At 39.2% G+C, this 576,716-nt stretch overlaps 5 protein-coding genes, 10 long non-coding RNA genes, 2 other non-coding genes and 3 pseudogenes across 49 annotated transcripts; 11 read left to right on the top strand and 9 right to left on the bottom strand.

Annotated features, from left to right (window-relative positions):
* The first annotated feature begins 57,090 nt into the window (after window positions 1–57,090).
* On the top strand, window positions 57,091–78,555 carry LOC140630483 (protein MIS12 homolog). 9 transcript variants are annotated; one of them, XM_072820780.1, is made up of 5 exons: window positions 57,091–57,728; window positions 63,689–64,712; window positions 64,803–64,852; window positions 66,206–66,568; window positions 72,772–78,555. In XM_072820780.1, exon 5 carries the CDS (start codon window positions 72,967–72,969, stop codon window positions 73,585–73,587), a length of 621 nt encoding a protein of 206 aa, XP_072676881.1. In that variant the 5' UTR covers window positions 57,091–57,728; window positions 63,689–64,712; window positions 64,803–64,852; window positions 66,206–66,568; window positions 72,772–72,966; the 3' UTR covers window positions 73,588–78,555. The 9 variants fall into 9 exon arrangements, with proteins under 9 accessions (XP_072676881.1, XP_072676884.1, XP_072676879.1 ...); XM_072820781.1 differs by lacking the exon at window positions 57,091–57,728 and adding an exon at window positions 57,915–58,094; XM_072820784.1 differs by lacking the exon at window positions 57,091–57,728 and adding an exon at window positions 58,112–58,595.
* On the bottom strand, window positions 62,769–92,198 carry LOC140630482 (dihydrofolate reductase-like; annotated as a pseudogene).
* Window positions 71,449–75,746, bottom strand: LOC140630484 (T-complex protein 1 subunit delta-like; annotated as a pseudogene).
* On the top strand, window positions 87,028–95,086 carry LOC140630486 (uncharacterized). Its single transcript, XR_012028245.1, has 4 exons — window positions 87,028–87,731; window positions 88,044–88,162; window positions 93,683–93,790; window positions 95,010–95,086. It is a non-coding gene; the product is annotated as an uncharacterized lncRNA (long non-coding RNA).
* A 2,136-nt stretch (window positions 95,087–97,222) lies between these two features.
* Window positions 97,223–143,764, bottom strand: LOC140630485 (uncharacterized). Its single transcript, XR_012028244.1, has 5 exons — window positions 143,493–143,764; window positions 131,273–131,370; window positions 130,616–130,774; window positions 114,208–114,266; window positions 97,223–97,631 (listed from the first exon to the last, which is right to left on the bottom strand). It is a non-coding gene; the product is annotated as an uncharacterized lncRNA (long non-coding RNA).
* A 50-nt stretch (window positions 143,765–143,814) lies between these two features.
* LOC140630477 (uncharacterized) lies at window positions 143,815–158,847 on the top strand. The gene is made up of 3 exons (XR_012028241.1): window positions 143,815–143,947; window positions 145,880–146,948; window positions 154,933–158,847. It is a non-coding gene; the product is annotated as an uncharacterized lncRNA (long non-coding RNA).
* LOC140630478 (uncharacterized) lies at window positions 152,065–195,049 on the bottom strand. The gene is made up of 3 exons (XR_012028242.1): window positions 194,950–195,049; window positions 192,295–192,371; window positions 152,065–152,929 (listed from the first exon to the last, which is right to left on the bottom strand). It is a non-coding gene; the product is annotated as an uncharacterized lncRNA (long non-coding RNA).
* Window positions 195,050–202,867: 7,818 nt separating this feature from the next.
* LOC140630476 (serine/threonine-protein phosphatase 6 catalytic subunit pseudogene) lies at window positions 202,868–203,940 on the top strand (annotated as a pseudogene).
* A 25,032-nt stretch (window positions 203,941–228,972) lies between these two features.
* LOC140624896 (uncharacterized) lies at window positions 228,973–238,832 on the bottom strand. The gene is made up of 2 exons (XR_012024334.1): window positions 238,637–238,832; window positions 228,973–229,188 (listed from the first exon to the last, which is right to left on the bottom strand). It is a non-coding gene; the product is annotated as an uncharacterized lncRNA (long non-coding RNA).
* Window positions 238,833–278,335: 39,503 nt separating this feature from the next.
* Window positions 278,336–295,174, top strand: SERBP1 (SERPINE1 mRNA binding protein 1). Of its 4 annotated transcripts, none has more exons than XM_072820763.1 (8): window positions 278,336–278,874; window positions 282,535–282,685; window positions 283,538–283,678; window positions 283,807–283,878; window positions 284,506–284,580; window positions 287,678–287,855; window positions 291,103–291,276; window positions 292,957–295,174. In XM_072820763.1, exons 1-8 carry the CDS (start codon window positions 278,562–278,564, stop codon window positions 293,011–293,013), a joined length of 1,161 nt encoding a protein of 386 aa, XP_072676864.1. In that variant the 5' UTR covers window positions 278,336–278,561; the 3' UTR covers window positions 293,014–295,174. The 4 variants fall into 4 exon arrangements, with proteins under 4 accessions (XP_072676864.1, XP_072676862.1, XP_072676863.1 ...); XM_072820761.1 differs by having other exon boundaries at window positions 284,461–284,580; XM_072820762.1 differs by having other exon boundaries at window positions 283,789–283,878.
* Window positions 295,175–301,024: 5,850 nt separating this feature from the next.
* On the top strand, window positions 301,025–308,961 carry LOC140630473 (uncharacterized). The gene is made up of 2 exons (XR_012028235.1): window positions 301,025–307,245; window positions 308,406–308,961. It is a non-coding gene; the product is annotated as an uncharacterized lncRNA (long non-coding RNA).
* IL12RB2 (interleukin 12 receptor subunit beta 2) lies at window positions 305,043–377,511 on the bottom strand. Of its 6 annotated transcripts, XM_072820758.1 has the most exons (17): window positions 377,427–377,469; window positions 376,496–376,526; window positions 365,433–365,543; window positions 363,596–363,883; window positions 356,993–357,107; window positions 355,877–356,058; window positions 354,530–354,672; window positions 353,358–353,508; window positions 344,008–344,087; window positions 333,044–333,263; window positions 325,817–326,014; window positions 321,006–321,104; window positions 320,757–320,915; window positions 316,215–316,352; window positions 312,982–313,072; window positions 310,091–310,190; window positions 305,043–305,806 (listed from the first exon to the last, which is right to left on the bottom strand). In XM_072820758.1, exons 3-17 carry the CDS (start codon window positions 365,506–365,508, stop codon window positions 305,270–305,272), a joined length of 2,577 nt encoding a protein of 858 aa, XP_072676859.1. In that variant the 5' UTR covers window positions 365,509–365,543; window positions 376,496–376,526; window positions 377,427–377,469; the 3' UTR covers window positions 305,043–305,269. The 6 variants fall into 6 exon arrangements, with proteins under 6 accessions (XP_072676859.1, XP_072676855.1, XP_072676858.1 ...); XM_072820754.1 differs by lacking the exon at window positions 376,496–376,526 and having other exon boundaries at window positions 377,427–377,511; XM_072820757.1 differs by lacking the exon at window positions 377,427–377,469 and having other exon boundaries at window positions 376,496–377,242.
* Window positions 376,870–514,237, top strand: LOC140630474 (uncharacterized). 5 transcript variants are annotated; one of them, XR_012028238.1, is made up of 6 exons: window positions 376,875–377,285; window positions 378,267–378,438; window positions 406,810–407,424; window positions 511,714–511,886; window positions 512,040–512,105; window positions 513,714–514,237. It is a non-coding gene; the product is annotated as an uncharacterized lncRNA (long non-coding RNA). The 5 variants fall into 5 exon arrangements; XR_012028239.1 differs by lacking the exon at window positions 513,714–514,237 and adding an exon at window positions 512,602–513,704; XR_012028237.1 differs by lacking the exon at window positions 512,040–512,105 and having other exon boundaries at window positions 376,878–377,285.
* IL23R (interleukin 23 receptor) lies at window positions 412,540–478,135 on the bottom strand. The gene is made up of 11 exons (XM_072820752.1): window positions 477,914–478,135; window positions 476,701–476,803; window positions 472,951–473,247; window positions 465,477–465,600; window positions 451,639–451,799; window positions 446,740–446,885; window positions 439,486–439,642; window positions 426,948–427,037; window positions 424,120–424,225; window positions 421,554–421,644; window positions 412,540–417,932 (listed from the first exon to the last, which is right to left on the bottom strand). The coding sequence occupies exons 2-11, from the start codon at window positions 476,768–476,770 to the stop codon at window positions 417,279–417,281; spliced, it is 1,896 nt and encodes a 631-aa protein (XP_072676853.1). The 5' UTR covers window positions 476,771–476,803; window positions 477,914–478,135; the 3' UTR covers window positions 412,540–417,278.
* Window positions 423,781–462,011, top strand: LOC140630470 (uncharacterized). Its single transcript, XR_012028234.1, has 3 exons — window positions 423,781–423,887; window positions 428,197–428,263; window positions 461,736–462,011. It is a non-coding gene; the product is annotated as an uncharacterized lncRNA (long non-coding RNA).
* Window positions 455,648–455,754, bottom strand: LOC140631299 (U6 spliceosomal RNA). Its single transcript, XR_012028939.1, has one exon. It is a non-coding gene; the product is annotated as a U6 spliceosomal RNA (small nuclear RNA).
* LOC140631343 (U4 spliceosomal RNA) lies at window positions 466,736–466,877 on the top strand. Its single transcript, XR_012028971.1, has one exon. It is a non-coding gene; the product is annotated as a U4 spliceosomal RNA (small nuclear RNA).
* LOC140624894 (uncharacterized) lies at window positions 488,047–491,293 on the top strand. Its single transcript, XR_012024333.1, has 3 exons — window positions 488,047–488,258; window positions 489,106–489,195; window positions 489,617–491,293. It is a non-coding gene; the product is annotated as an uncharacterized lncRNA (long non-coding RNA).
* A 6,860-nt stretch (window positions 514,238–521,097) lies between the features above and the next one.
* On the bottom strand, window positions 521,098–542,940 carry LOC140630468 (uncharacterized). Its single transcript, XR_012028233.1, has 5 exons — window positions 542,697–542,940; window positions 542,205–542,268; window positions 541,226–541,293; window positions 534,136–534,458; window positions 521,098–521,602 (listed from the first exon to the last, which is right to left on the bottom strand). It is a non-coding gene; the product is annotated as an uncharacterized lncRNA (long non-coding RNA).
* On the top strand, window positions 525,102–560,983 carry C3H1orf141 (chromosome 3 C1orf141 homolog). 13 transcript variants are annotated; one of them, XM_072820739.1, is made up of 12 exons: window positions 525,113–525,195; window positions 528,150–528,261; window positions 528,453–528,694; window positions 531,056–531,147; window positions 535,485–535,548; window positions 536,360–536,517; window positions 544,930–545,042; window positions 549,410–549,477; window positions 554,622–554,727; window positions 556,613–556,682; window positions 557,858–558,047; window positions 560,188–560,983. In XM_072820739.1, exons 4-12 carry the CDS (start codon window positions 531,110–531,112, stop codon window positions 560,758–560,760), a joined length of 1,380 nt encoding a protein of 459 aa, XP_072676840.1. In that variant the 5' UTR covers window positions 525,113–525,195; window positions 528,150–528,261; window positions 528,453–528,694; window positions 531,056–531,109; the 3' UTR covers window positions 560,761–560,983. The 13 variants fall into 13 exon arrangements, with proteins under 13 accessions (XP_072676851.1, XP_072676841.1, XP_072676844.1 ...); XM_072820742.1 differs by lacking the exon at window positions 528,453–528,694 and having other exon boundaries at window positions 544,930–545,030; XM_072820738.1 differs by lacking the exon at window positions 528,453–528,694.
* Window positions 560,984–576,716: the final 15,733 nt, after the last annotated feature.

Below are 576,716 nucleotides of genomic sequence, written 5' to 3'. Positions count from 1 at the left end.
ATCGGGCTCCCGCATCGGAGCCTACTTCTCCCTCTGCCTATGTCTCTGCCTCTCTGTGTGTGTGTCTCTCATGAATAAATAAATAAAATCTTTAAAGTAAAGAAAAATGAGGAGGGAGGAGGAGGAGTAGGAGGAAGAGGAGGAGGAGGAGGAGGAGGAGGAGGAGGAAGAGAAATTGCCACAGATTGCTTCAGAAATAGAAATGTGTCTTCTCCCATCCACGGAGCCTGGAAGCAAAGATCAAGGTGTGGTCACGGCTGGTTTCTCAGGAGGTCTCTCTCCGTGCTGTGCAGATGGCCGTCTTCTCCCTGTGTCCTCACAGCCTTCATCCTGTGCGGGTGTCTCTAGTTTTTGTTTCTGTGTCCAAGTTTCCTCTTCTTATTGGGGTGGGAATCATCCTGAGTGAGAGCACAGCTGAACAGCCTTACTTGAATTTTGTGACATACGTAAAGGCCCTATCTGCACAATAGTCACATAGCAGTAAGGTTGTAGGGATTGGGTATTCAACATAGGAATCTGGGGGGACCCAATTCAATCCATAACAGGTCTGAAAGTCTTCCCCATCTCAGGGTCACAGGTGTGTTTCTGATTTCTCCTTGAAGTTTATGATATTGAAGTTTATATTTAATCCCACTTGGAATGTATATGGATGTATGGCATGATTTTTGAGAAGAAATATATTATCCAAACCAAGGTGCACAGGTAATATCCTTCAGGGTTTGAAGAATATCAGTAAATAATAGTAAAGGATCCATTTCTCCTCATCCACCCTCACAGAGAGAACATTCGGGATGCCTGGGTGTCTCAAAACGGGACTTCCACCCCATATTTGCAGAGTAAGGCTGATGAAATGGGTCATGTGTGACTCGTGTAGTGGTCGTGATCAACGCAGGCAAGGGAACTATGCGGTGAATGACCATGTGTGTTGACTTGTTCCAGTTCCATGGACCTCTGAGGACATATGAGTGGCTTACATTTTTAGTATGGCTGCCTTGAGAGAGAGTACGAATGCACTTTGTAGAAGGGTGACTGGTCACGAGAGCTGAGTCCAAGGTCAACATCACCCAGAAGTTATAACTGTTTCTTGGCAGATCTAGAAAAAGGACCCAGCTGGTTTGGGGCTCTTCCCAAAGCATGTATTGGCCACTTGGATCCCTGCTATGTGAACCGTATCCACTTGGATGTGAAATCCAGTCCCATCCACCCACGTACCTGTGACCTCGTAAGGGAGGAGGTGTCCAGGGGCATTAGCGTGGTCTCTGGATTCTTATCGATGTAGCGCCTGTTAGAGCTGCCACAGTGGAGGAGAGCTTCTTCATTCCTGGCACCCCTTCTCTTCCTGCTGTCTTCCGGATCCTTGTCACTTGGTCTTGGGCTCCACCAGTCGCAACTTCTGTGGTATCCTTTGCTTTTCCCACAAGCATCCAAAGATCACCTGCTCCCTTCTACAGCCTCACTGCCTCCTTACCATTGGTGCTGGCCACAGATGCTCTGCTACACCCACTCCACAGCCCTTTCTGAGCCCTTTCAGTCTTACTCTCCCATCGCCCGTGCTCTTCTCACTGCTTCCCACTCTGAGCGGACCCCACTGTTTCTAGGAGGGAATCCTCCTTCATGGTGTTTATATGTCATCAGTATCAGAATTCAGCCCACAAATTCCCTGCAATCCCACCTGACACTCAGGTCATCCGGGACTCTGGGCCTAAGTCTCACATGGATGTCGAACTGTGTTCTATGCTTTGTAAGCTTCCATATGTGTGGGGAAGGGGGGGGCTTATATGCTTTCCTTTGGGGATCTTTCGCCTGCTTGTTTTAAGTAAATGGAATGATCCGATTTTAACCACACACTGGATCTTCTTACATAGAATTCACAGACTTCTTCCCAGTAGGCCAATGTCAGTGGCACCATCTCAACCATAAGGGAAGTTAAAGGATCCCTGTCCTCTGCTCCATTTCACTCCCAGGAGAGAAGAACTTTGATGAAAATCAAGAGGAGATACAGTGGTGCTCCTGTCTTAGCAGGCAGAGCTAAGCTGTGAGAAACCTCTGCTGGAGATGACCACACTCATCTGGATTGCTTATTTGGCCAATCTTTTATGATCTTTGCTCTCAGGTAGTATCTGGGCTGCCTTCTGCTGAGGAGGGCCTCCTTCCCTGAGATTCCAAGCTGGATTGTCAGAGGGACCAGTGGAGAGACGGAGTTGAGGGGACCGCACAGACTGGGTCTGTGGCCTCAGCGGAGACTAGCTTGTTTCCCTAGCTTAGTACGCCTGTGCACGATTGCCACAGAAGACTGAGACACAGGGAGAGAGGACTGCAGGGTGGGCTGAAGAAAGGGAGCCCACTGATTTTTGAATCAGATCCTAAGGCAGAGAGGAGAATCTTACAGTGTCTTCTGCATGGCGGGGTGGGCTTTTCCCTGGAATCTGTGGGGATGACAAGTGTCCCGTGTGTGCAATTAAGCATTTGACGTTCTGCTTCTCTTGAACAGTGGTTATTGGTTACAGTAAGAGAACTCAGTTGAATTGCATATAATCAAGATGGAAACATTTATGTGAATATCTCAAGGGCAGGACTTCTCCCTGGGTCTACACAGTGCCTGGACGAAAAACTCGACTATTCATTGTGGTCCCCTTTCCTTTCTTAGGCCATCGTTTCTGTGCCTCAGTTTTCGGCTTGTTCTCCATACAGATAATAGATACTTTCTGACTCTCTCTCGTTATGATTTGTATATTATACTGAATCTCTGTGAATACATTTATGGCCAAAATTCCTATTTTGTGTATATGAAGTTCTAGGGAAGTCCATTTGGTAACCTACACTTAAAAGCTAATCCATTTCTGGAGAGCCTTGATGTTTCAGTCTCTCTAGCTTCTGACTTTTTTTTTCCCCCCAAGCTTCTGACTCCTGATTGTGGCATAGATCATCTCAGGGTCCTGACTGGAAACCCATGTTGGGCTCTTCCCTCAGCATGGCATCTGGTTGAATTTCTCTCCCTCCGCACTCCCCAATGTACGTGCTCTCTCTCTCTCTTATAAATAAATAAATGTTAAAAAAAAAAAAAAACTAGTTCATTCCAGCTGGGATAGTCTTCTATGACTACATTTAAGCTTCAACTCCAGGTGCTGAAAAGAGATGAATTAGAGTCCCCGTGTTCCAGCGAATTCCCTGGACATGACCTGTGTTTGATTCAGTGTGATCAGCACTCACTGTGTCTCCTGGTTGGAGCAGACACCCCCGTTCCCTTCCTGGGCTACCTGGAAGACTGTGGGCTGCTAAGGCCTCCAAGATAAACTGACAGAGCAGGGAAGACAATGAGAGGGCATAACACACAGATCGAGGCAGAGAGCCAACAGCTGGAGCCCCTCAAGAGCCTCAGCAGTGGCCTTCAGCCTCGCCCCCCAACCACGGGTTCCTCCCTCTGTGGGGAGAAGTGAAGGGCAGTGGGGTGGTGAGGAGACTGCTCCCCCACCGTTCTCCCTTGAAAGTGAACATGAAAACACCAGGGTGAGCCAATCGCTCCCTCTAGATAACTTGTTCAACTAGCTTGGCCTACTCAGGAGGTATTATGGAAGCAGAAAGTTCTGTGGAATCTGGAAAATTTTGGGGAACCCCAGGTGGCTAAGTGGTTGAGCACCTGCCTTCGGCTCAGGGCGAGATCCCAGGCTCCCGGGCTCAAGTTTGGCTTCAGGCTGCTTGCAGGGAGCCTGCCTTTCCCTCTGCCTATGTCTCTGCTGCTCTGTGTCTCTTGTGAATGAATAAATAAAATCTTAAAAAAAGAAAAAGAGGGCAGCCCCAGTGGCGCAGCGGTTTAGGGCCACCTGCAGCCCGGGGTGTGATCCTGGAGACCCGGGATCGAGTCCCAGGTAGGGCTCCCTGCATGGAGCCTGCTTCTTCTCCCTCTGCCTATGTCTCTGCCTCTCTCTCCCTCTCTCTCTCTCTCTCTCATGACTATCATAAATAAATAAAAAAAATTTTAAAAATAAAAATAAAAAAATAAAGATGTTTAGATCTGTGTGCACGTTTCCGAATCCCCAGATGAAGGCTTCTAATGGATCTCTCTGTAATACAGCTTTGTCTTGAAGTCACATGAGAACCATAGAAAGAGGAACAAGTGGCTTCACAGAAAATCTTTGATCCTTTATCTGATTCTGAAGGAGAGATGAGAAAGCAGCAAGCAATTTGAGGGACATTTGAACATGTGGTTCTGGATGGCTGCGATGGAAGCGAGAATCGAGAAGATTTGGGTGTGACAGACAAGTTCACACTCCACGGGTGGTACCCAGAGATGTCGGAGGATGGATCTAGCTGAGGTCAGCTGGTTCCTGGTGATTATCCCTCTGTTGCACGGAGTCCTGACTGGGCAGGACCATCTGTTTGGTCCCAACATTGGGTGGCTCAGCCAGCAGATGACACACCCGTTCCTCTCCCAAGCCCATCCCTGGGGAGGGAGCCCCTGCCAGTCTGTCCATCCCTGGGTCCTTTCCCTGAGCCCATGGTGCGCTGTAGAGTGTCCTTCTCCCGTGGCTCTCCAGATCAGCCTACTCCTGTTTGAGAGTGACATGCCCTGTTCAAAACCTTCGAGCTGTCTGCCTCGTGCCTTGTTTCGTGCTTCTCACGGGTCTCTACGCTGTGATTTATCTGAAAAGCGTTCCTGGTCATTGTGTGTGTACTTTAAGATCGCTTTCTTACATCACCTCTGAGCCGAGCTTCTGCTGATTTCACCAGCTGGGTCAGTCCTGGCATTCCATGTGTTGCTTCTAAAGTGCTTTTAGAGACATGTTAAGGATAACAATGTTGCTCGTGCAATGCCCCCTCATTCCTGAGCACCTGTGTGGGGCTGGTCCTGCCTCACCAAAGTTCACTGGGGCAGGATTCCTGAGTCTCTGAAGCATATACACTTACTATCTTCACTGAGCACATCGCGGCGTGGAGGCTTCTGTGGCTGTGCCCAGCACCCAGTCAAGAGGTGCTGAGAGTGGGTTCTTCTGGTTTCAATGCCTGGATGAGGAACTGCTCCCAGGCATGGTGCTAGGTGCTGGAAATACAGGATCAAAGGAAACACACTCCAGAGATACTGAGAAATATATGTGTAAGGGAGGCAGCAAATCTCCAGGCAGAATCCCTAGAAAGACAGTCCCTCAGCCACTACCTGAGAGAGCACAGCCCTGTGTTGCTGAGGGTGGCTGAGACAACAACCCAAGCATGAGGACCTTTGATCAACGCCTTGATGGCACAAGCATGAGGTCACCAGAGCATGAGGTCTTTCTTTCCTTTTATGGACTCAAAGAAAAATAAATCAGAGGGAGGACATGCTTATTTTGTATAACTTGCAGAAGTTCAACATGTACTGAGTTAACATGAATCGAGAGGCCCTACTCAGTGCCAAGCTCTGTCCTTGTGCTGGGGTCACATCAGCTCGATCCTCAAGGCTCCCAGGAGAGAGCACGTGCAGGAAATCACCCTGAGAATGGGTCTGTCTTCTTCATCTCTGTATCCTCCAACCCTTGCCCAGGGCCCAGCACAAAGCGGGAGCTCAATAAGTAGCACCTGCCTTGGGAAGGAAGACAATGTAGTGGTCAAGTGTCTGCATTTGGAATCTGGGAAACTAGGTTCCAAGAACAGCCTGTCCTGTCCTGGGCTAAGTGACTGTGCACAAGTCACACCATCTCCCAGAGACTCCATTTCTTCCCATGTAGGATGGGAACTTCTATCATAGGGTCCTGTGGGGATTAAGCAGCTGATCAGAATAGAGATGGGCACATGGTGAGTGCCTGACCAGTTCGAGCCATTGGCGTTAATGTTGTCAAGGAGCCCTGCTAAACCCTCCAGTCTTTGTCACCTTCAGGCATATGAGGTCTGCCCAGATCACTTGTCTGCCTCATCCACGCTAGGATCCCAGGAATCAGATGATGGTTGTATTAGATGGAGGTAGAGCAAGCAGCCCACAGCAGGGTAGAAGCAAGACTGACAGTGTCACAAGGACCTTCCGAAATGCAATCTGGAAAGCCTGAGACAACGTTGACAGACAAGCCAGCAAGGGGACGGTTCGCTACCGACCTGGGTCGGAGGAATTATTTTAGGAGCAAACCACCGGTGAAAGAAATTCTATTCCCAGGCCACGTTTGCACCATCCTCAGCCCCCAACAGCTTCTTTGGCAGCAACCACTGCCTGTAGTTCCTGTGCATGGCCCTGGTGTGGGCTGGGCCCTGAGTCCCTGAAAGAGCTGATCTCTGGCCCCCACCTGTGCCACCACCCCTGGGCGCAGGGGACAGTAGATGCTAGCCACTTCTCCAAAGAAGGAGCGGAGAATCCCCCAGACTAATATGCAGGTCCAGAGGGGACTGACTCTGGTGGAACACGTGTGACCTGCTGATGGGGATGAGCAGCTAGCCGGAAAGGGCAGGGTCTAGATGGCGTCACTGCATCCCTGGGGCTCTCTTCTTCCCTCCTTCCTACCTCTGGGGTGTGTGTGTGTGTGTGTGTGTGTGTGTGTGTGTGTGTGATTGTCTTCCTCTCAACTCCCCGGCTGTGCCACCCCTTCCCCTGCACAGCTCTCCCTTCTCTGCTTCTGTGTCTGCTTGCTGCCCCATCCTTCCCAACCACCTGCCACTGTGTCCAGGGCAGAAACTATCATCTCTCAGCCCCTGAGTGTACACACCCCAGTGCACCTTTCCTGCACACTGAGGCCACCGTCCCTAAACCCCAAGTCCTACTTCCTGGGAGAAGGGCAGGAGCAGGTCCCATGGGGATCGGGGGTCCAGCTCTCCCCATCGGCCACACTCTAAATGGGATGACACAGGTCACTGCCACGGCTCAGAGAAGACGAAAGGCTCCTGCACCCAGGCCCAATGCGGAGGCTGCCCAGCATGCTCTCCCCCTCACCACCCTTCTCCACTCAGCTCTAAGGTCTACACCACTGAGGGCCGATCAGGCCCTGAGTTCTACCCAGGCCTTAAAGCCCGTGTGACCCGCTCAGAACAAGGACTCAAGGGGGCAACAGCCTCCCAGCTGGGTGACCTGGTGTAGGCGGTTCATCCTCTGCAGGTCTCAGCTTCCCCATTTGCACAACACGGGAGATAAGGCTACCTGCTTCTTAACGTGGTTGCGAGGACTGGATACAGATTAACATACGTGAACAACGTGGCGCAGTGCCTGGCACAACCAGAGAGTGAGGGCCCATCATCGTCATCATCGTCAGGAGGTAAAGGCCAGGGCCACCCAGGACCACACGTGCAGCTGACAAGCTGGGGTTTCCTACCCGTTTCTGTGGGGACCCACGCAAACCAGAGGACCCCTGGGTGTCTCTGTCACAGGGTGTTAGAAAGAAACTATTTCCTGTTTGGGTTTCAGCGGGTGCTTTGGGTGATGATCCCCGGGTACCCTCAGAAACTAAGGAGAGTTTTGTCAATAGTATCTTTTGCATTGTATCTACCGGGGTGGGGGTGTGGGTGGCTAGACGGGAGAGCCAACCCTCAGATGAACCCCTGAGTGGTCATGGGGCCAGGTGGACACAAAAAGCACAGCAAGGGCAGGACAAGGTGCTGGGAATGTGTCGCGGACAAAAGGAGACACAGGACGTGCACCCTGAGCTGAACACATGTGTTGCTTGATTAATAAAACAACAGAAAGAGAAAGAGAAACGTTCCTCAGAGCTCGCTAAGAGGGGCCACAGTCTCGCAGCACCATTCAGACGACGGCCCACGCAACCGACGGATTTGGGTCGCATCCAAAGGCACACACAGCACAACACCCAAGGAAGAAGCAAAGGGGAGCACTTCTGAAGGCAAAGACAGTGCCTCCAGCCCTGCAAAGGCCACCTGAAGGCTTAGCAGGTGTGCGGGGATCACGGCAGAGACCCTCAGGGAGGGTCCCCGGGGCCCTGCCGAGGGACAAGGACCCCTGACCGCCGGGCGATTCCCGTGCCTCAGCTCAAGCATCACCGCAGGAGATCTGGGAAAAGCTGAGGGTGGCGGTCGCGGGGCGGCCACACGTCAGCAGGATCATTGCCACGCGGTCCCAGGGCTCGGGGGCCCTCCCGCAGAATCCCTGCGCCCCCGGGGCCTCGTGCCCGCGCCCCACTCTGAGGCGCCCCGGGTTCCAAAGCCGTATCCTGGCGACGGGCCAAACGCTGCTCTGGGCCTTGGGCCGCCACGTTGGCACCTGAAGGAGAGCGCCGGGAGCCCAGCTCTGCACCCACGGCCTCCGCCCGGAGCCAAGCGCTCGATGGGCACCTCCCCGGGCAGGCTGCGCCCCTCAGGCACGGCCCGGCCCCGCGGGGTCGGCCCCTGGCAGCAGGGCTCGGCCGCCTGCAGCCCGCGCCCGGCGCCCCCCGACCAGCCTCGGCCCGCAGGGGGGCCCGGCGGTCCCCGCGCCGGCGTCAACCCCGAGGCCATCCTCCAAGCGTCCCGCGACCCGGTCTGGGCGCTCGTCCCTGGCTGCCGCCGCAGGGCACTCCGTGATCCTGTGGACCCTGCGCTCTCTTCTGGGGCTCATCGCCTGGGTCCGCAGGCGCGGCGGCCTGCACAGGGCGAAGCTGTCAGCCCCCCAGGCCCAGGCGTCCCTCACCTGCGCGTCCGTCCCGGGCAGACTCCCTGCCTATGTCCGCAGCTGCGGCTTGTCACCCCGGGGCCAACGTCAGCACCCAGCTGTGCCCAAGATGTCTCCGCAGGGAAGACGGCGTGGAGGGCCCGGGAGGAGCAGGAGGACCCCGCACTCACGGGGCCCCCAGACGCCCGGAGAAGGTGCGCTAAAGGCTCCGGGGCAGCACAGCCGGCATTCGGGCCCTTCAGGGTGGACACAAGCCCCCGTTCCTTTGTGCCCAGGCCTGGGCCTCTGCACAGAAGCCTCCCCGCACAGGGATCAGACGACGCAGCTGACAAGGAGTCCCACCCGGCCGGCAGGAGCTCCTGCCGCCACCGAAATGCCATCAGCAGCTCCTACAGCTCCACCAGGGAGGTCCCGTCAGCGCAGAGGAGGAGGGCTCCAGCCACAAGACAGGGCTGGCCGCCCCCCACGCCCCCAGACAAAGTCAGCCCACACAGCCCCTGGCGTCCCGCGGCGCCTTCTGTGCCTTGCCAGATGGAGAACCAGCGCCAGGAGGAGGCGGGTGCCACCACCGGGCAGAAAGAAACCTGCAGGAACCGCTCACCCACGTCTCACTGCTCCAGGCCCCGAAGACGCAAGATGCCTCTGCTGCCACACAGGCCAGGGGATCCTGTGCGGCTGCCGCCAGCCCCTGTGCTCGGCTTTCGAGTCACCGCCCAGGACCTAGACGCGGAGAAGAGAGCCGCCCTCCAGCGCATCGACCGTGCTTTGCGACGAGGGGACATGGAGGGCATCTCGAGGGGCGGCCTCACGTGCCCTTGCAGTGCCTTGCCCTGGCCTGCTGCACGGGCTGTTGTACTGCCAGCTGTCCCCCCAGCCCCTGGCCTAAGTGCACAGCGGGCGGAGCAGGACTCCCCGCGTCCCCTGGCTGTCCTGCCGCCTGGTGGAGGGGCTGTCTCTGTGCCGCCTCTGTCTCAGGGGGAGCCCAGGTCCCCTGGTGCCCCCTCCTCCCTGTCACAGTCCCTGCCCCCAGCCCCACGCACCTTGCTGGCCTCTGCGTCCTGCCCGGGATCGGGCAGGGCTGACCTGTCAGCCGAGGGCCGGGACCCGTCCAGGCCTGCTCCCTGCTCTGCATCAGGCCTGGCGTGTGCACTGAGCAGCCCAGCTCCTGGCCGGCCCATTCCCGCAGCTGCGGCAGAGTCCCTGCCCCCCTCCAGGGTGAAGCCCGGCGCGGACTCCCCTGCGATGGGAGGCGAGGGAGGGGGATCTCTGCCAACCAAGCACTGGGTCAGTGGTTTCACAGCTGCCAGCTGTGCCTTCCCCACTGCTACCAGCACGGACTGCTCCAAAACAGACTGCCCTAGCCCCATGTATGTCGACTGTCCAGCGTTCAGCTCCCAGAGCTCCCCTCCCACCGTGGGTTCTCGTGTCCCCCCTTCCAGGAGCCTGCCGGTCACTTGCGCCGTCCCTTCCAGCCCCTCGAGCAGCACATCCGTAGGCTTGGCTCCCCAGCCAGCCTCTGACGTCCAGGTCACCCCCATGGACTGCACTCCCCCTTGCATGCCTCTGCTCCTGGGCTCTCCCCGTGGCTCAAGTGGGAGCTTCTATCCACCTGCCCAGGCCCTTCCGATGCCCTCCAGGGACAGCATGGGCTCAGTCACAGCCAGCACTGGCCTGCACGCACTGGGGCTCTGGAGCCCCAGCACACCTGTGAACCGTCCCTGTGGGAACCCAGGAACCCCAGCTCAGTCCACACTCGGGGCCACGGATGGGCAGTGTCAGGGAGCCACCACCCTTTGCAGCCCTGTCCCCTACGGACCACGGGCAGCTCGAGCCTCAACCACGGCCCGGGCCCTGACCTCTGCTCTAGGCCAGCTCTCCTTGGGCAGCGCCACACAGGAGGCTTTGGGGGTTTCCTCGCCCACGTCCTGCACCTCAGGGACCCATGCTGGCACCCAGCCAGGCTGTGCTGCCACCCCAGCTGTCGTGCCCCCTGGCACGGCCACCGCCCCTGGCTCTGTGACCAATGCTGGGCCCGGCAGCTGGCAGCCCTGCCCAATAGCGGGCGCCACAAGCTCAGCCCCCTTGACCTTCGGGGTTGCGGCAGCCCCCGCAGGCCTGGGGAGGCGACAGGCTGCCCCGGATCAGAGGCGCAGCTTTGGCGCTCACAGCGTTACACCACAAACCAGCGGGGCCCCGAGCAGCACACACGCTCCGGGGACAGCTTGGGCCTGAACACCCGGGGCCACCCTCGCGGCAGCACCCCCAACACCACCGCCCGAGCCAGCACCAAACACAACCCTGTGTCTGGAGGCCCGAACGCCCCTCCTGTTAGTCCCAGCCCGAGGGACCTAGCCGCTCAGAGGCCCCCGAGGCCCAGCCCAGAGCCCAGCAGCACTGCCAGCGAGGCCACCTGCAGGGTCGCGGGGCTCCTGGGCCCTACTCCTCGTGGCGCTGCCTCTGTGCTGAGCACAGCCAGGAGCAGCCCTGCCGGGCCGAGCCCCTCGTCAGCTGCCCCGGGCTCGGGGAGTCGCAAAAGAGCTGCGCCGGGCCACAAGTCATTTCCCGACACCTCGCAATCCACTCTTTTGGGGTCTAGGACGAAAATGCGGGCCTGAGTCCGTAGCTTCCTGGCAAGTCGCCAGCGTGCCCCTTCCCTCTAGGCTACATCTCATGTCCATGGGAAACCCTAATCTAGCCCTGACTTCTGTGATCCTGGAGGGACACTGGGCATCCCGAAAGCCAGCAAACAGAACACTCCCAAGCCTTGCCCCGCAGTTTTGCCCAAAGGTGGGTGGCTCGAGGCTGTGTCAGATCCCAGTGGCTACAGGCCCCAGGACGGTGCGCGGAGGCCCGTGTCCCATCTGCCTCCAGTCCTGCAGCGCACAGGACTCCTCCTCGACCCACACTGGATTCCTGCCCTCCCCATGTCCTTCCCATGTTCTACGAGTTTCCTCCATAGCTGAAAATAAAGCCTCGTTCCACTTTGTTTGCATACATCTCCTGAGTCTGTGCTCTGGGGGTCACGGGGGGAAAAGCTCCAGCCTGGATGGATGCGGGCATGGGGAGCCAGATCGCACAGTTTCCAGGTTCTATTGGCCTGGCTGGGGGTGGTGGGGCGGGGATGTGTGTGTGTGTGTGTGTGTGTGTGTGTGTGTGTATGTGTGGCGGGGGGTGCGGGGGGTCCTGGAATGTGGGGAGTGGGGGCAGAAGGGCTGGTAGGGCTGACTACTGAGGAGGAACAGTGTGTTCAGTTTCAGTGACGCAGCCTGGTATACAGCAGCGGCCCGGGGGAGGGATAAACAGGGGGACTCAGCCTCGCCTATGGGAATGGCTGCTTCTCACCCACTTCTCTGGCCTGGACCAGGCTGCATCATCCCGAGTGGACACCAGGTGTCCACACTCTACGTGTTACATCTTTTTCCCAGGTAGTCATTTCTTTTTAGTCTTTTTTTTTTTTCTTTTGCCCCTTTTCTCTTGGAAGTCCTGGGAAAATCCCCCTCTTCCCATCTCCCCGGGGAGGGATGGGGTGGTATCAAGGATTGTGGGCGACGGCAAACCAGGGCAGCTTTACCTTGACGATGGACATATCCCTGAGCGACGGGTGACATCCCGTTTCACCGCAGCACAAGGACTTCCTCAATCCATCTCTTCCCTTTGCCAGACATTGGGGTGAGAGGGCCCTCTTGGCATCGGAACAGGCTAAAATCCATTCACTGTCATTATAAAAGATGAAAAGAATTGCAGGTTGTGGCCCGACATGGATGGACTTTAGAGATCCTCACTCCTGCCATCAGCAGAGGAAAGCTGAACTGCTGAACAGCACCAGTTCTCTGATCCATCAGGGAAGGAGGTCCTGGGGCCCCCTGTCACCACAGAAACTGGGGAGACGGGTGGATCAGAGACCCCGCGCTTAGTACTAGAAGTCCTAGCCTCAGCTATCAGGCAACAAAAGGAAACAAAAGGCATTCAAATTGACAAAAAAGACGTCAACAGACTCTCGCTCTTTGCAGATGACGTGACACTGTATGGAGAAAACCCAAAAGACAACGCCCCAAGCTTGCGAGAAATCATACAGCAATTCGACAGTGTGGCGGCATACAAAATCAAAGCCCCCAAATCAGTGGCCATCCTATACACTAACAATGAGACTGAAGGAAGAGAAATTCAGGAGTCAGTCCCATTTTTAACTGCACCCAAAAGCAGAAGACACCTAGGAATAAGCCTCACCAAAGAGGTAAAGGATCTATACCTTGAACACTACAGAACTCTTCTGAAAGAAACTGAGCAAGACACATAAAGGCACGGAAAAATATTCCATGCTCATGGATCGCAAGAATGAATATTTTGAAAATGTCAATGCTACCCAGGGCAATTTTCACATTCAGGGCAATCCCTATCAAAATCCCATGGACGTCCTTCAGAGAGTTGGAACAAATGGCCTTAAGATTTGTGTGGAATCAGAAAAGACCCCGAATAGCCAGGGGAATATTGGAAAAGAAAACCAGAGTCGGGGGCATCACATGCTGGATTTCAGGTTGTACTGCAAAGCTGTGGCCCTCTAGACGGTGTGGTACTGGCACAGAAAGAGACACAGAGATCAATGACAGCCAGAGGAAACTCTGGGGGAGGTTTTTAGGGTCCTGATGTGCAAATTGGTCCTCCGCCCTCGATATAGGGGCATAAGGGTCATCCAACTATCTAGTAGCTTGTTGCCTCCAAAGTTTCCCTCAGGATAGCTGGTGCTCACTTGCGAACTCATGCAGTTTTACCCGGTAAAGCCAATGATTAGAAGTCTCGTGGCCTAAACGATCTCCACCTATCTCTGAGTCTCTTTTCCATCCATGGGTCGACCAGCAGCCCTATCCTTGCTGCCCCCCGATGTTCTCACACTCATGTCTTGTGTACTTTTTCCGTTGCGACCAGTGTCGGATCGCCTGTAACACGGACCCACTGACTCACCCCTCAGCTGACCCTGATCATGCTTAACCCATCCCCAGATATTTTTTTCTCTTCCCAACATTTTATGTATTTCTTGGTGAGAGACATGGAGAGAGGCAGAACCCTAGTCACAGGGAGAAATAGGCTCCTCGCACGGAGCCCGATGCGGGACCGAACCCAGAACCGGGATGACAATCCCAGCTGAAGGTAGATGCCCAACCGCTGAGCCACCCAGGCATCTCTAGTCCACCCCTCCTACACCCCATTGCCACCCATGGTCTTTCATGTTCCTCTGCTTCCCACCCACAACCTTGTGCTCTTTGTTTCTTTCTTTGTTTCTTTTTTTTTTTTTTTTTTTTTTTTTACTTATTTAAAGATTTTATTTATTCATCAGAGAGAGAGAGAGGAAGAGACACAGGCAGAGAAAGAAGCAGGCTCCTTGCGGGACTTGATCCTGGGACTCCAAGACCATGCCTGGGGCTGAAGGGAGGCGATCAAATGCCAAGCCACCCAGGCGTCCTTACATGTATTTTTTTTAAACGTGAAATTATTCATGAGGGACAGAGAGAGCTGCAGGTACATGGGGGGCAGGGAGAAGCAGGCTCCATGCAGGGAGCCTGATGTGGGACTTGATCCCAGGATCCGGGATCTCACCCTGAGCCAAAGGTGGACGCTCAACCTCAGAGCCACCCCAGGCGTCCCCAGTCCACACCTTGCTCCCCATTGCCACCCACGGTCTTGCGTGTTCCTCTGCTTCCCACACACAACCACATGCTCTACTTCTATCTCTAGACACACCCGACCATACCCGTCTAGGAAATAGGCTAAGACAGGACAGATTCTCATTTGACAGTTCTGGTACTGAGGACCGTCCTTGTTTGCTGTGGTGGTGGTGGCGACACGAAGGCTCTCTGTCCACAAACGGTGCCAGGTCATGGGGAGATGACGCAGGAAGGAAAGGACCGGTTTCAGTTTGCAGACATTTGTACATCTGATCAGGAACGTCTCCCACCAGTCAGTGACCCGGGTGTTTGGGGGTGTGGGCGGCAGGACGCCTCGGATGAGATTTCCAGTGTGCCCTTGCCTGGCTGGAACCTGAACCGGAACCGGTGCAGCCTGGGTGGTTCCAAAAGCGCTGTGGGGGGGAGGGGGGGCGAGCGGGTGTCCCCTAAGGGGCAGATATCCTCGTCCCACGGAAGAGGAGAAAAACATTCCCAAGGCCCCTGTTTGGCGCCCGTCCTGAGTCGGGAAACGCTACTGACCCAGGTGGATCCGGAGCAGGCTGCATTGCAGCCGCCCTGCGGTCCCATATTCCTCACACACGACTCACGGGGGTGCCGGTTTCCGGCCCTGCCTGCTGCCTGCCTATCTCTGCATCCAACTTGCAACTTTAAGTCTGTGAGGTTGGAAGCTTCGGCTCTCTGGGTCTTGCTAGAACCCAAACATAGAAGGACGCTTGCCATACGATACCACGTTCAATCAAGCATCTGTGAAATGAATGTCAGGAAGGAAATTCTCAGCCTTGAACGTTTCTGGGCCCTGCTCCCTCGGCTTTCACACCGACCCAGGTCCAAAGGCCTCGGAAAACCTCAGCACGAGGGCTCTATTTCTGTCCCTTTGAACACAGGTTGCCTGTCTGCTTCCCTTGACACTAAAGAAGCAGGGAGCCCGGGTGGCTCCGTGTTGAGCATCTGCCTTGGAGTCACGTCGTGATCCTGGGGTCCTGGGGCCTGGGCTCCAACATCGGGCTTCCAGCGGGGAGCCTGCTTCTCCCTCTCCCTTTGTCACTGCCTGTTTCTCATGAATAAATAAATCCATGATCCGGGATGAAATTCGAGACTCCTGGATGGCTCAGCGGTTGAGTGTATGTCTTTGGCTCAGGGTGTGATCCCATGATCCGGGATCCAGCCCCACATTGAGCTCCTTGCATGGAGCCTGCTTCTCCCTCTGCCTAGATATCTGCCTAGGTCTCTGCCTCTCTCTCTCTCTCTCTCAAAAATAAAATCTGAGAAAAAAAAAAAGAAATTCCCTACATTTGGACTTGTAGGTCACCTGATCAGAAAGATGCCTTGTAGGACAAGACCCAAGAGGTAGTCCAGAGAAATAAGGATGGACCAAAATTTTACACACCTGACCCAACCCCCCACTTCCCAATAGTCAAAATCATGAAGAAGGGGAAAGCAGGCCAGGTGGCCACCAGAAATTCAAAATCCACTTCTCCTCTCCAAGCACAAGCGCCAAAACCAATGCTCAACCCACTGCCAGCTCTTCCACCTCTTTCAGAGGCTGAAAGGCAACCACAGATGAAGCTGTTTGCAGGAGGAAAAGACAGGAGCAGGCAGACGTGGGGGCAGAAGGGTGGAAGGTGATGGATAAGAAAAAGGAAAAGAGGGGCACCTGGGTCACTCCGTGGTTGAGCGTCTGCCTCAGGCTCAAGGTGTGATGCTGGGGTCCTGGGGTTGAGTCCCACATCGGGTCCCTGTGGGGATCCTGCTTCTCCCTCTCCCTGTGTCTCAGCCTCTCTCTGTGTCTCTCATGAATAAATAAAGAAATCTTTAAAAATCAAAGAACACAAAGTTTAACTCTGCCTTGGGCCTTGTGGGCAGCTCCCCTGCGGCCTCTGCCTGAGCCCCACCATCCCCCAGGCTCCTCCTCCCCCTCCCCTCTCTTCCCCCCCTTCCCCCCAGTTTCTACAGCACTACAGTGGCTGGAGTGGTCAACTCCTCTGCCATCTCTGGTGCCTCCACTGCCATCACACCCCCACCTCCCCACTTTAGGCAAGGAGCAATAATCACCCTAAGCCATTGGGCCACCTTCTTCTGAGGTTCACGTTGCAGTACCTCCCAAATCAGTAGGCAGGAAGGAGGCCCGAGGGCTCCCTTGGACTTCAACTACCCGCTTCAGATTTTCCCACGGGAGCCTGACAGTGGGAGTGGGGAAGGAACATCGATTGACTTTTTAGAGGACATAGGGGCATTAGAGGACATTATACAGCTTTCAAGCCAATTCAAGGTTGTTGGTTGATTTTTCAAAGACATGTCCTTGGAGCTATCAAGGTCACATATCATACAGATAACCAGCTTTATCTCCCCCACCGCCACCCCACCGTTGGGGTGGGCAGTGGGATATGCTATGCTCCCGTCACAGTTTGTGAGCCTGTAATGGGGCGGTCAAAATAGACCCCTCCATCACCATTAGACAAAGAAACCACATTTGCTGTCTTACTAGAAAACAGGCAGAGAAAAGATGAGAACTACTTATGCCCTTGTTCCACCCAGACTGACCTGGATGCTGGAGGGTCTAGGCCCAAGGGACAGCCCTACTCAACTTTGCTGTAACACCTCAATGGATTAGTTAAATTGTGCCTGTTATGATTTGTCCACTGAAACTACTTAAAATGGTCGATTTTGTCTGTCTCGTATACTTTTCATTGTTAAGAGCAAATAGGTTTTAAAAAATGGTTTATAGGTTAAACCTTTACAGGAGTTTCCAAAATCTTTGGTGACCTGAAACTTTGAAGGTGTGCTAGGTTAATTGATAACTTGGGTTAAATTCATCGGATACCTATGTCTGTCTTTTCAACAGAAGGTAAAATACTAAAGCATAAGTCCCTAAGACACCGAAGGTGGTTTTTGGTTTTGTTTCCTTCTGTTTTCCTTCCCCCCTACCCTTTTCTTTTCTCTCCCCCCCCACCAATTTTTCTTTTTGTTTTATTCAGGAAAACTGGAGATACCTGGGTATGTTAGTAAGCATGTCTCATGCTTTCTTAAAAATTGTGTTATAAACACATACACACACACACTGTGTTTCTAAAAACTATGACATGAAGTCATACATTTGCCAAGCTAAAGAATTCTGGTAAGATAGACAGTGTACTGCTGGTTCTTACTGACTTTTCACCAGAGACTGAGGTTTCTAGGAGTTAACAGTCTGCCACATGAGACGCCTGGGTGGCTCAGCGGTTGAGCATATGCCTTGGGCTCAGGGCCTGATCACGGAGTTCCGGATTCATTCCTGCATTTGGCTCCTTTTGGGGAGCCTACTTCTGCCTATGTCTCTGCCTCTCTGTCTCTGTCTCTCTCCCTCCCCTCCTCTCCCTTCTCCTCCCTCTCTCTCCTCCTTTCCCCCTCACACAGTGCTCTCTCTAAAAAAAAGTAAATAAGTACAATTTAAAAGAAGTCTGCCACATGGAATCAAGACTCCTGGAAAATGATAAGGAAAGGAACTTCGTGTGTGAGAAGGTAGGAGATGTGTAGAAGAGGTACAAGGCATGAGAATACATTTTTTGTTGAGGGAAAAGAAAGTAATCCTGTCCCAAAAGGAGCCTGGCTATTTTTTTTATATATGTTTTAAGCTTTTATTTACTTATTCATGAGAGACACAGAGAGAGGCAAAGAGAGAGGCAAAATAGGAGAAGCAGGCTCCATGCAAGGAGCCCGATATGGGACTCGATCCCGGGACTCCAGGATCATACCCTGGTCTGAAGGCAGACAGACGGTCAACCGCTGAGGCCCCCAGGCATCCTAGAACCTGGCCATTTAGAGAAAGAAAGCTCAAGACTGACTCTGAATGGAATAGGACATCGTAGAAGGTGTTTCTGAAGCCCTCTTTTTGAGATTTAAAAAAAGACTTTGTTTATGTCTTTTTTACACCGAGAGAGGGAGAGGCAGAGACACAGGCAGAGGGAGAAGCAGGCTGCACAGGAGAGCTCCGATGTGGGACTCGATCCCAGGACCCTGGGATCACACCCTGAGCAGAAGGCGGACGCTCAAAGGCTGAGCCACCCAGGCATCCCTGAAGGAGAGCTCTTGAAAAGGAATTGATTGTATGCATGGTCAGGACAGACTGAGATTGGGAGAAGTGAGTTTTACAAGGACACTGGCATAACATCGAGATTTGGCTCTTCTCTCTGTCAACATGACTAGGTTTTCTTGCATTGGTAGTCTACTCTTGAGAAAAGATTGTGAACAGAGAAATAAAGACTAGGTTTGTTAGTTTGTTTACTCGTCCAGAACAGCAAGCTTTTAAGATTCGTTTTTATCTGGTCTTTACCTACGTAACAGAATGAAAACTTCTCAAAAGTAAAGGAGCTGCATTTTGGGGAAACTCTATAACCTGCTGTAGAATCTCCTAGGGCCACCTTGGCGAAACAGATACTGAAGTTTTCAGTTTTGTAATGATCCGTGATTCTTTGTAGGCACCTGCCTTGAAAATTCTGAGATGTTGGTTGGTTTGACCGGCTGGGTGGCTGACTGTGTGGCTGGCTGTTTGCTTGTTTGTTCATTCATTCATTGATTTTCAACAGATTCCCAAAAGTCAGACCCTAAATAGAGTCTCTTGACTAATATATATATAGTTTACCTGCTATGTGAAGTCACATGAGAAGCATTGTCAAACAGATAATAATAAGCCCTCTTTGATTCTACTGGGTGTGTGAATGCGGTCAGTGTTCCAAAAGCAAAATGAAATTCCTAAAATTGTAACATGTCCTGGTACAGTGCCATTGCTCGACGTTCGAATTGTTAAAATGCTGTGTGTGATAGAAAATGATCAAATTTTCTTCTCAACTGCATTATAATGAACTCTCATCGGGTCATTCACCATGTCCATTGTTGACCGCCCTGTCCTTTACAGGTGTGGTTCTGATGTTCTTGCAAAAATATGGTCCACCTGAGAGGGAGGGGCAATATGGCGGAAGAGTAGGGTCCCCAAGTCACCTGTCCCCACCAAATTACCTAGATAACCTTCAAACCATCCTGAAAATCTACAAATTCGGCCTGAGATTTAAAGACGGCAGCCCTGGTGGCCCAGCGGTTTAGCGCCGCCTGCAGGCCGGGGTGTGATCCTGGAGACCCTGGATGTAGCCCCACATCGGGCTCCCCGCATGGAGCCTGCTTCTCCCTCTCCCTCTGCCTGTGTCTCTGCCTCTCTCTCTCGCTCTGTGTCTCTCATGAATAAATAAAAAATAAAATTAAAAAAATAAATAAAGAGAACAGCTGGAATGCTACAGTCAGAAGAGTTCGCGCTTCTATCAAGGTAGGAAGACGGGGAAAAAAGGAATAAAGAAACAAAGGCCTCCAAGGGGGAGGGGCCCCGCGAGGCCCGGGCTGAGGCCGGGGCGAGTGTCCCCAGGACAGGAGAGCCCCGTCCCGGAGGAGCAGGAGCTGCACCGACCTTCCCGGGCGGAAAGGGGCTCGCGGGGGGTTGGAGCAGGACCCAGGAGGGAGCAGATGCCCTCGGGCTCCCGGGGACACTAACAGACACCTGCGCCCCGGGGAGAGCCCCACACTCCGCGGCCGAGCTCCCTAAGGGCTGCAGCGCGCACGGCGGGACCCGGAGCAGCTCGGAGGGGCTCGGGCAGAGGAAGAGGCTCCGTGCGGAGGGGGCTGCGCGGTTCCAGGAGCAGCTCGGGGGGCTCGGGCGGCGGCTCCGCGGAGGGGGCTGCGGGGCAGGAGCGCGAATCCAACAGCGCAGGCTCCGGAGCACAGGGCGCCGGGACACAGCCCAGGATCCGGCCTACCCCGGGACAGGCAGAGGCCGAGGGCCCAACAGCGAGGACGCTCCTGCCACGAGCTGAGCAGATCAGCGGCCCCGCCCCGGAGCCTCCAGGCCCTACAGACGGAGAGCTCCGGAGTTCCTGCGGGGGCTGAATCCAGGTTTCCAGAGCTGGCCCCGCCACTGGGGCTGTTCCTCCTGCGGCCTCAAGGGGTAAACAAACCCCACGGAGCCCTGCACCAGGCAGGAGGCTGAGCAGCTCCCCCAAGTGCTAACACCTGAAAATCAGCACAGCAGGCCCCTCCCCCAGAAGACCAGCTAGACGGACAAGGGAAAAACAAATTATTGACCAAGCAGCACCAGAAAGTTCCAGGGGAAGTCAAGGGACTTACAGTATACAGAATCAGAAGATACTCCCCCTTGTTTTTTTGTTTTGTTTTGTTGTTTTGTTTTGTTTTTTGCTTTTTGCTTTCCGTTTGCTTCCCCCCGTTTTTTTTTCTTTTTTTTCTCATTGTCTTCTTTATTCTTTTCTTTTTCACTTTTTTCTTCCTTTTTTCTTTTTCTTTCCTTCTTTCTCTTCTTTCTTTTTCTCCTTTTCCCAGTACAACTTGTTTTTGGCCACTCTGCACTGAGCAAAATGACTAGAAGGAAAACCTCACCTCAAAAGAAAGAATCAGAAACAGTCCTCTCACCCACTGAGTTAAAAAATTTGGATTACAATTCAATGTCAGAAAGCCAATTCAGAAACACAATTATAAAGCTACTGGTGGCTCTAGAAAAAAGCATAAAGGACTCAAGAGACTTCATGACTGCAGAATTTAGATCTAATCAGGCAGAAATTTAAAATCAATGGAATGAGATGCAATCCAAACTAGAAGTCCAAACAACGAGGGTTAACGAGGTGGAAGAACGAGTGAGTGACATAGAAGACAAGGTGATGGCAAAGAGGGAAACTGAGGAAAATAGAGACAAACAAAAGATCATGAGGATAGATTAAGGGAAATAAGTGACAGCCTAAGGAAGAAAAATCTACGTTTAATTGCGGTTCCCGAGGGCGCCAAAAGGGCCAGAAGGCCAGAATATGTATTTGAACAAATCATAGCTGAAAACTTTCCTAATCTAGGAAGGGAAACAGGCATTCAGATCCAGGAAATAGAGAGATCCCCCCACCCCTAAAAATCAATAAAGACCGTTCAACACCTGGACATTTAATAGTGAAGCTTGCAAATGCCAAAGATAAAGAGAAGATCCTTAAAGCAGCAAGAGACAAGAAATCCCTGACTTTTATGGGGAGGAGTATTAGGGTAACAGCAGACCTCTCCACAGAGACCTGGCAGGCCAGAAAGGGCTGGCAGGATATATTCAGGGTCCTAAATGAGAAGAACATGCAACCAAGAATACTTTATCCAGCAAGGCTCTCATTCAAAATGGAAGGAGAGATAAAGAGCTTCCAAGACAGGCAGCAACTGAAAGAATATGTGATCTCCAAACCAGCTCTGCAAGAAATTTTAAGGGGGACTCTCAAAATTCCCCTTTAAGAAGAAGTTCAGTGGAACAATCCACAAAAACAAGGACTGAATAGATATCATGATGACACTAAACTCATATCTTTCAATAGTAACTCTGAACGTGAACGGGCTTAATGACCCCATCAAAAGGCGCAGGGTTTCAGACTGGATAAAAAAGCAGGACCCATCTATTTACTGTCTACAAGAGACTCATTTTAGACAGAAGGACACCTACAGCCTGAAAATAAAAGTTTGGAGAACCATTTACCATTCAAATGGCCCTCAAAAGAAAGCAGGGGTAGCCATCCTTATATCAGATAAACTAAAATTTACCCCGAAGACTGTAGTGAGAGATGAAGAGGGACACTATATCATACTTAAAGAATCTATCCAACAAGAGGACTTAACAATCCTCAATATATATGCCCCGAATGTGGGAGCTGCCAAATATATCAATCAATTAATAACCAAAGCTAAGACACACTTAGATAATAATACACTTACACTTGGTGACTTCAATCTAGTGCTTTCTACACTCGATAGGTCTTCTAAACACAACATCTCCAAAGAAACGAGAGCTTTAAATGATACACTGGACCAGATGGATTTCACAGATATCTACAGAACTTTACATCGAAACTCAACTGAATACACATTCTTCTCAAGTGCACATGGAACTTTCTCCAGAATAGACCACATACTGGGTCACAAATCAGGTCTGAACCGATGCCAAAAGATTGGGATCGTCCCCTGCATATTGTCAGATAATAATGCCTTGAAATTGGAACTAAATCACAACAAGAAGTTTGGAAGGACCTCAAACACGTGGAGGTTAAGGACCATCCTGCTAAAAGAATGAAAGGGTCAACCAGGAAATTAAGGAAGAATTAAAAGATTCATGGAAACTAATGAGAGTGAAGAGACAACCGTTCAAAATCTTTGGGATGCAGCAAAAGCAGTCTGGAGGGGGAAATACATCGCAATACAAGCATCCATTCAAAAACTGGAAAGAACTCAAATACAAAAGCTAACCTGACACATAAAGGAGCTAGAGAAAAAACAGCAAATAGATCCTACACCCAGCAGAAGAGACTTAATAAAGATATGAGCAGAACTCAACGAAATCGATACCAGAAGAACTGTGGAACAGATCAATAGAACCAGGAGTTGGTTCTTTGAAAGAATTAATAAGATAGATAAACCATTAGCCAGCCTTATTAAAAAGAAGGGAGAGAAGACTCAAATTAATAAAATCATGAATGAGAAAGGAGAGATCACTACCAACACCAAGGAAATACAAACGATTTTAAAAACATATTATGAGCAGCTATACGCCAATAAATTAGGCAATCTAGAAGAAATGAACGCATTTCTGGAAAGCCACAAACTATCAAAACTGGAACAGGAAGAAATAGAAAACCTGAACAGGCCAATAACCAGGGAGGAAATTGAAGCAGTCATCAAAAACCTCCTAAGACACAAAAGTCCAGGGCCAGATGGCTTCCCTGGGGAATTCTATGAAACGTTTTAAGAAGAAACCATACCTATTCTACTAAAGCTGTTTGGAAAGATAGAAAGAGATGGAGTACTTCCAAATTCGTTCTATGAGGCCAGCATCACCTTAATTCCAAAACCAGACAAAGACCCCACCAAAAAGGAGAATTACAGACCAATATCCCTGATGAACATGGATGCAAAAATTCTCAACAAGATACTAGCCAATAGGATCCAACAGCACATTAAGAAAATTATTCACCAGGACCAAGTGGTATATATTCCTGGGACACAAGGCTGGTTCAACACTCGAAAAACAAACAGTGTGATTCATTGTATCAGCAAGAGAAAAACCAAGAACCATATGATCCTCTCATTAGATGCAGAGAAAGCATTTGACAAAATACAGCATCCATTCCTGATCAAAACTCTTCAGAGTGTAGGGATAGAGGGAATGTTCCTCAACATCTTAAAAGCCATCTACGAAAAGCCCACGCAAATATCATTCTCAATGGGGAAGCACTGGGAGCCTTTCCCCTAAGATCAGGAACAAGATAGGGATGTCCACTCTCACCACTGCTATTCAACATAGTACTGGAAGTCCCAGCCTCAGCAATCAGACAACAAAAAGACATTAAAGGCATTAGAATTGGCAAAGAAGTCAAACTCTCCCTCTTCGCTGATGACATGAAACTCTACATAGAAAACCCAAAACCCTCCCCCCTAAGATTGCTAGAACTCATACAGCAATTCGGCAGTGTGCCAGGATACAAAATCAATGCCCAGAAGTCAGTGGCATTTCTATACACTAACAATGAGACTGAAGAAAGAGAAATTAAGGAGTCAATCCCATTTACAATTGCACCCAAAAGCATAAGATACCTATGAATAAACCTAACCAAAGAGGTAAAGGATCTATACCCTAAAAACTACAGAACACTTCTGAAAGAAATTGAGGAAGACACAAAGAGATGGAAAAATATTCCATGCTCATGGATTGGCAGAATGAATATTGTGAAAATGTCAATGTTACCCAGGGCAATATACACATTTAATGCAATCACTATCAAAATACCATGGACTTTCTTCAGAGAGTTGGTACAAATAATCTTAGGTTTGTGTGGAATCAGAAAAGACCCCGAATAGCCAGGGCAATTTTAAAAAAGAAAACCATAGCTGGGGGCATCACAATGCAAGATTTCAGGTTGTACTACAAAGCTGTGGTCATCAAGACAGTGTGGTACTGGCACAAAAACAGACACAGAGATCAATGGAACAGAATAGAGAACCCAGAAGTCTACCCTCAACTTTATGGTCAACTAATATTCGATAAAGGAGGAAAGACTATCCATTGGAAGGAAGACAGTCTCTTCAGTAAATGGTGCTGGGAAAATTGGACATCCACATGCAGAAGAATGAAACTAGACCACTCTCTTTCACCATACACAAAGATAAATTCAAAATGGATGAAAGATCCATTGTGAGACAAGATTCCATCAAAATCCTAGAGGAGAACACAGGCAACACCCTTTTTGAACTTGGCCACAGTAACTTCTTGCAAGATACATCCATGAAGGCAAAAGAAACAAGAGCAAAAATGAACTATTGGGACTTCATCAAGATAAGAAGCTTTTGCACAGCAAAGGATACAGTCAACAAAACTAAAAGACAACCTCCAGAATGGGAGAAGATAGTTGCAAATGACGTATCAGATAAAGGGCTAGTATCCAAGATCTATAAAGAACTTATTAAACTCAACACCAAAGAAACAAACAATCCAATCATGAAATGGGCAAAAGACATGAAGAGAAATCTCACAGAGGAAGACATCGACATGGCCAACACGCACATGAGAAAATGCTCTGCATCACTTGCCATCAGGGAAATACAAATCAAAACCACAATGAGATACCACCTCACAACAGTGAGAATGAGGAAAATTAGCAAGGCAGGAAACCTCAAATGTTGGAGAGGATGCGGAGAAAAGGGAACCCTCTTGCACTGTTGGTGGGAATGTGAAGTGGTACAGCCACTCTGGAAAACTGTGTGCAGGTTCCTCAAAGGGTTAAAAATAGACCTGCCCTACGACCCAGCCATTGCACTGCTGGGGATTTACCCCAAAGATACAGATGCAATGAAACCCCGGGACACCTGCACCCCAATGTTTCTAGCAGCAATGTCCACAATAGCCAAACTGTGGAAGGAGCCTCGGTGTCCATCGAAAGATGAATGGATACAGAAGATGTGGTTTATGTATACAATGGAATATTCCTCAGCCATTAGAAATGACAAATACCCACCATTTGCTTCAACGTGGATGGAACTGGAGGGTATTATGCTGAGTGAAATAAGTCAATCGGAGAAGGACAAATATTATATGGTCTCATTCATTTGGGGAATATAAATAGTAGTGAAAGGGAATAGAGGGGAAGGGAGAAGAAATGGGTAGGAAATATCAGAAAGGGAGACAGAACATGAGAGACTCCTAACTCTGGGAAAAGAAGTGGTGGAAGGGGAAGAGGGCAGGGGGTGGGGGTGACTGGGTGGCAGGCACTTAGGGGGACACTTGACAGGATGATCACTGGGTGTTATTCTGTATGTTGGCAAATTGAGCACCAATAAAAAATAAATGTATTATTAAAAGAAAAAAAAAAGCAACAACAACAACAAAAAATATGGTCCACCTCCAGAGGATTCACGGAAAGGACTTTTGACAAATACCGGTTTCTGGTCACCCTGAGATCATTAAAACTCCAGTATGAATTGCCAGAACTAATGAAGAAGCTGCATTTAAACAGAACAGAAAGGAACAACATGGAACTGAATGAGCAAAGGACAATGATGACCGGTTTTTAATGACTCTTGTTCCAAATATTGTTGATCCCCTCTTGTGCTCTTCCAGTTTGAAGGAAACGTTGTCTCTAGAGGTATCTATAACTTACAGAAATTTTAGGAAAATGTTTTGTGAACAAATTAAGATAGTTATCTTTCCTCCCTCCCTGTGACCCTCCAGAGTTCAGAAACTCAGTGAGTATTCTTTCTCTTATGGCAATTGTAAATCATCTGTGTAAGTTCCATGGGAATCTGCTCTCATTGTAACCAGACACCGTTAGAAGGATTGGTTGTGTTACCAAGGCCTTCCTTGAGTAGGATGGCATCTGTTTTTCTTTTTCTTCCTTCCCCACCCCTCTCCCCCCCACCCCCATTTTGTTTTTCAAAGTAATCTCTACTCCCAATATGGGGCTCGAACTCACAACCTTGAGGTCAAGAGTCATGCTCTCTACTAACTGAGCAGGCCAGGTGCCCCTGGAATGTCATCCCTTAAGACACAGGCATAGACTCAGATAGGATCAGACAGCTTTGAGAAACTCAGATCAACTCTCTGGAGCCAGTCAAGCCCCTTGGAAACTGTTGGCCTGACACCTTCCTTACAGAGGTCCCCACAGCCTTACCAGGTGAGTCAAGAGTGCCACCTCCTGGCAGGTGAAACCAAGAGTCAGCTGCTTACCCGGACTGAGCCTCCCAGGTGCCCCTAAAAGGTGCTTTGAAATGCTGAAGTTCTTCCTTCTTGCCTTGCCTTTACAGGGATGACATCAGTGACCACGTCTGTCTACCTGGAGAGGAAGAAAATATTCCAGATTGCTGAAGCCTGGTTTTTCACACTGCAGATGACAGGACATACCCTCCAACCTGACCCAGGAACTCCCTTACTCTGAGCCAAGGCCAGGGGGTCTTGTTGTTTTAAGTTGTGGTGAAAAATAGACATGACCTACAATGGAGCATTTTAGCCGTTTCTAAGCCTAGAGTTCAGCAGTATTAGGTACGTTCACATCCTCCTCGCCACACTAACTTCCATTCCATTTTTTAAATTTAAAACTTTTAAATTTTAAATACATTTAAAAATGTATTTATTCATGAGAGACAGAGAGGCAGAGACACCGGCAGAGGGAGAAGCAGGCTCCCCGCAGGGAACCGGATTCGGGACTCGATCCCAGGACCCTGGGATGATGCCTGGAGCCAAAAGAAGACACTGAACCCCTGAGCCACCCAGGTGTCCCATACATTCTTAATTTTTTAAAAGTTCATTCATTTTTTCATTATCTCTAGACCCAACGTAGGGCTTGAACTCACGACCCTGAGTGAGATCAAGAGTTGAGTGCTGTTCTGATTGAGCCGGCCAGGTGCTCCTGCCATTTCATTTTTTCAAGAACCCTAGGAAGGTGGCTCAGAGTCACCATTTGTCCGCCCCCCACCCCTCCATGTGGAGGTGCCATCTGTCGGGCTAGTTCATGTTTGTCCATCTTCCTTCCTCCTTTTACTAGACAGAAGGTGTCTTGTGAAACAGCTGGTGACTGTATCAAATGAGACTGAGGATTTCCCTTGGGAAGTGGGTGCGAGAGGGAGGACAGGTCAAGGGAGAACCAGGAACGTGTTGGTGTTGCTTTAGAGGAAAGAGTGTGCTTGCTGGGCCCTCACCCAGGGTGGATGAGTCAGAACTATCCCGGGCCAGGCCTCCCTTAGTCCTTCACCCTTATCACTCCATGCCTTAGTTTGGTCTCTGAACCCTAAGATATCACAATCATGTGTTTAAGTCCCCCTCAGACTCAGCAGACTCTCCCAGATGGACCCCACCCCTGGAAGGCATTAGAGTGAGATGCCAACCTCCACATCCAGGATTGATTCCCAAAGGGTGTAATGGGGTTTCCTGGGTTAGGAAACCAGGAGGGGACTCTTTAGGCTGCCAAAATGGGGTGAGTTCTTCAGACATCCTCTTTCCCCTTCCCTTTCCCCTTCCCCTTCTCTAACCTTAACTCTCCCCTCCCCTCTCCTTCTCTCTCCTCCCCCAGTTTGGAGGTGAAGAAAGCCATTCAATGGAGAGAAGTCCCAGGCTCTGACTTTAACAGAGGGTCTAGTGCTTTTGAATGACATGATTGAATGAGGCCTATTGGAATGGATGACTCTGAACCTCCCTTCAGCCTTAGGCCACCCTCCATCCCCACCCACCCTCACCCCGAGTCCTCTGGTGGATTTGGGAAAGGAAGGCAGGTGTGTGCCTGCGTTTTCAGATACTCCCCAGCTGAGGGTGGTAGGGCATGCTTAGGCTGGCTCTTGCAACTCAGTTCAGTCTGGGAATGTTGTGTTGTTTCTGCTGAGTTGCCAGGTGCTGCCATGTTTAGCCAAGCTAAACTCTTCTAGTTGTCCTGTTCTTTATTTTTTTATTTTTATTTTTTTTTATTTATGATAGTCACAGAGAGAGAGAGAAAGAGAGAGGCAGAGACACAGGCAGAGGAAGAAGCAGGCTCCATGCACCAGGAGCCCGACGTGGGATTCGATCCTGGGTCTCCAGGATTGCGCCCTGGGCTAAAGGCAGGCGCTAAACCGCTGCGCCACCCAGGGATCCCTGTCTAGTTCTTTAAAAGCCTGATTCTCCTGTTTTCTCGGTGAATGGACTGACCCACACCCTCCCATCCAGCCAGACCCCTTGTACAAATTCTTCCATTCCAAGAGTTCTTTCACCTCATCCAGAAAACAAACAATAGCCACCCACACTCACCCATGGCCACAAAACAAAAATCCAGCTGGCCTCCTTCTGCCTCAATCTACTTTAGAGAGTCACTGTCTTAGACATGCCTTAGGCTGAATGACTTGATGCTGTGTCCCTTTCTCTGGCACAATTCCATCCCCCATTAGGCCCATATTATCATTGCAGGACCACACTGCTCCTGGGAGCTGGAGACAATATGCTAAAGTGACCGGATTGTAGCACTGTCAATTTGGAAGTACCTACACTCCAAGGCGTCCGTAAACATGGTCCCCAGAAGTCTTTGACATTCACATGCCTCTGATGAAATCATTGCTCTGGAAACTGCAGCATCTATAGTCAATCTGTTTTTCTAACCTTCACTCACCCTCTGTGCACCTGTTATTTTGCCCGATTGTTCACGGAGAAATTAGATCCCATTGCGCAAGAGCTGAATCCGAATCCTCGGCTCACCTCCACGACAGAAAAGAATATGCACACGTCTGCACCTGTCTTATCCTTCTACACCGTGGCAGAAGAAAACGTGGCCCGCCCTCCCTCCTCCTGTCAAAAGTCAAGTCTGAGATAAGACTTGGATATAAAGGAAACCAGGGATCCCTGGGTGGCGCAGCGGTTTGGCGCCTGCCTTTGGCCCAGGGCGCGATCCTGGAGACCCGGGATCGAATCCCACATCAGGCTCCCGGTGCATGGAGCCTGCTTCTCCCTCTGCCTATGTCTCTGCCTCTCTCTCTCTCTCTCTCTCTGTGACTATCATAAATAAATAAAAATTAAAAAAAAATAAAGGAAACCAGAACACTGTTTTGAACTATAGACGCTTTTAAAAAGTAGCTTTCAGCCACCATCTCAGGAAATACCCTGGATAGGGCGATGCCTTTGTGAGCTTCACAGGCTCTTACTGGAGGACCCAGCAATCCCACTCCCGGGGATCAGTCCCGGGGGACCCAGAGGAGGGGAGAGCAGAGGGCCATTGCGTCTCAGAATCTTTTGCCTGTCTGGCTTGTGGAGTTCATCTCCACACCCATCCGACGTGGTGCTGGCCCTCCGGACCTGCCGATCCTGGGTAGAGGCACATGCTCCTCCAACCCAGCCAAAGCCAGGTTCCCTAAAATACGTGTCCTTGAAAAACAAATGTGAGGGCTTCACCTGTGACCTTCCTCCTGCTGAGCGGCCTTCTGCTCAGCTGCCCTCCAAGTGGAGGAAATACCAGTGATGCACGTAGTTTAGCGAGCTGAGGAAGGATTCCCTGGAAAGAAAACCTGTCTTTTCAAGAGTCTGACGTTCGGTCAATGCTTTCCACCCACCAGACGTCTGTCCAGCCTTCTGAGTCACATGACTTCCTTGATTTCTCTCTTCTGGGTGTCTCATCAGTAGCGTTCATAGTTCTCAGGTTGTGGATGTACAGGTAACAGTTTTCATCCCAGGGCAGGTGGATATTGTGAAGTGGGATCAGGGATTCATAGAGGTGAGAAGAAGGCCAAATGAGAGGCTCGAAATGAAGCCCTTAAAAACCATGGTCAATTGGTACCTCTCACGTGATAAGAGTTCCCTTTCATCAGAAGAATTCTTGCTGGAGCGGCTCCTGCCCTCTCCTGTCTGGATCAAAGGGTGAAGTTTAAGAAAGATCCCTACATGTCCCAGAAAGCATTAAAGTGCTGTAGCACCTAGACAGGATACAGCTTTGTCACCTCCAGGGTCCTACCATCTGCCACTGCTGTTTATGTTGTCCTATGACTGCTTAATTCTCCCAGGTGTATATCTTTGATAGTTATTGTTTCTCCTGACTCTCTGGACACTTTTGTATATTTTTCAAAGCTTTTATTTGATTGATTTTTTGCTACATTTTTTATTAGAGTTCGATTTGCCAACATATAGCATAACACCCAGTGGTCATCCCATCAACTGCTCCCCACAGGGCCCATCGACCAGTCACCCCAACCCCCAGCACACTTCCCTTTTTGCTACCCCTTGATCATTGCCAAGAATTAGGAGACTTTCATGTTTTGTCACCCTCACTGATATTTCCAATTCATTTTCTCTCCTTTCCCCTTATTCCCTTTCACTGTTTCTTTCTTTTTTTTTTTATGTTCCCCAAAGGAATGAGACCATATGTCTGTCTTTCTCCAGTTGACTTACTCACTCAGCATAATTCGCTCCAATTCTATCCATGTTGAAGCAAATGGTGGGTATTCGTCGAGTGAAATGGCGGAGTAATATTCCAGTGTATATTAGACCACATCTGTACCCATTCATCTTTCGATGGACACCGAGGCTCCTTCCACAGTTTGGTCTTGTGGACATTGCCGCTAGAAACATCGGGGTGCAGGTGTCCTGCCGTTTCACTGCATCAGTATCTTTGGGGTAAGTCCCAGGCAGTGCAATTGCTGGGTCGTAGGGTAGTTTTTTTTTTTTTTTTTTTTTTAACTCTTTGAGGAACGTCCACATAGTTTTCCAGAGTGGCCATACGAGTTCCCATTCCCACCAACAGTGCAAGAGGGTTCCCCTTTCTCCACAGCTTCTCCAACATGTGTTGTTTCCTCTCTTGTTCATTTCCAACATCCTCACTGGTGTGAGGTGGTATCTCCTTGTGGTTTGGATTTGTATCTTCCTGGTGGCAAGTGATGCGGAGCATTTTCTCATGTGCTTGTTGGCCACGTCTGTGTCTTCCTTTTGGAAATTTCTATTCCTGTCTTTTGCCAATTTCATGATTGGATTGTTTGTTTCTTTGCTGTTGAGTTTAATCAGTTCTTTATAGGTCTTGGATACCAGCCCCTTGATCTGATAGGTCATTTGCAAATGTCTTCTCCCATTCTGTAGGTTGTCTTTTAGTGCTGTTGATGGTTTCTTTGGCTATACGGAAGCTTTCTATCTTGATGAAGTCCCAAGAGTTCATTTTTGCTTTTGCTTCCCTTGCCTTCAGAGATGTGTCTTGCAAGAAGTTGCTGTGGCCAAGTTCAAAAAGCACAGTTGCCTGTGCTCTCCTCTAGGATTTTGGTGGATTCTTGTCTCACATCTAGATCTTTCTTCCATTTTGAGTTTCTCTTTGTGTCTGGAGTCAGAGAGTGGTCTAGTTTCATTCTTCTGCACGTGGCTGTCCAATGTTCCCAGCACCGTTTATTGAAGAGACTGTCCTTTTCCCAGTGGGTAGTCTTTCCTGCTTTGTCGAATACTAGTGGACCATAGAGTTGAGGGCCCGTTTCTGGGTTCTCTCTATTCTGTTCCGTTGATCTCTGTGTCTGTTTTTGTGCCAGTACCACACCGTCTAGAGGGCCACAGCTTTGCAGTACAACCTGAAATCCGGCATTGTGATGCCCCCAACTCTGGTTTTCTTTTCCAATATTCCCCTGGCTATTCGGGGTCTTTTCTGATTCCACACAAATCTTAAGGTGATTTGTTCCAACTCTCTGAAGGACGTCCATGGGCTTTTGATAGGGATTTCCCTGAAAGTGAAATTTGCCCTGGGTAGCATTGACATTTTCACAATATTAATTCTTGCAATCGATGAGCATGGAATATTTTTCCGTGCCTTTATGTGTCTTGCTCAGTTTCTTTCAGAAACTGAGTTCAGTGTTCTGTAGGGGCAGCCCCAGTGGCGCAGCGGTTTAGTGCCGCATGCAGCCTGGGGTGTGATCCTGGAGACCCGGGATTGAGTCCCACATCGGGCTTCCTGCATGGGGCCTGCTTCTCCCTCTGCCTGTGTCTCTGCCTCTCTCTCGCTCTCTCTGAATGAATGAATAAATAAATAAATCTTTAAAAAAAAAAAGAAGTGTTCTGTAGTGTTCAGGGTATAGATCCTTTACCTCTTTGGTTAGGTTTATTCCTAGGTGTCTTCTGCTTTTGGGTGCAGTTGTAAATAGGACTGACTCCTGAATTTCTCTTTCTTCAGTCTCATTGTTAGTGTATAGAAATGCCCCTGATTTTTGAGCATTGATTTTGTATCCTGCCACACTGTCGAATTGCTGTATGAGTTGTAGCAAGCTTGGGGCGGAGTCTTTTGGGTTTTCTATGTATCATGTCATCTGCAAAGAAGGAGAGTTTGTTGACTTCTTTGCCAATTTGAATGCCTTTTATTTCCTTTTGTTGCCTGATTGCTGAGGCTAGGACTTCTAGTACTATGTTGAATAGCAGTGGTGAGAGTGGACATCCCTGTCTTGTTCCTGATCCTAGGGGAACGGCTCCCAGTGTTTTCCCATTGGCAATGCTATTTGCTGTGGGCTTTTCATAGATGGCTTTTACATTGCTGAGGAATGTGCCCTGTATCCCTACACTCTGAAGATTTGATCAGGAATGGATGCTGTATTTTGTCAAATGCTTTGTCTGTATCTTTTGATAAGATTTTCCTTGCTTTTCCTCTTGATAGGATTTATGATTTTCCTCTTGTTGATATGATTTATCATGTTGATTGCTTTACCCATATTGAACCAGCCTTGCTTCATGGGGGATAAAACCCATTTGGTTATGGTGAATAATCTTTTTACTTCACTGTTGGATCCTATTGGCTAGTATCTTATTGAGAATTTTTGCATCTGTGTTCATCAGGGATATTGGTGTATAATTCTCCTTTTTTGGTGGGGTCCTGGTTTTGGAATTAAGGTGATGCTGGCCTCATAAAATGAGTTTGAAATATTCCATCCATTTCTATCTTTCAGAACAGCTTTAGTAGACTAGGTATTCTTTCTTTCTTTCTTTATGATAGCCACAGAGAGAGAGAGAGAGAGAGAGAGGCAGAGACATAGGCAGAGGGAGAAGCAGACTCCATGCACCGGGAGCCCGACATGGGATTCGATCCCGGGTCTCCAGGATCGTGCGCTGGGCCAAAGGCAGGCGCTAAACTGCTGCGCCACCCAGGGATCCCTATTGTTTCTTTTTAAAATGTTTGTTAGAAAGAAAGAAAGAAAAAAAAATTTGATAGAATTCCCCTGGGAAAACATGTGGCCCTGGAATTTTGTGTCTTGGGAGGTTTTTGATGACTGCTTCAATTTCCTCCCTGTTTATTGGCAAGTTCAGGTTTTCTATTTCTTCCTGTTCCAGTTTTGGTAGTTTTGGTTTTCCAGAAATGCGTCCATTTCTTCTGGATTGCCTAATTTATTGGCGTATAGTTTCTCATCATATGTTTTTTTAAGATTTTATTTATTCATGAGAGACACACAGAGAGAATGAGAGAGCGAGAGAAAGAGAGAGAGAGAGAGAGAGAGGCAGAGACACATACAGAGGAGAATCAGGCTTCATGCAGGATGCCTGATGTGGGAGTCGATCCCAGGACTCCAGGCTCACGTCCTGGGCCAAAGGCAGGGCCAAACCACTGAGCCACCCAGGGATCCCCCCATCATATGTTTTTAAAATTGTTTATATTTCCTTGGTATTTGTTGTCATTTCTCCTTTTTATTCATGATTTTATTAATTTGAGTACTTTCTCTTTTGTTTTTAATAGGGCTGGCTAATGGTTTTTCTATCTTATGAATTCTTTCAAGGAACCAATGCCTGGTTTTGTTGGTCTGTTCTACAGTTCTTCTGGTCTCTATTTCATTGAGTTCTGCTTGAATCTTTATTAACTCTATTCTTCTCCCTGGTGTAGGTTTTTCTTTTTTAAGGATTTTATTTACTTATTCATGAGAGACACACAGAGAGAGGCAGAGACACAAGCAGAGGGAGAAGCAGGCTTCATGCAGGGAGCCTGATGTGGGACTCGATCCCAGGTCTCCAGGCTCTCACCCTTGGCTGAAGGCGGCACTAAACTGCTGAGGCACCCAGACTGCCCTTGGTGTAGGTTTTATTTGCTGTTCTTTCTCCAGTTTCTTTAGGTGTGATGTTACCTTGTGTATTTGAGTTTTTCCAGCTTTTTTTGAGGGAGGTTTGCATTGCAATGTATTTCCCTCTTAGGACAGCTTTTGTTTATCCCAAAGATTTTGAATAGTTGTATCCTCATTTTCATTAGTTTCCATGAATCTTTTAAATACTTCCCTTATTTACTGGTTGACCCTTTCATCTTTCAGCAGGATGCTCTTTAGCCCCCATGTGCTTGAGTTTCTTCCAAATTTCTTCTTGTGATTGAGTTCCAGTTTCAAAGCATTGTGGTCTGAAAATATGCAGGGGACAATACGAATCTTTTGGTGTCGGTTGAGATCTGATTTGTGACCCCAGTATGTGGTCTATTCTGGAGAAAGTTCCATGTGCACTTGAGAAGAATGTGTATTCAGTTGTGTTTGGATGTCACGTTCTGTATCTGTGAAATCCATGTGGTCCAGTATATCATTTAAAGCTCTTGTTTCTTTGGAGGTGTTGTGCTTAAATATCTACCAATTGCAGGAAGTGCCATGTTCAAGTCTCCCAGTATATGTGTATTATTATCTAAGCATGTCTTAACTTTGTTTATTGATTGATATACTTGGCAGCTCCCACATTAGGGCCATAAATATTCATAATTTTTAGGTCTTCTTGTTGCATAGACCTTTTAATTATGATATAGTGTCCCTCTTCTTCTCTTACTACAGTCTTTGGGATATACTTTAATTTATCTGATATGAGGATTGCTACCCCAGCTTTCTTTTGAGGACCATTTGAATGGTAAATTATTCTTCACCTTTTCTTTTCAGGCTGGAGGTGTTCTTAGGTCTATAATGAGTCTCTTGTAGACAGCAAATAGAGGGGTCTTGCCCCCTCTAGAAGAACATGGCTGCATGTTCTTCTAATTTTGGACCCTGAATATATCCTGCCAGCCCTTTCTGGCCTGCCAGGTCTCTGTGGAGAGGTCTGCTGTTAATCTAATATTTCTCCCCATATAAGTTAGGGACCTCTTGTGTCTTGTTGCTTTAAGGATTTTCTTTTTATCTTTGGAACTTGCAAGTTTCACTATTAAGAAACAGTCAACAAAACCAAAAGACAACCAGCAGAATGGAAGAAGATACTTGCAAATGTCTTATCAGATAAAGGACTAGTTTCCAAAACCTATAAAAAACTTACCAAACTCAACACCCAAAGAATAAATAATCCAATGAGAAATGGGTAGAAGACATGAACAGACATTTCTCCAAAGCAGAATGACATATGGCCAACAGACAACATGAAAAAATGGTCAACATCACTCAGTATCAATATCATTATATTTGATATGTATATGATATTGATATGATATTTGTATCATATCAAATACAATCATATCAAATGCAAATCAAAACCCCAATGAGATACCACCTCATAGACCAGTCAGAATGGTTAAAATGATCAAGTCAGGAAATGACAGAGGTTAGCAGGGATGTGAGAAAGGGGAACCCTCTTACACTGTTGGTGGGAACACAAACTAGTGGAGCCACTCTGGAAAGCAGTGTTGAGGTTCCTCAAGAAGTTGGAAAGAGCTACCCTATGACCCCACTATGGCACTATTAGGTATTTACCCAAAGATAAATCATCCGAAGGGGCCTGTATCCCAATGTTTATAACAGCAATGTCCACAAATGCTAAACTATGGAAAGAGCCCAGATGTCCATTAACAGATGACATAAGTTATCCATAAGGTGGATAAGGAATATATGTGTATATACACAATGGAATCCTACTCAGCCATCCCCCCCAAAAAAAAAGAAAGAAAATGTTGTCATTTGCAAAGACGTGGATGGAACTAGAGGGTATCATGCTGAGTGAAATAAGTAGAGACATAATTATCATATATCACTGGACATTAAGGAGGGTGCATGATGTAACGAGCACAGGGTATAAGACTGATAAGACAAAAAAAAAGACGATAAGTCACTGAACTCTACCTCTGAAATGAATAATACATTATATGTTAATTAATTTAAATTTAAAAAGTAAATAAAAAGAACAATGCTGGAAGTATCACCATACCAGATTTCAAACTATGCTACAAAGCATAGTAACCACCCAGCTAGCTCAAGTAGAGCATGAGAGCTTGGATCTCTGGGTCGTGAGTTCAAGCCCCACATTATGTGTCAAGAATATTTAAAAAGGAAATCTTAAAAAAAAAAAAAGAATGGTTATGACACTGGCCCAAAAATAGACATGGAGATCAATGGAACAGGATATAAAGTCCAGAAACAAACCCGCACTTATATGGTCAATTAATCTATGACAAAAGAGGCAAGAATATACAATGGGAAAAAACAATTTCTTCAGTAAACAGTGTTAGAAAAAACTGGATGGCTGCATGCAGAAGAATGAAACTGAACAACTTGCTTTCACCATATACAAAAATGAACTCAAAACAAAGACCTAAATATAAGTCCTGAAAGCATAAAACTCCTAGAAGGAAATATAAGTAATAATCTCTTAGACTTCAACCTTAGCAGTATTCTTCTGGATCTGTCTCCTAAGGCAAAGAAAACCAAAGCAAAGGTAAACAGTTGGGAGTACATGAAACTAAATGGATTTTGCACAGTGAAGGAAAACATCAACACTTATTCGTTACTAAACAAGTGAAGATAGAAATAAGTCATATATCCTAAAGGTGTTAATATCTAAAATATAAAAAGAACTCATAAAACTCAACAGTGAAAAAAATCTCAAACAATTAAAAACAGGGAAGAAGGCATGAACAGACATTTCTCCAAAGACGACATCCAGATGGCCAACAGACACATGAAAAGATGCTCAACATCAATCATCATTAGGGAAATACAAATCAAAACCACAATGAGGCATCACCTCATACTAAGAATGGCTAAAATAAAAAACACAATACACAAGTGTTGGTGAGGACGTGGAGAAAAGGAAACCCTTGTGCACTGCTTGGAATGTACAGTGGTGCAGGCCCTATGGAAAATAGTATGAAAGTTTTTCAAAAAACTAAAACTAGAAATACCATATGATTCAGCCATTCCAATGCTGGGTATTTATCCAAAGAAAAAGAAAATACTAATTCAAAAAAGATATATGCACCCTCCATGTTTACCGCAGAATTATTCACAATAGCCAAGGTATGGGACCAACTCAAGTGTCCATCAATAGACGAAAGGATAATGAAGATGTGGTGTACACACTTACATATAGAAGATTATCACTCAGCAGTAGAGAAGAAAGATTTTGCCATTTGTGACAATATGGTTGGACCCAGAGGGCACTGTTCTAAGTAAAATAAGTCAGACAGAAAAAGACAAATACCATATGATTTCACTTCTTTGTGGAATCTAAAAAACAAAACAAATGAATAAAATAGAAACAGACTCATAAATACAGAGAACAAACTGGTAATCAAGAGATGGGAAGAGGGTAAAGGGATGTTGGGTAAAGCAGATGAAGAGGTTTAAGAGGTTCAGACTTCCAGGTATAAAATGGGTAAGTCACAGGGATAAAAAGTACTATACAGAGTATACAGTACTATCGTACTAGCTTTGTACAGCGACAGAGGGTAACTACACTTATCAAGGTGAGCATATCATGACATATAATTGTTTAATCACTACATCGTACCCCTGAAATCCATATAATCTTGTATGTCTATTTCAATTTAAAAATAAAAATTGTCAGAATGTTGCCAGCTAGCTATCTCCACAGTAAAGCTACTTAAAACAGTCTTGAGTTAACAATGCAGCCTGGTGATAGTCTCCAGAATCCCTGCGTTTACTGATGGAATGCACATGAACCATTTATGTGCTTGGCTGAGGATGCAATGGGACCAAGCTAGCATCTGTGGGATTATGACTGCAAGCATCTATGTCAGAATCCCACCCAGGCTGAATGATAACGTGGTGACATGAAGCCTCAACAGCCAGCCCACCAAAGCCACACACATGCACTGTTGCTGGGAAACCTGGTACTAAACCCTTAGATAGCTGACCCGCTTCTGAGCTGGGGTTCCCTCCACAGCAGAGGACCTTCCTGATTTTGATCCAATCAATCATAATCAATAATACAAAGACAAATGCAACTGTTTGAGAGTTTTTTAACCTAAATACAAAATAGGTTTTTGTTTATATTCTGACAGTGTAACTCTCCCAGCAACACTTGAGTTAGAAAATGGGAGGAGAAAGAAAAAGGAAAAGCAACCCAAAGTTCTCTTAGGAGGGGGTTTCGAAAGGAGATAATGAAATTATTTGAGGAGACCTGGGTGGCTCGGTTAAGCATCCACCTTTGGCTTAGGTCATGATCCCGGGGTCCTGGAACTGAGCCCCATATCAAGCTTCCTGGTCAGCAGAGAGACTGCTTCTCCTCCTCCCTCTGCAGCTCTCCTCTGTGCTATTTCTCTCTCATGCTTTCTCTCTCTCTCTCTCCCTATCATGTGCTCTCTTAATAAATATTTGAAAATTTAAAGAATCATTTGAAAGCCCCATCTTATTGGCACCTAAGAGAAACAAAAAGGCAACAAAGTGCCCTGGTGGGAACATGCTGATGTCATCTCAAATAATGGCTGAAAAACATCTGAGAATGAATTAAGGAAGAGAAAAAATGCCCTCCAAATAACAGAAAACTGGCATCCCTCATAGAATCTAAACACTGATTTTAAAATGCCATTATTGTATGTGCCACGAAGAAAGAGAACATTAAACTATGACATATAGTAACTATATGACACATATTGACTTCAGAAGTGTTAAAATATGAAAAATGTGCATCTTATAATAATTTTTTTTTAAATCAAAGAAATTCCAAATGCTTAAGGAGGGAAGATGGAAGGGAGAAGGGAAGAGCAGGGATAAATAGTACAATAACAATGTTGAAGGGGTGCCTGGGTGGCTTAGTCGGTTAAGAATCTGCTTTCGGTTCAGGTCACAATCCCAGGGTCTTGGGATCAAGGCCAGCATGAGGTTGCTTGCTTAGTTGGGAGCCTGCTTCAGCCTCTAGCCCTCCTCTCCACTTGTGTGCTCTCTCTGGCACTATCATCTCCCTCTCTTTCAAAGAAATAAAATCTTTTAAGCAATTTTTGAAAATGATAAAAACTATGTAAATATTAAATGAAGTAAATATTTTAGAAACCAAGAATATTAGCCATTACGTTAAGTGTTAAAGGATTAACTAGTTCATCCAAATGGCAGATTACCAGATTACATTAAAAAGTAAAATCTACCCACCCCTGAGTGGCTTAGTGCATTGAGTGTCCCAACTCTTGATTTTGGCTCAGGTCATGAACTCAGTCATGAGATCAAGCCCCACATCAGGATCCGAGCTCAGAATGGAGTCAGCTTGTCCCTCTCCCTCCCCCTCTGCTCCTCCCCAACCTCCACCACCACCACCACCACTTGTGTGGGCTGGCACACACTCTCCTTCAAATTGATAAAATCTTTCAAAAAAGTAAAACCTAGCTACATACTATTTATTAGAAACCCTCTAAGCAAATGATAAAGAAAAATGTAAATGGGATGGAAAAGAAGGTAACAAGTGTACACAAAATACAAAAGACCAAGGGTATCAATACTAACATACAAAGAAGTATTTAAGGTTAGAAGCTGCTAAACAGGATTTTAAAAAGGCAGTATTACTAATAAAGTACTCTCATTAATGAGGTTATACTTTTATAAACTTATATGCAGTAAATAGAGCAGAGATGTACCTAAAGAGAAACATCAGAAGTGCAAAGATAACTTGGTAAAAATTCAATTAAAACTGGAGACTTTGAGGGCTACCTGAGTGTCTCAGTCGTTGAGCACCTGCCTTTGGCTCAGGTCATGATTCCAGGGACCTCGATCAAGTCCCACATCAGGCTCCCCACACGGAGCCTGCCTCTCCCTCTGTGTCTATCATGAATAATTAAGTTTAAAAAAAATCTTTAAAAAGTTGGAAACTTTGGCTTATCTTTCCTGCAATTGATACACCTAGTACAGAAAAATAAAAGAGATCATATGAGATACCTGGGTGGCTCAGTTGATCAAGCAGCCAAGGCTTGGGTTTGGATCAGGTCATGACCCCCAGATTGAGCCCTGTGTCAGGCTCCCTACTCAGTGGAGTCCTTGCTTCTCCCTTTCCCTCTACCTCTTCCCCTGCTTGTGTAATCTCTCTCTGTGTTGAGTAAATAAAATCTTGAAAAAATAAATAAAAGTGATCATAGAAGTATTGAATAAAGTACTACATATCCTAATAGCTTCTTAAAACTAAACATTCCTCCAAAGAGCACATTTTGTGTTCATTTTTATGTCCCTGAAACACACATAAATATACTTTTACCCAAAATGTTTAGAAGGGTTGGATTTTTCATACCAAACACGATGATAAGCCTATAAGGTTAGACATTAAAAAGAAGTAACGTCAGAAAAGATGACAGAGGAGAAAGCACCAAGAATTTCTCTTTCCACCTAGACAAGCACTGTAATGCCCTGGCAAAAATTTCTGAAGTAACTATTTTGGAACTCTGGAATCTATTTGAACAATTACAGCTACCAGAGAAAAGCTTGGCTTTTCAAATTGCAAATATTTACAACTTGCAAATTGCAAATTATTTGCAAATTGCAAATAATGTCCGTCACTTAGGATTCAGAAGGATCACGGCTACCTGAACCCCAAGGAGATGACTGTGTGGAGGACAACACCTGTTTTTAGTATGGTTTGCTGGAGCCAGAGAAGCAGAAAGGATTTATGTCTCCAATTACCAAGTTTCTGACTTGACTACAGACTGCTGCTTCTGATTGCAGAGCTTCAGGCACGGAGCCTGGTCAACAGGGATTCAAGCCCCATCAGCTAAAGTGCCCTCTACCATATTTAAAGGGTCACACCTATTTCTTTAAACATTCAAGAATAACCATGTATAGAGGAAGTTAAGAGAACTGCTGCACATGCCCAGGAAAATATATAGGCTAAGAAAAGACCTGTAAAACCTTAACTTTCACCATATGCTCATCCCTGCATAGACATACTCTGTAAAAATTACAGAGCAAACCCTAGAGAAAAGGGAGATAGTGATTTCCAGAGTTATCACAGGAGATTGGAATGTCCAGTTTGCAACAACAACAAAAAATCACAAGGCACACAAAGAAACAAGAAAACATCCTCCATTCAAAGGAAAAAAAAAATAAATCAACAGAGAACATACATGAGGAAACCTGTATATCAGACTTATGAAATAAAGACTTTGAAAACAACAGTGTTAAAGATGCTCAAAGAGCTAACAGATAATGTGGACGAGCAAGAAAATGAACAATACATGGAATGTGTAACAATAAAGAGATAATTTTTTAAAAGAGCCAAAAAGAAATTCTGGAGCTGAAAGGTAAAATAACTGAAGTGAAAAATGCACAAGAGGGGTTCAAAAACAGACATGCACAAGCAGGATAAAGATACAGCAATGGACTGGTACATTCAGAGTGCTGAGAGGGGAAAAATACTTAGCAATCAAGAATCTTATATTTGGTTAAACTTTTTTTTTTTTTAAACAATGAGAGAAAGGGGGCACCCAGGTGGCTCAGTTGGTACAGCATCTGACTCTTGATTTTGGCTCAGGTCATGATCTCAGGGTTGTGAGATCGAGCCCTGTGTTGGGCTCCATGTTGGTTTGGGCATGAAGCCTCCTTCAAATTCTCTCTCTCCCTCTCCTTCACTGGCACATGCACATGTGTACAATCTCTCTCTCTAAAAAAAAGGGGGGGGGGAATTAAGATTTTCCTAGATAAACAAAACCTAGGGAGGTATATTTTCCACTTACATGTGGATCTTTGTTTTGATACAATACAGAGTTGTAAGTGTATTTCTCTTATGATTCTCTTAACATTTTAAGCTTTATTTATTGTAAAAATACAGTATATGACATATATAACATATAATTTTTTTTATCCCTCCTCATTTTATCAGTTAGGCTTCCAGTCAATAGTGTAGGCTATTAAGGGGCAGCCCGGGGCTTGATCCGGGAGACCCGGGATCCAGTCCCACATCAGGCTCCCTTCATGGAGCCTGCTTCTCCCTCTGCCTGTGTCTCTCCCCCCTCCCCCCCGGGTGTGTGTGAATGTGTGTGTGTGTGTGTGTGTGTGTCTATGAATAAATAAATAAATCTTTAAAAAATAGTAGGCTATTAGTAGTTAAATTCCTGGAACTCAGAAGTAGGGGATTATAATTTCTGAGTTCCTTAGATATCATTAAGGATAGTCTTGCCAAAAAGAGGACAGAATGTTGTCACCTCATGGTAACACAAACTGCATGATCTTATGAAATGGGAAAAATTAGACCACTAATGAAATAATGGAACATACTGTACGGCTGACCCACAGGTAGGAATTTCCCCCCATCCAAGCAGCAAAGCTTTAATGGAAGTGCTCATTGCACACTGTCTGGAGCCTCAGCAGACAGAGGCCAGCTCTCACCATCCCTCCATGCTCGATGCCCTCCTTCAAGCACAGCTGAAGGCTTCAGGGATTTGTGTTTGTGGGGCCTGAATGCTCCTCCAGAATCTGGCTATCTTATGATTAAATCCTCTTTTAGAAGGTGGACCAGAAATGAATCACCAGAAACTGTTTTTACTTAGACTTCAAAACTTCAAGAAACTTTTAGAATGTAACTCAGTCAGAATTTGGGGACTTCCCTCAGTAGGTATAAGGAGATTCACCAACCAGAATTCCGCCTTACTTTATACTCATCCAAGTATTTCCTTTATTTCCCTACTATGTTTCATGAAGGAAGATTATCTTTGTATGACCGACAATACCGAGTTCCATACCTTTCACCAAGAAGGTACCAATGATTCTTTTTGTTAAAATGGCCTGACCAAGATGCTAAGCAATTTGTGAGTATTCAACTAAAATATTGTTTTTAATGAGAAATAATTGCTAACTAGAAAAATAATTATAACAGAACAAGGTCCTTAGCCTAAAGTTAAATGACCATGGATAGACAGATTTATAAAATTTACCAAATATCACAGTTTTGACAAAATCAAGATTAACAAATCATTCTCATTGTCTACCTCTAATCAGCTGAGGGCTGGACTATTAACTAGGTATATTAGAATTATGACTCCATACTGTCAGATGACTATACATATGACCAAGCACCCATAGCACTGTCCTAGAAGAAAAAAAATAATCCATTGACTCAAAACACTTGTTCCAGTTACCTGAGGCAAGAGGCTTTGTACTGTATTTGCACATAACTGGTTCTTTGGATTAGTAAGAAATTTTTGAAAGTGATGCCTAGGCAACTTCAGGATAAGTAATATATTCCTATATATAATAAAGTACTATGCTGTAGGACACAATCTGCATAATAAGAATTCAGAAAAACAAATGTAGTCCAAAGTTCCTGAAAAGTAATCAAGGACTTCATGAAAAATTGGAAAGATGATCAAAATCTGGATTGGGGAAAAAAGAAAACAAAATAGGAACAGGGACTTGTAGAAGCAACATACAAGAGAAAAACAGATTAATATGGGGCCAAATTATAAAGCATTTTAAGGATTATTAACTTGAAACACTGAGGCATAGAGAATATTTATATGTATTGTATACAGTAAAAGCCACTGTACCAAGACACAGGCAGAGGGAGAAGCAGGCTCCATGCAGGGAGCTTGATGTGGGACTCAATTCCAGGACCCCACGATCATGCCCTGAGCCAAAGGTAGATGCTCAACTGCTGAGCCACCTGGGCTTCCCAACAGTTGGCCTTTTTACTTAATGTTCTGATGCCAAGCTGAAGAACTTTTCAAATGAATGACATAAATGCAAGTCCATAAACATTTAAATTTAAGAAACTGTATATCATTGTATATTTAATATAATCTTAGTGATCTCAAAGATACATACACACACTTAGAACAATGTTTCCCTATAGCTAATAGCTAATACTATTTATACATTTTCCAGAAATCAGCAATTGTTGCTTTGAAAAAAACTGATACGATACAAAAGACTTTTTATCGTTTTCATAGAAAATTTGAAGAAAATACATATAAACTTATTCTGCCATGATGTGGGACAATACCCTACAAACTCTCTTCCTTCTCTTGGTCAATTCCCAGAGTACTAGAAGAAAATGATAATACACCACTTATGTGCCTTCTACTATCTCCAGTATCTATGAAATTACCTGAACAAGAAAACAAGTAATAGAGGAATGCCAAAGTCTCAGTAATATAATAACTGCTTCTTGCCACTCAGTTTTTATGAAAACCTAGTACTTAGCAATCATATGGCAAATACAGCAATTTGCATATAAGAAAAAGTAACAGTAACAGGCAACAGTAAATGTGACAAACTTCGACCACACAGAGAATTAATTTTTAATTCTCAAATGTCTGAATAAAACACAGCCATTTGTAATAAGGAATGCAAGCAATACACACTACAGTATTCCTAATAATCGAAATATTATTTTTACTTACTTTTCCTTCCTCTGCAGAAAAATTGAATATCACAGTGAACATGTGTATGCCCCTCATCCAGACTAACCAGTTGTTAACATCAGACCATTTTTATGTTTTCTTTGTTCCTCCATGAATACTTTTTTCCTGTATCATTTAAGAGGAATTTGCAGGTATTTTGATATTTCATCCAGCTACTTTGACATTTTCTGAAAAACCATAAAATTGGGACATACCTGACATGGATCACTAAATGAACCTATAGGTATGCAAAAGGGAGGGACTCCAAGGATGACAAGGGGGGAGAGAAACAGACCCTCATACCAGGCATCCCAGGCACAAGGAAGACAACCCCCCCCCCATGACATTTGGCTTTGAAAACCAGAGGGGCCAAATTTCACAAGTTCTTACAATCACTGGGCCATAACACCTGTAGCTTTCAAAATCAGTGGGCTTTGTAATTTCTAATGGCTGAGTAATATTCCATTGTATACATACCCACCATTTGCTTCAACGTGGATGGAACTGGGGGGTATTATGCTGAGTGAAAAAAGTCAGAGAAGGGCAAACATTATATGGTCTCATTCATTGGGGAATATAAAAATTAGTGAAAGGGAATAAAGGGGAAATGAGAGAAAATGAGTGGGAAATATCAGAGAGGGTGACAAAACATGAGAGACACCTAACTCTGGGAAATGAACAAGGGGTAGTGGAAAGGGAGGTGGGCTGGGGGATGGGGTGACTGGGTGACAGGCACTGAGGGGAGCAGTTGACGGAATGAGCACTGGGTTTTATGCTATATGTTGGCAAATCAAACTCCATTAAAAAAAATCAGTGGGCTTGGCTCTGGCAGAGCTGAAAGGGCAAGAGGAAAAGGAGTCCTTGCCTTTAAAGAGACAACACAACAAACAACCCTGCAGAGATACAATATAGAAGCAACAATTTGAAAACCACCTAAGGTATGTGGGAGGGAGATTTGTTGACTAATTTGGGGGCATGTGCTAGAGAAGCAGGAATCTCTGGGAGGCATCAGGAACAAAGGAGCTGGCAGGCACTACTTCCCTTTCCTACTCCCCATCCTAAATACACAAACACTTCTGGGAACCAGTGGGGCAAAGACACTCAGTATGTAACCTGCTAACAGTGCACACTGCCACACGTTCTTCTGCAGACACACTCTTTCTGATATGCTCCTGGCCAGAGCCAATCCAAAGTAGTGCCACAAGCTTAGCACTATGCAAACTGTCCTGACAAGGTCCACCACTACTCCAAAGTGACCTCTGCTCCACAGAGGAAGAAAGATCACCACACACATATCAACACTGTGGTTCCAGCAGTAGGCTGAGGACAGAGAGCTGATTTGACTGCAGATCCCACCCATCAGTGAAAGCTAAGGGGACAACATGGGGAAAGTGCCTACCATCACTCTGGCAAACATGTGGTGTGAATCAACTTAAGCCCAAAGCATCCCCAGACTGCCACATTACAGGGAACACATCCTGTCCACAACAGAAAAAGAGAAACTTCAGATGGCTGCAGTGGAGGCAAAAGCAGCTCAGCCACACACAACACACACAAGAGATACCACTTAAGCACCAGGGTCTGGAAAACAGGGAAACTGCACTGAAGGCAGTTCAAAACCTCTTCTTAATAAGGCCACTACTTTAAAAGCAGGACATGTCGCTGATTGTAGAACCACTTAGAAACAGACAGAGTCAGACAAAATTAGGAGACAGAGGAATATGACCCAAATGAAAGAATAGAACAAACTCAAAGAATAGACCTAAGTCATATTCTTATGGACAATTTAAAGTAATGGTTATAAACATATGCACTAGACTAGAGAAAAGAGCAGAGGACACCAGCAAAACACTTAACAAGGATATAGAAAACATAAAAGAACCAAAGATAAACAATTTAAGGACTAAAATTGAAAATACATAGAATGAATGGATGGAATAAACAGATGAGATAAAGCAGAGGAATGGATTAGCAACCTGGAAGACAGAGTAATAGAAAACAATCAAGATGAACATAAGAATGAAAAAATAATAATACAAATGGGAAAATAGGGATGGCTGGGTGGCTCATTTGGTTAAACGTCTGTCTTCAGCTCATCTCATGATCCCAGAGTCCCAGGATCCAGCCCCTGCTTCCCCCCTCCATCTGTTACCCCCCCCACATCCGCTCATGCGCACTCTCTCTCTCTCTCCCAAATAAATAAATAAAATCTTAAAGAAATAGTGAAAATAGACTTAGAGAACTCAGCGATACCATCAAATGCATTAACATTCACATTATAGTAATCCCAAAAGTGAAAAAGAGAGAAAAGGGGGCAGAAAATTTATCTGAAGACATGATAGCTGAAAACATCCCAAATCTGGGGAAGGAAACAGAAATCCAGATCCAGAAGGCACAGACAGCCCCCACCAAAATCAACCCAAGGAGGTCCACACCAGGACACACAGCAATTAAAATGGCAAAAAAAAAAAAAAAAAGTGATAAAGAGAGAATTCTAAAAGCAGCAAGAGTGTTGGGGTGTCTGAGTCACTCAGTCATGTAAGCATGTGACTCCTGATCTCATATCTCAGCTTAGGTCTCAATTTCAGGGTCAGGAGTTTAAGCCTCCTGTTGGGCTCCATGCCTTAAATAGATAAAAAATAAGATAAATTAAAAATTAAAAAAATAAAGGCATCAAGAAAAAAGAAAACAGTTACATACATGAGAAACCCCATAAAGGTATTAGCAGATTTTTCAGCAGAATTTTGCAGGCCAAATTAACTGGCATGAAAATATATTCAATGTGCTGAAAGGGAAAAAAACATGCAGGCAATAATACTCTATCCAGCAAGACTATCATTCAGAATAGAAAGAGATAAATTTTTCCAGACAAACAAAAATTAAAGGACTTCAAGACCATTAAACTATAAAGAATCATTAAAAGGCAATTCTTCAAGAGGAAAGATCATAAGTAGGAGTAAGAAAAGTAGGAAGCACAAAGCAGCATAAATAAGTGTATCTATAAGAATAGTCAAGATATCCACAAAATAAAAGGATGTTAAACATGATACTTACCTAAAACACAGATATACCTAAAACAGAGAAGGGAGAGAAGGAAAGAATGTGTTGAAACGTAAGGGACCATCCAATTAATGGACTGCTATATCCAGAAGATGTCATACAAACCTAATGATAATCACAAATCAAAAATCAGTAATAGATATGGAAATAATAAAGAAAAAAGGAATCCAAGTACATCACTAAAGAATGTCAGCAAACCATGAGAGAGCAAAAGAAGAAAGTAACAGAGAAAAAGTACATAAACAGGCATAAAACAAGTAACAAAATGGAAATACATACTTCTCAATAATGACTTTGAACGTAAATGGACTAAACACTCTGATCAAAAGACACATGTGGATAGAGTGGATGAAAAAGCAAGAGCCATCTATATGCTGCCCAATCAAAGACTTATTTCAGACTTAAAGAAACATGGTCTGAATGTCTAATGTTGTAAAGAAACAGATTGAAAATGAATTTATCAATGCTTCTTTGGAAGTGAAAAGAAAGCCAGGGCAGCAATACTTATATCGGACAAAATAGACAATAAAACAAAGACTGTAACCAGACACAAAGAAGGACACTATACAAACATAAAGGGGATAATCCAACAAGAAGATATACCAATTATAAAAATATATGCACCCACAATAGGAGGACCCAAGTATATTAAGCACCTGATAAATATGCAAAATGTAATCAACACTAACACAATAATAATGAGGGATTTGAACACCCCACTTACAGCAATGGGCAGATCATCCAAACAGAAAATCAGCAGTTACTTTGAATGACACACTGGACCAGATGGACCTACAGATATATTTAGAACATTTCAGCTTCAAACAACGGAATACTTTGCAAGCGCACAAGAAATATTCTCCAGAATACGTTACATATTAGACCACAAAACATGTCTTAACAAATTCAAAAAGACTGAAGTCACTCATACCTGAAATATAAGAAATATTGAAAGAGATTATAAGGGAAAGGAGGGAACTGAGTGGGAAAAATTAGAGAGGGAGACAAACCATGAGAGACTCCTAATTCTGAGAAACAAACAAAGGGTTGCGGAAGAGGAGGTAGGTGGGGGAATGGGACAGCTGAGTGATGGGCACTAAGGAGGGCACTTGATGGGATGAGCACTCGGTGTTATACCATATGTTGGCAAATTGAATTTAAGGGAAAAAAAAGACTGATGCCACACAATACATTTTTTCTGACCACAATGCTGTGAAACTAGAACTCAAACACAAGAAACTATTTGCAAAGAACACAAATACACGGAAGTTAACTGACATGATACTAAGCAATAAATGAATCAACCAAGTAATCGAAGAGCATATTAAAAAATACATGAACAATTGAAAATGAAAATACAACACTCCAAAATCTTTGGGATGAAGCAAAAGCTGTTCTAAGGAAGAACTTGATAACAACACAGACCTACCTCAAGAAGTGAGAAAAATCTCAAATAAATAACCTAACCTTACAAATTAAGGATCTAGATAAAGAAGAACAAACAAAACCCAAGACCAGTACAAGGAAGGGAATACTAGAGTAGGAATAAATGAAATAGAAACTAAAAAAACAACAGAGCAGATAAATGAAACCAGAAGCTGGTTCTTTGAAAAGATCAGCAAAATTGATAAATCTTTAGCAGTACTAATTTATTTATTTACTTTTATGATTTTATGTATTTATTCATGAAAGACACATACACACACATAGGCAAAAACATAGAGGGAGGAGAAGCCAGGCTCCATGCAGGGAGCTTGATGTGGGACTTGATCCCTGAACCAAAGGCAGAGGCTCAACCCATTAGCCACCCAGGCATCCCTAGCAGTACTCATTTAAAAGAGAGGGGGGTGGGGGACTCAAAATCAGGAATAAAACAGAGAGAAAAAAAGTGACACCAAAGAAATACAAAGGATTATAAGAGACTATCATGAAAAATTACATGCCAACCAACTGGGACAACCCAGAAGAAATGTACAAATACTTAGAAACATAAAACCTCCCAAAAGTGAATCAGAAAAGAACAGGAAAACTGAAAAGAGCTGATTACCAGCAAAGAAACTGAATCTGGGGCAGCCTGGGTGGCTCAGGGGTTTAGCGCCACCTTCAGCCCAGGGCGTGATCCTGGAGACCCGGGACTGAGTCCCACGTCAGGCTCCCTGCATGGAGCCTGCTTCTCCCTCTGCCTGTGTCTCTGCCTCCTCTCTGCTTCTCTCTGTCTCTCTCTGTGTCTCTCATGAAAAATAAATAAAATCTTAAAAAAAAAGAAAAAGAAATTGAATCTGTAATCAAAAAACACCCAATGAAATCTAGGACCTGACAGATTCACAGGCGCATTCTACCAAACACTTAAAGAAAAGTTAGTATCTGTTCTTCTCAAACTATTTAAAAAACTAAAATAGGAAAGAAAGCATCCAAATTCATTCAAACATAACCCTGACACCAAAATCAGATAAAAACACTACAAAAAAAGAACTACAGGCCAATATGTCTGATGAACAGAGATGCAAACATCCTCCACAAAATATGAGCAGACTCAATCCAACAATACAGTTTTTAAAAATTACTCATCAGAATCAAGTGGGGTTTATTCCTGGGATGCAAGAATGGGTTGAAATTCACAAGTCAAACAACATGAAACATCACGTTAACAAGTAAAAGGATAAAAACCATATAAACACTTCAATGGATACAGAAAAAGCACTTGACAAAGTACAGCATCCATTAACGGTAAAAACCCTCCACAAAGTAGGTTTAGAGAGAACCTATGTTAACATAACAAAGGGCGTATATGAAAAGCCCATAGCAAGCATCACACTCAATGGGGGAAAACTAATAAAAGCTCTCCCCCAAGGTCAGGAACAAGACAAAACGTCTACTCTCACCACTTCTATTCAACATAGTACTAAACGTCCTAGTCACTGCAATCAGAAAACAAAAGAAAAAAAAGGAACCCAAATTGGTAAGGAAGAAGTAAAACTTTTACTATTTGAAGATGACATGATACCTTATGTAGACTATCCGACTCTACAAAAAAAAAAAAAAAAAAAAGAAACACACAAAGTATTAGAATTGATCAATAAATTCGGTAAGGCTACAGAATACAAAATCGATATACAGAAATCCACTGCATATCTATACACTAATAATGAAGTAGCAGAAAGAAAAATTAAAAAACGCATTTATAATTGCACCAAAAATAATAAAATACCAGGGAATAACTCAGCCAAGGAGGTAAATGACTTGTACTCTGACAACTGTAAGACATGATGAAGGAAACTGAAGACAAAACAAGCAAATGGAAAAATATTCATGCTCATTGACTGGAAGAACATTCTTAACATGTGCATATGAGCAAAAGCAACATGTAGATTTAATGCAGTCCCTACTAAAATCAATATACCAACAGTGTTTGTCACAGAGGTAAGGACAAACAATCCTAAAATTTGTAAGGAACCACAAAAGCCCCCCAATGGCCAAAGCAATCTTGAAAAAGAATAACAAAACCAGAGGTATCACAACCAGGATTCAAGATATACAGGATATATATACAGGATTCAAGGATTCAACAAAGCTGTAGTAATCAAAATTATATGATACTGGCACAAAAATAAACACACAGACCAAGAGAACAGAATAGAAAGCTCAGAAACAAACCCACAATTATATGGTCAAATAATCTTCAACATACGAGCTAAGAATATGCAATGGAAAAGATCTCTTCACCAAATGGTGTTGTGAAAACTGGATAGCAACATGCAAAAGAATGAAACTGAACCACTTTCTTACACCAAACACAAAAATAAACTCAAAATAGATTAAAGACCTAAATGGGAGACCTGAAATCATAAAAATCCTAGAAGAGAACAAAGGCAGTAATTTCTCTGATATCGGCTGTAACATTTTTGTAGGAATGTCTCCTGAGGCAAGGGAAACAAAAGCAAAAATAAACTATTGGGACTACATCAAAATAAAAAGCTTCTGAACAGCAAAAGAACAATCAACAAAATATCTGATTAAACAAGAAGATCTAACAAGAAGATCCAACAAGAAGATCCAACAATTGTAAATATTTATGCCCCTAACATGGGAGCAGTCAATTACATAAACCAATTAATAACAAAATTAAACACATTGATAATAATACAAGAGTAGGGGACTTTAACACCCCACTGACTTTAATGGACAGATCACCTAAGAAGATAAACAAGGGCTTTGAATGACACACTGGACCAGATGGACTTCACAGATATAGTCAGAGCATTCTATCATAAAGTAACAGAATACACATTCTTTGTAAGTGCACATAGAACATTCTCCAGAATAGATCACATACTGGGTCAAAATCAGGTCTCAATCAGTGCCAAAAGATTGGGATCAATCCCTGCATATTTTCAGACCACAATGTTTGAAACAACTCAATCAGAAGAGGAGATTTGGAAAGAACTGAAATACCTGGAAGCTAAAGAGCAAATGTGTCAACCAGGAAATTAAAGAATTTAAAGAATTCATGGAAGCAAATGAAAATGACAACACAACCGTTCAATACCTTTGGGATGCAGCAAAGACAGCCCTAAGAAGGAAGTATACAGCAATACAAGCCTTTCTCAAGAAACAAGAAAGGTCTCAAATACACAACCTAATCTTACACTTAAGGGAGGTGGAGAAAGAACAGCAAATAAAGCCTAAACCCAGCAGTAGAAAGTAATAAAGATTAGAGCAGAAATCAATGAAACAGAAAGCAAAAGAATGGCAAAAGAGATCGCAAGACTGGGAGCTTGAAAAAAATTAATAAGATTGATTGATAAGATAAGATTGATAACTCCCTGGCCAGACTTATCACAAAGAAAAAAGACCCAAATAAGTAAAATTACGAAGGAGAGGAAAAGTCACATACAACAAAGATATACAAACAGGGGATCCCTGGGTGGCTCAGCAGTTTAGCCTCTGCCTTTGGCCCAGGGCGCGATCCTGGAGCCCCGGGATCGAGTCCCACGTCAGGCTCCCGGCATGGAGCCTGCTTCTCCCTCCTCCTGTGTCTCTGCCTCTCTCTCTCTCTCTTCTCTCTCTCTCATAAATAAATAAATAAATAAATAAATAAATAAATAAATAAATAAATAAATCTTTAAAAAAAAGATATACAAACAATTCTCAGAACACACTATGAGCAACTATATGCAAGCAAAGTAGGCAATCTGGAGGTTATGGATGCATTTCTAGAAACCTAAGCTACCAAAACTGAAACAGAAAGAAAGAGAACACCTGAACAGACCCATAACCAGCAAAGAAATTGAAGCAGTCATCAAAAATCAACCAACAGACTAGAGTCCAGGGCCAGATGGCTTCCCATGGGGAATTCTACCAAACATCTAAAAAAGAAATAATACCAATTCTTCTGAATCTGTTTCAAAAAACAGAAATGGAAGGAAAAGTTCCGAACTCTTTCTATGAGGCCAGCATTACCTTGATCCCAAAACCAGACAAAGACCCCCTAAAAAGGAGAATTACAGACCACTATCCCTGATGAACATGGATGCAAAAATTCTCATCAAGATACTAGCCAATAGGATCCAACAGTACAGTGAGAGGATTAATCACCACAGCCAAGTGGGATTTATCCCTGGGCCGCAGCAATGGTCCAACATCCACAAATCAATGTGATACGTCACCTTAATAAAAGAAAGGACAAGAACCATGTCATCCTCTCACAAATGCAGAAAAAGCATGTGACAGAGTACAACATCCTTTCCTGATTAAAACTCCACAGCGTAGCGATTGAGGGAACATACCTCCACATCATAAAGGCCATATTCAAAAAGCCCACAGCGAGTATCATTCTCAATGCAGCCTTTCCCCTAAGATCAGGAACATGACAGAGATGTCCACTCTCACCACTGTTGTTCAACACAGTACTGGTCATCCTAGCCTCAGCAATCAGACAACAAAAAGAAATAAAAGGCACCTGAATTGGCAAAGAAGTCAAACTCTCACTCTTTGCAGATGACAAAATATTCTTTTGCATGAAAACCCAAAAGACTCCACCCCCAAATTACTCGAATTCATACAGGAATTCAGCACAGTGGCAGGATAGCAAATCAATGCACAGAAATCAGTTGCATTTCTATACACTAACAATGAGACAGAAGAAAGAGAAATTAAAGAGTTGATCCCATTTACAATTGCACCCAAAACCATAAGATACCTAGGAATAAACCTAACCAAAGAAGCAAAGCACCTGTACACAGGAAACTACAGAACACTCATGAAAGACATTGAGGAAGACACAAAGAAATGGCAGAAACATTCTGTGCTCATGGAATGGAGAACAAAGATTGTTAAAATGTCTATGCTACTTAGAGCAATCTATAGATTCAATGCAATCCCTACAATTACCATCAACTTTTTTCACAAAGCTGGAACAAACAATCCTAAAATTAGTATGGCAATAGAAAAGACCCCAAATAGTCAAAGTAACATTGCAAAAGAAAACCAATGCTGGGGGTATCACAATTCCAGACTTCAAGCTGTATTACAAAGCTGTGATCATCGAGACAGTATGGCACTGGCACAACAGACACAAGGATTAATGGAACAGAACAGAGAACCCAGAAATGGACCCTCAACTCTATGGTCAATTCATCTTCGGCAAAGCAGCAAAAAATATCTAATGGAAAAAAAGATGGTCTCTTCAACAAATGGTGTTGGCAAAATTGGGAGGCCACATGCAGAAGAATGACACTGGCCACTTTCTTCCATGGTACACAAAAATAGACTCAAAATCGATGAGAGATGGAATCCACCAAAACACTAGAAAATGCAGGCAGCAATTCTATGATCTTGGCCACTGCAACTTTTTCCTAGATATATCTCGAAAGGCAAGGGAAACAAAGGCAAAAGTCAACTATCATCAAGATAAAAAGCCTCTTTTAAAAAAGTAGAATATACCTAGAATTATAAGGAAGAACATAAGCCTGTAATCTTACTAACTAGAGAAGAGTTTTCGGGCACCTGGCTGGCTTAGTCCATAGAGCATGCAACTCTCAATCTCAGGGTTTTGAGCCCCAGGTTGGGTGTAGAGAGTACTTAGATATGAGATCTTTAAAAAGATAAGAGAATAGTCATTGATGATCTATTTATAGTTTTCCAGATTGCTCTCTTTTTTCTTTTCTTTTTTAGATTTTATTTGAGAGAGAGAGAACACGAACAGAAGCAGGGGAGGGGCAGAGGGACAAGAAGCAGACTCTCTGCTCAGTGCCAAGCCTGACGTAGGGCTCGATCTCAGGTCCCTGGGATCATGACCTGAGGCAAAGTTAGACCTTAACCGACTGAACCACCCAGGCACCACTTCAGACTGCTTTCTAAACACCTATACATGTATATATTAATTTTTTGCAAATATGGGATTGAATTGTATATACTATTTCTAGCTTTTAAAAATTAGTATATTATGTTCATTTTTCAATTATAATAATGTAGGTATATGTCATGTTAATGGCTGAACTACATTAGGCACTTTAGATTATTGGAATTTTGCTATTATAAATTTACTGAATTTTATTTATACATTTGGACACCTAGCAGATTACTCTAGTCAGATAAATTCCTAGGATTAAATTGCTGAGCTAATATTTAAAGACTGTGACATATCACCCCGTTGCTCTTTAGAATATTTGTACCACTTTACAGTCCCACTAGAAGATGTACATGAGAACACCTACTTCTCTGAGCCGTCTCTAACATTTGGTGGTATTTTTAATCTTTGAGTTTAGAAGTAAAAAAATTTGTACACATGCATACATGCCTAGAAGAAAATCTGGAAGGCTATAAACCAAAAGGTATATGGTAGTTACCTCTTGATAGTGGTATTACAGCATTCTTAAAGCTTCCTGTGCTTGAATTAATGGAGTATTTACAGAATTATTCACTACTTATATTTTTGTTGCGAATTTGCTTCTTGCTAATATGCGGATATAAGTGCTTTCTATACACTAAAGATGTTAACTCTTTGAATACTCACTCATTCCATGTGTATTTTTTTCCCATGTGTATTTTGCACCGAGTGTCTGTGTGCCGGGTACTTCTCTAAGTATTGGGAAATGCCAAACAGACATTAAACAAAAAGACATTAAAAATGTACCAGTTTTTTTAAAATGTACCAGTATTATAGTATATTTGAAGGGAAAAGTGCTAGGACAAAATAGAACATAAGGAGGATAATTGGATGAGCTGAGGGAGTCGTCAGCGTGGGCCTCATCAAGGAGTGTAAAATATGAGCAAAGACTTGAAGGAGGCATAGGGCACCTGGGTGGCTTAGTTGGTTAAGCCTCTGCCTTTGGCTTTGGTCATGATCCCAGTGTCCTGGGATGAATCCTGCACGGCTCCCTGCTCCACCGGGGGCCTGCTTCTCCCTCTTCCCCTGCTGCTCCCCCTGCTTTGCATGTATTTTTGCTGGCTCTCTCCCTTATTCTCAAATAAATAAAATATTTTTTTTTAAAAAAAGGATTTCCCAGGCTAAACTTCAGGCAACCAGGTGTATAAGCAGGAAGTTTTGTGGACATTAATTGGTTATCACCCATGGCAGCTGTAGAACACACCATTGTTTGTACGTAAACAGTTATAATTTGTTGGGGTCTGCTTTGTGCCCAACGTTTTGAGAGTAATGAGGGTTTTAAAACCAGAAAGACCTAGCATCTATATTTATTGTCGCATTTTCCTGAGTCAGTGCTTAATGTGACTGACAATCCACTCTAAATAGATGAGACAACGAGTGACACCAAGGATTTGCAAAGTTAAGTTTAAATTCAAAATCCATGCCCAACGTAGAGTCACTAAACAGTTGAATCTCTTCAAAATGTAGCGTAAACGTCGAAACTTTTTGAGGTCATATTAGAGCAGATGAAATGAGACACAAGAACGGCAAAGATTGAAAAATCAAAATAAAAGATTACAGAACATTTGAGTTATTTCAGGAGGTGACCGCGGTTACTGACGACGATCCGGGTCTGGGAGGGGTAGACAGGTCCATTTCCACCCATTTGCGTGGAGAAAAGCCCACCCTCCCTTTCCTTAAGCGGAGAGGCTCGGGGATGCCAAGGTTTCAGGGTGGGCAGCCCAGGGCTGGGTTAATGCTGGTCACACAGCGTCAGTAAGTGGCTCTCCGAAGAGAAAAAGACAGTCCCTCCTCCCCCCCCCTGCACTCCAGTCGTGCCCTCCGGAGCCGCTCTGGACCCCGGCCGGTTTAATCTGTGTCCTTCTAACGACAGGACCGTTACCGGAAAGAACTGCAAATCAATGAGACCAAAGCTCCCAGCAACAGGGCTCAGCCACACATCCACCCCATCCCGGGCAACACCCAGGAAGGACGCCTGGAGCGGGGCGCGATTGTTTTTTAAGATTTTATTTATTTATTCATGAGAGAGAGAGAGAGAGAGAGAGAGAGAGGCAGAGACACAGGCAGAGGGAGAAGCAGGCTCCATGCAGGGAGCCCGACGCGGGACTCGATCCCGGGTCTCCAGGAGCAGGCCCTGGGCTGCAGGCGGCGCTGACCCGCTGAGCCACCCGGGCTGCCCCGGGGCGCGACTTGGAGCCAGGTCCGCGCCCGCCATCCGCCGCCCCCTCCTCGGCGCTGAGCCGGAGGCGCGGCTCCTCAAGCCCAGGCCCTCCCCGGCCCCTCCCGGGCTCCTCACCCGCTCCCCGCTGGGGCTCGGCCGCTCCCGGCCCGAAGGCACCAGCCCCCGGACGAGGAATGGGCTGGGGTCCGGCGCCCGCCGCCGCAGCCACCCCCAGGCCGAAGCCGCCGGAGAGTTCGCTCGGGGTCTGGTGCGGCCGCAGCGCAACGCCGCCCCCGGAGGCGCTGCGGCAGGGGCCAGCTCTGCAGAGCCCCGCTCTTCGGCGCGGAGGGTAGGGTCTCCCCAGCCACGCACCCCTCCTCGTGGGATGGCCCGGGGCGCCGGGCGGGAGGTAGAGGGTGGGAGGCTGAGGCCAGCGCGGCGGGGTGGCGCGCGCCCGGGGGGGGGTGCAGGAGGCGCGGGCGTGGGCGGGAGGCGCTGGGCCCTGGGCCGGGCGCAGGGGGCGAGCGCAGCGAGAGGCGCACCGTGGGCGGGGGCGCCTGTCCCTGCTGTTCCACCTGCTTCGCTTGTAGGCTCCCTCGCTTCCTCTCTCCCTCTCTCTCAAATGAATACAATCTTAAAAAGGAAGCACTTGAAGGAGGCGGCTAACCACATAGACGTTAGTAGGAAGAGGATTTTAGGTGCAGGCTGCGCTAAGGTAGGCGCATACCTGTGTTCAAACAGCAGGAAGGAGGCCGCCGCGGGGTGAGCAAGGACTTTGGGAGGTGGAAACCGTTAGAGAGTTATGTCTTCAAAGGTTCACTCTGGTTACGGTGGAGTGAATAGACTGACGGGAGGCAAGTCTGGAAGCAGGAAGACGATTTAGGAGGCTGGATTATCAAAGGGGTGGGATAGGTGGAGAGGAGCACCAGGGCCTCATGTTGGGGGCACTTCCATGTTTGCTTGGGAGAGCAGGGATGGGAGTGGAGACTAAGGATTCGCTGCGGCTGCGGCCAGGAAGAAAACAGAGTCTCAGAAGCCACAGAAAGAACTTCTGTAAAAGAAGAGAGAGGGATCCAATGTGTCCAATGAAATGAGGTCTAGAAGTGACCATTGGAATTAGCACAGGCTAGGTCGTTGGGAACCCTGACAAGTGGTTTTGGTGAAAGAAGGAGGAGGCACAGTAGCCTAGGAGAGCGGGTTCAGGAGTGAATGAGGGGTGAGTATTCGAGATGGTGAGTTTGCTGCGGAATGTAGTGGGGCTTTGGTGGTGGGAGAAGTTACTGCATATTTACGTGGTCATAGGAATGATCTGGAAAAGGAAAATCTGATTCTGTAAAAGAAGGGAATTGGCGGAGCAATGCCTTTACAAAAATAGGAGAAGCCGGGACCCAATGTGCTGTGGAAGGAAATGACTGGAGAGGGAGGACCGTGGATAATCCCTCTTTGTTAGCAGGTAGGAAGGCAGAATGTGTGGGTACATGTGGTGGTAAAAAGCTGGGGAACTTGTCTTTTAGGGCTCAGGGTCTCTCAGTGCAGTAGGAGCCGTGACATCCACTCAGGGTAGAGGAGGAGTAGGGGGGTGTAGACAGTCTTGGGGTGTGGGAGAGTGAACGGAGAGGGAAATAGTGGCATGTCAGACAGCATCAGGGGTCTTCGGGTTGTGTCGTGGATCTAGTGTGATTGTGATGTTTTCTCCAGACCCATTCAGCTGTAGGGGTGCTGGCAAGGTACCAGGGAAGAGTTGGCTTTAAGTAGGCTTGTGGTTTGATGTGAGCAGTGAGGGATGAGGAAGTTGAGGGTGTGTGATTGGCTGTGGGATTTAGGTTGAGGAAGAGGCGAGGATAGCAGAAGGGCAAGAGAGTGTGAGATGTGGTGGTAGGAGTGGATTGGGGGCTTGGGTTGCATCAAAGGATTACAGAGTTGAGGTATGAAGGCAGATGACATGAGGGGTCATAGGTGACTCCAAGCTAGGAGGCTTTAGTAAAGGTGATCTGGAAGTTGCACTGAGGGGACATGCTGATGGAGACACACATTCCATCTCCACGTCAAGTGATTCCAAGGCTGTGGGAGAGACAGACAGTCCCCATTTGACAGTGTTTAAGGGGGGCAGCGTCTTCATAGGACATCCCAGTTTTCCCTGGAGTGCTGAGGTGAATGGGATGTTCACTGGGGGCCTCACAAAGAGCAAAATGGTGCTGATCCAGAGTTTGTTGGGCTGGGTAGGGGGGCTGTGCTGGTGGATCTTCAAATGTCAGCAGTAAGGAGTCCTGGGCTTGGTGAAGGGCATCGTGAAGTTGGTCCCAGTGAACAACTGATGTTGGCAATGAGACAGGAGACATGGGGGCGGGGGTGCGGGGAAGAGAATATTGGAAGTAACCTCTTGACTCTTTGACGTGGGCCAGGAGGTCTGGGACTCGGTCTTGTCTCTCACTGTTAATGGAAGATAGGAGACCCACTAAGGTGGTGTCCTAGATGCGCTGTACTGGTCTCGCTCTAGAATTTCATTGGGTAGAGGTGAGTGCTTTGGGGCTGTTCCTTGCCTCCACTGAGTAGTCTGAAGATGGAGATTGTTAGCCTGAGAGCCAAGACTTCCTGTGGCTGCTGTGATGGTGGGTGCACAGCCTGCAGAGGCATGTTCTTAGTCCATATGTGAAGGATGGCTTCTGTGGCTCCTTCGGGGAGAGGGTAGAATTTATGTTTTAAAAATATCCTTATTCTAACTTTGGAATTAATGAATATTTTATCTGAAGATAGGATTTAAAGATGAAAATAACTTTCACAAAATTTTGAAGGCATTATTACATAGTGTGAGAACCCTGATGTCATTTTGGTACCTGACCATTTGTAACTGAACTTTTTTCTCCCTGGAAACTCTTAGAATCTTTCCTGAGTCTGTGGTGAGTGTCCCCCCTCCCCTGAACTAAATTCTAATTGGCATCAATCCAGAGATTTGTGTGCTTTCATTCTAGGTGATGATTATTACTTTGGTAATTTTCTATTTTTCTTTCTGAGACTACTGTTTTGGATTGCCTGGGTTGGTCTATTTCCAGTATTTTTCCTTTTTTTGTTTGTTTGTTTTTCTTTTGTTTCAGTGCAAACAGACAATGTTCTAGATAAAGTTTCCAAGTTTTTTCCTACTCTTCTATTAAATCATTTGGCAGTCATAATTTTCAGAGCTCTTTTTTTCTGGTCTTTCATTTCTTTTATAATGGCTCCTTTTTGTGGATGTAATAGCTACTTCAATGTTTTCTGAGAATTCTAATTGAGATATTTTTCGAAGTTCTAGAAATTATCCTTGTCTCGAGTGTTGTTTACTTTGTTCATCTTTATTTTTATCTCTCAAGCTGCTCCTTCTCCTGCATTTGATTTATGGCTGTCTTTTAGGTTGCTTGTGTGGGCTCGTGGGTATCCAGGTCTCATTTCTGTTAGGTCCTCATGTGAGCTGGGCGGTTCTTCTGGATGGCTTCATTCAAAAGGGCAAGCAGGCTGAGGAGCCTTACATTCATGCCAGGTGTTTAACGCTGGTGTCACCACCATAGCTCCACTCTGCATGGCCATTTCATATGACTTTTCTGGAGAAGAGCCTTCCTAGGTGTGCAGCATCATGTTGACTCTGCTGTTTTGTTTGTAAGGGTTGGGGAGCAGGAGTGGAGTACTGCCCGGCATGGGCATCTGACAGACTTTCACTCAACCCCTCCCTCTGGACTCCCTCCTGCCTTGCCTTCCTACTGTAGTCAGGAAACATTTCTGCAGTTCTTCCTGGCAAATTTGTTTTCTGCTTCCAGGCCCTTTTGTTCTTGTTTTGGGCCACAGCTTTCATTTCTTCTACATACCCCATCTGCTTTTCAGATTCTAGAATCTGAGGTAAGCTTGAGCTAGGACTGGTGGCTCGCATCCAGATTGCTTCGCTTTGTTAGATGTCCTTACTGTCATTTTCATGCACTCCTAGAAGTTACTCTTGCCACTTTTACTTGAAGCTGATTTTACTTAACATATGACTTAATTTGAAGAACTTCGATGGGCTAATAAAAGTAAGTGATAGCTATGTACAGTTTTGAGGAATTGGATTTAGGGGGAAGTGGTTAATTTAACTGGCTCTGTTCATCATAATGTTCTAATGGTCAGAACTACAGTTGACCCTTGAACTGCATGGGTCCACTTATATGCCGATCTGTTTCAATAAATATATAGTACTGTAAATGCATTTTCTCTTCCTTATGATTTTCTTAATACATTTTTTTTCCTTTAGTTTATTGTAAGAATATGGTATATAATACATACACAAAGTGTGTGTTACTTGACCGTATATGTTACATGTAAGGCTTCCAGGTAACAGCAGTTGAATTCAGTAGTTAAGTTTTGGGGGAGTCAGAAGTTAGACATGGATTTCTAATTATGCAGGAGGTCAGTGTCCCTAACCCCCATCTTGTTCAGGGGTCAGGTGCACATGCTCTTCTTGGAATGGGGGTGCTTTAAATATAATATAAACCTAAATGTCATGACTTGTTTATTTCATGTCACCATCTTGCCTCCCCACCAGCTTTTATTTATTTATTTATTTATTTACTTATTTATTTTTTAAAGATTTTATTTATTTATTCATGAGAGACACAGAGAGAGAGGCAGAGACATAGGCAGAGGGAGAACCAGGCTCCATGTAGGGACTCGATCCCAGGACTCCAGGATCATGCCCTGGGCCGAAGGCAGGTGTTCAGCCACTGAGCCACCAAGGTGCCCTGGGTCCATCTCTTTATTTAGGATTAATTTCTAGAAGTGGAAGCCCTGGGTCCAAACCCAGAATATTGTGAATTTTAATTGATATTGCTAACTTAAACTCTAAAAAGGTTATGTTAATTTACAAGGCAAAAAAAAAATGCTATTTCTTTGGATACCTAACAATCCACATCTTTGCTAACATGATGGGTAAAATGTGTTTTAATTTTCATTTTTTAATTCAGCGAAGTTTAATTTAGTTTCCATCTTCATAATTTTGGTTTCTAGCATTATCTATTTTCATTACCTTCTTAATTTCTTTTTTTTAATATTTTATTTTATTTAATCATGAGAGATACAGAGCAGGAGAGAGAGAGGCAGAGACACAGGCAGAGGGAGAAGCAGGCTCCATGCAGGGAGTCCGATGTGGGACTTGATCCCGATCTCCAGGATCACACCCTGGGCTGCAGGCGGCGCTAAACCGCTGTGCCACTCGGGCTGCCCACCTTCTTAATTTAGCCATGTGCTGTTATTACTCTTTTTTATAAGGAACTGCCTATTCTTCTTACATCATAACATCCCATGGAATCTCACTGAAGATCTAAAACAGTTTTTAGAGGTCTCAGACATTTCTTTTTAACCTTTAGAAAGGTAGTGTCCTACCTGCCTCTTTACTGTCCCTATGGAATTATTAGAGTTCTCAACTTACTGATTTCCTACTCAGGAAATCAGAACTTTTTCAGAAGTGTGATATAGAGAAATCAAAGTTCCTATTTTGATCTAATTTTCTTTTAATATTTGAGCCCTAGCTTTTCTGTTTTTAACCCATTTCTGAGTTTTGAACAAATCTGTCTAGTCCTATCTTTTTAAGTCCTGGTTTCAACTCATGCTATCAGGGATTGTCTCTCTTTGGCTCTTGGTAGATATGTTACCCTTGGCAGGTGCTGGTCCTTGATGGGCAACACACAGTTATAGCAAGAAATGTTTCACAAATGATGTCTGATATGGTCTAGTTAAGATTAATAAATTCACACTGCTTAGAATTATCCATTGACTTAGATTCAACAAAAGTTTTTTTTTTTTCTAATATTAAAATACAGATAGAATTGTTTGGCGGGCGGGGGGGACTAACTTGAAATAAATCAAAAAATATCTTCACATTAATCTTTCTTCTCATATACTTCAAATTTGTACTTAATGCCTTTCTCCTCCTGGACATCAGAAAGAACACCTGGGTATTCTGGCGGAAGTTTATATTTCTCCAAATCAATTTCTGGGAAAAATGTGTCACTTTCAAATTCATGCATAATCCTTGTCACAAATAGTCTAAGATGGCCTGGTTTGTTCATGGCTTCCTTATAAACAGAACTGCCTCCCACTATCCAATCCATGTCCACTTTATTTGCTAATTCTGGTTGCTCAGTAAGTTTTAAAGCATCATCCAGATTTTGGCAAGAAAATGAGCTCCTTGTGGAGGTTCCTTGAGGTCTCTGCTGAGAACTATATTAATTCTGTCCTTTAAAAGTCGATTCTTCTCAGGAATAGAGAACCATGTCTTCCAACCCATAATCGCCAAATTCTGTTTACCTTCCACAGAGGAGTTCGTGGTCATTCTTTGGAAATACTTGAATTCATTCCTGAGCGGGGCCCAGGGCAGGTCCCCGTTCCTGCCGATGCCCATGTCCTGGGACACGACGACGATGCGGTTCAGCGTGCTACAAAAATGAGGGGAAATTGTAAAAAATAAATAACTTACACTTGTGCTTTCTGATTGCTTCTAAGTACTCTATGTTCTCTTTGTCAGAGAAATTAAAGCTAGGTATTTTAAACTATATATTGTATTTTTCTGTAGTGAAGATAGCATGTCATTCCAAACTATGTGGTTCAATACTTAAGCCCATGTTATAGAATTGAAGAGTGAAAGTACTTTTGTATGTTTATGTTAAAAAATCTTAATGGATGTTTGTATTTCTCTTGATGAAAAGTGTCAAATATGTATGAAAATAGTGAGAATGGTATTAACTCCCCACACTTAGAAGCAATAAAGGAAAAAAATGGTAAATTGGACTTCTTGAAATTGAAAGCATTTGTGCCTTGAAAGACTTATAAAGACAGTGAAGAGGCAACACAAAGATGGAAGAGAATATTTGCAAACCACATTTATGATAAGGGACTGGCATCCAGAATACATGTGTTACAATTCAATAAAACAAAAAATCAATACTGTAAAATGGGCAAAGAATTTCAATAAACATTTGTCTAAAGAAGTTGTAAAATGACCAATAAACACGAAATGATGTTCAACATCTTTAGACATCAGAGACATATACGGGATCGAGTCCTGCATCAGGCTTCCTGCATGGAGCCTGCCTCTCCCTCTGCCTGTGTCTCTACTTCTCTCTCTGTGTCTCTCATGAATAAATTTAAAAAAAATAAAATCTTTAAAAAATAAATAAAGTAGGTTTTAAAGCCTTGATTAGATTAATAGTCAAGGGTTTTTGGGCATGTGTGTAATTTCTCATACTTCCCGACCCTGACAGTTTTTTTTTTTTAACTGACCAGTGATAAGTTCCTATACCATTATTTAGAAATGCTGTATTCTACTTAATGGAAAAATATGGTTAGTTCATTTATTTGCTATTTTTAGGGATTCTTGGGTATTTAGTTGATAAAATAGTTTGGTCTCAATGATTTTTGTTTTCTCAAGCAGACTCACCTATTGATGTTTGTTTACAATCCTGGATAAATAATGAGAACAAGGTAATCTTTCATATGTTATCAATTTCTGGAGTGTTATTGAGAGAGTGCAAGTTTCTATTTCACATGTGCAAGTGTTAAACAGTAGTAATATTAGAAGTCTTGTACTTTAAAAGCAGAAATCCAAGTTAACTGCTTCAAGTAACCAGGATGTGAGTAGTCCCAGTCCAGGGCTTCATGTGTCATCAGGACTTCACCTTTGCCCTACTTCACCCCTTGCTGGCTGCCTCTAGAACAATAGCTCCAGGAGGGAAAGTGTTTCTCTTTGTTTCATTTATTGTATCCTGAGTGCCTGGCACCTGGTTGGTACTCAGTAATTGGTTGAATGATCAAGAGGCTGCCTTCATTTGTGGACAACCGAAGCCTATTCTGTAGGTTGCTCTGAGTTCTGTTGTTTCCTTCCCTGTGCAGAAGCTGCTTACCTGGATGAAGTCCAATAGTTCATTTTTGCTGTTCTCTTGCTTCTGATGATGTGTCTAGTGAGTAGTTGCTACAGCTGGGGTCAGATATGTTGCTGCCTGTGTTCTCTTCTAGGATTTTGATGGATTCCTGTCTCACATTTAGGTGTTTCATCCATCTTGAATGTATTTTTAGGAATGGTGTAAAAAAAGTGGTCTGGTTCCATTCTTTTGCATGTGGCTGCCCCATTTTTCCCAGTATCATTTGTTGAAGAGACCATCTTTTTTCCATTGGATCTTCTTTCCTGCTTTGTCAAAGATGAGTCGAGCAGATGGTTGTGGGTCAATTTCTGGGTTTTCTGTTAAGTATTGATCTATGTGTCTGTTTTTGTGCCAGTATTATACTTGATGACTCCAGCTTTGTAATAGAGCTTGAAGTTTGCTACTGTGATGCTTCCAGATTTGCTTTTCTTTTTCAGGAGTGCTTTGGCTATTTGGGTCTTTTGTGATTCCATATAAATTTTAGGATTGATTGTTCTAGCTCTGTGAAAAATGCTGGGGATATTTTGATAGGGATTGCATTGAGTAATGTAGACATTTTAACAATGTTTGTTCTTCCAGCCCAGGAGCATGGAATGCCATTCCGTTTCATTGTGTCCTCTTCAATTTCTTTCATAAGTGTTCTATAGTTTTCAGAGTACAAATCATTTACCTCATGTTGGACCCCTTTTGGTATCTGAATCTGTTGATAAATGTCTGTAATGAGCACAGTATAAATTTTGGTTTTGGTATATTGCTTAAAATTGGTTCATATATAGTTTAAAAGAGTACAGTGAGTACTTTATAGTCTGATGGTTCATATAATCATTTATATCTACTACATAATTATTTCCCATAAAGTTTTGGAATAAGTTATGAAAGGCAAAACTTATGGCTCCTCTGTTACTCATTTTTAAAGGAAATCTGAAGAGAAGAAATTCCTGTGAAGACTATCCAGGCTGCTAATGCAAAACTTAACCCTGTTTATGTTCATGACACAAATGCCAATAAAGGTCATTTTGACTTACTGGGCCTTTTGAAGTGGATGCTGAGTCTCTTCATCAAGATAAGCATTTGGCATCTAATTCAGAAACAGTTTTGCCTGTGGATAAACGTTTAGACACTGAAACTCCTAAAGTGATCCATTCAAAAATATGTGGACAAAGCATCTTTGAAGCCTGTTGGTGGCAATGGAATTAATTCCTCTGATAGTCTTTGGTCACCAACTATTAAAAGGCAAAAACATATGAATGTTACAAGTCCACTGATAAAAGTGAAGAACGTAAGTAGGTTTTTTTAAAAAAATAAAAGTAAGAAAATGTATAAAATGTGTATACATTTTGGATAGAATATATTTTCAAGTGGAACATGCCTAATCTTTTGTATTAAAACAGTAAATGTTTTATGGATTAGAAATTGTATCTTTATTCACAGATCTAGTGGAAATGTACTACTCTAAATCTTAGTTTTCTTTTCCATTTTTCCCTGGTTCTCTATAATGGATTTTTTACTGGGTTATGGCTGGCTTCCCCACCATGAGGGAACTTTTCTTTTGTGGGAATGGATTTTCTTTTTTCTAATTAGTTTTGGGCAGATTTTAGTTCTGCTGATATCTAAGATAAGTCAACTAAGTAAAATTATTTAAGACTATTATATAATTTTGTTTCATGTGTCATTGGATATTTTTGGAATTTTTTAGAAATGGCTCCATCACCGAGTGTGGTCTATCAAAATGAAGAGGACAGATGGGTCACTGACTTGGCATATTACACATTTTTTAATACAGAGCAAGTTTTAAATATGTCTGTAGCTAACAAGATGAATGAAGAATTCATATCTGTTTATAAGTGTATTGATAACCACACTGTTGTGCCATTTTTCGTTGCTTTTGATGGTATTATGAGATGACTCTGTATATATTGGCTAGCCACACCAAATCACTTTTGGAGTATACATTTGAACCTTGAACAGTGTGGGGGGTTAAGGGATACTCCCTGTGTATTTCAAAATATGTTGTAACTTTTGACTCCCCAAAATGTTAACTGACAGTTTATTGTTTATGTTATTGCTTAAGGCTTCTGGTAAACAGTCAATTAACACTGATTTTGTATGCTACATGTATCATATATTATATTCTTACAGTAGGGTAAGCTAGAGAGAAGAAGTTAAGAAAATCATGAGGGAGAGAAAATAATACTATATGAAAAAGAAAAATCTGTGTGTAAGTAGACCTTTGCAGTTCAGATTCATGTAGTTCAAGGGTCAGCTCTAATACTGAGCTTATCAGCAGTCTTTATTATTATTTATTATTTTGATTACATTTCTTTTTTTAAATTCAATTTGCCAACATATAGTATAACACCCAGTGCTCATCCATCCCATCAAGTGCCCTCCTCAATGAACATCACCCAGTTACCCCATCCCCCTACTCACCTTCCTTTCCTCAGCCCTTTGTTTGTTTCCCAGAGTTAGGAGTCTCTCATGGTTTGTCTTCCTCTCTAATTTTTCCCACTCAGTTATGCTCCTTTCCCTTTTGGTCCCTTTCTCTATATCTTATATTACACGTATGAGTGAACTTATATGATTATTATCCTTCTCCAATTGACTTATTTCACTCAGCATAATAATCCCAGTTCCATCAACATTGAAGCAAATGGTGGGTATTCTTTTCTGATGGTTGAGTAATATTCCATTTTATATGTAGACCACATCTTTATCCATTCCTGGTGAAGGACATCGTGGCTCCTTCCACAATTTGGCTATTGTGGACATTGCTGCTATGAACACTGGGGTGCAGGTGTCCCAGCATTTCACTACATCAGTGTCTATGGGGTAAATACCCAGTAATGCAATTGCTGGGTTGTAGGGTAGCTCTATTTTTAACTTCTTGAAGAACCTCCACACTATATTCCAGAGTGGCTGTACCAGTTCACATTCCCACCAACAGTGCAAAAGGGTTCCCCTTTCTCCACATCCTCTCCAACATTTCATATTTCCCGTCTTGTTAATTTTCACCACTCTCACTGGTGAGAGATGGTATCTCACTGTGGTTTTGATTTGTATTTCCCTGATGGCAAGTGATGCAGAGCATTTTCTCAAGTGTTTCTTGGCCATGTCTATGTCTTCCTCTGTGAAATTTCTGTTCATGTCTTTTGCCCATTTCATGATTGGATTGTTTGTTTCTTGTGTGTTGAGTTTGATAAGTTCTTTATACATCTTGGATACTAGCCCTTTATCTGATATGTCATTTGCAAATATCTTATCCCATTCTGTAGGTTGTCTTTTAGTTTTGTTGGCTGTTTCTTTAGCTGTGCAGAAGCTTTTTATTTCGATGAAGTCCCAATAGTTCAGTTTTGCTTTTGTTTCCCTTGCCTTCATAGATGTATCTTACAAGAAGTTGCTATGGCCAAGTTCATAAAGGTTGTTGCCTGTGTTCTCCTCTAGGATTTTGATGCATTCTTGTCTCACATTTAAATCTTTCATCCATCTTTAAAATAAATTTAATTTTTATTGGTGTTCAATTTGTCAACATATAGAATAACACCCAGTGCTCATCCTGTCAAGTGCCCACCTCAGTGCCCATCACCTACTCACCCCCACCTCTCGCCCACCTCCCCTTCCACCACCCCTAGTTCGTTTCCCAGAGTTAGGAGTCTTTCATGTTCTGTCTCCTTTTCTGATATTTCCCACTTATTTTTTTCTCCTTTCCCCTTTATTCCCTTTCACTATTTTTTATATTCCCCAAATGAATGAGACCATATAATGTTTGTTCTTAAGTCTTTCATCCATTTTGAGTTTATCTTTGTGTCTGGTGTAAGAGAGTGGTCTAGTTTCATTCTTCTGCACGTGGCTGTCCAATTTTCTCAGCAACATTTATTGAAGAGACTGTCCTTTTTCCAGTGGATAGTCTTTCCTGCTTTGTTGAATATTAGTTGATCATAGAGTTGAGGGCCCATTTCTGGGTTCTCTATTCTGTCCCATTGATCTGTTTTGGGGCAGTACCATACTGTCTTGATGATCACAGCTTTGTAATACAGCTTGAAATCCAGCATTATGTTGACCCCAGCATTGGTTTTCTTTTCCAATGTTCCTCTGGCTATTCAGGGTCTTTTATGATACCATACAAATCTTAAAATGATTTGTTCCAATTCTGTGAAGAAAGTCCAAGGTCTTTTGATACAGATTGCATTGAATGTGTAAATTGCCCTGGGAAGCATAGACATTTTCACAGGTTTATTCTTCCAATCTATGAGCATGGAATGTTTTTCCATCTTGTTACATCTCCCTCAGTCAGTTAAATGTCGAACTCTTGATTTTGGCTCAGGTCATGATCTTGGGGTTGTGAGATTGAGCCTCAGCTGGGGCGCTCAGCCACTCAGTGTGGAGTCTGCTTGAGATTCTCTGTCTCCCTCTGCCTCTGCTACTCCCCCTGCTCATTTGCACTAACTCTTTCTCTCTCAAATAAATAAGATCTATAAAAGAATTATTATTGCTTAGGAAGGAACAAGCCTGAAGCATAAACACATCAAAGATTCTGCAGCTGTGCTCCCTGCTAACAGTGCATTCACCCTGAGCTATTCACTCTTGGCAACTATTTAAAACAGTGAAAGGACATGAACCACCTCCTTCAACCGTAGGTGTTATTTTCAGAGAACAAGAAAATGACTGCTTTGCTCACACTCTGTCTTGAATCAGGTAGTGCTAAGCCTTCAGATTTGGCCATTGCATATCCTTATGCATTTTTAAATTATTTTGTTAATTTTAAGACAATATTGCTTGGACTTTGTAAGGGCATTGAATATATAGATCAATTTGGGGAAAATTGGTGAGATGTTGACTCATGACCTCTAGCCAGGCATAGTTCCTCCTTTATGCAGGTCTTTTTCTCTTGACAATGTTTTGTACTTTTCAGTGTCACACATCTCTTGCCTGATTTAGTGCTAAATATTTCATATTTTTTATCTTATTCCAAATAGTATTTTAAAACCCTAAAATATTCTTTGTTATTATTACAAAATGCAATTCATTTTTTGTCATGAATATATATTTCTAAGTAGATTTTATTTTTTAGAACAGCTTTAGATTTACAAGAAAGTTGAGAAGAGAGCACAGAGAATTCACATATATCTGCACCCAATTTCCATCACTGCAAATAACTTGTGTTAGTATGGTACATTTGTCACAATTAATGGATCTATACTGAGGCATTATTATATACTGTAGTCCATAGTTTATTCAAATTTCCTTAGTTTTGTTTGTTTGTTTTTCCCCAATGTCCTTTTCCTGTTCAAGGGTTCCATCCAGAAAACCACATCGCATTTTGTCATGTCTTTTTTATCTTTTCCTGGTTCTAACAGTTTCCCAGACTTTCCTTGTTTCAGATGAATTCAACAGTTTTGAAGAATATTGGTCAAATATTTTGTAGAATGTTCTTGGAATTCAGTTGGATTTTCCCTGATGTTTTTCTCATGATGAGACTGAGTTTACTGAGTTTTTGGAAGATAGACAATCACAGAGTAAAGTGCCATTCTCATCACGTCATACCAAGGGTTGAGCCTATCAACATGAGCTATCATTATTATTGTTCCCTTCATCACCTGGCTAGGGCAAACTTTATCAAGTTTCTCCACTGCAAAGTTACTCTTCCCCCCCCCTTCCCCATATTGGACTTTTTAGAAGGAAATCACAGTGTGCAGCCCACCCTTAAGGACTAGAGAGTTATGCTATCCCTACTTGAAGGAAGAGTATCTACATAAGTTTTTGGATTCTTTTGCATGACGAGTTGTCTCATCTTCCCAGTGTATTTGTTTATTCAATCATTTATTTATATCAATGTACACTCATGAATATTTATTTTATGCTTAACTGGGTTATAATCCATACTATTTTATTTATTTTATTGCTCAACTTTTAGTTTTAGCCATTGGGTACACACATCTCTTTGACATGCCTTCATCAATGTGGATTTGTTGCTCTTGTTAGCACTTTCTTACTTTCTGGTATTTATAAGGTGCTCCAGGAATCTCTGGTCTATTTCTTGTCCAGTCTTAGAATTAACCATTTCTCCAGGGAGTCCTGGTTCCTTTTACTGGAGAATGATATTAGAAGCCAAAATATGAACAATAGGTATAATTGATTTTCTTTTGAAATCAAACATTTAATATTTTAATCAAGTTGTATCAATACAATTTTTCAAGCAAGTGCCAACTGGAAGACCAGGCCTAGGGATTCGTAAAGGAAACAAATCTTCCAAAGAGCAAGAACACCAAGGTGATCTTCTACTCCAGACTCATTGTTAGTGGCCACAGCAGCACCAGTTGACCAGTGTTAATCCGATTACTGAGTGTTTACCACATCATCAATTTTCAGAATGCTCCAGACGGTTTCAGTTGCTAGAGTCAGTGCACTGACTGAAACCAACAAAGGCTGGACAACCAGTTCCTCCAAAATGTTGGAAATACCACCCTTTCGGACATTAATGCCAGGCATTTTTTCTCCTTGGGCATGTCAGTTTCTTAGTTCTGTTACTGTAGAAATGGGATTCAGACCAGCATTTTCAGCTAGTGTAGATGGAATGACTTCCATAGAATCTCCAAAAGCACGAACGCAGTAGGATTCCATCCCACTCAATGTTCGTGAATATTCAGTTAACCGCAGGGCCAATTCTATCCCTGGAGTACCACCTCCTGCAATAAGAGCTCTCTTTTTCACTAAACAGCGAATAACACATAGGGCATCATGAATAGAGTGCTCAGCTTCTTTAATCACCAATTTGTTAGATCCACCAACAACAATTCTGTTTTTCCCTGGGCTTGTACAGCCTGTAATCTTAAGCAGTTTGCCAGAATCATTTAAATTGACCTCCTCAGCTAACTCAGCTGATCCCAGCATGTCAGCAGTGAATTGGTCAATATGAGAGCAACTGGCTTGGTTCCAATTGTCATAAAAATGAATTCAGTGTCTTATCTTTCAATATCCTTAACCACCATAATCTTCATCTTGTTCAGGAAATGTAATGCAAGATCACTAAGAGCATCTCTCAGGATAGATTTCTGTATGAGGAGGACATTACAACCTGTTTTTTAATTTGCTTCACTAAATTGAGAATATAAGCTCTCTCCTCCCGAAGCACTTGATCCATCTGGACGTAGTCAGAAACTACAATTTGATTATCCATATCCGTTTTGGGAGCAGATAAGCAAAACTGAATAAGCCCAATCTTAGCCTTTTCAACTCTGGTTATGCCAGAATTTGCCACCTTCTGAGTAAGTACCAGCCCTTCCACCAGCTCACAGTCATCAATTGTCCCACCAAGTTTCTTAACTATTTTAATGTCTCTAAGATCTACACTAGTGGCGGTGGCTGGGTCAATCACTTTCATCACTGCATTTACACTCATTGGAGAAAGCAGACTGAATACTGAGACACAACCTTTGAGTTCAAGGAAGTGGTAGCACTATTTAATAAAGTTTCTCTGTCACTCAGTTCCACAGGTCGAGACATGTCAGTCAAGATTTCTATACCCTGGTCGGCATCCGGGAAGCCAGCGGCCCCGCCTCTCCGCAGCTGCAGGCGCTGGTTTAAAGGCGGTGGCAGGAAGCCCGTGCGCGGTTGGTGTCGTCGCCCTCGCGCCCGCTCGGATTTTTCATAGTCAGAATTAACCAAACAAAATAAGCCAAGATGTCCGTGGACCTGATGACCTATGAGGCCCAGTTCTTCCGCTTCACAGTGCAAACTTGCATGCTGAGAATCTACATTGCATTTCAAGACTACCTATTTGAAGTGATGCAGGCCGTCGAACAGGTCATTCTGAAAAAGCTAGGTGACCTCCCAGGCTGTGAGATCAACCCTGTCCAGGTTCGTAAATGCACAGAGAAGTTCCTCGGCTTCATGAAGGGACGTTTTGATAACCTTTTTGGCAAAATGGAGCAGCTGTTTTTACAGTTGATTCTGTGCATTCCCCCAAACATTTTGCTTCCAGAAGACAAACCCCAGGAGCTGCATCCTTGTAGTGAGGAAGAGTTCCGGCTCCTCCAGGAGGAAATTGAACAGTTACAGGAGAAGTATAAGACCGAATTAGGCGCTAAGCAGGCCCTTCTCGCAGAATTAGAGGAACAAAAAATTATGCAGGCCCAACTTAAGCAGACTCTGGTTTTGTTTGATGAACTCGAAAATGCTGGCCAAGATCACGGGACTAGTGATTTCAGGGAAAGCCTGGTGTTCCTGGTCCAGAACTCCAGAAAACTACAGACTATTAGGGACACTATGGAACGGGAAGGCAAGAGAATGAAAATACTGTAATTTCTAAGTAGTGACAGGAACCCGTCAGAAAGTAGAATAGGAAGGGATTGATGTGAATGATATTCTGGTGAACTGAATTTTCTTACGGGATTTCATTTATTGGCTCTTTCTTGTACTCCGCACTTCCCTCTGTCTGGCCACACTCTGCTAGGGCATCTACACTACCCTGAACTAATCCTTTGAGCCCATGTTCCCTAGAGACCTCTCACAGGTGGGAAAGGGTTCCTGGTCCAGCAGCATGTCACCGGGCACCAGGACTGCAGCAGCAGAGCCCTCCTGGGCTGGTCAGAGAGATCTGTAAAAGCAGTCCCTTGATCAGGGGCTCCTTGTAACCTTGATCCTTCTAACTTATTCTTTGGATGCGATCAAATGAGAAAAAGGTTAAGTGGGCGGCTTCGTTAGGAACCAGCGACTGCATGGCCGGATGGGTGCTGGCACCACCCGTGGCCTGCTCTCGTCCACGAATTGCCTTACACAACAAGTTAACCGATAGGAAGAAGCAAATAGAGAAACACCACCCGTGTGATCCTTAGTAAAGAGGAGAGAAGTTGTTTTCGTTCCTAAAATAAATGCTTTCTGTGATCATGGTGTTGGAGATGTGGAGCTGTTTGCTCTGTGGGAGCCTGGTTGGGAAGACCATGGACACAGAAGAGGCAAGTGTGACTGGAGTGGAGGGGCAAGCCTAGAACAGCCGGGAGCAAAGTATCTGAACTGACCACTAGGTATTTATGTCATTTTCCTCCCATACTTTAGTTTTGCCTTGTCCCTAATATTTTTAACTTACTTATTCATACTCCTACGCATCAAATATTTAGTACCCACAGTGCGAAATTTTAGCTGCCTCATACTTGGATTTAGTGGAATCTAATATTTTCTTCTGAAATTAATCCATGGAAGTGTTATATCACCCAGAAAAAGAGCAGAATATCAGTAGCTGCTCCTACGGTGTTGCTTACTTTCCATGTCTTCCAAAAGAACGGGATTTCGAGTTTCTCCTTTATGTAGAAGAGTAGCTCAGGGCGTTAATACTTGGAATTAAATATTCATAGATTTAAGATGCCTGTATTCACCTGGAATCTGTTTATTATCAGAGTCTTTTTTTCCAATCCTATACTTGAAATATGTATATATATTGTAAAGGCTTTTGTTTTCAATCTGCTGTTATTATTTTAAGTAATCTCTACGCCCAAGGTGGGGCTTGAACTCATGACCCTGAGATCAAGAGTTGTATATTCCAGGATGCCTGGGTGGCTCAGTGGTTGAGCCTCTGCCTTCGGCTCAGGGCATGATCTTGGGGTCCTGGGATCTAGTCCCGCATCGGGCTCCCTGCAAGGATCCTGCTTCTCCCTCTGCCTGTGTCTCTGCCTTTCTCTGTGTCTCTCATGAATAAATAATTAAAATAAAGAAAATCTTAAAAATATTGTATACTCCACCAACTGAGCCAGCCAGGCGCCATGTTCGTAGCTTATTTAAAATTTCCTAGTATAGAGGGGCCTCTGGGTGGCTCAGTCGGTTGAGTGTTGAGCTCTTGGTTTGAGCTCAGATCATGATCTCAGGGTTGTGGGATCGAGCCCTGAGTCAGGATCCGCACCCGATGGAGAGTCTACTTGAAGATTCTCTCTCCCTCTGCCCCCTCCCTGCTCACATGTGTGTGCATGCACACTCTCCCTAAAATAAATAAATCTTAAAAAATAAAAAAATTAAAAAAAAGATTTCTATACCCTTTTCTAAAGCCTTCTGGAATGACTCAGAAATGATGGTTGGATGAATCCCTTTCTGAAGAAGCTTGGTACAGGAATCTAAGAGCCAGCAATGATGACCACTGATGTGGTGTCATCTCCTGCTTCTATATCTTGTGCCTTAGACAGCTCCACCAGCATTCTGGCTGCTGGATGTGACACTTGCATTTGTTTAAGAATGGTGGCACCATCATTTGTAATGAATGGTCACATCGCCTTTTCCATCTTGAATCATTTTATCCATTCCTTTTGGTCCAAGGCTTGTTCTAATAGCAACAGCTTTGGCTGCGGAATGTTGCTGAAGCGGATCTGGGCCGGCTTGTCATGGTCCTGGTAGGTGGTTTTGTTGTGGCCGCCAGTGGCTGCAGTGGGGCTCCCCTCCAGTGGAGCCACGTTCTCGGGCATGGCCAACTCAGCTGGGTCTCGGTATAATTGATTTTTATTCTTATTTTTTTAAAAAAGATTTTATTTATTTATTCGTGACAGACACACACACACACAGAGAGAGAGAGAGAGAGAGAGAGACAGGCAGCGAGAGAAGCAGGCTCCATGCAGGGAGCCCCACGTGGGACTCGATCCTGGGTCTCCAGGATCAGGCCGTGGGCTGAAGGCAGCCCTAAACCGCTGAGCCACCTGGGCTGCCTATACTTTCTTTTTTAACCTAAGTGTATTATCTGTGAAGAAAGATAGTTTTACTTATTTCTCTTCAATCTGGATGTCTTTTATTTAATTTTCTTTCTTCTTTAAGTCTTAGAGGTTCTAAAATATGTTGTAAATAAGGATATGTCTTTTTATTACTGAGGAAAGTTTTAGGAAAGTATTTAATCTTCACTTTTAAGTATGATGTTTAACTAGAGGTTTTCCATTGATTCCTTTTACCAGGGTGATAGCTTAAGAGTTGTCATTATGAATGGATGTTAGATTTTTGTCAACTTTTTTTTATCAGCTGAGATGATCACATGGTTTCTCTATTTTAGATTGTTAATATGATGAGTTACATTTTTTGATTTTCTAATGTAATCTTACACTAATCACTACTAAGTTAATGGCTATGTCCTCCACAAGGCTGCCCTCACTTAAGATGCCAGCCAAACTTTGGGGTCTTTAGGCCACCTGCACTTAGACCAACTGGCTACAAATCCAGAAGGTCCCCACAACCTTCCTCAAGTTCAGTAATTCATGAGAATGACACATACAATTCAGGAAAACTGCTATTATGAGTACTGCTTTACTATAAAGCATGTAGATTAGGACTAGTCAAATAAAAAGATACAGAGTAAGAAGGTCTTGAATACAGAGCTTCCGTGTTCTCTCCCTCTGAAATCAGAGCATCAAGTTCTGTTTTCAACTTATTTTGAGTTTGAGTTTAATGTTGTCTTTCATTTCTGCTAGCCCAAACTATATTTTCTAATTTTCACTATTTTTTATATTTTTTATATTCCCCATATGAATGAGACCATATAATGATTTTCCTTCTCCTATTGACTTATTTCACTCAGCATATACCCTCCAGTTCCATCCACGTATACCCGACATTTTTAAATTCACTTATAGTAAGCATGAACACAGGTGATGATTAGGATGTTTCCACATCTCTGTCAGTTCTGTTGGAACAAGTTGGCAGCCAGCTGCTCAGGGAGTCAGCACCAGAGACTCCATAGCCAGAGCTTCTGAATGTGACTCTGGGGCACAAGTCATTTGTTTGGTAGAACATGGACAAGACTGGATTCTCAAATACAGATTCCATCAGGAAGTGGGTCAGAAGCAAGAAGATAAGTTCTAGGACTATTTCCAGTTGTATTTGGTCCAAAGGAAGCTTTAGCCAAGAGGTCTCATAGACTGGTTTAAAAATATTCATATGATATTGGTCATCAGTCAAGTATCCATGTTCAAACTGGGTAAATTCTAAGAATCAGAGGGGGACCTATGAAATTTTTGCCTGAGATAATAGTTCCAGGCAAATCTGTGTATGTTGTGCTGGTCAGGACACCAGCATGCTAGAAGAAGACCATCTAGCACCTCAAACAGTATTCTCTCCTTTCCCAGAAGAGGGCAATATCCAGTGCCCACTTCAGGCTTCTGCAAATTGTGTGTGTGGGAATCACCTCCATTTCTTTTGCAAGTTCAGGAAGCCTAAAAGACATCTCAGACTTTTGAGTGTTAAGATCCAGAATGATATTATTTATATTTTAAGTTAGAAGAAAGACCTAGTGTCTTGGTTTCAGTTCAATAGTCTAATAGCCTGAAGCCATTCACATTAACTTTCCTAAGTATCACTTTGCTCATCTGTTAAATGGGGGTAATCTTTCCTGTCTACCCACTCAGTGTTTTTCTGAGTCAAATAAAACAAAGCGGGTTAAAATTCCCCATGAAGTGCATACTGTTGTCAAAGATAAGAGCCCATTTGGGGACATCACTCATTCTTGGTATTAGAGCAATTGAAAGGAGGAAGAGGGTGTGTGTGTGTGTGTGTGTGTGTGTGTGTACATGCGCATGTGTGTAGGTGTGTGTGGTTGTGAGCTCTGTGGACATCACAGAAAAGACTCAAGCTCTTCAGGTTGAAAGCCTTGGTAGGGGAGGTACTGAGGAAAAGAGAAAGATAGAGAGAACAAGGCAGTTCTTCTCCCTAGGACTCCTGGCTCCTGGAAGGACAGTGGAAAAGATGAAGCACTGCAGGAGCCACAGATGTGCAAACAGATGCTCTGGGGTGCCAGTATTTTGTATACTAAGCCAGTGGTATACACCCTGTCCTTGGGATAGAGATCATTCTTTCCTTTTAGGTTTTACAACACATCAGAGAGATTATGGGGGATGATCTGATGCACATTAGGTCCAGAGAACTTCAAAGATAAGAAATGTGCAAAAAAGGGAGACAATTTCAAAGGCCAGGGAAGAAAGAACCAGAAAGCAAGGTTAATAGTAGAAAAATGAGAGGCAAGAAATCCCTTCCTTTGTTTTGGTTCTAAAAATAAAGACCTTTGGATTCCTAACAATAAATTATGAAATAAACTTAAATTCACACTAGAATATCATATTGAATATTGTTATGCAAAATGCTCTGTTTCATTAAGGCTTGGTTTTTTAAAAAAAATATTTAGGCAGAGACAAATTGGGAAGTTCCAGCCATTGCTGAAGGGAGAGGCAGATTGTATTTAAATATTCAATACACTCTTTTTGAGGATATCAATTTCTCTCTTCTTTAATAATAAAGATTTAATTATCAGTTTAAGTATGCCGTACATAGATTTTTTTCTCCTTCATCATGTGGAAGAAAAGTCATTAGAACTTATAAGAATCAAAGCTTGGAGAGAGCAGGGTCTGACAGGCAGTCACAGCAACAAGAAGAAATTCCTCAAGCAACACTGCTCGGAGCCTGGAAATTTAAAGTTTCTAAGCCAAGTTCTTCTGAAACCATGGAACTGAAGTTGCAGGAGGCATTTACTACCTTGATAGACTTTATGACAAATTTTAAGAAAAATGTGGAGGAAGGAAGATTGGACAGGGGAGCACGGTAGCCAAAGCCTGATCTTAAAGCTTTGGAATATATTAAGTGATGACTGACAGACTAATAACAAGAGTTTATTGAGTTCTTATTACCTGGCAAGCTCTGTTCTGTGTTCTTTATATCCATTATCCATTGGCTTATCACAACTACTCCAGGAGGTTTATCTATAATTGGCACCATTTTAGCAGATGAGAAAATTAAGTCTTATGGAGGGCAAGTAAAATTTCTAGGTCCACAGAGATAGTAAATAGTAGGACTGAGATTAGGAACCCAGAGGCCATATTGTTAACCACAGTGATAAGCTGTCTTCCATGACAAAAACTTAGAGAACAGGAGAGGATACATTTGATTTGTTATATTTAAGTCTATCTTGAAGGAGGAGGCAAGATGGAGGAAGAGTATGAGTCCTTATTTCATCTGGTCCCCCAAATTTAGCTAGATGACTTTCAAACCACCCTGAACACCTATGAATTCAACCTGAGATGTACAAAAAATAATTGGAATGCTATGGAGAGAAAAAGTGGTCCTTTCTCAAGCCATTCTGCACTGGACAAAAATGACTAGAAGGAAGAATTCACCACAAAAGAAAGAACCAGAAGCAATACTCTCTGCCACAGACCTAATGGATATGGATTTAAGTACCATGTCAGAGATACAATTTAGAAGTACAGTTATAAAATTACTGGTGGCTCTAGAAAAAACCATAAAGGACTCTTAGAGATTCTCTTACTGTAGAAATGAGATCTAATCCGGCCTAAAGTAAAAAATACTTTAACTGAGATGTAGTCTAAACTGGATGCTCTAACAGCTAGGGTTAATGAGGCAGAAGAGAGAGTGACATAGAAGACAAATTGATGGGGAAGGAAGCTGAGGAAAAGACAGAAAAACATCTAAGAGCCCATTAGGAGAGGCTCTGGGAATTAAGAGGTAATTTGAGAAAGAATAATGTTCGTCTTATTGGGATGCAGAGGGTGTGGATACAGAGGACCAGAAGGTATGTTTGAACAAATCATAGCTGAGAAGTTCCCTAATCTGGGGAAGGAAATAGGCACACAGATCCAAGAGATAGAGAGGACCCCCTCCCCCCATCTACAAAAAGCAATCAACACTCTGACATGTAAGAGTGAAGCTTGCAAATTTCGGAGATAAAAAAGAAAATCCTAAAACAGCTTGAGACAAGAGATTCCTAGCTTACATGGAGAGAATATCAGACACAACCTCTCCATAGAAACCTGGCAGGCCAGAACGAGCTGGCATGATATATTTAGGGTAGTAAACAAGAAAAACATGCAGCCAAGAATATTTTATCCAACAAAGCTGTAGTTCAGAATACAAAGAGACATAAAGATCTTCCAGGATAGACAGAAACTGAAATAATATGTATCCCCCAAAGCAGCTCTGCAAGAAATATTAAGAGGGACCCTGTAAGAGAAGGAGGGAGCCCAAAGAAACAATATGCAGAAACAGGGACTGTATAGGTAATACTATGACACTAAATCCATATCTTTCAAAGTTACTCTGAACGTGAATGGGCTAAATTATCCAGTAAAAAGACACAGGGTATCAGACTGTATAAAAAAGCAAGACCCATCTATATACTGTGTACAGAAGACTAATTTTAGACTTAAGGACACTCATGGACTTAAAATAAAGGGGTAGAGACCCATTTACCATGCAATGGTAAAACTCTTTTCTTTCCTCAAAAAGAAAGCTGAAGTAATAATCTTCATATCAGATAAATTAGATTTTAAACCAAAAACTGTAGTAAGAAATGAAGAGGGATACTATATCATACTTAAAGGGTCTATCCAACAAGAAGATCTAACAATTATAAATATTTATGCTCCTAATGTGGGAGCAGCCAATTATATCAACCAATTAATAACCAAAATAGAGAGACATTTGGTGATAATATAATTATGAGTAGGAAACTTCAACACAACACTCTCAGCAAAGGACATATCACCTAAGCAGAAGATCACCAAAGAAACAAGGACTTTGAAAGACACACTGGACCAAATGGATTTCACAGATATATATAGAACATTCCAACTTAATACAACAGAATACACATTCATCTCAAGTGTACATGGAACTTTCTCCAAAATAGACCACTTACAGGATCACAAATCAGGTCTCAACTGATACTAAAAGAGTGGGATTATTCCCTGCATATTTTCAGACTGCAATGATTTCAAACTAGAACTCAATCACAAGAAAAAATTTGGGAGGAACTCAAACACTTGGGGGTTAAGAGCATACTACTAAAAGATGAATGAGTCAACCAGGAAATTAAAGAAGAATTAAAAAGATTCACGGAAACTAACGAAAATGAAAGCACAACTGTTCAAAATCTTTGGGATACAGCAAAGGTGGTCATAAAAGGGAAATACATCTCAATACAAGCCTCCCTCAAAAAAATTGGAAAAATCTCAAATACACAAGCTAACCTTGCACCCAAAGGAACTTGAGAAAAAAGAGCAAATAAAGCCTAAAGCAAGCAGAAGAGAAATAATAAAGATTAAAGCAGAACTCAATGAAATACAGACCAGAAGAACCATAGGACAGATCAACAAAACCAGGATCTGGTTCCTTGAAAGAATTAATAAGATAGTTAAACCCTCAGCCAGATTTATTAAGAAGAAAAGAGAAAAGACTCAAATTAATAAAATCATGAAAGAAAGAGGGGAGATTACAATCGATACTAATGAAATACAAATGACCTTAAAAAAGTGCTATGAGCAACTATATGCCAACAAACTAGGCAATCTAGAAGAAATGGATGCATTCCTCCAAACCTACAAATTACCAAAACTGAAAGAGGAAGAAATAGGAAACCTGAACTGATCAATAACCAATGAGGAAATCGAAGCAGTCATCACAAAAACTCCCAAGATTCACAAGTCCAGGGCCAGATGGCTTCCAAAGGTAATTATACGAAACACTTAAGAAGAAATAATACCTATTCTACTAAAGCTGTTTTGAAGGATAGAAAGGGAGGGAATACTTCCAAACTCATTTGATGAGGCCAGCATTACCTTAACCCCAAAACCAACAAAGACCCAATCAAATAGAATTACGGAACAGTATCCCTCATGAAGGCAGATGTAAAAATTCTCACCAAGATACTAGCCAATGGGATCCAACAGTACATTAAGAGGATTAATCACCACAACCAAGTGGGATTTATCCCTGGGATGCAAGGGTGGTTCAACACTCGTAAAACAATCAATGTGATAGATCACGTCAATAAATGAAAAGACAAGAACCATATGATCCTGTGAAGAGATGCAGAGAAAGCATTTGACAAAATACAGCATCCATTCCTGATTAAAACTCTTCAAAGTGTAGGGATAGAGGGAACATTCCTCAGTATCATAAAAACCACTTATGAAAAGCCCACAATGAACATCATTATCACGAAGGTAAAACTGAGAGCTTTCCCTAAGGTCAGGAACACAACAGGGATGCCCACTCCCACCACTTTTGTTCAGCATAGTACTAAAAGTCCTAGCCTCAGCAATCAGAAAACAAAAAGAAATAAAAGGCATTCAAATTGGCAAAGAAGAAGTCAAATCCTCCTGCTTCACAAAAGGCTCCACCTCAAGATTGCTAGAACTCTACAGCAGTTCAGCAATGTGGCAGGATACAAAATCAATGCACAGAAATCAGAGGCTTTTCTATACACTGACAATGAGACTGAAGAAAGAGAAATTAAGGAGTCAATCCCATTTACAATTGCACCCAAAAGCATAAGGTACCTTGGAATAAACCTAACCAAAGAGGTAAAGGATCTGTACTCTTAAAAACTATAGAACACTTATGAAAAAAAATCAAAGAAGACACAAAGAGATGGGCAAAGATTCCATGCTCATGGATTGAAAGAATAAATATTGTGAAAATGTCTACTCTACCCAGAGCAATTTACACATTCAATGCAATCCTATGAAAATACCGTGAACTTCCTTCACAGAGCTGGAACAAATAATCCTAAGATTTGTATGGAATCAGAAAAGATCCTGAATAGCCAGAGGAATGTTGAAAAAGAAAACTAAAGCTAGGGACATCACAATGCCTGACTTCAAGCTATATTACAAAGCTGTGATCATCAAAACAGTATGGTACTGGCACAAACAGACACATAGATAAATGGAACAGAATAGAGAATCCAGAAATGGACCCTCAACTCTATGGTCAACTAATATTCAATAAAGGAGGAAAGAATATCCCCTGGAAGAAAAGACACTCTCATCAATAAGTGGTGTTGGGAAAATTGGACAGCCAAATGTAGAAAAGTGAAACTAGATCATTTTCTTTTATCATACAGAAAGATAATCTCAAAATGCTTGGAAGATCTAATGGGAGATGAGAATCCGTCAAAATCCTAGAGGAGAGCACAGGCAACAACCTTCTTGAACTTGGCCCTAGTAACTTCTTGCAAGATACACCTATGAAGGCAAGGAAAACAAAAGCAAAAATGAACTATTGGGACTTCATCAAGATAAAAACCTTCTGCATAGCAAAGGAAACAGTTAACAAAACTAAAAGGCAACCTACAAAATGGGAGAAGATATTTGCAAATGATATATCAGATAAAGGGCTAATATCCAAGAGCTATAAGAAACTTATCAAACACCCAAGAAACAAACAGTCCAATCATGAAATGGGCAAAAGACATGAACAGAAATCTCACAGAGGAAGACATAGACATGGCTAACAAGCACATGAGAAAATGCTTCGCATCGCTTGCCATCAGGGAAATACAAATCAAAACCACAATGAGATACCACCTCACACCAGTGAGAATGGGGAAAATTGACGGGAAACAACAAGTGTTGGAGAGGATGTGGAGAACAGGGAACCATCTTGCACTGTTGGTGGGAATGTGAACTGGTACAGCAAATCTTGAAAACAGTGTGGAAGTTCCTCAAAGAGTTAAAAATATAACTATTGACCCAGCAATTGCACTACTGGGTATTTACCCCAAAGATACAGTTGCAGTGAAACACTGGGACACCTGCATCCCAATGTCTATAGCAGCAATGTCCACAATAGCTAAACTGTGGAAGGAGCCATGATGTACTTCAACCGATGAATGGATAAAGAAGATGTGATCTCTATACACAATGGATTATTATTCAGCTATCAGGATGGATACCTACCATTTACTTTGACATGAATGGAACTGGAGGGTATTATGCTGAGTGAAATAAGTTAATCAGAGAAAGACAATTATCATACAGCTTCACTCATATGTGGAATATAATAAGAAATAGTGAAAAAGACCATAAGAGAAAGGAGGGAAGCTGAGTGGGGAAAAATTAGAGAGGAAGAAAAACCACGAGAGATCTTTAACTCTGGGAAACAAAGGGTTGCAGAAGGAGAGGTGGATTGGGGGACATGTTAACAGGCATTAAGGAGGGCACATGATGAGACGAGCACTGGGTGTTATACTATATATTTGCAAATTCAATTTAAATAATATATATATATATAAAAGAAAAACAAGAGAACTGGGCAAAAAAATCTGTCTATATCATGCCATCTTTAGATATATGTTATAGTCGAAATCATTTATGGATACATACATTAACAAAGTTTATTTTAAAAATAATAAAATTCATATACTTAATCTAATCCTATAGCAAATGAATCTTTTACTTTGGATCTTGAAGCAAGTGCTTGTTTTGGATTCTTTAATATTTTATTTCAGATTTTTGAATCAGTATTTGTGATATTAGCCTATAATTAGTCTGTAATACTCCTTTTCTATGGTTATCAGATTTATATCAATGTTATATTTGCTTCATAAATAATTTAAATATTTGTGTTCATAGGTTAGAACAATTTATTTAGCGTTAGAATTATCTGTTCTTTGAAGATTTGGTGGAACTCACCTATGAAAGCATTGAGGCCTGAAGCTTTGTGTGTGTGTGTGTGTGTGTGTGTGTGTGTGTGTGTGTGTGTGTTGGGGTGTAGAATCTGGATGATTTTCTATATTTGTTTTATTAAAATTAATCTATTTTGGGCACCTGGGTGGCTCAGTTGGTTGAGTGTCTGCCTTTGGCTCAGGTCATGATCCTGTGCTGTGTTCCTGGTTCGGGGGAGTCTGCTTCTCCCTTTCCCTCAAATAAAGGGAAACACTTCTGCTCTCTCTCAAATAAATAAATGAAATCTTTTTAAAAATTTATCTATTTAAACTTTAATTTCCTGATAAATTATCTATTTCACTTTTTCTTTAGTAATGGTAGTCAATTTTAAGATTTCCTCTGTCAGTTGTTTTATACACACATGCTTCTATTCTTTCTCAATGTTAATGGTTTATTTATTTGTTAATGTATTAATTAGAGGTGATTTCTTTCTCCTTTAAAAACATAATTAGTTTCTGATTGTGTGTTCAAACCTCTTCCCTTTTACTTTTTTTTTTAAAGATTTATTTATTTATTTATGATAGACATAGAGAGAGAGAATGGCAGAGACACAGGCAGAGAGAGAAGCAGGCTCCATGCAGGGAGCCCGATGTGGGACTCGATCCTGGGACTCCAGGATCGCACCCTGGGCCAAAGATAGGCGCCAAACTGCTGAGCCACTCAGGGATCCCCTCTTCCCTTTTACTTACGTAAGAATTACTTTTTTGTTATTTTCCTATATTTTTAATTAGAAAGGTAAGTTATTCATGTTCCATCTTTTACTTAAAATGAAGAATTTTAGAAGGTTCAAGAATGTGGAAGGAAACAAGTTTGTTTCTGATGTGAAATTCTTGGTGGAAGAAATGACTACAGGACTATTAAGTACAAGAATGTCTAATACATTATTTATTAAATAATTAATTTAGTTTGTTAGATTGACTAAGTTGTAACCTCCTCTGTGACTCTCAAATCCTCAGTAAATGTCTCTACATTTAATTGGCGTATGTATTAGTGTTTTGGAAAAAGCATGTTAAATGTCACTTAAGGATATTAAATTCCATGGTCGGTATGTCAGAGGGCAGAGGGAGGCAAAGAAATTAAAACGATAGATAAACTGCAGAGGAAGTATTCTGAAAGAACAGAAACCAGAAGGGGGGGAAATCATGGGAATTCACCAAAATGTTGAGAGCTGAGCATTGGACTTTGCACAATAATTAAGATAGAGGATGGAAGGATTTTTACTTGATTATTAAAAGTACTTGGTGACCTCGTGAAGACATCTAGGTTACTAGGTCATGCCTTGCACAAACCCTTCACTGTCTCCAAAATGGGAAGTGTTATTTATGTTTCTATATTCGTGGTGTTGAGATTAAAAGTCCATAAAAAATCTAATCCTGGCAATCTTGCCACCAATTCCACATTCTCTTAGTAGATGTCTGAGCTATCTCCTGCCAACTACAGGAGACTAAGGGACATTGTAAACTACATGAGAAATTATCATTTATCAGTAATTCTGAGGAGATTCCATATAATTGGGAGTTTAAAAGAGGCTCTTTGGTAATAGCAAAGTAGAAAAGTACTGGTGTATTTTTCTTCTAATTACTCATATCTCAGTTCAGTTATTTAAAAAAAAAGAAAATAAATGCTGTCTCTCTGAGCCTATATACAGTTTTTCTACTTATCGATGTCCTGTTTTATCCTCCTCAGTATTAGTTCCTATTAACATCCTATATCCCTACATGATATGTGGAAATAAAGATCTGATCTGTCAGAGGGGCTAATTGCAATTAGCCTAACAAGCATCACCCACTGTCCTCTCTGCTGCTTCCTCTTGGCCCCAGCTCTTAGGCATTAGTTGCTTGCACAAGATTGTTCCAAAGCCATCGCCAGAAAGGTAAGCCAACTAGTACTTGGTTCCAGAGGCTTGATACTACCCAATGCTTCTTGCAATAAATCACTGCTCAGTATCTCTGATGGGCCTGCTACCATGCAGGTCATCTCCCTTCCTGACCTTACCTCAAGTCAAGACATGGAACCCCTGCAAGCCTCTGACAAAGGAACAGGCATTGCTCCAAACCCATTTTCCTGCACCATAATTCTCCCAAACACATTTTTATACTTCTCCTAATTTGCAACTAACTCATATCCAACCCCTCTGGATATACTTTCGAGGTCATTTCTTCCACATTTGTATGCACAGGAAAGTGTAATTACCTTGAATCCTAAGTTCTTAGAGATGTATATCTAGTGCCTAGGTATTTCAGTTGGTGAACGCCTTTTCTTTGGCCACAAATCCAGGCTGATCTCAAATTTGTTCTTTCTTTTCACTAGGAAAAATTTAGTTGCATTTTAGGAATGAAGTCTGTTTTATAAGAATCCAGTCTTGAATTGTAGTTCTAGCTCTATTATGGATGTGGAATATGATTTTAACTGTCTTTAAAAAGAGCATTAAAACCTGATGGGTACCAAGGTCTGCTTCCACTGTGAGATCTCCCCATCAGCAGGACATTCCATGGGATCTGCATGCTAAGTGGCATTGTTCTCCTGAGAACTTAGACCTAGGACAAAGTCAAGGATGATAGAGATACTGGATGAGTGTGTCCTGGTCCTCTTTCTTCACTGCATTAGCTGTTCACACTAAACCAGACAGGATCTCAGAACAAATGAGGTAGGACTGACGAATCTACCCTACCATGCTGCCAGCAAATTCTAGCAAAGGCTTACCCACTGCAACCCTGCACAGGACCAGTGGAGGCAGGGTGTAATTGAATACAACATTCTTTTGGAATGCGCAGGTAGGTTCCTGTAGAACAATGCTGTGGTCCATTATTCACCACTCAGCATTTTCCTTTATTAGTAAAGAAGCACAGTTACTTCTGAGCAAGAATATGTTGGAAAAAGGTTCTCCAGAGATTAAGATGCTGTAACCCCAACACTGACCAGATTTTCACTGTTGAAATCTTACCCACGCTTCAAGGCTGAGCTCAGGAAGTTAGTCATGGCTATTCATTGATTCCATCTTTCTTTGAATTCCTATATTGTTTTTTTCTATAAACAGTTTATTTTTATATAAATTATAGTCTGATTTAGATTATTTAGATATTTCAGGGATTAATTAATTTAGTTTCATTCTCTAGACTACCAGTTCTTTAGGGCAGGTAGGATATGCTATCCTTCAGCAATCCTTCCTCTTCCCATACACATACCTCTTAGCAGAGTGATTATGATTAGGCAGTGTTTGGTGTGTACATGTTGAGTTATGCTAGGTTGAATGACTGATTGTCCATTGTGACCACTCACCAGACTGATGAGAGAGGGCGTCCTTCTGGGGAAAATTAGTCAAGCCACTGGAACAAGTCTGTCCCAGATAAAATTACTTTCTTACTCATGTGGAGCTTTTTTTCCCCATCTCAACCATTACGGTAGGTGTGTGGTGGTATTTCATATAGTTTTCTCTGATGGCTAATGAGTATGATATGTTCTTATGTCTATCAGCAATAGTATTCTCTTATGAAGAATCTCTTCATGATTTTTGCCCATTTTTAAGGGTCATCTGTGTTTCCTCTAATTAGCATTCTAGATATAAGCTCTTTTTAGATATGTGTATTGCACATCTGGGTTATATTTCACTCTTAATGGAGTATTTTTTGATAAACACACAGAAGTTCTTAATTATAATTTAACATCTTTTTTGCTTGTTTTCCTTTTTAAAAATCTTGCATAAGTCTTTGGGAAATCTTTCTCTATTTTAAGATCATGAAAATGTTCTTCTGTGTATGCCTCTTAAGTGCTTTATTCACTGGTTTTAAGATTGAGTCTGCAATCCACCCAGTATGGCCATTTTTTTGTTATGGTTTATGGTGAAGGTAAGGATCAGACTTGCCTGACAGTATGGAAATGTCTCTGACTTGCAGGTCCATAGTCTCCACATAGATGTCTGACTGTCTCAGCAACATATATTAAAAGAATATTAATTTTCCCACTGTACTGAGTGATGCTTATATCATAAATTAAGTGATAATATACTCACATATCTAATTCTTGGTTCTATTTTGTTCCGTTGGTCAGAATATCTATCCTCATACCACCAATTTACTGCTAAACAAGTATTGCTTTACAATAGACCTTGATATCTACAAGAATTATTTGGTTTTGCTCTTCAAAATTACCTTGATTATTCTTTGTCCTTTATATTTCTATATGAATTTTAGACTTGTCAGTTTTACAACCTTCCGGGAGTTTGATTGGTATTGTTTTGAATCTGTAGATTAATATGGAATGATGGCCCTGCTTTCGTGCTGCCCTGTTTCATATAAACAAACCTTTAGAAAAGACAGTTTAAAGCAGAGGCACTGCACATATTTGTTTATAGGCCCATTAGTACACCAGGACTGTGAGCTCATTAAGATAAGCAGACAAAAAAACCATGTGGCTTTATAAACAGCTTGTGCTGACTGTACATGGCTGTCCAAGACCCTGCCTGCTGGCTTTTTACTTTTGTTCTTTTATTTTCTTCATTTGCCAAACCATTAGGGGGATTTGGAGATTGTATTGCTTCAATGAGAACTCTGAATTTGAACCCCAGAGCAGGCCCCCCAAAGCCATTTCAGAATCCCTATTGGAAATATTTCATTGTTGCCGTTGCCTTCAAACCATTTAAAAGCAGTTCATGGTAAAAACAGAAAAAAAGGTCAGCCCAAGCATCAAGGAGCAAGACATATTACAGTTATCTTTAAGAGAGGTAGCAGAAAGAAACTTAACAGAGCATACATACCCTTCCTTGCAAATGATCTTCTGAGCTATGCTCTATACTTTCCCAGATTGTTACTTTTCCCTTGCTAGACTGGCAGATTGCCTGGCCACAAAAATGCATTTGGAACATCACGCAGGCCAAACAAACAGGAGTTAATGGGAATGGAGATGGAGGAGGACCCAGTAGTTACACACTTTTACCCCTAAGGTCTTTGCCCTTGAAAGAGAGGCAGCAAAATGCTTCAGCAATCACATTTGCCCTCCACTCTTCCTGCCTGCAGAACATCCTCACAATGAAAATTTGCACAAGTAATCTCTGCAGGGTACACAGTGCGTGGGCAAGATCTATCTGAATGTAGGGCATAATATTTTACCTCCAACTTTAAATTTTTTTCAAGCATTAGAAGTTGAAATACTTGCATAATGAGTTATCACATAAACTCAGATTCTATCATTAACATTCTATGTTGTACCACATATCTATCCATCTATCTTCACATTCTACCCACCTATCAAATTAGCCTGTTGTTGCTTTACAAAACTAATAATAGACATTAAGGAAACGCCTTTCTGGCAAAATAAAGTAGCAGGGATTGACTAAAACAATGAAAAAGTGGACAAACATGAAATATTTTTAATGATTTTATTTATTTATTCACAAGAGGCACAGAGAGAGAGGGAGAGAGGCAGAGACACAGGCAGAGGGAGAAGCAGGCTCCATGCAGGGAGCCTGATGTGGGGCTTGATCCCAGGTCTTCAGGATCACACCTTGGCCCAAAGGCAGGCGCTCAGTCGCTGAGCCACCCAGGGATCCCCAAACATGAAATATTTTTAAGGCACTCTGGAAGGCAGCATGGAATAATGATCTCTAGGATATATAAAACAAGGAGATGAGCCCTACAGTAGACCTAGGTTACTAACCCAAGGATGTTTCCAGGCTGCAATGCAAAATGACAGAAACCAGACTGAGACTGGCTAAGACTCTGCATTGCAGAGATGGAGCTGACAGTCTGGAGAGATCCAAACAGAGTTCACAGAATTGAGTGCTAGAAAGGAGACAGATGTCCAGAGATGAAACTCCCACAGATCTGCAAAGGGTTCCCCTTGGGGACTTGGCTGAATACTACTCAGTATATACAGGTGAGAAAACTATTCAAGATCACAAAAAGATCCCCCCCTCATTAAGCAAAACAAAACACCTTAAAGTTAAAAGTGCCCAGAACTCACAAAAAGTGAGGAATATGAACTAGTCTTACCAGTCCTACTAGAAAACCTCACTATTCATTCATACGGCATTGGGTACACAGAAGGGTCTTGCCTCTATGGTTGGGAATACTCCGTCCTATGCCCAGAAATTGTGTTCTCTCACCCAGCAAACTTTATAAAGCAAGGCCCAGAAATAATAAAATATTTTCAAGTGGGCAGGCCAGGTGGCTCAGCGGTTTAGCGCCACCTTCAGCCCAGGGCCTGATCCTGGAGACCTGGGATCGAGTCCCAAGTCATGCTCCCTGCATGGAGCCTGCTTCTCCCTCTGCCTATGTCTCTGCCTCTCTCTCTCTTTCTCTGTCTCTCTGTCTCTGTGTCTCTCATGAATAAATAAATAAAATCTTAAAAAAATATTTTCAAGTAACTTAATTGTGATCCAGAACAAAGCTCAAAAATATGTTTGGAATAGAAAACTAACACTCTCAAATATAAAATTCACAATGTCTGCAATCCAATGAAAAAATACTATGCATGAAAAAACACTAAATATTATTCACAATAATGAAAAGAAATAAAGAGTAACCTAAAAGGGGTGTTGTTAATGTGAGACTACCAGAAATAGCAAAGTAAATAGAGCTATTTATAATAGCTGGGTTTCTTCTCCAGAGACTCTTATTAAAGAGAACTGTGTAATCTCCAGTCAATTTTAAAGAAAAGCAATGTTTGCTTCCCTTTGAAGGAAATCTGCCTGCATCTTTTGGGTACTTTGCAACAATATAGTATTGATTCCTCTTCAGTTTTTCTTTGCTGTTTTTGTCTTATTGTGGTGACATTGTGATGGTACTCATTTGGCGATCTCTGTCCCAGCCAGCATAGAAAAGTAGGAAGCTCCTGGTCAGACACCACCACTTTTAAGATTATTGGAGGCCTCCATAGTACTGAAGAGGATACAGAGGTGGCCAGAGAGTCAGCACAACCCACAAAAGGTCCCTTGTACCTAGTAGGAAAGCACAAGGACAGTGACCAACAAGGCTGCATGGGATAATGATGATAAACATGTCATTGTCCACACATCGAACATGCCAACCAGAGGTGGGAATTAGACAATCAGGTTACAATCCAAGTTTTGATGCTATAAACCTGTTTTTTTTTTTAATCTAAAAACTGGCTTCAGAAGTAACTATTTCTCCAGATCAGCATTTGACTTAACAAATTAACTTATACTAAGTGACTAGCAAGGCCTCTGATACATTATAGTCAGTTAATATATATTAGCCTTCCAAAATCCCCTTGGAAACAACCCATCCATTTTTCTTTTGTAGCATTGTCAGGGGGTATAAGTATATACCTGTTAGTAATCAGTGTCAGGAGAAACCAGTGTGTCCTATGCCTCTCTCTGTTCCTGAAATGTACTTCTGATTCTGGAAGCAATGATGAGAGGGATGCATTCATACCTCCTCACAAACAAAGGCCTGGTCTTTCATGATGGCACATATGGGTTTCTGAAAGAGCCAAAACAGCAGGTGAAGTAACTTTAACAAACACCAGGAGATGCTGTGTGATGCTATTTGAAGCCACTAACTAGTGCTAAAGCATAAACTTCCACCACCTGTCTTCAGATGGACAGGCTTCATGATACAATTATACTCTAGCTCATTTTGGGATTGGACTGAGGTTAGACTTTTTTCTAAGAACTTATTTTTTAGAGCAGTTTTAGTTTAACAACACAATCGAGAGGAAGGTACTAAGATTTCTCATATAGCCCTGTCTCTACACATGCAAAGAACTCCCCCTCATTATCAATATCACTCATCAAAGTGGTACATTTTTTAAACCAATAATAAACCTATATTAATACATTATAATCACTCAAAGTCCATAGTTCACCTTGGGGCTCATTCTTGGTGTTATACATTCTGTGCCTTTGGACAAATGTAAAAAGATATGTGTTTATCATCACAGTGTCATATAAAATATTTTCACTACCCTAAAAATCATGTGTTCCGTTTATTCATCCCTTCCCCACCAGCCAACCCCTGACAACCACTGATCTTTTTAATTGTCTCCATAGTTTTGCCTTTTCCAAATATCATATAGTTGGAATAATACAATATTATATACATATGTATACAATCATACAGTAACCTTTCCTGATTGGCTTCTTTTGCTTAGTAATGACTAATTTCTTGATGTCTAGTTTCTTTTTAGTTCTGGGAAATAGTCCATTCTCTAGATGTATGACAATTTGTTTATCCAATTGAGTACTGAAGAACATCTTAGTTGCTTTCAGGTTTCTAGCACCTATGAATAAAGCTCCTATAAAATAAAGCTGCTATAAAAATAAGGTTGCATTTGGGTGCAGGATCTTTGTGGATTATTTTTCAATTCTTTTGGGTAAATACCAAGGAACACAAGTACAGGATCATATGGCAAAAATGTGTTTAGTTTGGTAATGAACCACGAGACTGTTTTCCAAAGTAGCTGTACCATTTTGCATTCCCATTAGTGATGCATGAAAGTTCCACACCTTTGCCAGCATTTCATCTTGTCAGTGTTCCAGATTTTGACTTTTCTTTTTTTAAATAAATTTATTTTTTATTGGTGTTCAATTTGTCAACATACAGAATAATACCCAGTGCTCATCCCGTCAAGTACCCACCTCAGTGCCCGCCACCCAGTCACCCCCACCCCGCCCACCTCCCCTTCCATCACCCCTAGTTCGTTTCCCAGAGTTAGGAGTCTTTCATGTTCTGTCTCCCTTTCTGATATTTCCCACTTATTTTTTCTCCTTTCCATTTTATTCCCTTTCACTATTTTTTATATTCCCCAAATGAATGAGACCATATAATTTGTGTCCGATTTTGACTTTTCTAATAGGTGTGTAGCAGTATCTCATTAGGTCAGACTTTCAAAAGTACCTTTTTTGTGTGTGTATACCTCACTTATTTTCTCTCTCTTACCCTGTTTCCCTTACTCTCTCACAGGTATTTCCTCAGGGTAGTCTCTCAATGAGTTACTTCCACAAGAATTCCTATCTCAAGCTCTAGGAACCTGACCTGAGATTGATAGAGTGACAAAGTCTAGTTCAAAAAGTAAGACTTTCAACAGCTACATGGATATTTCCAAATAGCTCGATGTTTTTGCCTTTAGTAGTCAAAATATCTGGATACTTGTCTGCCAGTGTTTGGCATTCATTTTAAAGAAGCCAAGAAACTGGGGTTTGTTAGACAAATGAATGGTTGGTGTACCAGTATTTCAGGCTTTGAACCTCTCACACTGGAATCTTCTAGCCTCAGGGCTGTAACACCATAGCACATGTTCGATCTAGAAGAATGGTGCTGGGAAATCTATGTATAAGTGTATGAAATCTGTCCCTCCTAACTTGTTCCTCCTCTTCTGGTCTGTATTCCATCCTTCATCCTGGCACCAGATTAATTTTTCTCAGAGCTTCACATAATCAGATATTAAAACTCCATGTGTTTCCTGGGAAAGAGAAGTAACATAAATGTATAAATTTGTGGTCATAAAACAATAGGGTGGGTAATTCCTATAGCAAACTTGTGATGAGCATGCCCTACCTACAGAGAATAAGTTAATTTTTAAATGATAATAAAACACTTTCTTGAGCAAAACATCTGCTCATCCTGAGGTCTGTGATTTTGTGCTCCTACTGTTTTATATCATGACTGTGTTCAAATGTCTGGAATATCTTCTACCTAGCTTTATGGAAGTACCCATATTTATCTGGAATCTGGGCACACAATGTCTTCAATGGTTGACCCCAGCCTACCTTCCCAGTTTTTTCTTCCCTCTGCTTCTATGTATCCTCCAATATTCCTGTTGAACTCTGCTGTTGACTATTCCTCCAAGTAGGCAGCACTTTGTCATCTGATTCTGCTTATGTCATCCTTTTTGCTTGAAATATTCTCTCAATGCTTTGTTTACTGAAATATGACTGTTAGAATCCAGAAGCTGTCTCATCTACATCCTTCAACAATTAGGCTTTTCTAATTCCTCCTACAGAGTGTATTTCTACTTTTCCCTAATATTTACATAGCCCATTAGAGAAAAATTTTATTCACTCCTTGAAGCCATTTTATATATTCTTACCACCAATTTACAAATGAAGAAATTAAAATATTGAAGGCTAAGTGAGTTGACTAAGGCTGTATGGTTATCATCTTAACAAACCACCTTTCTATGAAATTTTACTTGGGCTTGCATACCCAGTATTTGTATACCAAACTCTTCCTTTACTATTGGTTTTATGAGCATGTGCCTTACCTTTCCCATTTTTTTTACAATCCACAGGACTTCTCACAGTGCTTGGATCATAGTAGAAGATCAACGAACACTCAAGATTTGAATAAAGTTTATGCTAAGTAGAATGTGCGTGTGTGTGTGTGTGTGTGTGTGTGTGTGTGTGTGTGTAGGGTGAACAGGGAAAAACATCTACAGCAACCTGGGGTGATCGGAGGGGGCGGGGCTTGTAAGCTTAGAGATGTTTCAGATAACACAGTGTCATTATTTTCCCCAAATTGGGCATTGACAGTTGAAACTGGCATAGCTGGTTCCCCTAAACTTGTTTTAAAAAGTACAAAAACAAAAATATCTTGAATTTCCTCATTGATGGTGACTATCTGCCACCCTCTGGCCATTTCTATCTTTATTTTTTATTTTTATTTATTTATTTTGTATATTTTTTATTGGAGTTTGATTTGCCAACATATAGTATAACACCCAGTGCTCATCCCATCAAATGCCCTCCTCAGTGCCAGTCACCAGTCCCCCCATCCCCCCACCCACCTCCCCTTCCACTGCCCCTTGTTCCTTTCCCAGATATAGGATTCTCTCATGTTTTGTCACCCTGTCTGCCATTTCTATCTTTAACTCACCACTGGATCCACCTCTTTTCTTATCACCTGCTTGCATGCAAACCAACCCTTCAATACAATAGAAGCTTTGCTGATGCCCAGCAATGCCATGATTTCTGGAGTAAAAATGAATCTGCTTTGTAAAAGTTCTTTTTTAAAAAATATTTATTTATTTTTTATTGGAGTTCAATTTGCCAACATATAGCATAACACCCAGTGCTCATCCCATCAAGTGCAAAAGTTCTAAGGAAAAAAAAAAGGCATTGGAAAGATTGTGTGTATGTGTGTTCGGGCTGAACACAAGTGTCTATGCACACCCAATTATCAGGTTTTTTTTCAGAAGACATCAATAACAAAGTTCCACTGTGTTATCAGTGAGATGAGTCCCACATGATGAAATGGTCTCCATAGAAATGATTTATCATGCTTTGCAAAAATAGCTTGTTCTGAACTGAGAAAAAAATGAAATAGTACCTTGAATCCCATGTGACCTCTCCCCACTGCTAATTTAGCCTATGAGCATCTGAGTCATGGTTTGGATAGGAGCACGAATTTAGGAAATAAGCTCTATTCCATACAAGTTCTGTGGAAGAGCCAAGAGATATGCATTCCTGGGAATCTGGGACTTGGTTCCTATCATTTATTTGTTCCTTTTCACCAGAGACCCCAGAGGATGTGAGCTCTCTGGATCTAGACACTGTACCTTAAGAGTCATGATAGCTGTCATTTTTTTGTGTGCATAGCATGCACTGTATAACCATTCTAGATAATTAGCTCATCTAATTCTCATAGGAACCTTAAGTATGAGAGTAGTGTTATTAGGCCCTTTCTTATAAAGAAGCTTCTGTTCAGATTGATTGTGCAATTTAACCAAAGTCTTTCACAATCAATACAATAGTTAAGAGTAGAACCCAAGTCAATAAACTATACTTTATTGACTCTGGGCATTGCACAATCCATTCTTCTGGTAGATGTTCAGATGAATGAATGGATCTAGGAATAAATGAGTGAGGATAGGAAGATGTTGATTAAAGTCTTGTTAACTGTCAAGAGTCTACTCAAGGCTGGGGGCAGGTTGTGGGGTTCATACCATAGATCTATCATATACTCATGCTGGTGAAAGCCTTGCTAAATAAATTGCTTAAGCAAATCTCTCCAGCACCTACCTAATACATTGATTGATAGCCCCTGGGAGAACAATTCACTTAGGTCAGCTAAAGCTGAACCACTCAACCTAAATTCAGAAGTGCATGGAGGCATAGTTTCCCCCAGCCAGAAGCTCCATGTAAGGGCTCTGGATTCTCAGTCACTGGCCCTGATCTAACTCAGCCTTTTTTTCTGGCTCTGGCTCAGCCCTAGCCAGATGGAAGATATTTCTGAAGATGTAGGGTAGTTTAGGAGCTGTGGCTTCCAGATAACAGAAGTGCTAAGTGGGCTTTCGAATACCACACCAGAGGGACTAATGGGGTGTGAAATTTTCAAGAACTATGATTTCTTCCTGGGAGAAGAGGATATTAAAAAAAGTCATCTCTGCTTTGTCTAGGTGTTGGTAAGCACTGATTTTTTTCTATCCGTGGTCTTTTGATGAAATTGCCATGCCTGAGGACATCAAACAGACTTACCACCCAGACAGGACATAGTCTTGTCCAATTCAGATGTACAGGGCTCTCTGTTTCTTTTATTCAGCCATAGGAGGTGCAGTTTATGTTCCTCATGGAAACAAGGCCAGAGTCCCAGTCATAGAAGTTACAAAACAATAGGGAAGACCTGGTATCCACCCATCAGATCTGAGCACACGATAAATATCTTTCCAGCTCTTCTCTATGACTCCTGTTACTACATTTTTACTCTAGACACCCATAACTCATAGTCATTACCTCTGATGTGACAGAGAGTACTGAGACCAGCTATAAAACAGTGGTGATTGCAAGGCCCAGGATGGCTGGTTCCTGCTTCTTGAGAGAATAGTAGAGAGAAGCCTCAGGATATAGGGGACACATAAACTGGCTACAGTGTGGTCTGTTCTTTCATCTTTGGCAAAGCTGGTAGTTTATGGATCCTAGAGTAAAGAGAACAGAATTATTATTTCTGATATTTTGCAGTATAAAAATCAGGAAGATTTTTCACCTGTGCTATGTGCAAAGTTCTGATGAGGTTCTTTTTATCAAGTCTTGGCCCTAGAGACTCTTATAAACTATGTGGCAGAGGGACATGTAAAAACTGAATATATTTAAAGACCTAAATATAAGATCTGAAACCATAAAATTCCTAAAAGAAAACCTAGCCAGTAATCTCTTGGACATTGGCCTTAGCAACCTTTTTCTGAATATGACTCCTCAGGTAAGGGACAAAAAAAAAAAAAAAAAAAAAAAAAAAGGCAAAAATAAACTGTTGGAACTATATCAAACTGAATAGGTTTTTGCACAGCAAAGGAAACTGTCAACAAAACAAAAAAGGCAACCTACTGGATGGGAGAGGGTGTTTGCAAATAATATATCTGATAAGGAACTAATATCTAAAATATACAAAGAACTCGTACAGCTTAATACCAAAAACAAGAAAACAAATAATCTGATTAAAAACTGGGCTGAGGACTTGAATGTACTTTTTTTCAAAGAAGACAGAGAGGTGATCAACAGACACAGAATGCTCAATATCACTAATTGTTAGAAGAACACAAGTCAAACCCACAATGAGATATTGCCTCACACATGTAGGATGGGGGTTCTGGGATACCACAGTTTAACCAAGTCCACACAGAAAAAGGCTTAGTTCCCTGTGAAAGCAGCTTGGGCAGGACTTTCATTTTTGTAAGACTTTATGTCATTTACTATTTTAATTCTGGATCTAGCAATAACATTCCTGATACGGAACTGTGCCTTTGGGATGAAATAGCTCCCTATTTGAAACACTTCATTTTATTGGACTCCTAACAACTCACAGAGTGTCTTAAAAAAGTAGACATCTATCTTGAAGCAGCACAAATAGTGATGAAAACATGGTGCTCAAAGTTCCAGGTCCAAAAAGAACTCTGGGAAAGATGGCTGAGATAGTGTCATCACCATCTTCTAACTGTGGCTACATTCTTAAACCAGACCTGGGGAAAAGAATTATTCCTATAGACTTTCACTCCACCCCCAAATCTTCAACATTAAGTGCTGAGATTTTTTTTAAGTGCCAGAATATCTGTGAATCACTAGGTCTTGAAATGAAAAGTCTTCTATTTTCACACTACTCCTTAGGCATCTACCCAGCAAAATAAGCTAATGAGGAAAAGCTGGCCACGTTTCCTACAGGATTTAAGACACATACTCGTTTCCAAGAGTGGGCAAAAGATGATTTTGTGATAGCTTTAAGTAAAGATTAAATAAATCTGTGAGTCCGCAAGGCCTCCAGCAGGAATCTCTATTGAGGGGGAAAATGTTTTCTCTGTTTACAGACATCCTAGCAGTGACCTTTGCTATACAATTACTGGAGCACTTTCATACACTGCTAAAATTCTGGGTGGGTTTTTTTTTTTAAGATTTTATTTATTTATTTATGAGAGACAGAGAGAAAGAGAGAGAGGTGGCGCTAAACTGCTGAGCCACCAGGGCTGCCCTAAACTTATGACTCAGGGAGCATTTGTTCAATGGGTTCCAACCCTGTTGATTTTATTCATGGCAAGAAACTAAGTCTCTTCTAAGAAACCGAGTGGAATGGGTGAGGGCAAGGATTTGAGTGAATAAAATAGCTGATATTTGGAATGTGAATGAATTTCCATCCCAGCACAGTTTTTGTTTGTGTTTTTGCTTTTCTGTCTTTTTTTTAAGACTTTCTGAGGAACCTGCTATTCAAGATGGACACCTGATTGGAAGTTACAGGCATGGGCTGATGTGAGAGGAGGAGGAGAGGAAGGAGAGAGGCAGACAGACAAGGATGAAATCAGGAGGATATGAGATAAAGACAGGATATGAGGTGATGAAGACGGTGAAATAAAAGATGAAGCTGAGAAAGGGGGAGGCAATAAGTAGAAGTGAAAATAAAAGGAAAAAATTAAAAAGCATATATGTATAGAGGGATTGGAAGGGAATTAGGGAGAGAAAGGTGATACAAAGTGTGTTCCAGTGAGAGAAGCGAGAGGGAGAAAACAGAGTGCAAGTGAAAGCCTTCAAAAGAGAGAGAAGTTGGGCAGCCCAGGTGGCTCAGCGGTTTAGCGCCGCCTTCACCCCAGGGCCTGATCCTGGAGTCCCGGGATCGAGTCCCATGTCAGATCCCTGCATGGAGCCTGCTTCTCCCTCTGCCTTTGTCTCTGCCTCTTTCTCTGTGTGTGTCTCTCATAAATAAATAAAATCTTTTAAAAAGGGGGGGGGCGGGGGAGAAGTGATTATAAAGACAAAGAGGAAGGGAGTCATACCTGAGAGCTAAGTAGAAGAAAAACAGCTAGCACAAGAGAAAGCTCTCCATGGGCAGGGATGGAGGGATGTTGGCTGGTCCAGAGAAAACTGGGGTCTTCTCTTTCCTCTGATGTCCTGGACGTTTATCCCATGTTACAACCCCAAGCTGATGAGTTAGATGGTGAGGTGAAAATAATGGAAATGCCTCTACTTCATGCTGGTGGCCAGACTGCAGTGTGATTAACAATTCGAGAGATTGTTTTTCCAACTTTGATGCATATCTAGCATATGCTTAAATTTTTTTTTTATTAAAAAAAAGTTAATCCCTTCATGAAATTGAATTGTGACTACCTTGTTTAGATGACAGTGCCCTCTTTGGGGGCTGAGGCTCTGAGCCTGGGCATGCAGGGTTAGAAGTAAACCTCTTCCAAGAGGAGGTTCACTTTGGTTTCCTCTCCTAGCCTGCCTTTTGGGGCTAAGTGCTTAGCATTGTAGGAAAAAGTTGGCTGCAACATTAATGTTGTTCTTAGAGCCAGGGCCCATGGTAGGGACAGAAGTCTTAGGAGAGGATCTGGAGGGACCATGATGCTTATAAGACAATGTATTCTGAACTCCTGCACACTAGCAGGTCCAGATCTACAAAGCCATGGAACTCAGCATTAATCATGGTGTATTAGCAGAAAAGCTCATGAATAAGAAGGCATGGTCCTGATTATCAACTCAGACAGGCATGAAAATTCCTGCTTGAAAACTCACCACAGTATCATCTCATTGGTATTGTGCTTCTTGAAGAGAACTACAGTCTGATAATACAAAGTGATAAGGACCAGCCCCTCTCTGAAAAAGGAGATCCTCAGGCTGGGGTCAGGGTTTCCAAAGGTCATCAGATCCAGTCAACTGCCTCCAACTGGACCCCACACCCGTGGACTGGGAAGGACAGGCAAACACAACTCAGGGAGATGAAGTGGGAAGGCTGGAGCTACCATCCCACTCTATTGCATGCTCACCAAGCCCTTTTGTCCAATGAAATAATCTTGGTTATAACTACAGAGATCTGAATATTAGGGGAAACTTAGAAGTCAGTCCTCTCTGGATTTGTCATTAGAAAACCAACATTTGAGTTAAAGTCCTTCCTTTAACCAGTGGGATATCTTTTATTAAAAACTCAATCTTTAGGGTTCCCTGGGTGGCTCAGCGGTTTAGCGCCTGCCTTTGGCCCAGGGCGCGGTCCTGGGGTCCAGGGATCGAGTCCCGCATGGGGCTCCCTGCGTGGAGCCTGCATCTCCCTCTGCCTGTGTCTCTGCCTCTCTCTATGTCTATCATGAATAAAAAAAAAAAAAAAACCTCAATCTCTCTGAGCCTCAGTTTTTTCACCTGTAAAGTGGCATGATGATGCATTGTGGAAATTAAGGGCAACACAGGGCCAATGTCAACACCCTTCCAGTATATAATTGGTGACAATATATAAAAGCTTTATCATTACTGTCTTTAAAGAATCTGATGAGGGATCCCTGGGTGGCGCAGCGGTTTGGCGCCTGCCTTTGGCCCAGGGCGCGATCCTGGAGACCCGGGATCGAATCCCACATCGGGCTCCCGGTGCATGGAGCATGCTTCTCCCTCTGCCTGTGTCTCTGCCTCTCTCTCTCTCTCTGTAACTATCATAAATAAATAAAAATTTAAAAAAATTAAAAAAAAAGAATCTGATGATCTAAACAAAAATTCATGAAAACCACATTTCAGTTAGCTCAATGAGGAAGAAACAATTCTTTCATAAGTGCTGTTTTGGATTATGCTGAATTTATATGTACCCTTCCCTCTGCCCACCCCACCCCCCCGCCCGGGTATTTCCTCATACTCTGTATCCCAACATTCCCCAGGCAGATCCTAAGTAAACTTTGTGGTCAAGAAGAGGCCCTTGGTCATAAGGCTGCTTCCCCTGTAATGGTAGAAGCGTTCATTCTCCCACTCCCCCTCCACTTGCGTGACTAAAATTGAATTAATAGAATTCAACAGATTAAGAAAAGTAATGTCATCCCACAACTTCATTACCTTGTAAGAGATAATGGCAACTCCAGATCCCAGAGGGCAATTACAAAACTATAGCACATCATTCATGAATAAACCAAATACATCCACCCCCTTCCTGAGCTGATTTTCTGCCACCTTTCTGCAGTGCTTCAGAGAGAGCCTTTCAGCTCAGGGGTGCAGTGAGCCTCCCTTCTCAGCCCTCTACCTTCTCCTTTCTTAATCATCAGCAGGGATGACTGCTCTTTCAGCCATAGCATGTGAGGGAGAACTCAGTGCATAGCTGCATGTCAAGTGCCTATCCAATAATTATATATTACCTTTGCAAAAAATGTAATTTATTGTCTTAGGGATGCAAACTACAATAAGGGCTAGGATGCAGCTGTGCCTCATGAGTAACTAAATCTCAGATATTGCCAGGCACCAGGACTATTTAATCTTTCATGTATGCTCCTTGCAGATTGGCTTCTGTCCCTCAGATAGACATCTTCTACATGGCTGAATTCAACCTGGCCCCTGGATATGTGCCATTAGGTGTGACAAAAACTTTATCACCAGTGAGGTACTGAGGCTTGTTCTCTTATGCTTCAAGCTAAAGTATCAATAATAATAATAATAATAATAATAATAATAATAATTTTTTTAAAAAAAATCTCTAACCTATCTAGCTTAGGTCAAGGGTCTGGGTCTACTTTTAGAGCCATGACTACGTCCAGGGAAGCTGGATCAATAAAAATATGGCATCTCTTTTGGAAACCACAGTGTTGGAGTGATGAAAGAGGGACCTATTCCCAGTAGGAGAGGAGAAGGTAAGGTGTACTTTCTTGGAAACTCTAAGACCAAGCCAAAAAAAATCTATTATGATAGTGTAAGGATTTTTCAGAGACAAATCTAATGAAGATAGTTGCTTTTAATGTCAGGCCACCCTAAATGGGATTTTCTGCTTTGTTTGCCCATTTCTCCATTGCAATCACAGAAGCTTAGTTTTTTTGTGTTCACAGTGTTGATGTTGGATGAACTGGAAGAAATGGGACACTAAGTAACTCACCAACTGAAGATAGGGTCACTCTGACTTTGCAAACTCATTCTTTCCTACTTAAACTTTAATGATTGAGATCTTCAAAGCTGAACACTAGGCTCCTTTTTTTTCTCACTTTTTATTGAGGATATCACTTTTATTGAGGATATCATTCAAGTCATTATATACCATTATAAATATATGTAAGTGACACAGAGACATTTTTTTTTTCAGGACACAATTTATCTCTGAGCTCTAGACATATATAGTCAAATGCCTTCCTGATTTCTCTCCTTGAATGTTTCTGAAGCACACCAAATTTATCATGTAAAAACTATATTCATGACCTTCACCAAATTCTCTCAACTAGTCATCATCCACTGTGACCTAACAGATTAAATACAAATATTTTTCATCCGGTGTCATGAACCTGAAGCCTTCTTCTCCTTTAGCCCCTATACCTAATTCATTACCAAGACATTTACTAATTAAACACTTCTTCAAAATATCCATTCCTCTATGTATCAAATACAGTTTTAGTACAAGCTATAATTACTTTCTGCTTGAATTGCTAAAATGGCCTCTATTTGGTCTAATGTCCAACATTCCCACCTGCAGCAAAAGTGACCAGTTCAAAACTAAATAAAAGGACTTTGCTTACATTGTTAAAAATTCTTCAATGCTTACATTAACCTGAGGATAAAGCAAAAAATATTTCATGTTTCCGTGTGAAGCAGGTAGAAGTAAAGTTGGAGCCCCATACAGATTCAAATGCATTGAGTCCTGCATGACCCTCAATGACAATTTCAGCATGAAGGCCAATAGAAAACATTTGGGACATAGGACTCTTATCTTAATTGGCCTATACTCAAAGGATATCAGAGGTTTTTGATCTTGGGCATCTGACCCTTTAAGCAGTACTACATAAAGTATGTAAAGCATGGTTTCTGCTTAATTGTAGAAATGGATCCTTAAAAACTGACATACATGAAAAGACTCCAATCATAAAAATCAGAAAGATTCCCAGACATAAATAAAACATAGCTCAGAGACCTAAAATAAACCAGGCTCTGATGCAATATATAACTGTATGTGTGGAGGTTGTGTAGATGCATGTGAATATTGAGGAGAGATATCAAAGATAGCAAGGAGCTCATGTGAATTTCAAGTCCCCTAGAAATAATTTTGCTGTCAAAGTTTCAGATCAGCAAATATTAAGTTGTTTAATAAGCCATTTAACATAGTAGGTAAAAACATGGGCTCAGGAATACCTACCTCCAAACCTGGCTCTTGCATTTACTGCTGCACTCTGGGCAAGTTACTTAAACTACTTGTGCCTTATTGTTATCAATTATGAGAGGAGTGATGATAATAGTATCTACTTTATTGGATATATTCAGAAGATTAATTAATTTATGTAATTTAAGGGCATTCCATGTTCTAATCCCTGGATCCATGACTATCTTACTTATGGTGAGGAGACTTTACATCTATGATTATGATTAAGGGACTTGAGTTGAGAAAACATGAGGTACTGTATTTGAAGGATACTTTGACAATGAGAGCTTTTAGATCTGGAATAGCAAAAACTCTCATGCTTCTTCTTCCCTATTAACAACTGACTATAGTCTCTTTCCCACTCTACCCCACCCATCTACCCTGAGTTGAAACAGAAACACTGAATGTTTCTCCACTCAATCCCCAGCTGACCACCACCAGCCAATTGGTACTGGGAGATAAAACTAAACTAATTTACCTCCTTTTAGTTAGATGTGGCTAAAAGGCATTTCAGGTGGAGGGAACAAGAGTGGAGGGTCAAGCAGCAAAGCCTCAGCTATAAGGAAGCCTGAGAAGAATAGAATAATAATAATACTGATAATAGATAAATAGCATTCATTTTGTACTTGTTATATAATAAGCACCAGATACCTCAATTCTTATGACTCTGTGAGATAGGTACTATAATTACTTCTGTAATATGGATGGGGAAATTAAGCAATGGAGCAATAAATATCATGCACAAAGATGAATGCCTGATAAGCAATAGATTTGGTAGATCTGAGATTCAACTTTTGGTAGTTTTGCTCCAGAGTCTGCTCCTTAGCCTCTGCCATACTCTGGGGATAGACCTGGGTTATATTGTGGAGTGTCTTGAATGACAGGACCTATCCTATAGGCAATGGGTAATTACAAGAGGTTTCTGAATGGAATGCGATTATGCCAGAGCTGTGCTCCAGAAAGACTGATCTAGCATTATCCTGTGGATAGGCTCAGTAAACCACAAAAAGGAATGAAGAGCTAGGAGGAGGATCCCTAGCTCTTAGAATGAAGATCCAAGAAGCAGCATTTGGGAGGGAGAGGTAATAACTCGAGTTGGAAGAGGTACTTAAACTGCTCAGCTGGGAATCACTTTAGAAAATTATCGGTCCAAACTTTGAACTGAGCACTGGGAAAATCAGTTTATGTAGCTATAAAAGCCGAATGCAGGTGGCTAAGTTGATTGCTTTGATAGTTTCTAAACTGAGTAATACCATGTTAGAGAAAGGGAGGCTGTCTCCTTCAGGATGAAATATATTTGTGTTAATTGCACAGACATAAACATAAAGAATTAAAAGACTCAGAGAGAAAAAGAACCTCATAAAATTGATAATGGCTTTCTAGTATAAATCTCCAGGATGCGAGGGTATCAGGGCATGCTGAGATGATTCAGTTCAGTATCCCTTCCCTCTCTGCTGATGGCTACTCTAGACATGGCTGGTAGACAAACTAGATCCATAGCCAAACCCACAATTGTCATAGTAATTCCAAGACAAAGAAAGTTTGGGAGGACATATTACCCAGCCTAGTTTAAAGAAACTATTTTTCCTCAGATAGAAGAGTATTTACCCCTTTACTTAAATATACATACATATATATGTATATATATGTATGTTTATAAAGATTAAACCTCTTTAATGGTTTATTCTCTGTGACATTCACTTACATATCCCACATAGCCCTAGCAGACAAATATCTGTTTTCTTAGTATAACTTATCCCCTTGGAGGCACAATGTATTAGGCATTAAAGACAGTAGAAAGATGATCGTGCTTGGATTTATAGATTGTGAGACCCACTCAAATTCATCTAAAGGCTTCTATGCCTCAGTTTCCTCATCTGTAGGGTAGGCATAAACATTTGCTTGCACAATTGAAAGGTAAAATGAAAGACTGGATGTGAAAACTGTTTTGTAAACTGTAACACATCCACACAAATGTCAGTGCTGTTGTTATTTTTGTTGCTGTCATTATCCCCCTAAGGCTCACATAGAAAGGGTATTCTACATAGAGAGAAAATTGTGTATGAATGCATAGATCTTGAAACAGGATGGCAGGATCAGTGAGTGTCCAAGAATTATTTGAAATCACAGTGTATGTGCTCACTAGGGGAAGAGTGGGGGTCAGTATGAGTCAGTCAAGGACTGTGTGTGCCCTGCCAGGTAGCTACCAGGTGTTGAACTGAGCATTGAGTGTTGACCTTTGTCCAGATCAGGTGACATCCTGACCATCCCAACCTGACACATCTCCCCAACTCCATGATGGTTTTTACCTATTTTAACTCAACTTTCAGCTCTAGCAGAGACCATTTTTGTCTTCTGGGATGATGCTTGAGGATCCGGGATGACCTGTTCTGCTATGGAAAGATGGGCCTCTCTTCTGCTTGAGTCAAGTCCCTGCCCTAGAACTCATCAACATGTGTTAGTCTCCTTCAGATCAGGAAGGAGGCTGACAACAATAGGGGAAGAGACGATGATCAGAAGAGCTTATCTCTTATGATCTCATGGATAGGAGGAGGGAAAAGTTATTTATTAGATTTCTAATATGCTTTGCAAGTACTTTAATATTCATATAAGTATAAATCAGTATTGTTATTTCCATTTTTATAGATGAGGAAATAAGGCTGAGAGATGCCATATAAGATTCCTAAGCTACAACTGAGAGAGTGTGGGATATGTAAGTGAATGTCACAGAGAATAAACCACAACTCAAGTCTTAGTCTTCATTTTGCTCCATGGCAGAGAAGTATGATAAAAACTGCCATACAGGGACGCCTGAGTGGCTCAGTGGTTGAGCATCTGCCTTCAGCTTAGGTCATGATCCTGAGGTCTTGGGATCGAGTCCCACATCGGGCTCCCTGCATGGAGCCTGCTTCTCCCTCTGCCTATGTCTTTGCCTCTCTGTGTGTGTGTCTTAAATAAATAAATAAATAAATACTCTTAAAGAAAAAGAAAGACTGCCACGCAGGAATAAAGTCTTCTGGGATCTATCAGGGGAAGGTCTATAAATTGGCACTCATGGAAAATGAGGTGGCAGGGATTCACAGCACTGATGGTAAGGTCCCATTCATGCCACTTCCCTCCTTGCCTCTCCACTGTCTCTCAGATTCTCTCCTGCCCTTCCAGTGGATTCTTTACCCTGGAGACAGATAGATATCAAAGCACTTGGTCTCAAGCCTTACACAAAACAAAGGCTCAACAGCCGCTAGCTGTTATTTTCTAAATAAGAGTGAAACTCAGGCAGTGGCTTATCTTCTTTAAATACCTTCTATTACTTTCTACTCCTATTCATAAGAAATTCCTCATTTCGGGCCATTCTCACTTGTGCACCCTTTTCCTTGTTCAGGCTGAACAGTTGCACTTTTGACAACATTCCCAAATTCTTTGCTCCCATGTCTTAGCCTTGTGCTGCTTAGTCTGTGAATTGTTTACCAGATCAACTTCTCAGACACATAGTGTCCATTCAGCTGTCACTTCCTCATAGAAATCTTCCCTGACTCCTACTCTGGTTTTCATTCTGTGTGTTTTGTGCTCCTTCCATCCTAACATTCCCATAGCTTACAGCCATTATTTGTGTATTTATCTTCCTGGGATATAGTGACTTCCTCAGTCATGGACCATGTCTTATTGACATTTCATCCCTAGTGCCAAGCCTGAAGACCCATAGTGGATGCATAGGGTATGTTTATAGAGGAAAAGAATACTTTTCTCCAGTGGAAAGGCTCTTTGCTCCTTCACTTTTTGCCTCAATAACTCTTCTATATCACCATTCTTCAAGGCTGGGGTTAGTTTTCCACATCTTCCATGAAGTTTACCTCACCTCTCTCTCCTTCCTATGAGGACAAATACACTCTTTTCCCCCTGAGTTCCCGTCTGCACTGGTAGCCAAACTATATGCCACTGTAAGTGTAAGAAGGGAGAAGAGGCTTTTTTTCTGTTCAGAATTAAAACCAAATAGATCTTAATGACTGTGTTTGTATCACTGTGACACTGGATTTTAGTAAGGCAAGTTTTTTGGAAGAGTTATAGAAATGTAAGGGTGCCATAGTTATCCAAATTCACATATAGCCTTTTACTGGAAACATTTTGAGCACATGCTAATAAGAAATTGTGTGCTCATCAGTAATGCAGCATTATGTCAGGATGCTGTAATAGGAAAGTACACTAATTTTTGCACAGTCACTTCCTTGGGGAAGGTGACACCTAAACAAATTCAGAAAGATTGTTCTCAATTAGATTTGAAATGGAGTTCCCTGAGGACCAGACACCTTCTCTGAAAAGTGTTGCATATAAACAAGTGGAAATATATTCATGAAACTGTGTTGGTCTGCTCAAAAGGTGTTGGGATGGTTTAGAAGAGTAATTGAGGTACCTGTTTCCCACAGTGAAGATCTGATTGTTCTTACTGCTCCTTTGAATTTAGACTACTAATGTAGCTGAACCATGGGCAGCTTTCCAGGGTTTGGAAAGAAAACTTCTCACTACCTGGAATGCCTGCTTTTCACTCTTACCTAAGCTAGAAATGAATTTCTGTTCAGCCATTTCATTAGAGTCTGCTAGTGTTCACAGTTTAGCCCACCCCAACACACTTTTCCATGACCAACAACTTGGAATTTAACTACAGACTGCATTTTAATGTTCTGTAACTGAGGTGTGCATGTGTATGATAGTGGCACCTCAACGTAAGGCCTTCGAGAGCTGGATCATGATTTCTGCTTCAGTATTTAGGGCATAATTTTCACTTTTTTCCTCTGGTCTATTTTTGGGAGCATTTGTGTAAATTTCATGTTACATTTTCCTTCAGTGACTGGAAGGGCTCACTGGTAAAGACATGTAGTCCTAAACGTGTATGTGTATAGGTTTTAAATCATGTATTTAACTTCTTTAATACTTATTAGAAGTAATCTGACTTTTCTCATTATTTTGTGTGTGTTTCAAGTTATATTTTTCTAGGAATCTGTCCATACCATCTAATTATTCAAATTTACTAGCATAGCGTTATTCAAATATTATTTTATTAGAGTTTTATTGTCTCTACTAATGTCATCTTTTTCAATCCTGGTAGTATGAAATTCTTTATTCTTTTTTTAAAATCAGTCTCTGTAGGACTTATTTACTTTATGAATCTGTTTTTTTAAAAAACAACTTTTGACTTTCTTGACCAGATTTACTAAACATTTGCTTCTCTTTCACCAATTTCTGCTTTTACATTTAATATTTCCTAAGGTTTGCATTTAAACACTTAGGACTGTACCAGGCACATAGTAACCACTCAATAAATGTTAGTTTTATTAATGTAAAGACTAGTACTAGAGACTCAGCTCAGGGTGTGTGTTATTAGGGTTTATTAGAAACTAGAACTTTGGGGCTTCTGGATGTCTCAGTCAGTTAAATGTCTGCCTTTAGCTCAGATCCTGATCTCAGGGTCTTGGGATCAAGCCCCACATTGGGTTTCTTGTTTAGCAGGGAGTCGGCTTCTCCTTCTCCCTCTCCCTCTGCTCCTCCCCTCTACTTGTGTTCTCACTCTCTCTTAAATAAATAAATAAATAAATAAATAAAATCTTAAAAAAATAAAAGGAAAGAAAAACTAGAACTTTTACCATCTCCTACATAAGGAGACCTCCGAAAATTTTCAATCTATTTGGCTACATCAAGGCTTTTATTCTAATATATATTATGCAGATACATTCTTTCCATTGTTCTTCATTTCTTCTGGAACCTTTGTGTTTCTAGTTGGGGGCATTTTCTTTCTGCTGAAAATCTCCTTAAGTATCCATGGATCTTCTAGTAATAAATACTTACATTTATCTATATCTAAAATGTTTTACTTTCATCTTCATATCTGAAGCATTAGAAGTGGTTTTCTCTTAATATTTCAAAGTTGCCATCCTAGTGTCTTCCAGTTGCTATTGTTTCTATTGAAACATTAGCTGATAGTGTTATTTTTGTTCATTCCTTCTGGAGGAAAATTTCCCTTTTCTCCTGCTTATAAGTATGTTTTCCTTTAGGGGCATTTGGGTGGCTCAGTTGGTTAAGCACCTGACCCTTGATTTTGGCTCAGGTCATAATCTCAGGGTCATGAGATCAAGTCCCATGTTAGGCTCCACACTCAGCTTGGGGTCTGCTTGAGATTCTCTCTTTCCCTCTGCCCTACTCCCCACTCACTCATTCTCTCTCAAAATAAATAAACAGATTCTTTAAAAAATATTTTATTTTAGTTTTTAGCAATTCAGGTTTGATGTATCTTTGTGTCTTTTAATTCTTGAAGTTCTTTCACTATTCTTTATATTCTCCAAATGAATGAAACCATATAATGTTTGTCTTTCTCCAATTGACTTACTTCACTCAGCATAATACCCTCCAGTTCTATCCATGTTGAAGCAAATGGTGGGTATTCATCTTTTCTGATGACTGAGTAATATTCCATTGTATACGTAGACCACATCTTTTTTATCCATTCATTTGTCGATGGACACCGAGGCTCCTTCCACAGTTTGGCTATTGTGGACATTGCTGCTATAAACATTGGGGTGCAGGTGTCTCAGAGTGGGAATTATCAGAGAGGGTGACAGAACATGAGAGACTCCTAACTCTGGGAAATGAACAAGGGGTAGTGGAAGGGGGAGGCAGGTGGGGGGATGGGGTGACAGGGTGACGGGCACTGAGGGGGGCACCTGACAGGATGAGCACTGGGTGTTATACTATATGTTGGCAATTCAAACTTCAATTTCGAACGATTATTTCCTCATATAATATTTTCCCCATTCTGTCTTTTTTTGTACACATACAGGTACACATACATGCATATACATACATGCATGTTGTACACATATGCATATATATGTAGGCATATACATTCACCATTTCCCATATATCTCCTAAGCTAGTTTCTATATTTATATGTTTTATCTATGTTTAAATCAAGATATATCATTAATACCTTCTTCAATTATGCTTAATCTGCTATGAAACTAATTTAGTTTGAATTTCTTAATTCTATTTATTGTCTTTACCTTTATAATTTGTCTCTTTTATAAATTCTACTTCTCAGGTAAAAATCTGTACCTTGTTATCTAATTTTTAAAATATATTCATTATATTTGTTTTAAACTCCATGTCTGAAGGGGAAGTGGGCAGGGGGTTGGGGTGACTGGTTGATGGGCAATGAGGGGGGCACTTGGTGGGATGAGCACTGGGTGTTACGCTATATGTTGGCAAATTGAACTCCAATAAAAAATTTAAAAAATAAAAATAAAAATAAATAAATAAAATAAATAAATAAACTCCATGTCTGATACCCACTAGCATCTATTCATCTTATGGGTCTACTTCCCATGTTGGTGGGCTTTCTGTTTACTTCTTTTTCAGTCACATAATCTTTTCTCCTAGTATTACTGGCAAGCAGGCAAGCATTCATTGACTATCAAATGTGTGTATGAAAAATTGTAAAGATCATTCAAATTCTGGCTGATAGTATCTTTCTCCAGAATGAGATTATACCTGCCTCTAACAGATAATTAGGATAAAAAAATAACCTTAATTTAGTCAGAAAGTAGGGTCATTTCAAACAGAACTTCAGACATTTTAAGGGTTTTTTTTGTCTCTACTTCATCTTAACTCTGAGTGCATAACCCTCTGTGGGTCCCAGTGTAACATATGGGCTGCTTGGTGGCCTTTTGTCCTTAGTAAGCTTTGAACTCCCATTTTGTTTCCCTATCTCCATTAGACTTCCAGAATCTCTACTTGTCTTCTAAGCTTCTTATTTTCCATGTGTCTGCTTATTTTTATGGGCATTCAGTAACCATTTAGGGAGTGGCAAATGTTCAGATAAAATCAGTACTAAATGTTGTCTCTGAATCTCTTTTTAAGATCTTGATCCCTCAATTCTTTCCTTATTTTGAGCTCTCTAATGCTTTCAATTCCCCCCCACACACACATTTTGACAAGCTTTTCTAGTCATCTTTGATAGAATGTTCTGCTGATACTTATTTATTGTTACCAGAAGCAAAAATTTTATTTTTTAGTCTAGATCATGAAAAATCATAGGAATTTTGGTATTCTGGAGATAATGTGATAAAAAAAAAGAGTTATATCATGGGGCACCTGGGTACCTTAGTTGGTTGAGCATCCAACTCTTGGTTTTGGCCAGGTCATGATGTCAAGATCACAATATCAAGTCTTGTGTCAGGCTCCATGCTGAGTGGAGAGCCTGCTTAAGATTCTCTCTCCCTCTCCCTCTTCCTCTCCTGCTTTCTCTCTGTCTTTCAAGTAAATAAAATATTTTTTAAGAGAGTTACATCAGACTTTTAATCTGATGGTAGTATGGAGGGCCATTTGATAGTAATCTACAAAAGTAAATTAATAGGGGATGGTCATAAATATAATAAGAGTTTTTATTAAGTATTCGGGATATACTAAGTGCTTAGTGTGTTTTCCTTCTTGCCTTCAGTATTTCAGTATTTTCCATAAAATTAATTCAAATAAATTCAAAGGTTATTTTGGTCCTCAATTAAGTGTAAAATAGGGAAGACTGACTGAGAAGTAGTTAAAAACTCACATTCCTGAACTATTTTTATAAGTAAAAAAAGAAATAATGAACTTATATGGGAAAACACATAGTTTTTGTGTTTCTGGTCAATGTCAGTGTCATACTGAAGAGTGAATAAAAAAAATCATCCCTCTCAGTAGAATGAACGTTTAAATACAGATAGATAGGCCTATAGATAAATGATAGATAGGTAATAGAGAAAGACAGATACAGATGTAGATATATAGACATATATAGAAACACAAATGCACACACACAAACCTGGGGAAAGAAGGACAGATTGGGGAAATCATTCTGAGAGAACAAAAGGAAGGAGCTGAGTTTGGAAGATGAGTAGGAGTTAGACATATAAAGGATAAGAAAAAAGCTTTGTAGATTAAGTACAGAAAAACTTGACAGCAAGCTCTGTTGGGAGATCCAAGTTTTCCAAATTTTAAATTTTCACTTAAAAGCTTAGATTTATCAACAATACACAACATCAGCTGCTTTCCTTGAAGTTTCATTAATGTTTAGAAAATATCCTATCCCATGAAAAGAAAAATCACTTGGCCAGCTTGCCAACCAAGTAATTGTGTGTGTGGTTTTCCTCAATATAACTATTATGCTTCGACACACATCAGAAGTGTTTAAGGTATATTCCCCATTTTACTTTACAGAACATGGAAAGATAATCACTCAAGGAATGAAATTTAGTAACATTTATAATTTATAATTTTTACTGCTTCATCAAGGACATCTTAGAGGATAACTGGCTTATTTTATTATATTTTATTTTTTAAAAGATTTTATTTATTTATTCATGAGAGACAGAGAGAGAGGCAGAGGCACAGGCAGAGAGAGAAGCAGGCTCCATGCAGAGGCACAGGCAGAGGGAGAAGCAGGCTTCATGCACAAGCCCGACGTGGGACTCGATCTGGGGTCTCCAGGATCAGACCCAGGGCTGAAGGCGGCACTAAACCACTGAGCTACTCAGGCTGCCCAATTAGCTTGTTTCATATTCTGGGTTCTGTTTTGTTGTTATTGTGCATATGTGGCACTGACGAGTACCATGACTATACTGTGGGACCACTATCTTGATCCAGAGCATGGGACCAAGGGTTGTCTCCAGCTTTGATTTTATCCCCTCAGTACAAATGTCAGACTAGCTGTATTATGAAGACTTGAGAATTGCTGATGTTAGGACTTAGAATGTAGAAAAAATCCTCTCTCTTCTCCTCCTCCTCCATTTCCTGCTCCTCCTGTTTTCCCCCCTCCTTCATCAGTCTGCTGTCCCTGAATTTTACAGACACCTTTCTTATGAGTAGGAAGTGATGGATGCTAAACCATCTGTAGATTGGAGAATATTCTGGCTCACCACTGGTTCTGACTCCTTTTTCCAGTGTCTGCTCTGCATTGACTCATCCAACCTTCATGCTGTCAAAGCAAATAAAATAAGAGAATGTCAGTGCTAGGGGAGGAGGGGCAAGATGGCAGAAGAGTAGGGGTCCTCAACTTACCTGGCCCCACCAACTTACCTAGATAACTTTCAAAACATCCTGAACACCTATGAATTCAACCTGACATTTAAAGAGAGAAAAGCTGGAATGCTACAGAGAAAAAATAATTTCACTTCTCACAAGATAGGAAGGCAGAAAAATAAATAAATAAATAAATAAATAATAGGGGAGGGGCACCACGAGTAGCAGGGCAGAACAGAAGGAAAGCCCAGCCCTGCAGAAGTGGGAACTTTAAAAATACACCCTGGATTTTTCCCAACAGAAAAGTGTTTAGGAGGTAAACCGAGGAACATCTCAAGAGCCACAGTGAAGCCTCAAGATTCCCAGAGTCACTAATAGAGGAAGTACACCCGGGGGGAAAGCTCACCGCAAACCTCAGGCCAATATAGGTAAAGGGCTGGAGCACTGCAGCCTTCCAGGCATTTGGGAGAAGCCAATCAGTTAGGTGGGCCAGCTCTGGACAGGTGGCTGTACCCTGTTCCCTGCAGGACACACAGCCCCCAAAGCATGGGTCCAGCAGCACAGCTCCTCAGATACCAGGGCACCCAATTGGACAAAGCCAATGATGCTGCCTTCCCCCTGGGACAGGCAGAAGCAGGGAGGGCACAGGACGGCAAGAACTCTCCTGCCACTGGGCACCCCCAAGCTGTGCAGATCAGTCCACCCACACTTGCCCCAGGAGCATCTAGGCCAATGTGGACTGGGAGCTGTGGTTAGTTACTCATGGGGAGCTCAACTCCAGAGTTGGAAATCTGGCCACCACCATTTTGTTGTTTTTCCTCCTTGTTTCACCTTGTGCCTGGGAAGGGAAGTGTTGCCAGAAAACAAAAGCCTCACAGGGTAAACAGCTCACACAAAGCCGGGTAGCCAGCAGAGGGTGGAACATATCTGCCCAGGAACAGACTCCTGAGAATCAGGACAGCAAACCCCTCTCCTGGGAAGAACTGCTGGAAGCACAATGAAAGAGCAAGTTTACTGACCAAGCAGCGCTGGAAGGCTCCAGGACAGAGGGAAAATTGAGGGAAAATAGTATCAAGGGAAAAGGTTCCCCCTTTTTATTTTTTCCTTTTTCCATTACAACTCATTTTTTATATCAGACTAAAAATTTCCAATTTTTTCTCTTTTCCTACTTTAACTACAATATATTACCAGCTCTTCATTTTTAAGTTTCTTCCTTTTTGACTTTTATATTTTTACAATTATATGTCTTAGATATATTTTTCACTTCTTGATTCCCTTCAACGTTTTCAATTTAATTTTGGAAGATATATGAGATATGGGTTCTTCTTCTTCTTCTTCTTCTTCTTCTTCTTCTTCTTCTTCTTCTTCTTCCTTCTTCTTCTTTTGTTTTCTCTGCCTCATTTTGGTCTACAATGGCAGAAGTTAATACCTTCTAAAAAATGGCCAGCATACATCCAGAACCAAGTGGAATACCATGCTGGTTCATCTGTGAGAATATATTCTCTCTTCCTTCCCATTCTGTCCCCCTCGTTTATATTTTTCATGTTTTGATTGTCAATTTTGGGGCTTTCTCTAAATATTGCTGGTTTAGGGCAGCCTGGGTGGCTCAGTGGTTTAGCGCTGCCTTCAGCCAAGGGGGTGGTCCTGGGGGCCAGGGATTGAGTCCCACATCAGGCTCTCCCTCTGCCTGTGGATCATGGAATGGAGCCTGCTTCTCCCTCTGCCTGTGTCTGTGCCTCTGTCTGTCTCTCTGTGTGTGTGTCTCTAATGAATAAATAAATTAAATCTTTAAAAATAAATAAATAAATATTGCTGGTTTATATAAATTTGAGATTGAGCATCTTCTAATATACATAACAAAATATACTCAGAACCAAGAGGATCACCCTTCAGGACCCCTGAGGTAGACTATATTCTCTCTCCACTACCATGTCTTTACCAACACCATCCCCAAGCCACCCTTTTTTTTTTTTTCATTTTTTTCTCTTTTTCCTCTACTTTTTTTCTTTTTTCTTCTTGTTTGGGGCTTTAAGCCTTTTATCATTTACTACTTGGTTTTAAAACTTGTTTTTCACTTTACTGGTCCTTTTGTTTTATTTTGTTCTGACCTTTGTTTCATTTTCTGGTCTCAGACCTCATCAGAAACATCTAGGGGTGGATTTTACTTGGGTCGTGGTTCATGTTTTTGACTCTGCTCGCTCCTATAGCCACTCTGCACTGAACAAAATGACTAAAAGGAATAACTCACCACAAAAGAAAGAACTGGAAAGAGTATTCTGCCACAGTTACAGAATATGATTTTTAATTTGATGTCAGAAAGCCAATTCAGAAGCACAGTTATAAAGCTACTGGTGACTCTGGGAAAAAGCATAAAGGACTCTAGAGACTTCGTTACTGCAGAATTGAGATCATATCAGGTTGAAAACAAAAATAAATTAAATGAGATGCAATCCAAACTGGATGTCGTAACTGCTAGGGTTAATAGGGTGGAAAAGTGTGTGAGTGACATAGAAGACAAGTTAATTGTAAGTAAGGAAGCTGAGGAAAACAATTAAGAGACCATGGGGAAAGGCAAAGGGAAATAAATGATAGCCAGAGAAGGAAGAATCTTTGTATAACTGGGGTTGCAGAAGAGGCTGAGAGGGAGAGAGGGAGACACAAAGTATATTTGAACCAATCATAGTGAAGAATTTCCCTAATTTGGGGAGAAAAACAGACATTCAGATCCAGGTGTTAAAAAGGTCCTCCCCCACCCCAAAATTAATAAACACCATTTAATACCTTGATATTTAAAGATGACACTTGCAAATTCCAAACATAAAGAGAAAATCCTTAAAGCAGCAAGAGACAAGAGATTCTTCACTTATATGGGGAGAAATATCAGACTAACAGCAGACCTCTCCACAGAGACCTGGCAGGCCAGAAAGGGCTGGCAGAACATATTCAGGGTACTAAAGAGAACAACATTCAGCCAAGAATACTATATCCAGCAAGGCTCTCATTCAGAATAGGAGGAGAGATAAAGAGCTTCCAAGATAGGCAGAAACTGAAAGAATATGTGACCACCAAACCAACTCTCCAAGAAATATTAAGGGGGACCCTGTAAAAGAAAGAGGAAGCCCCAGGAAATAATCCACAAAAACTGGGACTGAATAGATTTTACGATGACACTAAATCCATATCTTTCAATAGTTACTCTGAATGTGAATGGGCTAAATGATCCCATCAAAAGATGCAGGTTTCGACTGGATTAAAAAAAAAGCAAGATCCATCTATGTACTGTCTACAAGAGACTTATTTTAGAGCTAAGGACACTTGCAGCCTGAAAATGAAAGGGTGAAGAACAATTTATCATTCAAATGGTCCTCAAAAGAAAGCTGGGTGCGGTAGCAATCCTCATATCAGATAAATTAAAGTTTATCCCAAAGACTGCAGTAAGAGATGAAGAGGGACACTTCATCAAGTATATCATACTTAAAGGGCCTATCCAACAATAAGACCTAACAATCATGAATATTTATGCCCCTAATGTGGGAGCTGCAAGTATATCAATCAATTAACAACCAAAGACATACTTCAATAAAAATACACTAATAGTAGGAGACTTCAACATGGCACTTTCTGCAAATGACAGATCTGCTAAGAACATCACCAAAGAAACAAGGGCCTTAAATGACACACTGGACCAGATGGACTTCACAGATATTTACAGAACTTTCCATCTGAACGCAAGTGAATACACATTCTTCATGTGTACACAAAGTGCACATGAACCTTTCTCCAGAATAGACCACATACTGGGTCACAAATCAGGTCTCAACTGATACCAAAAGATTGAGATTGTCCCCTGCATATTTTTAGACCACAGTTCTTTGAAAGTAGAACTCAATAACAAGAAGAAATTTGGAAGAAACTCAAACACAAGGAGGTTAAAGAGCATCCTACTAAAAGATGAATGGGTCAACCAGGAAATTAGAGAAGAATTAAAAAGATTTATGGAAACTAATGAACATGAAGATACATCGGTTCAAAATCTTTGGGATACAGCAAAAGTGGTGTTAAGAAGGAATACTTCTCAGTATAAGCCTCCCTCAAAAGAAACTGGAAAAACTCAAAATACAAGCTAACCTCACACCTAAAGGTATTGGAGAAAGAGCAGCAAGTAAAACCTACACCAGGCAGAAGAGGGAGATAATAAATATTAGAACATAACTCAATGAAATAGAGATCAGAAGAACTGTAGACAGATCAACAAAACCAGGAGTTGGTTCTTTGAAAAAATTAATAACATACGGGCTCCCTGTGTGGAGCCTACATCTCCCTCTGCCTGTGTCTCTGCCTCTCTCTCTCTCTCTCATAATAAATAAATAAAATATTTTTTAAAAAAGAATTAATAACACAGATAAACCATTAGCCAATCTTATTAAAAAGAAAAAGAGGGATCCCTGGGTGGCGCAGCAGTTTAGCGCCTGCCTTTGGCCCAGGGCGCGATCCTGGAGACCCAGGATCGAGTCCCACGTCGAGCTCCCGGTGCATGGAGCCTGCTTCTCCCTTTGCCTATGTCTCTGCCTCTCTCTCTCTCTCTCTCTCTCTCTGTGACTATCATAAAATAAAAAAGAAAAAGACTCGAATAAAATCACAAATGAAAGAGGAGAGATCACAATGTATACCAAGAAAATACAACTGATTTTAGAAAAGTATTATGAGCATCCATATGCCAACAAATTAGGCAATTTAGAAGAAATGGATGCATTTCTGAAGTACAACAAATTATCAAAAATGGAATAGGACAAAACAGAAACCATGAACAGGCCAATACCCAGGGAGGAAATTGAGGCAGTCATCAAAAACCTCCCAAGACACAAAGCCCAAGGCCAGATGGCTTCTCAGGAGAATTTATCAAACATTTAAAGAAGAAATAACACCTATTCTACTAAAGCTGTTCTGCAGGATAGAAAGAGATGGAATACTTCCAAACTCGTTTTATGAGGCCAGCATCACCTTGAATCCAAAACCAAAGACCCACCAAACAAGGAGAATTATAGACCAATATCCCTGATGAATTCGGATGTGAAAATTCTCAACAAGATACTAGCCAATAGGATGCAACAATACATTAAGAAAATTATTCACCATGACCAATCCCATCCTGGGATTTTTCCCCAGGATGCAAGGTTGGTTCAACACTCATAAAACAATCAATGTGATAGATCACATGAAGAAAAGAAAAAACAAAACCACATGATCCTCTCAATAGATGCAGAGAAAAATTTGACAAAATACAGCATCCATTCCTGATCAAAACTCTTCAGAATGTAGGGATAGAGGGAACATTCCTCAGCATCGTCAAAGCAATCTACAAAAAGCCCACAGAAAACATCATTCTCAACAGGGAAACCTGAGAGCCTTTCCCCTAAGATCAGGAACAAGACAGGGATGTCCACTCTTACCATTGCTATTCAATATAGTACTAGAAGTCCTAGCCTCAGCAATCAGGCAACAAAAAGAAATAAAATGCATTCACATTGACCAAGAAAAACTCAAACTCTCCCTCTTCGCAGAGGACATGATACTGTATATAGAACACTCAAAAGACTCCACCCCAGGATTGCTAGAACTCATACAGCAATTCAGCCATGTGCCAGGATACATAATCAATGTCCAGAAATCAGTAGCATTTCTATACACTAACAATGAGAATGAAGAAAGAGAAATTAAGGAGCCAATCCCATTTACAATTGCACTCCAAAGCATAAGGTACCTAGGAATAAACCTAACCAAAGAGGTAAAGGATCTATACCCTAAACACTACAGAACACTTCTGAAAGAAATTGAGGAAGACACAAAGAGATGGAAAAATATTCCATGCTCATGGATTGGAAGAATTAATATTGTGAAAATGTCTATGCTACCCAGGGCAATTTACACATTCAGTGCAATCCCTATCAAAATACCATGGTCTTTCTTCACAGAGTTGGAACAAATCATCTTAAGATTTGTGTGGAATCAGAAAAGATCTCAAATAGCCAGAGGAATATTGAAAAAGAAAACCAGAGTCAGGGGCATCACAATGCCAGATTTCAAGTTGTACTACAAAGCTATGATCAACAAGACAGTGTGGTACTGGCACAAAAATAGACACATAGATCAATGGAACAGAACAGAGAACCCAGAAAAGGGCCCTCAGATCTATGGTCAACTAATATTGGACAAAGCAGGAAAGACTATCCACTGGAAAAATGATAGTTTCTTCAATAAACGGTGCTGGGAAAATTGGACAGCTACGTGCAGAAGAATGAAACTAGACCATTCTCTTACACCAGACACAAAGATAAACTCAAAATGGATGAAAGATCTAAATGTGAGACAAGAGTCCATCAAAATCCTAGAGGAGAACACAGGCAACACCCTTTTTGAACTTGGCCACAGCAACTTCTTGCAAGATACATCTCTGAAGGCAAGGGAAACAAAAGCAAAAATGAACTATTGGGACTTCATCAAGATAAGCTTTTGCACAGCAAAGAAACAGTCAACAAAACTAAAAGACAAGCTACAGAATGGGAGAAGATATTTCCAAATGATATGTCAGATAGAGGGCTAGTATCCAAGATCTATAAAGAACTTATGAAGCTCAACACCCATGGAACAAACAATCCAATCATGAAGTGGGAAAAAGACATGAACAGAAATTTCACCAAAGAAGACATACACATGGTCAAAAGCACTTGAGAAAATACTCATCCCTTGCCATCAAGGAAATACAAATCAAAACCACAATGAGATACCACCTCACACCAGTGAGAATGGTGAAAATTAACAAGACAGGAAACAACAAATGTTGGAATCAATGTAGAGAAGGGGTTACTTACCCTCTTGCACTGTTGGTGGGAATGTGAACTGGTACAGCCACTCTAGAAAACTGTGTGGACCTTTCTCAAAGAGTTAAAAATAGAATTACCCTAAGACCCAGCAATTGTAGTACTCGGGATTTACCCCAAATATACAGATGCAGTGAAAGACCGATACATCTGCACCCCAATGCTTATAGCGGCAATGTCCACAATAGCCAAACTGTGGAAGGGCCTTGGTGTCCATTGACAGAAAAATGGATAAAGAAGATGTGGTCTATGTATACAATGGAATATTACTCCGCCATTAGAAATGACAAATACCCACCATTTGCTTCAATGTTGATGGAACTAGAGGGTATTATGGTGAGTGAAGTAAGTCAATTGGAGAAGGACAATCATTACATGGGGTCACTCATATGGGGAATATTAAAAATATGAAAAGGATTATAGGGGAAAGTAGAGAAAATGAGTGGGAAAAATCAGAGAAGGTGACAGAACATGAGACCCTCCTAACTCTGAGAATTGAACAAGGGATAGTGGAAGGGGAGGTGGGCTGATGGATGGGGGCACTGGGTGATGAGCACTGAGGGGGGCATTTGATGGGATGAGCATTGGGTGTTATACTATGTGTTGACAAGTCAAACATCAATAAAAAATATACAAAAAATATAAAAAATAAAACAGTTAAGATATATATGTAAAGAGAGAGAGAGAGAAGATGTGGTCTATATATACAATAGAATATTACTCAGCCATCAGAAAGGATGAATACCCACCATTTGCTTCAACGTGGATGGAACTGGATGGTATTATGCTCAGTGAAATAAGTCCATCGAGAAGGACAGTCGTCATACAGTTTCACTCATACAGGGAATGTAAGAAATAGTGAAAGGGATTATAGGGGAAAGGAGGGAAAATGAATGGGAAAAATTAGAGAGGGTATCAAAACATGAGAGACTCCTAACTCTGGGAAATGAACAAAGGGTAGTGGAAGGGGAGGCAGGCAGGAGGTTGGGGTAACTGGATGATGGGTACTGAGGACGGCACTTGATGGGATGGGCACTGGGTGTTATAGTATATGTTGGCAAACTTTAATGGAAAAAAAAGAGAATGTCAATGCTAAAGTTTTTCCAGGCATTAATATTTCTTGTGCACAGATGAAAAATTTAAAGATCTTTTCTAAAGCTTCCTTGTACATTTTTCACTTCATATCACAGCAGCCTTGAGAAGCAAGTAAATATATACATTTTTGTTGTTTTAGTTATAAAGAAACCTAGGCTCAGAAAGGCTAAAGGTCATGGCAAAAAAATCCAACCTTAGTTACTCCTTAGTTACCCCTGTTTTCCCCTCTGAACATCCCAGTTCTCAGGGCAAATAAACAATGTCTCTTCCTCCGGTCCAATACAATCATATTCAGATCCATGTGTAGTCAACAGAAGAATGTCCTTAGCTACCGCAACATTTCTAAGAGCTTGGTTTGGGCTTGAACAGCAGCCCAAGAGTGGTATGTGTGAAAAAACACAGACAGGATCTTGGTTTGGAATGTCCTTGCATTCCTCTCTCCCTCTCTTTCCCCTCTGCCTCTCCCACCCTTCAAACTGTCAGAGCCAGATCAAGTCCCTGACATGCTCTGCCTCTAGAATTTTCTGAGGATGGCAACTAAGTGGGCTGGAGACAATAACTCGTCTACTGTGTTAGTCACCTCCCCAGTGGGGACAGCAGAGAGGCCCGACTACCAATGAATCCCCCTAACAAAATGCTTCTCAATGTGTAGACACTTTAATGAGCCCACCCAGATTTGTGGCCTGACATCAGGGCAGAGGGAACGAGAATAATTAGATGCCCTTATCACAGGTCTAGGAAGAAATAATGCACATGGTCAGAGAGCAGCTGGCTAAACAAGACCATAAACCTTTCATTGGAAATCAATTTCTGCTTTGTGATCACCTGGTCTCTGGAGACGTGTGATTGGCAGGTGCTGAGGGTGGAGATCAGAGGGAAAAAGGAGAGAGACATCTGTGTGCAGCTGCAGAGATGAGTATCAACACACTGCTGCATTTCCCAGAGCAGAACCTCTAGCTTTCTTCAGTGGCTATCCCTTCAGATACCAGATATGAAATGGCTTTCAGGATTTGGTGAATTTATCCCTTTGCCTTCAACACCTGATCTCTCCTGGTAGGGATGGGAGGTGAACTAGGTTTTCCAGTTTCAATAAAGATTCTGAGCAAAAGTATTCTCTCTGACTCTGTGAAAATGGATCCTAACGACTATAGAAGGGCCTAAATCCTTCTCAGGGTTTCAGTGTCTCCATCAGGTAATGCAGACTGTATTCAGAGTGGGTGGAAGACAAATGTCCCAGTCTTTGAGATAGGTTATTAACCTTAATCAGAGGAAACTAATTTTTCAGTATATAGCAACGACAGTTACAACAAAAAACAGGAGTTCACAAATAAGCATCTCCCTTCATATGTAACAAGTCTGGTTTCATACTCTAGGAAGCACAGCTTATTTCAGAAAAAAATTGAATTAAAGGCACATCAGGGAGCCTGATGAAGATAACAAGGACCACGGCTGGAACCACAGGCAATCCTGTGGACTTGTTTCCTTGATGTTGAAATGAAGGGACAGAATTTCTGACCTCTGGGGGTGTTTCTAATTTTAGTCCATCAGTCATTGAAGCTCCCTGTTTTTCTTCCTCTAATATCCCTGAACTGCTCTGATCACCACTTTGATCAGTAGCAGTTTAGAAGGTGTATGGGCAAGACAAGGGGGGACATTTAATTCCTCTCTTGGCTCCTAGAATGATTGTGACCTCAGGCTCAGGGAGAAGGGCTGGATTTGTAGATTATGAGGCGGCTTGGGATTTTCAATGAATACCCATTATTCTAAGTCTTTTATTCTTAATGGACTATTTAAAATATAATCTTTGTATCTTTTAGGCTTTGAAAGGTTGTGGAAACCCCTGTGAACAAAGAAATAATAATTCTTTTCACTGAACAGATATGGTGAAATGAAATATTTCTTTCTTATCACTCTTATTTCTATGCCCCAAGTTTTTGAGGGAACTTGTGTGACCACAAAGAGTTTTTCCCTGAGTAATACTTTTTTAATCTTGTGTTTCTGAACTACAGATGGATTTGTGCTGTCCTTAGCACTTTCCTCCTCAATTATCTTTGTAACAAAATGAGAGAGCTAGATGGGAATGGGAGACCATTTTTGGAGCTACTGACTAAATAGGGGCTTTCCTAAATTATTTTTAGTTGAGAATTTAATAATATTCACTGAATGTGGAAGAAAGCAGTGTAGTCTTCTTTTCCTTCTGACAACAGCATAGTAAAGTTTGGTCTGTTTCTGGTGGAATATAAAGATGTATGAGTCAACTGGGCCCTGAAGAGTTGAGTGAACCCAGATTAGGGGTGTTAGGTGAAGTGGCACTCATCCTGGCAGGTAGGCAGTAAATTAAGCATGCATTGGATCAACAGATCGAGGGGAAATATCAAGTGAGAAATCAGGTAGGTGTGCAGGTATAGCAGTGATAGCTAGAACAAATAGGGGTCAGAAAATTCAGCCTATAGGATAAGTCTCTTCTGAATGAGGATGCAAAGCTGGCAATGTCAAGCCTGGGGACACTAGGTAATTTAGGCAAGAAAACCATGGAGAGAAAATGAGTGGGAAATATCAGAGAGGGTGATAGAACATGAGAGACTCCTAACTCTGGGAAACGAACAAGGGATACTGGAAGGGGAGGTGGATGGGGAGATGGGGTGACTGGGTGACAGGCACTGAGGGGAGCACTTGACAGGATGAGCATTGTATATGTTGGCAAATTGAACTCTAATAAAAAACATACAAAATTTTTTTTTAAAAAAGAATACCATGGGGAGTATATGTATCAGGGCACCAGTATCCTGAAGTTACATCTTGCCCTAGATCAGTTGCTTTAGTTTAGCATAAAGTTGTTCTTGATGACTTCTTGATCATTCTATCTCCCACTGCCTATCTGGTACAAAACAAAAATAAAATTCTTAATTTAAAAATGAAGAATAAGTGAAAAAGGAATGTTAATGCATGTTAACATCATTACCGCTGACACTTCATATTCTAGGTCCTAATTCTCTCCTTGTTTCCCTGTTCTGTTCTTTGCCTGAGACTGTATCTTGCGGCTGACGTCATGATGCTGTCCTCTCCTGCCTTCTTGTTCTTACACTGTTACAACTACACTGTTATAACTAAACCTGGTTCTGACTAAGTCTCCATCCTGCTGTCTGATCTGTTTGAAGGTGAAAATAATTTCTCTGCCCTTTTATTCTCCTTGAACTTTTCTAAGAGGAAGAGATGCTGATCTGATTGGTCAAAGACAAGATTACTGACCAGGGAATGTTTAATAGAGTTTGCAGGGTCATTGGACATGTAAAAAGGGGATGTTCTCTTTTCTTCTCTAATGGATTTTCTCACATTCTTTGTTCTTTCTTCTCTCATTTTTATCTTATTTTTCTACAGATATTTATTGAGGTCTTTATTTGTTCCACAGGTATTTGCTATGTGCCAAACATCATGCTAAGGGCTAGATATGTAATGGAAAATTAAACAAAACAAAACAAAAACAAACAAAAAACAAATGCAAAACAGATTTGATCCTGCCTGCTGTGGTCTGAATGTTTGTGTATCCTCAAAATGTGTATATTATGATCCTAATGCCCAACAGATGATATGAAGAGATGTGTTCTCTAGCAGGCGATGGAGTCATGAAAATGAAGCCCTCATGAATGAGTTTAATGTCCTTTCAAAAGAAGCCTGAGAGCTCCCTTGCCTTTTCTACCATGTGAGGATATAACGAGAAGTATGTGACCCTCATCTGACCATGTTGGAACTCTTTTTTTTTAAATTTTTTAAAGGATTTTATTTATTTATTCATTCATAGAGATGCAGAGAGAGAGAGAGTGAGGCAGAGACACAGGCAGAGGGAGAAGCAGGCTCCATGCAGAGAGCCTGGCGTGGGACTCGATCCCAGGACTCCAGGATCATGCCCTGGGCTGCAGGCGGCGCTAAACCACTGCGCCACCGGGGCTGCCCCATGTTGGAACTCTTATCTCAGATTTCCAGCCTTCAAAACTGTGAGAAATAAATGTTTGTTGTTTGTAAGTAATCTGGACACTGTCCTTGTAGGGATTTCAGTCCAGTGAGGAAGATATACATCAAGTCATTAAAAGTAAATCTAAAATTTATTTTATTTTTATTTTATTTTATTTTTACGGCATTTTCTTTTTTATTGAAGTATAGTTGACAATGTTAAATTAGTTTCAGGTGTACAACGTAGTGATTTGACAAAATTATGCTGTGCTCACCACAAGTGTAGCTACCATCTATCACCATACAATGCTATTATAATATTATCGACTATATTTCTATGCTATAACTTTTATCCCTGTGGACTTAACTTATTCCTTAACCGGAAGCCTGTATCTCCTATCACCTTCATCCATTTTGCCCATCCCTCTGCCCCCTCCTCTCTGGTTACCATCAGTTTGTTCTCTGTATTTATGGGCCTATTTCTTTTTTCTTTTCTTTTTTTTTTTTTAATTGGAGTTCAATTTGCCAACAAATAGCATAACACCCAGTGCTCATCCTATCAAGTGCCCCCCTCAGTGCCCCTCACCCAGTCACCCCCACCCCCGGTCCACCTCTCTTTCCACCATCCCTTGTTCGTTTCCCAGAGTTAGGAGTCTCTCATGTTCTGTCTCCCCTTCAGATATTTCCCACTCATTTTTTTCTCCTTTCCCCTTTATTCCCTTTCACTATTTTTTTATATTCCCCAAATGAATGAGACCATATAATGTTGGTCCGTCTCCGATTGACTTATTTCACTCAGCATAATACCCTCCAGGTCCCTCCACATCGAAGCAAATGGAAGATATTTGTCGTTTCTAATGGCTGAGGAATATTCCATTGTATACAAAAACCACATCTTCTTTATCCATTCATCTTTCGATGGACACCGAGGCTCCTTCCACAGTTTGGCTATTGTGGCCATTGCTGCTAGAAACATCGGGGTGCAGGTGTCCCAGCGTTTCATTGCATCTGTATCTTTGGGGTAGATCCCCAACAGTGCAATTGCTGGGTCGGAGGACAGATTTATTTTTAACTCTTTGAGGAACTTCCACACAGTTTTCCAGAGTGGCTGCACCAGTTCACATTCCCACCAACAGTGCAAGAGGGTTCCCTTTTCTCCGCATCCTCTCCAACATTTGTTGTTTCCTGTCTTGTTAATTTTCCTCATTCTCACTGGTGTGAGGTGGTATCTCATTGTGGTTTTGATTTGTATTTCCCTGATGGCAAGTGATGCGGAGCATTTTCTCATGTGCTTGTTGGCCATGTCTGTGTCTTCCTCTGTGAGATTTCTGTTCATGTCTTTTCCCATTTCATGATTGGATTGTTTGTTTCTTTGGTGTTGAGTTTAATAAGTTCTTTATAGATCTTGGATACTAGCCCTTTATCTGATACGTCATTTGCAAATATCTTCTCCCATTCTGTAGGTTGTCTTTTGGTTTTGTTGACTGTATCCTTTGCTGTGCAAAAGCTTCTTATCTGGATGAAGTCCCAGTAGTTCATTTTTGTGTTAGTTTCTTTTGCCTTCGTGGATGTATTTTGCAAGAAGTTACTGTGGCCAAGTTCAAAACGGGTGTTGCCTGTGTTCTCCTCTAGGATTTTGATGGAATCTTGTTTCACATTTAGATCTTTCATCTATTTTGAGTTTATCTTTGTGTATGGTGAAAGAGAGTGGTCTAGTTTCATTCTTCTGCATGTGGATGTCCACTTTTCCCAGCACCATTTATTGAAGAGACTGTCTTCCTTCCAATGGATAGTCTTTCCTCCTTTATCGAATATTAGTTGACCATAAAGTTCAGGGTCCACTTCTGGGTTCTCTATTCTGTTCCATTGATCTATGTGTCTGTTTTTGAGCCAGTACCACACTGTCTTGATGACCACAGCTTTGTAGTACAACCTGAAATCTGGCATTGTGATGCCCCCAGATATGGTTTTCTTTTTTAAAATTGCCCTGGCTATTCGGGGTCTTTTCTGATTCCACACAAATCTTAAAATAATTTGTTCTAACTCTCTGAAGAAAGTCCATGGTATTTTGATAGGGATTGCACTGAATGTGTAAATTGCCCTGGGTAACATTGATTTTTCACAATATTAATTCTGCCAACCCATGAGTATGGAATATTTTTCCATCTCTTTGTGTCTTCCTCAATTTCTTTCAGAAGTGTTCTATAATTTTTAGGATATAGATCATACCTCTTTGGTTAGGTTTATTCCTAGGTATCTTATGCTTCTGGGTGCAATTGTAAATAGGATTGACTCCAAATTTCTCTTTCTTCAGTCTCATTGTTAGTGTATAGAAATGCCACTGATTTCTGGGCATTGATTTTGTATTCTGCCACGCTGCCAAATTGCTGTATGAGTTCTAGCAATCTTGGGGTAGAGGCTTTTGGGTTTTCTATGTAGAGTATCATGTCATCGGTGAAGAGGGAGAGTTTGACTTCTTCTTTGCCAATTTGAATGCCTTTAATGTCTTTTTGTTGTCTGATTGCTGATGCTAGGTCTTCCAGTACTATGTTGAATAGCAGTGGTGAGAGTGGACATCCCTGTCTTGTTCCTGATCTTAGGGGAAAGGCTCCCAGTGCTTCCGCACTGAGAACGATATCTGCTGTGGGCTTTTCGTAGATGGCTTTTAAGATGTTGAGGAATGTTCCCTCTATCCCTACGCTCTGAAGAGCCTCTTCCTCTGCCCGAGCCCCTCCGAGCTGCTCCCGCCCCGCAGCCCCCTCCGCGGAGCCGCCCCCGAGCCCCTCCGAGCTGCTCCGGGTCCCCCCGTGCGCGCTGCAGCCCTTAGGGAGCTCGGCGCACTCTCCCGGGGCGCAGGTGTCTGTTACTGTCCCAGGGAGCCCGAGGGCATCCCCGCCCTCCTGGGTCCTGCTCCAACTCCCTGCGAGCCCCTTTCCGCCGGGGGAGATGGTGCAGCTCCTGCTCCTCCGGGACGGGGCTCTCCTGTCCTGGGGACACTCGCCCCGGCCTCAGCCCGGCTCCTCGCGGGGCCCCTCCCCCTTGGAGGCCTTTGTTTCTTTACTTCTTTTTCCCCGTCTTCCTACCTTGATAGAAGCGCGAACTCTTCTCACTGTAGCATTCCAGCTGTTCTCTCTTTAAATCTCAGGCCGAATTCGTAGATTTTCAGGATGATTTGAAGGCTATCTAGGTAATTTGGTGGGGACAGGTGATTTGGGGACCCTACTCTTCCACCATCTTGCCCCTTCCCTCCAGAGTTTAGCCTCAAAATTCTTTTAAAGTAGAAGAAATGGTGGTGATATTTTAAAGACCCTGGTGTTCCTTATAACACATGAGTTCAAGTGTGCAGTTTGCAAAGTCAGTCAAGGAAAATGTGTTCCAGCTGCAAAAGTTTTTAGAAACCCACGTACAATTCTCATGATCGCTGTTTTACAGCTACATTGGCACTATCTCACTAGCTCCTGGTCATGGTCTAATATATATAGTCTGAAAATATATTGTGGACTAGCCCCTGGTCATATAATATATGTAGTCTGAAAATAAACAACCACATTCAATTAAAGCTCTTGCTTGAGTGCCATATTCTGCTTTTATGCACCGCTATATAGCACTAATCTGCAAGCTCCCAGAAGGAAATGGATAGTGACTGCCCTTTAATCTTTGCATCTCAGGTGTAATTATAATAGTAGATAAAATTATTTGACTATTTGTGAAAGGCATTGTTAAAGCATTTAACTGTATTCATCGTTAATCTACAATATAATCTTCTAAGGTAGGTATTACAGTTGTCCTTACTTTAGAAATACAGATTATTGAGATAGGCTGAAGTTAACAAATCTGCTCACAGATACAGCCAGTCAAAGTGTCAGCACCAGGATTTGTATGTAATTGTCTGACTTCAAAATGAAGAAGCTATGGCTGGAGCCTAGCCCTACAAAGCTGAAAACTGATCATCTTCCTGGTCTACATTTAAGGGTGATAAAAAGCCAACTAAAGATTTGTAAGAGAATTTAAGAAAAATAAAGACACAATGACACCCGCGGTGCCCTTTCCTGGGCCTGTTGGCTTAGGGACAGTCCTGCTTGGGAAGAGAAAGCAGTTTCCGGAGGCATGTGACTTGTTTGATTCAGAGAGGATTCAGGTCTATCTCTTAGCAGTGAGCCCATCCCAGTTCTGACAAGTTTATTTCTCAAACTTTTTTACTCTACACTGCCTCCAAGGAATCAGTTTATTGCATCTAGTTGATCCCTCCAATATTGAAAGGATCTTTTGGGGTCCTGTTTTGATCAGTATCTTCATTCTGGTCCTTTATAAGGCAATAAAAAAGAATTGGGTTTGGCTGAGAACATAATGTGCATCAGGCACTGAATTTTATAAAAAGTCTGACCTCAGCTTAGAACAGGGAGGGCAGCCCGGTGGTGCAGTGGTTCAGTGCCGCCTGCAGCCTGGGGTGTGATCCTGGAGACCTGGGATCGAGTCCCACGTCGGGCTCCCTGCATGGAGCCTGCTTCTCCCTCTGCCTGTGTCTCTGCCTCTCTCTCTCTCTCTGAATAAACAAACAAACAAACAAATAAATAAATAAATCTTAAAAAATAAAGAACAGGGAGTTAATGGATTCCCCTATTAAAGGAGATAAGGAAGTCTGTATTAAAGGAGATAAGGAAGTCTATGTTTCCTCCTGAAATAACTGAAGCGATCCCCAAACTTGAGTGAATCTCACATTGTAATGAAGTCCTCAGTGGAAGGGGGCCTTTCAAGACCATCTGCTTTCTCTGTCCCTTTATGTCTACCGTATTTTAGCTTGAAACTCTTCTTTTGTCCCATGGCACACAGCCCTCTCCCTTCTGGACAACATTTGCTAACTTCCTTTTCTCTCTTCACCGTCAGAATACTCCCATATTCCTGAAGAGTAGTTTGCATGACTCCTTTCTCAGTGGTACCTGGTCTGACCATGAGACACCTGCATTCCCTGGTCATGGTCACCTTCCAATTCCACTGATCCCTCTACTCCTCCCCAGGAGAGGTCCTGGGTACAGGTACTTACCTAGTAGAGAACAGCAATGCCATTGCTTCCATTTCTTGCCACTTCTAACCTACCAGTAATGCCTCAGTCAAATGATTTCTCTAATCTTTGATACTGCTCTGTGAATAAAAAAAAATCCCTATAGTTATAATAACTAGGAAAAATAGGCAATGCTCACTAGAAGATAGGGATTTTTTTCTTGCATAATCTCATTTGATGCTCACACAATCCTGAGAAGTAGGTACCACCATGGTTTTCATTTAAAGGTGAAGAAACTGAGGATCAGAAAGGTAAATGTTTTACTTAAAGTCCTACCGGAAGGTAGACTAGATATAAATCTAGGCAAGCTGGCAAAGTATGCCCTCTTAATCACATCTCTGACTTCATGGTATGGATCTCAATGAAGTAGTATGGATCGGTCCCACGACATTTACTGCTGAAAAAAGACTACATTTGTTTCTATATCTATATCTATATCTATATCTATATCATCATCTATATCTATATCATCATCTATATCTATATCTATATCTATATTTGATTTTATGCCTGTATTTAATTTGATGCCTATATTTGTATATTTCTAGGAAAAATCTGGAAAGATAAATATCAAACATTAACAGATAGCATGGCGTAATGCTAGAAAATTGTACTATCAATGGTGTGACAAAACTAGATCATTTTTCAGGACTCCACTTTACTTAAAGTAAGAAAAAATGGATTTTTATTGGCTTAAGACTAAAAATCCCAGAGATAAAGTTAACTAAGCATATTTTGTCCAAAGAATAATCAAGATCATCCCCCTTATTGCTCTATATCTTTTGTTCTGCTGTACTCTTGACTTTATTCTTCCTGAGACAGAAAAGCAAGCAGTATCAGGCTCATGTGGGCCCTTAAAATTCATATTTCAAGTCAGTAGAAGAAAGACTTATGTTTTCCTATGTCCTATAATCAATCTCATAAGAGACTTCCTTACTTGGTTCACATGTCCATACTGAGCCTTTCACTGTGTCCTTGGGGAAGGAGTACTTTCATTGGCCAAACTGGAGCTACATGACTGTGTGAAAGGAGGGGACCAGTAAAATTCTGAGGGTTAGAGAATCTGTGTACCTTCCATTCACCTTTCTCAAACTTATTCCTATAATTGTTAGAAAATGTGTGTGCTTATATTTATATATACATATGTGTGTATATAAATATTATACACACAAAGATGTGAGAACTAGGCAGTTGCAATGGATACTCTCTGGCTAGTAACAAGCAGCAAAATTTGAAAACATAAAACAAGTCCAACTGAAATTGGTCAAATGGCAGTTCTTATTTCATTAACTGGGTATTATTGTTCTAAGAAACAATAGAGGTCTATTTTTCAGCTTGTGATTTTTATCGGGAAACAAAGTCAGAAGTTTCTTTAGGCATTCCCTGATCTGTTTTGGGGCTGCTGTTAAATAGGGAAGAGGCATTGAATTTATTTTTTTTCTTTCATTTTTTAAATTGAAGTTCAATTTGTCAACATATAGTATAACTCCCAGTGCTCATCCCGTCAAGTGCCACCCTCAGTGCCTGTCACCCAGTGACCCCATCCCCCCAACAACCTCCCCTTCCACTACCCCTTGTTCAATTCTCAGAGTTAGGAGTCTGTCGTGTTCTGTCATCCTCTCTAATTTTTCCCACTCATTTTCCCTCCTTTCCCTTATAATCTCTTTCACTATTTCTTAAATTCCCCATATGATGACTGTCCTCCTCCGATTGACTTACTTCACTCAGCATAATACCCTCCAGTTCCATCTACGTCGAAGCAAATGGTGGGTATTTGTTGTTTCTAATGGCTGAGGAATATTCCATTGTCTACATAGACCACATCTTCTTTATCCATTCATCTGTCGATGGACACTGAGGCTCCTTCCACAGTTTGGCTATTATGGACATTGCCGCTATAAACATTGGGGTGCAGGTGTATCGGCTTTTGACTGCATCTGTATCTTTGGGGTAAATCCCCAGTAGAGCAATTTGCTGGGTCATAGGGTAGTTCTATTTTTAACTCTTTGAGGAACTTCCACACTATTATCCAGAGTTTCTGTACCAGTTCACATTCCCACCAACAATGCAAGAGGGTTCCCCTTTCTCCATGTCCTTGCCAACATTTGTTATTTCCTGTCTTGTTAATTTTCACCATTCTCACTGGTGTGAGGTAGCATCTCATTGTGGTTCTGATTTGTATTTCCCTGATGGCCAGTGATACGGAGGATATTCTCATGTGCTTTTTGGCCATGTGTATGTCTTCTATGTAGAAATTTCTGTTCCTGTCTTCTGCCCATTAAATGATTATATTGTTTGTTTCTTGGGTGTTGAGTTTAATAACTTCTTTATAGATCTTGGATACTAGTACTTTATCTGATAAGTCATTAGCAAATATCTTCTCCCATTCTGGAGGTTGTCTTAAGTTTTTTTGACTGTTTCTTTTGCTATGCACAAGCTTTTTATCTTGATTAAGTCCCAATAGTTCATTTTTGCTTTTGTTTCCCTTGCCTTCATAGATGTATCTTGCAAGAAGTTCCTGTGGCCAAGTTCAAAGAGGGTGTGATCTGTGTTCTCCTCTAGGATCTTGGTTGATTCTCATCTCACATTTAGATCTTTCAAGCATTTTGAGTATATTTTTGTGTCTGGTGTAAGAGAATGGTCCAGTTTCATACTTCTGCATGCGGCAGAATTTATTGCACAATTTATTGCAGCACAATTTATTGCAGAGACTGTCCTTTTTTCAGTGGACAGTCTTTTCTGCTTTGTTGAATATTAGTTGATCATAGAGTTTAGGGCCCATTCTGGGTTCTCTATTCTGTTCCATTGATCTCTGTGTCTGTTTTTGTGCCAGTACCACACGGTCTTGATGATCACAGCTTTGTAGTCCAACTTGAAATCCGGCATTGTGATGCCCCTGACTCTGGTTTTCTTTTTCAATATTCCCCTGGCTATTCAGGGCCTTTTCTGATTGCATACAAATCTTAAGATGATTTGTTCCAAGTCTCTGAAGAAAGTCCATGGTATTTTGATAGGGATTGCATTGAATGTGTAAATTGCCCTGGGTAGCATAGACATTTTCACAATATTAATTCTGCCAATCCATGAGCATGGAGTATTTTTCCATCTCTTTGTGTCTTCCTCAATTTCTTTCAGAAGTGTTCTGTAGTGTTCTGTAGTAAATGGGACTGACTCCTGAATTTCTCTTTCTTCAGTCTCATTGTTAGTGTATAGAAATGTCACTAATTTCTGGGCACTGATTTTGTATCCTGCCACCTTGCCAAATTGCTGTATGAGTTCTAGCAATCCTGGGGTGGAGTCTATTGGGTTTTCTATGTACAGTATCATGTCATCTGCAAAGAGGGAGAGTTTGAGTTTTTCTTGATCAATGTGAATGTCTTTTATTTCTTTTTGTTGTCTTAGTGCTGAGACTAGGACTTCTAGTACTTTGTTGAAAAACAGTGGTGAGAGTGGCCATCCTGTCGTGTTACTGATCTTAGGGGAAAGGCTCTCAGTGTATCCGGATTGAGAATGATATTTGCTGTAGGTTTTTTGTGGATGGCTTTTAAGATGCTGAGGAATGTTCCCTCTATCCCTACAGTCTTAAGAGTTTTGATCAGGAATGGCTGCTGTATTTTGTCAAATGCTTTCTCTCCATCTATTGAGAGGGTCATATTGTTCTTGTTTTTTTCTCTTCTTGATGTGATCTATCACACTGATTATTTTACAAGTGTTGAACCACCCTTGCATCCTAGGGAAAAAAATCCCACTTGGTCATGGTGAATAATCTTCTTAATATACTATTGGATCCTATGGCTAGTATCTTGGTGAGAATTTTTGCATCTGTGTTCATCAGGGATATTGGTCTATAATTCTCCTCTTTGGTGGGTCTTTGGTTTTGGATTCAAGGTGATGCTGGCCTCATAAATGAGTTTGGAAGTATTCCATCTCTTTTCATCTTTAGGAACAGCTTTAGTAGATTCGGTGTCATTTTTTCTTTAAACGTTTGATAGAATTCCCCTGGGAAGCCATCTGGCCATGGACTTTTTGTCTTGGAAGGTTTTTGATGACTACTTCAATTTCCTCTCTGGATGTTGGCCTACTCAGATTTTCTATTTCTTCCTGTTCCAGTTTTAGTAATTTGTGATTTTCCAGAAATGCATCCATATCTTCTAGATTGCCTAATTTATTGCTTATTTAGCGTTGCTCATAATACATTTTTAAAATTGTATTTCCTTGGTATTGGTTGTGATCTCTTCTCTTTCATTCATGATTTTATTCATTTGAGAGTTTTCCTTTTAATAAGGCTACAGATTTTCTTATTAATCCGTAATATTATCTTATTCTTTCTGGATATACTTGGCAGCTCCCACATTAGGGACATAAATATTCATGATTGTTAGGTCTTCTTGTTGGATAGGCCCTTTAAGTATGATATAGTGTCCCTCTTCATCCCTTACTGCAGTCTTTGGGATAAACTTTAATTTATCTGATATGAGGATTGCTACCCCAGCTTTCTTTTGAGGACCATTTGAATGGTAAATGGTTCTTCATCCTTTCATTTTCAGGCTGGAAGTGTCCTTAGCTCTAAAATGAGTCTCTTGTAGACAGCAAATAGATGGGTCTTGCTTTTTTATCCTGTCTGAAACCTGCATCTTTTGATGGGATCATTTAACCCATTCACATTCAGAGTAACTATAGAAATATATGAATTTAGTGTCATCGTAATACCTATTCAGTCCCTGCTTTTGTGGATTATTTCTTTGGGCTTCCTCTTTCTTTCACAGGGTCCCTCTTAAAAATTTTTGCAGAGTTGGTTTGGTGGTCATATAGTCTTTCAGTTTCTGCCTATCTTGGAAGCTCTTTATCTCTCCTTCTACTCTGAGTGGCAGCCTTGCTGGATAAAGTATTCTTAGCTGCATGTTCTTCTCATTTAAGACCCTGAATATATCCTGCCAGCCCTTTCTGGCCTGCCAGGTCTCTGTGGAGAGGTCTGCTGTTAATCTGATATTTCTCCCCATGTAAGTTAAGAATCTTGTCTCTTGCTGCTTTCAGAATTTTCTCTTTATCTTTGGAATTTGTGAGTTTCACTATTAAATGTCAAGGTGTTGAACGGCTTTTATTGATTTTGAGGGGGGACCTCTCTATCTCCTGGATCTGAATGCCTGTTCCTCCCCCCTGCCCAGTTAAGGAAGTTCTAAGCTATGATTTGTTCAAATATGCTTTATGGCTCTCTGTCCCTCTCGGCATTTTCTGCAACCCCAATTATCCGTAGATTTTTCCTTCTAGGCTATCATTTATTTCCTTTAGCCTTTCCTCATGATCATTTCATTGTTTTTCTCTTTCTTTCCTCAGCTTCCTTACTTGCCATCAATTTGTCTTCTATGTCACTCATTCTTTCTTCCATCTCAGTAACCCTCATTGTTAGGACATCCAGTTTAGACTGCATCTCATTTAATTGAATTTTAATTTCAGCCTGATTAGATCTAAATTCTGCAGTAAGGAAGTCTCCTGATCCTTTGTTTTTTTTCCAGAGCCACCAGTAGCTTTATAATTGTGCTTCTGAATTGGCTTTCTGACATTGAATTGTAATCCATATTCTATGACTCTGTGGCAGAGGGTACTGTTTCTGATTCTTCCTATTGTGGTGAGTTCTTCCTTCTAGTCATTTTGCTCAGTGCAGAGTGGCTGTATGAGCAGGCTGAGTCAAGAATATCAACCACGACCTAAGTAAATTTCACCCTAGATGATTCTGATGAGGTCAGAGGCCAGAAAATGAAAACAAAGATCAGAAGAAAATAAAACAAAATTTGTTTTTTGAAAAACAAATTTAAAAAAAAAGTAGTAAAAAATAAAAGGCCAAGAATCCCAAAGAAGAAGAAAAAATAAAAGAAGAGATAAAAACAAAGAGGAGAAAAAGAGAAGAAAAAAAGTGGGGGACTGGGAGAATGTGGTGGTGAAGAAGCTATTGTGGAGGGAGAATGTAGTCTACCTGAGGGGTCCTAGAGGGTGATCCTCTTGGTTCTGAGTGTATTAAGTTCTGTATGTTAAAAGATGCTCACTCCCAAATTTACATTAATGAGCAATACTTTTAGAGAGCCCCAACACTGACCACCAAAACATAAATGAGATAAACGAGTGGGGCAGAATGGGAAGGAATAGAGAATATAATCTCAAAGAATGAACCAGCACGGTATACCACTTGCTTCTGGGTGCACACTGGTCATGTTTTAGAAGGTATTAACTTCTGCCATTGTAGAACAAAATGAGACAGAGAAAACAAAAAAGACAAAACAAAAAAACATATCTCGTATATCTCCCAAAATTAAATTTAGTATGTTGCAGGGAATCTAGAAGTGGGAAATATATCTCAGACATGTAATTGTAGAAATATGAAAGTCAAAAAGGAAGAAACTTAAAAATGAAGAGGTAGTAAAATATTGTAGTTAAGGTGGGAAAAGAGAAAAAAATTGGAAATTTTTAGTCTATTATAAAAACAAGTTGTACTGGAAAAGGGTGAAAAAAAGGAGGGGAACCCTTTAGTTCTGTATACTATAAATCCCTCAACTTCCCGTGGAGCTTTCCAGCGCTGCTCGATCAAGAACTTGCTCTTCCCCTGTCTTCCAGCTGGTCTTCTGCGGGAGGGGCCTGCTGTGCTCACTCTCAGGTGTGTGTACCTGGGGGAGCTGCCCTGGTCCCGCCAGGTGCACGACTCAGTGGGAGCTGCTTACCCCTGGAGGCCCGTGTTCCCTGGTGGTCCCGCCGCTCCCAGGCTCACAGTGACACCAGGAGGAACAACACTGGCGTCGGCCAGCACTCCAGCCCTGGCGTCAGCTCCTGCAGTAACTGCGCAGCTCCCAGTCCGCACTCGCCTGGGCTTGGGGGGGTTGGTGGCTGGCCTGCACAGCTCCGGGGCGCCCAGCGGCAGGAGATTTCTCGCTGTCCTGTGTCCTCCCCGCCTCCGCCTGTCCTGGAGGGAGCTCAGGCTTGTGAGCTGTGTCCCCTGGTGCCCTGGGATCCAGGCCTGCGCCGCTGGAATCCGCCCGGCTCCGCCCAGGCCCCGCCGAGTCCGCGCTCTAGCCTTTTACGGAGATCGGCCTGTGGGGGAGGGGCACTCTCGCCCGGGGCCCACTTCCCTCCGAGTGACCCCAGGAGACCGAAGGCTTCACTGTCCCTCCGGCGATCCTGGCCGGTTTCCCCGCTGAGCACTTTTCTGTTGGGAAGAATCCAGTGTGGATTTTTAAAGGTCCCGCTTCTGCCGGGCCGAGCTTTCCCGTCCCCAAGGCTCTCGCCGCCCGGACTTAGCCCAGCTCCTCGCGGGGCCCCTCCCCGACTTGATTCTTTTTAATTTTTTCTGCCTTCCTACCTCGTTAGAAGCAAAACCCTTCTCTACGCAGCGTTCCAGCTGTTGTCTCTTTAAATCTCAGGTCAAATTCATAGGTGTTCTGGATGTTTGGAAGTTATCTAAGTAAGTTGGCGGGACCAGATGAGTTGAGGACCCTTCTTCTGGTATCTTGCCCCCTATTTTTTTTTTTTTAATTTTTGATGTTTAACTTTAATTTTAGTTAACTTATAGTGTAATATTAGTTTCAAGTGCACAATTTAGTGATTCCATACTTCCATACAACCGCAAGTGCACTCCTTAATGCAAGGATTAATTCCCATCACCTTTTAGCTCATCTGTCACTCTTTCTCTCTCTTTCCCCTTTGATCATTGTTTTCATATCTTAACACAAATGAGTGAAATCGTATGGTATTTGTCTCTCTTTGACTTATTTTGCTTAGCATAATACTCTTTCTAGACTTTACCACTTCTTTAAATGTTTGGTAGAATTCACTCATGAAGCCATCTGGTCCTGGGTTTTTGTTTTTTGTGAATTTTTTTATTACTAACTCAACAGCTTTGCTGGGAATTGTTCTATTCAAATTTTCTATTTCTTTATGCTTCAGTTTTGGCAGGTTATATGTTTCTAGGAATTTATCCATACACAAAAGTAAATTGAAAAACTAGAAATTTCATTCTTTGGCATGTGTCTATCCAGTTTTCCCAACACCATTTACTGAAGAGACTATCTTTTTCCCACTGGATATTCTTTCCTGCTTTGTCAAAGATTGACCATATAGTTGTGGGTTCATTTCTGGGATGTCTATTTTGTTCTATTGATCTATGTGTCTATTTTCCTGCCAGTACCATAGCGTTTTCATCACAACAGTTTTGTAATATAACTTGAAATCTAGAAATGGGAAGCTTCCTACTTTGCTTTTCTTTTTCAAGGTTGCTTTGGCTATTTGGGGTCTTTTGTGGTTCCATACAAAGTTTAGGATTGTTTGTTTTAGCTTTGTGAGAAATGCTGGTGGCATTTTGATAGGATTATATTAAATGTGTAGGTTGCTTTGACTAGTAAAGACACCTAATATTCTTCCAATCCATGAGCATGGAATATCTTTCCATTTCTTTGTGTCATCTTCAATTTCTTTCATCATTGTTTTCAGAGTACAGGTCTTACAGCTGTTTACTTAGGTTTATTATTAAGTATCTTATTTTTTGTTTAATTCTAAATTTTGTTATTAATTTCTTAGTTTCTCTTTCTGTTGCTTTATTACTGATGTACAGAAGTGCAACAGAATTCTATGCATCAATTATGTATCCTGTGACTTTACTGAATTCATTTAATAGTTCTAACGTTTTTTGTTTGTTCATTTTTGGAGTTTTCTGGGTTTTCAATATATAGTGTCATGTTATCCATTTCTTCTTGGTTGTCCTATTGGCATATAGTTTTTCATAATGTTCTCTTATAATCCTTTATATTTCTATGGTGTTAGTTGTTATTCCTCCTCTCTCATTTGTAGTTTTAGTTATATGAGTCCTTTATTTATTCTTGATAAATCCAGCTAGAGGTTTATCAATTATATTAATTTTTTCAATGAATAAGCTGCTGGTTTCATTGATCTGTTCTATTGTGTGTATGTGTGTGTTCTGTGTGCTTTGTTTTGGGCTTTGTTATTTTGTTTTAGTTTTTATACCATTTATTTCTGCTATACTCTTTATTATTTCCTTCCTTCTGCTTGTTTTAGTTTTCATTTATTGCTCTTTTCCCAGGTCTCTTAAATGAAAGGTTAGGTTATTCACTTGAAATTCTTCTTGCTTTCTGATGGAGGCTTGTATTGCTATCTTTGTCCCTCTTAGGAGCACTTTTGCTGCATCCCAAAGGTTTTGGACTGTAATGTTTTCATTTTCACTTGTTTCTAGTACTTTATAAATTTCTTCTTTTATTTTCTGGTTGACCCATTCACTGTTTAGTAGCATCTTATTTAACCTCCAGGTATTCGTTGTCTTGTGCAGAATTTTTCATGTGGTTGACTTCTAGTTTCATATAGCACTGTGGTCAGAAAAGATGCATAATGTGACTTTGAGCTTCTTGAATTTCTTAGAGCTGGCTTTGTGGCCTAATATCTGATCTATTCTGGAGGTTGATCTGTGTACTCTTAAAAAGAATGTATTCTGTTGTCTTAGGATGGAATATTCTGAGTTAGTTAAATCCATTTGTTCCAGTTGTCTCTATAGATCATTGTAAGTTTGTTGACTTACTGTTTAAATGATCTGTCCATCCATGTAAATGAGGTGATATAATTCCCTATTACTATATTATTGCCAATTTATTTCTTTATGTTTGTTATGAATTGTTTTATGTATTTGGGTGCTCTCATTTGGGATGCATATACATTTATAACTGTTATATCTTCTGGTTGGATTGTCCCCTTTATTATTATATAGTGCTCTTCTTTGTTTCCTATTATAGACTTTGTTATAAAGTCTATTTTGTCTAATATAAGTAGTGGTACTCTGGCTTTCTTTTGACACCAATTTGCATGATAGATATTTCTCCATCCCCTCACTTTCAATCTGCAAGTGTCTTTTGGTCTAAAATGAGTCTTGTAGGCAGCATATAGATGGATCTTGTTTTTTTTTAAACCCATTCTGTCACCTTATGTCTTGTGAGTGGAGCATCTAACCCACTTATATTCAAAGCAATTATTGATAGAAATGTATTTATTTCCACTTAGTTGTTTCATAATTGTTTTATTGTTCTCTAATCCTTTCTTCTTTTGATCTACTTCCATTTTTCTGGCTTTCTTTACTTGGGTTTCTTTCTCATTATTTTTTGCATATCTATTACTCTCTTTTGATTTATGATTACCATTAGGTTTGTATTTAACAACTAAATATAGCAGTGGATATTAAATTGATGATCATCAGGGGCACCTGGGTGGCTCAGTTGGTTAAACGTCTGCCTGCCTTCAGCTCAGGTCATGATCTCAGGATCCTGGGATTGAGCCCTTCATAAGGTTCTCTGCTCATCAGGCAGTCTGCTTCTCCCTCTCTCTGCCCCTCTCCCCATTCATGCACATTCTCTCTCTTTCTGTCCCAAATAAATAAATAAATAAATAAATAAATAAATAAAATCTTTTTAAAAAATTGATGGTCATCAACCAATTCTTTACTCCTCTCCATGTTTTAGTTATATCTTGTCATATTTTACATCCTTTTATTTTGTGAGTTCCTCAGCTGATATTTTACAAAAATATTCATTTTTACTGCTTCTGTGTTTCAGATCTTCATACTGTCGTTTTTGTTCTTTCTTTTCCACCCAGAGTTCTCTTTAATATTTCTTGCATGACTGGTTTAGGAGTCATGAAGTCCTTTGATTTTTGTTCTGGGAAACACTTTATCTCTCCTATTCTGAATAGTAGTTTTGCTGGATAGTAATTTTGGCTGCAGACCTTTCCCATTCAGCACTTTAAAATATATCATGCCACTCCTTCTGACTTGAAACGTTTCTGAAAAAAAAAAAAATCCCCTGATAGCCTTATGTTACCGTCTTGTCTTCCCGCTTTTGAATTTTTTTCTTTAATCACTATATTTTGCCATTTTTATTGTAATGTGTCTTGGTGTGGATCTGCTTTTATTCATTTTGTTGGTAGTCCTCTGTGCTTCTTGGATCTAGATATCTGTTTCCTTCTCCAGATAAGGAAAACTTTTAGCTATTAGTTCTTCAAATAAATTTTCTGCTCCCTTTTCTCTCTCTTCTTCTGGAACTTCTATAATGTGAATGTTATTATGTTTGGTGGAATTACTGAGTCCCTAAGTCTATCCTTGTTTTGCATAATTTTCTTTGTTTCTTTTGTTCAATTTGATTGCTTTCCATTATTCAGTTTTCCAAGTCATTAATTTGTTCCTCTGCTTCTTCCAGCCTGCTATGTAATCCATCAAGCATATTTCTTCTGTTGTTTGTTAAGCTCTGTATCTCTGCTATGTTATTCCTTATCCCCCTGTTAAGAGTCTCATTCATGTACTTTACTCTTTTAAGACCAGTGAGAATCTTTATGATCATTACTTTAAATTATCTATCAGGCATCGTACTTATATCTGTTTCATTTAGTTCTCTGGCTATGGACTTGTTCTGTTCTTTCATTTGGGACAAATTCCGCTTTCTTCTCATTTTGTCTAAGTCTATGCCTGCTTCTGTGTGTTAGGAAAGTCAGCTACTTATATTCTTAGGGAAATAACTTCATGAACAAGAACTCCAAGGTTGGAGATGTGTTGCTGTCAAGGGTTAGGCCTAGTCTTCTGAAAGAGGTACCCACTGTCCTGGGACTGAGGAGAATGTCACTAGGAAGGACGATTCCCCCAGAGCCTGGTAGGGTGGGACTTAGTGTAAGAAAATTAGGTAGTAGTTTTGGCACTGTGCTGGTTGCCACAGGTGGCTCTGTGTTAATACTAAAGGGCAGGTGAGGGAAAAGGTTCTGGTAAGTTCCTTTGTTCCTGGAAGGGTTTCTCTGTGAATGCTACCTCTCTGGGACATGCTTCAAGAAGAGCAAATAACCTCCCTACTGTGTGCCCTAGGCATTCTTTTGATTGCTATTTCCACACTATATGTCTGCAAACAGTTTGCCTTGCCTTCTTTCCAAGATTAGCACCAATGCCTCTGCAGTCTCCTGGAGCCAAATCCATTGACCTTTAAAACTCTAGGCTTTAAATCCTGCTGGTTACAAGAACTCTCAAAATTGGGCCCCTCTTGCTTTCCAAGATAATTGCTATGAGGATTCATCTTCCTCCCTCTGTGCTAGTCTGCCTCTCTACCCTTTCTGTGACCACAGCTCCCACTCCACTGCAACAGTCATGATCCTTTTCTCTCCTAAATGATGTCTCCCCCCTTCATACCTTCTTCAATGTGGCCTCTTCTCTACCTTTTAGTTGTGGAGTTTGTTCTGCTAGTCTTCAGGTCTATTTCTGAGGTATTTAGGATGATTTGATAGTTATCTAGTTGTATACATGAGTCAAGGTAAGCCTGCAGTCCTCCTAGGCTGCCACTATCTTCCCTTGTCCTGCATATCTATTTCTTGGAGGTAGCAGAAGGTTCTTAGGGGGTAAGCTGCTTCATGCTTGATAATTCTGTGGTCCCCAAACAAGCAAGTATTGAGATGTCCAGGGCTCTTTTTAGAACCAAGATTGTTATGTCATAGCATAAATTCCATGCAGAGAGGACCAGAGTCCTCCTGGTTGGCTAGGAGGGACCACTCAGCCCTAAGGACAACATTCAGTCACCCAGCGGTTTGAAGAGATGCTGTTTACTCCTCCCAATCCTCAAATTTCAAAGACAGGGACTGTTGGCAGGGGTATGTGTAGAGAATTAACTTTACCCAAAGAGAAGTCTGGCCTTTGTTCTCAGCCAGTGGGAGGTGATCTCAGGTCCCTGGATTGTCCTGCTTGATAGGACATTGTGTTTATCTGAGAGCTTTGGCCACTGACAGTCTAGCAATGTGATTTGTGATGGGACTGTTCACACAGCATGATTATGATTTGGGCACATGGTATTTGTGTCCCCATTCAGAGGAACTAAAGACTAATGGTGTCAACCTGACCTCTGGGAGGACAAAAGCCTAAAAGTCGTCCACTTAGGCAGCATGTGGCTGATCCCCAACAAAACCCTGAACATAAAGGCTCTGGTGAATTTTCCTGGTCATCACCATACTGTGCATGTTGTTATGCATCTTGGCCATACAAGGCTTGGCTTGCTAGCCAAGATTCCACAGGGAGAGAAAAAGACTGGAACTACTCCTATACATACCTTATATGGCTCTTCCCTTGGTTACGTCTAATTTAAACCCTAACCCTGCAATAAATTGTGTCTGAAAGGGATGCCTGAGTGGCTCAGTCAGTTAAGCATCTAACTCTTGGTTTTGGCTAAGGTCATGATCTCAGAGTTGTAAGAACAAGCCCTGCATCATGCCCCACACTCAGCAAGGAGTCTGCTTAAGATTTTCTCTCTCCCTCTCCCTTTTCCCTTTCCTCCTCTTTAAAATAAAAAAAATGGGGGGATCCCTGAGTGGCTTAGCGGTTCAGTGCCTGCCTTCGGCCCAGGGCATGATCCTGGAGTCCCGGGATTGAGTCCCACATCGGGCTCCCTGCATGGAGCCTGCTTCTCCCTCTGCCTCTCTCTCTCTCTGTTTATCACAAATAAATACTATTTTTAAAAAATTAATAAATCTTTAAAAATATTAAACTGAGTCTGTGAGTATAGCCATTTTCACTGAGTTCCATGAGTCCTTCTAGCAAATTATCGAAATTAAAGGTGGTTTTGGGAACCTCTCAAAACTTGCAATTCATGTCAGAAGTATAAGTAGTCTTCTGGGGACTGTCCACTCAGAATGAAGCTTGGTTAATCTTGGGTAAGATCCGTACACAAGAGTAAAAACTGGATAAGATACAAGGGCATGTACACTGAAAAATCTGTGAGAATGTGAACTTCAGTAGTCTCATCCCTGTGTCATTTCAGGGGTGGGGACTGGATGGAAGGTGGGTGGACCAAATAGGATCAAATCACGGCGACATTTAAAGAGGATAAATAAATAAATAAATAAATAGTCTAGAAGAAGTGATGCATGGACATACACACATTCACATATGCATAAACACATATGCATGCACATAGACACATATTCACACACGCATATACATTTACACAGAGAAACATACCTGTGTACACATACAAACATGCACACATTCATACCAGACCCTTGAAGGAACAGAGAAAGTGAGTTACCCACTTACTCCTATTCTGGGCATACAAAATTGTGTTTTCAGATTCCTCAAATATTTACGAAGGCCCCCTCCAAGCATAGGTGTAGAGATTCACTCAGGGCAGGAGAGTATGAGGACATTAGGAGGGTAGAGGTAACACAGGGCATTACAGGCCTGGCAGGGAGGCTAAGAGGGCCATGTTTAGCTTATGTCACAGCACAATGAACATGAATCCCTGTCAACTGCAGCCCTAGCCACGGATTAATTGGAATTCCAGCCACGGAGGCTTCTCAGCAGCCAGTGAGGAAGGGGCTGTTCTGCCCAGATTAAGTCACTTCTATGGTCAGGGATCCAGAAGAACCCTAAAATACAGCAATAACTTAGAACAGCAGCCAAAATAAAGTGCATTTCTTCCCAAAGATGCCAAGAAGACAAAGGTGTTTGCTTTGCTAATCTTGAGTTTTGCTCAGAAACATTTAACTAAAAAATGAGGGAAACCACAGTAGTAATATAATTTTCTTTTAAAGCTTTCCTCTAGGGGAATGGGTCAATATAAGTCCAGGACTTCTGAGAGACCAGTCCTGTCTGATGAGGGGAGCATGGAAGGAATGAGTGGAGTCTGCACTGACTGCAAGATGATGGTGTCTAATGAAGAGTATGCCCAGGCTCAACACTGCACTCAGCTCCTACAGCCCACAATCTTGTTTCTGCCTGAAGTCCCCAGCATGGCTTTCAGTGCCTCCTCTAGAAACCAAAAGCTTGCTTTCCACCTTCAGCACACTCCACTGCTCTCAGACATGTTTTGTTTCAGCAGCACTAGCTCCTCCTGGAGCTGAGCCTGTTCTATCTATCTCTCCTTCCTGGATATTCAGGCTTTCAGAGTCCATGCCAGCTCTCCCTTACACAGCACCCAGTTGGCCTAGCCCCACATAATGACAGCTCATCTCACCCCCTTCCCTTGGACCTGGAGGATGGATAAAAAACTGAGTAGCTATTGGTTGACACTTACCATATCTTCTGTACCTTGTTTACAACTAGACTACAGATAAGCAGTTAGAACTGCACAATCTTAACTCAGACTTATTTTATGTCCCTAACAAGTTCCCCCAACTCCCAGCTCTGAAAAAAAAAAAAAAACAAAAAAAAAAAAACAGAAAAAGAAAAAATATGCAAAATTAAGTGCAAGGCATTCGGTTAGAAATTGTACACACAATGTTTACTTGTTTACTGCCATCTTCATAACAACCCTATGAGAATAGTATTACTCTCAATATTTCCACTGTATGAATGAGCTATTTGCTCAGGGTGATGCCACTTGGGCTTTTATTACCCAAGGATAGAATCTCTGTTTCTGTCCTCTCTCTCTCTCTCTCTCTCATTCTCTTTTTCTCTCCCTCTCTCTTTCTCTCTCTCTCTCTCTCACGCACACACACACACATACACACACACACCTTTGCAAATGGTGGAAATTCTTTTGAACTAAAATATAAACCTTTGCCAAATCACTGCAAATTTTAGAACTTGCCTTTTGCTCTAACAGGTTCCTTACTTTACTGAACTCTTGTGCCAGTGAATGTCCTGGACTGTCTGAAAAGGGTGAGTAATTAGCAAGTAAAAAAATATTTGATTAACAAGGCTGCTTACACTAAGATTAAAGAGTAAGGGCCTTAGGATGAATTCCAAAGAGGAGGAAATGGCTTGGAGGGGGTTTGAAAGGGATGGGGTGGGTAGGTGTCAGCTCACAGCCCTGAGAAGTAGGCAGTCACTTAGGGAAAAGGAACTGTAAAAGTCATAAAGAAACCTTGAGTTCGAGAGGGGACAGACCAGGGCCAGTCCATTTATATGAAAAATTAAGTTTCATAGTAACCTTGTGTAAAGGACAAATCTATTTCAGTTTTTATTTCCTCCCCATTTGTACTTGATGTAGCCACAAAGCCATAAACCCTCAGTTGGCAACTCACCTTCTCTCTCAATTCATCTGATGTGATTCTGTCTCATTACTTATCTCCCAAAGTGGTGGCTTTTAAGAAATGCTGGTAACTCCCCTTTCCTTCCTGCCCCCTTAAGCCCACCCCACCCCTCTGTTTGTGCCTTGGAACCTGGGAGGTGAGCCCACTGATTGAGGAGAGATCTCTCTGGGGAAATAGGCCTCAGGGAGGAATCCCAGTTTTAGGAACTGTCTCTTTCCTGGCCCTTGTTTCCCACAACTCAGGCTTCCCACCTGGGCCAGCATCTGACGAACCTGTCACAGTGGTCCTACATTTTCTTTGGGCCAGCCTGAGCCAGGAGCAGTAGGACCATGAGCTGCCAGGGTTCTCTGTCTGCAGTTAGTCTGCTCTGGTGGTCAATCAATGTGGCACTGGGCAGAACGGGAGGATTTACACATGGGATGGCTGGACTTATGCATATAATGCCTTGGTTGCCCTTGTGGGCTATAGTGTTCCTGCAAGGACAGCTCTGATCCCACTGTCTCACAATCCTACTCCCCCCAGATGTATCTCATAACATCTGGGGAGATTACTCACCCACCACACTTAGGATCATGACACTTAGCAGGACTGAAATTTCCATTTTACACAAAAGGCACATTAGTTTAGCTGCATGCATGATCCTTAGTTAGAACAAATAGTCTTAGCCACACAAAAAAATAAAATTGATGATTCACTGACAAATAATAGCGTCTGAAAACAACAGATGTACTTAAAATGAAGATATACTTCATTTTTTCTTTCCCAAAACACTTCTGATTGAATAATATAATGATTAAGCTGCTAGTTTCCAAAATGTTTTTAAGAGTTTATGAAGCGATCTTTCCTCTGAGCTGTCCAGGGAGGATCTGGAGTGGTGGTGAAGTTGAGAAAAGTGGAGTCTTTTAGCCTAACGGCCTCTGGTGGTTGGAAGAGGGAGAGCCTGGGAGTTTCCAGGACTGGGGTGCAGGGTGTATGGTGAGATTGGACTGAGGTCCCAGGGTAGGCCCTGAACTAAATATTCATCAAAGCAGTGACCAGGCAGGGGAGCTTGCTGCTTTCTACCACCCTAAGCCAGAACCAGAGGCCACTGTCCTGAGCTGCAGCCATGGGGATTTCGAGTAGACCTCAAGGCGGACTCCAAACTTCATCCCAGGCCTAGAGTAGGGCAAGCAGCCCTAAGAGGCTGAGCCCAGCAAAGATCAAGTGACCAAGGCTTGTACTATGTCAGTGAGGTCTGCTCTGAAGAAAATATGCACTAGATGATCCCAAAAGCCCTGGAAGAGCAAAGAAGCGTGGATGGTGAAGGAAGAAGGTCAGTAGGTGGATGGTGGATGAGGTGGGAGGAACCTGAAACAGAGACTCCCTTGAGGCTTTTAGTTAAATTAGTGCATCTACTCCTTCCTTCCTCCACCCCACTCCCTGCCCCTGTCAAAATGATTTCAGGTCCTGGTCTTCTCCGACAATATGATATCATCCCTGTAAGAAAGTTGGGTATTTGGAGAGGGGGCAGGAGGGACAGTGTGGAATGAGGAATTCTGGGTTCTGCTTCTCCTTGAGGCATGGATATGAGTGTGCTATGAGCCAGTCAGCCACACTCTTCATGGCCTGCCATTTATTTTATCTTCAACACTCAAGAAGCACTGAGGTCCTTCCTACAGCCTCCCCTGACCTTACCCTCCTCTCTGTATGTACTGGGAGGGATGGCTCAACTTCATATTAATGGAGTCAAAGTTGAGTCTTCTTAAAACAAAGTATAGTGTCCAAAACCTAATGGGTCTCCATGTGAAAGAAAGAGTAGGCCAGAGTAGGAATTGGGGGGAAGATGACGACCAAGAAGTGGGAATTTGCTAGATGTCAGGAACAGGAATGGATATTCTACCTGCAATGTCTTAAATACCAGGAGGTCAGGAAACTGGTACTATTTCTAAAATTGTTACTTCCTGGTGTGTAATCTTGGGCAAATCATGTTTCTTCTCTGGGCCTGTTTGCCTCATCTGAAAACTAGAACTCCTCCAGGAATCAATCCCTCCATCCTAAAAGTTAATGTTGGGCTGCCATTTTGGATGAAGCACACTCAGAAATCACCCCACGTTATCTCTGAAGACAACTCTATGTCAGGCTATTAGAGCATGAAGGGACCTTAGAGTCTCCTAGTGCAGTGCTCCCAAAATTTAACCTTACAGAAAATCTTCAGGAATGTTCATGTAAATGCAGATTCCTGGACCGGTGCCTCTCTACTAAATCCTCATCTTCTGGAGTAGGGTAAGCAAGTCTGTATTTGCCAGTAACTCCCCAGATGACTCTATATCCCTGGATCAGCCCCTGTCCATGGACACCTATTTGGGAATCACACTGATTCAGCATACACTCTTTATGACAAAGATGAGAAAGTGGGACCCCAGGCACATCATCTAGCAGCTACAAGCCCAAGTCCTCCTGCCCCACCCTGCTGCCTCAGCAAAACTGCACTATCACTTCTACCCACTAGAGGGCTCCCTCCTCAGCAGAGTCCCAGTCGCTGCCAGTCTCGCTTGTCCTTACAAATCTCCATAGAAGCTCCATTGCACAATAGCATTTGCTTTGAGTGCTTTGATAATTTTGTGCTAATCTAGTCGTGATTCATTAAAGTTGGAAGTTTGGTGCTGGCCTCACTTTGGTGTTTGAGAAGCCCAGGATGGAAACTGGCACATGCTGGTTTCACTGTCCTCATCTTAGGCAAAGAGATCTTTTTCAAAAAACTAATTTAATCATGTCAGCCTTTTACTCAGAATACTTTTATGGCAGTTGATCTAGGATTAGGATTAAAAACAACAACACAGCTGACATAGCGTTGTATGATTGTTTCCCTTTACCTTATGAGGAAAGTGATTCTCTTAAACAGTGCCTTTTTACTTGAGGTTCACTCTGCCTAAAGTTTTGCTTCCCTAGGTCTTCACCTGGCTGGCTCCTTTGCCTCACTCATGTCTGTGCTCAGTGTCACATCCTCAGAGGTTTCCTCTTGATTATAGCCCCAGACACAAGTTTTTTATGCCACCACAATGTTTTAGTTTGTTTTTATTTTATTATATATATATATATATATATATATATATATATATATATATATATATATCTTTTTACTGAATTTCGATTTGCCAACATATAACACCCAGTGCTCATCCTGTCAAGTGCCTCCCTCAGTGCCCGTCACCAGTCTTCTCATCCCCTCACTTTTCTTCCCTTCCATACCCCTTGTTCATTTCCCAGATATAGGAGTCTCTCATGTTTTGTCACCCTCTCTAATTTTCCCACTCATTTTCCCTCCTTTCCCCTATTATCCCTTTCACTATTTCTTATATTCCCTGTATGAGTGAAACCATATAATGATTCTCCTTCTCCGATTGACTTACTTCACTCAGCCTAATATCCTCCAGTTCCATCCACATTGAAGCAAATGGTGGCTATTCATCCTTTCTGATGGCTGAGTAATATTCCAGTGTATATATAGACCATATCTTCTTTAACCATTCATCTGTTGATGGACATTGAGGCTTCTTCCACAGTTTGGCTGTTGTGGAGATTGCTGCTATAAACATTACAATTACCACTCCTTGAAATTCTCTCTCTCTCTCCTTCTGTCACTGCCCCCCCCACACACACACACACACATTGTTGTTTGATGGTATTGCTTTCCTCCAGTTAGTGAATTCCATGAGGGAAAGATCTTTGCTGTCATAGTCAAACCTGTGTCCCCAGAACCCAGGACTCTGTACATGGCAGGTACCCAGTAAAGAAAAAGCACCTGGGTGATTCAGTCAGTTGTCTCCTTTCAGCTTAGCTCATGATCTTGTGGTCCTGGGATCCAGTCCCACATCTGGCTCCCTGCACAACGGGGAGTCTGCTTTTCCCTCTGCCCCTCCCCTCCTCATGCTCTCTCTCTCTCTCTCTCTCTTAAATAAATAAATAAATAAATAAATAAATAAATAAATAAATAAATAAAATTTTGAAAAAGAAAAGAAGAAACCAAGGATGTAGTAGTGTAGGCCAGGAGCACAGATTAATTCAACCTGTCACTGAGGCTTTTGAAGTTCAGTGGGAAAGATAGTCCCATAAACAATACATTGTCCAGCCCTGCAATAAGTGATTTGAAAGAGGGATAAAAATTACTCTTTAGGAACATGGATGGGACATCTGCAGGGATGTTAGGGAAAGCTTCATGCAAGAGGAACAGTTGAGCTCATCTTCAAGATGAGTTGGAATTCACTTGGTGGAGAATGAAGGAAGGCATTTCAGGCAGGGGGAAGAAAAAGTGAGAGGTGACTTTGATTTGAAGATAAATGAAGAGTAAGTGTAAAATAAGGAAGAGAGTGATAAAAGTGAAAGAAGCAATGTTGGGTGGAAAACCTAGGGATGAAGGAATAGAAATAGCCTAGGTTTTGAAAGCTCTGCATGCTCTCAGAATTTTCAAAGTGATTCTCAAGGCACTGGGGAGCCAAGAAAAAGCTCAATACATAGATCAAATTGCTTTTGTAATTTGTTTTATTGTTTTGTTTTCTTCAATCAGAGAAATAATTTTATTTTATGAAGATTATAATGGTAGTTGTGGTGAAAGAAGGAGTTGAGGGAGGTGAAACCAAAGTCAGGAGACATCTAAGAGGGTGTTATAATAACTCTGGCAAGAAATGACGAATGGTCCAAATTGGAAAAGATCGTGTTCAATAAAGGGAGACAGAACACGAGAGACTCCTAACTCTGGGAAACAAACTAGGGGTGGTAGAAAGGGAGGTGGGTGGGGGGTGGGGGTGACTGGGTGATAGGCACTGAGGGGGGCACTTGATGGGATGAGCACTGGGTGTTATTCTATATGTTGGCAAATTGAACACCAATAAAAAATAAATTTATAAAAAATGATTGTGTTCAATAAAGTGAATTGGACAAAATTAATCATTTACCATAAAATTTGACAGAACATGATATATTAGAGTTCACCAGAGAAAAGAAATAATAAGACAGACAGATGCTTAGATACTTAAAGATAGGTAGATAGATATAAAGAGAATATTGATAAGCAATTGGCTCATGCATTTGTGTAGGCTGAGAAGTCTCATGATCTGCCATGTGTCATCTGGAGACCTAGGATTGCTGGTGATGTAATTCCAGTGTGAACACTATGGCCTGAGGATCAGGAGGGCCAATCGTTTCAGTTTCAGTCCTAACACATGAGAAGACTGATGTTCCAGCTCATCCAATTAGGCAGAGACTGAATTCTCTCTTCTTATACCTTTTATTTCATTCAGGACTTCAATGAAATAGAGGATACCTAGCCACATTGTGGAAGGAAATCTGCCTTACTCAGTCTACTGATTCTAATGCTAATCTCATCTAGAAACACTTTCACAAACTCACATAAAAATAATGTTTAACTAAATATCTGGACACCCCATGACCCAGTCAAGTTGACACATAACATTAACCATAGTTGGTGACTTGTTTCACCCATTTGTTAATTCTTAAATCTAAACTTAATCTCTACCAAACTCCTAAAGTCCACATTTGTGTGGTTGAAGTTGAATCTACTGCAGGGCAAATTCTTGTCCTTTGGTTTACTTCTCACTAGAGCTGGACAACCTGTTAAAGACAAACAAAACAAAACAAAACTCATGACATTAAAATTTGTATACATTTAAAGAAGATAAGTTACCTCAGAATTATTATTTCTAAACCTAGGTTTAAAATTTTCAGAGCCAAGAATTTTTTTTATAATATGTGAAACTGCTTCTTGACAGAAAAAGGTATGTTTTTAAAGTCTTGAAGTACAAGAAGAAGGAAGTGACTGAATACAGAGATAGTCTTTATGTTTGTAATGCCAAAAATGACAACCTCTGCTTCAACTATATTTCTTGCCCCCTGTTTATAGAACCACAAAATGCATTGGCTTCTTTGCCTTCTCATACTATTTTATCTAAATAAGGGCATGTTGAAAGAAATAGAGAAGAGAGGATATAATAATATATACTGATGTTCAGTATGTATAAAACACAACCCTATAAAAATCATTCTGATTTTTGGAGTGAGGAAACCAAGGCTCAGAGCAATTATGTCATTGTACCAGCTAGTACATGGGTCATGTACATGAATTAGGCTGGGTGTATAGAATTGTATAGGCCAAATTTGGAATTTAAAAGAACTATTTATGGAATTAGTTGTTTTTTTGTTATCTTTTTATTTTGAAATAATTTCAAATTACTGAAAATTTGCAAGAATTATAGAAGGCAACTTGTGCCTATAAAGATTCCCCAATGTTAGAATCTCATTACATTTCCCTTTTCTCTCTCTATAGACAGCTATGTTTATTTTTAACTACATTTTATTGTAATAACTCATTCTTGTGGAAATACCAGAGAAAGGGAAAATGAAAAAATTGACAAACTACTGTTAGCAATTTCTCATATGCCCTTTCAGAAATAGTCTATATATACAAATATATGCCCCTTGTTTAAAAATAAAACATGTTATAGACATTGATTTGCATCTTTCTTTTTATACTTGGAAAAATAGCTTAGAGATAACTTCCCATGTAAATACATACTTCTTTATTTTTAACATCTGTATCCAATTAGATAATTGAACTTTAATTTAGCCAGCCTCAATATTTATGTATAAATACCTAGAAGGAAAATATGCCCTCCCACCAATTTTTAAAACAAAAATGAAGATACTCAAATTTTCCATTTATAAACCATTATCTAGAGGATGAAACCTCAAATGAATAACTCTAAAGATGGCTAATCTATAAGGAAAGGCTAATATTAGACTGACCCTGCCTTGTGGGTAATTCCATCTATAGTTTTTCTTCTTTCTCTTTACTCTAGTGAGTTCAACCAAATGGGATTACCACAGATTATTCATTTATTATTTCTAAAATAATTAAATCTATGTATTTTACTTGTAAATATTCCTTATCCTTTCAAATAGGAAAGTAAAATGCTGTCACATGTAACAATAAATGGAATGAATTTACAATTAAAAACAAAAGGAGTTTGAAAATTGTTCAGATTTCCAAATTTTCTTGTCTACTTTAAGTATGATCTCATTATTATAATTTTACGTGGCTAAAATAACTTGAGTCTTTTGTGAACCATCATGAAACATTGAGTTATTTCTTTTAAACTTTGTGTTTAACTTGTTCTTTTAAAATATTTTAAGATATTTTCTTAAATCAAAAATTAAGGTCATTGATTTTAGTCCTTTCTTTTTTTTCTAATGTAGTTCTTTAGTGCTATCAATTTCTCTGTAAATACTGTTTTAGCTCAATCTCACAAGTTTGATGATTTTCATTTTTCTTTAGCTCAAAATAGTTTCTAATTTCACTTATTTCTTTTTTGAAGTGTGTTCTTTCTTTCCTTGATTTGTGTTTATTTTTATAAGTCTCAAGGTAATATTGGTCAGTGTTCTTTCCTGTGCTATTTTTTTGGGAGTTTGTGTTAGATTGATATGAATCTTTGATACAATTGAAGGGGAGCCAGAAAATGCCACCTCAAAACATGCCTCTTTTTCTTTTTCTTTTTCTTTTTCTTTTTCTTTTTCTTTTTCTTTTCTTCTCTTTACTTCGTTCTTTCTTTCTTTCATAGGCTCCACACCCAACATGAGGATCAAACTCAGGAAACCAACATTAAGAGTCACATGCTCCACTGGCACCATGTCTCTCTGATATAAGGATTATCCTGAACTGATTATTTTCAAGAAAGAGCAGAAACAGAAGAAGCTACTGAGTAGAAAACTGAGTAGAAGTTACTTTTTTGTAAAAGATATTTATATTTATGAGGTAAACCACCATTTGTAAGGGTTTCTTCCTCTCTGTAACAGGAAGAAATGGATAACTAAATCTTTAGAAATCCTTATCAACAAGATTCAAGAGACTTCATGACTGCAAAATTTAGATCTAAAAAGGCCAAAATTAAAAATCAATTAAATGAGATGCAATCCAAACTGGAGGTCCTAATGACAAGAGTTAATGAGGTGGAAGATAGAGTGAGTGACATAGAAGACAAGTTGATGGCAAGGAAGAAAGATGAGGAAAAAAGAAAAGAACAAAAGACCGTGAGAAAGGTTAAGGGAAATAAATGATAGACTCAGAAGGAAGAATCTACGGATATTGGGATTCCAGAGAGCCCTGAGAGGGACAGAGGGCCATAAAAAATATTTGAACTAATCATAGCTCTGTAGAACTGTAGAACTTCCCTAATTTGAGGAGGGAAACAGGCATTCAGATCTAGAAGATAGGGAGGGTCCCCCCACCCAATCAATAAAAACCATTCCACACCTTGACATTTAATAGTGAAACTTGCAAATTCCAAAGATAAACAGAAAACTCTTAAAGCAGCGAGAGACAAGATTCTTAAGTTATAGGGAGAAATATTAGATTAACAGAAGACATCTCTACAGAGACGTGGCAGGCCAGAAGAGCTGGCAGGATATATTCAGGGTCCTAAATGAGAAGAACATGCAGCTAAGAATACTTTATCCAGCAAGGCTGTCATTCAGAATAGAAGGAGAGATAAAGAACTTTCAAGATAGGCAGAAAATGAAAGAATATGTAACCACCAAACCAGCTCTGCAAGAAATTTTAAGAGGGACCCTGTAAAAGAAAGAGGAAGCCCAAAGAAATAATCCACAAAAACAGGGATTGAATAGGTATTACGATGACACTAAATTGGTGTATTTCAAAACTTACTCTGAATGTGAATGGGTTAAATGATCCCATCAAAAGACGCAGGGTTTTGGACTGGACAAAAAACCAAGACCCATCTATATACTGTCTACAAGAGACTCATTTTAGAGCTAAGGACGCTTCCAGCCTGAAAATGAAAGGGTGGAGAACCATTTACCATTCAAATAGTCCTCAACAGAAAGCTGGGGTAGCAATCCTCATATCAGATAAATTAAAGTTTATCCCAAAGACTGTAGTAAGAGAAGAAGAGGAACACTATATCATACTTAAAGGGTGTTTCCAATAAGAAGACCTAACAATCATGAATATTTATGGACCTAATGTGGGAGGTGCCAAGTATATCAATCAATTAATAACAAAAGTAAAATCATACTTAGATAATAATACATTAATAGTAGGACACTTCTACACGGCACTTTCTCTTTTTTTTAAGATTATTTATTTATTCATGAGAGACACAGAAAAAGAGAGGCAGAGACACAGGCAGAGGGAGAAGCAGGCTCCATGCAAGGAGCCCGACGTGGATCTCCATTCCAGGTCTCCAGGATCAGGCCCTGGGCTGAAGGCGGTGCTAAACCACTGAGCCACCCGGGCTGCTCTACACAGCACTTTCTACAAATGACAAAACTTCTAAGCACAACATCTCCAAAGAAATAAGGGTTTTAAAGGATACACTGGACCAGATGGATTTAACAGATATTTACAGAACTTTCCATCCAAACGCAACTGAATACACATTCTTCTCAAGTACATATGGAACTTTCTCCAGAATAGACCACATACTGGTTCACAAAGCAGGCCTCAACCAATGCCAAAAGATTGGTATTGTCCCCTGCATAGTTTCAGACCATAATGCTTTGAAACTAGCACTCAATCATAAGAAGGTATTGGGAAGAAACTCAAACACGTGGAGGTTAAAGAGCATCCTACTAAAAGATGAATGGGTCAACCAGGAAATTAGAAAAGAATTAAAACGATTCATGGAAACTAATGAAAATGAAGCTACAACTGTTCAAAGTCTTTGGGATACAGCAAAAGCAGTGCTAAGAGGGAAATACATTGCAATACAAGACTCCCTCAAAAAATTGGGAAAAAACCCTCAAATATACAAGCTAACCTTGCACCTAAAGGAGCTGGAGAAAGTCCAGCAAATAAAACCTACACCAAGCAGAAGAAGAGAGATAATAAAGATTCGAGCAGAACTCAGTGAAATAGTGACCAGAAGAACTGTACAACAGATAAACAAAACCAGGAGTTAGTTCTTTGAAAGAATTAATAAGATAGATAAACCATTAGCCCACCTTATTAAAAAGAAAACAGAAAAGACTAAAATTAATAAAATCATGAATGAAAGAGGAGAGATCACAACCAATACCAAGGAAATACAAACGATTTTAAAAATGTATTATGAGCAGCATAATGGATGCATTTCTAGAAAACCACAAACTACCAAAACTGGAACCAGAAGAAATAGGAAACCTGAACAGACCAATAACCAGGGAAGAAATTGAAGCAGTCATCAAAAACCTCCCAAGACACAAAAGTCCATGGCCAGGTGGGTTCCCAGGGGAATTCTATCAAAAGTTTAAAGAAGAAGTAATACCTATTCTACTACAGCTGTCTGAAGGATAGAAAGAGATGGAATACTTCCAAACTTGTTTTATGGGGCCAGCACCACCTTAATTCCAAAACCAGACAAAGACCCCACCAAAAAGAATTATAGACCAATATTCCTGATGAACACAGATGCAAAAATTCTCAACAAGATACTAGCCAATAGGATCCAACAGGACATTACGAAGATTATTCATCATGACCAAGTGAGATTTATCCCGGGGATGCAAGGCTGGTTCAACACTCATAAAACAATCAAAGTGATAGATCATATCAACAAGAGAAAAAACAAGAACCATAGGATCCTCTCAATAGATGGAGAGAAAACATTTGACAAAATACAGCATCCATTCCTGATCAAAACTCTTCAGAGTGTAGGGATAGGGGAACTTTCCTCAATATCTTAAAAGCCACCCATGAAAAGCCCACAGCAAATATCATTCTCAATGGGGAAACACTGAGAGCCTCTCCCCTAAGATCAGTAACAGGACAGGGATGTCCACCTCACCACTGCTATTCAACATAATACTAGGTTGTTGTCTAGCCTCAGTAATCAGACAACAAAAAGAAATAAAAGGCATTCAAATTGGCAAAGAAGAAGTCAAACTCTTCCTCTTTGCAGATGACATGATACTGTACGTAGAAAACCTAAAGACTCCACCCCGATTGCTAGAACTCATACAGCAATTCGACAATGTGGCAGGATACAAAATCAATGCCCAGAAGTCAGTGGCATTTCTATACACTAACAATGAGACTGAAGAAAGAGAAATTAAGGAGTCAATCCCATTTACAATTGCACCCAAAAGCATAAGATACCTAGGAATAAACCTAACCAAAGAGGTAAAGGATCTATACCCTAAAAACTACAGAACACTTCTGAAAGAAATTGAGGAAGACACAAAGAGATGGAAAAGTATTCCATGCTCATGGATTGGAAGAATTAATATTGTGAAAATGTCAATGTTACCCAGGGCAATTTACACATTCAGTGCAATCCCTATCAAAATACCATGGACTTTCTTCACAGAGTTGGAACAAATTATCTTAAGATTTGTATGGAATTAGTAAAGACCTCGAATAGCCAGCGGAATGTTAAAAAGAAAACCAGAGTCAGGGGCATCACAATCCTGGATTTCTTTTTTTTTTTTAACTTTTATTTATTTATGATAGTCACAGAGAGAGAGAGAGAGAGAGAGAGAGAGAGAGAGAGGCAGAGACACGGGCAAAGGGAGAAGCAGGCTCCATGCACTGGGACCCTGATGTGGGATTCGATCCCGGGTCTCCAGGATCGCGCCCTGGGCCAAAGGCAGGCGCCAAACCGCTGCGCCACCCAGGGATCCCCAATCCTGGATTTCAAGTTGTACTACAAAGCTGTGATCATCAAGACAGTGTGGTACTGGAACAAAAACAGACACATAGATCAATGGAACAGAACAGAGAACCCAGAAATGGGCTCTACTGTATGGTCAACTAATATTCCACAAAGCAGGAAAGACTATCCACTGGAAAAAGGACAGTCTCTTCAATAAATGGTGCTGGGAAAATTGGACAGACACGTGCAGAGGAATGAAACTTGACCATTCTCTCACACCAGACACAAAGAGAAACTCAAAATGGATGAAAGATCCAGATGTGAGACAAGATTCCATCAAAATCCTAGAGGAGAACACAGGCAACACCCTTTTTGAACTTGGCCACAGCAACTTCTTGCAAGATACATCTATGAAGGCAAGGGAAACAAAAGCAAAAATTAACTATTGGAACTTCATCAAGATAAGAAGCTTCTGCACAGCAAAAGAAACAGTCAGCAAAACTAAAAGACAACCTACAGAATGGGAGAGGATATTTGCAAATGACATATCAGATAAAGGACTAGTATCCAAGATCTATAAAGAACTTATTAAACTCAACAGCAATGAAATGAACAATCCAATCAGAAATGGGCAAAAGAGGGATGCCTGGGTGGCTCAGCAGTTGAATGTCTGCCTTTGGCTCAGGGCGTGATCCTGGAGTCCCCGGATCGAGTCCCACATTGGGCTTCCTGCAGGGAGCCTGCTTCTTGCTCTGCCTATGTCTCTGCCTCTCTCTCATGAATAAATAAATAAAATCTTAAAAAAAAAAGAAATGGAGAGAAAATGAGTGGGAAATATCAGAGAGGGTGACAGAAAATGAGACTCCTAACTCTGGGAAACAAACAAGAGGTGGTGGAAAGGGAGGTGGGCGGGGGTTGGGTTGACTGAGTGACGGGCACTGAGGGGGGCACTTGATGGGATGAGCACTGGGTGTTATGCTATATGTTGGCAAATTGAACTCCAATAAAAAGAAATTTAAAAAAAAAAGAAATGGGCAAAGACATGAACAGAAATTTCACCAAAGAAGACATACATATGACCAATAAACACAGGAGAAAATGCTCCACATCATTTGCCATACAAATGGCAAATAAAAAAATAAGTAGGGAAACACAAATCAAAACCACAATGAGATATCATCTCAGACCCGTGAAAATGGTGAAAATTAACAAGACAGGAAACAACAAATGTTGCAGAGGATGTGGAAAAAGGGGAACTGTCTTGCACTGTTGGTGGGAATGGGAACTGGTGCAGCTACTCTGGAAAACTGTGTGGAGGCTCCTCAAAGAGTTAAAATTAGAGCTACCCTATGATCCAGCAATTGCACTGCTTGGGATTTACCCCAAAGACACAGATGCAGTGAAAGACCAAGACACTTGCACCCCAATATTTATAGCAGCAATGTCCACAATAGCCAATCTGTGGGAGGAGCCTTGATGTTCTTTGACAGATGAATGGATAAAGAAGAGGTGGTCTATATATACAATGGAATATTACTCCATTTGAATATTTGAAATTACGAATACCCACCATTTGCTCTGCCATGGATGGAAATGGGGGGTATTATGCTGAATGAAGTAAGTCAATCAGAGAAGGACAATAATCATCATATGGTTTCATTCATCAAGGAATAGAAGAAATAGTGAAAGGGATTATAAGGGAAAGGAGAGAAAATGAGTGTGAATAATTAGAGAGGGTGACAAAACATGAGACTCCTAACTTTGGGAACAGAACAAAGGGTTGCGGAAGGGGAGGTGGCTGGAGAGTTGGGGTAACTGGATGATGGGCACTGAAGAGGGCACTTGATGGGCTGTGCACTGGGTGTTGTACTATTTGTTGGCAAATCAAACTTCAATAAAAGCAAAATAACAAATAAAAGGAATAAAATTACTGATCCTATGTTGTATGAATTTCACCTCAACACAAATACATCTATGTACTAGATCTAAATACTACCTATGTCATAACGTTGTGAGATTCAACATAAAATAATTATTAACTGGCAGTGCTGTGTAACAGGCATTTTTCTGGAGGCTTGGAAACATGACAAAGCAAAAAACAGATCCTGCTTCTACCTTCATAATTTTGAGTCCAGAGAGAGGATATAGACAAGTATACAGATAATTTGAATCCTACAGTACATGTGTCAGAGGAAGTCCAGAAGGCTTAGGGATCACAGAAGGGGCCTTTATCTGGATTTGGAGTCCCTGGGAGATTTTCTAGAGGAATACTGAGATAGTATTTGCAAAAAGCCTGGAAAAAAGCAAGTTTTCAACACTTTATATTTGTTTATGATTACTATGACCACATGATCCTGAAAAAGCTAGATAGCTTTCCTCTGGTTTGTCTGCTGACATATTATGCAAGCTCCACAAGCCATTGCCCTCCATGTATCCACAAAAGCCTTGGATGACTCCTTCTCCTTGCTGGAACACACCTTCTCAGAGAAGGACCTCTTCAGGTAGCTCCTTGCTCTCCAACACTGCTTATTAACTGTGTGCATAAAGGGAGCAAGTGTGCCTTAGCAGGAAGCTTCTGTCATGAATGCAGTGGTGATGACAGAGCAAACATGGCCATGGGAGGAAGTCACATCCTGAGGTCCTGATGGACCTCAGATTCCCCAGAGAGAGAGAGACTGAGAAAGAGATGGCAAGAGCTGGTTCTCAGGCAGACCACCCAGAGACAACTGAGACAACTGAGCTACGGAAGGAAGTGTGGAAGGAGGCACCCAGGAGAAGGAGTTATATCACTTCATAGATGTGTTCCCAAAGAGCCAGCCTGGTATTCTTTCCCAGGGCCACCTGTGGAAGAGTTACAGGATAGTGTTGCTGTAACTATTCACACATTAACTGTTCTCAGCACACACTTTTCACAAGCAGTGCCCAAGAACACGTGAGCTGCAAGCTTGGGAAAGGGCACAGAGGTGAAAGAAGAGGGTAGTCAGAACAGTAGAGGCAAATCACTGAAAGCTTAAGTTGGCCCGTGGCAACATAGTAAGGTGGGGGAAGGATGTCTTTGACACACACGAAAGCCCCTCTCCTCTGACACTGCCCTCTGTCCCTCCTTCCTGAATTCCTATAAAGAGGAGACATGAGGGTGTTCCATGTTATGAGTTCCATATCTACCAGAATCTAGCAGTATGGGAGTTGTTTTCCAATAGCATTAATTCTCTACTACAGATGACACGGCCTTGTTACAGAGTCCCAAGACTCACTTTATTGTGAGATTCTCACTGAAGGTTCCTGTAGACTCCATAAAGCATATTTTCTCACCTGTGATATCTCTGATAACATAGGATCTGCCAGATTACCTATGTGCAAATGGTTAGACAGTTTGCACTAAAGCTTGGACCTGGAACAAAGCCTATTTCTGCCCTTGAACTTGAAGGCAGACTTTGAGTGCAGACTTGAAGCTGTCAGCTTTTTGTGTCATCTGTATATAGGCCAGGAAAATATGGTTAGGTGCAGAGTATGCTACTTCCAGAAGAGACACACTAGCTGTTGTGCTTCCTTATTCTTTGTAGAATGTGCACAATGCAATAATTTGTCTTTTACTTTAGAGAGTGTATCCTGGAATGATCCTGATTTCTTGATCCCTACAGGAATAGCAGATGCTCCCGAATTTCTATAGGGCTTATCTCCCACCCTATAAAGTGCATGCTTCAGATACAGAATGTCTATATCGTCCAGATTTTTTCACACGAGGCAAGAGAGCCCTGACACAAAACTATAAATGTGTATCATTGTTGACCTCATGTGAATACAAAGTGTTTATCTTTTTTCTTCTGATTAGATTAGAAAATGGGGGAATCCCTGGGTGGCTCAGTGGTTTGGCGCCTGCCTTTGGCCCAGGGCGCGATGCTGGAGTCCCGGGATCGAGTGCCGCGTCAGGCTCTCTGCATGGAGCCTGCTTCTCCCTCTGCCTGTGTCTCTGTCTCTCTCTCTCTCTCTATCATGAATAAATAAAATCTTAAAAAAAAAAGATTAAAAAATGAAACATAAATCAAATACGCCTAAAGTTGTGTTAATCTGCTGTATGGGGTCTCTGTTGCTAACAGGATGATGAGTGATCCAGATATATAAAAAAAAAAAAGAAATTTATAGAAACATATTCTGAGATGGATTTTGAGATACAATGTGTTTATTGGAAATCAGCTTCAGGGAAGGAAAGGGACATGAAGTAGGAAAAGAAAAAGGAAGACGTTGAACTGCAATAGACGTACAACAAAGCCCTAACAAATCTAGATCTCTGGAGTAGGTATTGTTCATCAGAGTTTCCATTATTAATCTAAAATGACCCAACTTTTATCCCTTCCCCTCACTCAGTCACCAGACACAGCTGTCTGGGAAGGTCCTGCCATCAGACAAGGTATCTATCTGAAAATGATGGAGACACTGAAGGGGCTAACATCTGGAGACTGTCTACTGATTAAACTCACTGCAAGAAACTGTAAATGTCAAAATTTAGTTGCTGATCAAATTAGGAACTACTCTGCTTTCAAAATTCTGATTATTATTTGATATCACAAGTGCCTTTGCTGTTTCGGTCACAGATGGCTGGGTTTGCTGTTACTGGCAGCCGGAAGTACTCACGGCTGTAAAAGTAGAACAAAATATGCCATCCCAAAATATACCACTTTGGTATGTTGATCATTTTGAATTAAAATTGCTTACAAAACGGTCTGGTTCAAGAAAGATATTGGTACCCTCTTTTGTCCCCCTGAAATCAGGAAATAAATTTCTACTCTGAAAGATACCATTCCTATGCCAGTATCCTTGCCACCAGAGATAGGGACTTTAGAGCCAAGAAGTCTGTATAAATAAAGCTTGTTGCTTCTTTACCAATTTATTACCCCAAGCCCAAGCCCCTTTGGCTTTTCAATTCTTTAAAAATTTATTTCTTGTCTAGAAGGTATAAAAATTGTCTGCTTTGGGTACTTCTTTGAGTCTCATATGTTTAATTGGTATGAAATTAATTTTTTTCTCCCTTTGCTGTCCATTTAATTATTAGGCCATCCAAAGAACCTACCTAGCAGGAAAGAAGATTTCCACTCCTACACAATACAGCAGCAAACCCTTCTGCAAAGATGGGCTCTAGCAGCAGACCTCTATGTTTGCCATGCTTTGAAATGATCCTTCTCTCCTAACCAAATTGGCCTTTGAAGAGAAGCCTTGAAGGGTAATGGTTCCACTCTATGAGAAGGGCAGGTCATAAACATGGAAAGCAGACAGACAAAGCTTGTGTCCTTTCATCTCTATACTTCTATCTCTGCCTTTAAATCCCACCCATACTGATATGGGAGTGTGTAAAGCCAATAGTCTGGAGCAGGTGGGGGTTAGATTGTAAAGATCATGAGCTACATCATGGATGGCTTTTCCTGTCACCAGTGAGGAATGAGACATTTGTGTGCATGGGTATGTTCAGAAGTTAAGATTCTGCTCCTCCAGGACACATCAAATCTCAGTGAAATCCTCATTTCTGAAGTTAAATTTCACTTACAGTCTCAAGGGTAAGTGAGGGCAGGGCTTGTTATATGCCACCTCCACATAAATGCTGAATTGAATGGTTTTGAATCATTTGTTTCAAATAAGCTGCTGAGTTTTCTGTTTCATTTTGTTGTGTTTTTAACTAGCTTTTGGCTTTTAAAACAGTATTAATTTTATTTTTCTCTAAGTTTTTTTCTAGTCAGCTAAACTGCAATCTTTCTGATAGCAGAAATAGACTTTTAATGGAGTGTGGAAAGAGCCTTGCATCTTCCAAGTACCACTCAGAAGTACAACTTCTTCCTCATTGAAGTTCTAAAACTTAAAAACACTGTGTCAAAATTAGTAATTAACTAGGAGAGCTTAACAGCAAACTTGACAAACAAAAGAAAGGATCAGTAAGCTTAAACCTTCCAATATAAATTGTCTAAATTGAAATGCCTGGAGGAATAAAAAATAATTATAAAAGAACAATGCCTCAAGGAAAAACATCAAATGGGCCCATCATGTGTAATTAAAGTCCCAGAAGAAGGGGAGAGATAGAGTTAAGAAATGTTTGAAAAGATACAACAAACTCAGGAAACTTCAAGCAAAGAAAGTCACATGTAGACACAGCATAGCTGATTTGCTGAAGATAATATATTGATAGCTGGGGGAAAAAGACTTTCTGTTAAGTAGCATAACAATAAGAATGATGACTGACTTCTAATTAGAAATATCACATGCCAAAAAAAAAAAAAAAAGAAAGAAATATCACATGCCCAAAGACAATAAAATATCTTCGAAGTACTGAAAAAAAAATAAATTTGTTAATCTAGAATTCTATACTCAAAAAATTCTTTACAAATAAAGGCAAAATAAAAATATTGTCATATAACAAAAATGGAACAAATTTCAATGGACCATCACTAAAAGAAATAGTAAAGGGAAATTATCCCAAATGGAAGCCCCAAATTTTAAACAGAATTGATAAGCATAAGAAAGAGTAAATATGTAAAGAAATGTAAAATCAATCTTATAAATTAAAATCTTTGTTGAAAGCAATTATAACGTAGGATTTTTAGTATACGAGGAAATAAAATATAAGGCAATAATAGCATCAAGCACAGAAGGTGGTGAATGAAATTATACTATTGCAGTGCAATTATGATACATGTGAACTGGTGTAGCATTAATTGGAGTGGACTGTAACTAGTTAATGATATACATTGAAATTCGTATAGCTGCTGAAAGAGCTAATACAGCTAAAGTGTAAATAGAGGGAATAAAAGCAATTAATGAATCCAAAAGACAGAGAACGTGAAAAGGGGAATAAGAAACCGTCCAAATCATCCACATGCAGAATGAAACTAGACCACTCTCTTTCACCACACACAAAGATAAACTCAAAATGGATGAAAGATCTAAATGTGAGACAAGATTCCATCAAAATCCTAGAGGAGAACACAGGCAACACCCTTTTTGAACTCAGCCACAGTAACTTCTTGCAAGATACATCCACAAAGGCAAAAGAAACAAAAGCAAAAATGAACTATTGGGACTTCATCAAGATAAGAAGCTTCTGCACAGCAAGGGATACAGTCAACAAAACTAAAAGACAACCTACAGAATGGGAGAAGATATTTGCAAATGATGTGTCAGATAAAGGGCTAGTTTCCAAGATCTATAAAGAACTTATTAAACTCAACAGCAAAGAAACAAACAATCCAATCATGAAATGGGCAAAAGACATGAACAGAAATCTCACAGAGGAAGACATCGACATGGCCAACACGCACATGAGAAAATGCTCTGCATCACTTGCCATCAGGGAGATACAAATCAAAACCACAATGAGATACCACCTCACACCAGTGAGAATGGGGAAAATTATTCACAAGGCAGGAAACCACAAATATTGGAGAGGATGCGGAGAAAAGGGAACCCTCTTGCACTGTTGGTGGGAATGTGAAGTGGTGCAGCCACTCTGGAAAACTGGAGGTTCCTCAAAGAGTTAAAAATAGACCTACCCTATGACCCAGCAATTGCACTGTTGGGGATTTACCCCAAAGATACAGATGCAGTGAAACGCCGGGACACCTGCACCCCAATGTTTATAGCAGCAAAGTCCACAATAGCCAAACTGTGGAAGGAGCCTCGGTGTCCATCGAAAGATGAATGGATAAAGAAGATGTGGTCTATGTATACAATGGAATATTCCTCAGCCATTAGAAACGACAAATACCCACCATTTGCTTCAACGTGGATGGAACTGGAGGGTATTATGCTGAGTGAAGTAAGTCAATCGGAGAAGGACAAACATTGTATGTTCTCATTCATTTGGGGAATATAAATAATAGTGAAAGGGAATAGAAGGGAAGGGAGAAGAAATGTGTGGGAAATATCAGAAAGGGAGACGGAACATGAAGACTCCTAACTCTGGTAAATGAACTAGGGGTGGTGGAAGGGGAGGAGGGCGGGGGGTGGGGGTGACTGGGTGATGGGCACTGAGGGGAGCACTCGACGGGATGAGCACTGAGTGTTATTCTGTATGTTGGCAAATTGAACACTAATAAAAAATAAATTTATAAAAAAAAAAAGAAACCGTCCAAATATAAAATAAATAGCAAGGCATTAGTGTTGCATTCAACATTTTTTGTGATCATATTGAAAAAATGGGCTTAACCACTCTACTCAAAAGACAGATTGTTAGAGTGGGTTAATAGCAGAAACAACAACAGCATACTAGCTACTCTTTAAATATAAGCACATAAACTGACATAAAAAAGGAAAATATACAATAAGACACCAATCATAAAAATAAATAAATTATTAGAACTTCACTGATAGCAAAGTAGTTTTCAAGATAAAATGTTTCACCAGAAATGCAGAGGGATACTTCAGAATGATAAAATTATTAATTTATCAGGAAGAAATAGCAATCGAAAATACGTAGAAACCAATAAGATAGTTTTATTTTTTTTAAAGATTTTAATTATTTATTCATGAGAGACACACACAGAGAGAGAGGCAGAGACTCAGGCAGAGGGAGAAGCAGGCTCCATGCAGGGAGCCGGACTTGGGACTGGATCCCGGGTCTCCAGGATCACGCCCTGGGCTGACGGTGGCGCTAAACCGCTGAGCCACCAAGGCTGTCCCAATAAGATAGTTTTAAAATATCTGAATCAAAAATTGAATAAATTAGAAGTAGAAATTGACAAATCCATACTCAAGTTGATCATTAGAATACTCATCTCAAGAATTGACACAGTGTGCTGATGAAAAAGCAATAGCTGGCTAACCTTAACTGGAATACTTCTGAAACTAGGGATAAAAGAGTCTGTTTGGGGATGCCTGGTGGCTGGGCAGTTAAAATGCCTGCCTTCAGCTCAGGGCATCATCCTGGAGTCCTGGGATTGAGTCCCACATCGGGCTCCCTGCATGGAGCCTGCTTCTCCCTCTGCCCATGTCTCTGCCTCTCTCTGTGTGTGTCTCTCATGAATAAATAAATAAACTCTTTAAAAAAAAAAGAGTCTGTTTGTTCACAAATTATAATTTAGAAAAAAGCACCCCCGGTTGGACCCAGGGAGTGACAGCTGCAACCAGAGTCACAACCCCTTATTCTCTTCTCTTTAGTCTCACAAGACATTGATTGCAATGTCCTAAGTGCTGCTTAAGACTGACTAAAATTTTCCTTTCTTTTCGTCTTCATCATGCCTGAATATTAGCCAAGAATAAAACTTCCTGTATTTGTTCCTTTCAGGACAAGCTGATACAATGTTTTTTAAAGTTTGTGAATTCCTAAGTATCAAGTATATTATACTCCACTAAACAAAATCAACATTCAACCATATTTGAGATCAGCCCTTATCTGCCTTGGGTCCCTTGTGAAGCTGCTATGAGACAGTATTTTTAAGATTCTAAAAGGTCTTTCATTTGTGTGACGGATTTATAAAGCCACAACTTAAAATAAGTCAAATCTTAAAGGGTTTTACAGTCACTTACCTATTAGGCGGGAAGCTGGGCGTGAGTGACAGGAAGATGGACCTCAGAAGTCCTAAGGGTGAACCCCAACCTAGGGCTGCCAAGGGACCACCCCATCCCTCTTATCTAGCAGTAGGTCTGTAGTTACAATATATCCGGGCAGGGGAAGAGTTAAGTTTGTTGCACTTGTTGCACTTGCGCAGAAAGCATCAACTTGTTCTTATTTGACCTGTATGTCTAGAACAGAAATAATGTTGTGGTTTCATATCCCCTGCAGGTATTTTGGATACATCTTGGGAAAGGATATGCACAGTTGGCTAATTATTATGTAATTCAGGCCTGTCACTCAAATGTTGTAACCCTAGGACCCACCCAAAAGAAAAAAATTAATATAAACCTTGAGTTTCCAGGGCCTTTGTCTCGCTTCACTGGCCTGCTCCTCCCTTGGTGTACACTTTAATAAAACTGCTCTGTTTTGGGCAGCCCAGGTGGCTCAACAGTTTAGTGCTGCCTTCAGCCCAGGGTGTGATCCTGGAGACTCAGGATCGAGTCCCGTGTTGGGCTCCCTGCATGGAGCCTGCTTCTCCTTCTGCCTGTGTCTCTGTCTCTCTCTGTGTGTGTCTGCATGTGAGACACACACATGCATAAATAAATAAAATCTTTAAAATGAAAACTGCTCTGCCTTACTTTCATTTCTCCTGTAATTCTTCACTGTGGCAGTAAAAAGAACAGAGGCATCTTTCCTCTTCCATTACATTTTCTGTAAAATACCTAGCTTCATCTTTACCCCCAGATATTTCCCTAGTACAGTCTGGATTAGGTCTTTGCCCTTTAGGACCTTTCTTACTTTGAAATCTTTTGTTGCAACTAACTGAGAATGGGATATTTTATTTTCTACTAATTTCTACTACTAACCAGGATTTTCAACTAATCCTGGTTCCTAGATTTCCTCTAAATTTTGTTTTAAATGAATTATTCCTTCATATTGTACTTCATAGCTCATATCTCTCTATCTGTGCTTTATCGTGTATAGCTAATCAATTTACTATTTTTGAATTCTTCCTGGCAATTTTTTTGTCTAGATCCAATAGCTTATTAAGTACATTTTTACTTTCCACATTACCACAGGCATATTTGTTAAACTTTCCACTACTACACAACGAGATTCCCCTTTCCTGTAGTTTCAATAACATTTTTATTTAGTTTATATTTCTGAAGCCCTCACCAGCATCTTTGTCAAAGTCTATAGGCTTCTGTTAAATCCTTCTAACATTTCATCCACTGCCTGGGCTAAAACCACATATCTTCAGTTTCAGATATGGCAGCCCTCTAACTCCAGATACCCACTTTTGCTACCGTTACTAACTTTTTTCCAGTTAATATTGTTGCATTACAATTACCCTATACATCATCAGTTTAAAACAACCATGTTACTCTGCTCACAGTTTTGTGGGTCAGAAATTTGGAGAGCTCGGCTGAGCTGTTACTGTTTTAGGTCTCTCATACAGCTGATATTAAATGTCATCTGGTGCTACAATCATTTTAAGATTCAACTTGGCTGTAGTTACAAGAGGTCTCCCTCACATGGCTGGCTGTTAATGGAAGTTTTTGGCTGGGAGGTGGGCTTGAGCTGTTAACCAGAGCACTTGCATGTGACCTATTCAACACTGTAAATTTTTTGTAGTCTAAATTCTTACATGATAGCTGGTAACTAAAGAAAATTAGGTATAGAGACACCAGGGTGGCTCAGCGGTTTAGCTCCTGCCTTAAGTCCAGTGTGTGATCCCGAGGTCCTGGGATCAAGTCCCGCATCAGGCTCCCTGCATGGAGCCTGCTTCTCCCTCTGCCTATGTCTCTGCCTCTCTCTCTCTCTCTCTGTCTCATGAATAAACAAAATATTTTTTAAAAAAGAAAATTAGGTATAAACATCATGATCTCTTCTGACCTAGGCTCAGAAGTTATATAGCATCATTTTTCTTTTTTTTAATAGCATCATTTTTACCACATTTTGTTGCTTAAAGTAGTCATAAGCCTGCACAAATTCGAGTAGAGGCGAGTTAATCCACATCTCTTTCTAGGACATATGAAAACTGCCATATAACAGTCACTCCATTTCACAAATAAGAACACATCCCAATTATTTGGTAAGTTAGTGGCAGAGACTAGAATAAAGCCCATGCCTACTGAATGTTTTATAATCTATTTGGGAAGTGACTGAGGACAGAGTTCTAATGACTATGAGAGTGGCCCTGAAGATCCAAATCCCTAATCTCTCCTGGGGCTAAGTCTTGGCAATGTATTTATTTTTTCCCTAAAATGCTTACTATTTAAAATGCTAAAATGTTCCCTTATTTAAATTTAAAAGGGATATGGAGAATCTCACCTCTGGCAATGACTTCTTTCCTGCACCCAAAGAGGGCAAGTTTTGATATCTAAACGCATCCCACATGGAGCAGCCATTACCCTTTTTTCCTCTTCTTCTTGGAAGGGGAGCAAGAAGGAAGATGAGTTTTGTTGTTGTTGTTGTTTTTGCTTGCTAAAAATCAGTGGGGTTCTCTATAAAATCCTCAATTTTGTTCTTCTAGCCTTTAGGCAATCTATGAAATTGAAGCAAATACTGTGTCAGTCAACATCACTTTGAGCGGAGAAAGTTGCAACCCTTGAAATCAAGGGAAGGCTAAAATGTACATGTTGACTGAGAGTATGGGCTCTGAAGGCATCATATGTGAAAACCCTCTCCCACAAATGAGTCATTTCTGAGCTCCCTTCCAATTGTTATCATTATTATAACAAGTTATGTCTGACTTGTCAATGTAAGCATTTTTTCCTGGTCTTTTAGAAAATTCATACATGCTTGCTCACCTGGAGTGTATGAGAATTTTTAAGATAATAAGAGGTAAGAACTCCAAACAAAGGAATTTGAATACTTTTCAGAAAAGTGACAAAAATTAGTAAGATAACAGCTTGAATAAAATTTTGAAACACTTTGCAATCTGTGCTATTTTTAGTCATCTTAACGGACCTGATAGTCAACACAATTCCTAGAAAACCAGAAACGAACTGAGGTTGAATCAGCAATAAACTCCACTTCAACCAATACACTGGCAAGCCCAATTCAACAGCCAATCATTTTTCCTCATGATATTTGTGTTTTTTGCATTTATAAGTCCTACCCTTGCCTTAGATATTGGATATGGTCTTTATAGGGATGGTGTCCTTTGTTTATATTTGTAGAAGAGTGCAAAGAGTGCATCTTCAATGATATAAAGTTCTTGTCTCTAGAAAATCCTTGATGGTTAATCTGAGGATACTATCCCACAGAATTTAAATATCTTTATTGAATTTTCCTACTTTTCAGGAATCTGAATTTTCAACATTTCTCATGGCTATTATTTTTCCTTAATTATTGTCAATTGCAATTATTTTTGAACACTAGTAATAACAGATACATGATAATCAAGATGTTTCCAACAATGATGCCCTTGATTCAGCCGAAAACAAAAATCCACAAATATTAAGCAATACAAAAGTGATGTAACCTGGGGCATAGAGTGGCAAATACAAGCAACCAAAGCTTCCAGAGACTTAACTCTATAACAGAGACTGCAGTGCCATTCCATCACCTTCTTGAGTTTCCAAGAATTGAGTGTCCTGCAGTAAACATTATATAGCCCATCAGAGCTGCAATATCACCTGGTCAATCATTTCATTTTGCATGTGGGAAAACTGCAGCCCAAAAGATCATTTGTTAATATCACTCAATGAAGTCTTTGTAGGAAAGCTAACTTGTGGGTTAGGAAGACAGGTGTACCTAATGTGCAGCTCATGTGTAGTATTCCAAGATAAGCTTTACAGATTAAAACTTTTGTCAAGCAAAATGACAGCCAGCTGCAGCCTTTGGGACTAAAGATCTAGCAAAGGGTTGATTTGTATTTATCTTTCAACCAACTATAAATCCCTTGGGAAGGTGCCATGAGAGACTCTGTGTTTTAATGAGAATATTAGAAGATTTAGAGAGAGAAAGATCTGGTTCAATTTTCATATCTTCCAGTCAAAAGAATTGTGACTTGGGGGCAAATTATTAATGTCTCAACTTTTGGTGTAGATCCAAATCCTCTGGGGAAATTTATTGAAAATCCAGAGACCTTACCCTGTAAATGTTTTATATATTTATTCTTAAAGGAAAAACACTATGCCAGGTGCAAGGGAGATATTGTTAAGGCAGCCATTGGTGCTTGCCCCTTGGAGGGAGGAGATAATCAATAAATCATTTGCATTATATACTCATGTGCTATAATAGTGAGAAAAGAGGATGCTTTGGGTTAAATATGTAAAATATAAAACTACTAATAATTTCAAACTACTGTATCTCAGAAATTTAAAGAAAGAATAACTAACATGGGTTTGGAAAGTAATATGTAGAAAGTAACATCTCAGGTGCCTGGATGGCTCAGTTGGTTAAGCATCTGACTCCTGGTTTCAGCTCAGGTCAGGATCTCAGAGTGGTGTGACCGAGCCCTGGCATCAGGCACCACACTCAGTGGGGAGTCTGCTTGAGATTCTCTTTTTCCTTCTCCCTCTCTCTCCACTTCCAAGCATGTCTATGCACTCTCTTTCTCTCAAATAATCTTAAAAAAAAAAAAGAAAGAAAGAAAGAAAGAAAGTAACACCTCCTAGGTGTTTCTCTACTATATAGACTAGAGACAGTGATTTTACCTTGTTGTTATTCAATTTGTTCATCTGTAAATTAAGGATAACAATTGCAATAATAAGTTGATTTTCTAAGACAATTAAATAGTACCTGGGATATGGTAGACATTCTGTAAATCCTAGATATTATATTTATTTTTATATAAGTAGGTTTTGTCAGCTAGAGAACTCTAAGAAGGATGCTCTAGGGGCTAGGCATGGATAAGAAAGCATAGAGAGAACTCAGGGTTGGAGAGTAGGACAGTAAAAATCATAACCAATATTTATTCAGTGTTTACAATGTGTCAGGTACAGTGCTAAGCACTGTAATATATTAATTCATTTAATATTATTTTACACTGAAAAAATTAATAGACACTATAGTCCCTGTAGAACAAAGTCAGTCATTTTTATGCTTCCTATAGCTTCTGGAAAATACATCTGTGTATAGAGATTGCAATGCTTCATCTTTGCAAATAACCATATGGCATGCCAATTTCATTTACACCATAGTAAATGTGATTTCTAGTTTTCCAGAAATCCCTTTGCAGGGTTTAGATGAACAGTGAACACAGCCAGATATCCATTATCTGTCAGTCACATAATCACATCCTGAAAGGTGTAAAATCCATATACTACTGCTGGCTCACACTGCCTCTCTGATCTAGACACATCTCCTCATTAGAAAAAACACAGACAGTGGTGTCCCCATTCATCCAGAATACTATAAAAGGCACTAGATGTGGAAAAAGAACATCAGAGTCCCAAATTAGGCAAGCCCCTTAATCTTTGAGGTCTAATAAAGGAGATCAATTAGAGTAATGTCAAAGTGCTCTGTGAACAATGCAGTGTGATGCTAGGCTAATACAGAGTGCCAGTGTTGAATCAATATGGTAGTGATAAAGTATGTACTCAGCTGGGCAAGAGTTTCTTTATTGCTTTGTTTCCACCAAACACCCTAATTTTGACTATGAGCTTCCTCCCACTAGGCTCATAGGATATTCAGTAGCTCATGTGCCAGTCATCAGTTTTCATAGGTCTCTGCAGAGATTGCTGACTTTTCAGACCTTGTGGCTTCCTCAGGTCTGTGATTCATGTGCCTTTGTCATGTGACAAAGAACCTGGGTTCTTTGTCAGACTGGGTAGGAACCCTGATGCAGAAAGACACGAGATTGCCCTTTCCTTACTTTCCTTACATATCTTGTCAACTGCTGGGTACTGCCAGAAAGTCGGGAATGAGGCCATCACTCCTTCACATCCCTCTTTCCAGCCTCAGTCCTGGCACATATCTCCTCTTCTCTCTTTACTCTTCCAACTCCTCCCCCCATTTCTTCTCCTGAACATTTAGCATCTTCTCTGTGATGGACATGGGCTCTAACCACTGATAGAAATGATTCCTAACCTTAGACTGCTTTTGGTCTTTAAGACAAATCCCAGGCCATGGGATCATAAACATGACAGGGCCTCATTATCCTTCAAATAAGGGGTGAGAGTGCAGAAATAATCATATGAAGGTAACGATACAAAATTAATATACCATTCAGCTGCATATGTAAGTAATCATACATGCCAGAGTGTGGAAAGAAAAATAACTGTCAGAGTTAAAAATATATGAGTTCAAATCTTAGCACTGTTTTACCATTAGCTGTGTGATTGCAAGTAAATTATTTAACCTCTCTGAATATTTCTGCAGAAACCTCTATTTTAGAGTGTGAAGTGAGGATTTATGATGTATACATCATAGACATATTATGATGATTAAATGAGATAAATGGAGAGTTTCTAGTGTGTTTATTAGTTCCTTTATTCATTTGTTTTCTTTAACGAATGCATTGTATTAACAAAAGTTACTCACTGGCAGATCATAAAACACTTCCTGTGTATTTTCAAGATTGAGGGACGTCTGGGTGGCTCAGCAGTTAAGCCTCTGCCTCTCTGCCTTTGGCTCAGAGCCTGATTCTGGAGTCCCAGGACTGAGTCCCACATCGGGCTCCCTGCGTGGAGCCTGCTTCTCCCTCTGCCTGTGTCTCTGCCTCTCTCTCTTTCTGTGTCTCTCATGAATAAATAAATAAAATCTTAAAAAAAAAAGATTGAATTATCATTAGGACTAAAGTGGATTTTAGCAGCTACAAAAGAAAATGGAATTCCTGGGGACAGCAGCAGCTTTCTCTGGAGGCCACCAAATAAGTAAAGAGAAATCTCTTCTCTGACTCTAGCCTCACTGAACTGTGTCCATGAGCCCAGGCAGAGAGCACAGTATGCTAAAACACCTCCAACCCAGGGAGCATTTGCTGAGGCAATTATATAACTGCATTCCTTAAAATTAATGGAAGTTGCATGTTGGCAGTACTTCTTTACACTGAGTCTGGACATTGCCTCTCTCCTCCAAATGCTCTCCTCATTACCTCTGCCCCTTGGGGAGATGCTGGACTCACAATAGACATTGATGCAAATGCCTTTCTCACGTCAGGGTCCCAAGAGACAGAGATACCCTAATAGATGGGAAAACCAACCACTATCGTCTCAAGCTGGTCTTGTGAATCCTAGGGAGATAGAGAGGGAATTAATAAATTTTTAAATTCAATTATAGAAAGCAAATAAATGGATATGTAAGCAGGGATGTTGACCTCATGTGATAGTACTTGTTGCTCTGGCAAAATGATTGGATTTATGAACTGGGTGACTCCTGGAATTAAACCCAGGGTAATTGAGAACTGAGAGAGTAGTTCTTCTCTGCTGTACATCATTTTTTCAGGGCTTGGGAAGGCTGAATGAAAGAGGCTATAAGAGATAGGGAAGGATCTGCATCAACATGATTTGAGAGTCTCAGCACATTTTTTTCCCATTGCCTTTGATGTGTCCTTTCTCCTGGGCTCTGGCCCATCCATTTTTCCTTCCCATAAGATAAAGACATCCCAGATTTAGTGCTGCTAAGGCCACCAAAGAGTGATGCCGGCACCTGATACTGTCACAGGTTTAGAGTTCTCAAGCTAGAACTGGAGCAGGCTGGCATCTCTCTGAGATAGTAACAACAGAAGCAAAACAAATGTGCATAGACTGGAGTATTTGAAGGAGACAAGGTCAGAAGGGTACTAAAGAGAGAGAGTACGGTCATGCCAAAAAGCCATCCAGCAGGAAACATATTGAGCACTACACTGGGGCAATCCAGAGGATGAAATGGGCTAAAGAAAAAAATGTGAGGTAAAATCTTCGCACCTGGGCAGAGTAAGAGCTCTTCAGAAGGATGGACCTGAAGCCCTTAATCAGCAAAAGTACAAAGTGTTTATTCTTGGCCTCCTGGAGTCTGGGGAGGTTGGCTATAACCTCTCAGTACACTCATTTTAAGAAAACTCAAGGAGAGGTTTGTTAAAAGCTATTCTTAGATAAAATAGAAATTAGAGCATTTCAAATCTGAGTACTCCAAGTGACTAATCTATCAATGGTGGATAAACTTCTTTTCTATTATTTCTCAGATACTATCAGAGCAGATGGGTTTTATTTTATCATCCAGAAAAGTAAAGGTTTGTGTGAGAGGAGGTACAAGAAGGCAGCATATCTATGTGTGAGTCCATTGTGAGTTCCACCCTGTTGTCTCCTTTAAGTAACTTGGTCAATGGAATGGCTGTTCTTCTCTGTCTTAGGCTTCCTATCAGCCCTGATCCTGAACAGATAGTGTGGTCCTCCTGCTTTCTCCTACCACTCTATTACCTGAAAAGGAGTGCTTCTGAAGAGGGAAGAGATGGAGAGAAAACCCCAGAAACCCTGGTTCTAGCACTAGCCCTACCTCACTGTGATGGTCTTTTTACTGATACCAGTTCTTACACAAAATGTATAATTTTTACATGCCAATCAGTTCTCTGATACCAACTGAGTGTCCCGCAGTTCAATCTTTATCTGACACAGACTAACCAAGGTTAGCACTACATTTACAGGTTTAAGGGCAAAGTCTCATTAGACTGCCTTCATTTCAGATGCCAGCCACAAATGGGATGTTCAGGTCACCTACATTTCTGTCTGACTTGGCTAAGAAATTAGGAGTTCCTACTACCCCTCTCAGGTTTAATCATTTGTTATAATAATTTGGAGAACTCAAGGAAACATTTACTTACATTTCCTAGTATATTATAAAGGATATGACTCAGAAACAGCCAAATGGAAGAAATACACAAGGTAAGGTATGGGGTGGGAGAAGGGGCCATCAAAATTCCACACCCTCTCCAGGCATTCCAACCTCTCACCAGCCCAGGGTTCTCCAAACACTGATGTTTGGGGTTTTTATTAATGTTTTGTTACATAAGCATGATTTATTAGATCATTGGCCATTTAATGATTGACCCAGTCTCCAGCTTCTCTCCCCTCCTGGCAAATAGCCTCCAAACAAAAGCTATCTGCTCCCTCCCTCTTAACTACAAACCCCCATCTCATCGGCACACAAAATACATTATTATCACTTTGGAGATTCCAAGTGTTCAGGAAGTCAGTGACAGGAACTGGGAACAAAAAAATATATATACATATATATGTAAGTCCCCATACATACATACATACCATATGAATTTTACACCTTATTTTATACCGAATAAGGTATAAAATCTTGGATCTTGGGAAAGACAGTATTACAGACATTATTTTGGCAAAGAGATCTATGGCATGGAGTGCACTATTATATCTGAGTTCCTCCTTCTAATTCTGACATTGTAGATGCATCAGTCCAGTTCTATACTGAGGTGTTATGCTGTGCCCATACAAACTCAATGGTGAAGGTGCAAAATGGGGAGAATAAAATGTAAATGAATGTTGGGTACAGACAGAGGTGGATAAGATATGTTATTTGTGGAGAGGTAAAGAGAAAAATTTCAGCCTTAGAATCTCATAATCTCATATAAAATGGTAAAATATACTTAAAAGCTGACAGGAAAAGCTCAGAGAAGGTAATAAATAACCAAAGAAGAAGCAGAAAATGGAAGGAAGGAGGCAGGTCTATGGGCTGAGTCCAAAAGCCTGGTCTCCACAGGGGGCCACCAAACCTTGGTGAAAACTGAACACGTTTCCATTTCTAACCTAGAATCAAAGGACAGAAATGTCATATTCTCTCTCTCTCTCTCTCTCTCTCACACACACACACACACACACACACGCACACACATCAAGACTACAACATGCAGTCTAATTTAACTAATATCAGCCAGCAGTCTTGGTAGGGAGCTCGGGTGCATTTTATTCTGTCTAAATGAAGTCTTCCCTCACACACCTTCCCGGAGAGTCTGCAGGACACTGAGGTCTGAGGAAAGCTGTGTTTTAATTTAGCCAAGTAGTAGGAGTACCAGAGAAGCTGATAATGACTGATTTAGATGCAAAATTAGATCTCATTTGTTTAGAAAAGGATGAATATTGAGCACAAAACACCACAAGTTTCTTAAGATCTACCCCCTGATAATGATGTGTTTGTTCTGAGTTACATCCCATGGTGAATTTTTGTATAAAATTAAAAAAAAAAAAAAAAAAACTAAAACAAGGACACCTCCTATGACTCTGGTTAGACATTTATATGAAAACAGGGAAATGACTTAAATCTCCCTTCTCAAAAACAAGCTTTCTCCAATCCTGCTACAAGAGTACAGGTTTATTTTATTTATTTGATTTTTTTAATAATATATTTATTTTTTATTGGTGCTCAATTTGCCAACATACAGAATAACACCCAGTGCTCATCCGTCAAGTGCCCCCCTCAGTGCCCATCACCCATTCACCCCCACCCCCACCCCCCGCCCTCCTCCCCTTCCACCACCCCTCGTTCATTTCCCAGAGTTAGGAGTCTTCATGTTCCGTCTCCCTTTCTGATATTTCCCACACATTTCTTCTCCCTTCCCTTATATTCTCTTTCACTATTATTTATATTCCCCAAATGAATGAGACCATATAAGGTTTGTCCTTCTCCAATTGACTTATTTAACTCAGCATAATACCCTCCAGTTCCATCCACGTTGAAGCAAATGGTGGGTATTTATCAGTTCTAATGGCTGAGGAATATTCCATTGTATACATAAACCACATCTTCTTTATCCATTCATCTTTCGATGGACACCGAGGCTCCTTCCACAGTTTGGCTATTGTGGACATTGCTGCTAGAAACATCGGGGTGCAGGTGTCCCGGCGTTTCATTGCATCCGTATCTTTGGGGTAAATCCCAAACAGTACAATTGCTGGGTCGTAGGGCAGGTCTATTTTTAACTCTTTGAGGAACCTGCACACAGTTTTCCAGAGTGGCTGCACCAGTTCACATTCCCACCAACAGTGCAAGAGGGTTCCCTTTTCTCCACATCCTCTCCAACATTTGTGGTTTCCTGCCTTGTTAATTTTCCCCATTCTCACTGGTGTGAGGTGGTATCTCATTGTGGTTTTGATTTGTATTTCCCTGATGGCAAGTGATGCAGAGCATTTTCTCATGTGCGTGTTGGCCATGTCGATGTCTTCCTCTGGGAGATTTCTGTTCTTGTCTTTTGCCCATTTCATGATTGGATTGTTTGTTTCTTTGGTGTTGAGTTTAATAAGTTCTTTATAGATCTTGGATACTAGCCCTTTATCTGATACGTCATTTGCAAATATCTTCTCCCATTCTGTAGGTTGTCTTTTAGTTTTGTTGACTGTATCCTTTGCTGTGCAAAAGCTTCTTATCTGGATGAAGTCCCAATAATTCATTTTTGCTTTTGTTTCTTTTGCCTTTGTGGATGTATCTTGCAAGAAGTTACTGTGGCTGAGTTCAAAAAGGGTGTTGCCTGTGTTCTCCTCTAGGATTTTCATGGAATCTTGTCTCACATTTAGATCTTTCATCCATTTTGAGTTTATCTTTGTGTCTGGTGTAAGAGAATGGTCTAGTTTCATTCTTCTGCATGTGGATGTCCACTTTTCCCAGCACCATTTATTGAAGAGACTGTCTTCCTTCCAATGGATAGTCTTTCCTCCTTTATCGAATATTAGTTGACCATAAAGTTCAGGGTCCACTTCTGGGTTCTCTATTCTGTTCCATTGATCTATGTGTCTGTTTTTGTGCCAGTACCACACTGTCTTGATGACCACAGCTTTGTAGTACAACCTGAAATCTGGCATTGTGATGCCCCCAGATATGGTTTTCTTTTTTAAAATTGCCCTGGCTATTCGGGGTCTTTTCTGATTCCACACAAATCTTAAAATAATTTGTTCTAACTCTCTGAAGAAAGTCCATGGTATTTTGATAGGGATTGAATTAAACATGTAAATTGCCCTGGGTAACATTGATTTTTCACAATATTAATTCTGCCAATCCATGAGCATGGAATATTTTTCCATCTCTTTGTGTCTTCCTCAATTTCTTTCAGAAGTGTTCTATAATTTTTAGGATATAGATCATTTACCTCTTTGGTTAGGTTTATTCCTAGGTATCTTATGCTTTTGGGTGCAATTGTAAATAGGATTGACTCCAAATTTCTCTTTCTTCAGTCTCATTGTTAGTGTATAGAAATGCCACTGATTTCTGGGCATTGATTTTGTATTCTGCCATGCTGCCAAATTGCTGTATGAGTTCTAGCAATCTTGGGGTAGAGGCTTTTGGGTTTTCTATGTAGAGTATCATGTCATCGGCGAAGAGGGAGAGTTTGACTTCTTCTTTGCCAAATTGAATGCCTTTAATGTCTTTTTGTTGTCTGATTGCTGATGCTAGGTCTTCCAGTACTATGTTGAATAGCAGTGGTGAGGTGGACATCCCTGTCTTGTTCCTGATCTTAGGGGAAAGGCTCCCAGTGCTTCCCCACTGAGAACGATATCTGCTGTGGGCTTTTCGTAGATGGCTTTTAAGATGTTGAGGAATGTTCCCTCTATCCCTACGCTCTGAAGAGTTTTGATCAGGAATGGATGCTGTATTTTGTCAAATGTTTTCTCTGCATCTAATGAGAGGATCATATGGTTCTTGGTTTTTCTCTTGCTGATATGATGAATCATATTGATTGTTTTACGAGTGTTGAACCAGCCTTGTGTCCCGGGGATAAATCCTACTTGGTCATGGTGAGTAATTTTCTTAAGGTACTGTTGGATCCTATTGGCTATTATCTTGTTGAGAATTTTTACATCCATGTTCATCAGGGATATTGGTCTGTAATTCTCCATTTTGGTGGGGTCTTTGTCTGGTTTTGGAATTAAGGTGATGCTGGCCTCATAGAACGAATTTGGAAGTACTCCATCTCTTTCTATCTTTCCAAACAGCTTTAGTAGAATAGGTATGGTTTCTTCTTTAAACGTTTGATAGAATTCCCCTGAGAAGCCATCTGGCCCTGGACTCTTGTGTCTTGGGAGGTTTTTGATGACTGCTTCAATTTCCTCCCTGGTTATTGCCTGTTCACGTTTTCTATTTCTTCCTGTTCCAGTTTTGGTAGTTTGTGGCTTTCCAAGAATGCATCCATTACTTCTAGATTGCCTAATTTATTGGCGTATAGCTGTTCATAATATGTTTTTAAAGTCGTTTGTATTTCCTTGGTGTTGGTGGTGATCTCTCCTTTCTCATTCATGATTTTATTAATTTCAGTCTTCTCTCTCTTCTTTTGAATAAGGTTGGCTAATGGTTTATCTATCTTATTAATTCTTTCAAAGAATCAACTCCTGGTTTTGTTGATCTGTTCCACAGTTCTTCTGGTCTCGATTTCGTTGAGTTCTGCTCGAATCTTTATAAACTCTCTTCTTCTGCTGGGCGTAGGATCTATCTGCTGTTTTTTCTCTAGCTCCTTTATGTGTAAGGTTAGCTTTTGTATTTGAGTTCTTTCCAGTTTTTGAATGGATGCTTGTATGGCAATGTATTTTCCCCTTAGGACTGCTTTTGCTGCATCCCAAAGATTTTGAACGGTTGCATCTTCATTCTCATTAGTTTCCATGAATCTTTTTAATTCTTCCTTAATTTCCTGGTTGACCCTTTCATCTTTTAGCAGGATGGTCCTTAACCTCCACGTGTTTGAAAACTTCCAAACTTCTTGTTGTGATTTAGTTCTAATTTCAAGGCATTATGGTCTGAGAATATGCAGGGGACGATCCCAATCTTTTTGTATTGGTTCAGACCCGATTTGTGACCCAGTATGTGGTCTATTCTGGAGAAAGTTCCATGTGCACTCGAGAAGAATGTGTATTCAGTTGAGTTTGGATGTAAAGTTCTGTAGATATCTGTGAAATCCATCTGGTCCAGTGTATCATTTAAGGCTCTCGTTTCTTTGGAGATGTTGTGCTTAGAAGACCTATTGAGTATAGAAAGAGCTAGATTGAAGTCACCAAGTATAAGTGTATTATTATCTAAGTATGTCTTCACTTTGGTTATTAATTGATTGATATATTTGGCAGCTCCCACATTCGGGGCATATATATTGAGGATTGTTAAGTCCTCTTGTTGGATAGATCCTTTAAGTATGATATTGTGTCCCTCTTCATCTCTCACTACAGTCTTCAGGGTAAATTTTAGTTTATCTGATATAAGGATGGCTACCCCTGCTTTCTTTTGATGGCCATTTGAATGGTAAATGGTTCTCCAACCTTTTATTTTCAGGCTGTAGGTGTCCTTCTGTCTAAAATGAGTCTCTTGTAGACAGTAAATAGATGGGTCCTGCTTTTTTATCCAGTCTGAAACCCTGCGCCTTTTGATGGGGTCATTAAGCCCGTTCACTTTCAGAGTTACTATTGAAAGATATGAGTTTAGTGTCATCATGATATCTATTCAGTCCTTGTTTTTGTGGATTGTCCCACTGGACTTCTTCTTAAAGGGGAATTTTAAGAGTCCCCCTTAAAATTTCTTGCAGAGCTGGTTTGGAGGTCACATATTATTTCCGTTCCTGCCTGTCTTGGAAGCTCTTTATCTCTCCTTCCATTTTGAATGAGAGCCTTGCTGGATAAAGTATTCTTGGTTGCATGTTCTTCTCATTTAGGACCCTGAATATATCCTGCCAGCCCTTTCTGGCCTGCCAGGTCTCTGTGGAGAGGTCTGCTGTTACCCTAATACTCCTCCCCATAAAAGTCAGGGATTTCTTGTCTCTTGCTGCTTTAAGGATCTTCTCTTTATCTTTGGAATTTGCAAGCTTAACTATTAGATGTCGAGGTGTTGAAAGGTTTTTATTGATTTTAGGGGGGGATCTCTCTATTTCCTGGATCTGAATGCCTGTTTCCTTTCCCAGATTAGGAAAGTTTTCAGCTATGATTTGTTCATATACATATTCTGGCCCTCTGGCCCTTTCGGCACCCTTGGGAACCCCAATTAAACGTAGGTTTTCTTCCTCAGACTGTCGTTTATTTCCCTTAATGTATCTTCATGGTCTTTTAATTTTTTGTCCCTTTTTTCCTCAGTTTCCCTCTTTGCCGTCAACTTGTCTTCTATGTCACTCACTCGTTCTTCCACGTCATTAACCCTCGTCGTTAGGACTTCTAGTTTGGATTGCATCTCATTCGATTGATTTTTAATTTCTGCCTGATTATATCTACATTCTGCTGTCATGAAGTCTCTTGAGTTCTTTATGCTTGTTTGTATTGGGAAAAGGAGAAAAAGAGAGGAGAGAAAGAAGGAAAGAAAAGAGAAAAAGAAAAAAGGGGTAAAAAAAGAAAAAGAGGAGAAGAAAAAGAAAAAGAAAAAGAAAGAAAGGGAAAAAAGGGTGGGGGAAGGAAACAGAAATCAAAAAGAAAAAAAAGGAAAAAAAAGAAAACACGGGGGAGTATCTTCTGATTCTGTATACTTTAAGTCCCTTGACTTCCCCTGGAACTTGTCCGTCTAGCTGGTCTTCTGGGGAGGGGCCTGTTGTGCTGATTTTCAGGTGTTAGCACTTGGGGGAGCTGCTCAGCTCCCTGCTGGTGCAGGGCTCAGTGAAAGATATTTAAGCTGTTTATCCTGTGAGGCCACTGTGAGGCTCAATGGGGGTTGTTTATCCTGTGAGGCCCCAGGAGGAACAACCCCAGTGGCGGCGGCCAGCTCTGGAGCCCTGGAGTCAGCTCCTGCAATAACTACAGAGCTCTCCGTCTGCAGGGCCTGGATGCTCCGGGGGGCGGGGCCGGTGATCTGCTCAGCTTGGAGCAGGAGCGTCCTTGCTGTCCTGGGCCCTTCCGGCCTCTGCCTGTCCTGGGTGGAGGCCGGATCCTGGGCTGTGTCCCCGGCACCCAGTACTCCCGGGCCTGCGCTGTTGGATTTGCGCTCCCGGTGGCGCAGCCCCCTCCGCACGGAGCCTCTTCCTCTGCCAGAGCTGCCGCTGAGCTGCTCCCGCCCCGCAGTCCCCTCCACGGAGCCGCCCGAGCCCCTCCGAGCTGCTCCGGGTCCCGCCGCCCGCGCTGCAGCCCTTAGGGAGCTCGGCGCACTCTCCTGGGTGCACAGTTGCTCTGTTACTGTCCCAGGGAGCCTGAGGGCACCCCCGCCCTCCTGGAGTCCTGCTCCAGCTCCCTGCGAGGACTTTCCGCCCGGGAAGGTCGGTGCAGCTCCTGCTTCTCCGGGTCGGGGCTCTCCTGTCCTGGGGACACTCGCCCCGGCCTCAGCCCGGCTCCTCGCGGGGCCCCTCCCCCTTGGAGGCCTTTTGTTTCTTTATTTCTTTTTTCCCATCTTCCTACCTAGATAGAAGCGCGAACTCTTCTCACTGTAGCATTCCAGCTGTTCTCTCTTTAAATCTCAGGCCGAATTCGTAGATTTTCAGGATGATTTGAAGGTTATCTAGGTAATTTGGTGGGGACAGGTGACTTGGGGACCCTACTCTTCCGCCATCTTGCCCCTCCTCCGAGTACAGGTTTTTTTTAATTCAAAAGTCAAAACTACATGGTTTGACAGTTTGCCTCCTGAGTAAACACATACCACAGATTCTGTCTCCACCTACTTCCTGTATAAGCAAATTAGAACAAGACCTGGTAAGCCTTAAGAGTTTATGGTGAGTCCAGCGAAGCCCAGAACAGGTGTCCATATAAGTATATCTCACTTGACACAGTCTAAGTTGGAATGGCTCTCCAGAGACATATTGCCAATTTCCCTTGTCTTTCTTCAGGAGCTAATATTCTTCTGGCTCTGGCAAAGGAGAAATCTCTCATCTTACATTCTGAATCCTTGGAAGCAGGTAGAAAACAGTAAAATCCAAAATTTGTCTAAAAAGTCTCAGCCACTTCCTATTTGTAGAAAATTATCTATGTATTTCTACACTTCCAGGGAATGTTTTTTTTTAAGTTTTTATTTTGGAGAAATTCTTAAATAATCTAGGTGTAGCCCATTTCTTCCTATCCTCACAAGGTTGGTAGATGCTCCTTCTAATATTTGAATTAGTAAATCACTGCAGGAAAGCTAATCTGCTAGGAAGAAGTTGTCTTGCTCCTTCCAAAGCCAAATATAAGTACTTGGACACTGTGCCCTCATTGAGCTCCAGGCTCTGATTTCTCTCCTTCCCACTATACACTGAGGGACACCTGAATCCATCCTGAAATGGATGCATATATACTTCTAAAGGTGACTAGGTAACAGGATGAAACGTCTATTCTCGTAAACAATTGTAAAATTCCTATTGAAATCTTGTTCTCTTCATTTACAATGTAAAATACTTATCTCCTACATAGTGGAGAGGTAAACATAGTATACAAAAGAACATAAATTACAAATTAGTGGGGATTCCTGGGTAGCTCAGTGGTTTGAGCCTGCCTTCAGCCCAGGGCTTGATCCTGGAGACCCAGGATTGAGTCCCATGTCAGGCTCCCTGCATGGAGCCTGCTTCTCCTCTGTCTGTGTCTTTGCCTCTCTCTCTCTCTCTCTCTCGGTCTCTCATGAATAAATACATAAAATCTTTTTAAAAAAATTACAAATTAGCATATTCTAAATCTATTGTTTTGAGTTTAAAATTACTTACATAAAACTGAGGTGGAAGTGGCATAATTGACTGATGGAAGCTGGTGGGATGCTCAGAGCATAGGATGCTTCACCACTTTTCCTCTGTGATGAAACTTCACCTGATAGTGCCTAGGTGGTCTCAGCCCAGCTCATGATGTAAGGAAATATGTATCCTCTCAGATCCTCAAGTGGAGCTGTGAGGCTGATGTTTTCAACTGGTCTCCTCGGGGCCCCTTTTCCAAGACTCAACAACAGTCTCCTTCCCCGAGGAACCCACCAGAGAGGGCACCAAAACAGTTTCCCACCTAGAGGCTGGGAGAAGTACATGAACAAGCAGAACTATTTGCTCTTCCTATGTAAGAGGCTTCATGCATTTCACTATTAATAAAATAGATCTATTTGTTTCTATAAGATTCTCCCTAGACAATAAGATCCTTTTGGTTCTGACAAGAGATCATTTCCCTATTTATAAAGAAACACTTAGGCCTATCAGAAAAGAATCTAGTGGTTTATACCCTCAGCCAAGGAAGGGATATACTTGACTAGACTTGGCCTCAGGCAGTCAACGAGACTGAAGAGTCCACCATGTTCTAGTGGGGACACAAAATAAAAAGACTAGGGCTTTGAGTCATACAGGCCTCAAAGTTCATTCTGACACAAGTGTCTTAGGACACTAGACACAATTTCCAGGACTTGAAAGGTTCAGATTCTGGGACACCAGGGTGGCTCAGCAGTTAAGCATCTGCCTTCAGCTCAGGGCATGATCCCAGGGTCCTGGGATCAAGTCCCATGTAGGGCTCCCCACAGGGAGTCTGCTTCTCCCTCTGCCTATGTCTCTGCCTCTCTCTGTGTGTCTTTCATGAACAAATAAAGAAAATCTTTTAAAATAAATAAAGAAAGCTTCAGATTCCTCACTATAAGACATTTACATTACAGCATATCTATAAGAACTAAATGCATATAATGGTGACCAACACGTGCAAGAAACAAATAGCACTGACTTTACCCAAATACCTTAAAATCATAGAGAAAGTAGAAAACTATTAAACTCATTTTAGGGGATTATCATAAACATAATAATAAAACTTGACAAAGACCAAAAGAAAAAAAAGAGAAAGAAGAGGGAGGAGGAGGAAGAAGAAAAGGGAAACAAGAAGGGAAGAAAGGAGGAGAAGGAAGAAGAGGAGGAAGAGGGGAGGAGATGAAGAGGAGGAGAAAGAGGAAAAAGGGGAAAGAAGAAAGTTATTACTAACATTTCTTAAAACATGCATGAAAAAAAACATGCATGAAAAACTCTTAACAAAATATTAAGAAATCAAATCTAACAATACACCAGAAGTATCATACATTATGGCTAAGTAATGTTTATTCTACTTAGCAAGTGGCAATACAAAGTTGATTTAACAATTAAAAAGTAAATGTTATAATTCATTATATCAACAGAATGTAGGAGAAAAATAATGTGATATCTTCAGAACATAGTGAGAAATGTGACAAAATAAAGGAAATAATATATTTGGAGGAGAGATAATTGACATTAATTTTTCCTTTATTTATTCAAAAGAAATTATATATATATATATATATATATATATAAATACCAAGAGACTTGAGCAGAGTTCATAGCAGCTTTATTCATAAGACACTCTAAAGTAGAAACAACCTAGGTATTCACCAAAAAAAAAAAAAAAAAATAATGGATGAACTCATTGTGGTAAATCTATACAATGGAATAATATTTAGCAGTAAAAATAGAATGAACCAATGAGGCACATAGTATAATGAATGAGATTCAAAAACCATCTGACTGAAAGAATCTTTACATAAAAGTGAATGTATTATATTTCACTTACATGAAATTCTAGAAACAATCACAATTAATAGCGAATTAATCAAAATAGTGATTTCCTCTGAGGTAAGGGTGTGGGAATTGACTGAAAAGGCACACCAAGTACCTTTCTAGGGTGTACTGAGTTGAACTGTGTTCCCCCAAAACACGTTGAAGTCCTAACATAAGGTAACTGTGAATGTAGTCTTTTTTTTTAAGATTTATTTATTTATTAATTAATGAAGACACACACACACACACACAGAGGGACAGAGAGAGAGGCAGAGACACAGGCAGAGGGAGAAGCAGGCTCCATGCAGGGAGCCCGACGTGGGACTCGATCCCAGGACTCCAGGATCAGGCCCTGGGCTGAAGGCAGCACTAAATCGCTGAGCCACCAGGGCTGCCCTGTGAATGTAATCTTATTTGAAAATAGGGTCTTTGTAGATTTAATCAAGTTTTCTTCCATACCGGGGGTGGGGGGGTGGCAAATGCAACGCGTGGTGTCTGGTATCCTTATAAGAAGAGAGAAACTTGGAGACATAGGTGCATGTGCAGGCACACACAAGTCCCACATTGGGCTCCCAGCAGGGAGCCTGCTTCTCCCTCTGCCTATGAGTCTCTGCCTTCTCTCTGTGTCTCTCATGAATAAATAAGTAAAATCTATAAAAAACAAAATTTTATTTATTTATTCATGAGAGACAGAGAGACTCATAGGCAGAGGGAGAAGCAGGCTCCCTCCTGGGAGCCGGATGCGGGACTTGATCCTGGAACCCCGGGACCATGACCTGAGCCAAAGGCAGATGCCCAACCATTGAGCCACGCAGGTGCCCCTGGATAGTCTATATCTTGATAAAGACTTGGATTACAGTGATGCATGCATTTGTTAAAACTTATTTAATTGTACACTAAAGATTTTATATTTTATTGTATGTTCTAAAGATGTAAAAATAAAAAGTAAAACATTGAACGAATATTAATGATATATAAATAGAAGTTTGGGGAAAAAAGCCTACTGATGTCTAAAATTTACCTTGAAATCCATAAAAAATTATTGATTTCTGGATAGAGGTGTAGATAGAGCTATACTAAAGAAAGTAACATAAAATACTTATCGTCAAGTTGATGGGTACATAAGTCCCACGAACACAGTCAATTGCAGGAAGTAATTATTGGGCTGGTGGGACTGGGGAGCTCAAAAGAGCCGACCCCAGGCCAGCAACCTCCCAATAACGCCGCCTTGCTGCCCTACTCGAACTTAGCTTACAAAGACCTATAATCCTTGCCCTAATCGGAATGCTGCCCTGCCCCCATCTTCCCGCCAAAAACTTTTTTTTAATATTATTTATTTATTTATTCATGGGATACACACACACACACACACACACACACACACACACACACACACACAGAGGCAGGGACACAGGCAGAGGGAGAAGCAGGCTCCATGCCGGGAGCCCGATGTGGGACTCGATCCCAGGACTCTAGGACCACGCCCTGGGCCAAAAGCAGGCACTAAACCGCGGAGCCACCCAGGGATCCGCCAGAAAACTCTTTATAGACCCCCCACGGTTTGCCTGGGCACGACTTCCCTGGCCCGCGACTTCCCCGCTATCTCCCTCCCCTGCGGGCCGCGGAACCTCGCCCGAGGGCGCGTCCCATTAAAAGCCTGTTTCGACCAGCTTTTGCCTGGCCTCTCTATTCCATTTCAATACGGATCCGATTAAACCTGACAGTAATAATTTCTTGAGTCTCTTATCCAAAATCACTGATAACGTAGGGGCAACTGAAGAACACTGACTTTACTCAAATACCTTAAAATCATAAAGAGAGACAATTAAAATTATAAATGGTTCTCCTGCTCTTAGTGACTACCGGGTCAGATTGATAGAAAGGACTGTCTCAAAAGAGGAAAGAATATGAGTGAAGCAAAACCCCTGGAACTAATTCAGAAACTGGCAAATTGCAGGCTGCAAAGGGGACACTGTACTAACACACTGGAACTAGCACAGACCTAGATTAGGACAGAGTTGAGAAGAAGGATAGGAACGTTGAGTTTATAGAGGGCTCTGACACAGAAGAACACTGGGTTCTCTCTCTGTCTGAGCCAGAATTCTCATCTTGGCTGGGAGGGCAAACTTTAGTCTCTGATATGAACAAGACTTTCATTATCTTGGAGTTTCAGTTTCCTTAAATGTGAAATATCCTCATTAACTGCATAAATACAAGTGAATTTATTATTTTAAGGACTATAAAAGGTATATAAGTTTAAAGTAATTTTATTGTCAATTGTCCTAAATTTAGCTGCTTGTACAATTTTCCTTTCTAAGGATGGTGGTGGAGAATAATTAGGTGAGGGTAACTGGTGAGCGTTTCTTCAGAAAAACAGACTGGGCTACTTGGTCTTATATTCTGCTCCATCTCAGAGGCTCTGGATTCTCAACACAGCGGCTGTTCCTCTGATTCTTGCCTCCTTGAAAATCAGCCAAGGAAGTGCGTTCTCTCTCTCTTCACTTATCACCTGAGAAAAATGCACTGTGCTGTTTTGTGACAATTGTCAGTAAACTCGTTTGGACAGTTATATTGTTGGCAAAATCAGGAAGATGCCCAACCTAGTCCTCTGATTTCCTCACCAATATCTTGTGACCTGTGGCAGATGAAAGATAGCTACAAATTCTTTGCTACTTCTCCAACTAAGAGATGAAATCTTATTCTTCTTCCCTTGAATCTGAGCGGACTGTTTGACTAGTTAGCCCAATACAATGTGGTAGACATTGCTCTGGGCAAGTTTCCAGCCATAAGCCTTAAAAGAATGGCAACTTCTACTTCCTGTTAGAATGCTTGCTGAACTGCCCTGACACACCTATTAAGAAGCCCAGCATAGGTACATGGGGATACCTGTAGAGAGAGAATGATGCCTGGCAAGTCCTATCTGTTTCAGCTAAAGGAGTTCAGAGCAAGTGTCCCAAAATTGTGCCACTTTGGCATACAGATTATTTTGAGCTGAAGGCAATTAAGTACCAAAAGACTCAGGAAGAGGGTTTTTGTTTTGTTTTTATCTCCCACTTAACCGCCTAAAAGAATTTAGATAGAGGCTAGGTCTAGAAAGAGAGCTATCAATGGAAATAACTACAGATTATGGAGTATATTGTTGGGGAAGAATTCCTCTACCTTTCAAGGTCCTTTTAGCTAGACTAGGAATCAAATTGATGTAAGACAAGTTAATAGGAGAAAATCAAACTTAATCACATACATATGGACAACCATACAGACACAGGAATTCCAGATATAAGCAACATGATGATTGTTTGAACTAAGGAGAACGGCTCTGATGATACAAATGAAAGAAACACCACTAGCAGGAAGCTTAAAGGAGATGCTTGGAAAACAAAGTTTGCCCTATTATGTAGATAACTTTCCTAGGTAAAGTGGAAATTCTATTAATAGCTCTCTTCCTTACAATCAGGCTGTTGATGGGGAGATAAAGTGCTTTAAATGAATCTGATGTAGGAAAGACATTAGGGTTTGAAATCAATGGCCAAGGAAGAATTCTCGACGTGTCTTTGGTGCAAAAATGTGGTTTTATTAAAGCATGGGGAAAGGACCCCTGGGCAGAAAGAGCTGCACTGGAGTCGTGAGGAGTGGCCCACTATATACTTTCAAGTTGGGAGGGGGTTAGGGATATGTAAGTCTTTAAGGAATTTTGGAAGCAAGGTTTCCAGGACCTTGAGGGGGCCAGCTGTTGTTGGGAAAGGTCATTTATTACCATCTAATAAAACCTGAGTCATGAGACCCTTCAGATGCATACTGGTGGGCCATATGCAGGGGTGATGATTGCCAACATTTATCTTGGGGGGTTTAGAGATAAAGGAAATTTCTAAAGGAATGTTTATATGTTAAAGTAGACTCACCGGATGGGTGGTGGTGGCTAGGATTGCCTTTTGCCCTTAGCAAAGTATTAATATTGAGGCAGTTGAGTTCCTGGAGGAATGTCACTCTGCCCATTTCAAGGACTTGTCAATGGGCCATAAGTAGTAAGGAAATTCAATAATTTTTCTTCTGCCTTTGTTTCCCACATCAAATCTACAGGGTTCAGAGTTCTTTAAACTTAAATTAACATTAATGTCAAAGTTGGCCATCTTGGAGCTGCCTGCCCTATGGTATGGTAAGCTGGATGGAGCTTGGCAAGATCTTTTTGTTCAACTTCCTCCCTATACCATTGTCTCTGTATATCAGGACAAACATTTGTTTACCAAACATTTGCTCTTTCCATCTTTCTATAGATTGTCTTTTTTCTCTTTTTTCCCTACCTCCTTCTCCTTAGCACAAGATGACATATGAGCCTCAATTACATGACTCACTTTGAACCTCCCATGTCTATATATGGCTCCCATATACATATGAAATTACTATTTTTTCCTGTCAATCTGTTTCATGTCAGTTTAAGTAATAGATCATCCAACAGTACACAGAAGAGTAAAGTATTTACCTCCCGTAACAGCTCAGCTAGCTGGAAAAACAGATGAGTGGAGAAGCCTTTTTGCACATTCCAATCCCACTTGTTTCCTAATCAAGAAACAAGACAAGCCAGCAGCTAGGATCAGATGGTGCCAGTTAAGTTGCCCCAGGCATTACCAGCTTTTTCAACCATTTTACCTGTTGCCCCAGGCGTCACAGAGGAGAGTCATGCTATCTCTGCTGTGCCATGTTCCAGTTCCTGACACAAAAATATGAGCAGTAAAATGATTGTTGTTTGAGGGAGGCTATTAAGTATTAGATTTGGTTTGCTATACAACATCTAAGTGGAATATGGCCCTTTGTTGCTTTTTTCCATGCAAACACAGAATTTAAGGCATTAAACAACCCAGGGGGATTCCTGGATGGCTCAGTAGTTTAACGCCTGCCTTTGGCCTGGAGTGTGGTCCTGGGGTCCCTGGATTGGGTCCCGTGTCCGTGTCCGGCTCCCTGCGTGGAGCCTGCTTCTCCCTCTGCCTGTGTCTCTGCCTCTCTGTCTCTCTGTCTCTCATGAATAAATAAATTAAATCTTTAAAAAAAAAGGGGGGGGGATCCTAGATCAGGTGTTCTATCTACTTCAGTAAACATCTTATCTGTTATCTTCAACAGAGAGCAAAGCCATTCTGGTTTATTATGAAACCTCCATTGTCCAGAATATGATTTGGCACTTCACACTATACCTTATTTTGTTGTCACAACTCCTCAGTGCCCAGGAGCAAGTCTATCAAATACAGATTTGGTCTCAGAATTTCAGAAGTCAAAGACCTTAGTATTTCCCCCTTTGCAATGTGGGTCTAAAAGCATTAACGTCCAATTTCCTTAGAGTGGAAGTATTTTCCCTACAGATACCTGAACCCATTAATATCAGTATTGTTTAGTAAGCCCATCCACTGAGCATACCATGAGGAAAATAACCCAGGTTTGTCTTGCAAAATGAGAATGACTTCCTGCCTTTTGTTTTTATTTCTCACTGAAACCTTAACACCTTGATGTTAAAACCAGGACCTAACAATCTTTCAGAAAAATTATTCATTGAAAATATCTGTACATTTGTATATTTTGCTTCTTTGTTTTATAATCTCCTACTGTAGCTACCTTTTTTTTTCCTAGTGTTCCTCTGTATCTTTTCTCTTTCCACTGTTCACTCAGATGTAACAAAGTTGGCAATATTTGTCAAAAGCCTGTGGTTGAATGAAAGCCTGACATTAGATATTTATCATTTTGGAATTTCTTTCATTTCTAGACCTTTTCTTCTGATTTTGCTAAAGAGGATATGTTTCAGTCATTGCTGAAATTAATTTGTTATTTTTTAATATATCGCCTTCTGGGTTAAAAACTAAACAATGCAAAGCATTTATTATTTTATCTATCCTCTGTTTATTCTAGTGTGAAATTGTTTTCCAGGAGGCGATTTATTCTGTGGCAAGGCTTTTCCCTCTTGGTAGGTAATTGTAGTATTTGGAAAGAAGATGCTAACTGGACTTGCCTGTTATAGTGTGTCAAAAATTGTTTCTGACACAACATTGAGCTCATTGTCCTTAATTCATTTCCCATGGCTGCTTTTCTATGGGATGAGTAATTAACTTACATCTCTGAAATTAACCGTTGTGGCTTTAAAGACATAGACCAGACAGAGGCAGGTTAGAGGTCCAATATGCCTGAAGTCACCACCTCTGTCTACAGATACTTCTCTCTTTTAACAATCCTCTGCAGACAAAAAAGACTGATTGTCTTGAAGAACAAAGCAAAGTCTGGTGGTAGGTCCTTTCTAATTCAACAATGTAAATTGAGAGTATCAACCAATGGGATGTCTTAGTTCATTTGTGGAAAATTAGGGGCACAGTTAAATAGCCTAAGAAGTATTGTCCATATGTGCACCAGCTATGTAGGTATTCATAGAATGAAGGAAAATGATAATTACCGCTACAAAGATAAACTCTATAGGGCATAGACCATTCCCATTATTAGGGTGATATTGTTAATAAATTCATTCACAGGAATTGTATATACCCATTCAAGTCATGGTCAGTCAGAGTAAAGGGCATATGGGAAAAGAATATTAAAGCTTGAAATAAAGAATTATTTTAAATGCCTTTCAAATTTGGGTGCTGCCGGAGAGATCTCTTGATGAGTGAGGCCAAATCTGATACAGATAATCATGGGACTGTGGGGGTGCAAATGTACTAAGATTATGTAGATAATTGTTTTTAATTAGATATGTAGAGTTATAATCAGAGAACTGTAAAAACAAAGCACTAGATGTTCTGACCATAAAAGCTGAACTTAATAAGAGACTTCTAAGGGGGGTTAATTGTAGTTTATGATGATATTAGAAATAGAAGAGAAATTGGTCAAAAGGAGGATCAGAATGTCTCTAGGATCATAGATAAATTAGAATCTTTGATGATTCAAAAACATGAATATGAAGGGTTATCCCCTTAGCCTGGGAGATATGGATGACAGCATTGTCTTTCCAGGCCAATTCCAGAGTAAAGAAATAAGGGGAAGAAGAAAGAGGAGGAGGAGGAGGAGGAGAGGAGAAGGAGGATGAAGAGAGAAGGAAGGAGTGGGGGAGAAGAAGGGAAAAGGGATTTATGTTTAGTTGAAATATTAAATCTTAATACATTACCTAGTGCACAAGCAGTTACCTAATGTCAGCTGCTTCTCTTCCTCATCTATTTGATTAGAAAGTTTCCAGTGTCTGCACAGAATCAGCTGCCAGATGGAGCCTTCTTTTGCTGTGCAAGTGTACCCAAGGTTCAATGCCTTCTAGTTTTGCATCAGTGTCATGGTCAGGAGCACTTGGTAAAATCCATTCCAATGGAGCTTAAGGGCTGTTTTCTTTTTTTTTTTTTTTTTAAGATTTTATTTTTTTTTTTTTTTATGATAGTCACACACACAGAGAGAGAGAGAGAGGCAGAGACATAGGCAGAGGGAGAAGCAGGCTCCATGCACTGGGAGCCTGACGTGGGATTTGATCCCGGGTCTCCAGGATCATGCCCTGGGCCAAAGGCAGGCACCAAACCACTGCGCCACCCAGGGATCCCAAGGGCTGTTTTCTTTTGAAGATATTTCCAGAATACACAATCACTAAGCTCTTAACTGTGACCAAGAGGATCCTTTGAATTGGGATCCAGGAAATTTTCTTTAACCTATTGATTATATGCTTGAGCACCAGTCATTAAAGACTTACAGTAGCTAGTCATACTAATGTGGATAACAAGGGATCAACAGAAAGTTGTATATCAATAGGCATTGGTCTATTGGTGGCTGTCTTCTGTGGAGTAAGTTTATGTCTCCCAAAGTGAGTACCGTGAACAGTTAGCAAGACCTAAGGCAATGCTTTAGGCCAGAGAAATCCAATAGTTTAGAGGTTTTAAGTGTAAGGAACCCATTAGTTCTTTTGAACTTGCCTAATGATTGAAGATGAGAGGGAAAGTGATAATTCCAAGAAGTTTGCAAGACTTTTGTTAAGACTCATAGGATTTGCCCAGTAAAGTGATCACTGGAGATTGGCAAAGTATGCCTCAAGGGGGAAGCACATTTTTTAACAGTTTCTTTGCTGTTGAGGGCATCACCCTTGTGGGAAAGGCTTCAACCCATCTGGAAAACATAATACAATAACAATAACACATTGATAACCTATACTAAGTGGCAGTTGAAGTCAAGTGGCAGGTGTTCAGAGGGTTCAGAAGGAGGAAATCCGAGGCCTCTGGGAATAAAAATAGTTTTCCAAGAGTATGGGCTTGATAAGTTAGATATTGGTAGTAAGCTACTTTTGTAATTGTATTTCCTCACCAGTGTCTATTTATAATTTTAGTCATCATCAATGCACCTCAGTGGGCAAGGGGATGTAAAAACCAAAACGAGAGTTTGACCAGGGAGACAGGAAGAATTGAGTAGCTATCTTGAATTTCCCAAATCCCTGATCATTCATTTAATTTAAAGCCATAGGACAACTCAGATAGGCATGAACAACTAAATCAAGTTGTGTCTTATAATATATAATATTACTATGCTTAGCATGTTCTTGATCATTCCCTGGGCTGGGTTATCTCTTTCAGGCACAAATAAAGAAAAAGTTTTGAAATAGTCAGGGAGCCCTCAGAAAGGCAGTTCTTGGGGGCACTTGTTTCAGGATTTATAAAAGCCTTCTTATGTTTATCTTTCTAAGGAAAGTTTTCAGGGACTACCATTTTAATAAATTCATAGAGTGAGGAAGCTAATAGAGAAAAATTAGAAACCCATACTCTACTGTAACCAGGCGTGCCTAGAAATTCATGAAGTTATAGCTTAGTTATGAGTCTAGAAAACTCATAGGTTAGCTTAATTCTTTTAGGAGATAGCTGAATTCCTTCAGTACTTAGATTATGACCTAGGCAATAAAATGTATTTTAAGGCCTTATAGTTTTTCCTTACAGACTTTATGCCCTTTTCCAGCTAACTGTTGTAGCAAATAAATGAAATCTTTTATGGATAACTCTTTGGTAATTGAAGCATGACAACAGATCATCTATATATTGTAAAAGGGTCAATTTCCCTGGGAACTGGAGAGTAATTAAATCTTGATGGAGTACTTGGGAGAAATATGAAGGGAGAATAAGAAATACCTCAGTGAACCAATGAAGTATGAATATCCAGGTATATTGTTTATTGTTCCAAGTAAAAGTAGGTAGATATTGGATGTTGGGGTCCACAGAAATACTGAAAAAAAGCTGAACTAAGTCTAATAGCCATGCAGAGTTGAGCTATTGTGGACATTGCTGCTATGAACATTGGGGTGCAGGTGCCCCTTTGTTTCACTACATCTGTTTTTATGGGGTAAATCTCCAGTAGTGCAATTGCTGGGTCATAGGGCAGATCTATTTTTAACTTTTTGAGGAACCACCATGCTGTTTTCCAGATTGGCTGTACCAGCTTGTATTCCTTCCAACAGTGAAAGAAGGTTCTCTTTTCTCCACATCTTCACCAACATTTGTTGTTTCCTGTCTTGTTAATTTTAGCCATTCTAACTGGTGTGAGGTGGTATCTCATTGTGGTTTTGATTTGTATTTCCCTGATGGTAAGAAATATGGAGCATTTTTTCATTTGCTTGTTGGCCATTTGTAGGTCTTCTCTGGAGAAACGTCTTTCATGTCTTCTGCCCATTTCTTTACTGGTGTGAGGTGGTATCTCATTGTGGTTTTGATTTGTATTTCCCTGATGGTAAGAAATATGGAGCATTTTTTCATTTGCTTGTTGGCCATTTGTAGGTCTTCTCTGGAGAAATGTCTTTCATGTCTTCTGCCCATTTCTTTACTGGGTTGTTTGTTTCTTTGCTGTTGAGTTTGTTAAGTTCTTTATAGATCTTGGATACTAGCCTTTATCTGACATGTCATTTGTAAATATCTTCTCCCATTCTGTAGGTTGTCTCTTAGTTTCGTTAACTGTTTCCTTTGTATGCAGAAGCTTTTAATCTTGATGAAGTCCCAATAAGTCATTTTTGCTTTTGTTTCCCTTGCCTTTAGAGACTTGCCTTGCAAGAAGTTGCTGTGGCCAAGTTAAAAAATGTTGTTGTGTTTTTCTTTAGAATTTTGATGGATTTCTGTCTCATATTTAAGTCATCCATTTTGAATTTATTTTTACGTATGGTGTAAAAGAATGTCCAGTTTCATTCTTCTGCATGTGGCCGTCTGAGTTTCTCAACACCACTTGTTGAAGAGACTGTCTATTTTCCACTGGATATTCTTTCCTACTTTGTTGAAGATTTGTTGACCACAGAGTTGAAGGTCAATTTCTGGGTTTTCTATTCTGTTCCATTGATCTGTTTTTGCTCCAGTCACATGCTGTCATGTTGATCATAGCGTTGTAATATAGCTTGAAGTCAGACATTGTGATGACCGCAGCATTGGTTGTTTTTTGCTTTTTTCCTCAACATTCTTTGGGCTATTCAGGGACTTTTCGGGTTCCATACAAATCTTAGAATTATTGGTTCCAACTCTGTGAAAAATTTTGAAAGGGATTCCATTGAATGCACATATTGGTCTGGGTAGCAGAGATATTTTCATAATATTTCTTCTTCCAATCCATGAGCATGTTTTTCCATCTCTTTGTGCTCCCTCTATTTCTTTCATAAGTACTCTAGTTTTTAAGACAGATCCTTTACCTCCTTGGTTAGGTTTATTCCCAGCTATCCTTATGGTTTCTGGTGCAATTGTAAATGGTATCAACTCCTCAATTTCTATGTCTTCTTTTTGTTAATGTGTAGAAATGTAACTTATTTCTGTGTGTTGATTTTGTATCCTGCCACACATCGCTGAATTGCTGTATGAGTTCTAGGAATCTTGAGGTGGAATCTTTTGGGTTTTCCACATGCAAAGAATGAGGGTTTGATTTCTTCTTGGCCAATTTATTTATTTATTTATTTTTAAGATTTTATTAATTTATTCATGAGAGACACAGAAAGAGAAAGAGAGAGAGAGAGAGAGGCAGGCTCCCCGCAAGGACCCTGATGCAGGACTCAATCCTGGACCTTGGAATCAGGTCCTAAGCTGAAAGCAGACACTCAACTACTGAGCCACCCAGAAGTCCCTCTTGGCCAATTTGAATGCCCTTTATTTCTTTTTGTTGTCTGATTGCTGAGGCTAGGACTTCTAGGACTATGTTGAATAACAGTGGTGAGAGTGGACATCCCTGTCGTGTTTCTGATCTTAGGGGAAAGGCTCTCCGTGTTTCCCCATTGAAAGTGATATTTGCTATGAGCTTTTCATAGATGGCTTTTATGATATTGAGGTATATTCTCTCATCCCTACCCTTTGAAGAGTTTTAATCAAGGAATTTTGTATTTTGTCAAATTTATATTTGGTCAAATTTGTATGCTTTCAAATGCTTTTTCTACCTCTAGTGAAAAGATCATATTATGGTTCTTGTATTTTCTTTTATTAATGTGATCTATCACATTAATTGACTTGCAAATATTGAACCACCTTTGCATCCCAGGAATAAATCCCACTTAGTCATAGTGAATAATCCTTTTAATACACAGTTGGATTTTGACATCCATGTTCATCAGGGATATTGGTCTATAATTCTCCTTTTTGATGGGATCTTTGTCTGGTTTAGGGATTAATGCTGGCCTCATAAAATGAGTTTGAAAGTTTTCCATTCCTTTCTATCTTTTGAAATAGCCTCTGTAGACTAGGTATTATTTCTTCTTTAAATGTCTGGTAGAATTCCCCTGGGAAGCCATTTGGTCCTGGACTCTAGTTTCTCTGGAGGTTTTTGATGACTGCCTCAACTTTTTCACTGGTAATTGGTCTATTCAGATTTTCTATTTCTTCCTGTTTCTGTTTTGGTAGTTTATAAGTTTCCAGAAATGCATCCATTTCTTCCAGATCACCTAATTTGTTGACATATAGTTGCTCATAATACATTCTTAAAATTGTTTGTATTTCTTTGGTGTTGGTCATGATGTCTCCTCTTTCATTCGTGATTTTATTATTTTGGGTCTTTTTCTTTCTGGTAAGTCTGGCTGGGGTTTTATCTATCTTATTAAATCTTTCAAAGAACCAGCTCCTGGTTTTGTTGATCTGTTCTACAGTTCTTCTGGTCTCTATTTCATTGAGTTCTGCTCTAATCTTTGTCATTTATCTTCTTCTGCTTGGTGTAGGCTTTATTTGCTGTTCTTTCTCCAGATTGTTTAGATATAAGGTTAGCTTGTGTATTTGAGGTTTCTCTAATTTTTTGAAAGAGGCGTATATTGAAATATATTTCCCTCTTAGGACTGCCTTTGCTGTATTCCAAAAAGTTTTGAACAGTTGTGCTTTCATTTTCCTTAGTTTGTATGAATCTTTTCAATTCTTCTCTAATATCCTAGTTGACCCATTCATTCTTTAGTATGATGCCCTTTAATTTCCAAGTGTTTACATTCCTTCCGAATTTTTGCTTGTGATTGAGTTCAAATTTCAAAGCATTGTGGTCTGAAAATATGCAGGCAATAATCCCAATTATTGCTATCAGTTGAGACCTGGTTTGTAACCCAATATGTGGTCTATTCTGGAGAAATTTCCAGGTGCAGTTGAGAAGAATGTGTATTCTGTTGCATTAGGATGGATGGAATGTTCTGTATATATATCTGTGAAATCCAACAGTCCAGTGTGTCATTCAAAGCCCTTGTTTCTTTGTTGATCTTCTGATTAGATGATCTTTCCATTGCTGTTTAGTAGGGTTTTGAAGTTTCTTAATATTAATGTATTATTATCTATGTGCTTCTTTACTTTGGTTACTAATTGCTTGATATAATCAGCTACTCAAATTAGCATAAATATTTATGATTTTAGATCTTCTTGTTGGATAGATCCTTTAAGTATAATCAGTGTCCCTCTACATCCCTTACTATAGTCTTTTTTTTTTTTAAGATTTTATTTACTTATTCATGAGAGACACAGAGGAGAAGCAGAGACACAGGCAAAGGGAGAAGCAGGCTCCATGCAGGGAGCCCATCGTGGGACTTGATCCCGAGTCCCCAGGATCACGGCCTGGGCTGCAGGTGGCACTAAACCACTGAGCCACCAGGGCTGCCCTAGTCTTTGTTTAAAACCTAATTTACCTGATATGAGGATTGCTACACCAGCTTTCTTTTGAGGTCCAGTAGCATGATAAGTGGTTCTCTACCCCCTCATTTTCAGCCTAAAGGTGTTTGTAGGTCTAAAATGAGTCTCTTGTAGGCAGAATATAGTTGGGACTTGCTTTCTTATTGAATCTGATGCCCTGTGTCTTTTGACTGGAGCATTTAGCCTATTCATGTTCAGAATAACTATTAAAAGATATGAATTTAGTGTCATTGTATTACCTGTAAGTCCTCGTTTCTGCAGATTGTCTCTTTCTATGGGCTCCCTATTTACCTACAGTACCTCCCTTAATATATCTTGCAGGGCTGGCTTGGTGGTCACATATTCTTTCAGTTTCTGCCTATCTTGGAAGCTCCTGATCTCTCTTTCCATTCTGAATGACAGCCTTCCTGGATAAAGTATTCTTGGCTGCATATTTTTTCACTTAGGACCCTGAATATATCCTGCCAGCCCTTTCTGGCCTTCAGGTCTCTGTGGAGAGGTCTGCTGTTAATCTAATATTTCTCCCTCTGTATATGAAGAATCTCTTGTCTCAAGCTACTTTCAGGTTTCTCTTTAGCTCTGAAATTTGCAAGTTTCACTATTATATCTTAGGGTTTTGACCTATTTTTATTGATTTTGGAAGATATCCTCTCTGCTTCTTGGATACAATTGCCTGTTTCCTTCCCCACATTAGGGAAGTTGTCACCTATGATGTTCTCAAATATACCTTCTCTCTCTCTCCCTCTGTCTCTCTATCTCTGTCTCTGTCTCTCTGTCGTCTTCAGGAATTCCAATAATTCTGATGTGTCTTTCAAACCACTACTTACCTCTTGGAGCCTCTCCTCACATGCTATTAGTTATTTTTCTCTATTTTCCTCAGTTTCCCTTCATTTGCATCAATTTGCCTTCTATGTCACTTATTCCCTCTTCTGTTTCACTTACCCTAGCTGTTAGAGCATCCAGTTTAGACTGGGTCTCAGTTAAATTATTTTTAATTTTGGTCTCATTAGATGTCATTTCTGAACTGAGATTCTCTAGAGTCTTTTATGCTTTTTTCAAGACTATCTAGTAACTTTATAATTGTTATCCTGAATTCCATCTCTGATATTTTACTTAAATCCATATCCATTGCATCTGTGGCAGAGTCCTACCTCTGGTTCTTTCTTTCGTTATGAATTCTTCCTTCTAGTCATTTTTCCAGTGCAGAATGGCTGTACAAGTGAGCAGAGTCAAAAATATCAACCACAACCCAAGCAAAATACACACTAGACAAATCGAAAGAGGACAGGAATCAGAAAATCAAAGAAAAAAAAAAGCAAAAAAAGGGGGGAGTTGGGGAGACAGAGAATATAATCTCACAAAGCTGACAAAATAGGGTGATCCACTTGATCTTGAGTGAATTTTGGTGTATGTGTTAGAAGACACTAAATTCCAAAATTATAAAGAAAGCAAAAAAAAAAAAAAAAGAAAGGAAAGGAAAGCAAAACTCTTATATGTTATATGTACAAAAATAAAATTGAAAACAGCGAAAGGAAGCTGAAGATAAAGAATATATCTATGACATGTAACTGTAAAATATGAGATTTAAAGAAAAGATTTAAAAACAAAGAGTTGATAAAATAAGAAACTAGTTGAAACAGGAAAAAAAATGGAAAAATTTAAACTGAAAGATAATTCATAAGAAAAAAACCTTAAGGTCTATATGCTATTTTCCCCTTGCCAGTTTTCCAGTCCCGTTTCATCAGTAAAGTTGCTGTTCGCCTGTTCTTCCAGCTGGTCTCCTGGGGGAGGGGGCCTGTTACACTGATTCTCAGGTGTCTGCGCCTGGGTGGTGTTGTACTGCCCCTTTCCAGGGGGCCATGCTCAGTATAAGATGTTCTCTGTGTGAGGCTTTGTTCCCTGAAGGTTTCCCACGCAGCTCTAGAAGGTGAAAATAAAAATGGCCCTACAGGCTACTAGAGCCTCAGCCGCTGCCGCTGCCGCCGTCGGGGCTTGTTATTTCTAAAATGGCGCCCCTAGACTTGGACAAGTATGTGGAGATAGCGCGGTTGTGCAAGTACCTACCGGAGAACGACCTGAAGCGGCTACGTGACTATGTTTGTGACCTCCTCTTAGAAGAGTCAAACGTCCAGCCAGTATCGACACCAGTAACAGTGTGTGGAGACATACACGGACAGTTTTATGACCTTTGCGAACTATTCAGAACTGGAGGTCAGGTTCCTGACACAAACTACATATTTATGGGTGATTTTGTAGACAGAGGTTACTATAGTTTGGAGACCTTCACTTACCTTCTTGCACTAAAGGCTAAATGGCCTGATCGTATCACACTTTTGCGAGGAAATCATGAAAGTAGACAGATAACACAGGTGTATGGATTTTATGATGAGTGCCAAACCAAATATGGAAATGCTAATGCCTGGAGATACTGTACCAAAGTTTTTGACATGCTCACAGTAGCAGCTTTAATAGATGAGCAGATTTTGTGTGTTCATGGTGGTTTATCTCCTGATATCAAAACACTGGATCAAATTCGAACCATTGAACGGAATCAGGAAATTCCTCATAAAGGAGCCTTTTGTGATCTGGTTTGGTCAGATCCTGAAGACGTGGATACTTGGGCAATCAGTCCCCGAGGAGCAGGTTGGCTTTTTGGCGCAAAGGTCACAAATGAGTTTGTTCATATCAACAACTTAAAACTCATCTGCAGAGCACACCAACTAGTGCACGAAGGCTATAAATTTATGTTTGATGAGAAGCTGGTAACAGTATGGTCTGCTCCTAATTACTGCTATCGTTGTGGAAATATCGCTTCGATCATGGTCTTCAAAGATGTAAATACAAGAGAACCAAAGTTAGTCCGGGCAGTTCCAGATTCAGAACGTGTTATTCCTCCCAGAACGACGACGCCGTATTTTCTTTGAGGCCTTCGCCCATCCTGCTGACCCATTTTTCTTCCTTCTTCATACCCCAACTTTCGTGTATTACCCTCTACAATATACTTTTTATTGAGCACTTTGCTGCTGAAATGCTGCCTCTTGCCTTTTTTTAAATTTTAAATTATCTAAATTTATTGTTTGTTATGGTGTCTATAGCAATGTTTTTCTATCAATTTTCTCCCCTATCCCATCCCCACTTTGGACTCATTTGAGAAGACTTGAGAAATGTCTTAATACTCACACTGCTGCATGTAGCTCTTGCTTATTTACTGGTCTGGGGGAAACAGGATGTGTCTCCTCTTTTTAAAAAGCCAATTGACAGAACAGACTACACCGAAATGCTCCTCCTTTTGTATCATTCAGCCTTTTGTTTTAGTTTGGTAAGTTTTAAGAAATTTCAGCAGCAAAGTTGTTATTCAGTGGGCACGATGGACTGCAAATGCCTCGAGGTATGTATACCTGTCCCAGCTGTAAACTTCATTGTCCTTTGTTGGATGATATTTTAAGTGGATATAAAATAAATTGGTCTAAAGGGCAAAAAAAAAAAAAAAAAAAAAAAATGGCCCTACAGGATCTCCAGCCCCAAAGCTGAGGGATCACAGTTTGTCCCAAACTGCAGACTCCCATGTTGCCTACTCACTCAGCTCCTCCCAGGAGGAAGGCAGAGCAACTCTGAGTTGTGCAATTCGTAGGTCCCAGCAGGGGGAGCCTTTGCCTGCGCCTGCATGACCCACTCTGCCCTCCCCGGAGGAAGTGGAGGGTAGCCCCGGTTCTGTGCGCTGCAGCGCCATGGCAGGGAGAGTGTCCACCTGGTCGAGTAGGCACCGGTTCTGCCTCTCCTGGGGGAAGGCAGAGAATGGCCGTGTTCCAGCCCTTTGCAGGGATCCAACATGGAGAGCGGTCCTTGGTTACTGGTTTATGGCAAAATAAGCTGAGCACCTCCTCCCAGCCTTGCTGACCTAAACCCATTTCCCGATTTTAGTGCTTGGAAATTCTGCGAAGACATGCACCCCTGTTCTTTCCGTGCCTCAGGAACATCGAGATCTTACTGTCCCATCTCCATTTCTGCCTGGCTTCACCACTGAGCACCTCTCAGGCAGGGAGGTCGCTCCCAGGAGCAGATTTCTAAAGGTCTCACTTTTGAGTTCCAGCGTTGTAGCACTTTCCCCACCACAGTCAACTTACACAGTTTCCCTCCCCCACCACTTATGCTCTGATACACCCACTCTGTCTCTCCTCTCCATACTCCCACCTTCTGGAAAGTGGTTACCTTTCTATTTTTCAAGTTCCAGCCTTTCTTTCCTTATATCTCAGCTTGAATTCAGAGGTTTTCAGAATGGTTTGATAGTTGTCTAGCTAAATTAAGGATACCTGACAAAAAAAGGACCTCAACTCTTCTGCCATTTTGCCTCTCTCTCCTCTAATCAATTTTAATTGAAAGAAAGAAAGAAAAAATCTTAATTTAAAAAAGGAAAGAAAATAAACAAAACAAAAAATCTGTAGAAGGAAGGAAATGATAAAGATTAGAGGGACGCCTGGGTGGCTCAGTGGTTGAGCATCTGCCTCTGGCTCAGGGTATGATCCTGGAGACCGGTGATCAAGTCCCATGTCAGGCTCCCTGCATGGAGCCGTTTCTCCCTCTTCCTGCCTCTCTCTGTGTGTCTCTCATAAATGAATAAATAAAATCTTTAAAAAAAGTAAAGATTAGAGCAGAAATAAATGAAGTAGAAACCTAAAAAACAAAATAACAACAACGAAACCCAAAATGCAATAGAATAGATCAATGAAACCAGGAGCTGATTCTGTGAAAAGATCAACAAAATTGATAAAGCTTTTGCCAGACCCATAAAAAAAGAAAGAAAAGGAGAAAGGAATTAAATAAAATCAGAAATGAAAGATGAGAGATAACAACTCACACCACAGAAATCCAATGTATTATACTATACTACTATGAAAAATTATATGCCAACAAACTGGACAATCTAGAAGAAATGGAAAAAATCATAGAAAATATGACCTCACAAAACTGAATCAGGAAGAAAAAAATTTGAACAGACTATCAGAAATAAAGTTGAATCAGTAATAAAAAATTCCCAAAAAACAAAAGTCCAGAACCAAATGGCTTCATAGGTAAATTCTACCAAATGTTTAAAGAAGAGTTACTACCTATTCTACTCAAAGTATAAAAAAAATAGAAGAGGAAGGAAAGCTTTGAAATTCATTATCTGAGGCCAGCATATCAAAACCAGGTAAAGACAGTAAAAAGAGAACTACTTGGCAATATCTCTGATGAACATAGATGCAAAAATCCTCAATAAAATAGTAACAAACTAAAAAAAAAAAAATGTAACAAACTGAATCCAACAATACATTTTTTAAAAGACATTATTTATTTATTCATGAGAGACACCGATAGAGAGATGGGGTGGGGGGGGGTGGAGAGAGGCAGAAACACAGGCAGAGGGAGAAGCAGGCTCCATGTCCACGCAGGGAGCCCAACTGTGGGATGGGACTCTATCCCAGATCTCCAGGATCAGGCCCTGGGCGGAAGGTGGCGCTAAACCGCTGAGCCACCCAGGCTGCCCCTGAATTCAACAATACGTTAAAAAAATCATTCACTTGCAAATATCTTCTCCCATTCTGTAGGTTGTCTTTTAGTTTTGTTGACTGTATCCTTTGCTGTGCAAAAGCTTCTCACCTTGATGAAGTCCCAATAGTTCATTTTTGCTTTTGTTTCTTTTGCCTTCGTGGATGTATCTTGCAAGAAGTTACTGTGGCCGAGTTCAAAAAGGGTGTTGCCTGTGTTCTCCTTTAGGATTTTGATGGAATCTTGTCTCACATTTAGATCTTTCATCCATTTTGAGTTTATCTTTGTGTATGGTGAAAGAGAGTGGTCTAGTTTCATTCTTCTACATGTGGATGTCCAATTTTCCCAGCATATCAGATAAAGGGCTAGTTTCCAAGATCTATAAAGAACTTATTAAACTCAACAGCAAAGAAACAAACAATCCAATCATGAAATGGGCAAAAGACATGAAGAGAAATCTCACAGAGGAAGACATCGACATGGCTAACACGCACATGAGAAAATGCTCTGCATCACTTGCCATCAGGGAAATACAAATCAAAACCACAATGAGATACCACCTCACACCAGTGAGAATGGGACAAATTAACAAGGCAGGAAACAACAAATGTTGGAGAGGATGCGGAAAAAAGGGAACCCTCTTACACTGTTGGTGGGAATGTGAACTGGTGCAGCCACTCTGGAAAACTGTGTGGAGGTTCCTCAAAGAGTTAAAAATAGACCTGCCCTACGACCCAGCAATTGCACTGTTGGGGATTTACCCCAAAGATACAGATGTAATGAAACGCCGGGACACCTGCACCCCGATGTTTCTAGCAGCAATGGCCACAATAGCCAAACTGTGGAAGGAGCCTCGGTGTCCATCGAAAGATGAGTGGATAAAGAAGATGTGGTTTATGTATACAATGGAATATTACTCAGCTATTAGAAATGACAAATACCCACCATTTGCTTCAACGTGGATGGAACTGGAGGGTATTATGCTGAGTGAAGTAAGTCAGTCGGAGAAGGACAAACATTTTATGTTCTCATTCATGTGGGGAATATAAATAATAGTGAAAGGGAATATAAGGGAAGGGAGAAGAAATGTGTGGGAAATATCAGAAAGGGAGACAGAACATAAAGACTCCTAACTCTGGGAAACGAACTAGGGGTGGTAGAAGGGGAGGAGGGTGGGGAGTGGGAGTGAATGGGTGATGGGCACTGGGGTTTATTCTGTATGTTGGTAAATTGAACACCAATAAAAAATAAATTTTAAAAAAATTGTCTTAAAAAAAAATCATTCAGCATGATCAAGTGGAATTTATTCCTGGGTTGCAAGCCTAGTTAAATATTCACAGATCAATCAATGTGATATTGATTTGTGATATCAAAAAAAGAAAGGATAAAAACTACATGATCATTTCAGTTAATGCAGAAAAAGCATTTGACAAAGTTTAACATCCATTCATAATAAAAGCACTCAACAAATTAGATTTAGAGGGAATGTACCTCAACATAATAAAGGCCACCTATGAAAACCGCATAGCTAACATTTTACTCAGTGGTGAAAAACTGGAAGCTTTTCTTTCCCCTAGAATCAGAAAGAAGACAAGGAAGTCCATTCACCTTTCTTATTCAACATAACACTGGAAGTCCTAGCTATAACAATATGACAAGTAAAAGAAACAAATGACATCCAAATTGGTAAGAGAGAAGTAAAACTTTCACTATTTGGAGATGACATGAGACTATATATAGAAAACCCTAAAGATTCCACACCCACACACAAATAAAAAAATAAAAACCAACTACTAGGACTGATAAACGAGTTCAGTAGATTTGCAGGATTCTGAATCAATATACAGAAATCCGTTACATTTATATACACTAATAATGAAGTAGCAGAAAGAGAAATTAAGAAAACAATCCCATTCACAATTGCACCACAAATATTAAAAAGCTTAGGAATAACAATAAAAAATTACCTGGAAATAAATTTAACTAAGAAGGTGAAACACTTGTACTCTGAATGCCATAAACCACTGATGAAGGAAGTTGAAGACAACACAAACAAATGGAAAGAAATTCCACGCTCATGGAAAAAACAAATATCGTTTAAAGTTTTCATACTACGCAAAATAATCTACACATTTAATGCGATTGTAATCTACAATTTAATGCAATCCCTACCAATAGCATTTTTTTTAAAGAACAAACAATACTATAATTTATATGGAACTACAAAGGACCCTGAATGAAACCACAAAAGACGTTGACAAGCCAAAGCAATCTCGAAAAACAAAACAAAACAAAACTGGAGGTGTCACAGTCCTAGATTAGAAGATTTACTACAAAGCTATAATAATCAACATGATATGTGCTGACACAAAAATGACACACAGTCAGTGGAACAGAATAGACTGTCCAGAAAAAAAACTGACGATTATATGGCCAATTATTCTTTGACAAAGGAGGCTAGAATATATAATGGGAAAAAGACAGTCTCTTCAGCAAATGTTGTTGGGATAACTGGATAGCATGCAAGAATAAGACTGCACTATTTTCTTAGAGCATACACAAAAGTGAACTCCAAATGGATTAAGGACCTAAATCCTTGCAAAGCCTAGATTAGAGCACAGACAGTAATTCCTCTGACTTCAGCCATAGCAATTGTTTTCTAGATATGCCTCCTGAAGCAAGGGAAACAAAAGCAAAAATAAATTATTGAAACTACATCAAAACAGAAAGCCTCTGCAAAGCAACAGAAACAATCAACAAAACTAAAATATAACCTACTGGATAGGAGGAGATATTTGTAAATCGTATATTCAATAAAGGGTTAGTATTCAAAATATATAAAGAACTTATTCATGTGAACACAAAAACTCCAAATAATCCAATTAAAAAATGAGCAGAAGAGATTAACAGCCATTTATTCAAAGAAGATATGCAGATAGGTGGCCAACATACACATCAAAGGTTGTTCAACATCACTAATCATCAGAGAAATGCAAATCAAAACCCCAACGAGATATCATCCCTCACCTCTCATAATGGCTAAAATAAAAAATAAAAACAGTAAGTGTTGGTATGGATGTGGAAAAAAAGGAACCCTCTTGAACTGTTGTTGGAAATGCACACTGCTGCAGCCACTGCAAAACAGTATAGAATTTCCTCAAAAAATTTAAAAGAGAACTACACTATGATCCAGTAATTTAGCTACTGGGTATTTACCCAAAGATTATGAAAACATTAATTTGAAAAAATATATGCACCCTTATGTTTATTGCAGCATTATTTACAATAATCAAATTATATAAGCAGCCTAAGTGTCCATCAATAGATGAATGGATAAAGAAGATTTGTTATATATATATTCAATGGATTATTATCTAGCCATAAAAAAGAATGAAATCTTGTCATCTGTAACAACATGGATGGATACAGGGAGTATATTGCTAAGTGAAACAAGTCAATTAGAGAAAGATAAATACTATATGATTTCACTCATATGTGGAATTTAGGAAACAAACAATTTTATCCTGTCTCTTTTTTTAGAAATAAACCAAAACTTACTTTCTTTCTTTCTTTCTTTCTTTCTTTCTTTCTTTCTTTCTTTCTTTCTTTCTTTCTTTCTTTCTTCTTTTAATGAGAGATAGAGAGTGATCACATGCTGGGTGAGGGACAGAGGGATAGGTAGAGAGAGAGAATCCACAAGCAGACTCTCTACTGAGTGCAGAGCCCAACACAGGTCTCAATCCCAGGACCCTGAGATCATAATCTGAGCCCAAACCAGGAGTCAGCTGCTTAACTGAATAAGCCACACAGGTGCCCTAAAATTGACTCTTAATTCTAGATGGTCACTAGAGGGTGGTGGGTGGGTGGGGTATGGGTGAAATAGGTGATGGGGATTCAGAATATACTTATCTTGGTGAGCACTGAGTAATGTATGGAATTGTTGATTAGTGATATTTACACCTGAAACTGTTAACTAAACTGAAATTAAAATTAAAAGTAAATAAATTAAAAAATTTAAAGCACATTCACAGGAGAAAAACAAACAGAAGTTTAATATCATGTATACCTCCTATGTACATGGGAGATACTCAGGAAAACTGAGTTACTCCCCCAAATGGCCCAAGCCATCATCTTAAATAACACCTCTAGCTAAAGACAAAATAGGATGTTGGGGAGGAGAAGAGTCCAGTCATGGAGGGCTATCACCAAAATCCAGTAAACAACGGTCAGTTTGTCATGCAGATTTACGTTATTGCCTTCTCCATTGATAATTTCTAAAGTTTTAATCTTTTTCTTTCTGGCACAGAAAAGGAGATACTCTTATAAATGGATATTTTCCTTATAAATGTAAATGGCTCTTAAAGACATGTTACAGTAGGGTAAGTCTACTCAGTTCTCAGAGCTTTTCTTATGTCTGCTGTTCCTTAAAAATATTTGGCCTAAAATAATCCTTATTGCCAAAGAGGCCTATTTTGAAGTGGCAAATTCTGCTCCCTTTGATTCCAATTCAGTTATTCTCTTCCTTTATCTTTAGCCAAATGTTATCTAGTATATCTTTCACTTCCCACTCACAAATGTATAAATGCATGCAATTGCCCATGACAGTGACATTTTTATTTCTTATTAAGTTGATCCTGCAGTAATTTTTAATTATCATTAGTAATTGTCCTTTGGGGCAAATCTCTATACTCCATTGGTAGAAAGGAATAGGAGTTCTGACCCATATTTCTTTTCTTTTTCCTAACCCATATTTCATAGCTACCCAATAAACATATAGTGAGCTCTCACTCTGTGGCTTGGAGCTCTGAGGAGAGAAGCTGGTCAACCACAGTTCCCATCCTTGAGGAGTCCAGTTGGTGGCCAGGACCACTACAGAAATAGCATCCATATTATAGTAGAAGAATTGTTGTAGTAGAAGAATCATTTGCACCTTATAGGTGAAAAGGAATATGAACACCTGTCTATAAACCGGATGGCCAGGCCAGCCATGCCAACACCCACTGTGACACGACTCCATTTGAATGAGGTAAAAAAGCTCTGAAAAATGAGCTGTCATTCATGTACCACTGTTGCAGCCTGCATAACCAGTAGAAATAAGGAAGATAAGAATTATCTTAACAAAGGAAGATATTTTTCATACAAGAATTTCTATCTCCTGCTTTTAAGAAAAAGAAGAAAGATGTCTCCATGCCCCAGCAACAATGCACTAATCACCACTTAAAACCAATGAGAAACCATCACAACTTCAAACTCTTGTTCTTCCCCCAATGAACTTTTGTTCAAAACAACCCTCCCAGTTTCCTACTAAAACCTCATAAAAACTGACCTTCCTTTTTGTCTCTTTACATTTGCCTGTAATTTGTTAGTTTGCTTATCTCAAATTGCAATTCCCCTTCTGTTCTAGAATAACCTCATTTTGCTTGTGAAATAAGTGGCTATTTCATTTTTAATGTTGACACCATCAAATTCACCATGAGAAAACTGTACTTTATCCATACATCTCAAGTAACTGCCACACAAGGCAGAGTAAGCTAAAGGCCTTTGGAGAAGCTCAGTAAAATAAGAATCCTACATAAAGGCAAAGTTACAGATAAAGGAATTTGGAAGGATTTTAAGGGGTAGCCATATGGTTGGGGATCTCGAAGGTTGTCAGGATTGCTCCAAAGAGAAAGATGACTACAGACAAACCCAGTAGTATGTTGAGAATCAGTGGGAAAGTGTGTGTTTGCATTTCCCTTGATCATATATTTGGGAAAGGAGTTGCTGGTTTACACAGTCTGCATGCAAGCCCCTTTAAAAAATTGTTTTACTTTATACTTCCACACAAGCACATTTTCTTCCATTTGCATGTCCACATGGCCAAGGGTCACTTATTAAAAAGGACATGCTTCACGGGATATGACATTGCAGTGTCACTTTAGATGCAGATCCAGAAATCCTATATGTTTGGATCCATCTCTGGACTCTATTCTTAACTATTTCTTTTTTTTTTGCCTTAATACCACACTACCTTAATTAGTAGCTTTGTAATAGGTCTTGATATTTGATTATATTAGCCTTTCAGCTATGTTTCTCTTTTTAAAAAAGCTATTCTTATCTTTTTGCATTTTCATAAGAATTTTTTTCAATTCAACAACTATTTATTGAACACCTGCTATGGGGCAAAATCTTCTGCCCTCATAGAGGTGCTATTTGTTTCTCTTTTTGTTGCTGTTGTTGTTGTTGTTTTGTATTTTTTTATTGGAGTTTGATTTGCCAACATGTACTATAACACCCAGTGCTCATCCTGTCAAGTGCCCGTCACCCAGTCACCCCAAACCCCCACCCACCTCCCTTTCCACTACCCCTTGTTCATTTCCCAGAGTTAGGTGTCTCTCGTGTTCTGTCGCCCTCACTGATATTTCCCACTCATTTTCTCTCCTTTCCCCTTTAATCCCTTTCACTATGTTTTATGTTCCCCAAATGAATGAGACCACATAATGTTTGTCCTCCTCCTATTGACTTATTTCACTCAGCATAATACCCTCCAGTTCCATCCACGTTGAAGCAAATGGTATTCGTCGTTTCTAAAGGCTGAGATATTCCAGGGTATACATAGACCACATCTCCTTCATCCATTCATCTTTCGATGGACACCAAGGCTCCTTCCATAGTTTGGCTATTGTGGACATTGCCACTATAAACATCGGGGTGCAGGTGCCCTGCTGTTTCACTGCATCAATATCTTTGGAGTAAATCCCCAGCAGTGCAATGGCTGGGTCGTAGGGCAGATGTACTTTTAACTCTTTGAGGAACCTCCACACAGTTTTCCAGAGTGGCTGCACCAGTTCCCATTTCCCACCAACAGTGCAGGACGGTTCCCCTTTCTCCACATCTTCTCCCATATTTGTTGTTTCCTGTCTTGTTAATTTTCCCCATTCTCACTGGTGTGAGGTGGTATCTCATTGTGGTTTTGATTTGTATTTCCCTGATGGCCAGTGATGCGAGGCATTTTCTCATGTGCTTGTTGGCCATGTCGATGTCTTCTTTAGTGAAATTTATGTTCATGTCTTTGCCCATTTCATGATTGGATTGTTTGTTTCTTTGCTGTTGAGTTTAATAAGTTCTTTATAGGGGATCCCTGGGTGGCTCAGTGGTTTAGCGTCTGCCTTTGGTCCAGGGCGTGATCCTGGAGTCTCGGGATCGAGTCCCACATCAGGCTCCCGGCATGGAGCCTGCTTCTCCCTCCTCCTGTGTCTCTGCCTCTCTCTCTCTCTCTCTCTCTCTCTCTATGTCTAACATAAATAAATAAATCTTTTTAAAAAATAATAAGTTCTTTATAGATCTTGGATACTAGCCCTATCTCTGACATGTTATTTGCAAATATCTTCTCCCGTTCTGTAGGTTGTCTTTGTAGTTTTGTTGACTGTTTCTTTTGCTGTGCAGAAGCTTTTAATCTGATGAAGTCCCAATAATTCATGTTTGCTTTTGTTTCTCTTGCCTTCATAGATGTATCTTGCAAGAAGTTGCTGTGGCCAAGTTCAAAAAGGGTGTTGCCTGGGTAGCCCTGGTGGCGCAGCGGTTTGGCGCCGCCTGCAGCCCAGGGTGTGATCCTGGAGACCCAGGATAGAGACCCATGTCAGGCTCCCTGCGTGGAGCCTGCTTCTCCCTCTGTGTGTCTCCGCACCCCCCCCACCCATGTCGCTCATAAATAAATAGAATCTTAAAAAAGAAAAAGGGTGTTGCCTGTGTTCTCCTCCAGGATTTTGATGGATTCTTATCTCACATTTAGAACTCTCATCCATTTTGAGTTTATCTTTGAATCAACTTATACATATACCCATGACATAAAACCTGATAGGATTTGAATAGAGATGCTGTTTAACCTATTGATTTAATCATGAGCTGGCTTTGGGCTGTCCTATCTACTCTTTCTTTGTGAGAGTTAACTTATGGGAAAAGGATCAAATCTCTGCCTTCAATCTATAAAGAATTTAAGATGAACAGGGAAATAAAGCTCAGTTCAGCATCAAGGAGCCAGCAGTACTGTAATTCCCTCCCAACAGAATTTCAGAAGAAAGGCAGCTTAGAAAAATATGTTGCTTCTAGAAGGAAAGCTGTCCAAGGAAGGCTGAAGGTCCCCATATCCCCTAGAAAGGCTGGGATGATGCCCTTCACTCTGCTTTGTAAAATACCTTTAAAGAAAAAATTATCCTTCATCTTCAGTTTGCTCACTTGACTGAATGGGCCACTGTCCAGCCAGGGGAAACTTGTCCTTAGTATAATGAGTGCTGCACAAAGGGAGACTGGACCATGGAGGTACAGAGCTGAGATGATGTGACTATTCACTCCTTAGTAAGGAGAATGCTGCAGCCACAAAGATCTACCCTCCTGCCTTCTGCATTACCAGATGTCTTCATAATGCAATGTAATTTTTCCCAGTGTCTTCCTCAGTCACACAGCTGGCTAGTGTCCCAGAGCTGTCAAAATCCAGGGACGGCTCAGGTGGCCACTCTCCTTCATGTTCCTTCTTGCACAGACCTTGGTGCATAGTTGATTTTCAGCAGAAAGTCACTGCTTTTTGGAGGCAAAATCTTAGTTGTCCTGCACTGTGTGGTTTTTATAGTAGCATCCTGAGTCATTGGCATATTTCTTTCTTCCTAGGTTTTTAGAATATGCCGGGGAGGGATGCCTGGGTGGCTCAATGGTTTAGTGCCTGCCTTTGGCCCAGGGCATGATCCTGGAGTCCCAGGATCGAGTCCCGCATGGGGTTCACTGCATGGAGCCTGCTTCTCCCTCTGCCTATGTCTCTGCCTCTCTGTGTGTGTGCGTCTCTCATGAATAAATAAATAAAATCCTTAAAAAAAATATGCCAGGGGACCTGAGACCACCTTTCTGGTTATCAAATGTTACTCTCTCTACTCATAAGTACATTCTATTAAATGACTATGACTACTCTGGACATCTAATTCACCTACAGACAAACTTGCCCCAGTAACATTTCGGATTCCAGCCAGTAATCAGCAAGTTGAATAGCGAACTCTCCTCTGGAACCTCCTTTATGTTTGAAAAGTATCTGACAGATCCCTCTTTGAAATGTCCCTTCCTTAGAAGCAGTTCATGTTTTTTCAGTCACTATCAGTTATGATTGATTTATCTTAATTTTTTTCTGCTTTTATTTTTCCTTGCCCTGGCCAACATGTCACTGTGGTCAATTGCCCATCTAGCCCTGTGAGCAGACATCCTTGAAAGCTGAGTTCACTCCTGTCAGTGCCTGAGGGTAGAAAATGCCTTTCTGAAATCAATGAGACTAGGAAGGTGGGCAAAAACCATGAGAGAGGGAAATAACTTCCAAAGCCATGACTGCCTGTGCAGGGGTTAGTGAGATCGATTTATTTATTTATTTAGTTAGTTAGTTAGTTAGTTAGTTAGTTATTTCTAAAGATTTTATTCATTTATTCATGAGAGACACACAGAGAAAGAGAGGCAGAGACACAGGCAGAGGGAGAAGCAGGCTCCATGCAGGGAGCCCAATGTGGGACTCGATCCTGGGACTCGATCCTGGGACTCCAGGATCACACCCTGGGCTGAAGGCAGGCACTAAACCACTGAGCCACCCAGGGACCCCCAGTTTCTTTTATTTAGAGTTAGGATAAATATTCAGAAAGAGATTTATCATCACTTGCAAAGTCAAGCCTAAGGTTGAACAAACACATTTGGAAAACATGCCTATAGATGCATTCTATGTTATGTTAATGAAGCATGTATTCCTTCTAGGACAGAGACTATAACATTATAATGAAGGAGAGGTAACTGTTCAACAAGGAAGGGACTAGGGGCATGCTCTGAACACTGGTATAAACTGGATGGGATCTTGGGCTCATTATTCTGAGTAAGGAATGAAGGGCCTTGTTTACTTTTGAAACTGCAGTGGGAGTTTTTAAGCACTGATTTTTTATCTCTGATATGGTGAGGCTAGAGATTGTTAGTTTTTGCATTTCCCTTTTTCCCTTAAAAATCTAACTATTGAGGCTTTTGCATTTATTTGTAATGCTGATGCCTCCTAGGAAGTTCTGCAAGAAGTGTGCTTGGACAACTAGGGAAGAAATCACAAGAAATAGCTGGGGGCCTGAAGTGACTTCTCTTGTGTCACAAAAGTTATGTTTCATCTTTTTTGGGGGGGACCCCTAACTCTTTTTGCTTATATTGTTTTTCAGGGAAGCACATGAATGTGTAAGTAAGTAATCAATGAATGATGGCATAGCTGTTTTCAATGTTGTTTGTGGTGTTATAATATCAATCAGACTGTCCCAGCCAATACAGGGTTTGGAGCTAGGCAGCCTACATTTTCACACTGACTCTGCCTTTCTGACCATCTGTCTTTTGTGTGTTAACTCTGTTCAGAAATCATTGTTATGAGACAATGGACTACCTATGTTAAAGTGATAAGTCATGTGCCCAACACATTAGGGCTTTCAGTAAATGTTAGTTGCCTTTTCTTTAATCCTACGTTTCCAAATTCTCCTGCATGATGCTTCTAGAGCATTCTTAGGCAGGAATTTTGTCAGTCAGTATTAGAGCAAGTCACCATGTGCTCCAAGGCACTCTTAGCTACTGAACTATTATTTAGATATTATCAATATACAAGAAGGTATCTTTCCAATTCTGTTAGAAATGAGGGAGAGGGGCAGGAATGCAATTGTATCTTCCAAAGGCAGAGCCTGGACTTTTCATGGCAGTGTGTTCATCTACTATAGTAACATAGATACCATTGTCTGTATGAAAAAGGGACACTTCAGACCTCTATGCATATTTGGGATTTCTAAATATCTAAGTACTTTGCCTTGAGTAGTCATAATATCTGAGTCTGTGACCTGCTTAGCTTAGTTTCCAGATGGCTTCACAGAGTCTAGCCCTCTGTGAGCCACAAAAACCAGAACGGTAAGCAGCAACCTCTATCCTGAGAGGGATCAGACTATGCCTCCCCAAAATATACCTTTTTGGCAAACTGATTATTTTAAATTAAAGTTACTTAAGAAACAGTGAAATAAATACATGTTGACTCTCCTTTGTCCCCTTGAAAGCAGGAAATAAATCTCCCATGTAAAAGGAACCTTCCCTGTGTTAACTTAGATCTTTGGGCTCTCCAAGCAATAGAAATTTCTTAGGGGCCAAATGGGTGTTCCAGGCAAGGCTTATGCTTGAGCACAAGGGAAACAGCACAACGGAAAAGTCCTTTAGGTTGGGTGCCTGAACAAAGGTCAGGGAGAGTTTTTAAAGAGGCTAAGGTGGGAAAGGAGTGACCTCCAAGTATGTAAGGGCAGAAAGATACAAGAAGTTGGGAATGCAGGCACAGAATATTATTTTTCATGAATCACATGTCTCAGTAGCATGTTAAATCTCCCTACACAGTGTGATTTTTAGTATTACAACAGGGAAAAAGTCAATGAAAGGCCAACACTGGGGCTCACCTTGGCACACACTGGTTTGGTTGGTCTTCACCAGTCTGCATAGTTGAGTAACTCCTTTGGGTAAGCATCCTGCTTCCACATTCCTGCAGGAAATGCTATTCAAGAGGCACAGATTTTAGTTATCAAGGAATGCTGGGTTTGTAAGGCTGAAGGGACCCAAGTCCAGGCACTGCTCTGTCTCCCCTGTGTCACAAAGGTAAAAGTCATCCTTATTATCAGAAAGAAGGAATCTAGGGCCCAGAAGGCTGTATAAACAAAGCTTGTTACTTCACCACAAATTTATTACATCGAGGCCAAACTTTTTTGCCTTGTCATTTTTTCATAAGTTTATTATTTTCTTGTCTAAAAGGTCAAAAAGCTGCCTTCTTTGGCTACTCCTTTGAGTCTTTCTCTCTCTCTTTTAATGGGCCTTCTGTGCATATCAAACTAACTATTTTCTATTAATATGTCATGTCAATTTAATTATTAGACTAGTCACAAAAACCTAGAAAGGAAGAAAAGTTTTATGCTCCTAAGATTTTGATAATCAAAGTGGGGGTCTCCACTGGATAAATATTGCTTATTATGGGGCCACTACAGCTGAAAGATCCTGGGACCTCTGGCAGAAACTGGCAAAAGGTAAGATTTTTTACCATGTCAGTATGTTGGATCTCTGTCTGAAGAGTCTGATGGAAGCAAGAGTGGTGAAATTCATTTTCTTTTTCTAAATTTTAATTAGAAGGAGAAAATATTTGTATGAAGATATTAGTTCCTTGTATACAGCAACTCTGGTTAAGATTTACTATAAATACCCTTGATTTCTATTGATCTTCTTTCTCCCAAAGATGGTAATTTTTTTGTCCCTGTCTTTTGTGTCATTTTGTCATAAGAAGGAAAACTATAGGCTAGAAGGCATAACTCCTATATATAATAAGATTTTGTTTGAGCTGGCCACATGCTGGTGAATTCATGCTTGTCACCAAAACAGTGTCCATATAGGCAAACTTAGCTCTGAATCTGCTATGTAAAAACCAGATGGGCTTAGGAATAAACCTAACCAAAGAGGTAAAGGCTCTATACCCTAAAAACTACAGAACACTTTTGAAAGAAATAGAGGAAGAAAAATAGCCCATGCTCATGGATTAGAAGAATGAATATTGTGAAAATGTCTATGTTACCCAGGGCAATTTACACAGTTAATGCAATCCTTATCAAAATACCATGGCCTTTCTTCAGAGAGTTAGAACAAATAATCTTAAGATTTGTGTGGAATCAAAAAAGACCCTGAATAGCCAGCCAGGGGAATATTGAAAAATAAAACCAGAGCCGGGGGCATCACAATGCCGGATTTCAAGTTGTACTACAAAGCTGTGATCATCAAGACAGTGTGGTACAGGCACTAAAACAGATACAGAAATCCATGGAACAGAATAGAGAACCCAGAAATGGGCCCTCAACTCTATGGTCAACTAATATTCGGCAGAGCCGGAAAGACAATTCACTGGAAAAAGGACAGTCTATTTAATAAATGGTGCTGGGAAAATTGGACAGCCACATGCAGAGGAATGAAACTGCACCATTTTCTTACACCAGAGAGAAAGATAAACTCAAAATGGATGAAAAATCTAAATGTGAAACAAGAATCCATGAAAATCCTCGAGGAGAACATAGACAACATTCTTTTTGAACTTGGCCACAGCAACTTCTTGCAAGATACATCTATGAAGGCAAGGGAAGCAAAAGCAAAAATGAACTATTGGGGCTTCATCAAGATAAAAAGCTTTTGCACAGCAAAAGGAGCAGTCAACAAAACTAAAAGACAACCTGCAGAATAGGAGAAGACATTTGCAAATGACATGTCAGAGACAGGGCTAGTATCCAAGATCTATAAAGAACTTATTAAACTCAACAGCAAAGAAGCAAACAATCCAGTCATGAAATGGGCAAAAGACATGAACAGAAATCTCACAGAGGAAGACATGACATGGCCAACAAGCACATGAGAAAATGCTCCGCATCACTTGCCATCAGGGAGATACAAATCAAAACCACAATGAGATACCACCTCACACCAGTGAGGATGGGGAAAATTAACAAGGCAGGAAACAACAAATGTTGGAGAGGATGTGGAGAAAGGGGAACCCTCTTGCACTTTTGGTGGAAATGGGAACTGGTGCAGCCACTCTGGAAAACTGTGTGGAGGTTCCTCAAAAAGTTAAAAATAGATCTGCCCTACGACCAAGCAATTGCACTGCTGGAGATTTACCCAAAAGATACAGAAGCAGTGAAACACCAGGACACCTGCACCCCGATGTTTCTAGCAGCAATGTCCACAATAGCCAAACTGTGGAAGGAGCCTCGGTGTCCATGAAAGATGAATGGATAAAGAAGATGTGGGGGGATCCCTGGGTGGAAGAGCGGTTTGGCGCCTGCCTTTGGCCCAGGGTGCGATCCTGGAGACCCGGGATCGAATCCCACATCGGGCTCCCGGTGCATGGAGCCTGCTTCTCCCTCGGGCTATACCTCTGCCTCTCTCTCTCTCTCTGTGACTATCATAAATAAATAAAAATTGAAAAAAAATATTAAAAAAAAAAGAAGATGTGGTCTATGTATACAATGGAATATTACTCAGCCATTAGAAACAGCGAATAGTCACCATTTGCTTCAACTGGAGGGTATTATGCTGAGTGAAGTAAGTCAATCAGAGAAGGACAAACATATGGTTTCATTCATATGGGGAATATAAGAAATAGTGAAGGAGAATAAAGGGGTAAGGAGAGAAAATGAGTGAGAAATATCAGAGAGGGTGACAAAACATGAGACTCCTACATCTGGGAAATGAACAAGGGGTAGTGGAAGGGGAGGTGGGTGAGGATTTGGGGTGACTGGGTGATGGGCACTGAGGGGAGCACTTGATGGGATGAGCAATGGAAGTTATACTATATATTGACAAATCGAACTCCAATAAGAAAGTATACCAAACAAAACAAAAACAAAACAGATGGGGTTTCCTTTTACCTTGTTCTACATCCTGACAGCCTAGCTTTGTGACAAGTGAGAATATTTTCTCTGACCTCCACTAGCCAGGAGGCGCATGCACTGTTGTGCATCTGGTGGTCAAATAGCCTGGGATTTTGAGACGTGGAGTCACAAGCACCATTTTTTTTGTCTAATTGTGCCAGTTCACAGTGGAATTTGCCATGAGGGGTCTTTGTCATCTCAACCTTCATAGTATTGTCAGTGCTGAAAATGTTCCATTCTAGTAATGCCTGCCTGGCATCACAGATTAGTGGGTCTGTGACTACAAGTGTCTTATGATCTCATAGAAAACAGTAGACACTATTCTTCCTACACAATTCTTACCACCTGTGACAACAAAAGTCTTCACTTTCTTAGGCTGAGAGTGAACTTTCTGTATCTTATGAGGACTGTATCTTTTGCACCCTCTTTTGGGATGCCTCTTGTGTCCATGGTTAAGCCGTAAAAAAAAAGGTATTTTGGTTTGAGTCAACATTGAGATTAATATAAGATCCTATTTGTCAATGGCCAAATGATTGACCTTTTGAATTGGAAAATCTATATTTGAAAAAAAAATAGAGAGCTCTCATCCTAAACAATGGAAACCTATGGAAAGACTGGTACCTATGGAAAGACCAAATTTAAAAGTATGTACAAAGGAGTATAACGACTGGTACCTATGGAAAGAGAAAATTTAAAAGTATATACAAAAGAGTATAACCACTAGCTCTAGGAATGCTCTTAACAAGGTGAAAGAATGGAAAATAAACATATTAAATACTGAAATCCATATCCGACACAAATTCCCCTTCTTAATATCTGGCCCCAATTCCTCAGCAACTTCCCTTAGTTACTAAAATTCAGGGATACCTGGGTGGCGCAGCAGTTTAGCACCTACCTTTGGCCCAGGGTGCGATCCTGGAGACCTGGGATCGAATCCCACGTCGGGCTCCCGGTGCATGGAGCCTGCTTCTCCCTCTGCCTGTGTCTCTGCCTCTCTCTCTCTCTCTATGTGTGTGACTATCATAAATAAATAAAAATTTAAAAAAATTCTTCCATCTCCCCCGCACCGCCAATATTTCCAAGACACCTTTTAAATTTCCCTTTCCCTAAAAGATTTACAGAGAGCACCACAGTCTGATCTCTAGGGCCAAACTATAGATGACATGCAAATGCTCAAAGCCAAGGATTGAATTTAGCAGAATCACCTGAGAAGGACAGTCAGGCTCATTTTGTCCCTTACAATTTACCTTATTTTCCAGGACTCTATAATCAGGCTCTGTAAGCTTCAGGTCTTCTTATGCAATGTCCTTTAGGATATATCCTGTACCCATCACCACAAAGAATTTATCTGTCTCCTGGATAGCAACAGATCTTTAAAATTGTAAAGCCCTTCTATTTCTACTTTCCAAAAATCTTACCAAATTTAAGAGAAATTAAATTAGAAATGAATTACAACCCCACTCAAAAATATCTTGATTGGCTGTGTTAAGAGATAAACTGGGGCATATTAAACATTTTAAGAGTTTATTTGAACAAAAATTAATTTGAATTGAGCAGCAACCAATCTAGCAGATAGAAAGGAACTCCAAAGGAGCTGTCCAAAATTAAAGACTTTTATAGGCAGAAGAGAACAGGAAGAAAGAAGTTATGCTGGCTAAAAAGTGGGTTGGTTATTGCAAGGTTACTTTCCTTCAGGGGATACCAGGGGTCCTTCAGGCAGATTACCTAAGTAATCTGACCAGGTGGTTCCTGACTGACTAGTTTCCAATTTTTTTTTCTGAGACAGCCAAACTATAATTAAGTCTTGGTATGATTTTGTGGGGTTCAGCATAAAAGATTTCAATTGGAGCCTATTGTCACTTTTAACAGCTGCTAAGTAGTATCCATCCTTCCCATGATTAGTTATCAGACAAGCCAGATGTCCACCAGGGGGCAGTAAAAAAGAAAAAAAAAAAAAACAAAAAACCCTCCAGAGGAAACAAATGACCAGAATTTCTTCTAGGAGCTCCTATAAATGATTAGGAAATGGGTAAGACGGAGGTTAATGTTTCATGGACTGAGAGAAGTGGTAATAAAGGTTTTCTCCCTGAGAAAAATTGGTCCAAGATTGATTGTATATTCAGAAAAGATAGTGTTTGAAGGTCTTTGTTAAACACTGTATAAAATTTTGCAAAAGCATTCTGCATTAAACTCTAGAATGTAGACATCTTTTAATTTCCATTTTCATTGCTAATATTCTTCCTGAAATAAAGAAGAAAATTAAGGAAAATGTAGTTGGATGGCGACTCATTTGATATTCAAGCTACAACCCAATTATTTGAGAAATTAGCAACAGCTGTCCCTATTTAACAAATCAAGTTATCATAGGACCTGAGGTGTGGTTCCAGAAACATTTTACAGTTTATCTATCTTTTTGCCAAGCCCAAAATTTTCATTATACATCTTAAGATGCTTACAGATATGGTGAAAAATCAGTGCATTTAAAACATAATTGTCCTGCACTTAAAAAAAAAAAAAAACAGGTAGGAAATTTTAAAATAGTAATTACCTTCGATTTCCGATAGACAAATATACCAATTAGAGAGGAAAGCATACATTAGAGAGGAAGCATACATTCTTTCTCTATCTCTTCAAGATGTAAGTCTTCCCATGTCTTTAAAATGTAAACATCAGGGATCCCTGGGTGGCGCAGCGGTTTGGCGCCTGCCTTTGGCCCAGGGCACGATCCTGGAGACCCAGGATCGAATCCCACGTCGGGCTCCCGGTGCATGGAGCCTGCTTCTCCCTCTGCCTGTGTCTCTGCCTCTCTCTCTCTCTCTCTCTGTGTGACTGTCATAAATAAATAAATAAAATGTAAACATCGCAGAAGATACTAAACCACTTCCCACAATTACATGAGACTTAAGGGTGGGGGAAGCTTTTAAAATTTTATTTATTTATTTATGACTTTTAAAAATTAAATTTTATTTATTATATATTTAATTATTTATTTTCATTTTTTAAATTGAAGTTCGATTTGCCAACATATGGTAGAACACATAGTGGACATCTTGTCAAGTGCCCTCTTCAGTGCCTGTCACCCAGTTACTCCATCCCCCCTCCCGACTCCCCTTCCACTACAGTTTGTTCATTCCCCAGAGTTAGGAGTCTCTCATGCTTTGTCACCCTAATTTTTTCCACTTATTTTCCTTCCTTTCCCTTATAATCCCTTTCACTATTTCTATATTCCCCATGAGTGAAACTATATGATGATTGTCCTCTGATTGACTTACTTCACTCAGCATAATACCCTCCAGTTCCATCCACATTGAAGCAAATGGTGGATATTCATCCTTTTTGGTGACTGAAAATATTCCATTGTATATATAGACCATATCTCCTTTATCCATTCTTCTTTCAGTGGACCCCAAGGCTCCTTCCACAGTTTGGCTATTGTGGATATTGCTGCTATAACATTGGGGTGCAGGTGTCTCTGCTTTTCACTACATCTGTAACTTGGGGTAAGTACCCAGTAGTGCAATACTAGGCCATAGGCTAGCTCTATTTTTAACTCTTTAAGGAACCTCCACACTGTTTTCCAGAGTGGCTGTACCAGTTCACATTCCCACCAGCAGTGCAAGAGAGTAACCCCTTCTCCACATCCTCTCCAACCATTTGTTATTTCTTGTCTGGTTAATTTTCACCATTCTTACTGATGTGAGCGGTATCTCATTGTGATTTTGATTTGTATCTCCCTGATGGCAAGTGTTGCGGAGCATTTTCTCACGTGCTTGTTGGCCATCTCTATGTCTTCTTTGGTGAAATTTCTGTTCATGTCTTTTGCTCATTTCATGATTGGATTGTTTGTTTCTTTGCTGTTGAATTTGATAAGTTCTTTATAGATCTTGGATACTAGCCCTATCTTTATGTCATTTGCAAATGTCTTCTCCCATTCTGTAGGTTGTCTTTTAGTTTTGTTGACTGCTCCTTTTGCTGTGCAAAAGCTTTTTATCTTGATGAAGCCCCAATAGTTCATTTTTGCTTTTGTTTCCTCTTGCCTTCATAGATGTATCTTGCAAGAAGTTGCTGTGGCCAAGTTCAAAAAGCACAGTTGCCTGTGCTCTCCTCTAGGATTTTGAAGGATTCTTATCTCACATTTAAATCTTTCATCTATTTTGAGTTTATCTTTGTGTCTGATGTAAGAGAATGGTGCAGTTTCATTCCTCTGCACGTGGCTGTCCAATTTTCCCAGCACCATTTATTAAATAGACTGTCCTTTTTCCAGTGGATATTCTTTCCTGCTTTGTCAAATATTAGTTGACCATAGAGTTGAGGGCCCATTTCTGAGTTCTTTATTCTGTTTCATTGATCTATGTGTCTAATTTATGCCAATACCACACTGTCTTGATGATCACAGCTTTGTAATACAACTTGAAATCCGTCATTGTGATGCCCCCGGCTCTGGTTTTCTTTTTCAATATTCCCCTGGCTATTTGGGGTCTTTTCTGATTCCACGCAAATCTTAAGATTATTTGTTCCAACTCTCTGAAGAAAGGCCATGGTATTTTGGTAGGGATTACATTAACTGTGTCAATTGCCCTGGGTAGCATAGACATTTTCACAATATTCATTCTTCTAATCCATGAGCATGGACTGTTTTTCCATGTCTTTGTGACTTCCTCAATTTCTTTCAAAAGTGTTCTGTAGTTTTTAGGGTATAGAGCCTTTACCTCTTTGGTTAGGTTTATTCCTGGGTATCTTATGCTTTTCAGTGCAATTGTAAATGGGATTGACTCCTTCACTTCTCTTCTTCAGTCTCATTGTTAGTGTATAGAAATGCCACTGATTTCTGGGCATTGACATTGTATCCTGCCACACTGCTGAATTCCTGTATGAGTTCTAGCAATTTTGGGGTGGAGTCTTTTGGGTGTTCTACATACAGTATCGTGTCATCTGCAAAGAGGGAGAGTTTGACTTCTTCTTTGCCAATTTGAATGCATTTTATTTCGTTTTGTTGCCTGATTGCTGAGGCTAGGACTTCTAGTACTATGTTGAATAGCAGTGGTGAGAGTAGACATCCCTGTCATGTTCTTGATCTTAGGGGAAAGGTTCCCAGTGTTTCCCATTGAGAATGATATTTGCTGTGGGCTTTCCATAGATGGCTTTTAAGATGCTTAGGAATGTTCCTTCTATCCCTACACTCTGAAGAGTTTTGATCAGAAATGGATGCTGTATTTTGTTAAATGCTTTCTCTGTGTCTATTGAGAGGATCATATGGTTCATGTTTTTTCTATTCTTCATGTTATCTATCACATTGATTGTTTTACCTGTATTGACCCACCCTTGCATCCCGGGGATAAATCTCACTTGGTCATGGTGAATAATCTTCTTAATGTACCATTGGATCATATTGGCCAGTATCTTGTTGAGAATTTTTGGATCCGAGTCAGGGATATTGGTCTATAATTCTCCTTTTTGGTGGGGTCTTTGGTTTTGGAATTAAGGCGATGCTGGCCTTATAAACGAGTTTGGGGTATTCCATCCCTTTCTATCCTGTGGAACAGCTTTAGTAGGATAGGTATTATTTCTTCTTTAAACATTTGATAGATTCCCCTGGGAAGCCGTCTGGCCCTGGACTTTTGTGTCTTGGGAGGTTTTTGATGACTGCTTCAATTTCCTCCCTGGTTATTGGCCTGTTCAGGTTTTCTATTCCTGTTCCAGTTTTGGTAGTTTGTGGTTTTCCAGAAATACATCCATTTCTTCTAGATTGCCTAATTTGTTGGCATATAGCTGTTCATAATATGTTTTTTAAATTGTTTGTATTTCCTTGGTATTGGTTGTGATCTCCTTTTTCATTTGTGATTTTATTAATTTGATTCTTTTTTTCTTTTTACTAAGGCTGGCTAATGGTTTATGTATCTTATTAACTCTTTCAGAGAACCAACTCCTGGTTTTGTTGATCTGTTCTACAGTTCTTCTGGTCTCTATTTCATTGACTTCTGCTTTAGTCTTTATTGTCTCCCTTCTTCTGCCTGGTGTATGTTTTACTTGTTATCTTTCTCCATTCCTTTAGGTGCGAGTATTTGGGTTTTTCCCAATTTTTTGAGGCATGCTTGTAATGTGATGCATTTCCCTCTTAGGATTGTTTTTGCTGTATCCCAAAGATTTTGAATGATTGTATCTTCATTTTCATTAGTTTCCATGAATCCTTTAAATTCTTCTATAATTTCCTAGTTGATCCATTCATCATTTTAGTAGGATGCTCTTTAACCTTCATGTGTTTGAGTTTCTTCCAAATTTCTTCTTGTGACTGAGTTGTAATTTCAAAGCATTGCACTCTGAAAATATACAAGGGGTAATCCTAATCTTTTGGTAGGAGTTGAGACCTGAGTTGTGACCAAGGATGTGATCTATTCTGGAGAAAGTTCCATATGCACTTGAGAAGAATGTGGATTCAGTTGCATTCAAATGGAATGTTCTGTATATATCTGTGAAATATATTTAGTCTGATGTATCATTCAAGGCCCTTGTTTCTTTGGTGATGTTCTGCTTAGAAGTACTGTTATTGGCTGAGAGTGCTATGTTGAAGTCTCCTACTATTAGTGTATTATTATCTAAGTATGACTTTACTTTGGTTACTAATTGCTTGATATACTTGGTGGCTCCCCCATGAGGGGCACAAATATTCATAATTGTTAGATCTTATGGTAGGATAGACACTTTAAGTATGATAGAGTGTCCCTCTTCATCTCTTACTACAATTTAGGTTTTAATTGATCTGACATGAGGATTGCAACCCCAGCTTTCTATTTAGGACCATTTGAATGGTAAATGGTTCTCCACCCCTTCATTTTCAGGCTGGAAGTGACTTTAGGTCTAAAAGAAGTCTCTTCCTCTAAGATTCTTTGGATTCTTGTATCACATTTAGATCTTTCAACCATTTTGAGTTTATCTTTGTATATGGTGTAAGAGAATGATGCAGTTTCATTCTTCTGCACACGGCTGTCCAATTTTCCCAGCACAATTTATTAAATAGACTGTCCTTTCTCCAGTGGATATTCTTTCCTGCTTTGTTGATGAAAGTTGACCATAGAGTTGAGGGGTCATTTCTGGGTTCTCTATTCCATTCCATTGATCTATGCATCTGTTTTTGTGCCAGTACCATACTGTTTTGATTATCACAGCTTTGTAATACGGCTTGAAATCTGGCATTGTGATGTCCCTGAGATTTGTTTTCTTTTTTAATATTCTCCTGGCTATTTGGGGTCTTTTTTGATTCCATACAAATCTTAAGATTATTTGTTCCAACTCTATGAAGAAAGTCCATAGTATCTTGATAGGGATTGCATTGAACGTGTAAATTGCCCTGGGTAGGATAGACATTTTCACATTAGTTATTTTTCAGATCCATGAGCATGGAAAGTTTTCCATCAGGTTACGTTTTCCTCAATTTCTTTCAGAAGTGTTCTGTAGTTTTTAGGGTATAGATCCTTTGCCTTTTTGGTTAGGTTTATTCGTAGGTATCTTAAGGTTTTGGGTGCAATTGGAAAAGGATTGATTGCTTAATTTCTCTGTCTTCAATCTCATTGTCAGTGTATAGAATTGCCACTGATTTCTGTGCATTGATTTTGTATCCTGCCACACTGCCAAATTGCTGTATGAGTTCTAGCAATCTTGAGGTGTAGTCTTTTGGGTTTTCTATATACAGTATCATGTCATCTGCGAAGAGGGAGAGTTTGATTTTTTTCTTGGACAATTTGAATGCCTTTTATTTCTTTTGTTGCCTGATTGCTGAGGCTAGGACTTCTAGTACTATATTGAATAGCAGTAGTGAAAGTGGACATCCTGTCATGTTCTTGATCTTAGGGGAAAGGCTCCCAGTGTTTCCCCATTGAGAATGATATTTGCTGTGGGCTTTTTGTAGATGGCTTTTAAAATATTGAGATGTGTTCCCATCCCTACACTCTGAAGAGTTTTGATCAGGAATGGATGCTGTATTTTGTCAAATGTTTTCTCTGCATCTACTAATGCAGGCTTTACTGACTCCCACCCCATGGTCTACTAAGTGTACCTCATAGATATCAACTCTTCTTTTTGGAGATAAAATTACATAACATAAATTTTACTTTTTTAATCATTTTAAACTATGACTCAGAGTGCCTGGTTGGTTGCATCAGTTAAATGTGTTCCTTCAGTTTGGGTCATGATCGTGGGTCCTGGGATTGAGCCTGTGTAGGGCTCTTTATTCATCGAGGATTGTGCTTCTCCTTCTTCCTCTGCTCCTCCCTCTGCTTGTGCATTCTCTCTCTCTCTCTGAAACATCTTTAAAACAAAATAAAATAAAACTGTATGACTCAATCACTCCCATTATATTCACAATTTTCTACAACCATCACCACAGTCTAATTCCAGAATATTCTTATCATCATCAAAAGAAATCCTGTGCCCATTAAGTAATCAGTCTCCCATTCCTCCAAGCCCTGGAAATCTGCTTTTTGTCTCTGTGGTTTTGTCAATTCTGAATATTTCATAAAAATGGAATAATACAATATGTGGCTTTTTTTGTGTAACTCACCTCTTAAGACTCAACTCAAAGTTCCTCTACAAAGTCTTCCCTGACCTTTTCAGATGGCCATGGCTTCCCTTTTGTGCATGATTTCCAAATTCTCATGGACAACTCTATGTTGTCCCTGTTCTCCTTCTACACTTCTATGGGGCACCTGTGATACTCATTCCTCCTATTGGGCCACCTCAGTCTCCTTCTACTAGCTTGTGAGTTCTTTGAGGGCAGCAAGTGTGCTGCTATTCATCTATATATTTGCAACATCTCCTACAATGCCTAGCACATGGCAGTTTCTTTAAAATATGTGCTGAATACATATCGCAGATGGTGATAATGTGCCCAGGGTCTGGGTCCTGACTACCTGGATTCCAGCTCTACTGCTGGACTCTACTGCTTCCCATCTGTCTGAAACTGGGCAAATGACTGGAATTTTCTGTGTGTCAGATTCCTCAGTGCACGATGGTAATAAGATCAGCATGTACATCAAAAAGCTGTTGTGAGCATAAGACACTTAGAAAAATGCCTGGAACATAGTAGTGTTCCATAAATCTGAACTTAGCTGATTGATTATAAAGAGTACTTACTATTTTAATAAATGTCATTCACAATAGGTGCTCAAAAATAACTTACTAATGGTGTATGGAGTAGGAGCACGTTAGTGTTGATGAAAGCTTTTTGGGAGGAGGTAGGTATTGACCTGGTCATTAAAAGTTGTGTGAGAACTCAAAGAGAAGATGTGAAGAGGAACAGTGAAAACTAAGAATGGACTTAGGACCCAAAGAACAAGGCCTGAGCAAGTGGGAGAGGGAATGTGGAGCCTTCCAGAAGGGTGTGGCAGAAATTGTGTGTGTGTGTGTGTGTGTGTGTGTGTGTGTGTGTGTGTTTGGAGACTTGTTCAACAGGACATAGGCCTAAAAAAGTAACTTGGGATCCAGTTTGTAGTGGGCCTGTAGGCAGTGTGGAACTATTAAATGTCTTCAAATATGTCAGTGGGATAATCAGATCATGGTTTAAGAAGATAAACCTAGTGCTCAAAGGAAGAAGGGTAAAAATGGGGAGAGACTAGGGACTAAGATTGCAAACTCAGATGTTTACACAGAGCAGGTAAGGAGCTTACCTGAATGAGGAAGTCTGGAGGTAAAAAGCAACAGGAGCTTGGCCGATTGAACTACAGATGCCTTCTAATTGTCTCCAGAGAGTGCTGCTCAATTTCAGTCATTATTGCCATGAAGATTGCAGGTTCAGTGTTACCAAATTTTTCCATTTTTCAAAGAATACCATAGGACATAGATTTTATGTGATTCTAACTTTTAAATATGCATTTGTAAGTTAAAATGGCCCTCAGACCTCACATGTGTGTTCTCCAAGAAAAGGATAAGCTACTCTCATTATCCATTATCAGAGAACTGAACAAGTCCTTAGGGCAGTAGCACTAGGAATAGAAGATGGGAACAGATAGCTCAAAGCTGGTGGAGGTAGGATCAACTAGATTTTATGACTATTTGATCCAGATGATAAAGAGGAGATGCTGTTCCCTGCCTAAATGACTTAGAGGAAGCTGATATCACAGGAGCTTCATGGAAATGGAACAAGAATGGCTTTTGAATCAGAACTAGTTCAAACTCGGCCCCATCACTTACTGGCTATGTGACCTTAAGCATGTTTCTTACTCAGTTTTTTCAACTATTATATGGAGGTAATATTAATACATATCCTACAGAGTTGTTTATAAAGATCAAATGAGGGACACCTGGGTGGCATAGTCAGCTAAGCATCTGCCTTCAGCTCAGGCCATGATCCCAGAGTCCTGGGATGGAGCCCCGCATGGAACCCTCTGCTCAGTGGAGAGTTTGCTTGTCCCTCTACCTCTGCTCCTTCCCTCTGCTCACACTTTCTCTCTTTCTCAAATATCTTTTAAAAAGATTAAATGAGATTTGTGCATGTGAGATGCTTAGCATAGAGTCTGGCACATCATAAGAGCTCAAGTGTTTTCAAATTTACCCGCAACATCCCTTTGTTCTACCTCCAGTGGAGCCTCCACTTTTTTACTTGCTGGTCTGTACTCTCCCAATTCTCCCATCCAGGAGTGTCACCCATCCAGGAGTGTGACCCAGGTCTGGCCAATGAGAACTCTGTCATCCTCCTAGGATAGTGATTGGCTCAAGGACCCAAAAGACAGTCTGACAATTGGGGTCAACAACAGAGTAGGCAGAGTGGGGTGGGGTGGGGTGGGTTGAAAAAGAGACCAGTCCTTCCGGAGCATTTGATTTTCTGCATCACACCACCCCTGAAATCAATGCTATATCTCAACTTTTCAATTAATTTCCCCTTAGGTTATGTCATTTCAGGTTGGATTCTCTGACATCTGTTACTAAGAGTCCTAACTGATTTTCTTACTACAACCCATTATCATTACAACTTTTGACCTTAGATGCCTGATGATGTCATATCCTTTGTAGAGTTTAAAGCTGACAGCCCTTGGAAAGGCTTTCTCCAGCCATAGCCCCTAGGGAGGAGGTTTTGTTTGGGAAGATCTCAGAGATGAGAGTGTGAACATGATGTATAGTTGAGATGTATACCCTCAGAAGGCATTTCAAAGTGGGAATGAGGCCTGGTCATACCTCAGCAGCACCCACCTAGCTTGAAGTTCAGAATCCCACCTTGAAGATGAGGCAACAAGCAGCAAAGCCATTGCTTCTGCAACTTCTGGGGTTCTTCTCTGGCTCCCAGGGGAAAAATCTCAGGTTGGACACTAGCTAGGGAAGCAGAAGGCTGATGAGATCCTCAGACTAGCGAGAACCCTGAGTGTGTGGACAGAAGACCTTTCAACTTTATCCTCCAGGGATATGGTTTCTAAGCTCTGCTCTCACACCCAGCAAGTCATAAGAGGGGGTGTTACATGTTCAGGGCTCTGGTTGACAGCTGGGAGACATGGATTTTTAGCCTGTCTCCAAAATACACTAGCTCTCTGATCTGAGACATTCTACTCACCTTTCTGATACTTATTTTCTTCTTCAGTAAGGCTGGGAAAATCTATTTTTTTATAATAAATTTATTTTTTATTGGTGTTCAATTTACCAACATACAGAATAACACCCAGTGCTCATCCCGTCAAGTGCCCCCCTCAGTGCCCGTCACCCATTCAACCCCACCCCCCGACCTGGGAAAATTTAATAAAATGATACATCTAAGGTACTTAGCAGTGTCTGAAACACGGTATGTATGTTCTTAGCTTTTTTTTTTTCTCCCTGAATCTCACATTATTCATCTGTAGAGTGAAGGAGATGAGGTTAGAATCTAGTTACTGGATAATCCATCAGGTTCCTTGAGGCTTGAAAATATTCCAAAACATTCTGTTTCTTTATTTAAAGTGGTAAAAACCATAGTGCAAGCTTATCATGATACTACAGACACATAATCCTTTATCCAAAACTCCTAGTACCAGATGCAATCCATAATTGTTTAGTAATCTTTACTATATCTTTTGTAGGATAATACTGCTTCATATCTTATATATAACAGAACACTTCCAGGAAGACATGGGTAACACTTTGGTGGTTTTAAAATATGTCCACACATTTTTTGATAGTCATTTCTTCAAGAAGTGACATCTAAATCTCCTTTTCCTGTGTGTGGGCTAATCTTGGTGATTTTCTTTTAAGAAGCAGGACAAAACAGAAGTGACAGTGGGATATTTCAAAGACAGGGTTGTAAAAAGCATTGTGCTTTCTCTTGCCAATAGCCAAATTAATGAGCCGTCTTGCAAGGGAACCCTCAGCCCTGGGAAAGCCTTCAGATGACTGCAGCCCCAGAACATCTTAACCACAACTGCATGAAAGACCATGAGTCAAAACTACCCAGCAGAGCCTCTTCTGAATTCCTGACCCACAGAAACTGTGAGAAAATGAATGTTTGTTGTTTTAAGCAATTAAGTTTTGGGTTAATATGTTATGAGACAATAGATCATTGATACAACCCCATAATCAAGCATACTGATAATTTTGCAGCACAGTATCTAAATATTCACAGCAAGTGTTTTGAATAACATCCACAAATAAACTTGCAGTCATGTTAGACTGCAAAATGAGTTTCCCCACCCTAAAGACTTTTGGTTTTCAGAGCATTTTTATTTGATATTATTTTGGAACTGTACATGAGAAATTGTGAACTGAAGTTACATGATGCAAAACACTATGGGGACATTTTTAAGCCCCAATGTGCCTGTTGGACAATAACTATAGCAAAGAACCAGTGCCATGAACTTAGTTCATTCTGTTATAATAAACATCAACAGCACCAAACTGCTTCCATCATTAAACTGTGTACTTGGCATGTATGGACTTTCCCATCTTCATGGACTTTGTAGCCAGGGATCATGGAGGCCATACTTTTCCCAAGTACAGTAAAGAGGTCACCCTCATCAGAACTGGGAAAGTTGGGGCAAGTACTTGTAATGTAGATTCCAAAGACTTACCCAGGCCTACTGAGTCAGATCTCAGTGGTGGACCTAGGAACCCTACTAGCTTGTGGTATTAGGTAAGTCAGTTAACTTATTTATTTATTTATAATTTAATTTATTTATTCATGAGAGACACAGAGAGAGGGGGAGAGAGAGAGAGAGAGAGAGAGAGAGAGAGAGAGGCAGAGACACAGGCAAAGGAAGAAGCAAGCTCCATGCAGGGAACACAATGTGGGACTTGATCCCGGAACTCCAGGATTACGCCCTGGGCCGAAGGCAGGCATTAAACCACTGAGCCACCTAGGGATCCTCCAGTTAACCTGTTTAAACATGAGTTCCTGCATCTATAACATAAGGGTAGTAATACCTGCTTCTTAAGATTGTTGGAAGGCTCAAAGGAAATGATGCAGTCAACTGTCCAATACAGTGCCTGGTACAAAAATGATTTCTGAACTGAATTATATAAGAAGGCTATAAGTTGATTTTTGGGAGACCAGCCTCTGGGGAATATACAACACACATTCACTTCCATCTGAACTGTCAGCAGGGTACAACAGTTTAAGTATGGTAATAATAATAACATGATTGTTGAATGTTTATGTGCCAGGTACTGATCTAAGCAGTTAGCTAACATGAACGAATTATATCCTCATAACAATCCTATGAGGTACATATATTTTTCACAGTTAGTTTACAGATAAGGACACTGAGGCACAGAGCAGTTAAGTAACATGCTATTGTTACAGTTTCCAAGTGGCAGAGCCAAGATTTGAACCCAGAGGACCTAAGTAATTTGTAATACTAAACTTTACCAAGGTCTGCTTGTTCTAAAATGGAAGAGAAAGGACCCCATGTCCATAAACAGCCTCCTTTTCTTGATGAATGCTGCTCTGCCTCAGAGCCATAGCTGAAGACTGAGACCTCAGATGATCGTGTAGATTCTTGTAGATCGTGGAAAAGTGTGTTCTCAAGCTATCACCAGGAACATGTTTGGATGGAACAAAGGAAAGCACCGAAGGCCCCCACCAAGAGCAACTTGGCTATTTCAGTTTTCTTGCTCTGGCCTTGGCTTTAGAGCCTTTGCACAATCCATTCCCTCTGCCTGGAATTCTCCCCTTGCTTCTTTATGCTTCATGTTCATTATCCTTCAAGTGCAATCCTTCACATCCTCAAAGAGGCCTTCATTGATTATTCCATTCAAAATAAATAGTCCTGTCCCATCCCCTACTCTCGATTATTCACTGTAACAGCCCACTCTTTCTACCATCACTTACCATAATTTGCCATTACTATATTTTACTGTTAATGTCTTTCTGATATTCCTTACTGCTCCAGAAGGGCAGAAATCACATCTGTCTTATTTGCCATTTACAATCCAGGACCGGATTGTAAACAAGGTCTGGTACATAATTGGTTCCATTAGGACTTGTTGAAAGAGAGTGAATATGCTGCAAACCATGAGTGGACACACTGGCATTTCACTCTCCCCTCTGCTTTGACATCATTCCTCACCACTTCACTTTGTACCTTTCTCTTTCAAGGGAATTGCCGAGCAATTGAGTAAGGGCATAGCCGTTTTCAGCACCTGTCACTGCCCTCAGTGGAATTTCTCCCACTCCCCCATCTCCACTCTTTACCACAAAGCCTCCACCTCTTTGTGCAGGAAGACTGAACCAAGTACAAATGACTGGCCTGAATGGAGTGGACAAATGGCTCAGAATACCTAATTATCTATTTTTAAAGGGGATGGGCTTTGAAGCTTCAGAGTCTTCATTCCTAGAAAAGAAAATAGAATGCAATTAAATGATTCATACTACAGGGGGCGATCATCTTCTTTAAGCTAGAACCAGCACCATTAGCCACAAAATCTCTAAACCAATCCATTGAATGACACTCAAGGTTTGAACCAATTAATCCACAACTAAGACCACAGCTGGAGACATGGCAGAGAGAAGGCACCAGGGCTCTATCTCACATTCAGCTGTAGACAATTCATGGTCTTACTGACTTTAGCAAGAAAAGAACACTATTGGGGGCTGTTGAATGTGTTCTTCCCCCACAGAGCCCTAGGAAAGTAAAACTGATAACTAGGGATGACTTTAAAAAGTGGCAAATGGTGCAATTCAATGAGGAAACCAGGCTTGCACAATCATTAAAAGTGTAGAATCTCCTAGAAGGCAATTCCTGGAAATAAAATGCCAAACATAGTTGGAGTCATCTGGATCTGGAATTTCCACCTTGATAGAAACCATCCACTTAGTATTCAAGGAGAAAAGAACAGCATTATCCCAATTTCTTACACTTGTATTGTTTCTGAGATTTAGAATTGATTATTCAACTAAATAATTGCTCCAAAATTCACATAACATTTTTAGCTCTATGACCCTGGGTAAGTTACCTGATCTCTCTTGGTCTCTATGTCCTGTAGAATGGAAATAATTATAGTACTTGTGCCATTTTGTATAAAGATTAAATAAATTGTAATGTATGTAAGTGCTTAGTACAGTGTCTGACATGGTAAATGCTATGAAAGTGTTGAAAACCCATTTCTTTTTGCAGATGTTTATATGGCTACAGCAAATATGCTCACAATGAAGTTTGCACACATCTCCACTACCTCATATCTTAATGCCAGTTTGCTTTTCCACTTCTCTTCTAGAGTAACCTCAAGACAAGGACTCAGTCTTTTTTCTCCATGTATCCCAATGTAGGGAAATTATCTGACAAATAATAAGCATCTGATAAGTATTTGTGATGAATATGTAAATAAAGGTATGTTTCTCATAAAAATAGTTTTTGCCCTTGAAGAACTTATAGTCCAGTGGGGGAGAAAGACACTACACAAATCCCCATCATGCGATGATTAGAGTTCTAAAAGAGATATGGAAACACTGCTGTTAGAATTTGTTTAGTTTTGGGGATTGAGAGAAGGAAGTGATATATAAGCCAATCTCAAAGGAGAGGCATTTCACAAGGTTGGATTCAAGGAGGTGCATCTGAACCAAGTTTTGAAGGATGAGTAGAAGTTAGCCAGATGAGGAAATTAGAGAGGCTAATTTCCAGGCAGATGAAATAGCATGTATGCCCTTCTGGCTCTTGTGTGGAGAGGGTATGTGTAACTGTATGTGTGTGAGAAAGACATTTCACCATCACACTGTTCCTATAGGACAGGGGTCGGCAAGTTTTTTCTATAAAGGGCTAAATAGTAGGGGCACCTGGGTGGCTCAGTTGGTTAAATGGTTAAGTGTCTGCCTTTGGCTTGGGTCACAATCCCAGTGTCCTGGGATTGAGTCCCACGTTGGGAGTCTGCCTCTCCCTGTCCCTCTGACCCTCCTCCCTGCTTGTGCAGTATCTCTCTCTCTCTCTCTCTCTCTCAAATTAGTATATAAAAAATCTTTTTAAAGAAGAGCCAAGTAGTAAATATTTTCAGCTTTGTGAACCATCCAGTGTATCACAACCATTCACTTCTGTCACTGTAGCAAGAAACCAGCCATAAATGATATGTAGACAAGTCATGTGGGCAGATTTGGCCTGTGAAGGGATGGATTTGACCCATGGGCCCTAGTTTGCCAACCCCTACCACAGGACCAGGAAACCATCCCCTAGCCTTCCAAGGACATGATGCATAAAGACGCCCAACCCACAGGGCTTATGCTAGAGAGCCCTTCATATATAATCAGACTTGCTCTTTGCATGGGTTATCAATTACTGTGTTATAAATTAGCTCAAAACTTAGTGGCTTAAGTCATCAATACCTGTCACAGTTTCTATAGGTAAGGAGGAGTTTGAGCAGTTCTGGTTCAGGATCTCTTATGAGGTTATAGTCAAGATGTCAACAGGGTCTGCAGTTATCTGAGAGCTCTACTGGGGCTAGAGAATCTTGCAGGGTAGTTCACTCACTTGACTGACAAGTGGGTGCTGGCTTTGGCAGGAGGCCTCAGTTCCTTCCCGTATAGGCTGCTCCACATGGCTATTTCAGTGTCCTTCACAACATGAAGGACAGCTGGCTTCTCCCAGAGCAAACGATCCAGGAGACCAAGCTGGAAGCCATGACCCAGCCTAGACATTCACACACTCACTTTTGCCATATTTTATTGGTTGTACAGGCAAACATGGATTCAATGCAGGGAGAGACACCATGCAAGACATAAACACCGGGAGGCAAGGAATACTTGCCAGGAGGCCATTTTGAGGCTGGCTATCACACCCTTTCTTCATATCCACGGTAAGATGTACCTTACTCTTGTTATTAACTTCTCTTTGTCAGCCAAATGTTCTCATGGAAACTTCAAAGAATCTAAATATCCCACATAATTCACATTGACCATAAAGGACAATGAGAAGACCTCTTGGATAATATGGAGACATGTTTACTCTCCTGAAGAACATGAGAGAGACTGGGTACAAGCACAGGAAGCTCATCTCTGAAATTCTCCCTCAAGGAGATACCTTATCAGACAGAACCATTAATTGCTCCCCCTCAGTAAATCGACCCCAGACCTCCATGTCCCAGCTTCCTTTCTTGCCTAAAGATGAGCTACACTAAATAGCCAATTCCTTCACTCTATACCTTCCCTACATGAAGTAGAATCCAGAAACTGGTAAAAATTTTACCTAGAAACACAACTCATTCTTCCCTAAACAAACCCAAAGGGGAGCTATTTGAGGAAACAAGCTGAAGCAATTCCATTTCTTTCAAACTATTTGGGGCTTAGGAGTGTAACATTTTAGAATTTATGGGATCTTACCATTCTTTCCAGCCTCCAACTTCATCTGGCACCCTTTTCCTCAGCACCCATGAGAAGAGTCTTCCTGCTTCTGCTTTCAGGTATCCCAGGTCCTTTCTGGCTGAGCAAGGGCTGGAGAGAAGTGAGGTGACATCTCTTCAAAGTTCTCTTTCTTCACCTGGTGCATGGAGGCTCTGTGTTTTGCGGCTGGGGGAAAAGAGAGTTTTATTTATTGTGGCTGTCCAGGTGACAGGAGAAAGTTGAGAAAGAAGCAAAGGTGACAGAGATGAATGTTAGTTGTAGGGCCCAACTCCAACTGTTGGGCTGTCTCTGAAACTCTATACCCAAGGAAATGAGTGCCAGTAGCTGAGAGGGACATTTTGTTTGCGAGACAGAGGACTCCAGTCAAAAGTATTGTTTCTTGGGGACTCAGATGACAAACTGAGGCACAGATGTAAGACCATTCTCCATAGCTCTCAGAACCCAGCAGTACATGGGCCTTGAGCCCTATGAACTGAGGCACAGTGTGAGGAAGCCCCCTTGGCATAGAAATTGGTGGTCTCACAATTAGTATAGTTGGCAAGGCTGTGTGAATAGCACTGGAAGCTGAGACATCATCAAGAGGGAAACCATAGTGCATGACAGGTGATGTACCTTATCCACTAGGTTGTAGATATAGGTAGACACTCTATGAGAACTCCTGGAAATGATCTGGGTGCCTCTGGATGAGAGAGCCTAAATCCTATATTTTGACATATAGGAGCATATGGTCATATCTTGGGGGTATTAATATAAATGTAACCTCAGTATAAGAGTATGAGTGTTTGACCTAAAGTACTTGGGTTTGAGTCACAGAATGGCCCTGGGCAAGTTACTGAACCACTCTCTAGGACTTATTTTTCCTCATCTATAAATTGAAGATAATAATACACTTATTTTAGAAAGATGCTGTAAGTATTCTGAGAATTATATATGTAAAGTATTTAGAATAGTGCTTGGCACATGATGAGTACCACATAACTGCTGGAAAAAAGTTTTACACTCTCGAGTTGATGATGCCTGAAAGAGAGTTGTTACACAGACTTCCTCAGATAAAAATCACATCCTCAATTACAGAGCCCATAGCACGTTGGAAAGTTCTCATTATTAAAAAGTTCTTTCTAATATTTTTTTTTAATTTTTATTTATTTATGATAGTCACAGAGAGAGAGAGAGAGAGAGGCAGAGACACAGGCAGAGGGAGAAGCAGGCTCCATGCACCGGGAGCCTGATGTGGGATTCGATCCTGGGTCTCCAGGATCGCGCCCTGGGCCAAAGGCAGGCGCCAAACCGCTGCGCCACCCAGGGATCCCTTTTTTTTTTTTTTTTTTTTTTAGTTCTTTCTAATATTAAGGCAATTTGCCTCCTTGCAACTTCTCCACATTGGTTCCAATTTTTCTCTGAGATATTATTCCAAAATAAGCTTTTCTTATGCTAACAGCTCATTGAGGCAATCTCAGGATCTCCCTGAGTTTTCTCTTTTCCAAGCTAAGCAGCCCCCGGCTCTTCAACCACTCCTCAGAAACTGGCCCCCAGACCTCTCTCCAACCCAGGAGCATGTCCCTGAATGCACTGCAGATTGCAGCATTGGGGAGGTAGATACCTACTTCAAGTAGCCCCAGGACTGTCTCCAGGACACTCTCCCCCCTCATAGGAACACATGTTCCTCAGAGGAAAAGTTTCAGATTAACCCAACCGTTTCAAATTAATTTTGTTTGGGAGAGCAAGGGGAAGGGGATTTCCAAACAGGGCCAAGGACTTTGTTAAAGCTGTTCCTCCAAGATAGAGATGGACAACTGGCTAGCCTGGAGAGGGGCCAGCTGGGAAGTGTAACTCTGTCCAGGGATGTGAGCCAGCACTGGCTCCTCCTCTTGGGAGGTAAGAAGGAAAAGCTGGTTTCCTCAGTAGAGATAAGCATATAGTGTACACTCAAGGAAAAACAGAACTTCTCCTTGTACCTGGCATGGGCCCTAACTCATGCCCCCAGCTGGAACACATGCCTCCCTCATTCCACTCTCACTGTGAGAAGCCGTGGACAGCAGTTGTCTGCTCTTCACCTCCAGGGCATGAGGCTGCCGGATATAAGTCCAGGACATTTCCGGGTTTCACTTGTTCAGGATTTTCTGAATTATTTTCTTTTATGGGCCTGTGGGGTAGAAGAACAGGAGGTAGGAGAGAGCACGGAAAACACACTTTTTGTTTTCTATAGAATGACAGCTGAAGCTCTCTTCAGTTGCTTTCTATTCATCAGAGAGTAAGAATGAGTAAGGATTACACCCAAGGACTGTCTGGGAAATAAGGCCTCCTCATTTCTTTTATTAAAAAAGCTTCCCCTATTATAAAAGGCCTGCTCATCAGAGGGGAAAAAAATCATCAACCATAGTTCACCATCCAAAGCAGCCTTCATTAACACTTTAGTGGCACTCTTTCCAGAATTTGTCAGAGCTTCTAATCTTCTTTCTAAATAATTATATTCATAATTCACAATGCACAGTTCCAAATCATTCATTAATATTATGAACATTTCTTCTCTTAGTGTATACTTTACACAAATGTATTTTTAACAGCTTTATAAAGACACAATTCACATACCATATAATTTGCCCATTTAAACTGTTGGTGGGAATGTGAAATGGTGCAGCCACCCTAGAAAACTGTGTGGAGGTTCCTCAAAGAGTTAAAAATAGACCTGTCCTACAACCCAGCAATTGCACTGCTGGGGATTTACCCCAAAGATACAGATGCAATGAAACGCCGGGACACCTGCACCCCGATGTTTCTAGCAGCAATGTCCACAATAGCCAAACTGTGGAAGGAGCCTCGGTGTCCATCGAAAGATGAATGGATAAAGAAGATGTGGTCTATGTATACAATGGAATATTCCTCAGCCATTAGAAACGACAAATACCCACCATTTTCTTCAACGTGGATGGAACTGGAGGGTATTATGCTGAGTGAAATAAGTCAATTGGAGAAGGACAAAAATTATATGGTCTCATTCATTTGGGGAATATAAATAATAGTGAAAGGGAAGAGAAGGGAAGGGAGAAGAAATGGGTAGGATATATCAGAAAGGGAGACAGAACATGAAGACTCCTAACTCTGGGAAACGAACTAGGGGTGGTGGAAGGGGAGGAGGGCGGGGGGTGGAGGTGAATGAGTGAGAGGTACTGAGGGGGGCAATTGACGGGATGAGCACTGGGTGTTATTCTGTATGTTGGCAAATTGAACACCAATAAAAAATAAATTTATTATTAAAAAAAGGAAGCCATCCCCCCAAAGACTACATATTCTCTAATTCAATGTATCCAATGTACAGAAACAGGAAAAAATTGATCTATAATATTAGAAGTTGTGCTTTGGGGGAGGTTATAATTGGAAGGGGGCACGGAGACTCTTGTTTCTTGATTAGGTGCTGATTACATGGCATGCTTGGTTTGTGAAGATTTATCAAACTATGCACTCATGATTTCTTAACTTTTCTATGTTATATTTCAGTAAAATTTTCTTCTTTTCCCCATTAAAAAAATAAAGTATACAATTTGGGCAGCCCAGGTGGCTCAGCGGTTTAGCACTGCCTTCAGACCAGGGCATGATCCTGGAGACCCGGGATCGAGTCCCATGTTGGGCTCCCTGCATAGAGCCTGCTTCTCCCTCTGCCTCTGTCTCTGCCTCTCTCTCTCTCTCTCTGTCTCTATGAATAAATACATAAAATATTTTTAAAAAATTAAAAAATAAAGTATACAATCCAATGGGTTTTGGTGTACAGAGCTGTACAAACATCACCATAATCAACTTGAAAACATTTTTGTTATCCCAGAAAGCAAGCTTGTGTCCATTAGTGGTCAATCCCCATTCCCAACCTTATCTCAACCCCTAGGCAACCACTAATTTACTCTTATCTCTATACATTTGCCAATTTCAGACATCTCATATAAACCAAATTATACAATACAGGTCTTTTATGACTGGCTTCTTTCATTTAGCATAATTTTTCAAGGCTCACCATGTTAGAGCATGTATCAATACTTCATTCTTTTTTATTGCCAAATAATATTCCATTATATACATGGCATTTTATTTATCTGTTTGTCAGTTGATGGACATTTGTGTCAGTTCTATTTTTTAACTACTATGAATAAGGCTGCTTTAACCATTTGTGTACAAGTATATGTTTCTATTTCTGAGTGGAATTCTATGTGAAATTCCTGGTCACATGGGAACTTTTTTGTGGAACTGCAATACTGTCTTCCAAAATGGCCGCTCCATTTTACATTCCCACCAGCAGCATTATGAAGGTTCTAATTTCTCCATATTTTTGTTAATATCTGTCTTTTTTAGTATAACCAACTACAGCAGGTGTAAAATGGTATCTCATCATGGTTTTGATTTGCATTTCCCTAGTGGCTAATGATGTTGAGCATGTTCTCATATGCTTATTGGACATTCTTACACCTGCTTTGGTGAAATATCCATTCAGAACCTTTGCCCATGTTTTAATTAGGTTATTTGTCTTTTTATTTTGGAGTTGTAATTTTTAAATATATATTCCAGAAGGATACAAGTCCCTAATCAGATAAATGGTTTGCAAATATTTACTCCCATTCCTTTAGGTTGTCTTTTGACTGTTTTGACAGTGTTCTTTGAAGCACAAACGTTTTTAATTTTGATAAAGTCCAATTTGTCTATTTTTTTCTCTTGATGTTTGTGCTTTTGATATCATATCTAAGAAGGCTTTGCCTAACCCAAGGTCATGGTTACTCCTATGTTTTCCTCTAAGAGGTTTATAGTTTTAGTTCTTGAACATCTCAGTCTGTGATCCATTTTGAGTTAATTTTTGTGTATGGTTTGAGAGAAGAGTCCAACTTCATTCTTCCTCATGTGGATATAAATATCTTTTTAATGGTTTCAAAAATATGCCGTTTTTTGAAGATATTTTCATCTTTCTAATTTGGGTCTGCTATAATAAATTCTATGAAGACCCCACCTCTAAAATTAATTTTTTTCAAATAAATCAATGAAACCTAGAAAACTATAAAAATGGTTATATAACAATCTAGAAATAGAATTAAGTCAAAGAGAATAGCCATTTTAAAAGTGCTTGATCTATGCACCACATTGATTTCTCAAATGGTTTTAGTGATTTACATTCCTTTCAGCAGTATATGAGGAAGCGCCTCCCTTTTTTATTGCCTCAATTGCGATGGAATTCATTTTATTTTTTTTAAACCTTGCTGATTTGATAGACATTTTCCTCACTGCTGCATTTCTTACTCTATGAGTTTTCTGATTCCTTTCCCATATTTATCTGTTTTTCTTACTGCTTTGTAAAAAACCCCTTATATGACCCAACTCATCATTTGGCTCTTTGTCATCCTTCATCCTGTAGCTTATTGATCAAAACTTGCTGGATCATTTTAATCTTCTGTCTCCACAGTGAGAACTTACAAAGATTTAAGTCAGAGTTCTTAAATGTTTTAGCATCTTTTTACTAGCTGTTCCCTCCCCTGGAAATGTTCATCCTGCAGAACTTCTTAGGGCAGCACCATAATATTTTTGGTCCTTTGCGTTCACCCTTTGAAGCTCTTCTGATTGGCTCATTAATTAATTTAACTGTGCAAATAATACAGTTATACTGGATAAAACATTTTTGCATGTAATATCTCTCTTAGCTCACATAAATGCCGAGACATAATTGTCACTATCGTCTCTGAGATGGCAAACCTGAGGCACAGATGGGTTAAGTGTCTTGCCCAAAGTTACACAGCTTGTAAGTGATTGAGCTGTATTTTGATCAGGCATTCAGACTCCAGAGCCATTGGGGTGGCTAGCAAGTTAATCTGATCCATGAAATCACATTAAGATAAAATGGGGTGAATAGGACCTAATGTTACCATTCCAGGTAACACTCCACGTAACCATTCCGAGTTAAAATGTACACTTTAATAGTCACCTTATCCCAGAGTTATGACTAGTTCTGGGCACCATAAAGACTAGAGGAACTGTTTTAAGGTCAGATGCCATTCTTTTCCCTCCCTTATAGCATGCTGCTTTGCTCTATATTGTACTTGAGCTAAATACATACAGGCCTAGCATAGAGTAAGTACTTAGGAAATGATGGCTTTCTTTCCCTGTTTCCTTGGCTCTCAGACAGATGCTCTATCATCATCAGTGCAGAACCTTGGTGATGGTCTATCAACTTGACTAATAGCATAATAATAAGAGCTACTTCTTAAGTGCAGTCCACTTCCAGACGCTAAGCAATTCATATCCGCTGCCTCATAAACTCATGCCAATCTTAACACATGCTTGAGAAGTAAATCTTTAGACACATAGTCAAACCACATATTAAAACATCTGGAAAGTTGGTCCTTTTCCACATGGACCAGATCATGCTATTTCTTTTCTGCTCTATACAAGCCACCCCCCGCCCCCACCCCCCTGCTTCCCAATGCATTTAGAGTAAAATCCAAAGGCTTTACATGTTCCAGCCACCTTGATCTTCTTACTCCTCCTCAAACATTCACTGAAAGCATACCTTCCTTAGAGTAGTCACATCTGCTGTTTCCCCTACCTGGAATCTGCTGTCTCCACTTAGTTCATATTTCAGCTCAAGTGTTACCTTCTCAGGGGAGCCTTCCTTGACTACCCCTTCTAAATAGCTTCCCTCCATCCTTCATATCCTTTACTCTGCTTTGTTTCATTGCATTTGCCACCTGGCATCCATATTTATTTATTATTTGTTTCATTCAACTAAACTCTTACATACATGAGAAAAGGGACTTTGTCCTTGCTCACTGCTGTATTTATTCCCAGAGCCTTGAGTTGCACATTGCAGGTGCTCAAAAAAGTATTTGTTGGTTAAAAGAAAGAAAGAAGAAAGGAAGAAGAAAGAAAGAAAGAAAGAAAGAAAGAAAGAAAGAAAGAAGAAAGAAAGAAAGAAAGAAAGAAAGAAAGAAAGAAAGGAAGGAAGGAAGGAAGGAAGGAAGGAAGGAAGGAAGGAAGGAAGAAAGGAAGAAAGGAAGAAAGGAAGAAAAGAAAAGAAGGAGGGAGGGAGGAAAGAATTCTTCATATCCTCATTTCATAGATGAGGAGTCCACGCGGTTAAGTAACTTGCTCAAGGTTGTACAGCTAATTAAGTGGCAAAACAGAGATTGAAAACTTCTGCTCTTAACCATTACATGGTTCTGTCACTAAATATCACCTCACACACACTTGAGCATTGGAGAGTTTATTTGCAATATTGCATGACTTTAAAAATAAAAGAGGACTAAGTCATTGTTATTTATAGATTACTCATTAAAAAAAAAAAAAAAGGAAAAAGAAAACACAAAAAGAACCAAACAATTACACACACATTCTGGGTAAAAACACAAAGTTAGAAGTACTTGAATTCCATAGTAGGTTTCAGTTTAATACCTTATTTTAATTCTCTCTCATATATATGCTCAAAAGGCATGGAATAATCCTATTGCCTGTAGCACAGGGAAGTTGTGCTAATGCCTATACATGGGATTTATCTAGAAGACCACAATCCAAGCACCTTCTCAGAGTGTTAATCTATTCTTTTTATTTAGTCCAAAGTAACATAATCCTTTAGCCATCTAATTTGTAGATCAGCTATAACATAATTGGGAACCTGGAAGCTGGATATTATCATTTTTTACTCTTTTCAGTTTATAATAAACAAAAAGGGATATATAATGTCTGAAATACATAAACCAGAGAGCACAAATAGTAGAAAGCCCTTTAGGGAGCATCTGGTTTAGCCCCTTATTTTCCAGATGAGGAATATAGATTCCTGGGAAGTGAATTTCTACATATATAATAATTACGCTTGACATTTGCTTTCAAATTTAGCATAGCAATATGTCAAATGAACCAAAAAAACTAAGACTATGTGACCAAAAAATTCTATGCATTTTTTCAGGAACTCATTGAATTATGATATCAGTTTTTTCCCCAAGTCTCTAAAATCTGAGTCTAACTAAAAACGACCTCACATCTCAATAGGGAATAAATCTATAGGACTGTTAACCTCAAACTAGCCACGTATTGATACTATGTGCATTGTGGGCCACATCTGATTCAACCCACCCATCTTTGTTGAGCCCCAACTCTGTTCCAGGGCACTGACCTTGCACTACAGATATGAGGTTGTGGCCTTTAGCCGGGTGAAAACCCAAGTCTAAGGATAGTCTATATGCCTATAGTGAAATCCTCTGCACAGGGAATTTAATAGCCTGGATTGTCAGAAACAACAAAAGTTGCAACAGTTTTTTTCCTTTTTTTCCAATTTCATCATTATTTCCCACCGTTCCTTTTTTTCTTCCTTCCTGATAGTAAAATAAATACATGTTTGATGCAAAAAAAAAATTCTGGAAAGAGCAATTAAGTACTGACAACATTACATCTGTAATTCCAAACATTGGTAACACTTTCATGTGTGCACTTAAAAGTGCAATGAATAAGAAAATGAGGGGGTGGGGGATGGGGTAACTGGGTGATGGCCAATGAGGAGGGCATTTGATGCGATGAGCACTGCGTGTTATACTATATGTTGGCAAATTGAATTTAAATTTTAAAAAATGTAAAAATAAAAATAAAAAACAGAAAAGGAAGAAAATGAGGCTGTTAGAGGGAAATTTGGAACCTGGGATTTGACATCAGTAATTAGAACCTCTTCCACCCTTCCCAGTGCCCAAGTTGAGAAAGAATCTCAGAATGGATAGTGGAGTCTATGATGGGAGATTTTTGTTATTGAGAACCTGAAAGTAAATTGCATCAGATGGGTATCTTCAGATTGAAATGGTGAGGAAGAATCAAAGGTGAAGGCTGTGGTAAGCATGTCATGGTTAAGCCCCTTGAGGCTTCTTTGGAGCTTGACTCCTGGGTTAGATTCTCATTCAATTTCTTTTGACAGGCTGGTTCCTTAACCCCTCAGAGCCTCCTCTAAAAAAATGGAGGTAAAGATGTAGGAAGACATCTCTTCAGAAGATTAGGAGGATCTCTTGAGATGGGCCTGTATAGATCTTAGTGCAGAGCTAGGCACATAGTGTGTCCTTACCCAGCATGAGCCACTTTTGTATGGTGACCTTCAGGGCAGTGTCATGGCAACCAGAACTGCTGGAAGAGTCAGAAAAGGTGAGTTCCCTCACTGACTCATCCATAGCTTCATAGGGGCTCTGCCCACAACCTCTTGGTAGGTGAGCTATGGAATCCAGGCTGGGAACAGGCATAGCCTGCCCACTGCTCCAGGCTTTGGAAGCCAAGGCAGCATGCTTCCAGGGATGTGAAGATAATGTGGGGGCTCCCTCCTTCATCCCAGCTGGTGAAAATGAGGAGTTTGGACCACCAAAGCAGCAGGAGGAACGGAAGCCTTAGAGAGACAATTTGCAGTCCAAGGAGGGGCAACATGGAGTTGCCAAGGAGGCGACACCTAGCTCCATGGCCTTAGTGACAGGGGGGCAGGAAAGGAAAACCAAGTCAGTGAGCTGGTTCCTATGACAGGAAGGAGAACTCCCCAAGCCAGAGCCCTTGAAATCAGTTTAGGAAATTAGGCAGGGCTTACTTTGTTAAACCACTGGAAGGATAAAGATATGGGAAAGGGATTCCAGGTACCTTGCAAGAGAGGACAGGGGGTGGCACATCCTCTGCAGGGAGAGATAATAGCATTTCTTCTTCTGTTGTCTGCTTTTCAGTGGAATAGAAAAATGTACACTCTCTCTCCTCTATAATAAGAGGTTTGGGGTGTGCCTCTCTGACTTCCTCACAAACAACCACAGGGAGCAGACTTCTCAGACTACTCTTGACCTTGGCAGTTGACCCTTAGAAATGCATTCTACTTCAAGATCTGAGAAAACGAAACCAAATCCAACCCAATAACCTCCTGTGAAAGATGATTTATTTCTGCTGGGGGTCATATTTCCCCTCTCTACTTCATTGCTGCTCCATAGTTAACTTTAAAATACACACGCACACACACATTAGATCATCCTTCTAATCAAAACCCTTCACACCTTCCCACTGTTCTTAGATTAAAATCTATATGGCAAACTGTGGACATGATCCAGCACTTACCCACCTCTGGGACCTCATTCCACAACAAACAGCTACCCTGATCTTGTTCTTCTTCCTCCAGGCTTATTCCCACTTAGAGCCATCGTGCCAGCTATTCTCCATGTTTGAAATGCTCTTTCCCCTAATTTCTGCATGGCTGACCCCTTCTTACCTTTCACATCCCTCTCAAATGTCACCTTCTCAAGGAGACCTTCCTATACTACCCAATTCCAATCCAAATCTGTACCCACATCATGACTTGCCAGCACTTAATCACTTTCTGGTATTTTTCTTGTATACTTGCTCCTTGGTTGTTGTTTGTCACTCCTATAGAGACATGAGCTCCATGATACAAGGCCCTAGCTGTCGTGGTCACCATTGTATCCACAGAGTCTAGAGTCTTATCTGACACATAGCGGAGCTCAGCTCAAAATCTATTCATAAATGGGCAATTGAAGTTTGTTTACCTCCCTTCTCTCTTCCTCGCTGCCATCCTTGGTGACTTTATCATCTACCTGGATGACACCTGATTCCTTCTCCTCACTTCTCTGCACTACCCAGAAACCAGCAGAGCCATACTCTGCCCTTCATCATCATGTTCTAGGGCTCCTACCCAAGCATTTCCTGCTTGGAACCACTGTTGTCTTGAGAGCCTCCACATCTTCCAAGCTTCCTTTACCTCCCTCCCCTAAAGCATGCATTCTAATTACTCAAACCCTTCCCAAATCCCCAACCTCTTCACTTGACTCCCTGTGGATTTTTGTCACTGTGGCTGGGAAGATAAGGTTGTGGTCACACTAGTGACCAAAATTTGAGAATTTTTGTGAGGATTAGGCGAGCACAATGTCTGGCACATTAAAAGTGCTCAAGCATGGGATTCCTGGGTGGCTAAGCAGTTTAGCACCTGCCTTCGGCCCAGGGCATGATCCTGGAGTCCTGGGATCGAGTCCCACATCGGGCTCCCTGCATGGAGCCTGCTTCTCTCTCTGCCTGTGTCTCTGCCTCTCTCCCTGCGTCTCTCATGAATAAATAAATAAAATCTTTAAAAAAAAAAAAGTGTTCAAGCAATAGTAGCCTGTCTCATTTCTTCCACTATTACAATGAAAGTTTCTTCTTGGCCTCTGCCTCCTGCCCTTTCTTCTCTTCCCCCCCTTTCACTCCTATTTGGTTAGTTTTACTCTCCTTGGTTCATGTATATGAGGTAAAGTGAGGACTTTGCCTGGTCTTCTTGGTGGTGATGCAGAGTTTTGACTGGACAGAAACAGCTCAGTGCAAACTGAAGAAGAGCTGGGTGCTTTCCAGGCTCCATGGGTACCTTGCACACCAGCAGCTGATGCGATTCAGGCTCTGGCTGTCTGGTGTCCACAGGTGGGCCTCTAGAGCCATTAGAGGAAGGCAACAAGGCCCCTGGGCCAGGGTGGGTTAGATTGATGTTCACCGGTGTTTTTATTTATTAGATGCTTAAAAAGCCAGTTTCAATCCTTTGGGGTCATCAGTTCAGGGTTTACTATAATCCTGTCAATGTTTTCATCTTTCTCATTCAAGGTCTCGGGAATCCAGAGAGGCAATCCTTGGAAACAATTGTGAGTAATTCCTGTCCTATACGGAAGAGGGATGGAGTGAGTGCAAACAGAGGAAGCTGCCTGGGTCTCCTGGCTGTGGTGCTGTGGCCCAGACAATCTGAAACTGTGAGACCCTTCCCTAGCTTCTCCACAGATAGATCTCAGGCCCCAGTTTTGGAGAATTTTTTATTTGAGGAAGTCCAATTTATTTTAGGATGACTGATGCTGATCACATACCAGATTGTCAAATATTTGCTAGAAGAATTTATAAGTGACTAAATAAAGGAATGCAGAAATGGATATGACAATTGACCATCCTGCTACAAGGGATTGGCAAGTCTAGAATAAGCAGAGTGACTTTATAACATGAACCAATTATTTCCATAAATGCCCTGGGCACACGGTATGTGCCAGATACTGTGCCAGATCCTGGGGATACAGGGTGAGAAAAGCAGGCCTAGTCTCCGCTTTTATGGAGCTTAAAGTTGGAGTGTACAAGTGAGAATGATACAGTGTGATAGGTGCTACTGCCAGAGGGAACATACTAGGTGATCTATCTGGAAGTACACGGGTAAGGACATTTCACTCAAAGCACCAGGCTTGGAGCGGTCTTCTTGGAAGATAATATGATGCCCCGGGTAAGGCTTGGAGGATGAATGAGTCATCCAGGTGGCAGGAAGGGAAGCAAGGTTAAAGGAATGTTTCCAGGCAAAGCCAAGAGCATGTGCACAAGATGAAAAATGAAGAGAGGGGGGCATCCCGGGTGGCTCAGCGGTTTAGCACCGCCTTTAGCCCAGGGCCTGATCCTGGAGACCCGGGATCGAGTCCCATGTCGGGATCCCTGCACGGAGCCTGCTTCTCCCTCTGCTGCTCTCGTGTTCTCTCTCTGTGTGTTTCTCATTAATAAATAAATCTTTAAAAAAGAAAAATGAGAGAGGGCATGATGCTCTGCAGACCTGAGGAACAGCCAAGTAGGACTCCACTGTCAGAGGTTCTGACTTAATTGATCTTGGAGAGAGCCCAGCCTTCTCTATGTTTTACAAGCTCGAGAATGTTTTAAAGAAGGTGATTTTAATGTGCAGCCTGGGTTGAGAACCACTGGACCAGAACAAGGGATGAAAGAGAGGGAGTGGTAAGAGGTGAGGCTGGGGATGTGAAGTGGGCCAGATCACGCAGTGCCTGGAAGGTTGTGTCAAGGAACTTGAGTTTTCTTCTCAGAGCACTGGGAAGCTATTTAAACATTTAACTAAAGGAACAAGTGGCATGATCAGACTTGCCGACCTTAGAACATCTGTGTTGTGGAATATGGATTAGAAGGGGGGTAGGAATGGAAGTAAGAAAAACCAGTTGGGAGGCTCTTGCAATACATGATGCAAAAGATAATCACAGCCTAAATTAGGTGAGTGGCAACAGGGATGGAGAGAAGCAGATGAACTCCAGAGATATTTAGGAAGTAGAACTTCTAAGGCTGATCAAAGATGGGCTGTGAGAGGGAGAAGTCAAGGGCCATCCGTTTGTTTAGACAGTTGAATGGATGGAATGTCATTCTCTGGGACTGGGCTCACTGGAGGGGAAGCACCAGGGGAGGAGAAGCTGGTTTGTGGATGTGTGGGCAAGGATGTCAACCTGCAGCCTGTTGAGTTTAAGGCACAAGTGGGATATCGAAGTGAGATGACTGGCTAAAAGATGGTAGCTTAGTCTTCAGGTAAAATATCTCAGTTGAATTTAGAAGTCTTTGGAAAAGGATGAGAATGGATGAGATCACCCAGGGGAGAGACTGTGGAGTGAGAAGAGAAAAATAGGTCCACGGAACTTTGCAAGTTGCTCTCTTCCTCCAGGTAGACAGCCCTAAACCCATTATGGGCAATTAGGCTAAGTGGTGACGTGAATTTTCCCAGCTAGTTCTCCTCACATGTGTGAGTAGGCTTATCCTAGCTGATGTGAGCCCCTGCTGTTGGCCTATATTTGGCCCATCCCTGGCAGTGCAATTGGATCAAGTTGATCTGCAATGAGAAGTGGCTGTCAGTTGTGTCTTCACCTATGGAGCTCAGCTGCGGGAAGCAGTTCCAAATTCCATGGCTCTGCTTAGAAGTTTCTAAATACAGTGGTAGTTATGTGTTAGACATCAGAGACATTTTAAAGAAAGTAAGCCTGAATCATCTGAAAATTGGAACATGTGGCAACTAACTCAACACAAAGGTCCTGGAAAGAATCTGCTGTGGAGAAAGGAGAGATGGGTAGGCAGCTAGTAATGCTTTTATTCTAGGCTCTGTACAATTGTGATTCTATTTTTGGTTTTCAGTCTGCCTGTATCTAAGAGCCCTGTTATGCCCTCTGATGCCAGAATCAACCTCTGTTGTATTGTAAACAATAACAACAAAGCACTTTGACTTTAAGTAGTTTCTTTTATTCCTAACGATAGGCCTATCAAGTAAATAAGACAAGTGTTAGCCCCATTTTAAAGATGAAGAAATTGAGACTGGAGCTAATTCACTTGCCCAAATTGCAGAAAATATAAATGGAATGGAGGAGCTGACCCAGTTTCTCATTCCAAATCCACTCCCATTCTGGCTCCTACCTCTTTAAAATGGGCCTTTTAAAAAACTCATTCCAGCGAAGAGCTGCAAGAGAGGATGGGAAGAGGATTTGAAGAGAAGCTTGGCAAGTACCTCCTGTGATAGCTGTGTTTGTGACCTTTTGTTTTGCTCTTAATTTCATGCCAGCATAAATCACACATGCCCAATACCAAAAAGTTTGAAGACAGCTGTCTGGAGTGGGTGGAGGAGTCAGGGAAGCTGATGAATTATAGACCCTCAGGACTGGAAGGGATCAATGAGTCATCTACTTTAACTCCTAAATGTACAGACAGGAGAAATTGAGGGGAAGGTAACTTGTACATGTTCACCTGGCCAACTGTGGCAGAAAGGAGAACAGAACCCTACCTAGCCTGCTGATGTACACCCAAATAACAGTGTGAAAGTAACTTCAGGGTCAGAGCACTGAAACAGAGAAAGAGAACCAAAAACCCTGGATAAATAAAGAACTGACCTAAAAGAAACAGTACACACTCTGCTATGCATTCCCTTTTTCTTTTTGATTTGTTTTTATAGGGTTCTGATTGAGAAAGTTAATTAGGGAAATTACAATGGTACTCTCTTTCTCTTCTTTGACTAAAGCCATGGGAGGAGGTAGGTGGAAGTGCCTAGCAGGTAGAGTGGGTGGAATTGGGAAATTGCTCTTTAAGATTCAGGTTGGTGACAATGGGATTGTTGGTTCCACCAGTTTATTATTCACAAGTAACTAGAATTAAATGTAATAATAGCTTGCATTTGTATAGTATATTCTAATTTACAAAGGGCTTTTATGACATTATCTCATTTGATCCCACTGACACCCTATAAGGTAGACAAGGCGGGTATAATTATCCCACTTTCTAGATGACAGAACTGAGGCCTGGAGAATTGAAAAGACTTGACCTAGCACATTCAGTTATTAAAGTCTGGACTAGAAACCATGCATTCTTACCTACAGAGCTTCAACTTTACAATGGTCCCGCAGTGAAATAAGTGGAACTTAAATCCCAGGTAGCCCAGCTCCAGAGCCTGTGCTTTTGACTACCATGTTTTACTAGTCATTCAACAGACATTTGTTGACTGTCTTGTTTTCTTAATTCAGTGCTCATTGTACATATAATTCATGTGCTCTTGCTGAGGCAAGTACTCATTAGTGAAGGCATGGTAAAGGCGTCTAGAACCTTCTTGATACCTCAAAAACACGAGCTTGTGGCCTAGTTTCAGAGTCCCCATAAGCACTAATTGCAGGGAAGATGTACCAAGAGGAGACTGATGCATAGCCAGCCTGCATCTCCACTCCTCCCCCCCCCCCCCGCCCCCAGTCCCACCTCACCACAGACTTTAGGCTCTGGGTTCATGGGGCGCTGATGTGCTACAGTCCAGCCTGGGTTGGACCAGAAGTGAGGAAGCCAGAAGACCCTGGTTCCCCAGAAGTCTTTTGTGTTGTCCTCTCCATTGTAATGATGGCCTTTCTTAGTAAAAACTAGTAGCAGCTGTTGGCTAGTCTTGAAAATTGTCCACCCTCAGGAAAACGTGTCACAAACTACGCAGGCCCTCCTTGGGGCTGGACCTCTGGGATAGGCAGCTCACTCCTGGGACAGGCAGTTCCATAAATAGCACCTGTGCTATGTGAAAGGGGAGGTAGGTCAGGAAAGCAAGCTGGCTCTCCTCAGGAATCATAAACCAGTGAGTCTAAGCAATGACTCTTGGAAAAAATATAGTTCCTATTACGTAAGTCTAACACTAAAGAGTCCATCTAAGAGTTAATCTATATTATAAGATGTTTAGGACTTCATTTTCCCCAGTCCTTTGCTCCCCTCTCTTTCTCTCAGTTCTGACTAACATGCCTTTTCCATCTTGTCTGTCAGATGATATTGTATAGGAATCCAGACTGAGCGTTTCTGATTATTTATAGAAGACAGTTGTGCTGCTTTAGCTACTACAGGAACTGGAGTTTGGTTCCGGGTTATGTTACATGAAATAAACTTACAGAAATTTTGTTTTCCAGTGTTCCTATCCCACTCTTGTACCATCACACTGAAGGGGCCTCTCTGAGGACTCTGAGGACTATTTCCTTCCCCCATGTCCTTTTTTAATAATGAAAAGAAAGGTTTTTTTCTGATTACAAAAGCAGTTTGTCCCAGCCAAAAGTCTTAAAACTATCTAAACATATAGCTAAAAATGTAAAAGTGCTTCCCAATCTCTACCCCAGAGATAATGACTGTTAGCAGTTGATGTCTCCTTTAGTTTGGAGGCTCTTGCAATGATTCACGGGAAAGGTAAAGCATGCTGAGAGTAGGTATGGAGAGGAGGGGACAGATACAAAATGAGTCCAAAGCAAAAAATCACTATGAGGGTGGGAAAAAAGGAAGGTGAAGAAAATTAGCCAGTGTTTCAGCCAGGTGAATGAAAAGACGGTGTCTCGTGGAATTAACAGAGGGCACCAGAGCTGAGGAAGAGAGCTGGGGAAGATGCTTAGTCTGCCAAGCCTTGGTGGTCATCTTGTGTCATTTATTACACCAGGAGCCACAGTTAACAAATGTTCAGAGGCCACACTTAGCCTCCCAGATGTGCTGTTGAGTATTCCAAACTCAGTCTATCTCAGCATTTCAACAGGAATTAAAGGCTGGGAGGGAGAGAGGGAGAAAATTGAAATGTAGAAAACTCTCATCGATTTGAGGGATCTGAAGTTTTCAGTCATCACCTCCAAGCAGCTTCTTGGAACATATTTATTAGCTCTGGAATCCATATTTTCTATAAATTTACCCATAACCTTCTCAGGATATAAACATTCTGTAATTAATGCAATATCAACTTCAGCAAAATGTAACTTGAGCCAAACATACATCTTAAAGCTAAGGTGAGGTGTAGACTCTTTCTAAGTTCAAAACATGAACTCTGCCAGCCAACTCTGGGGTACATCATCTAGTAATTACAGCACACGAAGACTCAAGCTTTTGACTTCATCACTCTTGCCACTATTAATGTTGCTCATACTTATTGTTGTGTGTATAACCAAGAAAATTCCCATTTTAGGACCTTGACAAACAAGTCCCACTGGTCTTACCCTTCTTAATCCAGTATCCTGACCGATAGCACGTGCTATTAAGCAGGCTGTGCTAACGCCAGTCTTAGACACCTTGAATGAGGCCTGTGAGGGCACAGTCAGCTCTCAGCCCTGCTGACTTCAGAGTGGGAGGCTAATTGCTGCTGACTTGCAGCTCTACATCCTGGGAGGCTCCTCCTACTCCATTCCCTGGGACTGCCCCTCTGGAGAGGTTTTCAATGGGGGTGATGATTGCTGCACTTCTTTCTTCTTAATTATCACAAGAGGAAAAATAAGATAATATTGTTGCCATCTGGTTATTTTATCTAATTTTACTTTGCCATTTTAGGTTTTTAATGTCTGTTTAACTAAACCAACTTGAATTTTCTCATCATAGCCTCAAGGGATAGAACAGGGATCAAGGAGAAGAAAAGGAAAAGAAAGCAAGTTTTAGCATTTCTAAAGGCACCTAGCAAAGGCTTAAAAAACAACCCATAGGGATCCCTGGATGGCGCAGCGGTTTAGCGCCTGCCTTTGGCCCAGGGCGCGATCCTGGAGACCCGGAATCGAATCCCATGTCAGGCTCCCGGTGCGTGGAGCCTGCTTCTGTCTCTGCCTCTCTCTCTCACTGTGTGCCTATCATAAAAAAAAAAAAAAAAAAATTAAAAAACAACCCATAAATACTGAATCCTGTCTCTCTAGCAGAAATCAAGTTGTGATCTTTTGTTAAGATTTTGTCATCTGTTCTGTCTCCCTTTCTGATATTTCCTACCCACTTATTCTCCCTTCCCTTCTATTCCGTTTCACTATTATTTATATTTCCCAAATGAATGAGAACATATAATGTTTGTCCTTCTCCGATTGACTTATTTCACTCAGCATAATACCCTCCAGTTCCATCCACGTTGAAGCAAATGGTGGGTATTTGTCATTTCTAATGGCTGAGTAATATTCCATTGTATACATAGACCACATCTTCTTTATCCATTCATCTAGGGGTGGTGGAAGGGGAGGAGGGCAGGAGTTGGGGGTGAATGGGTGACGGGCACTGAGGGGGGCAATTGACGGGATGAGCACTGGGTGTTATTCTGTATGTTGGCAAATTGAACACCAATAAAAATAAATTTATTATTTAAAAAAATAAATAAATAAAAAGAAAAAAATAAAATGCAGGTTAAATTTGAAAAAAAAAAAAAAGATTTTGTCATCTGAATGGAAAGGCCTGGGTTGAAGACGTGACGTGGGCATGTAAGCTAGTTGACTATCTAGAGAGTTTACCAGGTGGTGGCATTAATTAGGTAGAGTCACCAGATTTCCAGGAAGGGTTCTCCCATTTAAAGGCTCATAAATTGAATTACAAGTTCACCAGGATAAGATCAAACACTGAGACTAACCAAACTCCACAAGAGACATATAAATTTAGAAGGCCCTTTACTCTTTCTCATTGAGAACTATAACCACACAACATATAGGATATGTCAACTAATTGACTTCATTGTCAATTGTAAGACAAAGAAAAAAAAAAGATTTAAACACATCACCTATCTACAGAATCCTGGAACTCTTTCATCAAGACTATGTATAGTTAGGGATTGTATCATATTGTTAATTCTCTGGGAAGAGAACCAGTAAGACTATTGAGTGATTTTAGTACACTCAACCTTTTGGAACATTTTCCCAACTTTTGACTTTAACTGGTTTTCCAGAATAAGTCTGTCTTTATGTGTTTAGTTGAAACACTTGTTTTGAAAGGGGAGGGTTCTCACAGACTCTCTCTTAGGTCATTTCCTCAGTTACAGAGCTTATGCCTTACATTTTGGTTCTCACTGATGTTCTTCTCAGAGATTTGAGTTGAGTCAATTGTGAAAAAAACTGGCAGCTCACCCCTGTACTGACTACAGGGTATTCAGTCATGGAAAGGGAAGCTGGACTAGATGACCTTTATGGTTCTTCTATTCACAGAGATTAAAGGAAAAGGTGAGGAAAGTTGGGTGGTTAGTGTGGGGGGATAAAGAGTGGGCCAAATCTGATTTAGTTAATAAAAAAATTACTTTTACTGAGGGCAGAAATATGGAATTGTGTATGTTGAATGTTTTCTTCTTTCATTGTTCATAGGCAAATGCCACATTTGTTAATTATAAATCCAAGGAGGCTTTCCTGGTAGACAAACTAGGCAGTTGCTCAGAACTGTGTTGATGCAGCAGCCCGCACTGTGTAAGGGCCCACAAACCATGTATATGCTTTCTGACTGATCCCATACAGAGATTGTTTGGCCTCAATTCCATTCAGCTAGAAGTTCTAGAAGTCCAGTCATTCATTTGCTCAAGCAACTTTTACTTAGCACTAAGTCAGATGTTGGCATAGAAATATAAGATATTGTCCATTCACAATCCAAGGAAGAAGAAAGATATAGAAGGAATGGTTTTAAATCAGAGAGTTTTGTGTTTTGCTAAAGAAACATGCAGAGTACTGAGGGAATCAGAGGACAGGAGTACCTCCAAGAACTGCTTTAGTGGTGTCCCACAAATTTTGATATGTTGCATTGTCATTTATTTCAGTGTAATTTTTCATTTCTCTTGAGTCTTCCTTTTTAACCTACAGATTATTTTGACGGATTTTGTTATGTTTCCTAGTGCTTGGAGATTTTTCTGTAGTCTGTTATTCTAACTTGATTTCATTGTAGTTAGAGAACACACTCTGTATGATTTCAGTTCTTTTAATTTTGTGGAGGTTTGTTTTATGGCAATCATCATAGGATATGGTCTATCTTGGTATGTGATCCATGGTCACTTAAGCATCTGCATTCCTTTGTCATGATATGGAATATTCTGTACATATTCATCACATCCTATTGGTTGATAACCTTACTTAGTTCTCCTATATCCTTGCTAGTTTTTTGTCTAAGTATTTGATCAATTATTGAGAGAAGTGTATTAAAATTTCCAACTATAATTGTGAATTTATTTTTCCTTTCATTTTTTCCCATTTTTACTTCACATATTTTGCAACTGTGTTGTTTGGTGCATGAATAATTAAAATTGCTATTTCCTCTTGGTGTAGTGTCCCTTTTATCATTATATATTATCCTTGTCTTTGCTAATTTTCCTCTTATTGGAATCTACTTTTTTTCTGATGTTAATATGGCCAATCATGCTTTCTTCTGATCAATGTTTGTATGATGTATCTTCTTCTATTCTTTCACTTTCAACTTGCCTATATCATTATATATATATATCATTATATTTGAAATAAGTTTCTTACAGACAACACATCTGAATTAACTTTTTTAAAAAGATTTTATTTATTTATTCATGAGAGACAGAGAGAGAGGCAGAGACACAGGCAGAGGGAGAAGCAGGCTCCATGTAGGGAGCCCAATGTGGGACTTGATCCTGGGACTCCAGGATCATGCCCTGGGCCGAAAGCAGGCTCTAAACCACTAAGCCACCCAGGCTTCCCTGAATTAACTTTTTAATTCACTCTGCCAGTTTCTGTCATTTAGTTGATATATTTAGACCATTTATATTTAGTTATTGGTATGTGAAGGCTTAAGTATGCCATTTTATTTATTTTTATTTTTAAAAAAGATTTTATTTATTTATTCATAAGAGACAGAGAGAAAGAGACAGAGAGAGAGAGAGAGGCAGAGACACAGGCAGAGGGAGAAGCAGGCTCCATGCAGGGACTCGATCCCAGGACTCCAGGATCACACCCTGGGCCAAAGGCAGGCGCTAAACTGCTGAGCTACCCAGGGATCCCCGCCATTTTATTTTTGTATCCTCCTTATTCCGTCTTATTTCTCTGTTTCATTTTTAATGCCTTCCTGAATATTTTTGAGAATTCCATTTGTGTTTATCTGTAGTGTTTATTTCTTTGTATATCTTTTTTGACAGTTGCTTAAGAGATTGTACATACCTAATTTATCTGCTGGTGCCATCACTCTACCTGTTTGAATGATTTGGATGATTAGATTATAAGTGAAATTCCTTCCCAAGTCTGTAGCATTTTACCACAAGATATCACCTCTGTCACCTGAAAAGGTCTCGATGTTACTGAAGTCCAGATATCAGTCCTTCCTCATACACTCCAGAGATGTATGAAATCCAGAGTATCTCTGACATAGTAAAAAGAGGTGCACTGAAATGTTTAGAAAGCTACCAATTGTTCATGCTTATGAGCAGAGGGATAGACTAGATAATTAAAATCCAGGAAGAACTTTCAGTCAGTCTTTTTTTTTTTAAGATTTTATTTATTCATTCATAGAGATACAGAGAGAGAGAGAGAGAGAGAGGCAGAGACACAGGCAGAGGGAGAAGCAGGCTCCATGCAGGGAACCTGACGTGGGACTCCATCCCAATCTCCAAGATCCCAATCTCCAAGATCACACCCTGGGCTGAAGGCGGCGCTAAACTGCTGAGCCACTGGGGATGCCCCAGGAAGAACTTTCAAAATTCCAAATTTTAGCTGCATATACTGACCTGTTAAACTTTTAAGAGGAAAGTTTAAAAATAGCAAAATTATATTATTCAAATTTTACCTGCTGATTTTACTCTTTTGCTAATATTTCATGTAAAGGGAGAAATGGGTCATAAATGACTCATGCTGGATCATCAGACTGTAGGCACTTTGAGTGAGATATTACGAATTGGCAGTTTGGCTTTATAGAAGATATTAAGACTCGGATGTCAAATAGATGTGAGGTTGAATCCCAGCTTTGCAATATATAAGCTATGTGACACTAGATAAATTACTTAACTTTTTGGATACTTTGTTTTCTAATTTGTCAAGTGTGATCAATTATAGTTCCTGCAAAAGTTTGTCATGAGGATTAAACAGCACATAACATACGTAAAAGGCCTAGCCCAGGGTGATCAACAAAAATGAGTTCTCTTGCTGTGTTCCTGTTGACTTTCACAGAGGAAAGCCAAATATCTGTGTTTAAGTGTATAAGTATTTCTAAACTAGGCCTCTCTCATCAACCAAAATTTGTATTTTTGGATACCATCTTGACATATAAGCAAGAGTGGCTATCAGAGAGCAGAGAGGTATGCTAGACAGTTAATATTTTGGTAGCACTAAAGAAGCCCTTTCTTAAAAAGCCAGCATTTGCTGATCACTGACTATGTGATAAGCAGGGAGTGGGCACTTTGACATCTGACATTGTGGCTTCCTTTCACTGTACCCACCTTATCATGTCTGACATCCAGACAGATGAAGAGTCAGGCAGAAAGGGATCTAACTTGAAATTTAAGTCTGGGATCTAGATCAGAGTTGCCTAGGTAATTGTTTAACCTTGAAGAAGTGACTTAACTTCTTTATAGTTCAGTTTCTTCATCTATTAAATGGGCCTAGACCTGTTTTTGGGGAAGCTGTGACGATGAATTAGGTCATGTACATAAAACACTTAAGGTCTTTGAAAGAATAGCTTTTACAAACCAATAAATGGCATAATTAATGTCATCGTTGCCATTATTATTGTTGATGAGGTGGAAGACTTTTGCACACATGCAAACTTCAGAGTTGGGAATATTTGTTACAGAGAATGTGAATCTAACGACTACCCTAAAGAGTTTCTCTTACCCTACTCTCTTTTTTGCTGGATTAAAGTATCACACTCCCAGAGAAATACTTTTGTTTGCAAAATTGGCATTTTGCTACCAGCAATAAAATGTGTGTATTAAGTCCCATGAACCATCACCCCTCTCTTTCACAATGGTTAAGGGTCCCTCAGGAGTGTGTTAGGTGAAACTAGAAAGATTTTCACCTACTTGTAGCCTTTACTGTATTGAAATACCTTCTTTAATAACATAAGCAGTTAATATTGATACATTGCCCAGTGGATTTCAGATAATGTGCTAAGTTTATCAGCATTATCTCATTTAAATCTCACAATGGCCTAGAACACACTTTATTTTCTCACTTTCTTGACTCTATTGAAAGGGTGCCTTCTTACAGAGGCTTTTCAGACTATTCTGTATAAAAGGGTAACCTGCTCCCTCACTCTCGTGTCATTTTACCTGGCTTTATTTTTCTTTATAGCCACATTCTGACTAGACTCCATCTGATGTATTTATAGTTCTTGGTATATTCTCCATGTCTCTCCTTAGAATACGAAGTCTATAAGAATAGGATCTTATTTTGTTAACTGTCTATGCTCAATATCTAATACAGTACCTGGCACATGATGGGTGCTCAGAAAAAAATATTTGTGAGCAAATTAAAGACTGAAGGAGTTAGGTAAGATTCTACTATTTTACTAATGATGAAATGGAGACTGAGATTTGCCCATGGCCACACACACAAAAAAGGCATACCTGAGACTGGGAAGAAGTCTATCTGATTCTAACATGGTTGCTAACCATTGACGTCATACCCTCCTGCTTTCAGGAAAGATCACACAGATGACACTATTGCTGTGGTATGTTTCTGTCAGAAGAGTTGTGAAGAGAATAGCAATGAGACAGAGGCAAGGGATATGTGTAAAGTACCAGGTAAACTGGGGGAAATAGATGCTAGTAAATTGTCCGTTTCTCCTCTTTCAACACTGTTCATATCTAAAACAAAACAAAACAAAACAAAACAAAAACAAAACAAACAAACAACATGTATCAATTTTCTCTTCTGTTCTGGTCAAGAAGACCTGGAATTCTAGGGGCCCACATCTCTCCCATCCTTTGTCTACCTTCTCTAACCTGTCCATGAGTTGTCTGGGGCCACAGGTTCCTATAAAGAGAAAAAGGGAAATAGCATTTATTAAGCATTTAATTTGAATAACTACTGCATCAGGTATGCGAATTCTTAATCTCTACGACATACCAATTTATAGGGAGCAGGTATTTTTAATCCGCATTTTATAGAGGAAATATACTAAGGATCAAAGAGGCTAAAAATATCTACTGCAAGGTGTCTTAGTCTGATTTCAGAGCTCATGCTCTTTTATCTGTGTTGATTAGTAAAGACAGGAAGAGACTGGAGTCCACTGGGATTTTCCTAGTAGAATCTCTTCTGGTTCTTCTAGGAGATCGATGATGAATTCCAGTTCTTGAGTATGATGAATATTCAAAATTGTGGGGATTGCAACACCAGAGTAAAATGAGATTGGTATCTCTGTACTAGGTTGAGATATGGTCCTCACTATCTTTCTACATTTGGTCCCCAGGTGTTCTTCCATGTGGAAAGACCAGGGTCCAGAACTAGGCATTCTCTACCCTTCAGCCTTTACTCTTTCAAGGTAAAATGCTTATGTGTAGGAGAAAAAAGCCTGATTAAAATAAAGTCCTAAGAGTGTTATAGAGTCATGCTATGAGAAAATAGATCTTATTCTGGAAGACAAAAGGGAAGGCAGAGCTAAGGAAAGGGGGGTACCTGGGTAGTTCAGTGGTTGAGCATCTGCCTTGGCTCAGGTCATGATCCTAGGGTAGGGCTCCCTGCCGGGAGCCTGCTTCTCCCTCTGCCTATGTCTCTGCTTCTCTCTGTGTGTCTCAAATAAATAAATAAATAAATAAATAAATAAATAAATAAATAAACAAAGAACTAAGGAAAGGCAGGTGGTTAGGCTCTAGGGCAAGGACCTGAACTGAACCTGACACCTTCCTGCACTTTCTACTTTCTCCTGCAGCACATCTCCTAATGCCTGCTTCCTCCACTCCCTGACCACTAAGCTACACACTTTTTTTTTAAAGATTATTTATTTATTTATTTATTTATTTATTTATTTATTTATTTATTCATAGAGACACAGAGAGAGAAAGAGAGGCAGAGACACAGGCAGAGGGAGAAGCAGGCTCCATGCAGAGAGCCTGACGTGGGACTCGATCCAGGGTCTCCAGGATCACACCCTAGGCTGCAGGCGGTGCTAAACCGCTGCGCCACTGGGGCTGCCCAAGCTACACACTTTCTGTACAACCCTCTCCACTCACCACTCACCTTCCCTGTCCTCACCCAACACTCTAAAAGGACCCTCTCAGAAAAAAAAAAAAAAGAAAGAAAAAAGAAAAAAAATGGCTGTGGTTGGTGGTGTGAGGAGTACAAATGTCTAATAAACATAAGGTGTCAACCTGTCTGAAAACCTGAGAAATGGAAATTTAAAACAAAGCTAATAAACCTTTGAAGAGTTTTTAAATAGGGGAGGGATGTGATTAGAACATTTAAAAAATATGCACCTTTGTTTGCCTTAGAATTTTAATGCAGTGTATAATTCTTTAGACTTATCCCAAAAAACAAATGCTTCAATTTCGGGTTTAAAAAATATATACCAAAAAATACACTGATGTTTTGATATTTAAAAGTAATGTGGTATCCTTGCAAATGGAAATTTAGTTTTCCAACTGCCAGCTAGTTTTGCAATTGCCAACTACTTTCCCTTTTCCATATTTTTTTTCTTTTTTTTCCCTTTTCCATATTTCAAGGACTTCTTTTACCTTGGGATTTTATAAAAAAAAAAAAAGCAGTGATGAAAAAGAAAAGGGCAAGGCATATTCTACATGAACAATTTGCAGTTTGGTAAATATTGTTGAAACATATTTAAATATGCATAAATTCCATTTGATATGCAGACATACCTCTAGAGTGGTACTAACTGTGTAACTCAGAAATCCTTTGAAACTGCAAAATTCTGAAAGCTTTTGAAAAGTTCTAAAAGCCAAAAGTTGGTGTTTTGTTTTGTTTTGTAACTCATTCCTGGCAAGACCTAATCTGACCCGAATTCATTTAGTGGCAAACCTGAACTGAGCTCACATGTTATATGGCTATTTATAGTCTTTATTTCCCACTTAGTATGAATATTCATACATTTCGCTGCAGAATTAATGTTTGATTACGATTAGAGGTCTGCTGTGTAATCCACTAGAGTGTTATATAATATACTTTATATGCACATGTTATGTTTCTTAAATCTGAAATGTTGAATTCTGAGAACTTCTGGCTCCAAATGTTTTAGATAAGGAATTGAGGATGACCATTCTGGACTCAGGTGTTAATAGCTGCATTAAGATGCTAAAGAAGGAAAATATCTTAGAGAACATGAAGTTCACCATCTTCCTCTTTTTAAAGGGTAAAAACTAGTATCCATAGAGAAAGCATCTCCAAACACACAAATGGTAGGTAACTCATAAAGCTAGGGCCAACATTGCCAAGACATCTCTCCCTGATTCTGTAGAAATTCAGCCAAGGAGTGCTGCCCATGCTGTTCTGCCTGAATTATTTACTTTCACTGTCATGATTCTGAACCTGGCTTTCCTCTACCTTCTCTTGGTAGAGGTATGAGAATGAAAAAAGCCACAGGTCATGCATGGTTTTTGAGAATCTTGGCATGTTTTATAAAACATGCTAAAATAAGATTGTAAAAATTGTGATCATCCTTACATCATGTGGTTTTTCAGTAACAGTTTTGTTAACATTTGATAAAAACAATATATTTTTGCCATGCACAAACTAGGAGATTGTCATACTAAATGTCTTAATATTATTAAAAATGTCAGTTAACCACACACTATAGGTGGTATGGTTTAGTGATGAAACACAAGTTCAAAATTGCATAATGAACATGACCTTCTTTCAATTATGTAAGTATATCTCCAGGACAACCACATATATAACTTTATTTGGAGATAACATAGAAAGTCTACACTGGAAAGATTTGAACATGAGGCCCAGGCCTTGCGTCAGGACCCTTGGACTATCCCTGGATTGTTTGCTTTTATCTTTTAATGCTGATATGCACAGAACTTTTACTCTCTCAAGCTGTTCTAAATTGGGTCTTTCAAATATGTGTTTCCCTGAATTATGTATTTGTGTGGCTAAATTTATATTATTCATATGTTTTGTTTCTGTAACTAATAGTTATAGAACAGACACAAATACCAGGAGCCATGACTCTCTCAAGTCAAAAATCCCTGTAAATGTGCTAGACAGTCAGTGCCTCTTCTCAGACCTATGGTGGAAGGACAGGCTGTTAGGGACCTCTTTATCTAAAGTCTGTTGGAATAAAAGGGCGGTCTTCTGAGCCAAGTACCTCCCAGAAGACTTTCCTCTTACTCAAAAATCTTTTCCTCTTTGGTTGTTTCCCACTTCTCACTGTAATTGTCTCTCTGGCAGAGGAACCACCTGCTCTGGTTCTCTGGGGTCGGAACGTAGCCAACTGACTTGAGTTTTCTGTTTAACTGCTTCATGCCTGTCCCACATAGGTTGTCAGGCAAGGAGACTGAGAATGAGTGAGGTTATGTAATTCGCCCAAGGTCTTATCACTAGCAAATGGCAGAACAATGACATCAAAGTCCATGCTTTATTTCCCCTACGCTAGATTGGCCAGGTGGTCTATTCCTTCTGACTTTTACAAAGCATTTGTAATTGATTGTTGAATCAATTACAATCTCCTAACTCCACTACCCTGTGACGCACATTTCTCTCTTTTATGCTTCCAGGAATTCATGAAATGTGTTGCTAAATGTCTTGAATTCTTTACAAAGTGTGTGATAACTTCATCAAAAAAGATAAAATTAGTTCCTGGGATAAATATTTTTTGGCTACCTACTATATGTCAAGCTCTGTGTCTACCATCATTTGTTCCTAAAGAATTGGTATGGGATTTTAGTGTTCAATTTTTCCTCTTTTAGTAATTCACAAAGTATTCCTTTAAAATGGCATTCTAGAATCTACCTGAGGATGAAGGAACCAACTGTAGTTTGCAGAATCCAGCTTTTTTACTTTTTTTTTTTTTTTAGAAAATAAAGCTATTATATGCATCCCCAGGAAAATTTTTCATTCTCTCTCATACCTTAAAGAGATAACCAAAGTGGTTCTGCTTCCTCACTTTTAATTTCCTTCCATTGCTCCAATAAATCTCATTGAAGAGTACAACTTTATATTTGACTTTTATTTTTAATGGTAATGCCTCTTCTTTTAGCTATTTCTGAGGCAGCTATAATATCTGCCATCTTCTTCTAAGATCTGCTCAAATAAGAAAAATCTCTGACCCCATGGAAGCCTTACTCCTGGAGCTGGGATTATTTGTGTTTTATTGTGTAAAATCAACCTATTTGTATTTGAGCAGAGGGTCCTTTGGCAGACTTGCTGCCTTTAGCATTTTTCTGTTTAGGACTACCTGCATCTGTTTTGTGAAAATGTTCTAATTTTCCCTTGCTGCATAATAAACCACCCCAAGACATAGTCAATTAAAATACAATTTCCCATTATGTTTCATAGGTATATGGGTTGACTAAGTTCAGCTGGGAAGTTCTCACTTAGGGTCCCTCAAATGGTTGCAATCAGAGTCTACTACATGGCGAGGGCAGATTTCATAGCATGTGACCTACACAGTCATGCAGGGCCCCATGCTTAGAAGGGCCTCACACTTGGTTCATCACTCTGCTGTTGCTGTCTTGAATCTCTTAACATCTTTTGAACAGGAAGCCCAGGATTTTCATTTTGCATTGAGCCCTACAAATTACGGTGCTGGTCCTGGCTGAGGCTGCAATTATCTGTAGAGTTGACTAGGTGGGATGTTCAAGATGCTTTACTCACAGGCTGTCAGCTGATGCTGGTTCTAGACTGGTAGATCCACTGGGTCTGTCACCTGGAGTCCCCACACATGACTTATCTGTATGGTCTGAGCTTCTCAGAGAGAGTATTTTAAGAGTGAGTGGTCCAAGAGACCCAAGCCAAAGCTGAAATGCTTCTTATGACACAGCCTTGGAAGACTTTTTTTGTGTTTTGCCACTTGCAACACAAGTGACAAGATTGTGTCAAGCAAATCATCAAGACCAGCCCAGAGTCAGGGGCTTTAAATGCTTTAAACTCCACCTCTCATTAAGGAGTTGCAAGATCACATTGCAGAAAGCACATGTGATGAGACATTGTTGTGTTCACCTCTAAAAAAATACATTCTGTTGGGACACTTGGGTAGCTGGGTCAGTTAGGCATCGGATTCTTGATTTCAGCTCAGGTCTTGATCTCAGGGTCATGAGTTCGAGCTCCAAGTTGGGTTCCACACTCAGCGTGGAGCCTATTTAAAAACAAAAACAAAAACAAAAAATCCAAAAAACAACAAACAAACAAAAAACCCAACATTCTGCCACAGGGCTATTCTATTTGGAGCATATCATTTCTTTGCTTGGGTGCTCCATCTCTCTGTCTTCCCTGCAAGCTCTATCCTGCTGGTAGGCATTCATTACTGAGTGTGGATGGACAAGACAGGTATTGGCCTATCAAGGGTATTGGCCCTGTCTTTTGGTGTCTTTCTAACATTAAAGTGGGTCTTGCTCAGAATCTCTTCTAAGCATGTGCCTATAAGAAGTATGACATTAAGGAAGATTCTGATCTTGAGTTGGGTAAGGGACTGCTGGGAGACTACTTTTTTTTTAAGATTTTATTTATGAGAGAGAGAGAGAGAGAGAGAGACAGGGGGAGAAGCAGGCTGCATGCAGGGAGCCTGATGCGGGACTCAATCCCAGGACTCCAGGATCATTCCCTGAGCCGAAGGCAGGCGCTAAAAACCAAAACCACTGAGCCACCCAGGGATCCCCTGGGAGACTACTTTTTGAGCTTTTGCTACACTTCATTTGAGTAAAAATATTGAGCTTTTCCAGATTACATTGCTAAATCTCGAAGCTCTCAGCCTCAAGATTTTGTAGCAGAGATGAAAAACAAAAGACAGCCTATCACTTGTCCTTGATTCAAGTTACTCCCTTTTAGGTTTCCTTTGCCCCGGAAACTCATGGTTCAGTTACTAGAACCACTCAAATCCTCTGGGGTTACTTACTGATGTAGAGACATAATGAAAACAACCAAGAGTGGCATGGTCCCGTAGCCTCTGTCCTAGAAGTCCTGGTATGAGGTGTCAGTTTTCTCCTGTCATTGTTGAGGGCTGGCAAAACTACTAGTAGTGGTAATTAACATTTACTGAACAAGGTACTTAAACATGTTAGGATGTTTAATTTAATCCTTACCACAACTCTCTCAGATGGATCTTGTGTTATTCTTAATATTAAAAATGAAGACATAGTAATTAGGTGAGAATAAGCAATTTGTTCAAAAATCGCCACGGTGGGAAGTAGTGGGCCAGGATCCAAACAAAAGTCTCTCTGGCACCAGGGCCTGTGCTTCACCATTGTACTATATGGACTGTCAGATGGATTAAAGTATTCACATATCTAAATCCTTTGCATGTAGCCTGAGATCCCAGGCTCTTGTTTAGAGACTGATTTGAGAGCTTACAGCCCTGATATTTTACTATCAAGTCTGATTGTAGGACCATTTTGGGGAAAAGTTCCTCAGGCTGTCCAATTTTTAGGCTGTTGGTATAAATTCCGCTGGAAGATTATCTTGTGGTGGGCCAATCCCTGGTGCTTGTGGCTGGGTCGCTTTCAGCAAGGCCTCTGACATTTTGGCATTTTTCCTGGCAGGCAGCCAAGGGGCCTGAGTATTTGTTTTCTTTTACTTTCATTCTTAACCATTTCCTCTCTCTCAAAATAAACAAAAAAGGACTCAGGGGTTTTACCAGTAGAAATGCATCTTAAAAAGCAGTTTGTGAGGGAAATGTGTAGCTGGAGAAGGAAGAAAAAGGTGATTGAGGGAAAGGAGGAAACATAGCCATTAAATGATTAACAGAATTCAGAATCCCCTTGAGCTAGAAAGGTTCTAATTTTAAAAGCCACTTAAATTCCTTAGAAGAGAGGTACTCTCCAAGTATAAATATATTGGTCAGGCACTTCTTGATGAGCAATGGAGAATCCCAGGTAACTATTTATTTGTTTTGTCCCCAACATTTCCCTTTATCAAAAGTTTACAATGGCTGTCTCCTAACATTTAAGTCTCAAAGAGATGGAAAGCAGTGAAGAGTTGCCTAAGTGTGGATCCTTTTTCTTCCACCTCTACTCTTAGAAAAGTTGCTGGCAGCTATTTACAAACCACTAACTAGACCACTCAGTGTTAGTGACCCCCCCTAAGGGGAAACGCTTTTTCCTCCTTCTTTCTCTTTCCTTGAGCACTTAATTGCGTGCTCTGCTCTAAGTGTTTTGCATATCTTAACTCACTGAGTCTTCACAATCCTAGGAGATCCTAACAATGATAGCTCTACTTAACAGGTAAGAAATTTATGCTAAACAGGTTAAGACCTGAGCTCCACACACAAGGCTATGAAGTGGGGGTGATGGTCTGATGCGAGGGCTTTTAATTCCACAGCAGTCCATCGTGAGAGTCAAATTTACACGCCCTGGAGATCAAGCCCAGGCTCTGCCAACAACCAGCATGATCTTCTGCTAACTCACCGTTTTGTGTATTGCCTGCCTGTAAGGTACCTGAAGTTCTCACAAGTACTTCAACCATTCCCAGTGAAATCAATGAGAAATTAAGAGCCTCCTTATAAAGGCCCCTTAATCTCTCCTTAAATAGGCTCAGGACTCTTGGGCTTTTATTCCTGTAGAAGTTGGAAAGGATTCTATTTATTCAGTCCCTCACTGGACAGATACACACAGGCCACATGGCATAGTGTCAGAATGCAGATATTGGAACCAGACTACAGGTGACCCTCGAACAACTCGGTGGGGGTGGGGGGAGCAGAGGCGCCAGACCCCACACAGTCAAAAATCGGCATATAATTTTTGGCTTCCCCAAAACTTTACTAATAGCTTGCTGTTAACAGGAAGTTACTGATAACACAAAAAGTCGATTAGCACATATTTTGCATATGTATTACATACTGCATTCTTAACAATAAAGTAAGCTAGAGAAAAGAAAATATTAAAATCATTAAGAGAAAATACATTCATAGTACTATATTGTGTTTAACGAAAAAAATCCACATGTAAGTGGACTTGCACAGAACTGTCTTCTTCAAGGGTCAACTGTACTTTGTTTAAATTGTGGTTTTGCCATTTATTCACACTCAAGGTCACACCACTTATTGAACCTTTCTGTCCCTCTGGTTCCTTATGTACAATGGGTTAATGGTATCACTGACCCCACACAGTTACTATGAGTTTTAAATGAGTTCATCCATATGAAATATTTAGAACTGTGCCTGGCACATAGTAAACGCTCAATAAATATGAAGTATCATTGAAGAGATATTTAGGATATAGAAGCATGCTAGGCACTAGAAATAAGAGTTTATATTGTAGTGGGAGATAGGGGGCATATTCTTCAATAGAGAGATTTATATGCTAAGCACCAGCACTGGGGGCATAACAGCTAAACACCTCCCTCCCCTGCAAAGATTTACAAACCACTGGAAGAGGTAAATAGACAATGACAATGCAGTGTGGTAAGTGTGCAATGGGGTAGAAATGGGTAATATTAGAGCACATGTAGGACAGGAGACATGATGTTTAAGAATTAGAAGAGGCTTCTTACAGGAAGTGAACCCAAGATAAGACCTGGTGGCTGAGAAGGAATTTGCCACATGAATTCTTGGAACAGGATGTAAACTGTTAGGTATATAAAGGATATGGAGCATGTGTGTGTACAAGGGGCAGAGTGAGCAGGTCCCACAGGGTTTGAGGGCTAGGGTACATGGGGTGGGAGGCTGGAAAGAAGGTAGTACTAGATTACTGAAGGCCTCCAGTGCTTTGCTGAGGGTTTTGGACTTTATCCCATATGTAATAGGGGAAGAGCTGTCAAGTCTAGGAATGATATGATCTGCAATCCAGACCAGATGAAATCTGAAGTCAGGGTCACCAGATATAGTGATACTCCTAGATACTCCACATTGGAGTGCTGGTTATGAGGAAGGAGAAGTGCAGATGTTTGGGAGAAAACAGGAAAAAGTGTTAGAATGTAATGACTGATTAAAGCAGAATGGAAAAGCAGTAATATTGTATGTTGCCTTCAAAGATGATATCCTTCTACTTCTTATGGGTACTTAATTGGAAAAAATTGAGAAATACTGATGGCATAACAGAAAGAATATGAGTTTTTGGAGCTGGGTGGAATTGAATTCAAATCTAGTTTTATCATTTGTTGGTTTCATGTTTAGTATGGATAATAATCCCACCTCAAATTTCATTATATAATTTCATTATATGATAATATTATGTTAACATAATACATGCAAAACACCTAGTACAGTGCCTTGCACATAGTAAGCACTCAGTACATGACAGTTGTGAGTGTTGTAGGATTAGAAAATAAGACATGATCAGGGGTTCATGCCAGATAGCAGTAGTTCTTAGTCTTTTGAATATCTTAGATGCTTACTATTAAAAAAATTGTTTAAGATAAAATTCACATACCATCAAGCCACCCATTTAAAGTTTATGATTCAATGTTTTCCCATATATTCACAGACTTCTACAACCATCATCACAATCTAATTTTAGAACATTTTCATCACCCCTAAAAGAAACTCCATACCCTAAATAGTCACTGCCCATTCTTCTCTATGGTTCCTCCACAGCCCTAGGCAGCCACTAATCTACTTACTATTTCTATAGATTTGCTCATAAATGCTTCAGAAGAGCTGATGAAAGTAACTTCTACCCTGGGAATATGCAAAATTTTGCATGCAATTTCTTGGCAATCAGAGACTCCAGATTAAAATTTTAAAGGAATACTCATACTAAACTCAAACAGAATTTCTACAAAGTTGGCACTGGAAGAAAGAAGAAACTCCCAGAGGTGGTGGTGGTGGTGGGCAGCAAGAGCTCGTAGTTTTCACACCTGTATCTGTACCTAATCTGAAATCTCTGCACACTAAATCTGCTCCAAAGTTTCTACACATAATCTCCTCCTGGAAATGTTAACCATGGAGGCTCCATCTCCTTCACCCTTAGCATTTGTTTCCTTTGGGAGCAGCAGAAACCTAAGAGATTTGTCAGCAATCAAGAGTAGTATCATTGAAGATCAGCCAAAGCTACTGAGATAATAGCTACCATTTATTATGTGCTTATTATGGTTGAGCATTGTGCTTATAATTAATTATCTCTCCTAATTTTTCAGTTTTAGGGAGAACACCTGGACATATTCTGTCTCAGCTCTTGGTAACTCCTGATAAATAATATGATATCACTAAGAAGGCTTCTGCCAACAATCTTTGGTGTTGTTGCCTCTAATCCACTTCACAGAAGCCAACAACAATTGGAGTATGGGGAGGGGGTGACTTTTCTCTTAGAAAAAAAAAAAGCAATGCTTAAGTTCCCATTGGATCAAGTAGGAATGACTTTGCCCTCTTAATGCCAAAGGTATCAGGTTAGAACTTCCTCAAGAATGTGTTGATCTGGCCTCTTTAGATTAACAAATGCTAATTTTGATTATAGACTATTTTCCTCATTTAAATTTTAAACTGTATTACCATGTTAGTTGAGGATTCCTCTTTAAATAGGAAACTGGAAACACGCACAGTCTTAATTATGTTTGTATTCACTTCAGGAACTGTCTTCCAGATCGCCATCCCAATCTTGTGCTCATTTGTCTACAGACACTCAGATATTTGGTTTTGCTTTTTTCATCTTGGATTCTATAAGCTCCTTCCTATCTCTCGGTCTCTTGCTTGCTGTTCTTTCTGCTTTTCGTTTTTTCCCAAATCATTGCAAAGCTGGTTTCTTCTCATGATTCAGACCTCAGCTCAGAAGGCTTTCTGATCATGTAATCCAAGAAAGTTGTCCCTTCTTCACCTTACACTTGCACAGGACTTATCACTCTGAAAATAATCTTAGTGATGTATCTATTTACTTGGTTTTAAAAATATATGTTATTAATTATTCATGAGAGATACACAGAAGAGAGATACAGAGACACAGGCAGAGGGAGAAGCAGGCTCTATGCAGGGAAGCCAATAAGGGACTCAATCCCGAAACTCCAGGATCACGCCCTGAGCTGAAGGCAGATACCCAACCGCTGAGCCACCCAGGCATCCCTATTTACTTATTTTTAATTTATTTCTTTCCACCAGTGTGTAAACCCCATGAAAATGGAAGCCTTGCCTGTTTTGTTCACCAGAGAATCCTCAGGGCTCAGAATAGTGCCGACACACAGGTGGATGTTTAATAAATAATTGTTGAATTAAATGTCTATTCTTAGAATGACTAGATAGTATTAAGTGTAAACCATGTTTTCTATTTTCAAAGGGGTTTAGACAGATGTATTTGGATCTTCATTGGATGTGTTTAAACCTAAAAACTTGCTATTTATTGTAATGTCCAAAATAAAAAAAATTTTTAAATAATATGAATAATAACAGTATCTTTTTTTTTCTTCTCAAGTTCTTTATTTTGGTTTGACATATTCAAAACTAATTTAAATTAAAAAGAAGGGAGGAGGCGCCTGGGTGTTTCAGTCAGTTAAGAGTCCAACTTTTGATCTTGACTCAGGTCTTGATCTTAGAGTGGTGAGTTCAAAGCCCCACATTGGGCTCCATGGTGGGTGTGGAGCCTACATAAAAATTGAAAAGTAAAAGAATTAAAAAAGTAGGAAATATATGAAACAAAAATAATTTTTAAATGGATGATAAGGGAACACCTGGGTGGCTCAGCGGTTTGGCGCCTGCCTTCAGCCCAGGGTGTGATCCTGGAGACCTGGGATCGTGTGTGTCCCCTGTCACACTCCCTACGGGGATCCTGCTTCTTTCTCTGCCTGTGTCTCTCATGAATAAATAAATAAAATCTTTTAAAAAAATAAATACATGGATGATAGGCCTAAGTGTAAAAGCTAAAATTATAAAAAAATATATATAAAAGTTTTGGAAGAAGACATAGATGACATTAGGGCAGCCCGAGTGGCTCAGTGGTTTAGCCCTGCCATCAGCCCAGGGCCTGATCCTGGGGACCCAGGATCGAGTCCCATGTCGGGTTCCCTGCATGGAGCCTGCTTCTCCCTCTGCCTGTGTCTCTGCCTCTCTCTCTCTCTCTCTCTCTCTCTCTGTGTCTCATGAATAAATAAATAAAATCTTAAAAAAAAAGAAGGCATGGATGACATTAAATAAATAGATAAAAGAAGGCATAGATGTAAATCTTTGTGATCTTGGTTTAGGCAAAGTCTTGTTAGATATGACAATAAAAATACAAGTGACAAAAGAAGAATGGAAAAATTGGACTTCATCACAAATTAAAAGCTTTTCTGCTGTAAAGGTTACTATTAAGAAAGTGAAAAGTCAGCCCACAAATAGGATAAAACATTTACAAATCAAATAACTGATAAGGCACTTGAAATCTGGAGAATTCTTACAACTTGATTATAAAAAGATAAATATACCAATTAGAACCTGAATAGATTTTCTCCAAAAAAGATACAAAAATGGTCAATGAATACATAAAAAGATGGTCAATATCACTAGCCATTAGGGAAATACAAATCAAAGCTCCAGTAGATAGCACTTCAGTCACTAGGATGGCTATAATAAAAAAGACAGACAAAGCAAGCAGTAGTGAGGATGTGGATAAATTAGAACCCTCATAATTGTTGGTGGGATTGTAACATGGTACAGCCTCTTTGGAAAACAGTTTGGCTCTTCAAAATGTTAAATGTAGAGCTACCATATAACCCAGCAATTCCGTTCCTAGATATACATACAAAAGAAATGAAAACATGCCCACACAAGCCCTGTAAACAAATATTCTCAACAGCATTACTCATAATAGCCAAGAAGCAGAAACAGCTCAAATGTCTGTCAACTGGCAAATGGATAATTAAAATGTAGTCTATCTGTGTAATGGAATATTATTCATTCAAAATAAAGTACTGATACTACTATAAGTGAATCCAGAAAACATGCTAAGTAAAAGAAGCCACTCACAAAAAAACATGTTATATAATTCTATTTATGAGATGTCCAGAATAGGTTAAACCTATGAAACAGAAAGTGGATTAGTGGTTCCCTAGAGCTGTGGGTGGAGGGAATGGGGAATGACTGTTAATTGGTATTGGTTTCTTTTGGGGGTGATAAAAATGTCCTAAAATCAGCGAGTGGTGATAGTTGCATAACTCAGTGAGTATACCAAAAACCTTTGAATAGTACCCTTTAGATAGATGAGTTATATAGGGTATATGAATAATATCTCAATAAATCTCTTTTTAAGAGTACAGTGCAGGAGAATAAAAGGAAAGGAAGTTTAAAATTAAGAGGATCAAACTTCAAAGTAAGTTTGAGTTGGCAAAATAGTGTAATATTTCTATTTTTAGCTTTGATATTCTAACTTTAGCAAGAGCGTAGACTTGCAATTTTATACTTAGCATTGCATTCTCAGATACAGAGGACTTGCCCTTTTCTTCACAAGTATCACCTCTATTGCTTTTGTTTTAAAGATGCATAATGTATTTAGAGTACACTAAATATTAGAGTCTTTTATTTACACTTATGTGGTGCCTATATCTAGTGTCCCCAAAGTATTATAATAATAGTTTTACCTTGCTAAAAGGTAATAGCAATATAAAGATGAAAGACTTTGTTCCCTCTGCCATTTCCCTCACAAGTATAACAGTTGGATGCTCAGACTGTGAGATCAGACTGCTTGAATTGTTTCAGACAAGGTGAACTTGGGAGAGGCACAAACCTCAGTTTCTCTATCTGTAAATGATACTATTTACTTCAAAATGTTGTTCTGAGAATTAAAGGAAATAACGCATATGTGGAACTTAGCACAAGATGTCAAGAACATAGTAAATGCTCAAATTGCAGGAATTGTTAGCAATTATTTTTAATTTAGCAATAGCAAAAAGGGATTGAGATTATTAAGAAATGGGTAAAAAGTTGTAATGCGGTTGAGAATTGAGTATTACAATTCTAAAAATGAGGACTGGAAGGACGTATAATATTCTTACTCTCAGTTTTGTTAAAATTAGTAACTATTCAACATTAATCAAGATTTTGAATAGTTTTAAACATTTACTGCTAGAAAATTCTTTGGAGAGCTTGCTAAAGATAAAGCTGTGAAGCTGCATGAATATTTTTCAGAGAACAATATGTGATTCAAGCATTTGCTACAGAGACCTGATATTTTAGGCTACATTTCTAATCAGTGGTATCTTATCACTTGTCACTTTACAACTCAAGCCTTTGAGTAACAAATCTCCCAAGAAGTCTCCTTTCCTCCTCCCTTGAGGTTTACTCAGTCGGTATTTTTCGCTATGGAGAGTAGCAGGAACTTCTTTTTTTAAGGACTATTTTAACTTCTTAGAAGAAGGAAACATGAGTGAAAATAATTACTTATAAAATAATAACTGTGAATGTGAAAGAATTGCCATTTTGAGCTTTATTTGTATACTTTAAAAGTGGGCTTAAAAAAAAAAGTGGGCTTTAAAACTTTCCCAGATTAACCGAAATTCCAGGAGATAAGAAAGGGAGAGAAGGAAGTTGAAAATACTTAGAAATTTCTCCCCTTTTCCCCCAAAACTCATTCTTATTTTTATATTAATAGGTAAAATTCTCTGAGGAGCACAAGTAAACCTCAGAAACTCATAGCCACACAATTCCTCTAAATGGGGCTTATCTGTAAGTATTCTTATTGTAATAACACTTGATAGTCATAAAGATCTGTTTGAGGAAACCAGGGATCTATACATAAGATAAAAATTGCTAAGGATAGTCCTACCCCACTCCCTAGCTTGTGGTAACATGGGTAAGTTAGTAAGAGTTTTACCAAATATGTTTGAATATGCACTGACATCATCTATTGCCTTACTGGACCTTAATATTCCCAACTAATATCAATACTTTTAGTAATGGCAATTAATTTGCTGACATATTTTCCCTACCCTCATCGCATCCCTCGGCACCCTTACACACTCGGATGCTTTAAAACGTTTCTTGAGCACATTTTACTAACACCTAATCCTTGGCTTCCCGGACGCTAATGGACAACTGGATTGACTTCAGAAAGTGTTCCTACAAACAGTGCTTTTCGAGGCTTGCCCTCTGTCTAGTTAGTGCCGCACTGTTAGGAGTTAGCTGCGATGAATGCACCCATCGCAACACTCAGGAAAGGCGCGCAACACCGCCCTGTGAGACAGTTCAACTCGTCTCTGATTAATTGCGCTAACCCAGTTCGTGTCCCCGCGAGAGAAACCGTATTCCTCCTCACATTGAACAGAAGAGTCTCGATTCATTATTGGCGGTGCAAGAGGGCGACTCCAGCACCTGGGCAGCTAGGGACTTGGAACGGATCGGGACCTGCCTCCGCGAGGCCCGCGGGGTACCTCAGCAACACCCTAGCACTAGAAGTTTGTAAAATCTGGAGTCACCTTGACCCACCCCCGGAGGTGAGGAAAGTTAGTCCTGGACTGGAGACGGGGTGAGTAAAACCAGAGACAGAGAACTTTCGCGAGCGAAAAACGCCGTCACGTTTTCCTGTTTTCGGTGTAGCTCAAGACCCAGAGAGTTTAAGGGTGGCTGGAGCAGGTGGCAGGACTCCGCCCACCACCGCGCTTCCACTCCCTCTGCTAGCACGCTCCACTCCCTCCGTGAGGTCCCGCCTCTTAGGCGCGCGCGAAGAATTGTCACGCCACGCATCCTGGGAATTGTAGTCTTGGCGCCGGGGGCCGCCTCAGGAGAAGCGACTCTGGCCTACATACCCCATAGTGCCGTGCGGCGCTGGCCGCTCCCGGATGTGTGCCTGGCGCCGGAAGAGAAGCCGGCCCCCCTCTCTCGGCCCGGCCATCTTGTGGGAAGAGCTGAAGCAGGCGCTCTTGGCTCGGCGCGGCCCGCTGCAATCCGTGGAGGAACGCGCCGCCGAGCCACCATCATGCCTGGGCACTTACAGGAAGGCTTCGGCTGCGTGGTCACCAACCGATTCGACCAGTTATTTGACGACGAATCGGACCCCTTTGAGGTGTTGAAGGCAGCAGAGAACAAGAAAAAAGAAGCCGGCGGGGGCGGCGTTGGGGGCCCTGGGGCCAAGAGCGCAGCTCAGGCCGCAGCCCAGACCAACTCCAACGCGGCAGGCAAACAGCTGCGTAAAGAGTCCCAGAAAGACCGCAAGAACCCGCTGCCCCCCAGCGTTGGCGTGGTTGACAAGAAAGAGGAGACGCAGCCGCCCGTGGCGCTTAAGAAAGAAGGTAAAGCTGTGGTGGAAGGTGGGGGAGACCGGGATGGAGGGAAGGAGCGAGGGGGACTTGCGGCTACCACTTGCTTTCGGAGTTCCGAGGGCCCGCGGGAGGCTTGGCCGCCGATTGCCTCCCGTTTCTCCTCACGCTACAAAAGCCAGGTCCCGCGAAGGTGCCGGGAGCGTGGTAGCCCCAAGTTGAAGCCACCTGCGAGGCTCCTGGAGTCACCCCCTTCCCGCCTCAGTTTCTGAGCGGAGGAGCGTGCCCCGGAGATAAGCTGCTGCTGCTCGAGCGCGCTGCTGTCCTGGGAGGCTGTTGCCTTCCCGCCGGATTCCTTGGCGGGCAGGCGCGGCGACCGAGGTCTGAGGTCTGGGCGAGCTGGCCACTGACTGAAGCATTTGCAGTTACGGGCAGGCGTGGGGTCCACGGCCCCTTCCCACTCGGAGCTCGCCCTCGGCGTGCTGCTTTGAGGTGCGCTTGGCTCCTCTCCTGCCATCTTGTCCCACGAGGGCGCGGAGTACCCCCCAGCGAGACGCCGGGGGTCCGAGTGCACCTGACCTACTTCTGGGTTCCGTGGAGTGAGCTACGGCTTCAGGTGCCCCATGTGCCGTGTAGTCCCCTCTCCTCCCTTCAACTCGTAAGAACAACTAACTTGCTGGAGCGAATTAAGCTTTTGAGAAGACAAATGTGCTTACACTGTGGTAAGCAGAGGCGGGAATTCTGAACGAAGACTGGTTATTGCAGGAAATCCTGAGCTCGTCCTCTCTCCCCGACACCCCACCCCACCCCCTCACTCAATATTTCGTGTGGTGGCCCGGCCGGGGCCTCGTGGTGAATTGAGTGCAGAGGCTGTCACAACGTTAGCCCCAGCAGAGCGCTTTTGAATCTGTAGCTTTTTTCTCCACGTGTGCGTGAAGCATGGTCGGGATTCATTGGCGGGTAATAGTTGTTTCCAGAGGTCACTGTAAACTTCACAGGGTTGTCTTGAGGTTGATTTCTGCATTCTCTTATTGCTGGTTTGCCTTCTGTGTGGACAATAAAGCAAAAACAGTTGGAGGATAAAACGTGTACCCGATCAGCTCCGGAACTTTAAAAGTTGCCTTTTTATGTTAAAAGTTGAAATTACCTTTTACTGCCACGTGCTCCTGAAAGAAGTTGTTTCTCATTAGTTTTGAATTTTGTAGCATACAACTAATTTTCAGAATCACCAATTGTGTTAGGTTTTGGCTCAAGGTTTTTTTTTTTTTTTTTTTTTTTTTTTTAATACAGAACTCCTGTGATGCTTGGAATGAAGAATCTATGATGAATAAAACAAAATAATTCTTGTATCAAAATTACAGGTTGGGGAGAAGCAGAATTTGGAGTGTTGGAAAGCTGGGTATACTTCGTTTAGACCAAATATCTATTCAGTCATCTTAAGTTTTAAAGCAACCTGTAGCACAGCTAAATAATTATTTAATTTCTGCGTTAAGGGACACAGGCCTGTGTTAATTATTATTTTTGCTCAAGTTTACCTCCTTGATCTCATTAATCCAAAAAAGTGCCTGAAAACGTTGAGCCTAATGTTTAAATCTTAAGTGTACCAGGTAGATGTGTTTCACCCATTTTGAATGTTTAAAGCATGAAACCTGGTTTAAACCCCTCAGTTGTTTTGATCATAAAGCCCATCTTGGAGGAGGTAAGCGCTTAACCTGGGACCTAGTATTTTAAATTACAGAGGTGGAGAATTATTATATGAGTTTATAACCAGAATGGAGTTCACCATTTAGTACTCTTTCCTTGGGAAAACTTCCATATTAGCTATCAACGTCTTCCTTAGATCAGCAATACATAGCAGTCTTGCTCTTAAATTGCATAAAACATAGTCTTAAAAATAAAAGGGAAATGTTGAATGAAAAAGATTTTTTTTCAGACCCTACTACCTGTCAGTTGATGTTCAGGGGCATTGGAGAAGGATAGACTTGTAAAAAGTCCACTTCGTGCAGTGGGAAAAATTGCTACCTGATTATGTGATCTTTGCCTTTGAATATAGGTCCTGGCAAATGCTAGACATACCTTAGATACAGTATCTAACATGATAGGAGTTTTGTCACTTGTCTTTTGTCCATTTGAAGAATTTGAGAACTGACACCACAGAATGTCATCGCTAAAAATGTAGACCAAGGCGTTTTTAAATTTTTTTTTTTTTTTTCCCGAAGCCTGGAATCGACTGAAAATCCAGTGAGTTTGCAAGTACATACAAGTAGGTTAAGAGAAGCTTGAATTTTTAAATGTCAGTCATAGGGTGAAATTATTTAGTAAATTTTTTAGGTTCTGTAAGCATAATAGTGAAATTGGGTGAGGAAGGAAGCCATTGTTCATTTGGGTGTGTTTGGCTTGGATATCATTGTAAGGACTGGTTCCATAGCTCCACCCCAATACACTATACCTATGACAACATTTGTTTAAGATGCCTTAAGATCTAATATTTATGGTTTATCCTGAGAGTTTATGTGGAATGGACCTTAAAATTTCATTTAACAGTTTGATATTTACCATTTGACTTTAGTTACAAGCAACTGTATGATGGGATATATACTGATGATGGGTTACTTTCTTTGAAGGAATCAGAGTGAGTCAACTTAAGATCTTGCTATAAAATCAATTCCTCAGCTGCTTTTTGACTGTGTAAGAAATTATGGTTTGGGAGTTAGAACATACCTGAAATTTTACAGTCATGAACTTATTTACTTCAGGCCAACGATAATGCATGTTGGTTGCCTTTGTGGGCCTCAGATACCAACAGGAAAAAATGATACAGGGGGAAATCAGTAAACGCATCAGCTATCACTTAGTGCCACAAGTTTCTATTGCTTAAATACTGTTTTTAAAGGGGGTCCGTGTGTGTGTATATGTGTGTGTGGCTTTTAAAGATTCTTTTGAAACCTACCTGTTAGGGCAAAAAAAGAGAGAGCTCTCTAATAAACAACTGAACTATTTTCTAGTGGTTGCATAGCATTATGTTTTATTTAGTGCGTGTGTATGAATATGGGTAGAAACATGTGAATACATATATAAAAACTAATAGAGGAAAACAATACTTGTTTCTGGTTCATTAGTTATTTGAAACTATGGAGATCTAACCTTCAGTGCTATTTGTTTTCCTTTCAGTTTTGTAATTTCATAGAATTAGCACTTTTTACTGTAGTTTATTTCCTTCAAATCCTGTAAATAGTGTGGCCTTCACTTTTTCTGAGAGTCCTTATCTGATGAGTATGTTGATTTCCTTGGGTATTACTAATGAATGGCCAGTGGTGTTAATCTTTTTTAATATCTTTAAAGCCAAAATGTATCATATACCTAAAATTCCTTAAAAGTCAGAATTTTAAATTAAGACACTGGCATCTTGTGATGGGGAATAGTGGCTACCCTGATGACTTTCAAGTCAGTTACAGGTAGGGGAGGCATGATTTGGCAAACTAAACAAGTCTGAAACAAGTTTGTTGTCTTTAATAGGAATTTCTTAGGTACTTTGTTATATTTTATAGAGATGCCCAGTTTTTGCCTTTTTCAGCAGCAAGTGCTCGTTACTGGATTAAAAGAATGGCTTTTGTTTTTTCATCTTTTAGTAGTCTGCCTAGTTTTTTTGTTTTGCAAAAATAATTTGCTTATGCAGGTTATTTATCATTTCAGGAATAAGACGTGTTGGAAGAAGACCTGATCAACAGCTGCAGAGTGAAGGGAAAATAATTGATAGGAGACCAGAAAGGCGACCACCTCGTGAACGACGATTTGAAAAGCCACTTGAAGAAAAGGGTGAAGGAGGAGAATTTTCAGTTGATAGGCAAGATCTTTTTAATCTCTTCATGTTTTGTCAGTTTATAGAGTCATACCTTAACGCAAAGCTATAAATTGGGCATGATTAGCAAGGTAGCAGTGTGGCTGGTTACATTTATCAGTTTTTCAGAGAAATAATCTGAGTGGATGCATTGTTCTACTAAGAACGTTTTAGTATCGATTTTTTGTGTTCAGTCTTGGATTTCTTGTAATGAAACACTTCAGTTGAATGAATGGACAATTTCTTTTCCTTGTCATCCCCAGATGCTAGCAGGAGAGCCCTTCCTGTTGGGGATCTATTTACAGCAAAACATTACTCATATTATGCATGTTAGTTGTGTTTATTTTAATTTTGAAGTGTATTAGTGAGGTGTAGTGGTTTTACTGGATTATAACATGAATAATCATGGGAAAGTTATGGGCACTAGTAGTGAAGTTTCAGAGAAAGCAAAAATGTTCTTGTTTGGGGGGAGCTTCCTGGTCCTGATTTCTTTTATGTGTTTAGAAGTAGATTGTTTTGAGTTTTCTTTTTCTTTTAAGTTTTACTTTTTTGAGAGAGATGAGCAAGGGGAGAGGCACAGGGAGAAGGAGAAGCAGATTCCTGCTGAGCAGGGAGCCCACCCAACACAGGGTTCCATCCCAGGACATGGGATCATGAGCTGAAGGGATCATGAGCTGAAGGCAGATGCTCAACCGACTGAACCGCCCAGGCTCCCCTGTTTTAAATTTTCTAAAACATGTGTTTAACTATTAATTATTAGCCAGTAAATATGTTTTTACATTTGAGCCTTTGGATGCATTTGCTCTCCCCCCCACCCTTCCTTCCAAATAAAAAAAATATATTTTTTATTTGTTATAGACCGATTATTGACCGGCCTATTCGAGGCCGTGGTGGTCTTGGAAGAGGTCGAGGAGGCCGCGGACGTGGAATGGGCCGAGGAGATGGATTTGATTCTCGTGGCAAACGTGAATTTGATAGGCATAGTGGAAGTGATAGATCGTAAGTCTTATATTGGTTTTTATTGTTTTTACATTGGAATTTACTTCTTTAATAAAACAAAATTTGAGTTTCTAGAATTAAAGAGTATTATGTTAACTCAGTTTTGTTAGTTCTTTTTCACATTACAGTGGCCTGAAGCATGAGGACAAACGTGGAGGTAGCGGATCTCACAACTGGGGAACTGTCAAAGACGAATTAACGTTGGTATTCTGATTTTTCTGAATAAATAACTTAAATAAGATTGATTCTATGCTTTATTAGAGTTTAACCATAACTCTTATATTTTACTTGTCCCCGGGACAAGAACAAATGCTCTCATCTCAGAGCTACTTCCTTATAATATCTTGTTGGATATGTTTGAGTACAATATATCATATGACAAGTTTTTCTACATTATGATACACATGAATTTTTCTTTTCATATGGCTATATAGCTTTTCCTGAAACCTTACAATTTAAGTTATTTGGGTATTCTGATTCTCTGTGTGCTTTTAGTAGTTCCTATTGTAGCAATTGGCCCTATGGTCATTAGAAGAATTTGATAGGCTGGGGAAGTTTTGTTTTAGAGGAAGCTACTCTGTCCTGCTACTTTCTAAATCAAATACTTGAACTATAGTTTGGATCAGAATGTATTTTTAAATTATTTTTTCTTAGAGGTCTACTGGGAAGTAAGTTTAGTAAGAAAAGGGTCTTAGGGAATGTGAGGATTTTAAATATGTAAAAAGAATCCTTAAGCTACATGTAAATGGACCTAGCTGCTTTTCTCTCTCTTTTTTCCTTAGAGAGTCCCCAAAATACATTCAGAAACAAATATCTTATAATTGCAGTGACTTGGATCAATCAAATGTGACTGAGGAAACACCTGAAGGTGAAGAACATCCAGTTGCAGACACTGAAAATAAGTAAGTGGTTTTATGGGTAGTGGTTTTATGTATGGTTTTACTCCATAGCACTGGAAGTAGTTTGGGTTTTTACCAAGAAAATAACATAGATTTAATGCTATTATTTGCTGTCTTTTAACAGGAGACTTGTACCCCTATTCCTCAAATAGTATCTATTTAGAGGAGTGCTTTACATATTCAATTTATTGGGCTATATAACGGTTTGAAAAATAGAATGGTTATTTCTATTTGAAAATACCATTGTTATCTCTGAAAAGATAAGGAATACATATTTAAGTGTGATACCTGTTTGCCATAAGAACAAAAATTAACTATTTAACCTGAGAATTGGGAGTAAGAATAAGTTGTCCTGCATTTTATTTAGCTATATACTTTACTTGGTTGAGAAGTTGTAATGAATAATCCTGGTGACCATGGCTGTCCAGACTCTGAATAAGTGGGAACTAGAAGCTGAAGTTAGGGATTTCTAAAAATGTGACCAAATGGTTGACATAAGAGAAATTATAGTATTTATTTATTTTAAGGTTTTATTTATTTATGTATTTATGTATGTATGTATGTATTTATGTGAGAGAGTGGGGGGGGGGCAGAGACATAGGCAGAGGGAGATGCAGGCTCCCCGCAGGGGAGCCCAATGCAGTGCAGCACTGGAGCCCAATGCAGTGCTCTTTCCCAGGACCCCAGGATCACACCCTGAGCCAAAGACAGACACGAACCGCTGAGCCACCCAGGCATCCCCTTAACGAGCCAGGCGTCCAGAGAAATTACAGTATTTAGAACACATAGTTCAAAGTCCTTTGAACTTTATATAAATTCTATTCTGAGACAGTTTAATCCAGAAGATGTGACCTTTTTAAAATTTCTCTGGAATTTTTTTTCTTTCCATCAACATAGAATTTGGAACATAGCATTATTGGCTTGTTTTAAAATGTATGGGGAGAGCAAAAGGCCAGAATATGTTATCGATTCACTGGCTTTTCTTTTCTCAATCCTTTTCATTTTCTGAGTTTTTAGGTATAAGATTTGGTTTTGAAGTTTCTATTCAAGGGTGGAAGAATTGTAATGATACAAGTTATTCTGGTAGAAGTGATTTAATGCCTTCCTCTAGTTTCCATCAACCCAGGCAGAAATTCTATGCCAGTCATTTCTTACAGTATTATGGTTTAAAGTATTGAATTACCAGTTATTGAGGGCCTGTAACTCTTAACTGGAGGATATTTAAATTAGGGGATTCTTTGCTTTTTCTCCAAGAATTACTCCTACAGTGAACCATTACTGGTAATAGTATCATATTCCATTCCATATTCCATTCAGTTAGTTTGTTGAAGAAGGAATAGTAGTTGATTTACTATTAGAGTAGATAAAAATATATGGTATTAAGTATATGTTGAACTTGGGGTAATATAAATTCATTTATATAAAACAGTATGAAATCATAATTTTTAGTGGTAATGAAATTGTGATAGGTGACTGAAATGAACCTTAATATAAGTACTTAACAATGCCCAACACAACTGTTCCTTTAACAAAGCCCATGTTTAATGGCCTTAAGAGTGATTTGCAAAGATTATAACTGTTTATCAGAAGAAATGATATATATTGACAGTGTATTACAAACAAATCCTTCATTCATTTCAGGAATGAAATAGGGGTTTTTAAGCTAAAGACCAAGGTGATATTAGAGCAGTCTCTAGTCTTACTCCAGGGTAGGGGAGAATGCAAATATAGAGTTGCATCTTGCATGTGAGCACATAGATTTAAGAAGCACAGAATGACTTTGATTAACTCCCTTATATATAGTTTCCAGGACTTCTGTTTTATTTCATTTGATCCTTACAACCTCTGAAGGTAGGTGTTGTGGTTTCATGATGTGGTAAAGGTATGCCAAGTTCTATTCTTGGCTGTGTCATGACTTGGGAGTAAGTAGGACCTTTTCTTGATCTTTAGTTTTCTCATTTGTAAAGTGACAGAGTTGGACTTGATGTTGATAGCCAAGATCTTTTTTTTTTAAGATTTTATTTATTTATTCATGAGAGACACACACCCACACACACACACACACAGAGACACAGGCAGAGGGAGAAGCAGGCTCCCTGTGGGGAACCCAATGCGGGACTTGATCCTGGAACCCCGGGATCATGCCCTGGGCCAAATGCAGATGCTAAACCTCTGAGCCACCCAGGAGTCCCAAGATATCATTAGTAAAATGTAAACTTGGTATAGGAAGTTTTAAGATAGAATTTGTCAAATGGTGAAGAGTAGAGTGGAAGGCAGATATTTGAGCTCTAAGGCTAACTGAATCACCTGCTATCTTTGGAAGGAATCAGAGCTCCCAAAATAGCAAACAACTTGTTTGGTGACAATTGCAAGTTGAGATTAGACTAAAATAATGAATTCCTAGGCCCATGCTTTGTTTTTATAAATAGGGAAAAGGATAGTGTATAATAGTTATATCCTGGGACTTGTATTTGGAAATAACTAATTTAGTATTCAGTACTGAAACTGCTGTGTTTTGTGGAAGGTTCCAAAACCAGTGAAACCACAGCCTCTCCTGTCCATATACAGGTTGGTTGAAAGTTTGGAGAACATAGGATTTTGGATTTGTGGGGACCTGGCTTTTAAAATTGTTTGCTGTTAAATGTTGATAAAAGCTAGAGGAACAGTTCTTTCATACTCTAAAATACGGATTTTGGTTGTTCACAAGTGTCCTAGATGATTGCCTTTATTTTTGTTACATGTGTTTTAGGAGAAGTTAGGTCATCTGTTATCACATAAGGATACAGTTTTAAAGTAGTGTGATTTTAAGAAATGTATATTTTGGATAAAGACAAAGATTGTTTATTACTGATAGTTGATCATTTCATAGTTTATGAAGTTGAATTGTATATTCCTCAGTAATCCATGCTTTCACAATTCAACAAGCACTGAATTTCTAGCCTCCACCAAGTTATGTGTTAACCATTGGGTGACAAGACTGGTATCCTCTTGTTCTTGGATAATCTTTTAAAGATTATCAAGCCAAGATTAACTTCTTCCTTTTGATCATAAGTTAAGATTTTATCAGCCCATTACCGCTATAAAACATGTTTTTTCGCAGGGAGAACGAAGTTGAAGAAGTAAAGGAAGAGGGTCCAAAAGAAATGACTTTGGATGAGTGGAAAGCTATTCAAAATAAGGATCGGGCAAAAGTAGAATTTAATATCCGAAAACCAAATGAAGGTGCTGATGGGCAGTGGAAGAAGGGATTTGTTCTTCATAAATCAAAGAGTGAAGAGGTAAAAAATTAAATTTTGTGATGTCTGAAAATGTGCAGATGTTTATTGAATGGTATTTATACTTTTTCAAAACATAGCTAATCTGTTTATAAAGAATAAAAACTTTACATAGGATCATTTGGGGTAGATAAGATGCTCAAAAAGGAAATAAACTGCATTACCATATATTTCAAGAAAGGTAGTCCTTCAGTCAATAATGTATTTAATGTGGTGGTTTTGTTGTTTTTTTCTAGAAAGCAATCAGGTGTTTATCATACAGTTACTAGTGTTTTAGAAATAAGGTAGGTCTTTTCAAAGTTGTGATAATATTTTTAAAAATCTTGCCTAACTGAATTGTTGAAAGGTTTGCATTTTCTTATGGTTTAACCTAAGACCGTAGCTTCATCAGTATTCAGTTTTCAGTTTTTCAAACTCTCTGCCTGTCATTTATAATGATCAAGACTCTTTAATAAATGATGCTGTACTTATTGAGGACTGATGTCTTAATAAGAACCAGCAAAGTAATTTACTAATGAAAATACTTGAGAAAGGTATGTTCGTGGTTTTTGATTGGGTAACAATCCCTGGAGCACGTTATTAGAGGAAAGTCCCACTGCTACATCATTTAAGGCTTATGCAAGTAGGAGATGCTAATCATAAAGTTAAATTGAAATGTTACTAAGGCAGTGTAATTAAAAGATTCAATGAGATATTGCGTCTTCATTTTCTAAACAAATAGCTGTGAAACAAACTTGGAACATTGTAAAATAAAGGTTGAGACACTTATGGTTTAGAAATTATTTTTTAACAACATTGACTCCATAAAATAATATAAACAGGGATATGTTGTAAAGTGCGAAGTCGTGTCGGAAAAGACGTTTTGCTTCATTTGAATGCTTTTGCTTATTTAAAAAAATTTTTTTTATAATTCTTGCAGATAGAGTTGTGTATCTGGGTTAAAGTATTCTTGATTAAAGAAACAATGAAAATTCATCTTGGGGAGATTGTTAATTTGTAGAAATGATTAAACTGCTTAGGTTAATATGGAAAAGATTTACTTAAGGTACCTTTGGCATAATTTGTAACTTTTTTGAGGTCTTCTCCAAAACAAGACACATACACAAAATACTGATACATTTTTCTTGATTCATTAATTACTCTGAAGTCTCTTCATGCATTTTGTAGACATCAGGTTAGGTATCATGTTTTTACATTGAGCTTCTCAGAAATAACCGTTATATATAATTAGAAAGTTTTAAAATTAAAATGTGAAATTGATTATGAATAACTGAATTAGGGTATTAATTGACAGAGCTGAAGCCAAAGCTCTTATTTCCTGATTATCATTCACTGCTCTAGAAAAAAAACTTTGCAGATTTATCCTACTAGCTGTCTTAAAGGGATGTTCACCAACATTTAAACTTCCTCTATATTATTGTAATAAAACCTTTGAGGTGTTTCAGTAGTATATCAATTAGGCTTTTTTGCTTCTGTTTCCTAGAAACTTAAATGCTTCTAATTAATGAATTGATAATACTGTTTTGCAATAGCAAACAATTAGTATGTATAATTGACTTTGCAGGTTTTCTGGATTTACATTTAAACATTAATTTAAATTGACTTTATGTGTGTGTGTGTGTGTGTGTGTGTGTATATATATATATATATATAAAGAGCTTATTTATTCATGAGACACAGGGCGAGGCAGAGACACAGGCAGAGGGAGAAGCAGGCCCCATGCAGGAAGCCCGATGTGGGACTCAATCCCGGGTCTCCAGGATCAGGCCCTGAGCTGAATGCGGTGCTAAACTGCTGAGCCACCCAGGCTGCCCTAAAGTTGATATTTTAAGAAGAACCGTCTACTGCCTTTAGATTGGCTTAGCACTAAGGAATGACAATTAATTTGGATATTAGACAAAGGGGCGAAGACGCAGATATAAAATTCATTGGTACTTAGAGTGAGTGGTAAGTTATTAACAGTTGTGGTGTTACAGGATTTAAAAAGAACAAAATGTTCATTATTCCTTCAGAAAAGGATTGTACCTGCATTTAGAAAAACTAAAACACACTCCAAAGTACTATAAGAAAGGTTTGGAACTAGAAGGTGAAAATTTATTCATTCCAAACATACAGGAAAAAATTAGGAATTAAGCAGTGTAAAATTGTCCGGCTTTTGTTTTGTTTTTTTTACAGAGTGGGTGGTATACCTTATATATAAATACAAAGGAGGACCTGGATTTCACAAATATGTTGACATTAAGGTTACCTGGCTGTATTTAAGGCTTGGATTTATTTGTGCTTATAGCTTTTCAAGGTTCCCTGATTTCACTTTTGAGTCTGTAATTCTGCAATTTTCCCAAGTCAGACTTAGAAGAGTGCAGACCCAGAATTTTCTTTAAAACTCACAAAGTGATTTAGTATTAATCCCTGATACAGACCTCCCGTGCAATCTATCCAAAAGTCTTCATCAGGGGTTCACATTGGAATCTAATCTGAAGGACATATTTAAAATGTACTTACCCAAACTTCACTAAAGATTATGATTTGGTAGGTTTCAAATGGGCCCTAGAGACTTGAGTGGTTGTGATTACATACCTCTGATCAAGACTTGCCAATATCACATGTAGTTTATAAAGTTAAAAGTGAAAGGAACTCTTCCTTTAAGATCACAGCTGATCTCCAAGTTTACATATTACCTTAGTGGCATTGATATTTTTAAATTATCATTTGTTGTATTTGTTCACGAAGTACAGATTGGATTTTTGGTCTTTTTTTTTTTTTAATGTTTTTTTTTTTTAATTTTTATTTATTTATGATAGTCACACAGAGAGAGAGAGGCAGAGACACAGGCAGAAGGAGAGGCAGAGACACAGGCAGAGGGAGAAGCAGGCTCCATGCACCGGGAGCCTAACGTGGGATTCGATCCCGGGTCTCCAGGATCACGCTCTGGGCCAAAGGCAGGCGCTAAACCGCTGCGCCACCCAGGGATCCCTCTTTTTTTTTTTTTTTAAGCTTTTATTTATCCATGAGAGACCCAGAGAGAGGCAGAGACACAGGCAGAGGGAGAAGCAAGCTCTTTGCAGGGAGCCTGATGTGGGACTCGATCCCAGGACCCCAGGATCACTCCCTGGGCCAAAGGCAGACACTAAACCGCTGAGCCACCCAGGAAATCCCGATTCTTGGTCTTTTTAAGAGAAAGCTCAATAATTAGAAATTTGCAGTGTTGCTTTCCTGTTAATCACCCCATGACCTACTCTTAAATTTTTAGGCTCATGCTGAAGATTCGGTTATGGACCATCATTTCCGGAAGCCAGCAAATGATATAACGTCTCAGCTGGAGATCAATTTTGGAGACCTTGGCCGCCCAGGACGTGGTGGCAGGGGAGGACGAGGTGGCCGTGGGCGTGGTGGACGTCCAAACCGTGGCAGCAGAACTGACAAGGTAATTTTAAGAATTCTTTTTAAAGTAATTTGAGGACCTCTTTTGGTAAATCAGTGCCCTGGGTCCTTTTGGGGCTAGGATTAGAAGGAAGAAGTAGTTAGATATACCTTCAAGAAATTACATTTTAGGCTGTATTTTTGCTTAAAAGCACTTAAATTGACTGAAGAGTGCTTGCTAGTAAAGTTAAATTTTCACTTTTTTGAGTATTTGGTGCTGGTCATGGTGGTGTGCTAGGTATTTTATGTACTATGGCATTTCATTCTTGTTACTATATTGATATCCCCATTTTACAGAAGAGGAAATTTAGGTACAGGGAACCAAGTTAACTTGAGCTTTAGCTAAAGTCTACTTGAAATGCCAACTATCTCCTTTGCCTTGACTCTTGGCTACATTTTTGAGTATCAGTGTAGCATTTGTGTGCATAATTGTGTGACACTAACCGGATGATTATTGACACTTTTTCAATAATCTAGAAAAAACTAGACTGCAGTGTTGAGAGCTGGGATTCATTTTTGTCCTCCCTTTATAATTTAATGCCTCATACAGTGTATATGACAGGTTCTTAAATATTTTTATAGAAGACCTAGTGATTGATAAATTTTTACTCTGATCATTTGATGCCAAAGTATATGCTGTTAATGACTGAAATTAAAGTATTAGCAGTAACCTTTGCGTTAGGTTAATTCATGGTCTCTGTCTGGCTAGGAAACCAGTGACGTCCTCCTGAATTCTCAACCCATGATATGCAAATTGGGGACCTGATTGAATCTGTCAGTGTATTATAGTGGTAGCTTAATATCATAGAATGGTCACCGGTAATAATGGAGTGATTTCTTTTTCTTCATCTGAACATTAGGCTTTTTAAAGGGTCTGTGTTGTGTGTATGGATCTTTTAATACATTTTTGTTGTTACTTGTTCTTTGATTGTAAATAGCAGTTGGGTCCCTTCCTAACATTGATGAATGAATCATTATATATAATAGGTTTCTTATGCTGCTTTCAAATTGATGCCATTCTTATTTAGCAAGTGAGGAGAATAAAATACTAAAAAAGAATCCACATACATCCGTCATGTGAATCTACCTGTGTGATTTATTAGAAAATTAAACCCACGATGTTATTAAAGAATTTTCCTATTTTTTATTTTTTTAAGATTTTATTTATTTATTCATGAGAGAGATAGAGGCAGAGACACAGGCAGAGGGAGAAGCAGGCTCCATGCAGGGAGCCTGCCGTGGGACTTGATCCTGGGACTCCAGGACCATGCCCTAAGCCAAAGGCAGTGCTAAACTGCTGAGCCATCCAGGGGGTTCCCCCCCCCCCTTTTTTTTTAAAGATTTTACTTATTTATTCGAGAGAGGCAGAGACCTAGGCAGAGGAAGAAGCAGGCTCCATGTAGGGAGCCCAAGGTGGGACTCCATCCCGGGACTCCAGGATCATGCCCTGGGCCGAAAGCAGGCTCTACACCGCTGAGCCACCCAGGCATCCCGTCCTAGGTTTTGATAGACATTCAGGACAAGACTCATTGCAAATATTTATGGTCCTGATCCCTAACAATAAAGCTTTGACACATTTTTACATAGTACTTAATGTCAAGATTTTTTAGAGTTATATGCCTAAATGTAGACACTAGTAATCCAAGATTTGAGAATTGTTAATTTTGATTTGTTTCTTTTTCAGTCAAGTGCTTCTGCTCCTGATGTAGATGACCCTGAGGCATTCCCAGCTCTGGCTTAACTGGATGCCATAAGACAACCCTGGTTCCTTTGTGGACCCATCCCATCTGAGGTTTTGCATGCTTAAGGATCCCAAACGACTTAAGAATTTAAAAAAAAAAAAAAAAAAAAAAAGACTGTCATTCATACCATTCACACCTAAAGACTGAATTTTATCTGTTTTGAAAATGAACTTCTCTCGCTACACAGAAGTAACAATATGGTAGTCAGTTTTGTATTTAGAAATGTATTGGTAGCAGGGATGTTTTCATAATTTTCAGAGATTATGCATTCTTCATGAATACTTTTGTATTGCTGCTTGCAAATATGCATTTCCAAACTTGAAATATAGGTGTGAACAGTGTGTACCAGTTTAAAGCTTTCACTTCATTTGTGTTTTTTAATTAAGGATTTAGATGTTCTCCCAATTACAAACTGGTTTTAAATATTGGACATAATATCAGTTTTAATACCTGCTTTGCATTTTCACACATGGTCAGCTGGGTCATGTAAACTTTGATTTGTCAAATTTTATGCTGTGTGGAATACTAATACTATATGTATTTTAACTTAGTTTTAATATTTTCATTTCTGGGGAAAATCTTTTTTTCACTTCTCATGATAGCTGTTATATATGCTAAATCTTTATATACAGAAATATCAGTACTTGAACAAATTCAAAGCACATTGGTTTATTAACCCTTGCTCTTGCATGGTTCATTAGATTCAAATTTATAATTGACTCACAATTTCAACTATATTTACTTTTAAAATGTGTGACTTTCCCATTTTAAAAACCAGACTAGACACCTTATTGTTGAAAATTTAAGCTACTTATTGTTGATACACATCCTATCAAGTGAAGTAGTTTTATGGGTGTTGGGATTTTTTTTCCTCCAAAGGGTGGGTGGAACAAGTTGATTTGGCTACTGCATAATATTTAAACTTGTGTAAAATAAGTGTCTGGCCACTCAGTATGATTTGTGTGTGTGGAAGGTCCCAAATCAAAATTGTTCTTCCATAATCAATAACCCTTAAACCTTTCCTTTTTCTAAAGAAACCAAAGGGCACTGGTTTGTATGGTAAGATGGGGGAGTATGTTAATTTTTAGAATTTGGAAAGCAGACAGCTTTACTTTATACGGTTGGAACAGCAGCACCATCCATGAAATATACCAAAAATTTTACTGTTTCTGAATTTCCTATATTGCTTTTAATTTTGGTTTTAAGTTGATAGAAGACTGTTCCACAGAAAGTGATAAGTATCTTTGACCTCTTCCTCCATTAGAAAATTAGATTAATGGATTCCTTAAATGGGAGCATCACCACTTACTAAAGCATACATGGAGAGAATTATCAACAGATTTTTTAGGATCTTTTTTTTTACTCTTATGCCACATTTATTAGTAAACAGGAAAGGAATTTTCATGTACAGTTTTAAAGATCTTTTGTCACTCAGTATTTTCTACCTGTGTATGGTAATGTCCAGTTTTAAAATATTGAAGATCTTAAATCATAAAATGTCTGCTATTTAGCTGATTCATTCTCCCATATACTCCTAAAAGAAATTGTACAGTACAAGAGTTAATTCATTTGGATTAGATTTATTAATCTAGTTACCTGCTGGTTGGACATCTTAGGAAGGAGGTAATTGGTTTTTAATGATGGATAAACTTTTGTGCTGGTGTTTTGGATCTTATGCTGAGCATGTTCTGCACTGGTGCTAATGTCTAATATAATTTTATATTTACAAACATACCTGCTACCCAGAGGCAAGTATTAATTTAGTCCATATGGACTATTGACCCCTCTTGAGATTGCAACATACACTCCTAAATCATTGTGGTTAGACTTGCAAGTATCTTAACTTGTTTCTGGACATGTAACGCGTTTATAAGCCTCTTGATTTTTAGCAACATATAGAAAACACCTATTAAAAACACTTCACAAGTTCTACTTAGTGTCAGCCATTGCTGGCATTCTGTCACTAGAGAATACAGCAATATCTGGTATGTTGCAAGCTTTCAAGATAGCCTCAACTTTAAAAAGTTGGTCCATTAGTTGTTTCTGATGGATGTAAATTTGCCTCCTAGTTCACTTTGTGTCAAGAGCTAAAACTGTGAACCTAACTTTCTCTTATTTGGTGGGTAATAACTGAAAATAAAGATTTTATTTTCATGCTCACTTCTTAAAAATCATGAAAACAATCAAATAGGAACCCATATATCGTCACATGTTTTCTGACCTGTGTGTGCACTCCAAGGTAATCATATTTCATCCCCCCCCCCCCCCCCGCCCCTTATATTTAGCGTTTGTCTGTGTGGGGTTTTTGTTAAACCAGGCCATCAGATCACATTTGGAAGGGATGATACCTACTACAATTAGAAAGTTGAATTTTTAACTTGTAAAATGAATTTCAAGGACTGACATGGCAATTGGCATTTCTTAGTAATTCACGTAAGTGTTAAGGTTAATCATACTGAATGCCACTCTTTTTTAAAATAATATAATACTAAAATCCCTTAATACACATCTCTAAATAATGGTAGCTGATATAATGTTTTAGTGAACACTTATCTTTGATGCTTTTACATAGGAATAATGCCAGAGTTCATATTCATTAAGACATTTTCAGCTTGCATTGAAATGATTGGGATCTAGTTTCTCATTTAGTTGTCTTTGGAGACCTGTGTGGAATCAGGAAAGATTTTTAAATGTGCCGTAGGTATTATATATCTAGTTATTTTACTGTATTTTAAACTGGAAGCATGACACATCATCTCCATGGTTGTAAATATATTTGGGGCTTATTTCTGGGTATGGGTTTGGAGGGGGCATATTAAGTACTCTGATTTTATTATTTTTCTAATTGTTGCTAGAGGTCATTGCACTGAAAAATTGTGCCATTAGGTAGTTGCATACAAAGTCTATAATGTATTGCTTATTTAAAACCTATCTCTAAGAGCACTAACATGTGGAAGGAACCAACAGCTGTTAAAAGGTTAAAACAGAAGTGTGAAGCTTCTGGAACCTGAATGATTGTGACTTCAAGGTAAGATTAAGTCAGGTATATTAATGTCCATCTTTCCCAACTTTGAAGTAACTGGTATGCAAATTCTAGGTTTCTCAGGTACATGTAAATTATACTTCCTAAAGAAAGTAAATTAATACTTAGCTTCCAACCCATACATCCGTAATTCTGAAATTAACCTGTGTTTAGCGAGTCTAAACAGAAGCCACATCTCCAAATTAATTGGAGAAAGCCCAGAATGATTACTAGTACACTTTACAGGGTATCTAGTAACAAGCTGTAAAATGATCTCTTACCAAATTTTCAGACCTAGTAATTATAGTGTACTAATTTATCAACCTGATTTGCAAAGTTGTCAAAGCTGTATCATTAAGATTATATTAAGTGACAGCTTTTAGGAATTTGGGTGGTTTCTTTTTGCTCAGCCTAGGTTACCTTGGAGAGGTGTTCTCTTCACCTTGAAAATCCTACTTGATTTTTAGGTTAGATAAATAGAGGTATGAGGACTGATTGAAGTGAGCCTGTTTCAGGGTGAGAGGAATTCATGAAATCAATATAAGGAAAGAAAAATTGTAACAAAGGAGGAAAAGCTTAATTTCAGAAAATGATTAGAGTATAAAAATAAAGGTATGGAGATTCTGGCCTCAGGAAGGGAACACTGGAAATGAGTGTTTAAGTTCTAGATCCCCAAACTTCAGCTTATGGCCTGCTCTTGAACAGTTGATGAGCTAAGAATACTTTTGCATTTTAAAAGGGTTAAAAACTATTACTATACAAAGATGCATGTAGCCCACAAAGCTTAAAACTAATCTGTCCCTTTACAGAAAATATTTGCTGACTCCTGATCTAAGCTATCATTCCCAGGTCAACATAAAAGTTCTTTTAAATGAAAATTTAGTTCTAGGTACAAATTAAATCCTCCTACCCTATGAGAAGTTGTGAAGTTAGAAGTATGTTAAAGCAACATACATTCTACATTCAGAATAAGGGCATGAAATCTGGTAGCCTCAAAGATGGTCTTGTTATTTTTTAAAAGATTACATAGCTTGTAACTTAAATATATTCTGAAAACTTTAAGTATAAATTTGCTCTAAGAGTAAGCTTAATGCCACAATTAGTTTACTGTTTTATGTTTAGTACTAGTTTTTGTCAGTGCTAAAGTCTGTTCTAATTGTTTTTTTCCCATGAGGTGAGAGTTGTGAACATTTTGTATGGGTGAGAAAACAAATGTCTTTTAATTAAACTCCATAGGTTGAGCTGGGGTGTGAAATACTGGCTTCCTGACTGCATTTCTCAGCTTAGAATATTCATTTGGGCAGAATTTAGATTTTTGTGCCATTGTTTACCTCATAAATAATTAGGAGTCAATTGTTCATTTTAAATGGAGGGAAAGAAAGGATGAAAAATGACCATACAAGTTAGGAAATTACCAAATTACACTTTTGAGGTGTCAATTATGTAAGTACTTACATGTTTTACACTAGTAACAATGTCCCTTTTTCTGCCTGCTTGGGTAGGATGTAGTAGTTCCTAGTGTGCTTATGTGTATGCTAAGCTTTGTGCTTGGAAGACACAAAAAATATCTGGTGATAACTAATATGTGATAATTCTGATTAATTAATGGATTTTTAAAACCTATTTTGGATAACCGATACCAGGTGTTGAGAGAGTTCCTCTGACCTGATCTTGATAGGGCTTTTATTTCTTAAAGTGTTACTGGTATGGAAATGTGGAGAGGAGAGTAAAGGGCTAGTCAATATTCAGGATTTTGATACTCAAATTGAATGGGGGAAAATGGGCAGTATTGATTATATTATCTCAATTGCAGTTGTAGCTGATTATTTCTCTTAAAGATTTTAGGAATTAAAGAGTTGTCTTAATTTGAAGAAATGGCACTGGTGTTTATCTACCTATCATGAAGATTTCTGTATGAGGTGGTCCACCTGAATGTGGCTTTTGACATTTGACTGCATAGAGTTTTGTAACCTTGGGCCTAAAATTTATTAGCTGATGAATAATGTCAAAATGTTTTGGGAACTTGAATTCCTTGTTTCACATGTTGGGTGTAATGTAATTTCCATAGGGAAATGTTGCTTTGTTTGGCAACCACACTGTCAAACTGCTCAGACTACCAAAGGTGGTTGTGGAAATTGATGACTAAATACATCAAAGAAGATGGTAGTTCTTGCCACCCACGCATGTACCGTACCTCCTCTTCCATTTTTTAGGCTTTGGTGATTGGTGAATTGAACTAAACACAGGTACCTTTCTGTTTAGAGAGAGATGGTTTGTCTTTTCCCTGGAAATCTTGAATTTCCAGTGAAGCTTCCACACTTTGTTCCAGTAAAGGAAGAAGTTTTCCAAAAACTACAGATAATTTTGTTTCAGCATGATTTTATGTACATAGTTACCAAGATTTCATTTAAGTGCTAGAGTCTAAAGAGCTGAAGAGTGAATGAGAAGAATGGACCTGTTTATTGGTCACTAGGAAGGAAATAAGCATAACTAGCAGGTATATTTTATTCATAATGGTATCCCTTGAAGATTGAGTGGTATTTAGTTACTGTATTAAGAAAATCCAGTAAATTGAAGTTTTTAACAATTAGACTGACATGTCACCCTCTTCCCCTCTGCTCCCAACACATCTTGGGTAGAACTCTGGAAGTCGTGTTGACTGAAGTAGAGAAGGGCTTTGGATGCTGTGTAATGCCAAGTGAAATAATCTGAGAAGACATTCTCTTCAGGAGAAAATGGGCAAGATTTATTAAGAGAAAATTGCCAATATATTATTGATTGAAGAACTGAAGTAACAAGCACCTCCCAGTTACAGGAGGCTGTGGATGTTCCCCTTTTTTTCAGGATCATCAGTCTTGCTACTTAAGAGTTATTAGACTTTAAAAATAACTGCAGGTTTTTAGAGGAAAATTGAATTGATTTGAAGATTGCATCTGTAGCTGGAGAAATGACTTAATTATCCTTGCAAGTTATTTTGATCTATTGCAAGCAGGTCAAAGTAGGTGTTTTCTAAAAAACTTTGCAGCTGCTTTGAAATCTACCCTGCCATAGACCATGGGGGAATAAACTAAAGGGAGTATATAGGAATGCAAAGGAACCTAATCATAATGAAGTTACAGTACAAGTATTAGGAGAAAAACTTTAGGAAAAGTATTTTCTGCAGGGTTGTGGAAAGATGGCAAATGATCTTTTACTCTCTGTGATGGAATAAAGTAGGATTTCTGTTTCTAAATGAGATCTTGCGACACCCTATTTTCACTTCTAGAATTTTTGTTTGGGAAGGGTTGGGAATGGGGGTTCCTAAGGTTTCTTGGTTTAGCTGGCACAAGAAATGTGCCCTAAGCATAGGCCATACTGTCTGCTATGATTGTCATTTTAGCAGGTGAATTGAGATTTTCTTTTCTAAAGAACAAGTGTCTTATGTTACTGATTTTCATCTGATTTTGAAAGGATGTTTTTGCAGGTTTTTTTTTTTTTTTTAAGATTTTATTTATTTATTCATGAGAGGCAGAGACAGAGGGAGAAGCAGGCTTGCTGCAGGGATCCCAGTGTGGGACTCTGATCCCGGGACCCCAGGATCATGACCTGAGCCAAAGGCAGACTCTCAACCACTGAGCCACCCAGGTATCCCTGCAGTTTTTTGAACTAGTAAAAGTATCCTGCTATGTGATATTCAGGCCTTTTCAAAGACAGTTCAGGGCCTTTGAGAACAGTTTTTTTCTCTGAGAAACTCTTAATAGTTACTACAGTATTTCTCTTGGGTCCTATTGACCTATAGGTAGTCAAATATCGGACACTGACAAGGAAGGGTATTTTGAATCTCCCATAACATTCTTTTGCCTAGGGCAAGTCCAGGGTGTCTTAATAACTTTGGAAACTAAAAAGAGGCATGAATTGACATAAAGGGAACTCATGACAGCACATGAATAAGTTTGTAGGTCTTTGAGATGTGATTGAAATCTGGGAGAACCAACTTAATGGTTTTGCTGCTGTAAATAAATGACCACTAGCTAAATGTGGAACCAATTACCACAGAATGGAGGAAGGACATTTATGTTTCAACAGTTCACATACACAACAAAATTAAGTCAAATGCAGCCCCAAGAAAGCCTTCATGTGTGAAAAATTCAATAGGTCAGTTGGCTGGGGTAATAGCTGTTTTAATTAAAGAGAAAATCCGATGCTGTGGTTAATTTTCTATTTAAAAGGCATAATGCACTTACAGCCTTAAATACTAAATTCCTTAAAATAATGGACTTTACTGGGAGTGTTACTTCCTTTCTGTGGCCTACCTGTGCCTTCTATGAGAAGATTTAGATTAGCTGGGTAGATAAATTTGTAAATTCAGGAGTGCTCGATTTTTTTCTGATCATTTAGATTTACGAGTTTTAGGTTAGATTTCTCAAGAACCAATAATCATCTAGAACTTTAGAAGTATGGGAATGCACTTTTTGGCTACCTAGTAAAAATAGGCATCAAAGATTTTTATGGAATTAATAGGCACCTAGAGTCAGGACCTTGGTTGATATAAATTCTAAAGGTTATGCTCTGAAACAAGACTGTCCAGTATCAGGTACCAATTGAGTTAATTTGTATCTGTTTCCCCACCTCTGTAGTGGTAAAATACCTTAACCAGAGTGAGCATTGTATTACGTCCTTCAAAACTGCATGTACTAAGGACTGTGTTAGATGTATTGATTATTATCCCTCTTTTAGATCTGGGGATTTGGGAAAAATTGGCTTGTGATATAAACTATTTCCAAAATCATTAAGTTACTACCCTAAAATTTCCAAACCCCACCCTCCTTGAGTGTGTCCTTTACTTTGCCTTTATTACTCTTCTGCTATACCCTCTGACAGGAGTACTAATGGTCAGTGAACGTGCCAGACATGGTGGAGGATGAAAGTGGCATGGGCTTAAAGAAAGTGCTCAGTAGGGTCTGTCTCTAGATCTACTGTTTCAAGTCTTCGGAAAGAAATTGGTAATACTTCATATTTATTGACTTTATCCAATTTTAAGAGTAATGAGTATTTATGAAAAAAATGCAAAAAAATGTAATTTAAAAAACCTGTGGCTGGAGATAACCACTATAGCATTTGGGTGTATATTGTTCCAGGTTTTTTTTTGGGGGGGGGGGGTTGGCATTGGTTTATAAAAGATGATTCTATTTAACCTTTTTTAACTATTTCCATGTCAAATTTTGTTAAACTTCTAGGAAAGATTGTATAGTATACTTGTCAGCAATTCTAAAATCCATTCCAATTTCTGCCATGTTAAAATGGTGGGGACGGGATCGTCCACCATAGAAATTGACGGCATATGACAGTTTAATTAGCAAATTTTTCTTCTCAGAACATAAAGTAATGGTGTGTCCTAAAACTGGTGGAATCTTAGATTCCATGAAATTGAGTGTTTTATTATATAGATTATGATATAATCAGGTCCTTCCTGAAGGACATTTAGGGCCTCTCTCCATTTTAATCTGTGGTGTGATCAATCGTTTATCCCACTTAATGATATTTATACTGTTCTTTGGTCTACAGTGCTAGGAGTTGGAGTTACTTATTCAAATTTTGCTGAATATTACTGCCCAACTGCCTCCAGATAGGAGCCAGCTAACATTCCTGGTGTGAGCACCAGTTTCTCTGATTAATACTGGCTTGATTTTTCTCTTGATTTTGCTAGTTTGATAAGTGAAAAACGGTATTTAACTTTCATTTCTTTGATTACAGGTAATTTTTTTTTTCATGTTTCTTGGGCAATGGAGTTTGCTCAGTCCATTTTTCTTTAGTGTATGTGTTTTGCAAACGTTTTAATTACTGGAGATTTATTCTAATTAATCTAGGTTGTGATGTAACGATCTAACTTCTTTCCACTGACAGCCAAATTGACTGAATTGCTATCTGTTATTAGTGGAAAGAAGAGACCTTTCCTCATCTCTTATTCTAGAGAAGTGATTTATTTCAGAGTTCACTTATAAGCCTTTCATAGTGGATAATGTGAATGTCCAGGAGTTCTGCAGGTTAGGAAAAGAAAAATGGGTCTCTTTGGAGGGTTTAGCTGCAATATTGGAACAGATCACAACTGTATCAGATGAAGGAAAAAGCCTAGTGAGTGGAGAAAAACCAAGAATCAAACATAAAGAGATTGACTAGAATAGAATGTGCCTAGCTTGGCTTGTCTTTCACTGGCCTCAGGGCATTGGTGAATTGCAGCTGTGGGCTATTAATGGCAGCTGAGAAATTAGGACAGAATGGAAGGGAAAAGTCAGTAAAAGGGAAAGAACTAGCTAACACTAGTTCGACTTTATTGCCAAAAAGAATGGTAGAGGTCCAGGAAGTAGAATCTCTGACTTTTGGCAAGGAGGGCCCTTTCGAGGAGCAATTTAAGAGAAGGATCTCTACACAAGAATTAGTGGTGGAGATTCCCATGAATGCACTAAGAGAACTTGGACTCTATTTGTAGTAGTTAGGTCTCAGAGAATTAAGGAATTTGGTGTGTTTCAAAAGAGTAGAGATTTTTGGGTTGGCTTTGCGAATGTACAGGAGTGAGGATTAAGATCAAAGCTAATTTTCCTGAGTAATGAAAACTGGGTATATGAATATACATGAGCCCCACCTAGTCCTGGTTAAAGGAGGCAACCTGATTTGGTATTTTGACTGCATCTGCAGGATAAGGGGATTGTGAAGACTACTACCTGGCAAGGTTGGAACAGTTACCGGTCCTCTTGTTTGTGAAAAGGTTACTTTATCTGGTAGAGTGAGCAGCCAAAGGCATGGTCAAAGAGGGCTTTTTAAAAAAACCACTGCTACATGTATTATATAGCAATGTCGTTAGTGAACAGTTGTGTAGAGTGTTGGGAATGAAGAACAAACTCAGTAGCCCCGGTAAAGAGGAAGCAGGCACAACGAGACTGGCTTCTGGAATTGAAGGAACAAGGTGAAAGCAGTAGCAGATGATGGTTCTTTTTATCGATAGCCTACTATGAACCAGGTGTGCTGGGGAAGCAAATTACCATCATTCTTGCCTTCAAGTTATTTAGTCCAGTAGAGAAAGTAAATGGTATGGACATCATAATTACGAAAGCATTGAGGGAATGAGAGCTCTGTGGTCTTAGAAGGATCCTCTAGGAGTCAAGGAATTTTCTTTTAAATTTTTTTTTTTTTTTTGTATTTTTTAGGAAAACAAATGCAATATCCTCTTGGGAAAGGAAAAGCGCCTAGGGGGTAATGAGATGGGAGCTGGGTGTTGGGTCCAAGCGGGGAGGGGATGAATGACTAAGAATGGGTACCAGGCAATCAGAAAATCAGAGATAGGTAAAGCAGGAATTGTAAAAGAAGTTGCCTCCCATTGTCAAGAGGTGATAGGTTAACCAGCTTCTGAGGGGGTGGCCTTGTTGTATGACTCATTGTAAACAACAGGGACCACATCGTGGGTATAGACAAACCAACTCTGAAACTGCTGAGATGCAAGGAACGATGTGCAAGGGTGCTCCTCAACACCTAAATAGAATAGAGATGGAAAGAAGGATCTGCTTTTCAAAGAAAGCCTGAGGAAACTATATTATATCTGGAATGGCAGGAAGCCTAGATAAACATGAATAAGCAAATATTCAGGAGTTCAATTTCTAGAGCTCTGAGGGACATCTGGTAAACCACCGCTGTCTTGGTGCCAGTGTTTGGGTTGGGGTCAAGGTCCAGGGCTTAACAGGGATTTAAGAAAAAGGTTCTTGGACTTTCATCTTGTTATTTTGGGAAGGGTACTATTAGCATTTTAAAAGACTTCCCTACCATCTTGCAGAAGGGCCTGTAGTGAAGGGATAGAGGCAGTGATGGGATAGGGGAAGGGGCCACAGCTTTAAATGAGTAAAACATGTATCATGTTCCAAGTTCATGCTGGGAAAAAGAGAAGTATCTTCTGGGCTCAACTTCAGCTGTCTGAGGACCAGCTCAGTCTTCCTGAGGAAGGAAAACAGGATGCCTTGGAGAGAAGGGGATGACACGAGTTTAAGTAACCTTGGTGGTTTGGGTCTTAGACCCCAAGACAGCCCTCATTCTGAAGGCAACAGCTGCTGCAGCAGAAGGAAGAGGAAACAAGGTGTCAGCCTTTGGGCCACTACTTTCCAAGACACTGGATTTCAGAGAAGGGAAGCTGTTGGCCCAGGTTCTTTACAGCGGCTTTGTTTAACTCTCCACCATCAAGCTACTCTTGATTCACTGAAATAGAGTGAAGACAAAATAAAATAGGAAAATGGTACATTTGTGTAGGTATTTGAAGAAGTCCTGGCTATTGTGGGAGGCCTTTTATATTGGTGTTCACCAGCGTTTTTTATGTCCTCATCTGTAAAATTGGGTTGATCTGTTTTGAAAATTCATATTCTTTATATTCTGTCATTTAGATCTGTGCCCTCCAATACAGTAGCCACTAGCCAAGTGTGACTAATTACAATCAAAATCCAATTCCTCAGTCATACTACTACACACATTACAAAGTGGTCAGTAGCCAATGTGGTTCATGTCTACTGCACTGAACAGTGAAGAACTATAGAAAACATTTCTATCTTAGTTCTGTTGGGTGCTACTGACCTAGGTATATGACCTGTTATAGAGCTACTTTATGAATAGTTGTACATGAACCTGTCCCCTGGACTGTTAGTGATCGCTAGTAAGAGCCTTGGTTTCTACTTTATCCTTTCCCTTTACTGGCCAACATAGCCAAGAAAGTTGTAGGAACTCAGATTGTAGATGCACATGGTGTACAGGTGACCCTTGAACAACATAGATTTGAACTGTGTGGGTCTATTTAGGTGGATTTTCTTCAGTGAATATAATAGAGTACTAAAGGAATACTTAAGTACTATACATAAGGAATATGATTTTCTTAACATTTTCTCTAGCTTTATTGTATGAATACAGTATATAATACATATACAAAATATGTCATCAGTAAGAGTGGTCAAAAGGCCAACAGTAGTTAACTTTTTGAGAAGTCAAAAAGATATGCTGAAGATATGCTGATTTAAGCCTGTGCCCCTAACCCTCACATTGTTCAATGGTTAACTATGATCCTAAGGCTCTGGAGAAGGCAAGTTGAGGTATCTGGGCTACAGCCAATTCTCAGTCCCCAAGATTTCACCCCGAGCTGCCTGTCTGCCCTCTAGTTGCAAACATGCCTGATGGCAGCACCCAGAGGTGATGACTGGGGAGGTGGGGGACACTGCAGGCTTCACCACTCAGAGCATGAGGGAGCTGCACCCCATCTTTAACCGATCCAGAGTCAGCTTCTTGTCACAGGAGAAGGTGAGTGGGTGAAGGGAACTTGAAGGGAAAACAGAAAGACAGATGTGCTGAGGCTCCAATTCTTCCAGAGAGTCAGTTACAGGATCCTCATGTGAAGGGAGATACTCTATGTTAGAGGGTAAGTATCCCTCATGTGTGGGAAGGTAGTCCACTGAGAGGACTGTCAAGGGGCTGGTTAGGTGTTCTGGCTTTGAGTCAGGGCCCCTGCTCCCCAGCATCTTGTACAGATCCACTAGTTGTCCTGTCTCTGCTATGAGAGCTTTTGGAGGTGGTAGGCTTGGGGCACTATATGCTGCGTCTTCCTCAGAGGTATAGTGACCTTGGACTCCTCGTCCCTTGTCTGGCCAGTTGGGGTGATGGGGATGTCTGAAGACTGGGGTCACTTGAAGGACTTCATTGATGACCAGGAGTTCAGGTTCTTCAGGATTGGACCAGTCTGTCAGGAGCCTGTCCGAGGGTAGCTGTGTCTTCTGAGAAAGGGGAAGAAGAGGCTCATACATTATTTAAGTAGCCCTTGACAACTGACTTCTCCAGGGTTCTGAAAGGCCTTGCTGCCTGCACTGCCTAGTTGGCTTGAGAAGGGACACTGTGGGCCCTTGACTTTGTGACAGGTTTGAAGCCGTTAACATTGAGGAAGACAGGAGCCATGAACTCCTCAAACCCACCACCCACCCCTCAAGCCAATGAGTGACTCACTACCCAGCTCAACCTTCAACCAGACTGATGAGTCCAACTGCACTAGCTCTTTATCTAGGATAGAGGGCAGGGTGGGTGCAAAGGAAGGCTGAGCTTGCTCCTGTCTGGGGCAGGCAGCAGGGAAGACTTTCAGAGTCACACTAGAGCTGAATCTTAAAAGATACTTCCCAGGTATGGAGGTAATGGGCAAGGACTGATCTGCTCTGGAACCTGCTAGTTCTTTTGATAGGCAAACTGAGGCTAGGATAGGAAATCTGAGGTCACGTGATGAATTTTTTTTAGGGTTTTTAGGGTTGTTAATGAGTATGGGCTTTGATGAAAGGTTGAGGGTAATACTCTATCAGTTCTGCTCTTAAGAACCCAGAGTAACTTTTGGAAAAATGTTCATTCTTTTTTCCTGCATGGCTAATTTTGTCTGTCTTCTGTCTTCTCTTTGTCAGCATCACATCAGTTATCAGCTCTTCAGTGTCCTCTCCTTTCCAAACTAACTGCGGATTCCTGAGTCCAAGCCCAAGCACTTTGATAACATTTCTCTTTCTAGGCTTTATTGGGCTCTACCTACACCCTAAAAACTATCACACTGATAATTCTAAAGCAGAGTTCCAAAGCCTTTATCAATTCAGACTCACAACTGCAGTGAAGCCACTAGCCCTTAGTTTGGTAGTCAGGTTCCTGCACCTTCCTCTACCTCTCCAAGTTTCCATTCAGAAACGATTTCAGGTACACCTCAGTGTGCTTCCACTGCTAGCCTCCACCCTGCTCTGTTTGCTGCACCATTTCCTGCTTGATGCTCTTCCTCCCTCATGAAGCCACGACTGATTGTTTCCTACCCTGGACTCCTAGAGCAGCAAAGAAACCACCATCAGGTTCTTGGCACATGATGATTTATACTGTCACTTTTTTTTTTAAACATGTTCATAAACCATCTACAAATGGGGATCATTCATGAGAGAAGTAGGATGACAAAAAATACCCTTGGGACAGGAAAAACCTGAGGACTAGTCTCAACTCTGATACTCTACAGCTTGGGGAAACTCCATCAACCTCTGGCCTTTGGTTCCCTCATCTGTCAAATGCCAAGTTGTGTAAGAGTGGTTTGGTTTGGATTGGCCTCTGATGTCTGCTGCTTTCCTTGAGCACGGCAAGCATCCAACAAATGAATGGTGGTGCTGTCTCAGGACAGCCTTCTGTAAAGGACACTGACAAACTAGAGGTAAGTGTGTGCTCTTTTCTGATCATTACCCATACTGGCCCTGGCATAGTGGTCTGGTTTGGTAGATGGCCTTCAGCTCTGGAAAGCAGAGCTAATCAAGCATTGTTACCCTAGATGTGGGAAAGACTATACAGATGCAGAAATGGTTTGTTTTTGTTTTTGTTTTCATAAGGTGAGGCATCTGCTCTGCCTTCTTGAAGGCTTTGGCAGTATCGATAGAGCCTGCTCCTCCGAGCTTGTACAAGGCAGGCCTTCTGGCTAACGAGTCCCGGGGCAAGGAGGGCCTCTGAGACCACTGTTAGTTCAGGTGCTTCAGACATGGTTTGGTTTCTATAAGTTCAAAATGGAGAATACCCCAGTGATCCCCCTTTATGATTTGGCCTTTTTCTCAAAAGCTTGAAGACCTGTTCTATTTTAGCCCATCTTAAAAGTGGTAAGGGGGAATCTAAGGCCTGAGAACTCAAAAGAATTCTGAGAATTTTGTTGGAGGTGAAAGAATATTGTGTTTCTAATGTCTACCTCAGCCTGTCACCAGGAGAGCAGTTTGGTTCTTTTAAAATAGTCTACCCACTTTGGGGTTCAAGTGACATGGGGTTCTGAGGCAGCCTCAAGGCCATCATCACAGATGCCATGTTTAAGCTAAATTTTATTTTCTAATTTACCAGTTATTTTTACAAGAGATATACATGCACACAGTTTTGCAAAAAGAATTTAAAAGTTTGAAGGGACTTTGTAATGAAAATTAAGTGGCCCTCTTACCTCCAGTCTACCACTTAAAGGCAACAAACATTATCAGTTTCATATGTAGGCTTCCAGAAATATCCTGTTCATATACTGCAGTTGTATATGTATATAAAATCGCCCTCCTCTTTATACAAATGAGAACCCATTTTAGACAACTGTTACAAACTGTTTTTTTCACCTTTAAATTATCTTAGGGATTTTTAGATGCACATAGAGATCTCTTTTTTTTAGTAGTTGCACATTATTCTGTTGTATGGATGTACCACATGTTTAACCTCCTCTGGTGGCAGGTTATATTATGCCCAATTTTTTGGCTTCTACAATGAACATACTATATAGCTTTGGACACATGTATGCCAATTTCTGTTATCTTCTCCCTGTGTTACTATCTTTAACCCGTTGTGTGTCTTTTTCAGCATTTCTTCTAGGTTTCTATGGGCCCTTCATAGGCCCTGCATGCCTCTGTATCTCCTCATGCCCAGGCAGAGGCAAACAGAGACCATGATGCCAAAGCTGCAAGTTTGGGAGCCAGGTGTCCGGGACTGACCCAGAGAGATGCTTCCCACTGTGCTATTTCAGGCTCTTAGGACATGGGACTGTGGAATCTCAGCATTGGAAGAGAGAGATCTTAAAGCTCAGCTGATTCAGCTTCTGGTACCTGAATCCCCTCTGACACCAGCAACGGCATCCTTATCGAGTGCATGCCCATAGGTCATCAGAAGATTGCAACCAAATGCATTGCACACTTAATAGACTGCAGTGTAGTATAAACATAACTTTATATGTACTGGGAAACCTAAAAATTCATTTGATTTTATTGCAATACTTGCTTTGCTGCTGTGGTTCAAAACCAAACCTGCAATAAATCTGAAGTATACCTGTATATATGTATATATAAACATGAATATATTAAATAATACAATTGTATCATGTATATGACATATGATGTAAAAAATATATAATTAAATATAAGGCTACTGTTGTTATTGTTCTTGCTATTGTAACTTAACAGGGAGGCAGTCCCTCAATATTGAAAGGAGATGTCAAATGTGAGTCTTCCTGGGAAGAAAGTGAACCACCTGTGCCTTGTCCGACCCACATGCCTTACATGGCCTCTTACTTAATCCTCACAACAGTTTACACTAGAGATACTGTCAATTCCTGTTTCACAAAGGGTGAAACTGGGGCTCAGATCATCAGGGAAGTTGCCCAAGGGCCATCCACATAGTGAGTGATAGAGGTGAAGTTTATGCCCCACCTTTCGATTTCAAAGGCACTGACACCAGTGACTCAGGTGCCCACTGAGGCAGACGTGGCTGAAACCTGCTCTCTCCCTGAGCAGTGGCTGGTACCACTGGCTTGTGGCCTGAGGAAGGGTGTGGATGAGAGGATGCACAGTGTAACTGAGGAAAAGAATCTTGGAAGAGAAGCTCTAAGGTGTGAGGAAGAGTGCAGGGCTGCCAGGGAAGAACACTCATACCTCCTTCCTCCACTTTGTCCCCCTGAAATGCACAGTCGTGCTCCATGTGCAGATGCCTCCAACTCCCAGACCTCTCACCCTAGATGACCATCTTGCCCACCGTGAGCTATTCTCACCTCCTCGGGCTGTGCAGCAATGACCTTCTCATCCTTTAGTCTCTGCTCTCCCATCTGCCAGCCGAGCAGCCTCTCCTTTAAAATCCTTTCCTTACACAATGGAATAACTTACTGGCTTCCTGCCAACACCAAAATAGTCTGAGCTCTATTTATCTGTTCTATGCTCAGGACAGGAAATGTCACGTTATAAAGCTCCAATTCTCTTGAATTTGGATAAGTCAGGCTAGTGCTCAGAAAATGGCAAAAATACTTGCTTTTTAAATTTCTTTTGAAGTAGTTGAGGTAAGGAAGGGAACATAAGGCATAAAGAGGAATGAAAAGCTATGGGTCTGTCTTTTGGTCATAAGCTTCAGAAAATTCCTGTGCATGGAAGGGGGTGACTCAGTAACCTAGCAAAGGAGGCTTCAGCTCATCCATAGGAAGTAAGTACCTAGGTCTCCTTGTAACTACAATGGGGAGTTCGCTGGAATCCTATCAACTTACCACTAAGGCCTTATCACCTTACCTCCATGATGGGGTATTTCTTGGCCCAAGTGCTGTTCGCTGGGTCTGGAATTTCTTTACTACACCACTGAGGTCTGAGGGCCGAAAGAAGAACAAATACCCTGTAGATAAAACAATGACAGCTGATTAAGTGTGTATATGGTGGCATGGAAGTGTTGGTCTTAGTGCACTGATTTCATTGTAGAGGTGGTTCAGCATAGGGGAATGCAAATGAATAAAATAAAAATCCTGAAGGAGAAAGATGATGTATCATGCAAGGCTAGACTAGTTTTCTGTGAAGTTTGGATTGATGATAGAGTTATGATGCAGCCATTTGGGATTTGCTAAATAAACTATGAAACTTTTACTCAATGTAATGTTTAGATGTCACTATCCAGCAATGCATTCATTCCGCAAACATTGACTAAACCCCTAATCTATGATGAGTATGTGCCACAAACTGGGGATGGACTAGCAAACAAGAAGACATAGTTCCTATCTGTGGAGAGCTTACTATTTAGTTTAGAATGTTTATAAAGAGTTTGTATTAGCAGGTAAACTATTATGCTAAAGGTAAAGAAACAAAACAAACCGAAAATCCTTGTAAAGAGCAAAACAGGATACAAGGACACCTGGGTGGCTCAGTGGTTGAGCATCTGCCCTTGGCTCAGGGTGTGATCCCAGAGTCCTAGGGATCGAGTCCTGCATTGGGCTCCCTGCAAGGAACCTGCTTCTCCCTCTGCCTGTGTCTCTGCCTCTCTGTGTGTGTCTCTCGTGAATAAAAAAATAAAATCTTCAAAAAAAAAAAACCAAAAAAAACAAAACAGGATACAAATGGCACAAGTAGCTTGAACATAACCATGTTTTAAAAGAATGCTGAGAGGGGATCCCTGGGTGGCTTAGCGGTTTGGCGCCTGCCTTTGGCCTGGGGCACGGTCCGGGAGACCCAGGATCAAGTCCTGTGCGGGCTCCCTGCATGGAGCCTGCTTCTCCCTCTGCCTGTGTCTCTACTTCTCTCTCTCTATCATGAATAAATAAATAAATAAATCTTTAAAAAAAAATGCTGAGAAAAAAAAACAACAAAGGAAAATAATTCAAACTGTTAACCGTAGTTGTATTTGATGATCAGAAGAAACACTGGTCTTTTTTTTTCCTTTATCATTTCTGGGTTTTTGAAAATATTTTAAAATGTGTTTGTATTACTGGAAGGAAAAAAGTCCTAAAAATGTCTCTTATACGTGCATGTGACTTAAATGTTTTGATTATTTATAAAAAACTCAAAACTAGTAAATATTTTTGAAGAATTGGCTTTAATAAGCTTTGATGTTTAATAAGAATGGAAGGCTTCCAGGATGTTCAACCCTTTGAAGCAAGAGATGTGCCCATGTGACTAGTTTTTCTCCAAATGAATGTGAGCAGATCATGCAGATGAGGACAATGCCCAAGGAATGGAAGAAATGTCAGTAAAGTGGAAGAAAACTGGGTCCCTAATGACTGTGTGGAGCACAGCGTGCCAACCAACCTGGATGACTTACCTCAGGACTACTCTATGGGAGAGAAATAAACTATCATAAAAGCCATATATCTGGGGACTTTTTTTTTTTTAAACAAAAAAGCTTTCACTCTAACTGATAATATTTCCCGGAAGAGGATAAATGTGATCCTACTTGACTATTTGAATTAAACTTTTTCAAAGTCTACCTAAAGAGAGGTCTGCTTTGAAGTATCTTTCACATATGAGAGCTCCAATACATGTAAAGCCTTTTAGACAAGTTCAATGACTAGTAGGATGACTCTGAGCTAGTTTTATTTTGGCCTCTTCTCTTACTTTACACAACACGATGAAAACTCTGTGTTGAATAACTCATTATAAAATTCTCTTTATAATACCTGTTTAAAGAAATTGTAGAACATTAGTTAAATAGAACTAAAATCACCTCTTATTCTATCCCTTGATATAACCACCATTATTATAACCACTCTCTTCTTTAGGAAGAGGACCCTGATTTACTGGGATGACAATCAGCCAAATATAAGACCACAATTTTAAGTCTCCCTTGCCTTGCCAAGTTCTGGCCAATGAGGTGTGACCCAAAGTGTCATGTCTGACTTCTTCATGTAAAGGCTCTTGAACAGGGAGGTGTGGGCACCTTCCTTCCTTCTCTCTGTAGTTGTAGAATGCAGGTATGATGGCTATAGTTCCTGCAGTCATTGGACCAAGTGAGCTTGAGGATGGAAGCTAAAAGAGGATATTGGCACAAAAAGATAGAAGGAGCCTAGATCCCTGACCATAGAGCTACTACACCAGTCTTCAGCCTCAGTTTACTTCCTTGACTTGGATGAGAAACTGTCAGCTAGTTTAAGTTATATTATTTTGGCTTTTTATGTTATATAGAGCCAAATTTAATGCTAAGATACATCTTGCATATGAGGGTGTTTATATGTACTTTTTAAAAAGAGAAAGTTTGTACCTCTTTGTAACATTTTTAAAATGTAATATTGCAAATAGTATACCATTTAATTTTCTTCTGCCTCTTTAATGGATATAATATGCCATACAGCATGAGATATATTTTGATGCCTTCAGCTCAAGGCATGATCCCGGGGTTCCGGGATCGAGTCCCGTATCAGGCTCCCCTCAGGAACCCTGTTTCTCCCTCTGCCTATATTTCTGCCTCTCTCTCTGTGTATCTTTCATGAATAAATAAAATCTTTAAGAAAACAAAAAAAGGACTGAATAAGGAAAAAATATTTAAAAAAAATTATCATATACTGTTGTCCAAGAAAGTTGAATAAATTTAGTCTGCTACCAGCAATGTTTGAGGAAGCCCATTTCTTTGACCCATAATGGCAACAGCTATTACCGTTTAAAAAAAGTAAATTTACTGAAATTGGAAAATGTAACCAACTCACTTTTGCCGGAAGTAACGCATTGAGAAAATGCCCACTATGACGACAGCAACGCAAATGCTTGGTGCCACAAACACACTCCAACTGGCTTTACCTGAAAAGTTAGCAAACCCTGTGACTGAGTTATCTGCAATGAATATCTAAAAATACTATTGTGTGAACCCTCTGGCACCTGCCCACAGCAACTAGGTAGCTGGGCTCAGGAATGAGGCCAACTTGTTTTTGTCCCTTCAGTTCCAGGGAAAGGGCCCTAAGGGGGCCAGCCCTAGGGCTCTGTCCTCCAACAAAGGCAAAAGGAGAAGGGGGTGTGGTATACAAAGCACTGGCTGTGAACTGGGAGCCCTGAATTCTAGTCCTGGTTTTGCCACTGACTGCTATGTGATCAGTGGACTTCAGATTCTTGATCTATAAAAGAGGAACGATGACGTCTACCTTGCAGGTTGTTGTGAAGAGTAGAGATGGTGTATATAAAGCATGTGGTGATGTACCTGAACATAGAGAGCCCTTGAGAAATGGTAGTACTGATTTTCCCAAACCACTGGATAAGCCTTCTGTCTAACTAGGGTCTTTGAAATTGTTCTAATTCCTTGCTATGAATAAGTGTTTTGCTCTGCATCAGGATTCTTCACTAATTCATCCATTTATTGAGTTATTAATGTATCAGGCCCTTGTAGGAGCTGGGATGCAAAGATGAAAGGACATGGGCTCTGCTGTCTTGGACTAGTCATGAAGCTAGTCCAGGAGACAGATGTGTAAACATGTAAGCCCATGATGCCATGGGATACACATTTAAAAAAGGCATGTACAAGGCAGTGTAGGCTGGGACCAGCATGGGAAATGACATCAAAGGCAACCCAGGATGTTCTCCCAAAGGCATGTCAAAAGTCACAGATTTGAAGGATGGAGCTAGCAAAGCAGACAAATTTAGGGAAGCGGACTACACAGAACAACGCAAAGGCACAGAGAGAGCAAACAGGGCGGACTTTCAGGGGACTACAGGTAGTCTGGTCTTGCTTTCGAGTATGAATGATGAACCTGTGGCAGAGGATGAAGCTAGATGAGTGATCAGGAGCAGATCATGCAGGGTTTGAGAACGGAGCAGTTTGAATTCCAGCTTGAAGGCCTTTGGGGAACCACTGATGAGTTGCCACAGGAGGTGGAATGCCAGCAGGGATCAAGGTGTCTTGCAGAAAGATTCTTCTGATAGTGTCAGGATAGGTGCAGGTGGAGGGAGGAGAGTGAGTAGGGAGGGACAAGAAGCCACAGACCTGCCAGCCCCCATGAGAAATGTGTCACCAGGGCTGAACAGGGGAGTTGACGCAGGCAGCTTTGCTACCACCTGGCACAAACTGACATTTCTTTAGCATCTGCCTTCCTTCCTGGGCAGATGGGACAAGTCTGGAGTACTACAAACAGGAAGATGTGGAGTTGTTAATCCAATTGCTTGCCCACAAGTTAACTTTCATGGGAGTACTAGGGGATGAGAAGAGGGCTTGCCAGCTTTCCCAGTGGAGAGGTACCTGGCATAGAACAACAAAGTCCTGGATGATCAACTTGATACTCCATGTTGCAAAGCAAGAACAGCTTGTTTCATACTTGGAGCAGATGCAGACAGGTGCTGCCAGAGAACACAGCACCATTTAAGCAATGGAGGGAAGCCCATGTTAGCTAGTCACTTCTTTATATACTCCAATTTAACTGAAGTCACTATGATCTGAGTTTGATTTGTAGTTTTGCCACTTACCACTTCTATGACTTTGGGTAATCTTTCTGTACCTTCTGGACCTTATTATAAAAGTTATCTGAATCCCTTTTTATTCCTTTATTCATCTTGAATTGAGTGCCTGGTACTGTGGCCAGGTAAATCATGTAAAGCAAGGACTTCGTGTGGCCATGGTCAAGGATTAAATGAGTAAAAGTAGTGTTATGCAGGTTGAATTGTGTCCTCCCACCCCCAAAAATCCATATTGAAATTCTAACTTCCAGTACCTCAGAAAGTAACCATTATTTGGAAATAGAATCATTGCAGATGTAATTAGTTAAGACAGGGTCAGACTGGATCCCTGGGTGGCGCAGCAGTTTAGTGCCTGCCTTTGGCCCAGGGCGCAATCCTGGAGACCAGGGATCGAATCCCACGTCGGGCTCCCAGTGCATGGAGCCTGCTTCTCCCTCTGCCTATGTCTCTGCCTCTCTCTCTCTCTCTGTGACTATCATAAATAAATAAAAATTAAAAAAAATTAAAAAAAAAAGACAGGGTCAGACTGGATAGGGTGACCCTACTCCAGTATGACTGGTGTCCTTATTAAAAGACAGGAGATTTGAATGGAGACACACACAAGGAGAACTCCACGTGAAGATGAAGGCAGAGATCTATAAGCCAAGGAACACCAAAGACTGTCACTAGACTTGAGGAGGAGAAGCAGGGAACTGATGCTCTCATAGGTCTCGGAAGAAACCAACTCTGCTGATACCTTGAACTCGAGACTTCCACCTCCCACAACTGTGTGAAGATTATTTTCTGTTGTTTGTGGCACGTTGTTACAAGAGCCCCAGCAAACTAATGCAGTATGCAAAGCACTCAAAGACTGGTGCATGGTATATGTAATAGCTGCTATTATTATTGTTGAGATTATTTTCATTGGTCATTGGAACAGAGATTTAGTGAACAAGTACTATGTGCCGGGTACCATACTAGACCTTGAAGATAAACAGGTAACACTTTCTGCCTATTGGATTCAGAGTTTCGTTTTTGTTTTTGTTTCTTTTTAAAGATTTATTTATTTGAGAGATAAAGAACAGAAGTGAGCACATGGGGAAGAGGGAGAAGCAGGCTCCCTGCTCAGATGCAGGCCTCAATCCCAGGACCCTGAGATCATGACCTGAGCTGAAGGCAGATGCTTAACTGACTGAGAAACCCACATGCCCCAGGATTCAGAGGTTTTAATAGGGGTCAAATGTAGTGCATTATGAAGGAATTATGGAGATGCATTTGGGAAGGCTTCCTGTAGGAGGAAACATTTAGGCTGAGTTTTGAAAAATAAGTAGGTACTATCTTCAAGGAGACATGAAGTGATAGGATACTCCAGTTAAAGGAAACAGCAAGTGCAAAGGTGTAGCAGCAAGAAAGTAGCTAATGAATTACAGAACATTTGATCATCTCTATGCCAGACACAGTGGGAATGTAGGCCTGTGTACGAATCCAGGATGGACGCACCATCTTTAAAGTTGTTTCTTACCTGGCAGACAAAATTCCCTCTTGTTTCCTGGGGGGCTTTCACCAGCAGCTGTCAGAGCTGTCATCCACAGGACATATGTCACTCTGGGCTGCAGGCTGTCTATTGAATGTGAATTTGGTGATACTCTATAGGGAATTTCTGAAAGGAGGATAAAGATAAAAAAGAAGAAAGGCATCTATTAAAGGAAGTATTTGAATGTATGATTTTACTTATTTTGTTCTTGTTGTTAATCCTGTAATTAATTTGAAAGAGAAAGGCACATTGCTGTTTTAAAACAGTCCTGATTCATTAGTACATACTTTACTAGGCCCTAGACAATGTCATTTATGGTGGTCCCACTTGACAGCATACCAAAATAATTAAATGTATTTCCTGTGGTAAAATCTTTTGAAAGAACTTTTATTATTCTGCTTTAAAAAAAAGATTTTATTTATTTGGGAGAGAGAGAACATGTCCAGGAGCATATTTGGGGGAAGGGGCAGAGGGAGGTGGAGAAGCAGACTTCTCACTGAGCAGGGAGCCCAATGTGGGGCTCAATCCCAGGACTCCAAGACCGCAGCCTGAGCCAAAGGCAGACGCTTAACTGACTGAACTACCCAGGTGCCCCTATCTTTCTGCTTTTGAAATTATGTAGCTGTAGTAACTCCTTTTATTTTCTATGACTATAATGTTTCCAACATTTTTAGATATAGTTGAGAACTCTTGGGGAAGAAGTCAAATACACAAGTTGTTTTCAATGGAATTTTTAAGCAAGCTAAGTTTAGCAGTTAATGAAATAGACATTTAAGTAACATTAATTTTGATTTTCTGCTTTTTTGGGGTAGGTTCTGGATACAAGTCTTAATGGGTTTAATATGATGATCTGCTTTAATTTGACATAAAATCTAAAAATAGGAGCAATGGTACTTAGATTGGATTTACTTGGCTGTTTAAGCCTAGATTATCAGACTCTTTTGCTGTTGACACTCCTGGGGAGTCTCAGCAGGGAAGATTTGGGGTTTTTTGAGCAATGCACTGATGTTGTTTTCCTCCTCCATTAGTACAGAGGCATTCTTCTCTAGTGATCTGCTGGGTGTGAGCTTTGGAGTGTCTTCTCAAAAGCTGGGGATGCAGGGGCAGAATACTACAAGATCCACAGCAGAACTCTGGCAGGAGTAGCCTGCTGGCTCCCTCAGCAGACATGCCTGTGCTGGTGATCAAAGTAGAAACTGGGACCCAGCACTTTGAACCTCAACATCAGTTACCAGCTCACAAACCTCAGGGCAGGTCAGACAATGCTTCTGTTCGCTATATTTATTTTAACAGCCACAAATATTTATTGAGCTTGTGCTCTGGACAAGTCACCAAGTATATAAAGGCACAGAATCTGCCTCAAAAAGTTCACCATCTAGTGGGGAAAACAGACCCCTCATACTTCCACACCCAGGCTTACTATGGGTAAGCAGCGAGGAGTCCTGCAATATCATGGCCTTTCCACCCAAAGGGACTGAGGCCTGAGCAGATCACTTAACAGCTGTGACTATCAGAGCAATTTCTATATTCAACATCCTATTGAGAAAATGTACCATGTGGAAAATTGCAAGCTGACTTTAACCTGATGAAATTGCTTGCACAGACTTAAGTGGTGTGATTAAACTCAAAATCTCTTTATTTCTAAGGCAGGAGATTAAAAAATTAATTTTGGAGAGACCGTCTACTCATCTTGCTGCAGCGAAGCATCAGTGAGCATCAGAGTCAACTGTCCAACTGTGTGAAGGCATCCTTAGCTCTAAGAGTGAAATGAGACTTTAGAAATGAGACTTTAGACTTTAGAAGGGATTTGAATTGTTCGCTGGGCCAAAGAAGTTTATATGCAAACAAACACATACACATATGTATATTTGAAGATCAAAAATAGTAACTCTGTGGAGGGAGCAGTCAGGCAGGTGATGGCGCCAGCAGTTTGGCTAGCAAAATAGTAATGGGAGAAGGCGTGCCAGAAATACTGGTTCTGCTGCTTGGTCTGGACAGAGATCAAGGGGGGCATCCAATCCGTGGGGGTCTGAAATTTTAGGCTCAGGGTGGTGAAACAAGGAGGTACCAGTTTAGGAAGATCGGATAGTTGCCAATCATTTGAAAGGCTGCAGGTCGGAAGGTCAAGCGCTACCAGACAAAACAGCTGAAATTACTGGGAACTAGTTATAACCTAACAATCCACTTGGTTTAACAAAGTGTAGGGCAATATTCACTCATGTGTTAGTCAACAAATACCGTTTTTATTAAGCACCTCCTGTATTCCTGGCTGTATTGTAAGTATGGGGAGATACCTTCTGCCTTCATGATGCTTAGAGTCTGTTGACAAAGACAGCCAAGTGGTAACAAAACACAATGTGTGTGACAGTAGAGAAATGCACTCCTGGTGCACATGGCAGAGGAGTGGCTGTTCACCAGAATCACCTGTGCAAGGTACTAAAAGGCAGACACCCCACTCTAGCTGTACGCCGCCTTTCTGTACAGGCAGGACTAAGTGTTCCCACTGCACTCCCCATGGGCCATTAGTGCTGCTGCCTGCTGGACAGAGGACACAGAGAACAGGACCCCTCCTTCCTTGGCACTCCGTCCTCCTCTTCCATTTGCAATGCTTCTCTCCGCTGTCTCTTTCCCTTGTCTTCAACCTAATGCCCTCTACCACTCTCTAAAAACTGTACTTGTGGATTTGTCAATGATTTCTGGTTGCCAAATACAATAGGTTGTTGTCAGTCCCTGAGTAAAGTGGCTATATCACTTCCACGTACTTTCCCATCTTTCTCGGTAGACTGAGAGCTCTCTGAAGATGGGGGACAAGTCTAATTCATCAAGTGTTTACTGAGTAAAAGGAAAACTTAATTTAAATTGGTGTGAAATAGGACTTTGAATCTGCACCTTCCTTCAATGTATTTTAAAATGCTCTTACATAGGGGGTGCCTGGCTGGCTCAGTCCATGAAAGGTGCGACTCCTGATCTTGCGGTTTGAGTTGAGTGTAGAGATTACTAAAAAAATAAATAAAACTTAAAATGCCCTTACATAGACTTTAGATGATCAGATTTGTGATAAAATAAGGTCGAGGTTTTCTTCAATATATATAAGATCAGCTTTAAGAACCAAATGGCCATGTTGATTGTAAATAGGCATCATGGTTTAAATTCTGCTAAAATGACAGTAGGAGGGTGGGGGGAGAAGAAGCAAATTTCACACGGAGAATTCCAAAAGGCCCACAAAGAGGTCAATGAAGTCATCAGGTTCTGGGGCGCATTTCAGAACTGACTTACCTTGACAGGCCCATTAGGAAGCAGTTCTGTTCAATGATATGTTCTATTTATCGATGGCAGATTAGTGAAGAGACTGATTGCAAGGACTTATAGAATTCTATAGAGCTGTTTTAAAAAATGATGTAAATCCATATGGAATGATGTGAACTGATGTATTATTGAGAGGTAAGAGCAAGGTGTAGCTCAGAATACAGATGATTATCCCAAATATATGCTTGTATGTGCATTAAGTTTTTTCCTGGAAGACATGTGAAGAACTGCTATTGCTTAAAATGGAGAACGAGATAATTTCTATTGTAAATCTCTCTGAACTATTTGAATATTTGTTACCATGTGCAGGTGTTATTTATATAATAAAAATTAACTAGAATTAAAAGTCATAACTTTCAGAATAGCAATAATGAAGATCTTCTAAGGTTAAGAGAAAGGACCATCCTGTAAAGTTTCCCAGGTAAAAGTTGCTCTTGCAGGCAGCTCTCTGGCACCCACATCTCAGGGTGGCTTTGTTGCATTCTTCCTGGACCTAACAGCTCTCATGAAGGGATAAAAATATTGCTTCTTCATGATAAATGCTCCTGAAAGAAAGCCAGTTGTTTATGAAATAAAAAGAAGGTCAATCCAGGAAAAAAACAAAAAAACAAAAACCATGATTCTGAATAAATCAAAGATTAGAACATCAAATCTGGCAAATGACTAGGAGCTGCTACATAAATGAGAGATGAAATCATTTGGGATAATGTTCTAGCCAGAATTTAATTGCTTTCATTTTATAGTTATAGAATAATTATGGGTCATAAGAAGTTACTTAAACTATATTGTATTTTACCCATTTTAAGGAGAAAATAATATGCTCTGATAGTATTTATAGATGTGGGAGTTCAAAATTTCTCTAAACTCATCCCTTGCAAACCTCAGGGGTATATATAATAGTACTGAAGTGCTATTACTGCTTTCTGAAATGCCATGTGCCCACGTGAGCGCCTCCTGAGAGCCTAGTCCATTATCTTCATTTCTTCAATTTGCTTTGCACAAATCATATTCATTAACTCTGTGTGTGTGTTTAGATATCTTGTATTTTTCTTTCTTTTTTTTTGTATTTTTCTTCATTCAATTAATTTCACAAATATTTATTGAGCACCTACTGTGTGCCACTCACCGTGCTAGCACCTGTGTGTATGTATGTGCATGGACATACTTATGGTTCCCCAACAGCTAAGTAAGAAAGATCCCACTGCATTTGTTTCTCACACATACCACAAAGTTGAGGCTGGGAATTGGAGTCCTGTTCCTTCCAATATATCCTGTAATGGAGGATGCAGCCCATTTGTTCTTGGGCTGGAATTTCGTTCCATGAAATTAACACGCTCCCCTTTTCCTCTGAGATGGCATTAATATAGGGGCCCCTCCGTGGTGCTGCAAAGTAGAACACAGGAGGCTTTTGTCATCCTCCAAATCCAAACTGTTGAACTAAAGCAAAATTTGACAAAAGGTCACAAGACTCACCTTTGTGCTTAGAGTTACCCCAGGTGGAGCTACATCCTCTCTGATCCCCTGACAGTGCATACACATTGATTTCATAACAACTGTAGGGTTTTATGTTCTCTGCAAGGAAAAGGGAGTTCTTATAACAGGTTTGGCATCACATGTGAGTCACTAAAGGGAGACATTTAAATGTTTGATATGGATGCATTCAAGGCATTTCTTTGCTCTCCTTAGTTTGAAGACAGCTCAAGTACAGTCTGGAATGAGGGTGAAGGGATGACCTAAGTCACGAGATCTCAGCAGCCTGTTTGCCACGTTGGGCTTCTGGAAGCCACTGTTCCACCTCCCAAGTTTGCCTCATGGTGAACAGACAGGCAAATCTGAAGTTTCTTTCCAGGGTCATCATGATTAAGGAGACAAAGCCGTTCCATTTCCAACAAAGACTTAAATATAACCATAGAGACTGCTTTTGAAACACAACTCACTTTCAAGAAAAAAACCACTGACTTCTACAAACAAATCATTTGCTCTTTACAGAGAAGTATGGCTGGTGTTTTGCAGGCATAGAACCTGGACAGATCTTCTAACTCCATTGGTGCTTATCGGGATCTGACATGGCAGCAGGGTGATACATTCAGGTGTGACTTAACCAGGGCATGCTCAGCTCAGCGCAATCCAACCTCTCTTTCTGCCCCTCCTTCCTCATGTTCCCCTCCATGCTCCAGTCAGATTTCACTTGCTTCACAGCGTGGAGATGAGGAGAATACCTGGGAATGGTAATGTGACTCCCTAGCTTTTAAAATGCCACATTTTGCTATCTTTTGTCAGTCATGAAGTTTTTTGGTAATTGGCTCTTTCCTATCAAAACTCCTTATTTGCATGAATTTCAGATTCTACTTCCTGTAAAGAAAAGGGCCTTCTCATAGATACTGTGACATGTCTTTAAATTCCCAAGGAAATTTAAAGGGAAAAGAGAAAGAATCCCTATGAGGCAACTATAGGATCACATGGTCAGAGTAAGGACTCCCTCCCATAGTGTTTAACACCCAGCCACAGGCAGATCTGGTCCCCTCCACTGACAATTGATTAGGGTTTAACATTTTATTTTTGAGGGAGAGGAATTTTATATCACAGAATAATTTACTAAATAATGTGTATTTTCTATGAAAATCCATTGTCTCTTAAATATTCCAGTAAATGGCATAGGAAAAGAATGTTAGAGTTCAAAGCCAATAGCCAAGAAAGAATTCTTGAAATGTCTTTGGTGCAAAAAAGTGATCTTATTAAAGAAAGCACGGGGACAGGACCCATGGGCAGAAAGAGCTGTGCCAGGGTCATGAGGAGTGGCCCATTATATGCTTTCAAGTTGGGAGGGAGTTAGGGAGAGCGTAAGGCTCTGAGGAATTTTGGAAGCAAGGTTTCCAGGACTATGAGGGGATACCTATTGTTAGGAAAAGGTCATTTATTACCGTCTAATAAAACCTGATGTATATCGGTGGGTCACATGCTTGGGGGATGATTGCCAACACGTATCTTCAAGTTCAGAGATAAAGGAAATTTCTAAAGGAATTTTTATATGTTAAAGTAGATTTACAGGATCCTTGGGGTTGGGCTAAGATTGACTTTAGGCCTTGACAAACAGTGTTAACATCAAGGCAGTTGAGTCCCTAGAGGAATGTCACTCTGTCTGTTTCAAGGACTTGTCAGTGGGCTGTAGGCAGTGAGGAAATTTAATAACTTTATTTCTGCCTTTGTTTCCCACATCAGCAAGTACCCTACATAAAGCTCAGATGTGCAACCAGTACTGTCAGAAGAGACCATGAGGAGATCCAAACTCACACTGTGGTGAGTTCCTATTTGTATTCATGAACCAAGTGATATGGACAAAAGGACACAGTCAGTTTAGTCCAGTCATCCAAAGATTCTTTGTAGTGGCATGCAGACCTAGAAGCCAAAAGGGCAACACGGAATATGGAATCATATTTCATTTGGGAGAGAGTAGGGTCTGGCTGCTACCTCTAGTCCTGGAAGCAGCTGACCAACTACCATGCTGTGTATAGGTGTGGGAATTCTAGATAAGCTCATTAGGCAAATGCTATCAAGTTCAGGGTGGAGGCCTTGGGACTGCTATATCAGAAGCTGTGGGATTCTTCTTGTGAACAGCCTCCTCCTTAGTGGGGGAGGGAAGAAAGTGTGGCACCATAACCTAGCTGACACTTCCCTTTGCAAGAAGGGAGAGACCTAACAAACTTGTTCCCTGGTTCTGACCATAAGGACTCCTGTTTTATTGGCTAATTCTTACACAAACACACCCTAATCATATCTAATTCCTCATCTCAAAAATTCCTTAGCTTTGTTGTCCACTGCACAACATCCATATTCCTAAGATTTTAATTTCTTTCTACAGTCTGGCCCCAACTTCCAGGCTCGTTTCCCACTACTTTTGTGCATATACATATACCTGGCACCCTTGGGCAAAGGCTCTGACCTTACATTTATAAACCAACCCTTTGGTGGATTTTTTGCAGAAAGCTGTTTTCATCTATTAAGTATGGGAGAAGACAAACAATAAACGATCAATAATGAGGAGAGATCCTAGAGGAAGTACAGTGAGAGAATGCAGAAGAGGGACCCAAAGAACCAAGGCATTGGGGAAGGCATTTCTAGACACCTACAGATTTCTACATACTAAAAGGAGTGGCTCTAAATGGTCGGAATAATTTTTACCTAAATAAGACAGTACTGATGGTCTTTAGCCTAGACCCACCAAACTATAAGCAGGAGTTGAATTATATTCTGGCCTCCTGAATATACTCCAAAACACCCAACTCTGCCCCAGCCAGGTTCTAGGAAATGACTTAAAAAGATCTGATAGCAATGAGTTACCTCACTTACTGAAGAGCACCATATTGAATTTGTAAGTATGGATTACCTAATTTTTTAAGTGTTTTTTTCCCCCAGAGTATAACATCAACACTAATAGCTAACCAAGTGTCTTCAAGCAGGGGAGCAGCTTTGTTATTTTACCCCAGTATTATACTGATTTCATTCAAATGAGTATTTCTAAAGTACTTAAAAATATTTTAGTTCCCTAAATATGCAAAACATTCTCTCTCTTTTATGGTATTTGGATAGTGTTATAGAATTTCTAAAAGGAGGAAAGTATAGGGATCACTGGGTCCAAACTATCCCAGAGAGGTAAATCCTAGTGTAGTTTATAATAAGTGTTACAACTTTGTAGCAGTTTAGAGTTCAGTAAATGCCTTTTCTACCCACTGTTTCATTTGATTTGATGGGCATAACAGCCCTAAAGGGAAATTGGTTCTACTGCAACAATTCTAGGGACAGGGAATGCACTACCTTGAGGACCAATCGATTGTCCTATTGCAGACTATCACATGTAAGGAAAATTGAGCTGAATCTGCCTTATAATTTCCATGTAGAGGACTTAGTTTTGTTGCCCACAGTAACAAAGGACACATAGTCTTTCTCACATATACATCAAAGCTAGCAACAGCCATTAAACTGCCCACCCACATCTAGAATTCTCTTCTACAGGCTAAATGGTTCCCACATTATTATGGAGCCCAGCATGGAGCCCAGTGTAGAGCTTGAACTCAACGACCCTGAGATTAAGACCTGAGATGAGATCAAGAGTCAGATGCTTAACCATCTGAGCCATCCAGCACCCCTAAATGGTTTCAATTCCAATTAAAAGTTCCAGACCCCAAATGACTTGTTCATCTTTTCTGATGTTCACTGGGTTATCTAGACGACATTATCTTTAAGTGTAGTGATTACAACTGAATGCAATCCACTAGAAGTTTGAGCAGCTAAACTATAAAAGAGACCCACAGTTTAGGACTAGATCGCATATTGCCATGTAGTATGTATGCTTATTTAATTTGTCTTGTCTCCATCCTCTTGGACAGGTGTAATGATTGCCATGGTGTAATAAAAATATAGAATTTAGAGTCTGAAATCCTGTGAGAAGCTTAGCCATGTCACATATAATAATAATAACAGTAACAGCTAAATTATCAAGTACTTATACTGTGTTTTCTCTACATTAATTCAGTTAGTCCTCACAATAACCCAATGAGGTAGGTATTATTTTCCCCCTTTTACAGATAAGGAAACTGAGGCAGTAAGAAGTTAAATAATTTGCCCGAGGTTACACAACCTAGTAAGTGGCAGAGCCAGGACTTAAACCCAGATAGTCTGGCTGCAGAACCTGCACTTTCTACTATGCTGAACTTATTCTAAAAGTGACATTGACTAAGTTCTGTCCAATCATTTTAATATCTTTTCAGATGCTTTCTATCGCTTGATAGAAACCTCTGACAGATTTAGATTTGAGGCCTGAGATGTCAATTATTCCATAGATAATTCTGGATTTATTATCACACAAACAATATGCAGCAGAACTAGGAATGAAAGATCTCCTGGTCTTCTCATCTGTATAATGGGTATAATCACTCGCTACACATGATTGTTCTGAGAATGACCTACACTCCCAAGTGAAAGGTGCCCATCACACTGACTGGTTACTACTTAGCTTTTAGCCATGCTTGTTGGATTTAATGATGCATTTGTCTTATATGGCTCTGTGCCAGGCACTTGACTTTTCTAGAGTTTTTAGTCAATCAGTTGGTCTTCTATGGCTGCAGCGGTGTATTCTGAGGATCTGTCCTGAAGAATACTACGTCATCACTGTCCCTCTTACGCAGTTTCCTGTAATTGAAGAAGGTTCTGGGTTCCCACCTGTGACTTCTTAAAAAAATAAAAGTGAACTTAGTAACTCCCCAAAACGAAGGTGAACAATTAAATACCTGAAATCAGAGCAGACACGTTGTAGGGGGTACTCCGCAGCCAGTTTAGAGGGGGCGTGTCACCCCTGGGATGGAGCTCCCTCCATTCCACCACATACTCCTGGACAGCAGGAGCAGCTTTCCCGGGATGCTCCCATGTCACCATAATGTCGTCCACACCCTTCGAGTTTGCAGAGACCTGGCGAGGAGCCAGCAACCCTTTTTGAAGAAAAAGGGGGAAGCACAAAAACAAAATCACAGGTGGAAAAGATGTAAAAAACAATTCATCCCAGCAAAGTTTTAGGAAGAACCAATTTCCTGTTAAGAATTTCAGATTTGTTCTTAATTAGTGTAAGGACCCGTGTAAGGTTAGTTGTAGAGTTATTTTCCCCTGCACCTTCCACTTCTGTGTCCCCAAAGGTACCTGCTTTATTGATACATGCATCCTTCTAATCCACCTCCCACATGTTTATTTAGGTATTTGTGTATCCTTGAAAGTTAATGTTGCTTTGTGCTTGTGTTTTGTATTTTCATGAAATGTGCTGAGAGTAAATTTAATGCTTTTTCTTACTTTTTCTTTCCTACTCAGTATTATATTTCTGGAACATGTCCATCCTTCTATATGTAAATCCAGCTCATTCCCTCCAACTGCTACCTCAAACATTTTCTGTCCAGTCCCAGCTGATGATCAGGAGGTTCTTTCCAACTCTTTGCTAACATAAACAAAGATGCAATGAACATTCTCTTGCATGTCCTCAACTGTGCTTGTGCAAGAGTGTTTCTGAATATATCTGTACAGAGCTGCTCAATTATAGAATCAGTCCACATATTATTTCATTAAACACAGCCAGAGTGATCTCTAAAGTGGCCAATCAGTTGATATTCCAACAAGAAAAGCATGAGGATTCTTATTTCCCCATCAGCACTTGGTATCCTCTTTCAAATTTTGGCCAACCTGGTACCTGCAAAGTGGCATTTAACTGTGGTTTTATTTTCATTGTCTGATTTATTTATTTATTTTTAAAGATTTTATTTATTTATTCATGAGAGACACACAGAGAGAGGCAGAGACATAGACAGAGGGAGAAGCAGGCTCCCTGCAAGGAGCTGGATGCAGGACTCGATCCCCGATCCCGGGATCACACCCTGAGCTGAAGGCAGATGCCCAACCACTGAGCCACCCAGGCATCTCTGATTTATTTATTTTTAATAAGTTGCTTTTAAATTTCTTATGAAGCTGAGCTTTTCTTTATGTATTATTAGCTATCTGACTTCCCCCTTTGTAAAATCCCTGCTGACATTCTTAACTCATTTTTTGTCTTTTCTCTGATTTACAAAAATAGGTTTTATACTCTAGATATCATTTGTAGTTTTCAACACTAGAAATATTATACTCCAGTCTTTCAACCCTCTGATAACTTCATGATGTGTTTGCTGCACATAATTATTCACTTTGACATATGTAAACTTATTTATCTGTGGTTTGTGCATTTTGAGTCTTGTTTTTGAAATTCTTCCATCCTGGGATCACAAAGATACTCAATTACATGTTCTCCTATTGGCTTTTGGTTTTACCTTCCCCAGTTAAGTTTTTTAAAAGATTTTATTTATTTATTCATGAAAGACACACACACACACACACACACACACACACAGAGGCAGAGACACAGGGAGAGGGAGAAGCAGGCTCCATGCAGAGAGCCTGACGTGGAACTCAATCCCGGGTCTCCCGGATCATGCCCTGGGCCAAAAGCAGGTGCTAAAACACCGAGCCACCCAGGAATCCCCTTAATTTTTTAAAAAAAGATTTTATTTATTATTCATGAGAGAGACAGAAGCAGAGACACGGGCAGAAGGGAAGCAGGCTACCTGAAAGGAGCCTGATGTGGGACTCGATCCCATACCCCGGGATCACGCCCTGAGCCAAAGGCAGATGCTCAACTGCTGAGCCACCCAGACATCCCCCCAGTTAAGTTTTTAATCCAAATCTAGCTAAAAGGCTTTTTAAAGGGTAATAAATTTTATTCTTTTTTCCATATTGTGAGTCAATTTTTCCAAATGTGATACTATCCCTACCATATACCAAGTTCCACTTATTCATGGGTTTGTGTCTGGAGTCCCTTCTTTGCCAGAACACACTGCTCTCATTAGGCCTTGTGATATCTAATTATGTGGTTTGTAAATCCTCTCCTTATTCTGTCCTTCATTTTTCAAAGTGGTCCTGGATATTCATGACACGTTTTTATTCCATATAGCTTTTAGAATCAGTTTATCAGAATCTTTGCTCTCAGCCCCCCTCCATAGTTAGGTGTCGGGGCTTCTTTGAAGTTACTGTGTTCTGCTCTCTGGACTTCCCTGCTCCATTGTAGAAATGTCCAAGCAATGTTTATATCAGGGCAACAAGAGCAAGGAGGAGGACTAAAACCAGAAAGTGCTACCTCAGTGCTCCCCCTTATCACTATTCACCACTGCACTCAGCCATCTATCCTGTCCCTCCTGTGGCATCCTCAGAACTGTGCTTGGTTGGTGGTGAGAACCTATAACCTGTGTACTGTCTATTTTGCCAGGGAATGGAATTCCCTATTAGGGGTTCCCTTACATTCATTTGTCTTGGAATTGTATGTCCTGGCTATGCCATAAGATTTTTTTTTTTGAGAATGAAATGCATTCATTAAGTAAATATTTATTGAGCACCTATAGGTTCCAGTACACTTTGCCAGGTGATGGACTAAAATAGCCAAAGAACCCTTCTGACCACTGCTTTCTCTGGAAAGAGAAATTAGCCAAGCAAATCAACTTGGCATTGCCCTGCCTGAGTCATCAGTCATCATATTTACCAGGAACCAGCCTGAATTTTCAGGGCACATACTCTCCTTTAGAACTCTGCTAACAACTCACCTTATTTCTATCACCTTTGAAAATTATTTCTTTAGCTCAGTCATTCCCATCTCCTTTTTCCCTGAGAGCCTCTGAGCAGAGTTATGAAATTCATAAGGTATTTAGAATAAGTGTCCACCTAAGAGACAGGTGGCTTGGTTTTTCAGTCCAGCTCTGCCACTAATTGGATGTGTGGTCTTGTCTAGGTTATTTCACCTCCTGAGGCCTCAGTCTCTGATATCTGTGTGGGTCTCTGTTTATGATTGTTTTGGCTTCTGACTCTCCGTGTGGTTTCAAGAATTCTTGAGCACAGGGACTGGTCTGAAATATTAAATACGTTTTTACTTGTTGACCGATGGGTTTAGCACACATTCAATTTTCATTGTAAATCAACAAAATCATTCTTATGCTTCTTTATAGGCAATGCTGTGGCAGGTGCTTTTTATGACAAAGTTGTCCCTACTTCCTCAAAATCAACATAATTCTGCACCCCCCCAGGGGTGGAGGGAGGTGCTATTTTTCCTTCCTAAAAGGAAAGCTATATATGTGAGTAGTGTGAACATATACTCAAAGAGACAAAGACAAAATCATGGTATGCTATTCCTACAGATCATTCAGAATATGGGTGAGACAAAAGTACTCAAGGATGGGACTGTGTAATTTGCCAATGTGTCCTCCATGTCACTCTGGGATACAAAGAGTATTGGGTAGTTGTATTGGGTGGTTCAGATGCGGTCTTAGAAGAGACAACAGACCCTTGATATTCCAAGATTTCCAGGACCAGGACCCTCTTAGTTACAGCTCAGTTCAAGTACTGTCCTATCTTACCTCCTCTACATGTTCATTCTTATTGAGTCTTATCCTTATGCAACACCTGTCCAATCTGGGAAGAACAGGTTTCCTCTTTCTTTGCCATTGGTTTCCATCATCTTCCCACTTCCCATGGACCTCATTCCATGAGGTCCTCATTCCACTAACTAGCCCTCTGTCCCCTTTATCTCTAAATTCTTCTCTACCCAATTCTTTTCCCCAACTTCCATGCTTGCTCAGATCTCACTTTAAAGCAAACCCTCATGCCCACATATCTCCACTCCCTCACCTGGCTCCCACCAACTTGTCTCTTCATACCCCAGTCACATATTGCCTCCCTCCCTGGCATCCTTCAAGCCCATGCTTCATCTTTTGTCTGTTCCTAGAATTACCTGGGCATCCCTCTAATCTCACACTTATACTGCACCACAGTTTACTCATTTATGTCTGTCCCTCTCATGTGACTAAATATAACTGGAGGACCTCAACAGTACTTCTAACCTATTGCTGGATGCTAGCTGCCTTATGTAGTATATCCTCAGTAAATAACTGTTGAATGAATAAAGAAGCGGCTAGCTCTAACATAATGAATGTGTCATTTTAAGAAGTTGTTACCAAATCCAAATAAAGCACAGACTCAGAAAATTCATAAAGTTTATAGTTTCAAGACCCATCTGCAGTGACATTTGAAGAAGTAAGGTATTCTGAAATACTACATTTTAACAATAGCAGGATACTAAATAGTGGTAAGAGTTCAATTTCCTCCACAGAATTCACTTTAAAAACTATATATGCAGAACTTAGCCACAGAAGAAAAATTATAAAAATATAAAGCACAAAAGGGAAGGAAAATCACTTGTAATCCCATGATGCAGTCATGGTCTCTATTAACATTTCTACATACATTCTACTAGATTTTTTATCAGGCAAAAAATGGGTACTCATGTAAATACATATTTTAAACAGCATCATCCCATATATACTATTGAAAGCCTATCTTTTCACTTATTATGTACATCACTCCTTGTCAATAAAAGCATAGCTACAACATGGCTTTAATGCTAGTGTGCGGTTAAGGCAGGTGAGAGTCATGATATATTAAACCAGTCTCTCTATTATTTTACATTTAGGTTGTTCATAGTGTTTCACTATTTCAAAATTTTCCACGATCATCTTTGCGCCTACACTTCTAAGCACTTACCATTTACTGAGGATACATTCATAATGATAAAATTTTTGGTCAAAGATACATTAGTATTTAAAGTTTGTTACATATGGCCAAATCGTCTCCAGAAAGTTATACCAATTTACATACCCACCAGCAGGGTACAGCATATCTTTTCCCTACACACCCACATGGGTTATACTAATTCTACTTACTCTTTCTCAGTCTGATTTGGTTTCTCATGTTTTCTCAAGATTTGCATCTGACTGATTGCTAGTTAGGCTACGCATATTTTCATATCTTTATTGCTACTCTTCTATTTAGTTTTTGAGTTGCTTGTTCATGGCTCCAATCTCTTATTTATTTGAAAAAGTAGATAGATAATCCATCTCCTTTGGCCAAAAAATGTGACATATACTTTTCTTAAATTGCTATTTACACTTCTAAAGCTTTGTTTATGGTGTTTTTAACATTTTTATTTAACTATGCATAGAGTTTGAGCTTTCTCCGCTCCCCCCCCCCAACTAATTCATCTTTTCACGTTTCTGCCCTACATACCTACCAAAAATAGGCAGAAATTACCACTTGCCTACCAAACATTTTGTCCTTTTTTAGCAAGGGAACATTGCTGCCTGAAATATATTTCTAAGCCTCCTTTGCAGCTAGGTGTGACCAGATGACCAGTTAGAGACAATGACCATAAATGTGTTGTGTGACCTGGAGCAAAGCTCCTCAAGGGTGAGGGGTGGGCCCTTCTCTCCTCCTTTTCCTAGAAGGAAGTAGATAGAGCTCTGGCAGCCATCTTCGACCATTTCCATCTTGAGGATAGAAGCCAGTTTGGCAGAGGAAACAGAAAGAAGGAGTTTGGAATCCTAATGATGTCACCAAGCTGTCACACCAGCCCTGAACTGTATACCTCTGGACTTCTTTTATGTGAGAGAATTAATAAGCCACTGTAGTCAGGCCTCTAGTAAGAGCAACCCTTACTCCTAAGAGCAATTCCTAACTCATATACCAATTAGAAGTTACATTAATATTTACTTGTACTTTCTTTTAGTTATTTTTTATCTACTCTATCATCTCTATGTTTATGGAATATATGACTGAAAAGATATATAACTAGAATTTAACAGTGTATATAAAATAATCATATTTGGGTAGAAGCTTCTTTCAAATGATGATTGCTAGGCTCATATGTAGATAAAATGTTCCACCGAATTTTAAAAAAGGATTTAATTATAGTTTTATTAGATATTTTTGGAAAAGTTAGGCCAATGATCTTGACATTGAGAAACAGCATTTATATCCATTTTATTGACTAATCATAGGCTTTTATCTTGAAAAATGAGTTTTCTAAGCATGCAACTCTAAAATGTGTATCACTAGCTGGGAGATTTCAATATAGATAATTTGATAAATGTCTACATTTGTGTAATAAAGTGCTGTAGTATAGAAAATTTTTACTGTAGTTTAATTACAGCCAGAATTTCATTTTAGTATTATTGGTTTTAAAATATGTTTTGCTGTGGAAGGAGCCTCGGTGTCCATCGAAAGATGAATGGATAAAGAAGATGTGGTCTATGTATACAATGGAATATTACTCACCCATTAGAAATGACAAATACCCACCATTTGCTTCGACATGGATGGAACTGGAGGGTATTATTCTGAGTGAAATAAGTCCATCAGAGAAGGACAAACATTATATGTTCTCATTCATTTGGGGAATATAAATAATAGTGAAAGGGAATAAAGGGGGAAGGAGAGAAAATTAGTGGGAAATATCAGAAAGGGAGACAGAACATGAGAGACTCCTAACTCTGGGAAACAAACAAGGAAGGGGTGGTAGAAAGGGAGGTGGGCGGGGGGTGGGGGTGACTGGGTGATGGGCACTGAGGGGGGCACTTGATGGGGTGAGCACTGGGTGTGATTCTATATGTTGGCAAATTAAACACCAATAAAAAATAAATTAAAAAAATAAAATAAAATGTTTTGACTATAAGAGCAGAATGTTTCCTAGATCTTGACATCACATAGTAGTTTTACACCTAGAAAAATTAGCTAGACATTAGTGTTCAATTTAATGTAACTAACATTTTCTTAATAACATTTTTAAGCACCTGCTATGTTAGTCTCTGTATTTAATCTCACAATGACCTGCAAGACAGATAATATAATTCCTACTTTAGAGAGGGAGAAATTGAAGCTCAGAGGTGTTAATTCACTTGTCTAAGGCCACTCATACTCTAAGTGCAAAAGAATTCCTGTAGGCTGTCAGCTCCAAAGTTGAAACTCCTATGCTATTTATGCCAGGCCCTAAGCTGAGCCTGTGGGACATGAGAGATAAGTAAGAAACAGTTTCCCATAGGTAATATGAAAGGAAAGTTGGTACTTACCTGCCCCACACAGGTCCGTTATGTTAATATAAGTAGGCAGGGTACTGCCTTTTGAGTTAGCTGCAGACACAGTCACAACCCAATTCCCAGTTCTGGGAATGACCCAGGTCCAGGAGGTGTGTTCTGTGATGTTCTGTAGTGTGACTTTCACCCCTGCCACCTCCTGCAAGGTCACTCGATAGTGGAGGATTTTTCCTCTTGCCTTGGACATACTCATATTCTGCAACAAAACATATCCACTTACTTGTGTACTCCCAGACAAGGTCACTGGATGCTTTGTGGCTGAACCTGATGGCCTCCGCAACAGCAGGTTACATATGAGTGACCTTTTTATTTACATCTTATCATCTTCTCCGCTGCGTATCTCTACGTCTCCACCCAAACTTACCATTTAGGGGGAAAAGTGAATTTATATTTTTAAAAGCTAATTCTTAAAAACACATTGAGTTTCTTTTCTTGCTTCAAAATGAAACTTCCTAATAGTAGAAAACTCAAATACATCCAATGGAACAAGAGTGGAATCTGAATTCCAATGATCTGGGTTTCAGTTCCACCTATACTAATCATCACTAGCTGTGTGATCCAGAGCAAGGTACTCAGCCCCTCTGAATCTCCATTTTTAAATCTGTGAAACACACACACACACAACTTTTTATATAGAAAGTGTAATGCTGCTCATTAAATCAAAAATGAGATTTTCAAGAGCTAAACTAGTAAAATTCACACTTAGTGAACTGGATTAACCATCTGTGCTAGGAAAGTAAGACACTGTTTATAAATGTGTGGCTAATGAGTTTTGAAATTGCAAAAATTCCAATTGAGATCATTTGGGAGCAATCCCAGAAAGTAAGCAGAAAACTAATTATTTGTATTATAACCCTGTTTGGATAAGGACCATGGGAAACAGAAGCAATGAATATGAAGAGCCACCAAGTGCAGCGCGGGCAGTGCCTATCCATGCTTAGTGCATGGAGAGAGAGGTTGAGTTCGCTAGACTTAAGCATGATGGTTTTCTTGGCAAGGCTATTCCTTCTATGGGTTCAGGTGCTAAAAGACACATATTAGGACTGGCAAATGCCCCTTTCTCTGGTTCCTACCCCTTAAGCATTCTTTTAATAATTTGGTTTCCTGTGTATTTATCTGTCAGGAGAGGCTGGGGTAACATGAACATCTGGTTCACTTAAAATTTGTATTTTTCACTTTAAGTGAATAAATTGGCCTACTGATGATAATTTGGCTTCTGAAATAATTAGCATGCTGAGAAAGAATGTTCCTATCTGCTGACTCAAGCCTTCTGGGTAGCCCAACAGCTGCATTCCTCATTGTAAATTAATCCATGAACATCTAGCTTTTTATATTTCAGTCTCTGGGAACTTGATTAAAGCAGGTCCTACCCTGGGTGCCCTTCTGGATCCACAAAGTCCAGGACTGGATCTTAAACCATGGTCAATGCACCGGGTGAATGTCATGTTGCTGAGAGCTCTTTTGGGTGCACTTTCAGCCTTTCCCTAGAAGACATCTTTGTTTTCTGGCAGGAACCAAGAAAGTTAGCATTTTCATTGTCCATCACAGTCAATCTTGTAGGCCTGTTGTGTGGATTAAAGTAAGTGACTGCTTTTGAAATTGTGATGTTCTGAACTGTTATTAATAAACAAGTCCTTTGTCACAGGAGTAAAGCAGGATAAATTAAAGCAAAAGCTGGCTGGAGAAGACCATTCCCTCAACTCTCTATCCTTCCCTGTCTCCTCTGTAGGTTCAGAGGTAGGACTATTATTTCACCTCCACATCATGCACCCTTCCCTAAGGCACTCCTCAAGAGTTAACTAAGCTCACAAAGTTCCTCAGTCTTGTCAGGAACCCAAGGGGCTTCAGTCTTACTCTGACAACTGAAGGACCAGAGCTCTAATTGAAAAATAACACCTTGTAAATCAGCTCTTACTACCTTCCTTTCATTGTCCATCATAGACATCTCAGCAATCTCATTTAATCCTATGGTAGAGCACTGAAAGAAGAGGGAAATGTCAAATCATCTTACAGGAAGAGTCAATGAACTTGCCTCATGACTGCTGTGGAAATCTAACTGAGGTCCATGCACTACACACTACAGTCATCTTGTAAAGAAAGATGTGGATCTGAAAGATGAGTAAAGGTTCCTAGAGGGTAGTGAAAGGCCTGGGCCTAAACCCTTACATCTCCCCTTCGATATCCCATATTTTAGAGTTGAAAATCTCATTGAGAAGGTAATGGTGGAGTTAAGGTAATTAGAGAAATAAATATGGTATCCCATGAATTATGCTTGTATAAAATATCAGGCTCAAGTTTTGGGATAAACATTAACATCTCTCAGGCAATTGGTCTCTTTCACCAATTTGAAAATGGGCCTCACTTGTCCAACATGGTCCATGGAACAAAAAACCTAATAAGACAATAGGGAAGTAGGTATTTTTCCAGCTGGCACGTAGTCTCCTGAAGCAACTGAAAAGTTTAATTTGGTTTTAAAAAAATAGCAATATAAAATTTGCAAATAATGCATATATCTGGATTATATTTGGCCCTGATGTAATGGAATATCATCACAAAACTACAGAGCCAGGAAGGATTAGTAATTATTTTTTTTTATTTATTTATTTTTTATTTTTTATTTTTTATTTTTTTAAGGATTAGTAATTAATTCAACATTTCATTCTATCAATAGGAAATAAGTCCAGGACATGAAATGACATACTTAAGGCCACTCAAGGAATAGATGGAGGACCTGAGAGTGGAATCCAGGGCTCCTGACTTTTAGACTAGCAATCCCTCTCCTCTGATGTGCTACTCCTTATGTTGGCAAGCCTGAGACAATGAACTGGTCACCACAGGACACTATGTTTCATGCTGGAATCCCCAGTTACCCTTCTGGCCCAAAGTTGGAAAGCAGCTTGTCTAATTGTGAGGTTGTGGTACATTTTAATGTGGAGCATCAACAGAAGACATCAGGTCAGCAATTTTGGGATGGTGGAGATCCAGAATTCTTTGTTCCCAGAATCAACAGGCCTTGGGTCTCTGGCTTTGAACCCAAAACTGTCACCTGAAGAGCCAGCTGGGTCTTTTCAGATGAACTTACTTTTGCTCTAATGTTTACATATTTGGGTGGGAGATAGGGAGAAACTATCACTTATTGGAACATATCATGAGCCAGAAGCTTTACATCTATTGTCGCATTTAGTCCTCATATCTCCTTGACCTGAGGGAGCTTGGAAAGGTTAAGAAACTGACTCAATTAATCCCCACAGAAAAGTAAGGTGAGATCTTAGTGTGCCCCCTGGTGGGCATGAGAGAGGAAGGCAATGTCCGGGATGTGTGTGGTGTCCTGGTACTTCTTGTACCTTTATGGGCAGTGCTGAAAGGGGTGTCAAGCCAGTGTTCCTGTCATTGTCACCCTCTCCTACTGGTAAGAGTGTGCTAAACAGGAAAAGCTGTCTTATTGCCTCCTTCAGTTTTTTTTTTTCCTCTGTGTGTGAGAAATGATCTAAACTTAATAAACTTAGCTTTTCTGACTTAGGTTTATGAGAGAAGCGGGAATGTAGCCTGCTGCCTTATAAAACTATTGTGAGAGTTCTAGTGGCTGAAAAGGCTTTCAGCACCAAAAATTACCTGGTGAATATATCCATGACAGAACAAAAGTCTGGTCCATCTTAGAATGCAAGACCTCTGTGTTTTGTTTTTAAGATTTTATTTTATTTTTTTAGGTAATCTTAGACCCAACATGGGGCTCAGACTCACAAGTCTGAGATCAAGAGCCTCATGCTCCACCAACAAAGTCAGCCTGACACCCCTGTTTTGTTTTTAAGTATATGGGAAGAAGGGTGTTTCTGTGAATTGACAAATCATTTCTTCTTAGGACTTAAAGAAAAAGCTACTGTACTTGTCATAAACTGATATTTTATTCTGAACTCCCCCGATGCAAACAAGCAAACACACACCAGTATGTCAGAGCTAAGCCTACATCAAATAAGAGAAGTTATAATCAAGACCTCTTTGAAAGCTGGGGAATTCGAATATGTCACAGACTTTTGGGGGGATGAGGTTAGTTTTATTAGAGCAGATCCTTTGCTTTCCTGCTCCACCACATACTAGCTCTGTGACTTTGGGCAAATTATTTTACTTCTCTGAGGCTCAATTTACTTATCTGTAAAATGAGATAATTCTATGTACGGCACAGACTTACAGGAAGATACAATGGGTTGAGGGAGGCAACGGTTTCAACGAGTACTTGGGATATGGTAGATGTCAGACACTTGATGAGTTTCCTGCTCTCTGTTACTCAAATATAAAAATCTTCATAGTTGGCACTTTTCCCATTGTATTCATATGACTCTTCTACCAGTGTATGGAAAGACAGGCCATCTTGACTCGGCTCCCACCATGGGTCTGTATGGAAGTCTCATCGATGTCATACAGTTGATTACAAAGGACATATAATTTGTGAGGTAAGCCTAGGTACCTTGATTTCAGAACTCATGATTGCTTTCAGCAACCCCAGTCCAAAGTGAGGGAGCAGCTCAAAAGACAAGCTCATCTGGAAGTTTTTAAAATCGCTGTATTGAAATGATCCATCTGTGGATCTGTCCTCCCACTTGTCTATCAGCCCATCTTTGTGTCTCAGAGTCCTGTACAATGTTTGCCTCCTAGTGACTCAGCCAACACTTTTCATGATTCTCTCATTAATCTTTGCAACAACCTCAGGTGGTGTACGCTATTACTATCTGCACTTTATTTGTAAGGAAAGGAAGGCACAGAGAGGATAAGCACCTTGCTTAAGAACACACAGCCAGTAAGTGGTGAAGCTGCAACTTGAACCCAAGTAGCACAGCTCTACCTAGAGGATGAACTCTGAATTTCATCTGTGTTAGTGCTCAGTAGATACCTGCAGGTGTTTTGCTACCCTGAACTTATTTAATTGATACTAATACCTCATGTTAATTATCCTGACATAATGATTTCTACCTTGCTTTGCAGCAGAAAAACAGCAAAATAATAGAAAATTTGTTAGAGCAAAACTTGAACCTCCCTTCCATCTGTTTTCTATCTTGTTAATGCTCTGCTACCCACTTTATCTTCATCATTGACCACATTCTGTTACTCAACTGAAATTCCCTACATTACAGTTAGTATAATATGTACGACTAGTAAGCAAGGCAAAACAACCCCATTCTTTCCAAAAATGCCTTCAGAAATGCTGTGCCAGCCTGTTGGGAAAGGGAAGGAGACAGAGCTGAATATTACAACAAAACTATCAAAAGCTTCCCATTTGCTGCTTTTGTATTTAAATATCATTTTTTGAGATTGGATGCTTCCTCTAATCATATAAAGGCCTCAGGCTCCTGATAACCAATCTTCCCTGTGGATTTATGAAAGATCTTTGTTCTACATCAATATAAATCAGATTACAAACAATACTTTCCCTCGTTTACAGGATTTCTTTCATATGAGGAGGCCAAAGGACACAACCCCTCAGTGCAATGTGATATGGATTGGAAAATTCTTCATACAACATAGAGAGATACAGGGAGAAAAAGACAAAGGAAATGTACTAAAGAAGCTTCTTTTGAGGCTCTGCTGTAAACTGGTGTATGGGTCTTGTTACTTTCTCTTTCTTTTAGCCTTCTGTGGTTTGAGGGTAGCTGTTTATCCGAATGAGTTACTTCATTTAGCAAATGATTAAAACCCACCGAATCTTTCCCCCACTTTTGGAATCAAGTTTGCCTAACACTCTTCCCTGCTGCTTGTGAAGGCCCCACAGGGGCGCTGTTCATTACAGTAGGGAGCCACCAGCCGCACATAGCCTTGGTGCTCTTGAACTGTGACTAAGATGTATTGCTCTCTGAGGGTGAGCTCTTAGCCACCATACCCACTGGCACTTAGTAGACACATTAGTTTTCAAAGATTTAGTAGGATAAGGAGAATGTAAAATAGCTAATCAATAATTTGTAAATATTGATTACATGTTGAAATGATAACATTCCATACATACTTGGGCTAAATAAAATATATTATTAAAATTAATTCCGCCTGTTTCTTTTTTATTTTTAAAAGTAGCTGCAAGAAAATTTCAACTTATAGATGAGGCTCTCATTTGAGGTGTGTTTTATATTTCTATAGTGATCCTTCATATGCTGAATCCACAGTCCCCAGTTTCCTGCCAAATGTTCTCCCATCTTTGTCCCAACTAACTTGTTCTTCTGGGGTCAGTTCTAGCATTACCTTTCAAGACGTCTTCTGTGATTCCTCACCCATTCCCCTGCTCTACTGGTTGACCCTGATCATTTTTCCCCCAGCTGAATCTTAAATTCCTTAACACCTGAACGCCCTAATCAGACCCATTTTGTCCTTCTGCTGGTCTATGAGCTCAAGCACCTGAGGACTGCATTTGTCTTATTCGCTTCCATATCCCTGGCATGCAGCACAGTGTCCAGTATTAAAGAGAGGCTTGAATATGTTTGTTGAAATAAATCAATGAATGAATAAATAAATAAAGTGGAGTTGCCTTCATTTACAAACACATATATCTCTTCTCGATCCATGGCCTCAACCACAATTTCGAAAGTTTATGATCTGCCATGATTAAAAAATTAACAGAGGAAACTGGAAAGGTTAATGTGGTTTTAACCCTTTGTCATATCTTTTCATATACTGTCTATCAGGTGATTTTCTTCTTAAAGAATACATGTGTTAACTGGAAGAAAGGTGTATTGGAATCACGGGTTGAAATGCTTAATCGAAGCAAAGGAAACATATGAGACTTTGCACAAAAGGAAGATACAGGGGATGTGAGAGAGAGGATGCTAAAAGCCCCCGTGAAAGGCTCTAACACGACGCTGAGGCTGTTCATTACAGGGCAACACTTTCTACTTATTATTGCATTTATTGTTTTAACAATACCTAGGTGTTTTTGTTTTATTTCATAGATTAAATTGTACTTTTTGGCTTAAATATAGAAAGAATTTTTGTTTTAAAAATAGCTATGGCAAGAAATTATACAAAATATTTTTTAGGAAACAGAACTTTCAGAAGAAACCTTTTTGAGAGAAACCTGAAGTAGGTAAGAACCAGAACAAGAAAGCACAGGTTTCCTTCATCTTCAACACATTCCCACACTCACATTCATACACACACACACATTCACAAACACACCCACACTCATACCCCCCCACACACACCTTCCACACACTCATATTCACTGCGATAGTCTGAATGTGTGTTTGTGTCCAAGATTCACATATATGCTGGAGTCCTAATGCCCAGTGTGATGGTATTAGGAGGTAAGGCCTCTGGGAGGTGATTAGATCATGAAGGGTGGAGGCTTAATGAATAGGATTAGTGCCCTTATAAGGAGCTCACTAGCCTCTTCTGCCACGTGAGGATACAATAAGAAGTCTGCAGCGGGATCCCTGGGTGGCGCAGCGGTTTGGCGCCTGCCTTTGGCCCAGGGCGCGATCCTGGAGACCCGGGATCAAATCCCACGTCAGGCTCCTGGTGCATGGAGCCTGCTTCTCCCTCTGCCTGTGTCTCTGCCTCTCTCTCTCTCTCTCTCTCTCTGTGTGTGTGTGACTATCATGAATAAATTAAAAAAAAAAAAAAGTCTGCAGCCCAGAAAAGGCCCCTCACCTAACGTTGATGACACCTGGTCTTGGACTTCTAGCCTCCAGAACTGTGAGAAACAGATTCCTATTGTTTATAAGCCACCCAGTCTGTGGTATTTTGTTATAGCAGCCAAATGGACTAAGGCACTTACCTACATGCACCCACACTGACATGTATATTTACATACCCACACTCATACTCTAACCCCACACACATATTAAAAACTCACACTCATTCACACACACATTCACACTTATCCATTGTACTCACACACATCTACAATGCACATGCACACACATCACTAACATGCATACTCACACTCACCTACATCCACACCTTGTTCCTTCAAGGTGTCCTGATTCCATTTAGCACCAATTACTCTCTTCTGATGTAAACATCCTACAAAAATGAAAGGTTATCTCACATTTCCCCAGCTGCAGGAGAAACATGTTCTCACTTTATTCATAGACTAATGGGGTTTTACTTGGTGCTAAGACCTGAAATCCCCCTCTCTGCAGTGGCAGGGTGTCCCTCTCATTGGGTTTCCCAGTATTGATCAAAGTGAAAACAAACAAAAAAAACCAACAAACCACCACACATACGTCTTTGCTTTCTTTCCTGAGGTCTGATTTTGGTCCCACCACAAAGCACCTGATCTGGCTGCAGTATTTCTTTCTAGTCTGACATTCAGATGAGTCCCTATGTCATGGCACCATCCCAACAAATTCCCACGCCTGCCTTAGAGTAGCATAAGAAATCCTCAGTTGGATGAGTGGGACAGGAAGGGTTCCAGACAGAAGGGCAGTGATTTCTGCCAGCAGCAAGCATCATAGTACCTGAAATCCTTTCTCTGAAATCACTCAGCTCCCTAGACCTGTGTCTGTGTTTGTAACATGAGGTAGGACTGCATGCTGCTTACATTCCCTCTAGCTCTTGGGCTCTGTAGTTCTGTGGTCCAAAGCAGGCCTGCTTGTCTCAGTAGTTCTGGTCAGTCTTTCAGTCTCACTGCCAGGTGAGTGGCCTACTTGAAGCCACTAAAGAAACCCAGGGTTTTGCAGGAAAAGACTTACTCCTGTATCAGACCTGCAAAACTGAAGACTAGATCCAACACTCCTTAAGGAGATTCTCAGGCTGGACTCAGGAGATTCTAAGGTTTTGAAGATGCCCTGTCTTGATCACCATCAGGTGCCAATTTGTAGAAGTTTCTAGTATTTACATTTTTAGGATCTTAAGCCAGTTCTGGTCCAAAGCACTCATAATTCTGACTCTGCAAAAGGGAAAACTTTCTTTGTTTCTTTTTTTTTTTTTTTAGAGTTTTATTTATTGATTTGAGAGAGAACGAGCGCTTGTGAGCAATCACGCAAGTTGGAGGAGAGACAGAGGGATGAGGGGAGAATCCTCAAGCCGACTCCCCACTGAGCATGGAGTGCAATGCAGGGCTTGATCCCAGAATGCTGAGATTGTGACTTGAGTCAAAATCAAGAGTCAGCAGCTTAACTGAGCACCTTTCCCAGGTGCCCCAAAAGGGAAAATTTTCTAACAGTAAGAGATGCTCACCATAGCATGGATTGCTTACAAAGTGAGAATTCTCTCTGTCCCAGATGGTCCCACCAGAGGTATCCATCTGTCCTGGCTGGAGTGGGAGCAATGTTTATGACAGGAAGGATAGACTAGAAGAGAGTTAAAGTCTTTTTGAATTCCAAGACCTCACTTTAGAATTTAGGCTTTTTGAGGATTAGGGACAAGATTAAAATGAGAACCAGAGAAGAATTTGCATATGCACCTTGGCTGAGCCTTACCTGTGGCTAACAAATGTTTATTGGAATGAAAACAATATATTTTTTCAGATCACTGCTGAGGACATTTTGGGAGACGGAATCTTTATGGAAGGAGGAATTTTGGTTTTGACCAGTTGCTTACTTGTGAAAATGAAAACCAACAGCCAGGAACTAAGCTGGGTTCTTCTATAATATTCACAAATTATGGCTGCTCTAAATGTCTTGCTTTGGGAATTATCTTGCTCTTAAACAAGGCTTTATTTTAAAATAAATCTTAAGCTGCAGTTTTAGTTTCAAAGTGAAGAGCTTGATTATGACTCACTAAGCTATTTATAGTAGTCTCATACCAGACATTTTGTGTGCATGTGAGAGAGAAAGGAAAAGAGGGAGAAAGAGCTCATTTCTTGCCTGGCTCATTTCTTAAAACTGAAGAAGATTGCAATTATCAAAATCTATCATGCTAACCCCATCAGAGGACTTTATATTCATTTCTCTGACTGTTGGGGTTTCATGCTCATCAGCTTCATAATTGCAAAACTGTTGATTTACCCTTAACTGGAAGAGGAATGCAGGCTTGGAGAAGTAAAAAGGAGTACAGCTCACCTGAAAACCTTTTATCATGAGCATGTCAATCAGGAGTTCAAATAGTATTTTCTTTTCATAAAGATGAGTCACGATGTAGCAGAAAGAATTCTGGATGGGGTTTTAGTCTCAATTCTGCACTATGTAGCTGGGTGACTGTGGGAAGAACATCCTCCTCTCTCTGACCGTTAGTTTTTCCATTTGTTAAATGGGGATACCTAGTACTTACCTCACAGGGTTTTTAAAGGATTAAGTGAAACAACCACACCAGATTTCAGCATTTTGTGAAACTCTCACATCCTGTAATAACATTAGGCCTCATCGTTTTCTGGAAGGTTGTTCAAGTGACTACTGTTTTACTGCTATTCCTGAGGAAGAGCTGTTTTCCCTTCTGTTCATAATATTTTCTACTATTACTTGAGTTCTTGAGGCAGAGCAGCCTTCCTTCTACCCTCTCCCTTTTTGGTGACTATAGAAAATATATTTCTGAATATCCATATACACAGACTTCCCATCTTTAATTTCCCAAAAAAGTGAATAAGTAAAAGGTGGTATGGTCACTGCTGGGCAGTTTGTAGGTAGGGGACATAAGGGTGGCTGGGAGGGGCAAGAGCCCGAAGAAATGATGCAGTGGGGTCAGAGGATGGACATGCCTGGAGGTGGGAAGGGATGGAAGTGGATGAGGAAAAGACATAGCTGTGTGTGGGACAGAACTCAGAGCTCTCACCCTTCTTTGGCAGAGGTCAATGGCATCGAATCAAGTGTCAGGAGGATATTGGTAAGAAAATGAGCTCCAACCAAGTCTCTGAAGCCTCATATAAAGCCATTATGGAAATAAAACTTAATTTTTGGCCTTGAAACATTGTTCAAATATATAATTCTTTTTATATATCAATTATATCTCAATAAAAACAAAGACAAAAAAACACAAACAAGTATATAATTCTCTTAAATTTTACATTGACACTGAAGACTTACCTTCCAGAAAAGAGAAATCTGTTGTCTACTGTAATCAATGTGCTTTTTCATGTACCAGACATCTAATGTACCTGTAGGTTCTGTTTTGAAGGGGAAAAAAATATATATATATATATACACACACACACACAGATATATATATATATATATATATATGCACAATATAAGACCTTTCAAAGTCAATTACTTATTTAATAAATAATTCTAGGAGAGTAGGATTTAGGACAATTTTAATTTTCTTTGTACCCCAGTATTGTTTTCTTTCTGTCAAACAGTGAACATGTATATTGTTGGTCATAGAAAAATCAAGGTTACTTAAAAACAAATTTTAAAAAATGATGAGGAGGAAATTAGATTCCTAACTTGCCCTTAAAATATGTATTAATAAAATAACTCAAAGAAGGTATGTGTGGTTATTTCTTTTTTGTTGGAATGCAGAAAAAATTCTCAGCAGAAAGATAACATAAATCACAAGGAGCACATTTTTTGATCCTGTAAAAAAGGCAAAAAACAAATGATAATCTCTGTGTTCACATCTATTCCTGAACTTATCATGTTGTGGCATAATTATTTGGTTTTATGATCATTAGGCAATGATCTACTTGAAAGGAAAACCTATCTCATATATCTTAATATATCCTTCATACCTACACAGTGCCTAGAATGTAACAGGCTCCCGATAACTCTTTGTTAGGTGATGAATGAACAAATGGAAAATTCAGACAATATTAGCTACTTGATGCAAAAACACAGGCTGAACTGACAGAAGGAATGACCACCAATCTATAAGACAATGGTCAAATACGACCTACTTTAATTTGAAAAAGTCAATCAAATAGACTTGAAAAGAAACTGAATAATCAGCTCCTACACAGGAGCTGATTAAGAGAGAGTTTGTGTAAGAGAGTAAGAGAGTGTAAGAGAGAGTTTGTGTGCACGTGTAAGTGGGTGAAATAGTTTTATTTCTCCCATTATCAGATTTGTTTTGATTTACAGACAGGGGTGGAATCTATAGAAGCAGCCACTGAAAAACAGTGATAAATGTAACTTGTTTATCACTGACACTTAGAGTGTATTGAGATGAGGCTACACAGAGGTTCCTTCTGGAGTGGCAAGTTCCATTTAACCAGATGGAAGTTTCCAGAACATTAAGTCTCACTGGGAAAGCAGAGGACAAGAAGTTAGAGAGAGGAGAAGAGAAAGAGGGAAAGGAAGGGAGCACATGCACTCACACATAATATGTGCAGGTCCTATGGGGGCCCACTCACAGTTACATCCATGTCTTCCTCAACCTTGTGACATACACAGGTCAAGAGCAGTAGTTAAAGAGTGAGCGCCAGAGCAGGACTATATGGGCAAATCCCAGCTCTGCAATCTTGAACAAATGTTAACCATGTCCTTAAGCCAGTTTCCTCATCTGTTGAATGAGTGTCATAGTTCTCTGTTACATGGAGCTGTTGTGAGAATTAAATGACTAGAAGAATCCTGATCCATGGTAAGCACTCAGTAAATTTAGCTGTTGCTATTTTCTTCATTTGGAAAATGAAGTGCTGAGAACTAAAGGAGCTTGTTCAAGGCTCCAGAACTAAAAGTGGAGAAGCCAGGTTTTGAACACTAGTCTGTTTCATCCCAGAGCCCGAGCTCTTTGCTCTGCACTTTGCAATTACCTGGCTCTGAGAAAGCTTAAAATTTCTCTACAACACTTCTACCCCCAACAGGTTCCCTTTCATGTTCTACTCTCTTCCTTTGTCACTTCCTTTTCCTGCCTCTCTCACTCTCTTCCCTTTCTGTTTTTTTTTTTTTCTAAATATTCACTTATTTTCTTCCCTTCTCTTCCCACTAGTGATAGCTTCTACCCTTGCAGTGAGGACCTAAGACATTCTGAAAATGCTTTCCATGCTGCTTCAGGATTATGAATAGTGACCCAGAAATCAAGACTATGACTTTTTTCCCTCTAGTCCAGATGCAAAAGGGAAAAAAAGCATAGGCAAGAGAAGGAAAAGGGACCTGACCATTATCAACCACGTACTATGTGCCAGAAAATATTTGGACACTTTAAAATACTGTACATTATCTTACTTAATCCTCACACAATGCAGGAAGTGCATGTGACTACACCTGTTTTAGAGCTGAGGACAAGGAGCCTGATGAAGGATAAATGATCTACAGAACACGTGGAGCTGGTAAATGGTAAAGCCAGGGGCTGAACCCAGGTTTCACTGTTTCCAAAGATCCTGCTCTTCTATTACAGTTCACTACATTGAGCAAAGATCTGAGCAAACTAGATTATCCAGACATTGATTACGTAATCAGGATTTGGAAACTTGGGTGTGCTCAATGGCAAAGCCAGCTGACCTGTTAGTGCTAATGTCTCCAGTTAATTACATGTTGGCAAGAAATTTAAAGGAACATTCATTGCCTCATTAAAGATCTATAACCTACCAGATTACTACAGAGCTAAGAATTGAATTCTAGAATCACAATCTCTTCAAAGGAAAAATTGCAAGTGAAACTGAAATTTTAATGGTGCCCACCTGCAGTGTTAGCCTCTATGGGAGAGAAATCATTAGTTGAATCTGTGTGAGTTTCAAAGCGTAAAATTTCATGACCAGGGGTGTCAAACACTGCTGCTTAAAAGCAACATAAGAGCTGATATTAAAGAGTATGTTTGATATTCAACTGACACAAAATCACTTGAAGTTCTAACCTCAGTGTTATCTAACAAAGGCAGGTAAAACTATTATAGGTAGGCCAGAAAAGGAAAGTCAAAGGCCGATATCCAAGTGAATCCAAAGCAAGTGGGTACAAATTATTAAAAATACAAATATTGAGAAATGGAAGTCAGGTCTCCTGAGATGAAATTACCTCCTATATAATAAATGGGGAAACTATAGGGTTGGATAGAGTCACCAGTGTGGGAAAAAAAGCAAAGATACTAAATTAAGCAGGAGATTCGCCTAAATGACCTTGAGTGTGCTTTCGATTCTAAAAGCCCAAGATTCTGTGATTCTGTGCAACAGTATGTGTGGCAAACAAATCAGAGCCAACCAATGTGCTTCTGAAATGAGCATCCATATCTGAAGCCAAGGCAAGTGCAGGAACGTGGACAACAGCAACTGAATCGCAGGTGAAAAGCAATCCCTCAAAAAGAGAGAAGTTTTTGCAGGCAGTAAGGAGGAGTATAAAGATTTCCAAGAACAGTGAAAATGGAGAATTTAACACAAAGAGAATATGGAAAGATATTATCTTGGGAGGTTTCAGGCAGTGGACTAAATGAAACACACGAGAATTTTTTTGGTCCAAGTCATGCTCCCAGCATGGCAAGGCAGAGATAAGTTATTCACTGCCTTGGTTCCTTGATGTGCACTTTTTGGGGATGACACATTTATCTAAAATCTAGTTTTAAACAATTTGATTCAAACAGATCTTACAGGTATCTACTTGGTTAAACAAGTTTTACATTGAGACATTATGACCTGCTATGCCTGCATGGGAAGCCCTATACAGACTCCTACATTCCTCTTCCTTCTTGATTAATAATATTTAAAACTTGGTTCACTCTCTCTTTTCACCTTTTTCTGTCCACTCTTTTTAGTCATGATGTGAAGGGCCACCATCCATAGGTTGTTTCTGCCCTGGAGCTGGTACCGTCAATCCTTCCACGTATCTACTTCTAATGATATGTTTCTCTTCAGTTGCTGTTCTTGTTTCATACTTCACTGAGCAAAAGGAAGTAATCAGACAGGGATTCTCTCATCTTTCCACCATGAAAACCTCCAAATTTTTAATTAATTCCCAAACATAGCACCCCTACTTCCATCATATTTCAACCCCTTAACCTGAATGCTGGATCTCATTTTCTTGCTTTATCAAGGACTTCTCCCCCACTTCTCCTGTGTCATTAATTTCTCCCTCTCTGCTGGGACTTTATCATTACCTTGAAAATATACTATATTTCCTCTGATCCTAAAAACAAAACCAGGCAAAGCATTTCCTGATACCTCATCCTGCTTCAGCTACTGCCCTGCATCTCTGCTCTCCTTCACAGAACTTCTTGAAGAGGTGAACCGTCACTGACCCTCACCTCACACTCACTCTCAACCTTTAGCACCTAAGAGTGTCTTCCCATCATTCTACTGACACTGCCTCTGGTTGGCAGTGAAGTTTGTGTTGCCAAGTCTAATAGTTACTTCTTTATTCTTATGTTATTGGACTTCTCAGCAGCCTTTTATATAGATGAAGACTCTCTCCTTTTTTTTTTTTTTTTAAGAAACATAACCTTTTAGCATTTTTTTTAAAAAGATTTATTTATTTATTTGAGAGACAGCCAGGGAGGGGCAGAGGGAAAGGGAAAGAATACCAAGCAGACTCTCTGATTAATGTGGAGCCTAATGTGAGGCTCAATCTCATGACCCTGAGATAATGACCTGATTGGAAATCAAGTGTCGGACACTGAAGCAACTGAACCACCCAGGCAACCCAACTTTTTAACATTTTTAATATCCAGGTCACAAGTGAAGACCTTGTTTCTCAACAGAAGCAGGAATGTTTCGCCTATACTAAAATTAATGGAGGCATTGTGCCAGAGTGGTGATGGGAAAAATGCAAGTTACATATACAGTATATAATTTTAATTAAGCTCAAAAACAACCAAAACCAATAATTGTTTAAAGATAGATACATTTCTGAAAGCTATGAGAAAAGTACTGATAAATGTACAGGATAATAGTTACCTCTGGGGAGGCATGACAAGGGTAAGAATATATTGGTAATGTTATAGTATTTAAGTTGAATGGTGTGTTCATAACTGTTCATTTTGTTGTTATCCTTTGTAAGTAGAAAGTAGCTTAAACTAGGATAATCATAGTGGCAACAGAAGGAATGAACAGATTTTGAATATGTTTAGGAGAGTCAAGTGCTGATATAGGGGAATGGGGGGAAAGGAGAATGTTTTTAAAAGAGAATTTAAGGAAAATTTCTCAATTTTTGACTTCAGTAAGTAGGAAGATGGTGACAGTGTTTACTGAAATAGAAAATATTGAAACTGAAGTATTTTAGAGACATTTTGTTTTGGAGAAAAAAGTTCTTGTCTAGGCTATGTGGGGTTCAGAATGCCTGTTGATATCTTGGTGAAGATATGCAACAGGATACCGGAGCACAAATTCTGGATAAGGTCATCTCAGAAAAGAAGGAAGCCCTGGGTAAAGCCATAAGGACTGATACTGAGAAGAGAAAAATTACCAGCAATTCTGGCCAATAGAGCAGAATAAAATCCAGGAATATGAGATTTCACAGAATTCAAAAGAATCTAGTACTTCAAGGAGGAAATAGCTCCCTTCTACTGCAATGATCATGGAAGCCATATGTTCCAGGTAAGGGAAGGCCACAAGATTCTCTTGAAACTCCAAATTTCTTCTTGGTATTGTATCCTCCAGGAATCTTCCCCTAATGTTTCAATATAGATGATAAGCCCCTGAGTCTGAGGATCTGATTGTTTTTCACTGTATCCCAGCACCTGGCATAGTTCCTGATACACACTTTCCTCTAAGATCATCCAGAGGAGCATATTTTTTCATCTGTTTTTGTTTGGAAGGCTTCATGGAAAGCATTTCTTCTTATTGGGATAATCACCATCTTATCAAATAATTGAGCCCAGACATTGACTTCTTCCAGGATAAGGATTGGGCTTAGAGGGCACCAAAAGAAGAAAGGAGAGCAGGGCCTGTCATTGGGTTTCAAACCTAACATTTTCCTTCTAATGAAAATGTTTGCATGTAATTCTCTTTTGAAGGCTAAGAATCTTTCATTCTCATTTTCTTAAGCCTTAGGCAGAAAGACACAAATATGATATTTTCAAGTTTTGCTAGCTTAGGAGTCAGCAAATTCTGGCCTGAGGGCCAAATCTGCTCCCTGTTTTGGTACAGCCTGTAGACTAACAGTGGTTTTTACATTTTTAAATGGCTGAAAACAGATAAAAGAATATTTTTTCATGATATATGAAAATTACAAAAAATTCAAATTTCAGTGCCCATAAATAAGGTTTTATTGGAACATAGTTTGTCTATGTATTTATATACTATCAATGGCTGCTTGTACACTAGAATAGGAAATTTTAGTACTTATGATAGAGATATGGTCTGCAAAGCAGACAATATTTACTGTCTGGACCTTTACAGAAAATGTTTGCTGACCCGCGAGCTAGATTGTTATGAAGTACTTGCTAACTAAAATGGTAAAATAACCTCTAGTATTTAATTGGCCTTCTCAGAGCCAGGTAACTGGGGTACAGAGCAAAGAGCTTGGGCTATGTGATTAACAGACAGACCAGTGTTCAAAACCTGGCTTCTCTGCTTACTAGTTCTAGAACCTTGAACAATCTCCTTCAGCTCTCAGAACTTCATTTTCCAAATGAAGAAACAACAACTAAATTTACTGAGTGCTTACCATGGGTCAGTGTTTTCTATTCATTTAAATTAACCCATTTTAGCAATATTTCAGAATTATGAATGAATGAATGAATGAATGAATGAATGAATTGCCTAGTTTCTCAATGTGAGAAGAGGTGGCTACAACTGGTCTGCATCCTCTTTGGGGGTCTCTAACCAATCACCCATGCCATCACCTATGATGGGGGAGGACTACTCTTTTACTGCTCCGGCATAAGTTTGAGGATGTAGCATTTCTTTTATTAAATTTTCCATAAACATGTAAATAAGACTTTAAAAAATGGGGAATGAACAGACAGAAACACCTAATTCATATTATAGCTCTAAGAAATGGCTTGTTCATCTTTATTTTGGAGTCTCCTCCTGGGTGTTCTGAGTGGTGAGGGAATCAACTTCCCCCAACACCTTGGCATATTCTCAGGCATGTCTGGGTGCCATGCAGCCCAAACTCAAGAATGTTTTTCCACTACAGTCAAAATATGGTTACTCAGTTCCCAGTATCAGGCTTGCTTCTGACAGATATCAAAGAAGGGGCTGTCCCCCTAAACAGAGGAAAGCAGTTTGTTCCTTCCTACTCCATACTTAGCGGCCATTTAAAAAGTGTTTTTCATGGAGGACCATGACAGGAGTTGAATCTAATGACATAGGAAAGGGCCATATGGAGTAAATAAAGCCTTCATTCTCTGCTGATATGATCTAAATAACTGTGCCCAATCCACCAGGAGATAACATTGCTCTCAGTTTTGAGCAGCAAAGGCTGCAAAGAGCTCTATCGTAAAGTCATTCACAGTTTTAAAAACTAAAAAAAAAAAAAAAAAAAAAGCTTACTAGTGATTTTTTTTAAATGCCAAGTTACATATGAGTACGCATTCAAGGGTTGTAAAGGAAGAAGTGCTAAAAAAAATTCACACCTTTTTGGCTGACATCAGTTGGTGTTTCATAAAGAAACTGATGACAGAAACAGCGGTAAGGGTCAAAAACCATGCCACTCAAAGTAAGAGGGAAGAGGTCTTGCATCAACCCACAGAAAGATCAAACACAGACAAGGGAGATGCAGACATTGAAAGGAAGCCCACAGAGCTTGGTAAAGGTGGTGTCTCAGAGGATGGGTTTCCTCACAAACGCCTGTGAGTACTCTGAATGAGCCAGTTCCTTGGTTCAATTCATAACTGTCCATGAGTTCACAACCCTAATTAGTACTGCATTCATTGTTACGATAGTGGTTTATCTTAGGGGCTATGAGAAAGTTATTGTCCTACCTTGAAGTCTTTTTAAGTCAAGAGATAGACACTTAAAAAAAAAAAAAACTTTTTCACACATCTCCAAACCGGTCATTATTAAATGTTAGTGAGAATTACAAGAATTCACAAGCTCAGAGCTTCCCTGGTTTATAGATTTAAGCCTCATGTGACAGAACCTGAAAACTTCTCAGCCTATTTACTACCTTGGCCTTGGACATAAAATATGGCCCACTTTCAAAAATTTTATCTGTAGACATATGCACAAAATCTAATCCATGAAGTATTTAAAGAAATACATTACTTTGACTATGTATAATAAAAGAATAAAAAGAGTAAGCTCTGGATTATAAAAATGACAAATATTGAAACAGAGAGCAAGTGGCTCAACATTAGTTTAAGAGATTTGTATGATAAAATGAGAAGGAATAAATTATAATGTATTGGATGGATTTATTTTAAAATAGTTTTTAAAAATAAAGAAATGCAGTTAATATAAGAAAGGAAGAATATACAATTATTCTATAACATATATTAGATGTTATATCTTATTAATAGGCCCTTGGGTCCTTGAAAGTCAGTCATTGGAGTATCACTGATAAGTGTCATCAGCAGTCAAAGTCCATTAGCAGCTCACAGAAAATGAATGTAACTTATTATGAGACTAATAGGCACATATATCTGTAAGTTTTATAAATAAATATTTAGATTTTCTCACATTAATACCTCAAAATAGTCACATAATAAAACAATGGATTATACTACAATAATTTTTCTTCTGAGCTAAATTTATAGATTAAGAAACATTATAGTATGTCACTAAATGAGTGCTTTTAAAAATTAATATTCAGATGGCTACTTCTTGTGTATCCAAAGATCTGCCAATATTGACACAGAGTTCATATGGGTAATTTTGCTCCAATAAAATGTTTGGTTATACCTTAGTAAGTTGTCTTCCCTATAATTGTCAGAAAGAAAAGCCCATCAGACTGAGAACTATATTTGACATCCTTTCCATAGCTATCGGCAGTCTGGTGGCCATCATTTGAGCAGTAAGTATCAAAGGCATGATGCAGTGCAGTGCCATAATATTTGGAGGAGAGATGATTGCTGGATGTTAAATTTTATTTAAAATGTTATATCTCCAGAGTCTACCTTCTTTCAAGCTTTTAATTTTCATAGACTCCAAAAGGTAAAATGTATCAAGTTTTAACTATAAAGGAATAAAATTACTGGTTATGGTTTTGTGGAATGAGAGAGTTCCTGAGATAGGAAGTGAAATAGAAATAAAGTTATAATCAAACATTACTGAAGCATCAACTTGCGACCAACATGACAACATGTGGCAAGCAGGAGTAGGACTTACCTAATGTTAAAAATTTCCTAGCAATATAAACACTTCACCCTGGACAATTACAGTACTTAAACTGATGTAAAAATTAGTTTGTTAATTAATGTACTCATTTACCTGTTAGTTAACGCTAATGTTAGTAAGAGTACATTTACTTGTTAGCAATGCACTCGTTTACTAGTTAGTTATTGGTACTGAACTTGTTGATTCAGTACCAGTATTTTAGAGATCCTGATCCAAAGAAATCCCTATATCTTCCTCTCCCCCTCCTACCTCTCCTTCCACTCCTCTCACTCTCCTCTTTAATACACATACCTTCTTCTGGTGTTTGTGTTCTCAACGATTCACTCCAATCACTCCAAATACCTTTATGTAGGTGTAGCTTAGAGGATATCTGAAATTCATACTCTGTAAATGGTTTCAGATCCAGTACATCATATCTTCCTTTTGCATTTGTAGCATGGACCTTGAATCAGATAAAATTTTTAAGGTGGTCTATTAATATTAAATTAAAGGATTTTGACACACATAGGTAAGAAACTTGAGTGGATAACTTATTCCTTTCTATTTTTTGAGATCTGTCATTCATTGAGAAGAAAGATCAATGACAGGGTTACTGAACACATGACATTATCTGAATCAGCTTCTCAATAAAAACAAACTCTGGGGACTAAGAACTCATCTCTAAAGGCCCCAAGAGAGATCCTAAAACCAGCTGAAAAATGAGTAAAGGCTAAAAAATACCAATTTTCAAAAAAAAATTACCAATTTTCAGAAAAGCCTTGGAGAATTTTCTAGAGATTATTTTTATTTGGTCACAATTATAATGTGTAAATGTTTTAACATAGACATAGAACTAGCCTCAAAAAGAAAACTTTAATTGTATTAAAAAATTAATTACTATAATTCTCCTGAGTTTCAGCTATATGTGAAACTTATTTTTTGCTATTATAAGCCACTATGTTTTACAAAAATACTAGCAGAAATTATAATCTTAAAATTTAATTGTAAAAAAATTGATGTCTAATATTAGATCAAAGTGTGGGTCTTTATCTTTGGAATATTCAATTCCATATAAGCCTCTATGCACATTCCCTAATACTCCTCTTTCTAATATGTTAAAAAACTACTAAAAAGTAATGCAGAGGGAGGGGTAGCATAGCAAGGTGAAACGAATCCTTTACTAGAAATAAATTGCAGAAAATTAATATTTTAATATTAATATTAAATATTACAATATATTAATTAATATTAATATTTCAGGTTTACAGAAGCCTGTGGCTTAAAAAATTTCAGAATCAATGATCAAAATTCAAGATATTTCTTAATAAATAAAAATGTATATGTCTATCTGATCTATCTCAAGTGTGTACTTTTGGACTAACTATTCTTAAATCACATACATTGGTGGCATGAAAAGACAGAGATCTGTGCAGTGATATTAAGAGCCCCTCCCTAGTTTTCCCCTTAACTCTAAAAACCATTACCATTTTCCAGGACTTGCTGCTGTTGGGGCGATATCTGAGTCGATTAAGCAGCACCAGCCCCTCATCTCTCCACTGAAGGATACATTTGTTCACAGAAGCATTTACACATTTGAATCTGATGTCCCATGGAGGGAGAGGCCTCACTGGTAATCAGGACAAACAAAAAAAGTGTGATTCAGGCTCCCCAATCAGAAATAACATTTATTTTTACATGAGCTAGAAAGAATTGAACAAAATGCATTTCTAAGATATGTGACCACCAAAGTTGGTGAAATATATAAAAGAGAAACCCCTGGCTTTTACAGAGAAGAAAAAGTTTGATTTACTACTAAGTAATTTAAATAATTCTCCTTAACCTACCCTCATTTTTACCAAATAAATTACTTCCAACATTAGTAATAGTGTGAACTGCACTTAATCCAACGTATAAAGAAAACCAATGTGCCAAACCTGAGAGTTCTGATGGCTGAGAAGGCAGAGGTGGCTAGTAGTGAATCACCTCTCAGAGAAGAAATGCTAGCAGGAAAAATACAGAAGGGAGAGAGGAGCAGAGGAAAAGAATAAGAGGAATATTCTTTCTAGGAGGAATAGTCAATGTAAAGAAATGGAACAGAAGTTGGGGAGAAGTATGACAGGAGACGGTATAGTAAATGCCTATGTCCAGACTCATAGCAGTATGCGCGCAAAGAGGTGTTGTGGGAAGAAAGAAGAGACACACACAGTGAAAGGCCAGAACTTGAGGCAGGCCAGAAGCCCAATCCTACCTGGGATGCTCAGAACTTGAGGATGCTTGAGATTGGTGTCTGATTCAACTGGGCTAATTATATTTGCTCAGAAATGTGCCGGAACTGGTTCACTCCAGCTCCCAAGGTGATGAGAGGAATGGAAGTAGGTATTCTCAAAGCAAGATGCATTTGTACCTTGACACACCCTATTGATAGTTGGCACCTCTGCTCTGGCCCAGCAGGCCCACATGTAGCCTATCTCAGAGCAGTGGCATTAACTGTAGAGGTAAGAAGATGCCTCTGCTGAGAAGTGCTTACACTGAACTTCATGAATAACCTTGCAGGACACTTTCCTCAGTCGAATGGTATCACTGGCAGCTAGTGCCTCCATGGGACTGGGTTCTTTTTTCTCCAACAGGGAGAATAATGCTGACTATTCCATTTTGTATGATCATCTCTATAAAGCTCTAGGATTTGCACCCTTTTCCTTGCATCAAAGTAATATCTATTCTTTGTGCCACTGTCCCTCTTGAAACAATCACACATAGAATATTCGAGTGATTTTAAAGATAATGTTCATGTACCAATGAACGACACCTACAAAAAGTGAAATAACATGTACCTATATCCAAGAAGGTAAATGTGGATGGGAGTGAAGAAGCACTTCCAAGGCTATTGATAGCAGTAACCTGGGCTGTGTAGCTGGATTCAGGCAATTCAGGTGTTAGGTTGACTCCAAGGTCCAAATGGTCACAATAATGATCACATTGCTTCCACCAAGTTAAATTTTTTGGTCCATTTAACCTGTAAATAAAAGATAATTGTGTTTAGCATGATACTTTATGAGCTACTTGCTCCTTCTATTACAGAAGAATAGAATAATCAAATATTTAAAATTCTAGACATTTTGTTAAGGTCAGTCTTATTACTAGAGGATACACTATGGAAATATTTGTATTATATGCTTATAAATAGGACCATATTTTCTCCCTTCTCTCCTTTCCCCCCCCCCCCATCTACCCTTTTTTGGTAGGATTGAGCCTTTTTGATGTTCATATAGCTAAGTAGCCATACATATACTGCCTAAATTCCCAAAACCCTGGCTAGCATCCTGTCTCCTCAGGGCAGATCTAATTGTTATCCAAAGGACCCATGGCCATCGAGGCATTTTCTGTACAGAGTGCCAGCTTCTAGTACAGACTGGAACCCTGGGGTCCACTTCCTTTCCCTCATTTCCTGCTCACTTAGGCATAGTGCAAACAAGCTGGATCTCTGGATGAGATTATGGGATCAACTCCAGGGAACAGGCTCTCCCAGACTCTCCTTTGTGTGGAGTTTCAGGTTAGGCAAAGGTGCTTTAAAAAGAAACTCCTCCAAAGCTAATGGAAAGCTACCACAAGGATGAGTCTATTTATATATTATGACCCCAAGAGTCTGCAACTGCAAAACAGAGAAGGGATATAATGCAGCCAGTTTAACTCTATTAGAGCAAGGAAGAACATCCATATCATGGGCCTTGGATGCCCTGAAGAGAATTCCAAGTTAGATCTCAGACCCAAGACCTCAGTTCACACTTTAGATGAAATGATAAAACAAAACTTTTTCTTTTTAAGTACCTAATTATCTAGAGGTGTCTATTGCTTCTTCTCTCTGGTAAAAATAAAACTATTAGATATTTCTAAGTGTAGTCTAAGATAACACCTACAAAACAGCTGCAAAAATACAATCTCTCACTCACTGTAAAGTATATGCAGTATATAGATGGGTGTCTCGTCCTCTGTCCCAGATGCAGGTCACAGTCCCATGTGCTCCCTTCTGTATACAAGATAAGTTTTGAGGTTGTTCTGGAACAACTTTAAAAAGAAAGTGCAAAGCACAGTTGATATCACAATTGCATTGTTATTATTTGGCAATAAAATAACAATACTTCCCCTACGTCTAGATTCCGTCAAGTTCAAATTTGCTTCCAAGGCATGAACATCTTCTAATAACAACAGTGAATATGGATCAAACACTACGCGCCAAGTCCTATGCATTATATGAGGTTTTTCTCAATTAGACATTGGAGCAGCTCCATCACTATTATCCTCAATTTACCAAAGAGAAACCTAAGACTTAGAGGTTCAGTATCTTGTCCCCAATTACAAAACTGTGAAGTGACAGAGTCAGAGCTCCTGCCCAGGCATGGCTGACTTGAGTCCAAGCCTTTTACTACCACATTCCACCATTGTCCCTGACAACTGAACATCCAGTGCTAGATCTATTACCACTGGTGATGATGAGCTTACTGATTTAGAGTCCATTCAAATATTAGATATCTCTAAAGATTAGGGTCTCTTTCTTTCCATAGGCTTGATATTTACAGCCAATTCCATCCACTGGCCCTAAGCATGCCCTTCTAGGCTGTACCAGAAAAATCTAATTTCTGCAGCATCACTTGGAACACTTCATAAACATTTATGAACTAATTCTTTATGTACATGGACACTGAGTACCTCCCATGGGCTGGGCATAGTGCTAACCATGGATATACAAAGGTGGACAAGGCAGGCAAGGTCCCTTTACCAAAAGTGTATATTTGTAAATTAAGCCATTTTATAGTCAAAGGTAAACCCAAAGCTATGAGTTTCTCAGATTACATGGAGGTAAGAGAAAATATTCTGTTATTCATTCATCTCATTCTACTCTAATACTGAGACTCACATGTAAGAGATGCTTCCTTTGGGTGAGATTAAACAAGTATACTACTAAAGCCCCAGATGTTGTCTACACCAAAAAAAAAAAAAAAAAAGAAAAGAAAAAAAAAAGCTGTAATTGATGGAACAAATGACTTTTTTTTTTTGGTCCTTAGCCAACATCACAAACCTGGACACAATTGCCCACTCTGTGGTAGTGGGCAGGTTAACTTTTCACAGGTTCAGTTTCCTCATCTATAAAGTGCATATGATAATATGTAGCTCATATGGTTTTGTTTAGTGGAATAATAAATTTTCATTTTCTGAAAGAACAGAATTTTTCACATACATATGAAATATGTTTATCTTATATTGAAATACATATGAAATATATATATATACACACACACATATATATACACACACATACATACTCTGTATACACTGTATACAGTTCCCCAGGAAAGGGTACAGAGAAGCAAATATTTTGAGCCTAGTTAAGTTTATATATACACTGTATAATATCTGTATACGTAACTCCTTATGATTGATCCACTTAGACTACTACATTAACTTCTTACTTTCTGTACTTTCTGTTTATCTCAGAGCCAACACAAAACTGTCTGGTTTTTCTATGAGTTTTCTTGTTACTAATATAATTCCAAACTCTCAAGCCAGTTATCTGAATCACTGTTCAACATATTAAAATGCTATTTCATTTTCCTGAGACCTCTTTCTTGGGGCCTTGGGAACTGCCCAATAAGATAGGTTTGCTCCTGTGCCTGGTACACAGCTGTTACTGCCAGTCCTTAATATTATGGAAATTCCTTCACTTTCCAGTGTTAGACTTCTTGTTTCTTAAATCCAATTCTTTCTTCTCCCCTGATTTAATTATTTGTGTTGGTGGGGTATATCCTTCAGTAGTTCCCTGGAAACGGGTACGGGGAAGAAATATTTTGAACATGATTAAAAATGTCTTTATTCTACCCTCACACGTGACTGATACTTTGGCTGAGTATTGAATTCTGAATTGAAAAGAATTTTCATCCAGGATTTTGGAGGCTCTGTTGTCTTCTACATTCTAGGGTGTTATTGAAAAACCTGATGCTGTCTGATTCTTTTTTTTTTTAAAGATTTTTATTTATTTATTCATAGAGACAGAGAGACAGAGAGAGAGAGAGAGAGAGGGGCAGAGACACAGGCAGAGGGAGAAGCAGGCATCATACAGAGAGCCTAACGTGGGACTCGATCCAGGGTCTCCAGGATCACGCCCTGGGCTGCAGGCAGTGCTAAACCGCTGCACCACCGGGGCTGCCCATTGTTCTGATTCTTGAACCATTGTTTTTAATTTTTAGAAGATTGTAGAATCTTTTCTTTGTTCCCACTATTCTTTCTCAGTTCATCTGAGATTTCCCAGAAAAGGATGTTCTAACTTGAGTAGAGGAGGGTACAGGACTGAAGGGAGCTGAACGTCAATGTTCCTTTAATCCCTGTTTTCCAGCATGGTACTACCAATCTCAGCTGAACTGGTTGGAAATAGTTTAGTGATCCTTTCATGCTAAGCCTCCAGTCTTATGCTAAAGTAGTGGAGAATGAATGTTTAGCTACATGGAATTGGGAAAGAGATCTGAGAATATGTTTTTCAAATAGATTTTCAATTAAAATAGCTCATTTTTAGTCCCATTCTTACCCTCACTCCCAGAAGGACATGTTATCACCAATTTCCGAGTCGTTCTGGGTTGGGAGGTTCTACATTCAATCATGTTGCATCATGATGTTTCCTACTGCCAGCTGCTGCCTGAGTCAATTATCACTGGTCTACCTATTTTCTAGCTTCCAAAAGTTTGTTGATATGTCTCCCCTCCAATTCCTTTTGTCCTTTAGGATTTATACCTCTAGAAAACTTTCTATATTGCATCTTGACAGATTTCAATCTTGACAGATTAATTTCATGGGGGATCAATGTAAATACATGCTTTCAAACCACCATCATTACCTTAACCCTTCATAGGGTCTTTTGATGACCAAATGAGATATAGAGCATGTGGCCCCTTTAAGTAATGAAAACAGTTCTCACTCATACCTTTACTCCTAAAAGTTTGCAGAGACTCATTTTAAAGAGTACAGAGGCACCTGGATGGCTCCGTGGATGAGTCTGCCTTTGACTCAGGTTGTGATCCTGGGGTCCTGGGATTGAGTCTGTAACAGGCTCTCCACAGGGAGCCTGCTTCTCCCTCTGCCTATGTTTCTGCCTCTCTCTGTGTCTCATGAATAAATACATAAAATCTTAAAAGAGCACAGCTTTTATTCAAAAATCAAGTCAACTTTCCCAACATGAGGTCCCCATACCATGAAATCAAGGTGTCTACTTCAATCCAGGACTTGTTTTTGGCAGAGACAACCTGTCCCAGGGGAAACCAATCTTCATTCTCTTCAATATAAGTATATAATAACTGACACCAAGAAAAAAAGGACAGAAATCAAAGACTCTGAAAGTTAAAATAGCTTGCGATATAATAAACTGTTATAAGTATTATGGTTGTTAATATTTTGGGATGTTTTAGAGAGCACAATGAGGAGAGGGACAAAGGAAGAGGGAGAGAGACTCCCAAGCAGGCTCCACATGGAGCCTGATGTGGGGCTCAATCCCATGACCCCAAGATCATGACCTGAGCCAAAATCAAGATCTGGATGCCCAAATGACTGAGCCACCCAGGTGCCCCATGGCTGCTGTTGTTTTTAAAAGCCCTACTTACTATGGGAAATTAAATTGTCTTAGAAAAACAACTTTCAGAAACATCAGCAATCAAGCATATATTGAAAACAACCAAGCAAGGACCCACTGTCTTTCATTTATTGCCTTGATTTTCTTAGTAGTTTGTGGACAAATCCTGTGAGCTTAAGCTAGAGCACTGATTGCTTAGTTACTACACAACTTAAATGAGGTCTTGGTGGCAGAACAGCCCAAGCCTAGGAAGGTGCTGGGGAGAAAAGGCTAAATTACCCATTTCCAGTTCTGAAAAACCAGCCAGCTTTATGATAGCATTCTCAGGATATACAATGGCACTTATGGAACCACTTATCATAAAAAGGAAGAGGGGCTGTTTACTCCCTCACTAGATAGGAATAAGCTTACTATACTAGGTGAAACCAAAATTCATTGTGTCTTTTCTTGGAATGACTAGCCATTATCAGAAATAAGTGTTGCTTCCAGTCAGTCCTTCACCTCAAAGTGCTAAACTTGCTCAAAAAGCAGCCATTTGATGGTGTGGTTACCATTTGAGAACACTGTATAAGCAACATTCCAGCAGTACCACCCAACTGAGCTGCACCATAACAAATCCTCTTAACCATCTCCCTAGGTCTTCTGATGCTGCAAACTGTCACGAATGCATCTGCATACTCTATATGAAAAAAAATTTTTTAAGTAGGCTGCACATCCAATGCAGAGCCCAACGTGGGGCTTGAACTCATGACCCTGAGATTAAAACCTGAGCCTATATCAAGAGTTAACGCTTAACCAAATGAGCCACTCAGGTGCCCCACTGGGTGGAAAACCTTAAAAGTGAAAAGGGGTTGCAGCACTCTAACACACCTGAGAAAAGGTAGGAAATAGAATGGGATGGCTAAGGGCATGTGCAAGGATACTGACTTCCAAGGCCTAATATGTAGAAAACAGCAGAACTGTGAACACCTGCAACTGGACATCACAGGACTGGGAATATCTAATAAAAATACATAATATTTATCTACTAAGATGGTAAATTACGTGGGTATAACATTCAGGTATTCTGAAGACAAAAGAGGTGAGGACCAATGGTGCTTTTTAGATAAATTTTCATTTGTCTATCACTTTCTTGTACTTTCTTTTAAGGGAAATGGATTCACCTACACAACATGATGCACACAGGAAGAAGAGTCAAGCTGGATGAAACTTCCACCCTAGAGCTTATCACCTCAGCTCCTTCTTCGTGTTTGGTATGAGATTAAGTACTATGCATACCAGGTGTCATCTAATCACTACAACCATCTTATGAAGTAGATGTTAGTATCTTCATAACACAGAGAAAGAAACTGGGGCTCAGAGAATTGAAACTGCCTAACAGTACACTGTTAGGTCACAGGGCTGGGCTTCAAAGCCCACATTCCTTTTAGGACATCCCTGGCAGGCAGAGCTGAGAGTACATGATCCATAAGCGGTATAAATAAGAGGCTACAACTGGGAGAGGAGGCCTGGACCTGGTTTCTGTCTCGTTAGCCTCCACTGATTCTTTGGCTGTTTGTTTGGTGTTCTGCTCAGTGCTTCTGGTGGCTCTCCAGCAAGATTGCTCAGCACCAACCATATTCTTATAGGTTACAGAAAAGTGGTTTCCAACTTTCCTGAAAAGAGTCTCATTGAGCTCTGTATCAGTGTCTTCATATCAGGGGCTCTGACAATCCTGACATCTTGGTCAGTCAGCCTGCTGTAGCAATTCCTCCTACTCTCCCCACTCCAGAGGTTCTCTGGAACCATGGGGGCACAGAACCTGGGATGACTCAGAGCCCCTGCATGCTCACTGGCTTGCCTGGCTGGGCCTTCAAGTCTACAGGTTTAGGCTGCTGGCTACAAGCTTTAGGCAGGTGGACTGCTGGCTCACTCTGGGCACTGTGGTTCATGCCATAGATATCGACTCTGATGTCTTTTTTTTTTTAAATTTTTATTTATTTGTGATAGTCACACAGAGAGAGAGAGAATGAGGCAGAGACACAGGCAGAGGGAGAAGCAGGCTCCATGCACCAGGAGCCTGACGTGGGATTCGATCCCGGGTCTCCAGGATCGCGCCCTGGGCCGAAGGCAGGCACCAAACCGCTGCGCCACCCAGGGATCCCTGATGTCTTAATTCTTACTTCCAGCAGCTGCCTGGAAAGACCAGCAGTGTAAGCCGGCATGGAGGAGAGTTGATCCCTGATGGGTGCACTTTGACCAATGATAGTTGAATTCTTCTTTCTTTGTCATTGTATTCCCATATGTTTTTATTCTGGGAATGTCCCTAGCAACCAAGCAACCAGCTATATTTTCTGTTGATGGCATGAGCATATCAGTTCTGCCTCATAGAGCTTTCTAGAAAACTCAAGAAAAGACAGTGTGCCAAGAGTTCTTTTTTAACTTCTGCTAAGTATGATAACCAGTGGTCAGGAGTGAATGTGGATGTAAGGATTAAATTAGGGAAAGAAGTGCTCAGCCTTGTATAAAGTCCAACCTGGGCTTCATAAGTCAAAAAATGTATCTCTTTCTTCTTTTTAGGAGATTGTAGCTTTGAACAAATTCTCACAAATCTAGAAGGCATGAAGATTCAGCTCCAGAGATTCTCCTTCCTGCCACTAGAGTCTAAGCACAATAGGTTCTTGCTCTTAATGGGCACACACACACACACACACATACACACACACACAAACAAAAACAACTGGTGGGGGGCAGGGCAGAGAGAGAGAACACTTCTAAATGAGATCCCAATTCTACTGATTTCTGGATTTCTCACATTGAGGTACTCATATTGCTATTAAGATAAAATATATTCATATGGCAGGAGAAGAAAGAACACTACCCTATATTTGGACTTCTGTCTAACACATGACAAATACCAAAAGATGACTAGTTTTTAAAAAGTTCAGAATGGAATGCTCACCACCAACTGAGATCTCTGCCCCACATATTCGTAATTCCTTGTTTTTGCTACAGGCCAATTTGCAGAGAAACACTGTTGTACCCAGAGGAAGACCTGTGACTTGAGAACTGAGGAAGTGACCATGCAGAAAATTGATTCTTCTGTTAAATTTGTAGAGGATTAACATGTTAAAACTGGGATATTGTGAGCAGCCTTGTTCGGGCTTCAAAGAGCATGAAATATTGACAGCTGATCCAAGTGAAATTACATGAGAAGGCTCCACAGTCACATCTCCTCTCTTGCATGCATCTGCAATAAGACACAAGTCAGCACATAAGAAATCCATTTCAAAATGGTGGGTTTGCGTTATTATCAAGAGCAAGATAAAATTAATCCCAACAAATTGTGGAAAAATAAATAACCCACCTTGCTCTGGCTGTATTGGTGATGCACAATGAGAACAGAAGGCTCACATATTAAAGTCTAACTGTATTTTAAATAAAAGATGCATCGTTCTCAAATCAGTAAGACTAAAAGTGCTGAGAAAATAGGGTTGGAAGACATTCAGGAACAGAGGACCAGGAGAAAACCAATCTCTCCTATATAGAAATTATTCACCAAATTATTGAAAAGTACTTCCCACATTAATCACATTTGCTTCCATCCCCATTTCTGATTTATAAGGCTTATTTCAATACACAGACCAAAAAGGAAACATACAAAACAAACGACAGTTTAAAAGGTTATTACATACTCCTAGGGGTCAATTTAGGACTAATACTTTCTCTTGCTATATTAGTGATATAAAGTATGTATGATCTATAACATTATTTTATAACAAAAGAAAATATTCAGTAGCTCTGGTATATTTGTGGTTGGCATCAAGGATGAAAATGAGGTCCTCCATGCCACATTTTGGTATTCCTTCAAGATGCAAGACCCTGGGCTAGATGAACCATAACCCGATATAGCTAATATGACATTACATGAATGTATCCTTCTTTTTAAAAGTTTGTTTGTTTATTTATTTATTTATTTACTTATTTATTGCCAGATACCATACCATATTAAACTCATTAAAAGAGAGGTCATTCTTACTCACTAGGAGTTTTTATATAAATAAATATGACAACTATTCAGAAATGAACAGGTTTTGGGGTGGTACTGCCAATGAATCTCAGAACTATAGATTTACCCTGAGTTTTCAGATGTGATAGAAAGCCTCCACTGAACGTCTTTTTTTTTTTTTTTTGTAATTACAAGATTGCTTTAATTAACTACCCTAAACAGGAATTAGTTAAAAAGTTATTTAAATCAAATAAAGGAAATGCTAAAAATTCATTTTTATAAAAAATTCTTTTTTATTTTCAGAACTAAAACTAAGCCCCTCTCCCTCTCTCTTTTTCTCCTCTCCCATTCTATTCTATGTTTTTTCCCTGCTTTGATTTTCACTGATTGTAATGAGTTAGAAAGTAAAAAAGTAAGCTCCCATAAAGAAAAGGCAAGGAAAATGTCAGCCATTATTATTTTTAGCATAGTTGGATTCACCCACCAATATCCTCTGTTAAAAAGCACTATCATTTTTCATTTTAGTAAAACATTCATTCATAATTCCAGTTTTGTGGTTACCTAGCCACTTTTTAAAGAGAAATTGCATGATTGGACTTGTACATTAATCAGCATAAATTAAAGAAAATGCATTGTAGTTATAGATAATGGAACCAGACTTACCCATTTAAAATGAGAGAAGATTGACTACAAAAGACTACCAGAACGATTCTCATAAACACATTATTTCATCCGTAACCGAGAATTTAAACCACAAATCCTTCTACAGATTCAATTATAGAAATCTTACCTATATTTGCTTTAACCAACAATAACACAATGATAAAAATAAGTGCCAATGAGCATCCTCCAACTGTATGTGCCATGAACAGTCAACTCTGGAATATACCTCTGTATTTTCCTTGTAAAAGAAGACAAATTCATCCATGTTAAAATACATTCAGAAAATACCAGAACCAACATCATCCAGAAGGGCTTAAAATGCCCCTTTAATTTCTCTATATTGTTAAGATTTTTTTTTTAATGAAGTATACCTTTAAAACTAGTAAATTAAAAATCTTAGCCAGTTCTAACCCCCATTCACTTAAGCTTCTTGGAGTCAGCAAAGGGTGAGAGAAGAGACCCAGCCTTTGGTGTCCTTTAGAACTGGGTTTAAGAACTTTGAGACTGTGGGGTGCCTGAGTGGCTCAGGCCTTTAAGGTTGAGCATCTGCCTCTGGATTTTAGCTCAGGTCATGATCTCAGGGTTATGAGACTGAGCCCCGTGTTGGGTGTGGAGCCTGCTTAAGATTCTCAAAAAAAAAAAAAAAAAAGATTCTCTCTCTTCCTCTCCCTCTGCCCCATCCCTAAAAAAATAAAATAAAATAATAAAAATAAAAAAGAACTTTGAGACTGTGGGCAAGTTACTTAACCTTCTAAGTCTCAGTTGCAAACAAAATTTTTTTCTTCCAGACAGGGCTACATTATCATACTCAAGCGTAAGTGTTGAATCCCAAGAGTAATGAGAATTTCTAATCTATTTGCATGGTTCTAGAAGTAACAGGAGATTAAACAGCAGTCCATGGGGCGCCTGGGTGGCTCAGTTGGTTAAGTATCTGCCTTTGGCTCAGGTCATGTTTCCAGGATCCTGAGATGGAGCCCCTGAGTCAGGCCTCCTGTTCAGTGGGGAGCCAACTTCTCCTTCTCCCTCTGCTGCTCTCCCTGCTTGCGCCCTCTGACTCTCTCTGCCAAATCAATAAAGCCTTTTTTTTTTCTTCCAAAAAGTGGCTCATAACTCTCTCCTAGAACTTAGTAAAAGATTGATCTCTTTGGTCATAAGAAACGGAGTTGCTGGAATCTTCTAGAAGTTCAATTTTACTTGTTTATTTGCTTCTTTATTCATTACTTATTCATTTTACTAAGTATTTCTATCTTGAATACTTCAGAAAATGCAATTTGGTGATTTCTGATTGTTTTCAAATTTAAACCTAAAGAATGGCTCTACTACATATTAGGAAATTGTCTAGATTCTATTAAAGGTGGGCCAAAAATCCATAAAGTAGGCTGGAAAGTTCTGTGATGTTAGGCTACTGGGAACCAGACAATGCAAATGTTCACCTCCTACTCTCATACCTAGAGATATGCCAGAGCACACTGACCATTCTCAAAAAAACTCACTTATTCATTCAATAGGCCACCTTTCCTGCGCCAGGTACAATGGTAAGTGCTAGAGGTACAATAGTACTACTCTAGTGGATATACAGAAATGTGCCCACTTGCTTCTTTGACTCTTCTCCCTCTAGCCTAGTCATTATTCAGGAAAGCTCCAAAAAATTTAGCACCTTTTCAATAGTCTTTGCTGGTTGCTCCTCCTTCTCCTCCTAACTTTCTACTCTGGAAGGATGTCCGCTCACTCAAGACATTATTTTTTTTTTTTAATTTCTACTCCCTCCCCAGAGGATCTCATCTGGTCACCTGGCTTTAGAAATTATTTGTATGCTAATGACTCCCAGGTGCATATCTTCAACTCAGACATCGCTTTGTGCTCCAACCTGTCCCCTTGCATTACATGTTCTGATAGAGTGCTCAATATTCACATGTTCTGTTGGAACTCTTGGTCTCCCTTCCCCTTATTGATTCTTCCCCTAGTTTTTTTAAATTTCAGCAATTAATTGAAGTTGCTCAAAAACCTACAAGTCAAAAAAAAAAAAAAAACCTACAAGTCATCTTTGATTCCACTCTCTTTCTTATCCCCTACAACAAAACCATCACTAAGTCCCATCAATTTTGCCTCCAAAATATATCACAGATCGATCTGCTTCTCCCCATTCCTACTATGCTCACTCTAGTTCAAAAGACTGTCATCTCTTCCCGAGACGGCTACAGGAGTCCCTCAGTCTGTCTCTCCAAACCATCCTTACCCCTTTCTAAGTCATTTTCACATAGTGACTATCTTTTAGAAGTATAAATCAGATTACATTACCTGTTTCATACCATCACTATTTAAAGTTCTTCAATATGTCCATTGTTGTTAGATTAAAATCCAAAATCCTTACCGCACATGATCTCTCAGGCACTGCATGGCCTCACTTCTCCTGTCTTGCCACCATCATTTGCTCTACTTTTTCTGCCTTGCTTACTCTGCTCCATTTGCACTGGCTTTCAGACTGTTCCTTGAATAAGACATATCTTTTGCTGCTCTGAGACTCTGCACTTTCCATTTCCTCTGCTAGAATCCTCTTCCTCTGTTTCTTAGCAGCTGGCTGACTTAAACACTTCAGACCTCAGATCATGTGTCACTTCCTCAGAGAGCCCCTCCCTGACCACCTAGCCAAAGTGGTCTTGCCCAGCTACTTTCTACTCATCACCTTATCTATTGCCTTCATGGAACAGATGTAATTACTGTGTTTATTTACTTGACTACTTGTTTGTCCTCTATCTTTGGGCTAGAATTTAAGCCACCATGAAAGTAGGAACACTGGCTATCTTGCCCACTGCTGTATGCCAGCACTAGGAAAGAGTACTTAATAAGTGTTCATTAAAATAAAGGGGGGAAAAGGGAGGAAGGAATATGAGCTATAAAAAACTCCCTATAAACAACCACATGGCTGGGACGCCTGGGTTGCCCAGTGGTTGGGCATCTGCCTTTGGCTCAGGGTGTGATCCCAGAGTCCTGGGATCAAGTCCCACACCGGGCTTCCTGCATGAAGCCTACTTCTCCCTCTGCCTGTCTCTGCCTCTCTGTGTATATATATCTCATTAATAAATTAATAAAATCTTAAAAAAAACACAACAACATCTCCATGGTAGGCAGAATAGTGGCCCACCAAAGATGTCCATGCCCTAATCCCTAGAACCTGTGAATATATTACATTACATGACAAAGGGATCTTGGAGATGCCATTACAGCTAAGGATCTGACATGGGGAAGTTATCCCATATTCTCTAAATGGGCCCAGTCTAATCAAGTGAGTCCTTAAAAGTGGATAAGGGAGGCAAAAATGTCCCTCAGAGAGCTGTGATATGAGGAAGACTAGATCTGCCACTGCTGGCTTTGAAAATGGAGGAAGGGGGCCATGAGCTAATGAATGTAGCAGCCTCTAGAATCTAAGGGTGGTTCTTAGTTTACAGAAAATATAAAATGTATTTCTTGTGTCTCTTGATTAAAAATATTTGAGAAACACTGATCTAAATCAAAATCTGACAGTTTTCCTTTCTCTAAACCATACAGTTCAAGGTCATGGCATATAACGACCTCTGTGAGCTAATTCCTGCTTTTATTACCAACTGCATCTACCTGTTTATTTTTTTTTAAGATTTTATTTATTTATCATGAGAGACACAGAGAGAGAGAGAGAGGCAGAGACATAGGCAGAGGGAGAAGCAGGCTCTCTGTGGGGAGCCTGATGTGAGACTCCATTCCAGAATCCCAGGATCATGACCTGAGCCAAAGGCAGATGTTCAACCACTGAGCCACCCAGGTACCCCAACCACATCTACCTCACATAGTGAGTCACATACTCTCTGCTGACACTCTACTGTCTAGTAACAGTTTCCCTGCACATCTCATGCAAACGCATGCTTCTGTAACTTTGCCGATTCTATTCTCTACTTTTCCACTGTTCTTAGAATGGCTAAGTCCTACTCATCCATCCCAACTCAGCTCAGAAAATTTTATTCAGCCATTCATTCAACCAATATATATTAAGCAGTTGCTATGTGCGAGGGGCTAGGGATAGAGTAGACAGGGTTTCAGCTCTCATGGAACCAACATTCTGGAATAGGGAGACAGAAAACAAAGAAATAACAAATTCAGACAACAATAAAAGAAAAGCATAAGAGAAGCTAAGGGGACATAAAGCCTGGGGAGGAGAGAAGCTGGTCAAAGAAGGTATTTCTAGGAGATAAAACTTGAGCTGAGACTGGCACAGGTCAAATGAAGACTTAGAATGAAACCTAGAGGCAGAGGAACAAGCTGGCTATGGGTGAGGCATAGAAAAAAGGTCAGGGTGACTGACCCTGGGAAGTGACTGTGAGGAAAATGGTAGGACATGAAATGGAGAAGAATCTAGGAGCCAGATCTACCATGGGCTTGTTTGCCATAGAAGGGAGGTGGGATTTTACTCTCAAATCTATAGGAAACCACTGATGTTTAACTGAAGGTTTTATTTATTCATTTAACTGAGTTTTAATTGGGGGTGTCACAAGATATGAATTATCTTAAATATATACATGTAAAGGCAAAAAACAAACAAAAAAGTTAGTCTTGGCTTTGTGTAGGGGGACCAGAGTGGAAGCAAGCAGACCAGTTAGGAAGCAATCACAGACACCCAGTAAGAGATGATGATGTGGACTACAGCTATAGTAGTAGAGAAGGAAAAAAGTCATCATAAAGACTGCTAACTCTGGGAAACAAACTAGGGGTGGTAGAAGGGGAGGAGGGCGGGGGGTGGGAGTGAATGGGTGACGGGCACTGGGGGTTATTCTGTATGTTAGTAAATTGAACACCAATAAAAAATAAATTAAAAAAAAAAAAGAAAAAAGTCATCAAACCTTAGGAAGCCTTACTTATCTTTAGGTCAGACTGAAGCCTCCTTCATGGCATCCTGGCATCCTCATATCTTAGTACTTGACTATTAAGTAAGACTAATTTATTTAGGTATCTGCCTGTCTCCTCCATTTGCTGCCAAATTTCTTATGAGCAGAGGTCACAATTTATGGTACATTGTAGGTATGTGCTGAACTGCACAAAATTTATTTTCTGTGCTCACCTATTTTATTTCTCATTTAAGGTAACTACATTATAACTACATTAAATCTGATTCTGCCATGTGTGGGAAATATCAGAAAGGGAGACAGAACATAAAGACTCCTAACTCTGGGAAACGAACTAGGGGTGTTGGAAGGGGAGAAGGGCGGGGGTAGGGGTGAATGGATGACGGGCACTGAGGGGGGCACTTGACGGGATGAGCACTGGGTGTTATTCTGTATGTTGGTAAATTGAACACCAATAAAAATAAATTTATTATAAAAAAATCTGATTCTGCCACATTGTGGTTGACATCATTAATAGTAAGCTTTTCTTTATTACCACTACTTTATTTTTTTAAAGATTTTATTTATTTATTCATGAGAGACACACAGAGAAGAGAGAGAGGCAGAGACACAGGCAGAAGGACAAGCAGGCTCCATGCAGGGAGCCCGACGTGGGACTCGATCCCGGGTCTCCAGGATCACATCCTGGGCTGAAGGCGGTGCTAAACCGTTGAGCCACCCGGGCTGCCCTATTACCACTACTTTAATTGCTTCATTAAAATTTGGAATATTTTGGCATAAAGGAAATGATGAATTCAACTAGAAGATAACTGAATTATTAAGGAACAGTTACACAGGGATTTTTAAAAAAGACTTTATTTATTTATTCATGATAGACAGAGAGAGAGAGAGAGAGAGAGAGAGGCAGAGTGTGGCAGAGGGAGAAGCAAGCTCCATGCAGGGATCATGAGGCGGGACTCGATCCCAGAACTCCAGGATCAGCGCTCTCCAAAGGCAGGCGCTCAAACTGCTGAGCCACCAGGCTGCCCCATACACAGGGATTAAATAAGTTTCTGCTTCCTGACTACAAGGGCTATCTACAGGGTATCTTTCAATATCCACTGCAATCTATGGAGCTATGATATTTTCCAAATAAGTAACATATTTAATACCAAAATACTTAATTAATTATTATAAGAATTTGTAAGTATATGAATATGAAATATGTACATATGAAATATGTACATATAAAATACATAGGAAATATGCATATAAGAGATATATATGAAATATACATAGGTATGAAATACACACACACACCTATATATTAAATAGGCAAAATAGAGGATAAAGTTGAGCTTATATATAGTACATTCATCCAAACATGAACTTGCTCATTTTCTCTGAATACCCTATAGAATACTTTCTCCTTTTATAAGAAACTCAGAACCCCAATGACTTTCAAGTAAATGAGGTATCTTCCAATAAAATGAAACCTCCTATCAACTGTAAACATCTTTCAGATAGTCTGCCTGGAGAGTTGATATTGAAAATTAAAACTACAACTCTATCCTGAATCAGAAAATCAAAGAGTATGCTATGCTATGTCACTGACTCATCACTTAAATGATGAAAGTTTCAGATAGTAAAAACAATGTCTCAGTGAGGGGGGCAAGGACCAGCCAGAAAAATAACAACTAGCAGGAAGGCAGAGGCAACAATTACCCTTCAGTGAGTCTCTTTCCCCACTACTTCAGGAAGAAACACAAAATATGCACTACTGCAAAATCATATTTTACTAGGCAAGGAAAAATCTTTACCACAGTGATAATTTCATTCAGGCAGGAACACTATCTACTTCCAAATTACTTCTCTCCTGTAGCACCGTGTTAAGTTCAAGGGACAATGTGGTATTATGGAAAAGAAAAAGACTAGTGAATCTCAGTCCTAATGTGTGCCATTTCTTCCAATGGGCACAGTAACACAGACCAAGACAAAGTTATTGATAAGATTAATATGATAGTGTCATGGACCCATGAGAGTACCTAGAACGAAGTAGTCACTCCACTGAGGCTAGCTTCCCTTCTGGGTCCTGCTTTTGCATTTCTTTTTTAAATCACTTATGACTTTTACTGTACTGGAATTATATGTTTTGTTAAGGGAGGTAAAAAAAAAATCATATGTTAGGCTATCTTTATTCTTAACTCTAGCTATCAAATAATTTAATAAATCAAAGGAGGAAGGAACTGCAAACTGCAAAAGTTAGCTATTAATTGCCCTGGTCCTACTGCTGTCTTCTCCTTTCAACAGCTGACATTTGAATCTGGGCCACTGCAGAACAATCAAGTGATTGTTCTAGATGTGCATCAAGGCTGGCTGTCTTACAAATGAATGCTCTTACTTACCCACTTGACTCCATGAGGCAGAGTATAAAAACCTTCCCTTCTGTTGGCAAAGCTGCTTACAGACATGTCTTACTGGTAGCAGTTCAGTATAAACACAACACTTTGGAGGTCATCTCTTCTACCTTCCCCATTTTACAGATGGATAAATAGAGGCTCAGAGAAAAGACGGGCCTTGCCAAATGTCATTAAGAGCAGAATCCAGATCAGAACATAGGCTTTGTGATTTCTAATCCAACATTACTTCTAGTACGTGAGACTGCTTCTGATCGGTAGCAACAGGAGCAGCATAATACTAAAAATAGTGCTAATGCTAATTTTACCATTAATACTAACGCTACAGTTTGTTGATCTCATACTATATTCCAAACACAATGCACATTACATACAACCTTTGTGATATACACTAGTAAAGCAATTATGATGCCTGATGCTTTAATCTTCAGAAGTTTGAATCATTATTTCTGATACCCTCTTCCCTCTCTCAAAAGAGAATGAAACAAACACAAAAACTGTATATATACAACATATAACCACCTCTAATGATCTATTCTACTATGAGGATAGAAAAGGATAATCAAATCCACCAAGTAATTAATTTGCAACTTAGCCATTGGAGCCAACCTTCTTCTCCATAACTTTTTATGAGCTAAGTCATAAAAAAAGAACAGTATCCTGACTGAAGCATTATTTCCTTTTTCCTTCTGAGTCTATCATTTGGTGAAAAATCTCACAAGCCATAACATGGACAAATCCTGGCCTGGTAGGCCCTGATTATCAAATCAGCCTCTCCGTGATGTCATGTTAGGTGGTGTGACAGGCAAGGAAAGTAACATCATCTCAACCCTTTCCGCTCTTTCTTCTTTCTATGCAATAGTACCAACTCCCTTTATGTGAGCCAAAATGGACAGGACAGACACCTGTTTTCCTTTCTTACACACCTGCTGAAGCTTTCTTGATTTTTTTTTCTCATCTCACTGGTAAGTATTTGTAGTCTTAAGTTATATGTGTTAACATACATAGGAATATTCTTTTCTTGCTTGAAATCATGTTTTGGTACTTAAAAAAAATTCTATTGGAGGGTCTTCTTTCCCTCTTTATGACCTCTTTATCATTTTATTTTTCTTTCTTTTTTCTTTTTTCTTTTTTTTTAAATTTTTATTTATTTATGATAGTCACAGAGAGAGAGAGAGAGAGAGAGAGAGAGGCAGAGACACAGGCAGAGGGAGAAGCAGGCTCCATGCACCGGGAGCCCGATGTGGGATTCGATCCTGGGTCTCCAGGATCACGCCCTAGGCCAAAGGCAGGCGCCAAACCGCTGCGCCACCTAGGGATCCTCTTTCTTTTTTCTTAAGCAGGCTCCATGCCCAGTGTGGAGCCCAATGTGGAACTTGAACTCTCAACCCCAAGACCAAGACCTGAACCAAGATCAAGAGTTGGACGCTCAACCAACTGAGCAACCCAGGCACCCCATTTCATCACTTTTCTTAAAAGTTCGCTTACACTTTTCTCCTTTCTTTTATATTTTTCTGAAATGTCCTTTTGTCAATTCTATTTGCTTTTATTTCCATTTCAGGTATATCACACTGGATGTAATAGACAGGTTTTGAAAAGTTGCATGTAAACAAATTACATTCAAAATGCATTAGGGAATCTTATCCCTAATCAGTTGACCCTTGAATCAGTTGTAGTATGAATTATCTTATAAACTGAACAAACATTCCCACAAGAGAACTACAAAAAAAGAAGTAAAAGAGAAACAGGACATGGATGGAGTCTCGAAGAAACAAGGTACTTTCAAATCAAGTGGTGTTGTTATGTTTCCTTTTTTCTTTCTTGGATTAGCTCTACAAGTCGACAATTTTCATAGCACTTGTTCAATTAAGTTTTAACAATCAAACACCTTCTCTATTTTCATTTTCTGAATTCTTATAGAGCTATAAATAACATAAGCCATTTACTTCTGGGAAGGATAATGTACTGGAAAGAGCATGGTGTCTAGGGCCTGAGGACCTGTGTGCCATCCTGTTTCCTCCACTTCTATCTGTGTCACTGTCGCAAGTAACTTCACATTTCAAAGCCTCTTTTCCTTGTTTGAAGAATGGTAATTGATATTTACTGAGAAAATTATATCTCTTTCACTAAAATTTTCTTCCTTAGTTTATTGGAAGGATCTCTCTTTGAACATCCTCAATCTTAAAGTCTATCTGTGGACAGTGGCATGAGTGGGGAGTTTATCTCTGAATCTTGGGTATTGTGAAATCCTGGCAAGTTTTGCTTCACCTTGCAATATCAATCACCTAGTTGTTTCATAAAGTGCTATGAGGCATGACAAATATTAAAGCATATTATAATTACTTTGGGGATTTTTTTAGGAATTTCACAACTAAAGATAATGAGGGGTCGTGAACTAAGACTAGTGATCATTATCCCACAATCTTCCTCAAGATTTCTTATATAAATGAAGAATTCAGTTGAAGTCTCTACACAAACAACCCCATGGCTCAATATATGTGCCTGATGTTTTACTCAATGTTTATCTCTTCCTCTGCATAGCACTGTAAAAGAGATGTAAATTAAGATTCTAATCTTAATCATCTTTATAGGCATTTACTTAGCAATTTATCACAACACAGAGCATATAGTTGAGTTGTTAATATTTGGTCATCTGCTACATAAAGTAACTATTGGTATCTCAATTCCATACATATGAAAATCTGCAAGCTGACCAAGATAATACAGAAAAGCCAGAAGTAAATTCAGAATTAGGTAAATTAGAACCACTTTTCATACTTGAGTTTCCTCATCTGTAAAATGAGAATAAAAATAACACCTCCCTCACGGAATTCTTATGGGGGTAATAAGAAGCTCTTATCAGAGGCCTGATATATAGCAAGAACTCAATAAATACTATCAGCTATTATTATTATAAGGAAAAGGATAATATCACTTACTTTTCAAGTATAGTCCTGCTTTTTTACTTCTCTTTGCCTATTTTTCTGGCTCATCACTAAAAGATTAATTTAATTAAAACTAGATTTTAAAAAAACTAGATCCCATACCTCCTTTATAACAGGTGACTTTATGCCAACTATTATCCTTGACATACTAAGTGTTCTCATAATTATTGTCTTCCCAAACAGTTTTAACTTCTTGAGGACAAGAACTGTGTCTTACTTTTTTTTTTATATTCACTACAGTGACCAGCACAATGTCTTGGACACATAGCTATTCAATACGTATTTGTATTTAAAAAATATCATTGTTACCATTAACAAAGACCACCACAAGATTCCAAGAGCAAAGGGCACTGGACAAGCTTTCTTTGGGATTTGGCTTTCTTTTCTTTTCTTTCTTTTTTTGGGGGGGGGGGGATTTGGCTTTCTTTTTACGTTGGTCTCCACAAATTTACACGTAGAAGTTAAGAGGAATGCTGTTAGTGTATTTACAAAGATGATAGATAACTTGGCAGAGAACAAAGCAGGTTTAGTAATACATAAATAATTCCACATTTGAGAAATGATGCACAACATCTACTAAGAGGATCCTTCTTCCATAAAAATCCTACATATGCTTTAGAGTTTTTTTCAGCCTAGAACTCATTCTAACACAGGATTCAGAGCTTACCAAAATTTGGGAATTGACCATCCCACATAATCATCATGACATTCAAGAAACAAGGCATATCAAAAAAGAATGTTGCAGAGCCTTTCCTGACTAACAAAGTGCTGGTAATGGCTGAGGATTTTACATTACCACGGCGGAGGAGAGTGTCAGCTCTTTGCCACTAAGGCCCCCTTGGTTATACGTTGGACAGAGAAATAGCGCACTGTACCGTTTCTAATTAATGGGAAATGAGAATATAATGTTTGTCCAAGTGGAATGTTATGAGCAAAGATAAGAAACACAGAAGTTGGAGCCAGAAATCTGTAACTTACCAGCTCTGTAAAAGTGTGAAAATTTCCGTATCTGTAAAACGAGAATACTAATAACAACTTCATCAGCTTTTCAAAGATTTATGTCTCATAACAATATATACCCAAAGTCCAGGTATAGAGTGGAGGCTCAACAAAGGCTTTTATACACACAGGATATACATTGTGAGGGACTATAACAATTATCCAGAGTGAAGGGATAAAGATTAATTTTGTCCTGTTCTCCAGACATACCTGGGAAAAGTCTTTTTGCATTCTTCTAGGTCACTATGTTTAAGATGCCCATCTACTCATGCAGATACTTAATCTCTTACAGTGCTTATATGTACTGCCCTTTAACCAAGTGGGAAGCGCCTTCCTAAAGACATCTCATCCGCGAGAAAATGGAATCCGGCCAGCGGCTAGCCAGTCGGCCTGCCCCAGAACATTCCACTAGCATAACTAACTGGCCAGGTAGGGACTCTGGGTTTGTCTACAGAGGACACAGGAAAGTGCTGCTGATAATGGAACAGTACACTCCCCAGGCGAGACTAAGACTTCTGGAAATCCAAGTCAGAGAAGGCCTGTTTTCTCTCCCCAGTCACGCCTGAGGGCCCGGACCAGCACTGGACCCCAGTGATGTCCTCAGCCCTTCCCCAGAGCCAGCCCTGCCTGCCCCACGCACCCTCCATCCTGCGTCCTGCCCCAGGGAGCGCCCGGGAGGCTCAGTCTGAGTCTCTCTCCCCCTTCAATCGGCCAAACTCCAACCTGGCACCCGCAAGGGCACATGAGCACCCAGAGAGCGAGGACCTCGGTAAGAAGAGCAACCGCACCCCCCTCCTGCCCCAGCCTCCGGGGGAAGAGGAGCACAGAAGCCCGGGCGCGTAGACCCCCGGCCAGGGCCAGGTCCCGGGGTCACCGGTGCCCCCGCCCCCCTGAGCCCCCGGTCACTCACTGCGCGTCGCGGGTCCCCGGGCGGCGGCTTGGGCAGGCGCGCATCCCCGGGCCCCGCGCTCCCGGGCACGTGTCGCGCTCGCCCCCGGCGCCGCCGACTTCCCGCTGCCAGCGCGCGCCCTCCGGTGCGGGCGACCCCGAGGCGGGGCAGGGCGAGGGGACGCGGCGGCGACCCCCGGCTGCGCGCTCCAGCGGCCGGCGCCCAGCCTCGCCCGCGCCCGCCCCGCGGGTCCCTCCCTGGCCGCGCTCCAAGCTGCGGGCGCCCGTGCGCCCCGGGGGCTTCCAGCGGCTCCTCCCGCAAGGTGAGTCACGGCTCCGCACCTGCCTTCGCCCTGCACCAGGGCGGCCGGGGGGGGGGGGGCGGGGGGCAGCCCTGGGCGAGGAGCGACTGGACTGGCGCGGGTACGACCAGCGCGACCCGTCCCGGGCCTCGGCGTGCGCGGCCACCCCGGAGACGCGTGTGTTCGGGCGAGAACTTCGCTCGCACGTTCTCCCCCTGCGCGCTCCGCGGTGCCGGCTCTCACCACGCGCTCCCGCCGCGGGGCCGAGACACTAGCGCCGTGGTCAGGGTTAGGGGCGGCTCCAAGAAATGGACGTTTAATAGATGACGTGACACCGACCCCGAGCGGTCCCAGGTTCAAGAGGCTTTGTAAGTGGAGTTCTGAGGGAAGAGGGAAAACTGCACCAAACGCAGAGGGGCTGACAGCAGTGCCTTAGCTTACGACACTATTTCATTGAATCTAGGAGTTCATTGACTGTACGACGTACCATTTTCTATGTACCAGTAAGAAATAAGAGCAGTCACATGAACTTTGACATGAGCATTCTTTTTTTTCTTAAGATTTTATTTATTTATTCATGAGGGACACTGAGAGAGAGGCAGAGACACAGGCAGAGGGAGAAGCAGGCTCCATGCAGGGAGCCCGACGTGGGACTCGATTCCGGGTCTCCAGGATCACGCCCTGAGCCGAAGGGAGATGCTCAACGGCTGAGCCACCCAGGCATCCCGACAGGTGCATTCTTATCACTTCATATACTTAAGATGAAAATGTCATTTATTGAAAGTACCTTTTAGTTTATTTAGAAACACAATTATTATCTAACACTTATTCATTCACAAAAGGAAATAGAATAAATCGGTTAAAATATTCTTCAGATACATTCACGAGTCCAACACTCCCGATCACTTTTTTGTTTCACCCAGTATCATCCTCAGTGACATTAAGAGTTTTAATAGCCAGCATTTCTTTTCTTTTTTTAAGATTTAATTTATTTATTCATGAGAGACACAGAGAGAGAGGCAGAGACACAGGAAGAGGGAGAAGCAGGTTCCTTGCGGGGAGCCCCAGGCGGAACTCGATTCCAGGACCCCAGGATCATGCCCTGGGCCGAATGCAGGCGCTCAACCACTGAGCCATCCGGGGACCCCTAATAGGCAGCTTTTCTTAAGAGTGTCCCAATATTGCCTCTGGGATATTTTTCCAGCCGGCTAAAACCAACCCAAGTTTGTTGAGCATGCACAGAACCAACCACATCTACATACTGTTTGGGCATTAGGCAGTAAGACTTTCAATTTTTGGATATGTTAAATATTTTAAAATGTGCGTCTTAGAATCAGCAACATACGCCAGATTGCTTTTATGAGAATGTGACGTATTGTAGTTTACATACTCTGGCAATTTGTCTCCATAAATAATTTGATAAAAATAAGATTTTTAAATTACAGAAGCTTAACTTAACTGTGCAGTGAGATGGTGATGATTGTGAAAATCATTTGCAACAAAGTCAAAGAGTTATCTTTGTTAAAAGTGAGTTATTTTTTGTTATCTTTTTCACCAAAAAAGGCAAATATTGTAAATTTGCTGAACTTTTCTGTAATGTTGTGCATCTCTCAGTATGTTACTGAAAAGATTTTTTCTGAAAAAAAATCACTGTCACTTCAAGGTAAAGAAAACATTTTAACACTGAGTGAGAAAGTGCTAGGAAGAGAACATTTGAAAACAAATATTTCAAAATGTTACCATTATTGGGTGTGGGTGGGGTGGGTTGGTAAAATTATATGTTTGTCACCTACAAAAATAAATGCTTAAAAACCTTGGAAACTATTTGCTATCTTATTTCAATGTTTCAGTAGAATAGTTCAGCAAATGTTAAACCCGTTTGTTAAAAAATAGGAAAATGTGGCAGTTTCTGGAAGGACCACTAATCAATATCAGAAATAATAAAATTATGGCAGCCAAATGTTAATAGTAAGCTTGTACAATTCATGAATTGGCTTACTTTTTCAATATTTTTTAGTAAAAAATAAAGGCTTTTATTTAGTTAATAAATTATTCCAAAATGTATTGTACTCTTTATCTCATTTTAGAGTTTATATTTTTGTGTACATCTTACTATATATAGTAAGTATATATTTGCAACACATATTTATTTATGTACATATAAATTTTATAAAGAAGCGTAAAAACAGCTAAACATATATTGGCAATGTATTCTCAAATCCCTTTTTCCCTTAAGGAGTGCACAATCTATAACATTTCAATACCAGCGTGTTACAGGAATAGTGTTCCTAAGTCAGATACAGGATAGTGTTCCAAATGCACCCTGAACTATTTTCTTTAAGAGAATAGATGAAAGTACTGGAGAAAGGACTTGAATCTGATTATTAAGCAAACAAAAAACAATTATAAGAATATAATAAATGCAGGTAACAATGATGGCCCTAGTTATTCTCTTCCTTAGATGAAAATAAACAAGACGACCGTTCTTATATAAATATTATTAGAGAAGTTATCATCTGAGTCCATCAGTATATCATTCAGTTAGGGTTAAATTTTGAGGGAAGGTTTGTGCTAATAGTTTTGATAACAGCAGTTCTCTCATCCTTCATGCTCCCTCCCTGTATTGTAAGTTCCATGAGTGTGGACCACATCTGTTTTGCTTTCTTTTATCTCCAGCACCTGGCACAATGAGTGGCACATGGCAGGTACTCAACAAATATTTATTGAACCAAACTGACTTGTTCTAGAGAGATCTAACTCTCTTTGGTCAACCAAATTTATAGGTGATGTTGAATCTTCAAAACTTTCAAGTTAAAAGAAAAGTAGTTGGAAAATTATATGTAGTTTTCCTTAGCAAGCCAGTGACCCTTCCATAGGGAATCTAACCATCCCATATTTTAAAAACAGTTCTTTATTTGATAGACTATAGAGGCCTTTATATTTTCTTTCTCCTTTCTCTTCCTTTCCTCCTCCTCTTTCTTTTAATATCTGGGAGTTTCCCTAGTAGAAGCATGTCTATTGTCAGCAGCTGCCTGTGTAGTTAGAAAAAAAAAATTGCTTCTGTGTTTCTGAGAATAAGCTCTAAATAGTGGAGAATACCTAATGAAGCAAGAGCCTAACATACAAATCAAAATATCAACCTAGTATGATTATTCAGTCTATGGGTGTGAAATGGCCTCTGTAAAGCTGTAGCTAGATGAATGTACTTGCAATCAAAACCTCAATTAAGTGAATAACCACAGTGTCAGTGACAAAGACTTTTCTAGGAAATACTAGTTCAGTTTCCATTTCTGGTACTTTTCCATTCCTTTACATGTCTGTTTTATTTCATTGTTGTTACCAAAAGCCCCAAAAATACTTAACTCACAAGGTGCTATGACAATGGTGTGTCATTTGTCAGAATAAGTAATAAGAGATGGTTGCCAACAGAGGGATTTAGTGCACTGGACAAATGCTGGCACCAGTTAAACTTGGTAAGAAAGTCTTGACATATTTTTTAATCTTTTGCTTTAATAAGGAGTCAGAATCCAAGATTAATTATTCATCCTTGCTGCTTCACTTTGCAAAAGTTTCATTTCTAAAAGTTTTCACTTAATTATTCATCTATCCAAAGTGTTACACTTATAAGATACCAGTATAGCTCCTAAACATACTTGTAGTGTCATATGTTGAAAGACTTATATAAAATACTATATTGTCAGATTCTTAGATTATTACTAATCCCCAAAGATTCTTAAAATACAGAGTTGTTATTTTTCTATAACTGGCATTTATCAAGGACAGATGTTGTTTACAGATGAACAAACCACATGGAAAATGCCATGTCTTGGATAAGAGCGATGTATATTCAAGAGGTTTCGAGGTTGCCATAGGCCTTATTAAATTAAAATAAAGGTTAAAGAGTAAAGTGAGACATGAGGCAAATTTAAAACACTGACGACCACGGGGTTCCACACAATATAAACTTGTTTCACAATCTGGCTCTGCTATTCTCAATAGCTAAATCTAAGAAACACATGAGGTAGAGGATTAACCGTTTCCATAATATAATGGCTTGTAATCCTTCATCAGAGGCAGGACTTCATGACCCAAGAGAAAGTGTTTTATAGAAAAGAGAGTGTTTCACATAAAGAACAAATTTCTTACAAATATTTCTACATAAAACCAAACATATTTTCCATTAGTTAGTTGGCTAGTTATAGAGCTCCTTGATGAAAGCCTAACAAAGAATACTCTAGAACATGGATGCTTAGTGAGCATTAACATTCTCTTCTGCATTTCATTATTTGAGGCTCCAAATATGCCTTTGCTCTGTGCTTCCCATATATAGAAGATAGTCTCTAATTTCCCAAGTGAGATAGCAAAAATCCTGTCCTCTCACTGCATTCAACTCAGAGCCAAGCTCTCTGGGTAGTGAACACCAGTGGCTACCTACTGGGATATGAATCCTCTGCTTGTAATCCCAAAACACATGTTATCTATCCCCCACACTCCTCCCATAATGTAAAATGGTAGAACAGGACCAGAGAAGGCTCCCCTTTGGAAAGGAGAAACATGCGAGATGCCAGAAGTCACTGATCTGATCTGCTGGGCCATGTGCTAGGGTTTTTTATTTTGATAGGATCTCTGCTAAAACTGAGACAGGAAGAATCTCGATTAAGTGTCCTTTTCTGCAAGTCAAACACAACAGAGTAATACCAAATTTTAATAATTTGCTCTCCCCCCCCCCAATCTCTTCTCCAAAAGTAATAGTCTTGTGAGAATCTTTCCACATTTTTCTTCATGCCTTTATTGGTGTATAAAAACACAACACGCTTTTTCTCCCTACATTGAAACAAAAACTGAGCCATACTATTATTCATCTATCCTTGTTTTATTTTTCTTTTCCACATGGCATAAACTTCATTCCATAACATACATGATTGATCTAATTATGTTTTCAATAGCTACAATTTTCCATATTATGTATGTACTAAGATTTAGTTACTATTCTCTTATTTATAGGTCTTCAGGGTTTGTTTTTTACTTTTCCCCCCAAACAAAATATAATATATTCACCAAAATAAAAATATTTTTATACATATACATATACAGATATTTGGAAATTTTATTTGTAATAGAATAGATAGATTCTGTTTGTATTAGAAGTCTATTTGTAATAGAATCTCACATATGGTTTGTTGAGTCAAAGAGCATGAGCTTTTTCACTTTAATGGATAATGCTAGATTTTTATTCAAACTGTAGCAATTCACCTCCTACTAGCACACATTATCACTAATAGTGAATGCTATCTATCTTCTGTAATTTTTATCAATCTAATAGATGAGAAATGGTCTCATTATTATAAACTGTATATCCTTCACTACAAACATCTTTTCATATGTCTGTTAGTTTTTATGAAATATGTATTATCAGTTTGTCTCAGTGTATCTTCAAATGGTATATAATTGAAGAACTTTACAATACACTTCTATTTTCATATCCTCTGTGCTATTTCACTGTACATTTGACTTTCATAGATAATATAAACCCACAACATATTGTTACTACTCTTGTTTTAACTATTAATCTTTTAAAAGAAATTTAAAAATAGAAAACAAGAGTTTTCTACATTTCCCACATATCTATGATTACTAGCACCCTTCATTCCTTTGTATAGATCAAAGTTTCCATGAGGTATCATTTCACTTGTGCCTAAAAAAATTCCTTTAACATTTTCTATAATGCAGATATGTTGGTGACAAATTTTCTCAGTTTTTGTCTAAAAATGGTTTTATTTCATCTTCATTTCTGAAGAAATTTTTTACTGTATATGAAGTGACAGGTTTCTTCTCCCTAGCACAGTAAAGATATTATTCCACAGTCTTCTGGCTTGCATTGTTTCTGATGAGAAGTCAATGGAACTCTCATCTTGTTCTCTTGTATGTAATGTATTTCTTTCTGTCAACCTCTTCAAGATCTTCTTATCACTGATTTTCAGCATTATATTTTGATGTGCTTTTGTGTGGTTTCCTTTGTGTTTATTCTGCTTGGTGTTTGTTGAGCTGTTAGAAATGTGGGTTTTTTTGTTTATTTGGTTGTTTTTTGCTTTTTTTTTCTTAGTTTCTGCTGACTTTGGAAAGTTTTTTAGACATTATTTCTTCAAGTATTTCTTTTGTCCCCACTTCTAGATTCTAATTATACAATTTTAGAGTGCTTCATATTGTTCACTGAGGCTTTGTTCTTTTTTTTCCCTCAGCTTTTTTTCTCTCTCTCTTTTTTTAGTTTGGATAGTTTCTATTGCTACGTCTTTCAAGTTTATTGCTCTTTTATCTTCAATGTCAAATCTTTTAAATGCATCCAATTAGTTTCATATAAGGTGTTAAAATATTTATCAGCTCCAGGTCCCATTTGATTGTTTTTTATAGTTTCCAAATCTCTTATTTAAATCTTAGATTACATTTATAATAGCTGTGTAAAGTCTTTGTCTTCTATTTCTGTCATCTCTGCTATTTCTAGGTTTATTTCTATTGTCTGATTTTTCTCCTACTTATGAATCACATTAATTGTGCTTCTTTGCCCATTTAATATTTTAGTTTACCAAACTAAAATATTAGAGATTGTAAAAGTTATGTGATCTACCAAGGCTAAAAACATTTGCTATCATGTCCTTTATAGAAAACATTTGGTGACCTTGTCCTAGATGTACAGAATTGTATTGAGTATAATTGTTAGTGTATGAAGTACACAGCATGCAGTTGTCTTTTAAAGGCCTACTCCTGGGCAGTCCGGGTGGCTCAGTGGTTTAGCGCCACCTTCAGCCCAGGGCGTGATCCTAGAGACCCGGGATCGAGTTCCATGTCGGGCTCTCTGCATGGACCCTGCTTCTCCCTCTGCCTGTGTCTCTGCCTCTGTGTGTGTGTGTGTGTGTGTGTGTGTGTGTGTGTGTGTCTCATGAATAAATAAAATCTTAAAAAAAAATAAAGTCCTACTCCCCCCTTTTACTGCATCAGCCCCCCCCCCTTTTGGTTAAGATTTAAGAATACAAAAGAGTGAAAAACAATATGAACAATCCCTTTGTTCCCCACCTCCATCACAAATTCAACAATTGTCACCCTTTGGTTTAGGGAGGTTTGAGTTCTTTCATCATCTCCATCAGTCCCCTACACCCATACTTTGAGAGTGATGCTTACCGTTTTTTCAATTTATGCAAAGTTTTAAGCAAACACAACTTTGGGGTCTACGTTAACAATTTCTAATCTCTACACCACCTTCTGTTCACTGTATTATCAAAGATACACCTTTATTTGCGTGAGTGTATTTGGGACTATAGAATGTGTATTGTTCCTTTATTACCATTATTCATCCTAGAGTTCTTTCCACGTCAAGGTGTATAAGTTTACCTCATACTTTTCTTAAACAATTTAATTTCATCTATAGTACATATAAGCCACAATTCATGAACTATTTCCATTCTAATGGACATTTTATTTGTAGTTTTCTATTACACATGATATTGCAAGAAACACTCTTTATGTAGCTTACATATATGTTTATGAACATGTGTGGCTGTTTCATAGGATTTTGGAAATAGAATTTCAGCAGCAGGGAAAGTGCATGTTTATAATTTTTTATTCAGATTTATAATTGCTCCCTGGTGGTCTAATGGTTAGGATTCGGCACTTTCAGATATATAATTGACATATAACATTATATTTACTTTAGATGTATAAGATAATGCTTAAATATATGTATATATTGCAAAATGATCACCACAATAAGTCTAGTTAATATCTATCATCACATATAGTTGCAAATTTGTTTTTCTTGTGAGGAGAACTTCTAAGATTTACTCTCTTAGCAATCTTCAAATATATAGTACGGTATGATTAACTATAGTGTCTGTGCTATTATTATATTCTTAGGACATATTTATTTTATAACTGGAAGTTCATACCCTTGACCCCTTCACTCATTTCACCCACCACCCACTCCCTGCTTCTGGCAACTAGCAATCTGTTCTCTGTAGCTATGAGTTCAGTATTTGTTTTTTAGATTTCACATTTAAGTGAGATCGTACAGAATTTGTCTTTCTATCTGACTTATTTCTTAGCATAATGCCCTCAAGATCCATCCATGTTGTAAGTGACTTAATAATACTCTGGGATGTGTGTATATACCACAACTTTAACCATTTATCCATCAATGGACATTTAGTTTGCTTCTATATCTTGGCGATTCTGTATCTTGGCTATTATAAATAATGCTTCAGTGAATATGGGGGTGCAGACATCTTTTTGAGTTATTGGCTTTGTTTCCTTTGTTTACTCAGGAGTAAAGTTGGTTTTACTTTTCATTATTGAGTATGATATTAGTTGTGGGCTTGTCATATATTGGCCTTTATTATGTTGAGATATGTTCCCTCTATACCCACTTTGTTGAGAGGTTTATTTTTTTTATCACGAATAGATCTTGAATTTTGTCAAATGTTTTTCCCAAATCTATTGAGAAATTATCATCTGATTTTTATCCTTCATTTTGTTAATGTAGTGTATCACATAGATTGATTCATAGATGTTGAACCATTCACATATCCCTGGAATAAATCTAACTTGATTGGTGTCCTTTTAATGTATTGTTGAATTTAGTTTGCTAGTGTTTTGAGGATTTTTACATCCATGTTCATCAGGGATATTGGCCTGTAATTTTATTTTCTTGTAGTGACCTTGTCTGATTTTGGTATCAGGGTAATTCTAGCCTCATAAAATGAGTTTTGACAGTGCTGCTTCCTCTCCTATTTTCTGGAAGAGTTTGAAGACTGGCATTAGTTCTTTATAAATACTTGTTACAATTCACCAGTGAAACCAGCTGATCCCAGACTTCTCTTTGTTGGCAGGTTTTTGATTACTGGCATACTCTCCTTACTAGTAATCAGTCTGTTCAGATTTTCTATTGGTTCGTGATTCAGTATTGTTAGGTTGTATGTCTCTAGGAATGTATCTATTTCTTTTGTCTGATTTTGGCATATAATTGTTCATAATAGTCTGACAATCCTTTGTATTTCTTTGGTATCAGCTGCAACATCTACTCTTTCATTCTGATTTTATTTAAATCCTCTTTCTTTCTTTCTTTCTTTCTTTCTTTCTTTCTTTCTTTCTTTCTTTCTTTCTTTTCTTCTTTCTTCTTTTTGGGAGACTGGTTTACATCCCCTTTTAACTTCTTGTTTTGTCTTCTTTTTTCATCCCTTAACCTCCATTTCCAGATCTATCCTCCCTCCCACCCCATTGATGTTCTCATTTATATAGTCTTTCCACTCCATATTCCTAGTGTTTATGTACATATGAATCTGTGATAAATATCTAACATTTTTATATTTTAAAATTTAAATGAATAGTATTATTTTATAAATTTAAATTTTTAATTTTCTCCTTAAATGTTTTAAAGAGAATTTTATTCTTCTTTAAACATGTTGGGTTTTTTAAAAGATTTTATTTATTTATTCATGAGAGACACAGAGAAAGAGAGAGAGAGAGGCAGAGATACAGGCAGAGGGAGAAGCAGGCTCCATGTAGGGAGCCCGATGTGGGACTCGATCCCAGGACTCCAGGATCATGCCCTGGGCCGAAGGCAGGTGCTAAACCACTGAGCCGCCCGGGGATCCCCCCTCTTTAAGCATGTTTTAAAGAGAAATAAAATTATGATCAATCCATGTTGTTAGTAGTTTTGGTTCATTGTTTCAGCTTGCTGCATGGTATTCCATCAAAAGCATAACCCAAATTTCTACATCCATTCTCATACTAATGGGCTTTTAGATTCCCTTCAACTCCTTGCTACCACAAATAATACCCCAATGAATAAACATCCTTGTATATGTCTCTTGTGCATGTATTTGGATGTTTCTCTGAGGTGTATACCCAGAAATAGAAGTGCTGGGTTATACTTGCACCAAGTCCTAAAATATTATTTTCCAAAACTGTCTGTACCAGTTGCCATTCACATTGAGTGATACATGAAGCTGTTTCTCCTCATTCTTTTCAGGATTTATATTATTCAATTGTATTACTTTCCTATTGCTTTGCAATGAATTACTACATGCTTGGTGGCTTAAAACAACACAAATTTTTATAGCTCTGGAGGTCAAAAGTCCGAAATGGGTCTTACTGAGCTAAAACATTGTTGACAGGGCCACATTCTTTTCTGGAGACTCTAAGGCAGAATCCATTTCCTTGCCTTTCCAGCTTCTATAGTCTACTTGCTTTCCTCAGCTCATGACTCCCTCCCACATAAAGATAGCAATGGCCAGTCAAGTGTTTTTCACATTGTATCACTCTAACCTCCATCTTCTGCTTCCCTCTTTCACCTTTAAGGATGCTATAATTACATTGGACTTGCCTGGATAATCTCCCTCTCTCAAGGTCAGCCCATTAACAACCTTAATTCCACCTGGAGCCTTAATTTTTTTTTGCCATTAACCTAATCTAGTCACAGGTTCTGAGGACTAGAATGTAGGTGGTTTTTTGTTGTTGTTGTTTTGTTTTCTGTTTTTGTTTTTGTTTTTGGTTGGGGGGCTATTTTTCTGCCTATCACACCAATTTTCTATTTTTTTGCATCTGTAAAGCATCTCAATGTAGCTAAAATGTACAAAGAACTATAAATTGGTAAACAAAAAAATGAATAGAAAGCCAGTAATGGATATAAATAGACACTTCACAGAAGAAAATATCTGAAAGGCAAATAAATATATAGATGCTCAACTTCACACTTAATAATAACAATACATATTAAAACTGCGATGAGACCATTTTTTGTAACAACTTGAGATACATTCAGATATTTCATGTACCATATAATTTAATCATTTAAAGTGTATAATTCAGTGGTTTTAGTGTATTTACAGAGTTGTGCAACTATCACCACAATGAACTTTAGACTGTTTTCATCACCTTCCAAAAGAAATGCTGTAACCTTTAGTTATCCCCTCCAACCCCTGCATCCCTCCTGACCCCGGGCAACCACTTATCTACTGTGTCTCTGGATTTGCCTATTTTGGAGATTTCATATAAATAGAATCAAATGTGGTCTTTTGTGACTGGCCTCTTTTACTTAGCATAATGTTTTTAAAGTTCATCTGTGTTGTAGTTTTTCTTTATTCCTAGTATTTCTACAATCTAGTAGAAATGTAGTATTTCTTTATTCCTTTTTATGGTTGAATAATACTATTGTAATGATACACTACATTTTGTTTATCCATTCATCAGCTGACGGACATCTTGGTTGTTTATATCTTTTGGTGGAATGATGCTGCTATGAGCCTTCCTATACAATTTTTTTTTTTGTGGGGATATATGTTTTCATTTTTCTTGGGTGTATTCATTAAGGGAGCTTGTCCTAAAAGCTATGGCTTTAATGCAGCAAGGCTTGCTAATCTTCCAGAGGAGGTTATTCAAAAGGGACATAGAAAAGCAAGAGAATTTGAGAAGATGACTCAATCACTACGATTATTTCGGGAAGTTTGCCTGGCTAGTGAAAGGTCGACTGTAGATGCTGAAGCTGTCCCTAAGTTGCTGACTTTGATTAAGGAATTATAGACTACATTGGAAGCTTTGAGTTGACTTTTGACAAAGGTGGTAAATTCAGACAACGTTATGATCTAATAAACTTTATTTTTTAAAAATGAAAAAAATTATTATTTTTAGAGATAAAATTATTTTAAAAATATTAAATTATATTAAAATATTAAATTATTTAAAAAATTATTTATTTTTAGAGACAAAATTTCTGGATCAAATAGTAACTCTATTGTTTAAATTTTTGAGAAACTGCCAAAGTGTTTTCTAAGGTGGCTGGATCATTTAAAATGTCTACCATCAGCAGTGTATGAAGATTCTTTGCCGAAATTTATAATCTGTCTGATTATAGTCTAGATCCTAGTGTATGTGAACTGGTATCTCTTTGTGGTTGCCACTTGCATGAGACCATTTCACCTGTCATATTGACAAAGATAAAAACTTTTTAAAAACAATGAGGTAGAGAATATATTGAGAGAAAACAGCACTACATTGCTGGTGGGAAAGTGCATTAGTGCAACTTCTATGGAGGCCTATTTGGTTATTTATCAAAATTATAAATGCACATACCCTCCAACTTAACAACTCTTCTAGTAATTTGAACTTGAGATATCCTTACACATGAAATTGTGGAAAACAATTTAGGTACAGAGATTTTTCACAACTGTATTGTTTGTACCAACTTCCATTTGTATAGAATCAATTGTTTTTTTTTAATTTTTTTTAAATTTTTATTTATTTATGATAGTCACAGAGAGAGAGAGAGAGAGGCAGAGACATAGGCAGAGGGAGAAGCAGGCTCCATGTACCGGGAGCCCGATGTGGGATTCGATCCCGGGTCTCCACGATCGCGCCCTGGGCCAAAGGCAGGCGCCAAACCACTGCGCCACCCAGGGATCCCTAGAATCAATTGTATAAATGAAATACAATGCTACACTTAAAAAGAATTAGGCAGTTTCCTATGTCTGAGTATGAAGTTATCCCCAGATATATTGATAAGTGAAGAAAAGTGGAGTGCCAAGCATTCTACTATGCTGACATTTTGCAAAAAAATAGCAAAAATATATATTTGCCTATGTATGCCTAGGATATCTCCAAAAGAATGCATAAGAAAATAAGAATGGTTGCCCCTGGAGAAGGAAGTTGAGTGGTTAGGGAAGAGTGGGAGGGAATTTTAAAATAATATTTCATTCTTTCTGTATTTTAAAATTTCAAACTATACATATGCTATAGTTTTTTTATAGATAATTTCTACTTAAAATTTTCTATATACACGCCTGGTGTTACTACATTGATTCTAACTTACTTAGTTGTTTTTTGCTATTATAAATGAAATCTTTTGGCTGTGTTTTCCAATTGGATATTGCTGAAACCAAGGGACACTAATGATTTCTTTGTACTGATCTTACTTTGATAAAGTATTCTAATAACCTTTTGCCATAGTTTATCTTATTAGCTATCATAGTTTATCTTTTTTTAATAGTTTAATAGTAAATATAATGAAGTCTTTTGTATCTTCACTTCTAATTCTTCTACGAATTTGTATTAATTGTCGTAATGGTTAGTTTGGTAGAGTTTTCCTTGTCTCATTTTCACTAACAGGACAGCCTTGTGTCTTCCACAGGATTATTCAAGCTTTCCATCAAGCATGGGTCTGAAGCTGTCCACTTACCCTCCTCAGAGTAGTAAAACTCTCATCCCAAAGTTCTTATAAGTATCTCCTTTACCCTGTGAACTGAGTAAGAATTTTAACTCTTACTTAATGCTTTTACTTTTGGCCTCACTTCATTTCTTGCCAGTTGGGGCTGTGCTTTCCTGCTTTTGGTTTGGCTCTATATTTATGTTATGTTATGTTGTTATGCTATTTTCCTTTATCTTTTAAAATATTTTATTTAAATTCAATTTGCCAGCATATAACACCCAGTGCTCATCTCATCAAGTGCCCTCCTTAGTACCCATCTCCCAGTTATCCCATTCCTCCATCTACCTCCCCTTCTGCAACCTTTTGTTTATTTCCCAGAATTAGGAGTCTCTCACAATTTATCTTCCTCTCTAATTTTCCCCACTCAGTTTCCCTCCTTTCCCTTATAGTCCCTTTCACTATTTTTTATATTCCACATATGAGTGAAATCATATGATGATTGTCTTTCTCTGATTGACTTATTTCACTCAGCATAATACCCTCCAGGTCCATCCATGTCGAAGTAAATGGTAGGTATTCATCCTTTCTGATGGCTGAGTAATATTCCATTGTGATATATATCATATACATCATTTATCATAGCATTGTATTTCATTTATACAATTGATTCCATACAAATGGAAGTTGGTACAAACAATACGGTTGTGAAAAATCTCTGTACCTAAATTGTTTTCCACAATTTCATGTGTAAGGATATCTCAAGTTCAAATTACTAGAAGAGTTGTTAAGTTGAAGGGTATGTGCATTTATAATTTTTTTAGATAAGCCAAATAGGCCTCCATAGAAGTTGCACTAATGCACTTTCCCACCAGCAATGTAGTGCTGTTTTCTCTCAATATATTCTCTACCTCATTGTTTTTAAAAGTTTTTATCTTTTTATATCTCTATATCTATCTATCTATCTATCTATCTATCTATCTATCTATCTCACATCTTGTTTTCATTTGTCGAAGGACATCTTGGCTCCTTCCACAGTTTGGCTATTGTGGACATGGCTGCTATAAACATTGGGGTGCAAGTGTGCCGTTGTTTCATTACATCTGTATCTTTGAGGTAAATACCCAGTAGTGCAATTGCTAGGTCATAGGGTAGCTGTATTTTTAACTTCTTGAGGAACCTCCACACTGTTTTCCGGAGTGGCTACACCAGCTTGCATTTCCACCAACAGTGCAAGAAGGTTCCCCTTTTCCACATCCTCGCCAACATTTGTTGTTTCCTGTCTTGTTAATTTTAGCCATTCTCACTGGTGTGAGATGGTATCTCCTTGTGCTTTTGATTTGTATTTCCCTGATGGCAAGTGGTGTGGAACATTTTTTCATGTCCTTGTTGGCTACGTGTGGGTCTTCTTTGGAGAAATGTCTGTTTATATCTTCTTCCCATTTCATGAGTGGATAGTTTGTTTCTTGGGTGTTGAGTTTGGTAAGTTCTTTATGGATCTTGGATCCTAGCCCCTTTTCTATATGTCATTTGCAAATATCTTCTCCCATTCTGTACATTGTCTTTTAGTTTTGTTGACTGTTTCGTTTGCTTTGCAGAAGTTTTTTTTTTTTTTAGAAGTTTTTAATCTTGATTAAGTCCCTATTTTATTTTCTTTTAGAGGGAAAGAGAGAGAGTATATATGCATGAGTGGGGTATTGGGAGGTGGGGAGGGTGGCACGGAAGGAGAGGGAGAGGAAATCCCAAGCAGGCTCCATGCTGAATATGGAGCCTGTTGTGGGGTTTGATCTCATGACCCTGAGATCATGACTTGAGCTGAAATCAAGAGTTGGGCACTTAACTGACTGAGCCACTCAGGCGCCCCTTGGCCCTGTATTTTAAACAATTAAAAAAATATTTCAAATTTCTGTGTGTTTGGAGTTAAAGACAGCTTCTTGTGTCAGCTGCTATATTATTATCTAGAAGTCTCCACCTGCTATGGATGGTATGTTTGGGTTTCCCCACCCCAGATTCATATGTTGAACCTTTAATCCCCAATGTGATCATATTTGGAGGTGGGGTTTTGAGAAGTAATTAGGTTGGGATGAGGCCTCCAGGGTGGGGATTAGTACCCTTATAAAGGGTTGAAGAGACCAAGCTCTCTCATACTGTGATGAAACCAAGAAGACTCTTACTAGCATCTGATAACGCTGGTACCCTGATATCAAACTTCCAGCCTCTGGAATTGTGAGAAATAAATGATTAAGCCACCCAGTCTTCAATATTCTTATTATAGCAGCCCAACCTAAAGCAACCACCCCCTTTTAATACCCACTACTGTCCCTGTTTCTTTTCCTAGACATTCAAATGTAGGTATATGTGTCAGAATTTTTTTTAGCCCTCTTTGGTTCTCTCCATATTCTTCTTCCCTTGGAGTGTTAGTATTCTACTGTTGCATCACAAATTGCCACCGATGTAACAGTTTAAAACAATAGATATTTATTGCCTTACAGTTGTGGTGAGTGAGAGTCTAGGTACACCTCAGCCGAGTTCTCTGCTCAAGGGTTCAGAGGCTACAAAGTGTTGACCAGGGCTGTGGTATAATTTGAGTCTTGGGGTCTTCTTCCAAGCTTAGAGTTGTTGGCAGAATTCATTTCCATATAGTGATAGAACTCATGATGGCTTGCTTCTTCAAGGCCAGCAGGAGAGGATTTCTTTGAACTCAGGAAGGGCTGCAGTCTCTCTTTGAAAAGGCTTATCTAAGGTCAGGTTCATCCAAAATAATTTCCCTTTTGATTAACTCAAAGTTAACTTATTTGGGACCTTAATTATATCTGCAAAATATTTTCACATTTGCCATATAAAGTAACATAATTATAGGAACGATAGCCTATCATCTCTACCATGTTTTATTGGTTAGAAATAGGTTGCTAGCTCCACCCAAGGAGAGAGGATTACACAAAAGTGTGAATACGAGGGAGCAGGAATCATGGGGCCATTGCAGAATTCTACTTATCATACTTAGTAATATCATACATAGGTACGTGAAATTCACTTCTCAGCAGGAATGACTCTCAAATCCATATCTTAATTTCAGTTTCTTTTCCAATAATTATTTCAACTATCTAATGAGCATCCCTGCCTCCGAAGCCCAATAGCATTTCAAACTCAACACAGTAAATCTTGATATTCAAGATGAAGGAATGTATCTACTAATTTTCTCATAAAGAAATCCTTGTTTGGATTCATAATTTAAATTATCCTTTAAAGTCATGACTTTCTTTTGCATCTACCCATTCCAAAGCTGATCTTTTTCACTTTGTTAGGGGAAGTGTATAAAGAATTTAAGTTTTATTTGCGAGGTGCTCGGTTGGACTAACTTCTAAGTGACTTGCTTATATAGCAGTGCCTCAGGATTCAAATATGCTTCAGCATTCTTAGAAACTATACATGCTCCCCAAAGGTCTCCTCGAAGGTGTCAAAACCATGCACACTCTAAGGTCTTGTGTATTCTCAAAACCCAACTTCCCTCCACTCCTCTAAACCAGCTATCTCTCAAAGTGTTTGGAGAGGGTTAATTTTGTCACCATCCTCCAAACCATCTATCTAATCTCACAACTTTAGAGTAGCTGTGTGTGGACTTCGGGGGCGGGGGGGTGTTTAGGAAGGGTATCTCCTGATTTCACGTGCAAAAAAGTTTGTGAATGAGCATATATGCATTTTTAAGAGATTACTTATTTATTTATTCATGAGAGACACAGGCAGAGGGAGAAGCAAGCTTCCTGCAGACAGCCCAACGTAGGACTTGATCCCAGGACCCCAGGACTTGATCCCAGGACCCCAGGATCATGACCTGGGTGGAAGGCAGGTGCTAAACTGCTGAGCCACCCAGGATCCCTGCATATGTGCATTTTAAAAGGGGTGAATGCCCTTAACTTTCTTCAGATTTTCAGAGGTGCATAACTGAATAAAATTGACCTAGAATAATTTTGTTTGTTCTTTTTTTTTTTTTTAAAGATTATTTATTTATTTATTCCCTAGAGACACACACAGAAAGAGAGGCAGAGACACAGGTAGAGAGAGAAGCAGGGCTCTATGCAGGGAGCCAGACGTGGGACTTGATCCCCGGTCTCCAGGATCACACCCTGGGCTGAAGGCGGCACTAAACTGCACTAAACGAAAACTGTGGAGCCGCCTGGGCTGCCCGTGTTTGTTCTTTCTCCTTAATTTTGCTTGAATGTTAAATCCTTTTAACCTTGCCACCTTGATATTCTTAGTATTTCTATCAATACTAGAGCATAGTTCAGCTCTCGATTGTCTTTGTATTTTTTAAAATATTTATTTATTTGAGAGGGAAAAAGAGAGTATGAGTTGGAAGGGCAGAAGGAGAAGGAGAGAGAATCTCAAGCAGGCTCTGAGCTCAGTGCAGAGTCTAACACTGGGCTTGATCTCATAATCCTGAGATCACAACCTGAGATGAAACCAATAGTCTGACACTTAACTGACAGTGCCGCCCCAGCATCCCCATTGTCTTTGTATTTTACTCCTAATTACTCTTTTGCCAATTTAGCCTCCCTAAAGTCTATATTTAAACATTTGTTTAGCCATTCAACCACTCATTTGGTTTACAGTGCCAATTACTAATATGTAGACATTTCATGTCCTCAGTTTTTTCTCATTTTTTCCCTTTCTGATATATTTTTTTACATTTGTTTTTATTTAAGTTCAATTTGCCAACATATAATATAACATCCAGTGCTCATCCCATCAAGTGCCCTCCTCAGTAGTCTTCTCATTTTGGTGAAGAAAACAGATATAAAGATATATTTTTTAAAACCCACAACATATGTGTAAGAGTAAGTTTTAGAATGTATGCATTGCTATGGGAATAATCAGAAGAGTATCTAACTTATTCTGAAGGGATCAAAAATAGAGTTGCACATGATGTAACACTTGAAATGGGTCTAGAAGAATGAATAGGAACTTTGCAGGTCCAAGGAGTGTGGAATAGTATGGTTAGAGTAAGGAGTTGGGATGCCTGAGTGGATCAGCGGTTGAGCACCTGCCTTCGGCCTGGGGTGTGGTCCTGGAGTCCTGGGATGGAGTCCCACATTAGGCTCCCTGAATGGAGCCTGCTTCTCTCTCTACCTATGTCTCTGCCTCTCTCTCTCTTTTTGTGTCTCTCATGAATAAATAAATAAAATCTTTAAAAAAATGAGTCAAAGTGCAGGTTGAGCTTGGGAAGGTTAGAGTAATTTCTGTGAAACAAGATTCATGGGATAGAGTACTGGGAAATGAGCTGAAATATAGGGTGAGTCAGATTGGGAAGATACTCATTTGTCCTTTGTGAGGACCCATGAAAGGTTCAGCTATTCATTTCATTAGTAACAATTTGTGAAATGCCTGATATAGGTTGAGGATTATGATAAACTCACAGGAAACAAATAAGAGACACACTGAAATTTGATTAGAGAGCAAACTTAAAGGTTCTTACACAAAAAGATAAATGTATGAGAAGATATATGTATTAATTAACTTGATGGTGGGGGGATCCTTTCACAATGCATATTTATATCAAATCATCATGTTGTATACTTTAAATATCTTCTCATTTTATTTCTCAATTATACCTCAGTAAAGCAGAGGAAAAAAGAGACCTATAAATAAGTAATCACAATAGAGCCTGATAAATTCTATGAAAGTGGCCATCTTGTGCAATCGGGAGACAGGTCCCAGTGTTTTGCACATGAAAAGCACTCATTAAAGTTGATTGGAGGATTATATGGACAGGAGACTTGCAGATTGATAAGATGGGAAGGGTCTTCCAGGGAGAGGATAAACGAAGAGCATTTTATGATTAGGTAAGGATAATTATCTCGAAGGATATAGAGAGCTTTTGAGGGGCTGAAAACGTTGACCCAATCCTCTTTTTAAGTCACTAAGTTTTAAGATAGAGAGGAGAATGACTTGGAGGAAGGAGAGTGAGTACTCTGCAAATGGGGCAGAAAGATGCGGAGAGGATGGAATTAAGAGACATTTAGGGACATACTCTAAGGTTTGACCTGGAGATTATGGTATGTTACAGAAAAGAATGAGTCTAGGATGGCTTGGGAGATAAAGAAACCTGAGGAGCATCATTTCTGGTAAAGAGGATGATGAGTTCCACTTTGGACATGATGAGTTTGAGGCAGTTTGGGGGTATGAAGCATGTCTAGTAGGCAGCTGGCTATGTAAGCCTGAAACGTTGAAGATACATCTATTTAAGGCTTAAGATATTAAAGGCATCAGCATGAAGGTAGTAATTGAAAACATGAAAGTATATGAGATCATCCAGGGAAGTTTTATAAAGTTCTTGGGACCCTTAGGAACACCAGCTTTTAAAAGGTGTGAAAATATGGGCTGCGTGGGTGGCTCAGTTGGTTAATTGTCCAACTCTTTTTTTTTTTTCATAAATAAAATTTATTCATGAGAGACACAGAAAGAGAGGCAGAGACATAGGCAGAGAGAGAAGCAGGCTCCATGCAGGGAGCCCCATGTGGGACTTGATCCTGGGACTCCAGGATCACAACCTGGGCTAATGGCAGGCGCTCAACCACTGAGCTACTTAGGCATCCCAATTGTCCAACTCTTGATTTCACCTCAGGTCATGATCTCGAGATTCTGGGATTGAACCCAGCATCTGGCTCCATGCTCACTGGGGAGTCTGAGGATCCTTTCCTTCTCCCTCTGCCCCTCCTCCCCTCAAATAAATAATTTTTTGAAGTAAAGGATATGAAATATGAGATAGACAAGAAGCAGTGAGAGGTAGGGGCAGAGAATAAGGCCATGGAAACTGAGGAAGGAGCTAGCTTAAGAAGGGAAGGAACAGTCCAAAATGTTAAGTTCTGCTTCAAAGGAATACCTTTAGTCATTAAATTTGTTTGTAAAAGTTTAATTGGGAACTTAGTCTGTGTTAGCTTCTAAACATTAAAAAAAGAGAAGCAGTTGTAAACATAAAGGATAGAAACTCATAGTTAGGCAACTTACATTTTAATAGAGTGAGTATGGGATCCCTGGGTGGCGCAGCGGTTTGGCGCCTGCCTTTGGCCCAGGGCGCGATCCTGGAGACCTGGGATCGAATCCCACGTCGGGCTCCCGGTGCATGGAGCCTGCTTCTCCCTCTGCCTGTGTCTCTGCCTCTCTCTCTCTCTCTGTGACTATCATGAATAAATAAATAAAATATTAAAAAAAAAATAATAGAGTGAGTATATACATAAGCAAATGCGTGTGATGAAATTTTAGGGTGCTTGATCAAAATTTCCATAAGGTACAAAAAGAGTACCAAGGCAAGCAAAACCTGCCTACCTGTGGAAGGCAAGGGGAAAGAAGAAGGTGATCATTTATATCACCTGCTGTGATATAATCAAGTATCAATTGATTTGGCATCAAGGAAGTCAGTTATCTGCATGAAAGGAATTTTTTTAGATTTTAGGTAAGGGAAAAAATCAAATTGTAGTTGGTGAGGAATAAATGAGAAATAGTCAAGAAATATAAGTTATTCTTTCAATAAACTTGGGTCTGAAAAAAAAGAAATTTCAGATTCTATTTCCTTCTCTCTCAACTTCTCTCTACTGCTTCAGCTTCTGGGGACTTCTGTCTGTCTGTATTAATCTGCTTTTCATTTTCTGTATCTTATGATGCTTTGACATTTGGGGACCTGAGGGCCCCAAGAGAGACTGCCCCTCCCATAATGAACTGATTCCTGAAATAGTAAACACCTTGCCTAAAAACTCCTTTCATGTAAAAGCCAACTGCCTTCATCAGCTCAGGCTGCTATAACAAAAATACCACAGGCTAGCTGGCTAAAAAACCAGACATTTATTTCTCAGAGTTCAAGAGGATTGGAAGTTTAAGATCAAAGTGTCAGCAGATTCCAGTCCTGGTGAGAACTCTCTTCCTGGCTTCTCACTGTGTGCTCACATGGCCTTTCCTCAGTACATGTGTGTGGAGAGAAATCTCTCTTTCTCTTCCTCTTCTTACGAGGGCACTCATTCCATCATGAGGATCCCACCTTTCTGACTTAATCTAAATCTAATTATTTTCCAAACACCATCACACTGGGGTTAGGGCTTCAATATATGGATTTGAGGAAGATGATAAACATTCAGTGCATAACACCAAATAATCCAAAGCTTGTATCTACAAACATGTAATTTTACCTAATTCCCACACATCAAGCCAGTATTTCCCCTGCCTTAAACTATCCCATGTTCCAGCACAGACAACCAAAGACTATCCTTATAGTCCACAGCCCACTGAAATTATTCCAACTATTCCAATTCTAAACTTGGTCAAATTTGTCCATTTCTTCAAACACACACACTCCCCACAAAAAAAGTCTCCAAACTGCCATTAGGCAGAGTTGTCACATCAGGCTGCTCACAGAGAGTGCTCATGCTGCTGGCTATACTTACATCTGAAGCCCAACTTCATGATGAAGTTTATTATATAATTTAAAATATATACAGATTTGGCTGAGGTGTTGTGGAAAATGAGTGTTTTTAAAGCAGTAATTCTCTACAGATGTAGTGAAACAATGGGACTCCTGCACCCCAATGTTCACAGCAGCAATGTCCACAATAGCCAAACTGTAAAAGGAGCCATGATGTCCTTCGATGAATGGATGTCCAGATGAATGAATAAAGAAGATGTGGTATATATACATACAATGGAGTATTAGCCATCAGAAAGGATGAATGTCTACCATTTGCCTCAATGTAGATGGAACTGGAGGGTATTATGCTGAGTGATAGTAAGTAAGTAAATAAGTAAGTCAATTGGAGAAAGACAATCAGGATATGGTTCCACTCATGTGGAATAGTGAAAGGGACTATAAGGGAAAAGAGGGAAACTGAGTGGGGAAAAATTAGAGAGGAAGACAAACCATGAGAGACTCTAACTCTGGGAGACAAATAAAGGTTGCAGAAGGGGAGGTGGGTGGGGGAATGGGGTAACTGGTTGATGGGCATTAAGGAAGGCACTTGATGGGATGAGCACTGGGTGTTATACTATATGTTGGCAAATTGAACTTAAATAAAATATAAAAAAATAAAGCAGTAATGCTCTAAAGAATTTTTTAAGAGTTTATTTATTTACTCATGAGAGACACAGAGAGGCAGAGATATAGGCAAGGGGAGAAGCAGGCTCCTTGCAGTGAGCCTGATGCAGGACTTGATCCCAGGACCCCAGGATCACGATTTGAGCCGAAGGTAGATGCTCACGCACTGAGCCACCCAGGTGCCCCTATTTTTTGTTTTAAAGATTTTATTTATTTATTTGAGAGAGAACATGCCAGCACATGCCAGCGGGATGCGTGGGGACAGGGATGGGGAGAGGAAGAAGCAGGTTCCCTGCTGAGCAGGGAGTCCAAAGCTGGCCTATCCCAGGATCCTGAGGTCACGAACTGAAGTCAGATGCTTAACCAACTGAGCCACCCAGGTGCCCCCAAAAAAATATTTTTAAGATTTACTTGTCCCTAGGTGTGTGTATTCCAGCCTTTTAGAGAGCCATGTGATTCTTCATGTACAATGTTTAGAACTCAATAAAGAATAACAAAGCTTACAGATATAATGATTGACCCAAATAAGAAAGAAAATGGAAACGGGAGCCAAGGGAGATACGAATATTGGAGTTTTTGTTTTTATTTTATTTAATATTGGAGCTTATAGACATGATTTTAAAATAACTGGTAGGGGCAGCCCGGGTGGCTCAGTGGTTTAGTGCTGCCTTCAGCCCAGGGCCTGATCCTGGAGACCTGGGATCGAGTCCCATGTTAGGTTCCCTGCATGGAGTCTGCTTCTCCCTCTGCCTGTGTCTCTACCTCTCTCTCTCTCTCTCTCTCTCTCATAAATAAATAAAATCTTAAAAAAATAAAAATAACTAGGAGAATATGTTTAAGAGATTAAATGACAAGATGGAGAATTTTGGCTGAGAGCTAAAAACTAAAAATCAAGTGGACGTTCTAGAACTGAAAAATACGAAGTAAGTACTAAATGGATTGATTTAATAGTAGATTAGATGTGGCTAAAGAGAAAATAAGCAAATTGGAATGTAGGTCAGAATAAAATATTCTGACTGAAGCAGGGAAAGATCAAAGATGTAGGTAAAGGACATATGGGATACAATAAAGAGGTTTAACATACATCCACCTGGAGTCCAGAGAGAAAAGAGGGTTAATAGGACAAAATCCAGAATGTGTAAAAAGCTCCTAGCAGCAAACAACTCAAAAGAAAAATGGGCAAGAGACTTGAAAGACATTTCTACAAAAGGGTGTTATGGGCTGAATTGTGCCCTCCCATTGATATGTTGAATTCTTAATCACTATTACCACAGAATATGACTGTATTTGGATATAGAATCTTTGAAGAAGTAATTAAGTTCAAATGAGGTCATTAGGATGGGCCCTGATCCATTATGACTGGTGTCCTTATAAAAAGAGGAGATTGGAACACAGACACACACAGAGGGAAGACGATGTAAAAACAGGGAGAACCAGACATCAGCTACAAATCAAAGAGAGAGACCTCAGAAGAAACTAACCCTATTGACACCTTGATTTTGCACTTCTAGCCTCTAGAATTGTGAGACAATAAGTTTCTGTTGTTTAAGCCACCTAGTCTGTAGTACTTTGTTATAACAGTCCTGGCTAACTAATATAGAAGATATTTGCAAGGCCAAAAATACACAAGGAGTTCTACCTCATTAGTCATCAGAGAAAAGCAAATTAAAACCACGGTGTGATGCTACCATTTAAATGTCTAATAGTGCCAAGTGTTAACTATTACTAAAATTATTGGCTCAGTTTATAGATATTTATAAAACATTATCCCAGGCACTGTTGTAGAGAAAGGAAATTAAGGATGTGGTAAGCATTCAGGGCTCTTCTAATGAGATATATGGGTTCCACAAATAGGCTAACAACTGGTGTTCCTTCAGGGAGATGGTTTTAAAATAGAGGCTCAACATTTATACAGAGATGAGGCTACATCTGTTTGGAAGAACAGCGGAGAAGATCACAAGATCTGCCTCAACCCCTCCCCTACTATTCACAGCAATCCCACTCTAGCCTCAAACTCATCAAAACAGAAGTGTGCAAATAAGGCTGGCTTTATGGGTGTGTGACCTGTACAGTTGTACAGGCCACATACTGAATAAAGACCTGTGCTTAGTTTAATTTTTGCTATTGACTTCTAGGAATTCTTAATAATTTTTAAATAAGAGGCCCCACATTTATTTTCTTTCTTTCTTTCTTTCTTTCTTTCTTTCTTTCTTTCTTTCTTTCTTTCTTTCTTTCTTTCTTTCTTTCTCTTTCTTTCTTTCTTTCTTTCTTTCTTTCTTTCTTTCTTTCTTTCTTTCTTCTTTCTTTCTTTTTTTTAAGATTTTACTCATTTATTCATGAGAGGCAGAGACATAGGCAGAGGAAGACGCAGGCTCTTTGCAGGGAGCCCCAAGTGGGACTTGATCCTGAGATCAAGGGATCAAGGGACTCAAGATCCCAGGGACTTGACCTGGGATCATGCCCTGAGCTGAAGGCAGACGCTCAACCACTGACCCACCCAGGCATCCCAAGGGCCCCACATTTTCATTTTGCACAGGGCCCTTAGTTTAGGTGGCTGGTCCAGCCTGCAGCTAACTACACTTGCAATTCTTATAGCCGTTTAGCACATTCCTTAGGAGTTTTATATGGCCAGGTTGTTGTAGATGCAGACTCTGTGGGCCTACTCCAGAACTACTGAATTAGAATCTGTATTTTAATAGCTCCCCTGGCAATTTAATGCTCATTAAAGTATGAGAAGTGTTCCTTGAGTGCCCCTCGTCCCCTATATGTGCTGATAGTAAAGCTAACCCCTCAGCTCCTCTGGTGGGCATGTGACTTGGCATGGCCAATAAGAGCATTGCATTCCTGGGCAATAGTGATTGGTTTAGAGATACACACGTGATGCATGTAATGCCAAACACACTATTGGAATTTATGTAGGAACTACTCAGCTGAGACCATCTCTTTTTCCCTGGGGCTGCTAGCAGTAAGAGTGACCTGAGTCTGGAGTTGTTGTGGCTACTGCATGAAGCCTAAAAATAAAATCAACATTATGGAAAGACAAGCTAAGAGATTGGGAGAAACTGAGACTTGATGCTATTGCCTTAGCACCTGGGTCAGAGTGTACTTGACGTTAAATCTACCCCTGAACTTTTGAGTTACTTGATCCAATAAATTTCCATTTTCATTTAAGTTCGATTGAGTCAGGTTTTCTACTCTTTAGTACCCAAAGAGACCTGATGGATAAACTCCTGTTCATTTCTACATAAGGTGACTCTCAGAAATAGGTAAATATGTTTCACTGTAATCATATGTGCACATCAGTGTAGGTGCACTTTTTGCTTGAACTATCCAGTTTGGTTATCAAGTTACAGAAATTCAGGGGATAATTACCAAATTTCCCCTTCATTTTACGTTAAGTGATACCAGTCCTGGATCAAAAATATTTTTTCTTTGCTTGTGTTTTTCTGCTATTTCAAAACATGCCTTTCAGTTGTAGTTATTAATGAATGACCAGTCAATTTTAATGTGTAAATAACGTGTTTTCTTTTGGGCTGTAACTTCCTTGGGCAGGAAGGACAAGCAGAAATTGGACATTTCTCCAATGCCTGCCCTTCCCCTCACACCCTTATTCTTTTTGACCTTTAATTGTTGCTTAAGTTCTATTATCTTAAGGAAATGATTAACCAACATTTTTTCTTTAATACAATATCAGAGGTTTTTTTTTCCTTCAAAACATGCCAAACTAAGTTTTATTCATTTCTGACTACCTGGTAGGTAGCTCAATGCCTTGCATAAAGTATTTTCTCAATATGTGTTTACTGAATTCTGTTAAATTATGTCTACACACACTCATAAGCAGGCTAAAGTTGATAATGTTTGTTAAGGTAACAAATCTAACTTTGAATATAGATCATTAGACCTGGAAGAGACTGAGAGATTCTTTAGCTGAACCCTTTTATTACACTCTCTGTTTCTCCCTCTGTATCTCCCTTCCTTCCTCCTTTCCTCTCTCTTTCCCTTTTCCTCCCTGCCTGCCTTCTGTCTGTCTTTTAGAAATAAAACATTATAGATACAACTAAAGCCTGCCCTACTCTTCTCTCTCTTTCTGCCCTCCCCTCTAGGTAAGCTGTATGGTGAAGTTGGTGTGTATCAACCCAGTGTATGATTTATACTTTTATGATGTATTTTAATGTCTGAAAAATTTTATAAATGGAATCATATTAATGTATCCTTCTGCAGTGTGCTTTTCCCCCCACTCATTCTTATATTCTTGAATTTATTCCCATTGATAGATGTGGATTAGCTCTAGAACAAGCTTGTACATGAGCACAAGGAAGCATGTATATAGCTGCTCATTGTGACATTGTTAGTAATAGTGAAAAAGTCAAAACTACTCAATGTAGGGGAATGCATGAGCTATTTCCTATAATGGAATGCCAACCCACATTTAACACAGAACTTCTGTGTTTTACATGGTCCAGAGAGGTTATGTGAAAAACAGATGCCACTCAGGTGCCTAATGGGAAACCTGAACCTGTACTCAGGACTCTAGGTTGAAACCTAGTACTCTTTTTTTTTTTTTTTTATTAACCTTATATTTAGAAATAACTTCAAACAGAAAAATCATGAAAACAATACATACAAAGAATTCCTATATCTTTTACCAGTTTATTTTTAATATTTTATCACTGTTTTCTCCCTCTCTCCTTCCCTCTTCTTTCTTTTGATAAAATTTCTCTCTCTTTAAAAAAAAAATTATCTGAATATAGTTGACACAGAATGTTACATTAGTTTCAGGTATACAATATAGTAATTCACCTTCTCTGTGCTTTATGCTATGGTCACCGCAAGTGAAGCTACTATGTGTTTCCATACAACTCTATTACATCGCTGATTATATTCCCTGTGCTGTGCCTTTTATTCCCATGATTTATTCATTCCATATCTGGAAGCATGTTTGTCAAAATTTCTTTACTAAGCCATCTAAGAGAAGTTGTTTGCATATATTATTGTCTTTTAGCTATACTACAATATGTGTTCATATAGATAAAGATACATTTTTAAGCATTCACATTACAGATATCAAATGCAGGAAATTTAACATCAATACAGCATTTTAAAAACAATCCAGTTTGTATTACTATTTTGTTGACTGTTCTAATAATAATCTCGACAGAAAATCTCCCCTCTTACTTACTCTTGGTATGGGATTCAATTCAGGATCATGTGATGCATTTGGTGGTCAAGCCTAGATTTTAAATGATTGTTATTACCAAAGCTGTAACTATTTTACAGGTGTGCCCTATGTAATTCCTCTTTTCACAAATACCTGCTGACTTTTATTCTTGGTGTAATTGCTATATTCTTGGTGCTGTACATATTATTATTACCAAGAATAAGATTCCAGCCTTGCATGCAAATGTTAATTTAAAGAACAATTTAAGCAGCAACTCCCATACCATGAGGAATTCACAGTAGGACACAGTGAGGGACATGGTGGGACTGAGGTGACCTATTTCAGAAGCTAGGTAAGAGATGCAACATCTCTCTAACTCAGTCTCCTCAGCTATAAGATGGAGATTATAATGCCTGACAAGAGGCTGGGAAGGTAAATAAGGCATGAGAAGAGCCCAGTATAAATTTGTAGAACTCATTTATAGTAGATACTTTTTTTCAATTTGTGCACTGAGATTTAGTTTGTCAAGTGTATGTGCTAAAGGTTATGGCAACTAGTAGCCTTTAAGCTTGTTCACACCAGGAGACGTGGGAGGTGACACTCAAGTCATTTTTTCCCCAGTTTATGACAAAGTTACCTGATTCCTGTGCAAACACAGATAAACTGCTTTCTCTTTTACACGTTTTACCACATAAAATTTCGTTCTGTGCAAAAGATTTTTGTTTATGTTGGCATAGGAAAAGAAATTTGCATCACTTCACTTGAACATTTTGGCTAGCCATACTTACATTCTAAAGCTCATTCATGTAATTTAAAGGGATTTTTCTCTTCTTAGATAACGTGCAATATCTTTATACAGGCAGAATTATTGAGATGGAAAGATAATAATTATATGCATTTATAAAAAGAAAAACATTAGAATTTGGTTTCTATTTTAGTCTTCCAAATAGGACCCACAATGAGTTGATAATGAAAGCTAGTGGTCCTTCACAGGCTTTTAAAATTTATGTTGTTTTCTTTCAGCTGAAAAGCATTTATTGCCAAGCTCTCTGTAATTGCAAAGAAATTGAAGTAGGGAGAAATTGTCAGGATGGCTTGATATTTAACTCCAGTAATTTACTGAAAATAACATCAAATATATCTTTGTGTTATAGTCCCTATTCATATGAGGTAAATTAGTGTACACGATAAAACAAACACCATCATTGCTAATCATTATTAAAAGAAAGTGATACAGATTCTGGGAGCAAAATAGAAAGCTTTTTTCTTTCTTATTCTAAGGGATTATAATAGGACTCTCTTTTTTTAAAAATATTTATTTATTTATTTATTTATTTATTTATTTATTTATTTATGAGATACAGATAGAGAGAGAGGCAGAGATACAGGCAGAGAGAACTCCATCCCAGGACTCCGGATCACGCCCTGGCCAAAGTCAGACACTCAACTGCTAAGCCACCCTGGTGTCCCTATAATAGGACTCTCAATCATAAATAAATGCAATTTAAGAAGCTTAAGCAAAAAACTGTATGATAAAGGTTTTTCATATACTGTAAATCATGAAAGTGATTGAACTTTATTAATAATTAAGACCAAGGATACAGGTGCATTTAGCATTCTCATTCCATTTCTCCTCTTTGGCCTTTTCTGCTCATGTTTATTCTTTTCACTCTATGTTTGCAGACCATCCTCCTTTTATTCTGGTCACATGGAGAAGAATATGATTGACAACAGCTTCTAAACTTTGCATCTAAAATTCTGTCACTGAAGAGAGTCTCTTTTTTCTAAAACTCCTGGGGAGAGACTTTGGCCCAGCTTAGGACAAGGTTGCACCTCTAGCCCAATTGTTATGACCAGAGGCAAGTCCTGGGGCAGGACTCATCCACATTGGATGAGGATACCTCACATTGATATGGGAGAGCTAAGTTTTTGTCTCATGGAGTCGAAGAATGAATCTTGCGGACAACGGAGAATAAGTAAAGTGATAGAAGTTTATTAAGCAAAGATACAGAGAAAGTTCTAAGAAGTGAGAGGGGACAACCCAGCAATTGCACTGCTGGGGATTTACCCCAAAGATACAGATGCAGTGAAACGCCAGGACACCTGCACCCCGATGTTTCTAGCAGCAATGTCCACAATAGCCAAACTGTAGAAGGAGCCTTGGTGTCCATCGAAAGATGAATGGATAAAGAAGATGTAGTCTATGATACAATGGAATATTACTCAGCCATTAGAAACGACAAATACCCACCATTTGCTTCGACGTGGATGGAACTGGAGGGTATTATGCTGAGTGAAGTAAGTCAATTGGAGAAGGACAAACATTATATGGTCTCATTTATTTGGGGAATATAAAAAATAGTGAAAGGGAATAAAGGGGAAAGGAGAGAAAATGAGTGGGAAATATCAGAAAGGGAGACAGAACATGAGAGACTCTGGGAAACGAACAAGGGGTGGTAGAAAGGGAGGTGGGTGGGGGGTGGGGGTGACTGGGTGACGGGCACTGAGGGGGGCACTTGATGGGATGAGTACTGGGTGTTATTCTATATGTTGGCAAATTGAACACCAATAAAAAATAAATTTATAAAAAAAAAGTGAGAGGGGTCTGGACAGGGTTGCCACTGAGGGCTTTTTGGCTGGCCTTTTATTGAGAACCTAGCCAGGGAGCCCACAGCCTTGAGATTTCTTTGTTCTGCCTCGATTTCTTTGTTCTGTCTCGAGTAATTGACATATGGCTTTTTTGGGGTCTGGTGAATCTGTGTGATTGCTTGCTAACCATCAAAGGGAGGTACTCTCTAGTATTTTGGAGCTAGGGAGCCTAATTTATTTATTTATTTTTGTTTTTATTGTCTTATCTCTGTTTCCTTGGGATGGGTAGAAGCCTGACTCTGGGACCTCTCCAGTGTCCTTGGGATTTATAGGAGCCCACAGATTTATGGGAGCTCTTTCCCTGCCTAGCTCCATCTGCCCCTAGCTCATTCCTACAGTCAACTGCAGCTGACCAGGGTGACACCAAAGAAACATGTGGAGAAGGAAAGGGGTAGTTTTTAGAAAAGGGAAGGTGGGGAGACAATATATGACCACCATAAGGGTGTACTCTATCCATTCTTTGAAAAAATAATTTCTGATGGCCTATTGCATTCATTTTGATTAATTCAGATACAGATAGCAGGACGAGCAGTGATTTAAACAGTGATTTAAAAGTATTATTCTTGGAGCACTTGGCTCGTTGAGTCAGAGGAGCATGAACTTTTGACCTTGAGGTCATGAGTTTGAGCCCCATGTTCAGTGTAGAGATTAAATAAATCTTTAAACAAATAAATAAAAATAGTAGTCTCATCTTAAAAGTAAGAGATAGGTGCTCCAGGGAAGCTCCTCAAAATCATCTGGGACATGGCCTTCTTCCATCTTTATGCTCCACTATCCCCAGTGCATAGCTTCTATCTCCAGGACACCTTATGGTCCCACATGGCTGCTGGAGCTCTAGCTATCATGCCCAATTTCCAGTCAGGAAGGAGGAAGAGGGGAGAGAGGAGGGGAAAAGATTTATCCATTTGTCTGACTCCCTCTTTAAAAAAACTTCCTGGAAATCCTTCTAACAGCTTCTATGTATATTTCATTGAGTGGAACTCAGTCAGTCACATGGCCACACCTCATGGCAAAGGAGGCTAGAAAATATCTTTTAATGGGATGCCTTGTTGCTTCATTGCTAGAGGAGCTCTGTTAAGTAAGAATGTGAGAATAGATGTTGAATAGACAATTAGAAGTCTCTATCATATTTACTATGAGACAGATACTGGTAAATGGGAACACAATAAATATGATATGTAAAGGTGGCACAAGATGTCCACCTTGTGTCCCTAAGGTGGCACAAGATGAGGGGAAGAGTCCAGTACCAGGTGGAGACGTTAGCCTGACAGGGAAAATGTGTACCTCTTTTGTTTTATGGAGCTAAGGGGAGAAGATAGGTGAACATAAGTTTGTAGATGGGGTAGAGTGAGGGGGAAGGGCTTCCACTGATCCACATCAGTTGTCTCTGAGAAGAGAAGGTGATGGAAGAATTGCTGCTAAAAAATAGTGAACAAAGGCAAAAAGTTTCTTTTCACAAGGAGGAACAATTAAATGGATGGTTCTCAACCCTAGCAATGCATAAAATACCCACATGAAAAAATATCAATGAGGCTGACATGGTGAGCAGGCTTTGGTAATTTTTTTCCAGGTGATTCTAATGTTTAGGTGAGTGAGAACCACTGGTCCATTTCTAAACAGCCAATTTGGTGTAGGTTGTAAGAGATCTGGACTAGGAGTCAGGAAAGTAGGAATTGCCCCCTGCACATATCACCAAACCAACCCGCAGCTTCATTTAGAAAATGAAGATTTTCTAAATTGAAACACAATTAGATGGCAACATTTGAAACATTTGAAACAACAAGTAAATAAGCACATTCTATGCAATATCTCTACTTGGCTATTTTAGGTAGAATTTAGTGACATTTCCTTAAGCCAAAGTTCCTATCAACTATGGGAATGCCCAGTCTTTTAGAATTCAGCTGTTGTTTTTCTGAGTAAGCTATTTAATTAATGTTCTGTAAGGTGAAGTCCCCGTTTGCTCATTTTCTTTAATACATTATGTAATTCACCTGGCCCTGGTTATCAGCCAGAGAGCTATCTAATTAGCACGGTGGCTCAAAACATTTCCTCTTGAAGAATTGAAAGATATTGTTTGAGTACTGAAGTATTGTTAACTCCACCATATCATCCCTTTGAAGTAACGGTTTTGGTCAAAAGTAAAAAAGGTGGTTGGAAAACCTGTCATGTTGAAATGATCTAAGGAAAAGAAAACTGCACAGTTGAAAAGAAAAATGCTTCTGTTTATATCATATGATTGCTTTCTCATCAATTAACTCAGTGGCAGAGAAGCAACAATGATAGTGATAAAATAATAGAGTGTTATGATAGGGCCTCAGAAAATACATTGAGGTCTGAAAGCTATTGGATACCTTCATGCAATATTGATCTCCTTCTCATATGAAGCAGATGGAATTAATAGATTGGACCATTGTTTATTCATTCATTCTTTCAAGAAACATTTGTGGAGCACCCCACTATGTGGCAGGCACTCTTCTAAGCATTAAAGATTTATGGTAAGAAAAAGCAGACAAAATTCCTGCCCTCCTGGATCTTTAATTGTAGTAGGTGAGAGTGAACAGATTAATGTCTAAAATATGCAGCATACTTGATTTTAGATAGTGATGAGTGTTTTGACAAAGGAAAAGCAAAGGAGTAGGAAGTATGGGCTGTGGTTGGAGGGTTGCAATTTTAGATAGAGTGACTAGGGAAGGCTTAAAGGTAGTGTGTTCATGAGCATTGCAACAGTCTTAGAGAAGAGCATTCCAGGAAGAAGGAATAGCAAGAGCAGAGGCCGTGAGGTACTTACTGGGTGGCCAGTGAGACAGACAGTGGTAAACTAGGTAGGGCCTCATAGGTCACCATAGTGACTTACACTGCTATTGCTTGTGGGATAGGAAGCTGTTCCAGGTTTTAAACAGACAAGTATTGTTTTAGCAGGATCTTTTAGGTACATACAATTGTGCTGTTGAAGATAGACTTTAGGAGACTTTTGCAATAACCCAAGCAAGGGGTAATAGTGATTGAACTAGGGTGATCAAATTGAGGTAGTAAGAAGTGATTTAATTTCTGGATATATTTTGAAGGTAGGGTGGATAGGATTTCCGGATAGAGTAGACATGAAGAATGAGAACAGCAACAAAAAGAGTCAAGGATAATACCTAGATTTGTGAGCACTTGAAAAATGTCAATACTATTTACTGAGATAGGGATATCTGTGAGAGCAGAAGGCTTAACATATCATCTCATTTGGGTGTTATAGGTCATGAGGACATACAAATGGATGTCAGACTGTTGAGTGAGTCTGGAGTTCAGGGTAGAGGCCAGACTAATCTGTTTTCATGATGTGTAGATAGATAGTACTTAAAGCCACAAGAATTGATGACATCACCAAAGGAGAAATGAAGGCCTGAGCTTTGGGGTCTCCAATGTTTATGTGACAGAGACACTAGGGGAAAGCAGACAAAGAGGCTGAGAATGAGTGGTCAAAGAAAAAGGTCATGGCTTGTAGTGTCTGTGGAGTGAAGTGAAGAAAGTATTGAAGGAAGCAGAAAGGGTCAGGTAATCAAGTCTTTTAGCAAGGTACACCAAGGTCAGAATCCCTGTTACAGAAAATAGGACAAGGAGAGAACACCTGAAACTCCAGTGATTGCCCAAAGTCACACAGTTGGCATGGGGTAGATCTGAAATGATAACTCCTGGTTGTTTGACCTTAATCCAAGATCTTAAAGGGAAAATAAAATAAGAAAGTTTAGTTCACCTACTTGCAACAGCAGGTATATTTGTAGTTCTATGAGCTTTTTTGCAATTTCTTTGCTAAATGAGGATTTCCAGTGCTTAACAAAACAAAAGAAACAAAATGGAAATTTAAAAAACCCCACAGGAGTTTTAAAGAGCATTTTTGAAAATGAACATTTCATTGAAGTGATGAAGATAAGTTGAATCTACCATATATTGTGTTTCCAAAGCAATTCTGGGTTTGTCTTTTTTTTTTTTTTTTTTTTTTTTGTGCATTACAATTGCTTTTCCACGTTGCTCAGGGCTTTAGTAAGCTCCCTCCCATCTCTCACAGGGTTCTGCATAGGCTTCCTCTATTCAATCAAATGCAATCTCCAAAGTGGCACATTGAAGGGAATGTGCAATGAATACTAAAAAAGGAAAAATGAACCTGCAAATACGTGGCAGCTGGCAGCTTCTTAAAATCCTAATCTCATTTAATGAAATACAAATGATTTTCAGTTTCAGCAACAGAGACCAAAAAAAAAAAAAAAAAAAAAAAAAAACAACTTCTATATTGAATACCAAAGGGCCAAAATGAGGGCCAAACTTCATTTAAATCCAGATAAGAAGAGGTTTGGGGTGAGTATCACATCCTTTAGTATCTAGTGAATATCAAATTTTGCATGTTTACTAGGAAGTCCTAAACACCGAAACAAAAGCAGATGTACAGTGGGAATTGAGGGTCAGTGCTGCTTAGTAGGTGGACAGCACTGGTCCTGCACTCCCTCCCTAACAGTGAGTTTTGACCTTTGCAGGTCCTCTAGTGCTCTTTCCTCACCTCCTCTTTACTCCACACGTCTACCAGCTACCAACATTCCTTGCCTCTCTCTACTGTCCCATACCTCATATTCCCATTCTTGCTGAATCCATTTAGGCATCTATCTCTCCCTCCCCCACCCTAACCGCCAACTGGTTTTCATGTGTCTATAAGGATTTATATACAAAAGGAATTATTACAGGAATTTTTTAAAAAGATTTTATTTATTTATTCATGAGAGACAGAGAGAGAGGCAGAGACATAGGCAGAGGGGGAAGCAGGCTTTCTGCAGGGAGCCTGTTGTGGGACTTGGTCTGCAGAACCAGGATCATGACCTGAGCCAAAGGCAGACCCTCAACCACTGAGCCACTCAGGTGCCCCCAGGAATGGGTTTAATAGTGAAAAATTGGAAACAATCTAAATGTCCATTAACAGAATAGGAAAATATATTAAAACACATTTATTCTATGGAATACTATTCAACTGCTGAAAAGAATAAGACAAAGCTATATATAACAACATGTGAGGATTTCTAACATATATTGCTAGGTGAAAATAGCAAGTCACAGAGCAATACCATATGTTAACCATTTGGGTTAAAAAAAAAGGAAAGAAAAACATTAACTTGTTGAGAGTCACTACTTGAGATGAAGGGGGTGGGGCACAGGAAGCAGGGGTGTGAAGAAGTACTGTCACTTTTCATCCCATTTACAGTTTTTTAAAGTGTTTTTTCATGAATTACCATGTAGCTTAAAAATTAAGTTTAGAAATGTCACTGTTGTATTCTTTCTCACTTCTAATAATATTCTCAAACAGGATATGAACAGAAAGAAAACGGTCAGGTTTATTGACTTCCGTATCTCACACTTGGGTTCCAGGGCTTGACTACGATTTCCTTCCTGTGCTCTGATAGAATCACTAGCTTTAGGTATGCCTTTATGGTAGAAACAGCATTTTGTTTTGCTTGAATTTTTGACCCAATAATCTCGGGAGAGAGCTATGTTTCTGTAATACTTGTGTAGTATCGTGGGCTTTGTTTTTTTCTTTTCGTAAAGTTAGGCCAGAATCCTCTTACCAACCCAAACAAAAAATAGACCATTTAAGAAAAAGTTCTTAATGTGCTGCTAAATGCTAATTATAAATATTAGAGAATAGGTTGTTTTCCTGAATATAAGCATAAAGGAAATGCAGCTTCAGAAAATTGATGGAAATACGAGATATAAAAGATGCAGAGTATTTATCCTAAATTAAGTTGAAAAGTGAAATTAGCACAATGGCTAAAGGAGTTTTAACATGAAACATTAATTGGGATTTAATGATGTAATTTTAGCAGTGAGGAAGAGACATAATAACATTCCGTCAATCCTTTGTTGGAGCTCCTTGTAATATTGCCTTAACTGTAGCTTCCAGGAACGAGGTACACAATCCATTCTATGAATCAGAATCCAATTATTTTATATTGGTTTCATGCTTTTACCCAAGAGAAATCCATAAATTGTTTTTAATCACTTCTTTTATTTTAAATCAATAGTGTCTGCCAAGTGGATAACATTTCCCATTAAAACATCACCTTCTGTAATTGGTATAATTACTTTGTAAAGAGATAAACTGCAACACTTTGACAATCTTTGGGTTTATAAAATCTAATTATGTTCACTACACAATATTTTATTCTCAGTGATCACAAAAAGAGCATAAACTTGAACAAAACCCAAACATTTATGGTAAAATAATTGGAAAGAAACAAGTTAATTATTACATGTAGAACTGGCTCCATTACTCTCTGAGAGGAGCTCCTTTTTATGCAACTGTTCAGGAAGGTTGTTTGAGGGTGTTCTGATCCCTTTCACCTAGGCTGGCAGTCTTGTGGTTGGAGATGGAGGGTACAATTCCAAGATACGGGCCTTTCAAGAAGGGCCAGAGCCCAGGTCACCCAGGTTTGGAAGAGAGAATCCCCAGACTGGGATTTTCATCCTACAAGCATAGGCTGATGCAAAAAAAGGTTGTTGGGGACAGGCATGACCTTCAACGTCTGTTTCAGCAGATTTGCTTTCACCTATTTTACATTTTGTGCTTCTGCAACAGATTTCATTTGGAGAAAGGGTATGAGTTGCTAAAATTAATTTTTGAAAACCTCTGCTCTATGCCAAAGTCACGTGCTGCCTCTATGTCAAAGGGAGGATGACTGAAAAAATAAAAAAAAGGGGGGGGAAAGCTGGAAAAACCCTTTGATTGAACCAGCAGGGCAAACAGCAGCCCACATTACATGAGAACCACATGCTAAAACTCAAAAGCCTTTTTATATCATCAATTGTTCTCTAACTTTGGCAAAAACACATCCCTAATTTTAAAAAATGATAAAACACACATGTAAACCAAGAAAACACCCCCAAACTATACCTCACTTGTGCCTACCCCTATTGCTTCAAGATAAGAAAAGGGAGGTCAGATGTGAAGAAGATACTAGAACAGGAGGGAATTGGATGTCCCTTAATCAGCTTTAGCATTGTCTGAAACTGGGGTTCCATTTTGCTTCAGCATCATTGAGGATTAATCTGCTTTTCTTTCTTTGCATTTCTCTCCCCTTCTTCCTTCTTCCTTTTCAACGGTTTCTTAAGGGACTTTTCCTGCCTCTTTCTCTCTTCCTCCTGCTCCTTAACCCATATACCAATAAGCATGACATCTCCATTTGGGAAGCAACAATTTACAAACTCAGAGACTCAGAGAAAGAAAGTTAATAATAAGCAGAATGGAAAGATAAAAAGATTTACACACTTGTCCTCAAGTCTACAGAAGATTCTGGGTGAGAAAGGCAGGTCACGGAGGGGTGGGATGAGAGCCAACTTGTACAGGAGACAAAGAAGTAGAGATATTAGGTACTGGAGAATTTTTCCATAGAAGGAATTTAAAGTGGCAAGCTGATTCTCGCACACTGGCTCCTACCTGTGATTCAGATGGCAATGTCAGTGTCCCTTCCTGGGAGAAAGCTTCCCTGACTGCCCAGCAAAAAGTGGCCACCAAATCACTCTCCACTATATTACCTCATTTTACCTCTCTACACAGATTTATTTATCTGGAATTTTTCTTCTTTATTTTTTTATGCCTCTTTCCAGCCCATTCTTATCCCCTTCCCCTAAAATATAAGCTCCTTGAGGAGCATATATTGTCTGTTTCTTGCTCCTAGAATATAAGCCCCAAGGCTTCAGGGACTTGGCTGATTTTATTAACATCTGTATTGCTCAAAGTGCCTTGCACATTCAATACTTCAATGGATAGTTGTTGAGAAAAAAAAAATCATAGATAGAGGGACACCTGAGTGGCTCAGTGGTTGAACATCTACCTTTGGTTTGGGGCATGGTCCTAGGGTTCTGGGATCGAGTTCCTCATCGGGCTCCCTGCAGGCAGAGAGCCTGCTTCTCCCTCTGCCTATGCCTCTGCCTCTCTCTTTCTGTCTTTCGTGAATAAATAAGTAAAATCTTAAAAAAAAATCATATAAAGAAAACCCTTTCTCACTGATGATGTTGCATTGTGATGAAGCAATGGAAATTTTCCCTGAGTTGGAGCAATGGCAGGCACATTGCTTCCACGATAGGTATAGCCCCAGTTTTTAGTCCATTGGGACCAACAAGAGCTAATGGCAAAGATGGAACTAGAAGTATCTTCTCTGTACTGAACAGTAATGTGGGTATGGAAAAGACACCATAGGAAGAGAAAGGAGCCTCCTATCTCCAGGAGACAAGAAGAGTTCTAAAGGAGGTGCTCACTGCAACGGAAGCATACATAGATCAATTAATGCTGCAATCCCTTAAGCTTAACAGAAACTTTTTTTGTCTTCATCAGGTTGATAAACATCAAAGATTTGTCTCCATCTTTTGCTGTTTCTTTTCATTTTTTTTGGAAGATTTTATTTATTTTATTCATGAGAGATACACAGAGAGAGGCAGAGGAAGAAACAGACTCCCCATAGGGAGCCCGATGTGGGACTCAATCCCAGGATTCCAGGATCACGACTTGAGCCCTGAGCTGGAGGCAGATGCTTAACCACTGAGCTACCCAGGCGTCCCTCTTTTGCTATATCTATACCAAGTACTACCTGCCTTTTTGCTTCACTCTATTCCCCATTCAAAGAAACTAAAGGAAAGGCATATGATCATTTACAAGTCAAGATATTTGATATTAACATTTCATTAGTGATTTAAAATATACTTTTAGAATATGTAAAGTACAATAAACACACATATTTTAAGGTAAACAATAGAAATTCATAGCAAGGAGTACGTGTTTTAGACTGTGAATAGTAATGTTTCATTTTGGAAATGATGACTTTAGTAAATGATATAAAGTAAAGTAAAGATTGTCAACGCAAAAAAAAAAAGTGAATTATAACAAATTATTATACCCTGGACATTAAAGTCTTCATAAATAGAGTGACTATATGATTTATCATCCAAATGGGATGGTTCTAAGAGTGAAAGCATGCACTGGTTATAATTAACACTCTAACAACGGACCATAAACCAGCATAAACCAGAGTGTATGGTCATCTTCTTCATGGGGACACTTAATGATAACAAAACTGCTTTTAGGTTTTTTTTTTAATTTTTGAAAAAACAAAGCAAAATAGTTATGAAAATTAAACTTGCTTCTCTCCTTGCAAACAAACACTAATGTCTCAATTTTTAAGAAGTATTCTCAATGTTTATTTCACCACCACATGCCATGTATTATTTATCTTTCGTACAATAGAGAGATCTGTTCTGTGCCCTGTAATGAGGGGAAATAAAAAGGATATAATTATTGATACTTTTTTAAAATATAGAAGGTGTACCTAATATTAGTGCTTCCTTTGTGACTGTGAAGTATGTTCTATCTTTGGATCTTAGCTCTCTAACTTTAAAAAATAGGATAGAATTAAATTTATGTTGAGCAGGAGATCCAGCTACAGATTGCAAGGCAGCTTTCCCATGTTAGCTTTGACTATGCAGCTTTACTTTTCCAAGAGTGAAATTGTATTGAAGTGGTTTTCCAAAATGTTTTGTGGAAAATAAGAATTAATAGATGGCAACTCCTCATTCATGATCCCCAAACAGGAAACAAATTCATCAGGCAAAAGGGTCTGTTCTGGAATAGTTTCGTTGGGTGAAGCATTTTCCAAGAGCATGGTTGTTTCTCCCTCAACTGAATTTTGCATGTCCAGAGGACTTCTTTCTCCTTGATTTAAAATGAGGCTTAATTCTTCAAGAAATAGTGTGTTGCTTAGCGAATTCATACTTGAGACAGAAAAAGCAAAATTAGGGTATTTTTTAAACCTGGCATTTCCCCCCAGGTCTGAGGAATCAGCCAGTGGTTTGAGAGTTGAGGAAGATGTTTCATCTTTTTTGCTGAGATGGTTTCCTCCAGTGAGAAAATTCGAAATCTGGGGTTTATACCCAGTGCTGAGACCAGGAATATACACAACTGTAGTGTTGGTGAGTAGTGAGTTTTGCAGGCAGTCTCTTGTCTCCAGGGATCCTGTATTCTTTTCCGCCTTGTAGTCTGTGGGTTTGTGTTCTTCTGGGAGAAAGATTTCTATCTCTGTAATCACTGGATCAGCATATAGGACCTGTTCACTGGAATTATTATTCATAAATTCACTTTGTTTCTAGGAAGAAAGATTTTGTTTTTATTGTACAAAAGGCATTTAAAGGAGCTAACTGGATAATTAAATAAAGACTGGAATTCTGTTTTTTTTTTCCCCTCCCTCTTCTGATATTGTTTCTCTTCCCATACAATTTCCTCCTTTTGTTATCCTGCTCAATTCCAAATCTTTATTAAATGTTCCCACAATAAGACTAAAGAGAGAAATAATAAAAATAGTCTCTGTTTTAAGAACGTGTCTTGGTTTAAAAATTTTAAAGAGAAAGACATATCTTGCACATTAACTTGCATATTTTTTCAGTACCTTTTAATATTTGGAAGTTTAATAAGTTGGAATATTTCTTAATATCATGGAGCCTTACTATGAGAAAATATCTCTGCTTAAATAAAAAAAAGGAACATGGGATAATCTTGTTTTGTTTCTATTTTCAAATAATGTAGTAATAAATGCTTGGTGCTGAGGTTCTCACAGTGTGCAGCTACTCACACTTCAGATATGAACAGGAGGGTTGGTAAAGAAAGTTTTTATCTGTTTAAAACCCTGATGACTCTTCTGGGTGAGAAAATGACTCAAGGCCTTGCAGCTGGTGGCTGGCAAATAACTCCCACCCAATGCTGTTATAAAATTATAGCCACTTGCCATGGACTGAGTGTTTGTGTTCCTCCAGAATTTCTGTTGAAGCCCTAATCCCTAGTGTGATGATAGTAAGAGGTGGAGCCTTTGATGAGTAATTAGGTCATGACTGTGGAACTTTCATGAATAGAATTAGTGCCCTTCCAAGAAGACACATGAGATTGTGATGTCTCCTGCCCTGTGAGGATACTGCAAGATGGTGGCCATCTGCAGGAGAGCTCTCACCAGGAACTCAGCCTGCCAGTGTCTTAATCTTGGACTTAACAGCCTTCAGGACTGTGAGAAATAATGTTTGTTGCTTAAGCCATCCAGTCTCTGGTATTCTGTTATAGCAGTCCAAGCTGACTAGAACACTACCCCCTTAGTCTTTGGGCAGAAAACAAAACTTCATCTGAAGGTTCATTTCTAATTCCTAGGAGCCCAGAATGGGAAGGAAGTTTGGCAAAAAGGAAGAGCTTGACTAAAGCAGAATGAAGTGTTGTTCAAATTTTCTTCAGGCTCAGCCTCCTTTGGGAACATGTCAGGTTTGGGTTGGAAAGGGCAGACAGGTAGTCAAAGGTCAGATAAAAGCCAAAGAAACTAGATATGTTATAAGAAATGAAGAATGCAAGGTGGCTGTGTTCCATAGAAGGAGGCGTTTTCCATACTTGGGACTGGCCACTGAGTGATGTCGGTGGAAGTCAGAACACAGTGAGGGACACAGAAGAGCAACAGGGACCATTCCAGAGTGAAGACAATAAAGGAAGAAGAGGATCTGACTATCACAAGGTCAGGGACCATTCTCTGAGCCACAGATAATCCCCAGTTCCCTTGGATAATAGTGGGGGAACAAGATAGAACTACCAAGTGGAAAGAATATCAAGATTACAGTATTTATTATCTGTAGTTTGATGAATATATGCTTGTCCTTCAGTTACTTGATAACTATGTACTTTGTTACATATGTCGGTCCGGTTGTTCTAGATCATGCCTCCACTACTGGTAGGCAACATTACCTCCTTCAAAATCAGCCACGTGCACACCCTTTCTCATCTTCAAGTATCCAGAAACAGGAATCCTCCCTTTGCCTAAGACAACCCTTTCTACTTCATCCCTTTTGACCATCCCCTCCCCTCTTCTTCACAGTCTTGTTTGATCAATATTCCCTCTTTCTCTGTAGTCGTAGCTGTTCTTAAGCCTGTCCAATTTAGTATAAACATACTTCTGACTCACATCCCTCTGAAGCTACTGTTGTTCCTTCATTGCATAAGGATACAAGAGCTGACCATGTGTCAGCGTAGCTTTTCTACTTCCCTTTTAGAAGAATGTTTTCATTCTCAGCTTCTGCTTCCTCACTTCCTAAGCATTTCTGAATTCACCAGTAACCTCCCCCTTGTTACATTCCGTGGAATATAGACCCTCTACAAAGTGGCCAGCACCATGGATCCTTGCTTCTTGATGCATTGCTCATTCTCTGACCCTCTTCTTCTGCCTCTCTTGTAGATCCTGGTCTATTCCAATGGAAAAGCCCTTAGTTAACTCCTCATTGTCATTAGCAGTAGTTTTCAACCCCTTAACAGTGTTCTCAACCTCAGCTGCATAGTGGAATCACTTGGAAAACTTTGGATAATACCGATGCCTGCATCTCCCCATGCCCTCCCTCCCCTAGAGATCCTGGGATGTGACTGGGGCATCAGGATTCCAATAGGCAACCAAGGCTGAGAACTACTACCTTAGGGACTTCTCTGGAGTTTGGTAAGGAATTGGATAACAGGCTCATCAGAGTCTCAAACAAAACCACTTTTATTTGTTTTATAAATACTTGTCTTTCTCACATCTTTAGAACAAAGGGTTAAGTGTCCAACTCTTGGTTTTGGCTCATGATCTCAGGGTTGTAAGATTGAGCCCCATCTCATTGAGCTCATCTCATTGAGCTCAGCTCTGTGCTGAGCGTGGACCCTGCTTAAGATCCTCTCCCTCTCTCTCTGCCCCTTCCCCTCCACTCATGAAAAAAGAAAAGAACAAAGGGTTTCTAGGCTGAAAAAAACTTTTTAAAAGTTTGAACACTGTTGTTAACAGAATGAAGCCTGGGTTCTATAATGAGACCTTCTGTGATCTGATCACCACTCCAGCAACATACCAGTCACTCCTCATATCAAGCGTTTCAGTAAAGCAACACCTAACATGCTCTTCTCGCTCTGTGCTTTTGCTCATGCTGTCCTCTCTTTTGAATGTTTTTTGTTTCTCCTAAGCAACTCCTCATTTTTCTATATGCTTCCTCTATATCCCTATCATGTTTGGTCACCGCAGTTACATCACTGCACTGCAATGCTTGGGTGATGAGTCTGTCCCATCAACTGGGTTTTGAGCCCCTTAATGGTGAAAGCAGAGTACCAAAAAGTAGAAAGAGCACACAGAGCAGAATCTTTCCCCTCCTCCATAATCAGCAGCAGTTCCTCCATATTTGGAAAAGTCCCCTGTAGTCTCCAGTATTTCCAGAACATCTTTCTCTTCATTTTGTGTTGGAAACCTGGCCCAGCCCTGGTAACATTATCTCCCACAGTCCTCTCACACTTATTTTCTCCAATCCTTTGAACCTCAGGACTGAAGCAGATCTCACCTGATTCTCCAATCTTATGTAAAACAGAAGCCCCTTTGTGTCTTTGAGCCTCATTTTATTGAACTTTTCTGCCCTTCTCCTTCTGTCTCTCCCTGAAGTCATCTATCAACTATTGGCCAGCAGGTGACTGACACCTGGCCCACAAACTTCCCCTCCTCTTTTCCCTTTTCGATAACATTGTTTCTTTCTTCCTTCTCTTTCTTTCCCTAAACTTTATTCCCTCATCTCTCTTAAGTATAATTTGAAATGTGTATAATTCTGTTTTGACATATGTTTATACAATTATACTAAAATGTACACACATTTATTTAAACAGAAATTCTATTCTAATTATTGGATTGCACTCTTAGTCTTAGCAGCCACTTAGGTTTTATGTGATGTTGTTTGGTTACCTGTAACATTTCTACAACTTTACTATTTTCCATATTAGGAATATCTTCATGAAGCCACTTTGGTATTAGCAATAAGATTCTTCTTTTAATTCTAGGAAATAAAAATGACACATTAGAAGAAACATTTTACTTAAAGATTGGTACAGGCAATCACATAAGAGACCAGGAAATCAACTGGAATGGAATGCATAATAAAGATTAAACTTCCTGAGGCAGATTTCCACCTCTTACTTTAGAAAGTTAAGTGGGAAGTTGACTAAATATCTTTTCAGATTTTCCTCCTCTCTCTATTGCTCTGCTTTTCTCTAATGAGCCAGAACATTTCAAAACACTCACACTAGATTCAAGGTAAGTGGGAGAACCACCCGGGAAGTAAAACTGTATGCCTGTTACATATGGCTAACCATTATGAGCAGATATCACTGTGGAAAGGTTTGGAAAATGTAGGGGATATTTTATAGAGCTTTCCAAGTCGACCATAGCCACAGAAGAATATTGAAGAAGAGAATACCATATAATAAAACTGTATAATTCTAGCTCCTCTAATTCTGAATTTGTACTGATTCCATATAGGGTTGAAGGGATTAGGGGTAGCTCCAAACATTATGTGGTTAGAGTAGGAAGCTGGAGAAGTTGTCCTGCAGTTGTATGGCACAGTGAGAATACTGGTTTTTACTTAGGCTTGTGTGCTTAGTAAGGACCACTGGTTTGTGGTGATGTAAAGAAAAGAAAGAAGCCGTGAGCACCCCACTTCTTCCCCAAGCTACCCTTGGCACTGCCACTGTGTTAGGAGCACGTCCTGCATTTATAGTACAAATTGATTTGGGCAGAGGTTGTAATAGGGACTTAGACTACACTGATCTCTGGCACATTTTTACCCGTAAACAACGTGAACAGCCTTGTTTATCTGTATAAGCAGGTTTTCTAAGGACTTTTACTGAGTAAAAACCAAAATGCTAACTGAACTTTGCTCACTCAATTTGACCTTGAACTGTAGGGTAAAAATAATTTCTTAACACATATTTATACAATGTTTTATGATTCAGCTTTTTTACTAATTCACACTCTCCTTCTATACCTAAAATTAGACCAAATTAGTAAGTTCATGCTGTTACAGAAAAGTTTTTATACAGCATGCTGATATAGTGAGAACATTTATGTATACACACACACACACACACACACACACACACACACACATATATGTCTACCCATTCTTGGTTTCATTTTAAAACGTTTTGCCCTTGGTTTTCCAGTTTTGTTTCTGAAGTAAGGCATTTATAAGTAATGTATAATTATAGTAAATAACAGTGTCTGCTTATATATAAAATAGTTGCATTCAAATTATCTCGTTTCATTTATCTTTTTAAAAGGAATGCTTATTTAAATAATTAGCAAAAAATGGTCCTATTTTCATTGTCCTATTTGTCATTGCCAACTGAAAATTAATTTTTAGGTTATTAATAACAAACTTAATGCTATTTAAAATTTCAAAGTATCTTTGAATAATAACAAATTTAATATTTTTATGTCATACAAGTTCAAACATTAAGATGTTGGTAGGGGCCTTATAATCAAGTATATTTTTAAAACAGAGTTTTGTATTAGTTTGCCCATCTCATAATGATATCAGGGATATATTTATTAATGGGTAAGTTAATTTTGAAATATTACTAACTTCTGAGAAAAAGCCTAATTTTAAAGCCTAATTTTAAAAAAATCACAAGTGTACCTTACTTAGACTTGCTCATTCTATATCTTATTGCATTTTGATTATACATTTAAAAGAAAGAAAGAGTATCCTCATGAAGCAAGTAATGGCAAAAAAAGAGAAACTCAGTGCCGGTTAGGCAAAGAAATTTGTATGATTAAAATTTGTGAGTCATTAGCTTACAGTTGTTTGCCACATCAAACAACTCCAGTCTATTAACAGATTAGAAATACTCAACACATCTAATAAACTTAGGAAATTGAAGGCAAGGTCTCATTTATCTATAGTAGGCATAGATCTTTACTAATTCCATATTGGAAAACAGCGATTGAAAGAGGCCAACGAGAATGGACCTGGGAGCTGAATGCTAAAACACCCACACAACTGGTATCAAAGTGACAAATTCAGAGGTTGCCACACTTCTCTTCATTCATGCTGATTCAGAGGATTTGTTTGGGTAGAATTTGAGGCCGGTTATGACCTAACCATTTAAAAGAATCCAGGCACAGTGAGCAGGCTGTGTAGTGAAGGAGAGAACATGGGTTGTGATGTCAGCTGGGTCTAGGTTCCTGGCTTAATGCTTAGTGACCATGGGCTGACCAGTTAACCTCTTGAAGCCTAAAGTAAGTGATCTGTAAAATAGGCCTTTGGGTTTTCCTGGAGGTCATCAGGAGGATTAAACGAACAACATGGGTCAGGTGGTTGGCATAAATTGGTAATCATTGAACACTGTTCCTTTAATTTTTTTCTTTCTCTGATTAAAAATGTTGATGGGTTTTCCTAATAAATAACTGAATTGACTAGATTGGCTACATGTGGTCTAAGTCAGAAAACAGAAATTCTACAGAAACCTACCCAGTTCGGATTGATCTGTTAAATATCCCAATCAAAGAAAGAATTGACAACATAGCAGCAAAGAAGATCATTCCCAATAAAAGTCCAATGTCTTGTTGCCTGTTGTCTGAAGAAAAAAAAATAACTTTAGCTAAGGATTAGTGTCCATGGGATGTCAGAATCATTGTTTCCTCTACTCCTCACAAAGCAAAAGTCATTAATCTCAAAGGAAAAAGGGAAGGGGAGAACATATTTAGCTTTTATGTTGGGTTGTGTTTACAGTGACTGTCCTTCCAAACTGCACAACAATACCTTTTTCCTGAGAAAATTGGGCCGTATGTATTTGGTATCAGTGGGTTTCTAGAAATGCAGCTCTGGCAAATGTGGTTAACATCTCCCACTTTTTCTGAGCTTGTGCATGCATATTTTATATAAAAGGGTTTAGTGATGTACCTCATTTGTTTTGTCTGACACAAGTGAGAATTCCCAGTTGCTGGTAACAGAGTCTAAAACTGGCCACAATCACAACTGAGGGTTTTTTTGGGGGTTTTCTTTTTAACCTTTTGAGTAAGATAGAAGTTATATAGAACTTGTCACCATTCTTCAAAATTTATTGTTCATGAATTTTCTTCTGCTGAGAAAGGATATTTGCTCTACTTAAAACAATATATAAGAAGGAAATTTAAATTGCTATATAACTTGCACTTACATTTTATCTTAAAAACAATTCTTGCATTTTGAAGCATCAATTAATCACCTCTAATCTTTAAATAATTAACATGATCTATTCAACACATGTTACCTATGAGTCTCCCTAGTACATGAAAAAAAATCTTGTTTTCTATTTTCAAATATAGACTATCATTGAGACGTAACTATCATGCTGGAGTTTGTTCTGAGTGATGATGGGTATTGGCCTCCTTTCCATCCTTATTCCTTTCTTTCTCACTCCCTTTACCAAATGTTTATCGGATACTTACCATGTGGCAGACACTTCACTGGCTCTACCCTCATTATTTCCCACCTGTACCCGACAGACACTTGGGGGTCTCCAAGCTGCCTGGTCCCTCTACTAAAGCCAACTGATGTGCACGGACCAGGCTACTGTAGCTTAGCTTACACCAAAGTCCAGGGGCCAGGGATGGGGAGTGGGGACTGGGTGCCTCAGTCGGTTAAGCATCTGACTTTGGTTCAGGTCCTGGGATCTCAGGGTCCTGGGATCAAGCCCCACAACCAGCCCACATCCAGCCTGCACATTGGACTCTGGACTCCGTGCTCAGCAGGGAGTCTGTTTGAGGATTTTCTCTTTCTCTCTCCCTCTGCTCCTCCTTCAGCTCACACTCCTCAGCATGTTCTCTCTCTCTCTCTCTCTCAAATAATTAAGACTTAAAAAAAAAAATCACCAAAGTCCCAAGGGAGATATGGAATTAGTGTTTTTCTAGAACTAAAACTCTATTGCTAAAGATTTCACACAACTAATGGGAGGTAGGGGGTGTCACATATCTTTGGGTATTAATGCCTGGGAGAGAATAGAGAATTCCCACAATAAAATGGGGCCAGGAGGCCAGGCATAGGGGTATAAAGATAGATACAGCAGAGTGATCAAGAGACAACTGGAGATACGTGGGTTCATATTGGGTTCTGCTCTTTAACAGCCCTGTAGCCCCAAGGCATAATTATAAGCTTGCTGAAACTCAAGTTTCCTCTTCTGTAAAATAGAGATCATAGCACCTATCTAATAGAGCTGCTGTAAGCTCCTGGCCTCCCTAGTTCCCACAGAAATATCAAGGTGCAGGCCTGGGTAGGCATCTGTAATTAAGGATCTGAACTGGGCCTAAGTATTTGGTTCATTGATTTTCATGTACACATTCAGAGCGGCCTCACCTTGCTTCATGTTTCTTTATAATACTTAACTTCCACCTGATTCTTGTCTTCTTGTTCTGTTTATTGTTTTTCTCCCCATCTGTCTAAAATGGAAGCTCCATGAAGATAGGGGCCATATTCTTTTTTTTTTTTTCACTGCTGATTCCCCACCCAAAACAGTGCCTGGCACACAGTAGTTGTTTAATGAATATTTGTTGAATAAGTGAATGAAAGTCTGAAGAATGTCAATGTAGTCTTCAAAGATTCTGATACTATTCCTCCCAGATTTCTATGCAGGGAGATAAATGGTCTACCAGTGGTCAGAGGTGAAATAGTTATACCTAAAGTTTTTCAATTTGAAATTTCTATTTATTTTTTTTTGAAATTTCTATTTAGAGTTATATTTGTCCATTGCACAACCTGATCTCATAATTTTTTATGCCTAAAACATTTAGGTAAGATCATCAAAGGAAAATACTGAATCCTACTAACAAAACAGGAACTGATTTGTACAAGAGAAAGAACACAGATTTCAGGATTTGAAAAACAGGATTTGAATTTTAGTCTGTCACTTAGTGTGAACTTGGACAAGTTTCTCAGCCTCTCTGAGCTCCAGTTTTCCTATCTATAAAATAGATATATAATACTTTTCTCCCTTGGTTGTTTTGAAAATTGAACAAATGATGTATACAACTTCCTAGTACATGGTACATACTCAAATAATGTTTTTTAAGAAGGAGTTTTGGGGTCTTGAACCTCAGCACCCATTGAAATGAAAATGTATCTACCCCATATCAAAAGCTGGCAAAGTCCACCTAAACCATTCCTGACATTCAGTTTTAAGTGGATCTTTATTATTTCTCTATAGTAAGCATACGGCATATCTTATTATCAAGAAGTTTATGCCTGACATGATTTTTCAGTTGGAAGATTCAAATGGATAATTAGTAAAGACTACTCAGAAAACCTAAGTAGCATTTTCTTACCAGAAGTAAGATGTCCTTTAAAGATGGAAGCAATCAGAAGCTCAGAATTCTGAGTATCATGTTGGAATGATTTCACTGTAACCTGGGGAACTTAAACAAAAAGAAAATAGGGTGAGCTTCTTCATTTTGCATTCAGGTTACCCAAATTCCTAAAAGAGTTTCTTCACTTGTTTGGAGATGATTAAAGTATACTTTAATAGGCTTGAAAGTGGAATAAAAGGAAAGGCCTTCGAGTATGTGTGTCTTTTCATCTTTTTATTTAATTGGGAAAATCCTAAAGAAGGAAACACTGAAAGGACAATAAAAACTACCTAGAGTTTGTTAAACTTCATGGTGTATCCTCTAATTTCATGAGGCTTCTAGGCAAAGAATACCAAGGAGCTTTATTTAATTCACTGACCAAAAAAATGCACAACAGGTCTCTACTTGATTCCTTCCAATAAATGATGCAATAAAGTTTAGGTTTCCTTAAGAGCCTCCAAGATACGTCACTTTTGCCTTTGCATAATCTTTGAGATACTGCTGGCGAACAGTATCTTGGCTCTATATAAGAAGCCCAATTTTGATTAGCAGACACTTTGAGGTTATAGCACAGGGGTGGAATGCTATTAATGACTTCCCTCTGCTCCTTTCCCACTGGCGAAGATCCTGGCCAGCCCTGTCTAGTCATAAAGACTGTCAGGACATGGCTAATGAAAGCTTCTGACCAGGGTGTGGTGAGCAGTCTTGGCAGCTAACTCACTTTCAGTCTGAACCCAAGAGACCTGGAGCTTTCATACCCATTTCCTCCCTCCTGATAATTAAAAGCTCCCAGAGGTGACTTCAAGGATACTGTTCTTCCAGCTGACAAAAGATATTCCTGAAAACAGTTCTAAGCTCTGAATTCCCAAGAATGCCTCAAACCCTATTTGTTCAGTTATTCTGATTTCAGTGTTCACATTTTTTCTTTTTGAAGAATTACTTGGGGGGGGGGGGCAGGGAGAAATCATATCTTGAGGGAGCCTTGATCGCCACCGTGATATCACGGCTTATATAATAGGCTGTGTGGCCCAGATAACTCTCTTTGAGAAAAAGATCATGGGGTTTCAATACAAAGGTTCCTATGGTCTTTGGAAACTTTTGGAAAAGGTCCATCTGGGTGCAGGCACAGGCTCAGTAGTTTTCTAAGACAACGGGTAGAGAATTTTAGAAGGTGAAAACGCAAGAAGAACCAAAAGTTCTTTCCTGTGTTTTATTGTCTTCTTTACAGCAAGAGGAAGATGTTGCACTGTGAATTGTGACAGATTGGAAATTCTTTCTGGCTTCTTAATGCTTCAGTAAGTCTCTTTTGTTCCCAAGTATTTGGTTCCATCAAACTCTGGGAGCAAGCTTATGCCCCAATGGTCACTGCCAGATTCATTCATCTAAATTAGTATTTTGTAGGCTGAGGTTCATTCTTGGGGAGCCCCAGCAGGAGTCTGCATCTGAAATTTTAAGACTAGAAATATTATATTAAAATGTACATGATTTTCAACTTGGCAAGATCTTGGTTTTATATCAATGTTGCTAGATTATTTTTGTTTTCACTTTCATTATTTTAAAATTAGCATTTTTATTTAAAAGTAATATGTGGTGCTGTGGCTTTTAATGCAGGTTAACTCTGTTGTATAAACTACAGGTGATTATTTAGCAATGAAACTTCAGTTATTAATTTGCTTCATATAAAAATAATGTTCATATCTAACTAGGGCTTTATTAGCCCTAATAGGAGAATAAACACAATCACCCTTCAGGGTCTTTTTGTTATAGTTTCAAATCAACCAGGTGCATTAATTTAAATTAGATTAAAGTCATTTAAAAGGAGATGGTTAATTGTTAGAGAGTAATTTCCCAAAGAATCAGATATCTGAAGTGAGACAATTTATAAACAAGATTGTCAGAGAAGAAATCAAGCCAATGACAAAATTTTTAAACATAGGACTGGAATGAAACCATGTAGACTATATTCTTCATGGTATACTGCCTCCAAGTGGCTAGGTCATTTGTTTTAAATCATATGTAATATTTATCATTATAAAAGCAGTAACCTTAAGAGAGAAAAGTATTTTAAGAGGAAAAATGGTGAGAAAAAGAACCATCCCTAATTCTATCCCCTTAAGCCACTTGCTGTTACTATTTTATAGTATTTCCAAGTATTTTGACACAGAAAAGCGTTCACAAACACAGAATGATGTACACACACTCAGAACCTTTATAACTAAAAAAAAAATGGTTTCTATTAGCTCTAATCATCAGTGTGTTGCCTAATGTGCTAGAAAAATCTCATAATATTTTCATTATTAAATTAATATCTGTGGCCTATCTCCATAATGAGACAATTCTATCCCTGTTTCTCTCACAGCATATACCTCCTGAAGATACTCAGAAACTCAAATATCTCTAATTTGAGATATCTCTAATAAGAATTTTTATATACCATATATAAACTGGTATTGGACTTTAGAATTAGTCTTTCCAAAGATAATGTGTTTAAACAAAATTTAGAAGGAATTTAAAATAGTTTTAAACAAAAAAAGTAGTTTCCATTCTTGAACAAGACTAGAAACATATAACATAACTACATTCTGTGCCCTATCAGATGCCAGCCTATTTTAATCAAATCTGTTCAAAAGTGCTTGGTTTTAGTCATAATGTATTTCATCTGTTTCTGAGGGATGATACCAAATCTGTCTCCTGAGTCTTTCCTTCTATGCCTATACCATGGGGCAAAGTGTGTTTTATCATTCTTTTTTTTTTAAAGATTTTTATTTATTTATTCATGAGACACACAGACACACACACACACACACAGAGAGAGAGAGAGAGAGAGAGAGAGACCCAGGCAGAGGGAGAAGCAGGAACTTAGGCTTAATAGTAATAATAGCAATAACTAATGCTTCATGCAGGGAGCCCGACGTGGGACTCAATCCCAGGTCTTCAGGATCACACCCTGGGCTGAAGGCAGCGCTAAACTGCTGAGCCACCCGGGTTGCCCTTATTATTCTTTTTAAGTGACCATTCATTGAGTACTGATTATGCTCCAGGTAATGTACTAGACTTTACATGCTTTCTGTCATTTAACGCTAAACAGGTAAAAAATACTATTGTCCACATTTCATGGATGAAGAAACAAAGGCGTAAAAAGGATAGATGACTCAAAGAGTGAAAATTCCCATCCAGTCCTGACACTTAGCTTGTACTAGTCACTGGCTCTATTAATTAATGACCTCACTTCTGCAGCAGCATGGCCTCAGATGGGACAACTCAGTCAGCCCTGCAACCAGCTGCTCCCATGGTAAGACTTAGCCATTGCTCCTCCAGGGGCTGGCCACGGTTTATTAGAGCTGCCTGGCCTTGCAGGACTCCAGCCCACACCACAGTGGGCTATAGTTGGCCTGACCCATTTAGCGCTGATTCGTAGAATCTTCCAGCCCACAGTTATTTCCTTCTACAAGTCAACTATTTTCTTTGATTTTACAAGCAAGGCACACTAATTATAGGATGCTTGAAAAGTATGGAAGAGTATGGAGAAGAAAGTACAATTTTATATTTGTTCACAAACTAGAAGCAATCATTTTTTTGTTAACAGTCTTGTGTGTATATATTTGTACCTAGTGGAAATCGTGCTCTTTATTAAATGTTGTGTCTTAGTTTTTCTTTCTTTCAATATTATGTCATGAATATTTCCTCATTTTATTAAAAATTGTTCAAAACTGTCATACTGATAGCAATTTAATATTTCATCATGTTTGTACTATATTTGTATTTCATTTGTTTGTACTATATTTGTCCTTTTGAGAAACTGTATAGCTTAGTGGTTTCAAATGCCATCTTTAGATTCAGATAAGACTCAGTTCAAATCCTGGCTCTACCACTTGGAGTTGCATGGCTCTAGGTCAGTTGCTTAACCCCTCTTCATTTGTAAAATGGGATAGTAACAGCACTTCCCCCCTGAGATCTAATGGGATAGTTCATATTAAGCACTTAGTACTGTGCCTTACACAAATTAAAAGCTTAACAAGCATTAGTTATTGCTATTATTACTATTATTAGATTGTTTCCAAATTCTTACTACTATAATTAGTTTTTGGATAAATATCATTGTACATAAATCTTTTTTTCCATATCTCTCTTTATTTCCTAAGGCTAGATTTCTGTTAGTGGAATTACTGGTCTAAAGGGTATGAACATTTATAAGTCTTCTTTATTTACTTTTGCTTTTACCAGTCTTGGTGTCATGCTACCTGAAGCCTACATCTTAAAGGCTTTGACCAAAGTTGGTACAGGGATCTTTCTAGATCTTTCTTTCACTAGGTTCTAGATACAGGAGGAGTCATATTAAAAGAGACAAAGGGTATGTTTTTCAAGATATTTTTCTTAAAACATAAACATCTCCTTAGGTTCTCTCTTTCTAATCTCCTTCTTCTAATAATCTCAGCTGTTTCACAGTGTTTATGTGCTATCTCCCCAGATTAATTTGGTTCTAGGATTGGAATTCAACATTATTGGGCTAAGGGTAAGGATTTGACACTAGTCTGAGTCAGTTGGCAAAAACAGAAGAGAGTGGCCAGACCTATCAAATAGGCACCCAAAGCCCAGGGCAGGGAAAATGATATGTCAGAACAAACTCATTACCACACTAGAAAAACAAGTTAGACGATGAATCATTTCATGAGTTACAGTGTCATCCTTGTATATTAAGGATAGGAGGGTGCGCCTAGGTGTATTCAAGGGATTATCTTCTTGCTTATGTTCCTCAGCTCTAAGTACTTGGTATGCACAGGGAGAAGGTAAGGAAGATAAATATATGTATTGTGACCACATGTTTTAAAAAAAAGATTAAGAAGAGGTAAGAGTAAAAAAGCAGCAGCCAACCCAGGAAATTTTCCTAAGGCACATGGAATACATAGAGGAAGGGGGTCTGAAGGGGGTCTAAAAAACTATGTGCACGGGCAGCTTCCAAGTCCTACTCAGTAGTTTAAGATTCTTCAAAAGTGCAACTTTGCTCTCAAGCATAGCACATGCCTATTCCTCAGTCTGAATAGTCTAGTAGACATTTGCCATTTTTAAGTTGTCCAACACCAGGACGTACTTCTTTGTGGGCATTCTAAAACAGGGAAGAAGCAGGTAAGGCTTCCCACTGTAGAAGCCTCAATGGAACAAAGACTTCTCTTCATTGCCAGAAAGTAGCTACAAGTGGATGACCTAAACCTACCTGCTCAGATGCTTTCCTTCCTCCACTGGCACAGAACACTCAGCTCCAGGAAATTACTTATAGTAGCAGTTATATCCAGAGTCTGGTAACAGTTGCACCACGGGGCATCCAGGCAGGGCAGGGCAGGCAGTGGCGTGACCACAGTGCCAGCTGCAGTGTCCTCACCGGATTCTTTCCAGGCTCCAATTTTGGCTGTGGTTCTGGCTTCTGCTGTCCCTTGTATCCTACTCATGAACATTTTGCTGGCCCTCCTACTGATTTTTATCTATTTTTCCAATAATTCATTTTTTGCTTAAGAGAAACAGTTTGATTTCTTTGCTGGCATCAAATCACAATGATTAGTAAAAATTGCAATAATAGGTAGTGGGGTAGATAGGTGAGGAGATGTGGTAGGACAAATAGTGACCTCTCTACCCCCAAAAAATGTCCATGTCCCAATCCTTGGAACCTTTGAGTTTATATGTATTTATATAATTTATATAGCAAATATTTATTTGCTACATTTATATTTAGCTATATTTATATGTAATTGTTATAATTATATTAAATTCACAAAGGAATATTTATGTATGAATTATATTTATATAGCAAATATACATTTATATATATTTATATAATTTATATAGCAAAAGGGACTTGATTGAGATAGGGAAATTGTCCTAGATTATAGGGGTAGGTCCAAATGAAATCCTAAGAGTCCTTACAAGAAGGCAGGAGGGTCAAAGTCAGAGAAAGAGATTGGAAGATACTATGCTTCTGGCTTTGAAAATGGAAGATGGAGCCACAAGCCAAGAAATGAGGGCAACCTCTAGAATCTGGGAAAGGCAGTGAAGCTGATTCTTTCCTAGAGCCTCCAGAAAGAACATAGCCTTGCTGATATCTTAACTTTAGCCCAGTGATACTAATTTTGGATTTCCCACCTCCAGAATTATAAAATAATAAATTGTATTGTTTTAAGCCACATGCTATGTGGCTCAAGTTTGTAATAACTTGTTAAAGTAACAATAAGAAAAAAAGTAACAATAGGAAACTAACACAGAAGATTATTACTTCCTCACAGAAAAGCATAATCTTTATTCTTTATTAGTGAATATTGTGAATCTCAGAGAGATTATAAAACTCTTACACATTATTGTTTTATTCTACAGAGCTATGATACTTTATTAGGAATAGGACATGAGGAAGATTAAAAGGATCCAGAGGACAACTTGAAACTAATTAGTATTTCAGGGAACATTGTGTGTCTGTTTAACCTGGTTTAGTAACCATGAATCTACACATTTATAATTCATCTAAATGTGAAGGAATCAGAAACCCCTAATTACAAGTAATGGAATTTTTGAAAAGTACAGTTCTGTGTACCAGCCTTTAATCTGCATTCTTTTTAATATCACTGATATTTAGTTCCACTGACATAACATTTGTTTTTTTTCTTGTACTCCCTAAAAGTTCTGAAAAATTAATGTGAATCTTTAAAGTCATTGGTAGTACAACAGCCAATGGTGATTTGTGAGAACAAAACACACTGTGGTTTAAAATCTTGCTCATACTTGCCTTCCTCTGGAGAATTGTCAAAAAAAGAATAATATGATTTCTCTGGGAATCTTTCCTACTTCAAGTAGCAATTCAAGCAAGTTAATTAATCATTATGAAATGTGACTGCCCTTCCCTCAGGCCTCTGACTTGTCATTAAAGGGATTATGGAGACTGGGCCTTTCTTTCATTGCAAAGAGACTTGTATTACAGCAAAGTTGGACAACACCCTGATCAGAAGTCATCTTTTCACTTTTTTTGGTATCAGTAGTAGTGAATTTAGGAAACTGACTTTCACATGTTCAGTGTTGGTTTTCTATACTCACAAATTATCTTTTCGTCTTTGGGGCTTTTTCTGTACTGCTTAAAGACCCCAGGAATTTTTTTTATAGTGACTTTCCAGGTTGGTGGTTTAGAAGCTCCAACTTTAGCAGCCCTTAGTGGTTCTCATAGCCTCATCCAAAGCTTTACATCCAGAAGCAGGGCAGGGTCTAGGCAGAGGGGGTCATGTGGGACATGATGGCACAGTGGTCCTACATCCTGTGATTCTGGGAATCCGGGGCTGCTCAGCAGACTCAGGGTGGGTGGGGTGCTCAGCAACTTCAGGAAGCGGTGGGCAGGAGGAAGAGGAAGCCAAGAGGTGACCAGATAGCACTAGAGATAACAGCCTGAAATTCTCATGTACCCACCCTGTTCTGATCCCCAAAACCACTATTACTAAGGCTATGGCTTCGGCAATCAGGTCTCCCCGATTCTGTTCACATTTCCTGCCCACACCCTATGTCATTTTTCATGACACTTCTCTCTCTTAAAGGGTGTGTCTAACCCCTAGAGCAGTGGTTCTTACACTTTGTTTCAGAAATATCACTTGACTGGAGGCTCAGCAATCTGCATTTTAAACTAATATCCAAGTTTTTCTAGTGCAGTTGGGCCACAGACCCCACTCTGAGAAGTACTGCTTTCTAGACATTTTATTGAACCAAGACCAGCTGGAAAAACACATTATGAATTTCCCAGTGGAGGTCCTGTCCTTAAGAGAATCACCTTTTCCACTTATACTTTGTCTTCATCTCAGATTGTCCCATCCTATTCCCTATTCTCCTCTCTCCTGTGGTTTTATTTTCATTGCCATAACCCAAACCTGCTTCCATACCTTATATTCAGGCCCATATAAAATTAGTCAATAGCATCCTGTGATTCCCTCTTTTCTCATGTTTTTGCATTTTCCTAACAGACATTACATTAAAAGTGAAGTTCTCCTGGTGTTGTTTTATTATTAGCTAATGTATAAAGGAGGATTTGGTTCCATGGCTGAGGGGAGGTTGACACAGGGCCCAATTAGGTCTCTGAGGAAGACCAGCAAAGTTATAGCGAGGTTGCTGGTATCTCACAGGATGTGTTTTGCCCTGGCTTTACTGTTACCAGCTTTGTAACATTTGGCAAAATTGCTTAATGCCCCTGGGCCTCATCTTCTTAATCTGTACAATTGGAATAAAACTTTTATAGGGCTTTAGTGATGAGTAAAGAACAATATGTACATATGTAAAACATGTACATTTTATATATAAAATGCTTACCACAGTACCAAACACATAGTAAACATCCAATAAATGTTAGCTATTGTTTATTTATATTATTTATATTTATATATTTTATATATAACATAATACAATTTATGTAATATATTAAATTATGTGTACTATGTAAATTATATTTAATATAAGTTATTTTATGTGCTATTATTTGCATACACTATTTATACCAGGATAAAAAATATGGATCTCCAAACTAGAGAAACTTCTTCAGTGTGTTTCCTAAGCCTGATATTATATTCTGAGGTTTATTATTTTCCTTTTTTAGTATAAGACTTTGCTTTCCATTAAAGTCCAAATACTCTAAGGAAGGAAAACAGAATAAGTTTAATAAATCACCTAATTCTTATTATAAATGGGTTTGTTCAGGTTATTTGTTTTTTTGGAGATCAGGTTTTTATTTTTTATTTTTTTTAAAGACTTTATCTATCTATTTATTTGAGACAGAGAGAGACAGACAGACAGACAGACAGACAGAGACACACAGGCAGAGGGAGAAGCAGGCTCCATGCAGGGAGCCCGATGTGGGACTCCATCCCAGGTCTCCAGGATCAGGCCCTGGGCTGAAGGTGGCGCTAAAACCACTGAGCCACCCAGGCTGCCCGAGATCAGGTTTTTAAAGACCAAGGAAAGTGATACAGAAGAATGCTGGGGTCTGCAGGGGAAGCCATATCTACTGCATGATTTGTCCAGCAGTACTATCTAGGCATAATTTTGAAAACACATTGCTTTGAGATAAATCACTTCAGTGAAACATCCATAAGGATTTTAGAGAGTAAAATAGCAAATTCCTGCATGAAGGGATCATTGTTGCCTGAATTGTCTTCATAAATAAATGAAACTTTAATTAGTGGAAAAAATTGGCTGGCCAAAAGCCCCATTATCAAACAAGTTGGTTAACTGAAGTATTATAGAAATTGTATATCTTTTAATTCTTTTGATTATGACACAATTCAAACAGTTGTGAGGTTTGATTCTTACTGCCTTTATATTTATAGTGCTGGCATTTATTTTTTTATGATTGCTTTTATCGACTGTCTTCTCTAAAAGTCAGAGATCTTTGTCTCCTTTGTTAACAGAGATTCTGTGAGTACGTAGCAAGTGGCTGGTGCATGGTAGAGGCTATTTGAATATTTCATGTATGACTAAATGAATGGCTGTCTTTTCCTAGATATCTTTTTAAAAAGCAATTAATATTAAAGATTTATTAAAAAGCAATTTGGCAACTTGCATCAAGCATTTTAAAATGTGCTTAAGTCTTGATTCAATAAGATCTAAACCCTTAAGGAGAGTTTATATAAAGAGCTATTTCAAGAAGTTTATTGAAAATGGAAAAAAATGGATAAACCTAGATATTGTTGAAATAGGGAAATGACTCAATGTTTTACAGTACATCCATACACTGTGTAGCCATTAAATAGGTTTTTTAACTCAACAAGATAGACTAAGTAAGAAAATCAGGATATAAAACAATATACACATCACAACATCAATCATTTAAAAAATGACAAAGATAAGATACCTATGATTTTACTTATATGTGGAATAAAAAAAAACAAAACAAATGAACAAACAAACGACTTCTCTTAAATACAAAGAACTGGTGGTTGCCAGAGGGGAGTTGGGGGGGATGGGTGAAATAGATAAAGGAATTAAGAGGTACAAACTTCCAGCTATAAAATGAATAAGTCATTGAGATGAAAAGTATAAGATAGGGAATATAGTAAATAATATTGTAATAACATATCATGACATACTAACTACTTATCATGGTGAGCACTGAGTAATGTATAGAATTTTGAATCAGTGCTGTACACCTGAAACTAATATATCACTGTATGTTAATTATACTTTAATAATAAAAAATATGTGAATAGGAAAAAAACTAGTGTTAAATTCATTAAAATGTAAACAGCAGTTATTTCTAGGTTGTATACTGCAATAAATTTGCATTGCTTTTACAAACAAAAAAAGATAAATCTTTCTTTCTTTCTTTTTTAAGATTTTATTTATTTACTCATGAGAGACACAGAGAGAGAGAGAGAGAGAGAGAGGCAGAGACACAGGCAGAGGGAGAAACAGGCAGAGGGAGGAGCAGGCTCGGTGCAGGGAGCCCAACGTGGGACTCGATCCCGGGCCTCCAGGATCACGCCCTGGACTGAAGGTGGCGCTAAACCGCTAAGCCACCCGGGCTGCCCCCCCAAAAAGATAAATTTTCAAAAAAATTTAATAATAGCACTTTTCCTACACATAGTCACCGTTTCTCATTTAATGTGTCTCGGAAGAAATTTGTACCAGAAGAAAAATTTCAGGTTCCTCTTAGCTAACATATTGAATTTGGATAGATGCAAGTTTTCAGGGATATTAAATTTTAACTAGCATTTTTTGCCCTTAAGTGATTTATTTTTCCCTTAGGCAACAAAGACTTTCATTTATACACATTGTAGGGTGGCTATGGTTTCTATTTTCTTCTGAGGTTTAAGACATTTGGCTTTAAAAGAGAACATTTGTGGTCCTATACTTGTAGAATACTTTAGGAAGCTGCTCCTCCACTTTGAGGTAACTGGTTAAAGAAAGAAATTGATAAAATTGCTAAGAGCTGGTGATGACTAGGAAAACCTATGTTCTTGTTTAGGTGCTATTAGCCACTAGCAATGGGCTATTTAGCAAGTCATGCCTCAGTTTTCTCATTTATAAAATAATACCAAGTAGACTACCAAATATTGGTTGTGTAATGATAAACAAGCCTTTACATAGTAGTACTTTGCAAGTGGTAAGTAAATATTAGTTATCTACTTGAATCCTCTTGCTAGACGATTCTAAATTTCATTTAAAAATAACTGAGTTATCAACTAAATTCTGTCTGTTTATAAAATGGTATCTAAAGTCCTAAGTATTTTTAGCAGCATGAGCTTAAGAAAGAATATCTTAATTTAAAAACTAACTTTTAAAAAGGAACTGATAGGGGCAACTGGGTGGCTCAGTTGTTTGGTTAAGTGTATGCCTTCGGCTTGGGTCATGATCCCAGGGTCCTGGGATGGAGCCCCGTGGAGCCCCACATCGAGCTTCCGGCTCAGCCGGGAGCCTGCTTCTCTCTCTCCTCCTTGCTCGTGCTATTACTCTTTCTCTTTCTCTCTCGAATAAATAAAATCTTTTAAAAATTTAATTAAAAGGAACTGATAGCATTGCAATTAATTCCCTTGGTAACGCATTTCTAAAATTTGGACATTAGGGGGCGCCAAAAGAACTGTTTCGTTAGTCTGCCATTTTCACTCCCTCTGCTTGTGTTGCAGCCATCAACATTTATAATGTATGCTAAAGTGCTCTAAAAAAAAAAAAAAACCTCAGTTCCAAGATCCTATATTATAATAAAGATGGTATTAACACTCGTGTAATTATAATTAAGTGCTTCAGCTCTGAAAAGAAAAATTTCAATCTAGGATATAAGCTACCTACAATAGGGAGACATCAGGAGGTTAATGGGAGCTTATTATGAAGTATGCTATTTACAATAGATTCACTTTATTTGCTTACTGTTGAAGTCTATTTAGCCAAGATTTTATTGAATGGCATGTGTAAATGGATGGAAAATTAAACTAATAATCTTAAGAGCAGGGAAATATCTAAAGATAAACAATAGGTCAACTAGATTTTGCTGAGAAGAGAATTAAATAATCCCATGTTTAAGTGTTTTAGCTTTCTGATTGCATACAGTAGGTAATCAATATTTATTGATATGATTTGATTTGTAGCTGTCTTAGAAGAATATATTTTATCAAAATGGCCTAAAGAGCTTAACATAACTCTTAATAATGTGTTTCAAAACCAGGTCTTAGATAATTATATGCCTCACCATCAGTCCAGATGGTTGTAAGAAAGGCTTACTCTTGAGCACCTCCCACTCCCACTACCTTAGACCCATGGACACAGACCTTCTGGGAGCAGAGACAATGAACATGCATACCAGGTGGTTTTAATTGGCTTTTATGCCCAAGAATGTTTGAGAACCATTACATAAATTGTAGTCAGCCTTAACAAAATCTAAGCAAAATGACAATTTAAATGTAACCACCTGCTCTATGATAGTTTTGTCAATTTTGATACAAGAAACAAATATATATATAGAAGAGACACAGGTCAAAAGAAAAGCCTCAGAGATTAAATATATAAATATACTCACCTGTTTCAGCTGTTTTATGAAAAAATGGTGAACTCCAGGGCTGCCAGTACCTTTTACCTGTTTCTTGGCATCTCACTTGAAATATATACTTAGTGTTTGGCTCCAAGTAGAATTCTGACTGTTGCTCATATGGAAAATTGGTGTCAAATTCTTTAACCTAAAATGAATGAATAACAATGATGAAACAATACAGTGTGCTTTGAAAACAATTATTCTATTTAGGCACATTAGGCATATGCCTATTATGTTCCAGGTGCTCCTCTAGACCCTGGGAAAACAAAAAAGAATAGGGTACTTTATATAAAACATGACCATAAATAATCAAATACATGTTATTTAACATTAAAAGTGAAATACACATCGCTTTGTGTTTGACAGTACTCTCAGGGTTTTATATCTCAAGGTCCAAAATGTAATATATTCTTAATGTTAGAGTAGCTGATTTTAATGGGATGGAAGAAAAGGGGGACCTGAGAGCAATTGTTTTAATCCAGACTTTCTTCCACTGCACCTCCTCAATCTTTCTCTTGCTCTCTCTGCAGTTGGATATTTAGATCAATAATTCTTCATGAATGATGAAATAATTTCACTTGCTAATGATGACTTCTGGAAAAATTATTCATAAATTAAGCTGTTAAATTGATCCTTATTGCAGACTTTCACCAATTCTACATAGCCTATTATTATATATAGGTTTGTATGAGAGAGAAAATAGAACATTTAAGAATGTAGAGCCATGAAAACCCAATGGAAGATAAGCATGCACACAGCTGATGTCTAAACATACAAATCATTTTCTGGGGCACTATGACTTGCTATAAAACAATGAAAAATGACCCTCTAATAAGCTGGTTAAATGGGAGAGAGAAACCAAGGCAATTACATACCTTCAGTATGTTGTGATACTGATTGACTGAAAAAAAAGTGAAGTATGATTGAAAATAACTATAAAACATGCCTTGAAATGCACTTGGGCAACAACCAGGAGGAAACAGTTACCAGACACTTAGGAAAAAAGAAAGTTAAAACTGTCAAGGTTAAAAAAAAGAGAGAAAGCAAAGTATAAAGGCCACTGAGGGATTCTTTTGTGAAAACCCAATCTTAACATAAATCTTTAAAATGTTCAATGTATTGAAAATGTAAGATCCATGAAAATATGTGCTTGGGGGATGTCATGAGCCATCTAAAGTATCATTCAGAGTTTCCATAATCTGTGTCTCCACCCTTGGCCCTTGGTATTTTCTGCCATGTAAATATGACCGACAGGCATCTGGGGTCTCCTGGGATCCAGGAAAGATTTTACTTGTAGTCAAAATTTGACTTTCAAATGCACTTAGCTTCTATTTGCTTCTCTTGGAAGGCATTTGTTATTCTCTAGTATTTCTCTTGCCATTACATGTAAAGATAAGTCCCTTTGTTTTTGTTTTTTTTTTGTTTTTTTTTGTTTTTTTTTAGATAAGTCCCTTTGAAGAAGAGGAATACACTCAAGCACAGCTAGAATTCTAAAATGGAAGAATTTTACAGAATTGTTATCAGACTTGTCTCTACCATGAGGCAAGCCAGGTGACTGCTTAGGGTCTTGTAAGCATATAAGATGATACCTCAAGGTATTTTCAGAGGCTAAAACAAACATTGAGAGGTAATTGAGTACCTATGTGAAGGGTATGATCTCAAGAACAAGAAATATGACTTTTTTTTTATAGTAGTTAATTTCTTTTTTTTTAATGTTTTATAATTTTATTTTTTTTAATGTATTTATTTATGATAGTCACAGAGAGAGAGAGAGGCAGAGACACAGGCAGAGGGAGAAGCAGGCTCCATGCACCGGGAGCCGGACGTGGGACTCGACCCTGGGTCTCCAGGATCGCGCCCTGGGCCAAAGGCAGGCGCCAAACTGCTGCACCACCCAGGGATCCCAATATAGTAGTTAATTTCTATTTAAAGCTTCAATTAAGGAGCACCTGGGTGGCTTAGTGGTTGAGCAACTGCCTTTGGCTCGGGTCGTGATCCCAGGGTCCTGGGATGGAGTCCTGTATCCGGCTCCCCGTGGGGAGCCTGCTTCTCCCTCTGCCTATGTCTCTGCCTCTCTCTGTGTCTCTCATGAATAAATAAATAAAATCTTAAAAAAAAATAAAGCCTCAATTCTGAAAGGAGGTGAGGCATGGGAACTTAATCTCCATCAATCTGAGTTTCCTCTTCTTTTAGAGTAACATTAAGTTTCCAGGAGCATCCTTGGGTGGAGGGAAGGAACCTCCCTCCTTGGGTGGAACCAGCCTAGTCAGGCAGTTCTCTAATCCCCACTTCCTCCAACTCCCTACCTGGGGCAAGACCCGGGGTGCAGGGGCCCTTCTCAGGGACCTACCACTGTCTAAACTCTTTTGGTTCCTCTTCCTTTTTTTTTTTTTTTTTTTTTGCTTTTTGCTTTTATTTTATTTATTTATTTATTTATTTATTTATTTATTTATTTATTTATTTATTTATTTATTTATGTTTTAAATAATAAATTTATTTTTTATTGGTGTTCAATTTGCCAGCATACAGAATAACACCCAGTGCTCATTCCGTCAAGTGCCCCCCTCAGTGCCCGTCACCCATTCACCCCCACCCTCCGCCCTCCTCCCTTCCACCACCCCTAGTTCGTTTCCCAGAGTTAGGAGTCTTTATGTTCTGTCTCCCTTTCTGATATTTCCACCCATTTCTTCTCCCTTCCCTTCTATTCCCTTTCACTATTATCTATATTCCCCAAATGAATGAGAACATATAATGTTTGTCCTTCTCCGATTGACTTATTTCACTCAGCATAAAACTGTGGAAGGAGCCTTGGCGTCCATGGAAAGATGAATGGATAAAGAAGATGTGGTTTATGTATACAATCGGTTCCTCTTCCTAACTCTCTTCACCCTCCTACTTACCCCTCTCTCTTCCCAGTTAATCTTTACCTAGTGTTTGGTGGAGGACAAGTGGGGTGATGATTGAGAAACTCAGTCCTGACTAATCACAATTCTTCCAAGTCTTCTATCTTATACCAGCATTTACACTTTTGAAATGCAAAGGTCAAGGGTTTGACCCTTTGCTATCTGTGTGCTGTGTACTGTGTACTGTACTATTCACACTCTATACTGTGTACCTTTACCTGGAAAAGAATAAATGCTTGGTTTTATGTACTCCATGAACTAAGAATCATTTTTACATTTTTAAATTATTGTATGAGAGTCAAAAGAATACTTTGTGATGCATGGAAATTATGTGAAATTCAAATTTAAGTTTCCAAAATTCAAATTTTACCATGCCCGTTCATTTATACATTGTCTATGGCTCCTTTCACACTACAAATGTAAAGTTGAGGAGTTGGGTCAGAGGCCTGTGGCCTGCAAAGTCTAAAATGTTTACTCTCTGGCCCTTGAATAAAAAGTTTGCCACTTTCCATGCTGATAATATCTTGCAAACATGGTGAATGTTTCTAAAACCCACGGAATTTTCTGTAAGAAGTATCGCAAGCACCAACCCCACAAAGTGACACAGTACAAGAAGGGCAAGGATTCTCTTTACACCCAGGGAAAGTGGCATTATGACAGGAAGTAGAGTGGCTATAGTGGGTAGATGAAGCCAATTTTTTTGGAAAAGACTTAAAACTTCAAAGAAGATTGTGCTGAGACTTGAATATTTTGAGCCCAACTGCAGATCTAAGAAAAAGCTGGCTATCAAGAGATGCAAGCATTTTGAACTGGGAGGAAGGGCCAAGTGATCCAGTTCTGTTTCACACTGTTTTATTATGAAGACAATAAAATCTTGAGGTTATGTCACAAAAAAAAAAAAAAAAGGTTGCCAGTGCTCTAGCTTAATTACAGAAATAAATCACCATTAATCCACGTTCTTAAATTTACAGCAAAGACTTCTCTGCTTTATCATCACTACTGTTGGGCACTTATTAAAGGCTAAGGTTTCAGATGTTATCCACATGAGCCACATATTGTAAAAATCAACAGAGATACAAAAAAAAAATGATTATAGAACACCCTGTTTTCCAGGGGCTTATGGTTAAAGGATAGAGACACAGAGGTGTAAACAGGTAAATAGATAAGCAACGTGGTAATACTCCTGAGAGGGGGTAGGCAGAAATGTGCAAGGATTGCTGGTGAAGATTGTTGGTGGTGAAGAAGCTCAATTTTTAACACTAGTTTGAGGTGCCAAGGAGCTAGCCCATGAAGATAACCAACAAGTAGATAACTATTTTCCCCATGGTGTCAGCCTTCAGGATTACCTGCAGGACTGGCTGGTTCCCTTCACTGCCTCAAAGTCTAGATAGCTTAGTTAAAGCGGTATGAAAAGCAACACTAATTCAATAATTTTGATTTTTCAGGGGGGTTTTCTCTGCTCTACCAGACTCATTGCATGGCTCTCCTGGAGGTTAAAATGAAGAATAAGGGCAGCCCGGGTGGCTCAGCAGTTTAGTGCCGTCTTCAGCCCAGGGCCTGATCCTGGAGACCTGGGATCGAGTTCCATGTCAGGCTCCTTGCATGGAACTGCCCCTCTCCCTGTCTCTGTGTGTCTCTCATGAATAAATAAATAAAATCTTAAAAAAAAATAAAACGAAGAATAACAACAGCCAGTAATTGCTGAACTTGAGCTCTATTTCAGGCTCTGCACTAACTTCTTACATTGTTTGATCATCCCCACAACCACATGAGGTAGGTGGTTGTCTTATTCCTACTTTAGGCATGGGAATACTGAGATACAGAGAAGATAAGGAAGTTGCCCATTACTAGAAAGTGGCAGAACCAGGCTTTAAATTCTAGAGCCTGTGCTCTCAGCTCATGGCTTTGCTGCATAGCTGCCTGTCTCTTTGAAGTAAAGAACCTCCCTCAAGAAATATTGATGGAGGCCGAGGGGAGGTAAAAGATCAAATCTGTAGTTCTTTATAGCTTCTCCTCTTCTTGCCTCTATATTCCTGTCTCCCTACAAGGAGGCAAAGACAACACTTTATGGATGGTCCAGATGAAACTGATAAGGTAACAAATGTTAAAAAAAAATCGAAGTTTCATTCTGAATCTTACTAACTGGACTCGGGTCATCTGGATAGAAATGGGAATTCATGCTTTTCTGTGTGAATGGCTGTATTTAGAGGAAGCATGGTGGAAGGGATAGGATACAGATTTCAGATTGAAACCTGTTCTTTAATTTCTCAGATATTCTTTGGGTGCCCAAAGTGATATAGGGTCTGTGAAAGGCATTTAGTTACTAACAGTGTAAGTTTGAAAAACCCAGCTTGAGGTCTTTTGAGCTCTATGTCCTCATTTCTGTAACAGAGCTGATACTTACCTATCCCAAAGGATTGTTATGAAAGTTAGATAACATACTCTTTCAGCAACTTCATTTGCCTGCTTCTGAATTACCAAATCTCACAATGGCATAATAGCACCAGCAGGGGGAGCAGAAAACAAGAGTTTCAACCAGAAAACGGTTTCTGAAAACCTATTCAGAGATACTGATAGTATAATTACCTTCTATTTTCTAAACATTCTCATAGCCTATAATCTCCTCCTAATGATGCCAATAAGGGAGTTCTGTATTATCAATATCATTCTATGATCATGACCCTAACCAAAAGGCCCCAGGTGTCCTATTAGAATAAAAGCCTATTGACTCAATATCTAAGACTTGAAAGATTTCACTTGGGTTATTATCCAATTTACCTAATTTCCACATTTGCGAGAGGGTTGACTGTGGAGTTGTGTTTTGTTTGTATCCTGCTTGTCCCAGGCTTTAAGCATAGAGCTGCTGGCCACACAGATGCCATAACTATTTAGTCAGTGAGTCCAGCAGGTAATTGGCCAAATGATGTGGAACATGGGCTCACATCTAAATGTAATCTAAACCATAAAGTTCATATCACATTTCTGATTTAAATGAGCAGGGGTAAATAAGCAAGTTAATGTCAGGAATTTATTTTTAGAATACATTTTTAAAGTATGTCATAAAATCAGTATAGTTTTATCCTCATCTTCTTGACACTAACACATTGCTCTGCAGCAAAATTGATATTCAGGATGATGAAGGAGTAGAAAGCTTTGGAGTCACACTAACCATCAAAGATTAATGTTAAATACATATCATTGTATTTAACTCTCTGAAAACAGATAATGTTATTCACGATACATAACTCTTAATTAAGCAAAGCCAGAAAATCCACTCCTTGATTAGTTTGACTAAATGGCAGTTTATTGTACTTGAAAATAATAAAATGACATTTCTTTTCAAATACACCAAAAACTGGAACTTTTTCTCCAGTGAGACTAGTATCCTTCCATAATTCAAATTAGTTTTTATTATAATGTTCACAGGTGCTATGACATGATGTGATTTCATTAATGAACCTTCTACCTATGCCTCTCCATATCAGATAGTAACTTATCATTGATATTTAAAAATGGTTAGTTTGTCTAGACATTCACTTTTTACCTTAGCCTCATAAGACTGAGGTCTATATTAGTAACAAATCTTATATTTTGAGTTGCATTTTTAATTTAAAAAGAGACTCATAATACTTAAGTTCTTCTTTTTGAAGTTATTACCCTAGATGCCTTTAAATTTCAGCATAGAATCCTCACATTTTATATATCATCACTGATGTAAATTTCACCCTAGGAGGTACTGAATTACAAGGACCCAAATAGTTGGGTCCCTCTTAGTTGGACATTTGTCTTCTTAGCAACTTACAAAAGGTAAGAAGACATTTCAGGAAACATCTCTCTTTTGGGACACATATGATAATGATGATTAAAACTAGTCATTTAGGGCATCTGGGTGACTCAGTCAGTTAAGCCTTGACTCTTTGCTTTGGCTTAGGTTATGATCTCAGGGTTGTGGGATTGAGCCCTGTGTCTGGCTTGCACTCAAGGCAAGAGGCTACTTGAGATTCTCTCTCCTTCTGCCCCTCCCCCAGTTGCATGCGTGTATGCACTCACTCTCACTCTCTCAAATAAACAAACAAATAAAATCTTTAAAAAAAACAAAACACAGAGTGGTATAAGGAGTGCCTGGCTGGTTGTTGGTAGAGCATACAACTCTTGATCTCGGGGCCTTGAGTTGGAGCCCCAACGTTGGGCATAGAGATTACATAAACCCAACAAGCTAGAGTGGTTTGAGTATCAGACAAATAGATAAAAACACGTAAAATAGATCATCATGAATCCACTGTGGGTTGGCTTTTATTCCATTCACTTACATGCTAAAGAATAGTGAAAGTTAGCTTACCTTCCACGTTTGGTTTGTTGTAGTCTTATGTCTCATTTCACAGGAAACGTTTTCAATTGTTGTTTGACTATTCCAGTGGATTATGGTCTTGGGAATTGTAGTATTTATATCCTCAGCCCTGGAGATGATAGCTGCAGAAGGTATCACTAGAAAAATAAATAAGTTAAAAATCAGCAGTTTAAAACTTGCCTTGAGAGAAATCAATATATTTTCATCAATATATAGACATGTTAAAACTCAAAATACTAAAAAACAATTTCATGATCCAATTAACAATTAAAATGAATTTTTTCTTACCTTTTAAGCTATTATATAGGAGAAAACTGCTGCTAAGTGAAATTCTATTCAACCTATTTTCCATTTCTTTTAAATGAGATTCTTAGAGTCTACCTTTCCCCTACCCCCTCTTCCCTTATAATCCTAGCTAATGAAATTCCAAAGCCTGGCCTAATTAACAAAAGAGAGTGAAAAAGAGACAAAGGAAATGTCTCTTCCTGCATTTGTTTAGGGGAAAATGATGTGTTGCATTCTAAATTTAGTTCAGGGAGTCTGATTTGATAAAATATTAAATTGAGACATTTCACAATAATATTTTTATTCTCTTATATCATAGGGAAACATATGAATAATTAAATCTATTGCTAACTTATTTTGTTATCTATTAAAATAAATCTGTACTTGCAAGTATGATTGAACAAAGCAAGTAAGCAAGTCTCACAAGACTCTAAGACTTTACAAATTATTGCCATGCTCTGTGATAATAATTTTCAAAAGGAAACTGAAATTCTGATAGGTTATCTTACTATTGGTTTTGTTATACTAGGAATAATGATGTAACTGGGATCCCTGTATTTCTAAATTGTATTAATTCTTGTATGTTTGTTCTGTCTGAACAGAATAAAATCATTGGCACTTCCCATTTCTCCTATGTGCATGACAGAACAATGAAAGCCTATGACTTTGGGGATGCCTGGGTGGCTCAGCGGTTAAGCACCTGCCTTGGGCCCAGGGTGTGGTCCTGGAGTCCCAGGATCGAGTCCTATATTAGGCTTCCTACATGGAGCCTGCTTCTCTCTCTGCCTGTGTCTCTGCCTCTCTTTCTCTGTGTCTCTCATGAATAAATAAGTAGAATCTTAAAAGAAGAAAGTCTATGACTTTGTGAGACATATTATTTAACAAAGAACTAAGGAGCCTATGTATGTGTTTTTAAGGACTATTATTATAGCTTAATATTCTCTATGAATTAGTTTCCTTTTCATTTATTCTAGGTGGCTAAGTATTCTTTAGGAATATGATTATTTTATTATTAATGATTTATTATCTAAATTATATGCCCAGGTATATGATTTATAGAGAAATACAAAAATTAAAGACTTGCTATTTAGTAGTACAGTCCTATAATAGTATCATTGGGCTAAAGCTAACATCAGAAGAAGTAGTAGCAAAATCAGTTTAATCAAAGAGCTTACTGAACTTTTATCATCTGGATGTCACAGTTGATTTCCTTTGCTAGTGTAAGCTTCTTGTAATAAGGATCAATATTGCAGATTTCTATAGTCAGAGAAGTGTTTCCCAGGGCTCTGAGACCACTTGGGACCATTTAAGCACCCTCAGGCTAAATTACCCACCCACTCTTCACTCTCATCTCAGAGTCCAGCCTGCCATTGGTAGAGTAGCACAAGCGTTCCTGAGAAAGAAATATTCTGGAACAGAAACAAAAGTCTGTTTAGGCCTATGAGAAATGTAGATGGAACAGTAAGTCAGATTTAAGATAGAGTCTTAGCACAGGGCAGGTCAATGCAGCAGAGAGCTAAGCCTTTACGTTTGTATGACCTCATATGATTTCAAATAAACATGTTATATAATAAATACCTGACTATGTACTTTGTTAAATGACTCAAATGTTAAATGTTTGCTCTCATTGCTTAGGTTTCAAATGTTCCCATCATATCTTAGGTTTTTAAAAAGCTGTCATATCGTCATGGAGGCCATGTGTTTAGTTTTCACTTGTATTGAAATGAAGAACCAGATCTGTTGTCATTTGGTATCTTTCCAACAACATATTTTTCCCTATGTGAGAATTAACATTCAAAATGCAGCTGGAAGGCACTGCACTTTCTGCACTGGCATTTATTTCTTCACAGGAGAAGCCGAAGCATCCATCTCACAGCCACTTGGGCACAGTATTACTGCACTATTAACTCAGGCTTGCCTTTCAGCATAACCTCCCTAACTTAATTAAAGCCCAATCCTGTAGTTGTTCTCAGGAGGGTCCTCTATCCTCAGTTTCATAGAACAGTTCATTTATCTAACTTGCAATATCTCATTCTTAAAGTGTCATAAATGAGTGTAACTCATCCGTTAATTATCTGGTGCTTTATTGGGTGGAGCCTCCTACATAGTCAACCTGTGTTTTTCTACCTGAGTTTCTAAGAATCTGTTTTGAGATTTAAAAAAGAAAGGAAAAGAAAAGAAAAAAAGAAAGAAAAGAAAAGAAAATGGGTGCCTGGATGGCTCATTCCGTTAAGTGTCTGCCTTTGGCTTAGGTCATGATCCCAGAGTCCTGGGATCAAGCCCTCCATCCCCCCCCCCCCTGCTCAGCGGGGAGTCTGCTTCTCCGTCTGCCCTTCCCTGCCGCCCTGCTCATGCTTTCTCTCTCTCTCTCTCTCATAAATAAATAAATAAATAAATAAATAAATAAATAAATAAAATATTTTTAAAAAAGAGAGAGAGAGAAAGAAAGAAATGAAGGAAAAGAAAAGAAGAGAAAAAGGAAAAGAAAAAAAAAGGACATGAAATAACAACTCCAAACAAGAGGTTCTGTGGTTCACAGTGTGAGAAGTCAGATCTGCTGGTGATGGCCAGAGGAGATTTTTCCCTTTGTGGGAGGTGGGATGGTGATTAACCTTTGCAAGTTAGCAGGCCTGGAATAAAATCTAGCTCTCCTCCTTACTAGCTGTGTGACCTTGAGCAAATTATTTTCTCTTTCTTCTTTATCTGTAAAATGGGCATAGTAGTACCATGTATGATTGTTTCCAGAATTAAGTGTGATTTGCATGTTAATTGTCTGGAACACTGTAGGCATTTGATAAATGGTGATGATAGTAAGATCATAAGATCACAAAGATAACAATAGCAGTAATACTACTAATAATTTAGTTCTAAAAATGATATTGCCAAATGATACAGGTAGACTTTAAACATCATTAATCCACTGAGAGAAAACTGTTTTAAGAAAAGACATTTTATGACATCCTACCTCAAACTGTAAATTTACAAAAACACATGTAACATGGTCAAGAGAACTATAACTCCAAAAATATATAACACAGTGAAATGCATCACCAGAGTCAGCAGTGTTTGTTTTCAAATCACGTATTCAGAGCATAAGGACAGACTTTTTGGACCAATCCAGTTAGTTGGAATAGTTGAGTTTAGCTGAAACAAAAGTTGAGAACTGAGATATTAGTTTCAATAAAAGACCCCAGTTGTCCCCAAAGGAAATCCATATTCAACTTCAAGAGAAGGTGTCACATCACCTTCTGTTGAAGTCCCTACATCATTAATCAGCAGGGAAGTTATCAGACACATAGCAACATACTTTTAAATAAAGACGGAAGATAAAAGTTGATATTGGAATTAGAGCTCCCTAGCTCCCCAATCTCAAAATTTTTAATGCCACCTAGTTTTGGCTCCTTTAAGTAGAAATTATAATCTCTTCTACAAAGTAGGTTTGTCGTGGTCATGTAAAAGCAGTTAGCACTGAAGAAAGTGCTCCATAACTGTGAGCTTACTGAAATCATCCTTAATAATAAAAACAGAAATAATTGTCACTAGGATATCCAAATAGAGGATAATTCACTTGGTGCTCTTTGGATAAACTTTGGCTTTAGGACTGAGATGTAGCTGCTGTCAAAGGCTCAGGGGCAATTACCTTTTGGAATTTATCTTAAGGAAAATTTTATCTTATCTTAAGGGGCACCTGGGTGGCTCAGTTGGTTGAGCATTTGCCTTTGGCTCAGGTCATGATTTCAGAGTCCTGGGATTGAGCTGCATTGGGCTCCCTGCTCAGTGGGGAGTCTGCTTCTTCAGCTCCCTCTGCTCCTCCCTACCCCATACTCCTGCACATACTCTCTCTCAAATAAATAAATAAAATCTTAAAAAAAAAAAAAGGAAAAAGAAGACAACTACTATGAAAAAATTTATCCAAAAGGTTGTTTATGGCAGTGTAGTTTATGTTGGTAAAAATTTGAAAACAGCCTAAATCCACAACAATAAGGGACTAATTAAAGATATTCATTAAAAATAATATTGTAGATTAAATCAATAGTAATATTTATTCTATATTATATGTTTTAGAAGGCAAGTTCTAAAATTTCTGAAGCAAAAAATGTTAACATTTGTGAAACCTGGCTGGTAAAAATAGAGATGTCTACATAATTCAGCATTTTTTATGTTTTTTTGTTAAATTAAAAAAAAAAACCCATAACTTCCAAAATAGTATATATGTAGAATTCTTTAGTATGCTCTACTTCTCGCAATGTAAGACTCATCACAGCTTATTATAATCTTTCTTTAATTCCATTTTCCCTGGTAATTTGAAAGATATTTAGGGCACCAGATACCTTGCTTATCTTATTCTCCTTATGCTTGAACATAAGAAGGTCTCAAAAAATATGTATAAAACCAGATGCACCCATGTAGAAATAAGACTGGAAGGATATGCAAAAAAGTGGTAGCAGTACTTATCTTTGAGTTGTCTCAGGCTGGTCAATTATAGGTAATTCTTGTTTTCTGTATCATGACCTACAGGAACTTCAGGGGAACTCAGATCTTCATTTGACTAGGTCAGCATAAATTAGCTGTTTAGTTGTAAAGATACTATTTCTCATCCTTTACCTATATCATCCAGATTAATTTGCAGTTGTTTTGACTTCTCCATGCCCAATGCATTTGCAGCTTGAACCCAAACCAAATATTTCTTGCCACCTTGCAATGAATCAGTGGAGATGTTAATATAACTTGAAGAAAGATATTGTTGCTCTTCTTCTTTCTCTAAACTTAAAAAAAAAAAGATTATGATGACTAGTTATGTTTGGTTTGAATTGGTTCTTCCTCAATTTTTTGATGCTACTTTTTTAGCCTGCTTTTGAATACAAAATTGGTCATTTGAAAATTTTTTTAAAATAAATTCAAGACTCTTCAGGGCCAGATTATGACTTTCATGGGCCTTAAGCCCCTTTCCCTTCATGGACTTATTCTTCTGTCAAGAGAAAAATAGTATCTATGTGTGTGGGTGTGTATATGTTTATATAGATACATACATATTCATATAGATTATGTTTTACAACTGTTGATATAAGAGTAAATATATTATTACATATTAAAACATTTTTTGGCCTAATGGTTTATTTTTTATGTATAATACAATTTTTTAATAAATATGATCATTTATATTAGTATATATCAGAAATCTCAAATACAAAAACAATTGCATTCCTGTAGTTAAAATTCTATCTGTAGCTCCCTCCTTTGTACACTTTCTTTAAATGCAGTTTCCTTTCTGCCTTTTAACTTTTAGAATACTTCATTTTCTTTTTCTATTTTTATTTACTTATTTATTTACTTAATTTTTTAAGAACAGAAATGCAGACATTTTTTAAAATTTTTTCTCCCAGCTCCCCTACCCACCTCCCCTCCAGCAACCCTTAGTTTGTTTCCTACGATTAAGTACCTCTTAGGGTTTGTCTCCCTCTCTCTCTGATTTAGTCCTGTTTTATTTTTTCCTTTCTTTCCCTATGATCCTCTGTTTTATTTCTTAAATTCCACATATGAGTGAGATCATATAATTGTCTTTCTCTGACTGACTTATTTCACTTAGCATAATATCCTCTGGTTCCATCCATGTCATTACGAATGGCAAGATTTCTTTCTTTCTTTCTTTCTTTCTTTCTTTCTTTCTTTCTTTCTTTCTTTCTTTCTTTCTGGCTGAATAGTAGTCTATCTAATAGTTTATTTTTTCTTTTGATTTAAAATGAAATTAAACATTTTCATGGACTCCTGAAAGTATCATGGGCCCTGGGCACTGTGCCCACTATGCCTACTGGATAAGTCAGCTCTAGACAGAGCTTGAAATAAATGAATACCTTCTGGGAAAGAGCATTGCATAGCAGCTTGGTACAAGAGCTTTGAGTCAGATATTTCTACCAGATATAGTGAGGGGTAAGGATGGCATGAACCATCAGGATAGAATGAGAGATCTGGATGCGAAGAGAAAGACCAACCTTCCAGAAAAAAAAAAAACAAAACCAAAAACAAAACTAACAACAACAACAAAAAACCCACCCAGAATGTTCTAAAACAAATGGTGAGCCACTTTCACGAAACTTCAGCAAGTTCATACTCTGGAGCATGAACGTGCAAGAAGTAAAGTAAAGCAGACAAAATCATTAAGACTTCCTGTGGACTTTGAAAACAGAACTCACTGGATCTGGTGGCCGATTAGGTAAGGGGAATGGAAATAATTTACTGCCAAAGAAGCTGGAGAAGATAGAGGGGAGAGGCACACTTTGGAGTGCAGATAGAGCTATTAAATCATCACTTCAAATTATATTTATCTAAGTTTTTATAGTTGAATGAGTGAGGATTGCTAATCAGCCAATTTAACTTCGTGGAATTTCAAATGTTATTTTTTAAGGCTAAAATTTTAAATCTTATGAATTTCCAATTTCCACTGGCTTTGGTCAGCAAGTTTGAGCCTCTCTATTATGTTTGGCAAAAATTTCTGGGGTGCCTAGCTGGCTCAGTCGGTAGAGCATGTGACTCTTGATCTGGGGTTCCTGAGTTGGAGTCCCATGTTGGGTGGAGAGATTACTTAATCAATTAATTAATCAATCTTAAACAATTCTACTGCACAATATTTTGGGGGGAGATTGGAGGTAGTGGTGAGGAGGAATACTGGGAAATGTCCCCCCCCCTTTTCTGATTTCTGTGAGGAGAAACTGTCCTCAAAACTCCCCCATTCTGGGCAGCCTGGGTGGCTTAGCGGTTTAGCGCTGCCTTCAGCCCACTGCGGGATCCTGGAGTCCCGAGATCGAGTCCCACGTCTGGCTCTCTTGCATGGAGCCTGCTTCTCCCTCTGCCTGTGTCTCTGCCTCTCTCTCTCTCTCTCTCTCTCTCTCTCTGTCTCTCATGAATAAATAAATAAAATCTTAAAAAAAAAAAAACCCAAAAAACAAAAACCTCTCCCATTCTGTCTTCCCCGCCCTTCTTCAAGTCTCTTGAAGGTGGGAGTGATTCTACTTACTAAGAACTGGACTGTGCACCTCTGTCCCTTTCTCTCTCCCACTTTCCCTTGGGGAGTCAGAAGACCAGAGAAATGATATTGTTTGGTCTTCTCCAATAAGATATAAGATTTAAGGAGTTGTCCCCTAGGTGGGGATGTGCAGCTGTCTATACTGGATGTGATTGAGGGCAAGGGCAGTAAATCTGTTTATTCTGGGAAGAGCAGTATTAAAATGTTTACTCTTGCCACATAACAAAGCCATGCTCTCCATTAACAAGCTTCATCAGTAATATTATAAAATATTTTAAATGTTTAATTATTTAAATAAAGATTTTAAAATATTTAAACATAGCTATTTTATATATTTTTAAAAATATTTTATTTATTTATTCTTGAGAGACACAGAGAGAGGCAGAGAGGCAGAGTCACAGGCAGGGGGAAGAGAAGCAGGCTTCATGCAAGGAGCCTAATGGCGGGATTCAATCCCGGGACTCCAGGATCACATCCTGAGCCGAAGGGAGATGCTCAACCACTAAGCCACCCAGGCATCCTGCTATTTTATATTTCTATTTTCACCTGTTGGCTTTTTGATTTCTCTTAGTTGGTTTAGAACTCTTCAGAGATAAATACTGAGCCACCTCAGACTCTTACACCCCATTATCTCTACTCTGATCTATTCATAACATGAAAGTGGTTTTCACTAGACTTCACTAAGCTTACATTTCTTGATCCCTTTGAACTACCAACTCTTTTTATTTCCTTTTCTTAAGGTTCTCAGTCAGATTTTCTACATCCTTGGTAACTACATCCAAATTACCATTTCCACTTGTTCTTTAAGCTTTTTGTTGTGATTTCTGTCTTTACTTTTCCCATGAATCTACTCTTCTAAAATGACATCCTTTCCAAGGTGAAGTCCTCTGAATCCTCTTTGTAGCATCTGTTCCTCCTAATAACTTACAAGTCTTACTTCCTTTGCTACCCAGACCCTGTCTTCTGAGTGGGAAGACGTCTTTTTCTCACACCTGCTTAGTGACACCTTTTCTCCTCCTGCCCTCCACTTGGATTGCCCTCCCTACTCCTCTAACCCCACCACAGTGATGGTCAGCTCTTGGTGCTTGCCTTTTCCCTCAGCTTACTCACATTCCTGGCTTCAATCATTATTCCACACGTACAGCTACTGACTATCTGAATTCTCACTGGGAGCTGCATTTGGATATCTGCCGGAGACCAAAACTGTAGCATATTTACAACTGAATTGTCTTCCCATGCGCATCGGGGGCATCGGGCGCTTCTTGCCAGTTTCTCCATTGTTGTCAACAGCATGCTGCCTTTCTGATGTCCTCTCTTTGCCATTTTTAACAATTTTTTCTCTATCATTTAAGAACCAACCAAAGAAGGTGGAAACATTTAACTATTATTTTTTTATTTTATCTTTTGTTCCTATAGCTGTGGACATGGTCTAGGCCTTATCTCTATGTTATCTGTTTGGTATATTACTTGTAAATTTCTACATTAATTGTAGTACATTGTGGAAACTAATAATATAGATCTGCTAATTTGGAGAGAAATAAGCTCAGAATTTGAACAAAGGTGAAAAAACAAATACCTTACAATCTTATATTTAACAAACAGAAATGCTTCACAAATTTGGGTGTCATCTTTGACTAGGGGTCATATTCATTTTCTCTGCACTGTTCCATTTATAGTATTTGTGCTACTGAGACAAGCACCGCTTGGTTTCTTTATCTAATACCATCAATTTTTTTCCTGTCCTGGGGGGAATGACTTGATAGAATTGGTGGGAAAGGAAAAGTTTAAAGATCATGATCATTTCATCTCTACAGCTGTACTTCAGGTCCTGTTACTACTATGCATCTCTTCAGCAACTCCCCAAATTTCTCCAGCCCCACAATACCCCAGCTAGGATTATAACTTGCCAGCCATTACAATCTATTAGAATCCAGAGTGGCATGCTTCCTGAGACAAAGAACTCCAGGGAGGAAAAGAGGAACCAGCCTCATTCTACCAAGCAATAAATGCATTTTTAAAATCAAAATACTACAGAAATTAAATATCTGTATTTTAAACTTATTGCCACGACCAGAGCAGGTAATCTCACCAGGCAACCAAGGAATCTCTCAAAGGCTGACAGAGATACATGGGTAAGGGTGAGAGGTCTACATGGCATGCAGGTGGTAGCAATTACTTTAGTTCAGCTCAGGTTTTTAACCTTCAGTGCATATTTTCCAGTGCTGCCTCTTTCCTCTCAGCACCAGGCAGATCACTATGAACACCATGAGAGGATAAGGACATGTCATACTGATGAAAAGCAGAAATTTTAGAAAAAACCTGGATTCAAATTCCAGCTCTGCCCCTTGATGAAATGTGGGAGTTGGAGCCAGTTACTTAACCTCTATGTACTTCAGTTTACTCATCTGTACAACAGAAAGAATAGCATCATTGTGATCATGAGTAATTAAGATAAGTGAATAAATGAGATTAGGAAGCATGGAACAGGTGGCTTCATAGGCAAAAAAGGGCTTATTAAAACACACAATTATTATTATGAATTAAAAGGTATTTATGATGACTTTTACACATTCTAAAGATTACAACTGAAACCTTAAAAGGGACATCTGGGTGGTTCAGTGGTTGAGCATCTACCTTCAGCTCAGTGCGTGATCCCAGAGTCCTGACATCGAGTCCCACATCAGACTCCTCATGGGGAGCCTGCTTCTCCCTCTATCTATGTCTCTGCCTCTCACTCTGTGTCTCATGAGTAAATAAGTAAAATCCTTAAAAAAAAAGAGAGAGAAACCTTAAAAATTGTTATATTTCAACAAGCAAAATTTCTTTTATATCACATATATCTGGAATCAAATCATTCCATTAAATTCAGGTGTTTACATAGTTCCCTTATATTTCTTTTGAAATAAGACAGAATGTAAACAAATTACAAAGAATGTGTTTTAAGTTATGCTAACCTCATGCTCAATAAGAATTCAAATGTGAAAATAAGAGAATGGCAAATATGGGTAAGTAGCAAGTAGGGCATCTCTGAGAATTTTCCAGTTAGAGAAAACCACATGCATGTCCTTAATTGATTTGTGGCTTATTCTTTTACCACATTCATTGAGACCACAGTCAAAATGGAAATATATTCTTAAATCAACATTAACCATAGTTATTAGGTAATTTAATTGTGCTTTTAAAGTCTACCTTCATAGTAGCACCTAGATCACAAACCCTTTTAGATGAAGAACCAGTAATAATGAATGAATGACTATAACTTTTGGACTATTTTTATATAAAACTGTATATTACAAAGTTTTCAAATTTCTTATTTCTATTTCTGGTTTTGGTGTGCTTATAATACATAACGGATGTTTGCTGAAGGGAGTCAGCATGATTTATATGCCTCTGAAGTTACCCATGCACCTCACACTAGTTATATTTATTTTTTTTAAGATTTTATTTATTCATGAGAGACACAGAGAGAGAGGCAGAAACATAGGCAGAGGCAGAAGCAGGCTCCCTGCAGGGAGCTCAATGTGGGACTCAATTCCAGAACCCCGCTGAGCCATCCAGGCATCCCACACTAGTTATATTTAATAGATTTTCAGTAAACACTGCCAATTTATAGTGATAATGGTGAATAGTGTTTTCCATTTACTTAGCCACTCATTCAACAAATATTTATTTAACATCCACTATGTTCCAAGCACTGCTACTTTAGACATTGCGGCTACAACAATGGACAAAGCAGATAAAGTCCCAACCTTCATGGAGCACACATTCTGGTAGAAGCAAATAAATATATAATATGCCCTATGGTGATAAATGTTTAGAAGAAAAATAAAGCAAAATGGGTTGTTAGGAAGTGCTAGAGGTAGGAGTGGGATTTTTTTTTTTTTTTTTTTTTTTTTTTTTTTTTTTTTTAAGGAAGATGAAGATGAGGAAAGCCTAAGAAGGTGACTTTTCTCCTCTCTGGAGAAAAAGCATTCTAGAGGTATGCAAAGACTCTGAAGCAGAATCTTGCTTGTCCTGTTCAAAGAACAACAAGGAGATCAGTGATGATTGGTATAGGTGAGGCAGAAAGAGATTGAAGATGAGATCAGAGAGTCTGGAGGAGGGAGAGATTTAGAAGACACTATAAGGTCACATAGAGCCATTGAAGGATTCTGACTTTGATCTGTGAGTGAAATGACAGGTTTTGAGCAGAAGAGTGACATGATCAAGGTGCATGTGAAAAGGATTACTCTGGCTACTTGTGAGCAACTGTAGGAGGGCAAAAATGGAAGCTAGATCACCAGTTAGGAAGTTCTTATACTAACCAGAGGAAAGATGATATGGCTTGACCCAGCATTCCAAAGTGGGTAGTGATAAGAGGTCAAATCCGATAGGTTTTGCTGATTAATGTTGTTTAAGACATGGTAGGGAGGAATCTGGGAGGACTCCAGTGACTATCACCTAAATAATATGAAGATGTATTTGCCATTTACTGATAAGGGGAATACAAATGTAGGGAAAGGAAACACAGGGTGTTTGGTTTTGAACACGTTAGCTTTGAGATAACTTTTGGATGTCTAAGAGGAAGTGCTGAATAAGATGTTAGATACATGGTAGCTATGAACAGAAATGTCTAGACTCAAGATAGATAAACTAGGGAGTTTTACAGTATAAATTTGGATCATATCTTTTAGGTAATGACTATAGATTGAGATAAAAGGAGACCCTAGTATAAAGCTAATAGGAAGTAAACACTTCTTATTTACTGGAAATGAAGAGGCATCAGTTAATGAGCCTGAGAAAAAGCATCCAGGAAGGTAGGAGGAGAATCGAAAGGGAGTGGTGTCCTCAAAGCCAAAAAAAGGAAGTGAAAAGCTTAATTAAGTGCTCCCAATAAGGAAGATAAAGACTGAGAAGAAACCATTGGATTTGGTCATGGGGAATTGATCAGTGACACTGATAAGACCTGTCTCAGTGGACAGCAAAAATTTGACTAAACTAGATTTTAAAAAGATGAGAGGGGAAGTAGAGACAGAAAGTATAGACGACTCTTGAGTTTTGCCATAAAGAGGAGCAAAGAAATAGGGTAGTGGAGAGGGGAAGTGTATTTTTCAAGAGGGCAAATGCTGTAACATGTTTGAAAGCTGGTAGGAATGATCCAATAAAGATAGAAAAAGTGATCATGCAGAAAAGAGAGAGAAAAATTGTTGGAACAATGTTATCCAGGAGGCAGGAGGAGTAAGATCTAGCACACGAAGTGGAGGGTTGGCCTCAGGGCCTCAGGGAACTACAACTATTGTAGTTCATCCACAATAGTAGAATGGAAGACCAAGTATATGGGTACAGATGTCAGTGCATCAGTAGTTGGGGGAAGCTTATGGTTTTTCTGATTGCTCCTATTTTCTCAGTGAAATTAGAAAGTCATCAATAGAGAATGAGGAGGGAGAAAGTACGTTGGAAACTAGAAATGAGAGAAGAAGTAATAAAATAATTATCGGCTTAGTGGAGGAGTAACTTGGGCAGTGATATGTAGCAGGATACTGGGTGGCTATCTGGACCCAAATGGGATTAATGGTCATGAATATAAAGTAACATCAAGTTAGTAAGTTTGTGTTTGTCCCCAGCCACCATCAGCTTTCCTAGTTCAGGCATAGAATTGGTGGGGAAATGGATTTAAAAATATGAACTGCTTATTAAGTCCTAAAGGAATTACTGAAATATAACATCTGGCCTTAAAAATATTTGGAGTCATGCCTAAGAACGCTTTCTGGTTATTAGGAATATGCATATGGAGGAGAAGAAGAAATGGTAAAAACAAGCCAGCCTTCTGAATTGACAGAAGGCAACTGATCCTAGGAGATCTAAAATGATATCTAATCGAAAAATAATTGCTCTACTAGTCTTTCACAGTGCCTGAAAATTCTATCATTGGTGTTATTCTAATAAGTTTATGATGTCACAGAGATGATACCTAGCCACCAAAAAAAAAAAAAATCTCTAGAGTTAAACATAGTAATAAGAAAACACAAAATGCTAAATAAATATTTGGTAAATTGTCTTGAATGGAATAGAATGAGAGGCCATCATGCATTCATTTTTACTCAACAAGTATTTATTGAGTAGAAGACATTTCAACAGACATTGCAAGAGTTTCCAGGATAAAGAAAGAACATATTTACATGAAGCTGTTTGTGGGTAATAGACAATAGTAGGTAGATATTTATTAGCAGAGTTTCTTCTTCTTTGGTTTTTCCTATCACCACTTATTGACACATAGCAAAATACAGAGAGGAGGGGAGGTTGTGTCACCACAAAGATACTAAGGGAAAGAAAGCTCTTGAAGCAACACAGGTACAATATTCCTCTATTTTACAACTTCAACCCAACACCAGAAGGAAGTCCTGATGACCCCTAGGCTGCAATAGAGGGAATGCTACCTTTCTGCCACTAGTGGAACAAGTGGGTGGACTGGGGTAAAATACCTCTCCGTATATATGATTTTACTGGAAAACAGAAACACATGAATTGGAAGTGAAACCTTGCAAATGCTGATCTCTATACCTATCTGCCAAAGTGGAAAATACCCTAAGAACCAAGGATCTAGAATGACCTTTTTAAATTACCTCAACCATAAAATTCATAAGTCAGCTGTTTCCTGGGGGGAAAGATCTTATTGATAGTTAGAAAATTAACTTTCTTTTCTCTAATTTTTTTCAACTCATTGGTGTGTTTTTAATTAATTGTAAGATGAATAGATGTTTAGTCTCTTTTCCAATTTGTGCTTATTTATAAGAGCTCATTTTTTGAATTTGCTACAGGAGAACATTCATTTTTATGCTAATCCTTCATATCTTTTAGGTCTTTCTAAAATATAACATTCCATTAATCTGGACTTAGTAAAGAATTTGGGTTAGGCTTGTCTGAGTTTGACTGTAATTTACTGTTGGATTTCAGAAAATATGGTAAAAAAAAGTTTTTCTAAGAGGTAAGACTTTGTATTATTATTATTTAGACTGTGAGGGGACAATGCAGGAAATGTTTATTTCTACTTATCAGAATAACCACTCAATAAATATTAATTGAGCAGTTACAATGTATCCCATTCTAGGAGCAAGTGATGTATCAGTGAACAAAACAAAAATTCTTGCCCATATTGAGTTAACATTTCTAGTCTGAATGAATGAGTTTACTATTGACATATGCACAACAGCTAAAAAATTAGTCTTACTTGTATTTTCTTAGTTTTTTTCCCCCAGGAAGGTCTTACTTTTAGAGCACATCTGACATCTCTTTCTAGATTTTCATCTGTCTAAAATTACTGTCACTTGAAAATAATGTAAGTAAAATTGTTTACAATATCCTGTAAATGATCATTTTTAACGGCCTTATATTAATCTACTCACCCAAATCAGGTTTGATGTAAGAACAAATCACAGCCTAGGATGTCAGCTTTGAGTGTCACCATTATACTCTGCCTTTTTGTTGTTTTTAAGCATTTCCTATTTGCAAGTCATTTTTTATAGTTTGTGTTCTCATAAACTTTGGAACATCCAGTATAGTATTACTTATCTTCATTTCCCAAGTTATGTAAGGAAACATAAGGCTTAGTCACAGGAACTTTTCCAAGATCATAAAGCTAGAAATTATGGCAGATACTGTTAAATGACAGTACTGGATTCTATCAACATTGCTCTTCTCTTAGGTTCCCATCCAGAGTAGACAAACATGTAACCCAAGTTCCAGTCAATGAGATGCAAATGGAAGGCCATGGGAGGACGTTTCTTTTCCTTCACTACTTTTCCTGCCTGAGACTTGGATGAGAAGCCTAGAGGTGCAGCTTCTGAGGATTAAGGCCAACACACTAAAGCTTATAGAAGAGAAAGGCAGAAAAACCTTTGAGATGTCAGTGAGTAATCATGCCAACTCTGTAATTCTTACCACTATGGATTGACATAAATAAAGCCCCATCTGTTTAAGTCACTGCACTTTGGTTTTCTGATATTTGCATCATAAAAGACATCCAACTGATAAATCTCAGAACTGGAAATCAAAAGTAAAACTCAAAAACCCCCATTTTTTCCAATGGATAGTTCTGAAAGCATGCTTTTTTAATAAGTGTATTCTTAACACTTTCAAGGTGACTTTTTGAGTACTGAGAACAATCTCAATACTCATAACTACTACAGATATTTCTCACTTTATAAGCTAGATATATTTCTTAAAAGAAGCCATTTGTAAATAATTTAAACATTTGTAACTGAACACATTGATGGATTTTAAAAGAAATCTATAATAAATAGTTAAGATATTTGGAGAACATTTTTTATGATACTAAATAGGAAATCAGGTGGTGGTTGGCAAGTTTTTGTTCAACAAATACATCTTTTCAAATTGTGGTATGTCTGTTCTAAATTTACAATGCAATTTTATTGTCAGGAACCTGAGAAGGCAAATAAGTAGGACCTGAAAGAATTAACTCATACCCACTAGGTTAACTAATAAGATAATAATAAGTGTTGGAAAGAATTTGGAGAATTTATAATCTTCATATACTCCTAGTGGGAATATAAAATGGTGCAGTTGTTTTAGAAAACAGTATGGCAGTTCCTCAAAAATTTGAATAGAATTAATGTATGACCAAGCAATTCTCTTCCAAAGTATATACCCAAGAGAAATGAAAACCTGTGTCTACCCAAAATCTTGCACATGAATATCCCAGAAGCATTACTCATAATAGCCAAAAAGAGGAAACAACCCAAGTGTCCATCAACTAATTAATGGATAAAGTAAATGTGATATATTCATATAATGGAGCATTATTTGGCCATAAAAAAGGAATGAAGTACTTATATATGCTAGACTACAGATAAAGAACCTTGAAATCCTTGTACTAAGTGAAAGAGCCAGTTACAAAAGACCACGTGTTGTATGACTACTTTTATATGAAGTGTCCAGAGTAGGCAAATCCCCAGAGGATGCCTCCAGATGAGAAAGTTGAGGGAAATGGAATGACTACCAATGGATACACTGTTTCCTTTTGGCATGAGAAAATATTCTAAAATTGTGATGATGGTTGCATAACTCTGTAAATATACTAAAGCCATTGAATGCTATACTTTAAATGAGGTGAATTGTACAGTTTGTGAATTATACTCTATAAAGCTGTTATATTAAAAAAAAAAAAAAAGCAACCAGAAAAGATCAGTGGGCCCATGAGGTAGTAAAAGTTCCAGGAAATAGCAAAAATCCTTAAGGCTCTATACTTTCTCTGTCAATCTGGCACTATCTAGCTTTTCTGTGAACTTGCACTATGAAGGCTACTCCCATACTGCCTTCATTTTCAAATTCCTAAAGCTGACTTTACAAAGGAGATTCTTAAGTTTTCTTGTCCTCTTTTCATCTTTAAAGGACTACTTTGCCTTAGAGGCAAAGGGTAGAGGTTAAACCTTATGCCTGTGTTAGAACCCTGGCTCTCTTACCATCTTAGCTAAGTGACTTGGGAGAGATAATATGAGCACTGTAAAATGGGGACAGTAATAATAGTTCACAAAGTGAAGCTGAGGATTGAAGATGTAGTATGGAGTGCACCTGACAATACAACCTATGCCTAATCTCAGTGTTTCCATCATCTTTTTGATCCTGACCTTGCCTCTGTTTAACCCCTGCTTAGAATGAAAGGTGTGAGCTTCTTGCCCACGGCATGTAGCTGGTAACTGTTGGCTTAGCAGTGTATTAATAAAATCTGTCCAGGTTTTACACAGAATTTCTTGAATGAAGAGGTGTTACTTTTCATGTTTCACTTAATTAAAATTATTCTGAGTATGCCACAAGTGGAGAAAGAGAGCAAAATTGGAAGATTATTCTCCTCTACTGTGATGAGACCTGGTTATTGTCTTTCAAACATGCCCTGTGATCTGGTTTCCACAGAAAGCGTCACAGAAAATACTAAATTGTGAAGAAGGCAGGCCATCCCAAGTTCAAATACTGCTTTTCCCTCTCTTAGCTATGTGACCCTGGAAGCATCCCCTAACCCCACTGAGCCTCAAACAGTTTGTTTACAAAAATCAGAAAAATAATCATATGTACCTCACAAGGCTGTGTGAAGAATTAAATGAGTAGCACATATAAAGCTTTTGGCTAAATGTTTGGCAAATAGTAAGGGTCCCATAAATGCTTTTTAAAAAATGAATAGTTTGGGAAACTTTTTTGAGAGTTACAAACAGAAAAAAGTATACTTCAAATACTCATTGAAGGCATTCCTTAAAAAAAAAAAAAAAGCACTGGGTGTCATATATATGTTATATGTTAGCAAATCAAACTTCCATAAAAGTATATAAAATAAAAATTAAAAAATTAAAAATAAATAAATAAACTAACCTAAATGGGAAACATGGGTGGGTGACCAACTCAGTCCAGTTTGCTCATACCTTTTTTTTAATTGTTTTATTTCCATCTTTAATACTAACAGAGGATTTCAAAACAGACCAACAGATGTGGATATAGTTTAAATGTAACAAAGAAAGAATTCAGCTATGGACACTAGAGGGAAAGGGATTTTTTCATATCAACTTTTTCCTATTTTGCAGTTTCTAAATTAGTACACACGTTTTCCCAATTTAATTTAGTACAATGTAGTACAACTTTTATGATCAACCATTTGTCCATAAGCATAAAACTTTAGAGATTTTGGTTGCATGGTCATCTTGGCTCCTGAAGTCTTATTATTTATTGTAAGAATGTAATGAAAGAGTATTTCCTCAAAGTCCTCCTAGACACCAGGTAGAAAATTATCACTTTCACTCAGTTATTACTTTCAGTTTTAAAATTGAAAGTCCTGTGTCCTGGTAACTTAGTCTCAAACAAACTACGAAAGATGGTCAGCCTGTACAGACATCAAATTTAAGATTTGGAGAACATTATTAGCAACTAACAGCTTCCATGAATTTAGTGCTAATGGTGGACCTGGCACTGTGCTACATGCTTTAAAAGCCAAATTTGACTTAAATAATTAGAATGAAACTGTGCATTAGGTTCTATTCTTATACCCATTTTAAAGACAAAATAAAGGTAATTTGGAGAGGTTGACCAAGTTGCCTAAACCCTAGAAAGAGGATAGAGCTGGGATTAAAACAAAGGTCCTTTAAAAACTGTTGTGTGTTATATTGCCATTAGGTCCCTGCCCCCAGGTACATACTAATGAATTAAAGGGCAGAAAGTTTATAGAACACATTGTCACAGAAGGTGAAAATATTAATGGCCCAAAAAAGGTTTCGGTGGCTTCACTGACGATAATTAGGGAATTGGTACATTTAATGTTTACGTGTACATTTAATGTTTACGTGTACATTTAATGTTTACGACTTATTTTTTGGATCTCTGCTGGAGCAGAACACTAGCTGGACTGGAGTAGAATTGCTCATGTTAAACTGTTGAAGGAACCTACCTCTTCACATACACCACATACTTTGTGTCTATGTAGGTAGGCTTCCCAGAATTCCAGGTACAAGTCATGTTGCCTGAATATTCATAAATGACACAGGTTACCTTGTCAGGAACATCTGGTGGATCTGCAACAAAATGTTATCACTTAGGAGCCACCATATAAACATAAAGCTCTTTATAAAGTAGTTAGTTGAAAAACTTTCCATTTTATTTAGGAAACCAGCCCTAACAGCACTCAGTACCTCCCTCATTCCATCCCTACCACCTCACCTTACAACCTACTTTGCCATTAAGCATCTCTACTCTCCTTTGTAATACTTTACTGTATTCTCCATTTCTCTTGGGATATTAATATGATCAAGTTTCTCCCTTCAGAAGAAAAAAACCTTACTCCTCAAATTCTCACTCCTCAGCTACCACCGTATCTCCTCTTCTTAACAGCTGAACTAAGAATCCTATGTTATTCTAGTTTTTTATTTTATCTCCTATTTGCTCTTGAACTCCAGACAATTAAGATTCGGACCACAGAGATCCTTGAGTGGAGCAGCGGTTTGGCACCTGCCTTTGGCCCGGGGTGCGATCCTGGAGACCCGGGATCGAATCCCACATCGGGCTCCCGGTGCATGGAGCCTGCTTCTCCCTCTGCCTGTGTCTCTGCCTCTCTCTCTCTCTCTCTCTCTCTCTCTCTCTGTGACTATCATAAATAAATAAAAGTTAAATAAATAAAGATTGGTTGTTAGACTTAAAAAAAAAAAGATTCGGACCACAATTCTACCAAAACTATTATTGATAAGGTCATTAATGACTTTCTAATGAACCAATTCTAAGATATCTGTGCAATCCCCACTGAACTTGACTTGTGCAGCATTTGCTATTTTGGTCACTTTCCCCTTGAAACCTTTGCATTTTGGCTCTTGTGAAAGGATTCCCCAAAGTGTTCTTTCACTCTGGCATACTATTTCCTCTTCTGGCACCTATTTCACTACTCACTTTAAAGTTTGGTGCTCATACATACAATGGAATATTACACATCCTTAAAGAGAAAGGGAATTCTGATACATGCTATAACATTGATGAAAATAGAATGATGGTTGCCAAGACAGTGGGGGAGGGGGAAGGGGGGAAATGAGCATTGTTTAATGGGTTCAGAGTTCCAATTTTGAAGATGAAAATAAATCTGGAAATGGGTGATGGTGATAGTTGCACAATAGTATGAATGTACTTAAATGCCTCAGAACTGTACACTTAAGAATAAAATATAGCTTTGCGCAGTGGCAGTATAATAGCCAATGAGGTTTATCCGAGGTGCGACTATTGCTAATAGTTGAAATACATGTTTTATGTTATATATATTTTACCACAATAAAAAAATGATTAAAAAATTTTGGCATTGGGGCACCTGGGTGGCCTAGTTGGTTAAGTGTCTGGCTCTTGATTTCGGCTCAGGTCATGATCTCAGGGTTGTGAGATCAAGCCCCACATTGGGCTCCGTACTGCTGAGCATGGAGCCTGCTTAAGATTCTCTTTCCCTTTCCCTCTGCTCCTCCCCCACTCACAATCTCTCTTAAAAAAATTAATATTCACAGAATTCTATTTCAAGTTTCTCTTTCTCCCTTCCTGCATCCCCTTTAGCTCTTTTTCTCAGTGACCATAAATAATGAGAACATTATTTAGTTTTTGTTTGTTAGCATCTTTCCCTTTTGAGAACTGATATCTCCCTCCTTCCCAACCTCATCCCCACTCTATCCCTACCCCAAGGGCTGTCACTCAGGAGGCTTCACTCAGAAGTATATCCTTGACAGAGGCTAACTAATCAGAATATTTCTCTTGGGAATGAACACACGACTCAAAAATGAACCAACCAGAATTTTCCAAGGGACTTTTCGGGAGCCATTGTAAACAAGGTACTTTCTTCTCCCCTGAAACAGCGGTCTCTGACTAACATGTGAGCCATTAGCTGCTAGTGGCCATATTGCATTTAAGAATGAAGACAACACGGGGTGGGGGGCATATATTCCAAAAGATGGGAAAAGATGGGAGTTCTGATGATATTTTTGTGATCTCTGAAGTCTATGAAACACCGAAACTATAGAATGACATCTAAAATTTTCAGTTACATCACCCAATAATAAATGACCAAGATCAAGATAAAAGTATAGAAATATAGAGTGTTTATCATGTCACTTTTCAGGTATGGCTCTCTCAACTTGTCCCTACATGCACAGCAAATAACAAGAAAAATGGAAGAATGGGGGTTCAAAAAGAATAAAGTGTATACATCTGTGTATGTGAAGTTATACCTAAGATTTATCTTTTTTTTTTTTTTTAAAGTAGGCTCCATGCCCAGCATGAAGCCCACCTGGAGCTTGAACTCACCACCCTGAGATCAATACCTGAGCTGAGATCAAGAGTCAGTTGACTAACCAACTGAGCACCCAAGCACTCTTAAATATTTATCTTAAATACAAATATATTCCTGCACTTCACTTGCAAATCATCCACCAAGAATCTTACTTGTAAAATAAAAATAAATATGTGAAAAAGTTTTCTCATTGCAAATTGAAACAGTAATAGATATCGTTTAGACCTATAAAATTGGCAAGGATTTTGAAATATAGTAAACCACAGTGTTAGAATGGATTCAGGGAAATCCTCTAATACCCCTGTTGGTGAGAGTACAAACTGGTAAAACCTTTATGGAGAACACTTTACATATCACAGTTTTGGGGGGTTTTGTTTTTTGTTTTCATTTTTTAAAGGTTTTATTTATTCATGAGCTACACAGAAAGAGAGGGAGTCAGGGGCAGAGGGAGAGACAGACTTCCTTCATAGTGGGGAGCTGGATGCAGGACTCGATCCCAGGATTCTGGTTCATGACCTGAGCTGAAGGCAGACACTTAACCGACTGAGCCATCCCAATGCCCTACATATCACAGTTTTTAAAAGCTAGAGCAATATCTTGCAACCCCACAGTTTTACACCTAGGAATCCATCTTTAATGAAATGTTCAAAGATATACGAAAATATTTGGCTAAAAGTGTGTGCCTCTTTCTTTTTTTAAGATTTTTTTTTAAATTTATTTTAGAGAAACAGAGAGTGTGCGTGGTGGGGAGGGGCAGAGAGAGGGAGAAAGAGAATCTCAAGTAGACTCCCCACTGAACGAGGAGCCCCATGCCCAGGGCTCGATCTCACAACCCCAAGATCATGACTTGAGCCAAAGCCAAGAGTCGATCACTATCTGACTAAGCTATCTAGGCACTCCAAGTGTGTGCCTCTTAAAATATTGTTTATAGTAATGAATAAATTGGAAACAACCTAATGCCCCAAAATCAGTTAAGTAAATTATCAAACACTCCTAAAATGTATCCAAAAACAAAGTTGCAGGTGATAATCTAGTGTCTGGTCTCTGGAAAGCACTAGAAATATGTTAATTAAGGAAATTCTAGCTACAGGATAAAGTGAAAAATGCAGTTTGCAAAATAGCATACTATAGTGATATCATTTCAAAGAGAGACAGACAGAGAGAGGGAGAGGGGTTGGGGAGGAGGAAAGAGAAGGAGAAAGGGGAAGGAGAGAGAAACTAAAACCTGAAAGATATAGTTAAAATTATTATTATTTTTTTTTAAAGATTTTACTTATTCATGAGAGGCACAGAGAGAGAGAGAGAGAGAGAGAGAGAGAGAGAGAGGCAGAGACACAGGCAGATGGAGAAACAGGAGGAGGCCAATGTGGGACTTGGTCCAGAGTCCTGGGATCACGCCCTGAGCCAAAGGCAGATGCTCAACTGCTGAGCCACCCAGGTGTCCCATAGCTCAAATTATTAAAGAGGGATTGTTAGTAGTGAGATTATAGGATTATAGAGATGATGGGTGTTTCCTTTTTGCTGGTCTTAATTTTTAAAAACTTCCTATGTTGTATGCAATTTGATTTTACAATTAAAAATGATTTCAAGCAGTAAGAACATACTAAAGTATTTTAAAACATTTTGGTAAGTTGTAGCATTGAATTATAATGGGAAGAAACTGGACTTCAAATATGTGAAAAGAAAGTTTTATGTGAGTCTTAAAGGAGGTAGGTTTAGAAACATAAATTTAAGACATTTTGAATATTGATTGAGTTGTGGTCCCTCACTGATTACAATGATTTGTGCTGGAGTTATTTTTCCCCTCTGGTTTTAGACAGAATACCGTTGATTTGGCCATAAAAGACACTGGTCAATCTTTTGGGCTATGTTATTCCACAGCATTCTATATAAAGTGAATGCTCAGGGTTATAAATACCTGGTGGTTAGTTAACTTTGCAAAAGATCAAATAGGTTATATACACAGGTGCAAATAAGCTCAATATTTGTTAATGTGAAGTTTGTACAGATGGGAGTGTGATTACGGTTATGAGAGTAAGACCGGGCTGTTAATCACATTGCCAATCTATCCACTGTCAAGGATAGAAACTGACCATACAGCCAGGTACCAGGGAATACCCTGAAGTATACACAGATGAGGCTTATGTTTTTGCTTGTTCCTCCTAATCCCATCCCTTGCCCCATTATTGGAGCACTTACTAATCACAGGCCAGATTTCTTATTAATTTAGAGTCTAACCAAGGATCATTTTCTACTGAGAGTTTCTTGAAGATAGAGTCTGTCTTCTTTGAGTTTCTAGCATTTAACATGTTTTTGGTGCATGGCAAACACTCAGTAAAGTTTATCTCATAATTAGATTGGCTTGATTAATAAAATAATAATGAGGAGAATTTAAAATAACAGAAGCACACAATGCTTCTGGCAATGATCACAGCAATTCCTTCCTCACGGAGAGCATAGGCCAGCCTATTGTGTCAGTAATGATACTAGATAGTAATGTTAAAGACAAATATCCAGGGACTTTTACTGGATAAAAAAATAATCTGCTTTGTTCACAATAAGTAGAGATCAAAAATGGTTAAAATTTAAGTCAAAGATATTTAAACTTTTAAATAAATGGTTAAGTGGAAACGGACTGTTCCATGTATGGTATATTTTAATTTGGTATTTTTGAATGAATAAAGAAATCTTATTTTACCCCATGATTGGTATGAAACAAACTTCTCATAATATGTGTGCATTCATTCACATGTGAGATTCTAAGAAGTGTTTAAAATGATGGCTAAAAATGGAAATTTAGATAATAATAGTTTATATTTCATAAATTACATATTAAAGTACAGAAGATTTTATATATATTTGGATTTCTTTTCAGGGAAAGCGCTGACTCATTTATTTTCTCTCTCTTTTATGATTTGTTTCCAGTCTAAAAAAAATACACATCATCATTTTATTCAAAACGTTGATATAAGTTAACATAGTAAAGTTCACAGGACAAATATCCTGTGATCAAAGTAACCCAGTGAAAGCAATGTGATTTCTAGAGTACCACAAAAACCCTCAAAAATCTTTTTTTGACCTACTTAAATAGGAAGTTTTGTTTGCTAAGAATGCAGAGCCCAAGAACACACGGGTTCTTGAGTCTAAGAGTTAGAGTAAATTCTTTCCTGGCAGTTACAATTTCACACTCATAACCAGAAACCTAGGTAAGGAGTTACAACTCACAAAGTAAATAAATGGAAAGAGTGATGTTCTTTCTAAGCAGCCAGCAGCAGAAAATCTAAAGTCTTCTATGATATTGTCCCAGAAGGGAGCAAAAACCATTCTCTGACTCTAAACATGGCCTGGTGGTTGTGTTCATGGGCAGAGGCCCTCAGCCAACACTGGAAGGGCTTTTGGAGATAATTTGTCACTCAAATTGCAACACAAGGAAAGAGGCCATACATCTTTTGCCTCCTCTGGCTTAAATTAAAAACCAATCTTCCATAACTGTGAAAGTTGCTTATTTCCCCTCCAAAGAAATTGTACCTTCTCGTAACCCCTTACCCCTACCCACAAAGTATAAATAGTAAAATATTTAAGCATGAACTATTTATGTTTCCTGAGGATGTGGACAAGCTAAGCAGTCCTTAAACATCAGATAAGATATCTGCCTGTGACCTCATTTCTTATAATTTGGGGCAAGTTTAGTATGTTATTATCAATTTAAGGCATGAGTTTGCCAACTTTATTCCTTCACCCCAAAACTTACTATTTTCCTTCCTCAATTTACCTCTACCACCTGCCATAGCTCTTTTTTCTTTTGAAAATCATGCAAGATCAAGTTCCCTGAATTAAGTAGGACAATGGCCTTATTTAGAAGAAGGAAGCCTCTTGCTTTTCAGGTGTCCATTCTAGGGACAAGTGGTTACCACCAGGTGGTCTTGCTCTTGCTACATAAGGTCTGGAGATGAGGAAGACTAAGAAATCAAATTTGATTGTTAAGAGGTATAGAGGAAAGGAACATGACAAAGATTCCAACCCCTCTATCTTTCTTCACCGAAATTGGGTCCAGGTGCTCTAGGGAATGAAACTCTGGGTTAAAACAGTGCTGAATTTATTGATCTACTTCTCATAACAGTAGAATCAAGAATTAAGTATATAATTATACAAGTCACCTCATATTACTGTAATAACTTATACATCTTTAGAATATCATAAATACAAATTGAATTTAGCAAGTATTTTTAAGATGAGTGTGATTAATTTTTTTCTTAATAATTACAGTAACAATGATTCACATTTGGTGCAGTAGGAGTAGGAGCAGGGAACTATATCAGAATCTCCTCATGTTTTATCAAAAGCACGTAATTTTAAGGGTTTGGGAACACTGGCATAGCACTTTAAAGTGTGTCATATGCTTTCAAATAGTTTATTAAAATTTGGTGCTTACTAAAGCTGGTATAACTGGCCTCATTTTATAGACATGGCATCAAGGTTCACACACGTGGTTAACTGGCCCAAGGTCACACAGCTTATAAGAGGTATAGCAGGAACATAATGCTAGTTTTGCAACTATTTTTTCTTCCTAAATCTTAGCCTCAAAACTTCTTGATGGGATCTTCTTCAAGGTTGATGATATCAGTTTTAAAGCGAATAAACAAAAAACAGAAGTGTAAAGCAGATGAAAAGAACAACACTTAAAATCTGAGGATGCTGCCCTTTGTGTATGCTGTGTTTGGACAGGCTAGTGTTAAAATTTTGTTTTAAGAATGCATCAGCAACACTTAAAAACTTTTAGAGATCACAATGAAAATTTGTGTTTCTGTCTTCTTTCAAAGAGTCAAAAGATTTAGGAATACAGGATCCTCATAAATGATGCAGCTGGGCAGTGGCTGTCCCAGTAGATCCAATAGACCAACTATGTGCTTTCTTCTCTGCACACCTCCTACCAGCTTCCTTGATTCCTATCTTCTCAACCTGGCCCCTGGAAGTATTTGAGTTTGCAGTTTCTATATTCAACTAAAATAAGAAGTAAACTATATTAATTTATCTCTATTTTTAGACAGGATTTTAGGCTAGTTAATTGCTAGGTTAGCTTTCATTTGAATTTTGAATGTACCTCAACACTTACATCCAGAAGAAATGTCTTTTCCACATATCAGTGTCTCTTGAAAATATCCAGGACATTCAGCAGTACAGTACATAGAGGCATGTGGCTCCAGAAAGTTGCTATACCAAAGCCGAGCTGTTGTTTTGTTAATTCTTGTGATTTGAAATCTTTCTTTGATGCCATTTTTATAAAAATAAAGTTTCCTTGGTTGGCAATTCTTAATTGCTGCTTGGCAATATATAGAGATATTCATACCCATCTTAAAAATTGTGGCTGGTTCTACCCAGATGTGGCCAGAGCAGTTTATATTTGTAATTCCTGGAAATGAATAGATAAACATTTTTAAATTCCATGTAAACCATTAAAATAAGAGATTCAAAAGATAAGCTGTTGCATTTAAATTTTATTCTTTCCTATTCACTAAATGATTTCCACTAGAAGTTTTAGGACTGTCTTTTAACGGATTTGTTTATTATAATGTACTTTTACCATACTTCCTTTGATGCTTGGCAACATAGTACAAAACTAGAGTTAGCCTTTAAGCTACTCTGTCTAAAGTTCAGATGTAATTACTCTCCTGTTTTAGAGAACTGAGACATTATAAGGCTATGCCTTTTTTCAAAAGTAAGATTACAAATAGCACTTGGCACTACAGAATCCAAACCGCATTTTCTAGCTACTCAATCAATCTTTCATTGTTCTATTGTGGATAATGGCTACTTTTATCAGAAAATTATACATTTAGGGGCACCTGGGTGGCTCAATTGGTTAAGAGTCTGCCTTTAGCTCCCGTTATGATCTCAGGGTCCCAGGACTGAGCCTCACGTCAGACTCTCTGCTTAGTGTGGAATTTACTCCTCCCTCTCCCTCTGCCTTTCCCCCCTGCTTGTGCTCTCCTTCCCTCTCTCTCAAATAAATAAAAAAAATCTTAAAAGAAATTTATGAGTTTAATGAATGACAAAAATTACTAATTTTTACTAATTACTAATTACTAATTTTTTACTAATAACAAACATCTATTGCATGATAATCACTAAAAATTCATCATTAATTTAATAACAGGAAAATGTTCAGAATATATTTTGTTAAAAAGCAATTGCAGAACAAGATATTTAATATGGGCTCAATATCAGAAATAAATAGATGAATGGATAAAAGAAATGCACTAAGATATTAACAATGATAATCTCTGTGGGTTAGACTAATTTTATTTATTTATATTTATTTATTTATTTATTTATTTATTTATTTATTTATTTATTTAAATATTTTATTTATTTATTCATAGAGACAGAGAGAGAGAGAGGCAGAGACACAGGCAGAGGGAGAAGCAGGCATCATACAGAGAGCCTGACGTAGGACTCGATCCAGGGTCTCCAGGATCACACCCTGGGCTGCAGGCGGCGCTAAACTGCTGCGCCACCGGGGCTGCCCTAGACTAATTTTTAAATTTTTAATTGCATACTTCTGTTTTAAAAATTATATGGTTAACAATGTATTAATTTTATAACCCAAAATAATAAAGTCATTTTCAATAACTCAAATGAGAGTGCAATGGAGTATCAGTTAAATTAAATTCACATCAAGGAAAATTTATTATTGTCTTTTTCTGGAAATACTTGCATTAAAATACCTTAAAACCTTATCAAAATAGTGAAAAAGATAAGTATTTGATTTTAAGAGGTCTTTATGTTTGGACCATAATCTTAAAGAATTAATTCTTTTTGTAATACAAATGTAATTGAATATTTCCATGTACACAATGAACATTTATGTATAAATCATGAATATTTAAATGTTCAAGTAGTGATAAAAATAATTCCATCATTATTAGCAGGAAATTGAAGCCAAAGGCATGAAAAGGAAGTTTTAAGAAAGCACCTGACTGCTTTAAATAAGGTAAAAAATTCAGGTTCAGACAAACTGCATCTCCAGGACCTTTTAAAAAATATGTCAATATTATCATGGAATTATCATGGGTAGTGTTTGAAAATACATAGAAAATATTTAAAAATGTCAGAAGACTTCAGATTTAGACAAACGTTGTCTTGGTTTTCAAAAATAAAATAAAGAAGAACCCTAGAAATTTTGAACCACTGAGCTTTACAACATTCAGGAATGAATTAGTAAGTCAGTGATTTCTCAATACCTAAAAAAAAAATCAGTAATTGGTGAGGACACAGATTGTGTAAGAATAAGTTATACAAAAATATGTTAACATCTTTTTAAAATAGGGATAGTAGATTGGTCCAAGGAATGTTAATTTTTGTTTTTAATTTCAGCAGAGCTATTGCAAAGGGGGAACATAACATGCTAATAGGAAACTTGGAAAAAATGTAGTGTGCATGATATTGAAACTATTCATAGATTGAACAATATATAAAATAATTTCTAATGGACAGTTTGAGGGTCTCTAATAACATATCGGGGGGGGGGGCTTGACTTATTTCTTTCTCTTTTTTAATGATTTTTTTTAAATTTATTCATGAGAGACAGAGAGAGAGAGAGAGAGAAAGAGACTGGCAGAGACACAGGCAGAGGGAGAAGCAGCAGGCCCCATGCAGGGAGCCCGATATGGGACTCGATCCCAGGACTCCAGGATCACGCCCTGGGCTGAAGGCAGCGCTAAACTGCTGAGCCACCCAGGGATCCCCTTGACTTATTTCTCAACCCTATATTAATTACTTGAATACATAAACAGAAATCCTACTTATCATTTGCATATTTTAAGAAGTCAGAAAAAGTTAGCTAGTGTCTTATTTCTTCTAATTCTCCCTGGATAGGGATGCCTGGGTGGGTCAGCAGTTGAGTGTCTGCCTTTGGCTCAAGTCGTGACCCCGGGGTCATGGGATCTGTCCCGCATCAGGCTCCCCTGCATGGAGCCTGCTTCTCCTTCTGCCTAAGTCTCTGCCTCTCTCTTTCTCTGTCTCTCATGAATAAATAAGTAAAATCTATTAAAAAAAATCTCTTTGGATAGCTGTCAATTTGACTCTGGGAGCGTCTGATATCCTGCTGGAGGTTATTCTAGTTCTGATGATAGGGCCACCTCTATCTCCATTACAATTGTGTTCCAATCTACAGAATCCAGTTTTCCTTTTGTCATCACTCCAAGTAACTTGCATGATTTGCAAAGCATTCCTCAAGGTCTAAAACTCTACCTTGTTGTCACTTCTCTCCGAGTAAATGAATTTCTACCACCTGCCCAGGACACAAAGCCCCAGTAGAAATTCTCAAATGCCAACAGCTATCCTGCCTGAATTTCTGACGATTCCTCAAAGCTGCTTATGCCTGTATCTGTAATGTAAGTGCCAGATGTTTGTGTGAATTATAAGATGGGAATAATAATAGCACAATATTGTTGCACAAGTTGTGAGGAATAAAAGGCTTAGCACAGTGCCTGATACATAGTAACTGTCAACAAAGGGCTTGTGGAGTTGAATTAAATTTAAATGTTTGTTGGATTGTCATGTAACAGTTATATAACAGTTCAAAGATAGAACGTGCCAACTCAGAATAATAAGCTTCTTCATAGAAATGTTCATATATGAGTTAGAGATTTGTTCATTAGGGATACTTGAAAAAAGAATCCTGCTGTTAGGAGGGAGGTTGGACTCTTTTATTTCATTCATGCACATAATTTTTATGTGCATATAGTTTTTCCCAATCTAATAATATTTGATTCTTCAAAGATCCTAACACAATGCCCTAAAAATAACACTCAAGATTTTTTTAAAAAATAAAGGATAACAATAGGTACTAAAAATACAATACCTCCATGACACCAGTTGAAGAATATGTAAAGAGCTATTACCACATCCCATTGAATTGTGATCTGATTCATGCCTGAAAGCAGGAAAAAGTTCTATGTTGCCCTCTAGGAAAAAAATATGAAAAATGTTTAAGTTGTAGTATTTTAATGAAATAACAATAATAAAAAAGGCATTACATTTTTTTCTAACAGTTATTATTGCCTTTGATGAGAACATTTCAATAGGAAGAAAAGAAGGAAGGTGGGAAGGAAGGAAAAAAGAGGAAGAAAAGAGAGAACAGAAGGGAGGAGGAAACAGGGCAAAGAAAAGTCAGTGGTGTGTGAGGAAGTATGATAAAATGGTCTTTTATACCCTTCAAAAGTCACTCTGATTTACCTTAGTAGGACATTTTGACCCTTGATAAAATGTACTTTCTTCTGATCTGATCTCTCTCATCAGAGATTTCTGCTCTAACTCCTGATGATAAATTCCCCCGGCCAGATTTCTGTACCTATGAAGCTCCAAAAATATCAGTCTTTGATGAGTTAAACTTGGGAAAAGCCAAAAATTGCAGAACTTCCAGAAAGAAAGCACCCAAAATGAAGAAAGATGAGGTGAGACAAAGGCATATGTGCTCTCACCAGTTAAACTTAGAAAAAAAAAACAAAACCTTTTCATCTGTAGACAGCTAAAAAAACCACATTATATAAATTCCAAACAATATTGCTATTAGTTTACAACTAGAGTTGCATTATTTAGTTGGTTATTTACATTATTGAATAATTCAGTTATTCAATAATCAACATTATTAAGTTATTTTTAGCTGTTTAATAAGGCCCGAGCCTTTCAAATAAAACAACAAAACAAAATCATGACTCGTCGTATAGCATAACATATCTGATAACATTTCTAAAAACTGGGGTCCCCATGGCCCCCGTGAATATAGGAATCCCTTTCATAATTTGTTAGCAATATTAGGTCTTCTCTTTATAAATAAGAGGCAAAACAAGGCCTAAAATGCTCCTGGTTAGAAGTTAAATACTCCCCCAGTAGAATATATGCAATAATTATTGTTTAAAGTGACACAATGTTAGACAATATTTTAGATCCAACTTTCATCAGTAACCACTATATGAAATATCACAAGAACTTACAAGAAAAAATAACCTGGCCCAAGTATTTCCAAAAGAAAATATAGCTGTTTTTGAGTATTTGGGTGATCATTGTCTCTTTACCTTTCAACTTGTTGGAAGCACAAAATTCCTCTTCAGAGTCAGGCTGCTATCTTGTTGCCTGTGTCATGTCCTCTTTCCCCGCTGCCCGCTTGTCAATAATCACTTTAGATTTTCAGCAACGAGGCAAATGGAAATGTCAGCAAAGCCCTGACCTACATTTCAGATTCTTGAAGAGGAACTCAAAAACTGTCCAATTCAAAATGACTGGCTCTCATGTCACTATTTGGGAAAACCCAGATTACTGAAAGTGAACTGCTTTGTCAGTACTTTTTTTTCTCAGTTTAATTTAAAATGGTCTGTCTCATTCAAGAAGTAGAACATATATATCGACTCTGCCTATCAAAATATAACACCATAATATACAAAACGATAATGCTTAGTTTTAATTTGCAATTAACATTGATGTCTATTATAAACCAATTTCTTAAGACAGTTTAAATGCTACTGCTGACCATTCATTTATTTACCAAGAAATTTTGAGTATCTAATATGCATCAGGTATTGTTCTGGGCATAAAAGATACAATGGTGATTAATTACTGAATAGCTCTTTTGCTGTATTGTTTAAAGTGATTTAATTGCGGATCAGTTGAACTATCACTCAGGCTTTAACAGGATTCTACAAGCAAATAAAAAATTACCAGATATTTGGTACATTTATAGTAGGCATCACCAGGGGCTTTCCCTGGCATACTTTCTCCTCCCACGTCCTCTATTACTTCTACATGAATATCTTTTCACTCCGTGTATTCCTTTTTATCGTAAATGACAGTTACTTGTTGCAATAAACTTCTTAAAGCCAGAAACTCCATCTCACCTTTTAAATTTTTATATTTTTGGTACCTAGTACATTAGAATAGTCTGGGGAAATACTGGAAATATTTCTATGCTCAGATTTATCCTAGACAATGAAAATTAGAATTTCTGTGAAGTCTGGGCACCGTTATTTTTTAATTCCAAGTGGTTATAATGAAGAGTCAGGGTTGAGAACTTTTAGACTATAAGAATAAGAGTGTCTTTGAAGACCACACAGAAGAAAGGACTGTCAACTGGGTTTGAATGATTAATAACAATTTTCAAGGCTGTGAAAGAGACAGTGTGGGAAACATTTCCCATACAAGAACAGAATGTGCAAGTAATAGAGATGTTTTAGGACTGACTAGTTGTTTCTCCAGGTTGAAGGGAATAGGGTGTGAGCTGGAAAATTAAGGTCAGTGGCAGAATGTAATCACTGGGCTTTGTATTCCTGCCAAGTAGCTTAAACCTTTGTCTTGAAGTCAGTTAGAGATAGCCAAGATTGGTAAACAAAGAAATAACATAATCAGATTGGACTTTTAAAAGATAATTCTAATTATTGGGTGGAGAATTGAATGAAGATGAAGAGCCCAGTTAAAAGGCTATTAAAACCCAAAAGCTGGGGGCACCTGAATCGCTCAGTTGGTTAAGCATCTGCCTTTAGCTCAGGTCATGATCCCAGGGTCCTGGGGTGAAGTCACACAGCAGGGCTCCCTGCTTCTGCCTGCTTCTCCCTCTGCCTCTGCCTCCCGCTCCCCCTGCTTGTGCTCTCTCTCTTTCTCTGTCAAATAAATAAATAACATCTTTAAGAAAAAAAAAAAGAAAGAAAATCAAAAGCTCATGAAGGTCCAAAGCAAACCAGGGGCAGCAAGAACTGAGAGGAAGAAACAAAAGGGAGAGCTATACTGAGGAAGATTAGATAGGCCATTGTGACTAGCCAGGGAATGGCGACCCCTGGAGTTGTGCAGTGAACAATATATGCGTGTGAGAGGGGATAAGAATTCAGGAACATGAAGAGTGACTCTGGTATGGTTTTTGCTGACCCAGTAGATAACAACGTTAATCGAATACACAAAAGGAGGAGTGATGGGGAAGTGATAAGTTTTGTTCTGGTCATGTTAATTTGGAGGACCTTACAACATGTGCAGAAAGAACTGTCTGGAGGGCTGTTATAGACATGGGTAAACCTGGGAGAGAAGTTTGGGCTGGAGATCTAAATTTGGAAGATTTCAGCATATCAGTAGCATTAAAACTAAGATTAGAATAAGAAAACTGAGAGAGCACATCCAGAATGATAAGGGAAGGAAGCAGATGGTCAGAATCAGGAAATCTTGACCAAAGAACAAGGAAAGATACAAGGAATGTATGGCCAGCATCAAATGATCAGAGATTAAATTTGATAAGAACTAAAAGAAAGTATTGGATTTGACAGTATTTTTCCTAGAACAGTTTCAGAAAAGAAATAGAGATAGAAAGGGGATCGAAAAAAAAAAAAAAAAGAATGAAAGAAAGGGGATTGAAGTGAGTTAGAATAAAAAATAAGAGAACATTGACTAATCTTTCAGGGATCTGGATAATCAAGATGAGATCTTTTATCCATTTCATCGGTTGGTTGTTTTTCTTATTATTGATTTTGAGAGTTCTTTATATAGTTTGTTTTTTTTTTTTTTTTTTTTTTTTTTATTGGTGTTCAATTTACTAACATACAGAATAACACCCAGTGCCCGTCACCCATTCACTCCCACCCCCCGCCCTCCTCCCCTTCTACCACCCCTAGTTCGTTTCCCAGAGTTAGCAGTCTTTACGTTCTGTCTCCCTTTCTGATATTTCCCACACATTTCTTCTCCCTTCCCTTATTTTCCCTTTCACTATTATTTATATTCCCCAAATGAATGAGAACATATAATGTTTGTCCTTCTCCGACTGACTTACTTCACTCAGCATAATACCCTCCAGTTCCATCCACGTTGAAGCAAATGGTGGGTATTTGTCATTTCTAATAGCTGAGTAATATTCCATTGTATACATAAACCACATCTTCTTTATCCATTCATCTTTCGTTGGACACCGAGGCTCCTTCCACAGTTTGGCTATAGTGGCCATTGCTGCTAGAAACATCGGGGTGCAGGTGTCCCAGCGTTTCATTGCATTTGTATCTTTGGGGTAAATCCCCAACAGTGCAATTGCTGGGTCGTAGGGCAGGTCTATTTTTAACTGTTTGAGGAACCTCCACACAGTTTTCCAGAGTGGCTGCACCAGTTCACATTCCCACCAACAGTGTAGGAGGGTTCCCTTTTCTCCGCATCCTCTCCAACATTTGTTGTTTCCTGCCTTGTTAATTTTCCCCATTCTCACTGGTGTGAGGTGGTATCTCATTGTAGTTTTGATTTGTATTTCCCTGATGGCAAGTGATGCAGAGCATTTTCTCATATGCATGTTGGCCATGTCTATGTCTTCCTCTGTGAGATTTCTGTTCATGTCTTTTGCCCATTTCATGATTGGATTGTTTGTTTCTTTGGTGTTGAGTTTAATAAGTTCTTTATAGATCTTGGAAACTAGCCCTTTATCTGATATGTCATTTGCAAATATCTTCTCCCATTCTGTAGGTTGTCTTTTAGTTTTGTTGACTGTATCCTTTGCTGTGCAAAAGCTTCTTATCTTGATGAAGTCCCAATAGTTCATTTTTGCTTTTGTTTCTTTTGCCTTTGTGGATGTATCTTGCAAGAAGTTACTATGGCCGAGTTCAAAAAGGGTGTTGCCTGTGTTCTTCTCTAGGATTTTGATGGAATCTTGTCTCACATTTAGATCTTTCATCCATTTTGAGTTTATCTTTGTGTATGGTGAAAGAGAGTGGTCTAGTTTCATTCTTCTGCATGTGGATGTCCAATTTTCCCAGCACCATTTATTGAAGAGACTGTCTTTCTTCCAATGGATAGTCTTTCCTCCTTTATCGAATATTAGTTGCCCATAAAGTTCAGGGTCCACTTCTGGATTCTCTATTCTGTTCCACTGATCTATGTGTCTGTTTTTGTGCCAGTACCACACTGTCTTGATGACCACAGCTTTGTAGTACAACCTGAAATCTGGCATTGTGATGCCCCCAGATATGGTTTTCTTTTTTAAACTTCCCCTGGCTATTCGGGGTCTTTTCTGATTCCACACAAATCTTAAAATAATTTGTTCTAACTCTCTGAAGAAAGTCCATGGTATTTTGATAGGGATTGCATTAAACGTGTATATTGCCCTGGGTAACATTGACATTTTCACAATATTAATTCTGCCAATCTATGAGCATGGAATATTTTTCCATCTCTTTGTGTCTTCCTCAATTTCTTTCAGAAGTGTTCTATAGTTTTGAGGGTATAAATCCTTTACATCTTTGGTGAGGTTTATTCCTAGGTATCTTATGCTTTTGGGTGCAATTGTAAATGGGATTGACTCCTTAATTTCTCTTTCTTCAGTCTCATTGTTAGTGTATAGAAATGCCACTGACTTCTGGGCATTGATTTTGTATCCTGCCACGCTACCGAATTGCTGTATGAGTTCTAGCAATCTTGGGGTGGAGACTTTTGGGTTTTCTATGTAGAGTATCATGTCATCGGCGAAGAGAGAGAGTTTGACTTCTTCTTTGCCAATTTGAATGCCTTTAATGTCTTTTTGTTGTCTGATTGCTGAGGCTAGGACTTCCAGTACTATGTTGAATAGCAGTGGTGAGAGTGGACATCCCTGTCTTGTTCCTGATCTTAGGGGAAAGGCTCCCAGTGCTTCCCCATTGAGAATGATATTTGCTGTGGGCTTTTCATAGATGGCTTTTAAGATGTCGAGGAATGTTCCCTCTATCCCTACACTCTGAAGAGTTTTAATCAGGAATGGATGCTGTATTTTGTCAAATGCTTTCTCTGCATCCAATGCGAGGATCATATGGTTCTTGGTTTTTCTCTTGCTGATATGATGAATCACATTGATTGTTTTACGGGTGTTGAACCAGCCTTGTGTCCCAGGGATAAATCCTACTTGGTCATGGTGAATAATTTTCTTAATGTACTGTTGGATCCTATTGGCCAGTATCTTGTTGAGAATTTTTGCATCCATGTTCATCAGGGATATTGGTCTGTAATTCTCCTTTTTGGCGGGGTCTTTGTCTGGCTTTGGAATTAAGGTGATGCTGGCTTCATAGAACGAATTTGGAAGTACTCCATCTCTTTCTATCTTTCCAAACAGCTTTAGGAGAATAGGTATGATTTCTTCTTTAAACGTTTGATAAAATTCTCCTGGGAAGCCATCTGGCCCTGGACTCTTGTGTCTTGGGAGGTTTTTGATGACTGCTTCAATTTCCTCCCTGGTTATTGGCCTGTTCAGGTTTTCTATTTCTTCCTGTTCCAGTTTTGGTAGTTTGTGGCTTTCCAGGAATGCGTCCATTTCTTCTAGATTGCCTAATTTATTGGCGTATAGCTGTTCATAATATGTTTTTAAAATCGTTTGTATTTCCTTGGTGTTGGTAGTGATCTCTCCTTTCTCATTCATGATTTTATTAATTTGAGTCTTCTCTCTCTTCTTTTTAATAAGGCTGGCTAATGGTTTATCTATCTTATTAATTCTTTCAAAGAACCAACTCCTGGTTCTGTTGATCTGTTCCACAGTTCTTCTGGTCTCGATTTCGTTGAGTTCTGCTCGAATCTTTATTAACTCCCTTCTTCTCTTGGGTGTAGGATCTATTTGCTGTTTTTTCTCTAGCTCCTTTATGTGTAAGGTTAGCTTTTGTATTTGAGTTCTTTCCAGTTTTTGAATGGATGCTTGTATTGCGATGTATTTCCCCCTTAGGACTGCTTTTGCTGCATCCCAAAGATTTTGAACGGTTGTATCTTCATTCTCATTAGTTTCCATGAATCTTTTTAATTCTTCCTTAATTTCCTGGTTGACCCTTTTATCTTTTAGCAGGATGGTCCTTAACCTCCATGTGTTTGAGGTCCTTCCAAACTTCTTGTTGTGATTTAGTTCTAATTTCAAGGCATTATGGTCCGAGAATATGCAGGGGACAATCCCAATTTTTTGGTATCGGTTCAGACCCGATTTGTGACCCAATATGTGGTCTATTCTGGAGAAAGTTCCATGTGCGCTTGAGAAGAATGTGTATTCAGTTGAGTTTGGATGTAAAGTTCTGTAGATATCTGTGAAATCCATCTGGTCCAGTGTATCATTTAAAGCTCTCGTTTCTTTGGAGATGTTTTGCTTAGAAGACCTATCGAGTATAGAAAGAGCTAGATTGAAGTCACCAAGTATAAGTGTATTATTATCTAAGTATTTCTTCACTTTGGTTAATAATTGATTTATATATTTGGCAGCTCCCACATTCGGGGCATATATATTGAGGATTGTTAAGTCCTCTTGTTGAATAGATCCTTTAAGTATGATATAGTGTCCCTCTTCATCTCTCACTACAGTCTTTGGGGTAAATTTTAGTTTATCTGATATAAGGATGGCTACCCCTGCTTTCTTTTGAGGACCATTCGAATGGTAAATGGTTCTCCAACCTTTTATTTTCAGGCTGTAGGTGTCCTTCTGTCTAAAATGAGTCTCTTGTAGACAGCAAATAGATGGGTCCTGCTTTTTTATCCAGTCTGAAACCCTGCACCTTTTGATGGGGTCATTAAGCCCGTTCACATTCAGAGTTACTATTGAGAGATATGAGTTTAGTGTCATCATGATATCTATTCAGTCTTTGTTTTTGTGGACTGTTCCACTGAACTTCTTCTTAAAGGGGAATTTTAAGAGGCCCCCTTAAAATTTCTTGCAGAGCTGGTTTGGAGGTCACATATTCTTTTAGTTGCTGCCTGTCTTGGAAGCTCTTTATCTCTCCTTCCATTTTGAATGAGAGCCTTGCTGGATAAAGTATTCTTGGTTGCATGTTCTTCTCATTTAGGACCCTGAATATATCCTGCCAGCCCTTTCTGGCCTGCCAGGTCTCTGTGGAGAGGTCTGCTGTTACCCTAATACTCCTCCCCATAAAAGTCAGGGATTTCTTGTCTCTTGCTGCTTTAAGGATCTTCTCCTTATCTTTGGAATTTGCAAGCTTCACAATTAAATGTCGAGGTGTTGAACGGTTTTTATTGATTTTAGGGGGGGATCTCTCTATTTCCTGGATCTGAATGCCTGTTTCCCTTCCCAGATTAGGAAAGTTTTCAGCTAGGATTTGTTCAAATACATATTCTGGCCCTCTGTCCCTTTCGGCGCCCTCGGGAACCCCAATTAAACGTAGGTTTTTCTTCCTCAGGCTGTCGTTTATTTCCCTTAATCTATCTTCATGGTCTTTTAATTGTTTGTCTCTTTTTTCCTCAGTTTCCCTCTTTGCTATCAACTTGTCTTCTAGGTCACTCACTCGTTCTTCCACCTCGTTAACCCTCGTCGTTAGGACTTCTAGTTTGGATTGCATCTCATTCAATTGATTTTTAATTTCTGCCTGATTAGCTCTAAATTCTGCAGTCATGAAGTCTCTTGAGTCCTTTATACTTTTTTCTAGAGCCACCAGTAGCTGTATAATAGTGCTTCTGAATTGGCTTTCTGACATTGAATTGTAATCCAGATTTTGTAACTCTGTGGGAGAGAGGACTGTTTCTGATTCTTTCTTTTGAGGTGAGGTTTTCCTTCTAGTCATTTTGCTCAGTGCAGAGTGGCCAAAAGCAAGTTGTATTGGGAAAAAGAGAAAAAGAGAGGAGAGAAAGAAGGAAAGAAAAGAGAAAGAGAAAAAAAAAGGGAAGAAAAAGAAAAAAAAAAAAACGAAAAAAAAAAAAAAGAAGAAAAAGAGAAAGAAAAAGAAAGGAGAAAAAAAGGGGGTGGTGGAAGGAAACAAATCAAAAAGCAAAACAAAATAAAAACAAAAACAAAAACAAACAAACAAAAAAAGAACCACCGGGGAGTATCTTCTGATTCTGTGTTAAGTCCCTTGGCTTCTCCTGGAAGTTGTCCGTCTAGCTGGTGTTCTGGGGGAGGGGCCTGTTGTGCTGATTTTCAGGTGTTAGCAGTTGGGGGAGCCGCTGTGCCCCTGCCTGGTGCAGGGCTCGGTGGGGGTTGTTTACCCCGTGAGGCCGCAGGAGGAACAGCCCCAGTGGCGGGGCAGCTCTGGGAACCTGGATTCAGCTCCGGCAGGAACTCCGAGCTCTCCGTCTGCAGGGCCTGGAGGCTCCGGGCGGGGCCGCTGATCTGCTCAGCTGGGGCAGGAGCGTCCTTGGTGTCCTGGGCCCTCCCGGCCTCTGCCTGTCCCGGGGGAGGCCGGATCCTGGGCTGTGTCCCGGCGCCCTGTGCTCCGGAGCCTGCGCTGTTGGATTCGCGCTCCCGGGCCGCGCAACCCCCTCCGCGGAGCCGCCGCCCGAGCCCCTCCGAGCTGCTCCTGGAACCGCGCAGCCCCCTCCGCACGGAGCCTCTTCCTCTGCCCGAGCCCCTCCGAGCTGCTCCCGGGGCCGCGCAGCCCCCTCCGCGGAGCCGCCGCCCGAGCCCCTTCAGCTGCTCCGGGTCCCGCCGGGTCCCGCCGTGCGCGCTGCAGCCCTTAGGGAGCTCGGCGCACTCTCCTGGGCGCGCAGTTGCTGTTACTGTCCCCGGGAGCCCGAGGGCATCCTCGCTCTCCTGGGTCCTGCTCCACCTCCCCGCGAGCCCCTTTCCCCCGGGAAGGTCGGTGCAGCTCCTGCTTCTCCGGGACGGGGCTCTCCTGTCCTGGGGACACTCGCCCCGGCCTCAGCCCGGCTCCTCGCGGGGCCCCTCCCCCTCGGAGGCCTTTGTTCCTTTATTTCTTTTTCCCCGTCTTCCTACCTTGATAGAAGCGCGAACTCTTCTCACTGTAGCATTCCAGCTGGTCTCTCTTTAAATCTCAGGCCGAATTCATAGATTTTCAGGATAATTTGAAGGTTTTCTAGGTAGTTTGGTGGAGACAGGTGATTTGGAGACCCTACTCTTCCGCCATCTTGCTCCTCCTCCTCTTTATATAGTTTGGAAACTAGTCCTTTATCATATACATTTTAAAAATATTTTGTCCTACTCTGTGGTTTATCTTTTCATTTTCTTACCAATGTCTTTTGAGAGCAGAAATTTTTAACTTTGATCAAGTCTAATTCATTAATGATTCTATTGTTTCACTTGTTTTGTCCTGCTTACATTTTCATCAATGGATTAATACATAAACCTGTTTTATATATGTTTCTGTTTTAAAGACACTTTACTTAATCTATATTGTTGATTCATTAACATTCACCTCAGCGCCAACAACATTATAACTCATGCCTGAACAAAGATCATCTAACACGTGGAGTTTCTTTGTAATGTACATTGTGGCCTTTCTTTACTTAAGAACACTAGATTGTACTTCAGAACTATGCTCGGGGGCCATTTTAAATGGTGAAATGGGAAAAATGTGGCACTAAGAAATGTCCTCCAAAAGGACACTTGTTTGTAGTACTAGAGCCAAAATAATTTTTTTTTTTTAAGCTGGGAACTTGCACATTGGGTGACTTGAATTTTTCACCGCTCTGCACATGTCTGCAAATTACTGATAAATGCTATAAGTATCGATTTGGGGGTTACAAGTACATTTTAGTTGGTAAAAGAATTCACAAATTGGAATCAGGGAATGATGAGGATCAACTATATCAAATCTCAAATATAAGTGGTTTGACTTCATTTTTAATCAGAAATCATGAAGACCCACTGTCTTGGCTTTTTCCCCATAGGCAGAGTTGCCATAGGGGTATATCTAGGACAGTTTAATTTAAACTTGTCCCAGGGAATTATAAATAACACTCCATTTTATTTTCAAAATTATTCCCGTTTGTAAGATATATTGTCATACTCTTACAGGCCTACAAGAATAAACTGTGTTTCTTTCCTAAAAATCATAATATTTCAAGTTTTCTCTGGTATTTGGTAAGAGTTTGGAATGATTGTTGGTTGAGGGGAATGAAAAGGATGATTGAGTATAAAATGTGTGATCCTGAAAAACATCATATTAAATTAGTAAGCATATTTTGAGTTAGCACATCATCAAGGCAAATATATCACAATGCAGCATTTCAGATTTTTTTCCAAATTAAAAAAAATCCTCTTTAAAGAACTTAAAGCTAAAGCTTAAGGAAACAGGTAGAACTGGAGTATTTATGTATTTGTGCTTTTCTAGAAATTGACCTGCCTATTGTGGATTGAAAGTATCTTCCTTTTCCCTGTCCAGAGGCAACAAACATTGTCATAAACTAATTGGCTACTAGAAGGAACTCCTTGAAGTAGATTAGTTAGAATCTGCCAGTTTAAGAAGTATAGCTGAACCAAGACATGGAATGTTAAATTGGCTGCCTAGCAACGCTGGTCTACCTGTAGGGAAGCAGGCCTAGAAGGCTCTATGTTGCCTCAGGACACAGATGCCTTATGTTGGTGGGAATGAGCAGAACGGGATAGACTGTTGATCCCTGAAATGGGAACCTACTGACTTTTGACTTTTTTTGTTGTTGTTGTTGTTGCAGTTCTGCCGTTTTATTTTTCCTGGGATACTCAAGGGGATGTGGGAACAGCCACAGGTGTGGTGAGGGGAAGCCCCATCTCCCCCCCTTGACTTTAAAGAGAATAGAAAAATTTACCACCTCTATATGGGGAAGTGATACAGCACCCTGTGTTTTCAATATGCTGACTTAGGGCTGGTAATCTGATTAGAAAAGGGGAGTAGGAAACTAGTCCTGAGTTTGTGCTTACATAAAGGGTACACTGTTTTTACTTAGATTATTACATTTCTTTGTGGTAACTTTAGTAGGGATGAGTGACTGTATATTAACAGTGTGTAAAGCTCCTCAGAGGGGATTCCTGGGTGGCTCAGCGGTTTAGCGCCTGCCTTTGGCCCAGGGCATGATCCTGGAGTCCCGGGATCGAGTCCCACATCAGGCTCCCTGCATGGAGCCCGCCTGTGTCTCTGCGTCTCTTTCTCTCTGTGTCTCTCATGAATAAATAAAATCTTAAAAAAAAAAAAAAAAGCTCCTCAGACATTCCATTAGAGGTACCACTAAAAATGCAAATCCCATTAGGTAGACTTGATTTCGGAGGCTTAAGATTTTGTATAGTGATCTAGTAATTCTGTATGAAATGAAGAAATTAATATTATGAGAGGGTGGAGAAACTGATGAGTGGTTGGTTGAGTTGTTTTTTGAAGTAAGGGAGATGGCAGTGGCTACCCATAGGGGCAAGAGGAAGCACCTTGGGTATGCACAGGGAAGATGCTTTGTACATATCTCTGCAATTCTTGGTAGGTAGAGTACAGTGGTACAGCCTAGTCTGTTTCTGTACTTGGGAAGAAAATAGGTGTCCCCATCTGAGATCGCTTACAGTACTATAATGCGTAAAGTGTGACAGGATCCCTCTTCACATCTTGACCAGGACAAGACACGTAGCCACCCCCCTTTCTGGCAGGCACAAATGGAACCAAGATGACAGAAGAGGGCCTTTCGAAATGCAACACCAATAAAGGCAAGACAGGATGGATTTTTTTGTTGTTTTTCCTAAAGCATACCGCAGCTCTGAAACAACTCCCTAGTTTTTGATAGAATAAAAGTCTTAATTGTTTAACAGACGTTCAACTAGGAAAGTGGCTCCTATCACCCAATTTCTTCTTTAAAGAACAAAAAGAGAGACAACTGCATCCTCATGTTTGGGTCCCCAGGAATTGAGGATAAAAGCAGAAAAGCCCAGTGTGATTGTGGACAGACCCGTACAGTGAGCCACCCTTCATAGCATAGTTAAGGTCATTTCTGTATATACTGCACTAAGGGGCTTGATCCTGGGGTAAAGAACTCTTCTGCACTTTCCAATATACGGTAGACTGTATATGTAATTGAAGCAAAGATTTATTTTCTAATTTATTGTGACATTCTGCCTTTCTGTATTATAGGCTCAATGAAAGTGCTGCATATGCTTGAGAGTCTTTCATGTACCATCATACATTGTACTTGGGGCCGTGACTACAGAGGGGATGTTAACGGCTTTCAAGGACCCTTCAGTGGGAAAGAAGATTGTATTTAAAAATTAAAGTGCCAAAGAATAAAGTGCTAATGGGAAGGTATGAAAACAGTTAAGGGAGCAGAGAGGAATATACAGCAGCCTCAGGTCCACAATTTTGCAAAGTTCAGGCTGGAATGCCAACTCCTATAAGATAAAATTGACCTGACCTGGGTCAAGGACTCAGGCTCAGTTTGTGTGTTCTCTCCAGTTTGATCACACTTGTGCCTCTGAACTGGATTTTTATGGTACCTCTTTCAACTGCCTCTCCTGCTGCCCCATCACCCTCCAGTGGGTTGGTACTGTACCGTGTCCACTTTGCTTCACTGGTGGTGTCCAACTCAGTGTCTGTGCCTGCCCTACTTTTCAACACTCACAACTCTGAGTTATTATGAAAAGTACAATTTTAGTTTTGTAGTCTTTATTTAAGAAGGTAACAGAAAATGTTATTCATTTCAGAAAACATTTCATGAAAAATATTGGACTTGTTTTTCTAACTTCATGGCCTTGAAGTTATGTTTTAGTTATCTTGAGGGTAGTCTTACTGGAAGAACTCATTCTTTAAATGTGCCAGATAAATTAGGTATCATTTTATTAATTTTCTCAACCACTGAATTAATAACTCCATTATTCATAAGAGATATGTAGACTTTTAAAAGAGAAATAAATACCATAAATCTTATGACTCATCCAGAGGATGGTACCTACATGCAGCTGTTCCACTCCTCTCAGCATCAAACACCTGATGGCAAGTTCAGCTGTGTCAGAGGAAGGTGCTACAGGCTGAATCATAGCTATTTCCTGTGAGGTATGCATTAAAGGTCAACTTTACCTTATTTCCTGTGAGAGTGTTAGAGACTTAAAAATGGTTAGAAGTAGAGATGATTTTAAAATCTGGTGCACATCCCTAGCTTTTGGACAGTATATACACTTTTAAGGAGGTCAACTTCCTGAGTCTCAATTTCTATCACATTCAATTTCCTAAATTTGATTCCTCTGAGAATGAGCCTGGGTATAAATAGCTGCAGGTGCTTCAAAGACTTAAGGCTTCTCTAGTTTTTGCCTGCATTGTATATACATTTTTAGAAACATGAAGCTTACCAAAATATTTATATTTCAGCCCATGTTGAGATACTTTGAACTTTAGCCAGTTTGGGGATATTTGGATCCATTTTGGAATAGTCTGAATGCCAGGCATCAGAAGTAATGTGGGAGAACTTATGATTCCCTTTTTTTTTTTTTTTAAGATTTCATTTATTTACTTTAGAGAAAGACAGTGTGAGTAAGGGGAAAGAAGAGGGAAAGGGAGAAGGAAATTCAAGCAGACTCCGCACTGAATACAGAGCCTGATGGGGGCTTGATCTCATGACCCCAAGATCATGAACTGAGCCAAAATCAAGAGTCTGACACTTAAACTACTGAGCCACTCAGGCATTCCAGTTATTTTCTTAAATGTAAATGAAAATTTTGATAGACTATCGCATTTTTTCTAGACACACTGGATAAAATTCATGTGTTAAAATCATACTTGATTTTTTTCAGATTTAGTATATTTCATTCCATAAGGTAGCTTGTGGCATATTTATTCCTATTGTAGCTTAGTTGAACTGATATCATCTAAAATGTTTAATAATTTCTATTGTCTATTTAAAAAGAAATAAACATATTTAGACTTATGTTTAATATTTTAGATGTTAATTAAAAATATGCAAGTGGGTACATATTTTTAAAAGCTTCTTCTAAGAGTATTTAAGGAAAATATTTGGAAGACCACTGTACTAGAGCTCTGCTATACAAGCCAATAAAATATCATGGTGGAAAAAATACATCAAAATATCAATAGTGGTTTCTTTGGATTATTGAGTTATGGTTATTTTTTCTTCAATTTGCTTTTCTATAACTTTCCATTTTTTAGGATGAGTATATTATATATGATAATTTTAAAACATTGAAAAATTACAAAACACATTAAGGACAAGGAAAATTTTATTTATTTATTTATTTTTAAATTTTATTTATTCATGAGAGACACAGAGAGAGAGGCAGAGACACAGGCAGAGGGAGAAGCAGGCTCCATGCAGGAAGCCCGATGTGGGACTCGATCCTGGGACCCGGGGATCATGCCCTGAGCTAAAGGTGGATGCTCAAGTGCTGAGCCACTCAGGTGTCCCAGGACAAGGAAAACTTTAAATGAAGGGATCTAAAGGGGATGATATATGTCTACTGATGTACACATTTCATTTTGCAAATGAATTCATTTGCACAATTTTTGCACAAATTTCATTTATGCAAACTTAACTATAAGGGGCAGGAATGTGGAGAGTTTTTGTTCTCATAGAAGAAAAATGAATTCTTTTACATTTTTAAATATAGACCTTATGCCTTTGTGACTCAAGGAAAGTAAGGCCAATGAAAAATGCAACAATATAATTACTTTTTAAATTGAAGTAAAATCAACAAATAAAATTATATATATTTATATATATTTCAAGTGTACAACATAATGGTTTTATATATATATATGTGTGTGTATACATATTTATATAGTGGATGATGAAATGATTACCAAAATCAAATTATAAACACATCCATAACTTCATATGGTAACTTTTTTTTGGTGAGAACACTTCAGATCTATCCTCTTAGCAAATTTCAAGTGTGTTATACATTATTATTAACTATAGTCACCATTCTGTACATTCAATCCTTAGAACTTACAACTAAAAGTTTGCACTCTTTAACCAAGATCTCCCCATTTCCTTTACCCCATAGTCCCTGGCAATTACCATTTTACTCTGTTTCTATGAGTTTGACTTTTTCTTGGATTCCTTATATAAGTGATACCATACAGTATTAGTCTTTCTCTTTCTGGCTTATCTCATTTAGCATAATGTCCTCCAGATTCATCTATGTTGCAAAGGACAGAATTTCCTTCTTTCTCATGGCTGAATAATATTCTGGTGTGTGTTTCTGTGTGTGTGTATGCTCAGGTGCATCATATCTTCTTTATCTCATCAGACATTTAGGTTGTTTCCATATCTTGCTTATTGTATATAATGCTGCAACAAATATGGGTGTATAGGTATCTTTTCAAGATAGTGATTTCAATTCTTTTGGATATATACCCAGGAGTAGGATTGCTGGATTATATGGTAGTTCAATTTTTAATTTTTTGAGTATACTTCATAATGTTTTCCATAACAACTACATTCCCACTATAAGGGATCCCTTTCTCCATATCCATAACAACATTTTTTTTCTGTTGTCTTTTTATATAAGCCATCCTAACAGGTGTGAAGTGATAGCTTATTGTGGTTTAGAGTTGCATTTCCTTGACAATTAGTGATGTTGAACACCTTTTCATGTACCTGTTGCCATTTGTATATATTTTCTAGAAAAATAACTTTTCAGTTCCTTTGTCATTTTTTAATCAGATTAGTCCTGGTAGGTTGTCTAGGAATTTATTTTTTCTAGGTTATCTATTTTGTTGGCATCTAATTGTTCATGGTAGTCTTTCACAATTCTTTGTATTTCTGCAGTATCACTTAAAATGTTTCCTCCTTCATTTCTGATTTCATTTGAGTTTCTTTTTTCATTGTCTAGCTAAAGTTTTGTCAATTTTGTTGATCTTTTCCAAAATCATTTCTTAGTTTCACTTTTGATCTTTTCTATTTTTCTAGTCTGTATTTCATTTATTTCTATTTTGATCTTTGTTATTTCCTTCCCTTTGCTAACTTCAGGCTTAGTTTGTTTTCTTTTCTAGTTCCCTGAAATGTATAGTTAGGTTGTTTACTTGTGATCTGTCCTTTTTCTTAATGTAGGCGCTTATTGCTATAATAATTATTATTAACAATGAAGCTTGTTATCATTAATTCTTATTAATAATATTGGCTTTGATGGAAAATTTATGTCATTTGCTAAAAAATAGAAGTTATTAGAAGAAAAAAGTTTTTCTCATCCATTCATTACTGTCAGTTGATGGGAAAAATATTTATGAATTCTTTCATGATGTTCAAGATAATTTCAGAGAATTTTTCAGATAGAGAACAATAGAACTCAGCATGATCACAGCACACATTCATCACTCTGTTGCAGAAGCAGATCCTCTCCTTCTCCTGGCCTTCACATAATATTCTAATGGAGGTTCACATTGTAAGGGTGATTTTAGGCTGTTTCAATTAGCAAAGATATCAAAAAGATATTTTACTGTTCAAATTCATTCATGAAAACAGTTTTGAAAGTTGAAAGAGTGAGGATCCCATTACATGAACGCTAATGATTTTCAGTGGTTTTCATTGCCACTGCTCATCTCTATGAAAGAAAAAATCTGAGACTTAAGAGGACTTTAGAATAATTCAATTAACATTAAAAAAGCATCATTTAAATACTCATCTTCAATTTGCAAGTGTGTGCTCAGAGTTTTTTGTTTGTTTGTTCTGCTGGTGCACCCAACAGTGATTATATTATGCTTTCAGGGAAACCATTTTAATTCTTCACACTTACTAGCTTCTCAAAGTGACATTTCAATTTAGTGCTAAAAAGAATTCAGGAAAGGTCTTGAAAATTCAGTGTGTAAGAAAACATACTAATGAACAACATCATCTGAGACACATTCCATGAACAGTTCCAGGAGAAAATTAAGTCATGGAGGTTCATGGGCAGGCCTAAATCCTGCTCCTGTGATTCATGTAGTATTCAGATTACCATTACTTTAGCTTTATCTGAAAAAGTCACATCCAAAAAAATCACATTTCTTATATGCTAGTTTTACTTTTCCTAATACACACTAAAATAAGCAGATAACTATTGAATGAAAGTATTTGTGTACAATTATATACATATTATTATACATCATTATTTATATATATATATAAATATATAAACATCTATATATATATATAATTGGAGTTCGATTTCCCAACATATAGTATAACACTCAGTGCTCATCCCATCAAGTGCCCCCCTCAATGCCCATCACCCAGTCACCCCATCGCCCTGACCACCTCCCCTTCCACTACTCCTTGTTTCTTTCCCAGAGTTAGGAGTCTCTCATATGTTGTCAACCTCTATAATTTTTCCCACTCATTTTCTCTCCTTTCCCCTATAATCCCTTTCCTACTTTTTATATTCCCCATATGAATGAAACCACATAATGTTTGTCCTCTTCTGATTGACTTACTTCACTCAGCATAATATCCTCCAGTTCCATCCACGTCAAAGGAAACGGTAGGTATTCATAATTTCTAATGGCTGAGTAATATTCCATTGTATATATATAGAGAGAGATAGAGACCAAACTTTCTTTATCCATTCATCTTTCGATGGACGCCGAGGCTTCTTCCACAGTTGGCTATTGTGGACATTGCCGCTATAAACATCGGGGTGCAGGAGTGCTGGTGTTTCACTGCATCTGTATCTTTGGGGTAAATCCCCCGTAGGGTAGTTCTATTTTTAACTCTGAGGAACCTCCACACAGTTTTCCAGAGTGGCTGCACCAGTTCCCATTCCCACCAACAATGCAAGAGGGTTCCCCTTTCTTCACATCCTCTCCAACATTTGTTATTTCCTGCCTTGTTAATTTTCACCATTTTCACTGGTGTGAGTTGGTATCTCATTGTGGTTTTGATTTGTATCTCCCTGATGGCAAGAGATGCGGAGCATTTTCTCATGTGCTTGTTGGCCATGTCTGTGTCTTCCTCTGGGAAATTTCTGTTCATGTCTTTTGCCCATTTCATGATTGGATTGTTTGTTTCTTTGCTGTTGAGTTTAATAAGTTCTTTATAGATCTTGGATACTAGCCCTTTATCTGATAGGTCATTTGCAAATATCTTCTCCCATTCTGGAGGTTGTCTTTTAGTTTTGTTGACTGTTTCTTTTGCTGTGCAGAAGCTCTTTATCTTGACGAAGTCCCAGTAATTCATTTTTGCTTTTGTTTCTCTTGCCTTCATGGATGTATCTTGCAAAAAGTTGCTGTGGCCAAGTTCAAAAAGGGTGTTGCCTGTGTTCTCCTCTAGGATTTTGATGGATTCTTGTCTCACATCTAGATCTTTCGTCCATTTTGAGGTTATCTTTGTGTGTGGTGTAAGAGAATGGTCTAGTTTCATTCTTCTGCACGTGGCTGTCCAATGTTCCCAGCACCATTTATTGAAGAGATTTTCTTTTTTCCAGTGGATTGTCTTTCCTGCTTTGTCAAATATTAGTTGACCACAGAGCTAAGGGCCCATTTCTGGGTTCTCTATTCTGTTCCATTGATCTATGTGTCTGTTTTGTGCCAGTACCACACTGTCTTGATGACCACAGCTTTGTAGTACAACTTGAAATCCAGGATTGTGATGCCCCCGACTCTGGTTTTCTTTTTCAATATTCCCCCTGGCTATTCGGGGTGTTTTTGGATTCCACACAAATCTTGAGATGATTTGTTCCAACTCTCTGAAGAAACTCCATGGTATTTTGATAGGGATTGCATTAAATGTGTAAACTGCCCTGGGTAACATTGACATTTTCACAATATTAATTCTTCCAATCCATGAGCATGGAATATTTTTCCATCTCTTTGTGTCTTCCTCAATTTCTTTCAGAAGTGTTCTGTAGTTTTTAGGGTATAGATCCTTTACCTCTTTGGTTAAGGTATCTTTACCTCCTAGGTATCTTATGCTTTTGGGTGCAGTTGTAAATGGGATTGACTCCTTAATCTCTCTTTCTTCAGTCTCATTGTTAGTGTATAGAAATGCCACTGATTTCTGGGCATTGATTTTGTATCCTGCCACACTGCCGAATTGCTGTATGAGTTCTAGCAATCTTGGGGTGGAGTCTTTTGGGTTCTCTATGTACACTATCATGTCATCTGCGAAGAGGGAGAGTTTGACTTCTTCTTTGCCAATTTGAATGCCTTTTATTTCTTTTTGTTGCCTGATTGCTGAGGTTAGGACTTCTAGTACTATGTTGAATAGCAGTGGTGAGAGTGGACATCCCTGTCATGTTCCTGATCTTAGGAGAAAGGCTCCCAGTGTTTCCCCATTGAGAATGATATTTGCTGTGGGCTTTTCATAGATGGCTTTTAAGATGCTGAGGAATGTCCCCTCTCTCCCTACAGTCTGAAGAGTTTTGATCAGGAATGGATGCCATATTTTGTCAAATGCTTTCTCTGCATCTATTGAGAGGATCATATGGTTCTTGTTTTTTTTCTTGTTGATATGATCAATCACATTGGTTGCTTTATGAGTGTTGAACCAGCCTTGCATCCCACGGATAAATCCCACTTGGTCATGATGAATAATCTACTTAATGTATTGTTGGATCCTATTGGCTAGTATCTTGTTGAGAATTTTTGCATCTGTGTTCATCAGGGATATTGGTCTGTAATTCTCCTTTTTTGTGGGGTCTTTGTCTGGTTTTGGAATTAAGGTGATGCTGCCCTCATAGAACGAGTTTGGAAGTACTCCATCTCTTTCTTATTTCCAAACAGCTTTAGTAGAATAGGTATGGTTTCTTCTTTAAACGTTTGATAGAATTCCCTGGGAAGCCATCTGTCCCTGGACTTTTGTGTCTTGGGAGGTTTTTGATGATTGCTTCAATTTCCTCCCTGGTTATTCGCCTGTTCAGGTTTTCTATTTATTCCTGTTCCAGTTTTGGTAGTTTGTGATTTTCCAGAAATGCATCCATTTCTTCTAGATTGCCTAATTTATTGGCGTATAGCTGCTCATAATAAGTTTTTAAAATCGTTTGTATCTCCTTGGTGTTGGTGGTGATCTCTCCTTTCTCATTCATGATTTTATTAATTTGAGTCTTTTCTCTCTTCTTTTTAATAAGGCTGCCTAATGTTTTATCTATCTTATTAATTCTCTCAAAGAACCAACTCCTGGTTTTGTTGATCTGTTCCACAGTTCTTCTGGTCTCTATTTCATTGAGTTCTGCTCGAATCTTTATTAATTCTCTTCTTCTGCTGGGTGAAGGATCTAATTGCTGTTTTTTCTCCAGCTCCCTTAGGTTCAAGGTTAGCTTTTGTATTTGAGTTCTTTCCAGTTTTTGTATGGATGCTTGTATCGCGATGTATTTCCCCCTCAGGACTGCTTTTGCTGTATCCCAAAGATTTTGAACGGTTCTATCTTCATTCTCATTAGTTTCCATGAATCTTTTAAATTATTCCCTAATTTCCTGGCTGACCCTTTCATCTTTTAGCAGGATGGTCCTTAACCTCCACTTCTTTGAAATCCTTCCAAACTTCTTCTTGTGATTTGGTTCTAGTTTCAAAGCATTATGGTCTGAAAATATGCAGGAGACGATCCCAATCTTTTGGTATCACTTAAGACCTGATTTGTGACCTGGTATGTGGTCTATTCTGGAGAAAGTTCAATATGCACTTGAGAAGAATGTGTATTCAGTTGCATTTGGACGTAAAGTCTGTAAATATCTGTGAAATCCATGTGGTCCAGTGTATCATTTAAAGCTCTTGTTTCTTTGGAGATGTTGTGCTTAGAAGATCTGTCAATTGTAGAAAGCGCTACATTCAAGTCACCAAGTATAAGTGTATTATTATCTTAGTATGTCTTAACTTTGGTTATTAATTGATTGATATATTGGCAGGTCCCACATTTGGGAAATAAATATTCATGATTGTTAGATCCTCTTGTTGCATAGATCTTTTAAGTATGATATAGTGCCCCTCTTCATCTCTTACTACAGTCTTTGCGATAAACTTTAATTTATCTGATATAAAGATGGCTACCCTTGCTTTCTTTTGAGGACCATTTGAATGTTAAATGGTTCTCCAACCTTTTATTTTCAGACTGTAGGTGTCCTTATGTCTAAAATGAGTCTCTTGTAGACAGCAAATAGATGGGTCTTGCTTTTTTATCCAGTTTGAAACCCTGCGCCTTTTGATGGGGTCATTAAGCCCATTCACATTCAGTTACTATTGAAAGATATGAATTTAGTGTCATCATGATACCTATTCAGTCCCTATTTTTGTGGATTGTTTCCTTGGACTCCCTCTTTCTATTACAGAGTCCCCCTTAATATTTCTTGCAGAGCTGGTTTGGTGGTCACATATTCTTCTAGTTTCTGTCCATCTTGGAAGCTCTTTATCTCTCCTTCTATTCTTTTTTTTTTTTTTAAATGTTTTATAATTTTATTTATTTATTTATTTATTTATTTATTTATTTATTTATGATAGTCACAGAGAGAGAGAGAGAGAGAGAGAGAGGCAGAGACACAGGCAGAGGGAGAAGCAGGCTCCATGCACCGGGAGCCCGACGTGAGATTCGATCCCGGGCCTCCAGGATCGTGCCCTGGGCCAAAGGCAGGCGCCAAACCGCTGCGCCACCCAGGGATCCCTCTCTCCTTCTATTCTGAATGAGAGCCTTGCTGGATAAAGTATTCTTGGCTGTATGTTATTCTCATTTAGGACCCTAAATATATTCTGCCAGTCCTTTCTGGCCTGCCGGGAGTCTGTGGAGAGGTCGGCTATTAACCTAATACTTCTCCCCATAAAGGTTAGGGATCTCTTGTCTCTTCCTGCTTTAAGGATCTTCTCTTTATCTTTGGAATTTGCAAGTTTCACTATTAAATGTCAAGGTGTTGAGCCATTTTTATTGATTTTAGGAGATAGAGATCTCTCTGTCTCCTGGATCTGAATGCCTGTTTCCCTTCCAAAGTTAGGGAAGTTTTCAGCTATGTTTTGTTCAAATACACTTTCTGGTCCTCTGTCTCTTTCCACACCCTATGGAACCCCAATTAAACGTAGATTTGTTTTTCCTTCTAAGGCTGTCATTTATTTCCCTTAACCTATCCTCATGATCTTTTAATTGTTTTTCTCTTTTTTCTTCCGCTTCCTTCCTTGCCATCAACTTGTTTTCTAGGTCACTCACTCGTTCTTCTACCTTGTTAACCCTCGTTGTTAGGACCTCTGGTTTGTATTGCATCTCATTTAATTGATTTTTAATTTCTGCCTGATTAGATCTAAATTCATGAAGTCTCTTGAATCCTTAATGCTTTTTTCTAGAGCCACCAGTTGCTTTATAATTGTGCTTCTGAATTGGCTTTCTGACATTAAATTGTAATCCAAATTTTGTAACTGGGAGAGAAGACCGTTTCTGATTCTTTTTTTTGTGGTGAGTTTTTCCGTCTAGTCATTTTGCTCAGTGCAGAGTGACCAAAAACAAGTTGTACTGGAAAAAGGAGAAAAACAGAGAAAAAAAGCGGGGGAGAAGCATACAGAAAACAAAAACACAAGGGGGAGTATCCTCTGATTCTATATACTGTAAATCCCTCGACTTCCCCTGGAGCTTTCCAGCACTGCTTTGTCAATAACTTGCTCTTCCCCTGCCCTTCCAGCTGGTCTTTTGGGGGAGGGGCCTGCTGTGCTGATTCTCAGGTGTGTGCACCCAGGGGAGCTGCCCAGCCCCCTGCTAGGTGCACGGCTCAGTGGGAGCTGTTTATCCTGTGAGGCCCCTGCTCAGTCCCAGGCACAAGGTGACACCAGGAGGAACAACAACAGTGGTGGCGGCCAGCTCTCCAGCTCTGGAGTCTGCCCCCGCAGTAACTACCACAGCTCTCAGTCCACAGGGGCCTGGATGCTCCGGGGGCGGTAGCCGCCCATCTGCACAGCTCTGGGGCGCCCAGCGGCAGGAATGTGTGCTCCCGGCCTCCACCTGTCCCGGGGGAGCGCCGATCCTGGGCTGTGTCCCCGGCGCCCTGTGCTCCCGGGCCTGAGCTGCTGGAATCGGGCTCCGGGGCCGCTCAGCCCCCTCTGCGGAGCCGCCGCCCAAGCTGCTCCCGGGGCCCCGCCGGGCGCGGGCTGCAGCCCATTAGGGAGCTCGGCCAGGTGTGTGGCGCACTCTTCCCCCGGGGGGGCAGGTGCTCTATTAGTGCCCCTGGGAGCCTGAGGGCATCCCCGCCCCTCCTGGGATCCTGCTCCAACTCCCTGCAAGCGCCTTTCAGTCCGGGAAGATTGGTGAAACTCCTGCTTCTCCAGTCCGGGGCTTTCGTGTCCTGGGGGCACTCGCCGCAGGGCCTTAGCCCGGCTCCTCGCGGGGCCCCTCCCCCTTGGATGCTTTTTTTATTTCTTTATTTTTTTCCGTCTTCCCACCTTGATAGAGAGCGAACTCTTCTCACTGTAGCATTCCAGCTGTTCTCTCTTTAAATCTCAGGCCGAATTCGTAGGTTTTCAGGATGATTTGAAAGTTATCTAGGTAAGTTGGTGGGGACAGGTGACTTGGGGACCCTATTCTTCCGCCGTCTTGCCACGCCTCCCAAGATTTCATTTCTTTTTTTTTTTTTCCAAGATTTCATTTCTTGATGGTTGACTAGTATTCCATTGTATATCTATATCTATATCTATATCTATCTAGATATATATACTACATCTTCTTTATCCATTCATCTATCTGTGAACATCTTGCCTCTTTCCATAGTTTGGCTATTGTGGACATTGCTGCTATAAACATTGGGGTGCAGGTGCCCCTTCAGATCACTACATTTGTATCTTTGGGGTAAATGTTCAGTAGTGCAATTGCAAGGTCATAGGGTAGCTTTATTTTCAACTTTTTGAGGAACATCCATACTGTTTTCCAGAGTGGTTGCACCAGCTTGCATTCCCATCAACATTGTAGGTGGTTCCTCTTTCTCTGCATCCTCACCAACATCTGTCATTCCCTGACTTGTTAATTTTAGCTATTCTGACTGGTGTGAGGTGGTAACTCATTGTGGTTTTGATTTGTATTTCCCTGATGGCGAGTGATGTAGAGCATTTTTTCATGCTTCTTGGCCATTTATAGGTCTTTGCAGAAATGTCTGTTCATGTCTTCTGCCCATTTCTTGATTGGATTATTTGTTCTGTGGGTGTTGAGTTTGTAATAAGTTCTCTATAGATTTTGGATACTAGCCTTTTATCTGATAAGGCATTTGTAAATATCTTCTCCCATTCTGTCAGTTGTCTTTTGGTTTTGTCCACTGTTTCCTTTGCTATGCAAAAGCTTTTTAGCTTGATGAAGTCCCAATAGTTCATTTTTGCCTTTGTTTTGTCTTGTCTTTGGAGACATGCCTAGTAAGAATTTTCTGTGGCCAAGGTCACAAAGTTTGCTGCCTGTGTTTGCCTCTAGGATTGATTGATTCATGTCTCACATTTAGGTCTTTCATCCATTTTGAATCTAGTTTTGTGTATCGTGTGAGGAAATGGTTCAGTTTCATTCTTCTGCATGTGGCTGTCCAATTTTACCAACACCATTTATTGAAGAGATTGTCCTTTTTCCAGTGGATAGTCTTTCCTGCTTTGTCAAAGAGCAGTTGACCATAGAGTTGAGGGCCCATTTCTGGGTTCTCTATTCTGTTCCATTGATCTTTGTCTGTTTTTGTGCCAGTACCATACTGTTTTGATGATGACAGCTTTGCAATAGAGCTTGAAGTCTGGAATTGTGATGCCACAACCTTTGGTTTTCTTTTTCAACATTCCTTTGGCTATTTGGGGTCTTGTTTCAAACAAATCTTAGGATTATTTGTTCCAGTTCTGTGAAAAAAGTTGATGGTATTTTGATAGGGATAGTATTGAATGTATAGATTGCTCTAGATAGCATAAACATTTTAACAATATTTGTTCTTCTAATCCATAAGCATGGAACATTTTGCCATTTCTCTGTATCTTCCACAATTTCTTTCATGAGTGTCTATAGTTTTCTGAGCACAAATCCTTTGCCTCTTTGGTTGTTTATTCCTAGATATCTCATGGTTTGGGGTGCAACTGTAAATGGGATTGACCCCTTAATTTCTCTTTCTTCTGTCTCATTGTTAGTGTACAGAAATTCAACTTATTTCTGTGCACTGATTTTATATCCTGCCATGTTGCTGAATTTTTGTATGAGTTCTAGCAATTTTGGGGTGGAGTCTTTCAGGTTTTACACATAGAGTATCATTTCATCTGTGAAGAGTGAGAGTTTGACTTCTTTACCAATTTGGATGCCTTTTATTTCTTTTTGTTGTCTGATTGCTGAGGCTAGGACTTCTAGTACTATGTTGAACAACAGTGCTGAAAGTGGGCACCCTTGCCCTGTTCCTGACATTAGGGGAAAAGCTCTAAGTTTTTCCCCATTGAGAATGATATTCACTGGGGGCTTTTTATATATGGCATTTATGATATTGAGCTATGTTTCCACTATCCCTACACTGAGGTGTTTTTTAAAGATTTTATTTATTGGGGCAGCCCAGGTGGCTCAGCGGTTTAGTGCCACCTTTAGCCCAAGGTGTGATCGGGCTCCCTGCAGGAAGCCTGCTACTCCCTGCAGGGAGCTCAATGTGGGACTAGAACTCCAGGATCATGCTCTGAGATGAAGGCAGACTCTCAACTGCCGAGCCACCTAGGAGTCCCTGTGAAAAGTTTTAACCCGGAAAGGATGTTATACTTTCTCAAATGCTTTTTTTTTGCATCTATTAAGAGGATCATATGGTTCTTGTCCTTTATTTATGTAATGTATCACATTGATTAAATTGTGGATGTTGAATCACCCCTGCATCCCAGGAATAAATCCCACTTGGTTGTGGTGACTAATCCTTTTAATGTACTGTTGGATACTATTGGCTGATATTTCGGTGAGAATTTCTGTGTCCATGTTCATCAGGGATATTGGTCTGTAATTCTCCTTTTTTGGTGGAGTCTTTGTCTAGTTTTGGGATCAAAGTAATGCTAGCCTCATAGAAAGAGTTTAGAAGTTGTCCTTCCATTTCTATTTTTTGGACCAGCTTCAGAAAAACAGGTATTAATTCCTCTTTAAATGTTTAATCCACCTACATTAGACTGGAAGTTCATATTTCAGTCATTGTCCATCATTTGACTGAAATTAAACCCCTAAGTTAGAATGTGACGAATGACTCAGTGAGCTAGCATTTTAAAGGTCAAGGTACTTGTTGCCAAAATGTCCTCAGATTGAATGTCAACATCTGTTAAGGTCTATTTTAGCTTCAAGATTCTTTAACTTTGTGATATTAGCATTAATTATTTTTCCAGTCACAAATAAATGCATTCCCTGGTAATCTTTTTTTTGATAGTTGATAGAAAACTTGCCTTGGTTTATTTTTTTCTGATATCTGCATAAAAATGTTCTGTGCACAGTCCTAGGGCTTCTCCCCATTTCGATAAAGAGTTTATATCTACTTTCTTGGTACTCTCACTCATATTTGTGGCTTTGAATTCCATCTGTTTTCAGGTGACACTCAAAATGTTATATTCCACCTGCTTCTCTCTCCTCTGAATTTCAGCTTGATGTGACCACCTGCCTATTGAACATCTGTCTGGAGGCATATAAGGCACTCTATACATAACATGTCCCAAAACAAATTCCTAATTCCCATCCCCATTGCTCTGCAAAATATCTTCCTTTTCAAGTTTTACCCCATTTCAGTTAATAGCCACTTTACTCAACCTTTCTAGTTGCTTAGGCCAGACCCCCGGAGTCAAATCATTGTCATTCCTCTACTTAAAACCTTCCAATGACTTCTCATCTCCATCATCAAAAGAGCTGAAGGCCTTCCAGAGCCTTACACTATTGCCCATCACCCCTCACTGCAGTTACTTTTCAGATTTCATTTCCTTCTATTTTCATCTCTCACTGTTCTCCCCCTTACTTCCTTGCTCTTCCCAATCTGGCCTCCCCTGGTCCTCAAATGAACCCAGAGCCTTACACTATTGCCCATCACCCCTCACTGCAGTTACTTTTCAGATTTCATTTCCTTCTATTTTCATCTCTCACTGTTCTCCCCCTTACTTCCTTGCTCTTCCCAATCTGGCCTCCCCCTGGTCCTCAAATGAACCCAGAGCTTTTTCACCCCTCTCCTGTCTTCTACTGTTCTTTGTACCTTAAGCACATTCCTCAAATTAACTCTGTAGCCTCTCACTCATTTCTAGTAGATCTTTGCTGAAATGATATATCCCAGCAAGATCTTTGAGCACATTGAACTAACTCTGTCTGCCTTCCCTACTTGATTTCTCACTAAATGCTATCATCTAAAGCTATCCTTTACTTATTTATTTTACTTACTGTCTATCTCCTTACACTAGAAGGTAAGTAAGATCCATGAGGACTAGAGTTTTTTCCTGTTCTGTTTACCCCTTTATTCTTAGGAGTAGAATAATTACTGGAACATAGGAAACACTCAATAAATATCTATTCAATAAAAGAATGTTCTAAAAATAGATAAGTATATAAGGTCAGAACAAACATGGGTAGAACAAAATGAAGAAGAATAATTTTCCTTTCCCTTGAATTAACCTTACAATGAGTAAGGGATAGGCAGGGCTATGTAGAGAGAGATAGACAGGGGTCTATGGGATCAGGCTCACAGAAATCCCCAAAATGCTGAGATATAAAGAAATGAGAGGTAAAGGGACAAACCAGACCACCCTTCCCTAGGTGTGAATGGGGATGGTGTCTTTTTTATGACAACCATCTGTGACCAACAAAGAGTAACCAGACCTAAAAAAGAAGCCATTAAAGATGTTATTCCCAGTCCTTCTTCAAACCAAGACATCACAAGAAAGATAAGGCCACAAGCTCTCTGGTCAGTTCTAAATAAAAGACTGTTAGTGGAAGCTCACATTGGCAACCCTGTAGGGACCCCTCTCACTCTCAAGAGCTTTTTATGTATCCTTGTTTAGTAAACGTCTATTGCTTTACTCACTCTCTTTTGTCCACAACATTCATTCTTCAACTCTGTGAGACAAGAACCTCGCTCTCCTACTTCATCAATAAATTTACAAGGCAAGAATGATTCCATAGTATATTTTACATTGTTAATAAAAAACCCACTATCATTCAGTTATTATATATTGTATATATTTAATATTTAATATATAAATAATATATTATTTAATATATAATACATTATATATATATATATATATATATATATATATATATATATATATGATGAAGTTTTGGAATATAGATGAGATCCAGAGCTGACAACCAAGAAAGAATTCTTGAGATGTCTTTGGTGCAAAATGGTGGTTTTATTAAGCATGAGGCAGGACCCATGGGCAGGAAGAGCTGCTGCCCTCTGCCTGTGAGATGTGGCTGATTATATACCTGGGAGTTGGGAGGGATTTGAGGAGAGCATACTCTCTAAGGAATTTTGGAAGCAAGGTTTCCAGGACCTTGAGGGGACTAGGTATTGTTGGGGAAAGGTCACATACTACTGTCTAATAAAACCTGAGACATGAGACCCTTCAGATGTGTATCAGTGGGCCATGTGCTTGGAGGATGGTTGCTAACAAGTATCTTGGGGGTTTAGAGATAAAGGAAATTTCTAAAGGAATTTTTATATGTTATAGTAGGCTTACAGGCTCCTGGGGGTAGGACTAAGATTGCCTTCTGCTCTTAGTAAAGTATGAACATCGAAGCAGTTGAGTCCGTAGAGGAATGTCCCTCTCCCTGTTTCAAGGACTTGTCAATGTGCTGCCCCAGGCTCATGTCTTGTCCTCAGCTAGTCCTCTGTTCTCACATCATATATATTGGAAGACAAAATATGCCAAAGTAAAGCAATTTTTTTAAAAAAGGTCTTTCTGGTTGTCTAAAATAATTCGGTTTGTGATAGGGAATACTCAACAAGTTTCTTTAGTGAAGTGTGTGTATTTCTGGTGATAATGAGTAATTTTAAATTGTACACAGATAAATTGAAACAGTCATCAAAAACATCCCAAGACACAAAAGTCCAGGGACAGATGGCTTCCCAGGGGAATTCTATCAGACGTTTAAAAAAGAAATAATACCTATTTTACTAAAGCTGTTCTGAAGGATAGAAAGGGACGGAATACTTAAAACTTGTTTTATGAGGCAAGCATCACCTTAATTCCAAAACCAGACAAAGACCCCACAAAAAAGGAGAATTACAGACCAATATCCCTGATGAACACAGATGCAAAAATTCTCAACAAGATACTAGCCAATAGGATCCAACAATACATTAAGTAGATTATTCATCATGACCAAGTGGGATTTATCCGTGGGATGCAAGGCTGGTTCAACACTCATAAAGCAACCAATGTGATTGATCATATCAACAAGAAAAAAAACAAGAACCATATGATCCTCTCAATAGATGCAGAGAAAGCATTTGACAAAATATGGCATCCATTCCTGATCAAAACTCTTCAGACTGTAGGGAGAGAGGGGACATTCCTCAGCATCTTAAAAGCCATCTATGAAAAGCCCACAGCAAATATCATTCTCAATGGGGAAACACTGGGAGCCTTTCTCCTAAGATCAGGAACATGACAGGGATGTCCACTCTCACCACTGCTATTCAACATAGTACTAGAAGTCCTAACCTCAGCAATCAGGCAACAAAAAGAAATAAAAGGCATTCAAATTGGCAAAGAAGAAGTCAAACTCTCCCTCTTCGCAGATGACATGATAGTGTACATAGAGAACCCAAAAGACTCCACCCCAAGATTGCTAGAACTCATACAGCAATTCGGCAGTGTGGCAGGATACAAAATCAATGCCCAGAAATCAGTGGCATTTCTATACACTAACAATGAGACTGAAGAAAGAGAGATTAAGGAGTCAATCCCATTTACAACTGCACCCAAAAGCATAAGATACCTAGGAGGTAAAGATACCTTAACCAAAGAGGTAAAGGATCTATACCCTAAAAACTACAGAACACTTCTGAAAGAAATTGAGGAAGACACAAAGAGATGGAAAAATATTCCATGCTCATGGATTGGAAGAATTAATATTGTGAAAATGTCAATGTTACCCAGGGCAGTTTACACATTTAATGCAATCCCTATCAAAATACCATGGAGTTTCTTCAGAGAGTTGGAACAAATCATCTCAAGATTTGTGTGGAATCCAAAAACACCCCGAATAGCCAGGGGAATATTGAAAAAGAAAACCAGAGTCGGGGGCATCACAATCCTGGATTTCAAGTTGTACTACAAAGCTGTGGTCATCAAGACAGTGTGGTACTGGCACAAAAACAGACACATAGATCAGTGGAACAGAATAGAGAATCCAGAAGTGGACCCTGAACTTTATGGGCAACTAATATTCGATAAAGGAGGAAAGACTATCCATTGGAAGAAAGACAGTCTCTTCAATAAATGGTGCTGGGAAAATTGGACATCCACATGCAGAAGAATGAAACTAGACCACTCTCTTTCACCATACACAAAGATAAACTCAAAATGGATGAAAGATCTAAATGTGAGACAAGATTCCATCAAAATCCTAGAGAAGAACACAGGCAACACCCTTTTTGAACTCGGCCATAGTAACTTCTTGCAAGATACATCCACGAAGGCAAAAGAAACAAAAGCAAAAATGAACTATTGGGACTTCATCAAGATAAGAAGCTTTTGCACAGCAAAGGATACAGTCAACAAAACTCAAAGACAACCTACAGAATGGGAGAAGATATTTGCAAATGACATATCAGATAAAGGGCTAGTTTCCAAGATCTATAAAGAACTTATTAAACTCAACACCAAAGAAACAAACAATCCAATCATGAAATGGGCAAAAGACATGAACAGAAATCTCACAGAGGAAGACATAGACATGGCCAACAAGCACATGAGAAAATGCTCTGCATCACTTGCCATCAGGGAAATACAAATCAAAACCACAATGAGATACCACCTCACACCAGTGAGAATGGTGAAAATTAACAAGGCAGGAAACAACAAATGTTGGAGAGGATGTGGAGAAAAGGGAACCCTCTTACACTGTTGGTGGGAATGTGAACTGGTGCAGCCACTCTGGAAAACTGTGTGGAGGTTCCTCAAACAGTTAGAAATATACCTGCCCTACGACCCAGCAATTGCACTGTTGGGGATTTACCCCAAAGATACAAATGCAATGAAACGCTGGGACACCTGCACCCCGATGTTTATAGCAGCAATGGCCACGATAGCCAAACTGTGGAAGGAGCCTCGGTGTCCAACGAAAGATGAATGGATAAAGAAGATGTGGTTTATGTATACAATGGAATATTACTCAGCTATTAGAAATGACAAATACCCACCATTTGCTTCAACGTGGATGGAACTGGAGGGTATTATGCTGAGTGAAGTAAGCCAGTCGGAGAAGGACAAACATTATATGTTCTCATTCATTTGGGGAATATAAATAATAGTGAAAGGGAATATAAGGGAAGGGGGAAGAAAAGTGTGGGAAATAACAGAAAGGGAGACAGAACGTAAAGACTGCTAACTCTGGGAAACGAACTAGGGGTGGTAAAGGGGAGGAGGGCGGGGGGTGGGAGTGAATGGGTGACGGGCACTGGGGGTTATTCTGTATGTTAGTAAATTGAACACCAATAAAAAATAAATTAAAAAAAAAAGATAAAGAGCTTCTGCACAGCAAAAGAAACAGTCAACAAAACTAAAAGACAACCTCCAGAATGGGAGAAGATATTTGCAAATGACGTATCAGATAAAGGGCTAGTATCCAAGATCTATAAAGAACTTATTAAACTCAACAGCAAAGAAACAAACAATCCAATCATGAAATGGGCAAAAGACATGAACAGAAATTTCCCAGAGGAAGACACAGACATGGCCAACAAGCACATGAGAAAATGCTCCGCATCACTTGCCATCAGGGAGATACAAATCAAAACCACAATGAGATACCAACTCACACCAGTGAAAATGGTGAAAATTAACAAGGCAGGAAATAACAAATGTTGGAGAGGATGTGAAGAAAGGGGAACCCTCTTGCACTGTTGGTGGGAATGGGAACTGGTGCAGCCACTCTGGAAAACTGTGTGGAGGTTCCTCAGAGTTAAAAATAGAACTACTCTATGACCCAGCAATTCCACTGCTGGGGATTTACCCCAAAGATACAGATGCAGTGAAACACCAGGACTCCTGCACCCCGACGTTTATAGCAGCAATGTCCACAAGAGCCAAACTGTGGAAGGAGCCTCGGTGTCCACCAAAAGATGAGTGGATAAAGAAGATGTGGTCTATGTATACAATGCAATATTACTCAGCCATTACAAATGATAAATATCCACCATTTGCTTCGACGTGGATGGACTTGGAGGGTATTATGCTCAGTGCAATAAGTCCATTGGAAAAGGACAAACATTATGTGGTTTCATTCATATGGGGAATATAAAAATTAGTAAAAGGGATTAAAGAGAAAAGAGAGAAAATGAGTGAAAATATCAGTGAGGGTGACAAAACATGAGAGACACCTAACTCTGGGAAATGAACAAGGGGTGGTGGAAGGGGAGGTGGGTGGGCGGTTGGGGTGACTGGGTGATGGGCACTGAGGGGGGCACTTGGTGGGATGAGCACTGGTTATGCTATATGTTGGCAAATTGAACTCCAATAAAAAAAATTTTTTTTTAAAAAGGGAAGAAGTATAGCAGAATTAAAATAAAATTTAAAAAATTTAAAAAAGAAATGAAATCTTGACATTTGCCATGATGTAGATGGAACTAGAGGATATTATGCTAAGTGAAATATGTCATAGAATGACAATTATCATATGATCTCATTCATATGTGGAATTTTTTTTAAAGCTTTTATTTATTTATTCATGAGAGACAGAGAAGAAAGAGAGAGAGAGAGAGAGGCAGAGACACAGGCAGAGAAAGAAGCAGGCTCCATGCAGGGAGCCTGATGTGGGACTTGATCCCGGGTCTCCAGGATCACGCCCAGGCCAAAGGCAGGCGCTAAACCGCCCAGCCATCCAGGGATCCCTCATATGTGAAATTTAAGAAACAAATCAGAGGATCATAGGGGAGGAGAGGGAAAAATAAAACAAGATGAAATCAGAGAAGGAGACAAACCATAACAGACTCTTAATCACAGTAAACAGACTGAGGATTGCTGGAGGTGAGAGAGATAAGGGGATGGGGTAACTGGGTGATGGACATTAAGGAGGGTGTGTGATGTAATGAGCACTGGGTATTATATAAGTGATGAATCACTGACCTCTACCTCTGAATTATATGTTAATTAATTGAATTTAAATTAAAAAGAAAAATAGATGGATTAGAATAAATATGGACTTACTTCAACAACAACAAAAGAGATCTAGTTTTAATTCAGAGGTTTGGAGGGGGAACCACACAATTTCACAAATATTTATTCAGTGACTATTATCACTTGAAAGGATAATTTGGGAAATACAGATATATATAAATAAGACACTCTTTCGTCAGGAAGATTGCATTAGAAAAATGGACAATGAGCTAAGTAAAACATGATAAGAGACAGAAGTCCAGAAGCAGAGATTGTATAAATAATTATTAGCTTGAATCCACTGAGAAAATAAGTGTATATTTGCACAGCTATGTTCATTGCAGCATTATTCACAATAGCCAAGAGGTAGAAGCAATCTAAATGTCCATCAATGGATGAATGAATAAAGAAATTGTGGTATATACATGTAATGGGACATTTTGCATCTAAAGAGAAGAAAATTCCATCAGACGTTACAACATGGATTAACTTTGAGGACATTATGCTAAGTGAAATAAACTGGTCACAAAAAGATACGGAATGATTCCACTTATGTGAGATATCTAAAGTAGTTAAACTCACAGAAACTTAGAGTAGAATGGTAGTGCCAGGGGCAGAGAGGAGATGGGAAAGAAGAATTGTTGTTTCGTGGATATAGCATTTCAGTTTTGCAAGAAAAAAATGTTCTAGAGTTCTGTTTGTACAACAATATGCTTATAGTTAACACTACTGCACTCCATTATTAAAAATTGTTAAGATGGTAAATTTTATGCTATGTTTTTACCACAATAAAGAAAAAAAAATAAAGAATAAATGTGTATTGCTGATATTCATTTGATTTAATTAAACCCAATGCAAATAACTTAGTCAAAAAAGGAGAATTTATTGGTTCAGAGAACCTAAGGAAGGGAAAGAATGCAGCAGAGCCTTAATAAAAACTACAACCAGGGACTCTAAAAACCCCTTTGCTCTTTGCCTCCTGACTCATTTTCTTTCTCACTGCAAATGTACTTTCTCCACAGGCTGATGATAACTCCCAACTTTCGCACCTTAGATTTTCTGCCATAGAAAGATCACATGATGTTCTCCCTCCAAGTTCAAAGCATTGAGAAGAGTTCTAAGTAGCCCAGTCAACCTCTGGACCAACTGATGACAGGATCTTGTAAGAAGATATTATAGATCTTATAAGAACTTGGTAAGTCCTATGGGAACTATATGATTGGGAGTGGTGAGGTGACAGGTGTGTCAGCTAGCTATTTTCTCTTTAATGCTGTATAACAAATATCCCAAACTAGTGGTTTAAAATAACTGTCATTTACTTCCATCATGTGCTGATTGACTGCTGCAGCTCTACTTCAGACTGTGTTGACCAGGATGTCTGTATTCCATACCTTGGTCATCCTCCCAGGAGCCGGTAAGCTAGCCAGGGATCATAGGAGGCTTCTGAAGTTTAGACTCAGAACCATCCTAACACTGCCACTGCTACTCATATGCCACTGGTCAATGTAAATCACATGGCTAAAAAGTGAGTAAAAGGACAGAGAAATACTTTCTGCCCACAGTGAAGCTATAGTCAGAGTGGGATACAGAGGATTGGGAAGGATGGGGCTCAATCATTTCATCCATCATAAGGGGTAAATGTGAGAAACAGCTGACAGAGAAAGATTGGATGTTGGGCAAATGAGACAATAGGTATCCAGCATAGTAATATCACATAGATACAAACATAAGAAAACCAGGTAGTATATTTTATCAATCCCAAAATGCTAAAGTAGAAAGTAATCGGAAGAGAACTGTCTTACAATGTAACAAGTACTGTACTAAGAATTTTACAGATAGAATCTCAAAGGAGGAACAGAAAAGCTATATTTAATCTGAAACAATGTCATTTTGCCTATAAACTCTCACAGGTTCCAAAGAAAGTGTCCTAGAAGATTCCAAGTTAATGTCTGTTTTCCAGTTGCTGCTTCTTTAGGAGTACGTCCTGCCTTGGTGTAATCTTTATGTTTATAAGAGAAAGGCACCAGCACGGTGCTTCCTTTTCTTCCCAGTATTGGGAAATCAAAGTGTTCACAGTTGTAAACACATTTAAAAAGACAATATCTAGTATAAATTAGGTTGTCAAATTTTTACTCTCTCATTTGAGAGAATAAATCTTGATTGATGAATTTAAGTAATATGTCTTCTATATGCACATTTATACTGTACACATTTCACACAGCCTTGCTTATAGGAAATTTTATATTTTGCTGAGATATCCTTCTTTAGTTAATACTGATCAGTTGTTTAAAAAAAAGAATGATTTAATGTGGTAGAGTTAAATCTTTATTCATGCTTCACTATAAAATTAATAGGAAGCTATTAAATCCAGAGCGTAGTAAAGAACTCTAAGAGTTTCATTACTTCATGTTGTATATAATACCTCTTATTTTCTGGATGGCAAAATTATAAATACTTTTTTTAAACCAAAATTTCACATTGGAGTTGCAAGAGATAATAGTAAAGCTGAGTAACTTTTAAAGTTGCTTATATTTTATATTCCAACAAAGCATATATTTTCCATAAATTTTTCCCATTATAAAAAAACTCTAAAAATCTAATTTCCTTTTCTTGAACAATCTGTGAACCATAGTAGATCATAGTAACCACAAGTTATATATAGCACATTGATTTCTTACTGGATAATCCTAAATATGTGCAACTTCATATCTTTTTACTTTAAGTTATTTTCCCATTATGAATAAAAGGCAGATCACTTAGAGAAACAAAAAAGATATTTTTATCGGTTTGGCATGCTTGTATTTGCAATAGTCAGAATTTTATTTACTATACCTGATAGAAATCTAACTTAAACTACCACCTAAGTTAAAAATGAAAATTAATGGGAGAAGAATGGGAGCATGTTATACAACTAATGGGAGCAGACCGTTTCAGGTATCTCAGGGAGAGAACCTCCAGCTTGACACGACCAGGACTCATTCTCTTTCATATTTCTCATCTCTCATCTGCTTAATTCTTCTAGACTCTGTTCTCTCCAAGTCCCTTTCACACAGAAGCCCAGATTACAACCTTATTCTATGCCTCAAGAATGAAGGCGTGGTCTTCCTGAAGAAAATCTCACGGAAGGATTCATGGGGACTTTACTCATTCCTTAGAACAATCTCTTTTCTAGAGAGATGAAAACTCTGGATGACCAAAACAGTCATGTCCCTATTCCTGTGGGCTAGTAATCCCTGTACTATAGTTGACAGTTCAGCCACAGCTAATTGGGAAGAGGGAAGGGCAATTTCCCCAAGCAGAAAGGTGGCTGTTGTTAAATGAAGATGAGTAGAAGAGATTCCTCTGCACTGATTAAACAAATAAACAACAACAACAATAAAATGTCTCTAGTCTTGGGCAGCCCCGGTGGCTCAGCGGTTTAGCGCTGCCTACAGCCCAGGGCGTGATCCTGGAGACCCAGGGTCGAGTCCCCACATCAGGCTCCCTGCATGAAGCCTGCTTCTCCTTCTGCCTTTTTCTCTGCCTCTCTCTCTCTCTCTCTCCTCTCTGTGTATTCTCATGAATAAATAAAATCTTTAAAAAAAAATGTCTCTAGTCTTAATTCACTAGAATCTGAACATGTTGAGCCTCTTGGTTTTGGCCTTCTCTAAATATGCCTGAAGATCTGGTGAGCTTCTATCTTAGTACTGTTTATATGAAGGACCTTGGTGCCTCTTTGGAAAGATTTCAATCCAAGGGAAGGGAATGTCATGGCACAGAAGTATGGTTAAGGACAACAGTCAGGATAAAGGAAGAGAAATGGTTATGAATGTAGCACTATTTCTATCTATCACCCAGATTGGTTTTGGGCCACACCCCCATAGATGCATGCCTGAGCACTACAGTGAAAGAGGTACAGTAAAAAGTTGAGTCAATCAGAAGAGCTGTTTTACAGTGATCTCTGTGGGACACCAAAGTACAAGAAGTCAGCAGTATCCATGGCAAAACTGTAGTGACCTGAGACCACACCCGAGTACAGACATCTGCAATCTCAACATTAAGTATCAGCAGCATTAGTGAAGACATTGGCAGGCACTGAAAAGGAAAAGGTTACAAATTGGGAAAGGTTACAAATTGCCTTGTATATGTGTTGAATTTGTAGTGTATGGAACCTCCAGTGGAGATGTTTAACAGGCAATCACAAAATAAAACTGGAGCTTCAGGGAGAGATGGGGCTAGGGATATAAGTCTAGGAATTGTTAGTAAGTGGGAGGAGATGACGAATTTTAGACATGGGTAAGATTGCTTATGGGAAGTGACTGGATTGAGGGAAAATACAGTTTGAACACAGAAGCCTGGATAATACCAAAATTTTAAAAATTAGGAGGGTAAGAAGAGCCCACTACAGAAACAATCTAATCAGTAGGAGGAAACCTAAAAGGAAGTAGAAGGGGAGTGTGAGAACATATCAATCCTTTTAGAACTAATAACAATTTACCACCTGGGTGGCTCAGCAGTTGAGCGTCTTCCTTTGGCTAAGGACATGATTCCAGAGTCCCGGGATTGAGTCCCGTATCAGGTTCCTTGTGGAGAGCCTGCTTCTCCCTCTGCCTGTGTCTCTGCCTCCCTCTCTCTCTCTCTCTCTCTCTCTCTCTCTCTGTGTGTGTCTCATGAATAAATAAAATCTTTAAAAAAATTGGTTTCAGTATTAATTCAACAGTTTCACTGCACTGTAATGGTTATTTCATGACTATAAATTCTATGTGCAAATCAGCATTAGAGATTCTATTTTAATTCAATTGAATGTATCCTCACTAGTTTTGAGCAATAAAAATATTTACATATGATTTCCAGTCATAGGAACAACTAATCTATTGTTTCCACTCTAGGATACAATCTGAACTTAGGAGTCTTGAAGTCAAAGTTAAAAAGTCTTGCTCATTTCAGAGTTTTCCTGCCTTAGGATCAAAACAAATTGCTGCATTGTATTTATAAACTATCTTGGAGAGCAGGTCAATTGTAGAGGCTCCAGCTCTTATTCACACAAAAGTGTTTTGGCACCTCCTTCAGGAAAAAGTGTCTCAGACTGAAACAGAGAACAGGATTTAAAAGGGGTTTGCTTGCAAATTATCAACAATCTTTCTTTTATCTGCTTTCAGCTTTTCTATTTTTCATTGGTTTATCCTTTATTTTATATGAAATCATTAACTTATTGTATTTAGCTTTGTGTACTTTTGTAAAAACTTTGGGTGTTAAATGGAAAGACATTTTAAACTTCTTATTTTTAAAAAACTTTTGACTTTTCAAATCTCATAAGAAGAAAACTTTTGCACATATTGAACTTTTTGGCTGCGAAAATAATATATATTCTTATGTATTCTCTATGTGTTAGTCTTTGTGCATTTAGAAAATACAATAGTACGAAGCAGTAAAAATATTCTAAGATACAATTTTACCACCCTACGATAACCATCTTTTTAGACATTTTATCATAGATCCTTTTCTGTGAACAGGGACCCATACTTTATTTTGTTAAAAAGAAAATAATTCTATATGTAAGGTCTTACAATATGTTTTTTTTTCATTTAACACAAATACCATAAACATTTTCCTATGTCATTAATATTCCTTTATATCACTTTTAATAGCTGCATCATATATAACATCACATGGCTACAAATTTAGACAAGAAAATCTAAAAATAGTAGTAAAGATCATAGATTTTAACTGGGCTTAAATTCTGATTCTGCCACTTATTAGCCTCATGACTTTGACCAAGATACTTAACGTCTCTGAATTCAATGTTTAAATCTATAAAGTAAAGAATAAGTGAGACAATTTGTGAGAAATTTAGTATACCATTTGGCAATAAGTAAATTAACAATAGATGCCACTATTTTATTTTTATTTTTCACAGTTATTAAGACTGTCATTACATTTATATCATTATTTCTAATTCTTTGCAGATTCCTATGATTAATTTCTAAATATAAATTTTTGGAAGTGGATTGTGGGGCCAAAGGTTATGTATTTTTAAAGATTTTCAGTAAATTGTAAATTACTGTCCTAACAATTTACATTTGTACCAGCAGAACATATGTATATATATTCCCCTGCTCCTTTCTCCAACTTGCCAACATAAGGGAGACAGTCATATTTTGTTTATTTAATGCATATATGTCTTCGAATAGTTTGTTGATATTAAAAATATAATTAATGGGATCCCTGGGTGGCGCAGCGGTTTGGTGCCTGCCTTTGGCCCAGGGCACGATCCTGGAGACCCGGGATCGAATCCCACATCAGGCTCCCGGTGCATGGAGCCTGCTTCTCCCTCTGCCTGTGTCTCTGCCTCTCTCTCTCTCTCTCTGTGACTATCATAAATAAATAAAAAATTTAAAAAAAAATAAATCTAAAAAAAAAATAAAAAAAATAAAAATATAATTAATGGTCATTTGTAGTTTTTTTGCAAATGTACAGTTTATATGCAACACATATTTTGTTTTCATTATGATGTTTGTCCCTTTCTTAATGATTTGTAAGATTTTTCAGATACTCTGTGTTTACACATGTTGGGCAGTTTCCCAAGTTCAGTATGTTTTAAAATTTTGTTATGTTTTTTGACATGCAGAAATTGTAAATATAAAATCAGATCTAATAATCTTTTACTTTAAATATTCTTTTTTGCATGGAGAGCAGGCAAGACCTTTTAAGATGCTATACAAGGGAATGGGTTTAAGGTTGTGGTCTTCAATAGGAGGAAAGGATTTATGGAGGAAAAAGTCTAGGATTTAATAATTGAAATATTTGAGAATATGTATTTTCTTAGTACTAGAAAATCAAGTGCAGGTAGTAATTTTGAATTGTGTTGTGTGGATTTTGTGGGGAAAGGGAGAGGGCTAGGGGTGCAGAAACATAAGGAAAGTTTTGAGTATCTGCCTTTTGCTGTGCTCAGTGCTTCAGATTGGTAAATCATTTAATTCTCAGATCAGTCCTATGAGATCATTAATCTCCTAACTTTACCATTTCCATTTATTTTACAAATACTTGTTGAGCACAGTATCAGTTTTTAGACTTTGTCTTATAGAAAGTGAAAAAAATAAATCCAAACTAGTTTATACACAAAGAGAATTTATTTCATGATGTAAGCTGACAAGGTCTAGCAGTAGCTCTAGCATCAGTAGTAGTTTCACCCTGGGCTCAGATGATACCATCAATATTTATCTCTCAAGTTGTTTCCTCTGGATCAGCTCCATTCTCAGGCTATTAGGTTGGCCCCCAAAGGCAAAAACAAACTAGAAGAAGAGAGAAAATCTGCTTTCCCAGAGGCTCAATGTCCCAGAATTTTCTGGGTCCTAATTGACCTCCCCTAAATCATTTGCCTTTTCCTGAGCTAATCATTATGGTCAGAGGGTTGTGGCCAGTGGTCTCATTGGCAGTGCATAGATAAAGTGCTCCTTCTTTGGAGCCACAGGGTTGAATAAGTTCTTTAAAAGTGCCTGTGCAGAAGGAACAGCATGAACAAAGACATACAGTTAGGAAAAACCTGAAATATCTGAAAAATTTACAATACTTGACGAGGTTGTCACTTTGTATATGATAAGTTGGTAGGGCAAAGCTGGAAAGAAAATCAGAACTCAGTTCCACATAGACAAGACTCAAATGATATAAGGTTCCATATTCTAAGATATGTAATTTTGACTGTATTCTGAAGGCAGTGTCAAGCCCAAGAAATGAATGAAGGGGGAAGAAAACAGGAAAGGATCCCAGGGAGTGAGCAGAGGAAAAGGAGTTCATTAAGGAGGGTAAGAAGGAAATTATCAGTAAGGAAGAAGTAGGAGATAGTGGGATCCTTGAAGTGAAGGGATGAGAACATTTCAAAGAACCAGAATTAAAGTATCAAATTCAAAACAAAGATCAAATAACAGAGTCTGAAGATGTCCATTGGATTTGCTAATGAAAGAGATGGAATTAAGGGGTGATTAAGGGACCAAAGAACCTATTACCTGGTAGGAAGAGAAGTAATGAAGTGAAGAGATGATCCATCAGAGCTCAAGATTTTAGAGTCCTAATTTTAGAGGATAAAGAAGTGAAGGTAGCTTTAACCTGGGAAGTTGAGTTTAGAGGCAAAACTTTTGTCTTCATGGATTTATTTTTTATTATTTTTTTTAATTTATTTATTTCTAAGAGACAGAGAGAGAGAGAAACAGACATAGGCAGAGGGAGGAGCAGTCTTTCTGGGGTGGCCAGCCCCCTGAACCAAAGGCAGATGCTCAACCATTGAGCCACCCAAGCGCCCCTGTCTTCTTGGATTTAATATGGAAAGGAAGACTGAGAACATTCCCATATTAGTACAAGTAGGAAATGGCTAACAATTTGTTAGTGAGTAGATGTGGAGAGATGGTTGGCATGAACCTCATAAAAGGAGCCCTCTCTGAAGGAAGAGGAATAATAACAGTATGAAAGGGACAATGGGAAGGCTGAAGAATATCGACATATCACAGGCCTCATGGTTTATGTGAGAGTACAGAAGATGGAGGTAGGGAATCACAGGCTTTTCACCATTTCAGAATGGGTAAATAAAAATTTGGATACTTTCTAAACCAAATATAGTAGATGTGTAGGAAAGAATTTATAGTAAAGAATCTCTTGCCCAAAGAGAAGTTCTGCTCTTTGCCCTTGGCTTCTAGGGGGTAATCTTTGGGTTCTAGGGATGTTATGCCTGAGAGAATATCTTTATTTGCTTTAGGGCCATGGGTCATACTGAATAGTCTAATGGTGTGACTTAGGGTAGAGGGCTGGCCACACCCATATGTCTTAAGTTGGGGACTGGCCACCCCAGAAAGACTGATAATGTGACTTAAGGTGAGTGACCATGAGTCAACATGGAAACTGAGATTAACCATGCAGGCAACCAATGAGTCAAACATCTCTATATGATGAAGCCTCATTAAAAACTCTAGACACAAAGCTTAGGTGAGCTTCCCTTGTTGGCAGTACTCCTTATATATTGTCATACATCCATACTGGGACAGTAACCTGTCCTGACTCCACAGGAGACAACAGAAGCTCTGCATTTAGTCCTTCTCCTAGACTCTGCCCTATGTACTTTTTCCCTTGGTTTAGTCTAATCTATATAGTTTCCCAGTAATAAGCATAATCCTGAGTATAATGGCTTTCAGTAAGTCTGTGAGTCCTAGCTAATTATTGAACACAAGGGTTTGAACTTGGTGTCAGAAGTGAGAGTGGTCTTGGGAATGTGCCCTCTAACTTTTTGGTTGGTCTAAACTCTTGGCAGGAAGGCCTGCAGGTATTACTTTCTTTGCTATCTTATAGAATACAATTTATATTTTAAGAAGTTGTATAATTTGGCCTCCCCCCCCCTTTTTTAAAGAGTGTGCACATAGGGGGAGGGGCAAAAGGAGAGGGAGAGAGACATTCTGAAGCATATTCCATGCTCAGTGCAGAATCAGGTACTTAACCGGCTGAACCACCCAAGCCCCCCCAAGAAACTGTATACTTTTAAAATAAAACATTCATTAAGCTCTTTTATTCAATATTTATCTATAATACGTTCATGATCTCATTTAGTAATTTTTTATTGAACTGAGACTCCATTTCAATTTAGTGTACGTTTTACCAAATGTTTTTTATCAAAAAGAAAATACTTTTCATTATATTAATAGTTAATAATTGTATGATATTGGGAAAACCATGTAATTTTTTGAGTTTTATCATTTCTAAAACTGAAGATAATACCTTTCCCATAGATACTAATTAAAGATTACAGATTAATAAAAGATGGAGGATGAAATATGTCATTAGAAGTTTCTAGTGTAGCATCTGGCACATAATACACTTCCCATAAATATTAACTGAGATACTGGTAGTATTCTAAGAATTTTATATGATTCATGCTTTATAAATTTTATTGATTATAAATTGGTGAGTAGGTAACATTTCTGAAATCAATTCCCCTTTATTTAAGAAGCTAATGTCACCTTTGTGCAAACCTATGAGCTGAAGGCATTATAATAATCTTAGGCAAAACTCCACAATCAATTAGATTCTAGTTACCGATTCCCTACCTGAATGTACATGGATTTAAAATATGATAGAACCGGCATGTCTGGGTGGCTCTTAGTACCCAGCGGTTAAGCATCTGCCTTTGGCTCAGGGCGTGATCCCAGAGTCCCGGGTGGAGTTCCACAGTGGGCTTCCTGCAAGGAGCCTGCTTCTCCCTCTGCCTGTGTCTCTGCTTCTCTCTGTGTGTCTCTCATGAATAAATAAAATCTTTTAAAAAATGATAGAATTAAACCACTGTATACTTTTTATTATTGTATTTCTCATATTTTAAATATGTGAAATAAATTGATTCCAGTGTTTTCATGCGTTGGCTATGAATAACAATGTCTAGTTAAATTTTGATTACTACATAGCAACAAGAACATTTTTTGCTAAATTTCTCCCATTGCCACTAGCATGGATTTGTATTGGGATGTTAATGCTATTTTTTAAAACTTTTATTTCTATTTTGCTTTGCATGATGAGGTGAATTCCTGAAATGCTTACCAACATAACTCTTGACTAACAGTTTAATTAATGTTGTAGAAACGCTCCATTATTCTTGATCAAATCAAGAATATTTTTAAATCAGTCATTTTTTAATTATGATTCTGTGGTTTGTGTATGAATAATGTGTGTGTGTGGGGGGGGGTACCCAAACCTGCTATCTAACATAAAATACAAGGGTGATATTACTAATCATATGGGCAGTTTCTTGATATTAGGAATAAGAATTTTGTTGTTGTTGCTATACTGTTTTTTTATGTCCTAAGTCAGGAAAGCAGTCTTTCAACAAATATTCAAATATAGGCTGTTGACTTCCACTCAGACCTGCAAGCTGCATGGAGAAGTTCTTTTCTTTTCAGAATTCTGTGTTTCCAGGAAAGTTCAAAAGGAAGAAAGAAAGAAATAAAAGCAAAGTTACTATTCTCAGTCCTTTTATACTTGATCTTTTCCTTAACCTCTTTATTATTCTGCTTATTCAGCATAATTGTTTTTATATCTATAATATGTGGTAAATCACTTTAACTTTTTATGACATAATTATGTGGGTGAAACCTCTTCCTGGGGAGAGAAAGCCAACCTTTTCAAGTTAGGGAAAGTTCTGGAAACTTTCAATGGATATAAGATGTGTTGTAATAGAGCTGGAGCAGCATAGTGGGGAGAAAAGGACTACCAGAGCCAGAAGAGAAAAGAAGGAAGTAGAGGTAGAGGTATTGGAAAGCCAGAAATTAAAATTTGTATGGATATAGGAGATGAAATAAAAACCACATAGTTTTATTAAATCTTAGGCCCTTTTCTACCCCCTAGTCAGAGGAATTATCTCCAGCTGGGTCTGGTTCGGGAGAAAGATTGAATGGATGCGAAAAACAGCATGTATAAAACTGGGCTGCTGAATTCCTCGCCACCAGGTGAGTATGGGATGGAGGTGGGAGGCAGATCTGGGGCTCTTCCAGGTTCCTTGAAAACATCCTTTGCCTCTTCTATACTTAAGGACCTTCCTCTTTTGTTCCTAGTTTTGACTTTCCATTAAAGGAGAAAGGCATAGAGCATCTAAGTTGGGCTCTAACTAAATGTTCCAGCTCCCCTCACATACTCCTGTGCAGGCCAGTTGGGAGTGGAGGAGCTACCTGGAAAATGAACCTGGGGACAGGGTCAGGGGTGAGACTGGGATGTGCACAAGGTGTGAATCGGCTTGAGGGGACTTAATTGGTACATTCCAAACTTGCCAGACAGAACCAACCAGAAGTGGGATGTTGGGAATTGATCACTCTTGCAACAATTGTGAAATTTCGAGATTCTTCCAATTGTTATCTGATTGGTTATCAAAATAATACTCCTCAGATCTTGTACATCATACTTTTAAAACATCCTTGAGGGATCCCTGGGTGGCGCAGCGGTTTGGCGCCTGCCTTTGGCCCAGGGCGCGATCCTGGAGACCCGGGATCGAATCCCACATCGGGCTCCCGGTGCATGGAGCCTGCTTCTCCCTCTGCCTGTGTCTCTGCCTCTCTCTCTCTCACTGTGTGCCTATCATAAATAAATTAAAAAAAAAAAAACAAAAAAAAAAACAAAAAACATCCTTGATATTTTTTCTTAGAAGCTTCCTAGCCAACTTCAACTTGATCATAGGTAAATTTTAGTAAAGTTTCAAAATTAAAAGTAAATTTTCTCTCCCTCTCTAGTAACAAAAAGACAAGAAAATGTGTGATGTAGATCTAAGCAAATGGGCCAGATTTAATAGTTAAATCTTCTAATAGTGTGCTTTTAAATTAGTACTCATGATTTATGGGCTGTATTAGTTAGACTAGGGCTCTCATAACAAAATACCTCAGACTGAGGAGCTTCAACAACAGAAATTTATTTCTCACAGTCCTGGAGGAGGCTAGAAGTTCAAGATCAAAGTGTCTACAGGTTTGGTTTCTTCTTAGGCCTCTTCCTTTGGCTTGGGGATGGCTACCTTGCTGTGTCTTCACCTGGGCTTTCCTCTGTGCATAATGTCTACCTAATTCCTTCTTCTTGCATGCTAATGACCCCATTTTTCACTTAGTTACTTCTTAAAATAAAGGCTCTGCCTCCAGGCACATTCTGAGGTACAAGGGGTTAGGGCTTCTACCTAGGAATTTTGGTGAGGCATAATTCAGCTCCTAATTATGGATCATTTATCAATATTTTTAGACTTAAAAGAAAAAGATTTCCTTGTGTCTAAACTTGGAGTGTGAGATAGGGAAATTCAGCCTTTTATCTCATTATTAAGTAAAAGGTAATCATTGAACAATGAGTGCATACTATGTGCTCAATACAGTGTTTAGTGGATGTGTAAGACAAAAACGTAAGACAGATGCCTTGCCTTCAAGGAGTAAATGTTTGAACCGACAAAACAGATAATATGAGTAAATTTTAATTTAAACTTCCATTTTCTCGATAATTACTCAGTCCTACTCTATGGTTTTTGAGTTTGAGGCTCTTTTGGTTTTCCTGAATTCCTCCCTTAATAGGAGACATTTAGAACTTGCTAAAGAAGACTACTTAGCAGAGCCTATTATTTGGGCAACATTGGGGTTTTTTGTTTGCGTGTTTTTTGAATTTTTTTTCAGTCCCAAAGGTGCTATTAAAAATGAAGTGTGCTCTTAAAAGCAACTTTTTAGTTTAATATTGTTATTTTTAGTATGACTCAGCCTCTGATGTGCTTATAACATTGGCCCTGCAACCTTGAAATTGTTTGTTATGCAGCCAAGTCTTCACAGTAAGGTCTGTGGGTGATTTACTGTAAGAGGGACTGGGAATTTCATGCTGCCCTAGTTGGCAAGTTCTCTGTTTCATTTTGTTCTTTTTCAAAAAAACTGTCATTACTGAGCCAGTGATTAAGAACGTAAATCCAAGTTTCCTTTGAAAATAATTTTATTGAGTTTAGATTTGGTAAGAACCATATTTTATAATCATTCATTCAACTTTATGTTTCATCCCCCAGTAAATCATCCTGAATTAGCCTCATCTATTATAGGTAAACTGGGATTACTCCCAGTTTAAAATGATATAATCCGAGACATCTCCAAATTAAATTGTAATTTTCAGGCCCCAGTTAAGTATAAAATCCTTTGCCTGGTGCTGAGATTCAGAGATGGGTGATCATTGTTTTAAATGAGCTTTCAACACAGTGAGGAAGCAATTTGTCAAAGAGTGAATTTCTATAGCACAATGTACCAAGTTTTGTGGTGTAGGGCAAAATACAATACGAGCACATATGAAGAAGAGACTGTCACCAAGATAAGGAATGCGAGGATGTCAAGGAAAAGTTTCACAGAAGAGGTGTCCTTCATACTAGGATTTGATAAAAGAGTAGGCTTTTGACTGGAAGACAGTCAAGGAGAGAACATTGCCAGCGAAAGGAAAAGAATGAGTGAAGTACATGCTTGGGGAAAAGACAGGATGCATGCTTGGAATAAGAATCATAGAGTTTGGTTGAAGAAGACTGGATGTGGTAGGAGATTAACTCAAATGTGAACTGAGCCTGATCCTGGACTGCCTCTTCTTGAAACATCTCATATGTCATCTGAAGATTTTTCATGTTATTCTGTAGGTAATTAGGAGCTAGTTAAGGTTTGTGGCCTGGAGCCAGACTTGGTCAGCAATTCAGTATTATCAAAAAGATAGTTCTGACAGAATTATGAAGAATCATTATTTGAGAGATGAGGAAAAAATTGAGGCAGGCAAATAAGGGGCAGTACAGTGCAGTAACCAACTGGAAGGAAAAGTGAAACCTGAAGGTCTGGGAAAGACAATGACAATGAAATAAAAGTGAGTATCAGAAAGGTCTTGTCCAATTGGGATCAATGTTGCTTCACTGCTCATGGAATTATGTGAGAAACTATTGACTCATTCTAATCCCAAGATTCTGTGAGTTAGGCATCCATGACCACATGAGAATCCTACATTCCAGAGTAGAGCATTTCTCCACACGTGTAAGTACATATAAGAACACTTCAGATGTATCTATATGTATTTAAGACATGAAATCATCTCTCCCACTCCAGTTAACATATTGGTTGAAAGTGGGATGATCAAATCTATTTACTTGACTACAAACTAATTATGTGTTTTTGATGCATCTCCAGTATGAAGACATGGTAGTACTTACCAGGGTCATTTCCCTAAATAGTTGTTATATATTCAGGGCCTTCATTTGTGCTTTATAAGACACTGAGTTTTAGTTTCTTTTCACTGAACACAGAATAAGATTTTAAAAGAAAGTTGAAAAATGAAACTATGAAAGAATAGGGAAGGAAAGGAAACCATATAATCAGATGACATGGTACAGAAGATACTGAATTGCTGGATTAAAATAGAAGATACCATATTGCTGAATAAATTCTCATTGTTTATCAAGTTCCAAGGAGTTTGTGTAGGTATAATTAAAGAAATATACTATGGAAGAAGTAGGCAGATAGTTAGTTAGACATATGGAGACCATTGGTGATTGCATGATGGCAAGTATGGCAAAAAGAAAGAAAGAAAGAAAGAAAGAAAGAAAGAAAGAAAGAAAGAAAGAAAGAAAAGAAAGAAAGAAAGAAAGAAAGAAAGAAAGAAAGAAAGAAAGAAAGAAAGAAAGGAAGGAAGGAAGGAAGAAAGAGTATGCAAGTGAGAATATGCATTTTGCAACTTTTATAGATATCCCACACATCTTATCCCTGACAGGTAAGTGCATCATTACTTGTATTATTTTATTTACCAACTATTATATGTCACTTATATTCATTCAACTGAACCTTGTAACAACCCATGAAGCAGGTGCTTGTCTTATTTCCATTTTACAGATGGAAAAACACAGAAAAGGGGCAACACAGAGAAGTTAAGCAATTAGCCCATAGTCATACAGCTGATAAGTAGCAGAGCCAAGGACTCCAGGCAGTCCGACGCCAGAGTCCATGTTCTTAACACATTATGCTGCATTTCTAAAGTTGAAGGTGGGAGAGAAAGTAATGTTTTTTAATGCTATAGATTTATCTAGAAGAACCTCAATAGTATTTTGACATTACTTGTGAAACTCATAAATGTAAATGCCAGCTAAAAGCTGTCATAACATTTATAGTTGTTCATTTCCTTTATGGCTGATAGTTAATTCATTCAGATTGTTAGGTAACAAGGATGCAAAGATGAATTAGAAATGGTTGCTGCTTTCAAGAAACACATAGTCTAAAGGAAGAATAAAACTATACCAAATGGTTTAATAGAGAACAATAAGGACTGGGGTAACAATATACACAGGCACATTGAACAATTAAATCATAGGGTAACAAAGAAAGCTTCTCTGCATAAGTGTTATTTGTGTTGGATCTTGATGGATGAATAGAATTTAGAAATACAGGGAATGGCAGAAGCCAAGCAACAAATAAAGGAGAATGCAACACATTTGGGGAATTGCCAATTTTTCATTAGGACTGGGTTATCATGTATACACAAGGAAGAAGTAGATGAGGTTAGAGACTTAGAGGCTAAACCCTGATTCTTACATGATAAATTGAGGAGCTTGACCCTTTCTCCTAAGCTGTAGGGAAGAGAATGAAACCTTAATCAGGGAGGGGTGTGTGTGTTTTCTTGAGAAAATATGTCGACAAATATGAAGGACAGAATAGAGGATAAATGGATCAAATATATAGACATATTTTGAAAATATGCCAATAAATAATCCAGGCAACAAATTATGGAACTCTAAATGGAGGCTATGGCAATGTAAATGAATAAGAGGAGAAAAACTGAGAGGATATGTAGGATGTAGCATAGACAAGATAAAGATCGCATTGTTAGGGAGGGCATGACAGTGAGTTGTCCAGCAGAGTGGTGACCAAATCCTAGTTCAAGAACTAGCTGCATCAAAATGGCTTTTAAAAATAGATTCCTCATCTTCACCTCCATAAATTCTGACTTAGCAGGCCTGTAATAGCAACTAAAAATCTGTATACCTTGGAGGTATATGAGTTTATTCTACAGTAAAAAGGATTGAGAACCATTACAATGCCTAAGTTTATGGGCTGGATGCCTAAGAGATAACTAATGTGATAATAAAAATTGCAAGAGATTTTTGGCTGAGGGGGAAAAAAAGATGTGGATGAATTTACCTTTGAATCAAATTTGGGCTACCTAGGGGAAATCTGGATTGATCTAGGAATAAAGATTTGGAACTCAAAAGAGATATTTTGTTTGAAAATAAATAGTGGTAGATAAAGCTATGAGTTTGGGAAGTCATTCCATAGAATATACGGAATAATGAAAAAGATGGCCTGAGGATGAGTAACACTAAGGATGAGGAACACTGTTATTTTTCACAAGCATTTAAGGAGTGATTGGAGGAAGGAGTCTTCAGAGAGAGTTAAGAAGACAGGACTATTGTCATAGAAACCAGAGAGGGCAGAATTTCCATAGAAAGGAGAGGCCAACATGAACATATTGTAGACATTCAAATAAAGTAAATAAGAGCAGAAAAGTGCTCACTGATTTTTAAGATGGTGACCCTGGTGGCCTACAAGAGTAGATTTCGTTCCATAGTATAGAAGGAAGCCAAATGATGGTAAAATAAGAAGGAAAATGGGACACCTGGGTGGCTCAGCGATTGAGTGTCTGCCTTTGGCCCAGGGCATGATCCCAGAGTTCCGGGATCGAGTCCTGCATCGGGCTTCCTGCATGGAGCCTGCTTCTCCCTCTGCCTGTGTCTCTGCCTCTCTCTCTCTCTCTCTCTCTCTCTGTCTCTCATGAATAAATAAATGAATAAATCTTTAAAAAAAGAAGGAAAGAAATGTAAGAAATTAGAAACCCTAAGTAAAGATGAATATTTTAAGAAACTTGTCAATCAAATTTCTTAATAACAGAAGAGAATAACAGCTACTAGGTTTAAGGGAAGAATTTTTTTTTTCTTTTTTAGAACTAGAAGAGGCATGAGCATGCTAAGTAGAAGAAATTGGTGAAGAAAAGAGATTGACAGATACCGGAGAGAGAGGACAATTAATGGGAGTAATTCTTTTAGGAAGACCGAGGTAATAGAGTCTAGAGTACAGTGGGAGGGATTAGCTTTAGATCGGAGAGGCAATACTTCCATTAAAATTAAAATACAGGTGAGATGGGAATGGATGCAAGTAAGACTTTGGCATGAGAGATAAAAGTTGAAGAAGTTCTTGATGGTTCTGCTTGGTTTTTTTTTAAGATTTTATTTATTTTATTATTTTAGAAAGAGCAAGAGAGTGTGCATGAGCAGGGGCAGGGGAGGAGCAGAGGGAGAGAATCTCAAGAAGAAACTGTGCTGAGTGTGAAGCCCATGTAGGGCTCTATCTCCTGACCCTGAGATCATGACCTGAGCCCAAACCAAGAATCCATCATTTAACAACTGAGCCACCCAGGAGCCTGATGGTCTGTTTTCTTAGTGATAGAGGAGAGCCTGTCTGCCTTGCTCAGGAAGATAATATCTAACAGGTACCAACTTCCTCAGTAGATTTGATGGAATGCTTAGAGCAATATCTCTCATGTATACGGTTAAGTAGCCAAATGAAGAAATAGACAATTAAGTGTTTATCATCAGATGATAATATATGCTCACAGAAGTAGAATAATGAAGTAGAATATGTGCTCATAGAAATAGAAATATGAAGTAGAAGTATGAAACCAATGTTCTGGTTTAAAGTGGACATTACAATGAAAAGATTGAATCAAAAAAGGCTGAAACACATTTATATTGAGGAACACATAATACAGTATTTTGCATTAAAGGATTAGTTTTTAGTTTATGCATAGCAGTTGAGATATACCATTGTATTAGACGTGTCTGATGTTTCTTTGCTCTCAGTGTTTATTTGAAGAGATACAGCTAAGCCTTTGGTACACTTGATATAATGATAAAAGCAAGCAAGGTAGTCTGTAATGTTTCCTGACCTCTACTTTGTCCCAGGGCCATTTATCCATTAGAAACCACTGGCGCACTGCCAAAGACCTATGAAAACATTTGCAAACTGAAAAAAGTAGAAGCTTCAAAATATGTAAATGAATCTACAAAACTAAAATTAATAACATTCAGTCAATTTCATTAACAGTCAAATTTAGTATTCATAAAACTGTCATTGACACATAAAAATAATTTGTTGCTTCGGTTTTCTCACTTAAAAAAATCTCATGATATGCACAGTGATTTGCTAGAAATCATATCATAGGCTAAGTAATTTACTTTATCAAAATAATTTTAAATAAAAAATGTAATTCCTCTAAATTGCCGCTGTGTGTGTGTGTAAAATGTGATGATATGGTGAATCCTAAAATGTCTGATGTGATGTTGAAGATGTGTGACAAGTGAGAGGTGTAGGAATCTTACTCTTTAAAAAGACCTGCTTTCTGGTCCCTCTCACAAGTAAGCCATGTACCCCAGTAGTCCCTTGTATAACTTATCCCTTCTTCAAAATGGCAAACCCACTCACTTCAACAAGCTGGTTCTTACAGTTATTTGCTTTTCTATCCCTTATTGAGAAATAGAAACTTTTGTTCCCAATAAAAGAAATTTTGGTGAAAATATGGAAGCCTTCTCCACCCCCCTTGAACTCATATTATGCTTAAGGAAAACACAGAAACTAAAATTCCTTTAGTTGTTTTTAGGATATACGAGAGGAATGGTTCCTGGATTGGAAAAGACAACACGTAGTGCCCAGATAATCTAGATTCTCTTCTAAAATCTGTCCCGTACTCTTCAATAGGAGACCCAGAAAGTCTGAGATACTCATAATTGTGCTAACACCCTTGCCTACATATCCCCTCTCCAATCTGCAACGTCAGGGTATATGGTTTGTAACAAGAAACATTCTGCCTACAGGTCAATGGCCCAGAAGAGTCCAAGAGTAGAAAAGACTGCTAAAAGAAACCAAGTGCTAAATATAATGAGCTTTTGGCATAGAGTCCTTGACCCTTGTCTTTGCATGTATTATTGCCTTTGTGAGATAATGATCGAATTATATAATATGGGAGAAATAGCATAGACATTTTTGAGCTCGAAAAAGAACCTTAGCGTTGACATTAGTGTTACTTAGAAATATTGATGAATTCAGTACTTTCTGTGAACCATACAATGTTTACATCTAAATGCCACCAAAGCCCATTCAAATCACTAAGCAAAAATATGGAGGGAGCTTTGGGTTAACATTCTGATTTTTGCCTCTACTCTGCTCCTAGCTATTTGTGGTGCATTGAAAAGGTACTTTGTGTCCTGATGTATAACATTCAGGACCTCAAGCCTAATATGGACTGCCTGACCCCAGATGTAATTTTCAGCAATATTAATTGGCTAGAGAATATGGATTATTATGACAATAGGACTCAACCAGCTTGGCAACTGCTCCTTCTGTGTGACTGATCACATTCTAAGTGCTGTATTAAGAGTCTTGGATCATTGACCAATTTATCTTGAATGCAATTAACTATGCAAATGTAAACTCTTCACACTTACTTTCATTAAAATTATATCACAACAAAAAGAAAATAGATATAAATCAAGCCAGTGCCCTTGCTTCAAGTCTGAGTCACATCTGGTTCAACTCCCCCTTTATCATGCATTTAAACATTCCTAAGGTCCACACATATCTGGGAGTTCTGATCATGTGAACTTCTGTCTAAAAACAACTTGGATTCTCTATAATCCCGTGATTTATTCCATGATCTATACAGTTCTATTTTGTACCCCAAATAGTAATAAAATGTGGGTCTCTTAACTTATACCTAAATAATCAATTTTATGTTTAAAATTTAATTATTTTGGAGATCTTTTTACTTTTTTTTTCTTTTTTGCTTTTTAAATAGGAATTTACTGACTGAAAATGACAGAAAAAATCTTAGAGAAGTTAGATATTCTGGATGAGCAGGAAAAGATACTCTTGGCCAGAAGAACAAAGGTTTGTAAATGAAAGCTTGAATTAAATTTAATCATTAAACTGTTATCATTTCAAATGTGAATGATTATCTTTACTTTTTAGTTAATGACACAGTAATATGGAGATATAAGCTAATTTGTAAAAAGTAAATAATTATATTAGTTCAAAAATTATCTATGTAAGTGTACACTAAGAATTAATTAGATATACAAGGTAACTTTTGGATAGCTGCCATATTTTTTTCCTTCAAGATCTTATTTAAATTCAAGTTAGTTAACATATAGTGTATTATTAGTTTCACAATATGGTTCAGTGATTCATCGGTTGCATATAACACCCAGTACTCATTACAACAAGTGCCCTCATTAGTGCCCATCACCCACTTACCCCATCCACCTCCACCTCCCCTTCAGCAACCCTTAGTTTGTTCCCTATAGTTAAGATTCTCTTATGGTTTGCCTCCCTCTCTGTTTTTCTTATTTTATTTTTCCTTCCCTCCCCTTATGCTCATCTGTTTTGTTTCTTAAATTCCACATATGAGTGAAATCATATTTGTTTTTCTCTGACTTATTTTGCTTAGCATAATATACACTCTAGCTCCATTTGCATCATTGCAAATGGTAAGATCTCATTCTTTTTGATGGCTGGGTAATATTCCTGTGTGTGTGTGTGTGTGTGTGTGTGTGTATCACATCTTTTTTTCTTTTTAAAGATTTTATTTATTCATTCATGAGACACACACACACAGAGGCAGAGACAGAGAGAGAGAGAGAGAGAGAGAGAGAGGAGAGAGAGAGAAAGGCAGAGACACAGGCAGAGGGAGAAGCAGGCTCCTTTCAGGAAGCCCACTGTGGGACTTGATCCCGGAACTCTGGGATCATGCCCTGAGCCAAAGGCAGATGCTCAACCCCTGAGCCACCCAGGCATGCCAGTTCTATCATATTTTAAATCCATGTACATTCAGGTAGGGAATTGGTAACTAGAATCTAATTGATTGTGGAGTTTTGCCTAAGATTATTATAATGCCTTCAGCTCATAGGTTTGCACAAAGGTGACATTAGCTTCTTAAATAAAGGGGAATTGATTTCAGAAATGTTACCTACTCACCAATTTATAATCAATAAAATTTATAAAGCATGAATCATATAAAATTCTTAGAATACTACCAGTATCTCAGTTAATATTTATGGGAAGCTTACTATGTGCCAGATGCTATACTAGAAACTTCTAATGACATATCTCATTTCATCCTTCATCTTTTATTAATCTGTAATCTTTAATTAGTATCTATGGGAAAGGTATTATCTTCAGTTTTAGAAATGATAAAACTCAAAAAATTACATGATTTTCCCAATATCATACAATTATTAACTATTAATAAAATGAAAAACATTTTCTCTTTGATAAAAAACATTTGGTAAAATATACACTAAATTGAAATGGAGTCTCTAATTGAAATGGAGTTAAATTCAATAAGAAATTACTAAATGAGATCATGAACCTATTATAGATAAATATCGAATAAAAGAGCTTAATGAATGTTTTATTTTAAAAGTATACAGTTTGGGATCCCAGGCTGGCGCAGCGGTTTGGCTCCTGCCTTTGGCCCAGGGCGCGATCCTGGAGACCCAGGATCGAATCCCACATCGGGCTCCCGGTGCATGGAGCCTGCTTCTCCTTCTGCCTGTGTCTCTGCCTCTCTCTCTCTCTCTCTCTCTCTCTCTGTGACTATCATAAATAAATAAAAAAAAATTTTAAAAAAAGTATACAGTTTCTTGGGGGGCTTGGGTGGTTCAGCCGGTTAAGTACCTGATTCTGCACTGAGCATGGAATCTGCTTCAGATTGTCTCTCTCCCTCTCCTTTTGCCCCTCCCCCTGTGTGCACACTTTTAAAAAAAAGGCAAAAAAAGGGCAGACGCTTAACCTCTGAGCAGCCCAGGCGTCCCTCACATCTTTATCCATTCATCAGTTGATGGGTCTTTGGGCTCTTTCCATATTTTGGCCCTTGGATAGAGGTCAAATTATATTAGGTTATAATATATCTAAGGTGATTAAGATAAAAAAAAAATAGGCAGTCAAATAGTAAATGTGACTCCTATAGTTGTCACTAATATGATAAACATAAAAAGTTATTTAATTGGTTTATTAAAAGGAAAAAAGTTGGTATAGTTAGCAAATTAAAAATAAAGGTCATAAAAATTTAAGTAAAAAAGATGAGAGTAAAAAAAAAAAAAAAAAAAAGATGAGAGTTTCATAAAATTCAATATAAAATATTAATGAAGAATATAGTTTTGGGGGCACCTGGGTGGCTCAGCTGGTTGAGTGTCCAACTCTTGGTTTCAGCTCAGGTCATGACCCCGGGGTGGGGGGATCTAGCCCCACAGCTGGGCTTCCTGCTTGGTGAGGAATCTTTTTCCCTTCTCCCTCTGCTTCTCCCCCTCCTCCTGCTTGCATTCTCTCTCTCTCTCTCTCTCTCAAATAAATAAGTCTTTTTAAAAAAGAATGTAGTTTTCAAAAATAAGATTCTTAGCACATATGAGCACTTTAATTTGGTTACACAAAGACTTGCAAAATAATATAACAATGTGAGTTAATCAGGCATAAAGAGCTTAGAGTCTGAGAGATCATGGAAAATAGCAGAGAGGAGCTCTGAAGTGATTGAACATATTTGTGAACCTGAAAATGAAAATGTTGATGCTTGAATAATAACTTGATTTTCAGTGTTTTTCATAATCGTTTTCTTTTATTCAGAAAATAAAGTTGAGCAATATTGGGAAAAACAATAAATTAATTATTGTTACCCAAATTTTGAAATTGCAAACCAGGAGTAACATACTGAAGCGACCATATTGGACTTACGCACCTGAAAGTTCATTCCTTTTTAATTTTTTGTTTAAAATGAAATGAAACGTACTTTAGGAAATATAGTTTGAGATAAATCTGTTTAATTTCTCCTGAAATTTCCTTTTATATGAATTTTAAGTTATTATTAGTCATAATAATTCTTACCTTTTACTAAGAGCTTCCTTTGTGCAAAGCGTTTCCATACATTTTCTCATTTTGTGTTACTATGCCAACTTTATGTGTTACTGATCAAGTGTTCTCTGGAAATTCTTTTGAAAGGATATATAATCAAAATTTAAAACTTTTCTTATTTTTAAATTATAATAATTAAAACATGCTTTTGGAAATAACATACAGATATGTATAAAAATTATACTTAAAGAAAATTAAATAAAGGAAAATTGTCTTTGGCCTCTTCAGCTGTTTCCTCTTGAAGCAAACAACATTTAGCAGTTTGGGTTTATCCATCCACATCTTATTTCATGCTCCTACAAAGATATACAAATATTGTATATGTGTGTATAAATTTATTTATCTTTACATATACTCATACATAAATATGCAGGTACACATATGAGCATATACGTATATTTATGAAGGTGAATTGTCTCTATTTGCTTTTTTGATTACCAAAAGATAACAATATATAAATCACTTTGGTAATTGTCTCTTTATTTTTAAAAATTTTTTATTTTGAAATAATTATCAATTCATAGGAAGTTGCAGAAGTACTACAGAGAGTCCCAATTCCTTTTCATCCAGGTGCCTCCAGTGCTGACATCTTATATGGGTAGTGTACAATATCAAAATTAGTTTGAATCCCAACCTATGTTAACATTGGTATATTACTGTTAACCGGTCTACAGAGTGTATTTAGTTTTCACCATTTTTAACCTGTATTCATCTGTGTGTAGAGTTTTATTGGTTTCATCCCATAGTAGATTTGTGTGATCACTACCAAAATCAAGGTCAGCATATCTCCATCACCAAAAAAGAACTTCCTCAGGTTACTTCTCCGTATCTGTATCTATACCCCCACACCATTCCCCATCTGTCCTTGGCAATGGCTAATCTGTTCTCCATCTTTATAACAGTAGTTTTGAGAATATTATATAAATGAAATCATTCAGTATGTGAAATTTTGAGATTGACTTTTCACTAAGCATAATGCCCTTGAGGCACATCTAAGTTTCTACATGAATCAATAGCTTTATTATTATAAATAATATATAAATTTTATTGCTGAGTAGTATGCCATTATATGGATGTACAGAGTTTCAACCACTCACCCATTGACAGACATTGGGGTTGTTTTCAATATTTTGCTTTAAAAAATAAAGCTGCTTGTAAAAAAGTTGTAAATTGAACCCCAATTTAAAAAAAAAGCTGCAAATATGCAGCTGCTTTGCATATTGGTATACAGGTTTTTGTATGAATGTAAGTTTTCATTTCTCTGGGGTGAATGCCCAAGAATGTAATTGTTGGTGCAATTTCTGTCTCTTAAACTCAACAAGGTTAAGGCCACAAGGCTTGATGGGAGTTCTCCCTCCCTGTGTCTCCATGTGGAAACTGCCTCCAGTAAGTAAGCTGAGCTATTGTGGGATTTACCTCATTTGTTTCCATTTTCTTGGGGATTATGGTTCCTTTCCACCCCATTCCTGTTTTCTAATGCCTAATTACAGTAGTTTTCATATGTTTTGTCTGATTTTCTAGTTGTTTACAGCAGGAGGGCAATTCCTGTAAGTGCTTAATCTTTCACTGGCAGAAGCAGAAGTTCCTATCCTTTGACTTGCTTTCAAATTTTTCATCACTTTATTCCTCTGTGCAGTGCTGACAGATTTTTTTTTGAAAAGATTTTTGGCTCCTTAGCTAACTCTTTAGCTATACCACTTTTCCCTCTTCAGTCCATCTATATAAATATTTGAACAAAGTCTTTTGATTGCTTTCTTAACTCTATTTCTGGCTCATGCAGCTAGACAAATGTTGGAGTGATTTACCACATTTGTGGAAACAGCAAGAGTAGCAGGTTGGAGACCATCTTGCTCTCCTTCCAATAACTCTATGTATCAGTATTGTCTTTGCCTAATTTATAGGTCATTCTTAAATTCTAAATTTTAGAATTAGGAGGGAACTTCATAGTCATCTAGTTCAAAGTCCCCTCATTTCATGGATGGGAAAAGAGCAGCTCAGGTCAGACAGCAATGGCATAAAAAATGTTGGTACACAAGGCCCCTAGTTTTCAATCTGTAATATTTCTCCATTATTGACTGGCACATAGATTCTCTGTGAGTGCATAAAATGAGACTAATTTTCTTCCTTTCCACACAGGATTTTCCCGATATGAATAGTGCTCATTTTTTCACAATGTTGTACTTTGGTTTTACCACAGAAAAACAGGCTTCAGAGTCAAGGAAAAAAAAAGACTTTGGTTACACCCCTGACATTTGACTTTCAGTTGGAATTTGAAGAGGATATTGTTCCATCCACATCTAAGAAAGTACCCAGGATCACAGAAGACAAGTCATATAGTATTAAAAAAACAAAAAGGTAACCATCCTAACTACTTTCCATTTGGAGTTTTTAAAGCATTGCTGTAGATTTGTCTTAGATTATGTAGTCTGTATTTAATGTAAGCTTGGTCAAACACAGGTATGTTTCATAGTGCTTATGAGTTGCAATATATTTAATCAGCATTCTGATTATTCATATTTCGTAAAATATTTATTATAGTATTTTACTATTATAGTAAAATATATAATATTTTATAATTTATAATATATAAAAGTATAATTTATAATATATAATATAAAAGTATAATTAGATGCTAATTACAATTCTCAATTTTTAAAGAAAGACTTTTCTTGAATGCTATTACATTGCCCCAAATTAATGTCAAGATTTATTTCAAACTTTAGATCAATAGACTGACAAAAGAAGTCCACCTAGAAAACCAAGTAAGTCAGTTTCTCTGAGTACTTACAAGGGGTAGCCTGAATATGTCCTACTTGGTTTTTCACTGGTATTTGTGTACGTAATGCCATATGATTTTTCCAAGCATCAGAAATGGAGATGAGAGCCCAGACAAAAGAAATAATAAGATGTAGAATCAGTAGAATTTCAGTCATACATTGGTGCTAAAGTGGACACTGTTCTTACCCCCACTTATTCTGCGTAACCATTCAGTGTGTTCAGTGCAGTTTTACAGATGAAAGTTCATCTTGGTGAGGTTAAATATCTTGCCCAAGGTCACACAGATAAGTGGCCCAAACAGGATTTAAACTCCAGCAGTGCCATTTCAGAGCCTGTGCTCTTTAACACCATCACCCCATTCTTAATGTAGAATGACTTGTGGCTTTGGGGCTTGGTGACTAGGTACATTATGACATTTTGTACTTAGAGAACATAGGATGCGAAGCAGATTGAGGTGGATAAGAGGATTAGAGTAAGAAGAGCTGAGTTTTATTTGGATATATTAAGCTTTAGATGTCTGTGGAATATTCAGGAGGGGGACATTCTTCTTTCAGGAAGCAACCCATTCTTGCAATGAGTCCTCTTTAGCTGTTACAAAATGATTTGCTTAAATAACAGCATGAGGCAGAAAGTTTCTGTCCTTGTGTCAACAATGATATCCTGGTTACATTGGTTATATTGGATAGTTTCAGTTCCTCCATATCTTGAGATGCAGTTCCTGGTCACATAAATTATGGTAATTATAATTTAGGCTACTGATCTCCACCAGTAGCTCGCAAACCTCATTCCTACACCCAGCCAACATGTCAGCTCTAATTAACACATCTTTCACCTTAGCCTAAGCTTTATGTCAAAACCTATCTGACCTGAACCAGTGACTTTCTGGCTACTGCAGGCTTCTTTCATTTTTTACCTCTAGCCCCTTTCCTATTCAAAGTGTGGTCTTCTATCCAGTGTGGTCTTCTATCCAACATCTTGTTGGAAATGCAGAATGTCTGACCCCCCTCTCAGACAGAAGCTGCAATTAGCAAGATCCCTTAGGTGATTCCTGTGAACACTAGTGATAGAGATGCACTGCTTTAGCCCAATGGGTCTCAAACATGGAGAGCTCCTTAAAACACTGATTTCTGGGCTGCACTTGCAGAGTTTTTGATTCAGTAGGTCTGGCTGAGGCAGGCCTGATAATTTGCACATCTAGTAAGTCTCCAGGTAATGCTGGTACTTCTGGTCCCAGGACCATCCTTTGTGTCTCTGCTCTAGCTTATGTGCTACTCTAATCTTGCTGCCCAACAACAATATCTGTTCATTCTGGCTTTTTCCTTGGTTTGCTGAATATCATATCAACTCTCAGTCTGGTGCTGTGAGCACCTAATTGGTGAAATCTGCCCAGGTTTATTTGTAGCTGAGCTTTGCTTTCAGAGTAGTAGGTGTTTGGGTTTGTTTGTTTGTTTGTTTGTTTGTTTGTTTGTTTTAAGATTTTATTTATTTACTCATGTGAGAGACACAGACAGAGAGGCAGAGATACACGCAGAGGGAGAAGCAGACTCCATGCAGGGGAGCCTGATGCAGGACAGATCCCAGGACTCCACAGACATCTAAAGCTTAATGGCAATCATCTGAGCTGAAAGCAGAGGCTGAGCCACCCAGGTGCCACTCAGAGTAGTAGTTTTTAACACACCTACATACTAGTATTGCCTGGGGAGCTTTAAAATAATTGGATTTTACTTTAATTAGTTTGGAATGCAGCCCAGGCTTGACTATTCTTAAGATTCCCCAGATGATTCTTACATAAAGCTAAAATTGAGAACCATTCAAATTCTTAGGGCTTCTTTCTCAGTTACTCCCAGAGACATGTTTTCCATGTTACTATTAGTTCAGGATTTTTGCATTTTTCTTGGGTAAAAGGGAATTGATAAAATATTAAAAATATCTCTTGATTAATCTGTATGTCATCTCTAAGATTTCTCCGTAAACACCAAACCTACTCTTCTCTGCAATTTTTCATAATTGGACCTTTTACAGAAGAGTCATACTCATTTTAGCAAAAATAGTAATCCCTTTAAAAAATCATCTCTCAAATAAATAAATCTGAAATAATAAATAAATATATGTTTTTAAATAAAAAATTGAATAGGAAAACAAAAATAGAATACAAATGAAAATTGGATTGATAATCTAGAAGGTCAGGTAGTGGGATCCCTGGGTGGCGCAGCGGTTTGGCGCCTGCCTTTGGCCCAGGGCGCGATCCTGGAGACCCGGGATCGAGTCCCACGTCAGGCTCCCGGTGCATGGAGCCTGCTTCTCCCTCTGCCTGTGTCTCTGCCTCTCTCTCTCTCTGTGACTATCATAAATAAATAAAATTAAAAAAAAAATTTTTAGAAGGTCAGGTAGAGGCATAATCTTGAGAAAATACAAAAAAAATGAAATGGAAATCAGATTGAAAAGAGATACATAGTAGGGTTTCAGAATATTTGGCCTGTAAATATATACTTAATAAATAAGTACTTAATACATAAATATATACTTAATACATACTAGGGTTTCATGATATTTGACCCATAAACATACACTACATAATAAGGAAATAAAGAAATATTAGGAAAAAATTCTCTTTTTAAAAAGACATACTTGAATTTTCCAATCAAAAGGGTTACCAAGTGTGACTTAAAGTAAAATTATTTGATTATTTAATTCCAAAGGCAGAAAAAAATTGGTTAATTACAAAGGAAAGGAAATCAAATGAATTTCATATGTCTCATCTACATCTAGAAAATAACCACCTTCAAGTTTTGAACAGAAAAGTAATCCAGGAATCCTGTATCTGGATGAATCATCATTTATTGATTTTTATTTTTTATTTTTTTGAATCATCGTTTATTTATGAGAACAAAAGATAGACAAATTTGGGGGTAAGAAAAACTTTAGAAGGTAATATGCCTATGTATTCTTTCTGAGGGATTTACCTGGAAAAAATATTTTATCCAAATTAAAATTAAATATAATTAAAATAAAGAAAATTTTGAGAAAGTAGTCAACTATCTTTTACAAAAGTACCACCTTTAAGCTGTGTCAGAGGTTAGTTTCTTCATAGTTTCAAAGAACTATTTAAGTGGTTTCTCAGCATAGACAAAGGTGAAATAGTTTCAAAACATGTCTTTGATTCTCAAGTCTGAGCACAAGGACATAAAACCATTGCTGAATCTCACAAATATAGATTTTTTTAAAGCTTAAAATATAAAATAGTAGCTTAATTGGTTCATTTGTCTATTTTCAAATCAGGAACATGTAACATAAAACAATTTTATATTTTTCCAATTTTACTCTGATCACTTTTGGTTATTAAAAGTCTATCCAAAAAATAATAATAATAAAATTAACAAAAGTCTGTCCAATTTGGTATTTTGATCCACATGCTACTTGAAGCTTTCTCTACCCTGTCTAGCCAGTCTATTGACATCACAGGAGCTGAGCTAGCACACCTCCCCTTCTTTCTTCTTCTAATCTTTTCTGCTTCTTGCATGGGAAAATCGGTGTACTAGAACCAGCTCCTACCAATTTGTTAGAGCTGACTATTGAATTTTCAGGAATTTTGTGAAATGACTAAGTTATTAAAAGTTAAACGAAGTAAACTAAAATTTCAGTGACATAATAAAAACAAAGACATACTCAAACACATCCCTTTCTAATTCTTTTACTACATTTTACTATTATCTGTGTTTTAAATCATTTTCATTTATTATATCCATATGGTGGAACTACTGTATAATATCACATTACTACATATTTCTTTCCAATTCCACATTCAGCAATGTCCCATCAGTAGCTTGAAATCAATTATGTGTGTATTTATGCCACAAATATTAACAAAAATTACAAATGGGGGCTTGACTTTTTATTTGTCTAGATTTAAGAAAGTGAGGAAGAAAATGTTGATGAAGACTAAACTTCAAAGTTTGTCTTGCCTGTAGCCATTATACTCTGAATAGCACACAAAATTGAGGATATATTCTAATATTCAAAAATTATCTGGCTCAGAAAAAAGTAGCTTATGTCTTTGATGAATGAGTGAAGTTCCAATATGTCTTTACTTTTTCATTTTCATGTTATTCTTTAAAGTAAATAAAACTATCAATCAACATTTATGTTGGAACTACACTTGGAGAAAAGGTTATTAAACATTTAATAACCATGCCGTATAAACAGAACCATGCCTCCCAACATCACCCCCAGCCCTCTATGGGAGCAAGAGAGGAGGGAGAAGGAAAAGACAATGTTTCTTACTTACCTATCTACTGCTACCATCTTCTTTCTCAGTTGTCATCCTCCAGCCTATTCTAGTCAAAAAAAGCCTTCCTGGTGAAATGGGTGAAGATGGTCAAAAGAAACTTCCAGTTTACAAGATAAATAATTACTGAGGATATAATGTACAGCATGGTGACTATAGTCAACAATACTATATTGCATATTTGAAAATTGCTAAAGGAGTAGAACTTAAAAGTTCTCACCATAAGAAAGAAAAGTTTTTAACTCTGTATCATGATGGATATTAACTAGACTTACTGTGGTGTTCATTTTACAATATATACATATATCAAATAATTATGTTGTATACATAAAACAAATACAATGTTATATGTCAAATATATCTTAATTGAAAAAAAAGCTTTTCCTATGTGCTTATATAGTAAGCACTGTGTTAGGCACTTGGTGGTGGCATGGGAGGTGGTGTTTGTCCCAAGGGAAGAAGAGCCACAGAATTTTTATATTAGACATAGAGCTTGCCCTCCAGAAATTGTAATCCTTACAGTCCTTACAATCATCTGGTTGCAAGAAGACAAAAAAGAGCCTAGCTCTTTAATGAGGCACAGGTGACAGTGGCTCAGACAGGCCAGTTTCCTAACCAAAGAGAGCTTCCTTCAGCCACACCTTTTCAAATTCATCCTCAGCTCTTACTTTTTGTTTTCATCCTCAACTCTTACACTCTCTCGTATATGTCACAACTTCTTTTGTTAAGGATCACTAGCCTGCCAGTCAGCAATCTATGTGAGGTACCAACAAAATGGCCCAAGTCCAGTTACAACCTCAATGTCCATTTCCCCCTCAGAAACTCAAGCATCCTTGCCATGCCACACAATGGGATACAGTGTGCTGTGATTTCTCCTCCTCACTCCACTCTGCAAATTTGTTTTTATATAGATAGACATAGGCAAATCCATAAGTGTACTAACAGATGTGCAGCTGAGAAATGAGATGTCAGCCTCTACCTTTTGAAGGAGTCAGTCTTTGTGATTCCTTGGGAAACCCTAAGCATCTCTGCTCACTCTGACACTGAAAAGAGAGGGGAAAGCCACAGCCAACTCTATGAGGCCAATGAGATAATTCTGATATGCACCCCCTACCCCACTACAGTTTTCTGCTCCCTGGGAGAAGAGGAGAATGGCCCCAAATATTGGTGGGTTTTGTAGAATACAGGCTATTTTTTGTTCCTTTTACTCAGCCTTAGATAAAAAATCATCTGGTCACCCATTCTAAAACAATAGGATAAGTGCCTTTCAATAACTTACTATATTAACAAAGTAGAATCTAACACTATATTAAATAAACATTACTCTACTATGACTAAGTGGAGTAAATTTCGGGAATAGTAAAAAGTACTACTCACTGACCTCTTACTATATCACGAACACTTGCTAAGCACTTTCTAGACTTCATTTTACATAATTCTTACACTAACCTGTAAGATAGTTATTACCCACATTTGGCCTGTGAAGGACTGAGATTCAGAGGAAACCAATATTCTGCAGAAGTTCACATAGAGTCAAGATGCAAGTAAGGTCCAACTCTGAAGTCCATGCTCTTTGGTTCACCATAAGGATATCCATATCCAAACAACTCTATATATTCTGCAAATGTATTTGAAAAATGCCTTAGTAAGATAAGGCTTAAAAAAATATCTTCTTAATGAGAGTGTATAGCCAACATCATGCTTGGGGTGGAACACTTGACACATTCCCTTTTAAATAAGAAGCAGAAGGATGCCCATTCTCACTAGTATCCTATACTCTTCTAGAAGCACTTGCCAATGATATTAAATTAGAATATAAGACAAAAATATAAATGTTTTGAAAAGAACAGATAAATTATTTTATGAAGATTAAATAATTGTTTACTGAAAAACCCAAAGAGAATAAACTAAAATTTCATTGGAATTATAAGATTATAAGAAAGTTTAATAAAATTTACCAGAACAATTTGTGCACTCAACACATTTATTACACATGTACTGTACACCAGTCACTGTTCTAGGTGCTGAGTATGCAACAGTGAACAAAACAAACTCTGCCCTCAATTTATCTTTTAGGATAAGGTGAGGAGACAGATATTAAACTAAATGAACAAATGAATATATAATATAAATCCACTAGTGATAGATGCTGTGAAGAAAAATAGAGTAAATTAATGGAATTAAGATTGATAGGGATTACTATTTTAGATAGAGAAGTGGACAGAAAAGACCTTTCTGAAGAGATGGAAATTTGAGTACTCTTAACAAAATACTCTTATAACTTAAGGGAGTAACCCTTGGCAATAGCTAGAGGAAGAGTATTACAGGCAGAGGGATGAGCAAGTACTATGGTCCTGAAATGTGAGCTTAAGTTGCTTTCCTTAAACCAAACAGCACTTTGCTTCCAGGGCAGGGCAGGGCGGGGCGGGGGGGGGGGGGGGGGTTAGTGCACAGAGAGAGGCCTGGAAGGGCATTTAATGGAAGTTCCTCTACTTAGAAACATGAAAAATGGGGAAACAGTTTCTGTCTTGGAGTGAGAATTTTGAACTTTGAGTCTAGTAGGAAATAATTGGAGGGAGATGGCAATCACATTTATATTTTAAGGGTGCCACCATGGTTGCACTAGGAATAGACTATAGAGGATGAGTGATAGCAGAGAAAGCCAACAGAAGGTGAGAGACACATGGAAGTAGCTCAGATGGGAGATGAAGGTGTCTTGGACTAGAGTAGAAGTAACACGGAAAGAAATAGTTAGATTGGGATGCGTTTCTAAGAAAGATCTAGTGAGGTTTGGTGACAGTTGGGAATGGGGAATGAGAGAAAAAGAAATCAAAGATATTGTCAATTTTTTGGCCTACACTTCTGGTTGAATGGAGCTGGGGAAGCCTCAAAGAGGAATAGATTGGGAAGGAAGCAAAAGCAAGGATGTGGTTTTGAATGTGTTTAGTTCTGCTAACTGCAGAAGTCATGTAGCAGTTGGATATATAAATCAGGAGCTCAGGGAAGAGTTTGAGGGCTTATAAATAATAATTATAAATCTGGGGACATCAGCCTATAGATAATATGTAAAGATGTGAGATGGGATATCAACTGAAGGTGAGTGTCTGAGTTTGGAAGACTGAGTCATGGGTTTTTCCAGCATTTAGTGGTCAGAATGGTATTAGACGAATAGTATTACATGAATTATATAATAGTATTAACTTCATTATATTGTCAGTTAAAGGATTTAGGGGAAATTTTTCCTTTACAATAAATAAATGCTGTGATCCTATCTAGTCTACTATTTTGGTATCTGAAATGATTGTTAACTGTGTCCCATGACTTTAACTCAGATCTGACAATGTCCCCAATATCTCATTTAATGTATTTCCAGAATATTTTTAAAGGGTTAATCAGCTTGTGAACTATGCAAGTGAGGTCCAACTCTGAAGTCCATGCTCTTTGGTTCACCATGGGTTCTAGAGTGCCCTCAATCCTATGACAACAGCAGCTTCCTATCTGTCTCTACTTCAAGTGATTATCACTAATATTCTCAGCTCTGGCTCAGTCCCCTTCTTCCACATTTTGTATTATAATATTATTAACTTCAATAGCATCTGATCTATATAACTGGGACTTAACCACATTTCTCCAAATTAATTTTTTAGATTAGTTCCATAGATTTTTCTGATTCTTTTAATTTAGATTAATTTTATTTTTTCTAGATATATCTGCTTCAAAAATGAGCCTGAACCTAGAAAGAGTGATTTTGGAAAGTTAAATTTAGGACCACACTTTGTACCAACAAATATAAGAACTCAAGAAAGCAAGTCAATAGGTAATGCTCTGTGTAACATGCTTCTTTATTAATGAGTGCTTTTATTATATACTTTATTATTAATGTGTTTCTTAAAAGTTCTCCATGATTTGATGTCTCTGTTGAAAGAGTTTGCTTGAAAGTATATGGCTTATAACTGCAGTGTGAAAGATTTCAGTAAGCTATACAGAAGAATTTCCTAAGATATGTTAAATATCAGAATGGACAATATCTAGAAGTCACAAATTAAGAATACATTTTTATGTTTATTTTTCTAGAAAGAAAATATCTGAGTTTCCTTCATGTCAACACTGAGTTTTCTTGTCACTGTTAAAAAAAGAAATCAGTTAACTATGGGCATCTTGCTTAATAAAAACTTACTTTACAGAAATTGTAAAGTAAAGGAATTTACTTTCTTCAAAATTTAAGGAATCTGTAAGCTAGGAACTAGCCCTGCAAACGTTCAGAGAATTTTAGAGTTTTGTGTTGCCTTTGTTTTTCTTTCTCTGTGATTATCAAAGAACCACGCAATTGAATCATTCTCACTGCCCCTTTGATTGAGGCTCCTTGACTCCACATTGCCCCATATTGATTCATTTCTCTGAAACACTTCATCATCTAAATTCTCAAAGGATTTGTTTACGTACAATGTCTCTATTTCCTCAACATTTGTTCAAACCTCAGACAACTCCAGCCTGATTTCTGTCTCCACCATCTACTGAAGCTACTCTGATCAAGAGTATCAATGATCTCCACTGCTAAGTACAAATAATATTTCTGTTTTCATTTTCTTCCACTTCTCAATATAAATATATTGGTTGATCACTCCTTCCTTCTTAATCTCTTCTTTGGGATTTTGGAACTCCTTTTTTTTTTATTTTGGAACTCCTATCTCTTGTTTTCCTACTCTATTACTCTTCAGTCTCTCCTCTTAATTTATCTTCTCCATCATTAAATAGTGTACAGTTGACCCTTGAACAACATGGGGGTTAGGGGGACTGAATCCACTGCACAGTCAAAAATCAACATGTAACTTTTGATTCCCCCAAAACTTAACAATAACTTACTGTTGACCAGAAGACTTTCCAATAACATAAACACATATTTTATATGTATTATATGCCATATTCTTATAATAAAATAAGCTAAAGAAAACACGTTATTAAGAAAATCATGGGACGCCTGGGTGGCTCAACGGTTAAGCATCTGCCTTTGGCCCAGGGCATGATCCTGGAGTCCCAGGATTGAGCCCCATGTTGGGCTCCCTACACAGAGCCTGCTTATCTCTCTGCCTGTCTCTGCCCCCCTCTCTCTGTGTCTTTCATGAATAAATAAATGAAATCTTAAAAAAAAAAAAAGAAAATCATAAGAGTACTATACTGTATCAAAAAAATCCATGTGTAAGTGGACTCAGGTAGTTCAACCTATGTTGTTCCAGGATCAAATGTATATCACAATTTATCTATTCTACTGATGAAATTTTTGGGTTTTAGTTTGTCGACCGTTACAATGATGAATAAACATTCTTGTTTATGCATCCTGCTGTAAAATTTTCTTGAGAGTGTATATCTAGGATTTATATTGCCAAATATACTTATCTTCAACTATCATAAATACTGGCAAACTTTCCAAAGTATTTGTACCAATTTGTACTCCTATCAGATTTGTGAGAGCTTTTTTTGTTCTGCTTTCTTGTTAACATTCAAAATTGCTCAATTTTTATATTAGTATACATAATAGTATATCATTATGTTTTAATTTACATTTCCATGATTACCAATAAGTTTGAGAACTTTTTTGTAAGACTGTTGATCAATTAAATTTACACTTTTGGAAATCACCTGAGCTTTAACTCATTTTATTTTTAAAGATTCTGTTTATTTATTTCAGAGAGAGAGTGCACATGAGCAGGACGGGGGGCAGAGGGAAAAAGAGAAGCAGACACCCCACTGAGTGCAGAGCCTGAAGTAGGGCTTAACCCAGGGCTTGATCCTAGGATCCTGAGAACATGACCTAAGCCGGAGACAGATGCTTAACTGACTGAGCCACCCACATGCCCCTTACCTCATTTTAAAAGTAGGTTTGTCCTTTTCTTTTCCGTTTTTTTTTTTTTTTTTAAGATTTTATTTATTTATTCTTGAGAGATGCAGAGACATCAGCAGAGGGAGAATCAGGAGCCTGATACAGGACTCAATCCCAGCACCCCGGGATCAAGGCCTGAGCCAAAGACAGACGCTCAACCATTGAGCCCACCCAGGTGTTCCAGTTTTTGTCCTTTTGTTATAGATTTCTTTATGTATTCTGGTTACTAGTTTTTTGTTGGTTTTACGTGTTGTGAATATCTTCCCTTTTCTCTGTTTTTTTTTTTTTTTTTCACTCTATGGTGCCTTTTTGATAAACAGACGTTCTTTGACTTTAATAAAGTCAAATACACCAAATCTTTCCCCATTTGATTAGTACTTTTTGTACCATATTTAAGAAATGTTGGGCAGCCCGGGTGGCTCAGCGGTTTAGCGCCGCCTTCAGCCCAGGGCCTGATCCTAGAGACCTGGGATCCAGTCCCATGTCAGGCTCCCTGCGTGGAGCCTGCTTCTCCCTCTGCCTGTGTCTCTGCCTCTCTCTCTCTCTCTCTCTCTCTCATGAATAAATAAATAAAATCTTAAAAAAAAAAAAAAGAAATGTTTCTCTACTTTGTGGTCATGAAGACTTTCTCCTATTTATCTTATAAAATATATTAATTCTTCTTTTTATATGTAGGCCTAAAGTCTACCCAAAATTAAATTTTGAGTGAGGTAAGGGTCAAATATAATTTTTTTCATGTGAATATACAGTTATTTATGTAATTTAAAAGGCTATTCTTTTCCTAATGCTCAGGGCTCTTAGCTCTGGGGCTCTTATTCTATTTATTTGTCTATTTATCATTAATACTATACCACATTAGTTTATGTAGCTTAAAATAACTCTTGAATCTGATAGAGCAAGACTTCCAACTTTGTTATCCAAGAATATCATGGATATTTTCTATTTTCCATTATGATATTTTTCTCTGACCCGTTCGTTATTTAGAAGCATATGTCTTCTTTCAAAACATTTGAAACTTTTCTAATTATCTTTTGACTATAACTTTTTAGCACAATGACAGGGTTGTGTGAGGATATACTCCATATGATTTCAGTCCTATGTAATTAGTTAACATGACTCAATATATAGTAAATTGTTGCAAATGCTCTGATGTGCTTGAAAATACTGTATATCCTATAGTAGTTGAGTACAATGTTCTGTATATGTCTTTTAGGTCAAATTTTTTCACTGTATATTTTAACTCTTTATATCCTTATTGATTTTTCTGTTTGCTTATTCTACCAATGAGAAATTTCAGGCTTCTATTTTTCCTTGTAGTGTAAAATTTTGCTTTATGGATTTTTAAATATAGTTTAGGTGATGTTATCAGTTACATAAAATTTAGAATTATCATGTTTCTAGTAAATTGAACCCTTTTTCATTATAAAGCAATTGTCTTACTATCCAGTATTACTGTAGTTGCCCTAGCTTTCTTTTGGCTACCATATCTTTTTCCACCATTTTATTACCTTCTTGTAACACTGCAATCTAGATTTATCTCTTGTAAATATCATACTATTAAATTTTTAAATCTACTGTGGTAATCTTTGCTTTAAAATGAAGCACTTAGTCTATTTACAGTTAATTACTGATATCTTTAGATTTAACTTTGCTATCTTATTTTGTTTTTTATTTATTCAGTTGATTTTATATTTCTATCTTCTCATGTTTTCTTTAGGATTGAATTTTTTAAGTTTCACTTTTCCTCTTTATTAATTTGGAAGTTACTCTGTTTCTATTCTTTAAATGATTACTCTAGAAATTACAATATGTAACCTTTTAAAATCTAGTGTTACCCTCATTCTAGACAATAAAAGGATCTTAGAACACTTCAATTATTTTAGTGACATCTGACTCTTATGTTATTGTTAAAACCCAGAGTCTTATCTAAGTGTTATCTAAATCAGACATGACTGAGACTAAAAGTATGATTCCTCCTGAGGCAAAATTCCTCTCTACCTGTAAATATCTGGAACCAAATAATATATATATTTGCAGAATGCAAAACCCAGTTCTGACTCCCGTAGTTTGATAATAGTCAGAAATAAATAACTAAAAGTTATATTCTATTAATAGAAACTCATTTTAAAAGCAAATTAGGATACATTTAGCTTTGAAAATGTAAAGGTAATATGTAAGCACCTAAGTTTATCAAGTTACATTTCTAAAAAGTTTGCTAGAAGTAGAGAAAATAGTTTATTGGTAGTAAAATTAGAAGTAGTCTAATAGTATGGAAATATCATTTATGTTTGGATTTGTTTCTTTAGAGCCAGTGAAAGAAAATCTGAAATCAAGATCTTTTAGACCTTTTCTTTATCTTAAGGACACAGCTGAGGTAGGTTAAATTTGTCCACTTAACAATTACTTGGAAGAAATTCAGATTAACACTAACAATTTTACATATACTTCTATAAATCCCAAATTCAAATGTATTTTAGGATTCAAAAACATAAAATTTTAAAGTGATTTCATCTTTGATATTACTAAAACTTTATGTACAGAGAAAATGCAGAAAATAATATATTATTTGCCTGACAGTCCATACAGCAGAAATTATTTATCGAATATGATAAGGAAGAACAGTTATCATAAAGTCAGTTAAAACAGGACATCATAAAAAAACTATGCATGCATAACAAATATTTCATTTTAATTTAAAATACGAAAATATGTATCCATTTGTAATCTTCTCATGTGTATCCAAGACCATTTTTTTTTGAGCATGCTATGGTTATTTAAAGTATATAATTACAGTAATAATTACCATAAACAGGTTTGGGACCAACAATACTGACTCTTTTTTTTTTTTACTGAAGTATAATTGAAGTATTGTACTATAATATGCAATGTTACATTAGCTTTAGGTGTACAACATAGTGGTTTGACAACATGTTTTATTTAGGTTCATGTTTAATAAAAATCTTTCAAGATATATATATATATATATTGTATATATATATTGTATATAGTATATATACAATATATATATTGTAACATCACAAGTTTACTCATAATAATAAGCTTATTAGCAGGGTGCCTGGGTGGTTCAGTGGGTTAAGCATCTGCCTTTGGCTCAGGTCAGGATCTCAAGGTCCTGAGATGAAGCCCTGTATGGAGTTCCCTGCTCAGTGGGAAGTCTGCTTCTCCCTGTCCCTCTGACCCTCCTCCCCACTTATGCTTTCTCTCTCTGTCTCAAATAAATAAATACAATCTTTAAATAATAATTATTATAATAAATTTATTAGCATCTTTTAGAAAACATGCAACATTTTAATTTAAAAAATAAATTGAAATATTAATTTGACTTTTAAAAAATTAAATAATACAGGAAAGCTAATAAGAACACAAAGCACCTCCATCCCATATTTGTTGTTCTAATTTCCCCTTTTCAAAGGTAACCATGTTTAACTTTGCCAGGGGTGAGGTGTGGGGGGTGTAATTCCTCTTATGATTAACTCCATAATTTTAAAAAATGAGCTTCTAGTACTATTTTTTTATTTATCTACTTTAAATATTATCTACTGAATAATCAGTAAAACATATTTGAATTAACTTATTTATACTACTCTACACTTCTCCCCTTGATTTTCTTCTGAATCTTTGTTTTTTTTTAAGATTTTATTTATTTATTTATTTAAGAGAGAGAGCACAGAGGGAGAGGGAGAGGGAGAAGCAGACTACCCACTGAGCAGGGAGCCTAATGTGGGGCTTGATCCCAGGACTCTGGGATCATGACCTGAGCTGGAGGTAGATGCTTAACAGATCAAGCCACCCAGGTGCCCCTCCTTCTGGATCTTTGATAGTTACTTTTTTGCTTTCTCTATTGTTCACTTTTGTACTGATAAATAAAATATCTAAATATTTTTCTTTTATATTAACTTCAGTCACTAACTCCTGATTCCCCTTTACATAAGATGAAGATTTTAGCTGTCCTATCCTTTGTAATCCCGCTCTCCTCCACAGCTTTGTCCTGAAGTCAAGTATATCTTTGACATTGTTTTGAGGTCAATTTTGCAACTCTGATTAAGCCGTCATGTTTTGTCTATAGCTTAATTCTATAAGTCAAAACTACAAACAGTATCTATGCTGTTATGATATTGCAAATAATCATTCGTTGTAGAATAAAGTAATGTGCTAGGATTATGATTCTTCTCAATGGGTAAAATGTAAAAACAAAGACTCTTTTATCTTATTCTCCATCAGTTACTCAAAAACTAATGCCACTTGTCAGTCTACATCATATTGAGAACTTGACTGTCCTGTACACTTCTGTATTTTTTCCTGAATATTCTAGTTGCCTTCCTTTTTTTTCTTGTGGAGAATGGTAATAATAGCAAACATTTATGTAGTACTTAAAGTACCTGTATAGTATAAACATACACCTATACATGGATGGGTGTATATGTATGTGTATGTATAATTTACATCCCCAACGACTCAATGAAGTAAGTACTATATTTATTCCTATTTTATAGATGAGAAAAAAGAGGTACAAAGAAGATGAGTAATTTGGCTGAGTTCAATTATAAATAACAGAGCTAGGAAGAACCTAACAGTCTGATACATGTTCTTTACCTCTAAGATAGGCAGCCTCTGAAAAAGAAACGTAACTTTCTCATTGTGTGTGGATACAGAGACACCTTATTTGTTCTCTCTATTAAGTAGAACCCATTCCAATCTTCTTGGAGGAATTGTTCATTGGAGCTCAGTGACTTTTTGTTCTAAATTTGACCCATTATTTTTAAGCCTGCGCTGCAGTTATCACTGGGTCATTCCATTCCTGGTTTAGTTGCCAAATTCTAGTACTCCATGTCTTCTTATTTCTTGGATTTCATCTTTATTTTTTCTAGAATATGTCTTCAAGAAACTTCTCTAAGGATGGTACACAGATGCCTGGACATATATTTATTTTTTCCGTATATATGATTGATAGTTTAGCTAAGTAGAATTATATGTATAAAATCATTTTTTCCCCTAAACTTTGATGACATTGCCCCATTGTCCTATGCCATTCAATGCTGCTAATGAAAAGTTCTCAGTCTTTTGTAAGTGATCTTACTTTTTTCCTCTGGAAACTTTTAGGATCTTCCCTTTATCAATGTTGTTTTGAAATGTTTTGAGGATATGTCTGAGTGTTGTAATTTTACTTCAATTCATTCTGCTCAGTGTTCAACAGACCACTTTAAAGTCAAATGTCTTTCTTTAGGTCTTAAAAAAATGTTTCTGTTATTTTCTTCCCCATTTCCTTTCCACTATTTTCTCTGTTCTTTAATGATCAGGTATTAGATTTCTTGGATTGATCTTCTATATTACTATTCTCTATTTTTTGTCTCTGAAAAGTTGTTCTTTATTCTGGTCCTTTTACTTCATTTTGGTTCAGTAATGACACTTTAAATTTCTTTCTTGTTCTTAGTTTTTTTTTTCTTCTCATAGTTTCCTGTTATATTCGTTCTCAACATTTTATGAAGATATTAGGGTTCATTTTCTGAAGTCATTTTCTGTTTCTTGAATTATCTCTTTTCTGGTGTTGGTGTTCCTTTTTTTAAAATCATGATAGTTGTTTTTGAAATTATTGATTTTTATCATACCTGATAAATCTTCATTTGTTCATATTTAAGAATCAAGATATGGGTTAATCTTTCTATGAAACTGCCATTAATTTTATAAATAAACATCTCTGCAGAATTGAGAACCAACTTTTCTGTGTATACATCAGCATTCTCATCCAGCTAGCTTAACTTTAGCATAAGAGGGTGGAGATCAGGTAATCTGACTGGTAGTCTGTCCTTCAGAAGAGAGTTTCACTCTGGGAACCAAACTCACATTAGCAGGAAGTTTATTAGTGGAAGAGCACTAATTTATCCTGGGGTTAATTAAATACAGTTTCCTACGGCTTTGCATGTGGGATAGGATAAGTGGGAAATAAAGGAAGTGACAACTGGTTCAGAAATTCCATTGAATATCAGTTCACCTGTTTCTTTACAACTTTTGTTTCCCTTCTCCCCCTAAATATCTGCCAAGTCTAAGTTTAGAGTTTCATCAGAAACTGTAATTATTTTAATAGCTCCAAGATTTAAAATATAATTGATAAATTCAATAACCACTATTGATAAAACTACAGAAAATACTTGATTAATATGATGAAGAATATCAGCATAATTTTAACAAGTATACCTATATAAAAACCAATAACCAATTTCATAATTAATGATAATACATTAGTCTATGGCATGGCAAGAGTGACACATATCACCATTATTATTTATAAATAATATTGTATTGTTCCCATACAAGTATTGAACAGATACTTGATTGGAAAAGATAATGGAAGCAGTAAAAGCTCTGGAGAATTCTGATGCAGTATGGCTGAGTAAGCCCCTATTATACCAGCCTGTCTCATACAATGACTATAAACTCTGGACAAGAAACTCAGAAAACACACACACACACACACACACACACACACACACATATTACCTGAAGACCCCAGAGAGTGAACAAAAGCAGGTGAAAAAAAAAAAAAAAACATATAAACTTGTAGTAACTTGACTTGCATGGGGCAAAGTTGCTATTTTTATGACTTTTGGCTTGAAGGGTGGATGAAGTTGGCACTTAATGGGTCATCTGAAACTCCAACAGAAAACTGATATATTTTTTCTGGAGAGAAGAACCAGAGAGCAATGTTCAAGGCAACCCAAGCTTCCAGAAAGTGAAGGGAGGGGACTAATAGAAGAGAACTGAAGATGACAGCCAAGTCTCTCACTAACCAAGTCTCTCACTAACCCCTGAACCATGCATGTTTAGGGAGACTGCAAGTAGCCCAGCTAAGGATACAACTGAACTGAAATTTGAGCTGCTGCTCCAGAGACAGAGTATATTTTGAACCTGACCAAGTTAATTGTTAATATAAAAACATCAATAATCTTTATAGGGATATAGCAGATTCATCAAAGTCTCCCTCTATATTAGAGCCAATCTGGAATCCTAACCCTGGAAAAGTTAGATCACTTTTTCCAGTTCTCCCCCTTCATTCAGAAGTATTCTGCTGTATCTACTCTATGTATGAGTAATGTTTCTGTTTAAACAAAGAGAGTTTTTTTTTTTTGCTCAGTATTTGAACTTTAGATTTTCCCTGCATTTGGACAAATAAATTTTGCATGTGAATATAATGAGGACAAAGAAAATAAAAGTTAGCAAAAAGTGTGAACACAGTCCAATTTTTAAATTCTTGTAGATTTGTTTCCTCCTCTACAAAGTGTTATTAACATCCCTATCATAGGGGTTTTTTTGAGGATGAAATAAACATTATATTTGGAAGCATTTAAAGAACTAGACATATCATACTTAGATATGCCAAATGTGAATAATCAAATTTAAATTACTTATCAATATACACAGAAATAATTCCTAAGATAGTTCTCGTTTTCTCCTGATGTTCAGGTGAAGAATCCTAAACTTTTGCATGATCTATATTCACAGACTAAACAAGCATGTAGAAGAACACTGGGTCCTACAACCATTTATCCTGCACCCAAGATTCAATCCAGTGCTTACAAGAAGGAAAAAGACTCTACTTTATTTGCAGGTATATGTATATTATGTATTTATTTTGAAAGAGTTATGAGGCCTTTCTTTGACTAAATGCCTCCTCAAACTGAATTGCTTATTGCAAGAGAGAGGTGAAGGACTCTCACCCACATGTCACTTCACACATAGATGAACAGAGTATCCACCACCATCACTACCTCATTAGAGTCATGAAGAGGTTTCACAGAACATATAGTGCACAGAAACAAATTTCCTCATAATGTTTCAGGGCTCCAGCTCCCTCACTAGCTTGCTCAGGCAGCTGAATGCCTGAATTCGTAACATACGGTAATATCTGGATTCACCTACTAATTTCTAAGGGGAGAATTTAACAATATCCAGATAAACAGAGTGTCCAAAGATTTCCTTCTATTATTTTTGAACTAGTATCCAGCCTGGATTAAGTGTCCTGATTCAAAGATGAGTAGATGGAAAAACAAGAACATGAGACTTCTTAAATATCCTGTAGCAAATAAAGGAGATACTTTAAAAGATAGCTAATGGTCACAGTCTGACAGAAATTGTACCCCATGAAACAGGAAAAAATTTAGACAATAACTGTTTTATAAGCTCAAGAGATTAAAGAAAATAAGGATTCTGTGAAACAAGATTCAAAGATATAAAAGGTAATTGTCAAAAATGAAATGCTGCTGTCAGTGCTGAAAATATTTTTAGGGTAAGGGTAATGATAAAGCACAACCTAAATTATATCAAACGTAATGAAGAGTAGAATAAACATCCAAATCAAAGATCCGAAGGGCAGATTTAGGAAAATCACGCAGAATGCAATGTAAAGGAACAGAACTATGACTGGTTAAGAGAAGACAATACATTGAGGGAACAAAACTGGTATCCAACCCTGAGATAACCGGTGTTTGGAAGAGAGACCAGAACAAATTGAATGAACTTGCTGAAAAAGAGCATAGGGAAGCTATCTTGGAATAATAGAAACACTCAATATCTTGATTTTGTTGATGCTTCCATTAGTGTATATATATTTGTCAGAATTCACCAAACTATACATGTAAAATTTGTACATTTAGTTGCATGCAAATTTTACTTCAGTAAGTTAAAAAGAAAGCAAAAGATTAATTCTGCAAAATTCTAAAACACCAGAAATAAAATAATCTAAGGGTGCCTGGCTGGCTCAGTCAGTTGGATGTCCGACTCTTGGTTTTGGCTTAGATCCTGATCTCAGGGTCATAGGGTTGAGCCCTGTGTCAGGCTCCGCCCTCAGCACAGAGTCTGCTTGAAGTTCTCTCTCTCTCCCTCTGCCCCTCCCCCTGCTTGCACTCTTGCACTCTCTCTCTAAATAAATAAATATTGGGAAGCAGTGCACTAGAACACGAACTGAGAGAAAGAGAAAAGTTGAATTTACTGCTAATAGCATATGTGTCTAGGAACACTTCTAAGAAAGTAGGAAAATGCTGGAGGGCCTGCCAGGCATATTTGAAAGAGTTCAACCCTAGACACTTCCTTCATGCCAGGTGGCAAGGTCAGTTTGATCTCTGCTAACTAACATCCCTCTTTACCAATAGTGTTTAACCATCTGAGGCTTCCTATTGTCTAATAATGACTACATGTTGGAAAGATTTGAAAATTTAAGAATATCTTTCTTCCACAAAAATCTCCAAGGCCAGTTTTATTCTTGATGTGTCTTAGCCAGACATCAGATCTTTGACCTCAGTCTTTTCCAGTTCTGTCTTGTTCACTTAATAAACTCTTACTTAAAAAAAAAAAATGTCTTACTAAGTAGCTATATAGATTAAGCACTATGCCAGGTGCTTTCTATTGTTTTTTACATTGTAAAATATTTTCTGTAAGGTATTTTCTGAATTCCATGATATATGTGTGGATTTTATGAAAATATTTTATAATTTCAGCTCAAACTGGAGAAAACCCTGAGGAATCATTTGATTTGGCTGGTCGCTTAGAAGATTATATGAATAAAAGGTATTTATTTTAACATTTTCATATTTTATTGTGTTCATTGATATTTCTAACAGGAAGAGTTCTGCCCTTTATTTTTTAGTAGACCAGAATGAATTTATTTGGGTACATTATTACCATTAGGCCTGTACTATGATCCGGTGACTGGTCTAAGAGTGTGCTACTAGTCAGCATCACATTCATACCTTGAACTCATGCTCTATCTGCTTCAAGTTCATAGACAAATGGAAAAAAGACATAGAAAAATGAATGGAGAGAATACAATTGTGTTTTTCTAGTAAACACATTTGATTAGACTACCATATGGATGTAAGAAAAGTAGCTCTGTAGTTTCATATAAAGTTCTGATCTTTCTTATTAGATCCTGAAACTAAGTAAAATCATGTTAACCTAGTATGTTTTAAACTTTGGAGCAATCATATACAACCTCTCTAAGTTTATCTCAGTCCTTCTGTTTCTTTCTAAGATGATATCTGGGGAAGCGAATGAGATACCCATTAGACTTTGGGATGTTGAGGAAAAGGTACTTCAGTAAGCATCTTGGTCAATGCCCTTGTACTCTGGTGGTCTCATTTCTAGGTATTCTGTGGCTGTGGACATCTGTGGTTCATGAATATATGGTCTATTCTCTCAGAACTTGGTTAGGGTCCATTCTCAACTCTCATTACTGTGGGAGAACACTCTGAGCCTCTGTCACAACCTTATCTGTCCATCACTCATGCCAGGCCTTTGATATGGGCTAACTCACCCCAGAAATAGCAACCAACTTGGTAAGACTAAACTCAGTGTCCATGTCCTATGTGAACCAAAGGAAATCTGGGATGAAAACTACATCGTCTTTCTGCCTGTAACCATACCATACTGTTGCATTCTGTTAACAAAGCTGAAGCCAACCTATGTTGTTAGGAAGCTGCCCTTGCAAAGCTCTTTTTACCCCAGAATCTCAACAAAGAATGTGACAAATATCTCTCTACCCCTGGTATTCTCCTCACCCTGCATAATATATCTCCTCCACACTCAAGAGCCAAAGAGGGATATATATTATTGTATAGCTTCCACCTCAGCTTGGATTTGAGGGAAGTGTTGGCAGTGACTTTGAGGGACTGATAGACAGACAAGAAGTGACTAACTGAAATCAACCCTATCATTATTTATGCTGAACTTGTGCTCATTTTCAGAAGAAAATCTCCCCCACAGACAGGTGATTTTAGCAAAGAAGAAAACAAAACCATCAGAAATGATCAATTAAGTGAATATTGTTCCATAAGAAAGAAAAATTTGCTCCCCTTGTGCTTTGAGGATGAATTGAAAAAGCCAAATGCCAAGATAATCAACATTAGTCCAGCAAAGACAGTAACTTCTCATATGGTAATGGTAATAATATCTACTGTAGTTCAGTAAATATGTGTATAATTACTCTTTATAGGAATCTTATATTCTAATGACTGGAATCTTTGATAAATTCTTTTTACTTTTTTGAGGAACCTTGGGGGGCTTTAGCGCATACCTTTGGCCCAGGGCATGATCCTGGAGACCCAGGATCGAGTCCCACGTCGGGCTCCCTGCATGGAGCCTGCTTCTCCCTCTGCCTGTGTCTCTGCCTCTGTGTGTGTGTGTGTGTGTGTGTGTGTGTGTGTGTCTTTCATGGATAAATAAATAAATAAATAAATAAAATCTTTTAAAAAATTCTTTTTACTTTTTCAATTTCACATTGCAAAGTGACAACACTTCGATTCTTAATGCTCTTTTTAGAACTGCCACCCCAAAAGTGGGGATTCCTTTGCATCAGCTGAAAGTTTTGTGTTTTTCTTTATGAAGAAGGCTTATAAAATTTTCTTGATTATAAAAGAAATATAAAACAAAAATGGCATTTTTAAAAATGACTGCATTATGTTTCACCTTTCTAACAATCTATTTTAGCTTTTTGAACCAGAAAATACATGCATTTAAGGCTATTTGGTAGCTCACAGAGTCTCTAGGAAGACTAAGACAATCTGGCTTGAAAGCTATACAGTTAGGAGTCACCCAGTTACAACCCCAGACTGCTCCACCAGGACCCATGCTTTGTTATGGAGTTTGTGACTTTGATTCTGGTTAGGAGATGCTTTTTTTTTTTTTTAAAGGTTTTATTTATTTATTCATGAGAGACATAGAGAGGAAGGAAAAGACAACAGAGAAAGAAGTAGGCTCCCTGTGGGAAGCCTGATGTGGGACTCAATCCCAGGACCCCGGGATCATGACCTGAGTCAAAGGCAGACGCTCAACCACTGAGCCACCCAGGCATCCCAAGAGATACTATTTTTAAGACTTTTGCCACTGCTGCCCTTCAAAGCAGGTATACCTGCTACCATTCTCACTAGAGTAGCTTTCATAATGCCCACCTTTTCCTAGTGTTTGATTTCTCTGAACAGAAGACTATCTCAGGTGTATCTGATTGGCAGATCCTAGGTCACATGCCTATGTTCTAATCTCAAGGGAGGCTTAGAAAGCTAGTCTTTGCCTCTATGTAAAAGTACATAGATTTGTAAGGTGGGAAATTCCCAGAGGTATTGGACAGACCAAAAATAGGACAAATCTCCACTACTGTGGCTAAATGGGTAAAACTGACATCCCAGTGGATTGTAAAATTAGATTTTCATCATCTTTTTAGTAATTGTAGACAATAATATACCTTTCTCACTAAGTATACTGATGTACAACTGGATGATACTGGTTTCTTACTTCATTAGTTATATTTCTAAAGGAAAGGTAGCAATCATTGACTTAAAGTTTGCTAAGTAAATACTGGTAATATGTATATTTGACCAGTTTCTTTGGAATTAATCTTTTTGCCCTACAATGGAAATATGGGAAGGAGTTTAGTGAATAGGCCAAATATACAAATTTTGCTACTGCTGTGACAAAATAGTCTATTTTTAAGTCAATCTATTACTTTGGGTATTTCATTCCACAAATATATATTGAGGCTTTTTATGTGCTAAGTAAGGGTTGGAGTACAAGAATAAATATAATGTTGTAAAGATATTTTTATATTCTTAGAAGTATTTATTAGAATATCCAGCCTTTGTAATTTTGGCTTATAATTAATTATGTCTGTTAAGATCTTTGACTCAAGATTCATTTTTTTTGGTATGCTTCTTATTTCTGAGTGTGGGACCTAAGAAATGCCAGAACTATGTTCCGTCCCACCAACTATCCTATTTTTCCAATGACAACATTCACACATCTAAGAAGTGTATTTATTTTGTCATATCTCACTTTATTCAAAAAGGGTTTTTGTAGGCCAGAAATTCAGATTTTACCCCTAACATTTTGACAGAATATTAAGAGAAGGAAGTATGTCACATACAAGTACATGTTTTTTTGTTTGAATACCATTATTGTTCATATTAAAAACTTCTTTGTAGTCATTTTTAGAATATCTTATTTTATTTTCATGTTTAAAAATATAGGTAGCCGCCTTGACTCACTGGACTGGTGACTAAGTACTCTTTTCTTTAATCCACAGGAACAAAATGACACAAATCCCATAATTTTCCATGAGACTGGATATGTACAAATGTTACTTTTGACAAAAAATAGACTTCCTCTCTATCCCATGGAAAAGGAAAACATTTACCCACATAAAAGACCAGATTTTGTTTTAGAAAGAAATTGTGAAATCCTCAAATCTTTAATTAGTGATCAATGTATTATTCCTTCCAAACCTAAAAGAATTATGCCTACTGCATGGAAAAGAGATATACGAGCACTAGCTTTTAAAGTGGGCCATAGAGTTGTAGAGGGTAAACTAAAGAAGGAAACGAGTAAGCAGACATTTGAAAACATACCCTGGAGCAAACTCTATGATTTCTCACAGACTTTTTCCAGCCTAACAAAAAAATTTGTGGGCTTCTTTGATAAAACTGTTATTCAAGAAATGAGTGCCAGACATGGCAACTTGGAAAGAATGTTTTCTACAGTAAAACCAATTAGCAAATTCAGTGCCTTACCTGTCAAATATGGCTCAAAGCCTTTAAAAACTATACTCGAAGTTCATAAATTAAGTAATATAACACCACTGGATGATTTGTTAAAATAGTCAAATGAAAATTAGACACCTCAGAAAATATTGTTTATACAGCAATATTTAGTAACAAAAATCAAATAATGACGTTCAAAGATCATAGAAGAAATTCTTACCAAAATAATGTGCAAATGGATGCTATAAGAAAGCAAAGCATAGACACTGGAATTACAAGTCAACAGTCATCTGTTCAAGAAAAGCCAACATTTTTAGTAAATAAAAGTACAAAATTAGGAAACATTTATCAACAAGAAGTAGTTCATGAATTTTTATGATCTCAATTAGATTCCTCAATCATCAGCATTTCTACAGTAGTCTGATTTGGGACCAAGAATGGCACAGACTGTTTCTGGAAATTTGCTGTTAGAAGCCAAATAACATCAATAACTCTTGCTTAATAATTGAGTATCAAATAAGACAAATGTACCATTAACTTGATGCATGTGGAACTAATCGTGTATCAGCATTTTGGATAATCACTGGAAAATAGTCTTACATTAGCATTTCACGCAATTAAAAAGACTGTGAATTTTAAAATAGTTTTTTGTTAGTAGACATTGGAACTTCCTTGCTATATAATGCCTTTTCCAAGTATAACTTTGACTTTTTTCAAAATTATTAAATAATTTAAAAGAATAGCTTAAATAAGCTAAAAAATCTGATACCAAGTCCTATAAAGTATTGAACATTACATATATTATTATATTGCTGTTTTACTGTTTCTAATTAACCCAAACAGTATAAAGGCAGAATTCAAATTAGAAAAGAATTGTATTTCAAAAGTTTATTTTTAATCCATTTGTTTTAAAGAATTTTTAAAAATCTGAACTGTTAGTATGTAAGGAGAAGTAGGTTTAATTAGAAACATTTCTGTTAGGGGAAGGCTGTAGGGGCCTTTGGAAACTTCCGAAGATGAAGACATAAATTTGTTCAGGTTCCTGTTTCTACTTCAGGGTGGAGGGTTTTTTTTGTTTTTTTTTTTGTTTGTTTGTTTGTTTTTTGTTTTGTTTTTACCATGTGCCAAGGCTGCTCTTGGGCACCTCTTCCCAATGAGAGTCAGGTTTTGGCTCTAAAACAGAATGACAAGGGGAAAACAGGAGTGGGGGAGGGGTTAGGAAAGAGGGGAGCAACTGGGAACTCTGTAAATGAGAGAAGAGCAAGAGCAAAAGGCTTTAAGATAAAATGACTGGGCTCAGGTACAGAGGAGATAGAGAAGGAGTATACAGGCTTTCCTGGCTCTTCAACTTTTTTCTGATTACTGGAGGAGAACCAGCATCAGCACTCAAAGTTATGAAGTCATCTTTCTCTTTTCCAACAAATAGGGATTGATCCTCTTGTTCTTTAGTCTTGCTGTCATCCAGTCTCTTCACCCCCCACTCCTGCCCCATCCCCCTTTTCTCTCCTCCCAGGCTCACTGCAAAGCAAAACAGTTTCACTAACTACCCTGCTGGCTTAGAAGATAAAATGCAAACTCTTTTTAATCACTAACAATCAAAATAACAAGAAATAGAAAACATACCTATTTCTATCATAAGTAATGATGGTAATTTTTCCTGATACCCAGTGTAGGATAATGAAATGTGGATCTTGGATATGGGCATATATGAGTAAACATGGGGAAAGAATATAAACTGTCTGAGCCTCAGGTTACTGTTAGCCACCCCCCACTCCCAGATGGGACAACAATACTTTATTACGGTATTATTATTTTCATTTTTAAAAAGATTCTATCTATTTATCCACGAGAAACATACAGAGAGAGGCAGAGACACAAGCAGAGGGAGAAGCAGGCTCCCCTTAGGGAGCCAAATGCAGAACTCACTCCAGAACCCCAGGATCACGACCTGAGCCAAAGGCAGATGCTCAACCACTGAGCCACCCAGGTGCCCCCAGTATACTATTTTCAGTGTTAAAAGTAATGTGCAGTACCTGAGTACTTGAGTGTAGTAAACATTCATTAAAAATTCCCTTCCTATTTTCACTCTTTCCTGTGCTCTTAATATAACATCTTAAAAGATGCTCCCAGAAGTTATGCTTCAGTCTTTTTGAAGTTAAATGCTGGACCTAACTATAGTATTCGAATTTTAGCTCAAAGGAGACACAAATTAGAACTAAGGATTTTTGTATTCGTTATTTTTTGAACTTTCTGCTGTAACTTGTGAGCTTTATCTTTTAGGAAGGCATTAAATCAACTTAAAAATTCAGTTTGGCTGAGAATTCACTAAAACAGCTGGATAGCTGGGAGCAGTGGATTCTGGGAAGGTACTGACCTAAACTCTGCACCTTTCTCTTTGACTCTCAGCTTCCATCTGTCATCTTTTAAGCCAAATAGCTGCTGAGGTCATCAAGCAGTGGGGTGCAAGAATAGACAGGGTTCCTAATTTGATGCTGAGATCTGTGTATGGCCCTGGAGACCAGACTCTGAATCACAAGGCATTGATGGAGGTTCTGCTGTCCTGAGACCAGCTGGCCATGGGGAGCTGTGGATTACCCAAGAGAAAGATTGTCTTTGGTCCTATGTGTTTCTGGTCTCACTGGCCCCAAGAGGCCAAAAGGAACCACTAAACCTCTGAGAAAACTGAGTAGTCAGAGGTCTATGAATTTTCCCTCAGATGCCTCACCAGGGGATTGTGGTCTGCTTGCTTCTATAGCACCACTGCATAGTGGGCAAGACTTTACCTTAACAGTACTGTAGTCACTAGATATTGCCAGAAACAGACCTGCGCTTCTCCGAGCCAACTTAGAAAAGTAACAATCCATCAAAAGGCACCCTGCAGCAGCCAGTGGCCAGCCAGGCAAGACTGTAACAGAGAAAAGAGTAAATTTATGAAAATTGCCCAGAGATCTCATTCAGGGTTGGGGAGGAATACGTAAACAAAGTAATTCTGTAGGATTAGCAGTGAAAAAAATAATTAGAAAAAATTAAATTGTTTCCTGTTACCTAACCCTGCCAAATCCAACTCTTTCGATAACCAGCTGTAAAATAAACAGAATACACAGAAACTGCTAGAGGAGACAAGAAGAAATTTGACAAGAAAAATAATACAAAGATTCAAGTGCAGCACACTATACACACACACACACACACACACACTTACACACTCGTTATACTATTTCCTTTAAGATACTGGTTGCATTTGTTATTACCTCCAAGTATAATCTTGATAGAAGAGTTAATGATTGATTGAATAGAGTATATCATAAGACTTCCAAATAAAAGGGGAAATGGGATTAATATAACAAAACAAAGAAAATGAAAAAGAACAAATATAAATAAATCCCAAAAATATTGAAATCAACTATCATTATGCTATAATTATACAGATTGAATTTTCCCATTAAAAGATAGAGACTTTCAGACTAAGTTAAAAAATAGCACTTAACTATACACTGTTTACAAGTATATTTCTTTTAAAAGATTTTATTTATTTATTTATTCATGAGAGACACACAGAGAGAGGCAGAGACATAGGTAGAGGGAGAAGCAGGCTCCCTGTGGGGACCTGAAATGGACTCGATCCCAGGACTCCGGGATCATGCCCTGAGCTGAAGGCAGACGCTCAACTGCTGAGCCACCCAGGCGTCCCTATAGGAAATATAGTTAAAGCAATAAAGAAATCTTGAAAATAAAGGAGTGAGGAAAGAGATACCAGACCAGAGAAACAAAAAGAAGTGAGAGTGGCATTATTAAGATCAGATAAATTAAAATTTAGGGTTAGAAACAGTAAATAAGATGAGGACCTTATACTTTATGTAATAATAAAAGCACAAAATATGAAAACAGCATCTTAGGTGCCCTATGTATGTGCCAAAGAAGAAAGAGGCTAATGTATAAAGTAAAAACTACTGGAAATCCCAGGAGAATGTAATAAATATAAAACTATAGTGGAGGACCTCAGTTTGTCTCTTTTAGAGTTAAACAGGTAAAATAAGCAAAAAGTGTGGATGCAGGGATGCCTGGAGGCTCAGTGGTTGAGCGGCTGCCTTTGGCTCAGGGTGTGGTCCCTGGGTCCTGGGGATGGAGTCCCACATTGGGTTCCCTGCAGGGAGCCTGCTTCTCCCTCTGCCTGTGTTTTTGCCTCTCTCTTTCTGTCTCTCATGAATAAATAAAATCTTTTTTAAAAAGTATGGATACAAAGTAATTATATAATGCAATTAATAAAGTTGATGTAATGAATATAGACCTCTGTTTCTTTGAAACAGAGAGAAAAGATTTGGGGATTTGTTCATAGAAAATTGATTATATTGTGGCTTACATAGAAACACACAATATTTTTTCTTTCTTTCTTTCTTTCTTTCTTTCTTTCTTTCTTTCAATTCAAATTCAAGTAGCCAACATATTTTCTTTTTAAATAAAGGTAGGACTTTATAAAAAATAATCCAATAAAGTTAAGAATAAACATAAAGCAAAATCCAATTTATCTACTATTTGAAAATAAAGGATGAAGAAGAAATCAAAACTTGAATTATAAAGTAGAAAATGAAAAGGAAACCATTTCATTTCAGTACCTGTGGCACAACAGCTAAAGCTAGTTCAAAAGAAAAAGCCAAGTTTTCATTTCCCCCCCCTCTTTCTCCTGCTCTTCCTCCTCCTTCTCTTTCTTGCTAAAAAAGCATTTAGTGAAAAGGATCCCAGGGTTCTCATCTCAGGAAAATAAAAAAAGCAAAAAATAAGCCACAAGAAATTATGAATAGGAAATTAATACAAAGAAACACTAAAAATACTTAAATAGAAATAAAAATATAGTATAAAGGGATATATTAAAGTAATAGTTATTTTGTGTGTTTGTTTTTAAAATACATAAGCCCTTCTCAAGCCTGATTTAAGGGAAAGGAGCAAAAAAAGTAATATAAAATTATGAATGAGAAAAAAAACATAGAAGAGAGGAAAAGAATCAGAAGAAATATTACATAAAAACTTATGCCAAGGGCAGCCCTGGTGGCCCAGTGGTTTAGCGTCATCTTCAGCCCAGGGCCTGATCCTGGAGACCCTGGATTGAGTCCCACATCAGGCTCCCTGCGTGGAGCCTGCTTCTCCCTCTACCTGTGTCTCTGCCTCTCTCTCTCTGTCTGTGTTTCTCATGAATAAATAAATAAAATCTTAAAAAAAAACTTATGCCAAAAAATTTGAAAAATCTAGAAAAAAGTGGGTGATCTCCTATCAAAAAGGACATGATCAAAATTTACCTCTAGGAATGGATATTTGGAATAGACTAATTTCCTAGAAGAGTGACATTCACCAACTAGATGAATTCACAAGCCATTTTTCTTACTTTATTATTGAAGTCAGTGTGGTGGGCAGAATTTCAAAAATGTCTCCCCAAGATTCATGTCCCTTGTTATTCAATCAAACATTAACTTAGATACTGCTGTGAAGTGATTATATAGAAGGATTTAAGGCTACTAACCATCTGACCTTAAAATATGGAGAATATTCTGAATTACTGGTGGACACAATGTAATCATATGATCCCTTGAAAGCAGAAGAATGCAGAAGTCAGACAAATATGGCAGAAGACAAAGTAAAAAAGATGGGTTAGAAATGGAGGTTGAAGAGGTACCTTGGTGGCTCAGTCAGTTGAGCATCTGACTGTTGGTTTTGGCTCAGGTCATGATCTCATGGATAGTGAAATCAAACCCTGCCTCAGGCTCCATGCTCAGCCAGGAGTCTGTTGGAAGATCCTCTCTCCCTCCCCCCACTCATGCTCTCTCTCTCTCTCTCTCTCTCTCTCTCTCAAATAAATGTTAAAAAAGAAAAGAAAAAAGAAGTGGAGGTTGGGGACTTCAAATGAGAAGGGCAAAAATTTTGAACACTATTGTTTATAATATTTTGAATTTGTTACAATTACTTCCTCCCTGCCTTTGCCATGCTTCTGCATAGTTGGAATGTATTTCCGGGCTTCATTGACTTGGGCTTGGTCACGATACTTACTTTAACCAATAAAATGTGAGCACATATGACTTGCATAATTTAGCTTTGCTTCCATCTTCCACCATCAGAACAGCATGTCTCAGGAAGTAGTCCCTCTTTGAGCCTGTGTGCCAGTATAAGAATACATTTAGAGCCCAGGCCAGCTAAGCAAAGCCCAGAAGAGCTTCAATCAATCCATGGCCTTTGTGTAACATGATTAAGACATAATATTTTGATGTTGTAAATCACAAAATAATTGGGTTACTTCCACAACAAGAGCAGATTAACGCAATGTAGGAATGTTGAACCCATCTTTGGCCCTCCATCTTGTTCTCCCCTCTGGCATGCAGATGTGACTACTTTATTTTTAAATATTTTTAAAAATATTATTAATTTTAGAGAGAGAGTGAACATGGGCAGGGGCAAGGGCAGAGGGAGAGGGAGGAGCTGACTCCCTGCTGAGGAGGGAGCCCCACATGGGGCTTGATCCCAGGACCCTGAGATCATGACCTGAGCCAAAGACAAAGATTTAATGGACTGAGCGACCCAGACACCCCCAGATGGCATCACTTTAGATATTTACCCTGTGTCTTCACCACTATGTCCTTCACTCCATAGAAGCTGGGGGTTAAAGTAGTGAGAATGGGCAGTGAATATGGAGCAGAAAATAGCTGCGTAGTACCACTTGGATCATCTGTCTACCAGCCTGATTGCCCTTGTCAGTAAATTACACCAAATAAAACTCTGTAAATTGTACGAAGTGGCTTGCTTTGTTTTTTGGCATTAAAGTAACTTTTAGTCTGGAGGGCACAGTACTGGCCCTCTTTTACCTTCTAACACACTGTCATTTTGGGAACTTAATTTTTTAACTTTTCACAAGGAATTTTATAGTGGGAGGGGGTTTATATTCAAAATCATCTCTATGTTGTTAGCATTTTATGACTGGAATACGTTAATCTCATAACAGAACCTCTGATAGATCATACTGGGCAATGGCCTGGCCATAATATGAAAATGGAAATAAAATAGAAAATGAAATTTTTATCTCAGTACATCATGGTCTTGGAGTTAATTAATATAAGATTAACCTATAGTTTACAGTCTTCTGGTTGCAAAATTCACAGTATGACCAGCATTTCTAGGAGAATTTAAAAAGGTGCAATCTCATAAAGGTAAGGAGTAGAACTTCTCTGATAGCTACAAACCTCTCCACTTCCCTGATTGACCTTACACTTGATGACTAAGTTCAATAGGTAAGGTCAAGTTAGGGAAAAATACTTATTTCCCTACTTCTCATGTTTCCCTGTGGAGAGTGGGACTTCCCCCACGGTCTCCTGCCCCATCCATTAGTCACTTTTCCCCATTAAGAAGGAATGAGATGCCTCATTATGGGTGGCAGCAATTTGCCAAGTTTCATGACTGGGTATGACTAATCTATTAAAAGACTATAAACACTTAGGAATTGATTATTTTCTTTCCTCTTGGCCCCAGTTTAGAAGAAGCAGCAAGAAATGCAGTGTGTCTGTTGTGCAGACTCAAATGTTCTATTGGGTGGGCAATCCCACAATTGGAGACAGGTAGGCAGAAAACTTACTTTAACCAATAAAATGTGAGCACATATGACTTGCATGATTTAGTTTTGCTTCCATCTTCCACCATCAGAACAGCACATCTCAAAAGATAGTCACTCTTTGAGCCTGTATGCCAGTATGCACTCAAGTCTGGAGTGAAGACAAGGCTGGGACCAGAGTGAGGCAAACGGGGTGCCTAGGTCACAATATACATGAAGTCACTCCCTGTCAGAGCTGTGCAACTGCAGCATCAGCCCTGGGACTGATTCCTTCAATGCCCTGTCTTAGGTGCATCTCTTGCCTCATCTAGTCCCAACCCTGGGTGAGGAGAGCCCATTGACTTAATCCATAGAAATCAACCTTCCAGGGCACAGAGCTGGGTTGTGAGTAAACATGAGAATCAGTCGGAAGATGCTGAGCACACACTATTAATAGTCTTTATGGTAAGAAAAGAATCTGTGGCTTCCGATGAACCCATTTGATCCAGGAGCATTATGTGACTAAGTTAGATTTAAGTATAATTTCAAGACATTGAAAGCCATGACTCTCAGAAATATATGAGTATACATCAAGGATTTTATTCAAACCTTCCATTAATGAGTAAAGAGTGAGATGGTAAAACTGACACAAAAGAAAATATGAAGACAGATTTATATAGTCAAGATAGCCAAATGAATATTAAAGTAATATGCTAATAAATACAAAACTGGTTAATATCTTACAAGGCAATAAATTTATAGCTTTAGAGTTACCTTTCTACCAGAGGGAAATCAACTATATCTCAACAGATAAAATTTATCTGTGCTAGGGACAAGAGTAATTTGCATCACAAGTGATTTTCTTCAAGATAACTTTTCTGTTAGCCAAAGGTGCATACCCTCATAAAAATTAGTTAATACATTAAGAATCCACCTTACAATTCCCTGCACTCCACTAAAAGAATATCCAATAATCACCTTTCTTTTTTCTAATATTGGATACTTTTTTTTAAAGATTTTATTTATTTATTCATGAGAGACACACAGAGAGAGAGAGGGGGGGGGGGGACAGAGGGAGAAGCAGGATCCACACAAGGAGCTTGAGGTGGGACTTGATCCCGGGTCTCCAGGATCACACCTTGGGCCGAAGGCAGGCGCTAAACCACTAAGCCAACCAAGGATCCCTGGATACTTTTGAAAAACATTTCTCCTTCAGCCTGGAAGTCATTCAGATATTTAAAGATATCAGAGACATCTCATTTTTCTCCAAGAGTCAGGTGTTCAGGATTAGTCACAGGTGTGGTATAAGCAGGAGGGTGTTTTATTTCAGTCCCCAAAGGGAAAATCAAAACCAACCATTATAAAGCTGAGGGGATATTATTAAATGCAAATCCTATTTACAGCCTCTTTCCCTCTAAATAAAACCTTCATTATATATGTTCTCTGCCCAAAAAAGAGGTAAGACAGTGCATTTATAGCTATTGCAGTGGGAGGACAAGAAGGAGACAAAGAACTAGTCAAACAAGTAGCCACAGTGCAGATTCTCAAGTGGGAATTTAGTTTGTCCACATAGTTAATTTAATCAACAGTTAATTTGATCCAAACACTATACTCTTGTGAACCAGAATCAAAATATGGGCTGTTTCAGATATCAGTTGTACATGTTTAGTGGCAATAACTGGTAATTGATGCCTCTAAAGACAGTTTCATTCATTCTTTTGTTTCATTTTGTTTTGTTTCCCCTCCCAGCATTCTTACTGTCTTACTCTTTTCCTCCTTTCTTTCACTAATTTGTTTGGGACCTTAGAGGTACAAGGGACCTTGAAAATTTTTTGGGCCAGAGCTGTCCAGTACAATGTTCTGCAGTGATGGAGATGTTGTATATTTGTGCTATTCAATATATAACTGCTAGCCACATGTGGCTATTATACACTTAAAATGTTTCTAGGGCAGGGTTTCTCAAACTCAGTACTATTGACATTTTGGGCTGGATAACTCTTTATTGCTGACAACATTGTTGAGAAAATTCATCCACCATGCTGAGGAGGTCCACACACAGTCATCCTACTTAATGTCAACCTCATTCTCTCAAGCTCTCAATTATCTTCTTAACTTGTGTTGACTTCCTTTCACATATTCATGGTGGCTGTTCCAAACTCTCCCACTCTGCTCAAACTCATGACTCTACCCTGCCCACCAGTTCCAAGAATAGGAGGGAAGCAAAGCCAGCTGCAGCTGTAATATGAGATTACTTCCTCATGTAATCCTGGAGTTTAGTTAAATCTTCCAGTTCACATGTGAGTGACCATACTGATCATCTCTGAATTTCTCTATGCTATGAGAAATTTGAAGTAGAATTACCTGGTTCCTTGGATTTAAAAGAGGCAGCTTAATGTAGGGAAAAAAGCATTGGATAGAGATCCAAGAGGCCAGGCTTCTACAACCAGTTCTGTTAATAATTCATGGCTATTTGGGTAAGACCTTCAACCTGTCAAGCCTCACATTCTCCTCTTGAATAGCAGGGAAAACTTGGATTTTTCCCCAAGATTTTAGATAACCTTTCTAAATATAGACCTTTCAGATTCTTTCTTTACTATTCATCTTCTCATCAAAAAATGTTTATTGAATGATTACTATGTGCCATCTCTGTACGGGTTGCTGGAAATCTAACAGTGATCAGAACAGACTTGACTTATGCCCTTTACGTAGTTTGATAGGGATGTTGACTACCTATCCAATGCTCCACCCTCGGGAAGCTCAACTCTAGGGAAAATAATCATTCTAAGCAAAAAAATTGTAGTACTCTATTCTTAGGTTAACCCACAGGGTACCCAGAAGATGAGGCTATGCCCCCTCCCAGATCACAATTTCTCCCATGCAGCTATGTTGATTGCTTAGTAGAACCAAGGATTATATGCAAAAGATTTAATAATGAGCACTGGATAAGCATTAGCCAATGAAACTTATGGTTGAAGCAGGATGTCACTCCAAACTTATTCCTTTGGTTGCTGGTTTATGGGGAGATCTGGGGGATTCCAGAGGAGGGACTAGGATGACCATGGTCAAGTCTGAGAGAAACCGGGGAAGTTACTGTTTACCACCATTTATAGAAATATACCTATATTCTAACAGAGTGGCTAGACTGGTCAGTCTGGTCAGTGGCTATTGAATATTAACCCTAAGAAGAATTGAGGAGACTATGTGATTTACCAACAACATTGGTCTTTCCAGAGTCATCAGAAGAAACCTGCAGTACCCCAACATTTTTAGAGATGTCTGCTTGGATGGACATATGTATGTAAACCCTCCATGGTAACTTCTTTTGAGTCTACCCAAGTTTCTATCTGGAAGCTTTCTCTCCTGGGCCATCTCATAGTTCTGCCTACTTCTGAGTCCAGATACTTTTGAGTCCAGATTACCTACTTGTATTGATATGTCATCTTAATAAGTAGAGTTCAGGTCCTAGACTACCTCATTAGGCCCACTTGCATTTTCCTTCCTTGGAAATAACTCTAATGAGTTTTTTCTGCCAAGTATGCGGAAACCATGCTTCTGTAATAAAATTATGTGAAGAACTCTTCCTATTCTCTCTCCTTTCCTTCCTTCCTCCTTTCCTTCCTTCCTTCCTTCCTTCCTTCCTTCCTTCCTTCCTTCCTTCCTTCCTTCCTTCCTTCCTACTTTCTTCTCTTTTAACATATTCTTATTGAATACCTACAATATGCCTTTGTAAGGCACTATCCTTTAGGTACCAAGAATACAGCTGTGAAAAAAATGAAGTCCTCCACTCTTACAGATGTTGACTATGAAGTTAATGAAACTTAAATTCATGCTCCTCACTTGTATGAACTTTTTCTAAGGCCCCAAGAGGGGCCCTAGAAATATGTTCTTCTGCTTTATATATTTTATACATTTTATAAAATTCACAGAAGATATTTTAGCTATCACTGGTTAAGAATGTTGTCTCTTTCTACCTCAATATTTTAACCATCATACTTCCCCTCATATCATTTTCCATTTAAATGATGGAAAATATTTTGAGAATGCTTATTTGGAGAAATTAGCAATATATGGCCTGGTTTAGTAGGATGCATTATAGGTGGTATGCAGTCACTTCTGTATAGAGTTACTTAGCTGTTTTAATGTAGGAATGCCTTCCTAGAATACCTCTACTATCTACTGTCGTACTTTATCTACCATATGACACAAAGTTATAGGCCCAGGGGACATATCATGAAATAAAATGCATCCTACAGTGGCCAGTACCAAAAGTTTGGACTAGACAGGGAGAAACAAGATCTGAAACATATGGGATTGGAAGCTATCTATGAAACCTTTCTCTAATCATCAAATGAACAAAATTATTGGCAATTTTATTGGGGGAATTCAGGTTTCATCAATACTTAGTCAAAACAGGAGTTCTCTCTCATTGGCAAATACTATTTTAATGTGTATACAATTAAAAAGGCACTCTACAGGGATGCACGGGTGGCTCAGTGGTTTAGAGCCTGCTTTGGGCCCAGGGCATGGTCCTGGAGTCCCAGGATTGAATCCCACCTCAGGCTTCCTGCATGGAGCCTGCTTCTCCCTCTGCCTATGTCTTTGTCTCTCTCTCTGTGTGTCTCTCATGAATAAAAAAATAAAATCTTAAAAAAATATATACTTTTTTTTCAGTTTCAGTGGAAATCATGAAAAATAGAACTTATCAGAATATCTATATGTATAGGGTACATATTTGGAGCAGTACTATAGTGAGTTTGGGTGTGAGGATGCATGCTTTATAAATCACACATATAAGTAATAAAAACAAACCAGTCAAACCATGCTAGAAGAAAGACTGATTTTTTTTTTGTATTATCTCTATCAAAAATATATTACAAAATTATTGTTACAGAAGCAGTCAAATAAAAAATAAAATAAATAAAAAGAGAAGCAGTCAAATAAGTATGCAACCAAAATATAGATAAAACATATAGAAATATGATAGGCATTTAATTCATAACATGGATTTTCTACTATTTGTCAGCTTTAAAAACTTGTTCTGAATTCTTACATTAAGTAGATATTCATTTTTGTATCTCATTTTACATTCTTAATTTTGCATTTTTTTTTCTTAAAAAGCATTTACAAAAGCTTCAGATTTTTTTTTTTTTAAAGCTTCAGATTTTATAAAACTTGGGTCTACCTCTGCTCATGAGGCTACTATTTTTACTGGGAAGAGAAAGACAAAAACTAATATAACATGTCAAGAAGTGGAAAAACTATGAGGAAGGATAAGGTATTTGCAATGGAGATGGAAGACATGTACACTGAAAAATACAAAACATCACTGAAAGAAATTGAAAAAGACACAAATTAATGGGAAGACATCCTGTGTGCTTGGATTGGAAGAGTTCATATTGCTAAAATGTCCATACCACCCAAAGCAATCTACAGATTTAATGCAATCTTTATCAAGATTTCATGGCATGTTTTTAAGAAATAGGAAAAATAATCCCAATATTCATATGCAACCACAAAAAACACTGAATAGCCAAAGTAGTATCAAGAAAGTAGAACAATGCTGATGTCTTACACTTCCTGACTTCAAGACATATTTCAAAGCTACAGTAACCAAAATAGTATGATTCTGGTGTAAAAACAGACAGAAGCCACCAGAACAAAAAAGAGAGCCCAGAAAGAAAACCATGTATATACAGTCAAATGATTTTCAACGGGTGTGCCAAAGCTAGAAAATGGGGAAAAGATAGTTTCTTCAACAATTGGTGCTAGGAAAAATGAATATCCGTATGCAAAAGAGTGAAATTAGACCCTGATATTACACCAGATGAATAAAATCAACTCAAAATGGATTAAAGTCCAGAAACTATAAGATTCTCAGAAGAAAACATAAGAATAAAGCTCCATAACATTGGTCTTGGCAATAATTTCTTGGATATGACACCAAAAGCACAAGCAACAAAAACAAAAATAGACAAGTGGGACTACTTCAAACTAAGAAGCTTCAGCACAGCAAAGAAAACAGTGAAAAGGCAACCTCTGGGATGGATGTATCTGGCAAGAGGTTTATATCCAAAATATATAAGGAACTCCTACTATTCAGTGATAACAAAACAGAACAAAACAAATAATATGATTTAAAAATGGGCCAAAGATTTTAATAGACCTTTCTCCAAAGGAGACATACAAATGGCTAACAAGCATATGAAAAGATGCTTAAAATCAAGGAAATGCAGGTCAGACTCACAACAAGCTACTACCTTACCTGTTAGGATGGTCATTATAAAAAAACAAAACGAGAGGAAAATAATAAATATTGGTGAGGATGAGGAGAAATTGGAAGGAACCCTGTACACTGCTGAAGCAAATGAAAAATGGTGCAGCCACTATAGAAAGTAGTGTGCAGTTTCCTCAGAAAATTAAAAATAGAACTACCATATGATCCAGCAATCTCACTTCTGGGTATTTATATAAAGAAATTAAATTTTTTTCTACTTCTTTAGGTATAAAATTAGATTATTGATTTGATTTTTGATTTTTTAAGTGTGCTAAATTCCAGTTAGTTAACCTGCAGTGTTATATTAGTTTCAGGTGTACAATATAGTGATTCAACACTTCCATACAACACCCAGTGCTCATCACAACAGGTGCATTCCTTAATTCCCATCACCTATTTCACCCATTTCCCCCTCCCAACCATCAGTTTACTCTCTATAGTTAATAATTTATTTCTTGGTTTGTCTTTCTCTGATTTTCCCCTGTGATCATTTGTTTTGTTTCTTATATTCCACATATGAGTGAAGTCATATGGTATTTGTCTTTCTCTGACTGATTTATTTTGCTTAGCATAATACTCTCTAGCTGCGATGACATGGGTATTTATATCAAAGATTTTATTTTATTTTTTTTATCAAAGATTTTAAAACAGAATTTCAAAGAGATATTTGCACACCAATGTTCATTGTAGCATTATTCATAATAGGCAATATATGGAATCAATCTAAGTATTCTTCAGTGGATGAATGGATTTTTAAAATGTGGTATATGCCTTTAATGGAAAATGGCTATATCACATAAATTATAGGAATTATATTAAACCTGTAGATAAATTTGGAGAGAATTAACATCTTAACAATATTGAATTTTCCAATCTATGAACACAGTACAGCTCTTCATTTTTTTTAACTATCTTTTAATTTCTTTCTTCAGTATTGAGAAAACTGCTTTAATAAGATGAAATTTGAGTTAAGACTTGAATTAAGCTATAGCATGAATCATGAAGCTATCTGGAGGAATATTATTCCAGGCAGAGCACAATGAGTGCAAAGGTCCTGAGTTATGGTGTGCTTTGAGGGTTCTAACAACAAGGTAGTCACTGTGGCTGAGTGAAGTGAGGTGGAATGGAGAGGGGCATTCTCATGAAGTCATAAGGGTAATAAGAGGCCAGATCATGTAAGGCCTTGTAGGCCATTGTAAGGTTTTGGATTTTATTTAGAGTAAGATGAGAAGTGATTGAACAGTTTTGAGTAGAGATCTGACATTCAATTCATTTTTTTAGGTCACTATGGGTGTTCCAGTGAGAAAGGATTTTAGGGATAGAAGATAGAAGCAGAAAAAACATTGCTGAAAAAAATTACAATATTTTAGCAAGAGCATATGGAGAATTGGACTAGGATGCCAGTAGAAGTAATAAATGTTGGAATATGGGTATATTTTAAAGATAGAGTTGATGGGATTCACTGAAAGTTAGATGTGGGCTGCGAAAAAAGAGAGGAGTTAAAGATGGCTACAAGGTTTTGGGCATAAACGTCGGAAGAATAGAGTTTTTATCAATTCATTTGGGGAAGCCTAAGAGGGGAGATGTTTTTGGAATGTGTTTATCTGGCTTAGAAGGAATAAGAAGGGGAAATAGATTTTTTCTAAAATTTTTATGCATCATTGAATTTTAAACACAGTATTTAAGAATTTGCACTCTATGCTCTGAGTATATTTCAATAGCCACCACCTGTGGTAAACAGCCTGTGCATTATGGTCTGAACATGAGTGGTAAGGAAAATAGGCAGAATGTAGGAATAGTTCAATTAGTAACTGAAGTTATTATGCCTCTTTAGGAGCATGCATGGATGTTAATGAGTCTGTGGGCAGGAAAGACCACACTGAAGATTATCTTATCTAAGACATGAGGAAGTTAGCCAGCAGATGGAGGTGAGGTTTGTGGGGATGGAAGATTAATCTATAATAAGTCAAGTGATGAGCAGGTGCAAAGATCCAGAAATGAGAGGACGTGCTTGAGGAATTAAAGAAAGTCAAGTATGAGTGTAGAGTAGGGCGAGCCAAAAGGAGAAGAATGTTGTGAAATAAGGCAGGAGTTAGGTTTAATCCTAACAATTAGATCTGCATTTTTACAAAATCACTGTGGCTTGCTGTGTGGCTCCTGTGTACAGAATGAACTGGAGGAGCACAGATGCTAGTTATCTAATCTTGGTGAGGGATGATGATTGATGGCAATCGGTT

The sequence above is a fragment of the Canis lupus genome, chromosome 3 (genome assembly GCF_048164855.1).
Source record: "Canis lupus baileyi chromosome 3, mCanLup2.hap1, whole genome shotgun sequence".
Classification (NCBI taxonomy): domain Eukaryota; kingdom Metazoa; phylum Chordata; class Mammalia; order Carnivora; family Canidae; genus Canis; species Canis lupus.
The sequence above is the reverse complement of the archived record's forward strand: the minus strand, read 5'-3'. Positions and strand labels throughout refer to the sequence as shown.

Coding starts and splice junctions, on each gene's coding strand:
- LOC140630483 (XM_072820778.1), top strand. CDS start 72,967: ATGTCCGTGGACCTGATGACCTATGAGGCCCAGTTCTTCCGCTTCACA.
- SERBP1 (XM_072820760.1), top strand. CDS start 278,562: ATGCCTGGGCACTTACAGGAAGGCTTCGGCTGCGTGGTCACCAACCGA. Junction 283,679..283,788: donor CATAGTGGAAGTGATAGATC/GTAAGTCTTATA, acceptor CAGTTTTGTTAG/TTCTTTTTCACATTACAGTG. Junction 287,856..291,102: donor ATAAATCAAAGAGTGAAGAG/GTAAAAAATTAA, acceptor TTAAATTTTTAG/GCTCATGCTGAAGATTCGGT.
- C3H1orf141 (XM_072820740.1), top strand. CDS start 531,110: ATGAGCAGGAAAAGATACTCTTGGCCAGAAGAACAAAG. Junction 536,518..544,929: donor AGTATTAAAAAAACAAAAAG/GTAACCATCCTA, acceptor TATTTTTTCTAG/ATATATCTGCTTCAAAAATG. Junction 558,048..560,187: donor AGACAGTAACTTCTCATATG/GTAATGGTAATA, acceptor TTTAATCCACAG/GAACAAAATGACACAAATCC.
- IL12RB2 (XM_072820754.1), bottom strand. CDS start 365,508: ATGGCACATACAGTTGGAGGATGCTCATTGGCACTTATTTTTATCATT. Junction 357,108..363,595: donor GGCAGAGATCTCAGTTGGTG/GTGAGCATTCCA, acceptor TTCTTTTTAAAG/TTGTTCCAGAACAACCTCAA. Junction 326,015..333,043: donor AACGGACCTGTGTGGGGCAG/GTAAGTACCAAC, acceptor TTCTTCAAAAAG/GGTTGCTGGCTCCTCGCCAG.
- IL23R (XM_072820752.1), bottom strand. CDS start 476,770: ATGAATCAGATCACAATTCAATGGGATGTGGTAATAGCTCTTTACATA. Junction 427,038..439,485: donor TCATAAAACAGCTGAAACAG/GTGAGTATATTT, acceptor TTTTTGTTTAAG/TTCCCCAGGTTACAGTGAAA. Junction 417,933..421,553: donor AAGTTGTAGAAATGTTACAG/GTAACCAAACAA, acceptor CTTTCTTCCTAG/AAACAAAGTGAATTTATGAA.